The sequence below is a fragment of the Aquila chrysaetos genome, chromosome 6 (genome assembly GCF_900496995.4).
Source record: "Aquila chrysaetos chrysaetos chromosome 6, bAquChr1.4, whole genome shotgun sequence".
In the NCBI taxonomy this organism is placed as follows: Eukaryota; Metazoa; Chordata; class Aves; order Accipitriformes; family Accipitridae; genus Aquila; species Aquila chrysaetos.
This window is the reverse complement of record NC_044009.1, coordinates 53,502,135-53,985,373: the sequence shown is the minus strand read 5'-3', so window position 1 is coordinate 53,985,373 and position 483,239 is coordinate 53,502,135. Positions and strand designations below refer to the sequence as shown.

At 43.3% G+C, this 483,239-nt stretch overlaps 11 protein-coding genes and 3 long non-coding RNA genes across 42 annotated transcripts; 9 read left to right on the top strand and 5 right to left on the bottom strand.

Annotated features, from left to right (window-relative positions):
* Positions 1 to 10,741: 10,741 nt before the first annotated feature.
* DAPL1 (death associated protein like 1) lies at positions 10,742 to 22,553 on the bottom strand. 6 transcript variants are annotated; one of them, XM_041124115.1, is made up of 5 exons: positions 22,216 to 22,451; positions 18,057 to 18,144; positions 13,911 to 13,974; positions 12,210 to 12,362; positions 10,742 to 11,700 (listed from the first exon to the last, which is right to left on the bottom strand). In XM_041124115.1, exons 1-4 carry the CDS (start codon positions 22,262 to 22,264, stop codon positions 12,243 to 12,245), a joined length of 321 nt encoding a protein of 106 aa, XP_040980049.1. In that variant the 5' UTR covers positions 22,265 to 22,451; the 3' UTR covers positions 10,742 to 11,700; positions 12,210 to 12,242. The 6 variants fall into 6 exon arrangements, with proteins under 6 accessions (XP_040980049.1, XP_029872597.1, XP_029872596.1 ...); XM_030016737.2 differs by lacking the exons at positions 10,742 to 11,700; positions 22,216 to 22,451 and adding exons at positions 21,206 to 21,378; positions 21,484 to 22,176 and having other exon boundaries at positions 12,094 to 12,362; XM_030016736.2 differs by lacking the exon at positions 10,742 to 11,700 and having other exon boundaries at positions 12,094 to 12,362.
* LOC115342483 lies at positions 22,258 to 26,479 on the top strand. The gene is made up of 3 exons (XR_003923779.1): positions 22,258 to 22,376; positions 22,574 to 22,721; positions 26,387 to 26,479. It is a non-coding gene; the product is annotated as an uncharacterized LOC115342483 (long non-coding RNA).
* A 22,704-nt stretch (positions 26,480 to 49,183) lies between these two features.
* On the bottom strand, positions 49,184 to 153,786 carry PKP4 (plakophilin 4). Of its 6 annotated transcripts, none has more exons than XM_030016726.1 (23): positions 153,638 to 153,786; positions 124,976 to 125,109; positions 110,996 to 111,108; positions 98,458 to 98,492; positions 93,681 to 93,812; positions 93,337 to 93,527; positions 91,951 to 92,509; positions 87,569 to 87,760; positions 85,860 to 86,076; positions 83,244 to 83,376; positions 78,923 to 79,136; positions 62,657 to 62,840; positions 61,104 to 61,221; positions 60,415 to 60,606; positions 60,096 to 60,269; positions 59,075 to 59,225; positions 56,740 to 56,935; positions 54,720 to 54,804; positions 54,497 to 54,614; positions 51,744 to 51,875; positions 50,812 to 50,885; positions 49,856 to 50,220; positions 49,184 to 49,809 (listed from the first exon to the last, which is right to left on the bottom strand). In XM_030016726.1, exons 2-22 carry the CDS (start codon positions 125,102 to 125,104, stop codon positions 49,972 to 49,974), a joined length of 3,588 nt encoding a protein of 1,195 aa, XP_029872586.1. In that variant the 5' UTR covers positions 125,105 to 125,109; positions 153,638 to 153,786; the 3' UTR covers positions 49,184 to 49,809; positions 49,856 to 49,971. The 6 variants fall into 6 exon arrangements, with proteins under 6 accessions (XP_029872586.1, XP_029872585.1, XP_029872583.1 ...); XM_030016725.1 differs by lacking the exon at positions 153,638 to 153,786 and adding an exon at positions 126,814 to 126,832 and having other exon boundaries at positions 93,687 to 93,812; XM_030016723.1 differs by lacking the exon at positions 153,638 to 153,786 and having other exon boundaries at positions 49,184 to 49,808; positions 49,853 to 50,220.
* On the top strand, positions 56,935 to 60,049 carry LOC115342484. Its single transcript, XR_003923780.1, has 2 exons — positions 56,935 to 57,451; positions 59,765 to 60,049. It is a non-coding gene; the product is annotated as an uncharacterized LOC115342484 (long non-coding RNA).
* Positions 153,787 to 154,062: 276 nt separating the features above from the next.
* Positions 154,063 to 244,156, top strand: CCDC148 (coiled-coil domain containing 148). 5 transcript variants are annotated; one of them, XM_030017158.2, is made up of 16 exons: positions 154,124 to 154,173; positions 172,852 to 172,932; positions 177,380 to 177,501; positions 184,584 to 184,687; positions 185,307 to 185,389; positions 185,555 to 185,718; positions 185,976 to 186,071; positions 186,162 to 186,343; positions 194,524 to 194,662; positions 196,793 to 196,999; positions 216,014 to 216,154; positions 224,306 to 224,424; positions 230,891 to 231,008; positions 233,607 to 233,747; positions 235,731 to 235,913; positions 244,065 to 244,156. In XM_030017158.2, the coding sequence occupies exons 2-15, from the start codon at positions 172,878 to 172,880 to the stop codon at positions 235,875 to 235,877; spliced, it is 1,818 nt and encodes a 605-aa protein (XP_029873018.1). In that variant the 5' UTR covers positions 154,124 to 154,173; positions 172,852 to 172,877; the 3' UTR covers positions 235,878 to 235,913; positions 244,065 to 244,156. The 5 variants fall into 5 exon arrangements, with proteins under 5 accessions (XP_029873015.1, XP_029873018.1, XP_029873017.1 ...); XM_030017157.2 differs by lacking the exon at positions 244,065 to 244,156 and adding an exon at positions 240,398 to 240,508; XM_030017155.2 differs by lacking the exon at positions 244,065 to 244,156 and having other exon boundaries at positions 154,063 to 154,173; positions 235,731 to 235,974.
* On the bottom strand, positions 240,692 to 248,490 carry UPP2 (uridine phosphorylase 2). The gene is given in 8 exon segments (XM_030016524.1): positions 240,692 to 241,223; positions 241,434 to 241,651; positions 243,265 to 243,462; positions 244,101 to 244,218; positions 246,412 to 246,492; positions 246,495 to 246,572; positions 247,628 to 247,745; positions 248,409 to 248,490. Coding segments are annotated over 8 exon segments (1,218 nt in total). The 5' UTR covers positions 248,435 to 248,490; the 3' UTR covers positions 240,692 to 240,842.
* A 23,112-nt stretch (positions 248,491 to 271,602) lies between these two features.
* Positions 271,603 to 272,869, bottom strand: LOC115342622. Its single transcript, XM_030017160.1, has 2 exons — positions 272,767 to 272,869; positions 271,603 to 272,725 (listed from the first exon to the last, which is right to left on the bottom strand). The coding sequence occupies exons 1-2, from the start codon at positions 272,859 to 272,861 to the stop codon at positions 272,158 to 272,160; spliced, it is 663 nt and encodes a 220-aa protein (XP_029873020.1). The 5' UTR covers positions 272,862 to 272,869; the 3' UTR covers positions 271,603 to 272,157.
* A 5,972-nt stretch (positions 272,870 to 278,841) lies between these two features.
* ACVR1 (activin A receptor type 1) lies at positions 278,842 to 351,447 on the top strand. Of its 2 annotated transcripts, none has more exons than XM_030018053.2 (10): positions 278,842 to 278,899; positions 313,122 to 313,195; positions 322,081 to 322,347; positions 322,877 to 323,094; positions 329,208 to 329,307; positions 331,352 to 331,498; positions 334,056 to 334,331; positions 337,902 to 338,099; positions 344,654 to 344,784; positions 345,848 to 351,447. In XM_030018053.2, exons 1-10 carry the CDS (start codon positions 278,892 to 278,894, stop codon positions 345,980 to 345,982), a joined length of 1,554 nt encoding a protein of 517 aa, XP_029873913.1. In that variant the 5' UTR covers positions 278,842 to 278,891; the 3' UTR covers positions 345,983 to 351,447. The 2 variants fall into 2 exon arrangements, with proteins under 2 accessions (XP_029873913.1, XP_029873914.1); XM_030018054.2 differs by lacking the exon at positions 278,842 to 278,899 and adding an exon at positions 279,421 to 279,444.
* A 12,249-nt stretch (positions 351,448 to 363,696) lies between these two features.
* Positions 363,697 to 402,542, top strand: ACVR1C (activin A receptor type 1C). Of its 4 annotated transcripts, none has more exons than XM_030018058.2 (10): positions 363,697 to 364,305; positions 379,834 to 380,064; positions 391,350 to 391,595; positions 393,823 to 394,053; positions 394,283 to 394,450; positions 394,976 to 395,132; positions 395,595 to 395,719; positions 395,952 to 396,082; positions 396,413 to 396,591; positions 396,633 to 402,542. In XM_030018058.2, exons 2-9 carry the CDS (start codon positions 379,911 to 379,913, stop codon positions 396,536 to 396,538), a joined length of 1,338 nt encoding a protein of 445 aa, XP_029873918.1. In that variant the 5' UTR covers positions 363,697 to 364,305; positions 379,834 to 379,910; the 3' UTR covers positions 396,539 to 396,591; positions 396,633 to 402,542. The 4 variants fall into 4 exon arrangements, with proteins under 4 accessions (XP_029873918.1, XP_029873916.1, XP_029873919.1 ...); XM_030018056.2 differs by lacking the exon at positions 363,697 to 364,305 and adding an exon at positions 365,333 to 365,490; XM_030018059.2 differs by lacking the exons at positions 363,697 to 364,305; positions 379,834 to 380,064 and adding an exon at positions 365,333 to 365,490.
* Positions 402,543 to 413,224: 10,682 nt separating this feature from the next.
* On the top strand, positions 413,225 to 427,236 carry LOC115342871 (cytohesin 1 interacting protein). The gene is made up of 8 exons (XM_030018061.2): positions 413,225 to 413,750; positions 416,942 to 416,991; positions 417,322 to 417,376; positions 420,157 to 420,259; positions 420,392 to 420,485; positions 420,909 to 420,978; positions 424,567 to 424,633; positions 425,136 to 427,236. Exons 1-8 carry the CDS (start codon positions 413,595 to 413,597, stop codon positions 425,606 to 425,608), a joined length of 1,068 nt encoding a protein of 355 aa, XP_029873921.1. The 5' UTR covers positions 413,225 to 413,594; the 3' UTR covers positions 425,609 to 427,236.
* Positions 427,237 to 433,977: 6,741 nt separating this feature from the next.
* Positions 433,978 to 438,438, top strand: ERMN (ermin). 2 transcript variants are annotated; one of them, XM_030018063.2, is made up of 4 exons: positions 433,978 to 434,558; positions 434,593 to 434,843; positions 435,171 to 435,257; positions 437,563 to 438,438. In XM_030018063.2, the coding sequence occupies exons 2-4, from the start codon at positions 434,597 to 434,599 to the stop codon at positions 437,997 to 437,999; spliced, it is 771 nt and encodes a 256-aa protein (XP_029873923.1). In that variant the 5' UTR covers positions 433,978 to 434,558; positions 434,593 to 434,596; the 3' UTR covers positions 438,000 to 438,438. The 2 variants fall into 2 exon arrangements, with proteins under 2 accessions (XP_029873923.1, XP_029873922.1); XM_030018062.2 differs by having other exon boundaries at positions 433,986 to 434,843.
* A 3,527-nt stretch (positions 438,439 to 441,965) lies between these two features.
* On the bottom strand, positions 441,966 to 461,623 carry GALNT5 (polypeptide N-acetylgalactosaminyltransferase 5). Its single transcript, XM_030016523.1, has 10 exons — positions 460,121 to 461,623; positions 455,235 to 455,401; positions 452,878 to 452,997; positions 452,310 to 452,445; positions 451,823 to 451,942; positions 451,214 to 451,331; positions 450,676 to 450,999; positions 447,347 to 447,427; positions 446,429 to 446,590; positions 441,966 to 444,675 (listed from the first exon to the last, which is right to left on the bottom strand). Exons 1-10 carry the CDS (start codon positions 461,353 to 461,355, stop codon positions 444,535 to 444,537), a joined length of 2,604 nt encoding a protein of 867 aa, XP_029872383.1. The 5' UTR covers positions 461,356 to 461,623; the 3' UTR covers positions 441,966 to 444,534.
* Positions 457,773 to 459,822, top strand: LOC115342873. Its single transcript, XM_030018065.1, has 3 exons — positions 457,773 to 458,469; positions 458,856 to 458,961; positions 459,452 to 459,822. Exons 1-3 carry the CDS (start codon positions 458,062 to 458,064, stop codon positions 459,574 to 459,576), a joined length of 639 nt encoding a protein of 212 aa, XP_029873925.1. The 5' UTR covers positions 457,773 to 458,061; the 3' UTR covers positions 459,577 to 459,822.
* A 2,425-nt stretch (positions 461,624 to 464,048) lies between the features above and the next one.
* Positions 464,049 to 482,592, top strand: LOC115342874. Of its 10 annotated transcripts, none has more exons than XR_003923935.1 (5): positions 464,049 to 464,983; positions 475,891 to 476,322; positions 476,470 to 476,717; positions 476,808 to 479,477; positions 479,592 to 482,592. It is a non-coding gene; the product is annotated as an uncharacterized LOC115342874 (long non-coding RNA). The 10 variants fall into 10 exon arrangements; XR_003923933.1 differs by lacking the exon at positions 464,049 to 464,983 and having other exon boundaries at positions 475,781 to 476,322; positions 476,808 to 476,885; positions 476,974 to 479,477; XR_003923938.1 differs by lacking the exon at positions 464,049 to 464,983 and having other exon boundaries at positions 475,781 to 476,322; positions 476,808 to 476,973; positions 478,114 to 479,477.
* Positions 482,593 to 483,239: the final 647 nt, after the last annotated feature.

The window sequence follows — 483,239 nt, the reverse complement described above, 5'->3', positions numbered from 1 at the left end:
CGGAACACCGTTTCCAGTCTCTCTATCCATACTTTCCCAGGTACTAAAAAATTAGAGAGGGTGCAGAAGAGAACTGCAAAAATGATGTGAAGGCTGAAGATGACGCCTAGCAGTAAGAATGTTAAAATACTTAGTTCCTCGACAAGATGGCTCAAAAGGGGCTTAGGAGAAAGAAAATGAGGTACCGTATTTTTACTTCAGTGCACCTAACTGAGGTCAATGCTACCTGTGGTAACTCCAATGAGCTATATCAAAGTAGCCACTACACAGCATTGTCTCTAGCTGGGTTTTTTTAACATTTAGATAACCATCTCACATTAATGGGTTTAAAGAGTTTTTTAAGTATTAAGACAGGTTTAGCAGTGATGGTTTGAACACCATCATTATGAGCACAACAGTTGATAATGTTAGCAGAAATACTCATCTGATGTGTTTTTCTCTCCCAACCTCAAACTGCTTGCCTTTCCCACCCCAAATGTCCAATACTCCAGCTATTCCCCACATAGAAGCCTAAGTGCTTAGCCTCCCTACACAATTTCTACAATAGTTTCACATTAATTAATTACAAAATGAGTCCTCCTCACACCAAAAAAGGAAAATGTAGGGACAATCCAAAATACATTTATAAATAATAGTAAGGGTTTGCTGGACAAACTATTATTTGTTTTTGTATGTAATTTGAAAAACTAAAATCATTAAAAACTAAATCTGAATTTAACTGCAAATTAATTATTACAGTACCAGAGTATTCTAGAACATTTTCTACACTATGCACATATTTCACAGAGTGTCTTTCAATGTGCCTGTAAGGGATATAAAAGAGAATCCATATATGTGTTCAGAAACAAGTTACAGGCTTATATACAAGAGCACCCTCTCAAGAACATTTGACATGATTGCCTTGTATGGTATTAGAGGAGCACAGTAACATGGAGACAAAGCCTCTCAGGGTTACAACAGCAGAGCAATTAGTTATCTTACCCTTCTTTCATTGTGACTTCAGCAGCTTAGTAGCTGAAGACTTGTCCCAAAACCAAGCGTAGGATGCTGTGTGCAACTCAGCCAGCAGCTTTTCTTCTGGTGGAGAACCCTCTTCATCGCATTCTCTTCCCTCCGTTTTGCCTATGTGGTGAGGCATACGTCTAGGAAGAAAGGAATTTTCTCTCAGAGGAAATGTCTTTGTTCTGGCAGACTCTTACTATTTTGTCTGTGTCTCTGAAATCTGAGACAAAAAACTAAGCTATGACTCCACCGTTCTGGGATCTATTCCTCATCAGGTCCATTGCTCACTCTCTCTTCCTCTGTATACAAACGCAGAAGTTTTGAAATAGTATTTACTGTCAATTGGATTTAGGTCCTGCTGTTCCACAGGAAAGCTCAGAATCACAGTATTTTTACCTAGGGCTTGATTTTAGTGCTTCCCTATTTGTCTTAATAGAGCAATGTTTTTGATACCAGCAACATAAAGATTTTTGCTCTCATCAGTAGCTTCCTTTTAGGAAGAATTTAGCCCACAGCTGATTTTCTGCTTTAACTGTTCTGCCCTCTACTCCTTCCACTCATTTGTTCAGATGATTTGTCCATTCCCAGCCACTGAAACGCTCTTCAGCTCTTCCTTTTTTTTTCTTCTCACAAAGGTTATGGCTGTCCTCAGTCTCATGCAATTTTCTAGTAGTTTCAAAAGCTTTTTCTACTATTTCAATTCTTGGTTTTGGAGGGCTCCTTCAAAGAAGATGATTTTGTAAATTTTAAGAACTTCCTTTCAATGTAACTGCTTTTATCCTGTCAGATTAATTCTCATGCAAAACAATAATTTGGTAGAAAATTCTCAATTTACTGATTTTAAGAAAACAACTTGTTCTACAACTAGTAGAATGAACACCACCTTATATTCAATAGCTTTGTGACTGCTGGATTTGCAGATGTCTAAGAAGGTCTAAGTTCTGATTTATGTTTTTTGTCTGTAAAAGTAGCATTCATAATGTCTATCCAGTATGCAGTTATCTGATGTCTCTGTCTGCTTTTGTTTGTGATGCCACCTTTGCATAGTGGGAGAATAGTAGGAGGTAGTCTCAACTCAGCGACCTGTTTTCCACTAACACCATTTCACTGAAGTATTACTCTCAGTCAATTTTACTTGAAATGAACCAACTGGTTGCAAAGCTAGTGGGGAAGGAGAGGAAGGGGTACAAGTAGGTATGCACGCAGGTATTACATATAGGCCTGTTTTCCCTATGAAACCAGGCTAGAAGTTGGTCACATGGCTTTATGGGGCAAAACAAGAGTGAAGCTTAATATCAAGTTGCAAACAACACCTATGTCAAACTACTTTATGATCATGACATGCACCAACTTAGGTCTTGCAGTTGCTGTCCACAGCAGATTCTGTACAGAGCCTCAGTAATTTCACTGATAACACATCAGAACTTACCGTATTTGTGATGTTTAATCTCTTAGGATACTTGTTTGTCAACAGCTCCCTTAGGCGTAGATGCTACTTTGTAAAAGTGTTAATAGCATAAATAGTAAAAGATAATAATCAGCGGTATCAACTAAAATATTCCAAATGCCCTTACATTTATTGCAATTGCTTCCATTATTAATTTGTTCCCTGTGCTCCTTCCTGTCCACTGTTTTCCAGCTGAATTTCAATTATTGTCCTTCCCTATACTTTGCTCCCATTCTGTCCACCTATTCCCAACTCCTTCCATTATGTACTTTTTAAAAAAATTATTGGAAAGTGACCTCTGTGTAAGGTCTGGTCTTACAGACAGCAGCTTGGAGTACTCGGCATTAGCGGTGCTGTTTTCTTGTCTGTCTGTCAGGAGTACACTTCTGAAAGGCATAGGGAGGTAGGACAACAAATAAGCCTTATCATTTATCATAGGAATTGCTCTTCTAAAGTCAAAGTGAAAGGGGCAGGGACTTACTCTGTGAATATATGCTTATACCTGAATGATTTTCTGTTTAAGTATTACTTTTTAGCCAGAATCCACATAGCTTCATTACACAAAAACAGATGCTGCTTAGAAAAGAAAGAAAAACATAAGAAGTCCATCTCCTACCTCACTACAGAAGCTAGACTGACAAAGAACACAGAGTGCTAAAGCAATTTTAAGTCACAGGTAAAGATTTGCAACATTAGATCTAAGTTACCCAACAAGTTTTCTATTTTATCCGCAGATAAGCACTAATTCCTTATTTAACTTTTGCATGATTTTTTTGGAGGCTGTGTGGGAGACTGTCTTTTCTGTTGCTCCAGTGAATCAGAAAAACAGCAAGAGATGGGTAGTAAACTTTGGAATAAGAAAAGAAATGTTACTCAGTCCAGGCAGATGTAATAGGCCATGAACACATACATAGGCACTGCTCAAAAGACAGCCAACTGCATACATGCAGCATGAGGAACAAAACCTAGTATACATCTCTTCAAATGTGTATTTACACCAGTAGTCTACAGTCATATGAACTGAGAGAGAGGCAGTTATAGGAGAAACAGAATAGCTGAATAGTGTATTGCAGGTCCCAGTAACGTTAGCAGGTAATTAAGATTCTACTTGATGCCAAAAGCAAGTCCTGTAGTTTCAGAACAAGCAGAATTTGGATTCTAGCCTTGCTTCTACAGGTAATCTGCAGCATGGTCACACCTCTGAACTCCTAAGGAGCCACTGATATTTGTAATATTGATAAGGGCTACTAATTAGAGAAATCATATTCATAATACATTGTCTCACTTTCAGCAATAGAACTAATTAACATCAGGCAATCTTTTAAGGGAACATAACAGACTAAGTATTTAAAAAAAATTACCCTTGGTTATAGGAAACAACAACAAAATAAGCAATCAATTTTGCGGAAAATGTAGGGTGGAAATGTTAGTGCACTTTATCTAGCCTCCTGCTTGAAATCCCTATGCTTACGAGAACTCTTGTTCATTCAGTATTTGTCATGTAGCCTTCTTAACTTAGGCAGCTTTAAAGGCAGTTATTGAAAATGAGTGAGCAGTTACTCATTGCCTATGCACGAAAATATCTAGATGCTAAGAAATTAGAACTAATGATCTGAAACATTTAAAGGTCTGAACTAGGGAATCTTTTACATGACACACATGGATTTTTAAGTGATGATTTGGCTACCTAGACTGCCTATGGATTGTGTGTGCCAAAATTAGCTTTTTATATATATTAGCACATAAACCACTTAAATAAGTGAAAACTGTATATACACTTTTCTGAAAGAAGAATTGGTCCAATGATTAAGACCTTTTATCTCCTTAGGTTCTCCTGTCTCTCTGCTCCTTCTGTGACAATTCATCTATCGACACTCAAGCATTCCAATTTCTTTACAGAGTCATTTGAAGAAAAAAAATACAGTATGATGATAGAATATAATGGTGGAAGCAAAATTGCTGCAAAAGAAGGCAGCAGGAAGACGACACTAGTAACATGTCCTAGAGACCAATCTGAGATAAGCTAGCATTTCTTCTTTGCCATTTAGGCTCCCTCCCGTTCCTTCCCTGTACCAAAATAACTACTGTAAACTGGTGCGAAGGACAGGGTTTGGGTTTGTTTGGGGTCTTTTTTTGTTTGCTTTTTTTTATTTTAGTGTATTTATTTAGCATAGCGCACCAGTTCAAAAAATGCACTTTAGAAAAGTGGAAAAAAGTTTTCAGATCATAAAGTTTATGAGAAGCTTACCATATATGAATTATGTGCTCCAACCTAAATCATAGAATAAGGGACACATGCTTTATATTGAAGAACTACTAATAGTATTTGTCTGGAAATGGATCCCTATGTAGAAAATACTGAACGCAGTAATAGTTTCAAGGGAAAAAAATGATTTTGATTTGTAGGGAATAATGCCTTGTAACACCTTATACTTTGGCAGTCCCCAGGATGTAACAAAAAAAATTAAAAAAAAAAATAACCAATTAATGTCTTGAAAAGCTGAAAGCACTAGAAACATCTGTCTGATGAAAACAGTCATGGAAGTAAGGAGAGCTGTACTTATGGCTAGTAATTTGTGCTGTTTCACTAGTGTATTTTTTCTTTATAGTCCTATGGCAATAGGTCTGACATACAGTATTAATTTATTTTTCTGAAGATTCTGTTGGGAAAGACTTTCTCAAAAGAGGCCTAATAGAGTTCTTCAGTTGTTACAGTTCAGCTCTGTGAGCACACTGTTGAAAAGATGAGTGCTACTGACGTCCTTCTCACGAACACACATTTCTTTTTGCCCCACCAAGCTGGAAGCAAAGCATAGTGAAAACAGTGTTTTTTCACACTGTTGTTACAAATATCAAGGACTGTTCTTTAAATGATAATTTGCTTTCAATCAGTGAGCCATAAAAGCAAAACACTTTGTGCCTCACTGGCAGTGTTTGAAGGCGCAATGCATACACCAGGCTACTGCAAGGTTGTACGTGTGCTGGGGAAAATATCAGAGGTGAGTAGTCCTTGTTGCTCATCATGAAAGGAAAAGTATGCTTGATTAAAAAAAAAAAAAAAAAAAAAATTCTGAGTTCCTTATCATTTTACCATCCCTACTAGCTTCAAACTTAAAAGTTCTTCAGTTTGTGAAGTGTGAGCTTATTAGTTTAGAACAGTATATGCATTTCAAAAAGCAGATGCATGCAGTATATCCAATTTTGCTAGCCAAATTTCTAAATTCCTTACAGCCAAGGCCTGCAGAGCTTTGGGACAGTCTGCCACCCTCCCCAACCCCCTTTTTCTTTCTTTTTATTCATTACAATTCAAGGTACCAAGGCCAATTTTAGGCTGCTACTAAAGGACTAGCAGCTAGAGTTTTCAACATAATTGGAGGGCTCTTCATAACATGTTAAAGTAGTCTCTTTAGAAACCTCAAAAGACTTTTGTATGGAAGAGTTCAAATGCATACACAATGCGGACAAGCAATTATATGCCTACCCATCTCTGACTGACATCTGTGAACAGCTCCAACAAAATCATCTCATTCTAAATTTGGCTTTTTGACTTGTTTTACTTTTTAAGGCTGAGATCCATAGAATAAACCAAGTTAAAAGTTTTCAATTTCAGCTGGATTTTTAATAGATAATCTTGCTTTTCATTGTTTCTGACATTTCTTGATAGTAACATATAAAGAACAAACATTTCAGGCTTGTGTAGCTTAAAGATAGCTCAGAGTTTGCTCCAATTCTTTAACTTTGAAAAACCATACCAAATATGGAAAATTTAAACTCGAAGGAATTTAAGAAAGTTATGAACAATGAAAGTAGAAGTTTGGATTTAAATTTTAAAGTCAATCTTCATTTTAGTGACTGTTCTATTTCAGTATGCAGTAAATGCATATTGTGCAACTAAAATGATGACTATTATATAAAACATTTTTAATAATAGCTTAGGAAAAGTCTTAATCATTCCTTTACATAAAAATAACTTCTGAATTAATCACCATTAGTAAACCCAAAATACAAGAGAAAAGCACTGTGTATAAATCAAGTCAGTTTCAGAAATTTCAACCCTTTATACCTAACTGTGGAATATGAAATGCTGTATCCAACTTTTCAATGTTGCCTGGTAAATGAAACAATGAATTTGTTCTGAAGTAACCATGTTTAGAAATGTAATGAAAGCATCTACAAAACCAACAAATCTTAATTAACTATGTAAATTTACCTGATACCAATACAGTATGCACTTTACCCTATTCCTTGTTCTATGTTTCATTTGTAATTGACTACAGCTGTGAACACAGAGAATGTAGGAAGAAGAAGGAATCAGATACCACTTTTTGTCACCATCAAATTATGCCCTTTGTATTTTTACAACTTCTAGGGAGTCATGTCCTCTGTGAAATACCAAATGATGCTTTCATAAACTAATCTATTATTTTTTTCTTTGAAACTTTTTCAACAGATTAAAGTATACCTCCTTGTAAGAAAATAGCTGTGTTTTCTGAGGCTAGCTCAGCTGGCAGAACCTGAATAAGCTGTAGGGATATAGCAACCTCTTGTGGTAAAAATAGTATACACATAATAATTAAGAACTACTGAAATTTCTTAAGCTACTCTTGATGTGAGTCATAAACCTCTATAAAATCTTAAGTGTTAGCAAACAACTGGGGAGTTGGACCCTCTGTTAGTTGGAGAGTCTCTCTTAGCTGGAGAGTCAGCAATACTCAAACTTCAGAATTGTGATAGTCCTTCTCTTCAATTGAAGAACAAACTAAACATTGATAGCCTGTTATAAATGAAGTGCCAGACTGCAATGTCTGTTAATAAAATTATCTAAGAGTTTTTCATTAAAATTCAGCAAGAGTGGAATAGTGGCCAGATTTGACAAGAATAATAAGCATGCTATTATGTTGAATCATTCTTCTCTGCATGGCTTTGCTGAATAAAGGGAAAACTATGACTGGTTTCACCAGGGAATTCAAAGTGCCTTTAGAGTTTACAGTAGCTGAGCAAGACTGAAAACAGAGTACACGCCTGGTTCAATAATGTATTCTGCAGAATGCTGGCATAGCAGCAGCCCTTAAGCTGACAGTGGGGAGGACAAGAAACAGTCAGACAATGCTATAGGCCTGGAAGGCAAAACAAATGGAACCCTGGTATCTGCAAAGAATCCCATGATACCTACCCTCTTCAAAAAGATTTAACTCACAAGTGGTCCAAAAGCATAAAGTGCATATTCCTCCAGCTAAATGCATGAGCTGCAAATATCTGTCCTGCTCATGCCAAGTAGGAGAGGATAGTCTAGAAGATGCAGGAAGGGAACAGGAGGAATGGCAGCATGTTGAAACAATGGTCCTCAAGGACAGCAAGGTTTTCAAAACCAAGAGGTGCTTTACTGTGAACCTGTTACAGGACTTATGCACAACAGGAACAATCACAATATGAATATCGCAGGTGACACCGATTAGACCAAGGATTTGTTTTTACATTCTAGAAATATACTCCTCTACCACTGAAACTAAAGATGAGCTCAGTCAATGCTTGGGCTTATGTGTGTACCAGTTACCAGAACTTTTAGACTTTGTATAGGAGGGAGAGGTTACTGCGCTTGAAATGATTTGCAAATCTGTACATACTACTTAGAGGAGCAGGCTGAACAAGTACATCTTGGAAGGGATAGAGGCTTTAAACAACAGTTAATATTTATTTATTAAAATTAAGTCTTTCGTTGTAGTTCCCTTATTGTAGCTTCCCAGATTTGCCATGGGTAATTTCTTTGCCATTTCATCTGCTGCAGTTTCACACAAGAGTCAGAAATCACATACTCTCAATTCAGACCTTGGTCTGCACACTTAACAGCATATACTGGAGTTCATTCCAGACCAGTTAAAAAGTTGCACACTGCCAAGTTCCCAAATAGCGCTCTCAAGCACCACCCAACCTGGGAGTGTCAAGTGCTTAAAGGTAAGGACTCTTCCTTGCCCAAGGGGAAATTCATCCCTGCACAGAAGTCCAGCAAGACATGTATGTCTTCCTCAGGCCGTCAAACAGAATGTGTAACATTATCAAGTTTACCAATATGTTGAAACAATCAACATTTACTGAAATCTGTTTTCAGTCATTCCAATCTCTGCAAGGCGATTTGAGGCCTACAGATAAAAACAACTGCATATTAACCAACATTGTGTCGTCCATCAAAATGATGAAATAAAGGATCGACAGAAGAAATAATTTCCTGAAACCATGCCATTCTTGGTGAATGCCTGCATCATTTGTAATAACCCTCATGAAGCCTGAAAATAGGCTTCCTGCAAGGTTTTGATTTTTCTAGCAAACCAACTCTATTTGTTCCTTAATTTAGCTGTAGTTCTGAATTTAGCTGTAGTTCATATTTAAATAATTAAAGCAAAGTACTAAATTAAGACTTGAACTATATAAAGTCCCTAAAACAGAAGACACAACCGATTCATCATAGTATCATCAATGAAGGTGCAAACACAAACTAAAATGACACACAGAATGGAAGGCACAAACAGAATGAAAAACTAAGTTGTCTTATTTAGAAGCTCGAAATAGGTTTTAGTTTCCTGTTTAGCTCTTGTTATTAAAAATACTATTATAAGCAGGACACCTTAATAAACAGAGATAAATTAGAGAAAATAATGCACCTGACTGCGCCTGTCAAAATACAACAGGTGAGTAAAAGACCAACTTGGGTGAAAAGGAAGTGCTCTTAATTATAAAATATATTTAAGAAGAGTTTAGTTTGTTCTCTATACAAATCTTTCAGATTCCCTCCAAAGACTAGTAAGTGCTATTGACACAAAAAGCAAGTAGCATACCACCACAAGGGACAACTTCCTACAGAAGCAGGAAATTAAATAGATCCGTTCCGGGATTTCTTGCTCCACAAGATACGTGTTATAGCGGAAGAGGAGCTTGCACCTGCTCTACGTTTAGCAAAACCATGAAACTGTGTTTATCAAAATTACACCTCCTGACTTCTTGTTAGGTCCTCTTTTTACACCTGAAAATTTTATACAGGTAGAACGTGGAAGATACTTTACATTAAAGCAGTCTTTCTGCTAGGCTGTTTGGAACTAACATACCGTCACTCCAGATATATATCTCATATACAGATCCTAGGCACTGCTCCAATACATGCATGGATTCATTTCTCCAGGAGGACTGACACTTCTTAGAAGCCACTTAGAAGCATATGCTGAGCCTATGCTGCATAACTCCCATTTGCCGATGCAGCAGACGCTATACTTCCAGACCTTTACTTACTGTATATACTTAATTCTTCTATATAGTAGCAAACTTGCTAAATGTGCACTGCACAGAGTAGTATACAGGACCTTTTAAACAGAACAATTACATCCATAAGCAATGACTGTATGACTACCTTATTTAAGTCATGGAAGTAATTTCCTATAGCTACCTTCTACATTGAGCATGCCATCCCTACCCTGAATGTACTACTTTAAACAGTTTAAATAATATTCATTTAAAAAACCAAACAAACTGCAAAATCAAATAAGGAACTAACAGAAGGGTAGTCAGATCCTTTGGCTTATTCACTGCCACTTGCAGTGATGTTAATGTTACATCACAACACAGGTGTTTACACAAGTGGAATGATAAAGCACCGCAGTAACAGGTTGAATTCCCACCAAGCAACTTGCACACAGCTGGGACAGTGATGTTTCCAGCCACTCTACGGGTGTAGGATAGAAATAAGGATCCCAGATATCTTCATTCCCACAGTATTTGAGTAACTCCTCACAGCAGGTTGCAATTTACCACAGTTACCCACTTCGGTCATGTGCCAGGATATGTCCCATCACTTCCAGGCACCAGGAAAAGGTGTTCAAATGGTTTCTCCACCCAGGTATACGTTAAGCACAAATTGGCCAAAACAATCGGGTGCCTAGTTAATCTAGCATCCAGGGGAAGGCTGGGTATAACTCAGCCTAAAAGACAATCCTTTTCCTACAAGATCTCATTTTGCATTAAATCCTTGGCCAGAATATAAATAAATTTTCAGAAGCAGATTACTTCATAGAAAGTAATGTTCATAAAGGCCCTCAGAATCAGATCCTGTAATTTTTCACTAGCCATTGATTTTCTTCAGAAACAAAAAGGGTAAGGATTAGAATTACAAAGATTTTACTAATATTCTTTCTGTAGGGAACATGTATTAGCCACTGACATGTTAGACTGCATGGTGCTATTTTTAGCCTTGACTGCATGAATAATCATTTCACACATGATGGACAGCTTTAACTCAAATCATGTTTCATCATTTACATTCATATTGATATTCATTTATATACAGTCAACCTGGAGAGTAGAAAGTGTGCTATATATAAAAAGCAGAACTAGCTGTTTTCCAAATCCCATACCTACAACTTAAATATCCATAAAGTATATTGCTGTAGTTGTCCAGGATAACAGTGACAATTTTTTACAAGTAGCTACCAGTTAAGGAACACGGGAGAAAAAACAGTCATCTTCAGAGGAGCAGCACTATTTTAATTTTTCCTACTTATTCAAGATGTAACCTAATTATTTATTGCACATAACTACTAATCACCACCTCCTGTGATCACAATTTAATCTTTAATGAACATATAAAGTTATTTACATTTTATGGATGGATGAAATGAAACAGATATTCATGTTAAATGGTAACACTAATTCTGGGTCACCCACCTGGGATCCCTCTATTTAAGAGGGAGTGTGTTTCATATGTTTGTAATAGATTTCCACTGTAGTCATGTGGAAACCACACTATAAAAATAAGCCTCATTGACAATAAAACATTTTTAAGCATCACCTTTCATATTAAGTCTATTTGGACTCCTTGACTACAGTTTTAGTGGCATATTCATCTGCAATCACTACCTTAAAAAAAAAACAACAAAACAGTCCCAGCAGAATTAATTTCAGAACAAGAAGTCACCTGAGCTATGCAACCAACTAGCAGCAGTAGGAGAGTATTATCCTCTGGACTGGGCAGGACCAACTATTTCTATTGTCTTTTGCTGATAGTATAAGCAAGCAAGGCTCAAGGATACTTCCTGTACTTGTATTTACAACTATTACCAGTCCATGCTCAGTCTCATCACTTTTCAGCCTCGTATCCCATTCTACCAACCTTAAATCCCACAGGGGTTCACACAAATAGTCTGTTTTCACTTGGTTCCTCCTACTGTCTGGATCCCAACAGAGGAATCTCTGCAGTGGAGCTGGATTTCCTTACAGAAAGAAATGGAAGGAAAAAAAAGAAGTATTTTTTCCACTGCATAGAAATCTCTCCCAGGACTTTCTGAAGTTTCTTATTATTCAGTAAGCCTAAGGCATACATTCAGCATGGAACACCTCAGCCTAAATTAAAACAAAAACTATGCCTTTCAGTTGTGACCTGCTTTCTCAGGATCCTGTTCACTTCAGCTTTGCTATTATTAAATGAAAAGAGAAAAAAAAAAAAAAAAAAAAAAAAAAAGAGGGCTGACAGTTTCCATACTTCAGTCAAAATTCACACAGTAAGTGAAGCTGTTAGACTTCTTGGCATTGAGTAATTACCGTACACTAGTAAAACCAGGTTAGACAGAAGCCATGATACTTTAATAAATCCCAAGTACATTTAGTAACTCTTCTTATAAGGTATTTTATTGTCAGTAACAGAAATACAGGAAGATACAAGGCACACAGCTTTTGATCATTTACTACAGTGTGCTAAGGGCTATTTAGAACAGCAACTCACTTTTAAGTAAACATGAGTATTTTAATGAGTATCTTAAAATTTCCGTGGCTGTTGAATAATGTAAATTCTTTTAGGCAGTATGAACTTCTCCAAGGCAGGCTGTGGCTTTTGGTGAGCCACTTGTAATGCTGCTGCATGAATTTTGTAGCTCATCTGTAACATTAAAAGGGGGGGAAAAAAGTTGTGATAGAATATAGCTTTTCTGCTACTCTCTTCCTAAGTTCCATCATATGAAAGTAGTTTAAAAACAGTAGTAAAACCTAACTCCACAAAAAGTTCAAATGATCAATACATAAAACTCATAGTGACTCTGTACATTTAATTGTAGTTTCTGTCTTCAAAGTGATATTAGCTTGACTACCTTCAGTGAACTATTGATTTTTTTTCTTCTTCCCTTTTTTTAGTAAAAGCAGAGCAAATAATCAGTATGCCAGAGTTAACAGTAAGTTGCTTCAAATTCTTTTCTTCCCAGATTCAAAATCATCATCTTTACAGTATCCAATTATCACTTTTTAAATTACTGCGGAAGCTGCATGGATGGGACTCTGGAAACCAACAGGAGAAGGAAATGGTAGGTCAGAAGAAAGGAGATGGGGACAAGCGGAAGAGAAACAGGATGAGTTCTATCTGTTCTCCTTAACAAACAAGTCTAAGCAAAAATTCAAGATCTACATGCTAAAGCTATAATCACATCTGTTGATGAAAGGCTTATGTTGAAATGATGCAACTGATGTTTTACCAAGCTCTATGGATGAGGAACTCTTGTATGCTTCAGAATCTAAAGACTGCAAGTGTATGAAAAATAGATGGTAACTGTCAGATCTTCAGATTAGCATGCAAATTAAAAAGCTGCTTGTTAAATCAGCTCTTGCGAAGTATAGGTGTAAGAGTCTGCATCAACAGCCTAGCAAGAGATACTGGACAGTAGTTGTAAGCATAGCAATGAAGAGAAGGGTCCATCAACAGCTTTGCAACACAAAATTTTCAATGATCTCGTAGTATTTCCAAGGGAGAAGTCAAGAAGCTGCTTCACTGTCTAATGTCAGGCCTCAGATGAAACAGCTGCATAGGCAGCAACAGTGGAATATGCCGTGCCTGTTGTCTCAGGGATCACTTACGGTAGTTTGGCATTAGCTCACCGCCTTGGTATCCACTGTGCACTTGTCAGTGACAGTACCCACCTCCTTCAAGAAGCTATCTTTCTGCTTCTCTAAGTTGGACCCTTACAGAAGTTAAAGCTATTTCCACAGTGGGATAAAGAACTGAAGATTAGGTTTTGCTCTGGGTTGTAATCCCAGCTCTGCCACAAACTTACTACGTTACTGATAATTCTTCCTCACATTTCAATAAATCTAAATCAACATACCACTTTAAAAAAAGGACACACCTTAATAACTTGCTGTACTTTTCTGTAACAGGTATACATAACTACCCTGGGGCTACTTAGTGTTAAATAGGAATGGAATCAAATATAGCAGAGTAAGGAGGGAAGACTAGTTACTTTTTTGCCATCTAGCATTTTAGCCACACAACTGCTGAAGAAATAGATCATCTCAAGAATATTTGGTGGTAGATGACAAACCTACAAATGTTAGATGACAGCGGTTTAAGGAAAATTCACGATTTTTTTTTTCTTTTTTATGTTTAGCTTTATGGAGAAGCCCTGACAAACATGTATCTTGTTCTTCCAGATGTACTTACTTTGCTCAGCACTTCTGCTAGCAATACACCCATGTTCTGAGTCTCTGAAAAACTGGCAATAGCACTGTAAAGCAAAAGAAAAAAGTATTTAGCATTTCTATCTCACAGAAACACTTGTCACTTTCATTTTCTAGACCTAACACAAAACATTTTGTAATAGAAATTTAGGTTTTGCAGCTAAATCCTTTAGTCACATTAAAGACTATATGATATTAAAAAAAGGTATGCTGCCTCAGAACAGAAAAATGCAAACATCTGTGTTGCAGGCTGTTTTATTTAGATACAGTTTTATACAAAAATCTACATATAAAATATCCTTAAATATCTCAAAAGGGACTTTTTTTTGTCCACTGTGGAGTAGCTTCACAGAAGCTGAGCACTAATATCCAGAACTACAAAATTTGACTCCATAATTTTCTTGATTCCAGTCTAGACCCATGAAAAAAATTGACCCTCTGCTTTTGGGGATGTTTCCTCTGACAGCAGCAATTTGTCAAGCAAGAACTTTTTGCACAAGATTATCCCATTAACTTCATATTCTGATGAAGAACAGCCATGTTACCAATATTCCACAAATAAATAATTTGTGGATATGAAATAATTTAGTTCAGCAACAGGAAGAACTGTGGATTGCACATTCTTCTGATGATACCATTATTTGCAGTGACACTTCTGTAGCTAAAACAGCGTTGAGAAAAATCATTATTACCCTTACACAAGGAACCAGATACCTTAAATTTGATTCTTGAAGAAGCAGATACTGCTTAAGTTAATGATTCTGTGGATCAGGCAAGACACACTTCCTACTGAAATTTCAATTTAGCAATCGATAGTTTGCCACACTGACAAATATAAGTTATTCAAGATCTCTTTATGCCATCAGATAACTATGACTATGGAAAAGACAGCAGCAAACCTACACCCAGACAACTGGCAATCAATGAAAATAAAAACCTTCTAACTCCAGAAAAAAAACACAAACCAAAAAACCTCCCAAGTTATTAAAAAACAACAACAAAAAACCCAACACACAAAACTTTGATCGTTTTGCTTAAATAATGAGGTATAGCCAAATCTAATGTATTGTCAGAAAACTGTCAGGCAAGCATCTAGTTATTAACATGATGCATTACATTCTATTATGCCGTATATTACACAGCAACTTTAGAGCAAGCATGCCTTTTTTTTTTTTTTTTTTTTTAGAACTAAATCTCAAAGCTCAGCTCCTGCCAAGACCAATCTCAGCTCTGAGTAGCCACTTTAAGCTACGACACTGACTTTAAGCCTCTCAGATAATCTCATCTGAATAAGAAACTTGGAGGCAATGAGTCTGTATATGACAGCTACTAAGCTACTTTACCACGTTCTCTGTGACTTCTGTGATTGCAACCTGACAATGACATCCATCATCCCAACAAGGTATGTATACTATATTGAGTAACCATTGATTCTGGCACAGGGAACTAGTAAACAGGAAAGAAGTCAATGTTACTGGGTCAGCTTTGTTCCAAAAATTGTATTGTAGGTTAGCGACCTCCAAGCCAGTGAGGGAAAAAACATACAAACAAAAACCTACAGTGGTGATTTCTGTAGCCTGCCAAGAAATAGTGCCAATAGGTCAGTGTTAAATATGGCTAAACCCAGTTAATTTAAAAGTTAGCCAGCCGATTACAACATTTTAGAGAAAAAAAAAAAAAAAAAAAAAAAAAAAAAAAAAATCACATCTTGGTCCAAAAAATGAGTTCATCTGTCAGTCTAGTCACAAGCGTCCGTTTTAACTCCTGGCAAAATAGTCGATTTTACAATGACATTACTAGATTACAGTACTTTGGAGTGAGATACTATGACTGCAATGTACACACAGACACTCAACTGAAAAGGAAGCCTTCTTGACAGCACCTAAAGATATTCAGAAACACCAGAGGTAAATCTGTTTATGAAAAGTAATATAGGGAACTTCTCTCCAAATCTCAGTGTGGAAAAAAAAGTGGGAATCAGAACAAAGTCACCCAGACCGCTTACCTATCCTGTCTTATCCAGGCTTTTTAAATGGTTACTTGCGTACTACAGAAACTCCATAGCATAGGTGGCTCCTTTCTTACAGGTAAGAAATAACTGATGTCCTTAAATCCCCAGCAGTGAAAGCAGTAATTCACAGCTTTCAGGGTAATTCCAAGATATGCTTTAATAAAGACATGATTCTAGAGCTGCTCCCAGTTTGTACAGGCCTCTTCAGCAAGCCCAGAGCAAGCTATCATGAGGACAATACAAAGACCACTTGAAGGGAGTTCGGTTCTTAAGAGATACAACAGAATATTTAATCTTGTTTTGTTTCAGTTTATTTTTATGCATAAAACTAGTCCCAAATTGGGACTACAGGAGAGGCACCTGGACAGCAATCAGAGCCCAATCCTACAGGTAAAAATATTTGCATACAAGTGCTTTTTCATAGTAAGATGACAAAGTCACTTTTAAAGCAGCAACAGACATGTTTCCCACCCATACCTAATAAAGTAACGCTCAACAGTTTCCAAGGGAAGAATGAACTCCAGGCTGTTCTCATTCTAAAGGGGACGAAACCCTCATCTCCTGCTCTCAAGAGTTGCCAAGATCAGACTGTGCTCTCCTCTTGGAGCTGGGCCGCTGAGCAGCAAAAATTCAATGTTTTAGAGGGCTAGAAAGAAGTGTACACTAGTTGCAGGAGCACTCATTAGAGAAGGATATCCAAGTTCCAGTCTCAACTTACATATTATTTTGAACACTGACAAAAGGGATATAGGTATTAAATGCAAACAAGTTACAATGCCAAGCGAAATTTTAGATCCACCTTCCCAAGCACAGTACTTTAACCATTACATTTTGTCTTATCCCCACAAATCTCAAGTCTTTTTCTATGAAGTCTTTTTCCATGAGTCTTTTTTCCATTAAACTTCAACAGGAAGCATCTAGCTCACTGGTGAAGGCAACTGACACAGCAAGGTACATACCATTTTTATCTGACAACAGGCTAAAATTCAGGTCTTCCATTTCCTCACAAATATCCTAATCATCATATGGAGAAGGATATGTACACCACTTCCTTGCACAATGAGGTCATAGCTATCAGGACACAGCAGATTTGTTCCAAGAGCAGATCACTCTATCAGGCTCCTTTGAACAAAACCTTAACATCACACTGACTGGTTTCTGAATGTCACAGCAATTATGAAGGGTGCTAGGTACTCTGCAATAACTATGCAGTTCTAGATATGCCCAAAAGAACTGGAGGCTCTTAAAGGGAACTTTTTGTGCAAAAAAAAAAGGTATGTGCTGAGATAAGGAGCATCCAAACTGGGTGGCCACTGAGAACATTTAAAGTTGCAATAGAAGCAAAAACCTGAGTGTCTAAATCCTATTTAGGCACTGTGTTCCATTTAGGATTTGGACTCTAATGCAATTTCAGGACCACCACAAGTCATTAAAATTTTACCCTCTTATCCTTATATTGGACAACTTTTTTGTTAAGTGATATTTAAGAATTAAAGTGCATATATTTTAGAAAAACATTTAGTCTTCGTTTGAAAGAGCTGTAAGAAAATATTTGTTTTGATGACCACTTCAACCAGTCAATGCTACCTTATTCAAAAGTAGAAGCATGCCTTCATTTGGGGGCAAAATAGCTTGAGTAACCTTATGAAGTAGAAAACAGGAAAAGCCAAATTAGATTTCAGATTAAAATATGAGATATAGCCTATACAGGAGATAATAGACTCTTTGTGGGGGGTGGGAGATGTGGGTTTAATTTCCTTCAGAATGAGGACAGCCTAAAATTCATTCTTATTTCAGTGCAAACTGTCTGACCATTACTGTATTAGATACAGGTAGACAACACATGGTTTTAATTTCTGTTCCGTAATACATGATGATAGGGAAGACATTCAGCCCTTGTCTTTCATTGCAAGGCATTGTCCTTCGGTTTTGAAGTTTGTTTTTCATTTGTTTACGTTGATGATTACCTCAAAGTTACCTTTTATCTATAAATCGCGCAAGTTAATTTAAGAATTGAACTCTTCAGAGATTAAGAGTTGTCTTTGTTTTCAACCTTCAGCCCATTACCTATGAACTTTAACTATGGGGCAGGGGGGAACAAGACCTGCAATGCAATACCTCGTTTTTTCTTTTCCTGGAGGTTTAGCCTTTTTCTCAACAGGTCCGTTTTCTTGCTTTTTAGACACTCTCATACCTCCAGCTTTAACTGCAAGAAGAGAATAGAATTTATTTAAAAATATCTACAGAATTACATTCTACATTGCTTACATTTTGAGAAGAAAAAATACTTACACCCCAGATTAATTGTTAACAAGAACGCATCTTCCAATATTTAACTCTACGCTTAACTTTTGAACACGCACATACACAGAAGTAAGCCAAAGAGATCCAACAAAGACTTTACACTTCTGTGTCATAGCACACTCAATCAGTTTCCAAATACTATAATCAAGAAGTCAGAGGGGTTTTGGTCACTGCTTAACTATATTAAATCTTAACACCTTATTATGTTAATATGCATTCTTCCCCCATAATATCTGATGTAATAGTTTCCATTTTAATTTTAAAGCAAAACAAACAAACCTCTAAACACTTTCAGGTTTTCAAACAAAGTCACCAACAGCAACAAAGGTTTCATAATTTGCCCAAAGTATTCTAGAATAAACCTAATAATGCAGAGAAGAACCAGTGGCATACTCATCTTGTACTTGTGTTCTAGCATGTTTAATTATATTTTATTAATATATCTGCCAATCACAAAACCAATTAGCACTAATTAAGCTATAGACGACCTAACAATAACAATCTATGTTCTGAGGCATGTCAGAAAATTCAATTCTGAACAAAGAACATGTAAAGTTATCTAAAACATCTTGTTGAAAGAAAAAATACCCTCATGACCAGGGAGAAAGTATAAGTTTTAAAACTGTGAGAGTAAGAAAGAAGAAACTTAGTATGCATTTCTCATTATTTTGAAGAAGTTGCTTTATCTTACAGCAAGGTTCCAATTCTTATTATGAATAATCAAGACTACAGTTTTCAAACTCAAATATTTGGGGACAGGAGTGAATATGGAATGGAGAAAAGCTTCAAGAATTACTCGGCTAGATAGCACAAGAAATGTATTTGGCCATTTTCGGGGGAGCAGATGTGTCCATCTGTAACACCCATTTTCTACCAAATCTGACTACTCACCTTGTATCTCCTGGTTGGAGGTTTAGTTTTAGAAACAAGAATTCCCCTTCAGTCATGTCCAAAGCAGCCTTACAGCGCTGGAGTTGTGCAATATCTAGACTTGGCTTTTCTTTTATTTTCAAAATTACATACATACAGTTAATTATACTGCTGTATAAGCAGCAAATTAATTGCCTAGCCATCTAACAGCTGCAAATACACTAGAGATCTAGACTGAACCAAGTTCTTCCGGGAGTCTAACTGCAAAATGAAAACTCTCCTCTGAAATGGAAGTGTCAACCATTTCCAATTATCTACCAGTAAAGAGAATCAAGATTCTAAACACCCTTGGCTCACAAGGTATGAAACTTTTCCTTGTCTTTGTAAGCAGGGAGATAAAATGAGAGGCACCTTTAAACACGAATGACAAAGGATTTAAAAACAAAACAAAAACAAAACAACAAAAAAAGACAAAACAAAACATAAAATACCCTGGACTATTTCAAGATGTTAGACTGATGTCTTCTTGACATCATGTTCCCTTTCTAACAAGTTCATCCAGAACACCAATGCAAGTTACCCCAAGTATTCTTCCGCAGCTTCTTTGGTGCTTATATTTTTGGGGTTTTTGGGAATAAGTCAAACTGCAAATGGGAACTCAACTAAAATTTTGGAAATAGATTAAAAAAAAACATAACTGAACCTAAATCCATGACTTTTGGTTTGGGACCTTCGCTAAGCACACGTGCAGGATTGGTGATTTCTAGATACAAGCATTTTTTACAGTTTTAATTTAGCAGGATGAAGAGATCCAGACACACAGGGAGGCAAAGACATTTTAACACTATGAAGCTTTACAAAAAGCACAAGGGGGAGCTGAGGTGTTGGGCAGGAAGGAGAGATACCAAAAATGGGAAAAGATAGTATTTAAATACTAAGTGGCCAATCAGGAATTGTGTCCACTACCAACAAGCCCACAGAAGAAAGTTATTTGTAATGGTTAGAAGTAATGCAGGACTTATTTCAATCTTTTCACTGACTTTAAAATAGCTGCTAGTAGCAGCTGTCAAACCTCCTCATACACATCCATGGCAGTGGAATAGTAAAATATGCATGTTTCTGGAATCCACCAGAAAGCTCTTTTGTAATTTGTTTTTTTCAAAGCAATTAAGAGAGATGTCAAAGTTGTAATATAGAGTTCAATTTTTGGATTTTTGTAAGTGCCTTGTAAGCCATGTAATCTAACAGTTAAGAGTTAAGAACTAAGTGCCAAAATCTTTACTAATTTCCATTATTTAAAACACCACGTATTTTTAAAGAAAGAAAGGAGGAACATCCCCCTTCTTCACCCCCTTCCCCCCCAAAAAAACCAAAGCCAAACCCAAACCAACCAAACCCAAAATCCCAAACTCAAAACAAAGGCACCGAGCTCTTCTGAATCCCGAGGTTACTTATGGATACCATGGTCAGAATAAAGGTGTCCACCTTCAACCTGCTTTGTTCTGTAAGTGCATAGTTGAAAACTTATTCCTGCCATCCCTACCGCTCTGCCAGAGAGGATCACCTCCACTGTAGTGACAGATAAGCCTCACCAAGATGCTGTTTACTGTCATGCAAATTAAGAAAAAACAGTACCTGCACTATGTCACCGGCTGCAGTGGTTTAAAAGCCCTTTCAGGTGCAACTCAACCATCCTTGCCACACACACAGACACAAAAATCCAGGAAAGGACTAGAGACAAATGAAACTGAAAAAAACTACTTACATCACAAATTCGTCTAAAAGCATGCTTAAAAAATAAACTTTCAAGAAAACAAAACAGATTTTAGGGGTACAATGAGACACACAAGTTATGCCTTGCGCTTTTCAGGCAATAGCTACTCCTAATAAACCAGGGGGGACGGGGACACAGGATAGACCCTAATCGGTTTAGGCTAAGCAGGGGATGTACAACATTTCTAAGGGCTAAGTCTACAGCAGCTCTGTATGTGTACCCAGTACACGCAGGAAACAAACCAAGTACTAATGCCAACTCTGATTTGAGATCCTAGCAGCGCACAATTATCGAATAGGCAAGCACAGGAGCTGATTACTGTCTGCATGCATTTCAAATTCTCCAGCAAACCTAGGCAGGCATTTAAACACCAAGTATCACATCGTTACGAATCTCCCGTTAGGTAGAGCAGTGGTTAGAGTACCACGTTGAACGCTTATCAGCCTGTACTCAAAGGCACTGTTCAGTCAAAGAAAGGACTCCAAGGGGGAGCTGGGGGAAAAAAAAAAAAAAAACGTTTTTTGCATTGCGATAGGAGGCGAGGAATAAGGCTGGAACACTAAAAAAAAAATATTTTACGAGAAGATTGATACCTACTTCTCTCCCTATTACTTGATAACGCATTCCTGATTAAGAAAGCAGCCGAACTTCATGCCGCCCTGCTCTACCAGATCTAACGTCAAGCAGTACAGGTTTAAGTTTAATGGAGCCGGTATAGCATCAAACACGGAGGTGCGGGATCCCTGGATGAAGCGGACAAGGCTGAGCACAACAGACTAGCTTCCACGCCTGCCCCAGGGCCAGCTGAGCTTACACGGGCGCTTCAGAAGCGATCCTCCCGCAGAAGGTCCGGCTCCTGGCCCCGCCAGCCCGGCGGCGCTGGGAGAAGGCGACGGGGCGGCCCCAACCGCTAGGCGCCCACCGGTCCCGCCCTCCCGAGCCCTGCTCGGCGGCACCGCTCCACAGCCCCTCAGGCCTCGGGAGGGGCAGGCCGGGAGCCCGCAGGGGCGGGAGCGCCGGCTGCGGCGGGGCAGCGCGGCCCAGCCCGGCCCGGCGGCTCCGCGGACGTCGGGCGCTACCGGCAGCCGCGTTCGTCAAGGACGGCCGATTTCGGGGGCCGCAGCCCCTCGGCGACCGGCCACGCTGCCCGCGGGGCCGTCGCCGCACGGCGGCAGCTGGCTTCCCTCTGCTCGCGACGCGCCCGCCGCGGACCGGGACAAGGAGAGGCGCCCGCCCGCGCCGAGGAGCGCGGCGGCCGCGGAGGGGGAGCGTCCCTCACACCGTCTTCCCGCGCAGGGAACCCGGCGCAGCCCCAGCCCCAGCCCCTACCTGCAGGAGGGCGCCCGCCCAGTGGCGAAAAGCGCCGTCTCCGCGCCATGGCGGGGCCAGGCAGCCGCCGTGGACGCGCACCGGGCCGCGAAGCAGCGCCTTTCTGCGGCTGGGGGCGGGCGCGGGGGCGTCTGAGGCGGCGCCTGAGGCGGCACCTGAGGGTGAGGGCGGCAGCGGCTTCTGTGGGGGCAGCGGTGCGGCGGTGAGCGGCGGGCGGGGAGCGGGTGGTGGCTGCGCCCGCAGCGAGGGGGAGATCCGCTGAGGGGGGCGGGAAGGAGCTCGTAGGAGCGCGTCGGAGAAGGGTTGTGGTGATTGGGGCGGAGGCTGTAGCGACTCATCGGGTGTTCTGTTCCAACAGGTTAACGCAGCGCTGAACTCCCGGCAACTGACTGAGGAGGCAGCGCTGGAAAAACATAGACTGTGACGCTGCAGCGTGAGGGCATCATGTAAGTCCCGTGAAAAGGAGGAAGGGAGTGACTAAAGGAAGAAAATTAACTATGCGAGGGGTTAGTATTAGATTGACTGCTGTCTCATCTCAGTCTGATGGAAACCTCCGTCACCTTAGTTAGCCCTCATCCAAGTCGCCCTGTTCTTTATTCCTTTTTCTTTGTTTTGTCATGGTTGTTGGTCATAGACTTTTTAAATTACTGCTATAGACTCACAGCTTCCTTCAGCCTATTTTACTTTCTGTGGTATTTCACTAGAATTTTTCTCACTTGTATGTGTCTCAAGTTTTTTTATTATTGTTTTGGGAATTTTATCGTTGCTTTTGTTGATTTGTTGTTTTGTTAAATTTTTTAGCTGGGTTTCCTGCAGAATCCAAGGTTATGCATTCAGCTTGTGTGTTTTGATGTATTGCTTCCCGTGGCTGAGAACTTTTGAAGTCCCCGGCTGCCCTTGGCCACATTTAACAGAGGGCCAGAGATTGCAGATATAGTTCTGTGCTCTAAACTTAGTGAAAATCAGTTTCTGGGTAGAGAAGTACCGCAGCTGCTAGTACCTCAGTTGAGGGAAAGGCTCCAGTAGGAGTTCACACCTTGGCAGACAGCAGAGAATCTCAGTGCTACAGGACATCTCGTTTCAAGTTCACGTCCCCTCAGAACCAGAGAACAGTCATTTACTGGCTGTGTATTCCATGGAAACATCCTCTAATACGTACATGGGTCAAGGAAAAGTCTATTTTAGTCAATGGAGTTAATGCTGACTTAAGTGGCACAGAAGGAAAATTTCATTTTTAGTACCAGGTATCGTATTACAGCATCTCATTTTTTGCTATCTTAGTGATAATATGTATTTCATATGTATGTGTTTTGCTATGCTATTTTGCTGCGCCTGCTGAGTACTTCTAATGAAAGTAATGAAGTTAGTGTAAAGTTGGGTATGACTTTGTATCCTGACTGAAGAAAGCATCCTCTTCTGGGTGAAAAACTAGTCATCAGTTTCTCTGGGAGTTTTTAAGTGATACTGTAGCAGAACTTGGTTTTAACTGTTGATGATATGAAGTTCAACCATAGCTCTGTGGTCCCAATTTTAATACTGATGTCCAAAGTTGTAATAGTAATGAATAACCTCCACACTGTTGTGTGAATATACATAACTGTGCGTTTGTCTACTAGGTTTCTATGACCAATGCCTGGGCAAAAAGCCTCTAAATTTTTGCTCTCTAGAGAAGGCTTGAAGGCTTTTTGTTCCACTGATCAGGAGATGCACAAATACTTGAGGAAAACATTACCTCTACAGTTAATCCTTATTTGTTGGGAGAAGCCATAGTGAAATACGGAAGCTTTACAGAGATGATAGGAGACCTTTTTTAATCACTTTCCCCCCCAATTTTATACAACTATTTTAGTGATGAGGCTACAGATAGAGCTTTTAAGAACTACGTGGTAATTTTATTTCAAGCAAAAGACTGTAGAACTTGATTTAGTGAGGTAAAGCTTATCCTCTTCAGTCATTAATATCTGCTTGAGACAGAAGTGAAATGTTGACATTCACATGCCTTTTTAAAAAAAAACACGCATGATTTTAACAAACATGGATGTTTTACACAACAAAGGCAATTAAAAATTATTTTTTACTATCCATTTTAAAGCCTTGACATATCATCATGACCAATTTAAATTTTCTGTTCATTACATACTAACACAAGCCCTACTTTTTTCTGTCAGTTATCAAAATTATCCTCCCTTCCTTTTTTAAGAACCTGCTAAAAACTTGAAAACATTAAAAATACATCACAATGCCTCCTATTTCTGCATTATTTTATGATTTTACCATCTTTTATTACTAATGTATTACTGATACAATGTACATTAGAAGATCTTTATCTTGAAGAGTTAGTTATTCTGTTCCTGCTGCCTATACCTTACTGAAATTGCATTTTTGTCCAAGATACCATAACTTACATGTTAATCAACTATCATGTCATAAATACAAGAGGGAAACAGCATGAACAGTAAGGACATAAGTTCCAAGAAAGGACAGCAACAAAGCCACATTAACATTATAAAAAGTAGTCTCTCATTGCCCATAGGTTTTCCAAATCCTTTGGAGAACGAAGGCTGAACTTTGTCAGCTTGAACAAGACATTTGAAAGATCCAATTAATTTATTATAAAATCAAGTCACCCAGTTCACTTGGAAACAAGTTGGTAACAGACTAGTCATTGCTTACCAGTCGTCTAGGGCAGTGGTCTCCGAAGTGAGGTGTGCGCAGCCCAGAGGTTGTGCAGGACTGATCCGTTCGTGTGCATAAAGAAAATTTTAGAACTTTTCCTTATATTTATTATCTTTAAAAAAGAAAAAAAAAAAAGAAAATATACTTTACTAATATTTAATATATAGCTTGACACTGGTGCCTTCACTTGGCCTGTATGTTAGAGGGTCCTGCGTCGTGGATGGTACCAGCGTCTCCTGGAGGCAGAGTGGGTGTTCACAATACAGAGGGGTTCGCAGCGGTGCCCTCATTCATTTGCTCACTTTCAGTGAATTGTGATGTATTGCAGTTTGCGCATGCCTGGTTGAGTGGATTTATGGATTATATTATCTAGTTTTAACTAAAATAATGCTCACAAAATGGACCAGTGGCTTAAAGAGATTCCTGCAAAGAATCCAAGGGTTGCAGATAATGCCAGCACAATGAACAACAAGAAAATGGCAGAGCTGACACTTCACCTACTCCTCATACAAGCTCGTCAGCCATATTACAAGGTAAAAACAATGCTGTTCTAATCAGATCTGAGGAGAAATCAGGCAAAAAATTTTGAAATTATCAAGAAGACTACTTGAAATACAGATTTACATCTGCCATCATTAACGATGAACCTCATCCTAATTGTGTATTGTGCCCTGAGTTAATAGCTAATGATAGTATAAAGACATCACAATTAGCAAAACATTTAAAAATTAAGCATCCAGAAAATGAAGACAAACCTCTACAATTTTTCAGTGATTTTTTTTGAGTCATGTGATACTTGATCACACACATAATTTCACTAAACTTAATTGTAAATCTTTAGAAGCCTCAACAAATGCTTCTAAATTATCTAATGTGTAGTAATAAGAAGGAGTTATACTACTTAACCTGTATAAAAGTTTCACAGAATTTATTAAAAGTACCCACCTGTCATAATGTTTAAATTATCAAGTATTTCATCACTTCAGCCCAAAGATCCAATTTTGTCATTCAGAAAATCTAGCCTGAATTTCATTTGCTCTTTGGAAAGCTGTGGTATGAAATTAAATCTTTGGCCACAATGGAGTCTCTTTGCCTTCAGTAGCACCATAATTTCACCCTCAATTAATACAGAATGTCCATAAAGTGACTGTGACATTTGTGTTAAACAGATATATTTTCAAAGCGGTAACATCAGTGGTAAAATTAGGAACATTCATTATTTTTCTTTGTTGCTTAATATATTAAATATGTATAATTAGTCATAGCAGGCTTCAGTTAAAAATTTTCCAGCACTGGATAGCACAAGCAGATTTTTCATTCATACATAATTTCTCATGTATAGTTCATTATAATTATTCTCCTTCTTAAATAAGAAACCAGCAACTTAGTGACAGACTGTTAATGAAATATGGTACATTGTGTTTAAATACTGTCATTGACAATGAAGACATCTAAGCAGCTAGCATGTTTTCTTAAACTGTTTTTATTGCCTTAGATCAATATCAAGGTAGTATGGCTACTGGAATACCCTGCAAAAGCTGAGGAGAAGTACTTGCTGGAAACAGCAAAGGACCTGGTTTCAAAGGCAGTGTTCATTAATGTTTTTAATTACTACCTATGAAGCTTTTTGTATGATTAATAACTAATTCTGAAATAACTCTACTGTGAACTATTACTCAGTAAGATTTTCTGAATCCTGTCTGTGATTTTTATCATCCCAGCATTCTGGTAGTTAATCCTGTTTCACCCTGTTTGGAAATAGCGTTGTCCAAAATAAATGTCCTATGTAGGAATAGCATCACCCAAGATAACTGTCTGAGTGTAATAATCTTACGATGAAATATAAGAACTGGAAGTAGATATAGCTAATCTGGAATTATTTGTTTCACAAACTTCTTCACAGTTTCATTTTCAGTATTTCAAATTAAAAATTCCATTAAAGAATTATCTTTTAATGTTTACCATCTGTGTTGTAAACCATGTTGTGGATGAAGAAATCTTCATCACAAATTTTGGCATTTTCTTGAATCTGTCAGTGAATATAATCTTTTGTATTGAGATAATGGTACCTTCGGGTCCCTAGGCATTATGTAAGATGATGGGCAGGTAGAGTAGAAGGTAGTTCCTACTCCATCCTTACTCCGTCCCTAACCAGGCAAGTCAAAAAAGGTCTGTGTGCATATGCATTTGTATGCCTATGTATGCATGTGTGCTGGGGAGGGAGAATAGAAAGCAATATTAGAGTATTACCAACACTTGCTATATTATTGTGTTGCAACTCGGTGGCTTAAAAAGACAGCTACGAAAGCATTGCTCACAGTTCCCTGACACGTGCAAGAACAATCCCTGCCTGAGTCAGAGAGCAGAATCTTCATATATTGTGACGAGACTGTTAATTTTATCTGCAAGCAGTTGCTGAAACCATAACATGTAATGCCAAAGAGGTTTTTCTAGAATGCTGTAAACATGTTCTGCTTTGCTTTGCCGAAGCATTTCATCACAAAAATTAGCTCCTTTAGAGATTCTGAAAGCAAAACATGAAACAAGAAAAAATCATTAGTCTCATGATTTATTTGGGATTGTCTTATTCTTTGATCTCAACAATTAAAAACAAACGGAGAGAATGTAAAAATAGGATGCGATTAAGTGGAATCAGAAGAAGGGGGAAATGAAGTAGAAAAAGTAGAAGAGAACATGGAATAAGAAACCAGTAGGGATTTACAGCATGACAGCTACCTTATGGATGACTACTGTTGGCTTGGATTTTTAGAGCAGAAGTTAAAGGACATCCAGTCTAAACCAGATCTGTTTGATATTTTAGTTCTGTATGTATGAGGCAGGAAATAGCTTTGAAATGCAGCAATTTCCTCCCTAGAAAAGCAACTTACTTTGCAAGTATTAAAGTCAGTAGTACTGCATGTCTCTGCCAATAAGTATTTAGCTTGAAATGCATGATGACAGTTTTGACTGCGGAAAGAAATTCTTTCAGATAAAATGATCTGAAGGAAAGATAACAAAAGAAACTTTTTCCGAAGTATTTGTTCAGTAGTAAGGGTTTTTCATCTTAATGTTACTCTGCCTCAGCAGAGAAATACTGATTTTTCAGTTTATTTACATGAACTTGGGTATGGTACCCTCCTCATAGCAGAGCTGAATGGTTTGGGAGCTTTTCCTTAGGATAACACAGCATTTATTTTCTCTGCTTCTGCTCATAGCAATGACAAATGAACCAAAGTCAGTATCTCTTTATACTGGTTAGGTATCACAAGTTTCTTTTTCTGTTTGTATGCTAGTCACTCTTAGATATTGTCCACAGGTTTCAGTCCCAGAAGTTGAAGCATGCAATAGCAAACCTGTTAAATCCTTATATCATTCCTTCTCCCAGCAGCAGCATAGTCCTCAGGCAGACATTGTAAAAGAGCTATGAACTTATGTATTTCATTACTGACATATTTTGGGAAGTTGTGGTGGTGATTCCTATCCATGGTCCTATTTCCATTGAAGTCCTGATCACATAAATATCAAATTTCAGAGATGTTCATCTGGTGCTAGGGATAGATTTCTTTCAATGGTAGTAGTCTGTGAATGACTGAATTAGGAATGGAATTTATATTGTAACGGTTCTATGTATTTTTGGAATGTGAGGTTTTTTTCCATAATGGAGGCACATGTGGGAAAGCCTGGGGCCAGGCACAGAATTTTAACTGTGATAAAGAGACAATAGTCATAGGAAATTTTTTTGAGCGGTGCTCTCTGTGTGCTCTGGAACTTTCACCTTTCATGGCAATTCCTCCTTTGGAATCTACATCCTACAGGCAAGTTATTACCTGATTGCAAAGTTTGAAAAGTCGCTTGGCAGAATCAAGCATCAACATGTTTCCAAGCAGACTGTCTGATTACTTGATCTAATCTAGCTAATACCTATTAGCATAATTATACACCAGGCATAGTCCACATCTAAACCAAGCACTTCAGCACACAGGCATATGGAATATCTTCCTCATGTATCATGTTTTAATTTGTATCTCCGTGTTGTTAAATCTATTGCTCATGACTCTGCAGTATTTTCCCTTACCCACCTTATCTCCAGTATTGCTCATTTTCAAATGTCAGAATTACTAATCTGTGGCTACTGATATAAACTGATACTGTTTTACGTCTGGTAATTGAACGGTGAAATACTATTCCTGTTTTCTTAAGCTCAGTTGCAGATAGGCAATAACATTTTTCAGTTGAGTCAATACAGCTATTTTTAGATGCTGCAGGAGCATGATGGAGACAACAAATATTCTGGTGCAGGTGTATGACTTATTTTTTATTAATACAAGCTTTAATTTTCTTTTCCTCTGTCCTAGACTTTTATTGTCTCTTTATAGTAGTTCAGCATAAAGTTAATAATGTTGCAAAGAATATTACTGTTAAGTATCTAAAGCATGGAGAAGACCAATTAGTGAAGGCAGCGGTATGTTCAGTAATTTTTATATTGATATAATTGTTCACTAGTGCCTATATTATGCATCTGACAAAATCTGTAGGAAGTCTGGCTTCACATCTGAAAAGCTTACCTGTTTCTTCTAGGAAACCCAAGAAGTTCAAGTCCTGGTTCTGATCTGGATGCCAGTTGTTTCACAGACTAGAAGAGAAAAAGAAGTGTCCAGGCACTGTATGATAGTGCTGGAATGTAAAGGGTAATATCATTAAGGAGAAGATATACCTTACCGGCTAATTTTTGGTTATAGAATCAAACTTTTTTGACAGAATGACTAGAAAGATAAACCTTTGTCATCACGCGTTCTATCCACCTAAGTATCCTTGTTAAAAAAAAATATTACCAGATAGTGGAATAAGTGAATCAGTTCTAAAGAATTAAATGGCAACACATTGAGCTGTGTGGAAGACCTTACACAGATTTCACTATTTCTGTCATATCATAACAGCAACACTTGTTTCCTCAAAGGTTAAACATGAGAATTCACTGTATTTTGTTGCTGTTGATCATGGCTTTGGACCTTCACCGTCAGAAAACAGCTTAATGGTGGGAAGCAAAGGAAAGCAAAATATTTTTTATTATCTTGCAGGTTTTACACGTCATGTGATATTGAACTCCTTGGAGCTAGCCAACTGCAAATTACTTGTCATTGTATCTATTTTTCCGAGGAAATATACAAAAGCAACCTTTTCTATTAGAGTGACTAGCCACTAGAGGGCACGTGATATTCAGTAATTGAATGGTAAACCTTTTCCATACATAGCTTCATACTGAACCCAGTTGTAAACAAGAACTATACCTTTTTCATAGTGGGTAGAAACTGATTTAAATTCTCCAGTAATTTCCATTGGAATAGCAGCTTTCTGAAACAGTAGTGGTTATAGGATACTCCTTGGAAGCATATGAATAAGCTGGAAAATGGAGGGAGAGAACTGTGAATTGCCCCTGCTCTCGTTTGGCTGGTTATCATTAATGGCAGGGTTGGGATAACATTGTAGTAGTACGGACCTAAAATGTAATTGCTGTATTTACACAGAGGAATAAAGATGAAAGTTAAACAAGAGGAAAATGTTATAATTGATAGTCTTTGCAGAATGTCATAAAAATTACACAAAGGTGCTAAAATTGAATAATCAGAACTAGTTTTAGTATACCCATTTTTCTTCTGTTTGTGTTGTTACGATAGTTATGGGGAGATTTGTCTTGCGAGCTAGATTACAGTCTTTCCTTGTTTGAGTGTACAGGTCAAGGTTGAGGATAAGTAAACTGCAGGTCTTCTCTAGTTGCTGCCCAATTAGCTTTTTCAAAGGGAATGTTGTGCAGGCAGAGTGGGTTAGTCCTTCTGTCTTGTGAGGTGCCAATCATGCAGAAGAAAATGAGGAGGAAACAGAGATACAATGATTCCTCTCTTTCCCCCATCAGACTACAGAATGAGATCAGCATGTATGGGGCAGTAATACATATTATGCTATATAAATAATATGTGTTGCAGACTGTGGAAATAGAAGTCTTGGGGACACGTCCTCCTTGTGATCTTGCTTATGTGATGCTTCAAAGTGCAGGAAATTTGTTTCCTTGTTGACACAGTACAGATAAAATAAAGTATTTCATATTCTCATAAATGTAACTGTATAGATATACTGCCACTAGATGGTGCTCATGAAGCAGAGGATTTTAGCATTTGTAGGACCAACAGAGCTGGCAAACTGAAATGAGCTTTCCTGCTCTCCAGATCTCTTAACACACAGGCTTTGTAAACTACACAACTTATACCACTGTTCCTTACTAGGACAGTTTCATGCTACTTGAAGAGAAATCTTCATCTTAGTATGTTTGTCCCCATAGCAGGATAGCAGCTATCGTGCTATAGGGACAGTTTGTCCCTATAGCCCTATAATTTATAGCAAGACAGTTTGTGCCTCTTGCACTACAGCAGGATAGTGCTACTTGCACAACACCTTCTGTGCTATTGCACCGAACAGGCTTTATGGTCTTACTTGTTACCTGCCACTGTATCTAGCACGTTATTTTAAAACCGCTTAGATTAGGGAAGGTAATCACTGAGGCAAAGAAAATTGCATGGCAGCTAGATCTGCAAAAAATATATGGAGACACCTAGTGAGCATTTTGAGAGTGACTTGCTGCTTTGTGTAATTTGTTAAGTCGGTAGGCTCTGTTGGAAACTCTATTCTTAGGTTTCAATTTTGGTTTCAAATATGGGTCATTTTCAACCTTGTTCAAATGGACTTCGAAGTTTACTTGTGTCCTGTGGCAAAAGTTTAAGAAAACAGCTGAGAGTGGTTTTGCTTAGTCTTTTTTACAAGCTTCATCATCAAAATTCATAACTGGTAAACAGTCGAACAGGATGGATATTGCAGAGAGTTACAGTCATGTGAAAGGAGTAGGGTTATAACAGAATTTCCTTCGTAGCCCTTAGTATGTCAGGCATGAGCAGGGGTTAACATACCTATAAAATTTAGAAGATCTTCCTTTTTTTGTTTCCAGTGCTTGAATGTTTAATAATATCAGCAAGCTAGACAAATTCAAACTAAATGCCTATTTGAGAATTGATGAATGGCCTTATCCCTATTTCATTGTATGGGTTTGTAATTGTGTGCAGTATTTGAAATTAGATAAGTCCTCTTCTAAAACAACATAGTAACCTCTCTGGATGAGTGACAGCTTTAAATAGGATCTGGATCAATAGGAGTGCTGGAGAATTTACAGCCAAACTGAAGGAATGTATATTTTGTTCCCTTGTTAGGCACTCATATACAAAGATTGATTTTTGGGCAGAGGGGAGCATTTCATGTGATATGATGATCTCAGTTTCCTGTATATCTCTGGCCATTCTGGGGATGCACTGGCAGATTCTGGATTTACTTAACTATTTGAATATTTTTAGGACATAGTCAAATGAACTGCACTACAATGCAGTGACTTGATTATAAGCCTTTTGTAATGAGCTGGATATCTTTTGTATTTAGTCCTAATGGAGATCAGTCTCTTCTCATAGTGTGTGATTACTTTGTGCTGATGGACAGGTAGATAATTTGTTTCACACTCTTCCTAGTCAAGAAAAATGAACCCACATATGACTTTAAGAATTAGCTGGAAATTACCACATTAAATATCCTGCTGCTTGTGTTACTCTTTTACACGTAATTCATATAAAGTAGAACAGACTACAAGGTGATATTTAGTATTAAAAAAATGGTATGTGTAAAGATGTTTACTAATATTTAGGGTGCCCTGAAGTAGTAAGGATATACAGTGCCTGAAATTATTGGCTTGTTCTAGGATTCAAACTGGTCAACTTCATGGCTAAGGTCAGTGAACCAGCTGACCCTGACAAGCTGATCCAGCCCTTTGGACGCCTGTGGAAATGCTACTGCTGTAGTCTTCCAAAGGGAATGCCTGCTTTGCTTTTTACACCATCATCAATCCCTATTGGCGTGACAAAAAAAAAAGTTGAACTTTGTTTCTTCCTGTGGCAGGATAGTGCTCTTTGCACAAACCGCCTCCAGGCAGTCAGACCAGACAGCTGCTATGACCTTGCTTGTTATTAGCTGCTGCCACACCCATTACATTCTTTTATAACCACTTTTATTCCCTAGACTAACCACAGAAGCAAGAACTTTCTATTTTTGCAATTTAATAGCATGCCTTCCCTGTGAACACTGCCTTACTGTGTACTTTTCCTGGCCTGTGTTCAGAAGAGGTGTGATCAACACCTGAAATTTCATCTGTGTCCACATTGACTAGTCTGCCCTCACTCTGTGGTAGTACGCCCCATATCTTTACATAATACGTAGGAGTTGAGTCAACTTTTCATGCGGTTTGAGCAGAAAGAATTGCTTTGAACATACAAAGAGAACTAAAACCTTAATGTTATGTATGAATGCCCATGTTCAACAATGGAATGGGCAGTTACATATGATGGGTATCTCTGAAGAAGCTGTTGCATTCTCTTTTTAAAAACTCCATAAAGTATTCCTGCTCTGATACTTTTTCTAGTCCTCACATCCCCCTCTAGAGCTTGCCTATGGATGTGATTAATTCCTCAATTTTCTTTGTTGACTTCACTCTCCATCTTTTTTTTTTTTTAAACTCACTAGGTTCCACAGACAAGGGAAACTGTTGTCTTAATTGTTTGCTTGCATGAGCCAACATGTCACTGAAGATTTAATGTGCAGATTCACAGTATTCTCATTGGCAAAGTATTTTAGCACCCATCATCATCATCATCATTTGTAGCGTTGCTACATATCAAGGTGCCGCGATTAGATCACTGCTCGGCCCGGACCAGGGAAGAGACAGATAACACACACAGTGCGAGTGTCAACTTCCTCTTTTATTGCGCAGTTAATTCCTTTCATACTAACAACGGTAGGTGGGATCACAGATACGTCATAGGGAGGCGACGACTAGCCTTCTACCTTTCCATGACATCACGAGATCTTCCTAACGCTGTACCCTACAATCATTCTTTGAATTACTAAATCCTTTTGCTGTGGGGAAAGAACCTATTTTAAAATATTTACAGCGACAGACTTCACAGTGGAAGAGCAAATGTTTAGTTTTCTACTCTGTGTGTAGGCTTAACCCTCCTCCTAATAGCTAATTGATGGAGCTATGAGTGTTTGCCATTTAATTTCCTAGGGTAACACTGCTGCTGGTGACTGGCAGGTTTTCACTGTTCTTCATAAGGCCTTCTGTTAACACACTGATGGATCTCTGAATCCAAAAATGTCCACTGTGTTAATGATCAGCTCATGTGAACTGATGGAAGTCTACCCTAGAAATTTCAGATAGTCTGCACTTTAGCTATGACATGTAAAGCTTTGATGTGGCATGCTTTTTCCCAGCTCATCTTCAGTAACTAATGAAAAAAAAAGTTCCCTTGTATGAAAGTACAGCAGGACTCATTTAATTAGAAATAGGGATTAAAAATGTTGATCTTTTTGCCCACAATATTACTTTTTAATTGTTTTCTAACATTTGTATGAAGTTTTGTAAAAATGCATGTTACAGTCTGAGGACATGTATGTCCTATGTAGGATATACAGAAGTTGCCTTTAAATTTGCTAGTGTGAGCACATTTAGGAATAACAAGAAGCTCAATTAACAACTTGAGTGTTTACCCAGCTTCTTGGATAGATGTTGCAGCCTCCACTGAGTTCCACACTATTGAAGCTGCACATTTAACAATAATCAAAGTAGACTAAAGCTTTAGTTCCCGATTGTGCCACTTGGGCCCTTGGGGTTATTGAATTCATATTAAGTGTTTTAGAGCAGTGTGTTCTCATTACAGTGTTTCCAGTTCCACATATGAAGAGACAGATTGACATGCAATACAAGTTACCAACACATAACTGTAACCCATTTTCCTGCTCCTTCCTTTAGTGTAAGACACACATACAACAATCCAATGTAACTGTTGTCAGTCCGTTGTTTTTAAATCTCCTTTGTATTCTATAAGGTCCTCTGGCCAGATGATTACTTTCCTGAGTGGAAGTTGAAACATACTAATATCATTAGATAAATGAAATCAATGGAAATTAAGGGTTAGTCTGAACTGAATGTTGTTTTCCAATATGCTTTTTCCTTCTCTCATGAACTGTAATTATTCTCATGTGGAATATATGAGTAATTCCCCCATTTTGTAGCTCTCCACTGACCTTTGTCAAGTCTTGACCTTTGTCAAGAAACAAGTCAACTATTCCTCACACATTTTCCACTGTGGTAGGCAGTTGTACGCATAGATGACAAGGCGGTGCAAAGCAGAATGCCAAAGCAGTAATAGGTCGTGAAGGCTGCATCAAAGTAAGTCTTTTGACTTGCTCTCATTAGAACAGTGTTTTGTTTCTCAGGCACAGATCCTCAGTCTTGCACATTATGTTTCTGACTCTTGCTTATTTTCCAGTGTTTATACTTCAGTTATTTTCATTTTACTTTTTTGCTTTTGAAGGATAAGTATGACTAGTATAAATGAGGCCCAGTTTTGTCCAACAAAGTGAAATGTAGACAAATTCTAAATGGATTGTGTTAGGTTGGAGTATGTAACACATAGGACCTTCTTCTGTAGCTTTTATTTCTTTACTTCATTTATTTAAATTTAGTTTTATATTAATTTGGTTCAGCAGAACATGCTGTTCTCTGTTCTAGAGGGACACTTGGATATATAGTCTATTGTCTATCTGATGTACATATTATGTGTAGGATGGATGGTATATTATCGTGAATATACCTTTCCTAACCTTCATTTTAATAGCAAAACAACTGATATTAGAACTTGATATCAACAGCACATGAGGCTTATTTACTGTAACAAACACTATTGCAAAACTTGAATTTTAGCGTAGGGTATAGTGCAGAAGTAGCAAGTCAATTTAAAGCAGGAGGAGGCACCCCACTGTTACATATGAGACTGATTGGTATCAGTCAGTGCTTTTTATAGAATAAATATTGCATTCTAGTTGAGCTTCTGATATAGTACAAATTTCTTATTTCCTATGTCCATTTTTTTTTTAGAAAGTGATGCATCCATATGGAACTCTGGATTTGGTCTCAGTCCAGATGTGAGTCACTGCATGGGAAATATGAGCATTCAGAGTGCTCTAAGCCATGGAAGAATTAAAAAATACACTCTTCCAGCTTTTTTTTCCTCTTTTCACCAGAAAGTTATACAGAGAATGTAGATGTTCCATAAGATGGAGTAAAATGAAATTATGCTAAAATCTTACAAAGCATTAAGTTACTTTTTGAGTAAACTTATTAAACATATGCAGAACTTAGAAAAATATTGGGTATCCTTACCTTTCAAAGACCCTCCTTGACAGACAACATGCAAGGTTAAGGGAAAAATAAGCTATGACTGTTTTTCTGTATTTCAGCTCTTCATCTGTAGGTGTTTTACTTTCTAAAGACTTAAAGATCTGGCTTCTTTCATTGGAAAAATGCATGCTATTGCTTTTCACCTACCATATATGCTCTAGCTGCTGAAATAACTGATAGAAAGTCTTTGAGATGTAGTGCTATGGGTGCTTTGTGTTTTTTGTTTTGGCACTGCCCATTTTAAAATGCTGCTATAAATGAAATTGTGCTCATGGCAGATTGAAATTAAAGTACACAAGTCTCAGAGAAGTCTCCATGTTTTCTTTCAGTGTTGAGAACACAGGCTTTTGACAGTTAACGTTTACTCTGGGAAATCATGTATTCCAGGTACTCTGCTGACTCTTGTACCAGGTTTGTGGAGACACAAACACAGTCCCACACAGACTTGAGGAGGGGCTCAATGAAGCAAACTGTCAGTGCGGTAGTTGAGTAGTTGGTACATGCTCTAACTCTGTGTGTTACTTCAGTTTTATTTATTTGGTTGGTTTTAGCAGTATGGTTTCAGAATAGATGTCTGGTGTGGAAAGCTATATAGCTGATGATGGATTTGATTGTCCTGCATCATGTTCACAAAACCCAATCAATCAGAACTGTTTTTCTGGGGTTAATCTAAAAGTCCTCTAGAATGTTCCAGTTACATGTTTTAAGCATACCTGATTAGGTTTTATGAAAATAGCACATCTACGATGATTACACTAGCATGTCTAATTATGACGGAATTATCAATTCTACTGTTAATGAAAATGCCATGAAGAAAGCTAAGTAAATATTAAATTTTTTTTTTGATAGCCTGAAAACCTAGTAAGAGCAAAAAAAAACCTCCATATTTTTTGAAAATACAGGCATTTTGAACTGATGAATGCCCTGTAAGTTGTATGCATCTAAATATAAAATATTTAGAATCTCTAATAAAGTAATGATATCTTTGGATAAAGGAACTCACAAAATACCACTTTGATGCTATTTGTGAGCAAATGAAGAAACTTGCTGCTGATTTCTGCCTGCCTTTGCAGACTGTGACTTCTCCCATCTATGTTACGTCTTTGGAGAGACGTATCTCTCCATATCCCCTGACAGAAGGCTCTGAACATTACCCTGCCTCTGATTTAGGCTTCTCTGAGGTAAAACATCAAGGTCGTCTCCTTAAGAAGTAATTCTATACTGCAAAAAGTGCTTTTTGTACACCACTCTTATATCATGTTTTCATACATTAAGGGCTTGGCTGGGAAAGAAATTGGACTGCTGGCTGTTTTCCTGTCTTATATTTGCCAGACTCAGTGACTGACCATTTATTTCAAATCTGTCTTGATGATTAGAAGCACAAATCTTTTAAGAACTTGAGTTTTGGATCCTGGCTCTGACAGTATTCAAATCCTAAGCTAATGGTGGGGTGCTCAGAGAATACAGCCAGCAGCATACTTCAGATCAGAATGTCCTGCAAGTTCATGGCTGTGTTTATTCAAGACCACTCACCCAGTGACCACCCAGTAGAAAGCAGATACATCCTCTCATGGGAACGTGTCAGGAAAAATAATGGAGTAGTTTTACGGTCAGATGTTACAGGATCCATAATGCAGTATATATGTTGCATTCACATTGTGTTGAAGGCATGTTTTAGCTTTGGAAAATGCTGTTACGTGCTTCATAGAAAATGGTTGTGATAGGTAGTGAATGTTGCTCAGCACTCATAGCAGGACCTGAGGCCTGTGCTACCAATTCCTCTGAAAACAGTTGGTCTAAAAGGCATCAGACCTTTTGCTGTAGGTCTAAACTGGCAAAAGTCAGCCTTTTCGGGTCTCCCTTTCTGCAGTTCAGCTGCCATGCTTACACGTTGCTGGCAAGATGGGAGGCAGCGTATCCCCTGTGAATTGTCTTTTGGCAGTCTCCTCTCCTGGCATTCAATAATGCGATGAGAATTGGACTGACGTGTTTCCTGTCAGGCTTCCCATTCAAACCAGTAGTGCAGGAGGGGTGTATAGCTGTTAGTTGTTTGTGAAGAGATTGGCAGAAACTCAGCTTTGAGAGTGGTTTCTTGATACTAAAAACTATTGCCATATGTGTGACAAGTTTAGCTGCATAAACTTTGCCATAGGTGACCAGGTTTAGCCAGCCAAAGCTTATGGCTGTGTTGCTATGGCTATCTCATTTGGCATAGTTCTTATGAGTAAAACGTGGTGTTTGCATCACTAGCAGGTCATTTGTTCTCTCCTGAAGCAGCAGGGCATAGGTTTTGAGGTTATTGAAGCTCTTCTGGGACAAGAGGAAGTATGATATGGCTGTCTGTAGAGAATTGCACATGGGTAGAGTGAGTGTTCTTATGAATCTACTAATTGAATTGCTTGAGATGCTGCTGGTCCTATAAAGGAAATGTCAACCTTACAGTAGTCATCATAACTCCTCTGCAGTTTAGAGCATACAGAAATGCTGGAATCCAACTGAGTTTGGGTACTTCTCTTTGGAATGGTTGTACTTGGGATACAGTTTTTCTTTCGTCAACGTTTCCATAAGCAGTGAATGGCAATTCAGGAGGAGTATTAAAGTCTACTGATTCACTGTCCATTTTAGCTGGAGGAAAAGGATGGTGCTCAGAAGAACTGAGAAGAATGTAAGTTAATAATAAAAAGCATTTACACTGTACAAACAAGAAATTGGGTATCTCAGCTTTAGTGAAAATAAGGCTAGTGTGGCATCTCAGATACAAGCTCAGGTAAGAATCAGTGTGGGAAACCCACAGCTTGTAAATCCTGTTTAATTCTCTCATTAATCTTTTGTAGTGTAGATACGAGACAGTTTATAGATATCCGGAAGAAATTTCAGGCCAGACAAGTTCTTTCACTGACTTGAATCATGTACATTTTTTAAAGGGGGAAAATCATATTTATTCTGAAATTACATCTATGCTGTGGCCCTGCCTCTTTTGTGCCAAAATGGACAATAGAAAGAGTGAACATTTTCTGATTTTTTGAGAGTAGGAGAAGGTGCGTACATTAAAAAGATTAATCTCCAAGTGCTTTGATTAACAACCAGTTATCTTTAAGGGAAGCTCACTTACTGCATTAGGAAAATTATAGTTTGTGGTGTTTCTGTTTCTGTACAGTTCTTCAATTCTGCGTGTTAAATCATAATGCTGGCTATATGAGTGGAGTGGAGCATGCAGAAGTTGACAGTGCTTAGTATTTTATGCAGTAGTTATTTGCCAAGATGTGGTGGGGTTTTGTGTTGTGGTTTGGGTTTGTTTTTTTTTTTTTTTAAAGTGGGATATATTAGGAATTTATAAGCACAGGGGTAAGGAAAATATGGGACAGGAAGATAATCAACAAATGGGATATCAAGAACATATGGCTCCAGATTGATGAGGGAATTCTTGGTCTCACAGGGCAAGGTGCTGATGCTAAAAAGGCATTACTTCTCCCTGGCAGGAGGTGATTCCATCTCTAGAAGAAAAGAGAAATGGGAAAAGCAGTGACCTGTATGTGTTTATATATTCTTCTGTTCACTGCCTGTGTTTAGAAAGGACCTTTTTTAATGAAAATACGCATTTCGGATGAATCAGCCTTGATTTGAAGCCTGCAATTGTTGCTCAAAAACGACTCAAATGGGCTGGTTCCAATGGAAAGAGAGCTTCCTAGAAGTATGTGAATGCTATGCAAATGCAGTAGTCTCTAAACACTAGTTTAGGTGTTATTCTGGAATGGGTAGAACTCTAAATATTAGAAAGAGAAGGAGATATTGTATATATCACCTTGAAAACAAGGTATTTGCTGGTCCTTATGTAGAAGCAGAAAGCTGTATTCAATGGTATTTGCAGCTGCTGTGGAGATGAGCAAGTTCATAGTGCTTTTTCCATCTGTGGAAATATAAAAACCAGGCACGTTTTCCATGCAGTTCAAAAGAACCCACCTTTTATTCTGCCATATACTGCTCAAACTGTGGACTAGACAAGGCACCTTCCACCTACTTAGATCTTGACTGGCACACTGAGTTAGTGAACATACATGCTTACCAGATTGTGCTGTGCTAACCATATCCTTTTCCATAATATTTCAGCTCCTGTGGGGAAGGGCATGGTCAAATTTTAGGTTAGCTTAAAATGTATAATCACTGTTGTGTATTTTCTTGTCATCTTAAGAACAGGCCATTAATTGCATCTGAGAGATATTCAAAACACACAGACTACTTTGCTGTAAAAAAACCAACCCTGAAATACAAGTTTTGACAGTTTGTTTTATATCCAAGAGTACAAAACTAGTAGATTCAGCTCAGTTTCTTCCCTTAATTTGACCTTGTCCCACAGGTGATAATTTTTATGTGGTCGGGTCTGGAAGTTCACATCCCATTTGATACACCTGTATTGAATAGATACTGTTGTATTTATTAATCAGAGAAAAAAGATTTTAAAATATATTGTCTGATCTTAAAACTAAAATAACTAGGGGACAAACATGCATTTATGTAAATATGCCCACATAAAGTGTGTAAAACACATATGCCTCGGGAGCTAGACAGATCTCCTTCTATAGAGATACTTGGCTTGTATTTATGTTCCAGTTCTTTCATAAAGATGATAAATATGATTGCTGTTCTGATGTTTTCTGAAAAACAAACAGCTTTGCAAATAGTAACATCAAAATAAAGCAAGAAAATGAGAAAGTGATTTACATAAAAGTTCCCAATACATATCATCATAATGGCTATTATGTACCGGGAATTTCAATAATTATTCTCAATCTGCTAAGTTACTCTAAACTTAATTTGTTTTACATAAAAAATAAATCTCAGTAAGAATCTCAAAAGATTTGTTTTTCCTTCTCTTGATGTGTTTAAGCTTTCCTGCTCTCTAGTCACTCTGCATTTCCACTTTAGCTCATTAACCTGGGCACTAAGAAACTCAGTTTGTCGTCTTTATCATCTTCACTCATGTTAATGCACTCTGTTAATGACAGAATGCACAAAGCTTTTGAAGAGACGAGCAGACTTCAGAGGCATATTTTAATAGATTTTTTTAAATGTAGTATAGTAGCACACGGACAGATAAAATATTTAAGCTATAGAATTAAAGCAGTACATCTCGGGACCTAGTGTAACCATCCAGGAAGAACACATAATAGAGGCAGTCACGGTCATTTGCACTAAGCTACTTTGGACAAGCACAATTCAAGAAATTCAAAGACCAGCTGCAGTGCCTTTTTTTTTTCCCTCCCCCTAGTGAGCCTTGGTAACACAGATGAGCTGCTGACACGTAATGGTAACAGAAGAAACAGTGCAGGAGCTTCACTAATGAGCTTGTTAATAGTCTTAATCAATAAAGCCTAACTATGATCACGCTCGCCATGCAAGCATACAGCATAATTCAGACCATGTTCTCAACAGTGCCCTCGGTAGACATGTTCTTTGAGACCTTTCCATATGCTTGGTAGTTTTTTTTAGAACTCTGCTAAGTGGGGGTTTTTTTATAGTTGAAGGGGTGAGTTGCATTGCCATGTCCTTTATGTTCCCTTAGCGTGGCAGTAAATGAAGCACAGATGAAGGAAGTTGTGAGAGACTGAAGGAGTTAATGTCTCAAACGCTGCGGTGGGGCAAGTTCTGCTTAACGACTGACTCCGGGTAAGAACGAACCCTGCCCGGCAAGGAGCCCCGGCTGAGAAGCCGCCGATCAGCGCCCATCAGCAGCAGGAGGGGGGGCCGTGCCGGGGGGAGCACAGCTCCCTCTGATGATGCACTGAGCAGGGCAGCTCACCCTGCGTGGCGAAAGATCACATCTGCAGGGAAGGGGAAGCTACTCCCCAAGCGACCCCCCCCAAGCCCACGGCCCAAAGGCTCCCTAATTAGCCTAATGAGTTCGGGTGCCTGCCCGAAGGAGGGGCAAGGATGATAAAAGGGCACCAACTGAAGCCCTACGGGTGCAAGCCTGCCGGGACTGGAACCCTCGGCTGACGGGACCAACGCTGGATCTGGGACCGGTGACATCTTTTCCCTCTTTCCTTTTCCACAATCCCTACACCTCATCCCTTTAGACATAAACCGTTGACCAAGTCTGGGACTAGGAGTGGATCCAGCCGCCCCTGGGCTCCTCTGTGAGAAGGAGTCTAGAAAGCAAGGGGGTCTGCTCTGAACCTCGTGACTCAACGGGAGGGATCTCCTTACTGTCTTACCTGAACTGATCCAAAAATAAGCAAGGCCTGTAGTATGTGTTGGTGATGTAGGGTTAGCACGTTACACAGTTTACTGACGTAGTTTCATGCCAGTTCTTGTTGTGAGCAAATAAAAATTGAGTTTTGTGAGTTAAAGGATCCCTGGTGTTGTTTCACCTTAATCCTGACTTGGGAGTCAGCAAACCTGAGTCATCGTCCTGAGAAATTGGGACGTGACACCTGTGGACCAGTCTGAAGAATATGTAAAAAATGCTCAGTACCTGCTTGTTGCTGTCTTTTTGGCAGCAGCTAGAAGGAGCCTGGGGAAGAAATGCACCTTTTGTCTAGAGCAAGGTACTATGTATCAGTGGTAGCAATAATCTCTGCAAACAAGGTGTTAAAATGCTTCCTTCTGGCTCTGTACAAAGGTATAAGTTGAAATATTAGGTCTAGGGGGTCTAAATTCCTTGGTGTGGACATAAATCTAGAGTAGCCTTAGTTGAATCCATACAGCAGTTGGTCTTGGAGTTAAACTTTGTTGTACAACGTGATTATCATAATGAAAAAAATTACTTTATAACAATCCCCAAAATCTGAAAACATTAGGAAGAAGTTTATTCCAAATTATATATCTAATCCATGATACTGGAGCAAGGTTTGTATTTTTCTGGAATGCTAAAAAAGTTCTATTGGAAATAGGCTCTAGGTGAATTGTATACACATGGATAAGTCCAGGTATTTTTGAGATCAAGTTGGTTGCAATTATAGAGTGTTATGAGCTCTGGCTATACAGGATTCGGCGTGAGGATGTGAACTGCTGTTGCGTGTGCTGCAAGCTGAGCAAACCCCATATAAATGCAGACTGTCTTATCAACCCAGAGTTTTAGAAGTCAAAAATGCAAGTCAGCAGCTTATTTCTCCCCAGTAGCTCATTAAAAATAATTTTTAATGTGTTTTTGATCTTCGGAAATGCTGTTGTCTATCTTAAACCTAGCAGCAGCTTTACCCTATCAAACACAAGACCTGAGTGCTCTGACAGTGACCTGTTGGACTTGGCTAGGGAATAGGATGGGACAGATGTATTAACCTCTTACTACCTTTAGTGACTGTATTAATAAATCCAAGAAGGATTCACCTGGTAATTTTTCAGTGTACACAATATTTTAATACCCATATTATCATATTATCCTGGGGAAAGGGGATATATGTGTTAGATGTTTGGCATTATTTTTTTTTTCTTTCTTTTTTCCCCTTTAGCACGTTCAGGTATACTTCTGTCAGACTTACTGTTTCTTCAGTATTTAAAAAAGTAATTAGTTTTTAAAATCCCTTCCCAAGTAAATTTTTTTTTTTTGGCAGAGTTTACTGTAGTTTTTAGCATTTAACCAACCAAATGTGTTGACTCTTTCTTTTCCTCATTTGTACATAACTGCAGTCTTTTGAAGGATTGATGTTTACTTCTGTCTTATTCTGTTATCTTGCTGTTTAATCATACTAGCTCTTTAATTTTTTTTATCTTTGAAATGTCTCGATAGAGACTATGCATTTGCTTTGAGCCTTTAATATAGTGTCATTAAGTACTCTTCCTTCAGTTCACAAACATCCCTTTCATAGTGCTTTTTAAATTTTTTTTTTTTTTTTACAAACTTTTGGGTTTTATGTAATTGTTGAATTTAAACATCATAATAATAGCTATTTGGCTTTTCCTTAACCTTGTTTAAAAAAAGTAAAATGGCATAGTGAAAAGGACAGTTCCTGAGTACTAGTTCTGATACACTGTAGTCACTGCTTGTGCCACTTCAATTTCATCATTTTGTAGCAGGATCTGGGTGTTCAGGAGCAAGGTGAGTCTTTTTTTTTTTTTTTTTTTTTTTTTTTTCCGGGGGCGGGGGGAGAGGTTGCTTCCTCCCCCCACCAAGTGGCAGTCTGTTATGGTAGGTAAAAAATTAGTTTGGGCATCACACCATAATGTGGCATTTTCCCAGTCTACATGGAGGTAATCAAGATCTCCCATTATTATTGCATTTACTGAACTTGAAGTCTTAAGGACCTTCCTCAACCTGTTAAATCACTCTTTGCCGCTCTTGTTTGGCAGTCAGTGATAGAGCTGTAACACTTATATCCTGTTTAGGCCCACAGATCTTGTTTAAGAGAGAAATAAGCATTCTAATCCAACGAGGCTTTTTTCCTCCTTCTTCAGACTGTTCCTCACCATTTGCTGAGTTCTTGCTAACTTGTCTTACTCTTTCCTTGAGCATACCAAGCTTCTATGCTTTGCTTCAAAGACTGCCTCGTTCTGAGTTGTGTATTCTTCTAAGCGTGTTGTACATCCCTAGACTTTGATTTATAAAAAAAAGAGTTTTAAAAGTAAATATGTCAAACTAGAAGCCAGTGGTATTCTTCAGAGATCTTTAGCTCATCTTTGAAAACAAAGTTTTAACCTGCAAGAATCACCTAGAATTTCTCATTTAGTTATACGGACCTAATATGACTGTATCATATTAGACTTATTCCAACCTGACTGAGGTTTTGAGAAGAGATACAAATACCAGATATATCAGAAGAGGTATGATATGAGGCTCAAAATTTAGTCACAGAAACTGGCAATAAAAAAATCAACTCGGCATTTGTTTTGGGGGCTTATAAATACTATTGTTTTTCCTATCACCATTATAAGTTACTACCTCAGTGATATTTCATTGACTTTATATAAACATGAGCTGCCATCAGATGTAAATTCAGTGAAAAAAACATCAGATGGTAGAAAATTAATAAAGGCCATGATTTCTTTCTGAAGATCTGTTAATTTCATATGTAGCAATGTATGATGCTAGGGGCTATTGCATGAGTCACATATCAGCTGGAGACTTGTTTCTGAAAAAAGGCCCAGAAAAAAATAACCCTGTTCTTGTCAGCAATTTACATGGATCTCAAAAGGTGTAGTACCTTCACCTAGCTTACCATGGGTCAGCTTAAAAATTACCCGACGTATCTTTTTCCCCTCACGGATGATTCTGTAATAGAGATCACATTACAATGTAAAAGTTCCCAGATACCTAGTCACAGGATTTTTCTTCTGTGTAATTTTAGTACAGTTAGCCTAGTTGAGTTTTAATTCCAAAGCTGTTGAATTGTTACAGGCTATGACACGGTGTGACAACTGTATATTTTAAGTACCTAAATAATGTTGTTGCTCTTCCCGTTTTATAGCATGCATAGTAACTTCTCCCCTTAAAGTGTTTTTAGACCTGTATGCTTTAGGCTTTTGGAAGCCTAATGCAGCTGTATTTGTGCTGATAATCACCTTGATCATAGCCTGCAGAGAACCACGGTTTGCTTGGAAGACAGGAGTGTCACTGTCTGTGGGCTAGTTATTCTGAAGGTCTGTTCTGTTGAAAAGGGGCTGTTTTCTTTTTGATGAAGACTAGTGGATCTTTTCAATTCTACAAGACTGACATCTCAGTAGATGCTGCTTGTTGTTAGGAAGGCAACGTTGTGCCCAATAGCATTAGACAGTCTTAAACTTCAGTAATAATTGTCCAGTTCCAAGGACTGGAGTGAAGCAAGCAGTGCAGCCAAAAACGAATCCTTGCACCTTCATACCACAGCCTGTGAAGGTTCCTCCAGTCTCTTCTATCCAGCCTTACCTATGAGAAATTTCATAGTTGGTCTCAAAATGACAGCTTTTCTTCTAAGCCCTTTATCTACTGTTGTTGACAGCTGCAATAATTTACCCATGGCCACAGTCACGTTTTTTTTTTTTAAAGTTGATTAATACTTACATTGTTACCTTTTATGAGCAGTAGTCTTTCTTACAGTAACTCAAACAGAGAATGTACATGTGACTAGTGTCCTTGGCTGAGATGCTTTCTTTTAAGCCAGTGTCTGTTAGCTCTGATAGGCTAAAGAGTTTGTCTTTTTCCAGTGTTCACAATCCTTCTTCTTATAGCTAAATCTTCTTTTCCTACATAACTCAACTCTGCTCCTACCCAGCTCATCCACATCTCCCTTCTTTTGCTACCCTGTAGAGTTGGGTTCGGCCATGAAAGTTTCGTTTCACTTGGCAATTCACCCATATTTGTCAGGCCAGTTCTGACTTCACATAGCTGTGTCATGCCACAGCTAGGTGTTCTCACCAGAGCTGTATGCCTCTGTGTATGTGTGTCTAGAATAAGTATTTTGGGATATATCCTAGATCTTTGTGCTACACTAAGATGAGCCACTCCATTTCTCTCCCTTTGAGCAGACAGGAGAAATTTTACAAGGCAGTGCAAGACTGCAGCACTTCTATTTCACTTAGAGGGGACTCAGTATGAAGTAGCAATACCCAGATTGGGCAGAAGTGGTCTGCTGACTAACCTAAATCCCTAGGTGAACGAATGAAGTGCATGGTGGTTAAAAATGTTAGCTACAGCGTCTGAGGAAAGGTACAAGCTGACTACAATTCAGGCGTACTCAAGACAACTAATGGAAGTCAAACAATCATGAATGCTGTCCTGAAAAAAATTTCTCATCTGTCCTTTCATATAGACTTCTTGTATGTAACTGTATCAATTCAAAATTTCAGGTTAGACCGTTGAGAGTTGCAAACATTCATGTATGACTTGCATTGCCTAACTCATTCACAATGGACACTTCTCATTCAGGCAGGAGTAAAGACCATGAAAAAAAAAAAGTATCTTTTTAGGGGCCTGGATTCTTTTGAGCCTATTTAAATAATAATCCTAATTCAGTTAGGATTCATCTCCTTCTTAAGTGTATTGTATTTAGGCTTTTTACAAGACAGAGTATCACAGACATGTTACTTTAAGCACTCATTTCCCATTGTTCTCTGGCATTTAGTGAGCATAACTGTTTCACTGAGGTCAATGCTAGTTTCAGTTGTCCTCTGTGGGAGGGAGTTACACAAAAGGACATGCACAACTCTGCTGTTGAGTCTCGCTATACACCTTCTCAATCTGTTCTAGTCTGAATCATTTTTAACTCCCTGCTCTTGAAGCTTAACTCTTTTTCTTTCACCATATTTGCAATTATTAGAAAGGGGGAAACAAAGCAGTGAAATTCCCAGGCCACTATTACTATTTAGTTTTCAAACTAACATCACCTTCTCCTAAGGACATCTGCTTTTTCAAAGAGTTAACCATTTTTTATCTTCCTCAGTGGAGTATCAATCTGAATACAAAACTGTGAATACAATGCATTTTAAAAGCATTCAGCTTAAATTTATGCTCCTGACATTTTGAAACAGGCCCAAAAGCCAGACTGCACTATGAAAGTGAACAATGAAATGAAATTGCACCCTATTTCTTTTCCCCACTTCCACACATTCAGTCTGAAACTACACATATAGGGAAATTAACCAACAAATATACTGTACAGATAATTTTAATCAGTATAGCACCAAGACATAATGTGTAAAAATACATAAATAAATGAGATCAATAAAAACAAAAGAAAACTAACATAATGAACTCTCTCTCTCTATATATATATTCTACAGCATGAAGGTCCAACTTGGGGGTGCTGTCCCGAATCTTGCTGGTTTTGATCTTGATGAAACTGCCTCAGATGAGAAGCAAAAATCATTCCATCATACAGCTGTTTTGTTGAAATGACTACCTCCCTCTTTTTTGGAGAGTTATTAGCGGATTTAAAGAAGCAAGTAATAACAGACTAGGACCATCTCAGTCTATTATTTTGTTATCTGAAGCTAAGTTAAATCTTCCTGGGACAATGAAATGCCGGATAAGTATATTTGGCTCAGAGAGCTTACCACCTTTAGTAGGTTATAGGCGCACCAGATAATCAACATTGATCTGCATTAATTAGTCTGCATACCAAAGCTTGCACATGACTCTGAAGGTAGTCAGAACAATGATGAAAGATCAGTGGCAAAATTAATGTTACAAGAAACAAACTCAAAGTCAAGTAAATGGAAACTATTTTCTATCTTAAAAGAAAAAATAAAGTCTTATAGGAAAGAAAAGGCACCATCTCCGTAATACTGGCCCTCAGCAACACATGTCGCACTGCAGCCAGTGGGGAATTGCATGGCTGTATATCAAAGTTAAGACCTAACACACTGCTTTTACTGTGCTGTTTATACCTTCATTTCTTTTCCCTTTTACAGTCAGGGGGCTGAAGTAGCCCAGCCAATTAAAGGAAAGTGAATTTGCCTTATAATCTAAACTTGGAGCAGTTATGCTTACCTTTTCTCATTTCACTGATGCAATCGGGATACTTGGAAACACTGAAAACCGAAGAAAAGTGCAATGACGGTGAACAATAATTATGATTACAGACAGTATAAAGGCAACAGACTTTATGGCATGAGGAAAGTATGTGATTTAGTTACTTAAAAGAATCAAAGATTTTTATTGTAAATAAATCCAAGCAGAATGTAGTAAAAATGGAGACTATAATTTCTATGAAAGCAAGATCATCTTCATTTTCTTGGAGAGAGAGCAAGGGGAGGAATAGAGGAGTGATGGGAGGAAAACAGGGATAGAGTTCTGAAATATCTTGGATTGCCTGTATCAAAAGTAAAAATACTAGTTAAGGAATAACGGGAGGAAAGTGCATAATTTCACACTTTGGTCTGCCAGCCTGACAAATTCAGAATATATGCACTGAAGAAAGCTGGGAAAATGGCCCAAATGTTTTGATATATTTAACCTGCTTAAAAACATGCAATTAGACTTCATATTAATGGTATTTGTTTCTGAATATCACACACAGAAAATAAAATAAAAAAAAAAAATGAACAGGGAACAGCTTTCCATGGATGAGACTTCCATATTTATTGTTATTCCATGTGCATAGAAAATGGCAGTGAAGTTTCTTATGAAATAGGCAGGGAATGGGAGAAGTGTAGATATACTGGACTGGACTTTGTGCTTCAAAATTACACTATTCATCTTTAAAAGGTTGTTTTTTTTTTTTTTCCCTTTTAAAATTTATAATGTTTTCTTGGATTTTTTTTTTTGTGCATGATGTTTCAAATTCCTTTTAAAATGACACACTGCATTACAAATGGATGGCACTTTAAACCAATGTGGCATTTCCATATTTACACCAACGAAAGAAATTTACAAGACGTAATAGCGTACAATCTTGACATTTAGTAATAGCAATAAAACAAGGGCATCCATTTTATTTTTTCTGTACAAACTATCAGAACAAGACTTTTATTCACATAAAAAAAAAATCAGCTTTAATTTGCTCTGACCTACACACTTTCCAAATTCATTTTACTCAATTCGCAAACCTTTCATCACATCGCCCACACCCTCACCAGACTACAGGAGCTACAAGTAATTATACCTAACATCTAAACAGAGCAAAAAAACCATCCCTTCCAGTTTTTCTTCCTGACAATTCCTCACTCAAAAAAAAACAAACCAAAAAAACAAAAAAACAAAAAACCAAAACCAACCAAAAAAACAACTTCCTTGTTCCTTCTTTTATTTCACTTTCACATTTCATAACCTAAATGACAAATGAGGCCATTCCATTTCTTCTCAAGCAAGGTGAGAAATACACTGTTGTTTCTTCTCTCTGATGCTACACCCAGGAGTCAGGTGAACCTGGGTACTGTTCTGCTCTATAAGAAGATCGTCTGGTGGAGTAAAAGTCTACATAATTTGTGGTTGATTTCAGTCCATATTGTGTTGCGTAATCTGAAGTAGCAGGAAAGTGAACTCGATCATCAAAATATGGGTCTTCATAGCTATGTGGGGACTGCAAGTATAATCTGTATGCATCGTAGTTTTTTCTGTTGGTATCTTCTTGACTGTAGTACAATTGCTGATGCTGTTGACAAAATGATAGAAAAATAAGCTTTCAAAATATAATTAGCAGAGAAAATACTTGTTTCTCAAACCTACACACGTGATACAGAACCCTTCCCTAAAAAGATAAGTGCAGCTCTACCAATGATGACAGTAACATAGGTTTCAAAGCTCCATTAAATGTACCTAATTTTTAAATGAAGCTAAACGGAGGAAAAACGTCTAAGTGTGCCTGCGTGTCTCCTACATTCACTGGGAAGCTAGTAACTCTCTGGAAGTAGGAGTTTTAGAACATAAGTAGAAAGGACAGAACCTGACCATACCTACCTACCTACCAAAAAAAAAAAAGTCACATCAAGTCAGAAAAGTGGTCTCAGATCCCATAAGAACATGCTAAAATATGTGACTATAAAAAGAAACCACAAAGCTAATAGAAGTACATAAGCAATTGTCAGTTTAAGTACACTAATGCCCAATAACAAATTAACCATGTGCTATAGATCACACTCTATAAAAAAGCACTCTAATATTACGAAGTACACTCAAGTTCCATTAAACACTATATGCTGCGTCTTGTTAACAGTGTCGTTTCAAAATGAAATTTTTGGGTCACCTGTAGTCGTCTATTTTGTTCTCTTGCTGGTGAGGAATAGGAACTGATGTATATTGGCGAAGGTTTGCTGGAACCTGTGAGAAAACAAGTTTATGGCATAAACTTCAGTCTTTATTCTTTCATCTATAAGTCTGTTTGCTTCTATTCTACCTAGAAGAAATTATGTAGCACCCAAACAATTAAGTCTGCAAATTCTAGTATCTACTAATAATACACAGGCAAATTTTGTCCCTCAGCAGTAGTTAAAACCGAAACCAAGCGGCTATTTTGTCTTGGTGTTTTTTGTTTTACAGACTAATAACTTTTAAAACAAGGAAGTTCCTTCTCTTCATTCACTGTCATCTCTATTGTTTTGTGACTTGTGTCAAACAGTAAGAAGGAAAAGGGAGATCAGAGAAAAGATGAAATCTTGGTATAATTTAACAATATAATATTACATTATTATAATATACAAGCACACACAGTATCTACCAGTATCTACCATTAATAATCATTGTTAATTATAATTAATTTAATTTTATTATTTTATCATGATTTATCATGATTTATCATGATTTATCATGATTTATCATTTGTTAGTATTTGTTAGTATTTGTTAGTATTTGTTAGTATTTGTTAGTATTTGTTAGTATTTGTTAAATAAATTTTCTGTAATAGGATTTTAAATAAAAATAATTCCAAACACCCCTCACCTCCTAGTATATAAACAGATCTCTTATTCTGGTAATGTGTGTAATTTTCAAGAAAATAGCAGAGACAGATGAAAAACCTGCTCGGTTCCACGTGCAATGAATATAATGAATAAAAATGGAAAACAACATTAAGTAGTAACAAGCCTGCTAATGCAACTGTCCATATTATGATTGTATAAACTCGTCATATAAGGAATATTTACATATTCCAGTTAAAAGTTCACTTTACCGGTATCTTACCAGTATATATGTCTTTATGTGTAATGATATCGCCTTGGTTATTATAATACTGCATAGAAGGTTGCGTCCTATCATATTCAGAGCGGGGTTCTCTAATTCCTAATAAAGCCGGTGATGAGGATGTGCTGCCAACTGATGAAAAAAGGAAAATTATTAGTGTATACAACAAAAGCCTTTCCCATCATACCTAACCTTCTCTGTATTCTCTCCTCACCCCTTCCTTCCTCAAGGATTAACAAATGAGAGAGATGTGGGTAACAGACAAAACTAGTACATAGTTCTTCCTGGATGAAGAACCCCAATGACAAAAGCTATCAATAACATACCATGAGATTATAATTTTATACTTTAATGGTGAGTCACTGACTGCTCTATACTGCTTACAACTGAAATAAGAGACCCATTTCAGTTTGCATATTAAATTTTTGCATTTAGAAGATGATACTCCTAATGTTTATGATTTTATCTAAGTTATACTTAAAGATTCTATTTAAGTCCATCTGATCACTTGGGACAGGACGGAAAGATTTACAGTCTGTCTGGCTGAAGTGATCCATGTACACACTTGTATTACACTTCTGCATGCTAATCAAAGAACAGTATCTTGGATATTTTGTGCTCCAGGTGGCTGACAACTGCTGTAAGATCATAACAATGGATTACTTACTTTATATTCTTACAGTGAACAGCTGAATTGCTACTGTAGTTGTAAAAAGTTTGTTCTGCTAAATCTTCCCCGTTTTACAGACCACTCAGGTTTTGTTGGCTTAGAAAGGCTCCAGTAATACAGGAGAAAAATACTTAAAAATAATTTCTAGTAATTTTGCTTCAAAATACTAACCAATGATATCTTCCATTAGCTGTGTCCATTACATCATATCTCACAATTTTGTGTTATTATGGATAGTTTAATTACTGATACTATCCTGGCATATTCATGGCTAAACCCGCTACATTTGGGGGTGTCATTAAAACTATGACATGGGTCAATGTAATGCGTGTGTTAGTAATTGAGTGACTGAAACAAGAACTGTTACAGGCCAAATGTAACTGTTCTACCATGCGCCTACTGTGCATGCTATGATCAGCAAGGCTGCTACCACAGTACCCTCCGCGGACACGTTCTTTGCACCAGACTTCCACCTTACTAGTCTAAGTTTGTTCATGCTCTGGAACAGAAAAGCAGACACTTCCTATTAGGATTTTGTACTAAGCATTCTTTGAAGTACAACAGCCTCTGAATATTATGTCAGAGCTGGCCATCTTACTTCCTACTTGTAGTTCAAAGAACTACGAGCGCTGTGCTGAGACAAGAATTTGACAGTAGGTATTGGAATATCCTTTTACACTTTGGTAGAATCTGGTCAGTTCCCTGAGCCTAAGCTGTATTTGCTTCTTTGTCATTGCTTATTTTGATAAAGTATTTTTGGCTCTGGCAGTAGATCATAGCTTAAACAGTCTGTGAATTCAAGGTGGTGTTTTGATGCCAGTATGTGCAAGTTGGCAACTAGGTGTAAAAGTAAGAACTGCCTTCAGTATCACGTGGTTTGAGAGTGACAAAGATACCTGGTCAGGACGTTCTTTTGGAATCCCGAAGGGCTGGGAGAAAACGGAACGTGGAAACACAGTAAGATCAGAATAACAAAACCCTCTAGAACTGGTAACTGCCGTCTGCTGTTGTATGGCACTAGGCAAAGGAATCAGTCCCGTATGTTGTACTGTGGTGGTTCAGAGGACCTCTGGGCATGAAAGATATGCTTTCTTTCCCTTCTTAAGACACTACAGGTATACTTCTCGTAGGAAAATAAATCCCTGGTTGAGTCCTTGTTTTCCAAGTCAACCATGTCGTGAAGGCATGTGTGAGGGTTGTAAAGTAAAGAAGTAATTAAACAAGAGTATTATAGGAACTGGTCACTTATTTTAGCAGTCATGGTAGATAGTTATTTCTCAGTATTAACATAGATCTATTCACATAAAAATAGAAGAGTAAATTGGATAAAGTAAAATGCCAATTGAAGACAATAGACAAGGCTTCAAGTAGGTTTTGTATCAGCCCCCTCATAAAGATCTAAATCCTAGCACTGAAGATGTTAAAGAAACAAAGGTGAGAAATAAACGAGGAGCCAGAGGAGTAAGATTTTTCTATTTGTCTTGCTCATCCTAATGTGACATTACATAATTGGGAATGAAAATAGGTCTCTTGCTTTCCGTGCTATCAAGTACCCGTGGTCCGTGAGGCTACATCTACAACGCCAAGTCATACAGCACAGCAGTGGCTTTGTAAAGGGAAATGGTAACAAAGTCCAGGTGTGTACTCTGAGGATTTTACTTAGCACCAAGTCTAACCTGGTCTCAGGAACTGAATACCCATTAGCAGTTGGAGTACATCAGTGGTCTTGAAGCACACCATCTGATACAGTTTCATCCAAAAGGAATACCATTCACACATTCTGAGACTGCAGTTTGATTTGCATTAAGGAGTAAGTGGGGAGATTTGCTTAAAAGTGCTCCTTATCCAAATGAAAACATTATGTAGAGACATCCACAAATCCTGTGGAATCTGAAGCCTGCCAACAGTAACAGCTAAGGTAACATTCAGAGTACGTGAAGTACTTTTGTTTAAATACAGAGGAGAGACAGCATGACCTCTGTGTTTTAGATAGAATTAGTAGTAAACTGGGAGGCTATTTGAGTTTAAAAAAATGGGATACCAGGTACCCCTTTAGTAAATCTCTTTGCATTTCTTGACTGACCTGACTGTATGACAGGTGACATCTGTTGATTTGTTGTTGATAAAGAAGGATGTGATTTGAATCTCTCTCGCTCTAGTGTTGACACTGGTGTAATAAAATGACTTTGATTCCATCCATCCTGTGGAGTGGCAAAAAGAAAAAAGTCATCAAAATAAATTGCTTTTCATTAAATTAGGAGTTTTTGTAGAACTGTTTTCCAGTGTAGGCTAATTTTGTAATTTACCTTTTTATAAATACTACGGAGATCTCGGTATTGCCATAATGTATTCAGTACCTGGGCGGCTGCCTTGACAACTTTCAGTGACGATCTAAGGAAGTAAAGAATATTACATTATTAGAAAGCCACTTAATTCCACTTAAAAAGAACAATGTTCCTAAGCTGCATAATAGCCTAAACCTTGATGCTGCGAAGCAACTCAGGTCATCTCTCCAGGTCTCAATAATGCATGCCTGCATTACCACAGCGTGAACACAGCTCTGTCAGCAGCCTCATCAAAAGGCTGGAGCAGAACATGAGTAAGCATGACAATCATTTCCCTCTCCAGCCTAGAAATTTTCTCTTCAGGTCACCCATGTGAGGAATGCAGATAGAAGGGCTGAAATAGCTACTGTCATTGTCTGCAAGAATTAAAAATCATGAAAAGAAACATTCTATTTCGTGCATTTCATAAAAACTGGACTACATACTTTAAATCATTGTACAAAATTCCTAACTGTGGAAAAGGAAGAAACAAATGAAAAAGAGCTGGTATTAAAAGCCTCCAGCCATCCTCATAGTGAGACTTTGTTCTCAGTTCTGTGTTGTGCTACTGAAAACTTTTATTGGTTGGGAAAACACTTTTCCACTCTCAAGAGCAAGGCCAGGAAAATTGCTCTAGCTGTTATTCAAAATAAAATCATGCTTTCTTTTTAAAGAGAAATGGTCATAAGCTGATAGTGGTACTGAAGTACTGATTTGACACTACATGCGGCAGCATGACATCTGTGTTAAACGTATGCCTCTTTCTGTCACTGTGAAGATTCATCTAAACACAGTTTTTGAAAGAAAAGACTGAAAAAAAATTGCAGGCAATAGTGTTAATCAATGAGTAGACACTCTTAGTATGTTCACAAGATTTTAGTGTACCCTGTTGTCTCATAAATGTAAGTGCAGATGCAACTTTACACATTGTCTCCACAGACCAATGAAGTCATATAAAGGATCACTGCATTCACACCTGCAGTTGAAATGAATCTGTGTTCCTTGAACATATAAAGTATTATAAATTGTGGATACTCAAAATATAGCCCTGTTCCTTTTGAGACAAAGACTTTGTTGAAAACGTGGTATGTTTAATTTACACTGACCAACTCCTGTGAGAAGAAATCCTTTTCTCCCCTTTACCATCCAAGCCAACACTGAGAACAGTACACAGGTCTGGCTATATAATCAGCTTTCTGCTATCCATAGGAAGGAGATCTGTGATATCCTGGTTTATACAAGATGCTAATATGATTTGCATCAGTCATATTGCTAAGGAGTACAGAGCAGCGATGCTGATCAAAGCCAGATGGGGTCTGCTGACCCTGCACGACTCAGGAGCCACCACATGTTCCTGTTCCTTGGCGCTCAGCTGTCCAGTTCTGAAAGGTTTTGTTGCTACTAAACAAACGCAATGCCCGATCAAACCCAGCGCTGAACTCTGCTAACAAAAGCCCTAGCACAGGGCTTGCCGCAGCCATACCTGAGTAAGCCTGCAGAGAGCCAGGTCTTCTCAGCCAACACTTGCTTTGCAATCCTATTGAAGGAAACCCCACTGGCTAGGTAAGCTGCTTGGTAGGCCAAGCTCTCCTTACAACCCACCAAATGGCCATGCTAGGTACAATTAACAGCTATTGCGATACATCCTGACAAAGGTGCAACGTATTCTGACTTTGAAAAGCTCTAAATATTCTATTAATCTTTTTTTTTTTTTTTAAATACCGTTTAACCTGAATAGACCCCATTAATGTGATTACTGCATGCAACTGGAAAAGTCTCCAATAGCTTTAGATAGAGAATACACTGCGTGAGAATGGTGGGAGCAACTGCCTCTTCTTTCCCAGTGTGATTCAGACTTTTTAGCTACTCGGATCAGGACTGCAACGGCAGACACTTTTTTTTTTTTTTTTTTTTTTTTACTCAAAAAAACATTTCCTGCATTCTTAAGCATTTTTAATGGAACAGAGAAACAGTTTAGGTATGAACTTTGTTGCCTACTTGCCTGTCACCTCTTCCTTTTGTTATGTTCACCAGCTTTTCTATTCCTCCAGTATCAGCAAGGGCTTTGGCATTTTCCATGTTTTTACTAGTGACCTCATGCAAAGCACAGCAGATTGCTGCTACAGTCTCATCAGACAATATGCTTGGACCATTGCCTCCTGGGAGTCGATTAACCAGATCTCGCATAGCATATTTACCTATAAAAACCCATCAACAGAACAAAGTAAAAAAATACATTTTGGTACTTAAGATTTGAAATCATAGGACTCATCACAAAACTGCATCTGAAAACAATAAAAAGAAACAGAATCAAAACCATGGAAACCTTCCAAGGACTCATATTTTACACAGAGTCAAGAGAGACTAGAGATCAATTTTTGAATTTTTTTTCTTCCTTTTATCTTAATGTGAGAAGTTGCATTTTTGCTTTAGAACAGGAGCATTTGTAAACAAGAATTATTTGGAGAAATCAGAATCATTCAAGGAAAAATGTTATGCTATTATGATTGAAGGAGTGCTGCATTTTCCTAGGCTTCATTTATGGGAGGGTTAAAGAAATCCTTACAGTAACTTAGAATTTTTTTCTTTCAGACATTCTGTTCACCTTATTTGTTACCCAGAACAGATCAGATCTCAGCTTTTTCAGTCTTCAATTACTGACTGATGCACAGGAATAATCACACTGCAGACAACAGAAATTAATTAATGCTAAGGTACTTTCTTTTTTTTACCTGTTTAGGCTATGCTGTTAATTGAATGATTAATTGATTTTATTGAAGACATGTATTTGTACATAACAGTGAATAATAAGTAAGCTTTACACAAAGCCATTAGCTATCTATTTGCATAATGTGCCTGAGGGGAGAAAAAAAAAAACATCCAAAAAGGAATTCCACAAACAAAAGGAACAACTTTTCAAACACACTGGAAAACTATCACCAACAATGCTGTATACAGTAGTACCCTGTCACTGCCAATCTTTCAGCAAGCTCATCAACACATGTTTGCATATACCAATTCATATTGTTATTTGTCAGAGCCCCCAGTCTCTTACTTTCTTCAGAGTTTAGACCATGTAAACCCATTATTTCTGCCCCTACCAACAGCAGTAAAGTTGCATAAAATAGATTACTAGCATGGGGAGACTCACTTCATGTCTCAAAATATTTTATACAAAGATTAGTTTCAGAGTGTATCTGGAAAGCCAATAATTCTTTCATAGTTAAAGCTCTGACAGGGAGAGGGAACAGGTGGAGGTGCATTCCTGAACTGAAAAGTTCTGCCAGGAAGGCGGGGGGGGGGGGGAGAGTCCTGAAAAGAGAGTATCACGTGAGTATGACCTGTATATGGCTGGTGCTATAGAACAGCATTTTCTTTTTACTAATTTCTTATGTAATACCTACACTGCAAGAAAACATGTTCTGAACATCCAAGATAGAGAAGCTTCAGAAATATATAATAAAATTGTGTTCACCTGCATTTATCTTTTTGAGAATAATGATACTCTTATCTGTATAAATAGTTTTCATATACTTATGCCACTGGTCTACAACACAGAAAATGCTTCTGTAACAAAAATGAAACTTTTTTAGATCATGACATGTGCTAGCAGGGTTCATTTAGGCTGCAGCAGTCTGAAGCTGAGCATGAGGCATGTTCAACACTTGCCATAATAGACCGAGATTCCTCATCAAGGCAGGAAAAATGTTGTTTGTGGTTTTTTTTAAATGCTAGAAGAGAAAGGCACAGATGAATGCTTAAAGTATTAAATATGAAAATTGACAAAAGGGAAACATTATGTTTTTCTAGAAAGCACCCTTGCTGATTACTTAATTCAGCAAAGACTTAATTCAGCTCTATATCTGGGTTTTCATGGAAATATTTTACTAGGAGAGGATTTCTTCCCTCTCTCCCTGTCCAATACTATTAAATAAAGTATTTACTGATGTACTGGCAGCATGTACTGTCCTATCCTCTTAAATATGTAAGGGACCTTGAAACCCTCTGAGAAGGTTACCGTTCAGCTCCAAGGAAGCAGAGTTGTGTTTTCCATCATGTTTTGTACTGACAGTTTCCTGTCCAGTTTAGTTTAGCTGAGGTGGCTTCCATCCTTTGTAAAGAGATTGCCATGCAAGATGGCTAAAGGCAAACTAAAATGTCAATATTACTCTGAAAAGCTACTGCTGTCAAAAAGATTAATTTCTGTGACACAACTGACATGATACAGTAAAATCAAGTATGCTATTTTTACTGGTAGAATCTCATCCTAGTATTTTTTCAATACAAGGTCTGACAGGTTGGTGATCGTGCTTTCTTCAGTACAGTTCTGTACCTACCAATAAGCTCCTTATTACGAACGTCTAATGCCATATTTCTTAAGGCAGTTGCCACAGATGAAACAACTCTATCATTATCCATTCTCAGCAGCTCCACAAGGATTGGTAGTCCTTTTTCTTTTCTTACAGCAGCTCGAATGTATGCTGCGAACTATAAAAAAACTCGTTAGTCACAAATCTACTACAACACTCTGACGGAAATAATCTCTTACTAGATTGTAATTCTTAAGTATGTTAGGGGACGTTTTCCAAAGACAGGATGACATGTTAAATGCGTATCTTTTCTATCATTATAAAGGGTTGGCTCTGTTTTTCACTCATTCCTCTTACAAAGCAATGTTTAAAAAAAGTGGTCTAACAGATAAGATACCTTAATAGATGACAAGTTATTGAAAAGGGAACAGGTTTTTTTGGGTTTGCCCCCTTTTTTTTCTTTTTTCTAAGACCAATTTTATAATGGTCATAAAATGAAAGTGTCTTAGCTGTTTTTCTACAAGCAAAGGAAGCAATTAATGTTTGTTTTGGTTTTAATCTCTCCATGACAAACACGTAACGTTAATAAAGTGTTCTCATGTGGTGCTTTCGTAACATATTGTATGCAAGGGCCTCAAGCAAGAATGTATGGAAATAAATAATACAAATAATAAAGCAAATACAAACAATTTATTTAAGCTGGTCTTATTTTGACAGTACCTTCCTACCAGAACTCACAGCTAGAAGCTGCCAGAAGATTATTTTGACCTAATACGCACTGGAAAAAAGCTTCTTCTGTTCAGCTAAAATAAATGGTACCAATTTCAAGGCCAGTTTCCATATTGGTCTTCCTGTCTACGATCTCTGTCGTTACTTTTCGCTGTGGAAATAACATTACTGCAGCACATAAGCACTAATGATATACACTAGAGAGAAATACTCAGATGCATACTAGAAAATGAGATGTTCCTTCCAAACACATTCCAATATCTTATTGAAAAACCCAGCTAAAATACAACGATAGGAGGCAGAGTAGGAATTCACATACCTTCCAGTTGCCCGCAGAAAGATTCTGGAGAGATCCTGCAGAGCCCTCTAGAGTAGCTGGATTGGAGCTTTCTGCTAGAAGCGTTAGGTACGGCTTTACCACAGATGGGTGCCATAGCATTTCCACCCCTTTAGGAGACTTGGAAAATCCTGGTATAGGGCCAACTCCATCCCACTGAGAAATGAACAGATATTTGTAACTACATGAAACCTCTGTATTTTCATTAAACATATGACAGTTTTTCTTCAAGCTATGTACTCCCTGCCATCATTAGTTAAACTACAGTTCATATATTTGTAATACGAGGAAAACAGCAAACCTGATCCTCCTGTGAAGTTTTTTTTTTCTTCTTCTTTTTTTTCCCCCAGCAACTTGGCTCTGAATCTTTGCTAGGCGATTCTTTTCCTAACAAGTCATCCAATTCATTGATTCCTAGCAGACGTGCCTGAGGTACCTCCAGTTCCAAACGGTAAGAAAGGTTTCTCAAGGTACACACACAGTTTTCCACTGTCTGAAACCAAACCAGAAAGATGCCACGTAATCGGTTACTTTCTTACATAGTGATAAAGCAAACCAAACAAATCAGGTGAAGGTGAAAAGGCATTTAGAGCACAAGCACCAAATTCTAGTTCTGGGCCTTGGGCATTGCTTTGTCTGTTTCTCTGGGAAAACTGCAATCTCTCTCCTGATATCCTCAAATATGAAAATATTTCTAATAGTAGAAATTACTATAGTGGCTTAGTTTTTAGTATTCTGACAATGAAAAGCACAAAGGCTTATTATTAATTTATTAAGGAATGGATACTTCAGCACTGAATGAAAAGCACAGAACAAGTTACACTGTATTATGCAACAGAATTTGATTGTGCATCAGAGAACTGGGATTGGGAGAAAAGATCAGTTGAGCTAAGCACATCACAGTGCTAAATTATACTACACAAGACCCAAAAGATCCTATCAGACATACAGCTTAGCACTAAAAATCAGTCAGAGGAAATGTGCACACACCTTGCTGTCATAATCGGATGTGTTCACACACGTGTGGATCACGTATAGCAGTGAATCAACCAGCCCTTCGCAAGACCTCATCTGCTTCCGGGCTTCTTCACCGGCGGAGCTTAGATTCCTAAGGGGTTGAAATGAAAAAGGAACACTGTATTCACAGACAGACATACGTACAATCATTTTATTAGGTAGTTTGCAGAAGTTTTTTTTTTATACAGCTGATTGATAATTGACTTTGAGAAGTTAAAAGCAAACATACCATTTTGGGCAACAACAGACACCCAATTCTTATAAAAATATGATTCAAAACTGCAATTTCAAGATATCATTGACTCACTGACAAAAACGGCCATAAGTAGAACCCCCTTCCCACAGACTTTTCCATTCCAAGCCCTCTGTTGTACAAGTTCAAATCTATGGTTTGTATGCACTGTAGAACAGATTGCTGAGCTTGTCTGTGCTAGAAATAGCCTTTGTTGCCTCTTTTTTAAATTGGATCCATTCAGTGACCTGTTCTGTGGTGCAGCCTCATGAACTTTTGTAATAGTGCTACACAGACAGAAGTACAAATGCATAAATTAGGGTGTAGGGAAAGGAAAAGGCCACACTGTGCTTCAGAATAAGCAGCAAAGGATGTAGACAAATATTTGCCTTCAAGGCCACTGTACTGCAAAACCTGAAGCTTGGACTGTGCCTGGATGCACACTGAAAATGGTACTGCTGCTAAAAAACATGTCACCATGCCTGTCCACAGAGGTGCTTTCTCTCTAGACATCGTGTTTGCACTACCACGCTAGCACAACCCGATGTTCAAAAGCAGTGTAAAACTCGTCATCTTGAAAAACAACCCAATGAACAACAAAATAGTTTATGAAAATATTCTGAAGTTTAGAAGGGTTACCAGCAAATAAAAAGCAATTCCAGTTCTGTTTAAACACAACGGCCTTACTCTGCTGTTTGATGGAACACAATTTGAAATCTAATTAATTAAAATTATAAACAAACCTGCAAATGAACAAAAATAGCTCATATACTACCCCCGGCCCTTCAATTCTCTTTCAGATATTTTAGTTTTGCCTTTTATTATTCCAAATACATTTTTTTTCCTTCGTACTGCTGTTTGAGAAATCCACAAAGGGAATAGTCAAACGCTTCTTTACTGATATGTATGCATATACAAATGTAATTTTTAAAATGTATACAACAATAAAGAATCACAAAATGCAAAATTTTTTTGCTAAATAATATTCATAAGCCCTACACACAATACAAAAATTGCAGTAATAGGGGAAAAGTGCAATGATTGTAATTTATAAAAAAACCAAGCAAAATGTAACCACTAGCCATTATAGTTAGCACCTCTTAGTGACTAACTTCGTACTTTTCATATTTTTAGAAAATGGAAAAAAAAATATGCAAAAGCTGCCTAAGTGATAGAACTATAAGTAATTTACAGAATGCAACAACTCTTTGGTCTTAAAAATTACAGTATAAAAAGGACCTGTTGGATAACATGATTACTCTGTAAAACAGAGTCTTCCAGAACAGCAAATTACCTCAGGCATCCTGTAGTATTGCGCAGAACTAGGGAAGTCTGAAATTTAATTTTATGATCATCATCAAAGGAAGAACTGTTCCATCCAGAATGTGGCACTATCACAGTGTTCGTTAGTGTTGACAGAGCATCTCTAATGATTGTCATCTTTACTGCATCGCATGAAGACAAGTTCCAGAGAACCCCTTAAGAAAAGATTTCCATTGCAGTAAAGTCAGAAAAGACTTAGCAAACAAATATAAAGCAACATTAACAACTTAAAAAGACATCACTTTAAATAGGAGAAAGATAATTTACCTATGCAAAACCAAAAGAAATATAATTAGTCTGCAATGTAACTTTAATATTAATTCCAACATTATTGGTCAATAAGTGGTCAGCAAAGCTGCCATTAAAAGATTCACTTTACAGAATGAAATAAATATCTCTAGACTTCAGATTATGATGTATTTAGCAGCCTTCTCTCTATCTGTCTTGCTGCTGCATAAGCTCTTGGACGAAAGAGTTGGAATGCCAGATAATAATTAGAATAACCCTTACAGATCAGCAGCTAGGTCTCCCACAATACCTAGAAGGAAAACATGCATATCGGTGATTAAATACTCTTTTCTTAAAGAAAAATACTCAGCAGAAACACACACTGACTGACAGGAGACATTCCCTTCTTTCTTTCCTGAGGTACAGCTCATTCTGCTACCTGATAGGAGAGGAGAAGTCCCCACTGCACTCCAGGAGTCTAGAGGAATATTCCCTACAAGCACACAAACTCATCTCATTTGCAAAACACCTTTCCATCTTTCTGAGACCATACGTGCCTTGAGCTCACTATATCTCTCTGATGCTAATATCTTTCTTAGATGTCTAAAGATCCATCTCATACTGACTACCTGTAATGGAAAGAAAAATCTGTCTTTTTTGGTAGTATGCCAGGCAACATGCCAAATCAGCGCAAGCTGCTATAAACATGCCATAGCAGACACTTCTGTTCCTAAAGCAGTCACTAATGGATTTGCCAGATTAATCCGGCACAAAACTTCATATAAAACAAAAAATGAAAGTCATTTAGCCATTTACTATTAACTAGAGTTTTACTGACATCTGTCACCTATATGGACATTTGCAGGTGTGCACGCACAGTCACTGCAGCTGGAATGGAGTGGGGTACCAGTGACACTGCTTCCCGAGCGTGCCTGGCAGGAATGGCACCCTACACAGCTGGTGGGTTCCCCTCCCAGAGGAGAATTCCAGTGTAGAAGGAAGGGTGTGAATGTTTGCATGAACAGAAAGAATATCTCCGAAGAAAGCAGCTGCTGGTAACCTCCTTCCAGTAACTGTTCATATGGTCATTACAGCTATGGGCGACCACCAGCACTGCGCTCCTGACTTACAGAGGTTATGTGGAGGAGGTCACTACTGGAACTGTCACTGCTCTGTTAAGAGGAATGTGTCATGCTTTGTGCTTCAGACAACAGTAGAGCCTGCAGTGGAAGGGCAGCTAAATCTCAAAAATAAAAATGCCCCTTACAGATGCCATTGAAACTGCATGCCCTCTGTGAGTGTGTAACCTGATCCCTAGTGGTATTTGCATTTGTTGCCTCATTAGTTCTAACCAGTCGGCAGTCTGAGGTGAGAAGGCATATTTATCAGAAGAGATAAGGCCTTTTTCTGAACTCTTCATCCTATTCAAAAAAAGCCATGAACATCTAACCTCCAAAGGGTGAGTCTTCAACAAGCCTGTAAGAAAGAGGTTTGGGAGCATGAAGAAACAGATCATTATCCTGATTTATATGAAATTTGGAGATTAAAGTTATAAACTGCTTCTTAAAAAGGAACATGGAAAAGCTGTGGCAATATTCTTAGAGACTGTTTACATTGGAAATCTCTACAACTTTGCAGGCAGAAGTTAACAGCTAAAAGAAAGGTCATAAGAATAGAAGAGCAAAAATTAAGCCAGAAGAAACCAAATCTATGGATGTCATAGCTGAAAGATCATCAATGTTTTGCAAACATGAGGTCTTGTGAAAAAATTTCTGAAAAAATGACAAAGAAGGTAGATTGGCAGATGGGTGGTAGCCATTAAAGAGTTTTCAGTAAAGGTCCCAAGTGTGTGACGTGACATGATTGTAGATCAGGCAGAACCTGGAAAGCCAGTATCCAAAAAGGAGGACTGCAAGAAGAAAAATGGAGGGGGGGGTATAGTTTTGGGTTGCATTTTCTTTTTCCAGTGATAAACACGGGAAGAATGGCCTGCACTGATATTACTGCTTTCTTGCATTGTATGCCTGGGATATTAGATACTTAAGCACAGAGCTGAACATACAAGAGCTAATGTAAAAATCCTACAGAAGCTTTCTTCCTGGAAACTATAGTTTCTTGCTATAATAAGAAGTCTAGAGTATTTTACGTTCACCTATTAGCCAAATGAAACTGCTATCAATCTTTTATCCTCAGGCAGAATTCCATAGTTCTCTACCCTGCAGTCTTCCTACATGACATTCAGATACAAAAGTATGAGATCTGACATAAATTATCAGCAGAACTGTATATGCAAGTAATATGCTAAATATGGCATTTAATCATCTTTTTCATCATGAAACACAGCTTAAAGTTCCATCTAAATTCTCACCAGGTACTCATCTTACTCTACGTATTTTCCTGACATACAGTATTTTACTAATTGTAAAGCAATATAGCTATGTACACTCAGCAAAAAACATTAAACAGCATTTCCACAATAGCCCAATAAAATGGCTACTATAAACCATACGGTCTTCAGTTTGACTAGATCTTGAACATCTAGTTTCCTCAGAAATAAGTTAGGGGGGTACAAGACAGTAAATGTTACAAGAATTAACAAAATCAGAAGTTTATAAGACAGCAAAAGTTTTTAATACAGACACACAAAAATAAGAAGTCCAGAGACTGCCCTATGCTTCTCCTGTTACAGAGTTGGCTAAATGGTATATAAAAGACACTTGGAAATAGTCCACCGAAACAGCATCTGCAAAAACAGTCATGTAAGACAGTTTTCTGAATATGATTGAACTACATACAAAACATCTCCTAGCTATCTTACAATGATCAATAGCAATGGATCACACATACGCTGGAGAGATCTCAGAGGACCATGCGACAGGTGGATGTAAGAATTCAGCAGAACAGCAGTTTGGGGAGTCTCAGCTGATGCAGCTGAAGACACCGTTGCAAGGACTCTTGCAATAGAGACTCCTGTCACCGTCTGGAAGTCATAAACCGTTGTGTTCAAGTAATCTGCTTCCCCAGGTGTTACCATATGCCAAGACCCTCAAAAGCTTTTTTAAAAAAAAAAAACCCCAAACAAACCAACACACTGTCCGTGGATGTCCATACAGGAAGCAAACATTGCACTGTGCCTGCACTGTCTGCTTCTTGTTCCTCTTAGCTATGTCATGGACACTGCATGAGCAGCAGAGCCTGCTGTGACTCTCACTCCTTCCCCTGCCTGCTACATCTTGCCATCAACAACCTCTTCCCACCTGATCCAGTCTTCTGAAAAAGAACCAAGAACAAATAAACCAAACCTACTGTCTGTCTCAGCGGAAACTTTTGAAGATTTTAAAGAATACATGCCCAGCTGCTGCCTTTTTTCTTACTCGTCATACTACCTGTTTATTATACTCATCTTGGTGTTCAGGTATCCTCTTCCCGCAGTTCCTGATCCTCACCAAATGGCGACAGAAATATGACAGCCAATCTTAGAGGTGCACTTTTCCCCTTCTCAACTCCAGGCTCTTAAATCTAATTTTTTCCAGCCTGGCACAAGATGGTAAACCTCCAACTCTTACCTGTTAGATTTGTTTCTCCTGCTCTCCTCCCCTTTCTGTGCACTCAACAGCTAATCTACAGGAGTAAGTGAGCCTTTTCCAACGCAAGAAGCACTTGCTTTTACCAGTAAGCTTACCTCCTTACAGAACCGAATGGGTTTCTGGCACCTCTGAAGGACAGAATGTTTGAACTTTCCTGTCACTAGTCATGAGGTAGCAGATAGGAATAGGTACATACAGAGCGCTGCTACAGCAGAACACAGACTTTCTGACCACACCACCTTTATTCTGCTGGAACCCTACCTCGCCCACTCAGTGATATTTTTAGACTTCCTGTGTGACAGAACACCTGCTTAATTTTTTTGCCTATAACTGTACTTCTTATTAGTACCTACTGTCTGGTTACTTTTCAAATTGCCTGCTATAAATTTCCTTCTAATAGTTTGACATAGAACAAAATAATAAATTAATTTGTAAACAGCAAAAAGCAGACTGTCTCATTCATGGTCTGATAATCCTGAGGAACTACAGAGGAAAAATGTACAACGGATACTTCACTGTTAAAGTGTTCAGAGATTCTTGATACTTTTAACACCATCACAGACCCCTTTTAGAGCCACATTGCAAATATTATTTAAAGTAGTTAAAGTATTTAAATTGACAGTATTTAAATTGGAAGTATTGCTCCTCTACAGGAAGACTTCCAGTAACAAAAGAGAATTGATTACAAACCGGGAAATAAAAAATAAATATCTTTAAAAAAAGTGCTCTTTAAAGTTGTTGTGTAGGGTTTTTTCATAAAAGCTTTGAGTGATTCTCAAAAATTGTTTATGGCTTCACCAAACTTTGTACTGTATTACATTTACACACTCAAGATAAGCTGAAGTTTACTTACTCTTCAGGTTTAACAGTTTGATTACATAAACCAAGCTATTTCAAATACATATCCAATTTCATACCATAAATCTCTTCTGTGACTGTATGCCCTCACTAAAGAAAAGTACTTCATGGGTAACTAACAGTGAGAAATCTAAATGCTTCACTGGCCTATAACTTTAAGTTTTTAAAACCATTATTTCATGCAATTTGTGATGCAAAACTAGAAATCAGATCTCACCTGAACCTCCTCCCTGCCCCCCAAACATTTGTTGTTAAAGCAAGTTATGCAAGAGAAAAATTCTATTTTGATTTTCAGACTACTATTAGTTACCTAACGCATACAGGAAAATAGCATGCTCAATTCTACGTGACCTAGCTTTTGAGAATAGTACTGTATGGTTATTCACAGAGGTAAATCTCTCAGCCTTGCAAAGTATGACTACGTCTAAATATTTACTAGCTAACCTATAGCTTGTGAAAAAGCTGGGGCAGCTGGGGGCTGTTTGAAATGCCAAGGCAACAAAAGATGATATACTCCATACCCCGGCATTGCTGGACCTGTGCAGTTAGCTGCAGCAGCACCCGCTAGACCCGTAAGGGATGTGGCATACACCACCTTACCCTGCCTTCAGAGGAACACTGTAACTCAGATGCTTGCCAAGAAATTGGAAGAGAATAGCCAGCAGCATCTTTTTGTCACAAGTGGGCACAATGGCACAGACTGAAAAGACCAGCTAGAGGACCACCCTAAACTCGAGCCCTCCAGGAAGCCTGTTAAACTTTCGCAAATATTAACTTGTCTACGAGGGTTAGCCTAGGAGTGTTTGAAGAACAGATCACAAGAGTTCCACTGAGCAACTATGTCAAAACTTGCCCAGAAGCTGGACTCTCAAGGAGGTAGTTTGATTAAATGATTAATGATTTATTACCCGTGTTCATTATGTGAAGGCAAAAGGCCTCACCAGGACACTCTGTTTCTTAATTTGGGAGAAGTCTTCAGCTATTTATTTGACAAAGTAGAACTGTGTATTACACAGCCCTTCAGTCTTCATGTTAAAAGTGATAATACAATCTGATTATTTGTAGCGCGCTTATTTTAAGATAATTGGGACCAAATTTAGTGCTTATTAGAAACAAACCCTGAAGGCAAAGGCAGTTATAATTTGGGAAGTTTCCATTCAAATATAAGGAAAATGGTGGTATGAGCTGGTAGAATGCTGTATTAAGGTAAGGTCTACGAGACTTCTGGGATTACAGTATAATTTTGTATGTCATTTAAATAACAGTGCCTTTTTATTCCTTGTTGTGGAGGTACACTTAAAAACAAATATTTAACTGTTAAAGAATCATCAGCCAAAGTCCAAAGAGACAGTTTGAAGCTGTAGGTAGAGGATGAATTTCCAAAAAGTTATTTTTCAACAGCTATTAGCTGCAGCTTCCATCATTCTGGAAGACTGGTGAACATTCCATTCACAAACAACTGTGTAGCAACAGGAGTTCTAAGTCCATTTCATTTAACCTACCTAAGCAGATCTCTACTGTCCCTTAGCATCCCTGGGTTTGGAAGGAGAGAAACTTCTCCTTGCTACTCATGTTACACTTTAGTTTGTGTATAATTCAACTGATTGCTTCAGCTGGCCTCATGTTTCTTGCTTAGTCTGTGAATGTACTATGAAATACAGCAGAAAAATCAGAAACTGCTATTAGTGCTTGACATTGCCTAAAGGTGAGGAAAACCTGAGAAGAGAAAGCTAAAGTTCAAAACATATCAGCATTACTAAGCATGGATAATTCTTAATGGAGGAAGTAGCAGTAACAGCACCGGGGTGGGGGGAGGGGGGGGAAATCTGTAAGCTTAGCAAGAGAGTTTAAAATGCCATATGAAAAAGCTTCTGTAGTTCTAATGAAAAGTGGGTCTTTTTTTTGATCAGGGATTGCCTACCCTATTTTTGCCTGAAATTCTGACCCTTACAGCTCTCAGAGATGACTATGTGAACATTGCTGAAAAGAATCCTACTCAGGAAATTAAAATAAGTAGCATGATAAAGTTGAGAGCCTTATCTACATGAAAATTTGCAGTTGCTGTCATTGACAAAACTGCTTTGGTATTAGCAATGGTTGGACATTTTTGTCATGAAATTTATTTTAGACAAGACAGAGAATTTACCTTGATGTTTGCTTCTGAAGTGACAAGGAACACAAACCTTTAACAAACACAAATACCCATCTCCAAAGTTTTAGCCAGTCATTTAAATTGATTAGATCATAAGAATAAAAATGAAAACAACATTTAAGGAAAATGTCTGTCTTCTCAAAAAAACAATTCTACTATTACCTAGTACAGAAAATCCCTAGATGTCTGGCTCTTGAATGAAATATTCTAGAATAAGTATTAAAAAATAATAAAACACATAACCCTGATTTAAACTGTAGATAAAATGCTTTTCAATAGCTGAGACGTACATACAAGATATAATAAAATACAAGCACTCATATCAAGCTATGTAAACTACTTTGATGAGCCAGGATATGTTTTCCTCTAAAAAGGCTGAATGGGAGAGGAAAAAAGAAGAAAAACATTCAAGATCATGTGGGAAGATGAAAGCAGAATAAAAATGCTCAACAGGTTATTCAGAGGTATAATTTGAATTTAAAGATGTAGATACACATCTTCTATAAGATCGGGTCCCAACAAAGTCAATATAAAAAAATCCTAATAGCTTTATTAAAAGAATCTTGATGGGAAGTGTATAGGTTTGTGCACCAGATCTTAAAGTTAGCAAAATTTAGGGACTATACACTGGAGTACTGACAGAGTCAGATGAGTCCTTTAAGTGAGCTAGCAGAAGTTACTCACTGAAGGTATTTTAGAGCCCCCTCCACCTTTCTCCTATCCCATCCTGAAACAATTTTTTAGAATTGATGTACCACCACAGATCAGGGTGTTAGACAAATACTTGTCACACAGGTAGAACAACAGATGTGGTCCTGGGCAACCTGCTCTGTGTGACCCTGTTTCTGCCAGGGGGTGGGGGGAAAAGATGACCTCCAGCAGTCCCTTCCAACCTCACCTACTCTGTGATTCTATGGAAACAGAAGACCCAAGTCCTGCCTAAAAGGGGTCTCAAAGGACAAACACTTAAACCAGTCAAAAATATTGAATTATACAGCCTCCTAAAGCAGATCAGAGGGATTGTTCTTTGACCCCATCTGTCATCTTCCTTGGCATAACAATAATAGCTGACAGAGGATCCAGCCATTGGTATTACAGGGCTTTGAGTTGTTTTGGACCTCAGAAGACGCAACAAGGGACAGGAACAGCTAGCGGTAGCTGATAAAAGTACGTGGAAGTAACAATAACCTTGTTATTGCCTCCCATTTACGAAACATAACCCTCCAGACACAATACCATGAATGAAGTTGAGGACTAGTGATACAAGGACAAGGTATTTGAGGTTTGCCTTATGGATGCAGAACAGAGTTCCATTTCAACACCATCAACTTCACAACAGATCTCATGTTTGAAGTTAATGGGTGCAGACAGGGTGAGGAAAGCCAAGGTACTCTGTTCTCTAAAAATGATGGCAACTAGAAATAGTACAGGTAGGTGTTTTGAGGATATTTTCCACATAGATTTGGGACATACATTAACACTTGCAAATGAAAAAAAAAGAAAAGCCTTGCCCATAAACTTCTGGTTTTCTAGACTGAAACCCCTACTACTTAGAAAATAAAGAGAGAAGAAATCTTAAATAATTTAGATCCCATCCTTGAACCTGACAAGCTTTGGTTAAAGCCAGATGATCTTGACTATCTAACATGAATGCTAGTCTGGCAAAAAAAAGAAAATAGGATCATCTGGAAGACTTTTCTGAGGAACTGACTATAGAAGTAAGTGCTTAAAAGGAGCAGAGATGAACCAAACTAAAGAAACACATATACCTAACAGTGCAGTAGATAGAGTTTGGTTTAACAGTTTTCTCCTGAAAATTTGAAAGAATCAGCTTTTTGTTCTAAAGGTCCTGGGTCTCTGTCTCTAAGATGCTGGTCAAACTGTTCCAGGACATCTTTAATAATAGAAATTGATGATGTTCCTTCCTCATGTAGAAGACACTTTAAAAGCACTTGCAATTTCTACAAACTGTAACAGAACAGAAACAGACAAATCTAAACCACTAAGTTTCAGTGACTGAGGTTTTGGGGGGTCATTTTCTCGGTTTTTTTCCTAAGGATTCAAAAAATATTTATAGAATAAGAGAGAAAGAGATTCCTCCCAAGAAGGAAATTACTATTAAAAGGAAAAAAGACAAGACGCTGGAGTAATACAGTTCCTCTTTTCAGTCTTCATGGTTTTGTATCACTCAGAACATATCTGGAGGTTCAAAGATCTGTGATGAGGAAATGTCTGCCAGTTAGGTTGAGATCAAACTCTGCATGGCAGCTATGATACTCCCTGTAACACCAGTAGACACTAAACAGCTTATCTAGCTGTATATAGAGAAGACAAGTTGGATGAACTTCTGTGAGGATGACATACGCTTGAATTAACTCACACTATGTACCAAAAAATTATGTAGAAACAAAAAAAGACCTCAACACTTAGGCAGCAAGGATCAAATTTTGTCCTGGAAAAGTGATCCGGACAAGGTGATATGCAGTAGAATAAAAAAAAAAAAAAAAAAAAAAAAAAAAAAATCCAGAACTGGAACATCTAGTGAAAACAGGTAGTTTGGAATCTATAAACACAAAACTTAATGTTATTGCATTGTTAAAACGATTGCAATTGTTTTTAATCAAATCCTACTGCATGTAGATAGGTCATAGAAATACTGGAAAATCAATTGAATATTCATAATTTTCAATGGGGTGCTTTCAACTAGGGAGAAATTATTGATGAAGAACTGTTTTTTCAACACACTAAATAGTAACAGTCTGTTTCTATATGCTGCTTGCTGCATGCACATAATGCTCTGGGGTGGAATGGAAGCAAGCGAAGTATGTGTAGGCAGATGGATCTGTGATTATGCACAAGCCTACTACACTGGCCTCAAGAGAGTATTACTGGAACCCATGACCTGACAACAGCTGTGAAACAGTGCTCACGTGGTGCTGTAATATATGGAAAACAGTGCTAATTTAGATCTGCAAGGGTCAAGATTTGGCCTATAATCAATTGTAGTTATAGAAGGATAAAGAACAGCTCTGTGTTCTTATAGCACATATCTACTGTAATCTGAGCTTGGAAAGGTCGTATGCCCAAAGCTATTGTTCTTTGTAAATCTTGGCAATCTGTTAATTTCTATTCCAGCGTAAATCAAATCAACACTAGCATTTGCTTTTCTACTGCGTTGACATAAAGAACTTCCATGTATATGAAGTATATCTTCTGTTACTGTTGAAACACATTGGTGTCATACAGCTCTCAAGAAAAATATATGGACATTTTCTTTTGATACATTTAGCATTCCTTCTGCTAGTCCTATTCTAAAAACAGTATCTTTAGGCAAACAATTGAAAAGAATCATTACTTCGGACAATTTGACATCTTCTCCATTGCAATTATAAATCCTGAAATAAAAGGTTACGTGATTACCTAGTACAAATTCATTAAATCTCTTAAAGGTTCAATATATGCTTTTCAGTAATGAGTTTATGCCATCTCAGATGTGCAATTAATAATGCTACTCTGACAGCAGGCATTGAAGATGACTGAAATTGAGACCCGAAATATCCTCTCATAAAAACCCACAAAATACAGCAATCCAGGTTTATCAGCTTGTAAGGAAACAAATACAAGTTTCTATCTAAACTTTCCAAATACAACAATGAAAGCACTAGAACTAGCATAAATATGGAAAAAATAGTGCCATGATTTTTAACACCATCCACCACCTCCAAAAAAAAGTTCTCTATAAAATTGCTGGAAATTACTCAGGAGTAACATACTCAAGCATTCAAACTGATGGCCTTCTATATAATTAAAATAAATTATATTTAAAAATCCACTCACAGATTAATAAATGCACTAAGCTTCATCTCCTATACTAAGGTATGGAGAACAACTAGCATTGTAAGAGCACAAGCACAGTGCTCTTTCATTTACAAATGGCAGCATCAGCTGAAAACTAACAGCAAAGTACATAAAATACAGTAGAAATGAACAGTGAAGTAGATCATAATTGATCTTACTGAAACACAAAAGTATGAAACTAATGTATATAAAATGTCACTGGCGTTTTTCTACCATTATGTGGTAAGGCGTATGGAATGCAGAAAATAGTGCAGTAGCAGTACATCACATTTATATTAATTAATAAAACATTTACAAGTTAATAGCTTGTTAACTAGAATTTCTCAGATTTACAACAGTTTTGTTGTTGCAGACTGTAAGCACCTCATGAAATACAAGGTTTTATTTTTATTGATTTCTAAAGGTCAATGCCTATCACAGTAATGCTGCTTGAAGTCTTTGGGCCCTGGTGCAAGAACACCAGTAGATTCCACTTTACAGCAACATAAAAAAACATCAAACCTAACTGCATCAAATGCCAGCTACTTCACTTACAAATCATCACTTTTCTTCATAATAAAGAATCTTCTATCCACTTCTGGACTGAACTTGGACAAGATTGGTTAGCTTCTGTAACAGCAAAAATTAAGCAGGCAAGATAAATAATTCTGTTTAGCTCTTCAGCCACTTTATTAACAGTTGCTGGAGTTACTAGAAGAGCTGTAATCTGTAAGCAGAACTTTGGCTTCATCTTTCTCACTGCTCATCAAAAGTAAGCCGCGACTGACTGAGTTTGTTGACCCTTAGCAGCTCTTCATGGATGACAGGCTAGCAATGTTCCTTAACTGAGAGAAGTTGTTTTATGGGAAACTTCTCCTAACATCTCCTTGTCTCTAACTTTTTCTCCTCTGTGAAAAATATTAAAACAATTGTGTATCAACTGTTCTGATATACAAAATTTTTTATATTGATTCATAATCCTTCTGGACTTGGATCTATGGTGATATTTTCAGGTGACAAATCTGTTTTTTCCAATAGATCGCAATGAAAGCGTGAGGACAATTAAAAACCACCTTGTCTCCAATTCAGTAGCTTTTAGTGTTATAAGGGTTTTGTTTTATTGGTTTGCTTCTACTGGTTACAGGTTCAGTGTTGAATTGGTTACATTACTGATGTAACTTAAGCAACTGTAACAGGATTGTAAAATAATTGCTCTGTCTGGAAAATCCCTTATGTGGTAACTCTTGAAAGCTTTATTTTGTTACCTAATTCGGAGGATACATGAAATTTATATGGTAAGCCAGCAACCCTTAATTGGGTTTAAAAGTGGGGGGGGGGGGGGGGCAAGAAGAAGAAAAATCTGCACATGAAATTTCTGGATGGGAAAGAGAAAAGTATGATTTGCTCATTCCTTGCTGAATGGCTTTGTACTCTGTGGTGTTGTGGGGCCCAACTATTCATGGAACCCTGGCATTACCAGTGGCAAAGAACTTTGTTTCTCCTCTGTCTCCAGCTGCATGTTTTCATGCTTTATTTTGGTTTTGAATCGTGGCATTTTAATCCAGATTTTAAGACCCTAGACAAGTTTACTGCAACGAATTCCACTGCCACTGCTCACATCAGGTAGTGTTAACCAAACAGGTAGCAGGTTTATTAACAGTTCTTCAGCAGCTGCACCAGCTTGGAGGTCCACTGCTAAACATGGATGATCATACGCTACCTCTGCAAGTTTTGCACAAGTGCTTTTTGGACTGTATACAGAATAGAATTGAGGTAAATATTATAGTAACAGGAAAGTTGTGAAAGGAAACTATGCCCATTTCACAGAGTGCTTAGTTTGCAAAGTTGTGTGGGACTTGCAGCTATTTCTGTACCTTCTCAAAAGTTACCTTGGGTTGTCTGGAACCGCAGAACCCTGGGTCCCTTTTCCAGAAATACACAAGCAACGATGCACAGTGTGAACCGCTGCAAGAATGCAAGCTCTCACAAAGCTGACACTGTGTACACAAAAGATTGTGCTGCTGGACAGAGATCAACTGAACTGGCTGAGGTAGTACTGATTTGAAGAAACTATGAAGAATTGCCAGGACCATCAACAACAACCTCTTTCCCCTTAAGGACAGAGCTTTACCATACAGCTAAGTTAGTGACTAATTGTTGCTGGAGTTTGTGCTCATTCTTCCTTCCTTCCAGCTATAAAATTGTACCGCTCCCCCAAGTTCAGCACTGTCACTTGCTTGACCTTTCAGGGAGGAAACCTGACAGAAAACCAACCATTCAAAAGAGTGGATCAGAGCTCTTTCCCTGGGGAGGCCATGGTTTGTGGCTCATCTCTGCTGCTGAAGACCTGATGAAAACCTAGAAACTACTCTATTAAGGTAGGCATCTGACTCGCTTTCTGTGGAAAACTTGCAGTAGTGGAGTACACCATGGTTTCTTACATTTTAATGTATTAAAGGGCTGTTTCTGAGGGTCTCTTGAAAGTAGGCTCAATTGTTAGAAACTGCACCTGGGTTCAAGAACATGCATATTTTGATTTCTACCTCATATACAGTTTTCTGCTGTATAAGCCTTCCAAGACATGAGATCCTGAAATTCACAGATTGATTCTGGGCTATGCTGACTACAGTGTGAGAACATAACCAGACAGCATAAACCAGCGCACATCCTTCATGTCACTTGCTAGGGAATGGAGCTCTGGTACACTGTCAGGAAGGAGGCCCCAGCAACACTGCTGCTGCCTAGTGCTGAAGCTGTGCTAGAATGTGAAAAACAGTAGCCTCCAGAAAGCACGGGTGCTGAAATCTAATTCAATGTGTTGCAATTACAATAAAAAACAAAACAAAACAAAAAAAACACCAAAAACCAAAAACAAAAAACCATAGTTCCCTTCTAAAGGCTCTTTGACTGCAGAGCACAGCACAGCAAGGCTGCCATAGGTCAGCAGTGGTGGAAACTGCATGCAGCTGGTGGAGCAAGCTCAGTGAAGAGTTATCCTCTTCCAATGCATTCCAAAGTCCAACTTTTAAAGACTTCTTTTTTTAAAAAAGTATTACTTCATTTTCATATAATTTATTTTCTGAATAATCTATAGCCAGTAAAAAGATGACTTGCTTCCCTCTTAAAGCATTCTTGTGGTTTTGCAATTACGCTTTCTGTATTCTTTAATGTAACTTTCCATTCAGTTTCCACTTCTTTATACCTCTGCATTTCAATCTTGTCATTTCAGTTATTGTTTATTAAATATAGACCCCAGTATTCCTACTGTTTTCTAACACCTCTAAAACATGTTTGTGCAATTAAACCCTCCCCCAGTATGGCAGCTTTTCAAACTTATAGTTAATCTTTAGGGCATGTTCCCAAATAACTTCTGAGGTTAAAAAAACTGCTTTTGACTAAATAATTTCTCACATATTTTATATAAATAGATTCACGTGAAAAATATCTATACAGATGGCAAGAAGTTTGTTATTCTAATTTCACTTCTCTGGGATAATAAACTTTTCATCTAACTGTAAACTGGATGAAATTTCATTTGCAGTGACACCTGATATACCTGTTATCTTTCAAAGGCAATTGATACTGCTAATAATGAAAGTATAATTCATTTAGTAAGGAAGAAAGACCATCCTCAGGAAAAAGAAAAGCATTGTACTTCATCAAGAAATGTTACACTGGAAAATCCATTTTGTATGAAAAATTATGAATAAACTACAGCAGTAATGAACAGTGCTAATTTTAAACTAGAAATCAGACATATACTGTTTCTAGGGGTGTAGATTGATACCAGTTTCTCTGTATTTACATTATCTTAATCTGGGATCATAGTAAACTGGATATGGTTTGCTAGTTTTAGTTCTGACATAGGTGGAGTTTTTTCATTATTAAACAAATAATCATTGGATCTTTTCCACTTCTTTTCTTTAAATTGCTCTTTATAGGAGGCATTTAAAAATCCCTAAGCTCTGAAAGTCTGCTGTGGCTTCTTCTCAAGCTTTCAGCATTGGTCTAACTGTAGCAGAAGTCAATGCCACTGACTTAACCAGAAGATAATTAGGTCAAAACTTTCCATTTTGTTGTAGCTGGTTTAAAAAACTAAAAATATATGTGTTAAAAAGTAAGAGTCACTTTTTCTGAAGTAGTCATCTTTAATTATAATTCAAATTAAATACCTTATTTATTTGAAAAATCTTTTTATTTACAAATGATGTGCTATATCTTTTTTGAAAGATAACAGTGTAGGGTTGGGTTTGGGTTTTTTTTTGGTTTTGGTTTTGTTTTTTTTTAAATAGTGACTAAATACCTTCTATAATTAAGAATTCGACTTTGGCTTTGTCTGTGGAACCATCCTTAACATCTTAAAAGCACAAGTAATTCAGATGCATAAAAAGTGAATTTTGTAGAGTGGACAAGGCAGCTAATATGTAATTCTAGTTTTAAGTATTCCATTTACATACCTTCTTAAGGAAAAAACTGTATCCTTCTAGAGAGAACATGAAAGCTGCCGGTTATCTTAATGCTTGCTTATGTGGAAAAATACTTAAGGAAGATAGCCTGTATATGAACTTAAACTTAAATGCTTTGGATACATTCTGTACAGAGTCCTTTCTCTACTTAATAGCTTTTCTAAACAAGGAAATAACTTGGAAAGACTCCCAGTATGACATCTCTGTTACTTCGAACTTGAGCACTGCTGTGCAGCTTTGCTTAGTAGGTAAGTAGTTAAGCTTTATAGCTTAACAAAATCAAACGAGGGAGCTACTGAAACTTGAAAGAGGAACTGTTTAAAGAAAGTGAAAACTCTGCTTTTTTCTATCCTTTCATATTTTTCAGTCCCCTAAAACCTTCATAGACAAATCACTCCCATCTTAAGAAAAAGAGATAGCAAATGTATGCAGTACCCAACAAATCCACCTTGTTTTGATGGAAATTGAGTTCTTTCCTGTGTTAGAACTCCAAATAATTTATTATTTCTGCACTTTCTATCTGCACCAAGTGCCAAGTAGGTTCATGGGTTATAACTAAAATCTGCTACCTCATACTCAAGAGACTAGGAGTGCGTACACCGTCACTTGCCACGACTCTACTAGCAGGTTGGGCACTGAGATGCTTCTAAAATTTCCATTCTTGCAATTTTCTGTCTGTACTTTAACACACATTTACATAGTCTGGGACCATCTTATGAATTCTGCAAAATCTTATTTAAAACTGTTGTCAGCAGATGATAAAAAAAAGCCTGTAATAAAACAAATGTTAGGAGTCAATAAAGAAATACCTATCCAAGACCTAGCTGTGTATGTAGGAGAATCATACCAGGGGAAAATTTACCCTCAGTGGAGCTTTTGTGCAACTACCTCAAGATTCACTTCTCCCAGTGAATCTATACTTCTATGCTAATACTTTTAACTGTCAGTAATCAAAATAAGTGATTTTGTGTTCACAAAAAATACCAACGCACCAATAAAAATCCAGTCGATATACTCAATTCCAGTCAATTACCAGTTATTCCAGTCTTGTCCACTTCAGAAAAATAATCTGTATTATAGTTCTCTCCTTGTTTCTATTAAAAACTTACCTGTTACAAGCTCTTTTATTTCGGCATCAACAGATTTTCTCAACAATCGTAAAAGGGCAGGTATCCCACCAACATTCTTCATTGCTATTTTGTTTTCATCAGTAGACTTTCCATAAACAAGGTTTCTCAGTGCACCGCAAGCATTCTTCTGAACTTCCAGGACTCTGTGATCCAAGAGATCAACCAGGTGCTTGATTCCTCCTAGCCTACATACCTAGAAATGGAATGTTGGGAACATCAGCACCCACTGATTTCATCCATTTCACTCTACAGATTTAGAAGGCTTTTATTTTTATAAAAACAGTAAATTCCATTGTACTTCAAGAAGAAATATTGTTGGTAAATCTTAGTAAGTTGATTGTTACACTGTACTGAAAATTCATGTGAATGACTCACAACCTTGTTGACAAGGCTGATGGACATTTTCAGTCATTTGCTGTGTTCAGAGAAGAATTGTTACTGCTAAAGTTTTGTTTCCCAGTAATGCAGTTTTTGAAGTGATTTCCTATACCGCAGAGTATCTTTCTAGGGAATATTAGAAGTAAGAAGTTGCCAAGATTTAAATGCCAACTTTTACAGTTTGCTACACACACGCACACAAATTAGTTAAAATTAGTATAAATCCAGCCTTATTGGCATATCTGAAGTTCTTTTTGAAAGGAAGATCTACTCTGCAGAAATTTCATAAAACAAAAAGAAATTTTATATTGTTTGCTTTAAACAGGTTAGTTGCATTTATTCTTTGTTATATAGTTTTAAAAAAATTTAACATTGTGTTTTAAGATCTCATTTCCATGCAGTGCTTTTCTTTGTTCAAAATAACTTAAAGAAATGACAAAAGATTATAGTATTTTAGAACCTGTAACATTTACTAAATAAAAAAATATTTTAAAGAGATAACTAAGTAGTATTACTTACAAGATTAATTTTAAATTAAAAATCACCACCAAAAGGATACCAAAATATTTGCTATGAACTGTTTTAAAAAAATATGAGCTATTTTGCAATATAAGATTGATCTATTACAACCTGGTATTATTTAAGCACAGCACAATAATTTTTCTGCCATGAAGTTGGCATAGGATCTCTTTAAAAATCCCACGCCTACAGCGTCTGAACTGCTGCTGCCCTAAGAAGGAGATCCCATGGTGAAAAGAAGAGATGCACCACCATTCCTGAATACTTCGCTTATATGGGATGTGGTTCTGGGCCAAACAGTCAGAGGAGATGTAAAACATAACAGTCCTAAGGATTCTCTAGTTCAGCATTAAAAGCACTTGTAGGGGCCCCTTTTCTATTCTAACCTGTATAATAATTAGTTTGGCAAGCCACAAGGCTATCTGAAATACATTAATGCCTACAAAGTTTCATGGATTTTTGGCTTTAAAAGTTCAGTGTCTTTTATTGGCCATAAGACAAGGAGAATAAAATTATTCTCAATGAAAACATAACTGAGATTTAGCCAAACCATTTTAAGTTGATACTTTGAAAACCAGAATCTTCTCTCTATTACATTCTTAAAAATTGCATTTGGTATCAAAACAGTTAATATCTTTATCTACACCTTAAAACAGCCAAATTGAAGAGGCTTGGAAAAAAAACAATTGAAATGCAAGGGCCATGACCAGCACTGTATGTGATTTTTACCTGTCAAATCACCTCTTAAGTAGAATAAAAGAAATAAAATGAAAGACTGGTGACTTGGAAATTTTTTAGACCTCTGTTTAAAATGTGTATTTTTCAAAAGGAAACCTATATTTACACACCTAGCTATAACTACCATGTAAGTTATAAATCCAGGGGATACAAAGTTTGGCGTTGATCAATTGGACAAGCCACTGCTATGCCAAAAGCCACCAGGAATCTGTATCTAAAGGCATTCAGTGGACTTTAAGCTTAATGTTATTCACCTGCCAAGATTTCTGTAGCTAGGAGATGAATATTACCTCACAGATTATTTATTTGATACAGACTACACTGAAAGCAAGATGCTATAAAAAAAAAAAAGAAGATTTAAAGAGTTGGTTTTTTTCAAAGCAAATAAGTCTCATTTCTCCCACTAAATAATGAAGCAACAAATAAGTATTCATACTTTTCAGTTAAATCTCCCTCTTGTATGTCAATACAGCACATCAAAAACTACATCTAAACTACACACCTGTAATACAGATACAAGTTATGAACAACAAAATAGCTTTATCGTTTTTTCAATCTGTACTGAAAACTTGATGAGATACAGTTTTTGTGTATATAATTCAAAATAAAACTGGACTAGAAATCCATTCTTAAGACTTCTATTTTGCTGAGTCATTAACTATTTTAAAACGTAGCAGCTGTTGCTAGTTTGAACAGGCATTTCAATTTCTAAATTAAAAAAAAATCAGAATTCTTGTAAAATGATACATTCATGAACTAATAAATCAGTATTGTATGTATTTACAGATAGATATTTATTACATGGAAGGGTCATTCATTCATTCTGTGTAGTTTCATAGCTAAATGGTAAAGATTCCCCCCCCCGAAAGGAGCAGTTTCTTATGCTTACCTTCAGGTTTTAGCAATGCAAGCATTCAAGTTCATTTTGCTAGGCTTTTAATATCCTTAATAGTCTAGCAAATGAATCTGGTCTCTACCACAGCAATAAAATAATAAATTTAAATAAATGAATGAAAATACAAAAGCAGTCCTCAAATAAGGCTTTACTGAATTTGGCACTAAAATAATTATGATCCTTTCCTGTTCCAAACAGTTTCTTGTGCTGGCCTCTGCTTTAAAGGGAACATGAATTGCAGCTTGCCTATTGCCACAGATACCATCATGTTTTCAAAACATGCTGATCCCTACCCACTATCCCAACTCAAGGGATGGCTTTTCTTAAGAGACTGAAAGCCTCATCAGGAAACACTGACGTAAGGCTTGCTTTCCCAAAAGCACAGGAATATTCTTTTCTCCTGGAAGCCAGACAATTTCCTTCTTTCTGTCATAGTATTCTGAACAGCTGATTATTCCCATTCAAAAGAAATAACTGCCAGTACCTAAACCTTCTCTGTTTGAAAAGGAGAAATTTTCTGTTCCAAAATTCCACACACCAAGTGGAAGGCAGGCTACATTTACAGTTGTCTCTCTGACTACTGTAACTCATCTTGTCTTCTAAATCAAAAAGACGACCTTTTTCTTTGGATAAGGTTTTATGAGCTTGATTATATTGTATAATATCTCTATAATCCTTTATACCTGAACTGATTTTAAAACATATCAAATATTTCTAATGCTAAGTAGGGTAAATAATTAAGACACCACTTCATACATCTCGTACAAGTTAGCACCACATTCAAATTCTGTTTAAACTTTGACATATTTCTTTTAGTTTTGTGTACTTTTGAAAAAATTAAAGGAGACGTTCCATAATTTCTAAAACAAATTCTGTAATAATGAAAATGGAAACAATGAAGAAACACAAGATCTCCTATAAATGAACATGTGCAGACAAATGACATCCCAAGAGTTCCTAAATAAGCTGTCATATCCCTTCTAAAACAGCAAGACTAACTTACAAATCTATCTACATCTGATTATCACTGCGATCTTTACCAGAACATCAAAACCACCACCATCTTTTCATCTGCCTTCCAGCAACAGTAAATTACGTTGGGCTATCTTCTTATAAAAGTTGCACCAACATTTTATTAACATAAATAATATTTACACTGAAAATAACAGATGATAACACACATATATGATACCAACAAAAAAGCAAACTCCTTCAGATTAATAGCTCATAGCTGCTCTGCAAAAAGAGCAGCTCTTCAAATGAGAACAGTTCCCAGAAATTTCAACAATCTGAATTTTCACTCAAGTGTATCCTTCCTCCACATTATATCGACACAAATAATATCCACTATATATTTCTAGGGTTGGATTTCTTTCCCTTGCTTGACAGCTCACTCATTCCCTATGATGTCTTAAAACATCTTGATCAAAACCAAGGGAAAGCCTTTCAGAATTCTTGGGTTTTTAGTCTCCAGTCATCAACAGGTTACACAAAAACAGGCTCTGGTAAACATACTGTACAGTTCTGCTAGATTACACAACTTGATGTAAAATATTTTCATATAATTTCCATGGAGCCTCTTATGACAGGAAAAATCTCTGTGTGTGTGTAATTACACACACCTAGGTACTTCAATATTATCATACACATGGTACAAACAGAAACACAAAAGGGTCCAAAATACTGTGTTATGACGAAAAAAAAAGAGGCAAGAGGTCTAGTTTTTCTTTTATAGTTTCCCCAGGAACAGAAACGCACTCAGTACAGTACCTCCGTTTTTACTTTGTTATCTCCGAAGCACAGGTGCTGAAGGTAGGCAGCTGCATTCGCCTGAACCGATGGGAACTGGTGTTGAAGCATGTGAATTACTTCAGGCAGCTCTGGATCTCGCCAAGCAAACTCCCTTCATTAGATGAACACATTCAAGAGAAGGCATTAGTTATAAATGTATGTTTATTTATTAAGTAGAATTACTACAGCATCTGAAGTGTTTTTCAACAATTCCATTTTTGTTCTGGAGTATCAGGGCTAGGAGGAAAAACAGGTATATATAATAACTATGAGTCACATCACCTTTCAGGCTTCCAGTTGGAAAAGGACGCTTTGTATCGTATGTTCTTCAGTTAGCTTGGTTGTTGATCACTCAGAGATATATATATTAAAATTATACCAACCCAAACACTGCAACCTACATAAATCTCCCCAAACTTAAATATCTAATGCAACAGATACCCACTTAACAGCGCTGCTCAGGGGCATCTCTTCCACACAACATTTTTTGCTCAGTGCTCAACGTTCTTCCTAGTCTGAAGTCAATTATACTTCAACAAAAGCTGCGCAGCCTGAAATTTCATCATCATGAACAGATGCAGGAAGTTTGCATAATCTGTCTTATTCAGGGATTGTAAACTTAAAATCAGATCTCCTTCATTAAACAAAATGATTTTGTGGAGGCAAATCCTGGAAAAGTCATTAAACATATCCATGCCCAATCCACAGACTTAAAATATACTCATTAATTGTTGGGCTATCTTCCTTCTATAAAGGAAGACTGAGGGGAAAAAAATAGTATCTAAGTTTTTGCATGCTCAAAAATGCAAGTAAATTTAAAAAAAAAAAACAAAACACAACCCAAAAAACAAAAAACCAAAACAAACAAACAAACAAACAAAAAAGGATGTTCCAAGAATAGTATTTGGGGAGCTATTCAAAGGCTAACGTTAGCCTGGCCAGTCAGGTCTGCCCAGGATTCCTACACTCACCAAAAAGGGAAAGTTCAGTTAAGTGCCTACTTTGAACTGCTCAGCAACTTAAGAGGTTTATTTCTCCATATTAATGATAGGCAGACCTTAGGGAAAACTGCCTTTCTAATAAAACTAGTAGCTTTCTGAATGTTCCCTCACTTTTCTAGAGTGATGCTTTCAAATAGCCCAGTCTGAGGCTATTGTAACACAATAACCTAACCTCTGCAACAGCATGATATGCAAATGAGAAACTGAAACAGATTAAAATGTAAGGTAAAAACTATTCCACTGCGAAATTATGAGATAAGAAGGTGCACCAGCAATGAAAACCGAGTCAGAATTTCTCTAAAGTTTCTTGTTATGAATGTGAAGCATCCCTATTATAAGTAACTTTTCTTGTAAGCTATGTCAAATAGGCCAGCAGTAGTATGCAGCTAGCACGCATTACTACTTAGAGCTAAGATTATCCTATTAACATCATTTAGATGAATGTACCATTGAGTTAAATGAAATTAATCCAGTCTCTCAGTATCTATTTAAAAAAAAAAAAATACATTAATTTCCACTAATAAACAGAGCAACAAAATCTATTAAAAACAGTGCTTTTATTTTCGAGACTGAAGGATAGGGCCTAACTAGAAAATAACTGAATCCTGCTATGAGCCTTCTGTAATGCAGGAATCCCAAAAGATTTCAGTGTAGGACTCTAGCCTGACCATAGCTATTAGCTACCTTTTTTCAAAATTTGGTGCCTGAATGTTTCCATGTGAAAGGCTCCTGAGGCATAACTGGAGTCCACATGCTCCACTATGAGGTGCTCTGCTTTCAGTTCTTTCTAAACCACCAGAACGTGTAATGTGCTTTCATGACCAAGGATTGTCTAGAAGCTGCCTCAATGAACTGGCAATCTAAGGACGGACTGGAATTTCTAGCAATCACATACCCATACTGAAGATAAACAGTACGATAAATCCCTCCAAGCTTTGCATGGACTGGGTTTTGATACTCCCATTTTAAAATACATGGGTTTAATGAATAGTGTCTCTAATAAATTGTCATGATAGTACTACACTTGTCACATGCCCACACTGTGTACATACATTTACAACATCAAAGTAGTTAACTATTTTAAAAATATGAATGTGTATTCACTTTTAAAATGGTACATTTATCTATCATTTTTAAACTTACATTGTTTTGAAATTTAAGCAGGCTGCTCATGAAAAATTCGTTCAAATAAATTAGGTATGTATTTTCAAACCCTGATTCTCATTCCCATAAAGAGAAAACTTACTACAATACTACAGGGTGCTCTGTAGAGTTACTCAAAAATCTTTGGAATCCAGTCAATTCTCATCAAATTTATAAGTATTTCCTGTAATAACATCTACATGAAAAATAAACATGGAACAAAAATGTAGTAATAGCTAAATGCATAGAAGTTGCTCTTTCTTACTGTAACAAGTAGACTGCATTTATTACTTTGGCTATAAAGGTATAGATCTTAATAACTAAATTAGTTATGATTGTTTAAACAATGTAAAACTGGAATATGCACAAAGTGCTATATATATTCAAGGAATGTATTAAAAATCTTACTACAGAACATGTACGTGATTTTTGAAAGCACAAATGGACTTGCCTGGGGTCTTTCTGGATGCTGTCTATGGATGGAGATCGCGTGGTCCCATCATCGGCGGGCGTTGCATGCTGCAGCCTGTTATAACTGGACTCTGATAGTCGATACTGCATTGACCTGTAGGGTTCCGCATAGGTAGCTGTTGTGTTCAGAGCGTAATTATTTCTTTGGTATGTGAGTGTGCTACGCTGACTGGATGATCTTTGCAGATTTCCGACTCCTAGTATAAAATCAGTATTAAAACAAACTAGGTAACAAATGTCTATTGAAGAGAAAATGCAATACGTGATTAGAAGTGTAAGCAAAAAAAAAAAAAAAAACCAAACAAAAAAACACCACCAAAAAAATCCAGTCTTAAAAATGTGTACCATGCTCAATGTTGAAAGCTATCACCAGATTTAAGGGAGCAATTACTCAATGTTGCAGGGAAGATAGAGAGATTAGTTACAGAACTAAAGGTTTGGTGGAATCAGGCTTATGCCTCAGCTTTTCTCAACAAATTCAGTTACTAACAGTAATGTCAGTTTGCCAACTGTACTAAATAGAAAAAGGAAAAATAAGAACAACAATTTAAATGGTTTATATGATATTTTCCTTTTCCCAACTACATGTACATTTTCCCTGACAAAAAGCTAACAAGAACATGATTTCAAAGATTAAGCTGATAATTTCAAAAACAGGAACATGTATCTTCCTGACTCAACAGAGTAGCTTTTGTTCTTTAAGTGATATTAGGTAGACAAGTAAACAGAGAATTCCAATTTCGAGTTTTATTTCCTCATTAGCACATCCTGAGAAACTTAATTTATTTACTCTAGGTTGCAGAAGATAGGAGAACTGCAAAAACTGTTCCTTCCTTCAACATTCCATACTCTTAGTATTTCAGTTACATTAAAAAAAACATTAAAAAGCAATTTTCAAATGTGTGAAAACATGACATATGAGTCAGAGACTTCTCTATAAATATTTCTAGAGAGTTAGTTAAATCACTAATATTTTGAGAGTTTTTGGAAATTACTCCACTATACAAATTATTAATCAACCTTAAAGAACAAACTGCACTGCAACATGTATTACATTTCTCTTTACAGAAAATCAGTTCTAATACTAATCTAATGCCTATGCACTTCATAATATATGAGTAGCAATTCTATGAAATACTATAGATATATTTCAGTTTCAATATACAATCTTCAGGTATAGTATTTTAACATTACCCTTTGCTGAGAAGTTGGATAAAATCAGTATTTTTACTGTGAAAGATGCGATAGGTAATTTAAATGTGCAAGCTATCATTTTAGTGTACTGATGAATTAAAAAAATACAAACAAACTCACTTCATAAGAGAATGATGCACAGAGAATGCAAGAAGCAGCAATAAATTTTTTGTGTCATGAAGTAGCTTGGATGTAACCAAATGTGTGATATCAAACAGAAAATATTCTGACCCTAAGCTGACACTGATATATAGCCCCAAGTATTTCTTGCAAACATCACAAAAGCTTTTTAATTCCTGCTGGTTATTTTAAGTCCTCCAAACCTAGTTTCTATCTCCATTAATTTATAACATCTAGTTTTAACTTTTAGACTACTGTTACATATCTCATAGATGTTCTCCTATATGCCACAGGTTCCAGGAAAACTCCAGTAAGTAAATTAAGCATGACTTTGGGACACAGTCAATAGAGGAGCATTGGAAGCCCTTTACCCACCTGACCCTGTTCGATATAATGCTGACTGGGATCCCTGGTGGAGCTCAATTGTTCCATGATTAGGACTACGGTACACAGGACTGTAGTAAGTTCTGCCTTCATAGATAGGGGTGATATGCATGTCAGGAGATACAGTTGATCGTAATTCTTGTCCTAGTTGACTGTGTTGACTAGCATATGAACTCCTCAGGCCTAAAACCAAGAAGAGGGAAATATGTGTATGGCCCATATCAATTAAAAATAATAAAGCTGTCATGCTTGAATCTTTCTTCTTTTAGCCATGAAAAGGTGTTAGTTATATCTACAGTTATAAAGATTTATTCATTAAACTTCTTTCTATTATTAAATGAGCCATACTGAAAGATTCATTGACAAAACAACATTTCTTTGGTGAAAAGTTTTGTCCGTACGCTGGCAACTTTAATTTTTCCAACTCAATTTTTTCAGTAGCATTTATAGTTGAAAGTCTAAAACATACAGAGTAAAAGCTAAGTCAGCATGTGCAGTTCACGGATTCAGCAATGACAAGGTAAATTGTGAACCTGACAGAAATCCAGTTGTGAAATAGGGCACAGCCTAAAGGGGGTCATAATCCTGAAAATGAAACAATATGTAGCAGTAAGAGCAAAAGTCATCTTGGTAGTGGCAGCAGAGATTTTAAGCATGTGAAGAAAAGTCTTTATAAAGGTTTAAATAGCCCATGATGTGCGTATATATATTTTGCTATGCTGCAGCTGTATGAGAATCTCTTTTTTCACCTTGCCTTTGAGCTGTCCCTCTTGAGTTCCTTTTAACTTATCTCTGTCTCATTTAACTTAAATTCCTCAGCAGTGGACCTCCTGCTACCACTTTTGCAGTGCTAGATCCAAGTACATTATTGGCAGAGGTGCAGAACAGCTTTTCAATAACAGCGTTTTGACTACCACTGCACAAGTTCAGACTTGCTTCTCCTTGTGAAGGTTCCCCCTCTACCTGCTTCATGAAAACTTCATTCATGTTGCCTACAATTTCTTTCCGTGCATTCCACTGTGTTACTGTACTTCTGTAACCACCACTGATGTGTATTTCTCCTTACCATTTTGCTACCTAAATTAGCAACCTATCACCTATTAAGTTCACTGTTGCCATCCTAGTTAGGAGATTAGTGGTACAGTCTTAATCCTGTATTTCTTCTTCTTTAGCCCGGAAACATTTTTTGACATATAGCACCACCCCTCCCATTGACTATCTAATGCCTGCTTTGTGTATACTTTGCTTCCGGGTATTGGTGTTTTTAACTAGCTACCTTCCACCAACTTTCTCATCTATTTTTAATGCTTTCATTTAAAGCATCCTAGTTCCCCTATTTTATAAGCTATACTTCCAGAGTCTACAGAGAAGCACTAATATACTAAACTGGGTAGTGGAAAAATAGTTAGAATTTAGTTAATTCTGACAGTTCTTCACCATTCCCTGCTTGAGTTTTGTCAGCTTCTATGCTGCTCTTAGAACTGAGGGTACAGAGCTTTTGCAACTAACAGGATGCATCACCCAAAGTAAAAGGTCTTCTGCACTCATCAGTCTCTCCCCTACCTCTGCTCTTAAAAAAACTCTTTTGGAAGCACTTCAGAATTGTTGTATTTCAATACTCCTCTCTAATCTCCCACATTTCTGTATCATGTTTCGCTGCCCTACACGCTCCTAACTGACAGTCTCCTTGGCCAAACCTTTAGCTAGTTAAGTACTAAACAAGCCTCAGATGCTCATATTTAATAAAATGTGAGCCAAGCCCATATTTATTTTCAAACTTAGTTTACTTATGTATTATATAATTGCTACACAACACTTCTGCCACCTACACCACCTTAGGTTTTGAGTATTACCCTACCAGGAAAATTCTCTTTAATTTTGAAAATCTATATTCCAGTCTCTTGAATTTTTACTTCCTTTGAAACAATTACACAATACTTCTCCTTTTGCCTCTGAGATTTACCTTGCCATGGGGTCCTCTTCCACTCTGACTTTTCTTTACTGCATCTTGCAATGGCCTAATCTCCCCTTCACCCTTTTACTCCAGTTCCTTCTGCTCTTGGCATTCTTTGTTTATTCTGTGATTTCACCAGTTTTGTTCTCTTAATTAAATTCTTAAGAGTAAAGATGACCAAATATTTACTGTAGTACAATGGGAAGTATAAGTGTGACAATCACATACATCCCACTTGGTCTCAGACCAGCATTCCTCATGCTTCCCCTCCTACACTGCTAACCTAATTTTTTCAATCTTACAACAAAATTTATTGTCATCTTTCTTGCCTAAAATTATATGCAGAGATTATCCACAACATTCACTCACTGTATCAAATCATAAATTGTTAACAGAGTTAGAAAAAAGTTAGCAAATTAGTATGTAACATACAGGTGGTATAGCTAGGGCAAACACATTTTTAAATAAATGTGTAGTCATTCACAAATTCAAGTAGGGCATAAAACCATCATAATTTTTGGTTTTAAATTAACACTGTTTTGTCCACTTCGGCATTACCATTGTAAGCTGCTAAAGCTTTAGCAGCTATCAAAGCAATAGAATATGCTAAGTGAACTATGCAAAGGTAATGAAATGATGGAGATTATGGAACAACTTCAAAATACAATTAAGTAGTGATGTGTAACCAAATGTATCCTGCATTTGAGTATTTTTTCCCCCCAAAATCACAGACCTGCTCTATCACAGTGTCTGCAAGGAAACCTTTGGGGGTCTCACAGGTCATGACTAAGAAAACACATCTATAGGTGGTAAAAACAGAGGGACTTCACCAAAGCAAAGCAGGCAACTGGAGCTATGTCCAATGCAAAGCAGGTAATTGGACCTATACCTCCCAGATGACAATGCTATCTCCTGGGAAGACACTCATCTTATTAACATTAGTTTTCCCAGAACATGCACCACATGGATACCCTTCTTAGAGACTGTAAGCACAGAAGGAAGAGAAGTCCTGATCATATATCTGTCCTCTCCTTCAGCTTACATAGCAGGGAAGAGTTCTGGATTATATTAAGGGCTGCTGCAGTACTAACCTTCCCCCCCATCCAAACTTCCTCTCAGAAAACTGATCATACACAAATTTGAGTTTAAGATGTCAGGTATTATACTGAACTGTTCCCTCTAAAGAAACATGAAAACTAATTTATACTAGAAAATGTAACAGTTTTTTTATAATACTGAGGGATTCTTACTCATAGTTTGTAACCTAGAGCACAGGCAAGTCATAGCATTTCAAGTTTCCTGGAAAGATTACAGTGCAGATGGCTATAAAATAAGATGCTCTCTAAGCTTGACTACCACAGCTGCTAACTACTTCCTTAATACCAAAAGCATTAAATTTAAAGCATCTGTTTCTGAATTACTGATTCACTATCCCAATAACTCCTTTTTTCTAAAGATGTATCAGTTCACCTATTTAGACAAGGTGATATTCTCAATCAATGGTATCTGTAAAGTACCTTAATACTATTTTAAGAGTACAAGATTGCTGTTACATCACAAATTATGCAGCCCACTGGACTGCATTCATTTAAACTACTGAATAGCCTTTCATGTCAAACTGGGGGGGTGGTTGTCCCCTTATCAAACTGGTAGATTACTGTGTCTTGCAAACAGAGGTGAGGGAGAAGACACCTTATACCTTTTGCTGAGGAATGAGAATATTTTGAGAATTCCTGCAGTATAACAGCTTAAAAGAAAAAACAGACATTGCAGTCTGTTCAAAAGAGCCTATGGTCTAACTGCAAAATCACCTTGTCTGTGCTCATTTAGATGAAAGTCAGAAGAAAACCAGCAACACACACAGAACTTAAAATGTAAAGTAACTGCATCTTAATAAGAACTGCCTCTCAGATGAACAGATTCTACCTTTTAGGGCATTATTTTAAGCTAATACTACAATGGTTACCCTGTATTTAAGCTGAAGTACTTTAAGATAGCCTAGACATATTAGGGGAAAAAAAGCATAAAATTCAATGATACTAAGTTACATATTTTAAGAAAGAACTAGACATTAAACTAGTTCCAGCCTAGTATCTTTTACTTTGTGTATAACTTGCACATACATTAAATGTACTTTATCTTCGAAAAAACTGAAATGCCTCTGTTTGGAAGACTCAGAATTTTACTTAGCTACTTAAAACATACGATTTAGTCTAATGCAGAGCTAGCAATCTGGTAATTAAAGAGAAACTTATGGCATGATTGATACACAGTGTTTGACATCAGTATTTACAACTGATTTGATACATCCACCACAGATTTCACAACTTAGTGCTACAACATTTCATCCATAAAAAGACTACCTGTTTTCTACAGCTTGTAGGTTTGTTTTAAGCTGTGTCTTTACCTTTTTACTAACCTGTAAGGCTATCTGGACGTGGAGGGACCATTCTCTCGTATATATCATACTGCTGTCCATATTGTTCAATATCATGAATTGTTCTTTGCAGTGTTGCTCCCAAATGCTGTGGAACTGCAGTCATGCCAGAACGCTTTGGGGAAGAAGATCCCAGCTGAGTTTGGGACGGAGAAGCTACTCTGGTTTGTACATCAGTAAGGGCAAGAGGAGAGCCGACTCTGACCGATGTCTGGTACTGGGAAGTCCCGCCATTGGGATTTGCCGTCTGTCTGGATGTAACCGAGCCAATCCGCCGCACAGCCGTTGGGGAGGCAGGTCTCTGAGCAGCATACGGGGATGCTGCCCGCTGTACTGGCAGAGTAGTGGATGCATACGCATGAGAAGTAAGGGATCTTTGCTCAGTAACTGATGGAGAACCGTACCCGCTACCCAGAGACGTTCGCAGCGACCCCCTTGAAGGGGAAACACCTGTGCTGACCATGTAAGAGGGAGACTGTGCTCTGGATGGGACTGAACTGACACGTCTCATGACTCGGTTGGTAGCAATATTTACTGAAGGCTGTTTAAAAACAAAAACATTTGATAGATTTATCATTTAGGCCATGTAGTGGATACTTTTCTCCCGTAAGACAGAGAAGTCAACAAGAAATACGCACAATTTAACAATATATAAAAGCAGCTGAAGAGTAGCTTTTACCCTAAATGTAATTCCTTCCAGTTTTCCTATAAAATAACTTTTTTTCAAACCAGTATTTCTTAACATATAAAATGGCAATTTAACATTGAAAAACCATTCATTCCCCATTTTTATTTGGCTTTCTATGTTAATATGCACTTATGCTTGCTTTCCTCACTACTCCACTGCTTTGGAGATTCAGGAACAGTAATGCAAAGAGTTCTAGTATAAGCTGAAGAAGTTTTGTCCATTACTGTCTCACTATCATTCTGATTAATGAAAAAGGAGGGTAAAAAAGCCAGAAACAGTAGAAGGTACAAGAAAATAAATCCCATCTTCCTTTAAGCACTATGTTTACATACAGGCTAAATTCTAGGAGGTTTTCCCCAGTATCACAACTGAATTTCAAATGAGTGATACTTTCTTGAGATTATATTAGCAGTGCACTCTGCAGTCAGGAGTCCTCAGAAGTTCTACTTAATTTCAGCTGCAGTGAATGAACCAGATCACATGCATGCTGATTTCAGCAAACAAGTCCATGTGTGCTGCAAGCCATTTCTGCTTTTCAACCAGTAAAGGTGTTAAATAAAAGTGTAATTTAATGACATCAGTTATGGCCTATACAAAGGTAGGTCCAGCTATTCGACTATTGTCTTTAAAACTGTGTTATAGACAGCGTACAGAGATAGAGTGTACTATTTTGAGCATACCTGGACTGATGTCTGCCCTTCAGCTCGTGAGCTTCTCACCGAATGGTTATTAGCAGTTCCAATGAGGGAATGCTGCTGTCTGTTTTCTGATTTGCTCAAGTTTTGGCTGTTATGGAAACTGCTTACTTCCTGGTAACCACTGTCAGAATAAGAATTCATTTGTGTTGAACTTCTTGAGTTACCTACAGACCCTGTAGATATGAAGCCAGCATAAGAATAAAAGCATCGAACAACTTCACAAAAATATTATATAACTTTGTTATTTGTTGCATTCATAATTGTACTACATTTTTATACAGTCAATATAGAAATATATTCTAATATTTAAAAAGCACACAACAGACCCTCACTTTCATGGAGAGATGTCTGTTCTGGTGAGTAGAGGTTCCCTTGTTCTGGTTCTGTCCTAATGTCATAGGCATTGGTATGAACACTCTCTGATACTTGCGGTTTGTTTACACTGGTGGTCGGAGGATCTGAAAGAAGAAATTGATTAGATCAATCCAACGTTTCATATGTAAGTTTCCTGCAAACTCAATCATAATAATGAAGAACTTACTTCCACCATCAACAGGGTCTACTGGTAGAAAGGTATCATCTACCAAACTAAATGAAAAGAATGTTAATACTAACATCTGAGAATCTTCTTTCCTGTAGTTTTGATGTCGTTCTACAATTCTAATTTTTCAAATGTACGTTCCAACCTATTTTAATGAAAAATGTAATTGATTACCTGGTAAGTATACTTTGCAGAGTGAAACACTGTGCAACTGTGTTGTAGTGCACAGAGGATAACTATCACTTCTCTTAAGGTCCTATAATCTCAAGAGCTTCGTAAGTAAAAGGATGAGTTGAATTTCATCCCTGTTCGTGTACCATCAACAGAAGTTGCTGCAAATTTTATACATTTTTTACTTCATATACTACTATCCAAATGTTTTTAACTACTCTTAAGCTGATTTCAGTTCTAAGAATATTAGCTGAACTTTACAGACAGCAAAGTGCCATTATACATAAGGGAAAGCAAAGGAGACATCACAGCACTGTCATGAAGAAAGGAAAAAGTTAAACAGTCCAGAAAAAAAGGACAAAGATGAAGACATGAAACAACAAGAAAATTTTGACAGAACTATTAAGCATTCAATTGCCATCATGTTACACTTACTGATGAAGAATAGGCATCAGAGATATACATAGAATCATAGAATCATTTAGGTTGGAAAGACCTTTAAGATCATAGAGTCCAACCGTAAACCTAACACTGCCACGTCCACCACTAAACCACGTCCCTAAGCACCACATCTACACGTCTTTTAAATACCTACAGGGATGGTGACTCAACCACGGCCCTGGGCAGCCTGTTCCAGTGCTTGATAACGTGAAGAAATTTTTCCTAATATCCAATCTAAACCTCCCTTAAGGAAGGGGAGTAGGAAATGTGGGTTACGTTTAAAGGTAACACCAGATACATAAATTCTTACTGAAGAAATACATGAATGAGACTAGAGTGGAAACCAAAAGGAAGATGGTTAGGAAGCAATAGTCTAGTAAAAACTTCTGTGACTGCTTCATGTCAAAAGTTGCGAGTTGTGGACAGTGAAGCTTGCAAAGTGCTCTTTGAAAATGAATATAACAGCACATTGCAGAGAGGCAAAACTGTAAGGAGCTGGCAGAAATTTGATACTAGGAGGAAGACAGAAAAAAGGGATGAAATAAATTCTAACAAACCTAACGAACTTTCTCAAACCAACAAAGAATACCCCGATATAAAAATCTAGTGGCACTCATGGGAAAAAATCCCATGGAAAACTAACAAAACACAAACCAAAATAACCCTGACAGATGAGCTGTTGGAAATTTTTCGTAACAGTTGTTATTACAGTATACTTCAAAAGCGAAATAAAAACCAGAGTATTTGTACCTATCAAGCTGTAAAGAAATACTCTGATTTTTCCCAATAGCTGTATGCAAAAAGCTGTTGTCTCGCTATTTGCACAATTAGCCATAAAGGAACATTCATAGTAAAAATGTTACTCATTAATTGCTATTACGAGGAATGTTTGAACACTATTCAAATACCAGATTTAAAAAAAATTTTTAAAAATCAGTACATCTCAGAAATTATAGGCAGTCAGCATAGTTATCAGTAGTACATTCTTAGGTCAAAACCATCTAGTAAAATTTGACACTCATTAATTTACTATAATAGGAGTATTATGACCAAACTTAATTAAGATTTAACAAGAAGTGTTACTACATTTTCATTAATTTAATCACTAGTATGCCTAGAAATGATACAGAGCACCAACACTGAAATAACGCACTTCCACAGCTCCTGTTACACTAACTCAATAACAGATCATAACAGACATCAGTGGGTATTACATACTCTCTAGAATAAAATACTTGCGGGGACCGGGACATTTAAATTATTATTATATTCAACTTCAATATTTTCGTCTTCAATCTTTTTTGTCTAAATAATATAAGGCCCTGTTATTTTAGTTACTTGATATTACATGATACTAAATCAATGTCAAGCTGACAAATAATCAATTTTGGGAGAAACACGTAGGAAGAACAAGGTTCCAATTGTGCAGTGCTGTACAGATGTTCCTAAGACAGAGGTCTGAACCAAAACCTCGCTTCCATCACACATTTGCCACCAAGCAAATGCTTTCACTATGCTAAAAAATAAAGATTGTTTAGGATGTCTAACAAAGGCAAGAATGCACAATAAAATGAATTGTTGTCTTTCTATCTCTCTCTGCTACTATAAATGAGGGGATTGCCCTGAATGAAATAATAGCCTTTTTATAAATGGCTGCTGATCTAATATTCTATTTATAAGCGTCTGCAAAACAACACCTTTTTGTATTTCTGTTAAAAATTCTGTATAATTCTACTGTGCATAAAGCAATTACAGCTACAGTCACACCACATCATCTACTGAATTTTTTTTATATAAACTACTATCTGCAGTGAGGAAAAAAAGGTGATTTAAGGGAGTGTTTTCATTCATCTTTAATTTCAGTATTTTTCAGATTGCAGTTGGTAAAGCATCATCCAGTGACATTTCTTCAAAACGAAGCTCAGGAGTGAATCTAAGTAAAACCTACTCACGCTATAGTAAAACCTATATCATGCTATAATCACAACATAAATGTAAACATTAACCGAAATGTATATCGGAAAGTTCTAAACAAAAAATGTATTTTTTTCAAATATGCCCACTTCTGAGCAATTGCTCCAGAAAAGCCTCAGTTACATAGAGTTGTGAGAAATATACATCTAGATTTATATTAATGCATACAATATTTAAATAGAAATACGATTTTTTGCCATATGTTAAGTGACTTCTTAGCAGGGATGTGCACAGGAGATTTCTAAAGAAAAGAAACACAAATGGGAGGAGAGAATGAAAGGATAAAATAAAAATATGAGCTGGATCGATGAGAGAAAGAAAGAGAGCAACCAATAGAAAGTCAAGGAGAAAAACCAAACAATAGACAAAGTTACAGGAAAAACTGAGGAGGAAATAAAGAAATGGATAGGGTTGGATGAGATAAATCATCCAATAAATGACTGAGGTCTGTCAGAAAGTATCGTTACAGTTGTGAACTGCCACTGGAACATTACAGAACCATGAGAAGTTATGTGATTAAAAAAAAAAAAAACAAAACAAAACACAAAAATAATTTTCACATTGAAAGCATAAGTAAAACTAATTTCTCAATTAGTTGAAAAAACAAATTTGACTTCTGTTTAAAAAACATTGCTAAAAGAATACCTCAAAAGCACCACCATGACTAGCAAAATTTAAATGCCACAACAAGTAGGCTGTTGAGAATATTAGATTTGAAAGAAAGGAAAAAGCTAACGTGTGCCTCACCTCAGCTGAGGCGATGCCATGGTGGCAACTGAAACCATGTAAATACAATTATGCACAAGTTTAAGAGCTTAGCCTCTTAATAAAAACAAAAAACAGCAAGGGGAAGGGGAAGGGAAAGTAGATAGACTTATTTACCTAAAATAGTCACAATTATCATAATTATGAATATGCTTCAGTGAACAAGCAGATAACTACAATGTGTTTATTCTTTGTACAGCAGAAACTGGATCGCTTTTAAAACTGTATGCATCCTTATATAAAGATGTGATATTAATACTATACTGAACTTGGTTAATAAAACTTTTAACAAGCTACCTAAAATGCTAATTACATTTTGACTACATTAGACCAGGTTAACTTAATATGACATTCTGTCAAGACTACATGATTGAATTAGAGAAACATGATCCAGTGCAAGAAGTAATTCGCAGGGAGTCAAGGTCCCATCTCTGGTCCTGCTGTGTGGTTTTGACATACTGACTTCTGCACATACACTTCATCACTCTAAAGAGACAACCACTGTCCAGAAGATTGACTTTTCAATGTTAAATATTTTAACTGATGCAGAAAGCCTAACTAGTTAAATGCTCTGATCTGTGAAGGACAGATTGGATTATTTCAAAAGACACTTGAATGTCACTTTTAAGATACAGTCCTATCCATTCCACCTAATATACTGAAGAGTAGATGTAGAAGTACTACAAGACAAACATTTCTTGTTTTGGAAAGAAAGTTCGAGCTATCCTGAGATACAAAACAGAAAAAGCACTCTCAGAAAAACCTTCACTTATTGGAGATTTTCTCAGTTAAGTAAGAATATCTGTAAAAAGAAAATCAGTTTTCAAGCTTAAATATACAGTATTTTTTTCATGATCCTTACCTGCCAAGGGGAAGACTCAAATGTATTTTTTAATTAATTGCAAAGGAGACCCAATACACAAGACTGTTGTTATGGTCACATCAAACACAAAAATGCAAAGGCACAAAAAGGTGCAAGAAAAGTACCTGCAACTACCTCTAAGCCAAAACAACCTTTTACAATAACAGAGGAACACACAAGTCTCTTCACATGTGAGAAAGAGGTTATTAATATCATACTTTAGAAAAGATAGTTGAAAAAGATACGTAGCATTGCTGCTAATGTTCAGTTCACTTCATAACAAGAAATGAATGCCAAGAAAATAAAGTTTTTGAGGCTTAAAGCAAAATGTACACACAAAAGATAATACCTGACGATCTCCAAGGAAATGACTTCTCAGTAGAGCTGCAGAAAGAAAAAAAATTATCACAAAAATGAACCATGTGGCTAGTTTGGATTTTTAATTTTTTTAACCAGAGCATACAAAATTGTACAAAAAACCCCAGCAGATAAAGTTTCAATATCCCACGTAAATAACACTCTGCAGCACTTTACACCTGACAACTAAAGCATTTGTTATTGATTTTAATTTTGTATTATTCAGTGGAAATGCCCTGTAACTTACTGCATGGCAAATTATCAAGCAGCCTAACCTACCTGCAACAGGACAGACAAGAGCATGATTTGTGATACGCACTTGCTATTTAAGGTGTAATGACATAAATAAAATAGTATATAGCAAGTGTTCACAGTCATATGTGCATGATTAGCGGTAAACAAACCACTTCAAAGACAAGAGTATTCACTGCTCATGATAGGGTCTAGCAAGGGAAGTTTGGGAATCACAATTCTTGAGCATTTTGCTTCTACATGTAAAGCAGTTTGAAAAAAATGAACAGAAACAGACCTACAGTTTTTACTGTTACTTCATTTTCCAGTTTTCCAGAGAAAATTCTGATCCTTTGCATATGATGAGAAGTCAAACCATTTGACATATCAAAACATGTATACCTCTAAGTGTAAGAAGATAACGGATTTTACATTGTCAGGGTTAAAGAGATGCCTTAAGATACAACTATTTCACAAGGTCAAGCAGTTGTTTCGTATCAGTGTAAACGCTTCCTTCCTTGTCTTATATTTTTCCAATAACTATTTTATATCAAACTATCTTAACCATTTTTTCTTCTACAAAGCAATGTTCTTTCATGTGTTGATAATAGTATTGATGCACGACTACCTTTGCAGACAAATGCAAAATTCATCCATATATTATTAAAATTAGATACATTTTTCCATAAAAACATGTAGAGTATTTCCTCACTCTACATATGAACTATCAAACTTTGAATATTAAATAATTTTTGCAATGATTATAAGCTGCTATCTTCCAAACAAAAAGCTATTTAAAGAAAAAATAGGCAAGTCCATCAGATTTTATGATGTCTAAATATCAGCATGAAACTGTGATTTTGGGTAAGATGTACCTATTTCTAAATTAGTATTATTTATTTTACTTCTTTCTACCACAGCTACCAATTACAAAAAACTTTAGGACAGCAACATGAACAACACTAAATACTATTTTCTAAAACAAAACCAGTCATCTAGGAGCCCTTTTTGGAAACAAAGTATTTGTGTATAAAAGAGTGCTAAACTTGCATACTAGCACAAACTAAACTACAATTACAATGAAATGTAAAGAAAAAGGAGAATTCAAATGCAGGCTTCAAAAGCATGTTCAACCTGAAGCCAGGTTCATATCTAGGTAGTAACAGAATTTTTACTATGTATTGGCTATTCTTTCCCTCAGTCTACAATTTTAGTATCTTCTGGGGTGCTACACTTATTTTTTCTTTAGAATGTACATAAAGTGGACCAGTTAAATAGACTGAAACTTGGTGTATAGAATTATAGGTGAAGAGTTGAACTCCAGACTGAGGCTTTCCAGGCTCATCTGCCTTCAGAAGTTTCTCTGTGTTTAACTGTATTTCCGAGATGCTTGTGGAGAGAAGGGTGCTCAAACACAGACCATCAAATTCAGGTGCATGCCTGAACTTTCACAGATATTTTCTCTTTCCTGAAGGACCATCTTGTCCAAGCCCAGAAGCACATATATCTTAAGTTTAGACAAAGACAAAATCACTTAGCGGTACTGGAACGCAAGTCCAATGTCAGAAACACTAAGTAAGTACATGAACAAAAATCAAACTACATGCCAAAACAGGATAAGCAACTAGTTCAATTGAATGTCATCCTGTGGGTTTAACTAGGATAGTTTAAGAAGTTACCCTACAACAACCAGCAGCTACCTTCCCCAAAACTCAGCTACTGTGACCATGTGAGTTCTGTCATTCCACCTGAGCGCAAAGCCAGGTGGATTAGTTTAAACTACCTTTAGTGGTATAGTTTAAATTGGGATTTAAACAAACCCAGATTTTGCATGACAGAACCTGCTAAGGCGTTTCAGGAAAGAAGGTCATAGCCTCCAGCTAACAGGAGGTAATAAACAGCTACAGATGGTTATTTCTTAAGCAATTACAACTTTCTCCAAAGAAGAACAGACTAAGTGAACATGGTACACAACCTAGACAGCTCTGTGAAAAACCAGAAGTATCTAGAGAGAGCCGGAACTCTGCAGCGAAGGAACTGTACCACGATCACCTGGCTATTCCAGAGCAGTAAGCAGTGCCAAGATCACCAAACCTCAATTTTTCCACAGCCTTGGGCTAAAGTTAATTCAATTTAAATAAAAAGTTACAAATGTTTCTCATTTCTAGTACACTACCATGGAATCTAACTAGTGCATTAGCTCCAGAATGTTTCTTTGGCATATTCTGGGGATTGTAACTACATGCCAAAGTCAATTCTGTGCAACTTCACTCTTTTATTGCTTGCAAACTAAACCTTGTAACTATTTTGATGAAACCTTTAAAAATATTTCTATTGTTAAAATTCATGAGGAAATTTGTACCAAAACTGGTATTGAATTCAAAAGAATTTGTATAAAACTGAATGAATTTTAATTATTGAAAGCTGAGTTCTGAATGTTAATCTACATAAATTCTTTACAGACTATGTTCTTTATTCTTCAGCAAGCAAACCTGCAATATAATGGGTTCTTTAATCAATTACTGTTAGACTATTCATTAATATTTTTCTCCACTGAAATGAAGAAATACGAAAACTATTTGACAGATACTGTGAACACTGGCCCCAGAATTCTCATGCTACCCGAACATCAAGTTTTACAGTCTTCACCTTTTACTTCATTCCTCAGACTTTCTGGAAACTCAATTCCTTATAATGAGATGACATCATTCTGTGGTGCTAGGAAAGGTAAAAAGTGCTAAGCATACAGAAATACTTTACTCTTACATACACAAGATTATAAAAACCCCAAACGTATCTCTACCCCTTGCATCTGGCTAACTGAACTTTCTTTACATGTACAGAACTTATGAAGGATAAAGGTTGCTCTGACTATGGGTCATAAGTAGAAAGCTACTTCACAAACAATTAAACTGGTTAACAACTTTACTTGATTCTTATTAAATTATTTTTGCAAAAGTCCATCATCTACCACCTACTGACTTCATCATGTGATTTTGTCATCTTAGAGATGAAATGTTTTGAAGTCACCAAATCTTTCAGCTTTGATAATTAAGTCTAATGCATTTTATTCTTCTGTTTAAAAACCAGTGTGGTCAAATACTGCACTACCAATGAGAGGCTGCTGCCATTAACTAGTCATTATGCTGTCTCTCGCTGATATTAACATGTAATATATCTAAAGAGAGCCCATATGTGGTGCACTGCACTTCTAAAAATACTTAATTTTAGCCTACTATTATCCTTGAAAAAGAATTAGGTTAGTAGGGTAGACATGCAGAAATTCTATTTTTCTTTCAGAACAGTTTGGTACGATGTATATAGTTTTCAATTAAAGAAGTTAGAGATAAATATTATTACAGTATAGCAGCTATTTTTGAATGCTATGAAGGAAAGCATAGATAAAATATCAGACATACGGTCATGTACATGAAGAGAATTTTCTCTTCCCTTCTCAATCCACTTCACAAGAGCACAAAGAATAAGTGAAATAAAAACATAACTTTACACTAAGTGCATATAAAATACATACACTGAAACACTAATTTTTTAGTGAGTAACACAAATATTTGGTAACTGAAGATGGTGCATGCATATAAACTCTGCTGAAACCCATCTATTCACTTTTCTTTTTTTTTTTATACTTTGCATTTTTTTTTTTTTCCCCTCACTTGTATTTCCTAAATATCTGGATTTTTTGTTTGGTTGGGTTGAGGGGTTTTTTTTGTTTTTCTTTTGTCCCTTTCTTAATTTCACACCTTTTCTTTGCCATCTTACAGCTTTAGTTCAAAGCTGATGTCTTAGACATGAAATTAAACCAGCTGCCAATCTGGGAAAAAAAAAAAAATATCTGATAAATGGAAAAGGTTGCGTATGAGGTCATTTAGAGACAAAACATACCAAGTATCACTAGTACCATTTTACATTCCTCAAGCAACAGCTCTCAAATAAACACTTTCCAGCTTTGGATTTCTAAGTTAGAAAAGGAGGTCAACATTCGTCTCAGTCAAATGGCTATGACAGCTCAAGAACTTGGCCACACTTCAAAGGCAGAACTGGCCAGTCTAGGTCACGCCCAGGTCTCTGACAGTACCTGTGTATGGGATAGCAAGGCTACAGGAACAATACTAAAGTTTAAGAAAACTACAGATTTCTAATTCTTGTTACAATGTCTTAAGCAGTATGCTATTTTTTTTAAATTATGTAAACACAACTATGATCTTCAGTTTCTAGACTGGACAGTTAACTTAAAATCTCAGTGCTACATACATTTTTTGCAGGTATTACAGAAAGAGTTTAAGCCTATTATCTTAGCAAGTATTCCGTAAGATGAAGTGTATTTCTGATTTAAACAGTACTGCTTGAGAGAAAAGTAGTGATTTCCATTGCCTGTCTTAACTGCTTGAATATACCGCTGTTGTCATCAAAAAGACAACAGCTGAAAAAAATCACTTATTATTTATTAAATATTTCCAAAACAGTGAAAAGCTGTAAAAAGCTAAATATATAATTCTGTTGAAAATGTATGTACTTCACACATATTTCTTTAGTATTTTAGTTTACTGCTTGGCTAAGCTTTCATCATTGGAATACATCTGTTCTGTCAGGCAACCAGTAGCAAACGGTTTATTCACAGGGATTCGTGCTTGCTGCTGGAGCTGCCAGCCAAAACTTAAGTGCCTGTTAAGACGGAATGTATTGTTTTACTTGTCCTTTATCTTCCATTTTAAATATCTACATAAAGAACACATTTACAATTATATGCAGTATGAAGGCTTAAAGCTTTGTGTAACTGTAAATTCTTGGTATAGGGGGATTTTTCTGATAAAATGGCATATATTAAATTCCATATACTTGTAACACACATTACAAGCAACTGGCAACCATCAAAATCAATATAATGAGATTTCGTATTTTTGCTTTTCTTGTTGATATAGGTTAGCAGAAGTTTTCAGAAATATTTTAACTAAAGGAGGTCATTTTCAGTCTTCAACTTTTATAATAGCTATCTTCTTGATTTCACTAATTCCTGTACCCACTCTGCTAGACACTGTACTAAGTACCATAGCTATCTTGTGTCCCACATACAGAAATTAAACAGCTCTGCCACCAAGAGCAAGCGGTCCTACGACTCACTAGAAGTTTTCAGCTGACACAGGCAAGCACTAATGCTCTGGGTACGAATTTAGAAAGCTGTTATCTGGAATACTACACCCCGCTGTGGTCACTCATACTGAAGGATGCTATTTCAGTTTGAAACCCAACGCTGAGAAGTGATTGAGACTCCCAAGCCCCCAGAGCAGGCAGCCACGCAGAACAGCTGGGCACAGGGAACACCAGCCCTATGGACAGCAGGACATCGCTGCCACCCTACACCCCACGCTGTCTGACACCATGCACAGTTAGCAAAGCGACAGTAGTAACAGCACACCGCCCACCACCGACGTCTTCCCACTGGTACCACGAAATCGTAATTCAAAACGCAGGTCTCTGGCAGGTTTGGCTGTCTTTGGAAAGAATTAACAGTTCTTCAAGTATTATTTTAGCTAAATGATGCACCAGAGTAACTACCACAACACTCACTGCCCTTTCAGAACTTCAGGCATTTTCAGAGAGTAACAAGTAAACGCCTACCACCTGATCCATCACAACTGTCCACTAGAGACTTTAGGTCATCTTACATGAGCACTCGTACAAGCAGTTACTGTAATTCAGTTGACACACAGTCACTTAATGCATCTCAATCTGTAGCGTGCGGTAGATGTACATTCACAGTAAAAATAACAATCCTATTTTGTAGCCCAGTCTACTGTGGGGTAAGATAGCAAGTATTTACATATGCAGCTGAAGTCAATATTAAATCATCACTCTTCAATTTATCACCAGAGCAACTCAACAGTAAGCTACAGGGTTTTTTTCATATTTGAACATCAGCAAATTGCATTAAAAAAACCAAAACTCCTCAATTCTACTGGCATTCAAAAGCTTTGACGGAATTTCAGAAAGGCTTACAGTCTGGGTAAACAGAAAGCAAATATATGAATACTTGAGCTATAACAAGAAACTGCAAGTTTCATTAATTTTTGATGTAGACATGCAAAAAATAAGCATTTCTAAATTTCTGTGGACTCAAGACAAATGATAGCACACCCTGTAATTTTAAACGAACAGTTGATGCTGCCTGAGTGCCACAGCTGAAGCGCCAAAGGAAAGAGATAGCATTCAGCATCAGAGATTTGGAATGATGACTTCTGTATCTCAAGATAAGTGCTTTTGATCACCCACTAACTAAGCTAAGCATCTTAAATAGCCTTATTAAATGATGGATTGACTGGAAATACATTGACTCTTTAGGTCCTAGAAGTTAGAGGACACTATAATGCTTCCTGAAGTCATTTGGTAAAACTACAACCAAGAAAATAATGCAACACATACTACATACACATCAAAGGTTGTATGTCCATCTTAACCACTAATGAAACTACCTATAAGCATGACTCTTACTATATTTACATTCCCAGGACTGCCTGAGGACCTGAAGTAAGCAAGTAAGAAACTACAAACCAGAAGGAAACACATCAATGGAAACTTCTGTCTTAACACATAGGTACAGTCAAAAAGGCAAATCAGAACCAGGCTGTGAAGAAAACATGAAAAAATCCTGAAAATTTGCTGATGTTACATAGACCAATGGTTCTGTTCTTGCCTTTTCTCCCCCCCCCCCCCCCCTTTTTTTTCTACTAGGGAATTAGCCAAAATGAAAGATAAGAAAAAATAAGTTCATTTCCTAAGACAATTCTTAAGTAAGGGCATTTCAAAGTTCAATCAAATAGTAAAGACAGAGAAGACACTCAATGATAGTGTTTTAAAAAACAGAGAACAAACCTAACAGTCCCTTCTCAAGTTCTGAAATTAAGGTCACAAGATATTAGTCTAAAACGCAATAAAATAAAACCCAAATCTTTATATGTAATTATTTGTAATATAGAGCATAGAAACTCCACAGCTATTAAAGAAGATTTATAATACACTAAGAACTGTAACACCTAATACAATCACAGGAGGGACCAATTTCTCACAAACGGAGATTCTGTCATTGTGCAACGGAGATGGGTACCTCCTCTGAATGTTTAGCATCAGCAACTGTCAGGTGACCTGATGACTGGTTATTTTATCCAACATGGCAAGTAGTTCCTAGCTAGCTACTAATGATGGCATTGATCACCATTTCTTCTAAATTGTTAGGATAAATGGACTACTAATGTTTGCGCCCAAAATATTCTTCCAACAGCTCTATGATGATCAACTAAGAGATTTTGATTCAAAATTATTCATTACCTAGCTAAATTCTGTCAAATACATTTTAGTCCTGCTTTTATTGTATACTGAAGCTCTGCAAAGAAAATTAAGCATATATTTTCTTTCTTACTTCTAAATTTAATGTAGCCCTTTAGTTGATTTGTTTTCAAATTTCCGTAAGTGTAGTATTAGTGTAAATAAATAAATAAATAGTTTGAATTACTGTGATTCCTTCCCTCTTCCCACCCCAAAAGTACATACTGATTCTAAAGGTAATTTTTATGGAGCTTATAATATGCCATGAAAGTTTGGTGACATCATATGTTGCAATATATGCAAGCAATTTCAAATATACCTTTTGGAAATGCTGAAATATTTGGTACATCATATGAACAAAATGAAACTAGTTTCTGTAAGGATAATTACACCCTGATCAGCTTAATGTGAGCGGTCTTGTCAGGATAAACTTGCTGCTGCATGCCATGGAATGCCTCAAGCGTGGGGGCGGCACGCAGTTTGGAAGTGTCTTGCATGTTACTGCTCCTCAAGTGGAACAAAAGTTACAGAGCCTAATATGACAGCATGCTGGCTTTCAAGCAAAACTACTGGCTCTGTTTATACACTTTATAAGCATTTTCCCATTTTATAAGAAAAAAATGTGTGACAATGAAATGCAATACATGTTCATCTCACAAAGTTTACAGTGTTCAATCACAGAGTGCAATATTGTACTGAATCACTTTGGAATATTTTCTACTACTACAGAAAGTACACATTGTATTTCAATCGGCATTGGGAAAAATTGAGAAAATAAACCATCCTAGTAGCTATGAATAAGTTTAATTTTACAAAACTCAGAAGACTTCAAGTAGGCACATTATTACTCAAACTGACCATTCAGTACCTGAAGTGTTAAAATTTTTTTTATTATTTACTGTACTGCCAAAAGGGCTTGCACTCTGATGAAGTCTAGTGTGCCATTTATATACTTCTGTTAAAGTGTTTGTGACAAGCTGCTATTATGAGTGCAGTATTTTACAATTAAATTAATAAGTATGAGCCTTTTGGCTCCCAACAACACTCAGTTTTCACGTTACACACAATAGATAACTCACAAAAAGAATCAGTCAACTGTGAGAGTCATATAGCCAACTCCCACCTCAGAGATTAGGAACCGTGTTTTATAAAGTGAGTCAGACTACTGACCCTTGATACATATTGATATCTACCTGCATCAGCACGTACTCCAACACATCTGGCAGCCCAGAACTAAATCCAACTGAATCAGTAACGCTACAGATGGAAAGTTAGCTACAATGCTATATCTGTTTATATGGGAGGCTGAACAGCCCAGTGGCTTGCTTCCTCATAGAACCATGTGCATGTTATAGCATGAAATGAAAGTAAGAAGATACAGCTGAAACCTCACATTGTTCTTCCCAGTCTATCTTCTCTGATCTTGTATAACATGGGCAAAAATATTTAATACTTACATGTAACACTGATCATGTATCATTTCAGGGTCTTAAGAAGTTTGAAAGTGTACGGGATGCCATGAAATATCTTAGAAGTGCTAGCACAATACCAATTTATAAAAATAATTACAAGAAGGAATAATTTTAACAGGCAAGTAAGCTACAGGTACCCAAAAAAAAAAAAGCCGTATTGGAATCCAGGGCTGCAGCTGATCTAGTGCTTCCTTCTCCATCCATTACACTACAATTGCTTAGGATCTGCAGATCTGCTTCTTGTTCTCATCTTTCACACTCCTCTTAAGAGAGCAAACAGCCAACTACTCTTATGTGCTGCTTGCATTTACAATATAGTTGTAATACACGTGGGCTAACAAACCTAAACTGCAAGTACCTTCTGTTTGTTTTGCTTTGTTCATGTACATAAAGCAACACATACATTTCTTAAGGACTAGCAATAACAGAATGAACCATGCTTCTGAAATAAGAGTCCTTCTGAGGCATGCTCAAGTAGGTGACAGTCTGATCACCAGTGCCTACCTCCAGAAGGATTTATCCAGGTGTACATCTGCACAGCCTGCACTCCACGCTGTGCTAGTGTTTGGGCTCAGGGCCATGAAGGCCAGCTGAGAAGCTGCAGAAGTTTAAGCTGGTTTAAAGTACTGATGTCGCATTTCCCCCTTCCCTCACCAGCTGTTACCATGACTTCCCTTGGGCTGGCACTTGTGCACCTGGGTGACGAGCTGGCTCAAAGGGATGACTTGACTGACACACAGAACAGCTTGAAGCCCAAGCTGCAACCACCAAGACAGGCACATGCTGCCGCAAAAGTACCTGTGACTTCATGTCAGCATCTGTTTTGCAAAGCAGCACCACTTCCAGGCCAATGCCAGCTTGCAGGAATCCAGTTTAGAAGTGGGTAAATCAGAGGCACTGCTGCAACCACCGAGGTCAACAAAACCTTCAGTTGGACCTCTGAAATGAAATTCTCCCAAACGTTTCAACCACATTAGAGGAGATTAAAGCACTATCTTTGAAACAAAGCATTGCTGATTTCCTCAGGGACAGAAAACTTGAACAAAGGATAAAAATAAAAAGGTATATGCATCTTATGCTTTAGTTTTGCTTGCTTTTGTAGTTTTTGTCATTTTGGTTTTCGTTTGGTTTTGGGTGGTTTTTTTAAGATAAGACTCTGTCCGACAATTCTTACATCTGGCTAGGAGAAACATCATCTTGTTCTCCAAAATGCTTAACTTCTCTGTGTTTCTGGGAGCAGGCTGTTAGCTGTCCATGACCAATCTCTCAACACAGCATTCAGTTTCCGAGCCTTTTCTCCATGCCCTCTTCATGTTTATTTAATTTCTTGTCAGCCTTAGCAAAACATTTACATTACCTAGTCTGGGGAAACACAGGTACCTTTTTACAGCTATAAATTTTGCTGCTATGTTTGTGTCTACTATGATACTGCTCTAAGAGATTGTTCTACCTTGATTCTTTCAACAACTCTTCTAAATACACTGGAAGCAACTTGTGAAGAAATGAAAGCACCTAATTCAAATACAGATATTTTTTTTTAAGCTTCTCACACATCTCTTAAAAGGTATATCTGCATTAAAGAATAAGTAAAAAAATTAACCAAAGACACACACATCTCAGAACATATTGTCTACACCAAGTTTTAATCCCATGTCCCTCAGTAAAAAAGTAATGTAGCATAGCATTTTCATCTATACAGGACCAGACTCAGCTGGGGTAAGAAAATTTAGAAAAAGAACAGTGGTCAGAATACAGAGGTGTCTGTAAGAAGTAAGAATATAATTAGGCTTTTGTTTTAAAAGTGTAAAATATTTTATTAATAACTATGGAAAATTTATGGCCCAGTATACAAGACCTTGAAGAGTTTATCTAGATTCACAGATGTACCAAAGTATACTACAAACCAACTTAGGTGCTCGTATTTTCTCCCCCTAAACTTTCATAATCTTTTTTTTTTTTTTTTTTTTTAATACAAATAAACATCATTTAGCCATAAGGAAGCAACCAAAAGAAGAAATGACTCCATGATGCTGTAAATTATGTTTTCACTCTTTGTAAATGATAGTATTTGATAGAAGTATAGGATCTAACATTGTGTAGATACTGGCCATTGTACGTTATTTCAAAAACTAACTACTCAATGTTACTTGTGGCATAAGCTAACTCTGGTGTTCTTTGTATGCAAAATTCTCTGGACTTGGGATGTAGAAAAACCTTTTCCTTTGTATTACTCAGGCAAATTCACTGAAAATGGACATTCAAGACTGAATGAAAGGTGGTTGGAAGCATAAAATAACTGAAGCTTTTTACTTATTCTTCCACAGGAATTAAACTTTCTTAGCTTTCAAAACAAAATCTGAGCAACAGCTGGAGAAATATGTGGATCTAGAGGGAAAATAGGCAAGCATGAAGGCTATAAAACAGTTGTCTTGTCCAAAGAATATATTTGAATATTTCAGAGTTTCTTATGCAAAAGTTGTCATGATAGTAACAATGCTGTCAAATGACAAGTCAGGTAGTTTGATGTATAAAAACAATTGTGTTAGCTGGTACACTGGATTTTTTAAATTTATTTTTAAATCATCACCTTCTGTTTCTTAAGTTTTTGTAGGAACAACTTTCCATTTAACTTGCAGAAATATTTATTATGGCCACAGGAGGAAACATTTCAGAATGATACCCAAGTTTATTGCTGAAAGAATATAGAAACAAACAGTATTTAAGGCAAGAAATAATAATGTTCAGAGCATACTCTCTATGTACATGCCAACATGAAGTTTGCTGTAACCCGAAATGCAGGTATAAATGTTTCATAAGAGAACACATTGTTATCAAGGCTTTCAGATTCAAGAGCTACCAATCATTTGATATGTTTGAGATGAATAGGTGCCCAAACACATTTAGAGTTAAAAAGTTTGCTAACAAATTGAAAAAAAGTAGATAATCAGAATACTAGTTACAGCTGAAATATTAACAGAATGCTTTGCTATAGTTATTGTCATTGTATGTGAAATATATTAGGTATGTTTCATGCTATTTAAATATGCTAACAATACACTTATAGCAAGATGTTCCTTGAAAACAAATGTAACAACAGAGAGTATTTCAGAAAAGCTGGATGAAACTAGGTAGTTAATTCAGGAAAAAAAAAATTTTTTTGGATTACTGCATTTAACTAGCACTGTTACTTTGATACAAATATGTGTAAGTCCACTGTATTTCTCTTTGGCTGAATATTAAAAGTAAAATTCAACATATTTAAAGAGAAATTAAAGCTTTACATACACTCTGTTGAAAATGTAATCAATTAGAGAGGCTTCTTTAAACTGTCCCATAACTCTTTACATCCAATCTGCATTTTTTTTTTTATACTTCAGATATTAATGGAAGGTGAACAGCTATCAGTGAAATAGATGTATGTAGGACATAAGCACCACTAAAAAGCCCTTTAATTTATGGGACACATGAAAGTGAAGTCATCAGGACTTGTACCTTGTGCTGGCGATACTTGGTGATTCTGCTCCAAGCCTACATCTTTCTAGCTGATTAGCCACAATTTGCCTTTCCACTTCCAGTTCTCTGGTAAGTCTTTGAAATTGGAGCTCCTGAAATTTCAAAATAAAAAGAAAAGCATTCTTGATGTTAAAAAATGGGTGTGGATTAATTCTGAAACAATCACTGTTTCATCACAATCATGTTTCTTGTTTTGACTCTTCCTTAGTGGAATAAACTATTAGAAGATTAGAGTGGGAATTTAATGATTCTTTAAATCAGTGATTCATGCAAATATTGATTTATCACCTGTTACAAAAGGAAAAACACGTTTAAGCATTTGTGGATTTTACTCCTCCTGCAATTAAAATTTTTGTGTCTCCTTATGTTGCCACAATCTAACAAAATCAGTGCCTATAAAGTCAGTCTTCAATTTCATCTATAAACAAGGTATCCTGAAAATTATTGTATCCTAACCTTTCCAATTGCAAAACTTCAAATCCTAAGCTATGCTATGTTCTGACTTCTTATTAAAAAAACTTAAAATTTATTATTTCAAACTGGCTGAGGGTAGAGATGTGGTATTTCACCTTTCCTGATTTCAGCTTTTGTTATATTTCTTCGTCTAAGGTACCAAACATCAGCCTTTGTAAAAGGCTTTTGGAACATAACGCTCAGAGAAGACATGGGAAATACAAGCACTGCACAAATGTTTGTGTGTTATTAAAATCTGGAAACATTTTCTATAAACATGATACTCTGAAATCTATACTATATCATCAAGGGATATCAGTGATGTTTTCATCCACAGTTAGCTTTTATTAACGATAGAAAAGGATTCTATCAAGCAATTGTATTATTTTCAAACTCATATTCTACATGCCCTGAAGTTTAAGTGAACTGTTCAGTACTATTTAAAAATAGATGAACACTGATATTTAATAATCTGATGAAGCAAGTTTTACATACAAGTCAAATACAGCACAGAAGCATTCCTTTAATTTTAAAGTGCAAATTACTAATAAGGGTTTTTTTTCTGAATGTAAATCATGTAATTGTATTACATAGTAGTTGCATGCCTTGCCATATTACAAAAGTTACCTTCACTCATAAATTATAGTTAATGCAAACTATTCTTTCACACCTTACATTACATGGAATAAGGCTTAAATACTTTCATTAATGGTCCCTGAAAGAGCGCTCTACTTGCAGTTTGTACACCTTTTCAGTAAAGTGTGGTTCAGCAATGCACCCTATAGCTTTCAGCAGTCTGCAAGTACCTCTCTACCTCCCACAGCTCCAGTTCTGGGGGGCTTCACAGCAGTGCAAAAGAGAGGTCACAGTAACAGTGTAGTAAAAAGCTACTCTAAAACCTTGCAGAAGTAGGGACAAAGTTTTTTCTACTGACAACACAATGAGATTAGCTCCAAGAACCCCCAAACAGAAGGCTAATTAGCACTGATTTCATTAGGAAGCCAGCTGAGGGCTAAGTCAAATGGCAGCTGCTGTACTGCCGAAACGACTCTATATATTAGATGGCGGGGGGGGGGGGGGGGGGGGAAGCCACTTCTGTAAGTCTGATTCGAGCTCCATGCAACAAACTGGCCTGTTAAAGATAGGCCACACAAGCTACTGCCCCTCCCAGACGATACAAGGAATTGTAGACAATTTCAAACATTGCTTAGAGCTCAGTAACCAAACTGAATAAACACACCCTAATATTCCAAATATTGGCCAGCAAAACTGTTTGCCTCCAGGACACTGAACTCACCCACTACTGCCACAGGACACAAGCATCTTCAGAACAGGACTGCATTTTTCTACTACTGCTCAACTAAGACCAGTTCAACAGAACAGAATACTCTATAGTTCTGTTAAAAATAAATATGCAAACCACGGGAGCAGCAGGAGGGAGATGTGGTCCTCAGCTTCCTCCTGGCCACACCTTCCATTAGGTTGGCATTTACTGTCAAGCTTCAGCATTAGAAAAGCTTAGCACAGTCAGTGCTCAGACACGAAAGAGCATTTTAGGACCTATGTTCTAAACTTGGATTTTATTAAAACCTGCTTTTAAGACAGAATTCTAAAACTAAATCCTTTTAATCCTGAGACCTGATATGAAAAGCCTCATGAACATGATAACCTGCTGACCACAGCAAATCATATGGGCCTGGATATGGACTAGAAAGTATGGATAATATCAGAAGGTTTGTATGACATGTAACTGCATCCAGTAGCAGAGACCCAGTCATCACAGTCTGATACCTTCACATTATACCAAAGAGGTACACATGCACCCAGTCAGTTCATTTGGACAGTTTGTCTTTTGGAGAGAAAATACTAAAAAGTGTATTATAGCAAAAAAGTCAAAGAAATTTATAAATGAGAATTTATTTTCCAACTCTAAGTCTGAATACAGATAATATATCCATCTAAAAGCTGATTCACCAGCCAGTCATTAACATGCTAGGGGAGAATGCCGTGATTTTCAAAAAAAAAACATTCAGATGCTGAAGCTCTGTAAGTTTTAAGCAAATGTCAGCAAGACAAGCTTTTTCCAAAGTAAACAATGATGTATTATATAGCATGTAACAAACATATATCTTTAAAATAAACAGAATTGCACTACTTGTTTGCAGAAATAATATAAAACATTTACCCTTATGTTTAAAGCTGCTTCCTGTTTCTTACTTTTAAATCAGTATTTAAATAGCAATGTCATTGATACAAAATATGAATTTGAACACAAGACTCAAGTTGCCTATTATTATTTACTGATCTTTCCATTAGATGAATAAAACATATTAGCCATTATTTGCTTCCATTCAACTAATCTCTATTAATTTGCCTTTCCATTGCAGGCAGAGGCATTAATGAAAATAATGTTATTCTAGAAAACACACTCTTAATACATGCTATGAATACACATCCATCTGAGCTCTCCTCTCCCTCCGCTGTCTTCTCCTGCTCTCTAACAAAGTCCTTTACACCAGCTCGTGTATTTCTGCAGGAAGGCATTTTATAAGGCAAGTGTTAGATCAGTCAGCAACTTTTGCCATTTTGTGTTCCAGAAGGAAAAAGTTACAGTAAATTACCAAATCCTACAAAAAGGTTGATATCGTCTAGAAAGCCTTTTCACATAAAGTAAGTTAAAAAGGAGCACGTAACAAAGAAAACAGGACAAAGCTCCAGTTCCAACAGTCACAATGGCAGAAATCAGATATACAGGAGGGAAAATAAAATCTGGGCTTGTCAACCAAGCTTGCATCCACACGATCACAGCTTTTTAAACTAATTTGTCACACACTTCTGTCCTAAAGGTGTTTAAGAGATGAACCAGTTAGTTGAGGTCATCAGAAAAATCAATAATTATTTACATTTTACAAGTGTAAAGCAAGTACAGGTATAAAAGACAAAAAAGCCCCACTGAATCTAAAAGAATGACCAACGCAAGAGAAGTCTTCTCTGAAACACTACAAAAGTGTAACAGCTACAGAAAATGCTATCTTTTTTTGCAGCACAGAAAAGGGATCAAGATAAAATACAGAAAGAAAAAGTAGAAGATATGCTATGTTTTTCTCATTTCACAGTATACTTTCTTTATACAGTAGTAATAGGCATACAGTTTCCTTCCCACCCTCCCTGAGAACTCCTCAGGGTATATTCAAATTCTTCATCTGGAAAATAAAGATCACCCAATTCCAATAATCACCTCAGAGTTTTGAGGATTTCAGGCAATTAAAAAAAATGGGATTAGCAAGATTTCATATCATAGAATGGTTTGCATTGGCAGGGACATCTTTCACTACACCAGGTTGCTCAAAGCCCCATCCAACCTGGCCTTGAACACTTCCAGGGATGGGGCATCCACAACTTCTCTGGGCAATCTGTTCAGTCATCGTAAAAAAACCTTCTTCCTTATGTGCAATCTAAATCTGCCCTCTTTCAGTTTAAAACCGTTGCCCTTTGTCCGGTCACTACAGGTCCTGGTAAAAAGTCTTTCACCATCTTTCTTATAAGCCTCCTTTATATATTGAAAGGCTGCAATCAGGTCTCCCTGGAGCCTTCTCTTCTCCAGGATGAGCAAGCTCAATGCTCTCAGCCTTTCTTCACAGGAGAGGTGTTCAAGCCCTGTGACCACTTTTTTGGCCCTCCTCTGGACCCGCTCTAACAGGTCCATGTCTTTCTTGTACTGAGGACCCCAGAGCTGTATCCGTGTGGGGTCTGACAAGACCTGAGTAAAGGGACAGAATCGCCTCCCTCAACCTGCTGGCCACGCTTCTTTTGATGCAGCCCAGGATACAACTGGCTTTTTGGGCAACAAGCACACAGTGCCGGCTCATACCTCATTTTTCATCCACCAGGATCCCCAAGTCCTTCTCTGCAGGGCTGTTCTCGATCCGTTCATCCCCCATTCTGTACTGATACTGGCAATTGTCCTGACCCAGGTGCAGGACCTTGCACTCGGCCTATCTGAACTTCATGATGCTCATGCTGGCCCACTCCTCAAGCCTGTCAACGTCCCTCTGGATGGCATCCCTTCCCTCTAGCAAAGTGAATCAACTGCATCACTCAGCTTGGTGTCACCTGCAAACTTGCTGAGGGTGCACTCAATCCCACTGTCTATGTCACCGATGAAGGTAGTAAATAGTATTAGTCCCAGTATGGACACTTGAGGGACACCACTCAGTACTGGTTTCCACTTAGACTTTGAGCCGTACTATACTCTTTGGACATGGCCGTCCAGCCAATCCCTTATCCATCTAACAGTCCATCCAACAAACGTGTCTTTCTACAATTTAATGACAAGAATGTTGTGGGGGGCCACATCAAAGGCCTTACAGATGTCCAGGTAGATGACATCTGGAGCTCTTCCCTTGTCTACTGAAGCAGTCACTCCATCACAGGAGGTCACCAGATTAGTCAGGCACAATTCGTCCTTGGTGAAGCCATGTTGGCTGTCTCTAATCACCTCGCTGTCTTCCACATCTTTTGATGTGTCTTCCACGTCAGAGAATCTGCTCCATGATCTTACTGGGCATTGAGGTGAGGCTGACTGGTTGGTAGTTTACAGGATCCTCCTTTTTACCCTTCTTAAAAACAGCTGTGATGTTTCCCTTTTGCCAGTCACTGTGGTCTTCGCCTGACTGCCATGACTTTTCAAATATGATGGAGAGTGGCTTGGCAAGTACATCGGCCAATTCCCTCAGGACCCTGGGATGCACCTCATCAGGTCCCATGGACATGTGTGTTCAGGTTCCTCAGGTGGTCTCAAACCTGATCTTCGCTTACAGTGGGCTGTTGTACCTGCCTTGAGGTTCAGGGATTTGAGAGATGTGGGAAAAGGTTACCATTGATTGAGGCAAAAATTTTTAAAAACTTTTTAAAACTAAATTAACTTAATTTAACTGAAAGCATCATGGTAGGGAGAGGGAAGAACTTTTTTCTTTTTCTGCTGATAATTCATTTTCTAACTTGATATATAATCCCTTAAACATAGGCAGTTTGGTATCCATGGTGAGAGCATAAGCCCTATCTAGAAAATGATACAATTTGGTTTTGACTGGTAGAATGATGCAGAGAGATACACATTTAGTATTGGACTGTTGTGTGGCCTGCCCAGAGTTCTTAATAGAGACAATTTTTCCTCTTACAAAAAACAACACTGTGATATAAAACTGGTATAGGTAGTTGCACAACGTCTGAAGTAACAAGTTGCCCATGTAAGTAAAAAACCCTATTTTCTCCCCACAATGCAAAAATCCAAAGTCGGTTAAAACAAAAGAACTGTACTTCTATTTATCTTGGGGGTAGAAGAGGTTAATGCAACAAATGGACAAAGTAGAAATAAATCTTACTTCTTTTATTTACACTATGTTTAAAAAGCAAAACTCACTAGTATTCTATCAGCAAAAACTGTGCTAAGTAGAAATAAGAGGAAAAAACCATCAAGCCAGGTTAGGCTACTTCTTTTGAGGTACCTGCACTGTTGATTTTGGACTAATGCCATCAGTTGTCTGTTTACAATATTCTTCATAACTTTGTATTTTGGTGCTGACAAAAAAAAATAATCTCACAGTGCACTGAACTGCAAAGGTGTAAAAGGCATGCCATTTTTAAATTTGCCATTTTTAAATCATTCTGATGCTTAGGAAGATCTAATGTATTTTTGCAAGTGCAAGCAAAGCAGCAAAAAAAAATTCAGCTCCATTTTCTAGTCTGAGTAATGTTATGTGTGCAGCCTGTGGTTCCAATGAAGCAGCAAAGTTTACATACTTTTTGAAACAATGAGTGCTGACTTTTGTATGTCTCTTCTTAAATTTGGTCTCTGCAGCTGTAATCGATATGTCTTAAATACCTGCATAAATACATAACAGGGATAATTTTAGAGATACCATCTTCTTTACAGCTAGAATACCTCATGTTTTAAGTCTTTTTTTTCCCTTTAGCTTAAATCATCATATTATTATAGAAAACTAAGTTCTAATCAATTCTAAATAAGTGCATTGATCACCTTCATAGTTTATGCTTCTTTATAATGTCATTTTATACCACTCTGAATGGATACCTACTACCACCATGTTTATTTATCAGAGAGTATACTATTTATTGCAGGAATCTATTTGAATTTGTTTTTCTAGCCAGCTCCTCTGAATGCAGTGGGAGAGCACGTTCCTCGAACAGGATGCTCCCATACAATGCTGGCTGCTACCAACACATAGAAGCTGCTGTCCTAGGCAAAAATCACAATTAACTGATTTTTATAGTACTGGCTTATGACAAAATGACATGATGGGAGTCAAATAAAACAACTAATAAGCTTGTTTTCTTTTGCAGAAGAACATCTATGTGGCAAGAACATACTAAAATTATAGATGTAGATTACAGAATACGCTGCCATACTGCATCAAAAGGACCCACCAAATCTTCTGAAACATACACACTACAACACCTTGGCCAGAGCTACTTTTTTCCAAAATTATTCAATATACATTGAGATTAAAAAAAGCCCTATAATTCTTTTCACCTGTTTAGCAGTAAACTACTTAATTACCTTATAAAACTACAGTTTTTGTATTCATAACCTAAATTCCACTGCAAAACCACAGATCATATTTCTTAACACAAAGCTACAAAAAACGCTGGCTTTAAATACAATTACATTTAAGGAATGGGAAACAGATACATGGTTCAAGAAAGAAAAGAAAGCAACTTGCTTTGGAAAGGCAATCATACAGACTGCAGGCAGACAAGCTTCCATGAGTGAAAACCAAAACCCATCAAATTTTAGAGCTGTGTAATTTCCTTTTGGAGATTGAAGTTTCTGGAGGAGGGACAAACCCTGCATGGGGTGTCGACATTGTAACATATACCCCAAGTGACAAACAACAGCTCTTAATCGGCAAGCTCTGCATGCCGAGTGGTAATTCATCTGCAAAAATATTGAGATCTCACTCAAGACGACACTTCAAGGTCTTCACTGCTGCAAGATACAGATGAGAAGTCATACCAAACCTGAAAACAAAATACTCCTTTCATTTGAAAGCCGAGTACCTCAAACAGGCTTGTGGCTCCCTGGGAAGTGAAAACAATTGCCAACACACTATGCTGGGCATTTAACAGCAAGTAGTTGAAACCAGGTAAGTAATGGGAATGTAATTTGTATGACTGACCATGAAGACTGTAATTCTCCTGTTGCAGACTTTGGATAATAAAAGAAGGTTTAGAGGCAATTCTGTGCTTTATATCTGCACCCTGTTATGATACCATGTTGCAGAGATCCAACATTTTCATTTTTGTTCACAAGGAACTTTTATCCCTCAGTAAGATGGATGAGAATGAGGAGTCTACATTCACAATGTTGAAAAATAAAAATTACTTTCTTCCTGCCCTGTTGTGATTTGAAAACACAGATAACTTAAAACTTTAAACAAACGGTGGTCCAGTTGGCTAACTGAAGGTTTTCTGGTGACAGCTATGCAAGAATCAGCAGCAATGGCACAAGCAGTGAAGACAACCCACAAACTCTTTTTGAACGATACAAGCCTGGCTAGTCAGACCAGGATCAGGCAGTTGGGACATCCAAGAGATGATGCCATAGACAGAGCTGCATCTCTTGCAGCTTCTTGGCTTCTACCAGTTCTCAGTGTTTGCTCTGGTAGAAGACAGGGCTAGGACGGGATGTTATTTCAAGCTGTAGTAACACTGAGATACGCTAAGTTGCTTCAATTGCCAAATGTCACTGTCTGCGAAATATTAAGAAGGTAATTGTCAGCTGAACTATTAAACGTTTTCCTAATCATAAAAAAGTTGCCTGTTGAACAATTCAGTTGAGCCTCTTCCAGTAGTACGAGTTGATGATCTAAGAAAGCGTAGCCTACATTTGAGAGGAGTACTTTTACCTTGTATTTACCATTTCGTATTCAACTGCAACATAACCGCAGAGCCACACAACTCCCATTGCCTGTGAAAGTTCAAATGGTGCTAAAGAAAAGGCAATTACATTTTGGACATTTCTATGATACAAATGTGCAACAAAGAGGACAAACAAAATTAAGTTCATGCATACCTTCTTCACATTAACCTCCTGCACTGATCTATGCTGAATTCTACATGTGTCCACTTGCTGTAATTCAGAGTTACATCAAAAAACTGACTACTTAAAAAAACCACTGAATACTGTATTTTTTTCCAACATGAATATCATACTTTAGTGACCTAATATTTAAATTATCTACCAGAACCTACTGAGAAAAAATGCTGTACTTTTAACTAAACATATTAGATCAACCTTAACATTTTCTGTAAAAATCTGTAAAAAAGTTTACTCACGCACACAACTGCATTTGCATGCTTTCAGTATCTCAGGATCTTCCAAAATAGAAGACAAAAGATAAAAAATTGGACAGGGTAAAAAGAGAATCACAGATTACAGGATGTGAAATGACACAGCTACAATTATTGGCTGATCACACTTACTCTGTATTCAACAGCAGTAGACCATTAAAGCCCTTAATACTTTTATGCTTGCATTGTTCACTAGTCTGGTAAAACACTTTCGTGCTGCTCTAGCTGATGAGGGATCAAAATTTAAGCAATTCATAGAAAGCTTACTCTTAGTTAATGGTAGAAAGGAAGAATGCCACTTCAGGTATTCACTAACTACATTTGACCAGCATCCTCTTTGGAAACTGTTTGTTACAATACTAGTTTTTTTTAAATTGGTGCTGAAGCTAAGTATACTGTTCTGCCAGCTGGTGATTAGAGTTCAGTTGCTGCTGAGTAGATAGGCTGGTAAACTAAACACAGACGTGTTACAAAAGGTATAAATACTCCAGTATATTTCGGGGTACCCACAGTTCTAGGCAGGCTCTTTTTCAAGGGGAGTTTCTCCTCAGAAGTCTAACAGTACATGCTAGAAAGAAAAATTAATTTCTAGACCTTCATACGAATAAAGGAGTACACAGAATCTTGCTTAAGGAAATGAGTTAGTCGTTTCATCTGAGACAGGAGTGACATTTATTCTGTCCTAGAATAAGAACCTTAGGAAGTAGACTTCTCAGACTTGATTCACCAAAACTGGAAATGCTTGTAGACAGCAGAAACAGTAAACTTCAAAGTTCTGGGATTCAATAAGGAAGAATAACCTATGCAATTGAACACAGTATTAAGACAGTTGGAAAAAAAACAGTTCTTCCAGTCATTCAGAAAATGTTGACAAATATTTTTGTTTTACTCACACAAAGCCCAGAAGTCCATTTAATAAAAAGTACCGCCTTCATTTCAGAACTGATATGCATTTATCCACCTAACTGATCACTACATGCATGCAAATCAGAATTTCAAAGTGAGACGGTTCAATGTTTGTGCCTAATTACTGAAAGTGCATTTAGTAAGTCTTTTCTTCAGGTATCTTGTTGAAGCGACACGCTTACAGTCAGATTACAGAGTACTTGATATAAAGCACTATTATCTGAATTGGTAAAGAAATCTCTCAAACTTAGTATCAAAATGCTGTCATTCTAGTAAAGATGTTTTTAAACATGTAGTAATAAATTCTCTGCTGTATATAGAATACATTCTTTCGTCCCTTTCCATCTGAAAAAACAAGTTTTCACCTTTCCCCACCCCCCCAAACCCTACTAAAAAATAATCTCAAGAACTATGTAAAGAATTTTGTACTTAAACAATAAAGAAGGGAAAAAAGGTAAAGTGCACACTTTCTAAATATATGATACAGTTCAATACAGTTATACAAAAGGAAAAGATTTTGCTGAGGTGTTGAATAAAAGTGAACACTTCTAGGAAAACACTTAGGAAAACCCAAGAGATTTATGATTATTCATCTGAAAGCATATCCAATCATTCTTACTCTATTGTCACCTGTTTACAAAAGGTGAAAAGTTGTCCATCTTTAGGTGTCAAAAACAACTAGACCAAAGAACAAAGAAACTAAAAAAACCATGCTACTGCTACAAGTGCTTCTCTATTAGCAAAGAAATTAAAACCAGCATATTCATGTTACTTTTGAAAACTGGATCGATGAGTAGTTTTTCCTGTGAGACTTTTTCTCTCAGCCCAATCACTGAAAACTAACATGCTAAGCAGGAAATTCACAATTCCAAATGATCCCATTTAATCTTGCCAGTTCAGCAGCAATTCATTCCAAATTCAGTAGCATATGGCTTGCACGTGTAAAGTAGCAGTGATTCCACACATCTATCCGGAGTAGTTGGCAACTAGCTGCCCCTACGTTCCAACCTCCAAAAAAAAGTTACTTCTATGATGCTGCTCCTACAATTTTTAACTTGTTATTTTAGCATGAAAACACTCAATTTACTTTTAATATGGATAAGAGACTCCCTACAGAATTCAACTAAACTTTTATCCAAATACTCCCCAGGACTCAAGAAATATAGACATGCATATTTTAATGCTTTAGTTTTACTTAGAACTCGTTTCAGCATTTCCTAAGATACTTCTATCCATTATGGCATGGAAACTTTGTAACATTTCAGAAGTGAAATACATGTTTTGGAAAAAAACCCCACCCAACCTACCTCCAAAACAAACCCACAGAATACAACCCCCTCCCCAAACCAAAAAAACAACAAAACCAAGAAACCCACAACCCATCATCAAATCCACTAAAAGAAAAAAAAAAGGCCAAAATATGTTTTAGCTTCATTACAGTTAGCCTTAAGATTTCCCCACATTCAAAAAGGAATTCCTCTACTAGAGATGCAACTTATACCGGTAAGAGTCAATCCTTCCCTTGATTTTCAACCAAAAGTATATCTACTAGTGTATCCATAAACAGAATAACTTAACCTGGTCAAAGAACTATCCGCCCTACCCCAATCAAAGCCAGTGGTGGTTGTGGTGGCAGTGTCGTAATTTATATTAATTAGGGATGGGTTTTCACATTAAAACCAAACTTGAGCTTTGTCAGAAAAGCACAAAGCTGTGGTAATCTAAATTTCTTCACAGATTACACTTGTTCTGCACATATTATTTTATAACACTAAAAGAGAGAGAGATTTACACAGCTGTCTGACAATTTCGTCTCAATGAGAGACTGTAAGAGTTTGGGGAACAACACACTCTAGCTTGGTAAAGAAGTTGCTTTAAACTGATTTGGGGCCATTGGAAAAAGAAACACATGGAAATCTTATTTAAAGTGACTTGTAGGGTTCATAGACTGATTAGTACAACTTTTTATATAATCATATCTATGCCACTACGGTAGAAAGCTTAACAGTCATTCAATGAATTTATCTACCTATTTCAGAACTATGGTAGTAAACTTAAAAGTTTTTATTAAGTTAAAATCTTGCACAATTTGCCAAGTAACAATAAAGGCTTTTCTGAATTGTTTTTCCACTGTGGTAAGTGTTTCTGAAGTAATAAAGCTAAGGTGTGGCAACTCTGTTTTACAAATACAGACCTACTGCAAATAAAGAGAGATTCCTGTATAAAAGGAAGTTAGGCCATAGCAAACAGCATAGTAGTTTCTGTTCAAGCTTAATAAAGTAAATAACTGCACTGGAAAATATTCTGTTCTGGGCTTCCTGCCATACAGGAAGGGTGTTGAATATGTCAGTGTCCATAATTACTATCAACAGAAAAAAAACCAGAAAGCAACAGTTCAGCTCTTAATTCTTTCACATTATCACTTTCAAGAGTGAAGTACAATTTACATCTTCCTCTCCCTTGTATTCACTCTAACGTGTCTATACATTTTAAAGTTAGGCTACAGTTCTGAAGTTTGTGTTTCACTAACTATTAAGCAGAATTTTAATTTTATTTTTTCCTTTCAACAGAATTGAGTTACTTAATAGTCCACATATTTAATAGTCTTTTTTACGAATGGAAAGGGGAAGAGGTTTTAGCCTCCTTTTTAAAATGAAGAAATACTCCTTTACCATTTTTTCTCTAAGAATAAGAAAAAGATAAAAACCTTTCTTGGCTAGGAAAGGGAATGCTAACAAATGTCTTTTTACTATATACTTATGTATCAACCTATTATAGCCAATGCTGTCATAATTGTATGTTCAGTTTAAGCAATCACTATTGCATCAAAACTGCACAAAAGCAATTCTGGACAGTAATCACAGCAGTAAAATTATTGGCTGGTGATCCCCAGCAATTACAGTACTGTCATTTATTGCAATGCTGCTCATCAACTCAGCTACCATTATGAGCATGTTCTTTGTGAACTGCAAAATAAAAGGGACCAACTTAAAATCACCACAAATGTACTTTAAGCAAACGAGTTCTAATTGACATTTGTGATAAGCTAAGACAGCACAAGGCAAACTAGTCTCAGATGATGAGAAGTGACTTAAGATCACTGTAACTCAGATGACTGTGATTACTGATATCTCGATAGCCTCCAGCATTAATATCCTTTGCATTAGAAGATTTAATATTTAATATTAGTTTTAATACCACTAAGAAATTATTGGTTGCTATTGTCATCTTAAAATACTTTTGAAACTATTAATTTAGGCATGAAAATAAAGACCCAAATTTCTCATTTAAGAATGAAGCTTCTATGGATACAAAATCTGTTGATATCAAGACAATATAATACAATTATCACCTTTTAAAAATATTAATATGGGACAACATATAGAACTAATAAATCAAGTATATGCACTCAGAGTTAGTATTTTGAATCGAGTACTGATTTATCTTAAAAGAAGTTCTGAAACAGAGACAGCAAAGCAGATTTATTCTGAAATTGAGATGTTACAATTTATGTATTAAGCCAAGAAAGATTATTATTATTTCTAGTTCTGACAATGAAAGTCAAACTATCACTTCTTTGTGTTTTTTAAAATAAACAAACCAAAAAACTTTAGTTTGCAGTTTTACAAAGAAACATTCTATTTTTTTCCCCTTGAATGATCTTTACAAATTAAGGCTGAACTTGATTTCAAACACAATTTTATTTTCCCTATAGAGACTACCACCAAGATACATGTCCATAAATGTGTTGCAGATTTAAAATATATTATGACCTTGGTATGCATAACTGAAACCAAACTCAAAGATTAAAACCCATTCTTTAACAAAATACAACTGATCATACCAAATCTTTATGTGTAAACTTCTGTAACACTGTACACAACTTTGCAGAATGTACAAAAAGGAATGAGTCTCAATGTTGCATCAATTCTACACTAGCATTTCTTTTGTCTTTTTTTAAACAATAAACCTGCATTTCAAGTCTGATTTACGACAGTACATACATCCCAAGGGATACAGAATACCATAATAATGCTTCTGTTCAATGCAATTAAATGAACCTTTTATATTCAGGTTCTAACGTTCTGATATACAAATTATACTATACTAACGCTAGGCAACGCGTTTTAGAAGCAACGATGTTTTTTTCCAGCAATGCAGTAAGAGACAATGGTTAACTCCACAACGCATACCAAATTTCTGAATTGCTGAAAACAAGGCATATACCTGTTCCTTTACAGAAGCTAAAATGGTAGTGGCAGTGGTCTCTGGTTCCATGCCTGGGCCTGTTGAAGTTTCCTGTGTTGTCTGCGGCAGTCCCTCCTCCACCATTGGGGTCTGCTCAGGGGCTGGCATTTTGCCTGCAAAAACAATATTTTAAAATAGTTTACATTTTGAGCCAGTGATGTTTAAAATTCAAGTTTTCAGGATTATAAATTCTCTTGTCTTTTTCTTCTAAAACCTTTCCAAACTTAACCAAATTAGCTGAGAACTTTGTTATTAATATCAACGTATGTTGCTATTACTGTTCTTCACCTTCACAAATTGAAATCAGAATTACATACAGAATGTGAGGGCCAGGCAGAAGCAAGAAAGCAGCATGACATTTAAAGATTACTTTTAAAATACTACTTTGTGGTAGTTACTAGAAGTAGGAAAATCCACGACGTGAAAAATACTGCTGTTAAACATTAACAACACCCAGGATCCGTAAAAGTTTACCACATGTGCAGTTTTTAGCATAGAGGAATGACATGTAGCAGCAGAATGCTTTGCTGTTAGGAACAAACCCTGGAAGAGACTAATTATGGTAATAAAAAGTTAATGGGAATAATGCTTCTAATGTTTCTTTTGCAAAAGAGAAATTTAAAACACTGAAGTTAAACCAATTGCCCTGGGCTATGCATAGCGTGGAAAGGACCGACAGGATTAGCGTTCAAGAACCCCAAGGTTCATTATTGCGGAGGCAGCACACTAACAGTTCCAATACATGTAAAAAAACCCAATTCATTTGTTTAACTACAGAAGTCACTATTAACTAATATTACAGAGACAGGGATGAAGTGCGTTTAGTACTTTGAAAATAGCAAGTAGGAGGTATTCATGTAGCTTTTGCACATATACCATGCTTTAATTTCCCTCAGAAAAAAAGAAAATAAAGCTCATGAGGTCTAATGTTAAAAGTAGTCAATATTTCATTTTAGATTTCCAGAACAAACTCAACATTCCCAGATGAAACAAAGATGAACAGCAGCTTCCTTCCCTTCATTTCAGAAAGAACAAGGAGGAGCTTACGCTGTGAACACACTCCAAGGCCAGGAACAGACCTGTAAGACCTCTCAGTCCTGACCTGTTGTACCATGACCATCCCTTCTCTGCCACTGGCCTTTTAAACGCTGAATCAGCATAAAGCTGGGCACACACCACCCTAAAAAGCACACACCACCCTAAAAAGACAGAGGACAATCTACAAGATCAGTGGCTGTGCTGTAAAGCTGCGCGTTTCTCATTTGACCCTCGAGGGATCTCTTCTGGAATCACCCTACGGGGTCGCTCGCCCTCTCGGCACATTTTCTGCACTGGTGCCTATACACAGAGGCCAAGTACAGCCAAAGCACTATGTTGTCAGAGAACTTCTATGCTACTACAGGCAGCCTTGGGCAGAAAAGATGAGTGGCAACCAGAAAAGAGATGATGTAAGAGAAAGTAGTTTCCTTCTGCTTTGTGTACAGCGGCATGTGCACGATGAGAGGGATGACTTCTGTTCAGGCTTAGGAGCTCCTTCAAGTGTGTTAGCAGGGGGTCTTTATTAACCACACTATTCCAGTCTGCTAAAAGAGCTGGTAACATGGTTAATGTGTAGTTTCACACCAGCCAAGGAGTGAATCAAACAACAACTTCAGAGAAACTAAAGCGAGATGAGTGATGAGAGGCAGTGGAGTAGTCGTGGGGTAACATATGGTGTAGGAGCCTGCTCACCCGTCAACTTCTACCACTGCAAATGAAAAAAGAAAAGGTACTTCCAAAAGCATGTTAGAGCAAAAGCCTCAATTGGGCTCAGTTACCTTCTGGAGAAGGGCCTCTCCTCCCCTCAGCAACTGCACAAGTAATACAGGGAGACTTTCCAGCAACCTGGAAAGAGTCCGTATAAACAGCCCACTCCCACCTCACGTCCATATCGCATTTATCTTCTGGAACAAGGAAAAAGAAATTCCACAGGTACCGTGCTGCCAGGTTTCTGGCGTCCGGATTGCCGAGGGAAATCTGAGCACGCTAGCTTTGCAACACCAAGACCAACTACCCTCACCTCACCTCCCAACAGGGCCGAACCACAAACGTGGCAATGTAAAGACCACGCCACGCTCCATCCTTCTCCCAAGCCGAAAAAACTGAAGTCCAGACAGAATACATGTTTCTTCCTCTCCCGCCACAATCGCGCAAAGCCCTCCCCGCCCCTTCCAGCCCAACCTCGCCCACACCCCGCTCCCTGAGGGAGCGGAGGCCCCGCGACCGCCGTGCCCGCCGGCTCCAGCCCGCCACCGCTACTCACCGGCGACCACCGGGGCAGGGGGCCGTGCCCCGGCCGCGGGGTAGCGGCCCCCGGCCCTCCCCACCCCGGGGGGGCGGGAGGCGGCAGCCCCACCTGGCCCACGGCCTCCCATGCCCGCCCATTCCCGGCTGGCTGCCGGCGAACGCGCTTCTTCGAGACGCCAGCGGTTTGGGGCGAGAAACGGGCAGCACGAGGACAGCGGGCGAGACGCCGTGTACTGCGGGCCCTCCCGTGCCCGCTGTGCCCCCCCCCCGGCCCAGCCGCACCTGCCGAGAGCGGCGGGGCGGAGAGCGGCGGGGCGGAGAGCGGCGGGGCGGAGAGCGGCGGGGCCCGCCAGGCAGCGCGGGGCCGGCGAGAGCCGGAGAGCGCGGCGGCACCGCCGAGTCCTCCGGCTGCCGCAGTCCTACCGCTGCCAGAGAGGCGAGAGTACGAGAAGCTGAGTTTTTTAACAACAACAAAAAGAAAAAAAGAAAAATACAAGAAAACGAAGGGTCAGAACCATTTCTTCCACTGTTCCTTTATCACACCCAACTGATCTCCATCTGTGTTGCAATGCCTGTGGGTGTGTACCTCTGAAGGAGACCAAGGTGGGTCTCTTGCAACTGGACGAGAACTTGCTCTTGGAGAATAAAGGGATATTACATGCCTCTTGGCTTCCAGAGTACCACCGCATGAATAACCAGCTGTATCTGCCTGTTTCTGAAACAACATTTTTATTCAAGCTTGCAAATACAAAGGCTGCCACACTGAGATTTTCATGAGCCAACCGTAAGCCTGGCATACACCTAAAGCTTGAAAGTACCCTTGTTTCTACAGGAATGAGTGAAATAGCATTCAAGAAAGCAGAATAAAAAGCACGCTTTAATCGTTATATAACAGGACTTTGAAAAGTCAAAGATGTAACTTTAAGGTTTTAGAAAATAAAAATGTATTCTCTTAGGGTTTTACTTGTAAAAATCAACTCTTTCATCAAGCTGTAATAACCCAAAGAATCACAGAATACATGTTATGACTCCCTGGGTCATACCCGATCTTTTAAATCACTTTCCACAGTTCTTTTATGACTACAGCTCAGTGTTTCAGGTTTCTAAATGGACTGTTAAATTTACAAGCATATCATGAAGCAATAAAACTACTCAGTCGAGCTTTTCCTTCATTTAGGAATATTTGCTAAGTAATCAAAAGGCCGAATCTCAAAAACTCTCACAAGTTACACATGACCTTCTTTCAGAAATGGGCTGCTTTCTTCCTCCCATTCCTCAACATCCCAACTTGTCTTCACCTGCACAGTAACCAGGGGAGTGTCCATCGTGGGTTGGGACTCCCAGGTGAGAAGCACAAAATACAGTACAATAACAAATAAAGCCAATCTTTCAAATAAAAAAAAAAAAGGCAGCACTGAATTCCCAGTTATGCACGTCTGTAGCTTTAAATCAATTAAATATTTAGATGTGCTGTGGTTTAACCCCAGTGGGCAGCTCAACCCTCCGCAGCCGCTTGCTCACTTTCCCCCTAGTGGGATGGGGAGAGAATCAAAGGGTAAAAGTGCAGAAACTTGTGGGTTAAGATAGACAGTTTAATAGAAAAAGCAAAAGCACAGCTTTTTACTTTCTTAAAAAAAAAAAAAAAAAAAGGTGACTTTTGAAGCTTCTATGATGTGCCACAAAAGTACTATGAAAATGTAGTGCCGATTCCTTGTAAGTGATCGCTTTCAAAGTCTATTGTCTACATGAATGCTTAAAACTGGACTAAAAACCTCTACAAAACTATGATACAATGAGCACAGATGTGAGACGATCTCAATTTGTCTTTTCCATAATTTTGTCTGTCACTCTCTTCTCACCCCAGCACTGTGAAGTAACTCTTCAACCTATGTGTAGTAAACTTCTGTAACAAACCAATCAAGAAAAAGTACATCTGAACTAGTTGGAAGGTATGGTAATTTCTCTGAACAGAAAATATACCCAATATTAAGTCTCTAATAATAACAGTCAGATGAAAAGGAATCAAATCAATTATTAATAAAGATGTCAGTGTTAAATGCACATCTATCTCAGTGTTAAGAGGTGTAATTAGAGAGCTATACTCTTCCACACAGGCAGTTGTTTTAACTGCCGTTCTTTCAATTAACACGTTTCTTGGCAAAGTTACTGATTTTCTAATCTCGATTTCAAGATGAGACAACTGTTGGCTTTGATCCTACAAGCACTTACGTACATACTTAAGCTAACGCAAACGAGTATGCTCATTCACTCCGACCTCCTGCGTGGCCAGGCACCTGTGAGGCACATGAACTCAGGTGACACGCTGCAGGAGAGGAAGGAACCGGGAGATGCTCTCCATGGCCCAGCCCCATAGAGGACCCAGTCCCCACCACCATGCCTCCATCTAGACATGCTGTTTGAGGAAAGGAACTCACAAAGTCAATTTAGATTCTCATATTCACCTTACGGGAACAAGAAATACGAAATGCAGGATTCGCGAGAGCCTTAAAATCAGGTACGAGGAAAACTCATGAGGAGTTAATACGAAAACCTCTTTCTTCCTTACGCAAGACTGGGATTTACTGGCTGAAAATACTCCCTGGACTTAGTTGTGTTACTCATGCCTTTGGGTACGGCTAACTGATTCATTATTGGAAAACAAGCAACCAGACTTCATCCCTGAAAAAATTAGGTTCATAGTTATTTTGCCTGCCTCTTGTGTCATGGCCCAGCAGTTAGATGTCACCCAAATGGGAGACTTTGTTCCTGCATCTTTCCCAGTCTGTCCAAACGCTCATCCCCTACAACCCTTCGCTGCAGTATCACAGCTAGTAAACTGCAGTCAGGATGGATGCAGGGCTGCTTTCTACAAACCTTATGCGTTGATGAATAAGACAATATACACAGGTACCGTTTATAAATGCACCTTAAAGCTTCCTTGGATTCCAGCTCTTTTAATTCTCAAATTGCTCCTGCGCATTAAAGATACTGAGATCTATGTAGCCATAATGAAAACTCAGAAAACATATTTTACTGTTCTATTGCTCTGTGCAAACCATTTCAGCATACCTTATTCATATCTTAAAATTACTGAGTATGAGAGAACAGTTTACAGATTTGAGCTCTCCGCTATAGCAAAGAAAGCATGAGAACTGAAAGATTTAAATGTTTTGAGATGATCTTTTGATGGATGTTGCAGAACTACAGATTTGTGAATGGTGTAAACAGTTCTAGTATAGCTCAAAAGTGTAATGTGAGATACTTTGAAACTTTTGGGGGAGATTAACAACAGACAAGGAGAACAGTAAGAATTTGCTACTGTTTTCTGTGGATTTCAGTCTCTGATGAAAAGAATGTATTTTCAATAATTTAAATAATCTTTCAGAAAAATTGTTACATGCTTCATCCTGTAGCATACATCTGAGAAAATTCTTAACACCTATTCTGAATTTTGAAATTCTCTAAAAGTAAAGGACAAAAGAACAGAAGCAGCGACAGTCTAGCTCTAGGCTGGCCTGCATTTACATTTTCAAACTACATGCAAGTGTGCAATGAAAATAAAGCTGTTGAATTTGAAGCCTCTAGTCTGAAATACCCTACAATAATTCTGAAAATAGCAGCTTTTCCATCCTCTCTACCATGGAGGCTCACTCAAATGGTTTCATGAAACCATGCAGTAAGTTGGATCAGAGCAAACCAAGCCATCAAAAAGAGCAAGTTTTCAACCCAACAAGTGTATGGCAGAGACCATCTCTTTAGGCAAATGCAGGGATTTGCTTTGAGTAAACTGCATTTAAACAGCCACTTTAACTGCCTCTTTAGAGGATACCTGTTGCCTCCACCATGCATAATTACCTTGTTTTCATCTAGCACCAACTCCTAAAAACCTCCCAGATGTCCTCATTTTCTGCAAATGCAGCAGACTTCTTGGCACCCCAGCATTGATGATGGGGCAGATTCACCAGTTTTCTTTAGTAGCTTGCCAAGCCTGGCTTTCATACTGGTCCTCTAAGCATGCATGCAGTGAGGTTGTAGGTTGCCAAAATGGGTAATACTTTCTTTTGTGTCTGATCAAATGGTCAAACAGCTGCAAAGCAAATCAGCTCAGTGAGTTCATCTGACACAAAGCTACGGGTTTTTTGGGGGGTGGGGTGTATTTTTCTGAACCAGCGGATCTTGCAGCTGTATAATCACTGATGCAAGGAAGGAACAAGAATACACAGTTGAGAAGGAGAGAAGAAATATGAGCAATCACTAAACTGAGTGTAGGAAACCATGGCTTTAATTCTTCATTCTCGTTAGTGTCTACTCCCCACCTTTCGCTTCTCCTCCTTTTATTTTCTTAGAGATATCCAGATAGCTTTGCCAGCATCAAGTAATCCCTCTCCTTGTAGTGCAGACTCAAGAAGCCAGACCTTTCCAGGTTCCCTGCAAGACAGCAAAAGCAGTGCTTTTCTTCAGCTTCCTCCTCACTTCCCTTTGTATTCCTCTTGCCTTCCTTACACAGGTTATTCTCCCAAATTTCCCTGTTTCTGAGCCTCCCATTGCTGACCTGAAGCCAGGAACAAGAGTCACCGAAGTAATTTGTGCTGAAGAGGTAATACAATTCTTATGAACACTGTCAACTAGGATAGGATAGACTATCTATTTCATGAGGGAACGATGAGCACATCTCAGCTCTCAAAGAGTCTTCTTTTTTCATCCTTTACAGTATATGTGAAATTCAAAACCAAAACAAGACTTACTACATTTCTACAGTTTTTAGATGAAGACATGATTAAAATTTATCTGATTTTTTGAGTTACTTCACAGACATGTCAGTACACCTCTAGGTATGAGTAGATCCCCTTAGCTCTATCCTACTACAAGGATGGAGTGTTGCTCACCTACAAACTAGGGAGTGATGTACATTCTCAGGCTTGGTGCAACCAAGTGACTAAACTAAGATAAACTCTGTCTTGTGTCTACCAGCCTATAGTTATGTGTTTGGATGAAAAGACAGCAGATGACAACTTATCCACTTGCAAAAAACAATGCAATCAATTAAAAATGGATTATGTGAAAGATATCTCAAATATTTACATGAAAAATAGGTTTTAAAATTTCCAGATGCAGTAAGTCAAGATACTTCAAGTATCACACTATAGGCTAACCATTCTGTTAAGATATCACTTTTCTTTATGGACATCAGTAGTGCCGAAGTTTTGTTTATGTGGACATAAGGATGAAACCAGGGAAGTAAATACATTACCTGAAGAAAACATGGAAGAAACTGACTTCTGTAATGACATGACAAAGAAAACCTCACCTGCACAATTGTGCAGACTGAGTCCCACAGTAACAAAAGAAATCTTCATGCAACTGACACGCTGCCCAAGACATGTGGGAGATGCATTCAACTACCTTACTGCTAAATGTAGTATCTTCCTCATCCTTTTTTCTTTTCAGGATACAGTTTTTCCTCTCTCTTTTTAATTTTTTTATTGCTATTATTTAAATACAAGCAGGTTCAAAAGGCATTTGGTGCTATGTCATTTCTAAAATGTTAAAAATTATTACCCTAGCTTTTGGATAAATATATTTTTTGTTACAGCTCCTAGTAAAAGACAGGTGGGGTTTTTTTTTGTTGTTTGGTTTGGGGGTTTTTTTTGGCCCATGGCTACATACTTTAACTGCACTCTAGTGAGCAGGCAAGATTCTACATCCGCAAATATCCAGTTGTAACATGCTCACGAGATTAATATTTTTTATAGCTTTCAAACTAACCATTCACCAGAAGAGATCAGACAGGTATGGCAAGACGACCATTTTGAATAAAGGGATATTCACAATCATATCCTTCAAGGCCTGAGGCACCATTTGTAGCTCACCTTAAAAAAAGAAGAATCTTTGTCATCTGAAGGATGTCTGGTGAGCGTTCACACTTCACAAATATAATACCATAAGCTAATTGGCACAAACTAGAGTTTTCAGTAGTGTAAGCCAACAAGGCTCCGTGCCTTAAAGAAAAGACAACAGACCCCAAATCTGAATCCTTCCTTTGGACCATCCCAAGCCTGTATTGCTCTGCTCTGCTGATACATATGTGACTCTACTGCCATTTAGAACAACCTCATCAGAGCACAGTGCTGAAAGCCAGTTCTGCAGACTAGCAAACAAACAGCAGATGTATCTCAAGGGATAAAGTTCAGTCTCATCCTAGTGCAGACTGAGGGGGAGGATGGATATGTAGCATCACAGAAGGATTTTAGAAACAGACTGTCAGGTGACAAAGACATTCATCAATTATTCATTCAACCATTCACAGAAGGATAAATTCTTAGTTTGGTGTTGGAATATTCTCAATTAATTTAGGGTATGAAGTCATTCAGAATGACTGTCACAGAACAACATCACTTAAAAACTCTAACAGCTGAGTAACTGCAGTGCACGTATGCTGTACAGTACTGCTACCAAATGCCTGCAAAGCGTAGGAGCTCCAAACTGACACATTTCAATCACCCACCTGAAAACTCTTACAAACAAGGAAATGGGAGTTAAACTGAGAGTAACTGTAAGTAAAGATATAAACATTACCAAGCAGAACAATAGCTGCAGCTGCTATTCAATTTCCACTTATATTTTCTCCTAGCCCTGTAAAATGATTACTGAATTATTACTCTATACATTATTGCTAAATATAATGCACATTAACTGTAGGCAGATATATTTCAACTGGAAGTATTATAAAACCAGATTTATTTTATATTAATTTATAAAAGTATGCTTCTCAATTTTGTCATATAGTATATTGGAAAAAAATACTATATAAACAATTTTCCCAATGATAAAAATTAACAGCTACAACCACAATTTTAAAAGACAGCTGAAGAGTTCCAGACTTCCACAGCTCCCCCTGCTTTGCCCATGCAAGTTTTTGAGGGATGCGGTGTGACGTGTATCACTGAGATGGTCTGGAACTAGACACTACCAAACCCCTTTTGCATCCTGCCTTTAAAAAAACCAACCACACTAGATCAGTGGTCTGATTTCACTTATAACAGACTCACATATTTTTACTGACGCTGTAGTCTCCATCTCTGCACCGAGAACTGTGGTTCAGAAATGAGCGACCAATGAGCAGCAGCTTACATCAGGGTTAGCAGGGAGAAAAATCCAACGATGCCCTTGCAAAACTTAGAAACTGATGATGTTGAAACTTCTGCTTTTACTCAGGATACATATGCAAGTTCTTGAATGAAATCTACTGTTGTTCCTGCTCAAATGACTACTACAGAAACGTCAAATTCTTTCATAAAGATAGATTTGGGAATACCACTGTTCTCTAATAAACATGGCTATGGAGTAGCAAAAGTTTTACTGAAATGAAGCCTTCTCAATTAGTAAACTGTAGTTTACTCTTCATTTTGCTCTGAAACAGAACTGCACAGCAAAACTCAGTTTGCTGCTAAGAACGCTTTACGTGCAAACTTCTACATTTAAGCAAATTGAGCTCTTTCCTCTTCTGTTCTGCAAGCTAGAAGCTAAAAAAAGTGGCATGTAGTAGCAAACTCTACATGAATTAGACAACAAGCATCTGGCTTTTAAAGCCTAAATTACCAATACTTCAATCAGTTCCCCAATCTCCAAAAAAAAGAAGTATCATTGGTATTATTTTTCTGAGGTATATTTGACTTTGTTTACCCTTAAAAACTTTAAGTACTGGTAGTAGGATTACACATACCTCTATAGAGAATGTATTATTTCTGCTAATACTTTATAAAGAGATGAAAAGCCGTGAAGCACCAAAATTTACAAGTGACATTACGGTTAGAGGAGATCAAAGACAACTGAGTAACTTGAGGAAAACCATAAAGCAAGGTGAATAAGCTAATGTTGATAAATACAAAATTATATGAACTATTCCTATCAAAGTGAACCATATGCCTTCCCATAGCAGGGGGTGGATGATAGAAGCATAACTATAAAGTTAGACCCACTTAGGTTAAAATGTTTGGCTTGGCATGAAGACTTTGCAGAAGTGCCATATGGGAAAAAAAGTCAGGTCAATGGTACATAAAATAATGTCAATAATTTTAACCACACTCTGAAATAGATGCCCACAGTGCAAAACATAGACAATTCAGTACACAGTAACAAGAAAACTCAGAGGGATAGAAAACTATCTACCGAGGGAATGAAGATTAAGTGTAGAAGTGGTCAAGAAGAGAAACAAATACTGAATAACAGCAAATGGCTCAGGTTTTTCACTGATGCTCAGTTAAAACAAGAAGAAACCCTCAGACCAGTATTCACAGGCTTCCTGTTGTATGGAAGTACCGCATCTTTATGCAGCACTCTACGATGATGCTAAGATATGATTTTCTTCTCTCAGTGAAAAACATTTCTTCCTGTAAAATCTGCTAGAGGCAAACAATTTTGTCATGAGATGGCAGTATTTCGCATCAAAGTTTACCAGTTGGAGACACAATTTATATAGCTTTCCTGCCTCAGTTCCTGAAAGACTGAAAATATGACTCAAATGTATTTTAAAAGCTCAAATCCAAAGTTTCAAAGGAATCTCAAATACTGGTCACAAGAAGATCATTCTTATTCCTACCTTTTAATTCCCTGCCCCATATTCTAGTCTAATTCTAATTTCTGAGCAGGAAAAATTAAGCACACCAAACTCCGTAACAGGCACTAGAACTTCAGGTGTTAAGAAATAAGAGTGGATATGTCAAGAGTAGATTATATCAAATCTACCTAATTTTGTTCTATGACAAGAGCACTAGAAGAAATACATCCTGAATGTAAAGCTTTCAACACTGCCACATGGCCTTCTGACAAGCAGCCTAGATAGCACAGGTGAAAATAGTGGGGCAGGGGGAAAGAGGTAACCAGCGTAACTTGTTAGAAAGTTGTAATCAAAGCAGTAGTTAATAGTTCACTTGCATCGAAAGTGCATAACAGATGAAAGCTAGCACCACTGTCAGCCTTTTGTAGATGATGGCTGGGGGCAGGGGAAGGGAATGCGCGTATCACTGAGTGGTAGAGCCAGCATTCAGAGATCGTGAACTGTAGGACAATCTATCCAAAAACAAATGCCAAGCTCAAAAGCAGCTGATCCCAACTGAAACTGAACACTGAAGCTTGTCTGTCCATCCCAGTGATACCCACTGATTTCGTATTACCTCCACATGCATAATCCTGCCTGGCTTATATTCAAGTTCACCCAGGCTACAAAGATGATCAAAGTCCTGCACTGAAGCAGGAACAAACGCAGTACAGAAGACAACTAGCAAGACGACAACAACTCTGTGGGAAACAACATGAAGTTGGGTTGCCTGTAATCAAAGCACAACTTCCTGTGACAAATAAAAAGGAGGGGAAAAAGAAAAAGATACCTCATTCATCACTCCTGCTTATTTTCCATTTCCCACTGCACTGAAATGCACAATCTTCCCCGTCTGCTTAGCTAAAGAAGTGTATCCAGTTTTGTGCACCCCATTTCAAGTTGGATCAATTGAAAAGTCAGAAGAGAGCAACCAAAGCTATGCAGATTTTATGTAGGAGTTGCCCATTTTTGGATACAGAACAGAGACTATGGGGAAGAGTGATAACAGCTGAAATATTGAAGTCACTGCAGAAAAGACAAAACAATAATCAAGAATAACATTTAAAAGCTACTGCTACCTTCTTGCCAGGTATCAGACAATATCAATGACATTAATTATTTAAGTGTTACTGTCTCTTCTAAATGGGATACTGGGGTGCTCCTCCTCCCTTCCAAATTCAAACAAACTTTATTTTTTAGACTTTTTCATAACTACAGATAATAGAAAAACCCTAAATGCTCACAGTTAGGATTTAGATATGTCTGACAATTAATATGTATATATTTAAATAAGCAACTCTACCACCAGAAGTTACAAACTTCATCAGTTATCTTCACTGTGCTTTAACATAAAGCCCCAAATGAGGAGTTTAAAACACAGCTATCAAGAGCAAATCCCCTCAATAACATGAAGTAGTTGAAAAATTACACAATTTTAAGTCTTAACAAAACATAACAATTAATTACTGGTTTAGGGGATTTCCACTTTCAAAATAGAGAAAGCCTGCTCTTGCTTGCACTGTGCAAGTCCAGGAAAACGTCAATGTAATAACTCAGGAAATACACTCATGGATGACAACAGCAGAAAAGAATGCACTTCCAGAACTTGCAAGATTGCTATTGCATATAACGCTTAAATAGTGATTGTAGTTAAGAGGCATATCTTTCCATTTTTAGAATGCCTTACTTAAGCTTCATAAAAATATATACAATTTCAGATAGCTGATACTGAACGGAACCTTCTGAGCACTGTAAAGTAAGGAAGAGGAAGCAGCTGAGCACCAGGCAGGAAAGCACCCCAAGCCAAACAAAGCCCCAACACCATTCAGCAGAATAAAGTACTAAAACCAGTCCTGTTGGAAAGGGAGGAATCAGCAAGAAACACCCGTACTACTATACCACAGGAACTGAAAATATTTGTTACACATATCATTTATGCTATCTAAAACCAAAACATTTCAGCAAGGTGCTTTAAGTCAGTTGCTGGTTATCTTTTCAGTATCACAGACAGCAGGATAAATCACAGATGTTAACAGGATATGTATCTACCTACTTGCATTTTTTGCCCTTCTATTTGTGAGAGACTACTTCAAATCCAAAAATTTTAAAATTGAGCTTTTCAGCAAAGGCACAGAAGAGGTTCTATAGAGGGTTTAACCTCTTTTTTTCTTTTTCTTTCAGAGCTCACCCAGTACATTCTCTATTGGTTCAGTTCTCATATGACCAGACAGGTAAAGCTGCAAATGCCAGAGCAAATGTTAACATGCCCAGCAAAGGAGGGGCAAAAATAAGCTCAGAAATCTACCTTACACTTCTCTTGTTTAAGGGAAGTTGTATAACACTCCACTTCTTTTGTCAAACAAAGAACAATAAAAACCTAATGAAAAATGCCTGCATTATATAGTCTGCATATAATTATTACTCCTAATAACATTTTTAAAGAAGTTGCCTCCTTACAAGGGCAAATACAGTTTGTAACTTGTTTCTCTACAGTAATGCTGCTGGTTAACTCCAAATAACTCTGAGCACACCTTCTGATGAACATCGTTTAAATCTTTTTTTACATGTTTTAAAAATAGACTTCAGCGAGGCTATTAACGCAGACTTCAGATCAACATGTCCAAATACGGCAAGGTAAACACACACACTAACATGCTACCTTGTCCCAGTTTTATCCGGTTTTAATACCGATGCTGTTGCTGCTTGTCGACATCCTCTCGTTGAGCCGCAGGAAGGATATGCCCAACAATTCTGTCAGACACATGGAATAAGCCAGAAGTCCCTTGTCATTTGCGGTCACCTTAAAAGGGAGCATTTACTTGCAACCGAACTGCCAGAGTAACCACGTGCCCATGCTGTTCTGGAGAGTTTCTGTCCTCAGGCTAGCGAGGCGGCACGCGGGGCTCTGAGCAGCGCTGGCACTCCGCACGGGCCGGCCGCCGCCGAACAAAGCATGCGTGCCTGCCGCGGTCACGCGCTGACACCGGAGAACCACGCGGGCCCAGGACGACCCAGGCTTCCTCCCAGGAGGATCATCCTGCCCATCCCGCTGCCGGCGCCGGGGACAGCGGGAGGACCTCTCGGCACCGCGACACTAGGCCTGCCCGTCAGCACGGGGTCGGGCCCGTCTCCGAGGCTGAGACCGATGCCAGGGAGGCAGCCCTCGCCTCAGCGAAGCCCGCCTGAAATTCTCTCAAAACCAGGGTCATCACCGTCACTACTCCTATCCTCAGTAGGAACTGGAAATATAAAGCCTTTAAATGAAGGAAAACGTAGTAGGACTGGCACGGGACAAAGCTCTGACACAAGGTTGCGTACTTGCTCCGTACTTGCCACCAATAAACACGCCATGGGTGCAGGCTATCTTTAGACCTCATTATCCCCAAATAAGTCTTCATGAAAGTGAAACACTTCATTTGCTGGAATGGCAACACGAACTTCAGGTTCCGCACTGAATGCTGAAGAACTGATGATCTAACCTGGCTGATGACCTATTTGCAAAAGATGGAAAAGGCTTGTGTCCATGCCAAGTATAGCATGCTCAAAGCTACAAATTTTCAACAACAACAACAAAGTTCTCCTTAACAAACCAGTGATTCAGTGTCTTCACAACAGACTGTTTTGTGACATTTCCAGTTTATTAGTTAAAAACTTAATCCATTGGTGAATTTTAAGACACACTGACCAAAGCAAATTCGAAAGATAGGAATAGTCACGTTACCAGCTTTCAACTTCGGTGAGAAGTCATCTCTCTGGAGACTCTTCATTCCTGTAATTGGTTTTCCTTCATGTGAAAAAAGGACAAAGTTTACAGCATAACCGTTAATGTTTTTTAGTGAATCTCCAACAGCAGAGAAGAGATAGCTGCTAGTAGTGGCCACTCAAACTTTGGGGTGGAAGCTCTATTAGAAACAAATAACACTGGAAACTTGGTCCTATAAGACCTAGCTTTTCTAGACATTGATTGATGCATGAATAATCATCACAATGGTGGGGCACAAGTATTCATTTCACCGATATGGTGACAAAAGAGCAATTAAACCAGCAAAAAAAGATTACTTAAACTTGAGCCTAAAAGAACAGAAACAAATCAGTTGCTGAAACAGCCATGGACCACATTGTTTTGGACTGACTTAAATTTTTAATGGAAGGGTAATTTAAGTAGGTAGACCTGTACCTGAAGTCGTACATTTGAAAAGAACAAATCGTACAAAATAGAAAACAGTGTGGTGAAATCAACCAGCTGAGCTCAGTAGAGCTGTCTGATGCTAGCGCTACCAAATAAATCTGTATCTATCCAAAGCGGTGGAAGGGATGACGCACAGAACATGCAATGTACATCTAAGCCAACAAGAATTACTTATCTGGGAAGCATACCTACTTTAAAAGAGATACAAGTGAAAAAGTAGAGCACCCTAAGGCGAGAGGAGAAATCGACATGTCCATGAATTTTGAGAACTGTTGTTTTCCAAGTCAAATAATAATGGAATTATGTGAAAGTTACAGACAATCAAGCCAAACAAGACTTGCTAAAGCAGCAAAGAAATTCCAAGAGTAACAAAAACATTTGTCTGTAGAGGCAACACGGTCAGGTAATACCCTACCAGTTACCTAAGACAGAATAAGCTAGACATGGTCTCTATTGTCAAATGATCACGATTATGTATTCAGCCTGTTTATGGGAAGGAAGACAAAATGTAGAGTTAATGAGAAGCTCCATCTGAAAAAAAGTTTATCCACTAGGAATTCCCTTGTGATTGATCATGTTTAACATTGTCAAAACAACTGGCCTTCACACAGCTTCCAAATTTGTGGGGGCTTTGGTAGGCAAAAAGGGCTTGGGGCATTAAGCAGGCATGTCATGATGGAAGACTTTGAGGAATTAATCTTGCTGCTGTTCTTTACCCACTCCACAGATGGTGACCAATGAAGTTTCTGTAACAGACAATAAGGTCCCAAAGAAGTGACTGGTGAGAAGAATATGGACTTACTAGCTGTCACTGTGAGATGGCCACAGTAATGGCACATGCCATTGTACAATACATCAAAAATACACTTCCAGCAGAGATTCTGAAGTGTTGCTTCCATTATAATGAAATACAAGTTAACCCACTGCCTAGCGCAGGTGTTGGTTCTCACATTTGCAGCTGGTTGTGCTGGTCCGACTGAATTCAAAGGCTGTCATGATAAAGGGACCAAACCCTCCTTTTTAACAGGCAGAAACCTTATAAAACAAAGACTGAGGAGATACTGTTTTCTATGAATACTTGGGGGTAAAAATGAGGATAAGGAGACATTTGAGAGAAGATCAAATACGTCTTAAATGACCATAAAGAAACTTAACTCTGTACCTATAAATTAGGAAATTTCTCAGTGTAATGAACATCTTGGAAAAGTGAAAAAAATATACTGAATATATCATTTGAGAATACAATTATTGGTGGCTATTTTCTTCACTGTTGTAATTGCACTGCTAGGATCCTGAGAGTGTATTCCTGTCATAATGGTATACCCGATTTATTTTTTCTTATTTATACAAATAAAATCATATCTACCATAAGGGAAGTCAAACTACTTCAATCACACAGTTAAAACAGCAGAAAGTAGCCGGCTCCTCTGGGATGCGTTTACAGTCAGTATTGTTTTGATTCATATCCTGCTGGCATCTTTGCAACTGGAAAATGTTAAGGCCAAATCAAGGTGATTTGCTTGCTTTCCTTCTGTGGTAGGGCCATTTCAATTAGGGCTCTTGAATAAAATATACACAAATATCTTCATATAGTAGCTGAACTTATTAACAATCAAAACTATTACTACATTTAGCATCCACCCACAGCACTCTAACAACGCCGAGTACATCTGGACATCCACAGGATTTTTAGAATCACATGTTCAGGTTCCACCATGTTTAAAGGTACAAATTGGCATCTGAAAACAATTAGTTCAAGCCACTGCATCTCCCTCTGCTAGTTTTATGGTAAAGACCTCACATTTCGGTTTAAGTTCACCTGGGACTAAATGGGCATCTGATCCTGTCTGTTCAGCTTAGAGCTAGTCAAGGTGGTCAAGGCCATAGCTGCTCTAACCGATCCAAAATCAGTAGCACAGGAGAAAATCTACACAGACGTAGTTGTGTCGTGATAAATGGTAATTTACTTGGAGATGCTGAATGTCCCCTACCCAAGTAAATTTGCACACGTAAATCACCATTCTGTTTGAAGATAACATACAAACCTACACGTAGATCCTATGCTGCGTAAAGTTTGACGGCCAGATATTCTTTCATCTAGATGAAGAAATGATCTTGACATTGGCCAGCCAAGAGGCACAGTCACTGCATCTCCTAATACATGCTTCGAGATAAAAAAGGCAAATGGAAATGAAAGCAGACACTAGCACCACATCACTCAATGCTACTAGGTCCACTTCCAGTATACTGGCCAAGATTAATTATATTGAACACTAGCTCTACCTTCAAGGAAAAGCTGGGTGGAAAGCTAATGTGCACTTAAAACTGAAAAGGCGCGGTTTTTGTTTGTACATCTATGAAGTCATAAGTCTTACAACTTTCAACACATTACATCATGAGGCAACATCACACCAAACTGCTTCACGTTCCTATTGAAAAAATACACTGGCAAGAAGTCTAAACTGTGGACCATACAAGGCTGTCCATCAGTAAGGTCCTTTAAAGGTGAACTAAGTCACCAATACTACTGTAAAGATAGCTGCTCACTTCATGCACTGTATAAAAGATTATTAAATGCATTAAAAATAAGAAAGCATTATATTTCAAAAAATAGCATATCCTCAGTTATAAGCATTGTCTTCAGCTTGGATTGTCCTGTTTCAAACCAAGACTGAAAAAGCCCAAGTATCAAATGCATGTAGTAAATCCAGCTACCCACAAGAACTTCAGAAAAGCTACACTGCATCAGACTAGAGTTTCATCTAGCTTGATAATCCTGACTGACGATGGCCTATAGCAGGTGCTTGAGAAAAAAAAGACAGGAGAAGTATGCAGTTCTGTATCCCCAGGTTTCTCTCCCAGCCACACAAGGAAACAAGTCGTCTGTACAAACAAGACAGCTTCCAATCTTGAATTACTAGATTCAGCTGAATTATGGGAAGTTAATGTTAAAGCAGATAAAAAGTCCCAACTTACAATATCTTTTAAAACATGGCATAAAATGAAGGAGAAATATTTTGAAGGAACACAGAATATTAGCTGTTTCCCAGGGGTTCCCCTCCCCCATTCTGTAAAGAATCTTCTTTTAAAACCTTTAAATACAAGTGCCAGATTCTTGCACAAAAGATACTGAAGAACAGTAGTTATTAATCTGTTGTCTGGAACCAAAACTTGACTCTGAAATACAGGCCAAGCAAGCTTAAGAGCTTTGAATTTCAGTAGACTATACTCTTCCATAAGGATTTTCACCTGATGCCTTAGTTTAAGAAATGATAAAACCCATTGACAAGTGTAAATATAAAAGGCAGCGGTTTGACAGGAGGGTTGATAAAATAAAAGTTGTAAAAACTGAGGAAGTTAAGAAGATTGTTTAGTTATCACAACTACATCTTTGCTCTCCTTCTGTTTGAGGCTGTTATAAATTGCCAGAGCAGAGGCTCTGTAGTTGGTTGCTAATTAGTTAATGAATCTTAGTAGAATGACATTGCAGAAGTTTCACACTTAGTATTTATTCATACCGGGGGGAAAAGGACACACCACACGAAGTTCTAGAATTAGAAGGCATTTTTGCACCCAAGAGAAAAATCTCTAGCCTGGCTATAATTCTGTGCAACATGCAAATCATTTCAGTCAGCTAGAGGCTATTTTTAAGTTAGGAGACCGCAGCTAAGGCAGCCTCCATGAGATCCTGGGCAAGGAGGGAATGAGCAGGAATGGAGTTCACGCAGTAGTATATCCTGTCTCCCCTTCCTCCAACATGTTTAAGTTTGCCCATCTAAAGACTTGGAAGTGAGACAGACACATCAAATATTTTGAAAGAAAAGCCTAAGCAAGCAGGTGGCTGTTTGCCACACAGACAACAGTAACGTGCTTTTACCAATTGCCTGCTTGTTTCAGTAAACCTGGGGGAAAAAGGTTTGCTTAGGATCATACAAAACCAATTGTCACCTCCAAGAGAAGCATGAAATACTGAAGAAGTTACCTGCTTAGTGTTAGCGGTCCTTGATTTTGTAAGAAAAAAATTCTATACAAGTAAAAGAATGCGTTTGACTGTTGGACTGAGACGGAAGTATTTCTGAGCTGGTATTCTGATGACAAAATGCGACTGAAGGAGGTGGTGTCATAAGTTTTCATACAGTGACGTTCTTCTAAAGCGTGACCAATCTCAGCTTCCATTCACAAGGAAAAGATAACATTTATGCCTCAAAATGCAGAAAGTTGTCTGCATAGCAAGATACTTTGTTTTCACAATACTCAATCATAACATGCAAGTTTGAGAACAATCAATTCAGAAAGGCATTATTCAGTAAAGACCAGAAAAAAAAGCCCCAACAAACATTAAGAAGTTGAGGACTCACAGGTGTTCTTTAACACAACAAAAACCGCAATTTAAAATCCACCTGCTACAGACTGCTGCAGAAATGTTTCTATTGGTGACAATACTGTTTTTACCATTTGTAGTGATGCATCCTGACATTAAAGTTGCATGCAAATTAACTAGCCTACCAACCTGATATTTTTCCATCAACTGTTTTAATCCGCAAAGATGTGCACACAGGAAGGACTAAGTAACTATATAAACGAGCTTTTAATCAGATGGTCTTATTGAAACTGTTAAAACTTGAACATGTGAAAATAACATCACACAGTTTGCAATGCTATACATGAAGTGTTACTTTCAACTTCTATAACAAAAAATATTTGGAATATTACCATCCTAAAATATTTTTGTTCTGTTGTAATATGATGCCATATTCTGTTGTAATATGATGCCTCCGGATTAAGGGAAAACAAAGGAAAACTCTGGAAAAATTGCAATAACTTATCTTTGCTATCTAAAACAAAAAAATAATTGTATCTTCCTTTTCTATTTCAAATTCCAGTCCTTCTGAAATATATTACTAAATATTCATATTATAGAATAAATCAATATACTAGTAATACAAGACAATTTAATAATAAAACATAAAATAATACAATTAACTGTATCACTAAAACAGCATTTGCTCAAATTCAAATAAGGCAAGGCTTCTAGACCTGATGAACTACACAATTCCTAAAAACAGGCAAGATGTGATTTAAAGTATCTTCTTTTACATCTATTACAGTAAAAAAGATATAAAACCCCTAGTCATTATGAATACCAATAAGTATATTAAGTTTAATAAAAAGTGTTATGTTCCTACACTGTGTGGGTAAATTTTCAGACTTTATTACTGCAGCAGCAACTGATTGAAGGACAGGTCTTCCTGCTCCTTTCTAAGCACTCGGTGTTGGCCAAAATAAAACTCAATAGCTCATCAGCCAAATCTAATTCCTGTATTCAGTCTGCCTAGCTAATTCAATGTATTTTGAGTTACTGACTACCTTTGGGGTGGGGTTTTTTGTTGTTTGGTTTGGGATTGGGGTTTTTTATATTTATTTAATTTTTATATCAGTGTCAGTACATGACTTGGTGAATTTTTTGTCTTGCTTAAAAATAACCTCTGTGTTCTACAACAGTATTAAAAAACTCTCTCAGGACTGGAAGACTGATTACATCAGCCTGAAGAAAAAAGCATCCCACAACAGGCAGTGTTGTCTACCAGGACTTCCTTAAAAAATTTCAAGTCTTTGAACCACAGTAAGTTTTGTATCAGTCTTTCTGTTCAGTAAAGAATTCTAAACAATGATTTTTAAAAGTATCTTCTGGAAAAGAATGTATTTAATTGCAGTGAAATCTCACAAATCTCAGCATATGCTGTTGCTGTGATTTATGCTAAGAAACAATGGCAAGACTAAGAAAACTTAGTAATTTTCTTTCTTTAGTGGATAGCCCAAATAGCACGGAGCAAACAGACACATCTCACAGATCTATGAGTCAATCTGAAATTTCTGGGTTCAGCGTTTTTTCATCTCTTGTTTGAAATATAAACACGCTCCCAGAAACAAATGATGTATTGTATCAATCATTTCACATGCCAATATTTTCTATTTCAGTTAAAATATAGCACTGGTTATTTTCATTACATTAGTTATGAGGACAAAGCTTGATATCAAGGATATAGAGCAGCAACAGATGGCAAATTCTGCTAGCGTATGTTCGATTAAGGCTGTATCAAATAATATAGACCAACAACTCAGCATTATTACTGGATCACAAGCACCCTGGATGAAGGTATGTATTATAAAAAGTCATGTTCTTCCTATCTTCTCCTCCACTTGTTTCATCTATCTGCTTAAGTTTTGCCTTTTTGTTTGTAAGCTCTATGGAGCATGGATTTCCCTCTACTTCATAGAAGGGCACATCAATTTGGAGTTTAGGCACTACTACAGTACAAATGAAATCTCCTTTCATGATACGCTATCATTTTGATACTGTCATCTTATTTCTTAATAACAAAATCTTGCAATTTTGTTTTTCAATAAAAACAAGATGAAAATGCTAACTCTTCTTAAGATCCGTCTCCCTATGTATCTTTAGATACCATGCAAGACTTGAGCAGGAATCTGCAAAAGACAATCGGTGAACAGTACCACACAAACAAATCTGTACACAGAATTTCTCCAATTAACACTCCAGCACTTCACTTGTTCAGAAGCCCTTGAAATCAGTTGCATTACGTACACCATCTAGGTTTTATTTTTGTGAAAGATATGAAACACTTCATTTTTAAGCATGTTACAATGACATGGAAGTTAAGGGGTTATCACTTGTCTGAAATTGTTTCAGAGATCAGTGATTTTTTTTTTTTTTTTTTAAGACGGGAATTACTACAAAACCTGCCACTACAAAGTGAAAGAGTTAATTCTAAGTGGAGAGATTGTACTGAATTTCAGCATATTAGGTAACATATATCAGTACCAGCATTGTATGCACAAATCGATCCAGGAAGAAACATCTGGGAATTTGTATCCTGTGCTCACACTGTATCAGCAACTGAAAGTTTCCAAAGGATATCTCAAAGAAAGCAGGGAGCCTGCCGGCTGACCCAGCTGCATACGCACTATGTCCCAACCCACAAGCAAGTTTCCGTAAACCGTACTGCACATGAACAGGCTAATGGGAATGACTACCAGTTTACTAGTTTTCACCAATCAGATTCACCTGCATAACAACAAATACAAGAATACTCAACTCACATGTTGTACAGTAAACAGAAAATTCTGCCAATACAAGATGACAAAGAACATGTTTTTGGAATTGAAGAGATTTCCTCTAGGAGTGCTAAGGATGCACTGCCTGCCACCACCTTTCTGGGCAGGAAGAAGACAGAAATCCTCAACAAACTGGAAAGTCTCCTGTTCACATTAAACTTCTGGCAGAGACGGCGTTAAGTAAAATGATTTCAAGCAAATTAAGATATAGATTAGATGCTTTCTATTTGGACACGTGTAATGCAAATGCTTTTGAGTACATTTACAAAAAAATGTTAAAAGTATGGCACAGGTGATAGCCTAAGGCTTTCCACACCACATAGGTACCATAATGAGGTTTTGTTAAGAAGGTGAAGAGAGGAAAAGTTTTTGGCACCCACACAAACAAACAGAAATCCAGAATTTTTCTAACACTTCTTCCCTGTTCCCTTACAGCTGAACCTCATTTGAGAAAAGGCAACATCTGGCACCACACACTGCAGCTCCTCCTTTTCCTCACTTGCTCTCCAGATCTCTGCTACTTCTTACCCTGCCTGGCACTAGAAAACTTGCTCCCACCTTCTTGCCTTCAGACCCTTCATCTCCTTCCGGGACATACTCCTCCCTCTTGCTCCTACTGCCCCTGGAGATGGCTCCAGCTAAGCTAAGGACATTTACTGGACCGAACCAATGCTGTGCAGAGCTGCTCTTGCTGCATTTTGTTCTGCTGCCAGCTAGCACAAGTACTCTCTGGACAAGTGAATCCCACCAGAGCTTTCCTAATTAATGGTCCAAGATGTACCTCACTCATAAGGGAATGGGGACCCGGCGCTCTGAACTCCTATTTAGGAATTCAACTAACAATAAAGGCTAGCTAATTATACAACCTACGCAGTATCTATGAACCATCTGCTCTGCAGATCCAATACCTAAAGGGTAATTTTATTCACTGCCCACAATTACCACCCCACAGTTGCATAAACAGTAAATACATTAAAAATCCCCCCATTGAGCTGTGATGCAGAAAGCAAGTTTCAGCTCGTACATCTTCAAAGGATTTACAACAGAGTCCTCTTTTCTCTTTAATAGTGAATTAATCGCAATACCAATCAGAATACTAGATTGTCTATAATGTTGATTTAAGGTTCACAAAACCCCACTACATTTCAGTTAGAACACTTAGATCACAAGTCTTTTATAAGCAGAAGGCCCCACTACGTGGGGGTGGGGAGGAAGAAGTCTTAATTTTAATTATTCCTTGAAGGATGGATCAATCACTCTCAAATAAAGTAATAACTCACAGTTTTATTTTCTCCAGTAAAATAAAGGTGCAGTTAAAATTATTTTTAAAAGCCATTAAACAGGAAGTTGAGTGGTCGTCAATTTCCAGTGCTAGGTAAGAACTTTGTAAAATGCTATGCAGGTTAAAAAAGGCGGGGGGGGGGGGGGGGGGGGAGATATCTGCAAGAGATGGCCATGGAGACATTTTGGAGAAAAACAGTAATTTCTTTTTCTTTGTAACCACAATATCTTAATATTGCAATAACAGGACGAAAACACATGTGTATTAAAATTATGCCTAACTTTTTTTTTTTTTACATTTCTGTTAAAAAGGCACCTTGTTTAAAAATACTGAAAGACTAAGAACGGATTTTCCCCAACTTTACCCAAAGTGATGTTGTCTCCATTTGCCTGTAAGAGTGGGATGCAACGAAAAGGACTAGAAAGTTAAAGATAGCCACAGAAATTCTCCACGGATCACTTCAACCAAAGCTTCTGCCTTCACTGTTCACTGCCGACTCAAGGGGAGGAAAGGCAAGGCAAGGCAAGGCAGGCAGCAAACTGGCTGAGCTGGTTCATAGAGTCCTGCTCTCCCAGCCCAGTGCGAGACACTGCTCTTGAGGAAGGGAGGGAGGGCTGACTCAAGAAGCCGATCCTGAAAAGAGGACAAGCCTGCGCTAGAGTCACCTCCCTGACCCGGTGACACATGCCCGCTCCCCGACTGGAAAGGCACGTCCTCCTGCCTTTTAGTGGCTCAGAGAGCAATTAAACCTCTGCAGGATACCATTCGAAGAGCCTTCTCCTTAAGCCTTTCCTTTTAATGAGAGTGCTGGGGATTTCATAATTAAAAAAATAAATTAATTAATCTACTGTGAAACTAAAGGAGTCCTTCCTTCTTCCTGAAACGCATGTGTCTCTCCTCCACCTTGGAAGGAAAAGGAGTGAGGTACTAAGGGCAGAGAGGGAAAGAGGCAGCGAGCGGGAAAGGAGCAAAGGTCTGAACACTGGTGCCAGCTGCAGAGATTTTAACTGACAAGAAGCTGCGGTTTTCTTCTGTGCAAGCAAGAGCTTTGGGAAGGTCACCAGAGGCAGTTTTCAGCTGTCCTCATCCACCTCCTCCCTCCCTCTGCAAACCTCCCCCGAGCAGAAGGAATGAGTATTCCGTTTGAGTAAAAAGAACATGAAAAGTTGTCCAATGAACTAGGACGTATCACAGGCCTTAGGAAAAGCAGCCGAGAATCGGAAAAGCTACCAAGCACACCCAGAGAACCGCTTAGTGCTGGCAGTCCCTCCAGCTCCGTTTGCAAATTAGTTAGGCACAGTTCTGCTGCAGGAACCAAGCGCAGTTTTACAGCAAGAAGGGCTGTTTCCACGGGTTTTGGTTCTGTGCTCAGCTGTTGTTATGTATTTGCTCTCCATCTCGACCAGTATTTGAACTGCCTTATTGTCAGCAATATTTGCAAACAAGCTAGGAACAGTAGCAAGCAATATTTACAAGCCATGCCCAAAACTCCAGTTTCAGGTCTGGCTTTCTATTTACTTGCACATAAAGCTATGCTAGCTCAATTATCTTTTTTTTTTTTCCCCCTCCCTAATTAATAAAGTTTGAACCAGTTCAGTTTACTGTTGGAGTGACAGTACATGCCACATTCATTATGATTTGCTGTCTTATTTTCACTAGAGGAACCCCCCCCCCACCCCAAACCTAACAAAAACCTCTGAAAATTCCAGAACTTTGCACTGCACTAACAGGAGTTACTCAGGAGATGCTCACGCGCTTTTCATACGAGATGGCAAAACACGTACTTTCTGCAGCAACTCGTTACAAGTTGTTTCCCACCAAACCCTGGCAAATGAAGTTACTGTTCCGAAGCCCTTAGTTTGGCAGCCTCTCGCCCGGCGTTTCTGCACACCGGCAGCACGCGGATGCCAGGCTGAGCCCTCAAGGAAAGGCAGGCACAGACGGGCTACCTGGCACAACAGGGTCCCAGGTCACCATCAGGGGTTCCCTGCCACAACAGCCAACTAAAACCTTGCGTATTGTTTATAAAAGCCCCTCTGCTTATGGGGACTGCTCTGTTTAACTTAGTTGTAAATGGCTTAAAAGGAGTGCACCTCTGTATGAGGAATCCAGTTTTAACCTAGGCTCACTGATTTGAGTGAAAATAATAAGAAAGTAAATGAGAGCAATACAAAATACGTCTGATAACAGGCTCATAGGTATTTTTTTTCCCAGACAAATATCATGAGTTCTGCTTGCTTTTTAGGGGTCTTTTCTATACCATATTACAGTAACTACCTTCTGGTAATAAACCCAATTATTCTTGATTACACTTATAACAACTTCATTAAGCTCACTAAGATCCCTGAACTAGTCAGTGCTTTCTTGCACCAAATAAATAATCAGATAAATGCTTGCAGAACTTGCTCATTTTCAGCATCACAATTAGGAAAAAAAACTCAGCAAAATTAAGACGGTACTCACAGAGTCCCACCTTTTGGAATTGCTTTAGCCTTTCATCTGTTATAAATGTATTTAAATAATCTACATAAAGTGAAGCAGAAGTACATAAAGTTCTTATTTATGTTTCCTGTTTTGTAAATATGCAGAGTGTTTCTTCCACTGAGGCTTCTCTCACAATGCATGCAGATTTCCTATACTGAACACCTGACATAGCTTACTAATTAAAATTACTATTACTTTTACATAGCACATGCTATCGTTCAATACAAAAAATACACCAAAATGCATTATAGATGCTATTTTGCTGGTACATGAAGCTGCTATAAAAAAAGTAATGCATCATATCGCTTTCCTTGTTTACATTGTCTGACTGAATTCATCTGTTCATTATAAAAGGATCCTGCATTACTATTTAAAAAGAGCAAACACCAAAAGGTGTGTTATATTGTCAACATTTTAAGAAAAATCAGAACAAATTCTCCCCTCTTATAAAAGACTCTCTCACAAAACTTGCTCCAACTGTGTTTTATAGCAGAACTTCTATTATTATTACTGCTATATATCCTTAACATCTAACAAGATGAAAGGAAAGAAGAGATCATTTTTTCTGGAAAAGGCCCATCAGCTTTTCTACCTTAATTAAAAATATTAATAGCAACGTATTTCAGTAGCAAGGTAGCACTTTACAAGCAATTTAAACAAAAGGAGAAAGTTATTGCAATCTGTCTTTTCACAGACAGGTTACATTCATTTGCATGTAATACTGTAATATTTAACTGAGACGCTACAGCATGTCAGTGCCAGCAATAAGCTTTTGCCCCAAAAAACAGACTCCTCCCATTTTAAATGGGACGGACAAGACTAAATTAGCATATCTCCATAGACTAATCAAGTACATTTAGTAGGTTCCCATATTTTTATCTCAGTGAACGTATTATTTGGCATTTGCCTCAAAAATACAGTTATTTAGTCAAAGGGGAAAATGTTGTCATCCTTGTGTTCTCCTAATCTCTAAACTCCCAAGTTACTAAAAAATGAGAAGGCTGAAAAAACTGAAAAGCTAGTTAATGAAACATTAGCACTGCATGTCCAACCACACCTTTTCCTTCAAACAGTCAAGTCTTGAAGCAATGACTAATGTAAAACTAACACGGAGCAGAAGGTTATTAAAAAAAAAAAAAAGAGTACAAAGGTCTGCGGGCCAAACACAAGCACTTTAGAAACACACAGTTGTTCTTTGGTGAGATATTGATGCACTCTGAGGCGTTAGCTGGGAGGGAAAAAGGACCAGAGAGGGCTCAATTCTGAAACTGTTTTTTTTCTGTGGCATTTGGCATTTCTACCTTCCACACAAATTACAATCACATAAATACAATTTTTTGCTGAAACAGCCCGGGTTCAGCATCAGGACCAATTTTATTCTTCGGAGGCTTGGTTTCCCAGCTGTCCTAGCCTTAGGCACAGTAGTTGCGTTCAGTAATTTGTATCTACAGATACGCTGACACTTCTCAGACCACTGCAGAGTGCCGTAGGTACGGGCAAGCCCGCTTCATCTCCACCGGCAAAACCCATCAGCTCGCAAACGTCCACGTGTGCCACAGCCCGCACCTAGATGGGCTCGCACGGTGCATGCGCTGCTTCTCTCCTCCTCCTTTTCATGTTTTCGATCAGAGACGGGGGGAAAGACCAGCAAAAAGTTACTGCCTCCGACAGCCCTGCTGCTCCCGCTGCGCGGGCGGGGGACCCTCTGCCGACTCCCCACTGCCGGGCCAACGGCACCGACCCGAACGTCAGCGGTCGCGCAGAGGTTAACCAAAAAATTCGCACGTTTGCATCGCGTTCGGGGAGCACAGCGACGGCAGCCTGCCTCAGAGCCGGGGACAAGAGGCAGCCCGCCACGGAAACACCGTCCGTGTGGCAAAGCACGCTGCCCGCCGCGGCCGGCCAGCCGGCGCCGGGCCGCTCCGGCGCGGTCCCCCCGGCGGAGCCCGGCGCGGTCCCCGTGGGGCGCTGCCCCTGCCCGGCCGGGAGCACCGGCCCGGCCCGCCGACACCCGCGATTCCCCAAAGTTTCCGCCGTGTCCCCGCCCGCCCGCCCTGGCGGCGGCACCGCCCCGCGCCCCCGGCTCCGTTACGCTGCGGGCGCGGTACGGCGCTCCGGCGGGGCGGCCCTGCCCGCTGCGGCTCCCGGCTCCCGCCCGCCGCGCCGCGCAGACGGCGCCCTTCGGCGCGCCTCCGGCCGCGCATCCACCGCGGGCTCGCCCGGGGAGGGATTCGGGCCTCGCCGGGGCTTATAGTCGTCGTTGCCCCGGCCGCGACCCCCCTCGCTTCTCTCGCTCCGCTTCCCTTCCCTAGCTCACCTTCCCCCTCCTCTCACCTCCCTCCCTCTTCTCCCGCGCTCCTCCGCCCTACGCTTATCTCGTTTCCAGTTTCCTTCGTTCTTGCGCACCTCCGCCCGCAGGGCCCGCGCGGCCAGGCAGCGGGGCGGCAGCGCGGGCGCAAAGGGCACGCCAGGCTCCGCCCGCGCGGAAAGGTGCGCGGCGCAGGCGGGCAGCGGAGCCACGGGCCCGGCAGCGGGTCCGCCCGTAGACGGCGGCTCCTCAGCCCCGCTGCCCCGGGCCCCCGGCGGGCTACCGCCGCCGCGCCTCCCGCCTCTCTCGCTCGCCCCCGTCCGGCCCGCGGCCTATCCCCCCAGCCCTGACCCACTCACCGCGCGGAGAGAGGGAGGCGGCGGCGGCGGGGCGGCGCGGCCGGCCCCGCTCAGCGCGCCGGCGGGCCGCGGCGGGCCCTAGCCTGGGGTCTCCATGGTGGCGGTGGTGGGCGCCGGCGCCGCCGAGCCCCGCCGCCCGCTCCGCCTGCCCTCGCTCCGCCCCGCCCGCGACGTCAGCGCAGCGCCCTGCCCTGCGCCCGCGCCCATTGGCCGGGCGCGGCACAGGGCGGCGCTCTATTGGCTGCTGCCTCGCGTTAAACCCGCCAACGGCGGCGCGACTTGAGGTTGCCATGGTTACCGATGCTGTGAGGCGGCGGAGTGGAAGGCGCCGCCGTCCCCTCAGCGCGGCGGGCGGGGGGCGCGGACGGGTCGGGACGACGCCGACGGCAGCAGCAGCAGCAGCAACGCTGGGCGGGGGGACGCGGCGGCCCCGCACCGCGCCCGGGGCGGCTGCAGGCGGGAGCGCCCGCTGGGCGGTGCCGCTGGGGCGGGAGGCTCCTCCGGCGCCACCGGGGAAGCCCGCCGGCCTCCTCGCGGTGAGTGTCCGTGCGCGGCGCGGGAGCGGGCGGGGCGCAGGTGGCTGGAGCAACCGGTTGCAAAATGGCCGCTGCGGCGGTGCCCGCGCGTGCCGCCAAGGCCGCCGCCGGCCGCGGGTCCCGGTCCCCTCGCCGCCGGCCGGGCTCTCCCGGCGAGGCTGGCCGCCGCGGGTGGCCGTCTCGGCGGGCTGCCTCCCGCCCCGCCGAAGGCGTCCTTGGAAGTCCTCGGGGACGGCGTTGCCGCCGCAGGAGCGGTAGCGGGAGTTGACTTCAGTTGGGGCTCTCCGGCGGTTCCCGGCGGGCCGCAGGGAACCAGGAGCGGGAGACCGGCAGTACCGGCAACGCAGGTTGCCCTGCGGGACGTACGGCCCTTAACTCTGCTCGGACCCTGACGGATGAAGTCAAGGTGTTTGTGAAACCGGAGAAATGCTTTCTAGAGCGTCTTAAAGCCTCACCGTTCTGAAGCTTCTAGTACTGGCCTAACTCTATTTATGGCGTAGAGAGTTACAGATAGAGAAAAGAAAAGCCAATATATCTGAAGATGGTGTAAAACACTTTAAAAATAGGTTTGGGGTGAGAGGGCGTGTGTGTTAAATGCTGGGTCTTCCTTTTGAGTTAAGGGACCCTTCTGAACACAAAACCTCCCTGTTTCTCAGGGTCTTCTGACTGATACCGTTTCCTCTCCTGCCAGCCTACTGCTGTTACAGTTGCAATAGGACAATCACCACTTCATTCACTAGTATGATGATGACACTGTAAACGGCTAAAAGAAGCCAAGACCAAATTGCCACTTGAATCTTCCCAGAAGTGCATGTATTCTTGTTTTACTCTATTATGCTTTTGCCTTTTATCTTTTCCTGATGCTTGTCTAGCACACCAAGAAAGCTCCAGATATTCTCCTGTAGGCAAACTTGTATTTGGGGAGTAATTCCATGAGCAGCTCTTACTGTCTTAAGAGGTTGTCTGATTCAATCCCCTCCCCTGTTGCGTTGATGCAGACTGTGTAGCAATCCTGCTGAAAAATAACCGTGAAAATGGTACCTGCATTTTTACTGGTGTCTTTTTTCCATCCAGTTTAGTGTGCAATGGAACGCACCATATTTTTATCTTGGCATAAGGACGTGTGACAACTCCGATGTGGTTTAATCAGTGCTGATACTACGAGTTGCACTATGTCCTTACCCTCTGTTCAGAAAGGAACTGCAGGTAAAAAGTAGGGGCTAGCTGAACATGGATAGTCACCTATAAACTTAGAAATCACATAGTCCCTTCTCTTAATTTCCTACTTGGAATGTAATCTGCTACACTGGAAACTGTGTAGGCTATTGGTATAATTTTTAATCTCTGTAGTATTTGTTGCTATTCGTATGGATTAATACAGTAGGAACTCCTACAGTACAATCATATGCGAAATGGAGAACAGTTGGCATATGTAAACAGGGGTCTTGATTCCTCACTGCCCTGAAAATCTCAGGATTCATACTATGTTAGGTGGATATAAAATGTTACCAGACCAGAATGGTGGCCTGCTGCTAGAAAATGGGAAACAGGAGTCCAGAGGAGTAACAGCAGAAACTTAGTAAAACAAAGAGTAACAAGGGTGAAATAAGATAAGCAGGGGAAGGGTCAAATGAGAATGGAGAGCAAGAGAAAAGGAAAAATAAAATGTAAAATCAGAATAAGTAGATCGAGAATAAAGTGAGGAGAAAGCACAGAACCTGTGAGAGCAATGACTTTCATTCGTTGCAAGGTTGCTTCTACCAAAGGTGTACTGGATTAATTAAATGAACTTCAAATCAGTCTCAACTGGTTTTAACCTGTAATTCGGATATTGTTATGTTGGCTTAGCTTCCACAGCTTTTAGAAAATGAAGAAGCTTACTTGCCTCCCCTGGTAAACTGAACTATTTCTGAATGTTACTGTTGTGACCGTGGAAGGCACAGTCTACTGGCAGGATGTGAAAGGTGGCATAATGCCATCTCCAGGCCTTCCAGACTCTGGGTGGCTCCAGGTGGCTGGCTGTAACCCTCAGCATTATTAGGAACAGGCTGTTCCAAGTGCCCTGTATCCCTGCAAAGCCATGCATTGCAAGGTCTCTCTGTATTTAGAGTTTGCCACTGGGGCAAGATGGGAAAGGGTAAGAAGTAATGGCACGAAGGAGAAAGTGATCTTGAGCCAGTTTGTTTTGGCACAATGGAAGTATAAAGAATTAAAAATAATATTTTTGAGGTCCTGTCAGATTTGCAAATATATTGAGTGACTATCAGTGAAGGAAAGCTGTTTCATTCTATCTGGTATTAGTCATACAGTCGTAGCTTTTTTTATTTGTTTTGGCACCCGGAGCAGCCAATACATTATCTAATTTGACTGCTGTGTATCACAGGCCATCAATTCCCACCCAATTTATCACTGTACTGAGCCCAATAGGGACAAAATATGTTATGGAAAGGCACCCCATTTTAACTTTCCAATACAAAGAGCTGCGTGGTATACTGATTCTTTTGATTTCTTATTCCATTAGCTGATAGTAGCCTTTGTCAAATACATGTTTAAACTCTTATATCAATTTTAGGATCAGCAACAAACAAGTACTGTTTCTTTTTATTCACCTCCCTTAGGATGTGATTTGAAAGTAAGATGATCTTTCTTTTTCATTATCAGTGTCATTTGGAAAGCACTGATTCCATTATGTTTGCAAATCTTATAAAAAAAATCTAATGGCATGTTTTCCTTCTGAACCTTCCTGGTTTCTTATGAGCCTTGAATCTGATCTCTTAAAATGATTGTGCTCGTTTTCTAGCTTTTTAGACGAGCAATTTAGTTAACGGGTATTTGCTGGTTGTTTTGCTGCTGTTGTGCTCCTTCAGTATTTCAAGTCATTAATATGTTTTTCTGCTTTGTTTATTCTGAAATTAATCCAAATTGGAGTCTTTATATATATATATATATATATATATATTCCACAGATGTTCACAGTCCTTGCAGAACACTGGCATGCCTATCTTTAATTTGGTGATTATTTCTCTATTTGCAAGATTACCTAGGTTTTCTCATTTGGTGTAAGCATGCAGGCGCTGTGGCTAGAAAATGGGAATTGTCGGCACAGAATGCTTGGTCCTTGGAAATGCGTGATTATGAAGATAAATATCAGTCACAAAACTAGTGTTGCCTTTGTTTCTCTTTTTTTTTTCTGGAAACTATTTAGTGCTACCTGTTTTATCTGTAATCTCTTACAGGTACTGAAATTACAAAGGTTTGGAAAAAAATAACTGGAGAAGAGAGTGATGCTCATGGCAGGCTAACTGAACAAATGAGCAGCTGTTTAGTGTTCACAGGGGAAATTATTTAGATGTGTGGGTTTTTTCCCCTCATTAAAACCTACAATTTGATTTCAAAAGTTACTGCAAGCCATTGTGTTGATGTCACAGCAACTCAGTCAATCATGATACAATTGACTTTGGGTAATTTGGAAACTGTAATTTCATTTGGTTTAAAAAGCAGTAAATGTTCTGGGGTTTTTTGTTTGGTTTTTTGTTGTTGTGGAACTGGGGAGATGTGGCACCTAGTAGAAGGTGTATTTTTGAAGTAATAGTGGGCTGACATTTTGCTGTTTTAGCGAGGGTTTTTACAGAAATTTTAAGTTTCAAATGGTAGCATTCAAAATTACTGTTCTACCATGGATATAGATTTCTATCTCCCTGTGCAAAAAAACAAAATATCAAGGAAAACTGTTTGGATACTGCCAAGTTGTTTGCATTTTCACAATTTTTTTTTCTTCCACGGCTTTGAAGCATCAGGTATGAATATTTGATTCTGGATCCCTCAAAGTGCTCTGCAGGGCCACCAAGTTTCTGATTACACAGCCACTTTAATCTGGCTCAAGCCCAGCTGCAATGGAATGGGACAATGCAACCCTGTCATGATATCTCTCCAGCTTTCCTTGTGCCAGCAAACGTGATCGTGCAACTGTGCAGTGGGCTAGATTACAAAATTGATCCAGTTTCCCCAGAAACCTCCCCACAACATATGCTCTTATTTTTTTAGTTGGATCAATTTCCTGATCTAGCTCACTGTTCCTGCCTCTAATGCCTGCAGTAAGATATTTGCAAGTAGCTGCATACAGAGGGAATGGGGGACCTCCTCTTCTGGCAGCAATGTGAAGTGTTTTGCCCTGGGTACCTGTTTCAGCAAAATGGAGGCTTGAGGAAGAACAGCTTGCTGGACCACAGTATAAGCTCAGTTGCTGAGTTGATTCAGGTTTAAGAAAAGTAACCTTTTCTTGGCAAAACAAAAGAATCCTGTACCAATATATTGATTCAGCTTATAGTGTGGCACCATGAGTGGTTTTGTTAATATTTTGTTTGGGGGTAGCATACTGCAGTGGGAACGTAGGAAGAAGTGCCCTGTGAAGGGAAGTCCTTAAGTAAGCTTTGCTGCTGAAGCCAGCTAATTGTGAAACCAGGCTTCATCACACATGTGCGCTGTAAGTCAGGGTTGCTCTTGGCTGTTAATGCATCTAACAAAACTGGGCAGCTCGGCAGCAGCCAAAAGGATGATTTGGTGAGAGGATGTGAGGAAAAGCTGAGTGGGAGGTTCAATAAAGAAAAGGTGATTAGCAGTCACTCTGTTCCGTGGGGTTTGAGGTCCTAAGCTTGTAAGTAATTTTTGTAGAAACTAATAACCTTAAAAAAAACCCAACAAACCAAAGCACAAAACAAATCCTCCTTCAGCCTCACAAACAAGCAAAAAAACCCCAGCTCTAGAGAATGTAGGTACTTATATCTCCTCAAGGGCAGGTGAAGGCCTGCTAAAATCCTTTGCAGTTTCTACAGACTGCTGCAGTTCTCAAGCTGAACAAAATATCACCCATCTTCTTACTAGGCCGTATTTGAGACCTGGAAAAAATGTTGAGAAATTTACCAAATTGTAATCTTTCTTATCAGACTAGGGATACAGAATTTCAAACTGCAATCTAGAGATCCTTATGAATAAGGAGGCAACAGAGAAAATGTATATGCAAAAAGAAGATTGATTCTTATTTATGGACTGTACATTTCAAAGGGTTGTAAAGGAGAGGCTTCAGACAAGCATGCTTTGGTTTTTTGGTAGTACATTATCAGTCAACATAACACAGTGATTTAAAGTGAAGGTGTGCCAAATTATTCCCTGCACATAACTCTGCAAATTTGGCCTAGCGGAACTGGCAAAAGGTGTACAAAATGATACTGATGCTCCTGACAAAATAACCTGCAGTGCCTTCTAAATCATATGAATTATCTGACCCTCTTGCTTGCTATCTCACAGGCTGCAGACAAATGTTCTTCTCTGACTCCAGCTATGCTACTGTCAGACAAAAATCAGCTAGGCTAGCTTAAGGTAGGGTGATACAGAGTCTTTGGTGTCAGCACTAACTCACAAGGTCCTGCTTCCTCAAGTTCCTCTTTCCCCCCACCAATGACTATTAGCCCTGTTTGTGTGTCTTCACCTTAAGCTCGGTTTGTGAAGCAGTCTGTTAAACTGTGAAAGGACTGATGCAGAATTTCTTTTCAGTATAACCATAAATGTGCAAATCACTGCAACTGAGAAAGCTGTAGCTTCTCATAGGGTGTAATAGGGAAAAGTATCCCGGTTTAAGGAGAAATTGGACTTACTCAAACAGCGTAATATGTTCTGGAAGCACTGATAAGGAAAAACTGTACCCTCATACAGTATAAATGAAACCAGCTGACTTCTGCCTGAAGTTCATTAAGAAATGCTTACACAAATTGGTCTGTCAGCAGAGCTGTGGGGAGGAGGCCTCCAGCAGTGGGTCAGTGAACCTTTTTATACAGGTTTGTTTTCTTAAAGAAAAAAACATTAGTAACAAAGCTAGCATGAAAATGGGGTAGGTGGAAATGCTTTAATTTAAAATACTACATGGAAGGCAAGAGCATGTGCAAAAGGCGAGGACAACTTAAATTCTATAAAACAAAGAATTGGACTTCTGTTTCCCTTCCTGCTTTGAGAAAATTTGGGCTTCAGCTAGTTAAAGAAAAGAAAACTCTCATGACAGAAAACTGTGTATTTCTAATTGTTCATTTTGCAGCGCTGGAAACAAAATCACATCAGTTGGTTTATCTGAAGAGCGATGGCATGGTGATTTAACAGCAGTAAACCAGATACTTTGTACAGAATTTTTAAGCCCAGTCTTCAGTAGGTAACTTTCTTTTTTTAGAGTAACTTGATGACTTCTGCATACTCTGAGCGTCTTTGTCTTCCGCTGAACTTCTGCTACTACTTAGTATTGATTATTTTGGTATCTGGTGGTTTAGTAGATGTGATGCCTCTTATAGGACACACCATTCTGCTACAGCTCCTTTAAAGTCTATCTCCTTAACTATACCTGCCTGTAAAATTACATTCTTATTCCATTGGCCCTGCATTATTACACATGGAATCCACCTTTGAAATTTCGTGGTACGGTGCGTATCCTACCTCTTGATAAGAAGTCATTGCAATTGAATTCTTGCCTACTGCATAGGCATAACTTGTTACCAGAAAAAAGGAGGTCTATGCTTATTTTGTGTAAGACCAGATTGCCTATGGTGTTACAACTTCACTGACGCCTGTTGCAACTAGGATTCTCTGTATGAGAAGACCAGTGCCTGTTTGGTTTAGCAAGGTGATAAGCAATCAAGCACTGTGTATTGAAGGGTAAAGAGATGTTTGTATCTCCCCTGCAAAGATGGCTCTTTGCAGAAACATGGTCAGTCCTTCAGGGTGACCACCCATGAGGGTGGTCTTCTGGTGGCAGGAGGCCATCATTAATAGAGAGCACTTCAGTATCACTTTCCAAAGTGGGCCATCTGAGCGACAGCCCTTCAGCTTGCATTGGTTTACTTTGCTGACTAGCCTGTTCCCAGGCTGTGAGCTCTGTAACCTCCTTAGTTTCCCCTGTCATTCAGTTCCTTTTAGTCTCCTGAATATCTGTTCTGAAGTATTTTCTGCTCTCACCCCAGTCCTTTCCTCCTTACTGTTCTTACACCGCTAGCAACACATCTTCTTTTCTGACTAAGCTCTCCTTTTCTTCTATGAAAACTGTAATGAAAAGATGCTGCTTTTGTAAAACCTTAGAGCTTTTAGGTTATGATCAGAAAGTTATATGTTAGCTGATGATATTAGTCCTATGAAACCTTCCTTGCTGGTTACTTACACAGTTTTGGTGGAGTTTTTTTGTGTTTGGTTGGTTTTTTTTAATGTATGCTAGTTCTCTTAGAAATACAATAATGTACTTCCTGTTGTACATTTGTTGTACAAGAATATTTAATACTGACCCAGATTTTACAAAATACTTTGGTGTGTTTAAGCTTACACATGCAGCTATGTGCTCTGTTGGATCCAGACTAGAATGGCCGTTATCTTGCAGAACAGTCTCCTGAAGATAAAGTCTAAGTGCATGGGAAGAATGGCACCAAAACTTTTATATGGGAATAAACAGGCAGATATTTTTTCTTACACGATTTGGAATGATCTGTATGGATAATCTGACTTTGTTCTGAAATATATTTTAAATGGTGAAAATACTGTGGGTTTTAATTTCCATACAGGTTCAATTTGAAGTGCTGTGCCTTGCACAGCTCTGGGTGCCACTTGTTAGAGAAAGAATGCATTTTCTTAAGTTACCAAGGTGATGGTTTTATTTATTTTTTACCATGCAGTTAAATGTTCTAGTTTTATACAATCAAGAAGAATTAATTTGATTCGTTTTAGCAGTTAGAAGGCAGGTCAAATTTTGGACCAGGAGCATCATTTTGTTGGTGCTGTTAAGCAAAGAAATCCTAAAGAAGAAAATTACTTCTCTCGGTACTTTTCTGCACTGTTAGGTCTAGTCCTAGTGTTCATGTGAATCAGATCTTTTTTTTGGTTTAAAAAAAGAAAAAAGACTATATCAATTTTATATGGGTGGCTGAAATGCTTGGTTCCAAAACTGGTGGGCCTTAAGAGATAATGAAATTGCAATATTCTGTTCCACTAATATTAATCTCTTTATAGAGTCTCAAGATAGCGCTTTGGCTTTGTTTTTCATTAATAGAAAAAATGAAAAAAAAAAAAAAAAGAGTTAAGGCAAAGCCCAGATAGTTTGTTGTAATGTATGGAACGTTGATTCTGTGGCAGTTTTCTGTTACAGCATCTTTACTTCTGTTGTGCTAAATGAGTAATGTAGATTTAAGTGTTTCATCTGATGGGTTGCGAGAGCAGCAGAGTGGCAAGTTGCTCACTGCACCATTACGAATATCCCACTTTCCACATAGGCTAGCGAATAAGCAGATATATGCTTTATGAGTCAGACAGTTAAAGGTCAATTTAACTATACATTTGTTATTTCTTAAGTAATGGAGAAAATTGTAGGGTGCTATAATGGATAACTCAGGCTCACATCTTCCAGTTAATCTTTAAATGAATATGTTGAAGCATATTGCTTAATTTGTAACTTTTTGCTATACATGGAGGTAATACATAGGAAGCTAGATGGAACATTAATGAAAAAGTATATAATAAAACTCTGCAAATTTCTTGTGTTTGATTCCAAAAGTCTGTAAATGATGCCTCAGGATTTTTGCCTTTAGCTCAGCAAAGCAGGATTTTGTTCAGGATTGCCAAGCCACATGCCAGGAATTGCCCAGAGAAGTTGCGGATGCCCCATCCCTGGAAGTGTTCAAGGCCAGGTTGGATGGGGCTTTGAGCAACCTGGTCTAGTGGAAGATGTCCCTGCCCATGGCAGGGGGGCTGGAACTAGATGATCTTTGAAGGTCCCTTCCAACCCAAACCATTCTATGATAATTAACTACTGAAAACATCAGAGCATTTTCTCATTTCATCCCCTCTTTCAGTTAAACTTTGAAATTGCCAAGTGTGCTGTCTGCAGCTGGCTAACTTTGGAGTGGGAGCATTTGGTTAGTGAAAAATGTATTGTGCTTGTTTTGTTCAAAACAACATAACAAATGCGAGCTGACTCACTTGATTCAAGGTTGAGTGGTGGACACGGGTGACTTCATTTCCTACCCTTTTTATGTCAACTTATGAACTTTTTAAAAATTTGCTTCCTTTCTTTTATGTATTTGTTGCAATTTTTTTTCTATATTAAGTGGGGTTTAAGTTTATTTTATCTTGGATTTGCTACTTAGAGTATTCAAAGACTAGAGGGGGAATAGTAGTTCTCTTGTAGTGTACAGATGTTCAGAAAGCAGATGAGCTATTTCCCGCCACCCCCCACCCACCCCCACCACACTTGCAGTGTGACAGGGTATTCCATGAAGCTGATTGTTTTAAGTGTTACTCAAATTGATCTTCGTACTTTGGATTAAGTTTTACTTAATGAGGAAGTAATGAGATTATCATAGACAAAAAGGACTGTGTCTCCTTTGGGAACGTACAATTTCTGATACTTGACTTTATTTCAAACAGATCCATAATTCTTTCTTTAGGGAATGCAAATTTAAATGATAATCAAACTGTGGGACTTCCCTAGCAACTGTTTTGACACTGAATGATAACAGTATTATAATGTGTATTTTCTTCCTGGGGAAAGGATTGACAGCTGCAAGATTAAAATCATCTGGGTGGGTGCCATTTTCAGATAGGTAGTTCAACTAGAAGAAGAGAATGGATATGATGAAAGGATAAAGCTGGTTATTTGTTTTTTGTTTTTATTCCATGCTGTACAATGGAGTGATTTTCTGCCTCTGTTTCCCTAACAATAGTTAGGATCAGAGGGTTGAAACAACATGTTAATATTCCTCTTCTTTGAATGGAAACATGCAATAGCTGAGCAATTAACATTTCCTTTAAACTTTAAAATCTAGGAAAAAACCTTTCACAAGATATTTAAGAAATCTCCGGATATTCAAAAGAGAGCACGGAAAATAAGGGGCTTCTATGTTTGGGGTTTTTTTCTCAAGTTTGGATGTTTTAGGAAACATCTGTCCTAATATGTAATCAAAGTTCCCATTGATGTTGCATTCAAAGTTTTCAATGAAGTCAGTGGTTCACTTCTGGCTTTTAAGTGTATGCCCACTAGTAATTTACCTGAACTACTGACAGGATTGTAACACCTGCTGTTGCAAAATTAAGCAACCTTCATTCGCACAAAATGTGAGTAGCTGTTAAACTGTCATTGATTATGCTGTTAAATTGTGTTTTGTGTAGAGTTGATATGGCTTCATATTATTGATTTTACATTTAATAATTTGACTGATTTAAAACACGCACAAAAAGTTTTGTTTTAAATAACATGTCCAGATCATTTAACACTGTGCCTCCCCACCCAATAATTTTGCCCTTCCGTTGATTAGCAGCAGTTTAGCTGAGAGGAAAAAATGACACTCATGACCCAAATCTGCGAAGATTTATGTATGCAAGTGACTTGTTGAATTGAGGTAGTGAAATCTAGGCTCCTTTAAAGTTAATGATTAAACTCATTGGGAGTACTCATGTTTGTGCAGTTGGGACCTTAACTGGGCATGAATCATCACCAGTATCAACATGTGACAGGGTGTGATTGACAGACTGTAGGCTTTGCTTTCTCCAGAAATGCTGACTGACACTTGTAGAGTTTAATTTCTATTTAAATGAAAGGGAGTAGGATCTTGCCTTAATATTTGGTACTCCCATATTTAAGAATATACTTAAGTCATATACCTCAGGCACAAGCAAGTGTTTACATTAAGAATGCATTGAATTGTTTAGTTGGATTGGAGGCATAATCTTTTAAGAGATCCTATTTGTTATTACCTAAAAGAATTCTGAATTGTAGTGAAATACTAAATTATCAACAGGAGGAGAAACAGAGGATTGGTAAACCTTGTGTTTTTTACTGTTACTAAAAAGATTTAGTCATGGCTGGTTGTAGACAGCTGATTTAGCATTCTTGGGAACAGTTTTCTATGTACTAAAGGCTTCTGTCTGATGTCATGTTTCATCTTTTGTACTTTTTCTTTCTGAGATGCATCAAGACTTCCAACCTAGAGGCTGTATTGAAGTTTGAACAAAGCCTTGAAGGAGGCTATCTGAATTCAGGCTTAGATGAACTTTTAAAGTATTGAAGAGGTTTTTAGATATATCAGCATTAAAGCAGAAATAAATTTAACTTGCAGTGCTTTCATCATTTTGACTGGTACGTTTTCTAGTTACTGAAGATAAAATACAGGTTTATACAGATCTTGCCCTTTCTGAAACCATCTTAACGTTCATTTTCAGTGTTTTAGTGAAGTCATAATGTTGAATTTGTGCTAACAGAAAAAAATGTCCGTTAAAAGGCTGAGATCAAATGCAGATGTATGATGTCATTGCAGAAGAGAGAAATGGGTAGGATGGAAGGGAATAAGCACTTATTTAGGGCTACAAACACAGTAGCCCTAAAATTACAGAAAATGGCCAGTAAGTTGGGTTTTGCACCATTTCTGTTCTAGCAGATGTACTCTCCTGCTTTCTTTACAAAGGAGATGAAGCTAATGTGAATATGTGAAGTTTTGTTAAAATGCTGACATTATATCAGAAACATGTCAGTAGAAAGAAGAGATATTAACAATTTGCCAAAGCGATAAATAAATAAATAAACCAGATGGGTAGCTGCTAATCTTCCTAGTATCCATAGTTATTTTTCAAAAAGGACAGCATTTCTCGTGTTGGAAGGAGCTTGTCATTTAGAGCTGGCCAGATGGACGCAGATTAGGATGATGGTTCCCAAAATGTGTAGTACAGGAGAATGGCTCTAATGTGGCAGCTGGGCAGGGAACAGTAATAAAAGGTTTTTATAGAGAGAAGTGGGTATGATGGATCCAGTCATCTTAAAGCTTTCAAGTACTCCCAATTTTTCATCAATAAGTTATCTTTGCTCTCATATAGGGTTAGATATCACCATGTAGTATTCTTTTCCCGAGTTTATCAATAGAAGTAATGCCAGGATGGTCAGAAACCAAAAAAAGCAGGCAGGAAGAAGGCTGACTGTCTACAGCAGAGGGATATAATTTCTTTTAAGCTTGTGAGAGATTAGATTGTTAGCTCTTTGTGCAGTTAGTTTTTCTAAAGACAGATGTTTTGTCCAGCCTTTACATTACTCGTAATTTTGAAATGTCTCTTCAGCCTGATTTGTTTCATGTAACCTAATAAAATCTTGACCTTACTAAAGGTTTGGTGTAATAATGAAACTGTCCAGTGGTATCCCCTTTCTCTTTATTTCCAGCTAAAGTTCCTGACCTGTTTTTCTTTGAATTTATTTTTAAGTCCCATGATGTTGTGCTTTGACCATATACAACAGAGATGGAACAGGTACTGTGAGCTGATGGTGAAGGCAGGAGAATAACCAGAAGCCAGCTTGGAAATCACACTGGGAATAAAAAGTACAGGTTTGTCTGTGCAAGACACTGCTCATTCTGTCAAAGTTGGATACGGATTGCTGATACTTATAAAAGATAGTTTGCATCCTCCTATGCAATTGTACAGCATGTAATACTAATTGGCAGAGCTCCCTAATGTGGCTTTTTTTCTTCTTCATTTAGAGCTTTCCTCCAAATCTGCGGAGTTGTCTAGTTCTTAGTTCTCCAGCTAAAATGTGCCTTTGCCCTCCCCCTGCTGCTTATGTCTCCAGGCTTGGACTCCATGGTGGTAGTATCTTCAGTAAAAATGCCATCCTGTTTATCATAGCATGAGTGGAGAGGGAAGCCCTTCTCCATTTGTGAGAAGTTAATCTGATTTTGCTGTTAAGTTACAACCCCTGACCAGTCCTTGTATTCACACGGTGACAAGAGGTAGCTCCATGTCTAGTCAGTGCTCTCAGGTACTTGAAATGCTCTGTTTCAGCCTGTTCTGCTTGTTCTTGAGAACAAATCTGAGCTTAAACTTCATTGCATCTCAGGTATTTGAAGACAGGCTTGCACTCACCCATAGGCTTTGAAGCACCTTGCAGAGTGAATAGGAGGAAGGCCTTAGCTTGTACTGCCTGTTAGCTTGGACTTAAGCTTGCATCCATCAGTGATGTGGGAGCACAGCCATCCTGGCCTGGTGTGCTTCACATATGCCAGCAGTGTTAGGGCAGACAATCGTCCGGGTGTTTTCCTGGAAGGTTGCAATTGTATATGACACAAAGCATTAACAGCTTTATAAGTACCACTTAGGATCAGCAAACAAAGCATGGCATGCCCTAGCTGCTTTGGATCAAAGCCTTGTAGGGCACTGTGGACAAAGTCAGTACCTCCTGATGCTGTTGTCCCAGGGGGCTTCTGGAGTTTTTCTGCTTTACAGTCTGACCGCAGCATCAGGGCAGAGCCAAGAAAGGGAACCCAGATGGATTTTTTTCTTTTTTTTTTTTTTTTTTTTTTTTTTGAGTTATTGGGTAAAGTGTTTTGGATTAAACACTCAAATGACATCTCATTTTGGTTTAGGATGTTTGGATATGAGGTGTATGCACTATTCAAAAACCTTTGAAGTAGATTATCCACTAATAAGTATGGATAAGACAACCGTCCAATATGTAGGAATTCTTGTGGTTCCAGTGCTTAGGAGACCCTTCAGAAATGGCATTGGAAACCCAAGTTTTCCTCCTTCATGCCTCTTTATCCCTAACCACTGGGATACAACGTTTTAGGGAGGAAAAAGTCCTTTTCTCTTTTGTGAATGGTACCCAAATTTCCTTGTGGCTGTATTCTGAAGAGTATTTTAAAAGCTTAAATGCTAAGATGTCAATCTTCTTGAGTCTTTTCTTAATCTTTCTGGTCACAAATATTAAATGGATTGACCAAGTTCCTGGAGAGTGTTCAAGCTGCATTTTATGGATGTTAATAAACTAATTGCTAAAAAAACCCACAGAAACAAACCTATTCCCATTGAAAATACACTATGAGTACTAGAGCAAAAGAAGTGAAGTTACTCTTGTTCTAAGGAGTACTACTTACTGAATAATCATCCTTTAGAAAAGAAGTATGCGAATTGAAGTTATTCTGTTGTAATCTGTGAATGTGAAGAGATTTTTAAGGCAGTGAACTCTTACTGAAACTGATATTTCTACTCTTTAAGTATTTCAGCTTCAAAAACACATAGTATATGGAAAAATCATTAGCTGTAACTCATTACTTCTGTTCAGGCAGCTGCAAACCTTTAAAAATTAATAATTTTCATCATGAAATTTAAAGTCTGGGTTGTAAGCTGTAGTATTCATTTAGTGCAAAATTTCAATTGAAGTTGACAGGGGGCTTGCAGGGTAGAGGTTGAGGAAGCACCCCCAGAATTAACCCACTGCTATCAATCAAACTGGTAGTCTTTGAACCTACAAATAATTCCATCTTTGTAAAAGTGTCATTATGATGTAAATATACCAAGGCTCACCCTAAATTGATTTCATTTCCCCTTTTATTACAGACTTCACAACTAGGAGAAATACTAACAGATCTCAGAATTTAATGAGAGCATTGACATAGTGGGAATTACTCTTTTAATGTTATAAAATGCAAAAATTCTGATGGTCTCTTCAAGAGCAAAAGGATGAAGGCTCTTAAAAGCACCGCCAGATGTATTGAGATGCAAAATCCAGTGGCTCTTGTTAAAAACTAAAACACCCCCTGAAATATTTGCATTACTTTCCATGGACTGGAGTAGAAATGCAAGAGGAAGTAGAAAAAAATTCTGCTACATATGATTTTCCATGGGTTATGCTTATAAGAATGTAAAATGGAAGTAGGTTTTATGCTCTTTGAAATTGCTGAATCACAGCTCTTCCACTTGGCCCGGGGAGACTGAGATCAGCAGGGATTTCCTCAGACTACTGATGCAAACCCTATGCTCGAAGAATACTGGCTGACAGCAGTTTGCTGGAATCAGTAGAAAGTATCTTTACGGTAAGACTGGTATGAATGAATACGGACTGTAAAACTGATGATGGAGGTTTAAATGCCCTTTCTAAGGATTAACCTTGTGAGAAGAGCAGTCAGAGACTCTTTTGAGGTAAATTGTATACTTTGTACCACTGTACTCAAAAATACCACTGACTTACCTCTCTAACTTAAGCGTGGGCAAGTTGGGTGCCAAGAATTGCAAGTGCTAGCAGGCAAAGCAAAGCCAGTTTTCATTGTTGCAAATCTCTCATTTTGACTTAGCAAGGAACTTCGATAGACATCCATGCTCTGTAGTTAGGACCATCCCATGTTGTGTTTTCCTTTGTAGATATATTTTCTTCTTTTAATTTGAGAAATTCTGGCAACTTGGTCGAAGCTGCTGCTGTCACTGGGCTGTTACAAATCTAAAAAGTCAAAATGGTTCCACAAAGCGTGTGCAGACAATCTGCTTCAAGTCTAACGCAGATATATTTATTTCTGTTTGCAGAATCTCAGAATGTGGTAGCCTTGCTGATATCTCTAAGGAAAATCAACATTGCTGTGTAATATTAACCATAGTACACAAAAACCCTCAAGAGAACTTCCTGTTGTTTAAAAATCATGCTGCTGATCTGTAAAGCTTGAGTGGCTCCACTGGAGAGCAGCCATACTTGTTCAGAATCCTTGTGTTGGTTCTTCCCCCTTGTTTTCTTGGCCTGATGTAAATATAGGTTAAATCTGATGGTATAAGAGGAGACTTGGTGCAGTTATTCTTCACTGTTACGTTGGTAAGAGTATCAGTAGGGTTATAGAAATATCAAGCCACAGCTGAATATTCATGTCATCCTGAATGAGACTAGGAATTGTGGTGACTTATGATCTTTCTGAGAAAGATATGTACGAAAGTCTGTTTTAGACTGGTCAATCAAAAGAGCTTTAAAATAAAGAATTTCAATATATTGTGATGTTTTCCCTTTTCTCTAAATTCAGGTATGTGGTTGATTTACTCTTCAAGGGAAGGGTAAAATTCAGCAAAGGAAAAAAAATGCCTGGTTTTGTTTCTTTGTGATTCACATTAAAAGCCTTAAGAAGAAATAATTGAAAAGTAGTACTAAACAAATATTTTGAGTTTTCTTATAGTTTTTTTCTACTTTTTGAGCTTTCATTATTAGTGTTTTCAGTTTTCCTCTTTAACTTTAATGACTATAAATTCAGTGGAAAATTATGTCACATAATTGTGCTGGAGTTTCCAGAAGGTGCTGAATATTATAGAATTCCATGGGAAATCATACGAGTCTGCAGGGTTTCACTCTTTTTTAAGATTCACCCTCTGGCCCCTTTTTTAATTACAGAATTATATGATGTGTCTACTTGCCCCTCCTGCCAACAAAAAGATTTTGGAGACTGGAAATCTAAGGGAATTATGACGTAAGCAATACTAAACTAAACCTAATTTACAGACTTGTAAACAACCTGAATAAAAGAATTTTCTTTAAATGCCTTTTTAAGTTGATCAGCCTGTAGCTTAAAGATTTGTGTGTTGGTGATTGAGCATTTCTTGTTCCAGTTATATTTCCAGTAATTCTGCCAAGAAATAGAGAAAGACAAGCCCAAGCATAGTTGACCTTTCTAAGAAAAAGCAGAAAAATATATTTTGTCTTTAGGGGGAAAAGAAGCAACATTTAAACTATCTGTGCATCTTGAAGAAATAAGTAAGGTAAATCCCATACTTCACTGTGTTATGTAAATCCCTACCTTAAGGCTTTACATATATAATTAACTTGATTTTAAAAAAAAAAATCTATTCCAACTGAAGTGTATATGCATTTAGAAAATTATATGTAGATAAGTTGATGTAAAGATAAAACATTACTGTGACAAATAGGCCAAAGTTGCTTCTGCTATAGGGAATTACCTCAATTGTCAGGATTATTTTGGCAGTGTTATATGGCTACAAGTTGAAACCAAATAATTGCTTTAAGCCGAGAAGAATGGAATCAACAGTGTGAATGTGCTAACCTTTTTCTTCCTTTCTTTTTCCCTTGACTTTTGAGGAGTGTGTAGACTTTGGGATAGAACTGTTAGATTGTAAATTACACATTAATCTTTCAAAAGGGGAATGAACTCCCTCGTGTATTGTCATATTTTCTTACTCTCGTGTATCTTTAATTTCAGTCTTTGTGATCAGGTGATGACATTCAATGTAGCTTCTGACCAATTGATATTGTCAATTACTTTCAGAACCAATTTGAAAAGGTCCCTTTATGGTTAATGAATGGTCACTCTTGGGTGAAGACAGATGACATTTAGACTTTGATATTTTTGGTTTAGTGCAAGGGACAGTTTCATAGCATTGTTAAGTAACACTGAAGAACATGCATGAAGAAGCATTGAGAAATGTTACATTTTATCAATGACTATTCACTGTTTTCTACTTGGTTTGATCATGGAATATTCACTGTTTAAAGCCTGGTGGTCATGAATTTTCTTGTAATTTGCATAGTTAACATGTACAGAATTAATATCAGACTGACTTTGAGGCACAGGAACAGTAGTGTGTGTGTATGTATGTGTACTGTCGTGGGTGTAATTTCAACTGTGCTTACTATTTGTTTGCAGTAATAGTGGAAGCTCATTCGTGAAACTGTTGTCTGTCTAGGTTAGATTTTTACACTTTAGCTGTTTTTGATGATTCTGCAATGCAGAATGTTGTCATGAAGAAACACAGCTCACAGGAAAGTACAATGCTAAGTATCTTTGGTTGCAGTCTCACATTTTTATTTGACTGAAATTAATAGCCCTCTGTCAAAGTAGTTCCGTTTCCATTGCTTCCGCTGCTCTTCCTTCCCTCCTTGCTGCATTGTGCCATCCTTGGAATTTGTATGGATAAACTGGTTCAACTCCCTAGAACAGCAGAGAAATAACTCCACAATACATAAATTAACAGATTTTGCTGGTCTACTGTTTACTGTGTTGCTACTTGCTGTGGGACCAGACAAACATCAAAGGTGTGACAATGTGGATGGAATTTTGTTTGTAGGAAATTGTGGTATGGTAGAGCCAGGTTTGAGGGAGAGGGTTTGTGGGGAGGCTGGTTGAACGTGACCTTCCCCTTCTGGCATTGTTCAGCTATTGATTCAGTTCAACTGAAACACCTTGTTTTAATCTATTGCTTTTCTTTGTATGCAAGACCTGTGATGGTGCCCATGCATGCTTAATTAAGGTGAAAGTAGGGGTTTTTAAGACATCAAAGCTTTTTACTATGTTGTATATCTTATTGTATCTTAAATGTCAAGTTTATTCCAAGATTATGTGAATACTTGATAACATGCTGCCTGTCATAGTTGCTCATCTGGAACTAAGCCACTGTTGCTAGAACAGCTGACTTGGGTTGACAAGTGTTAATACAGACACTCTTAAAGGGGGTGTATAGGGACCTATACATAAACCACAGTCCCTAAATATAAGAAAAGAGTGATCTTTTAAAGCTTAATTTCTAAAAAACAAAGAACACCTCAAAAGCTTATCTTACATTTGGGTCAATAGGATTGTTATATTCTGAAAAGCACAAAGCAAAGAAGAGGTGATCTATGTGACAGCATTACAGATTCTTCAAGGAAATAATATTTTGTTTTCTTTTTCTTAGGTGCTAAATGATATGAGGTACATGAAATCTCTCTTAAAATGAAAGATGAACTTGTGGAATTTCTGTCTAATTAAATTTTTAGTGAGATGTGCCCTCTCTCCTCAGAAAACAATACATATTTTTTGAATATGTTTTTAGATTGCATCCACAATGTTGGTATTCTCAAAACATCTGTTTGTTTCTCAACAGGTATAAAAAATACATAAAAAATAAAAATGAGTGAACGAGACCAAGGAACATTCTTTACAACTCATAGGATTAATGATGTAGGTATGTATGCTATCATGTTCAAATTTAATTGTTTTATCACTATCTGGAATAAAACTACTTATGAAATACTCTGTGCAATTAATAGCTGCATATGGAAGCTGCTGTAGCATTCTGATCATAGAATCACAAAATGGTTTGGGCTGGAAGGGACCTTCAAAGATCATCTAGTTCCAACCCCCCTGCCATGGGCAAGGACATCTTTCACTACACCAGGTTGCTCCAAGCCCCACCCAACCTGGCCTTGAATGCTTCCAGGGATGGTGCATCCACTGCCTCTCTGGGCAACCTGTTCCAGTGCCTCACCACCCTTGTAAAAAAAAAAAAAAAGTCTTTCTTACATCTAATCTAAATCTGCCCTCTTTCAGTTTAAAACCATTGTCCCTTGTCCGGTCACTACAGGCCCTGGTAAAAAGTCTTTCACCATCTTTCTTATAAGCCCCCTTTATATATATAAAGGCTGCAATCAGGTCTCCCTGGAGGATGAGTGAGCCCAATTCTCTCAGCCTTTCTTCACAGGAGAGGCGTTCGAGCCCTGTGACCATTTCCATGGTCTCCTCTAGACCTGCTCTAACAGGTACGTGTCTTTCTTGTACTGGGGACCCCAGAGCTGGATCCAGGTGGGGTCTGACAAAACATGAGTAGAGGGAGAGAATCACCTCCCTCAACCTGCTGGCCATGCTTCTTTTGATGCAGTCCAGCATATGACTGGCTTTCTGGGCTGCAAGTGCATATTGCCAGCTCATGTCCAATTTTTTCGTCCACCAGGATCCCCAAGTCCTTCTTGGCAGGGCTGGTCTCAATCCATTCAAAGCCCAGCCTGTATTGATACTGGCAATTGTCCTGGTGGTTGACTTGAAAAAAATCCTTCCACAGTGAGGCATCATCTGGAGTCATCTTGTCAAACTTTCTGTAGGCATGTGGCAAATGAAAATCCTTAGGGGAGACTTGAAGGAGGATCATGGGATAGCATTGCAGAATTTATCTCAACATTTTGTATGGGACCTTTCTGCAAAACCATTTGTCAGACATATTGCTTCCAGCCACTATGCTTTTAATAGTGAGTGGAAAGAATCTTTCTACTAATACCTAATGGCAAGTTTCACTACTAAAGGAACATTAAAAAGAGGTTGGAAAGCAAAGGCCTATTCCTTATCCCTATAAGCTTTGGAGGTGATGTAAAGTTACTGAGGGTCTGTGTGCTAAAGCTTTACAGTGCTAGGGCAAAAGTTCAAGTATTTTCATTTACCATTATAATTATATCTCAGGCTTTAGCAAATATTTGTTATAGAAAAATGTGAAAATGTATTCTAAAATCTGAAAGTTTAATATTTTATATTTTTATTCATGTGTGTATAAATGTGTATATGTTTGTGGGTGTATACCTACATATAAAAATATATAAAATTTATTTTCTTTTTAAAATATGAGACACATCCAATACATTACCTACTAAATACAAAGTTTGCATCCTATATGCCAAGACCCTGATTTTAGAGTTAATCTCACATGGGTAGACCCTGTTGAATTCAGGAAATTCTTAGATTCAAGTCCTCAGTAGAAGAAGAAACAGATAAAGATTAGTAGCGGAGGTTCTCCCTTCCTAGTTGTTTTCTGCACTGTATTTGTTATTGGTTCCTGTATATCTCATATACACTTCTACATTTTTCATCCTGTTTTTCCATGCTTTTTGTTGTCAACCCTCTTCTTTCATTTTATATCGTGAGAAAGGAAGGGTGCAAAAAAGATTACATGGATTTGTTTTTTGAGCACATCTTATCCTTACTACACTGTATTGAGGAATAAAGCTGGCATAGAGAAAGCAGGGTTTCAGAAGCCAGTGGTGAGAGAGAGCTGTCAAACAGAGACAGCAAACTGTAATTTCATTGAGTCGTTTAAGGAGATCACAATGCTGACAGAGGCCAAAGAAAACTGGTCAGGATATTGCAGTTTTGAGTGCCATACCCAGGTACGGTTCATACCCCTGGATATCTATACCACAATTCAGAACAAGTGGTGTGAGACATCCACGGTAGTGAAATGGTTTAGGAACTCCTTCAGATCCAGAATCTGAAGTTAGAATGGCAAGTCTAAAAGCTGACTGTAGCATGAGGACTTTGTCAATGCATGCATTGACATGTGTGTAGGATACATCTATAACACTTCCAAAACCACTGACACTAGGTGCTTACAGAGGTCTCTGCAGCAGCTGCAACAGGTGCTGCAGGGAGGGTTTTAGATCTTTATCTCTTCTGGAAGATGACAGTGTCCCACCTTTGTTGTAGCACTTACCTGCATCATAGTATGCTATCCTGGAATTAATTGAGGATCTCTGATTCTGCAACATCACACTATCATGCTTTTCAAAGATCACAACATTCACAAGCACCATACCAAGGAGTTGTACTTAATGACTTCTAGCAGTAGTTAATGTCATGTAGTAGTACTAGTGACAGTTACTGTTTCTTTTCTAATGAATATGACAGGATGCATCTGCTAACTTATCTCCCGGGTGCTCCCAAGCATTTGCCTGCAGGAAGCCTGAATTAGAAATGTTATTGAATTGCTCTGAAGCTCCTTCCACGTCCTTCTACTCGTGTGTGGACACTGATGTTACTGGCCCAAATGACTCCTAGCAGACTAGAAGTGATCGTAAGCCTTTGGGAGCAGTAATGAAGGAGTAATAGGCTTAGGAGGAAGAACTGAATGAGTGGCTTTTCAGAGCGTTTGGTGACAGAACTTTCACTTCTCTGAATATGGAATGATGTTCCCTGATCTCTGCTGGACAATGTTGTAAGCAATCTCAGAAAGAAGGAAAAAAAATCTTCACATGAAATCTTGCTGATTTAGGGATGAGAACTTTAAATTTGTATTGATGGGAATAAAAGCCCACAGATGAACAAAGCTACCTAAAGGCCTAAAACCTGAGAGAAAGGACATTATTCATATTCAGCTCATAGGAGGGATAAAATGGAAGAAATTAGTGGATCAAACTACTGAACATTTTTTGTGTAAGATATAGAGAATAAAAAAGTAGTCATAATACAAAATCAAATCCATAACCTGGTTACCATAACACTGATTTGGTGGAATAGTTTGCATGTTGAGAAAATTAGTGGTGAAGAAAGCAGGATTGACAAGCAAGAGGAAAGGAGGAAGCCTTCCTCTATGTGGGTGGTGTATCCTCTCAAGTTCAGGGAGTGGAAACTGTAGATGATGACTGGGGGGGAAGAAAGATGCAGTTCTGTTTTGATGGGAGTCTGGCACAGGCCAATAAACCAGGAAAATCTGTCTATTAGCATTAGGCACCTATGTATCTGAGGTTACCTTGAGTGTGCTGCTTTCTTTTTCTGTTGACGAATCTTGTTCAGACAGGATTTGCAGCCTTGGTTTTCTGGATTTGTTCTGATATGGCTGCTGGTCTGCTCAATCCTTAGCTCACCCCATTTTAAGTGTATACATAATATGCTTTGGATTAAAGTGACCATGAAACAGTGGAAGTTATCATTCTTAGAAAGTTGGTGAGGGGGAAGAGAAATAAAGGTAGTGGATTTTAGGAACGTGAACATAAGCTCAAAGGAGGACTTCATGGTAAACTTGAGGTAACTGTTGTTTGGGGAATATGGCAATCCCTCAGTGAAACTTCTTAAAGGGATCATTGTAAGTTATCTTCACTGTGTGGTGGAACACCAGCTTGGTTAAATCTTTATTGACTTCAAATGCTTTTTCAGCAAAACTACTTCCTCTGGGTTTTTTTGGACAACAGTCTTTCAATACTGTCACAGTCTTTCAAATACTGATGATAGGACTGCAGAAAGTGGACATTGTAATCCATACTGCATGCAGCAGAAACCAAGTACCATGTTTTCCTTGCAGTTTAGTACCTTTCTGTTTTTTAAGGAAGTACGTTGTTTTCCCAGGGGCCTACGGAAGTTTAATAGAGGAAATTATGCTGTTATGATAGCTGGAGAATCAATGGGAAATGTAGCTGCAACTCATTCTATTTACATATAATTAATAGTTTATATACCTTTTAGAAAAAAATTATGCCTATTGCTCAATCCATAGATTACAATAAATATTGAGGTGATTTTCCAATTTGTGAAATAAGAATGCCTATATTGAAACTTACATATTTCTGTATTAAAACTTACTAAAATTCCTGTAAACCCAGTTTAAAGTGAATTATTCTTTCAGTTCACATATAAAAAAACTTTTTAAATGAACTCTTTGTAAACAGACAAATGGTTACTGTTTCTTCTATAATTTCTGCTAGCTTATGTTTGTTTCAAATTCTTATTTACCAACTAAAAATCTCTCTGTTATGGAAACTTTTAATGTTTAAAATATACTGTTTCTAATTTCTATCTATAATGCTTTCATTTTATGACTCACACTTCAAATATTTCTCCAGAATTTGAAATGACTGTGTGTTTCATGTGATAACTAGAAAATCTGGTGGTTCCTATGAGAAATGGTCTTTGCAGCCAGAAGTACAAACCTGTTGACTACAAACATCTATATAAACTTGCTGCAGTAGAAAAAATGGCATCTGCAAAAATTCAGTTAAAGGTATGATTTTTATATTATTTGTAATGTGAATGATTTTAAAATTCAATGATCATATTTCTTTTCACTGTCCCAAGGAATCTGAGAATGAATAGGGATAACAAATCACTGCAACAGTGTTCAGCAAAAGGGGTCACAAGATGAGAGTTTATTACAGTTAGTGTTACTGTGATTTGGAAAGGTTAATGTCAATGTGTGGAATTTCTTTGAATCAGAGATGCAAAATATGTGTGGATTCTGCTTCCCAAAAAGACAGGGAAAGTTTGTATTTGAGTGCTTTGAGGAAACTCAGCCAGACTCATTACATAAACTACTGAAAATACTGGAGGTAATGAAGAATTTATGGGAATAAATGGGAAGGGGGGTTGATCCTGAAAGAGAAGGGGGGGGGGGGGGAGAACGGACACCAAAACAGGAAAAAAAACCCAAACCAAAAAGACATGAAGTGAGGATTTCTAAAAGGCAAGCTGAGGTAGATCTTGAAAAGAAAATTAAAAGGGTTTTATAGCCATAAAATGTAAATATAGAGCTAGACAGTTAGAAGGATATGTATAGCTGCAATGTGGCCCAAATGGTAAATAAGAAGGTAAGTCTATTTAATACTAGTAAAGTTTAATGAAGACTTTACTTCTACTTCTATTAAGAATGATGATTTATAATGTGTGGACAAAGCAGGGTCACTAGCAGAACTGCAAAAGAAGAAAAATTTGGGGCTGTCAAACTGGAAAAGAGACTAAGTATCAGATTTTCTCCATCCACTAATGCAATTTCACATTGTAAGTCTGGTCTTAGAGACATTTAATAAATCCATGCAACAGTGGGTGGTACCATATGAGTTGAAAATAGCAAAGCAATTTAGTATATTAAGAAAGGAAATACAGTTTTGGAAGCACGTTTGGCAATGATACACCCAAAGTCTTCAGTGGTGTGCAAGTTAGAGTACCAGGTGAAGAGAAGAATTTGTAAACCCAAGAAAGAAAATGGGAAGTGGGGACCAGTCTCTAAATATGGGGGAGGACAGGGTGAACACTGGTAGCTCTCCAGACAGCCTCATTTCATCCTTTACATTAGGCATATGTCAGATGTTATGACAGAGTTTTACCTTTGTTGAAGAAGGACTAAATATTAGAGAAAATACAAAAAGAGGACTAGAAAGATTAAGATATAGCTCAGACATAGCTAACTCTAGAATACTGCATATGACCTTCGTCATTATAGTACAACCCCCTCCCCCCCAAATAATAAAGGAAAAAACCCTCATGAGAAGACCTAATGGAGTTAAAAATTGTCAATTATTTTGAGTAATGGTATTATACTTATGTTAATACAAGGTAAGTGAAATTTGACCACTTGATACTAGAACTAACTGCAGATAAACCACTCATGTATGAATCTTTTCCAATTTGCTTAGCTTTAAACTACCTTTAGGCAAGCAAATGCAAGGGTGCAGATTGGCTTTTTTTCTTTTCTTCTGCCAAAAACCTAAGCAGGACTTCGGAGCGTCATCATATTCTCTTTCTTATTCCTGTCCTTCAAAAATTTTCCCATCTTTATTTTAACATAATACTAAATCAATAATATATATCACTGCTTTGAAAAGAGACTTTGTAAAAATTACATTCTATTCTTACAAAGCTTTATTGGTTTTACACTTGCAGGAATTAAAATGTACTTTTTCTACAACGTCAAGGAAGATTTTACTTTAAACACACAGGATGCTAGCCTGCTGATCAAGGTGTTTCTTCTTTGGGTCACATTCCAAAGCAGAACTGTTGTATGAAACCTACTTTATGTCATGTCAACTCTCAGGTGTTTTATTTATCTGGAATGTAGTTTACCTTTGCTGTTGATGTAGCCAGCAGATTTGGATTTAGCCTGGTTTATTAGCTTAGCTTCAGTCCTGCACAAACACAGCTCTTCTGCCTTTGGAGGTACATCTGTTTGAGAAACAGTTTAGCTTTCATGTGATGTGATGACTAAACTCTTAGGTCCTCTTGAACTTCAGTGTGGAGCTGTTAAGGAGCCTTTGAGACACGCTTCTGGAACTGGGATGATTTCAGCACTTGTGGACCTGAGCTAGCTGCTGATACTTGGTTCCATTTACAGGTTCCAGTAAGATTGACCAGCTGCTGTGTGACACCATGCAGTTAACAATCAGACTTGGCAATGTGGATTCTGAAACCTACAGTATTGGGGAAATTGTAGAGTGGTTTGATAGCAGCCAGACCTCATTGGGTAGAACGAGTCCGGTTAAATTGAGGTAGCTTTTAAAAGATGATGTGTTTGAGTCTCTTTGTGTCTTGGTCCTCAGTGTGTCCTCTATGAATATGTATCGCCTGGCTTGTCAGTCTCAGTTACATACAACATTGCAGAGCTGATGAATTTTTTTTTTTTTTTTTTTTTTAATTTTGTGCCATTCTGACGGGGTGGTTCTGATTGCTTCCAATATTACCTACAAACCAACAGGGAAAACATGGAATAATTTTGTGAACAAGCTCCTTAAACAGCAAACCCGAATGTGTGAGAAGGCTGTGGCTCATCTTAGCTCTCATCCACCTGTACAGTAAATAGTTTCTTCAGGATTTTGCAGTGGGCAGAAAATAACAAAGAATGGTTTGGGTTGGAAGGGACCTTCAAAGATCATCTAGTTCCAGCCCCCCTGCCATGGGCAGGGACATCTTCCACTAGACCAGGTTGCTCAAAGCCCCATCCAACCTGGCCTTGAACACTTCCAGGGAGGGGGCATCCACAACCTCTCTGGGCAACCAGTGCCAGTGCCTCACCACCCTCACAGTCAAGAACTTCTTCCTTACACCCAATCTAAATCTACCCTCTTTCAGTTCAAAGCCATTACCCCTTGTCCTTTCACTACACGCCCTTGTAAAAAGTCCCTCTTCATCTTTCCTGTAGGTCCCCTTTAGGTACTGGCAGGCTGCTATAGGGTGTTCCTGGAGCCTTCTCTTCTCCAGGCTGAACAACCCCAACTCTGTCAGCCTGTCTTCATAGGAGAGGTGCTCCAGCCCTCTGATCATCTTCATGGCCCTCCTCTGGAAGCAGGTCCGTGTCCTTCTTACGTTGGGGGCCCCAGAGCTGGATGCAGTACTGTAGGTGGGGTCTTACAAGAGCAGAGTAGAGGGGGAGAATCACCTCCCTTGACCTGCTGGTCATGCTTCTTTTGATGCAGCCCAGGATATGGTTGGCTTTCTGGGCTGCAAATGTGCATTGCTGTTGAGTTTCTCAACACATGTGGAGCTTCTTGTCAACCAACACCCCAAAGTCATCCTCCTCAGGGCTGCTCTCACTCCATTCTCCACCCAGCCTGTGTTTGTGCTTGGGAGTGCCCTGACCCATGTGCAGGACCTTGCACTTGGCCTTGTTGAACTTCATATTTTAATCTCAACACGTTTGTCTTGGGAAAAAAAGTTCTTCTAAAGCTATTTATGAGTTTAGGTCTTTTTTATACAGCTTGTCATCATGCTGTGGTTATTGACCCACAACAGAATTTGAAGTGTTGCACTTCTTTAATGGGACAGCCAAGACATGGATGTTCTTTTACACTGGATTGTGCATAAGTGCTTCTATATTACAACTAGTTGGGGTAGGGTTGGACAGTGAAGGTGGTTAGGAATAAACAGGTTTGGGTTTTAGTTGCGGATATCCAGAAACATTCTTTGGATTTGTATTTTTAAGAACTTCCCTTTAAAAAAAATTGTGCTTTCTTTGAAGGAGAGTGTATGTCAAAGATGAAATGCAGATGTCCAAGAAATCTCCAACCTCTCTGGAGCATGTGTTGCTGGCTCTGTATGTTTTCCTTTTCAGTTGTGTGGAAATAGTGTAAAATGTTGATCCAGAAACACTGTGGAGTGGTAACTCCTTGTGACAGTGCAACTGCTTTTAGTATATAACCATTTCACTGATGAGTGTTATATGTTTAAAAAAAAATCAAATTCATGGAAAGAAGTGATTTCTGAAGAAATTGACACTGATACACATTCAGCTGAAATAGTTCCTTTAGGCTGAGAAACAAAATAGAAGAGGAAAAGAATTACCAATTTGAAACACCCCTCCAGCAGGAATGTTATTTGAATGCTTTTCCAGAAAACTGCAAATCCAGCATAAGGATAACACAGTTTTGTATGCTTAACCTGTGCTAACATGGCAATTTATTCTCTCTCCAGTCCTTGGCCATTCCTGTGAACAGTTGCAATTTTGTGGATGGCCTTTGGAGTGAAAGACTATGCTGAAGGGTATAGAAACTACGCAAAATGCAATGACTAAAGTTTTTGCATATAGATGACTAAGGGACCTGATCAGATGATGTCTTTGGCATGTATAAAATATAATTCAGAGTCTTCATTCAGATGGGATTGCAGAGTTCAAAGGGAAATTTGCTGAAGAAATATGGGATTATGATAAAGCTCTAAAAAAAAAAAATTCCTTTAAATTCATGTTTAAAACATATTTAGAAGTTCTTTGAACAGAAGTTATTAAATGAAATATATTGGTTAGCAACATAGTCATGTACTTTTTTTTTTCAGTTCTGATGCTGTTTCTAAAATCTTAGTAAATGGAATATATACAGTACCAACAAGCATAATTCACTAGTTCACACTACTATCCTGAAGGCCTTGCAAAAAAAAAAAAAAAAAAAATGTGGGGGGTTGCTTGTGCAGCTCCTCTCTTTGTATTTAAAATAGAAGAGTGACACTGAATGAGAGAAAAAAAACCCTACTTTCTTTATAGTATTGCTTCCTTTAATGCATGTAAGTATAATATATCAAAAGCTCTGGCAGATATTTCTTCATAGATTGGCAGTACAAAATTCAACTGAATTAATTCAAGCTTTAAACTAATTTTTCATAATCTCTTTTGGTATTTCACCTTTTTAAGTGTTTTCCAACTGAGTAGGTAGTAAAATATATATGCTGAAAGCTCCGAAGAGAATAGAATGTGTTCCCACCTACTACTTTTTTGTTGCTGATTCAGGCTATCCAAATTTTTAAGTGCTGGGTTACTCCTCCATTGAGGTAGAACCAAAAAAGCAAATGGTAAATCAGTTGTTGACTATTTAAGAAAGAAAAATACAGTGCATCCAGAAAAAAGCTAATATTGCAGCAGTTATACATAAATGTCATTGCTGTTGCTATAAAATAATTTCAAGAGCATATTAAACTCTGTGTACAGATCTACTTCAACTTTTTTTTCACTTTAGTTTTAGAATTGATTTGAAGATATATGTATTTTCAAATTATTTTAAATACAGTTTTCTGTTTGCTGAAGTCTGGTTTTAAGCACCTAATGGTAATCAAGAGGAAGCTGTAAGTAACTTCATAAACATTAAAATAAGTAACCAATGAAAATAAGGAGATGTTATCTTCGATTCAAAAGTATTATAACGTAGTGATTGAAAGCATAAAACAGGTGTTTTCAAACTCTTTTATAGTACAGTCACATATGCAGCTTCCTGTAAACACCTTGTTTCTCACTCTCAGTCACATAATCTCTCCATAGCACCTATTACAACTTCTTATCCAAATAATACCACTAAAGCAGGTTCGCTGCAAAAGCACAATGGATTAACCTCATTCTAGTTGTGGTTCTTCCTTACGTGACTATCTAGAAACCAGGTATATTCAAACAGATATATTAAACTCAGATTCATTTGAGAGGTGTAAATGTTCCTAGTTTCAAAATTTTAGGTATTTTAAGTAAGATTTTTAGCTTTGTTGATGGGTGAATGAGAGGCTGTGATTCGAGAAGTGATGGGGATTCTTGCCTACCTGTGCATGACTGCTGCAAAGAAAAGTTCTGCAACTTTCCTTGAGAGGCCTGCTGGTATCACCTGCCCAGCTGGTGGAGGGAACAGAGAACATGCCTGTAGGGGGGTTTGCTCTCTGTGTTTTTATGCATGTGAACGCAGAGGGAGTAATGTATGGCTTTGTCCAGCTTTCACTAAGCAGGAAAGTTGACAGAGCATTTTAAGCAGAGCAGATTACTTCCACCTGAGCCAAGTGAAAACCCAGCATTTTTGACTCAGAATGTCATTTCTTTCCTGAACTATATGTGGAGTGAGATCTTTGTTCCTTTCTCCCTGTTATGAACCAGGACAAGAGTTTCCAAGAGTTACAAGAGTTCCCAATTTTTTTTTCTTGTCTTGCTACCGTTCTGCAGCAGAGTAATGTATCTGCATGAAGGAAGGTCTGGGGAGGGGGAAAAAAAAAGGGGCAGGGGGGGAAGAAGGCTGTGTGAATTGTGGGAGCCTCTGGAATCAGAAGGGATTTTACAACTAGAAGTCAGCTGGGTCAGGGATGCAGTCACGTGTTATGGAGAAAGGTGGCAAAAAGAGAAGGAGCAGGAAAGGAGCCAATTCTGAACTGAAATGCTGCTTTGTCCTGAGTATCCACTGAGAGGCCAGAAGACAGTCGTGATGGCGGGAGGGTGAGAGAATCTGAGTCTGGCGGCCACAGACTTCTGATCCTTTTTCCTTCGTTGTTGGTTGGCCAGAGTCAATCTGGCTACCACTTCATCAGCCTTTCCCTGATGGCTTTTCATCTAGTTTAAGCAGTAACTCCATCTCTCTCAAAAGCATGTATTTCTACTTTAGCTGAAGTTGGAAGCAATGTTTTTGTGAAGCTCTCAGACAGTTTCAGAGCCTCTTTAATTGGATAGATTTTGAAAAAGCACTCTTTTTAGTAATCAATTTTTGAAATTCTTTTTCTTGCAAGGTGCACTTTCCCTCTTTCATCTTCCCACCTGTAAGAAAGTGTATTTTTCTTTCTCCTGCTCATCTTTCCCCCTACACCTCCTGGAAAATAGGGATGGGAAAGAAAAGGAGAAAAAGGGAAAGAAGAAAATGGACTGCATTTTTTTTTCCACTTTCTCCTCTCATTTAATTGTGATTTGAATGGAATAACTTTTTTTCATGAAAATTGGTTAGATTTGAACCCATTGTTCTTGGAAAAAACCACAGTTTTGAAAAAAGCTTTTAGGTTCACCATTCTGTAGTTAGAAGTTTCCATGTGAAGGCATTTGATAAAGCTATTGAACAGGTTCAAAATACTTACAAGCTATAATTTTTCCTGCAGATTAAAAAAACAGAGCAAGCTTCAAAATTTAACAAAGAGCAAATGCTGCTGAAACAGCATCGGCAAGTGTGGTGGCAAGAGCACAAAAGACTGAGTGAGAACAGGTAAGAGCTGAGGAACATTAATTAGCCATTATTGAAGAAATACTTCAGTAGAAAGAGATTCTGGTATGGCATGCTTGATTCAAGGGACATTAAGAGGAAAAGATTAAAATACCTGAACTGAAGATAATTTTTTGTGCAGGGCATGAGAGTATGTGATCTACATTGAAAGGGGTCTGTAGATGTGAAGAGAACACAAAGGGAAGGGAGAATAGAGCGGATGTTGTTCTGCATGTACCTCTCCATAATGATCTCATAGCTGTTTAGTTGACCTATCAACATCTGAAGAACATGTATTTGTGGGATTATCAGAAGTTTTCAGATACTTTTTAATTCCTTCAGAGTCTGTCTCTAGATGTGCATGTTGAGTTAACACTTATTAATATTGGTCTTGTCTATTAGCTTGCATATTGTATATACAGCAGATCAATGAAAGCATTTTTTTGCTCAGAGGAGGGTGGATTCCATACCATCTTCATGTCCAAGTCCTGCACTTCATAACTTCCCAGGCAAAGAATCCCCCTTTTTACTTAATTATTAGAGTATTTGAGGCTTATCATGCTTGAAAACTTAATGAAGAAGAAATTAAAGCTTCTGTAAAACTCATATTCATACCTTCCAGGCAAAAAGCAGAAGCAGAAATAAAGACTTTTCTTGATGAAGAAAGCCATAAGCACAACTTTTTTTTCGATATGAGGGACTTTGGTAAGAGTTTTTTATTCATTTCTTGATTATTTATTTTAGTCAAAATTATCTTGATTATTTGTTTGGGTTTTTAAATCCCTGTCTTAACAGGTTTAGATTTAGAAAGCACAGTGCTGTGTAATATTTTGTGTGTTTGAGAAAGCTTTATGTTTCATTTGGATATAGACCATAAATTGTCAAAGGAGCGGGATACATACCAAACAAATACTGTAGTTCCTATCTGGCAACTAAAAGAGAATTTGAAGTTCAGACTGTCTGAAATGCAGCATTACCTCTCAGAAGAATCTTGTCTGAAATCCTGGATCAATCCAGTTGAGATGTTACAGCAGGTTGGTACTTTAACTTTACTTTTACAATTTATTATCACCATATTTTTAGCGTTTTCATTTATTTTTATGTAGCACTACGAGAATATAACTCTCAGAGTACCGGTAACTGCTGTACTTGCCATACTGTAAGTCTGCTTCACTAAAATCTAGAAAAGCATAGCAGTGTAGAACTGGAAATCAGGCTCTTTGTTTCTTAAATAAGGGCTTTCATATTATAACAAGATAAAGAAGTAACAGTAACTTATTTCATGAAATAGATCAAATTTGTGAAGAAGCAACAGAAGGCAATTTTGGAATTCCTTATCCTTGAAAGTCTGGCTTTGGAAAGAGAGCTTGAAGACTATAAAAAAAAAGTAAGCTTTTCCTTATAAGTTTAATTAGCAGTTTTTTAGAGAGAAAATATAATGCAGAGTAGTCTGCTGAGTAGCATTTTTTCATCACAGGCATTAGCGCATTCTTTTGAAGAGAAAAATGGACTTTTCCTTGAAGTTCCTTCAGCACTACTGTCTTTGGAATGCCCCTACCCTGATTTGAAGACCTTAGTTATCAATGAATACCAAAAGCTTGCAAGTGGGTACTGGTCTAAGCTTCAAGAGATTGAGCAACAGTTAAAAGTTTTATATAGGTAATGATGTCTGTTTCTGGATTTCTGTTTTTGGCTATAAAATAAATAACTATAATGTATTCTGTAATCTATGGATCCTGCAGTTGCCTTTACCATTAGAGTTGGTTCTATTTTATGCAGAGTAGAGAATAGTTGATGCACTGCCCAGCTCTCTGGGGTTAAATAGTTGGTAACTGCACAGCTGAGAGAACTGAGGCAGTCCTTTCAAAAGCTCTCATCTGAAATAATAAGCGAAATGTTTTCTGGATTAAAGCACCAACAATCTGGTGTGCATCAAATGTCTTCTTCACATGCTTTTGTATGAATAGAAATGATTCTTTCTGTATGGTAATTACATTACCAAATTTATGCCAGAAAAGTACAGTCTTTCTGAGACATATCTAGAATGTATTTCTCTATAAAGCAGATAAATAAATCTGATCTTTTCACAAGTTTTGAATCACTGCAGTAATTCTCATGACAAAGAAATGTAAAAAATGTATGTAGCTGTGGTTCAGAATAACGGAAAGGAGGAGAGATTTTTCTGTAAATGAAAAAGTTTATAGAAAAACCATAAATATTCATAATGATCTAGAAATGTAACATATCTATATATTAGTAGTATAAAGCTTAGCTTTTCTGCTGAGGCTAACTTGAGTCCAGGAGATATTGAGTTGCAGATATTGGACCAGCCTTGACTTCTTTTTGCCATCTACTGATATACCTCTGGCTCAGAATGGCGTCAGGTTTTTAGAAGACCAGGAATAGGAAGGTCAGTGGAATTGTTTTAAGCCTGGGAGGAAGAAACTGGGGAGAGCAGGGAAGTCCCTAAGTTTCTTTGGTAAAACAATCACATGCTGTTTCTAAATCTCCCTGTTTTTCTGTATACACCTACAGTGCAGCACTTGCATCTTCTGCCGAATTAGTTTGGGGCTGCTGAAACAGGTTTAAGATGTTGAATCCCATAGAAAGTAATGTTATCTACTTTTGTATAAATTGTACAGATATTCTGTAGGTTGTACTTCTGTTACCTGAAACTTGTATATTATTACTGTAATGTCCTAGCTATTATAACATGATACTTATTAAAAATTGTTCTGATCTTCCCATATTTATAGCGTTTATTAAGCAGCAAGTGGCAAATTTACAGCAGTTCCTTTGCTGCTGTCTCTGATATTTTGTTACAGTTGCTCTTGTGAAAGAAGTTTTAACCACCTCTGTGAGAAAATCTGTGACAAATACTAAATCATTAAATATGTACAAAGTCTTTCTAGTGGTATTAATTAAAATTGTGTGAAAGTTTATGATCAAAACAATTTTGGTGAAAATTCATAAATTTAAATCCCTTGATCCACATAGCATGTGTGCTACTGAATAATAGACACACATCAATGCAGACAACAATTTATGAAAATGGTTGAAAAATCTACCATGGTATTTTCATTGATCGTATGCCAGGTTTGAATTTAGGTCTTGAGCTAGCTAATTTTGCACTGATAATTAACATCAAGACTTAAGGGTAAAATACCGTATTTGTAAGGGAAAGAAATTGTTGTAGGCATGAAAACATATGCAGTGGTACTTTGAAGGAATTAAGTTATGATATCTAGATGGGGAAAAAAGAAATGGATGTAGCTGGAAGAAATGCTGGTGGTAGTGGCAGTGGCAGCAATCTGCTGGTGGGACGTAAGGGTAGGTTGCGTAGGACAATTTACCCAATATGGATCAGCGTATGCCAGTATTGTTAGCTGGGAATGTATGAAATCATACAGGAACCATCAGCAATTATCTTAGGCATTTTATTTAAAGCTAGATCTTGGTCTTTTTTTGTTTGCATTCTGGTCTCCAGATCTTTAATGTATTGCTCATTTATGTTTCTATTATTTTATCCACATCAAGGTTAAAAATGTGTTTTCAATTAAAAAAGCAAGACTTTGTTCTTGTAGAATTGCTTACTTCCAAGATCTGGGTTTTATAAAAGACACAACACTCTTTGTCACTTCTTACATTTATATTGACTAATTTGCATGAAAGTATTTTATGATTTTGCAAAGATACAGCCTTGTGATTTAAGTATTCTGTAATTCATCAAGCTAACTTTGATCCAACGAACACAGATAATACTGTCAAAAATTGGGTGACAGATTTTTGACCTTGGTATGTATCCACTGTACTCTACTGATTAATATAGCTTTAATGAAGCCTTTGCGATTATTGTCATTGCTCTATACCTGAAGATACCAAACTTTCTCCTGCAAAACATTTTTTTCTCATTTTTGTAATTTGAGAAGTTGCTTAGTAGAACAATATGATTATATGATAACATGGTAACTTAGTCACTTCATCTGAGGATTACTTCCTGTCATTCTTCTCTTTTCATATGCTTGTGTCACGGTTTAACCCCAGCCAGCAACTAAGCACCACGCAGCCACTCACTCACTCCCCCCCCACCCAGTGGGATGGGGGAGAAAATCAGGGAAAAGAAGCAAAACCCACGGGTTGAGATAAGAACGGTTTAATAGAACAGAAAAGAAGAAACTAATAATGATAACACTAATAAAATGACAACAGCAATAATGAAAGGATTGGAATGTACAAATGATGCGCAGTGCAATTGCTCACCACCCGTCGACCGGCACCCAGCTAGTCCCCGAGCAGCGATTCCCCGCCCCCACCTCCCAGTGCCTATACTAAATGGGATGTCCCTTGGTATGGAATACCCTGTTGGCCAGTTTGGGTCAGGTGCCCTGGCTGTGTCCTGTGCCAACTTCTTGTGCCCCTCCAGCTTTCTCGCTGGCTGGGCATGAGAAGCTGAAAAATCCTTGACATTAGTCTAAACACTACTAAGCAACAACTGAAAACATCAGTGTTATCAACATTCTTCACATACTGAACTCAAAACATAGCACTGTACCAGCTACTAGGAAGACAGTTAACTCTATCCCAGCTGAAACTAGGACAGCTTGAATGTACAGTAGAGAAACCTTAAGTTAATACTAGTCTTCTGGTGCTACACATCTCATTGTTTAACTGTTCAGACTGTCTGGAACAGAAAATTTGGAAAATGTGCACAGAATTTCCAAAGAAGAAAAATCAGAATAAGATAATATTCTGGTCTAATATATTCTTTGTGTGCTTTTCAGTCCTACTAGAATGCACATTACAGTGTTTATTGCTTTTAGAAACTGAAGAATTTGGGTTTTTTTCAAACATAATATCACTTTATAATGTTTTATAATCTAAATTTACTTCTTTTACTGCTGCTAAAACACAAGTTTTTGTGTTTGGGAAGTACCCAAGTCTTGAGTTATCCCACAAATTGTGGACTTGAAACTGATGTGTGTGTTATAGCTGATGATTCTCTAAGAACGATTATATTTTTGCCACAATTTCCAAGGATGTCTGAGTTATTTAAATAACCAAAGGATGAATGGAGTATTGCATATTCAGCACTGTATCCTCTGCAGCTTCCTTTCAAATGAATGGGCTATTAGGACTAAGTCAAGTAAATTTAGTTCTTCTTTTCAGGCCTATTACCAGGATGTTTCTGGTACAACAATCAGCAATGACATAATTAATTGTCAGGGAGGCTAACATGTCACTTGGTGGTATTGTTGCAGTTTGTGTGTCTGCAGATTCAACAAGACAGCAGTGCATCAAGTATACATTGCTATTGCAAAGGATATGTGGGGATTATAGGGTGGAGAGGGTAGCTTCCCTTCTGAGTTGTTTATATTCTTTAGAATGTGTAAAGCCAGGGATTAATGCTGGGTAAATCTGTTTCAAAGGAAGCAGCTGCCTCAGGGTCGTTGAATATAAGACAATTGCTGTGTTTCAGTTCTGAAACAAAATAAAGATTGTACTGTTTTCTAGTAGAACGATATGTACAAGAAAAGCAAGCACTACATTTAAAATTTGGGTCATGCATTCAGCCTTGTAAAAGTTTGTTAATATCTTGACACTGAAGAAGCCTGATATTAGCTTAAATATTAATGTAAAATGTGTTGGCACTTTTCAAACTCATTTTAGATGATATCTTCCTTTCTGGAATTTTACAAAAGTTTAAGTGAGGTGACATCTTGAATTCAGTCAGGCAGGATATTTTGAAATTCTACATGCATTTAACGGTTACAAATACCCTGGGCTGGACCATGCTGCCTTTTTTTTTTTTTTTTTTTTTTTGGCTATTTGTCTATGAACAGCTGACAAAATCTCAGCACAGCTGACAAACCAAGGCATTGGCAGTCAGTTTGTCCCTACTTATAATAAACTACTTAGAGCTCTAGCTATAGCTGATTGCTCCCCAGCGTATCTTCCACAAACCTCAATTTCTCCATCTTGTTCCTGAGTAGTGTAGCGATTCATTGTTAGCTGGCCATTAGAGGAATATACAAGTCAGAGGGAACCTTGAGAGATATGTGAGATATAGGAGGCAGAAACTGATGCAGCAACTGGTGCATCTGCCCTTCTGTGCTGCAGGAAGAGGACATCACCAGACTGGCCTTCAGACCACAGAATCTGTGGTCTTCCCTGCTCTCAAGTTCATGGTGTAATGTTTCCTGACCAAGATGTGTCTAACTCTGCCTCTCGTTATTGTCACTAAAATAAAATGTTCAAACAGCACCATACCGAGGTGTATCAGGCTCACAGAAGAGGATTACTGATTTCTTTCAGAAATTACACGAGGTAGTTCACAATCCAACCCATAAACTAGTAAATACTCTCTTAGGATGGCTGGTACTGCCTCTGAGTAAAGGCTAGCAGGGTTTTATGGTTCTTCTAATAAACAAATAAATAAAGCACTGGGGCTGGAAAGACAGGAATGCTAGGTGTTATCTTAAGGAAAAAAAATATTTTTGTACTCAGTTCAGCATCAGTAGGAGCAGTTGCAGTGAAAGAGATATAAATCATAGCAAAGAATAATTAATTTGTTGATTATTCTTCAGAAAGCCTGTACCTCAGAATATCAAATTATGACACAGAGATTCTAAAATTAATAAATTAACTGATTTTATAGAAAAGCTCCCTCTAGAGAAAAGGGAAGAGTTTAAAACATTAATTTCTGAGCATCAGTTGCAAGACATTTTTCTTAGAGGCAGTAAATGTTGCAGAAATAGTACATCTTTCCAATACCACCTCTGTGTCAAAGCTCAGGGACTCTTGTCTTCAGAGAACTGTGCCTGCTGTTTCAGACCTGCAGCTTGAAAGTTATAAGATACTACTGCAACCGTTCCCTCTTTGAAGGACTCCTTAGCCCCATTTCACTTTCCAGGGCACTATTTCTTCTTTAGACTTACTGTATGAAAAAAACTCAGCTCAGACATCTATATTCATTGTCTGTCATGGGAAATTTAAGCAATCACCTATAAAGAAACACCTTCATTGCTGTTCTGCTCTTGATAATATATTTCCACTTTTCATGTTGTGTCCAACATTTGCTTGGTAGTTGTCAGTTGCTGCAAATAAACTCTTTAAAGGACCTAGATCTTTTCTCTCCCCTGTTTCGATGCCATCTCCATTTCTTTACATGATGGCTGGATTTAATAGCAAACAGCTGGGTCCTAGAAATAGTTTGTCAGATATTTCACACAGTTTATAAGAAGAGAAAGGAAAATAGGTGGGAAGTATGAATAATATATATCTATCTCATGTAAGCATGTAGAGAGAAAGCTGTCTCCTTCCACAACTTTATTAATTTTAGCCTACTAATGAGTCTCCAAGTTAGAATTATTACTATCATATTCCTAGTCCTAAATCTGTCTGCACAAGCGGTGGGGAGCTTTTCTGTATAAGCTTGCACTGCTGTACTGTAATACATGACCACACAGCAAGTGTTTGAAGTCTTGTCTAAGCGGGGAAGTCAATGGGCTGCAAGATAAGGTATGACTTAGTGATACTTTATATACCCCACTCACCACCCCTGGGAGCGCTAACTGCGAGTTGGCTGGTTGGCATTCTTTTCGTGAGAAGTTAGGTTGCTGTTGAATTCTGGTTTTTATTGGCTACGTTTTGTGAATTATTCTAGAGCTGTCAACAAAGGTAGATTGTGAACATTCCTCCTGAGTGGGAAAACGGACACTAAAGTGTCAGTGTATGCTCTTTGTTCTGTGATGTGATACTGCTACCTGTGGACACTTTAGTCTTTTTTTAAAGTTAATTTTCGATGTGTTGCTTTCATTTTGCTCCATTGATAAGCAGATAAACTACTCAAAAGCACTACCATATAGGGCCAGCTAAGAGCTAGTGCTTCATATTTTCCTGCAAAAAACCCTTTCGTGACTGGAATCTCTCTGTATACAATACCAACGTTATTAGTGCAGAGCTCTCTGTTTTGATGTGTTTGTGGCACTAATAGCTATGATAATGTTATTGGAGTTTATTGAAGGAAGTAGGATGTGATTTCTCCTTACATGGCCATCTTCATTGTGATGCCGTCTGCATAAAAGACAAGTGTAACTTTTAACATTTATTCAAAGAAAAATGAAATATAGAAAAAGTACATATAGAGTGTAAGAAATAGGGTGTTCATTAATAGGGAATAATAATTTTAATGTTTCCTCATATTTGGTTATCATGGAGTTGCCACCATTCTGATCCTGGAATAACAATTCTGTGCTGAAAATGTCATAGTAAGCCAAGAATAATTTTTGTTTCATGAAAGTCAGAGGATGAAGAATTGAAGCAAGGAGGAAAGAACGTCTGATCACTAGCTATCTCCAGGAAGATGGGTGAAGGTTAAATCCTTCTTAAGACCATAAGAGTAAAAATAAAGCCTGTTAGTCTGCCTGAAGAAAACTGTAAAATAACTGCCTTTAGGTAGGTGGAGATGAGTGGACCTCTGTCCAAACTTGTGCTAACTTCACGGCAAAGCATGCAACAGCAGAAAGTGGCAGTAGAGAGGAAAAAAGATGAAATGCATGTCATCCAGAGATTGGGTTCCCTTGCCTGACAGGATATTACTTTGAAAATGGTTTGTTGAAACGGGATATTGTGTCTTTGCATTCTTGAGATATGTCTGTAGGTGAAGCTTTTAATTTCTTAAAACTAACAGGTCTAGGGATTTTTTCTTGTTTCCTCCTTTGGTATCCCATAATACTGTATAATGGTAAACAACTGTGGTTTTACTGTACAATGTTTTTTAAAGAAAAACTGAATTACATAGAATTTTTTTAATACTCATGTTCACTATTCTCTCTTTAGACGTAATGCTAGATCCTATCATAAAATCTAGTTTAACATTAATTATATATGAGCATCTCACAAAAAATCCTCTTTTTAAAATACCTGATGTTTCTGCCTGTGTAAGGATAAAGTTGTTCTAATATCTTAATGAATGCAGTGCTATTAAATACCAAGACACCACTGCTGGCTCAGGAAGTCCAAGAGCTGCAAACAGCAGGAGGCCTGAGGAATTTGGTAGGGGGTAGAGTCATATGATTGCCTTCTTTTAATTTTCCCTAGGCTTTTAGTCATTTTTGAAAACAGGTCACGGGGATAGAGAGACCTTTTGGTCTGACTCAGTGTTGCTGCTCCTACATTAATGCTGACAATAAAAGCCTGACGTTAATCCCTTCAAGGCCAAGAGTTCAGATTGAGGGTAAAATCTAATCTGCTAAATCCAAACCTGTGGTACTCTGTTTTAGTTTTAGGTTACTTTTTGCTACTCTAATTATCTGTAATACATGAATGCATACTGATTACTACACCTCCTATTTTAAAAAATTGTGAATCTTATGCCTTGCTGATGAGTTTATGGCTGTCAGAAGTTTGTTTTTAAGCTAGTTCCTCATTTAGCTACACATGGGTATTATCACTTCATTTTTTATTATTTATTTAGTGCTCAGTTGTAGAGACTGATCATCTTCTTCCTTTTTCACATTGTATTTTCCGTGTGGTGTGACTATTCATTCATGTAACGTATTTGAGAAACAAGGTATCATTCCCTAATAAAAAGCCAGGTTAGAAAAGGAACAATTCACTCAAATGATGGCACAATAAATGGTCACATTAGAAAAGCAATATAGATTTGCTTTGTTTTATTAAAGTAAATCTAAATTTCTCAGCTCTGATCCAACATCTAGTTTACAGGTTCAGGATGGTGAGCCCACTGAGAGGTTAGGCCTTTAAAAACAAACTAGAACCAAACTTCTCCTTTTCAAATGTTAAGTTATACTGGGGCTGATTGTTTTGTATTTCTATAGGAACATTGAATGGAAGGAAGAAGATCAGTGGGTTTTTCAGACTGTTATCAGTCAGTATCCAAGTGATCTTCAGAGGAGGAGGACTTTGTACCTTGATGTGCTGCAGAGATACCTTCCTCACAAATCTAGGCATGATCTGGTCAGTGTTGTTTTAAATATTAGTTCAATTATATAAATTCTTACATAAATCATGTAATGAACATTTGTATTAAACAATGTTTATCAAAGTTTTTTATTTTAAAATTTCTTAATTATAAATTTTATTCTGCACAGTGATGTCCGTGTCTTCAAAATGCACGAATTTGAAAACCTATAATTTCTTCAAAATAAGCACTGTGGAGATTTTATAGTTCCACATACTCTTACAGCCAAATTCACAAAATTAATTTGTTAGCACTGTTTTTGCTTTACAGTTTTATAGTTATATCATGCTATTCTGCTTCTCTTGGTATTTTTATTTTTTATGAGGCTGTATAGCATTGTTGCACTGTCTAGGAATAGTTATTTTAATTGGTCTGTGGCACATATATAGCAGGAAGAGTGGAAAGTTATCTCCTGCTCTCAGGGAGAGGCTATTTTTATATTCATAATGCCTTTCAAATTGATTGCTGATTCCTTTTACACTCCATAGTGAATAAGCACATAGCAGCTAATAGAGAAACCCACTTCAAGGCCAGAACACTTCAGGATGTCATAAGTAAAGTAGGAGTCTTTTTTTATCTCTCTGCATGTATTTTTAGACCATCTACTTGCTTGTGTTTGAGGAGTGCCTAGTGCAAAGGAGTGACAGTGAAGTGATACTGATAATTAACATAGTTTCACCAAAAATAAAGTTCTTGTGGAGTTTGGAACTTTTACCTGTGAGAACTGGGCTAAATAATTACGTGCTTTGTACAATGTAGGTATATTTTAAGCATAGCTATTATTAATGGGTCTCCCTAATTCTTCAAAGGTTCATTTAAATTTAAAATTTCTAAATTTAAAAATCATAATTCTGCATTGAACTGATATCTCTTGGTATGTATATTAGCATGACAAATAAAGAAATGTTAAAACAGTACTAAGAATCTATTCTTAAAACATTTGTGTTACATTAGAATACTATACTTAGGGCCTTCTATGCCTTCTTCCCTCTGAAGAAGAATGGATCAGTGGACAAGCACTGAGTGCTTGATCCAGGAGCAGCTCATCAGAGAGGTCTGTTTTTAGAAGTGCAAACTCTCCATCCCATTTCTTGCTTCTGAGTGTCTTAGCTTTAGGTGCTTGCTAGCAAGGCTCACCTGAGTTTGTGGCAGCACCAATGGCAATGTGAACTTCTGATGCGGTGGCCTATGTGCATTTGACCAAAGAGAAGCTCCAGAGGTAGTGGTACCACTTTTTCTTCATCTAGCTATGAGCTGACAGGAATATCTGAGAGCTAGGCACCAGACGAGTCAGCATCCCAGTCCCCTGCCAAAAGCCTGGAAATTAGCATCAGGAATGGTCCCCTTGACACTTGCGAGCAGACAACCATCTCTAGAATCTCCTTCATGCCTGTAACTTGTATTTTGGGGGGGGATATAAGACAGGTCCAAGACTCTACTGCCTCAGTCTATGCAGCCTTACCTGTTACTACTTCTGTCAAAGTCTTGACAGAAGAATGTCCTTGGGAACATCACTGAATAAGGCCAAAGAAGGTGTATTTAAGATTAAACACTCGCCATTTTTGTTAGGTGGTGACATTGGTGGTGGCAGTATGGTGCTTGGCAAGCTAAAAATCTATTTCCAAACTCCTGTTAGGAAAGAAAAAGTGAAGCTAATTCTCATCTGTACTGCATTTGTACAATTGCTTTAGTTTGTGTTCTGTTTCTCTATAGATCATAATTTGCTACAAAAAGCCTCATCTTGCTACGAGTGCTCAGTATCTCTGAAGATGTATTGAAAGGATCTGCTTGCATTTTATGTACTTTAGGGCATGAAGGAACCATTGCATTTAATTTATTCATATTGCAAAATCATAGTTCAGAAAAGAACAGTGGGACATCAGGATACTGCAGTGCCGTATGGTACAGGCAAACAGGGAAGGGCTGGAGTGGCATCACCGCCTACTGACTCTGGGAGACCGCAGCATACCTGGCACCTGATGGAATACTTTTGGGCCCTCAATTGTGGATTCCATAGGAATATTGGTGATATAATAATTAATTATGTTCCAGGTTTGCAAAAAAGTCTAGAATTATTTTATTAATGCATAGTTTTTAAACCTTTCTGAAATGCTTTGCTTTTTTAGGTTGTTCATGAGAAAGCTTGGGATCGTTACCATTTCATTAGGAGTCAGCGCAGAGTCTTGATATTAAATTGGGCTCAAGCTAGGAAAGCCTTTTTACTTAAGGCAGTGGCAACTGTTGCTGAAGCCTCTGCTGCTCATGAGACAGAAGTGGTGTTGGCTAATACCAGACAAAAGCAACAGGAGATTTGTGCTGATCTGAAAGCAAAGGTAGGTTCAGTTATAAATCTACCACATGTAAATCTGCCTTTTACTGCAAAATTCAAAATGAAGTTACAGTGTTGAAGTGAAGAAAAACTACCTGAAGCTAGTTGTCATAATCCTGTTTTTAACTGGCCTGATTGAATTGTTTCGGGCAGTTAGGGGAAAAAAGCAAACTAATCTGTTGCCAGAGATCAGTATGTTTGTGAAGCTTGACTTGAAAATGGTTTTGAAGATGCTGTGTTTCATTACCAATAAGGACCTTTGTTAGTGTTTCAGCCAGCTTTTGAACTTGGTTTGTCTTCTTTTGATTAAGAATTTGATGACCTAGCACACTTTAGGCCCTACTATAAGTTTCATACTGTGGGTATAATCTCTGTATAAACTGTGATCACATTTATTTTGATGGATTTTGAGCACCATCAAAGAGTTTTAACTGTATTTCAGTATTGGAAGAACAAGATTTGTTCTGCAGTTTACAATATGAGAGACTGTAAGCAAGCTACAGGAGTAAAGGTCTGGCATCATATTCCTTGGGTTCCTTTCTAATACTGACAAACCACAAAATATTTGTGTGTTTGTTTCTTCCTCAGCAAAGTGGGATTGATATCTATACTGTCTGAGGCTTAGTTCATAAAGGCTTTTAACACTAGAACCCTCGGAAGTGGAAGCGAAATGTTCCATTCATCATCACTACCACCAGTTTTTTAGATTAATGCTAGTCTGTTGTCAGAGAAATAATGAATATCTGTCTTCCCTTTTGTTTATTTTTAAGAATACTTTCTAAGACCTGAAAAAAATGGATCCCATAACTTGTTTGCCCTTGTTATGGAGGTCTAACAATATTCTGAAAGGTGATTTACTGTGTTTAGAGGTGAAAAAAGATAAAAATACCTGGGTTTTTTGTTGTAAGAGAAAATAATAGAATGGGAGGAGCCTGGGCACAAGAGGAAAGTGTTATGATGTTGATGCCTAAGGCATTTATAAGGGGAACCACATTTCTGGGCATGAAAGGCATGTTAAGATTTGTTGAAACTGCTTTCAGTGATTTTCCACTTGTACAGAAATTAACACCTGAAAGCATACACAATGTATTATTCTTGCTTTTACCAACATTATCTCTGTTGAACCCTTACTTTTCAGCAAATACTAAACACTTGATTTTGGTTTTCTACGAATAGAAAACCACAGTAAAACCTGTACTGTGATTAAGATTTTTTTATGTTGATGCTAGTAATAATACAAAAAACCTTCTGTCTCTTGTTCCTGGAGCTGTCTGTCATAGGAGGGTTTGAATTTGAACACTTTAGGGTTAGAAACTGTCTGGGCTTGACTAAGTGGGGAGTACCCCATTTTAACTCCTCTAGCAGGCTTCCCTGGAGTCAAGTGGAGTAAGAAGCAGTTCTCTGGAGTTTGGGGGTGTTGGTGGTTTTTGTTTTTTTTACCTAGGCCTCCCTTTCTGGAATTGCTGTGTCTCTCGTATCTGCACAGTTAGAGGTGGAAAGGCCATTTATTCCAGAACTGTGAATTTATGAGTCAGTCTTTTTTCTCTTTTTCCTTTTTCTTCCCCACAAAAAGGAACAAGCAAGTGTTGGAGTACTTATGTTGTCTTCATGTAGCTTAAGATTCTCACTGATGCATTGAACATTGTCTGAAAGGTTTTTGGATTCTGACCTCCTCTTCCCAGTAACCTGGAACTGTTTGAAACTTAAACCTATTAGGCCTATACTTTTTAAGGGTTGCTTTCAAAGGTGGCTTTGTTAAAATGTTGAACATTTGAACAAAAACAATTCACCTGTTTCCCAGAAAAGAGGAATGAAAAAGGTACATTCCTTTCATTAAAGAAGGATATCATCATGACCTTGTTTTGATCAGCTCTACAGCTGAAAGGGCTAGAGGACAGAAGTTGAAATTGGGCAAGGAACTAGCTGTTTTTCAAAGAAATTATTCTGAATGTAGCCATGTTTTTTGTTTGGATTTGATGGGTATATGCATTTGAAAACTCATACTTTACCCAGTTTTAGTTCATTTTACAGACTTGTCTTTCCACATTTCTGAAGTGTGCAACTACAGAATGTCATACTGTGGAAAGCGGCTGTTGGCAGCTATCAGGTAAAAAGTAAATCTCAGTCTAGTGAGTTATTTTACAGTGATAAAACCCCATCCTGACGAGGATCCATAAGATGGGGTAAAAAGTGAATCTGTCTCTAAGGGAATGAGTGTAGAGCTGGAAATCAGGGATAGGGCTGTTCTCCCACTTTCTCTTTTTGGTTGTTAATTGACTTAATTTTTTTGCATTTCAGGAAGTTTTGCATAAGGATATCTTACTCATATCACTTTACCAGGGGGAAAATGTAGTTGCTATTATGATTTAGCTGTGTAGTAAACTTCAGATATGCTTGTGAAGAGTTTGTATTCTGAATGAGAGATACGGATTTCCTTCATTACATAAGCAGGCTTCAGAGAAAGTCATAGCATTTATATGCCTATTTACATCAGCTGTAAAATGAAGTTATCACACACACACACACACACACACAGAGTAAGATATGTAAGCAGTTCTAAAATGCAAAGGATTGTTAGATCATTTTTGCAGACAGAATATGCAGAAATACATTAAAATCAAAATGGATTGTTTAAGTAGCTGTTGATGATAGAGTGGACTAAGACTAGACTCTGAATATGACACCTTTCATCTAACTTCCAGTCAGTAAACCATTTAGCCTACTTTACTTATTTGGTTTAAAAGGGATATCTTTCTGTAAATTTCTGTGCTTCTTGGGTTTGTGGGGTTTTTCAAAAGAGGTTTTTCTTTCTCTGTGTGTGAAAATCTGTTTGTTCCTAATTGTGGTACAGATTGAGCAATGGATAAGAGAAAGAAAATGTTCATGTGTGACAGGCTATGAATTTTTTTATTACTGCAATAACCACATGATATCACCTAACTTTCATACAGTTCTGTTCATCTGTCAACAACAAACCAAAGGCATAGCAAAAAGACTAACGAATACATTATTTAAAGCTGTTTTAAATGCACTAGAAGCAACTATGCCATCAGTGAGACTCTAGGCCTTGTGACTGACAAGAGGCAATAACAATTAAAAAGTAAAGCAGCAGGGAAGTTAAATTAATGTTTATAGCAGTTTTTACTTGGGGAAAGGACTTTCAAATCCTTATTCCATGTTCCATCTCACAGAAGATCAGTGTGTGTCCTTAACAGGAATCAGAGGTTCTAAGGAGGAGTTTGAAACAACTCAAGAAGCTCAGGTAAAGTAAATCCCAAGGGCCATATGGTAGTCACCTGAATGAAATAGTGTGAAACGGATAATACTGGTAAGGATATACTGTACATTATTAAAGAAGAAATGTTTCTGGTACGTATCTTTAACACCCCTGTTTGCTGTGGGAAAACAAAACAAAACCATGGGGAGGTTACACTTTCAATGAGTGATCAAGAATCACTTGTATTTGGTATGCTTTATACTGTGTGGGTTTAACCACTTTTAGGGTTCTGTAGCAGATGTTGTGTAAAAAATTTCTTTCTTTGTAAAATTCCTCTTTCTAAACAACATGGAGAAGCAAATTCTTCTTCACAAGGTAGTTAAGTAATGAAGCGAGAGAGCGATCTTTCAAGAGGTTTGTAGAATCATAGAATTGTTTAGGTTAGAAAAGACCTTTAAGATCGAGTCCAACCATCAACCCAACACCACCATGCCCACTAAACCATGTCCTGAAGTGCCACATCTATGCAGTTTAGTAGGCCACTGCTTCACAGTTGGTGTTTGAAGGATTGAAGTACTTGCTGCAATACATTTAGAAATTCACTTAAGGTATCTGCATGCATTCAAAATATTATTTTTCTATTGAATTTATCTTAAAATACTTATAATCCAGTATGTTCTATCTTCATATAAAACAATTTTAAAAGGACACTCAAGGGAAGACATACAACAGTAGACAAAAGGACAGCTGAATCTCCTGTGTATGATGCATAGGGAGGGCTTTTTCTTCCTTAGCATAAAGCTATGTGCCTGCCTTCCTTTGAATCTTTTCTCTTTCTCTTTTACTGTTCTAGGATTAATCCCCACTCTAGTGCTAACTTCTCTTGCAACACAGTGTTAATTTTTGGAGAGCAACCCTTACATTCCTTATCCTGGCAGAAACTAAGATAAATTAATTTCAAAAGGAAAAGAGTTAGGTGGAATTAACTGGGATATTGCAAATCATATAAAGCATGTCACAGATTGCCTTCTTTCTCCCTTCCTGTATAATGAGAAGAAAGGATGTGCCAGTACACTCAGGGGAAAAAAGTTGTATCTCCCTATTCAGCATATAGCCAAGTCACTGATTTGAATGATTTGACTGCCATAGGAGATCAACATGAAAATATTACAATCAAATGAAAAAAAAAAAAAAAGTCTGGGTAGGTATCAAATCTAGTACTTTGCCTATAATATGATCACTTTGCAGGAAAGCCTTTAAAAAAACAAATATTTAAATAGTAGGATATTTAAAAGAGGGGTTTTCTTTTTCAGAAGCATTGTCTATTCACCACTGAGGTGACCTGTTCATTCATTGGATATGAGAAATACAAGGAAGTTTTAATAACCTAAATTTTAAATACAGATATCCATTCAGGAAGTATGTGGTGAACTTAAGAGTTGTAGGATGCTATAGTATTTCTCCAAAGTGGATGTGAGCAAATATCTAAGACTTTAAAATTCACCAAAGATGAGCCAACTCTGACTTAGTAGTATGTTTTTAATCCAGAGCTAATAAACCTGGATTTATTAGTTTGAGGTCAGCACAGCATTGATGAATTACATGGCTTTTGGGTCTGATAGAGGTCATACGCAGTAAGCTTGAAGCACACGCAGAGATTGTCTCTGCAACTTTTCCCTGCTTTTCCTTTCACCCCTCCTTTTTTCCTTGCTGTTTTCCTGTACCACGTGTGTTCTGTCACATGATGTTGTCATTTCTGAATCTATCAACCTCTCTGTTGAAATCTTCTCACAAAGTATTGCCTAGTATTTTGTCTGGGCACATGGCAGATTTAAGGAGTTACCATCCCGAATGTTTTTTCTTACCTTCTGGTGCTGTTCACAGCTCTTTGTTATGGTGATGTGACTGTAAGGCCACAATAAAAAGATGGAAATGTTCTTATAACTTCACTCTTTTTCAGTACACACACAACAGAAGTAGTTGATAAACCAATTTATGAAGTGTGTAAAAAGCAGACATTCTCCATGTTTTAAGTTACAAATGAAAAAATAGTTGTCCTTTTTGCTAATTAAGAAAAAGTTGTACCAATTAGTAAATACTAATCTGAGAGAAATAGAAGTTCAGACCTTAGCTATTGCCTGTTTCATAAATTGTGTTTGTAGTGTAATTTATAACCACACATTCTTTCTACTTCAAGTGATTTCGTTATGTTGTTAGCTGCACACAACCCATGGTAAGTTTGATGGCTGGTGTGAGGCAATGCACAGGTGATTGCAAGTGATCAGCTGAACATAACTATTGAGTTACCAGCTGAGCCAGCAGCGAACCCCCTGCACTATGCCAATTGCATGGAAAGTGTATTAGTTTAAACTGCCTTTATGGTTTGCTCTGGCATTATAATTACAATTTATGCTATATGAGACAACATACAATTGTGAAAATGGTTTCTTCATTATTTGACCATACCAGGTTTGGGGAGGACTAGGAGCACACACAGAGCCACACTCCAGTGAAGGTGACAAGGGGTAGTTTGTTAAACCGTGGTAACTCCATTAGGTGTGTTTCTTTTTATTCTTCTGAGGACACCATCACAACTGCATGCTTAATCTTATGTAGTGGGCATAAATTGCAGGGTTTTGGTAACAGGGGGCTGCAGGGGTACCCTGCATGGGAGGAGACCATGGACTGACTTGTCAGCTCTGAGATCCATTTAGACAACCCATTGTGCCCCAAAACTTCAGCCAATCAGAGGAGCACATAGTGCCTCAGCCTGAGACCCATCTTGCTCATTTACCTGGCTGCTAGGTTTATCAAAGCTTGTAGGATCTTAAGTATGTTTGAGACATACACTTACGTGTCAAATTTAGTTGAAATTGTCCAGTGATCCCCAAAACTACTTGAGGATGGATAGCTGGAGAAGTAGACAGCTCATGCTAACCTTCTTTTCTTGGGAGAATTATCTTCCTTCTTCAGCTAGGAAAGTGGCACCACAGGCAAGCAAAATAATTTGCATTTAGATTTTGCAAAAGTAGTAAAGGATCAAAGGAGCTTTCCATACGACTGCAGAAGGAACTAGAAGAGATAGTACTGTATATAAAAGCACAGCAAATTTAGCTAAGTAGGTGTAAATAGAAATGTGGCTTACTTAAGGTTATGCATGTGTGAATATTTAAGCCTACATAATATTTGAACACGTTAATAAAATGTTGACACTCCCGTTGTCAAGAACAGAAGGATGTTCTGAATAATGCTGACTGAGAAGAGAAAGGAAATACAAGGAAAAGCTGTGAAAAATAAATTGTTCACACGCTGTCTTGAGCAAAGATGTTGGGATGTGCTTTCAGCTCCAGGGAACTAAAACCAGTCCTGTATTGGATCACAAGTTTTACAGGTACCAATCCTAGCCCTTGTCACTAAGTTTCCTAACTAAAAGCAATGTATTGTTTCACTCCTCAAGTTATTACTGAGGATTATGCTCAAATGCTTTTCTCTCGCATCCCTTTTTCAGATTTAAACACTTTTACAGCTGAAGAAAATGTCTACAGTTCTGTTAATGATCAAAAAAGTTATTTTTAACCACTTTCTGATTTTCAAATTATAATTTTTCTAGAGGTGAATATGGTTTGGTTTTTTTATGTAACAAAATTAATCCTAATGCCAGTAGCCTTGCTTTTCTCTATTATTTCTTGCAGACCTCTTAGAGGTAGCCTGTGGAGCACAAGCTGCTCAAGAGTACCAGTCAAAAATCTACTAGGGATGTGAAATTTAATTGTTTTTCTAATCACAGCCAGAACAAGATTATCTTCTCAGATTAACAGGCAAACTTGCAAGTGTATTATTTCTTAATTAGCCCATTGCCAAATGCTCTAATACTGGACTTCTCATAGGTCTTGTGTAAGTCGGTAAGAAGAAGAATACCGTTAGCTTCTACTGTTTGCTGTTTTGTCATTCAAGACCCCGTGGAGTCTGGACATGATTCCAGGTACTGTTCAGAAGTCTTCAGGGTTGAAGAATCCCCAGTCTAGAAAAGAAGGAACAGGTTTTTAGAGTTGAAATTTTCTGGAGACTTCAGACCACCATCTGTTAATATCACAATAGTTTATGTTGTTGATGTACTCCTGATGTCAGTAACTGTTGATGTCATAAGTAACTTCATGTATTAACTGTGTGGTCTCAGGAGGTGCTCCACTCTCTGTAAAAGTAATACAGATGAGTTCTTCACCATGACAGTAGAGCTAAGTCTTGTCCCCACAGAAAGTGAGCATGATTCCTACTGCTGGACTGCTGAGAGACCTGCTGTTTCAGAGTGTTTGCTGCCCTGTAACCTCTGTCACAGGGGGTGTGTTGGGTTTTTGTATTTAGGATTAGGTGTTAGCATGGATTTTGAATGCTTGGTGTTTGTTGTGAAGCTAACGGCCAGCAGAATTTTAAGCATGGTATCGCAAAGCACAGACAGGAAGATGCCTGAGCAGCGTGATGCTTAACCTGCTGGCAGGAGACAGTAACTCATCACCGCAGCTCTCTGGGCTGCTACCACCAGCATATGATCGAAAACATGTAAACAGCAATGATTCTTAGTAATATTTCCACTTGATCGTGATATTTAATATGGAGGCCCCCTTGTAAATCTGAACTTCCTTCCACAGTAAACTAATAATTGACACATTTGCTATTTTAAACATTCATGTCAGTTCATAAGGTTACTGACAAACAAGAAAAGGAAAACAATATGTATGATGCTTATAAAAAAGGACTTTCTAAATTTAAAAAATGATGGCTTTTTCACATTGTTTTGACAAACTCGCCCCTGCCCCTTAGTATTTTAGATTCCAGGGAACTGTTCTTAATATGCATTTTAATTTTTTCCCTTTTATAAGCTGTAATATTCACGCCCTGAGGCACCCATCTCATTATCTTTCCATTTAGGAAAATATGCATACACTTTCTGTTCTTATTTTATTTCCAAGAATAACAGTATTTTATATTTCAATGTGTGGTGGGTTTGATTAGTGCAAGTTGGGTTTTTTTGTTTTATTTTCAGTTGATACAATTTCCCATCAGTAGCAGGTCTACTATACATCCTAAATTCCTTGGAGATGTCAGCTTTGTTGGGGCAAAATTTGCCTGACTTCCAAAGTCTTGGCAAACAAGTCATTAACTGGAAATCTAGAAATCCATGAGATGCCTACTGTGCAAGCATTAATCTACTCTCCAGTACCTGTGCTGTGAGTTCTGCATGTCTGAGAGCTGTTGAAACTACTGCACATTGGCATATGTTACCAGTAGGTCCAGTGTTTCCTAAATTTCATCGTTTTCCTGCATGCCCAAACCATTTATAAAGAGTGTATCCAGCCATTGCTTCCTGTGAGCATCAGGGTTGCTGTGCAAATACTGTGGAGGCTCACATGTTTGTCTGGGAAAAGCTGTAGCAATTCTGTCCTGGAGATGCAAATGTTTTACAACATGCATTAATTTCCTTCTTCCTAGTCCCTAGCAGAAAGTCTTAAAAGTTTGAGTAGTTGAAATAGGGTTTGTAATGAGAAATTGTAGGTGAATGCAAGAAAATTTGAAAAGGCTTTTTTTTTTTTTTAAATGAAATGCACTACTCTTTAATAGTCATTGAATAGACATTTCTGTATAATTAGTGACTTAACATATTGGTTTAGTTTTGTAACACAGACTTCTATTGTCCTGTTCCATTTATAAAATATTTAAGTCTAAGGAATTTATTATCCCATTAACCCAAGTGGAATTTATGTGCTTAACTTCTATTAACCTTAATAGAAATTATCTGGGTGAATCCTTGTTCTTCTATGGGAGACTAGGTCTTTAATTTTTTATTTTCCTCTACATTTCCTTCCCCCTTTTCTTAAAAATCTTTCATTTTTTTCCACCTTAGAATGGAAGGGAGTTGCTCAGGCAAGAGACATAGATCAGCATGCACTACTTTTATCTGAAGTATTAACGACTAAGCTATAATGCAAGTGAAGAGGCTACACTGCTGGTAATGAAAGTCACCTTTTAATGAGTTTTCCATGTTAATCTTCTAGTGATCTCGGTTTGACTGTGCTCTTTGGCCAGTTCTATAGTAGATAAAAAGTAATGACCTTCTCTTGTGTGGGGAAATAAGAAGCTTGCCAAATTTATTAAATCATCTTCATTGATTGGATGATGTGTCCATTAGGAACTGAACTGAGAAGAATATCCTTACTGAAGACCTGATGTTGCAATCTTGTAATTCCTTTAGCCTATAACTTTTTATCACTTAATCACCTTTTACATCTGTTTTGCTTAATATTGTTTTTCAGGACACACTAGAAATGCATAGTTCTAAAGCAGCCTTTTCTCTGTAAACAGAATTCCTTAGGTCACCAACTTGTTCTGAGGCTGCAGTCCTTATCTTAAAAATGTGAAGGAAAAATGTTATGGTTGACGTAGTTTGAATCCAAACTTGCAATTAAGAGGCACTTTTTCCCCCTCTGTGCCTTGTGGCTTCTATCTGGAAAAATGAAGAGGTCTCTCTGACATACCGTAAATGGGATAACTCAATTGCATATTCAGCAAGAAACAGGGCAGAAAAGCTGGGCAGAGAAGATGACGATGATGCAGTGAAGTTGGGAAGGAGGGTAAGAAAGGACAGGAGCTAGTCCTAGCAACAGAAGTAGATCAGTTTGGTTATCTGAACTGTGGACATTTCTTGCTATGCTTTTTGACTCTGCTAATTCCAAGCTTCCTCTTTCTTTTGAGCTTCATATGAGCACAGTGTAAGTAGCTGTAGGAAAGCCTTAGATGACCTGCAGGACTCTAGCCTGAATAATCCCATGGAAAGGGAGCAGATGCGGCTTCCCATGTAATTTGGCGCTCATCCTTTCCAGAGCTTATTTCAAGGTTCTGAATGACTACTTGGGTTCTATCTGGACAAGAAAAGCTGCTGAACTTGTTCTCTGTTTTCAAGGGTACCTTCAGTAGCCTAACATGGAGCTTGGCCACACAATAGGAATTTTATTGCTACTTACACCAATTTTTAGCACAGATGACATGCAATATAACACTAACCTCAGGTAGTCTGTGCTGTCCCAACTGTGAAACATGAAATAACACTTCATGGCTGTTACTTGTTAGGATTTCCTACCCACTTTGCAGAACCACCAGGGAGAACTGTGGGACAAATGTATCTGGATGCATTCTGTGATTCCTTGGTTTATGCTTAGGATTTTTTTTATATTGAATTCCTTTAAATACTATCTGAATCTCTAGTCATCTTGTAATCACACTTCAACATTTCTGACTGTGCAACCCAGATTGCTGCAGCTGCTATTGCTTTCAGTTGCATGGTGATGCCACCATGAAAATGCTGGTTCTTTCACCAGTGCTGGAATAGTATTCTGTTGCATACTTCCTCACCTTACTCATTCAAATTTTGTGGTACTTTTGTGAAGTTTTCTTGAAGAGACCCTCTAAAATGTTTTTTTCCCAGGCATTCTTAGAATCAGTTGTGAACAGTTTGAAGAAGGAAAAAGAACTGCAAACCATAATAAAAATAAGGTGTGCAGAAATGTTTCAGAGATTAATAAAGCTCTGGGAGATTCTGAAAGTGTATTGGGATTGGGTCATTTTATGAGGTTGAAAGAGTGAGATAGAGAGAATCAGGGTGGGGATATCAGAGGATTTTTCTTTTTATGCCTTTAGTTATGACAAACAGTACTGACTTTATCACACGATTACTGGGAATTTTTGCTTAGAATTAGAATTCTAGCAGCTTATTATATCCGTGTAGCACACTGTAGCCTGTGAGAATACCGATCTGGAGCTCTGTGTAGTCATTTTGTGACACTCTTCCTCCCGGTCATTTTATGTTCTTTTGGTTTGTAGTGTATTTTTGCCTCAGTTTTCAAAGGCTAGTTTTACTCCTCGTGTGACCTTTACCGTGCAGACCCTCTCTATGCCAGTCAGTTGTCCTGTGTTCCTATTTACGTAGCTATGCAGCTTAGCTGCTAGAAGGAGCTCGATGCCAACTGTCTTGTGTCACCCTAGGCAGCTTCAAGATCTGTTTATAATGTAAGTCAGTGTTGCTTAAAGAGAAAACCTTACATGGTGCTGTGTTGCCATGTGCTAATTTAATGGGAATTCCCAAGGAAAGTATCTCAAAAATTGTTTTGTCATTAAAAGAGATGTATCTCTAGCATTACGTACATGGTAAATACATTATTACTATTCAGATGTTAGAGTGAAAGAACTAATTTATTACTTTAATTAGCTTGTAGTGTACTTTACATTATTGTAATATGCAATATTGAAATAATGAACTGAAAATCGGTATGTACGCATTCTGTTCAGCACAGCAATTTCGTAACTCACTTGGCAAAAGCTCCTCTAGTAATACATGAACTGTGAAATGTGCTTGAAATGCGGGTTGTAATTAAAAACTTTCAGAACTTAATGTTGGCAGTGCTTATACTGCTAAAATGTAAGCTTCTTTGTGAAACAGGCAATAGGGGATCCAGTTTTTAGTGTATTTTCAATATTAGTTTAACTACTAGGATTTTTTAAATATTTAAATGGAACATTTACTATTGAAACAGTAAACTCTACCCTTCTGATTTTGCACTCATAGGAATGAAAGAATGCAATCAAGAACACTTTTTTTTTTTCCTGCATTTTTGTCCCAGATTACTGCCTTAGTGAATCAGAATTATTGTTTGGGATTTTTTTTTGGTCTTCAGATCTGCACAGTACTACCTCTGGAGGAAAAACCTGATGAATACAGCGGGTTTTCTTGAAAAGCTTAAATTGTAGGAATGTTGGAAATTCAGCATCAGGTAGTCACTTTTAAACAGCAAAATATTAAAAGTATGGAAATGCATACCACAGAGATTCCTCAACAATTATGCTCCATTTCACTGCCTGCCCTTTGTTGTTGTTGTTTGTTCTGCAGCACTGCCCAGAGGCTCTCAGGTAGGGTTAGGGTCCTGCAGTGCCATGTGTTGTACAAACTCCCAGTAAAGTGTAGTTTGCAAGGTAGATACAGATGCAGGCTGGGTTTCTGTAAGAGGCAGCCCACTCTATCCTTTGTTATCATGAGTTAAGATAGTCTAGCTCCTAATTTTTGAACCTGTGACAATATGGACAGGGGACTGGTTTGGGAATCTTTTCATTCTGGCCCCTGCCATCTTCTGTGGATGGTACTCCCATGAGAAGTTCCCCTTTGTAGGCAGGCTGGCTCACTAAATAAGTTGAGGTTGTGGGACTAGAACTACTCTCTAGCAGAGAGATGTATTAATGTTCGAATGTGGTTTAAAAAGTGAAATATATTGACATTTGAATCAGCTGTTTAATTCCTAATTTTTGGTATTTCTTACATAATAAAACACTTTAATTTAGCTCAGCTCTGTTACGAACATTTTATCCTATATCACTTTAATTCTTCATGTGGGGAAGACGTGGCAAAATGCCAACCTACTGAATCACATTTTATAAATATTTTGCAAACAGTTCTTTTCTGATTTTTACCAGTTTTTCCTTTTTTGTTGCAGTTAGGATTCATTTTTTAAAGGAAGTGACTCTTCTTTTGCCTTAATGAAAAGGCATGGATTAGATAAACATGGGAGGGCCTGGGATGATGTAGACTAACTTCATATGCTGCCTACACAAAAGAATAAACAGGTATTGTGGGAAAACATAATACAATGAAACTTCCCTTCCTTCTGTCATTGTTACTACCCGTTTTCTTGATTGACAATGGGCTCATGCATTAAAAAAACCTAACTAGATAAAAATGGAAAGCAGATTCGACCCACTGAGTAAATAGGTGTGTTTAGTAGTGATTTAGGGCAGTGTAGATAGCATTGTAGAAGGTAGTGGAGATATGCACTGAATTATTGGCATATCAGTTTTGTCTGGGGAACCTCACTGCATGATTAATGTTTTGTCAGCTCAGTGAAGTTATATATTTGATGCTTAGTAATGCTCACTTGTTTGTCTGAAACCTGTTGAAAATCTAGGTTGTGCCCCAGTATTGATTTCTGACTCGAGTCAAAAGGCTTTAACAGAAGAGCTATGTGAAAATAACTAGGGAAAGTGATTATGTCCTGTCATGAGACTGGAGTGTAGCATATGAAATGCAAAAAACTGCTAATCAAAATGAATGAATAATGAGGCTTGAGGTGATTTTAGACTAGGTTAGTATCTGTTTCTGCTTACTGCTTTATTGTTTCCTTTCCTTCAATCAGTTGTCATTTTGAGAGACTCTCTGCTGGGCCAATTCTGTTCTCAACATCCATTTCCAGTCAGTAGTTCCCCTGAAGTATCAATTCCCTGCAGCTTTTATTGATACCAATTTAATGGACTCACCATGCTAACTTATGGCTGCAATCAAACAACTGAAAAAGATCCCTGGATAATAGGTAAAGTAATATCTGGAAAAGACCAGTAGAGGATCAGGAGTGTTCTCAGACTTGGAGGAAACTGAAGCTGCATCATGTCATAAGCCCACTTACAATGGCATATATCTTATTATTGAAGAAAGTTTGAAAGGAGTGTGAAGCAGGATATAGGAAAATACAAGCTTAAAAAAAGCAATTTTTTTGTTACATAGTTTGACTGTTACCTCATTCCAGTTCAGAAATCTCAATGATGTTATTAGAGAAGTTTAAAGTTCCTTTGAATGCTTCTGCAGTTTATTCTAGCTCCAATCTGAGTAGACTTTTAGCAGATTTCATTCATTTTTTGTTTATTGTTAGATTTTAAAGCTTGATGTATGTTTTTGCTTCAGTCTGTTTCACAAGAGAGGTAGAAATGATTGCATGTTCTTCCACATTCATTTTCAAAACAGTCCTTTTTAAGTTTATTAGTGTAGCAAGTGAAGGGTAACAGAAACAATTTAGCATTTTATTTTAGATTCTTAAACTGCTAAAATGTATGAGCAGACTGCTGTCAAAATTGCTAAAGAAAAATTTCTATTTAGACAAAGACCTTGTGTTACAAGTTTCGCAGTGTGGGGGAGGTTTCAATCAGGTATTACAGCTAAGCTCCAGAAAATAGGGCCTTATGAAAATTGACACCTTCCCTCTAGAAGTCTCTTAGCTGCTAGTATGGTCTTCTCATGTTATCCTTGTTCTGTTTTTATTGTTGTTCCATGTTTCTGTTTCGATGGATGGTTTGAAATTATAATTGGCTGTTTTCATTAAGAGTGATACACGTTCTTCTGCTGACACTTCCCTTGGAACTTGCTTGTTTTAGCGTGCAGAGCTGCTATGGATTTCTTTGCCCACTTGATGGTATTCTTACTCTTGTATGGCTTAGAACCAATCAATTTGTCATTCCCTCCACATGAGACAGGCCCAAACCCGCTGGCTTCCTCTGTAGTATCCATCTAATAAACCTCTGCTATGTAGCTATTTTTTCTTTAAGTCCTCATTTATCCATTTTCATTCTTGCCAAGCTCAGCAAGCTGTTCAGACCCCATGTAGGCTGCATTTGTTATCAGTGTTAGAACTATAGAAAACCCTGCAATAAAGGTCTTGAACACATCTTGCTCCTTATACTTGGCTGTTCCTCACTACTTCAGTGGCTCTTTTCAGAACTTGGGAGAGTTCAGACAACTCTCCCAAGAAAGCTTCTTAGATCCTCTTACCTGCCTCTTTCCTGCCTTTTTGGTAGTGCCCCTACGCTGAACTACATCACAAGAATCCTTGCTTTGCATATTCCTCAAGAAAATGCATTTCTGTTACGCCTAAATCCATAGCCAAATGCCTGATTCTTTTTCTTGGAGCTTGCTTAAATCTTAGAGCGTCTGCTCATCGACTTGATTTTTTTAACTTATGAACAAAGTTACGGAAATAAGATCTCAGATGATAGGAGAGAAAGACTTGAGTCCCAGAGCTGAGTATGGGAACTGATATGGGAGAATGATGTGAGGACTGAACTATAGGAAAATGTGTTCCTCTCTACACCAGAGTAATTCTTTGACATTAAATAAACAGCAGAGAAGACATCCCCAAGTGGATGTCTGGACACTGGAAGAGAGACGCTCTTCTGCTTCTTGGTGGTTTTCAAGTGGAACAGCTACAGTGTCAGGGAGTGAGAAGACCCTGGTTCAAGCTAGTCTAGAAATGAGGATGTTTTTTTTAATTTTGAGGACAGCTGGATACAGGTCCCTGCCTCAAAAAGTGTTTCATTATTTCTTTTCTTACTGGAGCTAGTCCAGTGAAGGACCATTAAGATGAAGGGTCTGGAGCACCTCTCCTGTGAGGAAAGGCTGAGAGAGTTGGGACTGTTCAGCCTGGAGAAGAGGAGGATCAGGGGGATCTTGTCAATGTAGAAAAATACCTGAAGGGAGGGTGCAAAGAGGGTGGAGCTGGGCTCTTTTAGAGGTGCCCAGTGACAGGCCAAGAAGCAACGGGCACAAACTGAAACACTTGAAATTCCATTCCATCCATCAATTTTCTACTGAGGGGGTGGATGAACATGTTGGCCAGAGAGGTTGTGCAGCCTCCACCCTTTGGAGACATTTAAACTTAAATTCGACATGGTCCTAGGTAACCAACCGCCTGTAGCTGACCCTGCTTGAGCAGGGGGGGTGGTCTTAGACGGTCTTGAGAGGTCCCTTCCAACCTCAACTGCTCTGATTCTGTTTTCTGCAACCTGGAATAATTTTAACTGTAAACATGGTTTCATATTCCTTTTTACAGAATAAAGAATTGAATGTGGATCTCCCACAGCCGGGGTAAGGGGGCTCAAGGTATTTATGCTGTGATATGGCAGTCTTGATTAATCAAGTCATTAAATAAAAATTTGGAAATTATTTGGAACATACTGCTTGGGATGTATTTGGGATGACCAAAAGCATGATATTACTGGAGGGGAAACCTACTACTTAGCAAAAACTTTTGCCCAGTACTTCTTTTAATAACCTGTTTTGAGGAAATTAAGGTAAATTATTTATATGCAGTATATATTCAAGTGGGACCAGTCATACTTAGTTTTCTTTTCTGAAAAAATTAAATTATTTAATGCAGATGCTTAGAGCTATTTATATTACAGTACTTATGTCTCAGGGTTATTTACGTTAATATGTCACTTCTAATTAATGGAAAATTGGAGGGTGGGGGGAGAAAAAGTGTTCTGAGTGTCCCACAAGGGCTCAATGTTCTCCCCGGTTCTTATAGAAACTTAACATACCTATGACTGGCAGGTTAAAGGATTTGGGGGGGGTGGAGGGGTTGTGCTTTTTTCTTTTTAGGAATGAAAGGATAGTTTTACCACTGCCAAAGAAGCTTATGAAATATATTATTATTATTATTATTATTATTATTATTATTATTATTATTATTATTATTATTATTATTATTATTATTATTATTATTATTATATACATGAGATCCTGTTAAGGGAACATTTTCAAAATTCTGAGGAGAAAAGTCATGTATGAAGAGTAACATCTGTGCTACAGAACACTGCGTAACATTTTTAATTTTTCTTTCTATAGTGTACAAGTTTGAATTCCAGTTTGAAATAATTTTGTAAGAATAGCTAAAAGAAAAATAGCTGTTTCTATGCTGTCTGCCATTACATTACTGCACACTCAAATACATATGGACAAGTGCAGCTTGCATGTATGTATCCTAATTGATCCCTTTTGCATATTTTCAAGTATCCATGCCCACCTGCAGTTTCCATGTGCACACGTTTATGTTCCCTCCTTGCAAACCATCCCACTACATTTTTTGACACTTATTCAGTGCCATTAATACTTGCTGGCATGTACAAACTTATCCCTGTTTCCACCCCACTGCCCCATAAAATAATTAGTAGTGTTTTTCAAATAAGGGGGAGAGGGAGGGAAGTTGAGAGCCTTGGGTTTTCAGCATCTTGTGCCTTTTTTCTCCTAGCTGCCTACATTTTCCTAGTCGCAAGGATAATTTTTGACTCAGGCCTTTGCTCTCTTCCTGTAAAACATCTAATTGGTGAAGATGGCTGTTTCCTAGCTTTTTTTTTTTTTTCCTCTCCTAGAAAGGAGATTTCAGAAGGTGAAACACCATTATGAACAGGCCTCTAGTGAGAATTAGTTACAAAAATGGAAGAAAAGAGGTTAAAGAGTTTAATGCTCAGCTAAATCATAATTCTTAACTTTAAGGATGGAGTTGAAGCTGGGAAAAGTTGTATGTACTCTGAGAGAATAACAGCATAAATGAAAGTTGCTTGAAGAACCCTGAAACTCAGTTTTTATTAAAACATGAAAGCACACCAGTTAATGCTTGGGTATGGTAGCAAACTGCATTGAACTTTTAAAGATAAACTCAGGTTGCAGGAGACAAAAGTAACTGTTGGTTAATCTGTGGCATTCATTACAGGCAGAGTATCTTTTTAACAAGCTACCTTTAAATCTTTTAATAAAGAGAGAGTTTAATTTTACAACCACTGTAAAATTTCATGTTATTTTCATGTTATTACTTTGCCTGCACTACATGAAAAGTCACAGCAGTATTTAGTCTATTGGGACACTTTGCAAAGAACAAAATATAGTTGTTATTTAAGCAAAGAAGCAGGGCAAACTCGGCATCACTCAGATGCAACTCACTGAGAACCTCAGACCATGGGGAGCACTGGATTTCTGAACAAAAATCTTTCACAAGCACAGAACAGAAGAATTAATAGTCTGTGCACATAGCTAGTGAAATGCAGTAAAGGTGGAAAAAATGTATATTAAAATACTTTAATTCTTAGTATTAAATTACTAACTGTAGTATAGAAAACCAGATGAAAAATGGCTGAAATGCTTGTTCCTGTGAGGAATACAGAGTTTTATTAGCACTTGACAAATCTATTGCAAAAAGAGCTGGCAAGCCAACAAAAAGGAGACATTGTTAATCCTATTGAAACCAGCATGAAACAGATGAGCATACAACTGCTCTTGACAACACCGACATAAATTGGGGATCCACGCTGACTGAGAACAGTGTGCTTGAGAACACTGAAAATAAGTCCCTACCCATTGCCAGTTACTGAGGACTTGTTGTCTTGTTTAATCAATACAGTGTGTCAGGAATATGCCAAGAATGGATTCTTGGCATGTTGAGCTAAGTGATCTATCCCGTCCCTGACACTTTTTGTTACGAAGTGTGGCAGGCCCTGTAAGGAGAGCTGCGGTGGAGCTGGTCCTGTCCTGCTTCTGCACCCACTTATCCAGCGGTCTGGAAAGCTGCCGGGCAGCTGAGCTGCAGCCGATGTCTCTCTTCCCACAGAAGAGCGGGATGTCAGGTGTACAAGACCATTATAGGCACCGGTCATAACCTTTGAGCGGGTGGCAGGGATCCTAGACTAATTTTGCACAGTTTGAAAGCTGACAAAAGGTGAAGTCTCTGTCACTGGAGTCCGTTGATTTCCACAGAGTCCTGGTTGGAAGCAAAGTGCTGTTACAGAAATACCTGAGTTGAAGGATGCGAGCGGACTCTGGTCTGTTAGCATTGGTCTCCATTTGTTCATAGGTTCATTAAGAAATTTACATGTTATTGAAAGTCTAAGCAGTGAAGGGGAATTTAAGATCTGATGTTACTGAGGTGGTTTTGGCAATTTTGCCTAAAATCTTTTCATATGTGATTTTATTGCATATTATGCCAGTCCATTGTGAATTGCACGCGAACGTGTGGAAAGGTGGTGCTTACTAAATGATTATGTGTTGCTGATAAGATTATAATCTTATCTTGTAAATGGATTACATGGGTTTCCTTCCCAGTCTGTTTGGCAGGATCACAGTATTACACAAGTCTGCTGCAGGACTGCCTTTTCAACTGTTTCTTCCAGGTTCTACAGTGGAAAGCACAGCAGGAAGAGGCTGCTAAACTAGAAGCTGCTGTAGCTGCCAGAAGAAAAGAAAAGGAAGATGAGAAAGAAAGGCTACAGAAAGAACAGGAAATGATTCGTAGAGCTCAGGAGAAAGAGAAAGTATGAGAAACTGTTACACGTTTTTGCATATGTTAATGTGTACAATTGCCTTTAAAATCTTTAACTGATCTCACTACCTTGTATTCTTGTAAAGTATTAAGTATTAGTATAGAGATGAGTGAATGGTTAGTTGAGTTTTGCTACTGTCCATTTTAGCTTTAAAGCTGCCTGCTCTTACACACCAGTTATGTTACTTCATTATGTTTAAAAAAAAAAAAAAAAGCATACACAAATAAGTGTATGTGACTATCTCTGTCACAAAAAAATCAGTGCAGAGGCCCTACTGAATTTCTAACTCTTACAAATTTGTGCTTTTTAGCAATGTGGCAAAGACTATGAAAGGTTCCAATGCTGCAGTTAAGTATGCTGCAATGCAGCAAATGAGCCTTACAATATATTGTCTGCAGGATAGAACACTGCACTTTGCAGCACAAGGACCTTAAAAGTGGGCCTGAAGCACAGTGGTAATATTAACTGTTTCAGGATATCAGAATTCCATGTTACATTGTTCTAAGTACTGATGTGGTGACTACTTGGGAAATAACTTTGATGCCTAAGTCTAAACTTCAACTTAATAGAAAATCAGAAATCCACTATAGTGAATGTAATGCTTTTGGAAAATCAAGCTGTCACGTATGTATTTGTCTTGACCTTTTTATTTAAATGATATGGCAAAAGTCCAGGAGATTGTTTTATTAGAACTCTACCTCTTTTTCTGATTATTTGTTACACTGAAATCTGGTGTGCTTAGAGTCCAGCTCACCTGTGGCGTATTTGTTAAGACTGCATAATTATTTCTGGAAAAAATAAGTCAGAAAACGCCATAGATTCTTACTGCTTTGTCTTTCAAATGCTCATGAGTAAATAGTCTCTTTTACTCTTATGGAACTACTCATGCTAACATGTTTGCAAGAAGCTGCAATCTAAAAGCGCTCTAAAAGCACTAAAAGCTGTGCTCTTATGCCAGTTAGAAGCAGAGTTAAGAAAACAAGGCTAAACTGTTCCAAATAGAGTATTTTCATGACGCATATGAAGGCTTTAGTGACATCAGTATGTATCACACTACAGAAAGCTTGTGCAAAAAAAGGAAGAAAACAAAATCTTTATATATGTTAACATGTTTTCTCTTTAGATTTTGCCGCCATGTCTTTATTTATCTGCCCCATTTCTGTGTAACATAGCTTACGGGGAGCAAATGTTTACTGCTGCACCTACAACGTAGCCAGTTAGACACCCTGGAATTTGATGGATTCTCACGTTGGTAGCGGTGCCTATTGCAGTGATATTCCTTGCAGGGAAAAAACCAAACACAAAACATCCATACTTACAGCAATTTGATTAAGTTTTTACTACAACAATTTACAACACTTACTAAAAGCAGAAAAGAAATTATAGCAGAGCAAAATAAATGACTTGCAGGAGGGTGAAACTGACTGCCTTAGCAGCAGAATGAAAATAAAGTCCTACACTAGTTGGAATTTCCCTATCTTTTTTTTTTTATAGCACTCGAATATCTTTTCCTTGCTTTGTCCAAAGAAATATGTCTTCATGCCATGTCAAACAGGTCAAGAGCAGAAGCTCTTGCGGCTTATCGTATTCCTGGTGGTAGTTTGCATAACCATTGAATTTGGTTATATCAACAATTCTGCAGAGAAGCACTTGACTGAAAGTGCTACCTGGAGAAAAGAAGGTGAAGCTGCTGAAGCCTTCTTGTCTCTAGATAGAGACGGTTATCTCCTCATTATTTCTCATTGCTGCAAGTCCCCAGAGCCACCATTTGAACAGCTGCCAAATTTCAAATCGATTTTATTTTGTGAGTTTATTCTTCTTGGTCATGACTGTGTTTGCATATTGCATGTATCCAGTTTCTTCTCTAGCTGAAGAAGTCTCTACTTACACTGGTCACCTGATTTTATTCTTTTTTTGCAATTTATCTTAAAGGTGAAATATACATTCTTGGCAGAGCACAATCTTTCTGTTAAACTATGCTAAATCCTTTAGTTAGCAAAAGTGCAAATAATTGTCCAAAAGTCAGTTTCAAGAGATGTTTCTCTTTCCTTCAAAACATACAGAATACTCTCACTTTTCATAAGAATCAGAAAAGTTCAGATTGAAAGGGAGCTTAATAGGTTTCTAGTCCAATCTCCTGCTCAGTTATGAGGTACAATCAGGTAACTTATGTTTTTATCCTTATTTCAATTTGTTTCATTTATCCTTTAATTTATCTCTAATATTTGAGACTGTCATTTCGGGTTCAAAAGTTGAGAAAGCCATATTTACGTGTTTGCAAACCATGGACTTTCAGAGAAATCCTGGCTCAGTTTAAATCAGTATTGGCTTTACCTTTACCTTTAATTGGCTTATTGTAGATATTGTTGGTGAACTTTTCAGACTTAAATCTCTATAAAAAGACACAGGAATTTTTCAAGAGTATATGTATGAGCATTGTGTTACAAAACTTTATTGTATATGGGTTTTGGGGGTTTTTTTTGTTTGTTTGTTTGTTTGTTCACACTGACATATGTTTCCTGGTATTTGTTCTTGGTTGATATGTTGTTACTGTTCTTACATGGTGGATTTAAATTTATAAAATAACAAATTAAGGCAGAACTTCTACATTTGGTGTCTGCACTCACCTTCTATGTAAGAGTTTTAAGGGTGAGATGTGATGAAATTTTGACTGGTATGGATGATGTTTAAGTTGTTCTAGTTGGAGCATGTGATTGTGAGATTTTGTGGTTTCTCCACCAGCACTGGAAACAGAGGTAGAGAGAGAGGGGCAACCCATATTTAATGACAGTTTGCTGCTTAGGTTATGAGAAACTTCGCTGCTGCTTTTCTTTTTGTTACAGCTTGTTCTGCTTATTTGTCTTTACTCACACTGTGTTTATAGTGGCAGGTGGCTCTGAAACCACAAGGAAGGAAGAGGCTTGGTGAGGCTGTGTTGACCTAACCACCAGCAATGTTCATTTTATGTGTAAATATTTTGGTTGTGCAAACTTTCTGCTTTTCTCTGGCCTATGTGTAATGTCTACATAGAACAGTCCTCTGTCTATGCACAGATGGAGTAGCAGCTGTTTGAGGTCAATGGTCATATGTTTCATTTGAGTATATTACATCTTAGAACCTTAAAAAGGGCTGCTAACCTTATACTGCAGCTGCTTTTCTGGTGAATGTTCTGTGGCAGCAAGAATAATATGTAAAATAAATGCCCATACTCTACCTAGTTTGTAACCTAGGCAGGGTATGTCAAGTTCTTCCAAACCTGAGAATAGGTAAAATGACATTAAATCTTAAATACCAATGCTACATTTGCTCTATTGGACTGCCGATCAGTTTTTTCCCTGTATATTTAAATATGGAATTTCAGAAACTGGTCCCTAATTAGAGTTTATGAGAAAGCCTTCAGGCAGTGTGGAATACAGAAAGATAATAATTGCAGAAGAGAGAGTTTTGTTTCATAATTATAAGTATTCCAAACAATATTAAATAAAAGCATTCTAATACATACAGTTATAGCTCTAATCCTTATTTTCATGTCCTTCATGTGTAAAAAATGGCCTATATAAAGAAATGATTGGCTTATAGGTTGGGAATTCTGAAATATAAACACTGTTTGGAAGACCTGTTTTGTTATGAATGATGATAGTTAAACGGTTTTTCTGCACAATCACATAAAGAGAATGGTATTTTGACTGCCATTTCAACTGAAATCTCCAAAAGAGGCTTAAATTCAATATAGTTCAGTGGGTGATACAGAAGTTATTTTTATTGCCATTTTATGAAGCTTTTCCTATGTGAGATGATTCCATAAGTAAATCTCATTGTAAGAAATTACCTATGTTTTGGGAGGTAGGATAAGGTCCCAGACCTTCACAGGAACTTTATGCATTTAATTGTAAAATCAACAGATTATTGACCTATAATTTCAATTGCTTTTGTAAGTAATTTTATAATTAACGTTTTCTTAGATTATTAAAATTCTTAAGATTTTCTTAGGTTTTTGCATCTTTTTCCTAAAGCTTCTATTCTCTGTTTTCCCAGCTGTATTTTAAATTTTAGAAACATAATGCTGTTTTGTCAATGAATTACAAGTGACAACATCGTCATATGCTTCTGTCATCATAAACAGTCTTTTCAAAAACTCAGTCTTGCTTTTCAAGGTAAACACTATCTTTGTTTTGCTAGAAGCAGTAATTTTTAGTGAATTTTGTAGCTTTTCTCTTTCTGTTTGTCTTAGCAATTGCCAAGAAGTCTGTTAGGTCTAAGAAATTAACGGGTTTCTCAGTCAGCCCTCAGGTGGTATGAAGCACCATGCCATTCTCTGGCTATTCCTTTGGTTTCTGATTTGGAAGTACATCAGGGTATGTCATTATTTCTGTGTTCCAGCTTGTCTTTCTCTTCTGGTACCTGCATGTGGAATGGAAGAAAAAAAAAGTGGAAACGAAAGAGTGAGAAGTACAACAAAGAGAAATTGCAAGAGCACTAACCCTTGTAGATCTACCATGCCATCCTAACTCTTCTTGTTGGGATAGCAGAATACTTAGTATAATGCAGAAAAGAGAATATATGATACCTGTTGGAGATGGCATGGAATATGGGTTGTATTATTGTGTGTTGTTGTTATTATTATGTATTAATAACTGGAACTGGCAGGATAGGTCAGCTTAGCTTCAGTAAGGGCAAGAGGCTGCAAGATCAGGAAATGTGGGAGGTCTTATACTGAGGTGTGCTGGGGTTTTCCACAGGCAAAAGGATACAAGAAATGGCTGGAGCATCATGTTGCCAATAAGCATCATTGATATCTTTCATAGACTAAGTTGAGGAATTATGATCATATCCAGTCACGTTACATAGGTTGAACTGTTTTATATTATTAACATAATAAGAAGGAGTGTAGTGCCCTGAATACATTTCTCTGTCTTTGAACTTATGTTCATACACAGGTTCCTATCTACAGATGTCTGAACCTTCCTGAAAATTAGTTGCTGAAATTAGGTAAACTAAAGGGCTTTTTGTCCTAATATATAATTTGTTTATTAGTGCTTATTAAAAAAATCTTAGTTGTGATTTTATGTGTCTTCTCCCTCTCTTTGTTTTTTTTTCTATTCTATATTAACAGTCATCATTTGCATACATTTTGTGTTGCTGTTAGTCTTCCAAAGAATGCATGGTTTTCACCAAGCCATGAGCTGAAGTTAGCCCTAGCACTGAGCTTTGCAGTAAGCAGCTGAGGTCCCACGGGCAGTGGGGAGAAGGGCTGTGCTGGCACCGGCTGGTAGCCCACCCAGCCCTTCCTCTTGACTCCAGCAGTGGCTGTAACAATAGAGGAAACACACACGGTAATTTCCCTCCCTCCCTCCTGGCTACTTTCCCTGTCTCCAGCTGTTCCCTGATGTTGATGTGGTTTGTCAATTTAGTAACCTCTCCCCAGGGGCTCTCTCTTTGGGCAGTTGCCTGGTCTTTCCTGAAACACGTGTGAACTTCCTGCATCCATCAGCAAGGAGCTCCACCAGCCTTCCACCCGCTGCGTGGAGAGCCGTCTCTTCTCTTTGTTCCAAATCTGGCTCTTGCTTGTGTCAGCTGAAGCCTCCTAGTTCTCATGTTGGAGAGGCGGAATCGATCTCCATCCAGCCTCTTCGTGACACTCATGAATTTGTAGGCTTCTTATCAAATCCCCCCTAAATTGTCACTTCTCCATCTGAATAGCCCCATCCTCTTCCTTCAGTGCCTGTATGAAAACTCGTATGAACACAATGAACCTTTGATCATTACTGTTTCTTTTCTCTTTCCATATGAAAAGGTTCTTTTCAGAGAGGGAGGGATCAGAACTGCACGTGGGACTATAAACGTATTTTCTGTGTTTTCCTATTCTTTTTGTACCACGTCCTGACACTAGACACGTTTAATTTGCCTTTCGACTGCTGCTGCGCACTGAGCTGATGTGTCACAGGAGGGGTGGAGGAGCCCTCTTGGTCGGTGGCACTCAAATTTGGGATGTGGTGCTCATTCAGCCATGCTGGTCATGGCGCTCTGTGCTTTCTGTTCCCCAGAGGATGGTTTCTTGGCCTTCGTGAAAGTTGCTGCATGCCATCATCAGCTTTCATATGACCTGTGGTCACTGGTTCCTGAAAGCCTTGCTTGATGTCAGCCATGGGCCCTCATTTGCATGCAGCGTCATCGGGAAGTGTTGCTGTGCTGCTGTTGGATTGTGGAGCAAGATTTACGGGAGGATGTTCCCTGCATTTTGCTCTGCAAGCAGAATGGCTTTTTTCTGTTACAGGACAGGAATTTGAAGTTCTGTGCCCCTGCCAGCTGCCTGAAGTGAGAGAGGCTTATCTCTGTGAAAGTGACAGGCAACAGCTTCTTGTAAATGTAGCTGAAAAATAAAAGGGCTAGAGAGTTGTCTGTACTGCAGTCACTGCTGACCTTGTACCATATTACAGATACTATACTTTATACCTTACTGATCGCTTATTAGGAGCAGTATTGCTGGCAATCCAACTATGGCAGTTGGGACTTGGTGAAAACTAATAGTAATAGTTATCTCAGAAGCAAAGTAAATACATTTGTATTTCAGGGATGTCTTACCTAGATGGGAATGCTTTTATTGCTCCTGATCATACTGTGTGGATTAGATGACCTCCTGAGATCCCTACATAACCTGTGTTGTAGTGGCTTCAGCATTTGTGACCAGTACCTGGACGGACTCACCTAATGCTAGCTTAGGAATGCAGTGTTGGAGTCATGCTCCTGAATTTCAGTGTGATTCAGGTGTTCTTTAAAAGTGTATTAAAAAAACATTCTGAAGTCAGCACTTCAAAGATGAGAAGGTGATTCTTGTTCCTGTGTCTAAGAAAACCTGCTCTATCAGCTTTCCAGGCTGGTTGGTGGCTTGTGAGGCTAGCTCCAGTCATCATTCAAAATTTTGGGAAGTGTACCACTGCAGCAGTTTTCTTCTTAAGGTAGCGTTAAGGTATTGGTCAAGAGCTGGCTGAATATGAGCCAGCAGTGTGCCCAGGTGGCCAAGGTGGCCAACGGCATCCTGGCCTGTATCAGAAATAGTGTGACCAGCAGGACTAGGCAAAGGATTGTTCCCCTGCACTCGGCACTGGTGAGGCTGCACCTCGAGTACTGTGTTCAGTTTTGGGCCCCTCGCTGCAAGAAAGACAGTGAGTTGCTGGAGCGTGTCCAGAGAAGGGCAACAAAGCTGGTGAAGGGTCTAAAGCACAAGTCTTATGAGGAGCGGCTGAGGGAGCTGGGGTTGTTTAGTCTGGAGAAAAGGAGGCTGAGGGGAGACCTTATTGCCCTCTACAACTGCCTGAAAGGAGGTTGTAGCCAGGTGGGGGTCTGTCTCTTTTCCCAGGTAACAAGTGGTAGGATGAGAGGAGACGGCCTCAAGTTGCGCCAGGGGAGGTTTTGATTGGATATTAGGAAAAATTTCTTCACTGAAAGGGTTGTCGAGCATTGGAACAGGCTGTCCAGGGATGTGGTTGAGTCACCATCCCTGGAGGTATTTAAAAGATGTGTCGATGTGGTGCTTAGGGATGTGGTTTAGTGGTGGACATGGCAGTGTTAGGTTTATGGTTGGACACTATGATTTTAAGGGTCTTTTCCAAGCTAAATGATTCTATGATTTGTAACGTATGTCACGCCAAGGTGGGAATTAAAACCTTGCTGCAAATTCCACTAGTTGTCTTTGAAGAACTGCCCTGGTTTTAGGAACAGAATCCTGTAGAATTTATTCAAATTAAGAATTCAGAGTTTCACTTCAGCAATATTTACTTTAAATCCCAATTCCTTGTTTTGCATCCAAAACCCCTCATCTTTCTTAATAAGCTTCCCTGCTCAGGTTTCACCATCTTGCTTGAGGCCTTTCTTTCTCACTCAGCTTTGGAAAAGCTTCATACTTACATGAAGACCACTCACATGTTCTTCCTGTTCCTCAGCAGGGTCTCCACCTCAGCCAAAATGAACTTGGCTGGTGTGGATCCAGCTGTTTAAGCTATACTGTTCTAAAATACAAATTTTATTCTAAAAAGATCAAAATTGGATTTTCTTTAAGTTAATACTTTTCTTACTTTATTTGTTCTCACTACCTTGGCTTGTGAATGATTGTTATTTTGTTTACTGTATTTGTTCAAACTCCAGGTGAAGAAGTACTGGGCTGAGAAACAGCTCAAGTGGCAAGAACAGGAAGAGAAAGATCTACAACGTCTGGAGGAATTAAGAAAATTAATGGCTGAACAAGCAGTTAAAGACAAAGAAAGGTAAAAGAAATTAAAAGTGATGATACCTACAGTATCAATAGGAACTTCTTATAAACTAATATGCTTTGATCTCCCAACTTTCTAAATTAGAATAAATTGAGATAAGTAATATTTTTTTATTTCTGTTTGGCAGTTACCCCAGTCTATACACCCAGGTTGCATCATGATTGTATCCTGGATGCATTCATTTGTTAGTTTGAATTTACCTTTGTAAGCGCTAAACTCTTGTAATCATGATGGAGTACACACATTAAAACCAGCCCCCTTTGTGATTTTTTTTTTTTTTTTTAATTGTAGCTGGATAATAGGACCTTCTACATTCCCACTTTGCAAAATTATTTATAATCAGGTTTGGTTTGTTTGAGAGACAAGCAAGAGGAACACATTAAGCACTTAACAGCCTCAAAGATATTTATTATTCTTTTAGAGGATCTTAAACTGTGCATCTAGTTGTAGATGCTCTTCACCTGTTTGATGTAATTTAGGACATCAGCCTGTTAACATTTGAATGCTTGCCAAGTGTTTGTTACAGAATATGGCCTTTAATGACCTGTTGAAGAAATACTTGATTTCATAGAGGAATTCCTCTGTCACAGAGGAACATAAAAAAACCAACTGTATGTAGTCTGGTTATAACTGCTTTCAAATCACAGGCTTACTTTTTTTTACATAGAGGGAGGCACCAAATTGCATGGACCAGGAATGTAATTAAAATAGTGTTAAAGTACCATTGGCATTAGAATATTAAACTCGTCTTAAGCATTCCGTGGGAAATACCACTTCCATCTTATTTTGTTACAATACCTTGCTTACAGCTAAATTTAAATGTCTGTATCCTTACGCTATAAATATATCTATGCCTTTCCTTAAACATACCTGCAATAATTTTAGCTCTTAGCAAAAGAAACACACATACTTGAATTACTGAGTTTTCAGTAGAACTGATCAGGAAAAAATTACTTTTCTTTAAACCTGGGTACTGCACTATGCCATACAGTTGGGGAATGTTCTTTTCTTATGCTAATAAATGTTGCAGAATAAAATATAAGGAAATAGCACAGTTCATTGAGGAATGCAGGAAGGAAATAATCACACCTTCAGGCTATTATGAATCAAAAGTCAGTAAATGCTTAGCATTATGTTTCCCAGAATTGGCGTACTGTACAAAATAAAACAGTTTAAAGAAAAATGCTTACTGTTTGTCAAGATTAATAATTCTTTGAAATTGCTTAACGCTTTTCATCTTCAAAGGCTTCAAGAACATTAATCAAAGAAGGGCAGAGAGATGTTACTGTTATTAGATACTGTAGTGCTACAAGTATGGTATAATGCATTTTAAAATAGGTATTGTACTGAACTAAGGTGGGCACACTGGCATAATGATTTCACAGTGCAGAACTGCAGTCCTGTAGAAACTAGTAGTGTTCTTACATTTCACCTGTTGCAGCACATAAATTGGTTTTGAGTCTTTGCAGAGCTGATCATGAAAGATGGCACAGGCCAGTACCACAGTTCTGATCTGAACACGTTTTCAGGCTTTTTTGGGAAAGGAAAAGATTTTTGGATTGTGAGCTGACTGACTATTCAAGTATAAGATATGGCCTGGATAGTGCATAGAGTTTCTAATAGGTACAATAAGATCTTAAAAAATGGTCTACTGTTACCCTGAACTGCTTTTAAAATTAATCTAAAATTAAGTAATTGGGTTTATAAAAAGGAAAATTATTATCACAGAGTCACTGTGGTATTCTGTTTATTCAGGTCTCGCTTGGGCTATTCAGCATCTTGCAATTACAGAGTTATGACCAGATCAAAAAAAGGATTAAAGGCACCTGAAACTGGATGTAGAATTTCAAGTGACTAAGTCCAAATTTGCTTTCTACAACTCCTCTGCTTAGTGACTATCTGACAGTGGAGACTTTTAACTGATGGGACATTTCATTTTTTGGCCTGCAAGTTCCTAGGTAGCTGCAGTTTTATGTTGCATGCGTGTCTTAAAACTGTTGTCTTCAGAGCATCTGGCCACGCAGCACTTGCCTAAACTGCAGTGGGTTTAAGTTTATGTAAGTTCCCATAGGTGTTGATCAAGTAAAAGATGGCAAGAGTAGAGAGTTCAACACAAAATCCTAACAAGCAATGCTATCTGCATTCAGAAACATGGGAGAGGGGAAAAGGATTGTGCTATGATTTCTGCTCCAAGCCCAGTATCTATTCTGTATTAATTTTTTTATCCAACAGTCATTTCATACAAAGTTTGTAAAACAGTGTTTAAAAAAATCACAGGGGCTAGGGTAAGAACCTAGGTGTGCCAAGATCCTGTCAAATTCCACAAGTAGGCAAAAATCATACTCCTTTTTTGCTTTCTTCTACTCCCATTCATTTTGTATTGTTTGCTGATAGTGGTCCAGCTATTAAAACAGGGGTGGAGGTGCCCTTACCTAGACTATTGTATACTCTCACTGGTTGTGATGCTTGCTGATAGTGCAGAAAATGCAGATTTGAACTCCTTCAGGCTAAGAACCTGAGACTAAAACTGTCTGGACAAGAGGTCTGATTACTGGTGTGTATCATAAAAGGTCTGGGCTGGCCACATTTGGAAAGGAAAGCAGAGAGTTCTGATCCTTTTTTTAATAAAAGTTAAAGGTTTAGTAGATGACAGCTCCAGAGAGAAATGCTTCATAAACACAGCAGGTAAGGAAAGCAGAGAGTTCTGATCCTTTTTTTAATAAAAGTTAAAGGTTTAGTAGATGACAGCTCCAGAGAGAAATGCTTCATAAACACAGCAGGTACTAGATAAATGGTGTGCATTCTCCTCACTGGCATTCAGTGGGACTTAACCCCATTAAGCTGGGGTAACTGGTGGGACTACTTCAGGGCTAAGAAGTTACTGTTGGCAAGATACAGTTGCACATGGCCCATTGAAAGTAGAGATGTAAGCATGGATGTACATGTACTGCAGTTGGTCCTTTATACATACATAGGATCACATATTCAGCTATTCTAAATGTTGTAAGTTAGGTCTACATGCCTATGTCTTCAGGACACTGAATTATAAGCTCTCTTTTAATGTGGTATCGAGAACTACAAACTGCATTTAGGTCTTATTGTGCTCCAAGAATTAGCATCCAAAAGGGCAGATGTTTGTTGCTAACAGTCCATTTCTCCCTTTTCTAATCTACGCAGTGAATTTCAGTCAGGTCCTCTCTTGGGTCCCTTAGGTATGGAATGGATTGAATATACATAAAATATTTTGAAAGAACATCCCCCCCCCCCCCCCCAAAGCAATAGATTTTGCATTAATGTTGCAGGGTGAGAATTAAATTGGCATGAAATTGTGCAAATATTTTCACTCATTACCTATGAGAAATAGATTGGCACAGTCCTGTTCTCCAGTGAGGCAGTGAGTGGGAAACACTTGCAAGCACCCTAACCCAGCACCTGTACTGCTGCCAGTCCTGGCCCTGAATTCAAAGGGCAGGGGTGGGAGAGTCAGAAGGAAAGGATTGCTTTTTGCAAGAGTTTTGTCTGACTAACCATCAGAAACAAAGCAATGGCAGCAGTTTGCCACACAGCTCTGTTTATCACGTCGGGGGTGAAGGTGCTTATGTATTGCATCTCTCCTTTCCCTTGTGCTCTTTGCAGCAGTTCCTTGCTGGGGATGCATGCGGATAGCCTTTCATCTCTCCCTTCTTGCCCCACCTCAAGGTTTTCCCCTTCCTGAAGCACAGCTCTCACCAACTCCCCTGAAACCCTCCCACTCTCCCCAGTCGGTGCTCCACGTTGAAGGGACGCAGAACAGAAAGAATCCAAAAAAACTGTGGACAAATAATTGGGTATGAAAGCCATTCATAAAGCCGGGCAAACGAGAGGGCTGTTGGTGGAGCCCGTGTTCACAGCAGCTTTGCTTCGAGCTTGTGCTGTTACATTTAAGAATGTCTTTAGAGCTGAGGGCTGGCTTAGGCTCTGCATCTTGACATAGCCACAGCAGTTGCAGCGTAAATTAGCAAAGGATCTGGCCGGTCAGTGTTGTCATGGGAACCAGTGACTACTTCTGAAGTGTTCAAATTAGTGTGTAAAACACTTTCTATTCCAGCTGCCTCATGCCTTGGTGACATTGTGCATCGATTCAGCCTATCACAGGTGGGAACAGAAGCAGGCCTTCTTAGCCACAAAGATAATGCTTTCTACTGTTGCTACTGAGATTTATTCAACTGACAGCAGTGAACAGGATAAGTTGTGATATAGGGCAAAAAACCTATCTATATTATAACCCAATTTTTTTAAAGTTTTGCTAAGGCTTTCATAATAAACATAGTAGTTCATTATTTCCTATAAATATTTATGAGACAGTGTCTGAAAGCAGAGTTTTAATGAAATTATGCTTATCAAAAAATACATAAGTGTGTACCCGCAATACTTCAAAAAGGTAACTTTACTGAAACTAATCAGCTAAACTCATTTTTCAGCTGGCAATTTATTAAAATTGTTACTTACTGTGGTACTTAAAGTCAAAATTGAATATTAAGACATTTTAATTTTAAGCTTTTCTATAAAATTAAGTTTGCTTTGAAGAAATAGAAGCTAAAATATTACTAAGTATAATGGAGTGAAAGAGAATTAACAACTTTATTTGGATGTGGACATTGTGAAATCAAAGCTCAAGTAAACATTTAAAGCCAAGTATAAAAAGTATTGGAAGAATGTTCCAAATTAGGAACACAATGTACGGTTGAGTATGTATTTACAAGGTTCTCTGCCTTCCCTGAGTGTAGATTTCATAGCTCTGCCATTGCTCTCTGACACTGAAACTTAATCTTTGTTAATACTGGCCTTGGTCTCTCCAGCATGAGCAAGATGATGATCTCCTTAGGATAACATAGTCATGAAAACATGAACCTTCTTCTTAGGAGCAACAAATGCTGCATCAAGATGCCAAGTCCTTGTTCTGCCCTGCTCTGCCTGTCGGTTACTTTGGCAATCAATTGCAATCACTTACACCTATTCAAACTGGGCTCGGAAATGCCATAAAAAGTTGCCATTTAGCAATGCTTTACATTCCTATGTATGTGAAAACTTCTGCAGTAGAGACAAAGTATTTGAAATTAGACCTGGATGAGTGCCCCTCAGTTATCCTCCTTGGTAATTTACGGAAGTTTCCAGGGTACTGAATTTCATATTTGGTAACACTGAAGTATTTTAGAACATGTATCATAGTAGTCAGCTCAAGCAGAGTGAAAGGTTTTCAGTATAATTTTTGTCATTTTTCAGAAAAATACGAGTATCTGCTTTTTATTAAATTTTCTTCGTATAAAAAGAAGATTAGACTTTCTCCCTGGAACAAAATTACCTCTGAAGATTACCATTGTAAGCATTCATCTGCCTAAACTACAATGGCTACAGTAAGAAACTGAAAGCCTGTCTGGGGCATTCTCAGGCAGCTTTGTACCACTCTCTAGGGACAAATTTTTTTGTCCTGATAATTGTTACTGGATTATTGATGCAGTGGTCTTTCCTAGTTACCAACGTAACTGTGCATTTAATTCTGATTTTTGCAGTTTATAGCACAAGTTGTATAGTCCTTTGAGCTTACTAAGATTTCGAGAGTAAGAAAATAAAAATACATGTTTTATTGTAGTTGAAGCAGCTCTCTCTTCTCCATTTCTCTGAAGGCAAGTTAAAATTTGAAGGGCAAAAGAAGGGTAATTCTCTGAATGCAAAGCATGGCAATGGCAACTCCTCTATAAGGACTAAAAGTGACATACCAAAGAATACCCTGCGGCTTCATAAAAAACAGAGTTTGGCAGTGGACTGAGGGTTATTAGGAAATACGGTCATGGTAGTACTATCGGGGCTATAAAAATCTATTGCAAAAAGTTGACCAAAAATAATGCCATAGGTAAAGTTTCAGGATTATTTGTGCTAACCTCCATTTTTTTCCTTTTGAAGAAGGATGTAATTCTCAAGTTTTCTTGCTTCTTCCAGTAACAAGATTGGGAGTGATGTGTTTCTTTTAATGGAAAGAGTTATGGGAGAGAGTTCTTCTGCCACACACAGATGTCGGAGAACATTTCTTCTTGGCAAAGAAAATGGGGGGGAAAAAAGAGCAACAGGGCTATATAAAGCATGCTAGAGAAAATCTGCGTTCTAGAAATTAAATCTGAAGGGTTAGCCAAGTTACTTAAAACAAACCAACCAACCTAAAACCCAAACCCCCAAAACAAATCAAAAAGTACAACTCCCCAAACCCCCCTTCCCCCAAAACCCCAAACCAAAAAACTCCACCAAAATAACACATTCAAATGAAAAAGCATTTTTTTCATTTTTCAGGTGTTTTGATGAACCACTGTATTATTATCAGACAGATATAGAAAACATCCAACTAGTTTTCAAACTGAAATATCATAACAGAAATTTAAAATTACACTTGGCCAATCTTTTTTCCATTTGTATGTATGCTGTTTTGCAGGGTAAAGTTTAGACAAGCATTACTAGAAAAACGGTTGCTGGAGAAAAAGCATCTGGCCCTTAAAGAAGCACATGAAGAAAAGGAAAAAGAGAAATGCCTTGAAGCACTCCGACAACAGGTGGTTTTATTTCTTGTATATAGTATTTTCATATACAGTGATGATACAAACACATACTGTCATATTACGTGAAAGATAAAAAGAACAATCTATCAAAAGCAACTAAATGAAGAAGTTAAAATGCACTTTTGGTCTGACTTTAACAGTAATTCTGTCATGTTATAAATCCTATGTGCTTTGTAACTCTGACAGCAGGAGCATTATGATGTTAAATTGCACTGTAGAAGCTGTTGATATCTGAAAATAGATATTATTTTTTTCTGGGTTGGATGTGATTTCTCTTTTTCTTTGATTTTGGGGTTTTTTTTTTAATAATCTTAAGTCTGCCTTGAGTCTTAAGCAAGATTTATGAGTAATTTAAATTCTTTTTAAATTCTGAAAAATTACAGGCCTTGGATGACTTTTCTTTAGAGAGATATTTAACTCTCTGTGAAATTTTTGCACAGCCTTTTAAAAAGGGTATCCCAGAAAATGCTTGCTAATGTTTGTCATAGTAAATGTAGTGTTATTGTTTTTTCCTACTGCTGACTTTTGAAGGAGTAATTTTACCTTCATTTATATTTTTTTATCTAATCTCCTTGGTTTTTCCTCCAAAGATTAAAAGGAAAAAACTGGAGTTCACATTCTTTACAGTCCAGGTACTGCAGCCTAAATGTGCAGCCAAAGGAAAATAAGGGAGGGAGAAAAGGTGTTCTTCAAACCCTTTGATTTCGGATAATTTAAACAGCACTAATGCAGCAGCTTTCTCCCTGGGACTACCCATGGTTAAAAATACGGTACTTGATGCAGCCTTGACCTCACCTTCAGCACATCCTTTGGCTTCAGGATTAACCAACCAAGTACAGTGTGCATGCCAGTGAAATTCTTCCTCAGTCCCTCGTGGACTGTTTGTGGCCTTATAAGTGCTTTCACTTCAGCATTTGGGTGTACAAAGTCAAGAAGAAAGAAAAATATAACAGAGGTCATCTTCTGTGGGAGAGCTGAGCATAACAGGAATAAATAAACCTAAGGGAGCATTGGTCTGTTATTTTAGTCATTTTTTAAACTGTTGAACTTGGGCTCATTTCCAGTTAATAATGGTTTATTTTTAGTAATCTGATTCAATTAAATATTTTGCAGTATTAACAATGTTATTTTAGGTTGTCAATGCATTTTTAATAACTCTATTATGTCTTTTCTAAGATACTGGTTGAATTGCATTGTCTTTTGTGTCACATTTTACAAGAGACTGGTTGAGAGTCATGATCTGTTGATCTCTTCTGACTGACCCAATTGTCCTACCAAAGTAGAAAATGCTTCTAGAATGGCCTTTGACCAGGATGGTAGAGTTCCCACTTCCTTACATTTTTGTAACCTTTTATTCCCTGTGTTTCACACTAATGAAATAGTGCTTCATAAAATATGCCCCTTGGTTGTATGTGGGGAAAAAAAAAGATCTTTACTAAAGTCATCCAGTCTGTATATCTTGACAGCCTGTAAATACAAAGATGACATTTTATTAGAGACGGAAAAAATAGAATGATCGTACACAATTTTAAATATTTTTTTCTCGTTTTAGCCATTCAGAACGTATCCTGACTTTGATTATTTTGCTTATGCATTTTTCTGTATTTTCCAAAGTAGTATTAGCCTATATCTGAATATTTTAACACAAAGAAAATAAGCAATGAAAAAAGTTTGACTCTTGCACAATATATTGTCTGAGAGAATCCTTGATACTGCTCTAGCCACAGGAAATTAAACAGTTAAAACAGACGCACTTAAGAAAAAAACCAAAGAATTATGTTACTTGTGGCATATCACTCAGTGTCATTGCCCATGACTCTGTAAAAATTGTGAACTACCCAACACCTTTGTTTCCATCAGAAGAAAAAGAAGAAAGTTTGGACTTCCAGGAATTGTGGGTATTGCTAAATTATGAGACTGCTGGTTCCTTTTTGTTACTGGTTTCAAATGTCAGAGCTCATGTCAATATCTGCTAGAGAGCCGAGGATGCTATTGCTTCTCTCTTATAGCATCCTTGCTGAGCCGAGGCCTCCTTCGCAGCCAGGACCACATGCCGCTGTTACGGTGCAAAGATCAGTAGTGCACATATTCGGGAAGTGCTGTTTTCTGGTAGCCTAAAGCTTAGTGTAAGCTTATTTCCTACCAGGGGTATGATGAGGTAGCAACATAACCTTTCTCTCTTCATGGAAATGCTGCCCAGCTTTTGAGTTTGTTTTCAAGGACTGACAATTAGAATTCACAATATGCAGGTGGTTCTGTGTTAAGCCTGCCCCCACATAGCAGGCAATTCTCCACTTTTTACAGCAGTTCTGGGCATGCACAGTGCTGCATTAAGTCCAGCCAATTAAACTGTCTCTTTTGCAAAACAGGAGAAAAATCTCCCTGATTATTATTCTCTGTCAAAGTAGTTTTACTCTGGATTCAAGTTTTAAGCTTTACAAATTCTATATATGGATACAAAGTTGTTTAAGACGACTATTGAAATTTTTAAACCAGGTAAATGATTGTGTTCTCAAAGGATGTGTTATTGATAATAACCTTTTCTCACCTTAGACTACATAGATATTGTTATTTTCATATCATGTATTTTAGGTTGCCGTTGTTGCAAAATTAGATCCAGCTAGAGTAGTGGCTGATACGGTGGCATCTAAAGCTCGGATGGGGATTGGAACCAAAGAAGAGTTTGATCTTCAGAAGCCACTGTTTAAGTTGCATACATACAGTGAACAGCAGGTAATTGTCTGTAATCATACCATATAGTTTATTGTATGCACCTATATCTTAATAGTGATATATGATAGTAATATTAATAATATATCCTAAATAGCAATATTAACAGTAGAGTATAGAATATAATGTGTGTTAAAAAAAAAAAAAAAAAAAAGGCATTAGGAGTAATAGGTGGGGTAATCTCTCTGACCCAATGTAGATGCTGGAGGAGCACGACAAGAGTGGACCACAAAGGTCCATTCAGGTCCAGCGTAGGATTCCTGGGCTCTCCCTGAACAGCATCTCCTATTGGCACCACTGGAGAGAGGATACTGAGCTAAATAGACCATTGGGCAGTTCCTGTGTTTGCTAGGCATTTTGATGGACCTTTTTGCTATTTTTTAATTTCAAAACTCACTGCTTTCACATTTTTATGCATTTATTTAAAACAGTGCCTCCTTTTCACCTGCTCCAGTTAGTGTTGTCCTAAGTATTTGAAGTGAATTGACTTAGCATAAAAGTTCTACTGACCATATATAAAAGAGCTATGTCACAGGTAACTTCATTATGGGGTATTCTTTTTTTTTTTGGAAGATTATGCACAGCACAAATCTATTCATAAACTGAAAATTAGTATCTTGACCATCTTTACACTATTGCTGGATTTAGGATCAGTTGGGATATGATATGCAAGGGCTAAAGGAGAAGAAACCAGTGAGGTGTAAATGAAGCAGGAAACTGAAGTAACTATACTCCTGTTTTCAGGTCACTCAGATTGCTAAGGACAGTGCTAGCTCAATTTCAAATGGAATTAAGCAACATAGGGGAGGATTTTTTGATTCCCTTGCTGTTCCCCATCTGCTCAGTCTATGCATTTGAAATTATTCCCGCTCTGGAATTTGAAAATTATGTTTGCAGAAAGGAAAGTGCTATGGTATAATTCTATGGCATAAAAGCTTTCTTCTAGCACTGAATAAGCTGAAATTTAATGATGTCTATAACTAAGCTTGTCCAGCGCTTCCCATTCTAAGACATTTTAAAGCTTCTCAGTTTGGTAAAGATGTGGTACAATAGGTGTAGTTTTTGTTTGGCTATTAAAATTTACCCAAATCTGACTGATGTACGAGGTTCTGAAAAGCCTTAGCTTTAAAAATGCTGTGAACATGTGTATTTGGGATTGATACCTAAATTCTCAGAATATTTGTCCTGTTTCAACTCCAAACGGGTTTTGGTAATGCTCAGACTGCAATACGTGATTCCTGCCAAGCATGTTAGCGTGCTCCAACCCAGAGCTGCAGTGCTTATGGGTAATGTTCCCCAGTGTTGGTCTTCCCAGCAGCTCTGGGCACTGTGGCAGGTGATGCTAGAACTGAAGGCGATGTGACACTCTCTTGTACTTTCAGTGCTTCCCCACTGTAGCCATTGGAAGAAGGATTTGAAGGAGGCTTACGAATTTTGTCAAATAACCTTTTGACAAATTTTAGAAGTAATTTCCCTGGGCATTAGTTGTTGTTTTGTACAATTAAAGTGGTTCTGCCATGTAGTCACAAGGCAATGCTGTGAGAAAAATCATAAACGTGTTTGAAGCATTCAGATTCCATAGAAACAAACAGGAAGGGATTAAAAGTCTTGTGGTGAAAGCAGGGCAGTATTGATGGGGGGAACGTTAGAGAAGTCAGCAACTCTTCAGTGAGTAGGCTGAATTACAAGTCACTCAGTTTCTCGTCTACCCTTTGAGTTTTGCTGAGGAATGACAGCCAGAGCTCTTTGTTAAAATAGTTTGTGATCATTAATATTAAAAAGGATCATATCAAGATATGTGCAGTGAGATAAGGCTTGTTCACTATGAAGTTTCTCTGCTTTTGAAGCCTTTATATTATGACCATAATTTTCTGACTGTCTTTTAAAACTTTTAAAATATATACATCCACAGATAACCTGTAAGATACACTGTGTGTATGAGGAAAGTATTGTTTTGTTTATCATTGCTGTGGTTTATTTTAACAGATCATTTCTGACCCTAGACTTCGTGTTGAGCTAGCTCTTCGAGAAGCTGGACTTCATAAAACACTTTATGCAAAAGAGATTTTACCGAAAATTCCCCCACTGAAGCTTCCAAGAAGAGATATGGAATCTACAGCTTTTAAAATGTAGAGTGCCTCTCATATCAGGAGTAGAGAAGCTTCAGGGGTATCGTCTGGCCTATAATGTGAAATCTTTAAATAAATTTCCCTCAGGCTGTGTCATAGAACTACTTAGCTCTCAGTGTGTGCAGTCATTCAAAAAAACAACGTGCCTTTCTCATGCAGTGCTACACCATTTTACACCTGCCTTGGTGAAGGTTTTATAGAGGTTTGGTGGGTTTAGGCTGTTGTAGTATAATTTCCGATGTCCCTTTCTACTGGGAGATAGGACACCTGTGCATGAAAGTCTCCTACAGACATTACAGGCCAATCTGATGTCTAGCTTCTTGAGTAGAAACTCTGTTTTTTAATTGGCAGCATAAATCCAAAATAGCTTTGCAGAACAGTCACTTTAGATTATATTATGATGCATGAATACATCCCACAACTTTCATTCCAGGTTTCTTGAGAATTTGATTCTTTTAATTATAAAATCTTCATTATCATGAATGTTTCTATTATTCCTTGATTATTATAAGAAGAAACTTAACCTTTGTCTATATTTAGAAACCAATTTGCTACATCATATTTACTGCAAACCAGTCTGCAATTTCATATTGCAGATTAGTCTTTCAGTATAACTTATAAATTAGAAATAACGTGTCAGATCTGGGATCTTTATTTTGGAGCTGAAACTACTGAATATGATTCTATTAAATGAAAGGGAAATTGATGTCACTTCATTTTGCAACTCATCATGTTTTCAAGCCTTACATAAGGTAAGTGTAAAATGTATGTAAACAAATTACAATTAGCAGTTTAACCAAAAATTTCTAAGGATGATGAGTATCAGAAAGATCTGAACATCCATAGTTGTTTATCTAGATAATTACAGTAACTTCATTAATGTAGTATTGTAATGCTTTATAGGTGTTAAGGGATCACATACTTACAATGCCTTGTGAAACAGACAGTAATTCTTCACCGTCAAAATGAGAAATTGGGGACCAGGGTAGATGAGAGCCCTGTCTGTGTCCTCCCAGAGGAGCCTACGGTGCAGGTGCAGCAAACATGAAGACAGCGGTTTTCTGCTAGCCACTATATGCCACCTTCTTACCTGGCACAGACAACAGGCCCTCTTCTCTTGACATATTCAGCAACTCTACACCAAATGTTTTGCAATCAGAGGCAAGCAATGTGAAGTTTTCACACCTCAAACTGATAGTAACGTTGGCAAAATCTTGTAGCATAAGCCTGATCCCAGCAGGTGTCTCCGAGCACCTGGGGGAGGGAGGTTTGCTCTGGCCTGGGTGTGCATGGTGCAAAGTCAGAAGCAGACGGAGACTCTAAGAAGGGTGCCAGAAAGGCAGGAGAAGAGCTGGTGCGACAGACTCTTGAGAGCAAGCAAAGTTTAAGACCAGAAGCAACTTCATCTGAGTATTGAAGCTAAGTTATTTTTAATGGGGGGAGAAATGGTACAGAGACTGCCCAAAAGCCGCGGGAGCTGTGTGTCTTCTGGATTTAGCTTTTGCATCTTTGTGCTAAAAGTATCATTCCGTGTATATTTATGCATTTTATTTTGGTATCTCATTTCTGGTAACTCATTATTTTTAAAACACACTTGGCCAGCTTCACAACTTGTTGGATCTTCCTGCGGGGGAAACCAGCATTGCTTTTGTTCTGTTTTGGAGACCAGACTGGCCACTAGACTGCTTCCCAGAAATGGAAGATCCCAAACTTAAGGCAGCTGATTTTTTTTTTTTTTTTTTTCCCCACTTTGCCTTTAAAAGCAGGTCTACAAGATAATTTCAGTGATGCAAAATCTTTTCAGATTATAGTTGTCTTGTCATCTTTTATAAATACCAAGACATTTATGAAAAAAGAAAGTTTAGATGAAGGAGACATTTGTCTTGGAAATAAAGGACACTGATTTTTTAGGCAGTGTCTTGTGATTGTCTTCATGTCTGTTCTTTCTCAGGGAATAGACTGAGTAGAAGTCCGCTTACCTTGATGAGTCTGTGCCAGGTCACTGCAACCATGAATTGGAGCTTGTTATTGATATGGTGAGGCCAGAATGAGGATTTTTAGAGGGATTTTCATGTAACAGTGGAGCACGGAAAATGTGCAGGTCAGTCAAACTGGCTTCAGGTATTTTGCTCAGCACAACCAGAGGCTGCTCTTGCCAGGAGAGCTCCTGCAGACTGCCTCGCCCACTTTCCCTGGCCTGGCCAAGCACCTCTCTTCCATGCTCCTGGGGGAAGGAGGTGGATGTTTTGGCTTACTTTGTCATCCTCACCTTAGCATTGTTCACAAGAGATGATCAGAACCCTTCAGGAAATGGAGATAAAAAAAAAAAAATGTCCTTATAAGCATGATAAATGCTTTCTACACTTTTTTTTAAAAAATGAAATTTTGCAAGTTGTTTTGGTACAAAGATGTATGAAATTACTTGCACGTAAAAATATTAATTTAGAAAATGTTAATGGGACTTCTCAACCAGCATCTCTTGCAGCCCTACTTTGTTGTTTTTGACTTGGTAAGAGTAACAGTTCAGAATTCAGCTATCCTTTATGCCAGTGTATGAAGTGTATGCAGTTTGACTAACAATCTGATTTTTTAAAGCCTGAGAAAAACTTCTTGGTGAAAATTAAGTTATTCAGTTTCAAGATATACTACTTATCTGTGAATTTTGGTCGTCAGAAAAGTGGCTTAAATGTTAAATAGTGCCTGAAAGTCAAGTACCCAACTGGCATAAGATCAGTTGGTGCAGTATCCAGCTGTTGTAAAACACTTAAAGTATGTGCCAACTTACGTGCACATAAGCTTATATGCACATTTGTGTGTGTATTTATAGAAAAAGAAAAATGTGATTGCGATGTCAGTTCTGACCCCTCTGAGAATAGTGAGGGTTTTGCAGTAATGGTCAGTATTTTGAAAAGGAGCTCACCAAGGACATGCATTCTGAGCTCTGTAAACTGCTGACTCATCTGAAACCTTCAAAGAGTGTCAAACTTAGAATGTACGGCAGAAAAACCATTTAACAAGATAATCATTAAGTTAAAAGCAAAATAAGAAAAACAAGAGTCTCTTCACTGGACAATGTTCTGGAAAACAGAGTTCACTATCTCCTGCAAAGTTAATGACCAGGACTGTGTTTCCGTAAGCTATGGCAGAGCAAACCTCACCTATCAAATTAGGCAAAATGTTAAAGTATCATATTTCTTTTCCTGGAGTGGTTTGAAATTATTTTCACAAAGGACTTAAGGTACATTGCTATTAGTATAGAATTTTCTTAACTGGACTTTGGACTTAGCAGAACTGAGTTTGAATGGTAGGTTAGATTGCATGTTAAGTGACTGGAGTGATTTTGTTTCCGTTCTGGGAGGACACTGGCCTCCTGTCCTGGGATTCCTACCCCGTCAGATTAATATTTGAGCTCTAAAAACTGCAATCTTGGAATGGAAACTAGGAACCGATCTCCTTTTCTTGTAAAAAGCGGAGTTTGCTTTTTCATGGCAGCAAACTGAATGTATCCCAGATCAAAGTGCTGGCAAGTTGTTGGAGTAGCTCAGGGGCACCGTGAAAGTGGGTTCCCAGCGCCAGGGGAGCCCACTGGGGAGCACCCCAGACGGCCCTGCTCCGCCGCTGGCCCCACGCCCCAGAAACGGACCTCTGCGGATGGGAGGAGGTGGCGTGACAACGTGCAGTGGGGTAACGAGAGGGACGCCAAGAGAAACCCCCACATTTGGGAGGCAAATCGAGCTGTACCTGAGTGTGTGGAAATATTTCCGGGACTAGAGGGGCCCAGAGGCTGCTGATGAAGCAGATTTTAGGATGCTGGCCAGAGAACAAGTACCTCGGGGATAGCCCCTCGGTATGTCTGTAAGCATCTTTAGACTTAGATGTTTCGTGCTCTTAGTATCATTAATATCTTAAGATCCTCTCCCATGTTTTTTGATACGTTAAAATTTTGTCTACCAGAACTCTTAAATCCTGTAAGTTATTGTTCCAAAGGTGTCAAAGTTCATTCTGAAGCAAGCTTGTTAGTGAATGTTCAGAACTGGAAGTGATTTTGGTGGGAAATTCTTCAGGCTGTAGGTGACTGTCCAAAAAACCTCTCTACTCAACCCAGGCGCGGTTTAGTCTCTTACAGCTTGTGGAGACGCTTAAAGATGATTTTCTCGATCGTTGATGTGTGTTGATTAGCAGATGCATGTGAAAGATGCGGTCCCTGGCAGTTACGTGAAATCAGGTCAAGGTTGTATCAGTAACGTGTGCTCCCCATCCCTTTCCCTCCTGAGGGTTCCCGTGTGCCCCACGCCCAAACCTGCCGACCGAGCGACAGGGGCAAAGCTGCTCCTGCTCAGCTGGGTCAGTCTGCACGAGGTGAGCTTCCCGCACGCCGACCTCTTGTGTTCAAACGCTGGTAGGCGTCGGGTTTTGCCAGATCTTTAAACATGGTATGAATGAAAGTCTGAACGGCCTTTGTGACAGCAATGAAAAACAATAACGGTCACAAACGTGGATTAATTTTGCATGTCGTTTGCTTAGGTTTTGGTTTTATGCCAAGTGCAAAGGGATCTCCTCCCTAGAGCATCACCGTGGACAGGAGTGACCCTAACGGGACAGTCCTTGACGACCACTGGAGATGGGAGTGAGGAGCGTGCAGTTCAGTAATACAGTCTTAACTTCTGTGCAAATTTTGGCTGGAGCTCTCCTTGGGTGTAGAAGTGTGTTGGTGCAATTCAAGCCATATTGGAGGTCTCCAGCTCCTGCACGATGGTGTTCATTGGATCCGGCCACCCCACTCAGCTGTGGAGGGTGCTCGCCCGTGGGAGCGCATCGTGACCGGGTCTGTCTTTTCCATTTCCCAGGAAAAAGGGGCCGCGGTGCGCCGGCAGGTGTAGGTCCTGCACAGCTGCTCCTGGCGCGGGAGCACAGACCCTCACTGCGCTGGCTGGGACCCGGCGCCCCGTTGCTCGTGCTGCATCGCCCATCAGTTTGTGGAGAAAAGCGTGTTTCCCACCGGAGAGCTCAGCCCCAGGTGCTTTCGGACGAAGGCTGCGATGAGGCGCTGGGGCCGCTGCTGGTACTCCCGCAGCACCTCCTCACGGGGCGCCCGGATCTGGTCCCCCTCCAGGCGGTCCAGGAGCGCCGTGCAGACGACCTCACGCACCCGGGCCTTAAAGCACTGCCCTGCGGGGAAGGCGAGGAGGTCCTGCTCCCGCTGCCCTCCCCGGGGCTCCTTGGGGACCTGCCCCGATGCTCCGGAGGGGCCGAAGCGGCAGGACCCCCGCGGGAGGTGCTGGCCGCAGCACCGCTCTGCAGGTGCCCTCCACTCGCCCTGTTTCTTTTCCAGGAAAAGAGGGGAAGGCAGCTACACCAGTTTGGCCAGGACTTGTTTTAGGGCCAGGAGAGGGATGAGGGGGGGATTAAGTTTAGTTTTGTGCAACACGCGCTCAGGCCTTCTAAAACAAACTTGTTTTTTATTGAGCCACAAAATTTGTTTCGGTGTACTTCTCTAGTTAAAATCGTTAGGAATGCGTTTTTGGCTTTCAGGTTGTCTGAATCTCACACCAAACCAAACCCTCAGGTGAGGTGAAGCTGGGGAGCACGGGGGTGCGGGAAGGACGTGGAAGCGGCCGCGGGAGGACTCACCTTTCGGGCCACACAGCCCGCACAGGGCAGCAAACGCTGAGGACTCCGTTTCAGTGTTCCTCGTGCCAGTGTCATAAGCTCTTTTTAAGTACTCTCGCTTTTTTCCACTGGAAAAAGAGCACAATGCTCTGTCTAATCTCCCCTGACCTTGAAAAGAAGCAGAGAAGTGTCACTGCTGGTCCTGTGTGGGTTTACAGTCGTGGTGAACGGGGTGTAGTTTCAAATGGAAAGTCCAGCAGTGCCTACGTTTTGTCTGAAGCTGACTAAGTTTTCCTTTGAATGGTTACTTAACTCATATTAACCTCAGTGTTTAAAGCCAGTGTGCTATGTCTCTGTATAGAGGAGAAAATCATGCAGGTTTTAACATTTGTAAAAAGGATGAGTAAGCCCACAGGTGTTAAGTACAGGGGGTATATCGCATTCTGCAGGGGCAAGTCATTGCAGCTCCTCTGAGGTCCGTAGCGTACATCAGCTGCGAAGGTCTGCCAGCTTAAATCAAAAGAATGCCAGATTACTGCGGAAGAGGCATAGCCAGCTGTGCAGAACGGGAAGATTGGGGAGAGGAAAACACCCTTAATTTAGGTTTAATTTTTCTTAAGGGGCTGCCATGGATGGCAGGCAGCTGGGGCGGCTTGCGAGTGGCGTTCCCTGCTCGGGTGGCATTGGTGCTGGCCGGGGAGCTGGGTCCTGGGGCACTGGTGCTCCCTCCCACTCTCGCCTCAGCCCCGGGGCATCGCTGCAGGCAGGACCTGATGCCGTGCTCGGTGTGTCCAGGCGCGGGCACCCATCCCGACCTTCTCCTCTAACTCCACTGGTGGCTTCGGCTGTCCTGCAGCCACACCTGGGTCCACAGAGTAGACCCGTGCCCGCTGCAGCCGCTCCTCTCACACAGTATGTAAAGTCCTCGATGCAAGCAAAATGTATATCTGCGGCTGTGCTAACCTGGGCAGAGTGCTTCATTTTATTGATGTTCCTACTGTTAATCCCCACAAATGGCTTTTTGTTTAAATAAAACATGGCCTTGAGCAATACACAGATGGTTGCATTTGCAAGCAGATCCAAAGGTTTATAAATAGTCCTCAGATTATTAATTCTTCATTTATTACATTTCATCTACTCTGCAATCAGCATTTAATTTTGCAAAGGAAACCGTTCCAGAGTAACCAAAGTTTGTTTACGTAAATGTCACATGCTTCCTGACATTTTTCTAGTGTTTGGTAGTTCGGAAGTTACAATCTTGTTGTAGGAAACAACTCAGCGTAACCCATCTGCTAGGCTTACTACAGGATTGTGGATGAGGGGCTGTTTTCGTTGGCAGGGTGCAGCTACTGGCCTCCCATTTTCGGAGGGTCTGCGGCCGCGCATGGCTCCCGTGTGACGGCTGGACCAGGGGAGCAGCAGAGGTCCCCGGGCATCTGCATTGCCCCAGGGAGCAACCGCTGCTGGGTGGATCTTGACTCTTGATCCACCATCAGCTACAGCAGCGCTGGCCTTGCAGGTGACGTTACCAAATTTAACTGTCGGATGAACAAGAGACCAATTAGCAGAGGAGGACTCGCCCTGGCAAAGTGCCAAAACTGGTATCGTGTGTTCTGGATGAGTACCCTGCTCTGACCACTGAACAAGCTCTAACGTATCAGGTGGGTCTGCTCCTGCAGTCCTTCTTAGGCTTTGGTAGCATGGATAGTTTTGCCTACGTAAGAATGTAAAGACTTGGCGTTATGTTTGGGGGGAGGAAGGACAGTCAAAGATCGTTTTACCTTTGTAGAAGTCATAGGTGCACATAGTATGGCCGACGAGCGTGGGAAGGTCAGGGATCTCCTTGCTGCAGGCAAGTAGTTCCCCTACAAGGTCCTTGTCCAGCTCAGTGCTCCGCACCACCACGTCACCCAGCACCACCAGCTGGAAGGAGGAGTCCACCGCCACGTCCGTGATCACAACAGACCTGGCCTCGATCCCTGTGAAAAGGAAGGCTGAGGCTAAGCCAGAGCTTGTAACATTTGTGACCTGCTGCAAAACTTCTAGCATGACAGGAGAATCTCTATAGATATACGTGTGACTGTGGGGTTGTTCTTTTCAGTGAGCAAAACAGATGTGAGAAAATAATTGAAATTCACGCAGTAGCACAGATGTACAAGTAAAACGTACAGAGTCAGCACACGATGAGTGACTGTGGGAACGTGCCGAGTGACAGTGTTTTACTTGCTTTTGGCTTGCAGAGATCATGCCCCACCACCAGCTTGTGCAGGCACAAGTAGCACCACTGCCCCGGCTGGGGGTCCCAGCAGCGCAGAGGACTACAAGCACCGGGACAGCTGGGAGGATCTCAAAGCATGAAAGTGACTTCCAGTCAAGTGTTTTCTGTTTGAAAAGTGATACCCACTTGTGAATTCAAAGCCTTTGTCCATTGTGAAATTGTGTGCTCTGCTAAGCCAGTTGCTAGAAGTTTGCTGGGTTTTAACCCAAAACAAAATATCATGTTGTTTGATATTTGGGGACCTGAAAAAATGCTAAAGCTCATAATTGCATGACCTATTGCTGAGATTTTTTGTATTAATAGCTTTTTGGCTCTGAAGAAAGACCACGGACAGCTTACCTAAGCCTCCAGAAGTACCGATGCGTATAATAGTAACGTCTCGGCATTTTGCACGGTGCAGCAGTTTGATTAGTTCCTCCTGAAGCATGATGGAAATGGAAGGGATGCCCATCCCGTGCTGTTGGGAGGAGAGAAAAAAGTGTCGTTCCCTGTGATGCTGCGGCAGGTGACAGGTACGTGACTGCAACGAGCTCAGGGTTACATTGTGGCCTCTTTCGGCTGATGAGGCCAACAGCAATTTTTTGAGGGGGGAGAGACATCTCAGGGTCTCTGTAGCGTGACCATGTAAAGCATCTAACCCTCTTCTCCTCCCCTTGATGCTTTTAAGGCTGCTCTTATCGATAGAGCTGGCATTCATCCCTGGGGAGCAGTACGTCAGCCCCCAGCAGATGGGGTCTCTCCTTCAAGAAAGGTCTCTCCACAAACGCATCCTGGTGGCTGAATGCTCCAAGACCTTCCCCTTGTGTTGCCCGTCCTTACGCCACATGCTGACTGCCATTCTTTGTCATGTCCTGCTCGTACTCTTGGAGTGGCGAATTTCAGTGAGGATAACCAGAGCCTCCGCTTCTCTGGGTGCCTCCCAGCCCGTCCTCGCCCCACGCCGGAGCAACTCCTCCTGCGTCGCTGGGCACGAAGGACGATGGATGCGTTCGTGCCCCTCGGCGAGGACCAGTTTCGGGGTCAGGCGTTTGCCGCGTGGAGCCTCGCGCCGTGCAGGGCGCCTGTCCTGCCTCCTGGCTCGCGTTGCCCATCCTGGTGCCCCTCCGTCCCCAGCGCCTGCCTGGCTGCCCGCAGGCTCTCCCCTTCGCTGGAGCCGGCCCGTTCCCCGTCCTCTGCCGCGGCTCGTGGTGCCCCGCTGCCCTGTCTCCGCTGCCGCTCCTCTGGGCTGGCAGATGTTTTGCAAATCTCGAGCTACCGAGGCTGCCTCTGCTTTCTGCCCAGCGCTCCCTCACGTGATCCTCTTAGTTTTCTGCTCCATCACTCAACCGACGTCCTTTTCTCGGCTTTACCTTTAAAAACAAAACGTGTCTGGTGGTGTGGGGTTTGTTTTTTCCCATGAAAAATGCCTCACGTTTTTTTGGTTTTGCTATCGTGTTCAAAAACCTGAAGGAAGCGTATGTAAAGAAGCACAGTTAATTTAACATACGCAGTCAGTTCTCATATTGCTTTGTCTCTTTTCATTTGGCTGTGAGACTGATGGTCTATTAGGCTTGTATCATGTTTTAAATATGAAAACTTTTTGCATGTTGTTATTCTGGAACATCAGCCTGACTTATTTGCCAAATGCCTAAAAAATTTATTCTCATTGTAAATATTCAAAGCAGGAAACTGTGTTCCTGCCTCCGGTATGTTTGAGTTCATTTGTGTTTCTAAGCAACTTGCAAAAATGTGATGTTGGCAGCTGCTCTGCACGAAGCATTTTGGGGGAGGCTCGCTGCATGCTCTGCCCTGCGTCCCCTCGCAGGGACGAGCCTGGGGGTCGATGGCTTCTGCATTGGCACAAAACTGATGCACGGCCAAGAGCTCAGCGTAGGCTTTTCTTTTAGCTGTGTCATAACTGCTGCCAGACTGGGGAATAGCAAAACTTGTGGGTTTCTTTCCCCTTGGATCCTGGCAGATTGATTCCCTCAGGCTTTTCAATCAGTCAGGTTTGGGTTGGTTTTGTCAGAGGGACCAAACGTGATCTCTGTCGTGTGAGTGACACCGACTCCTGTGAATCAGATTTAAGATTAATCTTGTGCCTGAAGAAATGACAGCAGGACCAAGCCTTTGGGTATGAGCACTCACCAGCACAGCCTGTATTTGTTTTTTCCTTTGTGCAGTGCCAAAAACTCTGCTTTTAAAGAATAATTAATAATAACGCAAAGTTTTTACTTTAGAGCTCATGTCAATGTAATACTTCCAGCAATATTTCGTAATTCATGCATGGTGGGAAGTGGTCTTTGCCTCTCAAATTGCCAGACTGCTCAGCTGAGCAAAACACGTGCATGTTCATTTTTAATACAATGCTTTTAAAACTGAACATGTAGGGTGCCGAGAAATACCATTCAAACAGAAGCAGCTTTACCATGGCTGAAAGGTTGCACTGGTGGTAATGGCTGAAAAGTGAAAAGAGAAAAAATACCTGCCGGTGGGTGTTGCAGGAGGGAGAGGTCATGCCAGCCGCCCTCCCTGCCGCCGGGGGAGATGGGTCCCCCGTGCCAACCCGCTCGGGACCACGCCGGCAGCAGCAGACCCCGGAGCAGGGGCTGCCGTGCGTGCCCGGGATGGAAAACGTGTGCGGTGCGGTCCAGCGTGGCACGTTACTTACGCTGATGGAGAGCACCGGCCCAGCCCGGTACATGGCGCACCGGTCCGTCCCTGCGCGGATGTCTGCCAGGTCCTCCCCGTCTCGCCCGCCAGTCCCAGCTGCTTGTGCATGAACTGGGCAAATGCCCTCATCCTGTTTGGGCTGCTGCCAACGCAGACAAGCTGGATGTGAAATAGGTATGTGTTGGTACATTTTAGCTAAAATTGGCGCCAAGATTCAGTCTTAATGTGGCAGTGGCGGGCTGCGCCAGACAGGTCTCCCCAGAGAGCGCAGCGGGATGCTGCTTCCTCGCAGGCGGTCAAGGGACATCAGAACAACCAAGGGACTCAAAAACAGGAGTTAACAGTAAAACCAAGCTGTTACTCCTTTAGGGTTGTGACTATGCTAGGTCCAGACAGCTGTACAGCTGCACATACTTGGGTATCAGTCCCAGGCCAAGAAAATCTAAACTAATTCAGCAAATTTAAGCTGTTAGTATTCCTACTGACAGCAAAGCAAAACCAGATGTTAGAGTAGCTCATCCTTTAATTTATTCTATCAACAGTGCTGACTGCAATTAGTGAGCACTGCTGATGACACAGGGGCCGTAAAGTCAGGGAGGAAAAAGGACAAATTTTACATATTACAGGAAAAAAATGCTCCCTGAACGTAGGAGGGGGACCCGCAAGCAGCTGCAAGGGCAGTGCTGCTGATCCGGCTGCCAGTGGCGCAGCAGAGCAGGAGCCCACGCGTGGCAGGGCTGTGCCAGGCTGCTTCAGCCCCAGGGCACCGCGGCTCTTCCCCTGCACCGCTGGGGAAATGCTCCAATTTAAAATGGAAGAGGATGCAGTCATGACGGGCTGGTTTTGACAGCAGGTCTCCGCCAAAAATACGACATCCTCTTTCCGTTGTCTCCAGTAGGTGATGATCAGATGCTTTGGACAAATGCTTCCTCTGTCTGTCCTTCTATATAAAATCAGGTTTTATGGAACTACAGGGTTTTAGAAAGATAATTTGCTATTGGGACTTCTGCCCCAAAACAAGCAAGGACAGATGACCTCCCTGCCCGGCCTGCCCCGGGTCGCTGAGTCCCTTTGCCAAGCAGCTGGACCCTGTCCCCAGCGGGAGCGCCCGCAGCAGCGGGACCCCGGCACGGGATGGCAGAGCTGTGGGACGAGGGGCTGGAGAGCCCTGCGGGTCTGGGACCTGCTGCCTTGCTTTTTTACCTGCTATTTACCTTTATGTCCCCAAACATAGCTGGCAGGTTGTGCGTCTTTGTTCCCAAGTCCAAGTGATACAGAACGTTCTCCTCCGTTGTGTCCGAATGTGGGTTTTTAACTTGGACAAACTCACTGCTGTGGGGAGACGGGGCGAAGACGGGTCAAGGGCACCGGGCAGCGCCCGCAGGAACAGGGACAGGGCAGGATGGGGTACGGGGTGGCCTGGGAGCCCTGCGAAGGGCACGCACAGCCCTGGTGTCAGGGAAGGCATGGGACAGGGGACAGGGACGAGCCAGCTCTGCGTGGTGTCTGGGGTGGCTGCCTTTCTGTCAGAGCCCTGCTGTCACATGAGCTGTCCTCCTCCTTACATCCACTGCTGTTGGTAACCTTTTCGACATCTCTTTATTATGTCAGCGTATTCGGCAAAAAATGTTTCTCAGTATTTATCATCAATTTTGTCAATGGCAACCTTATCTCTTTCTTTCATATAATTCTGCCAGAAATATCTAGCAGGTAATGTACTGTGCTATTTTGTATGTGACAGCTTGTTAAGCTTTTAGCAAATCAGGATTTTATATTTATGTTGTCCAAATAACTGCCTAGCAGTACAAGTGCAAATTAAATGCAGATTCTGCAGACAGTGGGGGGCCAGTTTGCCTTTCCTCTCCACCTGCTCTAATAGGCGGAAAGCAACTAAGTAACAATACAAGTCAATTTCATAAATAAGGCTTAAACAAAACCCAGAGATCATTTTTCTTGTCTTATTAAAACAAATTGAAACCCTCCCCTGTTACTCACCCAGAGTAATCTGTTGTTTTGGTCATAGCAGCTCTACCAGTCAGCTGAAAGTGATACTCCGCAGAAACACTAAAGAAAACACCCGACTATTTCTTCAGCTGTTGGGTTTTGGAGCTCAGAGGAGGTTTTGAGGGGCTCTGGCAGGGGGTTAAATACCCTCTCCGGCTTTGTGCGGCTCCCAAGACCAACAGCGTCGGTCCCCCTCCGCCCGCTCTCCTTTGCCCCGTCAGGTGCCAGAGGTTCCCCCCCGGGGCCGGCGCCGCGGCTCGTCCCGCGCTGGCTGTTTCGGCAGCTGCGTCACCGAGAGCCTCGACTCGCCTTCCGAGGGCCGGGGCCGGTGAGCTCCGCTCGCCCTCTGGCCGGCGTGGCGGGCGCCGGGGCGCGTGGCAGGCACACGTGCCCGCCGTCTCCGGCGACGGCTTCGTGCCGAGGGCTTTGTCCGAGTTCGCCGCCGCGGCGCTCCTCGCCCGGGCTCTGCTTCCCCTGAGCCCCGGGGATAGAAACGGCGCTCCTGCCCCACGCGCCGGCTTCAGGCCGTGCCTTCCTCTGGCCCCGTCCGGTGCAAATTTGAAACCGCTCTGCGTTTTTCTCGGGTGCACGAAGAAAGAGTTATTGCCGTGGCGAACCTCCGCGGGCTCTGCGAAGGGGCGGCTGTGCCGCAGCCCCCCGGCTCAGCACCACGGCTCCCAGCCGCGGCAGCCCGCGCTGTCTCGCGGGTGCGGATCGACCCGCGCCGGCGCAGCAGCTGCCTCGCACGCGGTGCTCACGGGCCGCGGGCGTCTGTGTGGTGTCAGCCTGCCAGGGTGCTCGGGGGGGACACGGCTCGGTGGGGGGGACGCGGCTCGGTGCGGGGGACTGGCTCCAGGGCTTGGGCTCGGCACGCTTGGCTCCCCGGCCCTGGGCGGCCTGTCTGAGCACGGGGTCAACGGAGGCTGGGACGCCTTTTACCTTTTGAACTGTCGTGGTCGCCCCGGGTGGCCCAGAAAACTGAGATAAGCGTCGAGAGATGGACGTGCCCATTCCCACCTATCCCCATTTTCACCCTCGTGGCTCTTAACACACAAAAGTGACCCGGGGTAGGTTTGTTTCTCTCGCTGGCTAAGCTTCCCCAGAAGGCAGCACTGCTGATTACCACAGCGGTGCCCGGGTACGGCGACAGACAGAGGTCAGCTACCGCTGCCCAGAAACAGATCCTGCAGTGACTAGTCCTGGCCTGGAGAGGCTGACTGCACACCCCGCTGCCCGCCGTCCGCAGGGCCGCGGAGCGTGCGGTGGGAGATGGGGCATGCCTTGGGGTGCTGGACGGGTCTGGGAGCAGCCAGCACAGCCCCTGCTCGCGGCTCGGACCGAAGGGCAGCGCTGCTTCGGCCGGGCTGGGTCCCCCCCTGCTCGCGGCGTGAACCGCAGGACGCCGAGCAAGGCTGCGGGCGCTCGGTCTCCGCCTCGGCGCTTCCCAGGTTTGTCTCGTCAGCAGCAAGCTGCTGTTTGAGACAGATGTTGCACAAGCGTCCCGTGCTTCAGGAGCGGGAGAAGACTGGAGATACTGGTCCTGCTGCCTGTCCTGACACGACGCGAGACGTTGCGTTGCCCTGTAAGATATTTTAGGCAGAGGCTGGAGGGGCGGGATCTGGCATTTGCTATTGGCCTCTGGGAATGGTAGATGAAAGCTCTGGTTAATTAGATAAGTGCTAGGTAATTAATTACCATGGTGAACTGAACCAATAAACACATCTGATTTCAGTGCAGATTTTGTCAGCTGATGCTTTTGATCTGCTGCCGCCTCGGACCACTTTGCTGTGATTTATGTGATCGCCACCGCAGGCCCCCCGGCTGTTACGGCAAACGCTCGTCCTAGCAGCAAACTGCAGAGAAGCACGAAGAGTCTGCAGAAGCAGCCAGTGCACTCATTACAGCCTCTGGGCAGCCTTAATTGCCTGCAGAGGTTTTTATTATTTTGGTTTTTCAGCTTTGACAACTTTTGTCATCGGAGCCACGCCAACACGGCAGGGCCTGGCCAGCCACGCGCTTTGCAGACTGAACTGTTCAGATGTGGGCTGGGGGCCAGGCGTCCTCGGGGTGCTGGTGGGTTCCTGCGCCCAGGACCCCGGCCTGACCACCCCTCTGCGCCCGGCCAGGGATGGCCGAGCAGCCTGGGTTGCCTCCCCCAGGGGAGCGGATCCCCCCGTGCCCCTGGTTCAGCAGCTGGTCCCTGGCCATGCCCGCATCTCCGGGGTCCTGGGCTGAGTGCCGGGCTTCTGACACTGGGCAACTGCAGTCCAGAGTTAGACCCAGATCAGCACAAAATCCCAATGCCGGCTGGGTGCTCGACTGTGACAGGCAGCTCTTCTGCGTCTGGGGCTGCGAGGTGTCCTGTGAGGCCGGGGGATGAGGCTGCCGGGCTCACCACCCTGCTCCCCCTCTCCTGCTGCCGTGGCATCCCCCATCTTTTGCACTGGTACTTAACGATGGCTTCGGCTTCTTTCAAACAGATTTGCAAGGCCCCCTCCTTCCAGATGCCTTTACCCTTCGTGCATGATGGTTTTCTTCTTACCCATTTAGCCGGTTAATAAGCACTAAAAATAAATGAAAGAAAAATCAAAGCACAATTGCCATCCATTCAAAGCTGCAGCCCTAGTTAAAAACATATTGTGTGTGGCCGCTTGCAGGATAGCATCCAGGCAGTAACGAGGTCCTGTTTCGCTAACAGGGCAGGGAAGGTAATTGCTGTAACTGAGGCAGCCTTTTGCTGGGCAAATACACGTCCAAACCCTTAAAATTGCAAAACACCATCTAAAAGCAAATAAGCATTACAAATCAGTGGTACAGAAAAGCGTAAACTGGGTATCTTGCCCAAGACAGGGTCGGGATAGATCTGAGGAGGGATAGGAGCAGAGCCCTTATGGATATTTCAGACTTGCTGGAGTTGTACCAAAGTCAGGCTGGAATGATTTCTCTGCTCTGATGAAGTTCTCCCCTCCCTGGATGCTGTTAACATATGCCTGCCAAAGATGACTTATTACTGATGCTCCACAGCACTCCTGAAGAATAAGGATCTGGAGCCTCTTTTTCCTTTTAGAGTGCACCAGATTGCACCATGAGGTACACAGAGAAAAGCTTCCTTGGGGCTGCACGTACATCTTCCTCCTGCAGCCTTGAACTGCCTAAGTCACTCAGTGCAATTGCTATATTTTTCAGCATAAAACTCAATGTTTCAGGCACATTGCAGTTAATTCAGTGATTGTCATGCAGATCTTTACAGTTTTGTCCAATTAGCATTACTTGATTTAGAGAATGCAATAGAAAGGTTTGCTACTTGCAAATGGCAGCTGTAAACACTTTGGGGGAGGTGAGATCGCGGTTTAGGCTTCCCACAGGTTCGCCTTTGCCTGCTTCCCCGGGCGCGCACTGGTTTGGTGGAGGGAAACGAGGTTCCCCTGCCCCACGCCTGCCTTTCGCATCCCTTGCTCCCCGACAGAAATGCCTTCCCTGCCGGGGTTCCGCTCCCGCGAGAGGCACAGAGCTGGGAGGGAGCGCTGGCTCTGCCCTGCCGCTGTGCTGTGAGCCACACAGCCGCACGAGTGCGGATGGGCTGAAGCCAGGGCAGTTACCCAGCCATCGTTAAGAGACTAATTTGGCACGCACGGGGCCCATATGATTGTTGTTGATGCACGAAGGAGAAGGAACAGCTTGTGCGTCGAGCCCAGATGAGTCCGTGGGATGAGTGGGCACAAAAATCACCTGCTTGCAAAGGGAGCGCAGCTGATAGGGAAGGAATGGCACAAGTCCTCACCCTGCTCTATCGTTTTCCAATGGCTCCAACACGGACTTGCAATCCACAGCCCCAAGGGGGTGAGGAGGAGGAGGGACCTTGGTCTCGCTCCGGCACGGCGGCGTCTCGGCCCCATGAATGCCGGCTCTGCAGCGGGCTGAGCCCATCCGCAGGCGCTCTGCCACTCGCAGGGCATGACTGGACAGGGGCTTCATCGGGGAGCAAGTATTCAGCGGTGCTGGAGGGAAAGGCAGGATTTGGCAGCATGGCGGATGGACAGACAGCTGTCATCACGTGAGTGACCCTGTGGCAAGGCGGGAGCGTGCGTATGGCCCCGAGACAGCGCGCTCCCGTGGGCAGAGGTCGCTGGTGGCTCGGTCTGTTAAATGCAGCATTTCCATGTCTCTCCTTTCTCCACCTTTTGTGGCAAAGTATTTTGGGGCACGTGGCAAGGTCTGTACCTGCGCAATTGTAAACTGTCTCACGATGAAACAATTTCCCAGAGCACATGGACAACTTCTTAAGTTAAATATTTACTTACGAACTAAAAATAATATTCCAGCACACCCAGCTGCCATTCGTGACATCCTTGCCTGGTGGTCAGTGAAACCCCATCCCCGACCCGCCGCAGCCCCCTGCCCCCAGCGTGCTCGGTCCCTGGCAGGGAGCACCCCCCCCCCCGCCACGTGTGGCAAAGGGGCAAGATTTTGGAGGGTGGCCCTGCTGAGTGAGCAGAGACAGAAATCTCCTGGAGCTATAGCTCTGCCTGGAAAGGTAGGCTGAGAAATCGTGAGTAAGCAATGTTCCTGGTGGTGTTTGTCCCTGCTGTGTTCAAGGTAAAAGGAACAACCGTGTTCTTTTTAAGTAAACACAATTGCACCAAGGGAAACAGTTAACTTGTGCTTTTGGCTTCTCAGAACTGATGTTGAAGGGAAGGGACAACAGCCGCCACGGCTGCACAGGTTTCGGTGCCTGCCTCAGCGCAGGTAGGCTCGCTGCCTGGCCCGTACAAAAAGTCCCTGACATTCGGTTCACTCGTTTGTGATTATTTTTCTTGCGGTTATTCTCCTATATGGCTTTATTGTGGTTTTAAATGTATGTAAAATTACATGTAAAAACTATGGCTTTAAATATATCCCGAACTGAAGCGTGGCTGTTCTCTCACTGACTGTAGGGTGACTTGTGTGTTGCAAGCACGGTTTGCCCTCCTGCTTGCCACGGCAGAGGCCGCAAGAATAGAATAGAACAGAGAAAAGGAAAGAATAGAAAATAAAGCCTTTTCAGTTGAAAGGGGCCTACAACGATCATCTAGTCCAACTGCCTGACTGTTTTCTTCTTTTGCGAGGCAGGGTGGGGAAGTGCGGATGGTGAGAAGCAGAGATCATTGCCCTGAGTGAGTGTTTGTTTGTGACTGATTCAGAGCTAAATTCAGACTTTCTGAGTGCCAGGCAGTAGAGCGGTTAGCATATGTGCTAAAGGATGACAAATAAAGCACGATGAAGTATACGGCAGAATAACATATGGTAATCTAGACAGGCTCTCAGCAAGAGAAGAGCTCGGGAGAGCCAGCACTCCTGTACCCATCCAACACCTCTAGTCATGTTAAATGCTATTTTAAAATAGACAGCCGCATGTCAGCCTTTGCATGGCAGAAAGACGTTCCACCCGCTGTGTCCTGCCAGAGCTGCTGTAATGTCTGCTCTGAACAAGCCTGAGCGGTTTCTTCCCAAGTCAGCTCATTTCTGACTCCTCTCCTGTGGTACCTCTGTTGCAACGCTGTGCTGCCTGAAGCTGCTGATAAACGCGATATTCCACCAGTGTGGAGCGCAGCCCTGGTCTATGAGCGAAGGCAGGCAGCCCCTTGCAGCCGTGGGTCTCGGGGCTGGGCAGGAGGGGACAGATTGTGCTCGTAGCAGGAGCAGGCTCTTCCACCACCGTCACAGCAGCACGCGTGTGAGCCCATGCTCACGCAAGTGCATTAGTGTCAGCTTTTAAATTAGCAGTTCTGGTTCGTTAGCAGAGAGCTTATGAAAATTCACAATCTATGAGATGTCTGGTGTATTCCTCTAGTGATGATCTCTGGCAATCGGCATAAAGGAGCAGAAAAAGCACTGGGGAGAGTTCTTACCTGACAGAAACAAGGCTGTGTGCCAACACTACAGAGCTTTCCCTCTCCCCTTTCCCAGCCCCTGCCCTGCCTCTGCCCCTTCCCTTCCCTGTGTTGCAGATCCAGATTAGCAAACAAGGAGGGCAAAATGTAGATTTTTATCAACTGTTTGCTCTGGTTCTTTCTTTTGCCTTGTTTATTATTGGTATAAATCTGTTCCTGGCTTCAGGAGAAGTCAGTAAAACGCTCTCTGAAGAAACCAGGCACCACAAATCCTCAGGGCATGCGAGTAACTACAGCTTGTCAGGACATGTTTTCCCCTGAGGTGAAACACTGTCATAAACCCATTTATTTCAGGCAGAAATCAGCTGCCTGACGTGTGTAGCTATTCAAGGAGCTGCTGATCCACCAGTCCCTCTGTTTGCTGCGCTGGAGGGGCTGAGTGCTGCTGCTTCATTGCAGGAACGTTTCGCGGAGTTGTGGACAAGGTTGAGCCGCTTTTCCCACCGTACCCACTCTGTAGCCTCGAACATATCATGCTGGCTGCCCACCTGGGGATGGGCAGGGGCTCTGCCCGCTCTGCAGACACCTTTCTGCCCAAATCCTGCCCGAGCAGACAGGAGGTGCTGAGCCCACGCACCGGGGCGTCCGGCCCCACCGGGCTGCCCAAGAGGTGCGAGGGCGACAGCTACGCACGCCTGCCCACGCACGCTCGGGGAGCACCAGGATGGGGAGCTCCGGAAAAGCCGCTCCGGTTGGGTTTAAACCCGCCGGTTTCTGGCCGGAGTCGGTCCCGGCTGTTGCAGGAGCGCGGGACGCTGCCCCAGCCCTGCCCGGCTCCGGCGGCCTTGGCACAAGCAGCCGCCTGGCGTTTCCCTCCGGCACCCGACGCCGTCTGCCCCGCTGCTGCCTTCGCAGTCGGCAGCGTGCAGGTTTGCTGTCGTTTGTGCAGTATCGCTGCTGCCCATCGGTGCCCTTCCTGGACAGCTTCCTTCCCTGGCCCGGCACAGAGGATCAGCTTCAACAGCAAACATTGTTTTTGGCGTATTGCTTCTCCAAATGCAGAGTTCCTTTCGTGCCTTCACGCAGGACAGAAATTAAAGTGAGAAGAAAGATCAGCAGCAGGATTGTTTGGAGGTAGGGACCACACGCCCAGGCCGGGTTAGGTTTCACCCTGCCTTCCTTTAAGCTGTTTTTGTTCCTGCTCGCTGCAGCCGCAAAACGTGCTTTGAAAGCGCGAGGGCAGCGCAGCGGACCCCTGGGACCGTGCGGTAAAGCCGCGGTGAGCCCACATTTGGGGGGTGACCGCTGCTGTCACGCCGGACCCGCCATGCAGGGCTGCTTACGGCGACGGGCTGGAGGGAGCTGCACCACCTCTGCCCCGGGCACAGACCCTGCGCGGGAACGGGGACCCCCGGGGCCGATGCTGTGCTGGATGCTGGTGCGGGGGCGATGCTGCCGCACTGCTGCTGGTGCTATGGGATTAGATCCTCAAAGACTTCAGTGAATGCCAGAACAGCCCGTGGCAAGCAGAAACCTTGCCGGTCAGCTCTGCTGGTCCCCACGCTGTGTCACCAGCAGAGCTCCTGGCGAGGAGCTACCGTCCCGTCCCGGCACCAGCACGGTCCCCTTCTCCTCCAGTGTCTGGGGCTGTTCTCTCCCATCTCGGATGAGATTTACGGGCTTGGAGCAAACCACCCCACTGAGCGGCTGTCACGCCGCTCTGTGCTGCTGAACTCATTTACCCCACCCCGTGGGGCCCTCGTACTGATGGTCAACACTTTCTACTTTTTTTATCACATTTATTTATCAACACCGCCAGCTGCTTCCCTGAGCAAGGCCAGTCAGTCGGAGGAGCTGTGCTCTGTGACACGCGTCCTCCACACACCTTGCCAGCTCTCCGTCTGCCTGGCACCCTTCAGTGAGTGAAATCCGGGTGCCAAATTTGGACACCAGGCTGGACCCCTGCTTTTCCTGATGCACCTTCTCCGATCCCTGGGACTGACAGAGCTGGACTTGGCCGTCTACATATGCCCGCCTTCAATCAGCGTTCCTGGCCCTGGGCTCTTCCCCCGCAGTGCAGCCGTGCGGGCTTCCCGTTCCCGAAGAGGCTCTCGCAGCCAACGCAGGCACTCGGGCGGTGAGCCATCAGGGCCAGGCACGCGGAGTTGACCACCTCGGTGTGACCTGCCTGGGCCATTCCCGGCAGGGCCCCCGCGGTGCCAGGCGCAGCCTCCGGGCTGGAGAACCAGGCTCATCGCTGCCTGCGAGCCGCTGCTGCATCTCCTGTGGGCGCTCAGTTACAGCCGTATTCACATGAGAGGAGCTAGGAGGATGCAATACATGAGCTTAGTTATTGCTTGTAGTGCAGCTGGGCGCTGCAGCCCAGCTGGAAACCGCTCCTCTGCTGACAGGGCAGAGGGATCGGGGCACACTTGTTGCGGGACAGTTAGCGCATCCGCAGGAGCAAACATCCCCCATCCCAGAGCAGAAGCCCGCAGCCTGGAGGTAGCTGATGGGAAACAGTCCAGCTCTCCCCGGCTCTATCGCACCAGGTTGCTGGTCCAGACCAGCAGCGTTCCTGGCTGGGGAAGGGCCCGTGCAGGAGTTGGCACCGCCTCGCAGACCCTCCACCAGCCCCCGCCACCAGCTCCCACCCAGGCTGGTTCCCAGCGCCACCAGCGCAACCGCAACGTCTGAGCTCTGCTGGTGGCCGGCCCCCACAGGAGTTTTGGGTTAAAACCGGGCTAATTCCCGTCTTTTTTACTGCTCATTGATTAGTCAGAGTCACTAGAGACTGCAGGAATTTGCTTCTTTTTAAAGCACTGTTTTGCTAACCAGAGGCTTGGGGAGGACCCCGCTAAGGGAAGCGGAGGAGGAGGACAGCCAGGACCCGGCAGCCTCTGGTCCCGTGTTTCCCTATTTCACGACAAACTCCTCCGTTGCCTCACGACCCGACCGGGCAGAGCCGAGCTGGCGGTGTGCCCAGGCCGGGCTCTCACAGCCCCAATCCGCACACCCCAGGGGTGCCCCTCAGGGTACCCTGAGCCAGGCGCCGTCCCCGCAGCCTGGCAGACCCCGCAGTCGCCGGTCCTGCCGGTGTCACCGCCGTGCTGCCCGGCAGGGCCGCAGGGACCAGCGGGGTTGGCAGCGCCGAGCTGCTCGCTGCCGGAGCATGCAACGAGGCGATGCGCGGTGAGGTTGCTCCCGCTCTCTCCTGTGTCACGGTCGTGCCGTCGGCTGGCCTCAGCCGGTGGCACAGAGAACAAGCATGCTTTATTTATCCTGTGAGGTGTTATTGTTCCAGAAAGGCAATTTTCTTAAGTGCTCGGTAAACATGGTGGTGGTGTTGCAGTGCCATACAGTTGTTGCTGCTGTCGGTCTCCATCCCGTAGCAGGGATCCCGCATCGATGGGCGCAGGGTGCCCGGATCCGGTCGTCCATCGTCCCGACCTGCCTCGTGCCCTTCTGTGCAAATGCGGCTCCTGCCCCGGCACTGCTTTGGTATCAGCTTGCAAGCTGCGTGGCCTTCACGAGGGGAGCGGTGGGGCGCGAGGGAGGCTGAGCCGCGGCGGACGGAGAGCCCCACTTACGGCCACGTTGGAGCAGCCCCCGCTCCGGCTGCGTTCCCCCTGCTCCCCGCTGCAGGCTTTGTGCAGGCACGGCGTGGCCGAGGGAAATGCGAGAGAGCGACCTTGGATCCGAGCGCTTTGCCGCTAGCCATCGCAAATTGGTTCAGCGGCGTGCCGGGGTGGGGACATGAAAGGGAGCACAAAGCGGAGGCGGCAGCAGTTTCTTCTGCACAGCAGAGCAGAGTCCCAGACTTTCCTTTCTTCAGCCCTCGCAAGCGGAAACCCTGCTGCGGGGTCAGGCGCGAGACCTCTTTTCCTTCCAAAAGCACAGATGCTTGTAGATGATAAAATGATGGTTTGGACTCAGAAGCAGGGGCTGGAGAAACAGCCTCGGGACATAGTTTTGTTAATTGGTAAAGATGTCAGCTCCGTTAGGTTTCCGTCCCTGCTTAGAAATTGGCTCGTATGAACTGAGTCCAGCTGGGGCCATTCTGGGGGTTAGCGTGCCTGCCCGGTGCCAGGGCATGTACCCCGCCGTGGGCGTGCAGGGCTGGCGTGGGCTGCACAGCCGGGCTGGGAGCTGGGCACGAGCGCTGGGGTGGCGGCTGCCAGCGCGCCCACCAGAAACGACGGCCGCAGGCAACGCTGGCTGCAGAAAGCCAAGGATCAGCAGAAGAGCCAAGGCTTTGCGGAAGGAGGGTGGACACTTCTGGGTGCAATACTGGTGGTAAAAACAGACATTTTTATTTTGAGCATGAAAACTGCCTCCTGCAGTATGTGCAGAAAATAAAAGAATTTGAGATTATCTTTTTTTTTAAATTAACAGATTGCAAGAAATTAATACCTGACTTCATTATGAATTCTGGTCTTAACAGGAACAATCTGCCAGATCCTGAATAAGGGCTGTATTTAACACAATCCTGAAAAAAGAAAGCATCTTTGTGATATTCTCAGCTTAATTGTCAGTATTTTCTGAGTTGCTCTGCGCTCCGTGTTGCCTCTGGAGAGTATGTCTGCACAGGTTTGTGTTGTTTATCCATTATTCAGTGTGACAGGGAGGGTAGTCCTGGGGCTGGTGGCTCAGAAGCCTGCAATGGAGATGCTTCCATGGCAGAGGGAGGACTGGCTGGAAGCATTTGCCGCGGGGCTGGACCTTGCCATGCCCCAGGATGGGTGTGAGACACGTGGGGGGGCACTAAGGGTCCAGGACCACCAGGTCTCTCCCAGCCAACCTGTGTTTTCTTGGCGCAATGCATGCGCCCACTGTCAAGCGCAGCCCTTTCGTTTTCCATCTGCTGCTCGTCTGCTCTCCTGTGGAGGGGCTCCTCTGCTTTAAGAAGAGCCGGGGACCAGGCGTCCTGGGATGGGCTCGTTCCTGGGCAGTGAGTGCTGTGACATCTGAGTTTCGGCCCCCCTCCACGGCCCCCCTCCAACCACCCTGTGAATGCTCACCCGTGGTCCAGCCACTGGCCCTGTCCTATGCAACAAGAAGCTAATGCAAGGTTTGTATTAGAGTTAGCTGCTCCAGTCCTTCACAAACTATGGGAATGTCATTGCCAGCATGTTCTCAGCTTGCTCCATCCCCTCTGCAGCCAGCAGCAGCCCCTTCCCAGGGCTGCCCACCTCCTGCGGAGCCACCAGCCCTCCCCGGCAGCCCCACATGCCCTGGTCGGCTGCTGAGAGCATCCACAGAGGCTTATGCAAAATGCAGATGGATGAAATGCTGCCTGGTTTGCTGAGATGGAGCGGGGAAGCGGCTCTCCCTCAGCTGGGAGACCAGCTGCGGTGAGAGCATGCATGGGCTCGGTGGTGGTCCCCAGTTCTCGGCACCAGCAAATGTGCTCCTCTCTGCTTGCTCCCTTCCTGCTTTCCTGCTCTCCAGGCTCTGAATCCAGATGGTGCCTGGGTTTCTTGTTCTCTTTTTTTTTTTTTTTTTACATGGGTATTTTTACCCTTTCGTCCTTCCCTCTCTGGGCTTGTGGGTGCATGTTACAGACGTCGGTGCCCGTGGGTGCAGGCAGAAGGAGGGAGGGCTGGGAGGAGATTTTGACCACAATAAGGCAAATGACGCAGGGCCTCAGTGGAGTTCATAAAGCCACTGTGCTTGTCGAGCCCAATTACAGGTCAAAACCAGGACGAGAAACAATTTTTCTTCAGGCGACGTATGGGGGTCTGGCTGACTGTGCCCCAGCCCTGTCCCCTCCAAAGCTGCCTGCTCCCACCCACGTGCCCTGCGCTGGTGGGGTGCCTGCGGATGGTGCAGGGCTGGAGCACGGGGATGAGCTGGTCCCCAGCCCCAGGCAGCGCGGCTGGGCTTGGTGGTTGCTGCTGCATCGCTTTGTGTGCTAAATTTGTTAGGATCTGCGTTTTATCTTTGCGTGGCTGCTCGGGCAGTTTCCTACACCCCATGGAGGATTAGGGGCTTCCAGGCAATGACAAACCTATGCTGGCTCCATTATTTTAAAATAAGGTGTCCAGACCTTTCCTTATCCAACTTTGTTGAGATGGAAACACATAAAGGGAATAAATACAGCTTCCAGAAGAGGCGTCCCGGTCCTGCCGGTGCTGGCTCTGTGTTTCAGTGCCTTGTGGACACATGTGCAGGAGCATTGCAAAACCATCCCTGCCTTTCCTCCCTCTTCCCTGCACCCAGTTCAAGCAAGCAGGCTTGAAATGTGTATTTTTTTCTTTTTCAGGCAGTTCCTTTCCTTTTCCCTGTAATTATAATAATTTCTCTCTTTTTACACATCTCCTTTCTCACCCTTGGCCACGTGTCCCCATGGCCTTTCCCCTTCTCCTCCACGGAGGCTGGAGAAGGAGGGTTTGTCCTGCACTCCTCCCCAGCCTGCCATCCCACTCCACAGGCGTGGGAGCCCAAGCCCTTAGCCACTGTGCCAGCACTGGGATGTGGCCAGAGACCACAGAGCTGGAGACAGGTGAGAGAAGCATGAGAGGCGTTAAAAATAATAACACAAAAATCAAACTGGTTTCTTGCAGCCTTCAGGACATATCCTTGCCTTTCTCTGCAACTCTGAGGACCAAGGACCTTAATGTAAGTAAGTGATCTTGCAGCTTCATAGCTTCACCACGGTTTTTAAGGTTTAAAACCACCAAACATTGCAAGACTTCTGCTGAAATCTCATGGTCCATGAAGACAGGGATTTAGCAAGCCCCAGGCTAAGACTGGAGGCTGGAAGGGGGTGGAAAGAAATGGCCATGGGGCCTTAAGGGTCCCCACAGCCTTGTCAGCCGAGTTTGGAAAATGCACGTGAAAGGGATGCTGCGGTGGTCCTCTGTGCCACAGCACGCCCTTGGAGAAGGGCTGGGTGGAAACAGGGCTGTTGGCAATGCTGCCAGAGGAGATGCTCAGCAAGGGCATCCCTGCGCCTGTGCCGGGACCCGGCTGCCAGGACGGCGGGTCGTGACGGTGCCCAGCGGGCTCTGTGCGGGTACCAGGGTCTCAAGGTGCCGGAGGACAGCCCTGCTCCTCTCTTAACCTGCGAACAAGGCTCAGAAAGACTTTTCATTAGTGTGACTCTTCTGCATAAACCCAAATTACCTACAGATGGAAGTAAACGGGCCAGATGACCCATAAGATCCCTTCCTTATCCAACCCCAGTATCTCTGATGGCTGCAGATCAGCGGCACTGTTCACACCTCATTTGCACACTAAGACAAGGGATTTCTGGACTTACAGCGTCTCTGGTGCTGTGGGAGATGTGGGACTGAAGGGCAAGTGGCTTTAGTCATTCAAGAAGTGCAATAACCCTCTGAAGGTACACTTCTGGCATGTCCCATTTAATTTTTTATGTATTTGTGCCAAGCACTTACTGGATGCAGATGAGAAGCGTACAATAAAGCATATAAATATCCCAGAAGAATCACAGTTTATCTTAAAACTGTTCCAGACTGGCTAAGCATTTATTACGGAGCAGTCACGTTACAGTCCCTGTTGCATGGTGTTCATCTGATGTTCAGCTCAGGTAGGAGTAAGCTCATCAGTTCATCACCCTGAAAGTCATCTACAAAATTGACCTTCCTGGTTTTTTTCTTTTTTAGCTTAAGATATGAAAACCTCAATGTTCCTCTGTTCTTGTACCAAACAGAAGGGACTAGAAGTCCTCGAAACAGTCTGTTTTTACAAAACTGAGCATTTTAAACAGATGAGGTACTCAGCCATTCAAACTAGAAATTAATTAGAAAACTAAATAAATGGCATGTGAAGCCAGGGCAGAGAGAACTGGGTTAATAATTTGCCCTGTACAACTCAGAAAAATAGAAGGTCATATATTTTCGTAATCGCAGAGCTGAGAGCTCTGTGACTTTGACTCTTTCTCAGCCTGCGTGTGATGTGCCAGGTGGGGAAAACAGCGGCTTTAGAAGAAAACAAACAAAAAAAAAACCAGAAAAAGAGTCTTGTGAACAAGTCAATACATGACTGGGTTTGGTTTTTTTTCTGCATGCACAGAGGTACCAGTGGTTAGCAGCTGTTGAGATTCTTCTATTTAATGTTAATGGTGTTTGCATCAGCACATAAACCAGCAGTTTGCAAGCTGGGCTGGCGAGTGCCGGGCGGCTCTCCCGGCACGGCTGGTGCAGGGGCCCGAGCGGAGCTGGAAATGCCTGCTGGAAAACCCACCTGGGCACAGCCAGCGGTGGGCTGGAGCTCGCCGTGGTGCACCCGCTGCTCGCCCCAAGCACGCTCCCAAATCCAGAGAATCCTTGGCTTAGAGGAAAGTCGCTATACAGATATATGTGTACTTAAACTCTCTATCAGTAGGCCTTCCAGGATCTTTATTCACCAGTTTGTTACAGTCTTTTCGAGTTCCAGTCTGTTAAAAGCCGGTTGTCAGCTTCCCAGGCTGGGGACCACAGTGCTTATATTTTTCTGCCTCCCCCCCGCGCCTGCTGCACCGCAGGCGTAAACCAGAGGGTGGGCAGGGGCGGCTGTGGGCCAGCCCTGGAGAGCCCCCGTCCCGTGGGACGTGAGCCGGGACGCCTGTGGGGCCGGAGGGTCTCGGGTCCCCTCACCGGCACCCATCCTGCTCCTGAAGGCGAGCACAGGAGCATGGCATTATAGAGACTGGGCGACCAGCCTGTGTCGCTCCAGTCCTGGCTGGCTGGTGTGCGGAGTGGCTGCGGCACAGCATCCGGAGTTACTGGGCTGCGGGATTAAATGCAGCTATAGGGACAGTTGGTAATGATGGGAATTAAAGGCCCTTGCTCGGTGCTGCCGGGAGCACAGCACAGGACAAGGGAATTCCCCCCGGCCAGGAGACCCTTCCGTGAGCACATCCCATCAGCGGCTACAGGAGAGAAGAGGTTTGAATCTCCATCTCCAAGGACACCATGGGGAGCTTTTTGCAGTGATTTCACCGGCAGGGCTGTGGCAGAGTGCCATAGCTCGGCACCGGGGATGAGTTTATCGTCAGAGGACCTGTGTGTTAGAGCATATTGCTGCCTTTGGCTGCTGTTGCCCCCGCGGCACAGTTTCTGGAGAACGCTGAGGCACTGGACGGCCAGGCTGGAAGGGACCCGAGGAGGTCACCTGGGCCAGCCCCCGTCTGAATCGGGGCTATTGTGTGAGGTCAGACCTCACCTGCAGTCTTGGACAAACTAAACTGTGTATTTATATTTGTATATTCAAATATTTCAGCAATTCAATTTAACGCCATCATTCCAGCTGTTCTGCAAATATGCGTGTTAGTTAAATATGCATAAGCCATCACAGAAACTCAGTACCTCCATAGGCTGCCATGTGCCAGAAAAAAAGACAGTTTTAGCTGCAGAAAGAGCACTCTTCTGTGAAGTTCTTCATGCTATATTCAAATCCATTTGCAGTGCAAGAATTCTGTTTCCTGCAACTCAGGTACATGAAAATTCACTTTACGGCAGCAGCATCAGCATTGGGTAAGTATTGGTGTGAGTTTTCTGATGATTTTGAAATGGGACTTTTAACGGTAGCTACATTTCATGAGGCAGGAATTTAGATAAATTACTCCTCAGACCCAGAACCAGCCCTCACTTATATGGGTTTAAATCTGAACCGATTCAGCTGAAGTACGTGCAATTCCCATGCAGTAACACCCTGCCAGTGTCCATGAGATCTGAAATTAACCTTTCACAGCTTTGTGTGCTGAAGTGGTGAATCAAAAGTAATGCCACCCCCAAAAAGTCAGGGGTGTGAGCAAGGGAGAGCTCAGAGCACTCGCGGCGACGCTTGCCCTGTGCCCCAGCCTGAACTCAGGCTCCCGTCTGCAATCCCTGAAAGCGCAGGAGCCGACCCCAGGTCCGCAGAGAAGTTACGAAACAACCAAACCGAAGAGAGTCCGTGCACTGGGACAGAACACGCCCATCTAACAGCACAACAGAAACCGGGTTTTTCTGTTTGCAGTACATCACAGCGGCATGCAGCAGACATCACCGTCAGAGTTAATGGTTAACCTCTGAAACAACTGGCGCCGAAACATCTTCAAAGCCCAGGTATTTGGGGCTGACCCATGGGAACCCAGGAGCTGGCGCAATTGCACTGGCACGGAGTGAGGTGCAGCGAGTGTGTGCAGGCTGCAGCCAAGAGCAGTCGCATTTAGAAGGGGAAAAAGGGGCTCGACAGCACCCCGCTGGCTGGGGCTGTCGGCAGTTTTCACACAGACCATTTTCCCATTTTAAAAGGCCAATTCATCAAAAGCAAATACATTTCAGTGAAGACAGTCCATTCTGATGAATTTCCATGTCAGCAAAATACCCAAACAAAAAATGATTCATTAATGTCATCCCAAGCTGACATTTTCAGAACGTGATGTCTAGATTGCCATGTAGGAACTTCATTACTTTGAAATATATTTCCTTTTATATTAGAAAAGGCCATTTTTAAAAAGTTGAAGCTCGAGCACAGTGCTTTGATACACTAAAAAGTCTACCCCTACTCCAACCCCGCTCTGATTTTGGGAGAAATACTGAAACTTTAACTTCCACTCAGTACCAGGACAGACATTAACTGGCGCTGCTGGCAAGAATGGCATTTTGTACCCCGCAACAGGAGCAGTGAGTCTAACAGCAGTTCTGCGTTGCAGCACACCCAAGGCTCTGTGCAGCAAGTTTGCACTGTCCGAGGGGCTGTGCATGCCTGGGGCGATGCATGCCCCGGTCTTTGGGTGCCCGTGGCAGTACCCTGCTGGTGCTGTGCCCTGGCCCAGAGCGCTGTGTGCTTTCCCCCATGCTGCCCAGGGCGGCTCTGCTGGTGGACGGGTCCAAGCCGGTGCTGAGGTTAGCTCCGGGGATGCACTCCCGGCGGCCAGTCCCAGCCTTCAGTGATGTATTCGGTGCATTTTGAGAGGAGTCTGAAGAATGGGAAGCATCTGTCTGTAAATGGAGCCTCCTTGCCAAAGCCACGTGATCTGGGATCCTTGGTTCCTTACAGAAAACATGACAGAGGCGCTATCTTTGTAACTCCTTCATAACTCTGCTGTTCTCTGAAGTCTGCTAACCTAGGCAGATCCCGCAGAAAATTAACTCCCTGAGTTTACCAGCCATGGGACCAGCTCCAGGACAGCTCTGGGATGGACCCAGGGATGAGCGTGGGCACATCGGGCTGTCGGACTCGGGCCATCATGCTGGCGTAGGCAGTGAACACCTTGCCCAGCACAGCCCGGGCATCTCAGCCAGGCCACAACGCTGTTACCGTCTCGCTACTGAATGCAAGAGGCTATTTCTAGCTACACCGTATTTCTAATATGTAATAATATTTTGCATTTTCTTTGTGTGGAAAGGTCAGGATCAAAAGCAAAAGCCTGCAGTGGAAGGCGGGCCTCGTCAGCATCCTGCATTTGAATGCAAAAGCATGTCATACGTCAGCAGAGCTATGACTGGTCTGCACTGTGTATGAAAAAATATTCTAAAATATCTTAACTGGGATTTAAAATTATAGGCACAAAAACGTTAAGCTCCATCAGATAAAGTGCAGGGCCGATCTGCTGGGAGCACATAAACCTCTTTGCCCGTCTGCAGCTGACGTGGAGTGTCCAGGGGCTCGGGCTGTCCCCAGGCCGGCTCGGGCAGCCGGGGGTGGCTGGGCAGGACTCCCCTTTGGCTCCCGGGAGCATCCTTGTGCCTTGGGAGGCTCTGAGGGAAAGCCTGCCTGTCCCACAGCCGGGGCACTGGGGAGCCGACTCTGCTTCTGTCAGCCTCCTCCGTCCTGCCGGCCCCGCGCTGCTAAATACCAGTGCTGGTCAGGGCGGCACTCGCTTCTGTTCCTGATTCTTAGCACCGAGGAAAAAAACGATGGCTAATGAGTGAACTGATGACGTGTTATGCATCCTATTTGCGAGGAGTCAATTTTCAGAGAGTATTTTCAGCCGCCGTTCAGCTTCTCCCGAGCGAGGCCAGAAGGGAAGGAAACAGGTGCCACCTTGTGTGGAAACCCTTCTTCATGCAGCAGGCACAGCGAGAGAGAATTTCTTTCCTTTCCTTTTGTTTTTATTTGGTCGCGCCTTTGATAAACTCCTCACTTACCACTGAAATGCAGCCAGCTCCTCATGACACCCCGCCAGCTGTTTAAGAACGCGCAGCAGCACAGAACCGCTTCCGCAGAGACACCGAAGGAAGACGCAGTTTGCACTTTTTCAAGTATCCCCCCCACGGGCGCCCTTTTCTGTCAGGCTCGGCTTGTTCAGGTCTGTGGCGGCGAGCCCAAATCTGCCCAGTGGCAGGTAACCGGGCAGGCTGTGCGCGGCCCTGTGGAACGGAGACTGCTGTCGGCATCGCCCGGCCGGCTGCGGCACGCGTGGGCGACGCGCGGGGTCTCCCGTGTCTGGGGTCTGCGGGCGCGTGGGGGGACGCTTGTCCGCCGGAGGTGCTGCGGGGTGCTCTGCACCCGGCAAAGGCTCGGCCGGGCTGTGCCTCAGGCACACGTCTTGCTGCCGTCAAAGCCGGCAGCCTCTGAGCGAAGGCAGGAAAATAAACGCCAAAAGCAAATCGATGAATGCACTTAAGAGCCTTGGCAGAACAAAGGTGCTGTAGCCAATCTATTAAGAACCACCCGAGGAAACATAACGTAAAAGGGAGGAAAACGCAGCCATTCGGTTCTTTCTTGAGCTAGAGCAGGAGCGGGCTGTCCTCCCTGGCACCGTGCGGCTGAACGTGAAGCGAGCCGACCGAAACGGGACGGACCATACGGGGTAAAAGTGGACCGCGTCGGTGCTTCTGCCTTTCCCGGTGCCGCCGGGAGGGTGGAGCAGTCGGACGGAGTTCGATGGGTCCCTCTCCCCAGCCTGCCTGTCCGGCTGGGCGACTCGGGGCTTTGGCAGAGCCGAGACCTGAGCACCGCCCTCTGTTTTCTCTCCCCGCTGTTCGTCTGCTTCGGTTATTAATTACTTGCCCCACTGTTGGTGGTGAGGCTTACTTGAACGACCTCGGGGCCCTCTGTGCTATGGTGCCTTTGCAGTGCAACAGGCGCTGCTGCTCTGAAAGCCTTACCTTGTTTGTGCTGCAGACGCTGTACAAACTCCTTCTGTAAAACCAAATCCAGCTCCCGGTGTAATTATTTACGCGCTAGCCAGCAGGCCTGGCAGGCCAGGCAGGCGTGCTGATGAAACATCAGTCCTCACCTGGGCTGGCAGTGCATCTCCATATCTGCACACAGACCCTCTAATAAATATTTACATTCCTGCGCTCACCTCCAGCTCTAGCAGTAATTATTTTATCAAGGCGATAAAAATAGCAGCCTGTAAGACAGCACTAGCAGTCAACTCTGAGCTGTGTATCCCAAGCCTTTATGAAAAATTAATTCAAAAATCAACGTCCTCAGACTGAAGGTCTAGGTCATCCCGGCCATACCGACAGTGCTGCTGGCCCGGCACCACGAGTGAGACCCACCGTTGCAGCACTGGCAGAAGATGTCGGCACTGCCAGTAACTCGGGCGGCTGCTCGAGGAGGGAGCACAGCTCCTGGCAGCCTGAGCTCGGCTGAAAAGAGCAGAGGGCAGCGGGTGCTGGCCCGTCCCTGGTGATGGGCTGGGAAACTTACCCATGCTGAAAGAAACTGCTTTTTTTCCAATGAATCTGGAGTTTGAGCAGGGTGCCTGGAAAGAAGAGGTGGGGTAACTGAAGCTGGCAAGGACAGCAGTGTGCAGGACCCTCCTGGCGGCTCAGAACTCGGGCCAAAGCAGGCAGCTGGGCTGAGCTGACCCCAGTGCCACATCGGGGATGTGCCAGCGGGGCTGCGGGGCATGAGATGCCCCCGAGGGGCTGCCACTGCTCACCAGGGCTTGTCCCCCCCGAGGGCAGGACACAAGCGGTTCAGCTGCTTGTGACAGATTCGGAGCTGTGCTGCCTTGCAGTGAAGTTAATGCTTTTTTTGCCCACAGGAGATCCTTCTGTGGCTCTCATCCACAGGACCACAGTGTTGAGCAGGGGATCCGTGGGGCAGTGAAACGCACTGAGGGGTCCAGCAGCTCCAGCAGAGCAGAGGGACCTGCTCCTCCGCAGGCAACGTCCACTGCCAGGGAGACGTGGGACTGCTGTGCAGGGTCAGACCCCGAGCAGCACTTCCAGGCACTGTGCTGGCTTTCCTCTACACCTCGGCACGTCCCTGCGCCATGCAGGGAGCCCTCGTCCCTCGTCCTGACCCCCGCCATCGACCTGATCAGCCTGCCCAGCCTTAGGGGCATCCCCGGTGCAGAGCAATCACTTTATCTGCAAACTGCGGGGACTTGGGCTAGACTGCAAGTAAGCGCATGGGGACAGCACGGGCAGCTCATGCGTGGGCTGCAGGCTGGACTCGGAGGGCATCTGTGAACCTGGGGGTGGCAGTTGTATTTGCCTACAAAATATGTATCAGCTCAGGCTGTTGGCCACTACGAGGGAGTGTTATCTGGTTTTGCCTTTACTACATAAGGCGCAGCACAGCAAAAGGCTCTTAAACATAAATATTTCAGAACTAATTTCAGTACCTTTATGGGTTTTTTTGAGGAAATGTGCTCATTTTCTTCTGCCTTTGTTAGAATAGATTTTTAATTAAATGGCTATAAAGTTAAAGCTAAACAAGCAGCCCCCATCCAGGAGAGCACTTCCCTTTTATTCCCTTTCCCCCGGTTTGTGTTCCTAGTCCCAGCCCTCCCCAGCCAGGGATGGTTGCTCACCCTTTGGCTCTGGCCAGGTGCTGGTTTTGCAGGCTGCCAGAGCAACACCGGCCTCCCCCTCCCTCCACTGCCCTGTTCAGCCCTATTTTCCTGCGATAGCTAAATTCAGAAATACCGTTGCCCAAATACCAGAGGAGGGTGCACGCGGCAACCAGCATTTGAGTGTTTCACCGCAGAGTCAAACCCAGGTTTGTTAGCCCAGTGCTGTGAAATGGAAGGAGAGCCTGAGAGCAGAGCTGGACCCGAAAGACAAAACCAGGTGGACCGAAGCTCGATTTTTGTAAATATGAAGGAGGGTTGTTCACGGACAGCTCAGGCCACCTCGGTCACGCAGGCGTCCCCAGGGGAAAGCTCCTCAAGCAGAGATAAAACCAGAGCTGGTGGGAGTTTCCCAGTGCCGAGCTCCAGTCCTGGACTGGACGGGGCACGGGGGTCCGGGGTGGGCAGGGGTCCGGGGAGGTGAGCGGCGCGGGGGCAGGCGGTGCGCTGGAGGTGCCCGGCGTGGGGAGGCATGTCACTTTTGGCATTGATGGCATTTTGAGGGCCACTCGCGGTCACTCGGTACTCCAGGACCGGTCACCCGAGAGTAGGCGGGTGCCTTCCCGGCAGCCAAGCAAAACCACAGCTCATGCTTTCTTCCTACCGCATTTCCAGTTCTTGTATCGGCGTACTGGGCCTGAAAAGGCCACAGGTGGCACCAGGTGGGGGACAAAACTTGGATGTGGTGCGATGCTGCTGGGCGCACAGGGTCTGCGCGTGGACATCTTCTGGGAGGAAACCCAGCGAAAATCCCGAGCGCTACAGAGGAGCCCTGCCCTGCAGCCTGTCTGTAAACGCACAGCCTTCTTGTCTTTCGGCCGGTCTCATTCCTTTGGGCAGTAACTCATGTTTTTAAGTGCCAGCACTGCTAAATTTGTAGAATGGTGGCTGTGGTGTCTTTTTCATGGAGGAGACAAGTCAAAGAAGGCAAAACTAAGGCAGATTGGTGAAAGAGGCTCGTTCTGCCCATTCGTTCACCCTAGCAAAGGAGCTGCACGCTGGCCGTGCCCCTGGGTTTAAGGTGCTCCCCGCTGCCACCCTCCTGCCTGCTCAGCCCCACGCCTGGTACAACTCTGCTGGCTCATTTCTCACCTCAGGTAATGAGAAAAGGCAATTTAATTAAGTATGCCAGGGCAGACAGCCTACCAATTGATCCATAGAGGAGCCTGATTTCAGCACTCACAACTTCAGGACAGTTTATATATGAGCTGTTAACTCCTCTAATTTCCAAATATCCAACTACGCAGGGTTATAATGTGGCAAGAGTGTCAGGTGTGCATGCAGTATATTCTCTGTGTAGCTGTTCTTTGTTTTCATACACCTCTCACTGCTAAATTATGAAAGCACTTCCTTTATTTGGCCAGCAGTTGCGATTCTGTCATTTAGATGAGTCTCAGATTATCACCAAATCTATAAAGTTTCCTTATTACTTTGCAAAAAAAAGCCTAAAACAAATAAATCACGTTAAGGCCAGTAGAGCAAAGCATCCTTTTTACAGCGATGACCTGGCTTTATTTCTTATTTCATGCTGGCACTCCTACCTGCTGAAAGCAGCTGCTCTGGGGAGGAGATGTACAACTGTTTATAACTGGTCCCCGTCCCTGACACGCAGCTCGCCCAAGCGCTGTTTGGAGCTGAGCTATGGCAGTGGCACTTTGCTATGGACCACAGTATATTTCAGCCACGTTTTATCATGCACGTGACAACTGCGCTCCCCAGAAAGGGCCCTGCAGATTAGCGGCCAGCTGGGTCGCTTTGAGCTCATCCAAGAGAGAAGGATGTAAGTCAGGCTGTAGCCTCATCCATGCCAGTCACAGAAGATCTGAAGAAATCTGGGACCTTCCGAAGTGCTTTATTTAAAACATAGCTGTATCTCACAGCACACGCTCCCCTTAACTGTGTTAGGCTGTCTGCCCTCTGATATATTGCCAGGTTATTTCTGTCACGTCCAATATTAACAGACATTCTCCCTCTTTCCCTTTCCAGCTGTTCAGAAGCATCACAGTGAGCAGACTTTGGGTCCTTGTCCCGGTCAGACGATGAATTACATGTCTTCCCTTCACCAGCTACTTAATCAGCTGTTGGAGAGGAAAATAAAGATGGTGCCTGGCTTTATGAGAAATGATTTATGAGAACTATCTTCATACTGAGGCTGCACCCCTTTTAGCCTTCACTTCAGAGGAGCTGCTAAGGACCTATCCTTTGCTGCTCTGATCTCATGCCCTGGGCTTTGGAGATATTTGAATCGCGGTCTCTGCTTGGCAGATGTTGGAAAAGGGTGGGCCAAGCCCTCACATCCAATACCTCCTCTCACTCCTAGGTCTAAATTTGGCAACCGTAGTCCACTTCTTTTTTCTTGTGTCCACTCTTCAAACGGAAGAGCATGTGTCAAGAGCTGCTCCAAAATACTTGGTGTGGTTTTCCAGCACAGAGCCTGGCCACAACCTCCAAGCAGAAGGCTGAAGAAATCTGTTGCAGAGTGGGTCTTTTAGGGTGCTGCAGGCGACGAGACCTTTGAGGGATTCCTCAGTCCACAGTGAGGTGGTAAGTCCTGAAAAAGACAAGTGGGAGAAGAGGACACCAGTGGGCGAGTTGACTGCTGGCCACCTGCGGTGCTCCTGCAGAGGCGAGGGCTCCCGCGATTCAACCCCAGGGCTTCGGACCGCAAGAAGACAGACCTGGAGCCTGGCTCAAAAATCTGGAAGCTTAAAAATGTTTTGGGTTTTTTTTCTGTATTGAGCCTTTGGGGTTTACATCTCAAGCTCCTTGCTGTGACCATAAGGATCAGAAGCCTCTTGTCTTATTCTTCCCAACCTCTGAGGTGTCCAGGGTGTCCAAGACCTGTGGCTTTGGGATGACCCCAAACCACTCCCGAGACGGGCCGGTGAGCGATGGCCGGCAGCTACCACCGCCCCTCGCCCGCTGCAGAGTGGCGGAGCCGCGCAGAACCTGCGCGCGAGGGAGGAACAGCCGCGCACGCAGCACCCCGGCGCAGACTGGTCAGGAGCAGCTTTCAGATCTCGGTGGTGACCGTAACGAAGGGTAGAACAGGAGCGGGAAGAAGAGACTCTTTGGTAACGTTTGATGTTGCTTTAGGCTTTTTCGAAAGCCAGGAACACCTTTATTAGACAACTGCGGGACCGAGGCATCGCTTTCTGCTTGCCTCGGTGCTTTCGCCCAGCTCCCCCCCTCGCTGCACCGGTGCCGGGGAGGCAGGAACGTCCCGCCGGGCAGCCTGGCACTGCGGGCTCCGCGGAGGGGCGAGGAGGGGGCGAGGGACAGGAGGCCATGTGCCGGCTCCGTGCGTGCAGACCGGGCCGTGCTTGCTCGCCGCCTTTCCATTCCAGGCGGTTTTTGCAGACCAACTGCCAGGGCCTCCACGGGAGCGGTGGGAGCGTTTAAATACACGCTCTGGCACGCGCATTGCTAAATCAGGCACTTTAAACCACTTTCCCTCTTTAATTACTGCCTTTGATTGGGGTCCCGGCAGGCTGATGACCGTAGCTCGTCCTTCTCCTGTCTCCTCCTCTGCCCCGCCGCGTCGGCCCATTTGACAAACTCTACCTTGCCCTTCGTGTGCCAGCAGCGGGCGGGTGGAGCCCCGCGAGGGTCCGCTCAGAGGCAGCCGCCGCCGCCACGCGTTACCCTTGGGGAGCACCGGTGGGCTTTTCCTCTGCCTCCTGGTGCCGTGAGAGCGCCCGGGGCTCCAGTGCTCACCGGTCACCCGCTGCCGCGCAGCCAGGGGTGACGTCCTTCTGCTGGCACGGACCCGAAGCAAGCGCAGAGAAGGGTTTGGGGATCCTTCAGCTGGGCTTGGCAACGGGACATTAATAACACGCGTTACAAGCCCTGGAACTTAAATATTTTGCTGCTATAAATGTTAGCAAGGAGAGATCTCGTTACATTTAAATGCCAGATGACAGAAGCAGAGGCCAAAAAAAGCACCCTTCCCAGCCAAGCGGGAGAGAAAGGGGCGACTGCGCCAGCGGGGCCATGGGGGTGCAGGGCCGGCACCGGGCGCGCCGGGGACGCCCACGCCAGGCAGGAGCGGGCAGGGGGACGGCCCGGACGCGGTGCCTCGGGCCATGGGGAGGCAGGGGCCGGTGCATCGCCCAGCAGAACCCCGCCGAGCGTGGCGGCGAGCAGGGCGCCGAGCGGAGGTGTGCCAGCGCCCAGTGCCCAGCACCCGCGGAGACGCGCTGTCGGCCGCGGGGGAGAGCTCGCCCGTATTACGGTCTCGGCGTTTGGAACGGTAAAGAGCTTGCCGGCTTTTCCACCCCGACCTCCCGCGCTCAGCCGCGTGCCCCGTGACTCCGTTCCGAGAGTTCTCATGGGCTGAAACTTGGCACGCGAGGTCTCCCACCCAGCTGGGGAGCAATTTTAATTGTTTGTTTTTCGACACGATTTCAATAAATTCCAGTTGGCTGTTCCTAAATAACACCCAGAGCAGAAAGAAGTTGCACGGCTGTGTGAAGTGAATCTTTGCAATTAGAGAACCTGAACATTTTGGTGGGTGTTTTGGTAAAAACAAAATGTTGCATGTGATCGGTCTGGAAAGCAAAGAAGACTAATTACAACTGCTACTTTAAAAAATGGAATGAAGATGAGTTCTGCTGCTAATGCTCAGATGCAAGAACATGGTTTGCTTAATTTAATAACACTGTGTAATTTGTGTAAAAGTGAATTAGTAGCAATCATATGTTATTGTTAATTACTTGGAGTTGGGTTCTCCTCTCCGTGCCCATACTGAATCGCACCTGGCTCCCCGATGCCACCAAAGGCTGTGGGATTTGCGACGTAAAGGTGTGTGTGCGATGTCAGGACTTGAACAAAGAGAAGCAAAGAAGGTGCTTGGGGCCAGGCCCTTTCCAGAGCAGCTGGGACAGCACACATGTCCTCCGTCCCGTCCTCACACTAATTAAATCTCCCCAGAGGAATTAATGGGGCTTTTGCACGCATGCACTGGAACTGTTAGGACAGGCCTCGCCGGCTGTCTTCAGCAGCCCGAGCGCAGCTCCTTTTGTGACTCACGCGCCTGACTCACAGACGCCTGATGAAATACATGTACTCTCAGTCAAATTTATCACAGCTAAATATTAAAACAAGCTCTTTAATTTCAAACCCAAGTACTTCCCGGGGTTTTCTCAGCAGCTGTACTCAGAGCGATGCTGTGCTGTACACTTGGGAAGGGGCAGTGATGTAACTGTCGCTACATTACAACTGAAAGGTTTGCTTATTTGCATATATATATATATATATATTTAGAAATTTCCCCAAGGCAAGAGAAAATAATTCATGACAAGCAGCAGCTTGGAAGGTCATCTGGATTATTATTTCTGTACCGCGGCTCACCTCCAACACATAAGCAAAGTCTTTATGTACTGATTTTAATAATGCTGAAAGAGTTTAAAACCTTAGCAATACTCCAAGGAATTAGTAGGTAGGCTTTTTCATGTACGGCCGCATTTCATCTACTTTAACAAAAATATCTTTTACTGTGTATTTCAGAAGGAATAATAGTGTTGGTTTGTGGGGTTTTTTTTGCTGAACAGGCCTCGTCATTCAGCTCCATACTGACCCTGAGCCATCCCACAGCTCTTCTGGTAGCAGCGGTGCCCGTCCAGGCAGCCCGGACCTGGTCAGGTCCCGGCAGCCCTGCCTGCTCCTCTCCTGTGGCGGGAGGGGAACGGTGCTCACCGCTCCGCAGCATTGCTGCCACACTGCCCGCTGTGTGACGAAGCCTCCCGCACCTCGCCCGCCGGGTCACGTGGAACTGCGCCGGCACAGGAAAATTCCCACAAACTTCTTTGAAGTAGACACGCTTTGAGAGTGCCGAGCAATCTGGCTAATTGCGGCGTGTGCCAAGTCGGAGCCGTGCTTGTGAGAATGGCAAATCTCCCATTCAATTGAAAAGACATTAGGAGTCTAAAGGGAGATCATCTTACTAAATGAGGTGACTGGTCTGGGGTCCAACAACTCCTTAGCCTTCCAAAAATTTCCTCTATGTCATCTTTAAACTGTGAGAGCTGTTTCTACACTCACAAAGCATTGCGAAGTGGTCTTACTTGAAATTTCAGCTGCTCCAGAGAGAGGCAGAATTTATGAAGTACAAAGGGGTTTCAGGTTACCACGGTAATAATTTCAAAACAGAGAAGCCTGATTTTGCTATACTTTCTGTCTTGTCGGGAGAGTTTTCTACATGGAAGGATGACAGGGTGAACCTGCTCTACAGCAAAAGGTGTGCTCTGCTTGCAATTGTTTTCTGGGGCCCACATACTTCTAAAGAGGATGATATTTGCATTAACATTAATGGGTTTATTCTAATGTCTGTGCGTGGCAATTTATGCGCATACTACTCCTTTCACATGGACGTGCCATTATTACACCTTGATTAATACAAACATTATCCAGGAAAAAGTTACAAACTGTACACTGGCATGGAAAGAGTAGCTACAACAGGTACTCTGCTGTGGATTGGAAGACCCCAAACTTAATCATGCTCCACTCCTTGCACAGCTGTGCAAAGTCAGCTATGCATGAATACGCTCATTAAACCCATAAAGCCTTTCCTTGGGGGACTGTAAAATACTTGAAAAGCTAGGTGTTTTAGTGCCCTCACTTGCCATCATGGCAGCCGAGGCACAGAGAAACAGCCCTGTGATCCTCCCCAAGTCAGTGGTCACCAGCAGAACCAGTGGTCCTGATTCTGAGACACCACTGCCAGCCATTAAACGAAACACCTTGTCACAATGCTCATCTTAGACTTCAGCCCTGTTTTTCTCCCCAGATAACGTTATTACAGACCAAATTCTACTTACGGTTGTAATTTCCTATCAACACTTATGGTACTGATAGAAAAGATGATTGAAAAAAACCTGCACCTTTTGGAAAGCGAATTTATTTGTAAGGATGCTTATAATGATGAATAAGAAGTGGTATTCAAAAGGACAGAAAAACAGTCTTTTACCAATTATGCTGAGATTACTTCACTAACCCAATTCTTCCCTCATCTTCACTATTATTAATTAAAAATCAGCTGCAGGTAAACTGTACGTGATCCAGTCACATGAGGCTGTGGGCAGGAGCTGCGGAGTCCTGATTCCAGTTTCTAGCACTGATTCCTGCTGTGGCTTTGAATGAGCACTTAGTAAGAGCTGCCCCTTAGCAAGCCACGTGTGGGTTACTTAGAAAATGACAGTTTCCAAAACTCATGTTGTTCCACCAAAGGTAAAGTAGAAACTTTTTCATACAAAGTGTTTCTAACCCATGCAGTTTCTCATGTCGCCTGGAAATCCTGCAACCTGTCATTAGTTAGAGATGGCTTTTAATCCAACAAAGTCAGCCGTGGTTATGAGCTCTATTAACTATGTGGGCTACTATTTTCAAAAGTGCTTTAGGCTGCAAATAAGCAGCTAGATTGTCAGAAGTGTTGGCTGTCAGCACCGCAAGTGGAGCCTCAAGGGAAGCTTGGCATTTCTGGAAATTTAGCTGTTTACTTAGATTCTGTAAAGTTGTATTTAGATACCCAACCTTTAGTCTTCTCTTTTGGAAAACGGTCCTTGTTAGAGCTGTATTTTCTCCTGAGGAACACCTACACACGAGCTACTTGAATGTCACATTCAGTTGTTTGGCAGTACACTGTGGAAAATTACTGGCCTTGTACTGTTGAGCCAAATGTAGACCTATCTGTATTTTTAAGGGAATTAGTATTCTTTCCTCTGTTTAAAACATTCCTATTACTCATAATGAGTCAAATCCTGGCCCCATTCGGAGAGTGGTGCATAAATGGGCTGTAAACACAAAGAAGCTTCTGAGGGAGCACTTCCCAAACCCTCTGTGCACCTGCCTTTTCCCAAGGGAACCAGCATGCGCCTCCCACCCCGACACCACCGCTGTGATTACTACCCATGTTGTCCCAGCCTGACTCATGCTACGTCTCCATGTCTTCTCTGTTTTCACTCCTCTTAGTCCCTCACCTCCTGTCTCACAGATGCTCATGTCACTGCTTGGAAAGTGCCGTATGTGTCAAGAAAAGGAACAAAATATGTCCTCCGTCATGTAGGAGAAATGACGCAGGGCGCAGCATGCCTCTCCTCTGGCCTGAAATCTTTCCCTGCCGCCTCCACAGCTGGAGGCGGTGGCTCAGCCAGCCTCGGGGTCTCGTTACTGTCACAAGAACACGGTTTGCTGTTGTCCTTGTGCAGACCTTTGGTGTCTGCCTCCCCTGGATCAGGAAGGAAACCTCTGTGGTTTGCCCGCTGGTATGTGCTGTGGGTTGTTGAAGCCCGCTGGGCTCCACGTCCATCAGCAGCAGGGCTGCGCACGGCGGTGCTGCCTGGGAAAACAAACATGGTCTAGCTCAGCCGTAAGCACAGAACGACGCTCCCGGGCGGGTGAGAGCGTACCACGGGGCGATGATGGCAGCCCCATGTTGATCGCAGAGGGACACGTAATGGCTGATAAGTCTGAAGTCTCTGGCAACAAAGTTGATGTTTCAGACAGGGTTTGACAAATGAGACCTGGCAGGATGGTTTCACACAGCCTGAGCTGGCGGTGTCACGGGACTCGCCTTCCTCAGTGCCTACTGAGCACTCTGCCCTCGTATCACTGTCTTGAGGAAAAGACGGAGCATCACAGGGAAGCCCTGTATCACGGGATTTAAGTCAGGAAGGTATGTGGAGCATCAGAAGGTCAGTATTATTTGGGAATTTCTGATGTAGTCAGTCTGCTTGGAATTGTTCAGGCTTGTTTAAAACGTGGGTTTTCACGTCCTTAATTCACCACGTGATAACTTAAGCGCTCCGTTGGTAGTAATTAGATGCAACTATTCTGGAAATCTGCCTCATTATCCCCCTTGGAAAGAAACCTGTGCCTTTTCAGGAACTCCCAGTGACGTTTACTTGGCGCAACTGGCACAGTGGCCGCGGTTCAACCCGAACCAATCAAAATGAGGGTGTTTTTGGTCACGGTAGCCTTAACGTACCCTAAAGCGGCGCAAAAGCCGCCTGCGGTCCGATTCTCGTCGTCGCGCGCTCTTCTCCCCTTCCGTCAGGTTCCACGTCCCTCCGAGACCTCCGCGGATGGTGCCTAGGACGTCCCAGGCTGTGCCGCTTCACGGGCCGCAGGTGTGCTCCCCGCCGGCCCCCCGGGACGCTGGCTGCCCCGCGGCCCTCCTCGGCCTCTCAGCGGGTTCCCCTGAGGCGAGGGCCTCTGCCCCCGGGACGGCTGGAGACCTCCTTCTCCCATCGGGGCCCGGTGCCGGGGGGAAGCCCAGCCTCAGGCCCGGCTGGGAGAGACCCCGTTACTCGCGGAGGAAGGCACCGGGCCCTCGCCCCACGGGGACGCTGCGTGGCGCTCCTCGGCCCGGGCCCCACGGGGCGCTAGGCCGCCCTGCCTTTGGTACGGGCGAGGGCGTTTCTGCCGCTGGATCGCTGGCGGCCTTGCCCGGCAGGAGCGGCGTCCGCGGTGGCGTCTGTGGACGCTCCTCTGCGGTCGGTGAGCGGCTCACCGGGGAGCCGAGCGGGGACGGCGGGGCGGCCGCCGCGCACCCCGCACCGCTCCCGCCAACGGCCGCCAGGGGGCGCGGCGCGGAGAAGCGCGGCGCGGAGAAGCGCGGCGCGGCGGGCGGAAGTGACGCGGCGGGACGGGAGTGACGGCTGCCGGCGGCCATTAGCGGGGCGGGGCGCTGCCGCCGCCGCCGCTCCGTCCCCTTTGTCAGCGCTCCGCCGCCGCGGGCGGGCGTGCGGGCGGGCCGCGGGCAGGGCGAGCGCCGGGCCGAGAGCGCGGCGGCCGCGCCGCCCCCGCCGCCCATGGCCAGCCCGCCGCGGCCCTAGCGCGACCGACGCCGCCGCCGCCGCGATGAGGAGGTGAGTGCAGCCGCCAGTCTGCCCGGGCGGGGCGGGGGCCGGGCCGAGGCGGCCCGGGGCTGCGGGAGGAGCCGCTTTGGGCTCGCCGGCCCGCCGCCGGTGACCGGCCGAGGCGAGCCGCCGCGGCGGGGCCGTGGGGGCCGGGCGGCGGGGCCGGGTCCCGGTCCCCGCGGCCCGGCGGGCGTGAGGGGCTCTGCCCGCCCCGCCGCGGGCCCTGCCGGTGCTCCGCCGGCTGCCTGCGCCGCGGTCCCTGCCGGGGGTCTGGGCGGGGGGGAGCCGGGAAATCCAGGAGGGAAAAATTCCTGCGGGCCGAGGGCGGGCTGCCCACCCCCCGCCCGCCCCGGGGCGGGAGACGCTTCGCTGAAAAGCGCCTTTTCTCGCGAAAAGCGAAGCCGAGGGTGCGGCGTGCCTCGGCAGCCGCTGTCACCCCGTCCCGCAGGCGGAGTCGCATCTCGGCTGCGGGAGGCGACACAAAGGATTTCGGTCCCCCCGTGACCGTCGCGAAACACGCGTGTCGCGGCTAACGGTATCGCTGTGGTTCTGCGGTAACCGAGGCTGCCGTGCCTGCAGAGAGGGGCACTGGTCTGGGGGGTCTCTCCTATTTTTTTTTCTCTTTTTTTAAAAAACTACACGAATGTCTTCAAGTTGGGGATGCAGAGTTGCGCTACATCAGAGCGAGCTCTCTTGGTGTGACTGTGCTGGCATTACTAATGTCAATATGCTGAAGGTCCGTGGTTTGACAGGAGAAAGAAAGTTAGAGGCCAAAGTCCCTCGTGCCTAATTAATCTGTTAAAGGCACTTCTTCCTTCCACTGCCGACTATGATGACGTTTTGCACAGTGAGTCCGTAGGGGTCTAAATCGGCCTGCTTATTTACAGCTACGCGGCTCTGAATTTCAGGAGGAGACAAAGGGGATGGCAGGACTGTTGCCTGAACACCAGCAAAAGCCTCAACGGGAGATGGAGGACGGGTCGCTAGAAGCAGGCAGTCATTTTTTCAGCCTGCTCAAATCTGTGTATTAACCTCCAGGCTTTTAAAACCACATGCTGGTCTGTGAAATCTGGGGCATGAATACAGTAGGGGAAGCTGCCTGGGCAGTCTTTCCAACTTTGTTAGTCTATAAAAATGTGTTAAAATAATTTGTTTCCAGCAGTACTTTTACAGTAAACTGGGACTTAAACTACTTGAGTTTCTCTCTCAGTGTGGGGAAAATAATCTTCAGCACATTTTGAAAGAGTAGGGGTTTACGTAGGTGTACTGGAGGGACTAATTCATCAAAACAGCCTTGTTACTGATGGCAGCATGAGGTGGAAAGTTTCAGGTTCTGGACCGAGCTGCAGAACTGGCACTTATGTATATAAACACTTTTTAGAAACGATGCGTCGAGCTTTCAGAAGAGAACAGGTTCTTTTCCCAAATCTCACGTGTTTTTGTGGTATGCATTGAAGCTCATCTGTCATGGATCTCATCCTTTCATTCAGGAAAACCTCTATGGTTGTTAGCAGTTTGCTGTGGGCAATGACAGGTCTATTTTTAAATCTTCGGTTTTCTTTTGTTTCCTGTAATAGGATCTTTATTATGATCCTTATACTTCATCTTCAGAGAAATGGTAGTGACCTGGAATGCGGCAGACACTTTGTAAATACTCTCCAAGTTCTGTCCTTGAAGGTCTAGTACTGTTTGAAGAGTACTGGGTTGCCTTGAAATTGAAATCGGTGAAGGCTGAAATCCTGGATATGGAAAGCTCTCAAGTGCAAGTCTGGTTCCTTTGATGACTGTAACTTTTTTTTGGAGGAGGTGTTACAGATCTATTTTAGGGGAACAAAAAGTTCCTGTATGCACTGTGCTCTCCCTCGGAGGTGTTAAGTGTGTGCAATGTTTTGAGAGGTTTGCCTTCCATCTCAGTATTTTGTTTGCTGGGATAAGACCTGCATTCCACTGCTTCCTTTCGGGGGGTGGGGGTGCTGCTCCTTGCCCAATGGCACAGGACTTGGGAGTAGTTACTGATCGCAAATCTCTGCTTATTTGTCTTCTCAGGCTGTAGTGACAGGTGTGTTTCATTTTGTCTGTCTCCATTTCAGGACAAACTTTAAGGTCGGTTGCTGTGACTTAGATCACCCCTCAACCATTTCAGTTTGTAAATAAGCAGCTCTTACAGGCCTAAATTGTAGTTAGGCCAAAACTATAGAAGGTGAGGCTGTTGTTTAAATGAAACAACCCGAGGAAAGAAAACTGTGTTACATATTTTTAGTTTTAAGTCTTATAACAGGTTTCAAAGTTGCAAGCTGAGAAAGGGAAATCATACTGACCCAGTACTGATTGTTTCCAGAGAGGTAGTGGACAGTCTCTGCATAAGTTCCACTGCACAGTAACTGTTGCTGACTGGTTTTCTCATGACTTATTTTTATATGTACATTAGGAAACTGGAAATATTTTGGTTGCATAGCTGTTGAGGTTGTTACTTAATGTTTATACTCTCTGTAGAGAACACTATGGCTCCATTAGTTACTTAAAAAAAGTATTCATGAAGACCTGAATGGTGTGTGCAGAAGTTCAGCCTCCATGGACTTAACTCATAAAGTAACTTTGGCCATATTATGTTCTTGGAGCTAGCAATTTAACATGCTTTGAGACATGAGAATTTTTTTTTAATGCCTTAGTAGCTGGATATTTGATATTCTGATGATAGTTTACACTTTTCTATATTAACATATATTAAGTTGGTTGCGTTTTTTTCTGCTGAGGTGACCTGCTAAAGCTCACCGCTAACAGCGTTTAGAAAGATACTTCTGCAGGAGAATGTGAATGTGTTGAGGAGCTGAGGTGAAAGGGGAGGGCTAAATATAGCCATTTCCTGCAAAACTTATCTATTTTTGAGGCTAGCTCTCCAAATGAAGTTTTTTGTCTCCCTAAGCCTACAGAGAGGGTTTCTTTTCCTGTTTTACTCTTCACAGATAACGTTGTAGTTGTCCACAGCCTGACTGCGGTTGGTAAGTCCCAGTGCAGGTGTAAGGGAAAACAAAGGGATTGGTGGCCAGGGCTGGGGGAGGCAGGAAGGCATGCGGCAACGTAACTTGACATAGTATCGTTTGCCTGTCTTCAGTCTGTGTCCAGCGGGCAAGGAATGGAGACTTGCATCATCTTGCCAAAACTGCCAGACACAGCAACAGCAGAGGCATCAAATAGCTTACTTGGGAGGGATGCAAATGAGTCTGGGAGAGGGATAAAAATCATTTGGAGAAACACCCTCACTCTCTCAATCCCTGCTCTGTCCTTGCATTGCTCTTTCACAAGCTGCATGCTTCTTGGGAAGGGAGAAAGCAGTGGGCTCTTTAGCAGTGAAGAAGCTCTTGGGGTAGGAAGAGAACATAGGCGGGGGAAAGAACACCAGTGGGGTGTTGTGGGTGGGTTGTGTTTGTGTTGGTTGTTGGTTTTTTTTTGTTTTTTTGGCCAGCTGGTACTCTGAAGTCATGCTTAAATTTAATAAAAGCCTGATGCTAAAATAGGATCTAGGGCCAGCCGTTGTAAAACAATTAGGCACCCTTTTAGCCCCCTTGTCCCTGCCAAAAAAAAAAAAAAGGCTGCTTGAATTCACTGACATTCTTAGGTATTTACACTCTCAAATGGGCATCTCAGTATCTGCTCTTGTATCTTTTATCTATTCTATGTGTATAAACAGATTAAAAGCTTAGCCCACTCACCTGTGTGGCTCTACAGGGCTACAGAAGAAAGGTTACAGCAGTGGTCTTGAATGCAGTAGATTTCAGAGTGGTAATTGCTCCCTTCTAGCCTCTCTGTCTATGAGAATTCATGGAGATCCGTTGGGGTGGATTGCAGGTTGGTCTTGATGAGGGTATACATGCGTATTAGGGGGTAGTTTATTTGCTTTGAGACCTGAGGGTAGTCAAGACTGAGACAGTTAAAGAGCATGTTAGTTACAAAGGTATCCAACACCGTCTAAAAACCCCTTTTTTAAATCCTGCTGTAGACAAGTTCAGCAACTACACATTAAGGACATAAGTCATTTACATCTTTTACATATCTGTACGTATCTGTAAAATAAGGAATGATGGTATTTCTTAGCAGTGTTGGAAAGCTGAATTCACATAAGTTTACAAAGTATTTTGGGATCATGAATTCAGAAAATGCTATTGACTATGAAATGTATGGAATTCCATGGAAATGCTTTCAATAAATTCCTTTTTTCTTTGCTATGTTTGCAGCCAAAACACAGGTTTAGACTAACGCTTTCAAAAGCATAAAAGTGTAGTCAAATAGCAATAAGTAGTTGTAATGAAATAGTTTTCTTTGTTATATTGGACCATGAGTATGCACGTGACCCAGTTTCAGCTGATAGGTAATCCCTTCCTTAAAGTGTGGTCTTTTGCAATTACGTGTATATAGCTCAGTGTTCACAGGTTCCTATTTCGAAGTGATTTGCATTTGTAAGTCTTACTGGTATTCAGTACATGCTCTCAGAATTTTAGTCTCATAACAAGTTCTACAGTGAACTAACTGATTATAAAGTGGCATTGAATCTAGCCTTTGACATTAATTCCGTGGGATGCTAACCATTTTCTAGAAGAAACATCAAGAGTGTGCCAACATTCCTAGTGAAATAAGTTCATTACTACTTTATATGAAAGAAAGCAGTAGTGTATTTTAGAAATGTGATGGTGTTCTTTGCTAGCAGTTCAGATGCTGACTTTCCCCTGGAAGGCCAGAACTGACCTTATGATTCATCTGCCGGTGAATAGTCAACATCAGGTGCTGCATCATGGTCTTTGCCAGTTATTATACGATCCCGTCTTTAAACAGGGTTCTTTTGATGTGCTCTTTCATTTCATGCTGAATTCATCCTGGTGGTTGGTGCTCCACCTTGTTTGCTGAACCAGTACTGGCTGTGAATGTTGCTCTGTGGCCTGGTAGCTATGCCTGGCAGGCCAGGCAGTGTGTTGGATCGCAGGGGCTGTTGGATGGAGTATTCTGCCCAGTTCTGGTTAGAACATGTTTTGCATTCTTTGTACCTGCAAATTAGTGTGCCACCAGCTCTTAAACACCTCTGAAGCCCCCAAGATCAACATCCCTCATCTCAAGTGGTCGTGCTCTGTTTGGTTGAAGTACAAAGGCAGCATAAGTCTCTAAGCAATCAGGATAACTCATTGTCCTTCAGATCGTTAGTTTCTTTATGCTCAGGACCTGTTGTTTTAGTTTTGCATGGTGTTGGCTTAGTCTTGTTCTGCAAAGCTTTGTGAGATGGTGTAGATGCAGCGTGTCTAAATAAACTGACTCTTTTGCTGAGGAGAGAAATGTTTGCATGGAAATATAGAGGTCTTAAAGTCACGACTGAAAGGTGAGTAAATGGGAAATCATGATTTTGCATTGTTTCTTATGATGTAAGAAATAGGGAATACCATGTGTAGTCAATAGTCAGCAGTTTTAAAATTAAAAAAAAATGTAGTGTTTGTGTGGTGCCTGTTTAAGTTATAGAATGATTGCAGTGGGACATTCAAGAGAAGTTTGTTTGTTTGGTTTTTTAAGAAAGGAATTGGATATGTTTGTAGGTCTGTGGGTGGACCATTTAAATACAGTGGTCCAGATGCAGTTTTGGGCTTGGGAATTTACCTCTGACTGGTAAGCATGGGGTCAGGGGGCAGAGGAGGGTGGAAGAATGACCTTTGCATGCTATGTCCTTATGCTTCTTCCTAAGCATCTGCTACTAGCCTCTTCTAGAGTCAGCAGGTTATTCTTGAGTTAGTTGTACATTTCATTGTTCTTCTGTTTCTTCTGTTGACCTGAAAAGGCAGCTAAATGGTTGCTCATCCCCAGAAGTAATTTTTGTCAGTGCATCTCCCCCTTTTGAAATGCTCCTGGCAGTGTCAAACCATGTCACTGTTTGCTACCTGTAGTACTTCTGAGAAGATGGAAGTGTCTGTAGCTTGTTGTAAGTTAACTCAAGTCTGGTTTAGGAAAAGGAAGGCTATGGCTTGATTAGGAAAAGCTTATTAAAACAGAAGACCTCCAGTTCAGTGATTGTTCAAGGCAGACTTTGGACTCTTCATTTGCTTTGTCTGAAATGAACAAAGATGGAGGTAGGAGATGGTGCAGGGGAACACCAATGGCTATTATCTAGGCCTTTTTACAGAAGAGGAGATGATGCTCCAACTCCTAACCTTCTGTCCCGAGTACCTGGAACATTCCTTCTCGGCATGCTGAAGCCACAGATCATCCTCAGTTGAATAGAAACTCTAGGAGGACCTCTTCCTCATCTTACAGAGCAGTTGTAACTAGTGCTCACTGGAGGTCAGGCATTTCTTGTTCTGAAAACTTTACCTCTCTGCTAATAGGCTGCATAGGAGAGGCCAACAAACACCTCTTCTAATTGCAGGTCTGCTGTTTGTCTGGCAAGTATCCTGTAACAGTAGGAGCAGGTTGGCAGCTTTTCGACAGCTGCCTTTGGCTGGGCGGATAGCTTGGAGGCTAGAAGTGGCTTCCTTTTGAAGTCCTGCAAGCTGCTGATCTCTGCTTTCATGAGTCAGTGTGCCTCAGCAGGCCCCTCCAACCTTCCTCTCTGAATGGCCTGGGGTTCCTGGCTGAGCAGTTTTAGGCAGTTGGTGCTGTGGTTGCGCAAGCCTTTTTGCTGGCTACTAATGCCAGGGAAGTAAGTAGTTGTGCTTGTCCCTCTCCATGCACTGTTCTTTCTCCTGTTCTGGCATCTCTGTGGCCATGTGGTGAACTGGATAAGGCATTAATTTGGTTAAAACTTAGTCTGTCTTTGCCGGATTAGTTGTAACCCACATTAATTCCTGGTTTGTTTTTTTTTGTGCTGGTGCTAAGGAGGGTTCTCCTAGGGTGTGAGTGCCTGGGCAGATGCAGAGGACTGTGTGCTACCTCGACGTGTTTGTGAAAACCGTTGCCTTACTCGAGTGCATTGTGGGTGTGTTGAGTTTGCTGGCTGTGACCAAGGCTGTTTGCAGAGTGCTTTGGCCTGGTTTGTCGCTGCCGGAGTGGACCTGGCATGGTCCGCTCCCCTGGAAGAGTTCCTGCAGGTTTCTTTGCTGCCTGCTTGCTCTTGGCCCTGGTTGTTACACTGGGGCGTGCTCGAACACACATTTTTGGAAGTTCCGCATGCCACGGCTTTTGTGCCATGGCTCCAGTGCCTGCCTGCCCTTCCTTCTTGTATGGATTGTGACTAGCATGGCAGCCAGCCTGTCCTCTGTGAGATGCTGCACACAATGGCAGATCTGCCTGTGTTACTCATCCCTTTAGGGGTGGATAATTTCCTACGATGTCAGTTAGTATTGGATTGGAGGTAGAAGAGATGAGATCTAAATCTCCCTAGGAACAAATGTAAAATTAAACAAAATGCGTGTTTGTATTAGTCAGCCTAAAACAGACTGTGCTATTTACGGCTCTCCACTGCAATGAAGTTGTCTCTTGTGTTTGTGGGGGTGGACTGCAACAATTAAGTCATTTTAAGGCTGAATCTTAAAAGAGAAAATAAAATTAAAAGATAATGGTTTGGTTTAAGAGAATAAATTAATTGTATCGTGTTACATTAGAGAAAAGATAGATGGTACCTTGCAGGTTGTTTATTATTGGTAAAAATCACGTCCATGTTGCATGTTGAAACTCTTCTTCACTTCATAAGGAGTAATTTTTTTTTTTATTTGTTAAATTTCACTCTTCACTGATGCTCAAGCGTAACTGCCTGTTGAAGCTGCAGTTCTGTGTAGCAGCCTGCTAAAACATTGATTTTGATTGCATGGGCTGGAGAAATCCCAGGCTGTAGGATGATTTGGCAATGGATTTTATGTGGCAGTCAATCTTGTAGTATTATAATGTGTGTGACTCCTTATTTTCTATTGTCAGGATGAAAAGATATATGACTTGTAGTGCACTAGTCTGAGTATTAAATTAGCTAATTCATATCTATTTAGGGGTGGAATTAAAATAAGTTGTGCATTTTAAAAAAAGCTATTTTCAATTTGACTTTTAAATACTGGCTCAAGTTAAATGATAATAAGTATTTTAGATGTACTCTTAGCTCATGAGAAAAGCGCTGACGCTTGTGAATTAAAAAAAATGTGTTTGTGTATGCTTTTGGTGATTGTGATTTCCAAATATTTACTTTATTTTTTTTCTATTGTAAACTTAGTCTGCAATTCTTTTCTGGACATTCAGTCTTACTTATTGGGCATTGATCTAAGTAATTTTTATTCCACTTGACCTGTATTTTTGGACTGAGTTGTAAAACCTGTGTGCATCCTGAATCTAAATGAAATGATGATGATAAAAAGATGCTTGCATGGCAATTTTCACTCTGCCTGCTTTTCATCTCAAGGGTAACTAGGCGTAAATGTGGTATGGAACCATCTCTGCTTATCTTGATTCAGGAGCTGTCTTCACTGAAGAGGTAGTATAGGGTCTTACTTTGATGTAATCCTTCCTCTCTCTCAGGCAGAATCCTTTTGCTGCAGGTTAGAAGCCCTTTCTGCCCAGAATGGCTAACCGAACACAAGTCTTTGTAAGAGCAGAGGTATGTCTTTACTTTGTGGTTATGATGAAGGTTAAATCATTTGAGTATTGGCTACCCTCCAACATCTTTGCATAATTTGAACTCTTCTCTGTCCAGAAAGAGACATGCAAGTTATTTCAAGTCACTGGGATAGAAGAAAAAGCTCCACCTAAAAGATTGCAAAGAAACCTGGGATAGGTTGCCCTTACCTGCAAATTCCTGCATCGTGCACATGCAGCACCAGTAAAGGCACAGCTTGGAGTATGGCTGGTGACTTCCTGCTTTTCAAATGTGTCATAACTTGGTCTTTCCTCCATGTCTTTTTCTCATGGATCCCGCCCCTTGGCTTTTGTTGTTGGGACTGTCCACTTCTTAAAAATTCTTGAACAACACTTTGGCTTTGCCTTTGCTATCTCTCTTAACCTCACATTAGTTGATTGTCAATTAGGCCTTTACAAATGTGCCAGAAATGCTACGTAGACACTTTTGTGTGTGTTTGTGGACCTGGTGTGTTTGCATCAGCCTTTAGTAGAGTATAATCTAAATGCGTAACGTGTTCCAACTTGCCTAAACAATAGGGTGTTTTTCTGTCTTTGTGTAGGCATTTTACACATTTGTAAGACTCATGTCCATACCTCTGAAGCAAACTTGTGCATAATTGTTCTGCAAAACCTGTTCTAAAATCTGAAGTTACTTAGACCCTTCCCTCCATACACGTTTCTTAGGACACAAATAATATTTTGAAGAATGAGTGCATCAATATGACTGTTCTGAAATTATGGAAATAAAGACCTAAGCACCATTAAAGTACTGGTTGAAAGAAATACGGAATTTCCATGCCTTGTGCAAAAGTGGCATTTTTTAATGAGTGGAAAAATCTTTGACTTCAGCTTTTTAGTTGGGATTTGATTCTGGATGTTGGTTAGACATTCAAGTAGAATATTTATTGGACTCTAATGTACAACAACAGCCAGGATTTTGAGAGAACTTTATCTTGTTTCTCCATTAGGAAGGCCAAAATGACATGCAGCTATGAGCCAGAAGACCAAACTCGCTTTTAGAAGCTGTCAGTTTTCTTATGCAGTTACTGGAGCCTCTGGTGAGAAATTGGTCTGCAATGCAGTTTTTACGCCTTCCTTAACAAAGGGTCTGCTAGGAGTAAAACGTGCTTTATTCCCAGTCTGGGGATTTGTAAAACTTTGACGTGTAGGCCAATTATAATTATGGTGGTTTAATTCCCAAAGTGGATGCTCTTTATTCTAAAAGGGGCCCTACTGCATGCAAACAAGAGTATTGAAGGCTCCGAAATGTTAGCATTTGAATGGTTTTGGCTTAGCTTTAAAATAAATATCTACTGGATATAGAGCTCTGGGGAGTGGACTAAAGCAAATGGAAAAGGTGAATTAACTTGAAGTTGTTCCGCAAGGCTGGGTTAATAGAGCCACAGCACATCAACACAGTGGCAGATGAAGACAAAAGAAAGGGATTTTGAGAGCTTGTTTATATTTTGAGGCTATTCAGAAGTGAAGTAGATGCAATTCAGAGGCTACTGTTCCCCTGCACAGAGTCCTCTTGTCATCATTCTTACTCTGCAGCATCAGTCCTTGTATGGCCTAAGTGAGTTTGCTGCGCATGCCGCACTATTCCCATAAGGAATAGTGAGAAACATTCCTGGCTGTTTTCTGATGTGGGGAAGCCTTTAACTTGCAGCTTTTGAAATTGTCTTGTGGTACTTTTGAGACCTGGTTGAAGAAATCAACAGGTTCCTGTTTTGAAGAGGGAGATTTACAGTTTTTCCTCACTGTGATGAAAAATCTGGAAAGAGAACCAAGTGTGCTTCTTCAGACATGTGTGTGCCACAAGATAACTGAAAGCAAAACAAATTGGCAACCCCCCCTTTTTTATAGGGAGGGAAGGAGCCTAACTCATAGCTTTTGACTGACTTCTGGTAGGAATGCTGGGGTTTGATTAGTTCAGGGTGAGTGGAGAAGGCTCTTTTTTCTTGATGCTGTCCAGTTGAGAGTAGCATATGGTCCTTTCCCTAAAGAGTTCTCTCTGTGCTCTTTTTGATCCTGAAAGATTCATAACAGGATGGACTTCTTTGTAGGATTATGTGATTGTGGGACTTCACAGCAGTTGGGGAAATTGGAGGACTTTGTGGAGAATCTGGGGGAGAGCAAAGGAGCCTCCTTCAACAAGCTTTGGAGGAGAGCTGAGGGAATATTAGGATGACCACAAAATTTGGGTGTAGGTTACTGCCTGTAGAAGTGAGACTGGAACCAGCCTGGAACTTGGAGAACCAATGTGACCTGCCTTGTGTAGGTTCTTTAGCTTGAAATGCAAACACCTGTGAACTGGAAGTGGCTGTGGCACTGGGGTCACAACGTTTACAGGGTGAAGAACCCATGTGCGGGGAGTGAAGGTCTCCTGTTCTGTCAGGCCTCTTAAAGGAGAATTCTGGAGAACTGAGATGGAGTTTGGCTCTCTTTACAGATACAGGTAATTGGTGGGCGTAGAGGTGAAAGAGGGACACTCAGGTAGGCTTCCTAGGGCTCTTACTTGTCACCGTGAGAGGGGTTAATGGCAAAAGGCCAAGCATGTGGCTGAGTATCCATAACAAAATAAGTTACTGCTTATCAGCTGTTAATTGGTGCTGTTCAGCTCTGTGTTTTGTGAATGTGGGTAGAACAGTAGCTGAAAACATTTCATTGAGATTTCAGGTGGTGTGTCTTGGTGTTTGCCCTGCAGTTTCTGTGTCTTAGTTGATGCACTAACTGGTACTCAGTAGTACCATGGCACCATGATAAGGTTCTTGGTGGCAAGTCAGAAGAAACGTGATGGCATCAGATTGCACATTTGACTCAGGATTGTGTTACCCAAACAGCCCCTGTAGCACCTGTACCATCTCACAGGGTGAGGACTGTGGCTTTTAACAGCTTTTTGTCGGTGGGAGCTGCGAGCGAACCGCTCTGCACAGTGTGACAGCTGGAGGCCTTGCAGTCTCCCTTGTGTGGATTGCACTGGCAATGACCCTCTGCAGGTTGGACTTCAAGGTCCCTCAAAGGAGTAGGGCTTGGTGAGCATCTGCTAAATTCTTGCATGGTAGTTAAGTGCGTGGAAAAGCTTGCTTTCTAAAGTGCTGACCAATGTGAACATGAAGGAAAACCAAAACAAAACCGCAAACAGAAGTGAACAATTAGCTGTAAAATGAAATCTCTGAGGGTTTGGTGTGCCAATGCTGTGAAAGGATATGAATTTTTTTTTTTACTCGGAGTTCTGAAATATTCTTCCAAAAACGTTAAGGCTTTTTTTGACATGATTGATCTTGTTTCAGTCCCACAGGGGTGTTTGGTTGTATGTGAAGTGAGGAATTCTTCTGAAAATGAACATGTTGCAGTTGTAAAAGTTGATGCATAAACATGTAGCGTACTGAAAACGTGCCTGCTTATCCTTAGCTCTTGAAGGTGCTTTGAGAGCAAGTCTTCCAGCTTCTCTGTAACTCATCTTTTGGAGTTATAGCCTTCCTGTAACAAGTGCATAAATAACGGTTCATTTTTTAGTTTAATTTTTGTCTTGGCTTTACATTGAAGGTTTGCTTGTCCTTTGTGTTGTGCTCCAGGTGGCTCTGCACAGAGCTGTGGAAGTGCCTTAGGGTGGCTTGTGTCTGCTCTGTGGGCACTGCTAATGTCCCAGGAGGATGAAGAATGTCCCAAATTCAGTTTGTAATGGCATGTTAATTAACAAATTAATGTTGGACAAGCCCAAAAATCACAGATTTAACACGCTCAATTTACATATCACAATTGTATGAAAAAGATGCATGTGAAATTTGTTAGTTGACAATTTGATGCAGCTTATAGTTTTTACCCAAATTGTTCTTAGTATTGCAGCTGATATGCAATCACCTTTGGTTCTAACAACTGAAGAAAAATGTATGTTTTGTATGTTATCTTCTTTTTAGGTAATAATTATTGGTCAAGAAGGTTACAGTAGCTACTGTGTCAAGAAGCAAACCAACACCAAAGGAAAGAAATTAGGCTTGTATGGCTAACCATGACTTATAGCTTAGTATTAAAGTGGGTTTTCTCAGACAGTAAGAAAAAGTACACTGGGTTTTCTGATGTAGTATGTGATCAGTTTCTTGAGACAATGAGGAAATATTTAAGTATCTAAATGTTAAAAGGGGATTCTGTTGATTCCTTGATCTTGAAAGGCCACTTTTCTTAAACAAACAAACTCCTGCAAAAACATGTCTTCTCTGTTGCAAGTAATTTTAAATGTTTAAATAAAATAAATGAACATAGTAAAGATTTTCCGTGTAAAATGTGAGGGGGGGGAAATAGCATTTAATTTTACTCTGAATTGAGTTAAAAACTAGAAAGCTAAAACTTAGACCTCTGTGGAAGAATTTGAGGGAATAATGAGATTTTCTTCCCTGAGCTGACCTGCCCCTGAAGTGATGCTGAGGTCCTGAAGAAATAGACTTCACCTTTGCCTTTGTTTTTAAAGTAGAAAAGTTAAAATTAACCTAAATGTTTGAACTGTTTTGGGTTTAATTTAATTTGTGTCTTTCTTTGCTTGTTGTTTTTCATAAAAGGACACAGTAAATGCTAAATAAAGTTTGTTAAATGCTCACCCCAGCTCCATAATGAAGATGATTTAAAGGTGATTACACACTCCCTCCCAGTCTAAGACATTTCGGGGATTCCTAAAAAGGTCTTCAAATCTTTCATGTCAAGATGGTACACGGGCTGATGGGTGCTTGCCGCCGAGGGGGATCGGAGTGGGCAGGCGGCCGAGCACCCACCGCCGGGTACGGTGGCAGGCCGGCTGCGCTGGTCCTGTCGCCTGGCCAGGCAGCTGGCACCTCTGTGGGTGCTCCGCTGATCGGGTGGATTCGGAGCTGGGAAGGCAGCTGGGACTTCTAAAGGCAGAAAAGCATGTTTCCATCTGATCTATCAACTGAGAAACAGGGAGATATTATCCCCCCCACACACACCCCCAGGTCACCCAGACAACAAGATCAGCTGGCTGGTTTTGGTTAGTTTAGTTCAGTAATTGCAGGTACAGTGTCCTTTATCTAATAAATGGGCTTTAATAGCAAAAGGTTTTGATAATTTTTCTTGCATAATTAGCACAATCAAGCTGTTGTAAGCCTGTTTTCCAACTGAAAGTAAACTTTTGAAATACTCTGTTTGTAAGAGAGTGAATAATCAAATGTATCGCTTTCTATTATGGTAAAACGTGAACTATAAAAACTAGGAACCTGGGTTGCTGGGTATTAGAGTAGAGGCATGGAGCTGCTTTGGTTAAGGAAGGCTTGGTTAATGAAATATGCCAAATGCAGTGTAAAGCAGACCTTCCTAAACAGCTGTGACTTACACTGCCCTTTAATGTGAACTGCCGTTTGTGCCCCCCTCCTTCCTGTGCTGTATACTTCCCTCAGCACGCTTGTTCCGTTTCTCCCTCTCACTGTCTATTACTCCACGTGCGTTTTGCATCTGTTTTGCCTGAATTCTTGGTTGGGTAAGCAAAGATCTGCAGCAGTAACTTTGGGGGCTGTCCCATCCCATTACTGCAAGCCAGCACAGCATGCTGTCAATAATAGCCAAAAGTCATCTTCTTCCCTTCCATCCCCTGTTATTCTTAGCAAGACTGCCTCTTTCCCTGGAAAATGGTCTTTAAAGTCTGTATTTAGTTAGTCTTAACAATATGTTCATTTGTGTTGGACAATAATTAACCTTTCTTTAGAAAAGAGCAAAAAGAAGTGCAAAATCAGATGTAAAATTGGTTATTTAAATTGTGACTCAACTAGGTAATTTAAATCACCTTGAGAACTTGGAAGTATTTAAATACATACCAACACCTGAAATGAATATTCCACCTGTGCAAATGTAAAATGCTGTTTTGAAAATGTCAGAAAACAAGGTAAAATTCCAAGTGGTATGGTGTGGTTTTTTTGTTGTTTTTTTTTTTTGTTTTAACCTTGAATTTTGCTTAGCTTTTCTTTGAATCATTGTGCTCACACAATTACTCAGTAGGGTTTATTTTGCATTTCTGTAGCTATTTTTTTCCTGGTGGTAGTCTGAAGAAACTCCCACCCTGTGCATCCATCCTGAGTAAAGAATTCCCTGTTAAGTAAAGTGGCTGCAGCAAAAGGGGGAGTGTGGCTGTATTCAGGGGTGTTGGGTATTCATTCTGTGGATTTACCCACTGGGAGCTGAGAACGGTTGGGGGCATGAAGTGCTTTGAAATAACATCACTGTCATTTTATGCATTTCTAAGAATAGGATTTTGAGTCTGAGGGAGGAGACAGGAGGAAGGGGATGAAGATGGAGTGAAGTCTTAAAGCAATGTGGAAGGTCCAAAGAAACCCTTACCCTTCTATAAGAAAACTTCTCTAATGCCAGCGTGGCATAACACAGCCCCTAGAGCTGTGGTGCAGAGAACTGGAGCAGTCTAGGAAGGATGGAAATACTCTATATAGTGCTAAAATAGTTCTGTGCAGTGTTACTTGCCTGAAGCAGCTTGTGCAGACCGGCTGGATTTTCACGTGGCCAAGGATTGTTTTCTCCTGGGGAGCAGTGTAGACCTGCAAAGATCCCTAGCTTGTACAACCCTCCCCAGAACTGCTAGTTTGGCAACTCTGCCCCTAGGAAGTTTACCACAAAATTATTTTGAAGCTGTTTGATTTCTTTGCAGTCCTGCTTGTGGGAACCTCAGTGTTTTTGGGCTTTGTACCATGGCTCAGTCTGCCTGCATTGCTGCTGGTGCCTGTGTCATGGTGCGATGGCAGTGCAGGCTTTTGCCTGGGCGATGAGAGAGCTGTTCAAACATCTCTTACCCTTTCCTCCCCACCTGGTGACAGGTGAGCTAAGGCTGCATTCATATGGTCAAATACAGGTTATCGAGCAGTGCATTTGCTCAGAATTCATGTTCCCAGCTGTTTGTAGACAAGAACTGCCTCATGCTCTCTAGCTTGCATGTGGAGCTAATAAGATATTGTCTACATCTGGTCATACAGAGATATAACAGTTGTGGGACTTTAAAGGAAGAAAACAGGCTGATGAGTGCAGCAGTGGGATGTATAGTTTAATTGCTCCTTGAGGAGGACTGGAAGGTAATGTACAGTTGCAGGTCCAGAAATACATGGCCCCCTAAACAGCTGCAGGTAAGAAGTCATCTCTTACAAGGACTGTTATTTAAAGATCTGTTGTTAGTAGTTATGTTTCTTGCAGCAGTGTTTTTATATCTCTGGACCAGTGTTAGCTTGTGTCCAGCAACACCTGTCTTCATGAAAACCCAGATGCTGTGTTGTTGAACATTTAGTGTCATTGCTAAAGATCACAGCTGACTGGCACCCTGGCTGCACCCTTCAGAACCTGATAGGATAAAAGGGAAAAAAACGCATTGATCACAGCTAGAAAAAGTAGTTTGAGATCATGCACTGCATCCAGTTACAAAAGCTACTTAAAAAAAAAAAAATAATGTGAGGGTGGAAGAGGCAGGCAGTCGCCTTTCTCTTCTTAGCGTTCTGCTTCTGAGGTGCCTTGAACGAGATCGACTCCAGGCTCCATGTTCCTGTCAGCTACATGGCTGAAGGAGGAGATATTTCAGGCACCATCCGTTATTGCCTCCCTTAACTTCTTTCTTTGACATTAGTACAAGTTCAATCTAATCCTTTTGTAAGAGGTGACAATGTTTGAAAATTATCTGCTGTGTAGTGTATGTGAAGTTCTTCTAGTGCAGAAGATAGCTGGAAGAGAAGGTGGCCAAAAGTGCATGGACTGCAAGGCAGATGCAAAGGTGAAGGATAGGGGAAGATCCAGAAAACGGAGTGAGAATGATCACTTTGAAGGACTTGCAGTGGGTGAAAATGATCACAGTGTTAGCAGGGAAGAGAAAAAGAGGAGAAATCAAAGTGCTTTTCTTAATTAAATGATTTATGCCATCTAAGTTTTGTGGGTAGCTAAATTTCAGTTTAATGCATAGTCGTGAACTAGGTATTAAGAAAATGCTGCATTGCTTTTCCAATTCAGGAAAATTCTAGGCAGAGAGAAGATTTTATTTGATTGTTTTTCATGAAAAGCTATTTACACAAACCTGACCAACAAACAACTTCATGCAGTCGCGGTTCACTGGTTTGTTAGTTTCAAACTCTGCTAGCCCTGGTCTTGATTACCTCTGCTCTTGGAATGCATGAGGAATATGAGATGATCTTTTCTGAAATCTGTGAGCAGGACAAGAAGAAAGTCCCTTCCATCAGACAACAGCAAGATGATTCAAGCCAAAAAGCTCTAGTACAAATGAATGCAGTCTTATCCATGTCCATGGTGAATGTTACACAAACAAAAGGCAAATGACTGTTGCACAAATCAGTAGGGATGGCTTTTATTTTTGCTAGCTGAAGTTGTCAAGTAAGTTCATATTATTCAGTCAATTCTGGGAGTCTTGGAGATGTTTTAGTAATTTCTGTGTTTATTCAGCCAACTGACATAGAAAAATAATGTATTAAAAGCATTGATAAAGAATTCATTTATTCAGCTCTGATCTGCTTGTTTGCTCGCTGGTGCTTAGCTTTATTTGGAGTGCCAGGCTGCCTGCGATGTGGATTGGAGACCTGCAGTGGCAGGGGGCACTGGGTGATGGCACGGTCCTGCTGTTAGCAGAGTTGGGTGCGTGGGGAAGCTATTGCAATGTCAGTGCTTCTGAGTGCTGTTGCTTTTGGTTAATCCTTCTTTTCAAAAAGGAAATAGCTAGTAAGTTAGTAGATGCCTTGGGAATAGGCAACAGCTGGGTGCAAAGCAAAAATCTGCTAAAACAGTAGTAATTTCTGAAGTGTTGCATAGAGGTTTTTTTGTATGTATTCAGTAGCAAATTACCATTTGAGCGTATGCTGTTGTTCCTTCCCCGAAGTTGGCATGAGATGTCTATTTGAAACTGATTGTCATTGCTATGAGACTTTGTTAAAATGGTTGTACAATGTAGTGGTTGGCACTCTGTCCTTCCACTTGCAACACGATGGATTCTGTTCAACAGGAACTATTTTAATTGGTTCCCACTCTGTGTTATGTTAAAACTCTGCTGCTAGATGTAGAAACCCATGACATATGTTTTGTTTGTCCCTGAAAACATACACTTTATTCTGCTTTGGTCATTCAAATTCGTTTTATGTGATTGTCAGCTGAAAAAAATACTGCATTTGGCAGCACTTCAGCAGCAAGGCAGCTTCCTGCGGCCCAGGACTATAAACTGTATAATTTGTCCAGGGGGGGCCGTGCGTTACAGAAATGAAAATTCCTTCTCTGACAGCCTTCATTGCTTAGCACACAGCAGCGTGGCCATCGGAAGTGCCATGGGGAGGGATGGGAGGCAGCGCTGGCTCAACGCACCCACTGCTGTGAGGACCGATGGTGGGTTTCGCAGCCGGTGGCAGCAGGCAGCACCGTGCTCCAGGAGCCCCAGGCTCGGGCGGCGGGTGGAAAACATCTCTGCCATGATCGCCCGGCTCCGCTTTCCCAGAGTGCCCAGTTATGCTGAACGTGCGCCTGTGGCGGGGAGCTGTGTGTTGGGCTGGAAGCCAGGTCTTCGTCAAGGCTAGGTGTGCCGTCTGTCGGGGGGAGAAGGCAGGCAAACAAGTGGGAGAGTATTTCTTTGGTGGTAAGCCTTGAGTTCGTAATTCTTTTCAGTGTGATAGCTGGTTAGAAAACAACCAGTAGTCATGACTTCTGTTAATTAACTACTAAGAGTTAAATACATGTTGTTGGAAAAACTAGTCTGTGTTTATTTGGCATGTCTTTCTCTAGAAAAGGCTGGTGCTAGTTGGTACATGCTCGATTTCTGTGCATGTCTACAGCATGGTTTTATGTTTTTTCTCTGTATTGATTTTCATGATTCATTGAACATGATCTAAGCAAAAAGCATACTTAAATGACACTGGAGACAGCTGTCTGTTAAAGTGGGACATTTATGTATGCTGAAATGGCGCCAGGTTTTTTTTCCATTACTTGATAAAGTAACACACACCAGTAATATTTCTGTTTAACTTCCTTTTCTAGGTCACTGGTATGTCACTTTTGTTTTGTTGAAAGAGCTATGCTAAATTCTTACTCTAAACTTTCTTATCAGTTTTGTTCCTGTTATTTTTCTGATAATCCTTTTTAAGGTTATTTTGAAGTGGAAAGGGCTTTACATTTTGTTTGGGAGTCTGTATGAGGGACTTGTTTTTTTTTTTTCCTCCCAGTAGAGCTGTTTTGGAAGGTACATGTGGGAAATTTGGATAAAAGCAGAAATGTATAAAGCTCTGGAAGCTGATGTGTAGCTTTTTCCAGTTTTAATCTGTCTCTCTTCTTTGTATGGCAAGCTGAAGTTCCAGATGTTGTTTTGGCTTGGAGATAGCGAGTAGGGGAAAAATAAGCATTCTTAATGTTAACAGAGTCAGACTGGCTGGTTCTGTACTGACAGGAAAATGGGGAGATAAAACCTCCATTAACAGTGCATGCGCTGCCTAAGTAGCCAATAAAACAATGCTGTCTTCACTGGAAATAAGTCCCAGATTGGCAATGATCAGTGCCAACTGCAAGAGGAGACAGCTGCAGAGGCTGAGAAGTATTAAAGTAAAACTAAACATTAACTTACTTGGATAGCAGTGGGGTTTTGTTCGAGTGTGCAAATCCCCCTCTTTTTTTTTTTTTTTTTTCCAGTTAAAAGTTAATTCTTAGCTCCCTTTCTTCTGCCCTGCCCCAGCCCCTGATACATCTGAGAGTCCTGCTTGCTTACCTTCAGCAGCTGACTCTGGATGTTGGGTGGAGGTGCAAAGCTGGGGTGAAGGGATGTCAGTAAAACGTGCTTTCAGGGTCAGATGGCTTTAATGGCTCTTAACTACATCAGAGCTTTGTCTTGGAGCACCAGGGTGGTTTTTGAAGCTCATCCCCCTGATGAGCTCCATTTATTGGGAGTTGCAGAGCAGTTTGGGCATGCATGTGCTGGATTCCTTCTGGAGGAAACTGAGCTGCAAGCTCTGTCTCTGGTGTGTACCAAATATGCTCCATCCTGAAATGTGGGCGTAAAGGTCTCAGCCTCCTCTGGACAGCTTTGAGCCACATGTGGTAGCGACAACTTCCAGTAAAGGGACCAGGCTAAATCCACTCAAATAAAACTGCTGAAATGCTTGTTAGGAGTATATATGGTGGCCAGGAATGCAATTTCCTGTACTAGTCTATAGGTTATATGTATAATAGTCTATCCATTTTCCATGTTATATGAAATACATAAGTATGCTGTGTCCTGTGTCTCTTCCTGACATGTTTGTCTCATCATGCTTATTTCTAAAATGTATGAGCAGTTTATTTTTAAATGATTGCTGCAGTTCTGCTTATTTCCTCCTTAATTTTTTTTTTTCTTTTTCCATTGTTGAGACTAGGAAAAAGCAGTTTCTGGTCAGTGGCCTGCTTCCCCCATTGGCTGTCCCTTCCAGTGTGGCGTAGTTGTTGCCCTTCAGGGTTTTTTGACCTCGGTGAACCATTCTTGTAAGAATGCTCAGTTTGCTTGTCTTGTTTAATACTATAAAGCTAAAAGTTAACAGTGCTGACACTGACTCATTTAAGTTACAGAGGAGCCAAGCTGTTAGAGCTCTTCTGGTATCTGAAGTCTTGTCTGTTTGCTGCTTGGGATTGGGATAAACTTGTCCACATCACAGTTTGTGTGATTTGTTGAAACAAGGATTTGGTTTTGTGTTTTGGGTGGGAGGGAACTGGTGTGTGTTGGTGTAACAGAGTAAGATGCTTGCAGAGTGTACAGTCTTAGTTGGATGTGCATGTTAACATAGGCTAGGATTGTAATGATTTAACCCTTTTAGCCCTGTTTTTGCCACAGAGGTGGGAGTATGTGCCTGGAGCCAGCTGGCTGACCAGCAATGGTTGTGTAAGCATTGCCTGATGCCCCAGAAACACCATCCTTAGAAATCTTACAGGACTGGGCTGTAGGAATAGCTTCAGAATAAATGGGCTGTTTCACATGTTTGCTGGAGGAAGATACAGAATGAAAATCTGGGTGTAGGAGACTCCTGCTGCCTACCTTTGTGCTGCTTTGCATTCCTTCGCTCAGCTGCCCGGAGGCAGCAGTGGGGTGTCTTGCTCATGTGGTTCATGATTCAAGCCAAGCCCAGATGTTTTCGTGCCTGGTCTGGCCTATTTTCTGAGAATAATTTTGGATGCCTCGGTCCATTTTATTGTGGTTTCCTTAGCGTCTAGTCCAGCTGAAGCTAAGACGATTCCTGGCCTAACTGAATGCTCGTAGGCAGACATGGCAGCTACTGCTTTATCTCTGCAACAGTGTTCCTTCTAACTTCAGAGAACTCGGAATTAAATCCACACTGGTGAGAACCTGAGGTTGCTTTTTGTTGCTGTTTTTCTTTGAGTGGAAGGTTTTGCAGCATGAAACTCAAAAGAGTTTATCTTGTGGCCAGCAGATAGGCTAAAACTCGATAGATGCCTGTGGGGGTAGATCTGGCCTTACTGACTGATCTGGCTTTCCATTTCCACTGAGCAGCAGTAAGGACATGGAAATCTTTTCATCCTGACTGTTGGACCTTTTCATCAGTATTATCATCTGTGCTGACAGGTTGATGACAATAACTATCCAGGGCATCCAAAATTTAGTTCCTTGTGCCTTTGACAATGCTTTTTACCCCTTTTGTAGGAGCAGTTTCCATAAAAGGTTATTTGTGGGAAGTATATTCACTCTTTTAACTTGTGCATCCTCATCTCAGAGGAAAATGCCTTTATGCCAAATACTTCCTGATATTGAAAAAAAGTGGTGTGGTCCCCTACTCTGTATGATCAAGTGCTGTTTTTTCTTGTATCCTATTCAGAATGGTCTCTTACTCCATCACTTCCCACTAGTGAGGAGGCCTGTTGACCCAAAGCATATTTGGGTGCTTACTTTTTCAGAAGCGGTTGGTGAAGGTTATCTTTGACTGTTGTCTTCAGTCTGTTATATTGACATTCATGGCTGGATCCGCTATGTGGAGATGTTGAACCTTGGGAATCACCAGTGGATATATGTCATAATCTCACTTTAATCAAGAGAGTATGGCTTTGTTTCCTCATGATCATAGATGAGTTGCTCTTAGGCAGTCCTTCATTCAGAGATCCAAAGCTAGACTTGTCTGTAAAGAGAATTTTAGCTTGCATTTTACTTTGCATTTGCAGTTTGCAGCTAGGAGTATGTGCAAGGTCAGCCACAGTAATTTAGCTGTTAAATAGTAATTTGATTGATTGCTTTTGGCATCTGTAGCAGCAATTAAAACAAAAGTCTCAGTAAATATATAGAAGAGTTTTCTGAAGATATGCAAGTACAGTCAGGTTTGGCAAGGCCATGTGAGATGGGTGAATTTGAAAGCTTACAGCTAAATAGGTGGAAAGGGAATACTTACAACAGCTCTGGAAAGAAGTGTCAGAATTGTATGTATTTGGAGTAAATTTGATGCAGGGAGAGGTGACAAGATGCCCGGTTCTTAGGCGAGGGTTATGTTGTATGGCAATGATGAATGTCAGTTGTGACTATGAAAGGATAGTTCCATTACCAGGAGGGACACAGATGTTTGCCTGTGAGATCAAGATAGACACAGCTAAAACAGCAACTAAGGAATGTCAGGACAGAGCAATTTGGAAAGAAAGATCTCAAGCTGTTTTAGCATACAGGTTTGAAATATTAGCTGGATTAGTGTCGGCAGGTGAGGCTGCCACAGGTAAGACATGAGTGGAACAGAGACCTGTGGTGGAGGTTGTGGAGCCTTATGAAGCCTCAGGTGAGAAAGGAGGACAGCTTGCAGGATGCTTTGAGGGACTTTGAACAGAGCAAGGTGAAAGGGTCATGGTGGAGGGTGAGAACAGAGGGTAAAGCTGTGGTGTGAACAGCAGCACAAGTAACTTTGAGGTTAATGTAGCCGGGGGTGGAGGGGTAAGAAATATAATTGGAGAGTTCTGGGATGGAGAAACCCCCCAACTGTTCTTTGCCTTACTAGCTCTTTAAACTCAGCTTTGAGTTATACTCATCTTGTACTGATGACTGACCTTCCGATGTTATGTTCCTAGATTTAATGAGGTTCTGTATGCTTCTGTGTGGTAGTGTCCAATTTGCGTAATGCCAGTGGAAGAAGAAAGAAAGAAGCATGGACCACCATGCCTGTAGTATAGAATCATAGAATGGTTTGGGTTGGAAGGGACCTTAAAGATCATCTAGTTCAAGCCCCCCTGCCAGGGACATCTTCCACTAGACCAGGTTGCTCAAAGCCCCATCCAACCTGGCCTTGAACACTTCCAGGGTGGGGGCATCCACAACCTCCCTGGGCAACCTGTTCCAGTGCCGCACCACCCTCACAGTCAAGAACTTCTTCCTTACACCCAATCTAAATCTACCCTCTTTCAGTTCAAAGCCATTACCCCTTGTCCTGTCACTACATGCCCTTGTAAAAAGTCCCTCTCCATCTTTCCTGTAGGTCCCCTTTAGGTACTGGCAGGCTGCTATAGGGTCTTCCTGGAGCCTTCTCTTCTCCAGGCTGAACAACCCCAACTCTGTCAGCCTGTCTTCATAGGAGAGGTGCTCCAGCCCTCTGATCATCTTTGTGACCCTCCTCTGGACTCGCTCCAACAGGTCCATATAACTTGGTTTTGTCTGTACTTTGTATTTAAGAACAGAATAATATGACTCTGGCCTGTCCAAACACGCAAGACCAAACTGTGGAAAAATATTGTTAAAATTCTGTGGTGGTATAATATAGTTGCTGAAGAATTCTACTTTCTCGTGCAGCAGGTTGTTTCCTTCTTTTCTGGATTGCTAATTGCATTCAGCTTTTTGGTCTCCAAAGTAATAGTTAATGAAAGAATCTGATGAGATGAAAGGCTGTTCAGCGACACGTGCCTATGGAGTGTTAGGAACTTTGTTCTCAGTCTGATTGTTCTAAAAATATTTCATTAATTTGTATTTGGCTTCCTTTGGCTCACTGACGTTTGGGAGGTTAAGCTTTAAGTGGCGCGCAAAACGAATACCTGACTTTTTTGTGTCCCTTAACATTTCTTACTTTGTAGCAACCCCTCACTCCTGAAGAATACTGTTCTAATCCCAGCGTAATCCATGAGCAATGCGCCAGGGGTGTGAAGGCCGGCTCTCCAGAGTCCCTCCTGCCCTCCGTGCTCCTTGCCGTGGAGCAGGGACATGCGTGGTGGGGCTGCTCCTGCGCCCTGTGCCGCAGCGGTGCGGTGTGCTGCTCCTCTGCACATCGCGCTCTCCTGGCCTCCTCTGTTTTACAGGTTTGGTGGCTTTATTTTAACGAACGGCTGTGCGTTTGCTGTGTCATGCTGCAGTTGTATTATTCTGTCAATGCAACGAAATGGATTAAAAAAAATTTTTTGGCTAACTTTTATCAAAATACCATGAGTTGTATTCTGGTTAGGATGCTTGGGCTAAGGGACGCAAGTAGAGTATTCCTGTGGTAATGACCCTGTGAAAATAATTGTAGAGGTTCAGATTTACTCAGGCAGGCAAAATCCCGCTGGGATTATTGATGTGCAAATGAGGGTCACTGGTGGTGAAATACCAACGCAGATAAGGGGTCACCCAGAGAGTCCTGCGGCGGTGAGGGAGCTTCCAGCAGCTCCTTCAATTCATTTACTGAGTTTGGCTCCCAATAATCTGGCCTGATAACATCAGAGGCTGAAAATAAAAAGCATTTGCACCTCTTAAGGTCCCTGCATGTGTGAAAACACAGAACTAGGCTGTAGTGAGACACTGTTTGATTAATAAATTTGTAGGAACTAGACTACATTTTTATCTTTCAGTAGGGCTTTCCAGAATGGAGAGATGGACTTTAAATGCTGTTCACATCATATAATCAGACCCGAGCTTTTCTGCTAAAAGAAAAAAAAAAAAACCAAAACCAAAAAAAACCAAACCACAAAATCCACCCAAGGCGAAGAAATGAGTATTTAAAATTTGTGTAAATAAAGAGGGGAAAACCAGAAAAAAATTAAACTTTTTTGAGGAAAAATTGTTGGTGAGACTGAAGCTAAAGATTTGTTTTCAGAAATGTTTGTTTTGTGTTGGCTGAAGTGCTCTGCAAGAAATTTTTAACAAGCAGTCTATGTAATACTTAACTATTTAATAAAAAGCCTTTAAAAATCCTGATCTTGGATTAATAGTCACTGATCTCATTTAGACCCTAACTTCAACCGTCTGAGTTTTTTGTTAAGATTGTAATGCAGTTCTCTGAAAGAGTTAAAACAAACTGCAGGACAGGGCCATGTGGGGATATTCGGTATCTCGGTAGTGTACACAAACCGTGACACAACCTTGAACTTCTGTAGGGCTTGACATAGGTGCAGCGGTTTTCATACCTGGTTTCAGTCCAACGTGATGATATAATGTATTTGACCATCTCGTAAAATTGCAGTGCAGAGGGATCTTCTGTCATCTTGTCTTGCAGGCCGCCTTCTGAAACTTTACCGAGGTTGACTGGGGTGTTTAGGTTTTCAAGAGCAAAATACTATCTGGGGACATACCAGCAGTTTCTCTTAAGTGGCAAGGACCAGCCTGCCAGGAGGGCTCTTTGCTGAACCAAGCCTGTATCAGGAGGGGGAGCTGGCAATTGCTTGACGAAAGGCAAGTGAAAGTAATAAAAATGGGAGTTTTGTTTTAGACTAAAAAGAAAACAAAAAACCCTAGAGGAATGCTCTGATGAGAATATTTCTTTACTTGGCAGATTGTTAGGATTTTGCTTTAAAAAGTATATTTTATTTGGAGAGCTAGAGGGGGCGATTGTTAAGACCCTGCTGTCTGTCTGGCTAATTCTCTTGTAGGGATTGAAGGTGTGTTTTCACTGTGATTTTGTTGTAGTTGTTACTGTTTGTTTGGGGTTTTTTTTTGTTTTGTTTTTTTTTTTTAAATCAACCTAAGATTTTGCTGCCATTGAAGGGATTCCTGTCTCTGAGATCAGCTGTCTTCCCACCACCTCTCCCGTGCTAGCGCTGGCAACACTGCATTGCTGGGCTGAGCCTTGCACGTTTAGTCACAGTGAAGGCTAAGCAGTGTGTGGTCTGATCAGTGGCCTAATCCGGCTTACCCCATGGCCTTGTGATCACTGCAGCCAAGAGGAGGGGTGAGAGTCTGCTTAGAGTGATGGCAGTGAGCTGAGGACACGGCTGGACAGCCAGTTTTGGCACTGCTATGTCTTGGATTGGTCCAAACTGGTTGTGACACCGTACCCTAATAAAACTTGACTCTGATCCTGTGTCAGACTATGTGCCCTTTCTGTGCAGATATGAAATAAGCTCAGTGTTTCTGCCCATACTTCTTGTTTTCCTCACCTGTCAAGACAGATGTACCCAGGATGTGATATAAACAGTGTTTGATAGGCAATTTTGAAATGCCTGCAAGCTGTGAAAGTGTGATCCTCCCTGAACTCCTTCGTCACACACTGCACAGATAAAATCTTCAGTAAATAAAGTATTGCTGGCTGGATGAAAGCAGGCCAAGTCTCAAAGAGGTAGACTTTGAGCAAGTTAAAAGTAACTAGCTGTTAACTGTGTGCATTTTGGGTTTGTGTGGTGTGGTTATTTTCTTTTTCCTAAAGAATGCAGAAACAGCTTTTACAGGCAATTTCTGGTAACTTGTCAGTTGAAAATATTTGTGTTTGGGTTTTATTCACAGCTGGTGGATAAATCCAGGTTTTCTGTTTAGAGTACAGGGAGTTTATATCTTCATTGGAAGCTCTGTGCTGAGATCTGACAGCAGATACTGGATTCTAAGAGAGAACAATTTGAGGGGAAAAAGTACTGTGTCTTGTAGCAGGATTTGAAAGGGTATTTTGCTTGCCTCTTATGCCCAAGGCCCCAGCACAAATTAAGTCAACAGATGTTAATGGAAATTGACTCCACTTTGGGTTCTTGGAATGGCCTTGGCAAAGTGAGTGGTACCCAAGGTTGTCTACAACTCTGAATTGTTTCTAATAGGGACAATGTCCAAGAAACTTTGTTGCAGCTGTGCAATGGAGCCTTTCTGGTGGCAATTGCAGAATGCAGTGTTCCCCTCTGGTAGGAACTGTCTGTGTGTTATGTAATAATACCTGTGTAGCAATAAAATGTATGTAGTATAATAAAATAGCATCTTTGTTTATATGTGAAATATGTGAGAAGCCACAATAATTCATGTATATCTAACAGTGTCTTGAACTGATACCTACTTGATGCCTCAGGCACATACATTGCAATATGAAGTTACTGCATGCTTGACTGTTCACTTGACTGTCTCATGAAACTGCTTGCAAATTCATATCTGTTAATTTGCCCATATAAATGAAACTGTGTAGTTGGATCTTTGCACATGTGGAATTGCATACCTAACTTTAAAGGTGCTCACAGTGATGACATGATCGGTGAACCATACGCAGTAACTTTGTGAATGAGCATTTTTAAGGGATGTTGCTGTGTGCAGGCTCTGCAGAGGAAAGCTGTTCCATGGTGCACTGTTAATCCTTGATAGCTGCCTCCTGGTGAATTTATTTATCCTGCGAGGCAGTAAATGATACGGAAAGAAACGCATGTAGCTTTAAAGGCAGCAGGAAGTTGCAATATGTATTGGGGTTTTCAGATCAGTTTGAAAATGGCTGTGCTTAACTCATCATTTGAGTAAGCCATCCACTGTCAGGTTGCCTAAGACACCTCTGGGCTTTCTAACAACAAGCCACTTGTGTCTTCTGTCTCCTTCAACCACACAGAGAAGTTCTGCTGCCCACATACAAGGTCATGAGTCCGCCTGCTCACCAGCTGACCTGCATGGGGAAGCTAGCATTATTTTTGGTCCCTTCTGTGCCCCTTGTGCATCCTGGGCCTTCAGCTGCTCTACTTGTTCTCTGGGGATTACCCCTGCTCTGGGCACAAGAGAGCCCTGCCTTCCCCTCCATTAAAGGAAAGGCTGTATGTGTGTGACTCGTGCCTTCCCCATCCCACTCAGGAAGGGGCTGGTGCTGCTTCTGGTTCACTTCTTTGCCTGGGTAAGATTTTTTTCTTTTTCTCTTGGATAAGTGGTTGTGTTCCCCCGTGTCGTCATGTGTCTGTCCCCTGACCCTGATATTTTGAATGTTTCTTATTTGTTGTCCCATGCTATGCCATTTCTGCAGTTGGTGTGTCAGCTGGAGCCTTTGGGTGACAGCATAGGCAATAAATGGATTCTTACTTGCATATGCCAGGAGGGAGACTGAACAGGATTTTATTTCCATAAGTGACACTTGTGCTTTGTTACCTCTTCCTTTTCTTTTAAAAACCTAGGGAGCAGTTCTTCATAAGAATATTCAGAGTTATTAACCTCATAAGGAGTAACTTTCATGACATTTTACATTGTATAGGTTGGTTTCCTCCTGGTGGTTTTATTCTTGTTCAGCAGTGTCGTGATTTTGCTTTGTATATGAGTAGTACAGGAGAACCAGTATCTTGCACACTTCACTGTCTCTGTTTTTGCAGTCATTTGAATCTGAGACATTCAGCCTTTTGAGGTGGCGATCTCTTGCAAATTTTCTTGAGCAGAAGTGTATTGATGTGTGCTGTGTGCATTGCAGGTGGATGCCAAATGGAGTTTGTGGCTGGCTTCCATCTTGCTGAATTCTGGCAACAAAGTTTAGACTTTGAGAAAGGAATACCCAAGGTTGCCATTCTCTGACATTGGGAATGCTTTTGTGTGTGCTGTTCTGAGGTTGTTAGTTAGTTTGTGTGAGTTTCAATTAAAGAAAAAAAAAAGCAAGCTGTGAATTACTGCTTTTAAATGCACATCTTTCCTTCTAAAGGCACAGCTGTTGATGAATTTAGCTTGTGTGTGGCTATTGTGGATGGTAGAATTACAATCCAGTATTATGGATGTTTTCTTTTGATACAAATCTGGTGAGGTACATGCAAAATATGTACAGCCCTTGGGCTCTTGGCGATTTGCCACCAGGACTGTCAGTGATAGTGTGGGTGCTTCTGATCTCATCAGAAAAGTCTGAACTCCTCTAATGGTTCATGTTCCCATGTCTGTGTCGTATTGAGATGAAATGTAATCTTAAATTTCTTCACTAATTGGACTTGCTCTTTGTCTGGCGCAGTCTTTGCTCTCTATGAGGGTGGTGGCATTGGAGACTAAATGCAGTTTCCCAACAGCCTGTGCTGGTGCTGGTGTGGTGTTTCATGTTGTCTTAACTCCTCGTTCTCTCCCCTGTGGCTTGTTGCAGCAGCGGTCTCAACACTCCCAGCTATGGATCCGAGCTCTCCCTCACCCCCGTGGTGCTGTCAGGCCATAGAGGAATGATTTGGCAGGAGACAAGTAGTTTTCTTATTAAGAAAAGAGAAAGCAATTTATTCGCTGTTGAAGCGGAAAAGGTATTGGGGTTTTCAGGGTAGATTCTATAAAGTGTTGAGACTTTATGAATACAAACTATAAGAATTCTATCAATTATTTTCTCTAAAACAATTAATTGTGCATCTGTATGTTAAGTTGGGTGTCCTAACCAAGTATTATGTCTGCCATATGATATGCTTATTATTGCTCATTTAGGCTTCTGAAAACAGTTTAATTGATTCCTTCTTTGGAATCCAAAGCTAGCTTCAGACTAGGTAGCGGCCTGCTCTGGAGCTAGGTTCACTTTGTTGTCTGTACTTCACAACAGATTCGTTTACAAATCTGTTAGCTGCCACTTTAAAAGAGACTTTTCCATCGTGACCTACAGCAAGTCTCAGGTTTTCTAATTATATGCTTTTGTAGGAAAAAGTTAAACCCAAATGATCTTTTCAGTGTGCATGAATGAAATTCACAGACACTGTATGGTGTCTCCAGCTCTGCCATACAGTGCCCAGCGTGGGTGTGTATGAAGCATGGCGTGGAGTGCTTAAATCCCAGCTCTCAGTTTTGAATGCCCTCTAGTGGCTACTGCAGCTGTCATAGCTCTCCTGTAGGACACCTTGAAGAGTGGCAGTCAAGTAATAGTAAAGATTGACATGTCTAGGAAAGAAAATAAATTTTGTGCATTATTTGCTGGTTGCTTTCTAGTTCCTCTTTTATCTGGATTAAATCGCAATCCTCCCCTTTGGAAAAAGTTCTTGTGAATTCAAACACCAGGTAGTAAAAGGATATCTTGTGTATCTCTAGATCCATAGCAACTTGCTGTGGAGTTTTATTAAAGAATGTTTTGTTCTTCACATTAAAACTTACGTTTTCTTTCTTTCTTAAAAAGTAAGTGGAAGACGTGCTTGCTGCTGTCACTAGAACCAGATTTTTGTTCTTACATAAGCGTATTATTAATTGCTTTAAAAAGTAATTTTTTTTTTTTAAGCAATGGAAACAGGACTTTTAAACTCGTCCCCTGCTGTGTCTGCAGTTTGCAACTGGGATAACCTGAAAGTGAACTAGAGCAAAAGCCTGGCTGCAGTGTTGCGTGTGGTTTTTGTGCCTTCACTTAAAAGAGTACTGTGGGAATGCAGGTGACTGAAAACCAGAGCACCATTTTGGAGCTCCAGGGCGGCATGGCTCCATCCCCACCCCAGCACCTGCGGTGGCTCTGAGTGGGGCCGGTGCCTGGTGGGACCCCTGGAGAGGGGCTTCCTGGCCACACGTCCCACAGCTGCCTTGCAAGTGGCGTGCTCGCCAGGCTTATTTTTAACTGCTGATTTAACAGGCGTGCAACAGATACAGCATACCCTGAGCAAAATGGCAACCAGCAAGGCTTTGTGACACCTCTTCCGAGGCTCTGGCAGGATTTCAGCGGTTTCAGTTGGCTGGTGCTGGGTAATCGAGTGGGCTGAGAGCAGACCTTGCCTGATCCCACCTGAAATGTTCTCTTCTCTTAGAGCAGGGATTAAGGACTTGACATGGTTTTAATATAGTGAAGAGTTTTATTTGTCATTTTTAATTTTTGGAGTCCATGCACTTGCTCTCAAATCATTTTTGAAGGAAAAATCAGTATTTTGAAAAGATCAGAGGCTCTCTCCCAACTCCTTCCCTCCTACGGTCTCCCAACCCCAGCAGACCCAGTTTGAGGTGGCGTAACTGGGCTGTGCCGTGCTGTGCTGTGCTGAGGGCTGTGCGGGTAGCTTGCCAAAAGCCCTAGAGCTGTACCGAGTCTACACATATACAGCACAGGATTTTAATTGACAATAAGTACACGCAGGGTGGGTTTTTTATAGGCTGTTGTAAGTATGCACAGCACTTCTTAGAGAAAGCAGACAAAATATTCTTTGAGGCTTTTGGGAAAATGAACGTCTACAGGAGCAAAGTTCCATAGAAACAGGGTTTAAATTCTTAGTATTTGGTTTTTTTCTTTGAGAGGACCATGCATGCTGTGAAATGCATAAAGTCTGTTAATAGTCTGATATTGTTTGCATTTAATAATAGGAAAAGTCTATTCATAAATGTAACCCTACCAAAGAGGCTTGCACAAATGGTTGCTTGCTAATGCAGGGCTGAATGCAGGTCATTCAGCAGGCCTTTCTATAGGCACTGGGCAAACCATCCCTGACCTGCAGGACCGGGATCCGGGCCCAAGCAGCCTCTGACCCAGCTGCTGCCCGTCCCTGCCGGCGCTCGCCCACTGAGTCACTGCGGGTGGCTTCACTTGGTGTGCGCACCTCTCCTGCAGCTGTGAAGCAGGGGAAGGATGCCAGCCTTCTTTGTGTTAGGCGCTTAAATGCATTTAACAGAAAAATTTGGTGTAATTTCAGGTGCATTACTCAGTGAAGTCATCCTTGGACTTTGTTGAAGAGGAACTCTGAATGGTGTTTTGGATGAGGGATCAAGAATGACTGTTACTGTGGTTTCATGGCTTTTTTCCTTGTTTGATCCCTTTGGTGAGGACTGGTAAAAATCCTCATACTTGTTGATGAACTGCTGTCTGTCTCAACGCATGCTGGCTTTGACCTGAAGCGCAGACATGGGCTGGGGACATGGGGGCATGTGGAATCAGAGGATGAGGAGCTTGAGTGTGTTAACTCCCCTTCTCAAGATGGGAAGTAGTCACTGTGGGACGGCTCCCGTGCGAGGTTGTTTGCCTTTTCAGGGGGGTGCAGTTTGGATTTCCCTCCTCCTCCTCCCTCTGAGAAATACAGGGTAGGGGGTTGGGTGCATATATATATATTAATTTTTTTTTTTTTTTTTTTTTTTTAGGGAATTGAAATAAACTGTTTGAAAAGAAAGCAAATTAGTATGTGCAACTTGCAGAGTTTTCCTGGTTTCCATACTGCTGTCTGCTTCCTTCTTCTGCTCTAGCCAGCCCATGTTTCTTGTGTTCAACCTCCTTTCCTGGCAGAACTGAGCTGAACTCATTGCAGGTTCCTCTCCTGCTCTCCCTGCTTCAGCCAGGTTTGGCAGGAGGAGGGTCTGACATGGCCAAGGGTGGGGGGACTTGCAGGGAGGCTGGGAGGAGGGGAGGCTGTGGCGTGTGTGGGTCTCTGACCCGACCTGTGGTGTCGGAGGCGGTGTGATGGCTCCCCACCAGCAGAAAACAACCCTTGTCGCTTTTTAATTGGGCAGGGAGGATGGAACTGTGAATTACAGATCTGTAGAAAACCCGGCAACCACTCTGTGTGTCGGCAGCACGCTACTGTTTAATGTCTCAACCTGCTCTGTGTTGTTAAATTCATTTTTCATCTCTTGTAAAGCCCTTTTTCCTTGCGGTCGGTGTCCCCGCTGTCTGAAGGGCTCTGGGCGGACCGGCTGCCTGTCCCTGCCGGGCTCCCCCCTCCGCCCAGCAGCCTCCAGGGTGGCTGGCTCACCCAGCTCTGCTGTGGCTGTGGGCCGGCATCATTAAAATCAAAGTTTTCTGCCTCTGCTCTTTGAACCATTGATGTGTTGAAAGAAAGAGGGCATGTCTCATGAGCCACCTCTGTCTAGACTTGCAGAGAGTTATCCGGGTGTAATGCCGAGGAAAACGCTGGTGTAAGCTCTTCAGCCAAAGGAAGCGTGCATGGTGGCTGGCTGGCTGAGGAGGACGGTATCGCTCTCGTGTCCTGCAGCTGCCCCTGCTTTGGATCAATGGAACCCTTTGAGCTGATCCGGAGCATTAAGCAACGAATCGTTCCCTGGGATAGTTTCCTTCTGCTTTAAACTTCCTATGTTGGATTGCTCAATGGTCATGCTATGTATAACTTCATTTCATCATGTTTCCAGCATAACTGTTGAAGGTTAAATATTGGCACGTATTAAGAATGCATTGATGTGTATTAAGAACGAGGAACGCAAAGTTACTTGATGAATGGATGTTTGAAAGTGAGAGTTTCACTCCTGGAGGTGAAGTGGTGGGTGCTGCCTGATCCTTTTTGTAAGGACAAAAACTCTGAATACTTGAGTTCAGAAGTCGTTGATCATTTTGACTGATAATGAAGCAATTACTGAAATGTTTCTCATATTCTGCAAAACAAATCCATGTCAGGAAATAAATATAGAAGTAAATGGCTTGGCTTTCGTCACCAAGCACTTAAGCAACCTGCTAACGATTTGAAAAGGCAGCAACAGAAGATATCTGAAAGAAAAATGGCAATATCAATTTTATTTTCAAGTTTCATCTGCTTCACTAGAATTAAATCTGAAAAATGAAGACAAATACTTACATGTAAGAAGAATGGTAATGACTCAGTGCCTTGGTCAAGGAGAGTAACTTTGTTTTGCACATACTATTTGCCACTGCTTTTGACTAAGATTTTATGGCATGTCATTAGGCCAGAGAGTCTCTGTAGGAACCAGGTAGCACAGGACAGACGAGCCCTTCCAAGTTATCCAGCCCTGCTTGTTGGGCTAAATCCCAATGATGATTGATTGTAGTTAATCTCTATTTCTTGGTAATAGTGATCATTTAAATGCAGAGTTTAAGAAACTGCAGGAAGGTTTCTTTTTGGAAGCCTGTTAAATAATTCTTATTTCACAGTAAGAAGTGGAGCTTTTATTTTTTTGTAAAGACCAAGTGTCCTGGAAAAGATTTGAAATACACAAGAGAGTTGACTCCTTTATTTACTGTTTTAGAAGGAGCATGTGCTTCTACTGATAAGCAGGAAACAGCCTGAGCTTTCACCCAAGATGTAGTTACCTGTCTTCGACAGTAGGGAAACAAAGCTGGGCCATGGAAAGGAAAACCCTTGGAAAAGCGGCTTGAACTGGGAAATTACTCTTCTGAGAGTGGTGTCTTCCTTAAATACATCTTGCTCTTTTTCTTGCCATCTGGCAATGGTTTCTGCTGGTTAAAGAAAGTTGTTCAGAGTTTTCTGGCTGAGATATTTTCTGTTTTTCCTCAAAGCCCAAATAATACACAGTTTTACAGAACTTCTTTTCAGTTCACAATAATTTAACTCTTTAATACCTGGTTGAAAAAATGTATCTTCTATTTTACATGCCTGCTTGGTACTGAAAGGGTTCATGTTTTCCTACTAGCATGCTTCTATACGTGCACTGTAGTGCACGTGATGTTTCTATGACAAAGAAATCAGATTTAAGAAATTGCAGTAAATTATTAATTTTATAAATGAAGGAAATGACTTGGGAAACAAGACATAGTAAAAAACCAATAAACCTTGGTTGTTCTGCGTTTTGTATAAGGAAATGATGAAAGACTTTGCTAAACACTGATTTTTGGGGTGGTTACATTTTAAGACAACAGTGAAAGTGTATACAGCTCACATGTCTCTTCTCTTTCTGCAGCTCTACAATGGTAGATGGAGTTATGATCCTTCCTGTGCTGATCATGATGGTGTTTCCCTCCCCGAGTTGGCAAGGTGAGTGATGTGCGGGGTGGTGCAGTAGCTGTCTGCTGGTGGAGGAGCCGGGTTCGAGTGCCGGCTCAGCTGCTGGAGCCGCCTGGCAACGCTCCACAGCACCCTGCTCACTTCAAGCTGACAGCATGGGCAAATTCCTCAGAGGAATGAGATGTTTGCTTTTCCATTTCAAGTTGCTTCAAAGGATATTTGTTGCCTGTTTATGTATAAAATTTATAGCATGTGAGATGGGCATAGGTCTTGCCAGGGCCTGGGAAGGCAAGTGGGAAACCTTATTTGAATGGCAAGTTACTGAGCTATGGAATGAGTAGGTCTTTTTAGCCCATGGGCTGAGGTGCAGTTGTGTGGCTTGCATTCTTATAAGTGAAGTTTTTTCTCTGGGAAGGCTCTTTGGAGTACTTAGTATGGCGTTTGATAACTTTTCCATGATTGCTCCAGTGTGGTCTTTGGATATGGAGAGGGACTTTTTCATAAATCGTTTACGCAGTTGTGTGCACATAAAGTTTTTTATGACATGCAGTGCGTTTAAGATTTGCCTCAGTAAAAAGGGAGAAGGGTATTTCCACTGCCATGGAGAGGCAGGAATGGATCATTTCAGGGTCTTCTGGATGTTTTGGGAGATGACCTCCTGAAAGATGCATACTTGCTATTTTGCAAACAGCCTTTAAAAATGTTGAATAAAGGTTTTCTGCAAGTAACTTGGTTATCTCAATTTTAAATTTTAAGTGACTTGAGGTGTATCTAGTGTTTGTTATAGCATATCTATGCTCTTTTGTATTTACCTTGTGAAATCTCTTTCTGAACTACTCTGCTGAAATGCATTTATTTTCAAATGTTGATGCAAATAATAAAAGGCAGAGTATATGAAATAGAATGTTAGAACGGGTGGTGTAAGGTGAAGATTAAAAATGCACGGAGGTCTAGTGGCTGACTTTAGTCATGTCGATGAATAGGAAATTGAGACAAAATTTTAAAAGGGAGGAATGCTGCATGAATGTTTGTGTAAATACATTAAATGGCTAGTGTTATTGATACAATATTATCTTCAAATAAGGTTTGGTAACAGTTATCACACTGTACCTTCTTATCACTCTTGAAGTGCAGCTATCTGCTTCTCAAATGTTTTTTCAGCTTTCAGAGCTGCTTATATTAAAAATCTTAAAGTTAAACCACGTCACATCCTTAACATGAAGAACAGTAGATGGAGAAGAGAAACACATGGGAAAGGTGCATGTTAAAGTCTGAAGTTCTAGTTAATTTCTCTCACACAGTGTATGGAATCAGACACTTGTGCTGCCTGTGTAGCGCAACCTATAGAGCAGCAACCCACCCTACCCTTCCAAAGCTGTCCTGCAGGTGTTCAAATCTTAGTTATTTGACCTGACTCAGCTTAAAAAAAGAAAAGTAAGTTCTAGGGCTTAAACGTGATCTTTTTGTTGAAAAGATGCCAATAAGTGATCAGCAAGAGAAGAGTTACTAAATCCGTGCCAAGACATTTTCTTTCTTTTCCTGGCTGTCTGTGATAGTGACTGGAGGTACAGCATCGTGCCTCATCTGGGAGCAAAGGCAGAGCTGGACCAGATACACTGTGGGAACGGGCTTTGGACAGAGTTTGTGGGGGGGCAGGAGCATGTGAGCGGAGATGTGCAGATGTTGTGTTCTTGCTGTCCACCGCCTGTGCCAGCTGGACATCTATGAAGAACAGAGTTTCCTGTTCACAGCGTGGAGCTGCTGTGCTGTGGGAGAGCTCATCCAATAATGCTTTTTAAAGAGCACTGTGTTTGGGCCCACATTTCTTTCCCATGGTGATAGAGCTGTGAAAGACTTTGTAGAAAGAGGTGACAATCTTGCTTTGCTTTTCTTGCATTATTCCTTCCCTTCTCCTCCTCTTGTACTTCCTACGGTGAGTTTTTTTTTTTTTTTCCGTGAGCAATTACTTGCTTAACTCGTGTAAACAATACTGCTCTTCCCCTTTTTCATGTTTGCTAGTAGTAACGCTGTTCTGTTTCCTTTGGAAATAGTTTCCTACTTCTAAGCTGGTTGTAGAGGAGTGTTTGGGGAGGCAGAAAGACCTAGTGGACCCCTCGGCAAATTTTCATGTATGTCTCTTCATCTAGGATCTAGCTTTTGGCTTCCTCACCAGTCAGATGTGGTAGTAATGGGAGAAGTCGCCGCTTTGTTCCTTGAGCGTCTAAGTGCCGCTCAGTGCTTATGAGCCAGCAGCCTATGCTAGGGCTAAGGTGGTAAGCCCAGAAGTGCAGACCTGTGTTTGGAGTGTTTTTCAAGGGAGAGCATGCCTTTGGAGATCCATCAAGGGAATGGAAGTTGATCCTCTGCTGCCTGCTTAACAGGCCACGGAGGTGGGTCTGGTGGACCCTGACCAGCATACTTTGCCATGTGCTTTTTCTGACTTTTTAAAAAAGTTGATATTTTGGGGAAGAACAGTTATTTTGTCTTCCCTTTGCACAAAATAACAACAGCAACAAAAAGTTACAAAGCCCCCCCCCACCCTGCCCTTGTGTATTTTATCACAGATCAGTCCATTTCCTTCACTGGGATTTGGACCAGGTTTGGTGTGGTGGTGTGTTTTGGGGGTTTTTTTTTGTTTGTTTGTTTGTTTTTTAAATGAATGGAAAATGGCTGGGCATATCTTTGGGTAGCATTCAGGGGCAGACTGGCTATTTCTGCATTGCCACTAAGCTTCAGAAAATGAGATTAAACGTGATTTAAAAAAAAAAAAAAACAAACCCACAAAAAAACTCACAACCTAACGCCCCCAAAATCAAACACTGTGTAGAATTCTAAGTGTAGAAACATGTCTCTTCCCTACCTGAGCGTCCAGAAAATCCTTTTATTCTAAAGCTTTATTGCAGCGCTTACTTCTGTGTTACTTCTTTATTAGCCCTGTAAAGTGGGGAAAGAGGCTTTTCTTCATTTCCCAAGAAGCTAAACCCTGTCTAAAGCAGAGCCCTTTCTAAATAATGTAATACCTATGCTTAAGAGTGTGAGGTTTTTCACTTACTAGCGACTGTGCACAAATGCCACTTCCTGATCCCGATGGCAATGTTAGGAGCACGGTGCATGAAATGCTGCCGATGCTTCTGCCCTCTCTAGTGACTGTGGGAAGGTGTCTGGGCCACGTCCTGCTCTGGCTGCCACGGCTTCTCTGCCAAATGCAGCCTCTCGCCTGGGTGTGAGAACTGGGCAGGCTGGAAAGGGTCTCATGTCACACCATGGCCAGGAAGCGTTTGGGAGCTACCGAAACTCCAGAAACTACTGTCTGGCCTGTGGGAAGCTGGCTCTGGGAACAGCCTAACCACCTCTCCAGCAGCTGGGCTGAGGGAGGCTGCTCCTCTGCGGAGCTGGGCACCTCTGCCCTGTCTTGGAGCTTTTCTAACTGTCAGTGTCCATAGCACTTGTGCTTTTTCTGTTTTAGGGGTTTTTGTAATACGGAGAGCAATGATAAGGCTAAAAGGCTGTTTCTTAGTGCTAGAAAATTCAAAGGCTTTTGTTAAATTAATAAATCCTATATAAAATGAATTATTATAGGCTGCCCAGGGAAGTGATTGAATCACCATCCCTGCAGGTATTTAAAAGACATGTACATGTGGCACTTAGGGACATGGTTTAGTGATGGACTTGGCGGTGTTAGGTTTACAGTTGGACACTATGTTAAGGGTCTTTTCCAACCTAAATGATTCTGTGATTATCATTATGGCTGTTGTATAATGCTTGTTACTGTAAGCATTGAGAAAGAGAAAATAAAACTCTGAATGGAGTAGTCATCTCTACAAGCTTATTATTTTGTGTTTCCCTGAAATGACTAAGAATCATAAAGGGAAGCTACCCACCAAAAAAGAGCTGTCTAATGTACAATTAAATGGAGTCTAAAGAGATTTTAATTTTTCCAGTTCTGCTTTCCTTCAATTCATTATGATATGAAGCCCTAGCAGATCCCACGTCTTCCCCCAGTCCTAGTCATTTAAAAAGAAAAAGAATATTGCTGCTTTTAAGTATTTTGGCCTTCGAGCGTGAAGTCCCTTTCATCCTACTAGAGATTTCAGCAGCTCTGAAATAAGCTTCGCCTGTGATTTGTAACCTTTCTGGTTTGATTTCAAGGTTTTCCGTGTGAAAAGAGTGGTCCCACTCAAAGCCTAGCAGCAAGCCTACAATGGGGATAACAACTGTAGTACGGCTCCGAGTGGTCTCGGGTTGGTAAGCCGGATCCCGGTGGCTCTGAGGGCTGGGATCGGCCGCGCGTGCCCGAGGTTAGCCGATGACTGCAGTGTCTGTGCATGTTCAGTATGTGGCCACGGAGGCACGGCGCCTTCCTGCTGCACAGCTGTGGGCTGGGACGGAGGAGAGCTCCCGGACGGATCTTCTCTGCCCGCTTGTTTGTGACGGAAGGTGTCACTCCTTTGCTGCCCCTCGCTCTTTGGTAAAGAGGAATCAATTAGATGGAATTGTTCCTCTTAAACTTATGTCGTTATAAAGTCATATCTTGGTGAGCGAAAGACTAGTTTGTTTAAGGCTTGTTTACCTCTGTCCATCCTTGGCCACCTGGCTTTTTTTTTCCAGCCACATGCTAAGAGGTCTTGTGTCGTGTAGGTTATCCCTCTGAACAGTCACTCACATGCATGCGCTAAACGTATATCATATCTGTGTGGTAGATGTGCTAGTCCTTATCTGCAAGGTAAAACTTAGTCCTGCGAAGAACAGGGTGTTGGACTCGGATCCTTATGGGTCCCTTCCAACTTGAGATATTCTATGAAATTTTGAAGGGGAGGGTATGCAGTGGTGGTGCATTGCTGGAAGGAAATGATTTGATCTTGTTAAAGCCCTTCTTTAAAAGGCACATGTAATATAATTAGAGACTGGTTTTTTTAGAAAGAAAATTGAGACTCTTACAGTATATGTTTTTACTTTTTTATGCTTTTTAAAGTTACTTCAATTCTATATTTGCCAACCAAGTCACATAGTTAACATAAGCATTTTTTCATGTCAAAGAAACTGTGTTGCTGTAGTGCCAATAAGAAAAGCTGGCCAAGTGCCTATTGTACTAGCTGTTTCGATGGAAAAAGAATCACTCTTCTAAATGTGAAATCACCTCAAAATTAAGATGTGTTACCAGAAACATATGTAGTGTATTTCTCCCTGGACGGAAGTAGTTTGATATTTTTCCAGAAAGTAAACAATGTTTACAGTCCAGGAATTGCATATAAATTATGAAATCAAAATGTCTGGATTGGTAACTGGTTGTGTGAAATAAACTTCCCATAGAAGTAAATAACTTGTCTTTGTTTCCTTGCATCTGTGCATTTCCATTGTTAACCTTCCTTCTCAGAGTCTTGCGGTTCAGTGTCCTGTGGATTCAGGCTGGGACGACTGGGGCTGTGTGCCCGCGCACAAGCACTGCACGCAGCATAACATGTCCTGGGCAGTCACCGAGAGGATTAAACACTGGACCTTCCAGTTTACTGATTAAAATGTGGAGTGTCTTTGTTCTTGTTCTGTTGAAATACCTAGATAATTAGAGTCAGCACTCGTAATTGTTGACTTTCACGAAGTGAATAAGCAAACAAAATAAAGGAGCTTCAATTTTGACACTTTAATAATAGTGAACTAGTAAACTAGTTAATGAGAAGTTAATGCAAATCTCTGTATCTTTGTGTGGCAAGTCAGGTTTTTTGTGTGTGTACAATATATATGGGCCAGAAGTGCAGCAATGAGTCTCTGTATTATGAAACAAAAATATATGCAGTGAATGTGTTTAGGTAATGGAAGTATTTTTAAGCTTGGCTTCTTGCCTGCGTATGTTGCCTGACAGCTACATACGTACTTGGCCTGACAGCCTTCCATGCCTGGAGCTGTTGTTGAGTAGGTACTTACCTCTGAGCGTCTGTGCCTGGGGGAGTTGATCTGCTTCAGCCATAACCTCTTGATTGCAACTGGCCTGTGGTGTTTTCTGGTCACATCTGTCCTGGATACTTGCTCGCACAGCCATGCTCATGAGAGCTATGGAGAAGTACCACCCAGTCCAGCTCTGCCTCTACTGTGGATTCACCATATGCCAACAAAACTGCTTTGCAAGTGCAGCTGGTTTCACTTTGGGGAAATACGGCTAGAATATCCAGCCCTTCATAGCTGGCTTTGTGCACGGGGAGAGTGCTTTGTGGGCATAGTACATACAGTGTTTAGCTTGTACGTGTTCACGGAAGCATCGCCCCGCCTGCCTGCTCTCAGGCTTCTGACCTGCAGCTCTGTCTTAGCTGGTGGCCTGCAGAGGCAGGAATGGGAGGACATGGTCAGGGCTTTGGCTGGTTCTGCAGCCTGAATAAGCCTCCCTGTTTGGGTAAAGCAAAGTGAGTGTGGAACTGCAGGAGCATTAGTGAGGGAAGGGCTGGCTGGTATGTGGTAATATACCATGGAGTTGGAAAACCAACTAAGTGAAGAAAGGAGCAGTTTGGGTATAAGGAATAGTAACAGTCACGAAGGAGAGTGTCTCCGTTTCCAACCCAGGAGTTCTTCACCAGAAATGTTTCAATTTTTACAGCAGAGAATTGATCTGTATTGGTCCGTGGACATACCAGGATCTGCAGCAGTTCCCTGTCTGTAGTCAGTGTTACTCTCTCTTCATGCTCTATTAAATGGATCCACAGCCTGTGTGTCATGTTAGATCGTTCGCGCTGCCTTCAGGCTAGAGCAATCTTTTCAAAAGACAGGTAGCGTGTTTGGAGTTGCAATGCCTTAGTTCATCGATTTTAAGGGATGTCAGGTTTGCTCTGCATGGGCTGATTGACTGCCCTGAGGCTGTGCAGTTGCTTCCTGGCCCGTTCTGGGATTGCAGAGCTCCTCCAAGAGGTGGCACGTGAGGGGGGGTGGTTTTCTGCCAGAACTGCTCCTCTGGCTTGCGTGAGGTTTGCTCAGTCTTGAAGGGTCCTTGAGTCAAGAGAAGAGGGAAGTATTAGGCTGGATCAGGCTGCAAGCCAGAGGAATTTCCCTTGGGGACTTGGTATGGTGCTCAGATGGTAGGTTAGTTGTCCTACTCCATATAGCAGCTATTTCTGCTGTTACTTAATAGCTGAAATGGCTGTTACTGCAGCCTGCAAGCCTCCTCAGCTCTGTCCTCACAGGCCTGTGTTTGTCAATGACAACAGAATTATCTCTCTCGCTGGGAGGTACTGAAATCCTTGCTGCTGAAGGGCTGTTCTGGGGAAGGCTGTCCTTACCAAAGGTATGGATCTTTCAGGCAGGTCGTGGCTACGCATCGGGAGGAAGTCCCTTCTAGGTCTCTGGCTCTGAATGCCTTCGGCAGTTCCAGCCAGACGAACCAAGATTAAGGGCTTGTGTGTTACAATACTGGTTGTGTTTTACTGCTGCTGTTGTGGGAGGAGAAGGAACAGAACTTTGATTATAGGAATGTTTGGCATACATTTTTTTTCCTTTTTTTTTTTTTAAAGTTCCACAAAATTAGCAAAGTTATTACTTGGTATGTGTGTGACGGATTGTGTATACCAATACTTGAAATCAATGTGGCAGACGCTGTCTGATTTCAGGATTCTTTCCCTAATTTAGTTTTTGTTAGTCGTTCAAAAATGGAAAACTATATTTGTGTATTTGTTCATTGTGGGAGGAGGGGAGGAAAACAAAGCGGAAAACAAACTGAGTTATATTCCCAGTAGGCAGACTCTAATGATAGGCTTGAAAAAGTCCAACACATGGTATGCTCCACTGCTATTTTAGGAGCATCCACTGTATTTGTGGCTGGAAATTTTTCTTGTGTGTTAGAACTGACAAAGACAATGTAAATATGAGTTAAGTTGCCATAAATGTGTGTGTGTATGCATGGGATGTGTGTAACAGAGAGCAGTGACTTGTTCTGTCCTTCACAGCTGTGTCTCTTTTCTCAGCCATCTGTGGGTGCACATGGCTGTTTACTCCCACGGGCACCTGTATTTTCCAGGAAACTGAAGAGCTTCCAGTGTTCTCTGTTAGCTAGTTGAGAGTGGTGTCCTCTCCTGCAGAGACCAGAGTGACTCAATGCTGTGTGTTCAAAGGCATGTGCCATTCCTGAAAGCAGCAGTGTGTGCGGTTCTGCACAGAGAGTGGGATTTTCCCAGCTAGGGATCTCCAGGCACTTTGCTGAGGATACTTAGAAGTTTAGTTTCCTACTCTATACATTCTCTTAAAAGTTATTCCTTTTATTTAGCTGAAGCATCTGGAGTTAGAAGGGAAGTGTTGTACTGCTGACAGTGTGTGCTGCTTCTCGCTTTACTTTTTATCTCCGTGGTTACTCAGACTCGCACGGTACTCCTCAAAGGCTTATCTTCGTGGGCAAGTAGGTCCAGATTTACTTTTCAAGCAAGCTAGTTAAAGCTGCTCAATCCTATGTAGCTGTGTCCGCTGCAAATTTAAATGGCCTTAATTTGATTTAGTTAAAGCCATTTCTGGAATGCTTGAGAACAACTATTTCCATATAGAAATATAATGCAGTTTAGCAAATCTGTTTTAAATTTACACTCTTTGTTAGTTGTTTTTTTTATCTGCTGAGTGTCCCTGTGTAGATGATCCTCCCATGTTGTATACCTGCAGTAGTGTCTGTGCGAGAGGTGATGTAAAATGTCACTGAACTCTCGAAATTTGAGTGCGTGGAGTGGGCAGATATGACTGGTATTTCTTTGATGATGCAAGCTCATATCTTTGTCTTCCTGAAACAGCTAAATTAGTATCATTAGCTCCTACTTGGTGGTTCTTCAGCACTAGCTGCAAATAATATTTCTTCCCTTAAACAGAAGATTTTATTGTCTAATGATTTCATTATCTCTATATAACTGAAGCTATTAAGAATACGATGGTGTTTTTTCCTCAACTCTTCCCTTTTACAGATGATGAACTGAAGCTAAATATGGTCCACTACGAATGTGTGTGTGAAGGCATGTCCTGTGGGAATGGAGATCGTTGCCAAGGCCAGCAATGTTTTGCTTCCCTGAGCATTAATGATGGTGCTAAGGTTTACCAGAAAGGCTGCTTCCAAGTCTATGAACAAGGGAAAATGACGTGCAAAACACCTCCATCTCCTGACCAAGCTGTTGAGTGCTGCCAAGGATACCTGTGCAACATGAATATCACAGCACAGTTGCCTTCTTCTAAAGGTGAGAGGTTAATTAAGAAATAGTGAATTTTGAGAAAGAAGAAATGTTTGGCTTTCATTTGATGTGATGGGAATGAGGTGGCTTCAGTGCTAGCGTAAGTAAGGGCTTAATCAACTCAGTAAGGCCCTTTCTATCTTGTTCCCCACCCTGGGGCCCACTGGCACACATCTGATGTCCACAGGTCGAATGATCTGTATTGCTGGATGAATGATAGGGGTCGGGGTCAGGATTGAGTTACTGCCTGTGAGTGAATTGCACAGTCACAGGTGTGGTTTGTTCTGAAGGGATGGGGTTGTTCTAACAGCTCTGCAGGGAGTTGCTGTGGTAGCATCCTTTGTATAAGTGCACACTCATAGCTCTGGCTGTGTCACAGCCTGTCTTTCAGACTAGGTGGCTACCAAGTTAAATGTTGGTGTCAGTGCTACTGGTTTTAAAAACTTTCTCTGGGAATTTGCAAATTAATTTTTTTTTTCTCTCTCTTTTTTTTTCCTTTGGTTTTTTTTTTTTCCCCTCCCTTCTCCTTTCCAAGGGCAAACTTTTCAAGGAGAAGCTGCAGGTTACAGCATGGAAACACTAATCATTGTTATACTGGCTCCTGTGATAGTGTTGATAGTTTTTTCTGCAGTAGCTGTGCTGATCATCCGGAGAATACAGAAAAACCATATGGAGAGGCTCAATTCTAGAGATGCAGAATATGGCACAATTGAGGGACTCATTGCATCAAACGTTGGAGACAGCACGTTGGCAGTAAGTAACCTGTGTGCATGGTGAAAATTTGTTTGAGCTTTCTTCACTTCTGAACTCCCCTCTCGTACCCTCCAGACATGGCCACGTCAGTAACAGGACCTTTTGCTGCCAGGGGATGCCACTTAGCGTCAGGACTTCTGTGGTGACATTCCTATGCCCGCAAAGCTGTAGTTTAAATGAAATTTAACCAAAAGATAGCTTTTGCAAGTATAGCTTCTTTGACCTGGAGAATTGCTATAAACTGTAGTCAAACTGTTTATGTTCCTAGAAGCAATGTCAAAACAGTAAAACAGAGTATGCCTGATTGTTGGGTAGCCTGAAGTGATATGAAAGGTGTAAAAATGTGCTGCATCTTTGATATATGAAGACAGCCTGGAAGGTTGGAAAAGATGTGATGCTAGGGGAAGAAGAAAATACAGATATTTTTAACTTCTAAAAACTTCAAACCTGACTCCCATGATCTTAGTAGAAGGGCTCTTGGATGACTAGGAAATTAGTGAAATTTTGTTGACAGAAGAACGGTAGGAATTTTAAGAATGAGAACCACTTACTCAGAATTCAGTTTTTAAAATATGTTCTTGTTCACGCAGTCTCTGGAAAGTAAAATGACATGGGCAAGTGTTTCCTTTCTAAAGACATAATGTATCTTACCCTTTCACTTGAGGCCAGGAAAAAAGTGTTCCCAGCAGCTTTCTTGTGCTTTATTGAAAGTGAGCAAGTAAGGCTTCAGAGGCAGCTTGAGTGTTTGTTTCTGAAACCAATGCAAAGAGGAGAAGTTTTCTCCTCCTTGCATTTCTAAGATAAAATCTCCTCAACATTAAGAGGTTGGAAAACACTTTCCATTTTGGTGCTTTCCTGTCATAATATGCTTTCACTGCAGGGTTAAGAAGTGGCTAAAGAAAAATGGTCCAAAACACAAATATTTTTAATAATATGCTACTAAATACACTGACTGCGTATTTTCTTTCTATGTTTTGGTCTGTGTTTCTCTCTGTAGGAGAGTGAAACTGAAATGGGTATCTCTTTAAGTAAGGAATAACCTTTGATATTTTCCTTAGAAAGCGTTGGTTGCCACCAACTAGGGAAGGAGTTCTGACTATGTCAAAAAAACAAACAACAACAACAAAAAAAACCACCAAAAAACAAACAAACAAACAAAATATAAAAAACCCCCAAAAAACCAAACCAGAAAACGGTTGTACCTCTTCACCTGAAAGTTGACAACCGCTTTGCAGGCCCAGCTATGGGAATTTATTAAAAGAAAGATCTGTGGGACCGTTCAAAAAATGGAACTATTCTGGGGAGCTGGAAACTATTTCTTGCATCGCTTTTTGAGGCAGAGATGTTTTGATAAAATACTGCTGTGAATAAGTGCTGGAAGAGTCACGTGGAAAACCCTTTCATTCATAAGACAGTATATTCTGACAAGTAAGTTTTCAGGGTTTGAGATGGCCAGGGATAGCATTGGAGCAGGGAAGATTCCTCTTTAAGGAAGAATAGGTTAAAACTGAGTAATCAGACTCTTGGTCATCTGGATGCCCCAATATGCAATCTTGAAACAGCCTATGTGGGGAACCAAGTAGGTAAACCAATGCTTCAGCCAGGAAGAAGAGCCTGGTTCTCTTAAGCGGAGGTGGGTGTGGGGGGGTGGGTATGTGAGTATGTATGATGGAGACACACAACACGGCAAGGGGTAAGGAGAGGATGGGTAGGAATCAGTTGTTTGCATTCTGCAGTGCAATAACAGGGGGAGGCATCAAAATTAGCAAGTTAGAGCAAGGATAAAAACAAGGAAGGTGGTTCTTAACACGGTGCTAATTGAACCAGTGGAACTCCTTGCCCTGCTATTTTGCTTCAGCTTGGCCCTATATAAACTATACTTGGTAATCTTTTTTTTAATGCCTTTGGCTTTAATTAGCTTACAAGGCTTGATTCTGTGTTACTGTTTTAAAACGGCCAGTTTTGATATGTTCACCATGAACTAAGCATGTGTGCAACTGGTTATCTGTCTTTAAGCACAGACTTCCAGCTTTTACCAGCTCTTATCTCTTATCAGTGCAAGACCATTTCCATTCCATTTGCAAACCTTTTGCACTTCAAGTCATTTAATGTTACTTGGAAAGGGTGATAAAACCTGAGAAGAATATATCAAAATTCTTTTTAAAATAACTTGGAGAAGTTGCTAACTGTAAAGGCTTAGTCTAATGGAGCTGTGTTCTCAGCTGTCAGACCCTCTTAGCTCTAAGATTGCAGTGCCTTTGGTGTGCCTCTTGAGTGGTGGTGACGTAAAAAAAAAAAAGATAGTTCCTTTATGTTCATCTAAACAGTAAATCTTTTTTAAATTCTGGATTTTTCTTCTCCATTATGTGTTTTAAATTGCTGTTTTTGTTACACATTAGTTTACATTTAGGATTAGTCTCCATCCATAATGTAGCAAATGCGTAAAGCCCTAAGCTTCCTAATGGGGAATGGAAAGAGCTGTGGCCTCTTCAAATCTTGTTTTTACAGTCAGTGCAGATAAGTTGGGCAGGGGGGTGTGTGTGTCTCTGATACAAGCAAGAAGGAAAATGAGTTCTCAGTTTGTATTAAAAAGCAAAATAGAAGCCTCCTATCATTCTTAGATTATCTTTTTCTTGAGTACTCATTAAAAAATTGTTAGGAGAAATGAGATTTCATCAGATCTGGTTAAAGCCCAGTAGTACAGTTTGCTGGAAATATTGGAAAGTTGATTATGCTTATGCTTTTTTATCCTATTTTCCTTTGTAAGGAAAAAAAAGTCCAGTAATACAGTTGTTAATGCCTTGAACTAGTACGGAAGTCCTAGCCATAAAAGTAGCTGGGTATTAGCACTTTAAAAGGCTAATAGGATTTTAACATTCAATTAGAATCTTACTCATGTTTTTTTATAAGCTTACAGTTTAAATGAAGTCTGGTTTCCATGCACTAAAAATACTAGAAACTGATAAAAACTTTTAAGAAAGACTTGTTATGGAAAGTTCTTTGGAGTATCAATGACATATCTAGTGTAGGTGGTACAGGTAATACTCCTATCACCTTGTTTATTTTAAAACTGTTTTAAGTTATAAAAAAACTGTACCAAACTTGAATAGTTTGGGCCAAAATTTCCCATGACTGTTATCTACCACTGAACGGTGGGGTTTTTTTTTTTTGTTTGTTTTTGTTTTGGTTTTGGGTTTTTTGTGGTTGTTTTTTTTTTTTTTTTTAATTCAGGGTACTGTTCATCTAGCATGGCTCAGCCACTTTAGGGAAAGAGACTTACAAGAAGTTATTTGGGTGTTGTCTCTTAAAGAAGTTCTAATTTGGGACAGGGACTTGAAATTTATCAGAGAAAACCCTGTGGTGCCAGACGTGCCTGTGGCCATTCTCGGTGCTCTTCTGTTTTGAGCCACTTCAAAAGCTTATGGTTTAAAAGTTGTGTTCACAGACATGTGAGTCCGTTCCCCCGTGGATGCTGTGTGGTGCTCCACACGGTGACAGGGCACATTTCTTCCCCGAGCCAAGGCACCTTTGGGGTGTTTCTGGCCGCAGGGCCGAGGTGGGGAAGAGGAGGGTGTGCAGCAGTCTTGCCTCTTGGGAGCGGGCAGCAGTGGGGGAGGCAGTCACTGACCGTATGGGGCCAAGGGAATAATGACAGCAAGGGCAGAAAGGGGAGCTGGAGTGGGAAATGGGCAAGGTGTGTATGGCAAAGGAGAAAGAGAAGGAAGATTGGAACCAAGATGGAGGGAAGAGATGAGAATGGAATGGAGGAAAAGGACAGAAAACTGGATGGGGGCAGAATGAGTAAAGGAGAGCCTGTAGTTTGGGAGTAAGGGTTCTCTACTATCTCAATTTTCTGCGTAATGCACGTGAAACAAACTCTAACCAAAGCGTGCATCTCTCTCCCCTTCTCTTCCTGGCTGAAGGTAGTGGGCTTCCTTCTGCAGCTAGCAGTTGTTGCCGTACTGCAGAAGATGTATCTATTCTGTATCTACAAATCTTAATTAACCTGGCAGATTACCTGCATAACAGCAAAGTATTTCATTATTTGGTTTCTCCTCTCTGTTACTTACTAAATTAACTTCTAGCACTTACGTTCGGGTTTTGATTGCTAAAGCAGAGGTGTCTAGTGACATTAAGGTGCCGTGAGGTTTTTAGGGTATCTGTGCAAGTCTGACAGGTACGATGGAGGACCTCTGGGATACCTGTTCTTCTCTGGGGTGCTGTCTGGATGTTCAGATATAGGCACTAGGACATCCCAGATCGCCCTGGGTGTAGTGAACCAGCAGTTCGCCAGCGGTTCCCACTCTGTCAAAAGCAAAGCGGGGCACGCAGGAGCAAGGCAGTGAAGATTGCTGCAGCAGCCTTCCTCCTGCTCTGTTACAGCCGAAGCTCCGCTTTGCAGGGGCGCGTAGTTTCATAAATCCACGCTCAGACTCAAACGTGGGGAGGACAGTGCGTGGGCGATGAGGGGGCCTGGGCTGCTGTGCAAGCCCACCCGCTGGTTCAGACCTTCCAGAAGGGTTCCGTTTTGGGGTGCTCGCCGTCTCCACCTGCCGGAGTGCGTTTCGCGGCGGGGCTCGGCGGGATAGCGCAGCAGCGAAGCAAGCCTCCAACCCTGGTGAGGTCAGTGGCCTTGAACGTGTGATTAAAAACGGAAGGAAAACATTTGACGAGCAAGTGATGCTTTTCCCTTACTGACAGATCCCATTGCTTCTACGGCTCCAAACGGCACGAGTTGCTGGCGCAGGACGACAGCGCGGGCGTCCTCGGCAGCCGTGCGTGCAGAGGCTGGCGGGCAGCACTGCCGGCAGCCGGCTCGTCCCCGCGGGTGGGTGCCTCTCCGGTCTGGGTGCCCCTGAGGCATGCCTGGCTGTGAGCCCCGGGACGCGAGCTATGGGCTGTCACCTCTCCGCTCTGCTCGCATGGACCCAAAAGACACCTGTCTGTAGGTTTTTTCAGCAAAGCTGACTCCCCTCCACATACTATTTCAGACAAAAGCGTCATCTGAGCAGAAATTGTCTGCAGGCCACGGATTAAAAAGGTGCTGAAAAAGCAAGTTGTGTCACAGGAATATGTTGGGTTTATCTGTCTTGCCATTTCAGTTAGAAACTTCTAGCTGTGGCTGTTTCTAGAATCTCTTTATAGTAATAAAAAAGATCAAAGTTCTGAATGTCTCTTTCTAATACACGTTTATTCGTAGCAATTTGTAAAATAGATTTTGAGAGTATCTGATACCACAGATTGGTGGGGCTGGGACATGACCTTAGCTCGAAGTAGTGGAAAACACATTTGTGTTGCTGTGCCCTTTTAGTCATCTTTACTAGGAAGAAACCACAGGTGACTGGAAGAATGGGAAAAGTCTGCAGGAATGTTCAAAAGTAAATGCTGTTTTTCTTTATGCTAACTGTATAGAGATGAAGGTTTTAAGTATAGAAGTCAGAGAAAGTAAGTTTATTTCTTTTTGAGGTGGCTCAGATTATTGCAAGACATAGAAAACTTCGGGGGAAAAAAAAAGTTGATATTAACCTGTTTGAAATAGATGACACAGAGAATTGAGAGAGCATAAGCTAATTAAGAGAACAACAAAGTGCTGAAAAAGGATGGAATTTCACTACAGAGGATAGCTCATAGGCTACAAGTGAGCTTTCAGGTTTACAGGGAGTAAATTTATTGTCATTTATTTATTAAACAAAATTATTTATTTATTAAACAAAATGATACTGTAATGCCAAATACAAGATTTAGAGACAAAATAAGAAATCTGAGCATGAAGTGATGCTTGGATTTGTTTGCTGTTTCTTGTTGTGTTGTTTGTAAAACTTTGAACAGAAAGTGATTATGCCTAAGTTATAGCTCCCCTACCAGTCTCTCCTATGCATGGGATGTTCCCTGAAGTGGTAGAATCTTGCGAAGACCATTTTCTGTCCATCTGTACAGTGACGGCAATGGTATGTCTTGACCCTGAGCGACCAAATGGCATCACCAGAGCCATTGAGATACCAATGAGCTTTAACTCAACCTATCCTGTGAAGTGGTGTACCTTTGTGTATTTAAACGGGGAAAAAAATGTAGTTTCTCATAGGTTGTAAACTTCTGCTTTTCCTTTTGAACAGGATTTATTGGACCATTCCTGCACATCTGGAAGTGGTTCTGGACTTCCTTTCTTGGTGCAAAGAACGGTGGCTCGCCAGATTACACTTGTAGAGTGTGTAGGTTAGTATAATTCTTGTTCGCATCTAGTGCCAAGTCTTGATAACAAATGCAGAGAGAAAGCTTTATCTCCCATCCTAATCAACTGTTTTCCCTCAGTTGCTTATATAATATATGAAACTTTTCAGGCTTCAGCTTATGGAACATATTTGGTTTTGTAAAGTCAAGTGAAAAAATTCCTTTCAGATCTATGCAGAAGAAAGGAGCAAATATCATCTGTGCTTTATGATTGAAAAATTTAAGCTTTGTTCAGTAATGGTTAAAAAATAGAAACTAGGCTTGTTTGGGTACTTTAAGCTGAATAAATGATGTTTTTAGAAAAGCAAGCTCAATTTGAAGTTTGAAAATGTCAAACTGTGAAACAAACATTTGTTCATTAAACAATGTTCAAGTAGAAAGGTTTAGAATTAGAAAAGGATCATCTGGATTTGAGATCTGGGGTTGAAACATCAAGCAAAGTGGCTAACATGGCATTTGAAAAAATAAACAAAACCAAACCAACCTGTAATTTTGTGCTATTAGAATGGGAACATGAATGTTTTGTTTCTTACTTGCTCTGCACTGTTGCTTTGGGACCATGCAGGCAATGATGTACTGTTGCTGCTCTTCTCTCCCTTAAAGAGAGAATCTCTCTAGTAGTTCTTCCCTAAAACTCTTCTGGGTCTTTAGTTTTTTGCAGAACTTCAGTGTTAATTTTAAGGATCCATTAAATTTTTCTTCATCATATATATATTATTAATTGAATAGTGTTAAATGTGAGTTTAGTAATTTTAGGAAGCGTTTGGGTCAAAGATATCCTGAGGCAGTGACACTGAGCCAAGATGCTGTACTGGCACTAAAGAGGTGAGGAAGGCATGATAACAATTGATTCTACTTGGAAAAAAAGACTGTTTTAAATATGTTTTATGTTGCTTCTTCAGCGATTTGAACTCAGAATGGGTAACACCTTCCTGTTAGTAACTAGAATTTTTAACTCATCAGGGTGTTAAATCAAGCCTGACTAAAACAGATGAATCTGTGAATCTATAGGGACTGGGCCCACATTTTACCAGTGTTTCTTTGCTTTTGGCTTATAGTATGTATTGAGTAGGCACAAATGTTCACACTTGCATTAAATCCAAGTGTGCATCCTCTGATGCTCTGGAATTTCTCTTCATCAGAAATTGTACAATGTGATATGCACGATGATTTTGCCTGCAATATGGAGACATCTTTTTGAGTGTGTATATACGTATGAATAAATGTGCATCCCTGGAATTGAGCCTGCTCCCAAGTTAACTCAGGCTGACACTATTTTGAGAAACCATGTGTTTTAGCCTGTATAGCAGAACCAGATGAAAGCGCTCGTGCAGTGTGCCTTGTCCAGGATGTTTCTTTGCTCTTGGGTACTTGATAATTTCATACATTTCTTCTAGGCTGTTTGGGTAAAAAGCTTGGCATGCAGACAATGTGTCCTGGTCTCCACAGGTCAGGGTGGGTTTTTTGGGTTTTGGGTTTTTTTTAAAATGTTTTTTGTTTGTGGGTGGTTGGGTTTTTTTGTGTATGGGTTGTTTTTTTTTAATCATCATTCTGCATTTTATGTGTCTGGCTGTGCTGACTGTTTTTGCAAGGGCTGATAGAAATGCAAAGGCTGTATCCCCAGCCTTACATATCCCTCCTGTCCTCCTAACTTCATAGATTTATTTGTATTATTTACACTGACCTTGTAGTATGCTGCCTAAGTTGCTGAAGATGCAAATGCACTTTCATTGCTGGTAGTTGAATGATTACACCTGCCCAGTACAAACACTCTGTATACTGTACCAACATGCGAGGAGGAGAGATCCATACTCTTGGAGCTCGCAGTTGAAACAAACATGAAAAATTAAGGAACAGCAGAGCACAGTGTGACTGTAAAGTGGTAAAAAGTGTATGCAGGGGTGATGAAACTACATCAGTTTGATATTTGGGCCATGACTGTTGAATTTCCGTCCTATTAGCTAATCCTGTCTTTCTGGCCTATGAAGATTGTTAGCTGACAACTTTTACTGTGTTTTTCCCCCACCAGGAAAGGGCCGTTATGGAGAAGTTTGGAGGGGTCAGTGGCAAGGAGAAAATGTTGCTGTGAAGATCTTCTCTTCTAGGGATGAAAAATCCTGGTTCAGGGAAACTGAATTGTACAACACTGTATTGCTGCGGCACGAAAATATTTTAGGTAAGTAGAACAACCATGTTCATGTATCCTAGTGTAGCTGGTGTAAAGGTGAGTTAACTGAACAGTTCACTTGTAAAGCACTGCAGATTTGCCAGGTATCTTGCATTCTTTGAGATTAGCTTCCTGTGTTTGTCATAAATAGTTGAAGGGAAATTTTAAGGGGGAGGCTTGCCAGGAGGGTGCTAAAATCCAAGTCTCAACTGGAGAAAATGTTGTAGCAACCATGAATCCTTGTCCTCCTGCAGTATTCTAGCAAGAATCAGTCAACCAGATTAACAAATTGTTGGCAGCACAGTGTGTAGAGAAGGATGGAGGGGCCACAGACCTGCATGCTAAGAATTCACCCTTGCAGCTCTTGCTGCAGGGCAGCCACATAGCAAAAGAGTATTGCACAGTGCGTTAGGTGGAGAAGTTCTAGTGGATCTATGTTTTCTTCTAACTTCAGTTTACCTGGGAGAAATGAAGGGAGAAAAAGTGGGGAGGAGTTTATAATATGATTTAAGTATTTGAATAATTTTCCTTGTGCCTGAATAAAGTGCAGTATTGATCCATTATTTTCTTCTGTTTAACTGCTCTGCTGAGGGTCAAACTAAGCTGCTTTTGGTGTTTAAACTTCAACTGTAGTTGCCACTTTATGATGTATCTCATTTCACTGTAAATAGGAAACTACGATGATTTTGAATCTTCTGCATCCCTTGTACCTTGTGTGCTCAGTTCTGAGAGCTTAGAAAATGGCTTTTTTGTGTTGTGACCCATGACTGAAGTTTAAGCAGCCGTTTTGATTCCTAGCAGACATGACCTTCTTTTGCTGGTGTGCCACCTTTACAAATAAAAGCAGCAGCATGTTTTGGGAGTGCTGACATTACCTCACCCACAATCTGTCTGCCTTCAATCAGTTTTGTTTGGGCTTCTTATTCTTGTTTCCTGTCAAAGAATATTCCTTGGCTCTGTAGCTCACCCTGCTAGATGTTTGTCTAATGTTTCCCAAAGCAGTTCCTTTGCTACTACAAAAATAATTTGGTGGCCTCCTGAAATGTGGATTATTGAACTTTCCTTCCCGAGAGAGCAAGTAGCTTGGCTGAAATTGCATTACATGTTTTCCATGTTCCTCTGTCTGTGTTTAGTCTTTCTTGATAACTGTCAAATTTGTTGGCTATTTTATAGAATTTTTTTTAGATGCAATATTAAACAATATCACAGATTACAAAAGTGTCACATTGTGTAGAAATCTGACTTCAGGAGAGAAAGTAGTGGGTGTTCTTTCTGACAAATGTCATATGTGGGCTTTTAATAAACATGATTTGTTCCTCTAAGTTGGGAATAAAACTTCTGTTGCTTCCCAGCTAAAGCTGTTGAGGTCAACAGTGTGCTGATACACAATAAATTCAGAGGTAACAGGAAGGGAGCTACTTCTGAATTTTGGGTTCAGTTTTAAGACACCACATTTTTGAAAGCACTTGTTGATGTTCATGAGTTTTGAAGAGAAATTTTTCTCAGTTCCTTCGTAGAAAATCATTGTGAGATACAGCTATCATGCATAGAGGTGCTTTACCTTGCTTCACCATGGATGTTGCACACCAGTTGAACTAGACAGTCGAACTGTCTAGTATTCGAAGTAGAAGAATTACTATTCCTTGGGTTTTGCTATGCTAATCTTCTGGTGCTGCCACACTCTCCTTAGCCATCTGCCAGTTTTTATATCCCATGGCTCTGTTGTGAGCTGGTGAACAGTTAAGAAGGTCAGGCATTTGGACCCTACAGCAGTTTAGAGCAGTCCCATAGGTCTGATAATTTATCAGGCTGCAGCAATCCCTCTGCAGCCTTTTAAGCAATTGGAGATCATTGGAGAGCAAGTTGTTGCTGTGGTGACATGTGGTTTTTTTCAATCTATATTTGGTCAGAAGGGTATGACGTTTCCTGTGGGGACAGCAACCTTTTGACATGTCAAGGTTGACTGTTGGAAGTGCTCTGAATAGACTTCACTTGGATGTAAACGTGAAGCTGGCACAGTGTATAGTGTCTGTTTATTGGGATGTGATGCATACATGAAGCAGATTTAACCCTTTTCTCAGCAGCCTGCATTGGCAGCTTGTTGTCCTTAAAAATGGAAATGATTAATTGTGAATTGTCTGTTTGAGGTATTGCTTCTTTCCACTGTGATCCTGCTGAATATACAGCAGCAGATGTGCTACAACCTGGTGATCTTTTTGTTTAACTGGAAACTTCCCCAGCCCCAAGTTCTTTAAAAAAAAAAAAAAAAAAAAAAATTATAAGTATGTGGTCCTGACAAGTACTTGTGTTTGGTGTGACTGACAAAATACATAAATACATTCTTGTGAATAGACTTGAGTTAGAATTCCAGAATATGTCAGCTCTTTTTTCATCATGGTAATATCTGCAGTCTGTTTTCAGCGCATTACAATCATGGAAAAGTTTTAATTAAACAGAGTTTTAAATTGCAGGAGGGGCCTAGTAGTATTGATTCTTTTCTTGCAGGAGTCTTGAAGGAGGTCTGTCATTTTAATTTGTTTCTCCTTTTTTCTTCCTCTCTTTCTAGGTTTTATTGCATCTGATATGACTTCCAGAAACTCTAGTACCCAGTTGTGGTTAATTACCCACTACCATGAAATGGGGTCTCTGTATGACTATCTACAGCTCACTACCCTGGACACTGTCAGCTGCCTACGCATAGTACTGTCCATAGCTAGTGGTCTTGCACATTTGCACATAGAGATATTTGGAACCCAGGGGAAGCCTGCCATTTCTCATCGGGACTTGAAGAGCAAAAATATCCTCGTTAAGAAAAATGGACAGTGCTGCATAGCGGATTTAGGTGAGTTCATTTCGATGCTAATATACTCAGTGCGTTCCTGCAGTAATCAAATATATTGGATAACTCCAACCGTAGAAGTCTTACAGTAACCTTAAATAGCCTTACCATGATGCAGTATTACCCCGAAGGCTTACAACAGCCACTAGATGGCACTTACAACTTAAAAATGCCACTGCTGTTGAGGAGGCCCAGTGTAGCCTCCCAGTTCAGGAGCAGATGTAACATTTTGGACTTTTTCTTGGGTTTTCATTGTTAAATTCCATTCATGGATCCCAGAAGGCAGCAGTTATTAGGCTTCAGCTCATATCTGAACTAATAAATGTCCTTCCACTTGCAGTCTAAGAACTATGTGCTCACTGTCCCAAGCTCCATAGGTCCATCCAGCTTGAGTCTTTTGCCAGATAATTCAGCGAGCCCAAAATTGGGTTCTCCATGACCAGCTGGTTTTAGACTTTGATCTGGTAGGATGCTGAGAAACAGTTGCAACAGTATGGCTTGTTCACACCTTGGGCATATGTCTGACTAATCCTCCCCCCCCCCCCCTTTTCTCTGAGGACAAGGGAGAAAATAGCAGTAGAACAATAGTATTGAGGAGTCATTGGCTAGACAAAAAGTGCAGTGGGAGATCGGATTTTTTCAATAATAATTCCATTTCATAGTTCCTATCACTTTTGCCTGAGGGACATGAGAAACACACAGGGAAGACATGAAAGCCACACACCTGGGCCTATCTAAATTTGCAGAGGGAATAGTAAGTAAAAAATGGAGCTATAAGTTGAAAATACAAAACTTCTGAGAGACTGACTTTTAAATAAATTTGTAGTTCACACTGAGGAGAGGGCAGCACATACTGGCATTGATTGACATTATGCTAATAAAGTGAAATTACTACATGATTTATCTAGAGCCTTCAGATATTTGAGAGATTTTCTGAGAGAGCACAGCAATAAACATTTCCCAGTTAGTTTTCATGGTGGTAAAATAGCTATATTTTTAAAATGTGAAATCCTTGGGAATGTATCCGACATGTTCTTCGTTTGTTCCTTATCTGTAAAGGAGAGTTACCAAAGAGTTCATTGCTTCTGCCATATATTCATGCCCATTTTTTCTGTATAGCTTTGTCTTTTTTTCCTCTTCTGGTCTCCTTCTCTGTTTCAACACATGCACCATACAAGAAAAATGGCACTTAGAGACTGGTAAGTATGAACAGATGGAAAGATTCACTACAGCTGCCCAGACCTAAGCTGGACTTGGGTTCTGTCAGTCACACCAGGTTCTGGACTTGTAATGTATCCGTTAAGAATAGGTGTCAGCTCTAAAAACAGAGAAGAATAAAATCACATGGATGTATATCTTGTAATTGTCTGTTTTGCTGGTAGCCTGGGTGCTGCACGCCTGAACTACAGTGTAGCTTGATGTTTGTTGCCATTCAGTCCTAGTCCTTCTGGCTGACAGCAAGTGCAAGAGCTTTGTGAATTGGCCGCTTGTCCCTCAGCAAGCATGCTGGAAACTAGTATCTTGAACAGCAACCCGAGTATCCAGAGTTGCATTACAAAACTGGCTGTTTCAAATATGTTCTAGCTAAGCAGAAGCTGTGTGATAAAGTCCAAGGATAGATGTCAGTCTCACTTCAATCTGTCAGCACTGTGGAAAAGTTCTGCCCTTCTACTTCTTAAAGCAATTCACGTGCATGGTAATAGGTCTTAGTTGAGCAACCTTATAGAACAGCAGAATAATATACAAAAATAAGAAAAAGCCCAACTCTCCTCTTACTCCGTCTTTCCCCTTGCCCCTCCATACAGAGTAGCAAATGTCCATTTGAAACAAACACTGGTATTTGTAAGGAAGGTGCAAAGAATGCTAACAAAATGTATTTGCTCAATTTTTGTTTCTAGCAGATAATCCAGTATACTGATGAGGATTTTTTGACGTCTTAAACTAATGTGTTTCATCTATTTGTATTCCTGTCAAGCTTTTTCTTTTTCTCTTTTTTTTTTTTTTTTTAAAGATCTAGCATCTTAAAGTAAGAGCTTCTCTGACAAGCACTTCTGCGCCCTTAAGTTAAATGCACATTGAGATCTCCTGAGGTGAAAAGAAACTGAAGCAGTGCAATATCTCCTTCCTAACTCTCATAAACAGCACAGATACCACCATGATGAGAACCTGATTACAACATTGTTGTCCCCTGACCTTATTGCAACACTTTCTTAGTTTGTAGTGTGTGGGATGCTGACTTGCATCCCTCAGCCTTAAACCTTTGACCTGTCAATCTATTGAATCTGTTTTGCCCAGTTTGGATGGAGTATTATGATTTTTATCAAAGTGTTCTCCAAAGTCTTGATATCTTCAGACTGTGCCAGGAAATTTCTTTTCTAACCTTTGTTTTCAGTGTGCAAGTTTTCTTTAAAAATACTATAATTCATATGTATTATATAATATAAATTAATATAAACAACACATAAATGTGTGTGTCTGTAGATGTCCTATATATGTGTGTGTGTATATATGACAAAAAATGTTTTTATCTGGAGAGCAGGCTTTCCAAATTATCTTCTGAGAAGTCATGTGGTTAGTAGATGGTCTCTTTCTAGAGGTGCCATAAGCATTTTCTTAGCAGCTTGAAATTACTTGAATTGAATTTAAATTGTAGGAAGGTGTTTTCCAAATTTTTGTTAGGGTGAAGAACAGACTGGTTTTTTTGGAAAGAAAAAAATTAATGATCTGGTGATAGGTTAATTTTTTGTGGGACTGAGTTAAAATGCTTTTTAAGTTTAATCTAAAATAAACTCATGCTAAATGTAAATAGTATATGTTATTCTTACAAGATTTGTGCAGGAAATTAGCGAGAGTTTGTAGTCTTTTCTATTGCTTAGTTATGTCATGCACCTGTTGCTGTTCAATTTGCAGTGTTCTCTGTTTACCGTGGCAAACTGAGTACTCTGTGTTTCCAAATTTACAGTAAATTAGTCCCTCACATAATGTTCTTTGCTTAAATGTTGGGTAATTAGTAGAAACCAGGTAGAGTGGTTTTGAGTGACTCATTTTAGATCAGCTTGAGGATGTTTATTTTTCAAGCTACTGCAAATACGGTGGTTTTTATTTTCCAGCTTTATTTTTTAACTTGTGTATATCCATCATGCAGTGTTTTTCTTCTCTCTTCCCCACAGTTTGGATATATCCACCTACCCAAAAGTTCTATAAATAAATTTGAATGCTGTGTAAAATTGTTTTCTTCTAAGTAACAGATGCTTGGTCTTCTGTGTATACGTGCCTGGAGCGCTGGTGACATCCAGTGGCTGCAAAACACTTAATGATAACATTTTGCAACAGTGCAATAACATGCTTAATGGTAATCCCTGAGGAGATAATTGATCTAAGTCGATGGACACAGTGGCTGTTTCTGATAGCTAGTTTGGAGCTGACCCAGTTGGTCTTTGGACAGTTGGACTCTCAGCTCCTTTTTAAGAAACTGTCTGATGGGTGTCACTGCTCACATGTCATTTTAAACATATGCTGCTATAGTTTTAAAGGGGACTTAACAGTGATTTTTTTTTTTATCCTGTCCTTCAGGCCTTGCAGTTATGCACTCCCAAAGCACGAATCAATTGGATGTGGGGAACAATCCCCGTGTGGGTACCAAACGCTACATGGCTCCAGAAGTCTTGGACGAAACTATCCAAGCAGACTGCTTTGACTCGTACAAAAGGGTCGATATCTGGGCTTTTGGGCTGGTCCTTTGGGAAGTAGCTAGACGCATGGTTAGCAACGGTAAGTATTTGGGACTCCCTTACTTGTTTTTTAGAAGGTGTTAAGCAAATGGTAATTCACAGCAAAGCATCTGCTGCCAAAATGCAAAGGATGCACAGTAAAATACTGGACCTCCAAAGTATTTTAATTCCTGACACTGCCTGTGTTGAAGTTGTTGGTGTGTTGGGTACAATGGCCAAATATTGTTGTCATTTCTGTTAAGGTAGAGAAGAGGGTCCCCTGCTACATTCTAAATTGTGATGAGAAATAATTCGTACCAATTAATTAAGTTAAAATTTTAGATCATAAACTCTCTAAACTTTTTTCAGTGTGTCATTAAACCCTAATGAATACTTTTAGGTGGCGGTTTCTCATGACAAAACCTAAGGAACAGAAGGAAAATATGGAGGAAGTGAAGTGATCAGAATTCAGGGGTGCTCTTGCTTTACCATGTTAAGTGCACTCAGAAAGCAGGACTTGGTCAAAGTACAGTTCTGCTTGGTAAAAGTGCCACTGCAGTCCTGTTCTGTAGCGTACAGTGTTGCTTCGTGTTTCCTTGGCAGGAGTGTCTGAATTTAAGAACCTTTAAGGTGGGTATCTGTTGGTGTGATTTCTTGTCCTTGTCAGTTCAAAAGTCCTCTCTGACTTCTGGACTTCAGGTTGTGCTCTGTGGACCCAAGTGGACAAGAGAACAGAGAAGGTGCCCTTCAGGCATATCTGCAGATGCTGGCAGTGATAGGTTGTTAACAGCGAGATGTTTAAATTAGAGGAAATTCTGGATTGTTGTGTGCACTTATTTGCTCTGTGCCTGTCTGATCTGTTCCTACTAAACCCAAATCTGGGATTCTGTTACTGACATCAGACAACAGGATTATTTTCTCCAGGAAAAGACAACTAGTTGTTTGTTTGCTATGGTACCTCTGAGCCCTGATGGTAGGCTGGAACCTTGCAGAGCAGGAAGGGCTGGTGCCAGCCAGGGTGCCTGCCAGCTTAGGACCCAAGTACAAACTCGTTTGAAGGACACATGGTCAGAATGATAGGCAGTAGTCAGAGTGGCTCAAACTGAAGAACTGAGGGCCTTTTTTTGGTGGGAACTATTGCAAGTCAAAATTTGAGGGAAGACTTTGGCGGAAAGGATTAAGATAACCTTAGAGATGTTCACAAAAAGCAGCTGTTGAGAGCCAAAGGAGGGAGTATGAGTGGTTTGTGGAGAGTTGGATACAAAGGAGCAGTGAGTGGACAGAGTTAGGCTGCAATAAGGTAGAATAACAGTGAAGGCTCGTGGTAGCTAGTACAGAGTAACAAAGCCTGGCTCAAATTCTAGTGGAAGTTAAGGTACTTGCCTTGTATTGTTTCTCATGCAGTATCTCACCTCTGTTCCCTGACCCCAATGGAAATCCTGTCAGAATTTCCACTGGTGTTACATTGGACTATGGGGATAATGGTGTTACATTGGACTATGGGGAGTGGGGAGAGGACAGGCACATGTGCAACAGCTCTAGAAGCAAACAAATATTGTTATTCTATTGAAGTACAAGACTTCTAAATATGAACCTTGTACTTCATCTGTTATATGTTGGTGGACAAAATAATTTAACCGTGAGTAAAAGAAAAAAAAAAAGTATTGTTCCCTTGTTCAGGGTAATTCTCAGCACAGCAGCCACAGGCAGCTAGTTGTCTCCAGAAACACTGCAGTGAGGCTTGTTATGAGAAGGCTACTGGAAGGTGGCACTTCTGAGAAGATTTGCAGACCTTCCAAGCTTGCTAGAAGGTTCCCTGGGGCCTGGAGCACTGTCCCAAGCCCCTGTCTTCTCTAGAATACTTACAAGGTGCTTAAACCTGACTTGGAGGTAGCAAAATGCATCAGGTAGGCTCAGGTGGCTGATGTAAGTCTCCTTGTAAGCCCGAGAGATTGCTTTGATAGCTCTGAAGAGATCCAAAATGGATTCTCTGTGATCAAGAGAGCAGGGTAATCTGTGCAGGTGATCAGCTGTTTTGGGGAGATGCAATTTAATGTGCAGGGTCCATAGTGAGCAGCTCCTGTCTTGCTGGAAGCTGGCGGCAGTCACGGGACTGACTCGGGAGCTGAAGGGAACTTTCGTAGGCTTTCTGTCGGTGGCTGGAGCTGAGCTCATGACCTCGCCTTCCTTCTCCCTTCACTGTCAGAGGAGTTACTTGGATACGTATGCAACGAAAGGAATAGCTATTGTTCAGATACAAGAGCATGCATCAGCTGAATCACAGTGTGATGATGATCTCAGGTGAAGAAGGAACATACACTCTGAAGGTGTATGTGGTTAATCAGAGAAAGGAGGAGAGTCTTGTGAATGCATGGTATTAATTTTTCTTCTGATGCACTCTGTTTATTGGCAAATGTATGTCGTAGGCAGTTATGAAGACTTGCTCATTGCATTTCCCAATATTTGGAGACCTCTGGGTTGCAGTTCATGTCAGCGTGAGTGCCTTGAGAATTTAAGCTGTAACTTCATTGTTTTCAGTGCAGTTTTATATTCTGCACTTTGTTTGTCTCAGCAGTCTGCGAGCACTGTAGTTTATCAGTTGCCATAATGTGATGGGCTTGCTGGGCAGGGGTTGATTAATTCACTGTGCAATAGGTGATGCTTGCTGCGATGGGGAGGGAAGCCAGCGCATGAGAGGAGGCAGTTGGTCTTCCTCCGCGCTGCCTGGGGAGGGACCGTGCTCGTAGCTGCGGGTGGTGAGACCAGCAGTGCTCACAGGGGTACGTGCTTACACATAGGCACCGTGTAGAGTATTGTCTGTTTGAACGTAGCAGTTGGTCTATGTGATGACAAAACTTCACATGTAAGCTTTTGATAAGTTTGTTTTTATTGCCGGTCTTGAATTTTGAGTAGTTCATCTGGAATCTGTCTTGCCACAGTGCTGTTTTGGAGGCTGGTAATCCTTTGTGGAATATTGGATGTCTTGCTCTCTTTGTATATGAACATACATTTTGACTTATATTTGTGCATGTATACTGTACGTAATATATATAAAAAATACAGAGTCTTACCTAGTTACCTCTTGAAATGAAAATTCCATGAAATGGTACCTATTATTTAAATACTCCCATGCTGAAGTTTTGATACATAAGTATTGCTGCAGTAACTGCAGTTCACAGACAATTCACCTGAGCTACTTTTAAACTAGTGAGCTTAGATTGTGCTGGCAGCTTCACCAAGATGGTATGGAAGTCAGCATGGACTGCAGACCTACCAAAGTTGATAGGTAAATGCTTCAGTAATTGATTCAGCCTGAGCTCAGTGCCACCGTGGAAGCACTTTTAATGGTAATAGAGATACGTCATGACATTGGTCATGTCAATAAAGTCTCAAGTTTAAGACGATGGTGATACTAATTCCACAGTACTTAATTATTTCCAGTTGCTTTGTATTTCTGGCTGCTGCCATAAGTAATTACATTTCCTTGCACTGGTTTGAAATGGAGTAAACATTTTCTCTCAAATCTGAGTGTTTAGCTGTGTGGAAATCATTACTTCATCAGGTGGTCACTCAGATAACCCTGTTTGATTTGTGGTAAGACTTTGGTACTGGGAGCGAGCGTGCCGAGGTCAAGGTAGCATGCTCGTGTGAACTGGGTGATGGTGTGTCTTAGGTGGGCTAGAGGCACTTGTCAGTTATGTATGCTAGAAATTTTTGCTGCTATCCCATACTGATAGACATTTGTCATCTCTCATTGACTGGGTGGAAATGCAGAGTGTATTCCAGTGAGTCAGCCTGGTTTAGTACTTCAGTTTGTGGAGGCTCTGAAGTTGTTGTGATCTGACTAAAGTCTGATAGTTTTTAAAATTTTCTTTTAAAATTTTTTAATATTTTTACATTTTTAATTTTTAAAATTATATATATATGTATAAATTATATATATACACACACATAAACTTATCTAATGGTCCTCAAGGTGACACAGTGATTCTTGGTACTTTCCTGTTATGGCTTAGTATAAAGAAGAAAATGTGATAGGAAACTCCTTTGCCACAACCAAGAGTACTCATGTCTTGTCTTTGTGCTGTAGCAGGAGCCACTCAACATTTCTCTCTGTACTTGAAAATGCAATTTAAGCCCCCAAATCAGTGTTTTACTCTCTTTAAATAGACGAGTGCGTTTTCCTTGTAGACTGGTTGTTCACGGCTTTCTGAATGTGCTCCCTTCCTAGTGTACAGTGCCTTGCATTGTTGCTTACCTGGTGCCTGGCACTTAGAGTTCTGTTCCTCGTGAATCTTCACTGTTCTTCCCATTATTGTGATCTTGTTCAATACTAATAGTAACACCAGAAGCTGAAAGATAGTTACTGCTCAAAGCCACCCCTGGGGAGTGATCATCATTATATCTGCAAGGCTGGATCTGTTGCTTGGGTGTTTGTGTAGAACTTGCTTTGCTCCAGCAGTTAGTTGTGCATGCGTAGGACAAGCTGACGTTAAAGTAATGAGGAATAAAGGTGAAGAAAACACTACTGTACGTGTGAGTTCTAGTTGATTTGAGTAGCAAAAAGCCAGCAACCCCAAGGGAAAAAAAATAAAATATATTATAAATGACAGAAGTAATCTTAAAACTGTCCAGAAAGCGGCAAGCTGTAGGTCGTGCTGAAGGACTCTGGGGTCTCTCTCGTAGCGAGCGGCTGGCTCGCTTTCCGGGGGCAGTGGGCGAGGGAAGCGTGTCACAGTTCAGTGACGGTTTTGCGAGCGGAGTGGTGTGGGCTAGAGGTTGCAGTGGCTCGCTGGCACCGCTGACGGGCTGCTGCGGAGCCAGCGGTGGTCCCATAGGGTCTGTGACGTTTGGCTGTGGTAGATCAGAGTACTCTAGAGTCACTCTATTGGAGTAAAGGCTAGACCAGCTTCATTTCCTATTTATTACTATAAGTCTTATCTGAAATAGCCAGTTACGTGCCCTATACTTTGGAAAGACCACATGAAAATAGTAAATTAGAGCCAGACTCTCTCTTTTAGTGACAAAGTTCATCTGTAATATCCCAATGACCCTGGAAACATTTTCAGAGCTATATGACATAGCTCTCAAGTTCTGCGTTTGACCTATATAAAGCCACTGCTTTATCTGAGGTGGAAGTATAGACAATGTGGATATACAAGAGATTTCTTGTATTCTTGAGTTCTCATGATAAACTTTATTCTGTGTTCTGGGAGGAAGCAGGAGGAGTGTAAAGACAAGAGTTCAGCCTTGGAGGTGATGTTTGGTATATGCAATTATGAATTGCTCGCAGGAGGAGGGTGGGTGATGCTTCTTTATGCAGCATAGAATATAGTCTGTCCTTCTGCATGTGTCCATGTCAGAATACCATAGGGCAAACTCTGCAGTCTGCTAGTTACTTTGTTATGATAACCTGCTTGGGTAGCCAGATCTTTGAACTGTCTTACTATTTTCTAAGGGAGTTGTAATTTCCTGAAGACCATTTCCCTTTTCAACTAGTCACCACAGATAGGGATTTAGAGATTTTTTTTTGTTTTTAATTGAGTATCTGTGGCATTTTGATCTTCATCTCCAATTAACAAGAAAACTAAAACTCAATCATCATAGCAAAGTTTGAGAACCTCTTTGCAACTTCAGTATATCCAGAGCAACAGAAATTCTCCTGGATTTCATGTACGTCTGACTGTGGGAGAGCTGCCAGCCTGCTAAAAAGCAGTTTCAAGATTGTTCTGCCCATGTTTCTACTGTACCTAGAGGGCCTCATTCACTCAGTGTTTTTCCAAGCTGCTGACCCAAATGCCTGCCTTTGAACACCAGTTTTTAAATTGGCTTTAAAGTGTCTAAGAAAGTTGAGCTCCCTATAGATCATTGTGGGCTTAATCCACTGATGAAACGGTAGTGCCGTATTGCATGCCTTAGTAGGCAAAAGGCTTTTTAGCCTGCCAGTTTTATGTAAGCTGGGTGACAGTTGTGAGAGCACACACATAAACTCATTTTTCAATGCAGAATCCTAGAAAATGCGTTCAGACACTGGGTGCCACAGGCTCTCAGGTGTTTAGCTTTGTGATGGCATGCAGTGCCAGTTACCCTAGGTATTCTACTATTTTAATAACAAGAAACAAAATTATTTGAAGCACCAGCATGAGGGTCTGTAGATGCTGATGTGCTTATTGGACTCTTTCAGGACTCGTAAAACCATGCAAAGTGAGTGGTAAGCCTATTAAAAACCACAATGCAGACCTTAAATTTTTTACATTTGCTAGCAGAAATCCCAGTTTTGTGGTAGTCAGTAAACCTCCCTGCATTATAAAAGATGGCCTTTTGGCAAGTGAATTTATTTCTCGTCATTTCAGCTCAAGCATCTGCAAAATGGATATAATTCTTGCTTTGTGGAATTGTAATATGAGCCAATCAATTAACATTTTGGGTAGAAAAAGCTGTTTGTATGATAGTGCTGTTCTGTTGTTTAATGGCTGCTTGTCACTGTGGTGTTAACTTTTAAAAGATTTTTATGTTTCTTAGATGGCTAGGTCATGCGTTCTCTCTTTCTGTGCAGAAATGCTGTTGCACTGACACAGTCATTAAATAATGCCTCTCTTGTTTGTGTCTCACCAGGTATTGTGGAAGACTATAAACCACCGTTTTATGACTTGGTTCCAAACGATCCCAGTTTTGAAGACATGAGAAAAGTGGTCTGTGTAGATCAGCAAAGGCCAAACATTCCCAACAGATGGTTCTCAGACCCTGTAAGTGGGTGTGCCTGTGGGTGCTTTGCAGAAGATACAAGCTGACCTTTCTTCTTTTGAAACAAAGTTATGAAAGTTACTTTCAGTTATCACTTGAAATTGAAATGATCTCAATGCTACTTGTCAGGAGCATTACCTGTACAGATTTCAGAAGCATGCTGGTGTGGACCTTTATGTTGGAGCAGGAAGGAAATGCAATGAGCAAACTTAAAACTGTTAAGTCTGAGCTATTCACAGATTAGCTTTCTAGTAGCATGATTTAACAATAACTATTTTAAAGCTGCTTTTCCTATGTTGTTGTTCTCTCTCCAAGCAGAAATTTCTTTAAGGGGAAGGTAGCCTGAGTAGGACTTTCTGTGGCTTATAAGCATGCAGATTTAGAACAGAATTTTGGTCTCTCTCCTGACTACAGGATACGGGACTGTTATTCTTTTTGAAAGGCTAGTGCTGAAGTTTATTTTTCTTCATCAGAATCAGTCTGGACTCTCCAGGTTGACCAGCTGTTTTGTTCCTTATTACTAAAGCTGTGGAGGTCGGTTTGAATCGGTATGGCTGGCTAGGGCCAGCAAGGACGTGAGGTCCCATCTATAAGGTTTCAGCTGTAGAGCCATGACTTGTGCTGCTGCACCAGCCAGCTGTGAATCCCAGCCATTTAAAGTTGTGCTGGACGAGATGAAATCACAGGCAGAAATTCTATACCTTCTCTGGCTTCCTTCATTGATCTTGTGGAAGTCAGTTTCATTGAAAAGAGATTTTGTAGTATTTTCTTAATTAGGAAGAAAAGAAAACTCCATTGTTTAAAATTATGCTAGCTTGTCGCTCCAGTCAGCCCATTGTCTAGTTACTCTCTTGGTTTAACCAAGTTATCAAACTTGGGTTTTTTTCCAACATTTGAAAGCTGTATATTTGATAGATAGCAGTAAACTCTCTGTAGGGTCTGAAACCTGAGTATTAAGAAGGCAATAATACCTTACTGTGTTAGTCCTTAAGCCAATCTAGCGCTTTCTTGCCTTGTGATTTGTGTACTTACATGCGTGTTTTCTGTTTTTTATTCTTTTCCCAGACATTAACATCTCTTGCCAAGTTGATGAAAGAATGCTGGTATCAAAATCCATCAGCAAGACTAACAGCCCTGCGAATCAAAAAGACTTTGACCAAAATTGATAATTCCTTAGATAAACTGAAAGCTGACTGTTGACCTTCTTCTCGTGGTGCTCTCCTGATAGGAAGGCATTTGTCTGCTTCAGAAGTAGTCTGGCCAGACAGTTCATACGATTGGTCCCCATGTGGCTACTTACAGAGGCAGAAGTTCTTACCAAGCCATCTGTGTGGGAGACATCGGAACCATATGGACTTTGCTCAGTGACTACAATGGGCATTTCACAAATGGTCAAGCTATAAGGACTCACGCTGGATGTACTGTTGCAAAGGTAGTGGCCTGAAGGAAGACAGAGAAATCCTAAGACAAGATCAGGGCATTAAATAATGGCTTTGAACAGCTTTTTTCTTTTTTTTCTTTTTCTTTTTTTTTTTTTTTTTTAATTCTCCTAATCACTCCCAGGGTGAACACATGGAAGTGGTAAATTTTAATCAGCAATATTGCCTGTGCTTCTCTTCTTTATTGCACTAGGAATTCTTTGCATTCCTTACTTGCACTGTCACTGTTAATTTTAATGACATGACTTGCCAAAAATATGATTGGCTGTATACTACATTGATCTATGCCTGAATAATAGGAAATGAATTTGGTAAACTGAAAATGTAACTGTCAGATTTTAGCTGCGTTTTACATGTGTACTGATGTTTACAATAATGCTGAACATTAGGAATTTCTCATTTATACAAAACTTGCAAATTATTTATTACTAGTGCACTTGCCAGTTTTTTAAACTGTAAAATAAGTGCATAAAGTTAAAGCTTATTTTTATGTGGCCTCTTTCATGATTTCTTACACAGATGTTTTTGTAACACAATATAACCTGAAACATAAATTGTTTTCTGTATTACCATATTACAACTCGATAGTCACATTTTAAGTGCTTCACATTTGTAGGTGTGTGGTCTGTAACATATTTTCAGTTCAAATACGGAACATATATATAGCCATTACCCACATGACATTGTGTCTAGTATCTTACCGATCTAGAAAAGGAAAGCAATGGAGGAACTAACTAGAATTTTAGGTCATGAATGCTGTGGGGAAAATGCATTTTATTTCTTCTAAGCTATATAATATGCATTTAAACTCTGCCAGAAGAATAACTATTTTGTTTTAATCTACTTTTTCTATTTAGTAGTTATTTGTATAAATTAAATAGAATGTTTTCAAGTCAAACAAAAGAGTGTTTTAGTTCTCTTACTGCCTATTAGTAACAAAGGTATACTAATGCAGCAGTGGGTATCTCCAGTCGTATGCTCGCAGGTGAAGAGAGTTGGTCCAGGTCAATACTGGGTGGAACACCGAGGTACTGAGGCTGTTAACAGTTGATTGTCTGGGTGTGTTTTTCCTGTACTGAACTGGATCCTAAAATAGTACAGCAGGGAACTGGTGTATTCTCCTTGGACGTGACATCAGTCATGCCCGTGCAAACCTCCTAGAGCATGTCTTGCAGAAGGAGGTATGTTATCCCCTAGCCTTCTGGGGAAGAATTCAGCTTTGTACCCAGAGAACTGTTTTCTCTGCCTGTACCTCGTGATACTCTCATCTTAGTTGTTATGCCAAGTGTAAGAGTGATTAGGAAGTGACAGCGCCCTTTCATCCTTGGAAAAGAACTCCTTTATTCATGGGATTGAAATCCTCCAGGTAATCTAAGGACCTGGATAGTAATTAGCTATTCGGACATGTTTCCTCTCTGGGTTAAAAAATTTCTCTGAGGTTCTCTTCTGTCCTTTAAGTCCGCCAGATTCTGCTCTCCTGTTTCTCTGTAATTTTTTCCGTCTCAGACCCAGTCTTCCTCGTCCTACTCCAGCCACGTGGCATGCCTTTCTTTTTCTACATTTCTAGTGTAGAAATAACAGCCAAGTTTGCAGGGTAGGTACTGCATGGTACAGTAGCTCTGCAGAGCAGGCTGAATAGATACCAGTTGCTAGGTCTCTTAATTATACTTGATGAGAATCTGAGCAGATCCAGTGCTGCAAAAAAACATAGGAAAAGTGGGATCTGATTAGTTTTTATTGTTAGTTTTTAATGGGAAGTCAAAGGCTCAGTTGCCTGAATGCATTCAGGTTTGCTTTAAACTGGTTTGTGTATGTGATGCGTGCTGGGCTGTTAAATAACTGCAGCCCAGGAGGGACAGTATTTCAGCAATGACTCGAGTGAATCAGTCTGTTGGACTGAAGATGCCGTATGAATGGAAGTAACTAGTGACAGTTACAACTGCAAAATGAGTGGCTGTTAGTGATAATTTTCTGATATAGAGTATTGCCTGAAGCTCTTTAGTCCTAGGTGCCTGGTGCACACACATACGTATTTCTTTCACTTGTATTTATATGATGGAACAGGCATCAGTATTTAAAACAAATGGAAAGTGAGGCAACCTGCTTGCAGAGGTCCCAGGCTGCTGCAGTGCTCAGAGATGAGGACAGCCGGGGACATCTGGACAGTGGAGGGCGAGAGGGGAGGTACCTCTATGGATGGACAGGGACAGAGCCAGAGGTGAAAGTTCAGTGTGCAATGTGAGTTTAAAGTGGCCGGTTAGGTTTTTCACTTTGAGTTTTCACATCTCCAGCATTTGCCAGTGCAGGTGTTGGAGGAGAGAGACAATCTGTCATGCTGGTGATTTATAACAATTCTGGCCATCTTGGCTGAATTTGCGGTGCCTTTCTCAAACGCTGACCTACGGAGTCACAGCATCTTACTAGATATTAGGGAAAATGGTCATGTTAAATACTTGATCCGTCTCTTCTTTGTACTGTAACATCTTTTGAAAAGTACTGTGTATGTAGAAGAATGACACAACTTTAGGTTGGAAACAGCTCCATGTACTCTATAGCGGTTTACTCTGCTGTCTCTGAAGATCTAAATTTTCTAACCGCAGCGCTGGGTACCAGTCTGTTCGCTGTGCTAGGACTAGTGGGGTGCCGCAGGGCCTGCGGGAAGGAAGTGTGCAGTTCTCCAGGGGCTCTTCCAGGGCCGGGCTCTGGGAACCACTGGCCTCTTCTGAGTTTGGATACAGACTTGACTGAGGAAATTTAGTATGAATTAAAACTGGAGTCTTGGCTCTCCCTGTCTATAAAGCAGGGATAACCAACTAAAGGATAAAAACACAAACCATAAAGACACCCCAGTAATATCCTCTTTATCCTATGTTAGGTAAAGAAGATTATCCAAGCAAGCTACTGGCAGGGTAAAAAAGTCTGTCCAATGCTAGGACTCCTGGGCACTCACCAATGTGCTAGACAAGGTCATTTTCATTGGCGCTGCTGCTAATAGCTTCCTCTTGCATATCAAAACATCCAGGGATTATTTTAAACAAAATTCACATTCATGCCCTGCTGATGAAGTATTTTTAGTCCAGGCTTTGACTGAACTATTTGAAATGTTAACTAATTTTTTTTTTTTTTTAATTAGGTGACTATTTGGCAAACTTGAATCAAGAAATTTGAGTGGAAGATAATAATGAGAAATAATTTCTTAGCAATTTCTTATCCCTTGACTTATCCCTGAGTCATTCAGCACTGTGCTTTTCTAATGTATAGTTGCTACTGAGGGTAGTCAGGGTCCATGCTTTCAAAAATAGCAGAAATAGCAGTGTTCTGAACAGTCCTCTTGGGAGCTAGAGGGCGTGCACCTGGAAGCAGAGAAGGAAAAACTCAGTGATAGCCAGTGAAGGACTATCTGTGGTCTGTGTTATTTAACCTCATTTTCAAGTGTCTGGACAGTCACAGGAGAAAATTTGTTGCTGCTTTTCCCTTCAAGATATCAAGGCTTGGGCAGTGGGGGAGAGTTTCCAAGTGATGTATGTGAAGATAACACCCCCACCTCCCACGCTATTTTTCCAGCATGTTTATTAATCAGTGTTCCTCTAGTAACCCCATAAAATCTAATCTTCTAAAGAGATTTGGAATGCTTATATATAATCTGCTGCATTAAGGGCGTCACTGCGTTTATTACTATGGAGAGGGCACAAGCGGTTCCATAGTTGCAGTTGAATTATTCATGTGTCTGGCGGATTTGCACTGTACACAGCCAATACGGATCTGGGGTGTTGTCATTCGAACAGTGCCTGACCCTATATCAGACCCCTAATAAGAGGAGGCCCTGCGTGTAAAAAATAAATAAAATGACTCCTCAGCACATGAGTAGCACTGTCTGATTCAGCTATCCTGTTGATAGGTATGACCACCTGCCAGTTATAGGAGGAAGGCTAGGCAAAAAACAGAGTTACTTTAGATTTGGGGGAGGGGGGTTGCTTTTTGTTTGGATTTCCCTTTTTCATATGCAGAAGGCTTGTTTATTATTGGTTAGGAATATGTTGCAGTTTGACAGGTGTCCTGGGGACAGCTGCCTAAAGCAGCCCGAGGCCAGCAACTCAAGTTAGTGTTGCTGTAGTGAAGGCACTGAAGGCTTCCTCCCTCTTGTCTGTAACTTTCCTTGTGGGCCTTCTGTGCTGGAATTTTCCATGAAAAATCCATATCAAGCCTTCCAAAATTTTTTTATTTACCTGGATTAAACTATCTTGGTAAGGAGGGACAAGGAGAATTCTCTTCCCTGCAGGGCAAGGTGTCTGCTGTGCAAAAAGATCAGCCTTGGCATAGTGGTTGGCATTGGAGAAGGGAAACAAAGATGTTACCGGTGCTGTTCCATTTATATAGAGAGAAGTTAAATCTTTCTAAAACACAGAATACATTTTTGCATTTTAGAGCTAAGATTTGTGTGGGAAAAATAAGCATTTTATCAAATGTAGAATTAATGATGTACTGTGACAGATGCTCTCACCTGGGAATAGCACATTTGCTTTATCCCCAGTTTAAGGAAAAAAAACCCACCACAGTTCTAGTGCCTGAACCAAGAAACCGTGCCAAGACACAAGCCGAAGCATGCCAGGAAAAGCAAAGCGCAGCTGTACACGCTTGACGTCAGTCTCGGCCTGTCATGGTAGAAGAGAGACTGCAAGAGGGACTTCTGGTACTCGTGGAGGAGAAGCTGGGACCTTCTCTGTGGAAAGTGCGGTTTCTCACTGGGTATGGACTCGTCTCGCTACCTCCAGATCCTGTGTGGTGGAGAGCTGTGTGAAGTCTGCGAAAAGGATCTTCCAAGGGGTTTGGGACATCTGCTCACTGGGTCAACCTGTTCTGTACCAGCCAGACTGCTTGCTTGGAGGCCCAGGAACATGGTCCTCTTGGGGATGGTGGCCTATAACACGATACACCAAAGTGCCTGCCAGCTGTCAGACTTGGGAGACAGAGTTGTTGGTTGGTTTTTGGTTTGGGTTTTTTTTTTTAAGAAAAAAAAAAAAGGTGTCCCCCTTTCCACCACATTTGTTGCTGTGTGTTGCTCTGTGCATAGTGGCATTTGTCCCAGCAACATGTCTAAACCTGGGGGTGTAGCCCTGGCAGAGCAGCACAAGAGCTGGTGTACACGTCCTGTCCTCCAGTCTGGTGTAGCTTCTCAGGACTCTCTTTATACTTACAGATCTAATAAATATCTCTGCTTGTTCTTGACCAAAACGTTCCTACCTTATATCCGTGACGGGGTAGACAGTGCTGCGCAGCCCCCGCAGGCTGTGCTTTCCCCCCGCCCTGGCGCGAGGCAGGGTTCCACCGGGGGGGAAGGCAGGTGGAGGTCCCCTCCGCTGCTCTGCCGGAGGGGACACCGCCGAGCGCTCGCCGCGGGGTGCGGGACGAGCGGTGCTCCCGGACGGGGAGGGGGAAGCATCCCGCAGTGGCTGTTGACCAAAAAAGCCGCTCTGTCCTCCTCCCTGCCGGGCCGTCGCCTGTCGGTGGGGCTTCAGCGCACGCTGCAAAGCATGCTGAGGGTTTTGTCCCAGGGTTTTTCATCTTTGTGAACTGCATGAGGGATGTAGCAGCTGATTTGCGGATGATGTGAGGTGGATTTTAAAAACTACCTAACATCAACAATTACTAATTTGTTTTTCTGACTGCAGCCCCCACCAAAACACTGACCACCTTTTCCAGTGCAATGACTTGAGGGTTTCACTGTCACAGAAGCCCTGAACTCCTAAAATCAACAACATTCAGATACTGGCATCAGTTTTAGCAACTCTGTCGTTGTTACTATGCTAAAATCTGTTCCTTTCAAAAAGTGAAAAGCTGATGCTGTGTTCAGCTTCAACACCTGTATTTTTCTTCTTCCTGTAGGCATCTTGCAGAACTTTAAATTTTTTTTTAATTTTTTTCTTTGATGACTTTCACAGCATGTAGAAGGAGCCAGCACACTCCGACCTGATGAACTGTGGTGAGGCAGTACTTTAGGAAGGGGAGGACGAGGCAAAGAGTGCACTGGTTACAGTGCTGTGCTGCTTTCAGGTCAGTTTCCAAGTTAATGCTGCACTTTATGGTTGCTTCTTTCTACTGATTTAAAGATATCAGAGTGCCTTAGTGGAGTAAGGCTGCAATTTTCATCTCTTGTCAGTGTAGAAGTGACAAATCAAGATCTAACCCTGGGAGTTACTTGACGATTCTACCTGGTTTCCATGTTTTTCTGATCGCTTAACTGCAGCGAGAGCTTTTAAACATGCTGTGATAACCCACCGGGGCATGGGACCTCTGCTGGTCGGGCTCGCTGTGCCAAGTGCCTTCGGTCTGGGTGTTTGTGTACGCAACCCAGGGAGATTCATTGCCGTTGTCGGAAATGGGGCGCGTGTTGCAGGTTTTCTCGATGGCAATGATTATGCAGGTGGGGCTGCAGCACTGGGAAGTCTTGCCGAGCGCTCCGCTTGTTCATACCCACAGCAGCCAGCCCGCGTGGGCTTGCCAGGTGTTGGGCTACTAACTTAAATAAGCTGGGGTGATGTCCCGGAGGGCTGAGCTCCCGCTGGGTCCTGCAGAGGCCGTGGGCTGACCACCGGGGAGCTTCGCCGCTGCTGGAAGCGTGAGGTCGGGGCTGGACCCCGGGCTCGGTCCCGTGCCACCCTGGCCGCTCCTGGCCTCAGTGAAGTGCCACTGCTTGAAGCGTCGCCCGCTCCTTCCCCGCTCCGGCGGTTTCACTGGGAAACAGGCGTGTGGCAGCCGAGGGCTGTGACGCTTCTGTGGATTGAGTGCTGGGGGGGGGTGGTCAGCCTCCATCCCGCCCCGCTCCCCTCCGCAGCCCCTTCCTGGCCCAGTCCGTCCTTCCTCCAGGCCGGCCGCGGGTGTGCTGGAGCCCCATCTGCTCCTTGTTCCCAAACTCCAAATCTGTGTCTGCTCCTCCCTCACTTGTCCCGGGAGTTGTCCCCGTGGAGGGACGGACAACTTCTCGAGGGCAGCGCCTCTGGCCATGCCCACCTTCCTCTCGTCTCCGTGAACGTGAACTGCTCTTTTTTCCTTTCAGGACAGAGGAAAGCTGTGCACCAGCTATGGAGAGCTGTGCCAGAAGAAAATCAGACTTAGCTAGGCCAGGGATTTTTTTGTTAAAGACTTGAAAACCTGCAGTCAACTTGCTCTCTCGATCTTAAAAGATCGCGACACATTTGACTGAAGCTTGATGGCTGTTGCTAACTAGATTTAAGGACTCTGTATCATACCAATCTCTTCCCCCATAGGTCTCTGCAGCAGTCTTCTCCATTTTTCACCATCAAAAAGCTCTGACCTCAGATATCATAAATATTTCATATTCATGGTGCAGATCTATTTTCATTCTTGGAATGTTCTCCTGGAAAACCTGGAGCCTTAAAATGCAATACCTACCAAAGGTGGTGGGGGGATAGTGAACTGTTGGATGCTAGAGAGGAATTTTATTCTAAAAATTTGCAAAAATAGCTATCACATTACATTGTCTACGTCCCATAAAGAGAACATATCTTTAATGTAGGTGCTAAAAAGGAGGAAATGGAAAGGCCCAAAGAGCAGCTTATAAGAATAGCATAACTGCTTGCAAAGAAAAGCTTACCCTAACTCAGTGTACAAAGAAGTTGCAAAATAAGGAGGGAAAAATAATGCCTTTTGTCTACCCATTTAACCTTGTTTGATTATTTACTGTATGTGGATCTTGCAATCTTTAATGCATGGAGTTAAAAGTAGCTTAATATTTGTCATACACTTGAGCTGTTCAAGAAACATGGAACACAAGCAATAGTGTTTTCTGACAGGAGTTCAAGCACTGAATGTATGCTTTAGACAATGTAATGCCTAAACTGTATAGCAATCGATCAATACTGTGGCTAGAGTTCAAATGATTGTATTTCAACTTACATTGAAAACAAGCTGAAAACTGTGACAAATTTACTCTGTCAAGTCTCTTGTAATGAGATTCTGTGTGAATTTAAAGTACGTGACTACCCATCCTCATTAGGAGAAAGAACATTGCTAACAGTAAAAAAAAAAAAAAAGTATTGTTTCTAATTCCTCACTGAATTGAGATAATCTTAAACTGTATTTTCTCTGCAAGCACCTTTTTAAAAAATTGCCTGAGAAACTTCACAGAATTCAACATTCTTAGTGTCTTCTGCTCTGTTTTATAAGGATCTTGAATTAAAATGGAAGCCTTTAGGGGAAGGGCACTGGCCCTTTCCTTTACTTCTACTCTTGGTTCCTTTGGCCACTTCCAGCAGTTACCAGCGGATGGTTCAGTTTTCCTTTTGCTGTTCTTGGGGAATCTCCTCTCATCTTGCTCCCCCAGGGAGATGGTTACAAAACGGGCCACCAGGAACTCCCCACAGAAAATACACTGAATAAGCGCTGATGCCCAGCACCCCTGACCTGATCCAAAGCCCAAGGTTAGGGTTCCGAAGCCATGGGAAGACTGAAACAGTGGGTTCCTGCCCACACCAGTATAGATACGACTGGTGAAGACACCATTTCGGGAACATCTCTAGCAACTGCCCTCCTCTGAGCAGCGGTCTCTCTGCGCGTACTTTTCACTGGTGATTAATGGACGGAAGGTCAAGTCCTCACTGTGTTAGGTCAGGCACAAAGCAGAGGACAAGCTAAAAAGCTGGCTTGGGCTTAGCTTACGCTTCACACTGAGTGCTGCAGAAGGCAACAAAGAGGAGCCGGGACCAAGCGCCTGAGTCGGCAGCTTTGTCCTGCTCGGGCTCTGCCGCCGTCTCCCCCGCAGCGACTGCTGTTTCGGCGCCGGCAGTATTGCGAGGAGGAGGAGGAGGAGGAGGAAAGCAAGAGCGGGTGAGGAGGAGGTGGCACCGTCAGCGCTGGGATGGTGAGAGAGGAGGACACTGCCAGTCATCCCCAGAACAGAGGTAAGGGGTGGAGGGGGCAGTCCCGTTAGAGAATTAACTTTTTAATTACACTAATGCTCACTCTTTGGACGCTTCTTATGTCTGAATGATGCTAAAATGTTCTGGGAAGTTCCGTTATTACCCTCCTCATCAAAAAAGTACCCACTCAGATTAATATGAACTTTTCAATAGATTTATGGGCTACTGTCTAATAGATTTCAGGGCTGTAGAAAGCAGCGTTGGCAGGGGCAGGGGTGTGACTAAAGAATTGTAAAATGATTCTTGGAACAGTTTGGGAATTTTTTGACTCTTTTTCTAATTGTCATGGTCAACAATGTAATGTTTTGGCAGGAATGTATCGTTCTGATGGCAATTTTTGGAAGATTTCATAGCATTCCTGGATGAACAAGAGTGAGAGACAGACAGACTGCAAGACAGCTCCGTAGTTAGGACACTGACCTGGGATGTAGAGGACCAAGGTAAGTGGTAACTACTGACCTGCTGGCCATTCTGGGACACGTATGGGTTTTGTTTTGTTTTGTTTGCACAAAATTTCAATAGGTCTTAGTTTTGTCCTGATGTGGAGCAAAACAAATTACAAAACAAAATTCTTGTTTTCCAGCCAACCCTAGAAGTACTTCCAGTTGGCAAACGTTTTTATGGTGTTACCCATTTCCAAAGACTCTTAAATCCCCAGGATACGCTATTTCTGTCCTACTATGAACCATGCCATGCAAACATCTTAACTTGGGAGCACATTTGCCTCACAATAGCCTCAAAGTGTGGTGGGGTTTTTTTCCTCCATCCCTTGTTTTGTTGTTGTTTTGTTTTTCACTGGCATTTGGTGTGTCAAAGGCCTGATGAAGATTAGAGACAAGGGGTGAAAGATCAGTGATCATGGATAACTGGGGACCCAAACCTCCAAATCACTGAATGCTCTAGAAGCACAGTAAGATGTGAGTAACTGGCTCTCCTCCCCCTCTCTGCTCTTAAGTGTGCTTTTTAGTAGTTCCTGAAGTGCTGTTTCAACCAGTGGCCCATTAATACAGACTTCTGCCTCAGCTCAGGTGCTTTCAGCAGGAGCTGCTTCCAGCACCCACAGAGGCGAACCCTGACTGGTGGCACGGGGAGACGGCAGGAGGAGGGAGGGCACTCACTGCTTTTCATTCTTACTTCTACGCTAATAAAAACATACATAGAGACTTCTACTTTTAAATTACAGAAGTTCAATTTAAATTCAGGTGGTTGTATTTTCTATTCTTACTGCATCTCAAACAGTTCACCAAATTCATGGCTGTAGAGTTAAGCAACATTGGTAATCTTTGAAAAAAACCAACCAACCAAAAAAAGGCCAATGTTCACAGCGTGAGCTTTGTGAAAAGCCATTTAAGCATATATGCTGCTGCTTTAGCAATGGGCTTTACTACATATTGTAGTTACCTTAGGCTCTTCCTAAACAGTGGTTGAGGGCTGGAGGCAAACAAATAGAGAGAACAAAGTGGAGAAGAAGGGTTGACAGAATGCGAGTGGGTTTGGTGGGGTTTTTTTTGTTTTGTTTTAAGCTCAGTTTCAAAACAATTTTAAAAGGTAAGCAGCTTGTAGTTCTGTTTCAATAATAGTTATACTCATAATGCTATTTATTTACATGAAACCTATTGAAGAAGGAGGTTAAAACCTGACAATTTGAAATGCATTGTTCCAGATTTTGCAGACATCATATAATACAGAATATAATAGCATGTGAAGAGCCCAGACAATTAGTTTTTAATGGCCTAGGTGGAAACAAAAGGTCTCAAGTGTGTTTTGAAGACACACAGCATTATCAGTATGGCAAAGGGAGCCTTGTTTAAAATAGATAACATTGACAGCATTGCCATGTGATGTATGAAGAAGCTGGATAGAGTATTTGACCTGATAGCTGTGTGAGAACAATATGATTAGTATTCTGACATACTACTTTTCTTTCATAAATACAAATATAAACAAGGGGGGAGATGGAAAAACTTGTCAGATATTTAAATGTACTGCCAATATCCGTATTCTAAGCGATATGGATTGGTTTGTGTCAACAAGCCTTAAAATTTCTAATAGATACATATTGAGTAAAAGTAAAATACTCCAGCTTTGGCACGCAAGTATCTGCAACATTGCTTTTCATAAACAAGTCTTCAATCATTGGAATTACCTAGTCTATCAGTCCATTATCCTACTAGGATTCTCATACATATATATATATATATATATATATGCACTTGCATGCATTTACATAAGTATATATTTTATTTATATATATATATATTTATTTATAGGGCTTGTGTCTCCAAACTGGTAATTAGTTGGTGTTTAAACTTGTCTTTTATTGGTGAAACATTTGTTCAAAAGAGAAGAACAAACGTTGTCCAGAACAGCGGGGCAGGCTCGTGCCTGGTGCCAACTTTAGAGAGGACTTTCTTCCCGCTCTGTCCTCCTCACTGTCCTATCTGCTAGAGGATTAGGTCTCCTGTCCCAGACAGGGCCAAAAGTACTAGTTATTTTCCAGTTACTGGGTGTCTGACATCTTTTTCTGAGCTCAGCAAATCTTTTTAAAATGAAGCCATCTCTGCTTAAGTCCCTAAACACTGACTGGATCCACCCAGCCTTTGACATGTGGTGGTCACTGTTCACTGAGTGGTTTGAAATCCCTTAGGATGAGCTGCACTAATTAACAGGTCTATCAATACTGTCACAATATTTCTTCACTCCTCATGTACATGTTATGAATAAACCCAGAGTTTTCAAACTGTATCTATATATAAAATATTGTGTAAAATAACGTGTATAAAACAATCTAATCTTTTGGTGAGGGTTGGATAGATGCAACCTATATTCCTACTTGCTCAAACTGGTGGATGCTATGTTCAGATGGATAAATCCTCTTCAGTTTGGGTGGAGTTTTTGCTGTCCACTTCAGTGGAACTAGATTTGAAATATATATATTTCACTGAAACTTTCTTGCCTTGATGCATCGTCAGTATTCTATCATAACTCCCACCAAAAAAAGAAAGACTGGTTGGTTTGCCTGCCCCCCGCCCCCCAATCTACCTATTGTTTTAATAAGTTTTTCATGTAATTTGTCAGCAGTGTATTGAAAGAAAGGGTTCCATAGCACTGACATTATAGATGTTACCTTGGAACAAAGTTGGTATCGTGATAGAAGAGGAAATACAATTTCTAGCAAACAATTTTCTTTGGCAAAATTTTCAACTTTTTGCATCCTTGACTGTAGTTAGCAACAACCCCCATCATGTGAGCTCTCTGAGCTCTGAGGCACTTGGAAAGACAATACAGCACTCGCATCATGTTCAGCAAGTTCTGGGCAAGGAGAAATACTCACTGGGGGCGAGGGGCAGAGGGGGAAGCCCGGGGAAGGGGCTTCTCCTCAAACTGTTACACCCCCCACACGCTCCCACAAAACCTGCTGCAGAGCAGCACATAATGGATGGCCTCATGAGATGTATTCCTGTCCTTTGAGGTCCGTTGGTGGGGCATCTCTAGGCTATTCATATGTTTGGGTTTTTTAAAAAATATTGTTTGCAGGCCAAAAAGTTCCAATTTTACTGTAAGTCGGATTTCTTCTGTGAGCCCTTCCTTTTCAAAATTATTCTGGTTTTAGTTATCGTCCACTTGTGTCTGCTGCTCCTGATGCAAATCTGCCCATCCAGGTCTCATCAAGACATGAAGATAAAAACGTTCTGAAATTGAGTATATTCAGGTGAGCGATAATTTCTATGAATCTCCTCACCCTAAAAATGTTATATTGAACTGGGGATAGAAGATTGCTGGGGAAAAGGAAAAAAAAATGTTGAGATGAGAACTGTCATAGAAAATAGGAAGCCTGGAGGGGGTAAGGTTTCAATTCATCATCTTCAATTTCAGGCAAACTTGTGCTGCTCAAGAATTGTGTCCTATGTTCACTCCTCCATGAAATAACTGAGAGGATAGGATTATCCTGGTTAGGGATAGGACTTCTAAGTCAGAACTGCATTTGCATGCATTTACAATTTTTTCTTCAGCTCTGCTGCTCTTTACTTGTCTCGCTGCATCAGCAGCAGCAGCAGTTACTGTTCCTGTGGTGGCAGACCACGTACCGGTGTGAATTCCTTTGCTGGGTGCAAATAATCCCATGTGATTTCCACATAGGCTACTGTCTCTGTATGGCAAGAGTACAAGGGTACAAATTTAGAGATTCCTTTCAGCCTAAATACAAAGGGAATATTGCAAACAAGGATAAAAGTGGACTGGATTTAAAAACTGGCACTAGGCAATGATAGAGCATCACTCACACAACTCCGCACCCCCAAATCCCTGAGCAAACCTGAGAAACCCTTCTTCCACACCTGAACAAGGTACTCTATGAGAAAGAATGTTCTGGCTTTTAAACTGACTTCTTGGGTTTAATACAGCGTGATATAGAGTTAGTCATGTAGTTCCTCATCAGTAATAAACTATGCAACCATACTGTTTCATTGATATAGTTGGAAAACAATCTTGTAATCTTTGTGCATCATCTCAGCCTGACATTTTTGGTTAGATTTGATCTAAACGAGAAATGAAGTTATTGGTAGAGGTTGCCATCAGATTTATAAAGGAGAAGCCATGTAGAACTTGGCAGCTGAATAACATACCAAAACTCTGTAGTAATAAGCCACTTCATACTCTTATGTCTGTGACTGAGTGCCACAACCAAAACCAGACTAGTTTCAAATAATTTCTATACAATAATAATAATATATATATTAAAAAATCTTATTATTTATGAGTTTCTAGGGTGCTTATTATATATATGTTTGCTTGAAAATGTATTCTAGACCAGCCCTCATTTTTTGGAAGGAGTAGAGATTTGATTAGACTTTTCTATCTCATAACATATTAATTGTAGGTATCATTTCTTGGACTAGATCTGTTTAACTAAAAGATGCCTCTTGGTATCAACGAGTAAAGATAAACTCATGCACATAGGTTATTAGGGATGGTGGGGAAGGGAGGACTATAGGAAGGAAGGGACTAAGGTTGCTACAATATGTAGATTTATTGTGGGAGAGTTTCACCATTTCAATATTTATATATTACGGATTCTCAAGAAAAAATGCAATTATGGTAGTGGATGTGAGAAGGAAAGGAGATACTAAAAAAACCCAAACCCAACCTGGAAGCCAGGATGTAGAACAAAATAATGCTTGAAAAAACCCTCAGTATCTGTATTATTGAAGGAATAATGTAGATGCAGCTAAAAAACTGTTATAATGGGGGCAGGGGGCAGGAACAGAAAGTTACAGACTGACATTTTCATGAACTTTTAAATGAAAACTATGGTTCTGTATTGTCCTACTTAGGTGATTTAGTAGCTGCTCTATATTTGTGTGATGGAAGTGCGAGGGTTAACAATACCAGATCTCTGATAGAAATATGCCCGATACAAATTTGTGTGATTTGTTGTACGTGGTACATACAAGACAAGTATTTTCAGCTATTTACAACCTGAGCTCCCGTTGACTTCAGTGCAAGGTCAGGTACTTTGCCTTTCTGAAAATCAAACTGAAAAACATTAACATTCACAAATTTTACTTAATAAAACCCATGGTACACTAAAGACAAACTACTCGGGGCAAATGGAGCCTGATTTCAGTGTTGCTGATGAGAACATGGAGGATGGCTCTTCCATTGTGTGCTGTGCTTCGGAGGAATTATCAAAGCGAGCAGCTGTTACCAACGGGACAGAGACGCGAGGAGAGGGTAGTAGTAATTAGGAGTTGACAATTAGCCAGGGCCACGCTCCTAGGATGGGGCAGAACCTGTACGTGCGCGTTAGCCACCCCGGGCAGGGCTGTGGGAGCAGGCGGGGGCTGCTGGCGAGCCCCTGTCCCCCAGGGAGGTCCTGGGGATGCAGCCGGGCGCGGGGTCCTGGGGATGCAGCCGGGCGCGGGGTCCTGGGCATGCAGCGGGCGCGGGGTCCTGGGCATGCAGCGGGTGCAGGGTCCTGCTGGCCGTGGGTCGCGGGAGAGCCCTGGCGGGCAGAGCTGCCGCTCTTCCCCGGGCCGGCCAAGGCGGTCCCGAGGCTGCGTGCACCAGGAATTTCTTAACAAATCCGTCCCAGCTGGCGCCAGTGGCGTGGAGGACCTCTGTACAATTCGGGGACAACCCGATTTACCCACACCTGCGCCGACTGAGCCCATTTGCTCTCTGTGCTCCTCCGTCTCTGGCTGAGGCATTGGCTTTCAGCGCTGACGTGGTTCTGTCACCTGCTCTACCGTTGTTCCTAGGAGTTGTACGAGGGGTGCCGGCGGCCCTGCCTGCTTCCAGGGTGTCCAGCCTGTGGATGAACTGAGCCGTGCTGCTCCCGGAGAGAAAGCCTGATAAAACCACTCGCTGTATGCAAGAACGTCAGCGGGCGATCGGACAGCTTTCCAATGTGTACACCGGCAGTGTTGGGGTCACGCCGAAATATGTTGCTGGACTTATCGTCACCGTTACACCTGGCCATGCTGAGTACGTGTGTTCCTATAGATTTCATCAGTTCTCTTCAGCATTCAGGTACCAACTGTAATGTTCTCATTGTTAGGGAAGAGACGAGTTTGGTTCTGTCACCTGCTTGAAAGTAAGTTTACACCATAGGTTTTCCAAAGGCTATGAGATATAGAGAAAGGGTACATACAGAGAAAGGATATACTGTAAATCACTGGACTCTGCTTCATCATTATACTGGAAGGGAGGAAGTATAGGACATTTTTCCTGCTGTTCCCCTGTAACGCTTGTAATGAAAATGGAAAATTTTAGAACAAAAGCCTTTCCCTTCTATTTATGTAGTGAGATAAAAAGTACATTTGAGGATGCTATTAAAATAAATAGCTAACCTTTTTCTAATCAGAAATGTTTATTTAAAAACGGAATGGACATTTTATTAAGAACTATTTTTTGCAAGTATGTGTGCTGCAAAGTTCTTTCTACAAACTTTGATTCTTGCTCTTGATAAGCGCAGGAGATACTGTTCTCCTCATCACTTCTGTAAAACATGAGCAAATCTGTTCTATAGATTTTTTTTTTTAAAACTGAAGAATAACCTTAACTAGTTTAATTACATAATTCATAATTCTATGCTTCCTTCAAACAGAAAAGCAGAATAATTACATGCTATGAACCAGAGATGTGCCTGAATGAGATATATTTACACTTTCTAGTAGTACTGAGCAAATATGAAGTAAATTATTTGTAAGTCTTCAAAAGGAAAGAAAGAAAAGATGGATTTGCCAAGAACACGGCTATGTTTTATCTAATTTTGTCAGAAAGATGAGCAGTAGCTAGAAGTTGGTGAGGATTTTTACATTCTCGCACGGCATTCCCACGAGCAAGCTAGGATCTACATGAAGGTAATATATGGCTTCACAGGTATTTGGCAAGCAGTAGTGGGAGAGCAGTTAATAATTCTATGCTTTCAGCAGGGAAGGACTTGCAAATTTTTCCTCTATTATTTTATTGCTTTGACACCCAAACCTGCATTTTTATTTTTTTTTAAATTAGATCCTGGCATGTATTTTCTAATCACTCTCCATTATTTATACAGCAGTAAGGTATATAATATGCTGCTGTGTTATATTTCGGTATGATATTACATGTACCTATAATGTTTTGCTATGAAATAGTCAACATGTTGAACTTAGTTGGAATAAGATGTTGTAATTCCCATTGCATTTAACTGATGATGGGGTGACATGGAAGTCCTTAATACATTCCTTGGATATATTTGGATGACAATTTAAAAAGAAAAAAAAAAAAAGTTGTAGAAGAGCAGCTTTTTTTTGGTCTTATTTAATGGCTACTTAATCCTAGACTACTTGGATTTACATCTTTGCTGTATCTGTATCTTGGTATAGGTTAATTAATTTTCTTTTGAAAAGCATTTAGTCAAATGATTTTTGCTTGTGAAAGAGTAATGCAGAAACATAGATCAAGTAATATTAATCTGAGCACATTAGTTGAGATAAACACATAATAAAATTCACAGAGCAAACCCACGACACTGAAACAAACATAAAACCCCCCATGCTGAGTTTGCTTTGCTGGATTGTAAATTGGATCTTTTTAAGCTGGCAGCCTTTGTCCTTCGGGTCCGCACACTGAGCAAAGACCCGTGCTCTCAGATGACAGAAAGGGGAGAGAAGACGCTACGTCTCTGCAGCTGGGGGACAAGGGGATGCTGGGGCTTTTGTCCCTACGGCCCAGGGAATTTCCCTTTGGTCTGCGTCCGAGGGCACACGTAGCCGGTAAGGCAGGCAGTCGTGCTCCTCTTGCCGCACGTGTGCAGTGGTGTTCTCTTCCTTTCTTCCTCCCTGGAAGGCACCTCCCTTGGATACACCGTTCGTTCGTATGAGAGCGCAGCGAGCCCTCGGCCGCGCCGGTGGCCAGCTGATCCACGCTCTTCCCCGGGAGCCGGAATAGCGTTTTCAGTTGCAGAGGGAATCAAGCCCAGCTTTCTCGCTTCCCAGGTAAAGTCTTCCATCACCGATTTATTTCTACACAGCTGGGCACTCCTCCTCCCAGATATTTTAAAAGAATTTAGTTAAATCTGCTTAATTTTTCAAAAGGAGGTTATGGAGGAGGCTCCAAGGATCCCAAGGCAGTAGGGATGACTCACTGCGGTGCCTAAACTCAGGGGGATGGAGCGGGAGCATCAGTATGTCCGTGCACTCGGCGTTTCCTGATGCCAAGTTTTCATTCAGGTTATTTGGGCCTCCATTCCACAGCACCAGACTCTTAATTGAACCAAGTCCTAAACTGATTTTCTAATGTTAGCAGCAAAGCATTTGAATGCATTGAATTCCCAAATCCCAGGACCTTGCTGAAACTCCCTGGCTATAATTGCCTCGGAAAAGGCGTTCGGAACAACACGAGCACAAATGGTGTGTGGAAGCAGCCTAGTGAGTGAGTTGGGGGGAGGCTCGGCTGTGATCCTACAGTGGAGAAACATCTGGGATTAGGAGCCAGGAAAGACCTGGTGAATATGGCCAGTGTTGCAACCCTGAATAAATACTTAAGGAAAATTACATTAATAAAATCAATAGATGGTGGTAATTTCTCCCCCCCCCCCCCCCCGGCATTTTGATACAATTATGGAATCTCTGCCAGCGCACTTGGAAATAACAGGTAGAACAAGGTAGGCTGCAAAAGGCTGATTTGACAAATGCCACTAACTTCAGTATTCAAAAAACTGGAAGGAGATCACTGCTAGGAATTACTGTCCAGGGAAGTGTAAAAGGCTTAATAGAGATGTCATAATAATAATAATAATAATAATAATAATAAAGTATTACATGGCAGTAATGAAAAATCTAGAGAGGCATCTGACAATGTGTGGAAAACTGGGATCTTGCCTAGTATTTTTACTTTAAAACAAATACAGAGAAATGGAGCACATGCAACGCCTTCTAAAGGCAATTTACAAAGTCTGCTCCACTAACACTTTTAGAATAGACTCTATTATATCTGGATTTAAATTTCACTGATTTTTATGATGATACCCATAAGCGCTACTGAGGCTTCTGGGTTACAGCGGCACAATGGCTTAAAAAAACGCCCTGGTGCTTTGTGGCGTACGAGAGCGCGTTGGGGATGCTGGTACCATCCAGGCTCTGTCAGGAGGTGAGGGGGTGGATGAGGGTCTCGGTGCGGAATAGATCACAAGCTACTGAAGAAGCGCGGAAAGCAGTTCAGAATTTTGCTGTTTGTGGCCAATTTGGCACAGGCTGATGAAGCAGCCGAGGGGAAAGGTGCCAAACCCCACTAACAGGTATTTGGCAAAGAGGAAAAAAAAAAAAAAAAAAAAGGAAAAGGGAGGCGAAGTCGTTTTTCCTGGGCTGGTTTTGCGTACGGCTGCAGTTAAACTCTCCCGAAGGCTGCGCTGGTGAACGCTGAGGCCCCGGCGGCCGCGCTGCGGCCGGACTCCGGCCGCCCGGACCCGCCGGCAGCAGGCGAAACCCCGCGGCGGGGGGGGACGGGGGGGGGGGGGGACACACGGGTGCGGAGCTCGCCTCGCCCCCGCCGGTCCCCCGGGCGCTGACCGGGCAGGAGGCGGAGGAGGAGGAGGAGGAGGAGGCCGGTCCCGTCCCCCGGCCCGGGCGGGCGGAGCCGGGCCGGGCCCCTCCCCGCACCGCTATAGCTGCCGGCGGCGGGGCGGTGCGGGCAGCTGCCGGCGGCGGCGGGGAGGCGGCGGGGCCGGCGCCCGGCAGCAGCAGGATCCGTCCCCGGCCCCGCCGCCGGTGCGCGGCCATGGGGCGGGCGGCCGGCTCCGCGCTGCGGCTGGCCCTGCCGCTGCTGGGCGCCGCCGTCTCGCTGTGCGCAGGTAGGGCGGCCGGCGGAGCCGCACCGGTACCGGCCGCCGGCACCCGGGGATGTGCGATCGCCGCGGGGGCCGGGCTGGGGGGGGGGGGGGGGGGGGGGGGAGCGCCTCACCCGCCGCGCCGAGCACCGGGACACCCCCCCCCCCCCCCCCCCGCTTCGCCCCGGGACCCCCCGCTCCGCCGGGGGCCCGGCGCTCCGACAGCAGCGCACCCCGCCCGGCCGGGGTCAGCGTTGTTTCTCGGGAGGTTAAGGCGCTTAATGCATTCGGTTGTGATCAACATGTATAGGCAAGAAATAGGTCAGCTGGGATTTACGGGGAATAACCGGCCCGGAGCTGGTTTCCAGACCGCGCCGGTGGGGCACGGCGCTCTCAAAAGTTCCCGGTCCGTTGGGTTTTGGCAAGCGATGCCTGGCGGATCTCGGCCCGGGGGTGCTGTAGCCTGCACCCGAAGCTCGGCTCGCCCGTTCCCTCCTGCTGGGAGGCAGGTGCTGGGGCTGAGCGAGCGCTGTCGGTCGCGGCGAGGGCCCCCGCGCTGGGTGTCGTGCGGGGCGGCCCAGGCCGGCGTGTCGCATCCTGCCCCATGGGGACCAGGTGCTGGTCGCAGCCCACTGGCGGGCTTTGGGCTGGGGCGCGAAACGCGCGGCCTCGAGGTTTGACCCGTGTAGGTGGTTCTCTTGCGCGGCAGGTGGTGTGAAACACCCGTTCCTCTCAACCTTTCCTTTAAAAACTAAACCTCTGCTCTCAGGTAACGCTCTCTAAACCAGCAGTTATTAAGGTAGTGTAGAATAGAACATTTTAAGATTTTTCTGTTAGGTTTCCTCCAGTTTGCTTTCCTCTCGATGTTTTCACCACAGGAGTTTCTTGGTGTGATGCTCGTTACGCTCTTGCAGAGAGGGGTGGTCACAGCCCCAAGCTGAAAGGAAGGACTGCGCCCACTCCCTCATCAAAGTGCTCATGTAATCCCTTCTTTTGGGAAAGGAGGAGTAACAAAGCTCAGCTGTTGATGTTTGAAGTACTCCTGTATGGTATTGTACATCTGGTAAATCTTTGCCACCTTTAAGGGGCGTAAAACCTGATCTGTCTGAGCTCTTCTCTTTGTTGGTCTAGTTTTTTATTATTCAAGTTTGGAAGTGAACCGTAGAGATAGGCAACCCCGTGCTACTCTTGTTTTTCACTGATCTGCTTGAATTAAATTGAAGCATCACCAGCGCTGTGGCCATTACCATTTCCCTCTGGAGACTATTCGGGACACTAACAAATCTCATTGGCTTTGATTGTCATTTATATAAAACGGTCTTGCATTGCTTTGCTCTCTGAAGTTGCAGTAGTATTGTCCTCTGTTTTTCTTAGCCTGTTAGTTACCTTTTCAGAGCCTGGATCAGGGACGGTATGTGTGCATATGGTCCAGGATAGGCAGACATCCTCATCACCCTTACAGCTCTTTAGAGGGGCACCGAGGGGAGTTACACGTACCTAGAAAGGGTCTTCAGGTCTCAAGCAGCAGTTGCTGCAGAGTGTCAAGTGTTTAGCCGTGCATCTGCTTGATTTACTCTACACCTCCTCATACTCCGCTGCAAACCTGTCTGATCAAGGTACACGACTAAGCATGCTCTGGTAAACTTTTTATCCCCTACTTTCTCTCATGCAGGTTTGAAGGTGCTGTGCTGGGCAGTGGAGGTCTCCTGAGGAACTTCCATCGTGCCCCAGTATTCAGGAATATTTATAGGATTAAGAGGAAAAGTATTTTGCTACCTATGTGGTGAACGGTCATACTGTTTCCTATCTGCTTTTACCTCGTGTGGGCTTCTCAAAATTGCTTCCCCCTCCTGGCTCCTACCACCCTTGTTCTACGTCACCTCCATCTGTATTAAAAGCTTTGCATACTCTTTCATGCTCTTCACAGCATTATTTCAGGGAAGTAGAGGGTACTCAGTGTGCTGTGGCATTTCTAAATAAACAGGAGTTAAGGGCGTGGATTGCAGTAAGAAAAAGTGTTGCTATATGTGGTGGTGGCATGTCAGCCTCCTGTAGCGCTCAGCACTGAATTGTCTTTTTTTGTATTTCTTAAGAGAGCCTTTAGACATATTCTGAGAGAGTTTGTTTCCCACTTAAGTGCATTTTAATCCTCCAAAAGGCAAACTGCAAAACCCATAAGCTATCCCCAATGCATGGCAAAGATGCCTGTATGTACAGTAAACCAGGTAGGTGTGAAATGGCAAGTGTGGGTCTTCACCGTAACCGTGGGAGTGCCGTTAGTTTGTGTAGCTGAAAGCAGAGTGGAGCGCACACGCACGAGCAACTACTGCTTACAGCCAAGTATAATATACACTTTCTGTTTAAAAATGAGAAGCAAAATAGATTGCTGTTGAAAACTGCTACATAAGGATAAACACACGAAAATAGCATAAAATTGCACTCTTGCTACATGAGTAGTACTGTATTAAAACAACTTTATCTTCTTGTCTTTTCCATACTGTATGATGTCCTTGTATTGGGCTACAAACAATCGCTGAAAATGCCTTGTGAATCTTAAGTCTGAATTCTTAGCACACTCCGTTTATTCCAGTGTTTCCTATAGAATTTAAAGTTGGGGTGAAAGTCTGAGGTACGTAACATGCACGGCAATGGCTGTTGCCCGGACGCAAAGCTGTGAGCCAGCCACTGCATGTCCGTGTAAGTGTGTGTTGCTGACGGGTCCAGAGATCCACAATCTGCAAAAAGCATCTTTCTTCCAGCTTAATAATTTGGTTTGCTTAATCCTTATTAACTGGTAATATTGAAAAGCCTACGTGTTGTCAAGCACCAAAAATAGTATGTCCTTGGAAAGAAGCACCGCAATAGCAAAGCAGTTGTATTTCGCTAAACAATTTAATTCACTGCTATGTAACAAATTACCAGTATGATGCTATCCTCTCATTTCTGTGGCTCACTGAAGCTCTGTTTTCCTAGATTTTAGTAAAAGCTCTAATAATAAAAAAGCTTTAATGAAACAACATGGATGAGAACTACAAGCACTTAATGGCTTGACTGCATGATCTACCAATAATTTGCACAGATAAAAGACTGTCTGTGGGGTGAGTGGGTGTAAATTAATTCTGCTTTTTTGGAGTAGGCTCTAGATCCTTACCAGTTGCTTGCAAATAATTATTCTAGGCTTTAATCGGGCCAGGATATTTTGTCACTTTTGGAGAGCACTGCTGGAACGAGAGTGGTACGGTCGTCCTCCATGCGCGCTGTGCAGCTGTCCATCCCTCTGTCAGGATGGGAGTGAGCTGTTGGATGTGCCTGTCAATTCAGCCAGGTTTGTGTTGGAGCGCCTGCTGAAGTCTGTCTTGAGTTCTGGGTTACGGCATTGAAATGTCAGAGCTTTCAGCAAAAATCCCTAGAAAAAGGTGTCCTGAACATAGTGCTGAAGCCCCTCAGAGCTGTTACCATATTCTTCTCCATATCAGGTGCTGGGAGGGATAGGCTCAGGGCTTTTTCTCCATCCTTGTTGTAGGCTAGAAATTCAGCTTCTGCCTAGCTGTGAGGGTTCTGATAACCTGGTAATTAACAGAACTGTGACATGAAAGTGTTGAGCAGTGAGCAGATGACAGGGAAGAGATACTTAGATAATAACTCCATCCCAGTTTAAAAATGCAATTTCTCTCTCAGTACCTCAAGTGCTGTTAGGCTCTGAATTATCCTGGATTGTCTCTAGCTATCATGCAAAGAACAAAGTCCTAATTGAAGCCCGAGTTGGATGCCTAAATGTTGATGCTGTGAATGCTCATTGAGGGGGGTACCACCACCACACCCTCCCACCCCCCAGCAACTTTGGACATGTGTAGATGACTCTGGGCACCTGCAAGTCGCTCTGATGGGGGTTGGCAGGTTTTGTCGCTTTAGCACACATCCTGTCCTGTCCTGAGCGCGTTCAGTGACGCTGTAATCCCAGCGTCCCCCAAGATGAGAGAATTCTTCCATTGCCTTAGCGCTGAAGCGATGGATGTAACTCTGGCTGTCCATCTGCCCGTGCCAGCCTTCATTCAGAGGTGGCTGCATTTCACTGCTGGGTATAGCCTTGGGAATGCTTTCTTCCAGAACAAATGGTCTTTGCGAGTTAAGTTTTTCTTCTAGAAGAGAATAGTTCAGTTGCAAGAGACCTACAACGATTGTCTTGTCCAACTGCCAGTAGGCAGTGGGCATTTTATCTTTCTGTTCTTGGTTCATCTTAAGTTTGATGGTGGCAAAAATAGAGTAAGTACACCAAAAAGTCAATGTTTTCTTGATTTCATGTTTACCAGGAAGCTGATTCTAGGTAATCAGAGCAGTGTTTGCAGAATTCGCATCACTCTTAATTCTCCAACAGTACATGTTTTCAGTCTTACATAAAACGGGGCAAAACCAGCGGCAGTTAAGTAAAATGGACATTTTAGGTTTCCAAATGTTGTTTTGAAATACTTTGCTCTTCTTAATACAGTAATCTGAAAACATTCAAATTTTCATCTTCAAAGTAAAATTTCATTCTCAGTAGTACCTACGTTTTGTGAAAAAAGCTGTATTTAACCAGAGGGGAACTGTGTGGCAATAGAAAAGACAGTCAGTGTGATTTCCTGGATGTGAAATACCTTGTCAAACTGTTTTCAGGTGTTGACTATATTCAGCTTTCAATGCTAGGGATTCTTTTTTTATGCAAGCTGTTTCAGACTTGGAGTCAGTAAATGCTGTCAGCACTGTGTTATCGCAGCCACCTCCCCTTGGAATTTGTACCCTCAACCCTACACTGGATCTTCCTCCTTCAGCGCCTTATAGACTGAGACCAGCAGATTCTTCTTCAGCTTTATGTATATGCTGTATTTCACAAAATTCTCTCACACATAGTGTTTTGCCGCATAGCCTATATTTCATAAAGCATAAATTTTCAAAGGATACCTCACCTATTCAAAGCTAATGAGGAATTAGAAAATGTCCTTTGACAGCTTATTCCAGCAAAAATAATTTCACTGGGTTTTGTTGCCCTTTCCCTGCTCAGTTAATATTAATTTAAATGCCTGGCCTCAGTTTCTGTCTACTGTTTTTTTTGTCACGGTTGCTGAGCTTTTCTATAACAGGGACTTTGAGTACCCAGTATCCTCCTTCCAAAATTAAGATACTTGCACACTTTCATAAAATCACTTCCCGTATGTATTTTTGAGAAATGAAAACATTGGAACTATTTGATGTCTCTCATTCGAAGACATTTTCTTCAGTTCTGGAATAATTGCTTTTCCTCTCTTCTCTACAGCTTTCTAGTTTTTGCCTAGTTTGGTATCAGTCCTTTTGGCGGTATGTTTATATAGTGAGCTTTTAATCTACTATTGCTCTTACTATTTTTTTTTTTCCAGAGCCCTCTACAGAGAGGGGACTTCTGCATGTTCTTCACAGTAGTCCAAAAAGCAAGTTTTTTTTTTTTTAAGACCTGTCATTGCTCAAGATTCTGGTTGCATCTTCTGAAGAAATGTGTTACAAGAGAATAAATTTGACAGCGACACGCTGTCACTTCCATGAATGTGCCTGGCTGTAGGAGACAGATCCCTCTTTGCCCGTGCGAACGGGCGCAGTGCTCTGGGAGGGAATATGCATTTCCTGCTGCGCAAAAAGACTTGCAGAGCTTCAGTCAATATTTGCAAATTAATTCTTCTCCCCTCCTGGCTTGTCTGCGCTCGTGGCTGCGCATGGGAGGCAGAAGGGTGGTCTCAGCAGCCCCGACCACCGCTGCTCCTCCAGCAGATGCTCAAGGAAGGCAGGTGGGACACGATGTGAGCACAGAACGTGCTTTCTGAACTCCTTCCTGAACTCTCCCAGCTCTCAGCAGCTTGCAGGTTAAGGGCTCTCAGTTAGAGGATGTATTTGTATCATTATGCATGGCAGTTTCTATAAATCTCTAGTACATAAAGGTGGAATTGTCTAATGACTTTTTCAATACGCTAATGCTTTATCCTAAGCAGTGGCAATAATATCGACACCTAACGCTGCTGGGGAAGGTGGCAAGGCAGCATGAGAAGGACAAGTGCTTCCTCTTATTGTAAATTTGCTGTCAATGACGTCTGTGCTGCCCGAGAGCTTTTGAGTTAATGGGAAATGGTGAGTAGCTGATCCCATTTGTCTTCTCAATATGATTTAGGATTTCTTTATAAAACTTTTGTATCTCCCCAAAATTGCCTTTGACATCAAAGAGCCCAGTTTCTTAATCTGTGTCCAGACCCCCTTGCTGTCTGTCCCGTAACTCTTTCTACTTCTCCTGTGCCCTTTTGAAGTGGGTGATGGGAACCAATCCCAAATGGCAGAACAGGGCATTGGATCTTCTCCTGGTTTCTCTTGGTTGTGCTCCCCTCCGTAAGTTGAGCTGATGTTCTCCAGAGCTCCCCAGAAAGGCGCAGCCGCCTCTGTTCCTGAGTGGTGATAGCTAATACTGGACTGGTTACTGCACATACGCAGCTGACGTTGTTTTTTCTCCTGCATGATTTTACTCTCCTTTGGCTTTTGATCCCTCAGCATGGTGAGATTTCTTTGTGATGCTCTGAAGTTGGTTCTGCTTTTTCTATCCTCAGCAAACCTTATTGCTTTATTATCGATCCCCCTTTCCAGATCACTGGAGCGCACAACACACATTTCTGCACGACTCTGCAGGTAACAGCCTCTCACTGTGAAAGCTGACCGTTTCCCTCTGCCTTTTATCTCAGCTGCTACCAGACAAATGGGCTGACCTCTGGTTAAGATCGAAGCAGCTCTGCCTTGCAGCAGAGAAGTTTCTTTGCCTGTGGTCCATTACCAGCAGTCGTGCGGACTCGGTCAGAGAACGCCTGCCGAGGGACTGTGCCAGACCCGCACCGACCCTGCGGCACCTTTAACAGCGCCTGCTCCCGTCTTTATTCTAGCTCCATCACAAGCAACGGACCGGACAAGGGGAAACAGCCAGTCTGTAGTTTTTATGGTCTCGTTTGAGCCCCTGTTTACAACAGTGACGCTTTTGCCACCTGGCACCCTCCCGAGAGCGAGGTGGTCGGGTCGGCTGGTAGGTCAGGTCCAGGTATGGGTCCTGCAGTGCTGTAACCCCTGCTCCCACGCGAAGGTGGCCGGAGGGCAGCTGCGTCCTCCCGCTGGGGTCTGTGCCCGAGGCAGGGGACCCAGGCAATGCCGAGAGCCTACGCTCCCATGAGCCCCAGATCTCTTAATTTGGGAATAAAATGAACGTACATCTAGAAGGGCACAATGCAGAATGACTGTACAGAATGATTGAGTATGGAAACGTTCTGGATGTTCAGCCCTCCATCCCATTGTGATTAAAGACAGTTAATTGCTGTAAGGCGACTTAGATATTTGCTTTCCAATTTAATTTTGAAATGCTCTACTGCCCTGTAGTCACAAGAAGAAACTGCTAACTGTTGTGGGTAGCACTGGATTATGACTTAATGGAAGATTAATGCCTTGTTTAATCTGTGTAGTAAGAAGTCTGTGTTGAAATACAGAACCTTGTGTGGTTCATAAGAGATAGAAAGTCTGGGCTTTTTATTGCCATAGTTTTTAGTTTATTCTTTTAGTCCCACAGTATTAGCTTATGCCATTTATATGCTCAATTCTTTCCACTTAACTTTTGAGGTTGGACTATGGCTATCTACTTGTTTTAATTGTTAGCTGCTTTCATTAAGCTGGTGTCTAAACTTGTATTCTTCCATCTGTTGTTCGCATGAAGTATCATTCTTGTTCCTTAGTTATCTAGTGATTCATGTATTTGAAGCTGACACTTGAGAAAAAACGGATGGAAGCATATCTAAAAAAAAAAAATCTTCTGTTGTGAATCTTTGTGTTGATTTGTTGTGAATCGGATGCTGGTTCAGTTCTTCCTGCTACATAAGTTAATTGCACAGTGTGTTTGCCTGTACCGTGTGTTTTCTTAGAGTTGCATTACAAACTAAAAGGAAAAAAACATTCCTTTTTATGTCAGCCATGCAGGTTGTTTTCTGCTCCGAAGAGCAAGTCATCCTGTCCTTGATTCATAGTGGGTCTCGTCCAAGAAATTAGTATATAGTCTCAGCTCCTATTGCAATAACAGCAGAAAAAAAATCATTGAAAACTACTTATGTCTTAAAAATGCTAAAACCAGGAACACCCGTTCCTCATGGTCCCTATACCTAAAAGTTGCTTTCCTTGTGTATCTGACAACTTGAGAATCAGCTTCCCAGTCGCCTCGGTTGGCTGTTAGTTCTCTCCTGTTGTTCACCTGGGTCTTGCCAAGCGCCACGCTCCCCTTTGGAAGACAAGAGGAACTGCACGCCTCTGCCACGCAAGGTGTCTTTGTAACTGCTGTCCCTAGCGAAGGGAACCCGCGGCGTGTCCTCTCCTACTGTGCCCCGGCCCTGCCGTGGGCTGTGCCGCCGGTCACGGCCGGACAACGCGCTCGTGACCCTCACGGGGCTGCAGCCTCTGCAGGGGTGCGGTGCTTTGGGGAGATTCAGGACAAATTTGTTAATGACTCCTGGAGAATTACATGCTCAGAGAACTGTAACCGTTGGTAGCCAAGCTTGGATGCCTAACATAGCTCTCTGAGGCCGGGGCGTATTTCAGTTGTTCACTTTCTCCTGATTTCTCAACCAGAGAATGCAACATTTTAAGGGAAATGTTGTGCTTGAGTAAATAAAGGAGTCATGTTTGTTACTGGATTAAAGAGTGCCTTATTTTGAAACTTTGGGAGCACATTTTCCTCCTGCCTCTTTGATCCTTTTCCCTTTAACTCCTTCACAATCACCTTATTCCACTTCTCTGGTTTCCACAGTGGTGGAAGTCCCGATTTCCCCCCCCCCAACAGTGCAGCCCTGGTAACGTTGCCAGGACCGTCCCTGGGAACAGAGCTGGAGAAGCGCGGTGTGCCTTCCCCGTGGAGGGAACAAGCATTTCTTGCTGCATGTAGGGACTTGCAGAATTTCAGTCAATATTTGCAAATTCTTCCTCTCCCTTCGTGGCATAGCATGGCTACTTGGGAGGGGAAGCATGGTTCAAAGGTGGTGTTGACTTGAGCAGCTTGAGAGAGGAACGAGAGGAAATGGCCTCAAGTTGTGCCAGGGGAGGTTTAGATTGGATATTATGAGAAATTTCTTTACTGAAAGGGCTGTCAGGCATCGGAACAGGCTGCCCAGGGAAGTGGTTGAGTCACCATCCCTGCAGGTATTCAAAAAGCGTGTAGACAAGGCACTTCAGGACATGGTTTAGTGGGCATGGTTGATGGTTGGACTCGATGCTCTTAAAGGTCTTTTTCAACCTAAACGATTCTATGATTCTATGAGAGACGTGGAAGATCTTTCGTCGTCATGCTGCTATCCCTCTGGTCTGTAAACCCAGGGGAGCGTCTTGCCAGTTTCTCTGATAGCAGTGGAGTCAAATTAGAGCAGAAACTGTGCAGATATGTAAAGTGAAAGCTTGAAATACATTGCCAGTGATTGTAGATTGCCAGATTATAGAACTGAATATGGACAATTTTTTTCCATAAAAAGAAAAGGATAGTAGAGGAAGTTGTCATGAATAAACTGGAGCAGCAGTGAGACATGCCTAGCGGATCAGCATGGATAAGTCGCAAATTCTGGCGAGTCCTGTGTCCCTGAGGATGTCAGTGGGGACAGTGACATGGGCTCAGCAGAGCTCAAGTGGTTGTACAAGTGTCTGCAAGTAGCTACGTACGTGGCACAGTGCGGGGATGCGATGCTGGGTGAGAGCTGAGAGCTGATGGGGTTTGTCACCTACCCCTGTTCAGCGGGTCTGGGAGCAGGAAAAGTGCGGATCTTCCCAAGGGCATGTCCACAAGGGTCCAGGCTCCTCTTCTCCTGGTTCCACTGAGGTGAGGCAGCTGAAATAGAATGGGTGCAGGAAAATTGTGCTTTTATGGTTATATTTTAAGGTCATATTTCTGCTCTATTAACAAAGGCTTCTTGATAAATGCTCTTGGAAACAGGGTCAGGTATTTGTATCTGTTTTGAGTTTTCTATCGTTTTTTCTACATGAGAAGTTAGCCAGTAGCACAGGCAGATATCTGGGGAACCTTGGGCTTCTATTTTTATAGAATTACATTTAAAAGTGGTCTATATACATCTTCTGGGGAAGAGTCAGTCTCGTCTTGTCCACAACTCAAACTTTGATCTTGTCTTTGACTAGATTTAGCCGCAGTGTTTTCCTGTTTTTTTTTCCTGTGAAAAGGCAGCATTTAACCCTGGGTGAGCAATGGCATAAGACACAACACTAGCAAAATCTGAAATATGAGGCTGAAGGGGGAGAGAGTGCAGATTTCACCTCTCAGTAGGACCCTTTTGAATCTTGTTAGCAGCAGAGATGTGTGAAGTCTTCGTTCTTGCCGACCAGCGTGTTACTCCCAGCTCTCACAGCATTGTCCATTTGACTTCCACCACCCATCACCTGCCAGCTTTAGGAAAACCTGCCTGGTTTAGGAAGACTTGGCTGGAGCAGCTGATCTCAGATGCAGTCTAGTGCATGGCTGTGGGAAGTAACAGAGAGCGGAGAAGCCTCTCCCCAGTGCTGCCAGCACGGTGCTTCCCCTGCCCCGGCCCTGAACACTGCTGCCGAGCGGGGAGAGGATGGAGCCTTGGCCGAGAGGTGGGGGAAGAGTCTGACGGAGCTGGGATTGAGAGGCTGCGGGGGCTCGTGCTGCAGCTGGCAACCCCGCAGGAAGGAAGGCAGGGACCAAGGGCAGGGGAGTAAAGCAGGAGCCTGGGAGAGGGCGAAGGAGGAGACGTGCGGACTGGGAGGGTGCGTCAGCGAGGCTTCGGGAGCTGGCGGGGTGTAAGGAGGGAGTGCGAGCCACCTTGGGAGCAGAGGCGGTCAGAGGATGCGGCGGATGGGAGCTGCGGGCACTCCTGGGGAGAGCTCCTGGGATTAGGTGGCAGTGGGAGTCTGGAGCTGCCGAACGTGGCACGGACAAGAACTGGGATGGGGTGAGAGTCAGGACCAGAATAGGACAGCTGGGAGGAGCTGGCTTGAGAAGCACGGCCTGAAGGCTTTGTACCCGCTGGGGCAGTGGTTCTCAGCTTTTTGAAAAGGAGTGATGAAAAAAAGACAGCAGTTCAAGTGTGGTAGGACAAACATACATTAAAATGGTTTTTAGGATGTAGTGTTTTTGGGTGCAGACAAGTTTTTCTTCATGTGCTCTCCCGCCTCTTCCAAACTGAATGTAGTGTTCCCATCAGAAGTTTGTGTGCCTGCCTCGCACGACTTCCATGAGCTCGGTATTTCCGAAGGAGAAGAGGGAATGCTTGTTGAGCCATCTTCTCTCCAGGACTTTCTAGTGTCCATGAAAATTCTGTGGAAGTATTGAGTTCAACATGCTCTTGTTCCTGGTCCTCCCAGCTTGTCATCAGGTGGCTGAATGCATTCACTTTCAGAAGCAATAATAATGTGGTTGGGTTGTATTGAGAATTTTAACCAAAACTTCATTTCTTTTTGTTCTTCTTTGCACAGTGGCTTCTTGCAGAAACAGCCCTGCAGGGAACAGGGCTGATTTCCATATGTCTGTGAACTTTTGATTGCGGGCAGCAGATTGGACAAATCGGTTTTGAGCAAAACGCTCAGAACTAAAAGGAAAAATGGGGTTAGACTTTTTCTATCAGTGATGTAGAAAGAAAAAGGACATCCTGCAGAGTAAACCATTCTCTGAATACAACAGTAGAAAATACTGATCTTCAAGCAGTGGCACCCATTGCTTTCCCTGCCAAGCGAGCCACCCGTCAGACTTGTCTGCCAGCGTGACTTCCAGCTGGCGCTCTTTACAAATAGGCTCGAGGTGGTGCAAGGGCCCTTTCATTCTGGAAATAAGTGGCTGTCTTAGCTTGGTCAAAGTGGGGATACAGAGCCCCTTAGCCATCCTTTTCTCACCCTGTGTTCATGGTGCCCTTGGAGCCGAGTTCAGGACTTGCAGTGACAGTTTTGATCAGCTCCTCTCAAGCAATCTGCAAAATACCAGAATATGGATAAAACTGTCAGCTATCTACTGTGGATGATGTCGTAAAGACCATTTCCCATTTTATTTTTAGGCCATGAGAAGGGGGAGAAAAACAGCATAATGATGTGTCTGAAACACTGAAGACAATTGCGACAGTCTTTTATTCATTTCCTCAAGTAATGCTTTTATTTTGCATTATTGGGGATGATGTGTTTGTTTTTCTTCTGTTAGATCTCTTACTTTCTTGGATCTGATGAGTCTTGCTCCTGGCATCTCTTCTAGGACTACGATAATGTCTTTAAGGAAGAGATTCACCTGTTCTGTTGCTGGGTGATTGATTGTGCTCACTCCCTGTACCGAGAGAAAGCCGCCGCAGACACACAGTGATGTGGTTCCTCGCGTACCCTGCATCCAGGATAAACACGAACATATGGTGCCAAGGAAGTTTGTTGCGGGCCTGAGCTGCAGATAAACACTACAAGCTGTTATTTCAGAAGGGTTGCACAGGATGAAGATTGTTGTAAGGAAAACAAATAGTGTCACAGAAACAGAAATCAGATTTGTGCTGACGTCTGTTAGGACTTCTCTGCTCCTCCGGAGACTCTGTTTGAGACGAGTCCCTGCTGCTCCTGCCGCATGGCGAGTGCTGCCGCAGCCGTCGGGCATCACACTGTCCTCCTCAGCTGTGGCTGTGGGACACGACAAACTACACCGAGAGCCCGGGCGCTCTCGTGTACGCAAACCTTTCGCTGGTTGTCAGCTTGGGGTGACGGCAGAGGCTGGTTTAGGTCCCGGTTTGATCAGGGAAGGGCATCAGAGAGAGAAATGTGGCAGCTCTTGGAGGATGCTGGCTTGTCGGGGGCTAGCTGGTGATGGGAAGAAAGCTCTTCTGTTCCCGGTGGCCATCCTAGTCTCCTCATGGTTTTACTTTTCGGATGTCTGTTATCTTTAAGTAAAAGAAACAGCCTCCCCCTGCCCAATTCCCAAAGAAACAAAGTGGATTTATGGATAAAATTACTTTTTTCTTTTTTTTTTTTTTTTTTTTTTTTTAATATACTGGCTTCCGTAAATAGAGCAGGGTTCAATCTTGCAGAGTTATAACTGACCCGGGAAGGTGTACAGAATGCACTTTGGGGACCCTGTGGTGGGATAAGAACTATTTAAGGCAACAGTTGAAGAGATCAAGTCTCTGTGCTCTAAAATGAGGTTTTGTTCTTTTCTTTTTTTACAGAAACAAAATAATCATATAAAGTGTACTTACGGAAGGGTTTCCTGTAGAATTGCTTTCAGCCCAAGGTTAAGATGTTTTGGTTATCATATCACTGCTAGTACAGGCTCCTAAACCTGGCATGAAGCAAGCAAGAATTGTTTGTTATGAAGCAGGTAAAGAAAACAAGGAAGGCAAAAAAATTTATTGTTGACATCTAGTGTTTCACTGAGATGATGTGGCTTTGGTTTCCCCCTCACCTCCCGAGAATCAATGAAGCCTGGAAAACGTAGCAGTTATTAAATGTCTTTCTATTTGATTTGGTAAAACATGAAGATATGGTTAAAAACATGCAAAGATTAGAAGTCATCAGGCTTTTGCACCAAAAGAAATTGGGCAGCTGTTTGTGTGCCTGAAAAAGGTGCATCATCTCAGAAGACAGGGGGAGGAAAAGTCCGTAGTTACTGCCTGTGTCTGTCCGTAGGGCGTAGGTGTGTGCCGGGACTTTGCATCTTGGCGATTCCTCAGACTCGTTGCTCTAACCCAGTCGGCTCTGGCGAGGCGTTGCATATTGCTAGCACCGGGGGGGTGGCTGGCACAGGTGAGGGGTGGCCGTGTTTTGGGAAGTCAGCCTAGCTACCTAAACAGCGGCTGTTGATATTATTTAAAATTCAGTACATAATGAACGTAGCTGTGTCTAAATATCCATCTCGAAATGGAGCACGTGCCCATGCGTTTGTCCTGAGTGTTCTCTGAGGTGTTGTCTTGAGTCCGTGGGAGCTGAGAACATAAACCTGAAGACTTGAACCTCCATCTCCCCACCTAGGCCAAAAGGCAGCTTTCACAGAAACTTCTTCTTGGGGCGGTCGGTCTTCTCCACCACGCGAGATAGATGCCAAGCACTTGCCTGTGACCAAGGACCACCTGGTGTAAAAACTTGTCATCTGTGGGTGCTGGGGACCGGTGCTGTCGGGGACCTCCCGGGACCGGCTTCTTCCCGCAGCCCAGGAGTCCGTTCACCGGCACGGGCGACGGGCTTTGCGCTGGAGCTCCCGCGGGGTGCTCGTGGTGAACCGGCTAGCCTCGGCCAACCGGCCGGACAAGCTGGCGCGGTTGCTGTGGGGATCTGTCTTCCCGGGGTCTTCTCACAAAAGGTGGAAAACCTCTTTTTCAGGTCTGCAGTGCGTGTGCCAGCTGTGCGAGCACACCAACTTCACCTGCCAGACGGAGGGTGCCTGCTGGGCTTCGGTCATGCTGACCAACGGGCGGGAGGAGGTGATCAAGTCCTGCGTCTCCCTCCCGGAGCTGAACGCGCAGGTCTTCTGCCACAGTTCCAAGAACATCACGAAGACCGAGTGCTGCTACACCGACTTCTGCAACAACATCACCCTCCGCCTGCCCGTCGGTAAGTGCCGTCCGAGTGCAAAATGCTGTTCAGACACTTGGGTGATAGCTTGAGAGCGCAGAAATACTGTGCGGAGCGCGTGACTGTGAGAGCCAGCTAATGGGCATTTTAAAGGCTGTCTGTAAAAGAGTAGCTGTTTTTTTCCCAACTTGTTTCAGACAGGAAAATCTAAACTGCAAGTCTATTTGGGGAAGAGTGAATTTCTTGCATCTCCTAAAGATACTCCAAATGCTGTCTTTGATAGCCCATGAGGCATTAACCGTGAAGATGAAAGGAAATGTCTGTAGGAAACAGACTTGTAACCTGACAGATTTTATGGGCTGGAATGTCTTAAGGGAGTTTGTGATTTGAATTGGCGTTAGTCTAGATGTTAGAAAGATGATATCTGATGTTCTGGGGACTTTCCATGGGGCATGGATCAGCAATGTATAGCAGCTGTGAATTAGCAACTGTGAGGAGCTGAGAGCTGTTAACTGGTGTGTCACAAGGAAATAATTAAGACCTTGCACTGGCTGAAGTTTTACAGTCTCAAACATTTCTGCACACAATTTGAAAGACCTGCTTTAGATGGCTCGGGTAAGGATTCACACTAGAGATGTTTGGAAGGAAGGCGGTTTGCTGTAGGTGCTGACTGTGAATTGTACATGGGAAGCGCACCCCGTGTTTTCGGGCAGACAAGTGTCTGGGTTGGCGGTGTGGTATGACCCGTGATGGGGCAGTCCCCCAGCTCTCCTCGTTGTCCTTGGCCAGTCCATGTCACCGAGTGCCCTGTCTTTGTGATCTGGATTGATGAGCAATTACTGCAGGTTATGTTGGTGCACCTGTGCGTTAGAAGCAAAGGGTTTGCAGCAGCTCCGCTGTGGTCAGGAAGGCAGATGTGTCCTCCCCGTTGATACGGGTTATATGGCATGTAGGGTCTTCTGCTGGGGGGCGAAAGCAGTGAAGGACACCAAGTCATTGCTGGGGGATGTCTTTGGCTGATGCGGTTTCGGTAATCTTGTTAGTCTGTCTTGAAATTTGGGGTTCTGCGGTTCATTTTAGCGTCTTGTGAGGCAGCTTTTCTTCGGTGTTAGATCGGTGTCATTGATTCTTGCCCAGCAGGGATGAGAAACTGTAAGATTCCTGGTCCCAATTAGGGGGAGGAAAAAGATTTGTACTTCCAGGAGCTCTGTGTATTACACAGCTGGTGCAGTACTTGAGTCTGCCAGACTCAAAATTGTGTCATGAAATTGATTCAGTGCTTTTAAAAAATAAACATTTATACTGGTTTTAGGTTTAATTATTTTACTCTTCTTTCCAAGATTTGTGTTTAATCCAGGCTCTTTTGAGAAAGCTGTAAAATGTACTACTTTATCAGATGATACCTTTCTACATACTTATAGCAGTGATAGATGTTACAGGTAAGAAAGATGCAAATTAATACATAATTTACCATTATAACTTGCATTTAAGCTGCTATAATACAGTACTTAAGAGAATTTAAAAGGCTCTTACTGGAAGGACTTGCTATATCATGTAAGATACAGGAGGGCAGACCATGGGGGAGTTGCTGTGATAGCCTTGGGGACCGTCATCTCTTGGTGCGGACAGGCAGATGCTGGATGCTGCCAGAGGAAGGTCTGTTCCCACCGGCCTCTCTGGAGGAGCCAGGCTAGGTAGGAGCCTGACACCTGGGAGGTCTGTACCGCGGTACCTCATCTCACCTGTTGCGTGGGGCAGGAATGAGGATTATTTAAGTATTTTTCTTTCAGCTGACAACAGAAGGGAGATGCTAACAGTGGTCATGCTCTAGAAATGTAGAAATAAAATACCATGCTTTTTTTTTTTTTCAAGTTGGGGTGCTGGAATCTCGGGAGAAAACTGCTATTTATAGAGGAGCAGTGGAGGCATGTCTGTCATCCTAGCGCTTGAACTGGTAGTTGCAAAACCTCTGGTTTCATATTTCAGTACCAGAGAAAATGACTTAATTTTTAGCCTGAGCCCTTTGCTCTAAACATTTGGGGGAATTCATGTTGGTCGAAAATTTAACAGTGCCGATGTTATTTGTTTGCTGGTCTTTTCTGACAGCCCTTCTTCACATAATTCGCATAATTGTAGGACAGCTTCATTTGGGCCCCAGTAAAAATAAGCTTTCCAAGGGGCATTGCTGACTGTGAGGGTGAGGGAGCTGGGCTGCAGGAGCCGGGGCTGTCCCGGGCTGTCCCTGCAGCACCCGCGCCCTTCGCGTCGGGAGGTTTCGAGCCGGAGGCGTACCTGCCGTGCCGGCGGCGGCGGGCTCTGCCATGGGGAAAACCAGTTTCAATGCCATTGCCGAGGCTGCCTTTGTAGGTGCATTCCTGTGCTTAGGAAATTGCTGTTTCCAAAGCGAGTTTTTAGGCAACTCCTTGCTCAGCTTGCGTTTTTCCTTGTTTCTAGTCTTAACATGGCACTCAGAAATCCAAATCTAGATCTTGGGTTCGTCTCTGACTGAGGGCAAGAAATTTGAAGTGGAGGCACCCGTAGCAAGTGACCAGCGCTGGAACTGTCAACTGGTCTGACAAAACACGGAGGCAGTTCTAGGTTTAGCAATTAGTCTATTATCTTACTGACATTGTAAAAGTTTTTGTTCCCACCACTGAGCCCGGGCTAGGCCAGGATTCACACAGCTGGGACTTGCTGTGCTTGGACCGTGCTGGTGCAAGGTCCCAGGTAGGATCGCTCGGCCCAGAGGTCCGTCTGTATTGTCACCTATTCCTCTGGACCGTCACTGTGCACCGTTGCGTGGCTCGTCTCGTGTTGGCTGGTTGTCCCTTGCCAGCCACGGTGGGTAATTAAGCCACTGAGTCTGTTTATGAGTGCCTAACTTAGCAGGCGGGCTCTCTAGTCTTTAAAATACACCTGCTTTCTCAAGGTAGTTATTTAAGCCAGCCCACCTCCCACCACCCTCTCTCAAAAGAGTAATAATACATGCAGTTTGTCACTTGGTACAGACATCTTGATATGGAAGTTACGTCTGTCTGTCTATCTCTCTCCGTTATGCAGATTCTAGTTTAAAAGTAGAGCATGTGGATGTGAGAAGCTTGCCTTTAGGCAGGAGTGAGTCTGACGGAGGAGGAGAAGCCTTGAGAAGGTCCAGTGTGGTGCACATCCCTCGTCCGGAGCTTTGGCAGGATCGTCCCTGCCGGTTACTGCAGCTACACCCAGCCGGGGACACAAGGCTGTCCTTCAGCTCTTCTTCATGCTGACCTGCTTCGGCTCGACTCTGTGTTAATTACCAAGGGCTTGTGTTGTAAATGTTACCAAGAGTGACTGGAAAACAGTCAAATGACTTGCAGCCTGAGGATCTCTGAGGGCAGAAAGTAATTTGTTTGCTGTGATTGCCTGTGCGTGAATTTCCGTAGTAAAACTGTAGATGGCATTGCGTGCCTCAGTCAGCAGTACAGCTCTTGTTACTGTGCCTTGTGCGTGGGAGGAGGTGGTTCTTGTTTTGAGTTGGTTTTTTTACAATGTCTGAAAATACACATCTTTAAGGACGGATTCAACCTGGATATCTGCTTTTTATACGCTTCTTGTTGTTGGCAGGGATTTCGTTACAGTCTTTTGCATTAACAGGTGCCAAGTTTCAAAGTGCAGGATTAGTTTGCAGTAATTAGGGTTTTTCTGTGTTACCCTGAACTCATTTCCAGGTTTCTACTATTTTAACTGGAATACTTTCTGCCCCAGCAGGTGAGTTGAGGTGACCTTCCCCTGTCAGTGGGATATCATAACAGGGCTGCAGAAAACGACCTGCATGCCGCTTCCTCGATGCACCTTTCTGTGAATCTCTCTCTGTACGAGAAATTGCCTCTGTGCACCTCAGCATGTAACAGGCTGTTCTGGGGAGTTGCTAATAAGATCTAGAAGACTTCTTCCAGTTGTAGACTTGTGTCTCACAGGATTTTCAGGCCATATTTGAGATCTGGGAGATAGTACTTGTGATCTCTGCCCCCACCCCACTTGTGAGTGGGATTTACCCCACCCACAAGCCCCTTCAGAGATGCCAGACCTTTACCTGCAGCCCCGGAGTAGGGTTCTGGAGCTTCTTATAACCTGATGCTTACATTTGGTTATGGTGGAGGGTGGTGTTTGGCCCCAGGAAGAGCAAGTACAGGCTGGGGAACTTGCTTACCATCCCTTCTCCAAAGCAGCAAAGTTGATGTTGGCTTCAATTACCTCCTTAGGTGACTCAGCAGCTGTTGAACTGGAGCCTGATGGCTCAGACACTTTACATTTGTTACCAGCTATAAACTGGTGCTGGGCTCTGGTGTCTTTGTCTGCACGTCCATAGGTGTGTGGAGAAAAGTTCATGCTGCTACTCGTTCTAACCTCTTGATCTCAAAACACCTAGTGGTGCTGGATATTAAGTCTTCATCTTTACAGATGCTGAAGATTGAGGCTGGATGGGTGCAGGTGGGTTTGTAAATTTGTCACAGGACTCTGGGCTTTCTGACCAGACTGCTTTCAGAGGCTGGCTAAAGAAAATGTCAGCCTCTCTGGGAAAAAACGTGGGGATGTGTTCAGTGTGTACAGCTGCACATCCATGAGTTGGTGGGAAACTTCAGCACAGCAAAGAATTGTCTGGTTTTAGGGTTTTTCGTTCAAAAGTACCTCTGTCATTCCAGCAAAAGGCAGCGCACAGCAAGAACGGTCTCCTCTCTGCTCTGTTTTGGGCTCTTTGCTCTGCTGGCACAGCAGCATCTCTAGAACTTGACATAAAAAGCATATGATTTCTGTTCTGTATTTGCATAATGGAAAATGAGTCAGAGGAGAAAGGTTTTATGCAACAAGATTAAGCTAATAGTGGGATTAACAAACTGTATAATAAGTAATTTGCCAGCTCTCTTCTTTATTCCTGTTGCCCAAACTGTACAAAGGCAGAAATGGCCCTCATATCACCTACAGTGGCACACACTGGGATGCAAGAAAGGCAAATACAATAAAGGTCCTAAGAGAAAAATCCCTTGAACGTGTTCATATTGCCAAGAGAGACGAATGGTACCAATTAGACTAATTGTTGGGCAAGATTCTTGTATTTTGTTGGGTTTTTTTTTAATATCGTCTGTAGGTTTTGCATGAGCAAATAATTACTCTTCATTTACCTGTTTGAAGATGCCTAAAGACATTAAAGGCCTGCTAGGAGAATAGTATACATGGATATGTTAGTATTAAAGAAGTCAGACACTATTGTACCAAAAGTTTTATAAGTTATATATTAATGCAGAAAATGAGACAAATCGGCCTTCAACCAATAACTTTCTGAATAAAACGCAGTGTTTGAATGAAATTGTAAGGGAAATCTCTTCAGTTGTTTATGGACCTTGAGAGCTTCCTCAGGTCCTGAAGGGCAGAGAGATGTGCAGGCTGGGCCGCGGTTCAGTGCAAAGCTCTGGCTTTCCCTTTCCTTTATTTTTGGCTCATCTGTTAATGAACAAGATGAAAAGGTCTCACATTGTTTTCCCAGCACATACTTGGTCCAAGAGTAGAGTTAGAAGGAAGGTGTGGATGACGAGTGAAGAGACAAAACACAATTCTTCTAACTCTCCTAAAATGTTAGTGATGGGTAAAAACAGGGAGGATGGGGAACTAAGAGGAGGGGAAATATTTTTATGTATTTGTTTCTCTTCTGTGTGGCCACTTTGTTTCCTCCTAAGTGATGGTTTCTGAAAGCCGCTGCTAGAGTTCAGCGGCCAACATTAACAGTTTGTGTTGCTGCTCTGCTGCAAAGTAGTAACAGAAATGTGATTTAGCTGGTTGTTTTCTGTTTTGGGTTTTTTTTAATGAAAAAAATGAGCTTGTCTGCTGTGGCACAGCCAGCCTGGGATGAAGGTCAGGACTCAAAAAAAAAAAAAAAAAAAAAAAAAAAAAAAAAAAAAATAGAAAACAAAGTGGGGAGGCAGAGCTGCTTGTGAGCAACCTCCATCTGGATCTAGTGCCTTCCAGCCTGCTAGGGTGGTCTGAGCCTGGTAAGGGGGCTGTGGAGGAGGTGTGATCGCTGGGACCTGTGTGGGTCGGTCTGAGAAGTGCTTCAATCCAGTAACAGCTGGCCTGAGCACATCAGCCTTCAAATGACGGACGTTCTCTTTCTGGCTGTTCGGGTGCAGCTGTTCGTGACCCAGAACGTGGGCTGTAGTGGTGCAGAGCTGCCCAGAGACTGAAATAGCTGCGTGAGATGCACCAGACCTGTTTCCTCTTCATGTCGGTGCAGGTCAGTGCTGCACTGCTAGTGCGGTTCCTGGGATAGTCCCCCGGTTGGGCTGGTCTTCTGAGGTTCTCCCCAACAGGACCCCTGTGGGCAGAGCTCCGGACTGTCATAGCTGCCCTGTGGATGTCTCGTTCTGCAAATACTTCACATACTTTTGTCCCTCTTGGCCGTCCCAGACTTGTATTCTCTGGAGGGACTGGTAAGAATATAGCCATGCAAAGAGAAGGCAGGGCTGGGGTCAGGGGAGGGGGGGAAATAGCAATTCAGATAATGCGTCCGTTTATCTTGTGCCTGTATCCCTGAAGGGTTTGCTTGAACTTCTGGATCCTTAAGCAGACCTTTCTCAGCTGATTTCTGAATGTCATGGAAGGGGTGACAGGGTCTGTAGTCGGTGGAAGCTGGAGAAACTTAATTTTAGACTCTAGTCCAAATTGTGTATTGTTGAAATTGTTTAAAAGTGTTCTGTATGTCTGACTAGAGCCCCCCATTAGATGCAATGTATTTTCTTACTACATTGGAAAGAATACATAATTTTCTCCCCGAGTAGCTTAGGAACATAAACATGCATGGTTCAGGGCTTTTAGAAGTCTTGCGGTGCCCATTATATGTCAACAGCAATGTTGTGTGCGAGAATGTCTTTTCCATTGAAGAGGAAAAAAAAAAATCCTGCCTTTTTTTTTGCTGCCTAAAAGTACTATTTTGTTTACACAACTTGGAATATAACTATATCATATTGTGAAATTACTAAATATTGCCAGATGTGCTATTTTTGTTTCATACATGGCAACATGTCTTCAGCTTCTATTCTTGACTAGTAAGTCATTGAATAGTACATTCGAAATCAGATTGCAAAATGTTATGATTAATGGTGTTGATTTGATGGTTTTAGGTAGTCATGAGGGATTTTCTTATTTCCCGAAGAGTTTAACATTGCACAACTGCTGTAAACATTACCACACTTATCTGGTGATGTTTCCTTTAATTACTGTTTGTACTTTGCATGTCGTGTGTTTTGCACTTGTGCTGTTTGTCACTCCTCCTGTGTGTGGTTTGTGCTGTGGGAAGCCCCAAGGATCCCCAAGGGGACATGGTGTGCAAGCCCAGAAGCGGGCACGGCTGCGGTCCTGGCTGCAGGACACCGTGCTGCAAGGGGTCAGGAATGAAGATGGCCTACAACGAACTGTAAAGCAGAAATCACAGCGCTGGTACTTCTCAAGTCTCCTGCGTGTGCTCTGTGAAGAACTGGAAAGGGTTTGAGTAGTTGCCACCAGCCTCGATCTGCACTTCGTCCTTGGTACAGCCAGTAGACTAAAGGATGACAAAGGAGGTTTCCGGCTGACTCCTTCCAAGAAACTTCTCTAGACAGTCAGGAGCTCTTCATCTGCCGGGAACTCGGTGGAGACCCCGTGCAAACTGGCCCAGACACCTCAGCTTCCAGTCTCACTGCTAACTTGCCTTCTGCACTCGAGCTCTCTCAACTTAGCAGCATCTCAGAGGAGACCTGTAAGCATCACTGAACTTGATTTTATTCTGAACAACTGTCACTGCATAAGTCATAAAGCTGGCATCTGTTTGTATTCCTGATGCTGGATGTCACCCTCCTGAGTGGGTGTGAGAGAGGCTTTGAGTTTTGCCTCTGCTTTGCTCTGATGTCTTGCTCTGCATCCCCAGAATGGCTATGAGCGTCTTTGTCTCTGTGCTCCCTCCTCCGTCCTCCTGCTCCAGCCAAGGTTTCTCCCGCTCCTTGCCCCAGAGTGTCAAAATGAGCTTGCTGGCCTGCTGTACTCACTCCGACCCTGCTAGACCTGCCACTTTCTCCAGCCTGCCCCGCTGCTTGCCTGGCTCCCAAAATGCCATATGGGAGGGAAATAGCTCTAAAAATTAAGTTCTATTGCAGATCTCTCACACAGCCTGCTCTGCAGTTCTTTGATGATACAAATTGTGCTCATATATGTTTTCAGTAAAAATGTATCCGATCACTTCTCTGTTAAAATTGCAGACATTTTTTTCTGGTAAGAATGGTTTTGTTGCTTTTTTTAAAGATATGCTGAGTGTTTTTTATGAGCTCCTTAAAATTCTGCTATGAAACCTGTTTCAGTGGTTTACAGTGTACAAACAGTGCACTGCGACTTACAAATTGTCACGTCCCAGAAGCTTAAACCGCATTGTTGTCTCACTTAATTCTGTTGCCAAATATAGGAACCGAACCTAGATTTGCAGAATGTATGACTAAGTAATGTAGTCACAGCCAGTATAGTAATACGGCTTTAATATTAAAAACCCTTCAAAACCGGGTACTTTCTTTTAGGTTTATCGTGAGACAGGAGCACGTCCTGCAACAAAAAGAGTGCTTGTGGAAATGCACATTTCTCTACTCGCCTTGCTCTATGCCTCAATCCTTTGTGCTTGTTGTCGTCATGCAGTTACTCCGTTAGCTGCCAGTCTGAAATCATGGCCTGTGCAGTCTCTCTGAATGCAGGGTGAGGCGTTACCCCATTAATGTGATGTACAACTGGTTCGGGAGCAGCTAAGAAAAGCCAGGCAAAGTAATGTATTGTGCCCTTGGCAGACTTGGCTTTTCTCCTATTTGAAGTACTGCTAGAGCTGCTGCCCAGTTTCAGGAGATCCTGGAAAGTTTTATGGATATACATAGGTATGTATGTAGTTTTAAGATAAACAGAAAGCCAACAGTAACCCTTACTCTTTTTCGCCTGTACAGGTTTGCCACCTGTAACATCCAGACTGCAAGGAAACAGGCTTGAAAGTAAAGAAAAAGGGAAGAGAAATGGAGATTTTTAAGAAGTTTGCTTCTGGAAAGAGTGGTGCTTTGGAATGGAGGGAGCTGCGAAGAACGAGGGAAGAGAAGGAAGGAGCTGGAAGGACTGGGAGGGGGACACAGGACAGCAGTGCGCGTACGCTGCGAGAAGGGACTGCTGCTGTGACCCGGCAGCAGACCGTGTGCCGAAGTGAAACGACTCTCCGGCAGAAGATGGTGCGGGCGTACGTACGGCAAGGCTCACGGGCACGAGCGGGAGGCGCGGGTGAAGGTGTCCCACCAGGACCGCGGCTTGCTCCGTGCCTGCCTCTTGACGTTCGACATGTGCATCCCCTACAGGCTCTGCAGGCACTTAAGATCACTGGCTGCTAGGAGCAAGGGTTTGCTGGTAGGACTGCTTGTCACTGCTGCTCGCAGCAGGGAGAATTGCTGCTCCGGGTCAGGGCACCGAGCTCGTGTGCCAGTCTGCAAAAACCCTTCTGAGTCTCTCTTCCCGCTCGCTCAGTCGTTGCTGTTCAAAGCTTCCTGATTATTTTCCTTTTGATACTATTTGCACTGGCCTAGGAACAATAAAGTTTTATATTTTGTTGATCAAGGAACAAGTTAACTTTGCGCAGCTAACTTTGCTCCTGGCAGTTCTGAGGGATGGAGTGCATGGCTTGACAGGGTCCTTTGAAGAAGCAGTACTTCTGTTGTGGTATTAACTGGAAGAAAGTAACAGTCAATGCTGAGGGCTGTCAGGCTGCTGCTTCTGAGGCTCCAAGTCACTGAAGTGACTCAGTTACTCTCAAAATTCAGATGACAGTGTACACATTGCATAGCGTCTGCCGAGAAGGGCTTTTTGTTTTCTGGGATGGCTAAGGGGTGACTTTCCATGGTGTGGAGGTCACGATTCTTAAATCTTCTGTAGCCTTTAGAACCACTGTTTGATACTTGTGATTCTGAGTGTTGATGGGTTTTTTTTGTGTCGTGTTTCTGTTTTGTTTTATTATTTGGGGGTGGTGGTGTGTTGATTGATTGTTTTGGATTTTGTTGGTTTTGTTCGTTTGGGTTTTTTTAAGCTTATTTACAATTTTGGGGGCATTAAGGGATTTGTGTCTGTGTGCAAGTGCAAGTAAATACCTTAGTAATGTATTCCTATAGCTTCGTGATGTGTTTTTTACCCCTGTAGTTTTAAAATGGAAAATGATCTAGGACAGTCCCATTTCTTGACCCTTGTGAAATACAGCTTCAGGAACACAAATTCCAAAAGTGTTCTGTCTTAGAAATCCTATTAACGCCTCATTTACTAGAACTTTGTATTCCCGTGTGTGTTAAGTGTTAGGAAATGTTTTCTTCCAAGGATTTGTTTTCAGCAGGGACAAGTGTGCTGAGAACTTTATACACCAACTTTCAAGTGTGGGAAGGGCACTGCGCCCACCGGCTGTAAAGCCGGTAAGGTGTCTCCCGCTGAACGCGGGTTATCTGTGTATGGAGCTGCCGCCCGTGCCGCTGTGTGCGGAACGCAAGTGGCTGGCTGTCGGGGTGGTGGGCACGTTGGTGCAGCCCTGCGCGCTGGGCTACGTCTTGGGTGGGCTCCCGCAGTGAGCTTGCTGGTCCTATCTCTTGATCTTCTGCACTGGGGAGGCGGGGGATCAGCTAACTGCAGACTAATGGCATTTTGCCAGCGCAAACAGATTAAAACCGCATTCTCTGCAGGGTCCGTGCTGCGTTTTTGGAACTACAACTGCAAGGAAATGTTCTTTGGGTGTTTGCTGTCTGGAATGGTACTGAGAAGTGGGGTGGGACTAGCTGGAGAAGCTGGCGGCCAGGACGCGTTGCGCTGTGAGAAGTCTGTGTGGGTTTTAGTAACAGATAAGAGGAGACGCAACCGTCCGGGACCCCGCGGGGAGGGGTCGGCGGGTCTGAGGAGCTTTCCTGGGGGTGTTCTGGGGGCAGGCGCGGCGACGGTCTGCGCGGCACCTTGCCTCCAGCTGTGCTGCCGCCAGCCGCGCGCTGCCGAACGTCTCCGCTGGCGTTTCCCTGAGGAACCGCGGGTGGGGCGGTCTGTGCGAGATGGCGTTGTTCAGTGGGGATCGCAGTGCTCACCTGAGCCCGCGCTACCGGCGAAGAAGGCGTGGGGGGGGGGGAAAGACGCCGTAACTTACAGAAACGTGGTCTGTCTCGCCGCTGCCAGTCCCGGTCAGGACGACTGTGGGAAATCATTAAATCTTAATACGTCGTCGCACCACAGCCCTTCGCTTACCGTCTTTTTCCCTCCGCCCCGCTCTCTGTTGTGTCTTCCAAAAGCCTCGGAGTCTCCCGGCAGAGCCGGCGCGGGACCCGTGGTGCTGGCGGTGACGGTGGCGGTGCCGGTCTGCGTCCTGTCCCTCGTGGCGGTGCTGGCGGCGTGCTCCTGCCAGGGCCGGCGCTGCGCCCGCGGCAGGGCGAAGCAGCCCAACGTGGAGGAGCCCCTCTCCGAGTGCAACCTGGTGAACTCCGGGAAGACGCTGAAGGATCTCATCTACGACATGACGACCTCCGGCTCCGGCTCTGGTACGTGGGGGCTGCCCAGCTGCCTTGCCCGCCACCCTGGCCTCGGTCGCTTCGCTGCCGACTTTGGGAGCGGATCTTCTTGATGCTGAAACCGAAGGCAGACGTCCCACCTTGCTTGTAGGGTGGCGAACGTTGCCTGCCGGGCGGAGGGTGCAGGTGGGGGTCTTATCTCAGAGGCTCTGATGCTGGCGACGACTTTTACGTCAAGGGAGGTTTTGTGCCAATACGCTTGGCCGCACCTTCCAGCGGCAACAGGGCTTTGTTTGCTCTTTTTCTGCCAAGTTACGAAAGTTCGATCCTTTGTTTGAATGGAGGAGTTAAAAAAAGTTAATTCAGAAGCCAGTTTCAGCTGGTGAAACAAAACATTGCTGGCTGATGTGGCACAGCTGATAATAAAAGGTACTAAATTTAACTGAATGAGTCACGGTGCCACTCCTGAAATTTTTATAGCGGTGCCAAAATAATGTTACTCAAATTTCTTGTTTCGAGCAGAACGCCAACCTTTATAATATTTTTCCCATGTCTGATATCCTGTCTACTATGATGCCTCTATTGCTATTGAGAACTTGTTAAATCAAAGAAATGCAAAAATGAGGTGGGAATTAAAAAATTCCAGCTCATCAGGCTGGTGGCACGTCTGGTGTGTACAGCCCAGCTTTCAGTAACTAGAATTTTTATTTACTTGAAAAATACGTAAATCATGCTTACTTTTATTTATAAGTGAAAAATTTATAAATGTTGCTTAATTTAATTTGCTTTATTTTCCATGAACCACGTACCTTTCAGGATTAATTTATTGTACTTCCCTAGTGTTTTTTCACAGATATAATGAGTAGACTTTGGCTTTATTTACCCTGAAGTTTTAACCGTTCATAGGCATCCCTGAGCTAATAACAGGGCTTTATTTGCGCTGACCCACAGCAGAGGCAGACAGACCCTCATGTCCACCAGTGCGGTGATTTGTTCTGATTTCAGCCAAATAGCGAGTTTGCTTCTCTCTGCCTCGAGGTGACTCAGAGGTTGGCCACAGGCAGCCAGGACAAGCCCATGTAAAGGCAGTAGCAGCTGCAGGGTGTGAGGGCTCTGTTGAGGAAACTGGAGGGAAAATCGAAACAATTTGAGTAAGCTGACCTTCAAACTATAATTTTTCCTGCTGATTATTTTGCTCGGTTAAAAGCAAGGTTGTCTTGATTTAAAAAAAAAAAAAAGAAAAAAAAGTCTTCGTTTTAAGTCCCAGACAAATACAGTATCAAATCAAATGAGGCAGGGGTTTGTGGCTAGCAAAACAAAATGAAACTGCTATGATAATTTATTTTTCTTTTTGAAAATTTCAGCCAGAACAGATCAACTTAATTGACCGCAAAACAAACTGTAGCCCATATCAAACCAAATTAAGTAGTTCGGGCCTGCTTTTTATTTTTATTGTTTTTTTATGTTTTTTTTTTTAAATTTATTTGGGACTGGGGAGGTAGAGTTTGGGGAAAGAAGGGTACCTGTGTCATACAGGTCTTCTGGCTTTGCTGGAAGATATACCTGCGCAGTGGTTTCCTTAGAGCAGTGGGAGGGGAAGGGAGAGCTGACTTTGGGCAGGGCTGCTGGACGTGGCACGGCGGAGCTGGGGGCTGGCGGGGCTGAGGTCCAGCCCTGGCGTTTGCCAGCGCACGGTTATTGCAGTCTGTCACGGCTTTTTACACGTTGGTCACGGGCGGTCTTTTTCCCTTTGTCAACAGAATAGCGAAGCTGGGCTTATTTTCCAGGCAGGCCATGGCGTACATGCCAGTTTTTTCCGACCTTTTCTGTTTCTGTCCCCTGCCCCCTTGTCTGAAGGGTGTGTAATTCCTGTTGTGGCTCTCGAAGGAATCTGCGGAGCTTGTCCCCGGTGCAAGGGGGGTTCCCTGGTATCCCTCGGCAGACTAACAGGCGCTAGGCTTTCGCTGCACCCATCAAAACCTGACCCGCTGGTCTTCAGTCCGCGCGGAGGGCTCGCGCCCAACTCGCTTCAGGACTGAGACTGTCTGTTGTACCTAGTGACAGACACGAGGCACGCTCATCTGGCAAGTGACGCTGAAAAGGGTGATTTGGGGAGATTTTGGTTGGGAGAGGATTTTCCCTTGGTACTCTTTGAAAGCAAAGTCATGAGTACAGCTCACTGGAAAACGTCCAGCTTTGGGATTAAAGATCACCGCTGAACTCTTTCACAAATGCCCATCTCTTCTTTTTAAACTAGGTTTACCTCTGCTCGTACAAAGAACAATAGCGAGGACTATTGTCCTGCAGGAAATTGTAGGAAAAGGCCGATTTGGCGAAGTCTGGCGTGGAAGATGGTGCGGGGAAGATGTGGCTGTGAAAATCTTCTCCTCCAGAGACGAGCGGTCCTGGTTTCGGGAGGCAGAAATTTATCAGACGGTTATGCTGAGACACGAAAACATCCTGGGCTTTATTGCTGCCGATAACAAGGGTATGCTGCGAGTTGTGCGTGAAATCCCGGGTGTCTGCCTCAGAATTGCCCTCGCTGCCCCCGCTCCCATCTGAAATACCACTTTGAACCTCCCCGTTGTCCTGAGCTCCTTCCCGGTGGGGCAGTCGGCAGACTTGTTCGTTGTGGCCTGAGCCGGCCATGAAACGGGGAAGGTTTTTCCTGGCTAATTTTTTTAATAAAGCTGAATAATCTTGCTTCCTCTGGGTAGATAATGGGACGTGGACTCAGCTCTGGCTTGTCTCCGAGTACCACGAGCAAGGGTCCCTGTTCGACTACCTGAACAGAGGCACGGTGACGGTGGAGGGCATGGTCAAGCTGGCGCTGTCGGTGGCCAGCGGTCTGGCACACCTCCACATGGAAATCGTCGGCACGCAAGGCAAGTGCTTGTACTGCAAATATTTTAAGGAGCTTCAGTGTATTGGCAAAAATGTTTATGGGTGGTGTGGTACAGTAAAGCGTTTCACAAACTGTTATACCACAAGAAACAGTATTAGCGTAAGCGTGCGTGGTACACTATAAAGAGAGAACAGGAATATCATCTTCCCGCTGTAATTGTCTGCACCTCCTTCCACGTCTTTAAGTGGATGCCTGTGGGAGCAGCTGTGCTAAAGGGGAGCACTATTGAAGGATTTTCTAACTGAATTCGGAGGCTGAACTTACAGTTTCTGTTTTTGTGTTTTACTCCTGAAATACAGGTATTGGAACAAAAATGCCCTCGAGGCTTTTTTTTTAATGTGATGGCTTTTAGCAGAGCTTTACTTGGTACAAAATAGGGTTCAATGTTTTTTTTACAGGGTGCAGTAATGAATTTGAATAAAACTGTTTTTGCTTCCTTGCTCGTTACATTAAAATTCATACTGCTGTTACCAAAATTGACAGCGCTTCCTCTTTCTGCGCACAGGCAAGCCAGCGATCGCGCACCGAGATCTGAAATCTAAAAACATCCTGGTGAAGAGGAACGAAAGCTGCGCCATCGCGGACCTGGGCCTGGCGGTGAAGCACGACTCGGTGCTCAACACCATCGACATTCCCCAGAACCCCAGGGTGGGCACCAGGAGGTGGGTGAGGGCGAGCTGCCGACCGCCCGCCCGGCTCGCCCCGCGGGGACGGCTTCTCTCCGCCCGTCCCTCCATCCGTGTCTTCCCCCTCTGCTTTTGGAGTCTTGTCGAGCGTTGGCAGCAGACCCCAGCCCACCCCGTCCCCGCCGGGTGGGTGCGGAAGGCGGTTGCCAGCCCCCGGACCGGGACGGAGCTCCCCATCCCACACGGAGCGCGGCTCCGCGGCGCGTGTCGGTCACCCCGTGTGTGTGCTGGGCATCGCTGCCGGCACCCTGAGTGGATGTGGGCAGCGGCGGCATTAAATTCATCAGCCGGGCTGATGCTCGTGCTTTCGGTCGGGATCGCCGTCAGAAGGAATTTCCCTTTTTTCCCAGTAGGACCGGCTGCTACCTGGCCCCGGCGTGCAGCTGCAGTCTTTTGTGTGAACTCCCTTTAGCAAATTGACCTTTGTGTGCTTTAAAGGTATATGGCTCCCGAGATACTCGATGACGTAATGAACACGAACATCTTCGAGTCCTTCAAGCGTGCAGACATATACTCTCTTGGGCTAGTATACTGGGAGATAGCCCGAAGGTGCTCCGTTGGAGGTGAGGTTTCTGGCCTTTTCATTTCGCAATCCAGACCGCTTTTATCTTCAATAGAACAAAAGCGCTTTCAATTCTTGGCAGTATGTGGCGGTAGAAGTCTGTTGGGGAGCAGTCGTTCAAGGTGGCCCCAAATGTTCCTCTGTTCTCTCTCATTGCCTGTGAAAACAATTAGAGTTTGTTCTGGAGAATCTACTTTGGATTTTGTGTTACCTACACAATAAATCTTTCCTAGGAATCACTGAGGAATACCAGTTGCCTTACTACGACGTTGTGCCTTCTGATCCTTCGATAGAAGATATGAGAAGGGTAGTTTGTGAGCAGAAGCTCAGACCAAATATTCCAAACCAGTGGCAAAGCTGTGAGGTAAAAGCAGTTTTCCAGTTTATTACAAAGCATATTTAAATTAAGACAGAATTTTTCAGTGAGCCAAAGGGAACTCGGTGTCCAGCCTCTCCTGAACTTAAATGTGTTTCAGATGTCTAGCTCTCTTTCAGCTCCCACATCAATACAGAGAAAACTGTCTTTGCACCAAGCGCTGAACTCTCTCGAATATAGGTCTTAATTTGTGGTACTGCTGTTGTATTACCATTTCAGAGAGCTCTGTATTTTATCTTCCAGTATTGCACTTAAAAAATTAAAAGCAGGAGGTGACGGTTTTGTTCTTGACCTGTTCTTTTAACTTCTGATTTGCAGGCGCTGCGAGTAATGGGCAGGATAATGCGCGAATGTTGGTACGCCAACGGTGCCGCGCGGCTGACCGCCCTGCGTATCAAGAAGACGATTTCGCAGCTCTGCGTGCAGGAAGACTCCAAAGCCTGACAGAGCTCCCTGGAGGAGGAGAGGGGAATGAATTCTTCTGTTCATCTTCTAACATGTGATATTTTTTATTTTTGGTCTATGGTTCATATCTAACATGTGATATTATTTTTATTTTTGGTCTACCTCAGATAACGTGGTTCAGTATTTTAGTGCCCAAACCGGAGCACTGACATCTAGCTTCATATTTGGCCACTGCAAGGGGCAGCTTTTGACTCATAGTTCCTGTTTTATACAGCAAGTCAATGATTTGCTTTGGTTTTCTGAAGTAAGTTAGACACTAGCCTAATCGCAGAAAGGAGCTTAAAACACCACGGCAGTATGAAAATACCTTTGGCTGTTGTGCTTTTTATTCTAGTCAAACCCCAAACGTATTGGAAATAGCTGGTATTGGTTAAAGCCTGTTTGCAAGAGAAAGCACGTGTTTTATCCTCAAACCAAGTAAAAGAACAAATTTAATCCAGCTTTTTACGTATTTTTACGCAGGAATCTGAAAAGAGGCTGTCAGTAAAATGCATTTTTAAATATGATATTTATCATTACCTAAGCAAATAAAAAAGCTCAAAATTCCACTAAGCATGTATATTGTGAACAAAAGCATCTAGTCAGTTCTTTATTAACTTTTATTTTTATTGTCTTGATTTTATACATAATATTAGGATTTGGAGTTATTTTACTCTGTTCATTTGTTGATTGAACATATCGGTCAAGGGACGATTTTTCTTTTTAACAGGTAGTAGGAAAAATAATAAAGGCAATACTTTTACAAAAGATAGGTAGGGATGGAATGGGAGAAATTCTACCTAAACTGCAAAAGTATATATTTTTAAACAACATCTTGCCAGTCTGCCACTGGTAACATTTTTGAGTGCCTTTTGATGTTTTAGGGGGAAGCTTTAACAAAATTAATTCTCGGAAAACAGTTGAAACCTGGCAGAAAGGTTCGTTTCTCGTTGCAGCGACGTACTGCACGGCCCGCCTCGCTGTGCCGGGGGATCTGGGGATGCCCACGCGCTCGGGAGCCGCCACGCAGCCCTCGGGAGCGGCGGGGCTCCTGCCGAGGCTGGGTGCTGGCGCAGTGCCGGTGGCTTCGGGAGGTGAACGTGCTTTCTACTGCCCTAGCTTTTGGCACTTAAAATTCGTGCTTCAAAGGTACCTGCGCTCTGGACTGGATCACTGTTTGCCATTGTCTGTCACAGCCTCGGGACCTGTTAAAATGTACGTTTAAAGCGCTGATCTCCTTGCAGGAAGCCAATACAGCCTGTTCAGAGGTTTCATACGGATTTCTGTAATAGCACCAGCCTGGTGAAAAGTACTAATATTTCTAATCGTATTTCCATAATACTGCAAGCTGTCAACAGTGGGGTGTTTTTTCAAAATTCACTGACGTTCTGGCGTTTTGTGAATTCTGCCCCGCTCCGTTTTCCAGACATTTGAATATAGTATTCTAATATTTTCAATAGCCAAAATTCTACGTTTCATAATCATGGTTCTTCAAATGTTTCTAAATCCAGGTGGTCCTTGGAAATTAAGCCCAGAGATGTTTCCAGAATAGCAAAGCTTTGCAAAAATTCGCTGTAGTGTAAGCTGTTAGCTAATGACGGTATTTAAGATTAATCTTTGACATGGAACCTCTTGAATTGGGGCTCTTACATGGAAGAATGGGTTAAACTTTTACTGAGTGGGACGGTCAGTAGTATCAGTACTCCATGTTTCATCCTGACACACACACTCTAGGACATTATGGACTCTTTATGGATGTTAATTGCCCCATAAATAGGCTCTAGTGCAATTTACCTGTTTGCATAAGTTTTAGTCGCTCCTGCTTTTGCTAAGCCATGCAAGTCTGTTGCTGGTCTGTTAGCTGAATGGTGGAGAATATTTCTACTAGATTGCTAGTAGATTTGTTTCCAGTATGCTTTCTGAGGTATAATCAAAGTCATCTTACAGATTTAATTCTTATGTGCTTCAACTGCATAAGCTACACCAGGGAGCTTAACAGATGCGTACTTTCTAAGCTGTTTGAGGGGTAATTGTTGCAACTGCATGATCCAGAGTGTGATGCTGACTTGAGTACCAAAGGATTTGCAAACATAAGATCCAGCATTTGTTCTTGTAGAATGTAACTTGAAAAACATCCTTATGTTAAAAAGGAACAATCAAAGATTTTTTTTTTTTTTTTTTTTTTTAAGTGGGAAAAGGAAACGTCTTATCCATTGAAATCAACTCTTCTTGAATGTGCAGAATAAGGTGTCTGAAATCAACGATAGTGGAGTAAAAGTAATTTTAAATAGTATTAGGACTGTTTCTTCAAAAGTATTTAAACTGTGCAGGTGAAATGGACTTTTCAGAATTGTTTTAGCACTCAGGAAGGTGCCCAAAAGGAGACGGTCCATCTTTCCAGAGCTCCTGGTGCTTGCAGACCCAGTTAGCTCTTCTTCTGAGAGAAAAGAATCAAATGTTTGTGAACAACCACAGTACTGTGTTAAAATATGCATTAAAACCAGTCATTTAGAACAATTAACAAGGAGAACGTGTCAAAGAGTGAAGCGTAGTGAAGTGGCAGAGTCGTCTTGCAGGGTGACCTGCCGGTATGGCGTACCCGTGAACAACTAGCCTGAGGAACTCTGAAAATGGCTCCAGCGTGTTCCTGAACGTCTGCGCCTCGCAGCGTCACGCAGCTGCGCAGTCACAGCGCTGCCTACCCACGCTGGAGTCGTGAGTCACGAAACACAAATAGCTGTTTAAAATAATGCTGAAACAACTGAAGGAAACAATTCTAAAGCAAAAAGTACTGTAGTTTCCAAAGGAGAATGCAACAGAATCAAGTTCATCCCAAGTACACCCGCCCCTACGCTGACAGCGGGTACGGTCTCTGTTGTTAGCGGTACGGTTTGTGGTTGAGCAGGTTCATGATTGTGCAGGGGGGAGCGGAGGAAAGAGCGGTGTGTGCTGAGCAGTGTAAAGGAACCGTCTCGATAGCAAAGCCGGTGATGGTTACAGCAGCCTTGATGCTTTAAGACTCATTAGTGGAAACTTCATCAGTTGCCATACAAAACGCAGGATGACCAAGGGACACTATTAGCTTCTCTTATACCACTTTTAAAACATATTAATTACTTTGCCTAAAATGGAGACATTCCTTGAACTTCACAGTGAGAGTGATCAGAATGCTCTCTAGGGGGTTTTCTTCCATTTTAAATTCAGTCCTATGCACTTTTTATCTATATTATCCTTTGAAAGTATCTGTGCCCTTGAAGTGTATCTGGTAACTGTTCCTGGGGATTCTTTCCCTGTGAATTGGATTGCACGGTGGAGGAATTTGGTGTCTGTGCAGAAGCTCCTCTGGGTCAGGAACCATGCTAGACTAAAGTCGCACTGTGAAATTAAAAAAAATGTGCTTTTTGGCATAAGGCGCTTTGGTGACCCACTCTCAGGGTAGAGCTAGGAGAGGGTTTACTGGGTACCACAGTAGTGAGCTGGCGATCAGGGACAGTACTTGCTGCAGCCCTCCTCCGCTCTGGGGACCGAGCTGTGGTCTGTGCATGTTGTGTCTGCTGAAATAAATGTGGTCCCTGCCTTCGCGAGGCTCGTGCGGCTGTTACAGTGGCCTTATGCCGCAGCACACCCGGTTGTTATTTACACCGTGGTGTAATGAAATCGGGCAGGATGTGCAAGGGGGAGCTCACTGGCACGAGCCTGTGTTCCTCTGCGGCTCCTCCACAGTCTGCCCTGGGATACAGCCTGCTCCCCTTGCTTTTTTTAATTTAACCTTGCTTCAGACACCAGTGTAACCACCATGGGTAACTTCTTTTTAGTTGTAAATGCCACTTGCTTTGTCCTATCCGTTCGGTCACTTTTCCGTGGTGGCAGATTTTTAGCCTATGTTTTCTCAGTTTCCCTCTTGACTCTCTGCAAATTGTTGAACAACCCTGGAATCTGAAAAAGACCCTTTTGGTGCTGAGCTGGGGAGGTGTGCGAAGGGGAGGATGCTCTGTGCAGCCGGATGCTGGTCTGGCTCGGCTGCACCTCTCCCAGGTCACGGCTCTAGCCCTGGGAATACTTTAAATCTTTTCCTGCGCATATCTGATGGCATGAGATGTTATGGTCTGTTTGCCCTAGCTTTTCACTTACCTCAACATTTTTGCACTGGTTTTCTTTTTTCTTTTGTTGTTGAGGTAAATGTACGTTTTGGCAAACTAGAGTTAAACAGAACTCAGCCAAGGGGCTGATGTTGTTATACTGGGCTTTAAGATGTTTGTAAACGGTATGCTCCTTTTTAAAAAAAAAAAAACAAAAACAAACCCCCTTGTTTTAGTGGCCTTTCTCCTCAATGTAGATTTGTCCTGTTCAAATTTAAGAACAGAGTTATGCTGAGACACTTCTTTGTGGTTTTAGAGAGGCTTAGGTTTCTTGAGAGGTTACTAACGTTCCTGCTAATCTTCACTTAAAGCACAAGTTCTTAAGCTCATAAAAATTTTCAAGCTCAAGGATGCTCAAGACCAGTCACCACATTTAGCCTCTCCTAATTGATGCTTCTAGTTTGGGGGAGTTACTAATTTTTTAAATTTGCTTCTAATAACAACCTAAAACTTCGCATGGAATACAAACTGAAAGGGAAGGTTAATTAACATTTTCTCTAGCACCTAATTTTTTTTTTTGCTTCCTTAACTGCTGCCTCCAAATACCCCTTGAGAAATTGAAACTGTAATCTCTTTTGCACTTGCTACTTTTATAGTCATTTGCACTTAACCAAATCATTCCCTCTTGTGACCCTATAAAGAATCCTATAATATTTTAGTCATTGTTATGTCACTTCTTTTTTTGGTAATAGATTCAGGAATTATAAATAAATTTGTTTAGAAATATGTCTAGTCCCTACAACGGGTCTTGACACTGAACGAAGCAAGATCTTCTTGCAGTCCCTGTCTGCTGGGATCTCCTGTGACCGTTGATGGGCTCAGGAATGTCCCCAGCACATCACTGCTAATGGGAAGGAAGTTTCTGTGTTTAATTTGTGGCTGTTGAACGGTATCTTACGAACTGCCTCACCACTACATGGGCAAGTTTAGCACCAGGACTTCGGTCTGCGGCAGGTAGCGCTTCCGCAGGGCTCCCACCCGCGTGGTGGGTTTCATTGTGAGGACGGGTGGGAAGACGCTCTGTTGCATTCTTTGTGGTCTGCAGATACTGATGCAGAAGCGCATTTGTGTGTAGTGGTGTGTGCTGATCAAGGTTAGGGCTCAAAAATTCCTACTGTGGTTTTGTGTCGGTTTTCTAAAGCTCTCCTTGGCCTGCATGCAGAGCCCCGTGCCAGCGGCAGCACCTGGAGCTAAACTTCTCCTGTGAATCGGACCGCTCTTACCTTGGCAGTGCAAGCTCCGTGTCTGTGATTCTGAACGGTGTGGGGGGGGGTCATCCCTATGTGCTGCGGCACCCCAATCCGTTTGAAGCTTTTAGGGAAAGACATCCATGTTCTGTTTTAACAGGCAGCACAATTTATGAATGTATGGGAAATAAGTGTTAAGAGGTACAATATATTTCTACAGAATACAAGAAATGTGCAATAAGTTATAAGTTATACTGAATGTATTTTTGGCATAAATAGACTGAATGTATTTTGAATGTAGCTATTACATTTGTGTCTAAATCTGCTGTGGTTTTCAGTCCCCAAAGAGAAATGTGTAGTGTTCTGTCAATCTACAAGCTAGTTTCCGAGTTGTCTGTTTTTTAAAGAAGCATTAATATTTTATCTGGAAGTACTGTAATATTTTAGAACTTAGTATAGCAGTACAATGCTAAAATTCAACCTTCATATTGTGAAATACCTAATCTAGTGTACACTGCAGCAAGTTATTTTAAAAACTATTGCTAAAGTTATTGCTTGATATTGCAGCTGCCCTGGGTGTAAATAATTTGTTTAAATGTTGTATTTTGTATGCATATTTTACATACTGGTATACTTTCAGAAAGACGTGGCGATTTTAATAAATTAAGCACACTCTGCCATTGTGTTCCCGTGAAGTGTAAAACTATTTTTTTTCATGTTCATTTTGTGAGCGGAAAAGGGTTGAGGGCTGTGTCAGGTAACTTGTAGACATTGGAGGCGTCAAACATGAGCCAAAGCTCTTCCGCCAGCGTGTGCCCCCCAGCCCCTCACCCGGCAGGTGTGCTGGGCAGGGGGCTGCCGCCGCCGAGCACGGGGCTCTCGGGTCTCTGCAGACACTGGGAAAGGGCAAGCTTCCCATCGCTGCTCCTGGCCGGTGTGCTGCAAAATGGGGAATGAGTCACATCTGGAAGGGCATCCTGCGTTTTTTCCGGACTCCCGTTCTGTAGGGTGGCGTGCAGCGATGGTGTGTGAGCTCTGCCTCGCCGTTCCTCCTTGCACGTGCTCTCCCTGGTGTGCGGCGGACGTGGTGATGCGTGAAACGTCCAGCTTCTGCTTCTGGCTATGAACCCTTATTCTACCAAAGGAGATGAACAGCTAGTAAGCACCGGTGCTGAACCAGAGCGTTCCTTGTACCCTCATGCCTCCCTGCCTGGGAAGTGGCAGCTTCTTCCCCGTGCTGGAGAGCAACCTTCCCGAGATAAGGGGTTGACGTCTTGTACCTGTAGGGAGGAGAGCCTGCTCTCGGCCTTAGCATGTTGTTCTTGCACCTGTGCTGGTGTGAACTCTGTCTGATCTCCCTTTCATACAAGAGTCCCTGGATCCCACTCTTCCAGCTATCTAGGTGCTCAGTGGTGTAAATCTGAGTGAGACCAGCTCACACAGAGCACTTCAATTCTGAAGTCGGCTTGCTTGAAAATCCCCCTAACATAACCGTAACCGGGGGATTTAAGTCAGGCTTTATTCAGATTTAAGGCATGTCAAAATGAAATCCACCGTGCTACTACCCAAGAGTATCAAGACTTACATGGCTTTTGAAGGGTACTGTGGGCTTTTATTTTTTTTTTTCTTAAAAAGACCTTTGTATTGTAGGCAATTACTTTTGAGTTCGGCCCTTCTGCAACACACAGTGGGATCATAAGTGCACTTTTACTTTTTGGTAACTGCACATTTCAAGGAAGTTCTAATTGCCAGGTCTGATGCTGGCTATGAAGCGCAGGTTCTGGTTGCTGTAAGGCAAGTTTGGGTGGCCCTGGACCGGGTCCCCAGTGGAACAGCAGCAGCTTGTGTCTTGTCTGCAAGCGTCGGCTGCCATCCCCTGGCCAGCACCGCGCCGGGCTGGTGTCCATCGCCCGGGAGAGCAAAATGGTGCACTGCCAGCAGCCTGAGAAATTCCTGCTTCCTTGGGGGTCCTCTTTTCCAGCACATGTGGAAGGAGGAGCAGCTTGTCCCTGTGAGCTAGACGGGTGCTTTTGTATGCGGGTGCTGCGCCCCAGCCACCGCATCCCAGCTCGGGGGGCAGGCGTGGTGCTTGGCACGCCAGCAAAATGCCAAGGGCTTTCACGTGGGGAGAGGTGTTCATGAGAAATTGCTCAGTGGGGGATTTGGGCCTAAAACAGAAAGGGCTAATTCTTCATTTTCTTGTTATTAGGTAAACCAACTCCACAGGAGTCATCGGTACAAACCTGGTAGAAAAGGAGAAGAGCCAGCTCACAAGTCCCTGAAGGTACAGGTTCATGTCCTGCAGAGGATGACTCCTCGCTTGTTCCTCCTGCCCCGATAATGTGAGTGTGGGCAGAAACCCTGCAGGCATCTCAGCCTTAGAAGGATGGATGCTTCAGAAGCGGGCAGCTTTGCCTGAGCTCTGCTCCTAGGAAAGTCCCCCCCCCCTTCCCTGTGCATTTTAGAGTTGGTTAACCGTGAACTCAAATGTAAAGCCTTGCTGAGACACAAACCGCTGCTCTGTTACTTGTAAGGATGCAACTCCCCTCCGAGCTCTGTAGCTGGTGTTTCCTGTCTCTGTTCATTATGCTGTGAGCTGAATTCATAGAAGTGGCAGACTAGAAACGGCTGTAACTTAGCATGCAGAACAGAAAGGCTTTGTTTTGTAATGGAAATTGCTTATGAAGTCTAAAGATTTCCGTGACTTTTCTAAGTGGCTGAAGGAGGGTGTATACACGTGCATAATATACACATATACACATTATACACACATAATTAGTATAAAGAGCTTGCATGTGTGCGCACAGAGGAGAGAAGTGTGCATCTGCAGAGGACCTGCCAATCGCCCACCCAGTCACTGCCTGGGTGATGCACCGTTTATTTCACAGCTGTGGGAATGGCACGATCTCGTTGACAAATGACTGGATTTTGGAAGGCTGCAGCATCTTGTTTTCTTTCAAATATTTTATTAATTCTTTCCTGGGCCTGATGAACTGTGGGAATTTAGGAGGCATGTGAGTTCATGAGAGCCCAGGAAATGTGTAGGTAGTCCATAAAGAAAACAAAAAGGAGGAGAAAATAGCAAAAATAAGCAATCTCCAGTCAATAGGCTGCAGCATTATTATGCTGCAGAGGCAGGTTCTTTTCCTCTTGCATTAAGTGTTTGATTGCCTCTTAATTATTTGGTATCAATTTAATTGCACTCTTTGTCATTGCCCAGGCATCCTGTGGCTGCAACAGTCTGGGTGGTAGGATGCCGTTTTAAGAACCTGCCTCCCACTTTGAGGGCTGGCCTGTCTTTGGAGACTGGAAGCAAGGGACTGTATTTTAAGGTTCTGTCAGTTTAATATTAAAGAATTTACTTTAGATACTGCTGTACTTAATACCAGCATGAGTATAGGATCTGGCATAGGCCTAGAATCTGGGCTCAAAGTAAATGTGAAGGGGACTGAAAGAAGCTAGGATTTTCCCTTGCATTATCTTCATAAAGTTTTTTCTTTGCAAATTACTGTATAAAGCATTGCAATGGACTTTGTGTTTAAGTATGTTTATAATACTTTAATAAGCCAATATGGCAGACCTGGTATATATCCTACAAATGCCTTACTCTCCCATTTCACGCTAAGCCTTTCAATAAAGCATCTGAGGGGAAGGAGGGGTGCTCTCTGCACTCTGAAGGTGATGGTTATCGACTCACTGAATGATTTGCTTCAAACTGCACGGTGCTGGGAATGTTTGCTAGAACTCCAGGTGCCCCCAGGAGCTGGGGAATACCCTTCTGAGAAGCACTCTTGTTTCACAGCCCTGCCCTAAGAGAACTGGCTTTGCTGTTTGGGAATTCATTTCCAGTGAAACAGGGAACAAATCAGAGGGGGTAGAAATCGGTGTGCTGCCATTTCAGGCCCTCTCGTGGATGAAGGGACCACTGCAGTGGGAGCAGAGTGTGGGGAAACAGCCCCCAAAAAGCCACTCTGTGCTGGTTTGTGGTGGCGATGGCACAGACCAGCAAGAGGCTTTGGGTTTGATGGGATTTATGGGGTTTGCCTCATTCTCCGCTGGGCTGGACTGCAATAGCTGAGAAGCCATAACTTGCAGAACTGCACCACAGGAGGGATTTGGTCTAACTGGTGTCTCGGTGCTAGCAAAATTATGAGAAATTTTAAGATTAAATTAATACTCAGCTGAGTTTTCATAGTGTGTGCAGGGGGAAACATAACACTAAAATCTACTTTCTTTTAAACCTTTTGAGAATGGTTTGAATAGCAAATAAGATGACCACAGATGAAAATTATCTTTTAATGAGACAGCAGTATGAATGGGATGCTACAACACAGTGGTACTGCAGTCGTCTGGGGATCTTCCGTTATGAACAAGCAGTTATGTACATTATTGTGTGTATATGCAGCTGAGTGCCCTTTACCTGCTCCTGAGAGGGGGTAGACCTGCTAAGCTGTGTGCCCTAAATCTACTCCAATAATAGGAAGCAGAAATCCCCTTTAACAGGACAGTTTTGCTGTGAAACATATCGACCTACCCCGACACCACAAACCTGGTGTTCTCTTTCTGAAAGACCTGTCCCAGCGGTGCAGAGTACACAGCTGTGGGGAAGTCCTGGTGTGGCGGAGGTGAACCCGGAGCACGGTCAGATGGCTGCAAGCAAATGCGCGTCTTTCAGGGTTCTTCCCTACCATGGATCGGCACAGCTCTTCTGCCCTCGCTGGAGGACACCGAGCTCTCTGTGACATTGCACACAAACTGCTTATCTCTCTGTCTTCCTGTATGTATATAAAATCTCCCTGTAAGTGTTCATACACAGACACACCTGTTCGTACATAGTATATGGAAGCATAAAAATCTCTACACTGCACTGATAAAATTAAGGGGTTTGTTGGATTTTTTTTTTTTTTTTTTTTCCCCCTCCAACTGGTTATTTTCCTTAAATGTACTATTGAGTCCTTGGTATGTATTTGTTTAAAAATGAACTGGACAGATATTTGGTGTATTTCTGTATTGCTGCTCATGCTTGATTCATTATGAAACACCTTTCTGATTTCACTGGTAAGTTAAATGAGAGGTGCTGGAAATTTACTGGCTATAAAAGAGTCACCAAGATTATTGCTCGGGATTGTTATCTTAGATTTCTGTAAGTGTTTGAAAATCTAATATAAAAATCACGGAAACTAAGGTTATGTAGAAGTTAGGAATCTAAACTTTCAGGACAATTCAAACCCTCGGCAAGAGGCTTGTTGTTCAAGACTTCTTCAAAATCAGCCCTATACTTCATATCTTGGTATTCTGAAAAATTTATGTTTTGATTAGGAAAGCAGAGAAGAGCACATGAGATAGATCAGCAGCTATGCTGAGAGATATGGGGTGATACTCATTTCAGTACTCAAACCGTTATTCTGAGTCATTGCATGGTTTACGAGCTACTTGTCAAATGGAAAAGTTGGTAGTACAAAGGACTAGCTACTTAAAATAGCTTGTGTGGTTTGTCTACATGTTAAAGTGTGACAATACAAAATCTTATTCGAAAAATATGGGGAGAGACTGAAATCACACAGCAGATTTCATCACAGTCTCAAGGAGGGTTTGTGCACTCAAATCAGTCTGTATCACAGCGTATGAAGTTATTCAGATTAAACCAACTCATGGGAACATCCTCATGTTGCCTTTTCAGCAAGATCACGTAAGAACCCAGTTCTCTTTTCATTAAATGCAAATCCATTCTAAGTCTGTGGTCATCCTTCCAATTATTTTAATGCAAAATCAGTCCCTTAGTGTCACAACAGTTTTGATTTCCTTTCAAAAGAGCTGGAAATTTGTAGTTCAAAGCAGCTGTATAAAGAACAGGAGAAACGGTTAGAGCAGAGCCTGAATGTCTGCAAGGAAGCACAGGGCCTGAATGTGCATGGGGAAGCCAAGCCCAACCCATGGAGGTAACACCACCGAGAAAGCAGCAAGCCACATTTGGCAGATAAAGTTGCAATCAAGCAGCAGCTCCTTGTCACGATCGAGCTGTCCCGAAGGTGTCTCAGGGCCGTGGTCCTTCAGGACGGTGCTGTGCCCTGAACCCAGGGCTGCGGGCACGAGTTGGGGTTGTTGCAGGGCGGTGGGGACGAGCAGAGCCAGCCGTGCCCGAGCTCCGTTACGGACCAGCGCTGCTCCTGGCAAGTGATGGTGAGGCCGGGATCTGCTCTGATGTGCAGCAGGGAGTCCCTCTGCGGGCACCAGCGCTGGAGATACTTCTGGGAACTGGGATGCCTGTAAAGGGACTGGGAGCTCTGGGACTGGAGGGGCGGAGATGGGGATCGACCAAGGACTAGATCCCCATGGAGGAGGAAAGGAGCAGCTCTCTGGGGTCGGAGGATGGAAGAGGAGGTTTTTCTGCTTTCCCTCCACAGAAACCGGTAGGAGAAAAGCAGAGCCCTGCCAGTGTGTTTGCTCCGCTCTTCCCTTTCCATCAGCCCTCCCTGAGCTGACGGCTGTCAGCATGGAGGAACCAGCGCTGTGCGTCTGCCCAGAATGCGTCAGCACCATGGGCACATTGGAGGAGACCGGAGGGATGAAAGCATGGTGTGTTCATAACGCTGTATTGCTAGTCTGCCAACAGTAACAGCGTGTCAGAGAGGTTTAAAGAGCAAGACAAACATTATCTGGCAGTGCTGGCTGGCACCCGTATGTTGCTGCGTGTACTTTGCTTGGGAGTTCAGCGCTGAGCTGGACTTGGCTGAAGAGCGGCAGAGGCTCTGCACTGGTGGTGGGCAGCCCCAGGAGCAGCGTCGATGCACGCTCCTGCTCTGCCTCTCCAGGGGGTTGCAAACAATTTCTCTACAGTACTGCCCTGGGACTCCTGTCTGCTCCTGGAGAGGACGCGAGGCTGCCCGTCCCTCCGGCCCCGGCGCGGAGCCAGCGCTGGACCGGGGAGGAGGCTGGAGCAGAGCATCCTTTGTCATCTCCAGGGTCTGACTCACGCTCCCCTTCGGCTCGGCTTCGTGCAGCTTTGAGCCTGGCCAGCGCGACAGCGGTCGGTCTGTGACGGATGGGGTACGCGCGGGGACCGTGGGTGCGTGGCTGGTGGAGGGGCCCGTGGCAGCGCCTGGCCCCTCCGTGCCGGTGCGGCGGGCGGCAGGGGGCTGCGGGGGCAGCTGGGACCGAGGTCCCGATTGGAGATTTTATTTGTTTCTCCTGTCGGCTTGTTTGGGGATGAGTCACTCGGTTTCAGAAACGTAAAAGAGGGTTGCCTGAGGAACTGAAATGCACTTTGTTTGTTTTCAAAGGCACTTAGTGGGGTGATTGTGAGCAGGAAAAGGGGAAGAGGCTTTGAGTCACCTCCATCCCGCATTAGTCAGTATGCTTTAGCAAGTAAGCAGATGCCATCCCTGAGATACTGCTTACTTTTCTCAGGAAAAAGGAGAGCGTTTTCCCCCTGTTGTGCATTGCTTTTTAAACATATTTTTTTCTCAACAATCACCATGGAGGAGGTGAGAAAAACATAAACTGTGAGCAGGGTCAGTGCTGCCCCTTAACCCAGAGGGGTTCTGCCTGGATCTGCCCGGATGCTCATTCCCCTTCTCGGGGGTGAAGGAGGGACAACTAAAATCGTCCCCGTGGTGCTGCTGTGACATGCAACACATTTCTGTCCCCATCTGTCTGCCAGGAGAGGCACGGGGACCGCAGGGACTCGTCACATGCCAGCCACAAACCTTCCTCCAGGTGTGTGGGCCAGATGTTTTCTGACAGGGTATTTCTCTGTTGCAAGATGCTGTGTTTTTGAGGGATGAACGTTTAAGATGGGAATGGACCAACACTGCCGCAGTCCAGGGCAATGAGCGGATCCCCTGGAGCAGGAGGAGGGCTGTGCCAACGTTTTCCTGGCACCGGGATTTCCTCTGCTCCGGGGAACGCCTTCCCGAGCAGCCAGGAGGACAGAGCATGGGGGAGCTCAGTGAGGTGGAACAGCAGCAGCAGTTTAGTGTAAAGAGGGAACATTAACTGGAAACGTGGACTTCTGTGGCACTGATAGCACTTACAGACTGAAATAGTTTGAGCTTGGGCCAGAATATGTTATTTTTTTCACTGCAGGTATCTGCCAAATATAAAAGTGTTTCAGTGGCTATATTTTAAATTGGTTTTACTAAATAATATATACTAATGCTAATCCAGCCTTTGGCTGAAGAAAGAAACGATGTTCCTCGAGATCCCCAGGAAGGCACAGGTAGGCAACATCCTTCACATAAACACTCAGCCATGTCTGAAGGCTTGCTCCCCGGGGCAGTTACAGGTCATTCATGGCAAGGCATCAGGACTGCTATGCAATAAGAATAAAACCAAAAATCCTTTCACTGACTATTGCATCCTAAAGCATTGCCAATACTCCTTTAAAGGTGAGAAATACTGTTTCCCTGCCTGCTGTATCACCAATATCTCCTGCAAAATCTGGGTTTTATCTGGCTTTTGTCAGACCAGAAGATGGCTATCAGGGAACAGAAGTGTCGGTGTGCCACGTCTGCGCTTCCTGGGTTGACAGACAAACGCACTTCTAAAGCCAGGAGACGTGTGCCTGTTCAGCTGAAGAAGCCCGTGGAATGAGCTGGGAAGGTGAGGTGCAGGGCTGGGGCCAGCCGGCCGTGGCTCCCGAGTCCAGCAAATGCCGGCACCCCACGTGCCGCTCTCTTGTCACTGGGGGTTTTGGACTGTAGAGAGGAAAGGCTTCGTTCTGCAGATCGGGCTGACTAGTGAGTGCCATTTACCAGTGGAGTTTATAGATCTGAAATAAACTGACTTTGCTTAAATATTACTTGAAATGAACGTTACTGAAGTGATGAGTTAGAATGGATTGTAATCTGTACAGGCACTAAGATTGCTCTTGTTTCTGCTTATGTCACACTGGGTTATTGTTTTGGGGGTTTGTAATCACACATTGTGTTAAGGCTTAGGACTAGGATAGCTTGACTGAGACTCTGATAGAAACCTCCTCGTGTGCCAAAAATCTCAATTAAGTATTTTTTCGTGCAGTCGGGTGCTTCATGCAGATATGGATCCGTCAGGCTGCAGGAGGCCTCTGGGTCCATACTTTGGCTGCTTTGGATGGCAAGTGGTCAGTCTCCCTGGCAGTGGTGAAACTGCACCCAGATGGGGTCCCTCGACAGTGTGCCCGCAGCAATTGCTGCCAGCCCAATTCTGCAAACCTTCCTTTTTGGTGAAAACTTGTGATTTCATTTTTTGTAAAAACCGTTTGTGAGATGACAGCAATGTGGAAAAAAATTCTTTAATTCTCATCCGATGGAAAATCGTCCTGCACAGAGGATAACTATCTGCCTGCTTTGTAAGGGAAGGCATTTTCCAGGCTTGATTGTTCCCCTCTTGTCTCCAGCCTGGTGCTTGCTTTTCCCTCCATTTTGCCTCCCTTGGCTAGACAGCTTGCCCTGCCTGGCCACCGCCGGCGAGGAGGGAGGGCTGCCGGCTGCGGCCGGTGCCTGGCTCCAGCAGCGTTCCTGGCTGCGGGTGGGTGGACGCTCCCCCGGGTGCTATCAGAAACCCCAGTCTGGGCACTGTCCCCTGCGCAGGGAAGAGCCCGGTTGTGCGCCGCGGGATGGGTCCGTGTGCTCGGCACGGCTCGGCACGGCGGTGGGATGCTCTCAAGGGGCAGGTTTCAGCACAGAGCTCAGCCTGCCCGGGGGGGCCGTACGCCCCTGCCCCACGCAGGGAGGGTTTTCTAACCCCCAGGACTTGCGAGCCCTGCCAGGGCGGACTGGTGAAGGTGGAGTACTCCAGCCAGCGGCCGGGTGAGGCGTCTCTGCTGGGGCATGCAAATGCGGGCATCTCCGTGGCTTCTCCAAGTCATTTCAGATTTCCTTTCCAGCACTGACTGTTTCTGAAGTGATACAGTATTTTTCAATAGCATGTAGTATCCTGTTTGCTATCATTCGTATGAAATATTTCACTTTGCTCCTAAAATTATTGGGAATTTTGCTTGATGGCAAGAAGAGGCACCACAAGGTTAAAAAAACAGCGAGCGAGATCTTTACCAAATGACCAGTCCAGGTACATTGAAACGTGTGTGTTAAAACATGTTCTCCCGGTTGTCCTTTTGGGCATGGCAGAGCACCTAGAAGGACGTACGATGGACGGATGGATGTGGTTCCTGATGCTGTGGGAGGAGCAGCCGGTGGCTCTCCTGTGCCGGTGCCGTCACCGGGCACGAGCTGACCGGCGGAGCAGGGAGCGAGAGGGAAGGCAGCTCCTCCCCAGTGACCTGATGCCGCAAGGGACTGGGCAAGTAGGAGGAAAATGAAGTTATTGTGTAAGAAATACGATTAAAATCAGACATGCAAAAAAAGCAGGCGCCCTCACCCTGTGCTAGGGGTTAAATTTTACTTATCCCCCCGTCCCACCATGCTCATTGTTTTACTTACCCTGAGTTTCTGCCAAGATCGTGATGTGATCTATAGTGCTCTACAGTCCCAAAATGGACTTGTTTCCAGCATAACAGGAGACAGAGGTTTCTTTTTTTTAAATGATACTCATTTTAAAACCTCATTCTGCTTCTTTCACAATCTCCTATTAAAAAGCTGTTATCTTTTATGTGGGTGGGTGCTCCCGGCCACAGCCGGACACCCATCCCTGCGCCGCCTCCACCACCATTTATAGAGGCAGAGCCGTTATAAAAGGCATGCGGATCAGTTCTGAATTAATCTGTTGTGACAGCACATACCAGACTGTGCTGAACTTCCACAAGGTTGGCAGAGACAAAACCTAAAAGCCCTCGCCCCACGGTGCTGGCTGCCCCCCTTCCTCCCCTGCCTGTGCCCCGTGCTGCCCGCACCTCTGCCAGCCTTTTCTCTGGGAGCTGAGTGTCCAAGGCACGTGCAGCAATACTTTGTAAAGGTGCATAAAAGGTCTCTACTGAGAAAAATGAATGTAACTTGTACGTTTTTATTACTTCTCTGTTTTGATAGCAATAGCCCCGCTCTTCCCTTGCAAAGGTTCAAATGCCAACTAGGGTTAATTGTGACGAACTCTGGTTCCTTTGCACAGTTTTTGTCCAGCTGACTCAACAGAAAACGACAGCGTGTTTCAGACGAGTCCCATCGTGATGTCCAGCCTTCCTCGGACACAAATGCATGGCATTTACATTTCTCTTTGCTCCCAAACCCGCTTTGCTCCCTACCAAAACGCAAGCGCTCTGTTGAGGGCATTGCTTTGCCCTTGCTCTGCCATGTTTTCAGCTCCTACTCTCAGTCTGTGGCCTTCAGTTCTTGCTTCCCTGCCTGTGGCTGGAAAGTCACACACCGACACCATTATCCAAAGAAAGCATTCTTTTCCCGTCTTTGCCAAAAGGTAATCTGAGCAATGCGAGGGATGCTGAGCAAGTCGAAGAACGAACAAGTTGAATTCAGGCAAGTGTCTGAAGCAAGTAGTGCTTTAAGGACAAATTATTGCAGAGAGAAGCAGCCGTTCATGAGAATTGTTGTGTGTGGGAATGGAAAAATTAAGTAGATTTCTTTAATTGCCAAGCCTAATTCTTAACTCTCCTATGAGCACAACACATACCGAGTGCCCTGGTGATCTGCTAGAAGAGATTTATGTAACGCGCACCTAAACCACAGGTCACGTGGCTGGCTTTCCGCTCTCGTACTTTTTGATCGCGGAGGAGCGAGTGTGTTTTAGTTTCCTCAGCCATGCCGCAGCGTTTAGCAATACCCTTTTAAATGCCCTTCCACCGACATGGCTCTAAGAAGGCTCATTCAGCAGAACCATAACGCCAACTTCTTGGGCTTCGGTGCCGGCCCTTCCGAGGGGGAGCAGGCTCTGCCGATGGACAGCAGGAGGATCCAGCACCTGGCCAACACGGTGGGGACGCTGCCCCGCGGGCGCAAGCAGGTACGGGGTAGCTCCTGTGCTACGGGAGGCTGACGGCTCCTTTCTGCCCGGAGAGCCGCTCGCTGCCCGCGTTTGCAGGGGTGAGCAGAAACGGCCGAGTTTCTGCAAGCGACCGCACAGGTTCACTGCGGCTCCTGATTTCAGGGTGGTGGAAGGATTACTGCCGGGCGCCTTTAGCCTAGGCGGTTTGGGGATTGCAAGGAAATGTTCGCAGCACCGGCAGCGTGGGAAGCTCCCAAGAGGAGCGAGCAAAGAGGCGTTCTGCCTGTAGGGGCTTGGGCATATGAAGTGCCTTTGCAGCCGAGATCCTGCCCCAGCTGCGTTTCTTCTCCATTTACAGCAGCGCTGCGAGTCGAAAGAGGCTCTTGCTGTCTGGGTGTTCCTTTAAACTTGCATTTACTTCAGTATAGCGGCCTGGCTGGACTGTCCTTTGTTCTGCAATGGTGACAGAAAGCACCTACCATGAGTTATTTCCATCCGGATTTTGGAGTATTTTGCTACAACGGCTGGGGCTGGTTGGGCTGTCTCTCTGGCCTGGGCTTTCCCCCCAGCACGGCTCAGAACAGCACATTTCTGCTGTTTGCAACTGGATTCCCACAAAACTCTCTCTTGCTGTTGCTGTAAATTGCCCCCTGAACGATTCCAGCTTTGGTCTATTTGTCTAGTATGAAGAAGCCTAAATAGAAAATGTTTGAGACACATTATATTCTGAAATTATCATCAGAAAACTGGTACGTAATATCCGCGCACTTAAGGCTTGGCTTTGTTCAGTAACGGAAACGCACTTAATCCTTTTCTTTGTACAAGTGTGGGGAGATAAAGGAAAGCCAGAGCCAGACTAATCTGGGGAACGCTGCTGCTGGGTGGCATCCAGCTCCCGCGGCTGCGATGGAGCAGCCCTTTGTGTGGCAATTGCTGCCGGCGCAGGGGGAGGCTGATGGTAATGGCCGTGACGTGGCTGTATCTGTTCAAGATGAATTACAACATGGGCATCAGGCCTGAGGACCGCTCTGCACAGACCGTACCTAATGGTTGCATGCTGCAGGTGTACGCCTGCCATTAGCTCTTTCACCTGGTGTGTGGTTTATTATTATACGTGTGGTCTCTCCCTCCTCTCCTTTTCTCTCCCCAAGTAAACGCATGTTTATAAAGTAGGGTGTTTCTGTCAGTGGTCATGCTGTGGCATCATTTTGTACTGCTGAAGCCTGAGACATTTGGCTATACTGACTCCAAACACTTCAGTGATAATGTATTTCCTTATTCGTGGTTCATTTTTATGGGAAGAATCAATGTTTAACACTGATCCTGGCTTTTTCCAGAGACGTCTTCAGGCACAGGTCTACCTAGCCTGAAGCAGGGATCCTGGATGCTCGTTGCCATGACCATACATGCATCGGCTCAGAAATGCTATGCAGCCACCACAAGAAACTGCGGGGACAGCTGCCTGCACTTACCTTAATTTATCTGTGCTTTCTGCCTTTTTCCGACAGGTGTTAAGTTTATAAATGCCCACAGATTTTTAGGGGAAAAGTACAAAAGAAAGGTGAGGTCTTAGCGTAACAGAGACGTGATTTGGGCACTATATAGATGATAGTTACAGTGTTAATGGGTAATTTTGAAGGATCCCTGCTGTTGTAGAGATGCTCTGGTGCTGTGTGCCCGCCAGCCCCTCATCCTTCCACAGGAGCAGAAGTGCCTGTGCAGCCCCGAGGACGGAGCAGCCCAGCCGCAGCCCGTGGCACGGGACGGCCGCACACCGAGCCGTGGCCCTGCCTGGCCCCCGACTCCCCACGATCCCCGCGATCGAGCAAGGTGACCCCCAAAGAAGGAATATTCCTTCTCTTATTTGAAAACACAGGGCTGCCACATACATTTGTTTGTTTTTTTTAATTATGCAAAATAAGACAAGAGGATTGTGGACATTGCAAGGACCAGTGGGAGGTCCATCTCTGATGTCCTGTTGGATGCAGGGGTTTTCTTGAGCGGTCATGCCTCTTGTCTTTCCCATTTCTACTGTCCTCAGAAATTACACCTCCAGCAGCTTGGGGAAGAGTTCCCTGCCCCAAGCACTTTTGCCATCAGAAAATTTTCCTCGAGATTCAACTTGAATTTTTCTACTCATTCTCAGTTTTTTTCACAGCAACATCTATCACCCTAAATAGCACCCTCCTGCCGCAAGGTCTTCCGACAGGTATTGCTACAGGGGTCTCCCAGCCAAGTTACTTCTGATTCCAGACCTCTCTCCCCCTCCGAAGTGGGTGTTTGTGAGTTTATGAAAGCTAATTGTGAAGATGTCAAATTATCACACCTGCGCAAAAAAGGCTCATTTTGCTTCATTTTATATTGGCTGGTGGTAGCTCAGCTCTCAATTTTAACTTATTGCAGGGAAGATTGGATAGCTAGCGGGTGGCCAATTTTTTCTAATAAAGTTGGAACAGGTACTGCATTACTGTCTCCCAGCGAGGATGCCCAGACATTTTTCTGGAGGTAAACAACTGAAACAATATTCTGATGTTCTAAGAGTACCCGTGGTTTTATTTTTTTATTTTGGAAATACTCAATTTTATATTTAAAAGGTTTGGAAAAATGAAAAAGCTGAGCTATAACTGGTTTCCCAGGGCTTAATTTCCAACATAATAAAAATAAACATGAATTCCTTCAACAACCGCCTCTTGCAGGTTAATGCAATCCTTCACACCAGAATGTGTCACAGTTGGTACTTGGTCTTGCAGCAATGCCAGTTAAACATTCTCTGTGGGCGTTGATATCAGACCTGTTACTGTGTAAAATTACTCTCTAGCTCACTTGGAAAGGAACTGTAGGGTGGAGGAAGACTTCTTGGGCAGGAGGGAGCACCTTTTCCAAGCTTTGCAGGGAGCGCTCAGCGCGCCTGGAGGTCGTTGCAGTTGGCTGCTGACTCTCTGCCTGTGCCCGGCTGAGCTCGCCGTCAGCATCTAATAGGTGGCTTTGAACATGATGATGACTTCTCTTGCGTTCTGGACCTAGCTGCTCTTCCTGCTGATCTGAAAGTTTAAGTTCTCATTTCACTGAGGGAGAGGCTGCGTTGGTGCAAGCTGGTGGTGGGATGCCACCAGCTAGTTTTAGTTTTTCTCTAAACTGCAGATTTTAGCCGTGTGCCTCAAAGAACCATAAACCTACTGACCCTTTTCCACTCCCATTTCTGGTTACAGCTTGCCTTGGCCAGATCCAGCTCCTTGGGCGACTCCTCCAGGCCCCAAAGGTATGAAGATACTCTTCTACAATCACTGTTATTTACTTATTCTGCATGAAACGTGTCCTGGGAATCTTCCTGTTTAGCAGCCCTAGTAGTATAAAGGTGCAAGGCAGAGAGTGGTACCCAGCACCTGGGATGTGAGGGTGAAATTGTGAAATTTAGTTTGAGTAAGGAAAAAACAAGCACTACCGCTGCAATGTCTGTGGGAAGGCTTGCTGACACCCTGCTAGCACAGGGAGGGGCAATGATGGGGACAAGATTGTTTTGGTTAGAAATAGAGTGCACAAAGCGTGGCAGCCCGGCATTCATGAGGAATTCTGTGTATTCTTGTTACAGACACCTTGTTGCTATATTAAAAGAAGATAAAGAGACGTTTGGGTTTGAAATCCAGGTAAGACTTAAATGACAAGTCGATTGATTTAAAAATAAAATATGGTGCAAATTCTTAAGTGTCTCATCCTCAAATTTAGGTTAAGACAGCATAGAGCAGAAAATGGTATCTGTCAGTTCCTCGTGAAATTTGAAGAGCTTACAGTAATGATACAGAGCTAGGATGCATTTCCAAGGATTTTTTTCATAGTGAAGGTCACAGATGAGAATTTCCTGCCTTCTCACAGGTCAGACCATTGAATGTAGGAGAAATCTCATCCAAATCCAAATATGAGGCAATGGCAATGCCTTCTTACCTCCATAAGTGAATAATTTTGGGGAGAATTGCATACGAGAATGTTTTCATATAAAAAGAGAGAGATCAAAAAACTCTCTCTAAAAAATGCCTTATACTAGCATTTTACTATGTCCTTTAACATATACAGAGACATATGTGTTTTTGAAGTGGATGTACAGTATTGGCATGTTTTTTTAATAAATAACTGCTAAGCTTGACTTTTATGGGGGCTAAATCATATAGGAAGAAATTCTGTTAGATGTAGACGTCAGTAAATCATCACATAGGAAAACCAGAATCTTATCAGGAGTACCACTAATGGGGGATTTTTGTTCTGTAGATTTTTGTGAGAAAGGTAACTTTAGATCAGTAGGCCTGCTAAAATCCTGGTTATAAATAAAAAATAATCCCAGGAATAAAAGGATGTAGTTTTGGGAACAGCAGGTTGTGGCAATACCGCAGAGCTCTGCCTGCCGGCGGGACCTGCAGGCAGGAGCCTGTTTTGTGAGCCTGTGCCGGCGAGACCCTCCCACGTCACCCCTCTGTTTCAATTCCTGCAGCGGCAGGGCATCTTCAAAGTGCTTGCCTCTATCTGTGCACAAAGGGAAAATACTATTTTCAGTGAAATTAGTGTGTTAGGAAAAGCTTAACTTTTTCAAATTTGAATCTGTGGCTAATGAGCGGGTAAGCGTTCAGCTCGTGAACAGGGGAGAGCTTTCAGTAGGAAGGATAATTGAGTCAATTATTGGGCTTTTGTATAAATTGTCAGGGCAGATTTTCATTATATGTGACATTCTGATTGAAAATAATTGTTCTTGGCACATTTTCTTCCTGAACGTACATTCAGCGTAAGCACTTCACTAGAAAGTCCAGGCTGTGGAAAGGCAGCATCTGTCTGATACTAAGAACAAGCCATTATTTAGAAGCTGTAATTTCACTACTACAAGTTAAATTTAGGCAAACCAGAATAAGATGATGTGAAACTCTAGGTCTACCATCTGCAGGGAGCTCATGAGAACTGCAGTGATGGCTGAACGCCAGAGCTTCTCGCATGTTACCTCTTCTTCTCCTACTTCTACACTGGCGGACCAGAGCCCAGGGGTGAGACGGCCGCCGTGCGGCTCCCAAAGTCCCTAGGTGTTTGCAGAGCAGACGCTCTGGTAGCATGTCTCTCCTCTCACTGCAGCCACCTAAAAGTGTGGTGGCTTTTTTTGGAGGTCCCCTCCAAAACCATGGCCCAGCCATCTTCTGCAGTCTGTGAGGACAAGGCACACGAGAGGGAAGTCCACCCTCCTGGTTGGAGTGCTTCTCTTGGGGCCATCCGTCACACCTGGGAGATGTCCGCCTCTCCCAGTGGCTCTGGTGGGGACGTTGAGACACCTCGGTCCAGATGGCTCCGGTTAGGTGTGACGAATCCCATCCTGCTTGAGCTCGTATTGCTCAAGTTGACCCAATCTTTCAGGTTGGTAGGTGAGACGTACCACTCTGAAACAGGTCAAAAAAAAAAAAAAAAGGCAAGCGTGACCTGCAGTGGCATGTCCTCCAAGACCCTCATGTTTCACTTGGCGCTCTTAGTTTAGCCAAAAGTTTTACTGTTGGTCTAAGGGCTGAAATCACCACGTTGGTGTGATTTGGCCAGACAAGCTCTGAACTCACCCGGTCTTCATCCCTACTTGTTCCACGCTGACTGAGAAATTTGGGAATCTAACATGAGTTCTTATATCTGGGTTAGATGTGGCTGTCATAGGTTTTCAGGAAGTTCAGCTTCAGTCTTAAGTTTTGGTAGGAAGATGTGGCTGAATACTGATATTTGCATGTAACCAAGAAGACATTTCCTGTCATTGCAAGACCTGGTCAGGTTGCATCGCTTACTTTTGCATTTTTCCAAATACATGTCAGCACTGATAATCACATATGCATTTATACTTAGAATTACTTAATGTATATTTATATGTATAATAAAAGCACTTTTGAGGGCACGTGGGGACATGTGTGGATAATGACTTTAAGAGGCCAAAAGAGCAAAAGTAGGTTCAAGTCTTGTTGCTTTTCAGTTCTTATTGCGAACCGATCTATCTGGCAGCACCAGCTGACTTCATGCGGCATTCACAATGAGTCAGAGTCAATCACTTGAAAAGCCCAAGTCACACCCTGCCATGCTGTGACTGGGAACATGAAATACTCTTCCAGAAAGCAATCCGCATCCATGCTAACAGATATTCTTGACTCAAGCTCCCGAGTTTTTGATCATAAATAACCAACTTGCTTTAAAACTAGTTTTTTGTAAAAACAAGGTACAGGCATCTGTCAGGTGTCTGCTGTTCTTTGTCATAAGAATGTAATTTCTAATTGTTAGGTTATAACATTTTGGTGTTCTCACTTGCATGATAATATACCCTGCTCATCACAGCCTTCTCATTTAAAAAATGTGTAAAAAGACTATTAATTTTTAAATTGTTTTCATGGCCTTACTATTGGTAACACTGTCACTTTGGTATTAACAGACTATTAGATTTCCGCACCAAAATGATTACTCCCTGGAGGTGTGCACTTGTGTCTGCAAAATTCAAGAAGAAAGTCCTGCCCATCTTTCCGGCCTTCAAACTGGTAACTGTTCATGTTTTTTCCTGCTGTGGGTGGCCTCGTCTTGCTTTTCTCCCAATTACTTTTATTGCAGACCGTGTGGAAGGCGTGCCTGTGCTGCAGATGCTAATTTTCGCCTCCGTGTATCTCTAACAGGCGATATCCTCGCCAGTATCAACGGCGTGAACACGGACGGTTTTAATCACAAGCAAATAGTAGACCTGATAAAGTCTTCAGGGAACTATTTAAGGTACGCGTCCCTCCTTCAGGTGGTTCTCAGCTTAATAGTCTCTCTCGCTGGACGCCAAGAAAGCTTCTCGCGCTACCCTGCAGCCCTGCGCTGTCCCAGGGGCAGAAATCCCGTGGGTTTGGTTGTGGAGACCCGCGCTCTTACTGCCGGCGAGGGCTTCGGAGGGAGACAGGAGCTCGGGGAAGGCGTCCTGGTGCTGTTCCCCCGCTCCTTTCTCTCCTGCCCCGCGTTTGCTCGTCTCGCACCAGCACCGCCGCCGCGGAGGACGGCCGCGGAGGAGAGGGTTCGGCCGGGGGGGGGGGTCCCCGTCCCCGCTCCCCCGGGACCCCGCGCGCCGCGGTGCGGGGCGACGTGCGGTCCGGCAGCCCCGGCCAGCGCTCGGTGCTCCTCGCCGCTTCGGTGCCAACATCCCCTTCTTCACAGGTTGGAGATTGTCAACGGGGCCATGTTTCTGCGGAAAATGGAGCTCGAGACCAAGCTGCAGTTACTGAAGGTAATAGAATTAATTAGTTAAGCCGCTGTCGGATGCGGAGGGCTGTTGTGGATTCATTGCTTAATGGGGGCAGGTGGGTGTCCGTGGGGCTGGGTGTCCTGGCGGGGGGCACATACCTGTGTGTGCCCTGCCACCAGCACCCCCAGCCGTGGTCCCTGTAGTATTTTCTCTATAATTCTATTGTATTATTTTCCTCATTTTTTTTGGTAATATTTTCCCCCACAGTAATTTCTGTAACTCTCTAAATATCTCAATTTCTGTCTGTGTCGAAGCTGTGCCCAGCTGGTAGGCAGTCCTCCCCTGTAAAAACAGAACAGCGTATTTTAACGTACTCTGTATTTGGCAAAAAGGGAAGGCAGGCTTTCACAAGCAGAGCTCAGGCTCATTAGGGCCACCACGCTGATGGCACCTCTGACTTGTAGAACTTTGTTCCCCTAGTCGAGCCCGAGGCAGCCGGGCCGGCAGCAGGTTTTTGGGTGCCGGCACCCTGGTGTGCTTCTCCACTCGCCCCGCTGCAGCTGCAGTGCTGCAAGCGCTGCAAGGGCCAGGGCTTTCCAAAGCTGGGACTCAATCGACCTGAGTGAGGGGTTTTTCCTTATGGCAACTCTATGCCAAAACCCTCTGCACAGGAGTATGGTACTTCAAAAAGTGCATTAAAAATTCATCTGGCTAGAATAAACCTCATGCCAAATGGGTTAGGCTTGCCAGAGCTGAGCAGCAGGGACAGGGTTTGCCATATGTGCCATTGCCTATAAAATATAAGTCCTGCCATGGGGGCGATTTCATGTTTAGTATTTAGCATGTTTAAAACAATGTTTATTTAATTTGGTTTGCGCTGCATTTATGAGAGTACAGCACAGGGCATTGTAATTGCTGCATGACACTGATGCTGTCGATGATGTAAATGGTACCCGTGGGGGCTGGTCGGTGAGGAAAGGAGGGGTTCCTCCCAACCTCCACTGGCGGCTGGGAGGTGCTGAGGGCAGTGCCTGGCTGTACGGGAGATATCTTGGTCACCATCCCTTCAGCCTAGAAGATGGGCAGGGGTGAGCAGACCAGGGTGAGAACTCCATGAGCTCAGTTTCCCTCCGAGGCTCACTAAACTGACAGGAGCTGTGGAGGATGCTTTTGGACATAGCTGGGATGGTTTTAGGCATCGCTCCGCCGCAGCCAGCTGCTATTTTCTCTCTGAAGGAGGTAAAACTGACCAACGGAATGTGAGGGGCTCTTGGCTCTTGGCTGGTGGGAACAGCCAGGGGAGCCATCCTGGAGGCAGCGCTGGTGTTCCCTGAGGGGCTGGGGCTGGGACAAACACCTGCATGGTCCAGAGTGGTCCAGCGGGGTGGGAGGCATTGGGAGACCAATGCGAGTGCAGGGGCCACGCTGGCCTCGCATGGAGCTGTGCGGGACCACGTCCCTGGTGCCCGAGGCTGGCGGGAGCTGGGGTGGTGGTTGGGGATGCTGAGACCGCCTGGCTAGTCCAGACATGGCAAGAAACGAGCCAAACCCCAGAGCCGGAGAGTTCATTGTGTTAATGAGCATACAGCAGCAGGATGCTTCCATCCTGGCCACAATCAGTGCTCTATGGCAAGCCGTTCAGTGTGGTCCCTGAGAAATCTGGATGAAATAACCGCTAAAGTCATCAGAAATGGGCCACCCCCCCACCCCTTTCCAGGGAAATTATAAAGCCAGAATCTCAAAATCTGCTGTGAAAGGTTCAGTTTCAAGAGCAGAGTCTTCAGATAACAGCTGTTTCCCAGAAGTGCCAAACCTCTGCAACGAGCATCATTACAGAGTAAAATATGGGTGTGTGCCTGGCCCTGCGCTCTCATGCCGCTGTGGCTGCAGTGGAAAGAACCTAATTCTGTTTATAACTCTGATGCCTTACTGAAGGGTGTGCTCAGTCGCTGCAAAACCCTGTAACCACAGTGAGACGGCAACGTGCCTGCGAGTGCTAAACATCACAGGTTTGGCCGTGCAGTTGCACAAGCGCGTCCTGCCCTCGGGATGCAGCAGCCAGCAGAGCAGCCCGCGCGAGGCACTGCAGCCGGGACACGCACCCCGCTGCGCCCACCGCCGCCGTGCCGGTGGAACGGGCACCCAGCCGCGAGCGGATACCTGCCGCGTGCATCAGTTATCCCGACAGTCCCGCTGCTATTACAGTTTAATCTGATGGGAGAAACCAGGACTAGGAAGTGGTTGCTCTTTTGGTTGGGTCTGGATGGGGAAAGCCTTTGGGCGACTCCCCAGCACCTCTTGCATACAATTTCCTAGGTTTAGCTGAATTATAAACTTCTAAAACCCGCCCTATTCAACATTGCATAGACAACATTGTAAGAGCAGACTTCTCTGGACTCATTCTCCTTAAAAGCTGTCATTGCTCCCGTTTTGCAGGTGAGCCTGTTCTAGAGTTGTAGGAATGGCAGCTGGGGGGAAGCTGGAGCCCCCCGTACCTCTGACTTGGCGAAGGCTGCTCAGCGCCTGCCAGACCTGATGCACCAGCGCTCTGTCTGCCACATCGTGTCCAAATCTGCTAGGAAGTGATTCAGTGAGAAGAGCAGCTGGGAAAAGGCTTGTTTCCCGGTGCCCTTGTAAATCGCTCCTGCTCAGTGCATTGAGGGACCCCTAGGAAAAGCCTCCCTGCCACCCCCTCCTCCTGCTGCTGGGGGACTGCCTGGCCTCTGTGGGGTGCCGGGGGCTTGCCGTGCCGGTGCTGCCCGCAGGGATCCCGGTGCCTCACCACCCTGCAGCCGGGCCGTGGTTTTCATTTGGTATTTCATTTTGTGGTTGATTTTTCCGAAATGTCGAAAAGAGGAAAAATGTGGATGCAATAACAGGATTGCCCACGCAAGCTTAGTCTGGTCAGTTTGGGTGCAGAAGTGTGTGATTTGCCAGCCTGCCTGGCTGCGTGTCTGAGGTGCACCGGGTTCATGCAGATTACTGGGCAAGTGCCTGCTGCAACTGCCTGCTCCAGGCAGAGGCTCACCTGTTTTGTTTGTTTTTTTTTTTTTAACTCAACTATGCAATAGTTTGGTTTTACACCACAAGCTGACCTGCACCAGCGGGAAAGAAAACTGTAGCTCAGCGTTGGATGGCGTGTAGCACTTAGAGGTTGTAAGGATGCGCAGGGCAGCGTGTGCTTAACACGGGGTCTGGGACGGTTAGCTGTGCCATCCCCACGCCGCGCTGCCGGACCCAGGAACGAGGAGCGGAGTGCCCGGAGTGCCTATTCCCGGCTGGCGGGCTCCGGAGCTGCGGAGGGCTGGAGGAGGGCAGCCTGCGGGCTGCTGAGGAGAGCTGGCATCGTCGTTGCTGGCTGAAGGGAGGCAGCACGCTCTCCAGATGTCAGGCTGCTGCTTTTCAAATCAGACGTGTACAGTACCCCAGCCGAAGCACCCAGGGCGTGAGTGGACTTGTGCTTTCCGGAAGAAATTTGCTAAACTCCGGGAAAATTGTCTCAGCAAAAAGAGGGACATACAAGTGCTTCCTGTAGGTGACCTGTACTTTCTAGATAGACTGTTTTCTTGACAAGTCTTCTATGCTTCTGCGAAAGTGTATGAGTGACAGAGCCCTCTTTCTCCTCCACAGCAAACTCTGCAGCAGAAATGGGTGGAGTTGCGCTCTCTGCTCTTACAGGAACAGCGCTTGCTGCACGGTACGTCCTCGTTTCCGGGTAGGAAACCGCAGTGCTGCTGAGTCCTCCTGCGGAAACGCTGCCTGATCAGAAAAAAGCAATTCTTTAATCTGATTTTCATTTGCTTTCTTTTTCTTCTGTTAATGAAGGCGTGGGGCTGGCCCTGGGAAAGCTTTTTTCCTGGGAGTGATGAATTTGGATGCTGCTTGACCAATGCAAACCGAAGGCTCCTTTGCATGAGTACTAGGAAAGGAGCTGATGTGGGTTGCAAAGTTTTTTTCCATTCTTATTTTGGACTTATCAGGGGAGAGTTTTGTTTGGTTGGTTTTTTTAGTGGGTTGCCCAGGGAGCAGCTTTGATTCTGCATGTGGGGGAAGGCAGGGGCAGAGAGCACCCCAAACCGGGAAAGAGCTTCCCCCGAGGGGAAGGGGCTGCTCCCTGCCCTGAGATGCCAAGGGTGTCCTGCCCTCCAGCCTTGAGCCGACGCCGGTAAATAATGCTCCCCTTTGGTTTCTGCTTCCAGGGGAGGTGAACGACAACGCTCTGCTGGGCGCGCTGGAGCTGGAAGAGTCCAGCTTGCCTGGTGGCTGCAGCACGCCGGGACCCCTCTTCCCGATGAAGCCTCGCTTCTCCAGCGAGAGCAGCTCCCGCAGCCGGCTGAGCTCGATGACCGTGGACAGCGAGGACAGCTTCTACCAGAGCGGAGCCTTCGAGGATTCGGCTGCAGAGAGCCTGAGCCGCCAGTCGAGCATGGATGATGACTGCTTCTTCCCCAGGGACGGGGACGGCGCTGCCGGGAGGTCCTCCCTGCGGAGGAACCGCAGCATCAGCCTGGCCAGCAGCGGGTCCATGTCCCCGCTCTGGGAGGGGAGCAGCTTCACCAGTAGTTTTGGGACCCTCCCACGGAAAAGCAGGAGATCCAGTGTCCGAAAGCATCTTTTGAAATTCATTCCAGGCCTTCACCGGGCGGTGGAAGAGGAAGAAAGTCGGGTCTGATGTCGCACGTGTCACCCTTGATGTCTGGGGCTCTGTCCGCGGGACAGCTCCGTGGCCTGGGACCAAGGGCAGCAGCTCACCCACAGGCACACAATGAGCGAAGCGTGGTGGCACTGCACGGCAGTCCTCCAGACAACAGTACTGATGCTATTTAAAAAGCTCTGGGTTGTTTAATTATTTCAGTTTTTAATCAGAGCACACGGTGGACCTCTTCCTTAATGTGAAAAATGACTAACTCTGAAATGTGAAGAACCTTTGCAGAACTTCCTCAGCATACTTTAGTGTTAATAACAGTTTTTAATTGAATGCAGAAGTGATAGCTATTTATTTCCTGTTACCGAAGTCATAGTCTTCCAAAGAAGGTCTTTAATAAAGCAAGTGCTTCTACTAAAACCAGTGACAGAGTCCCGTTAGAAAGAAGATGGAGCCCAGAGCGTACGACAGAGAGAGACCCTGGGCAGTAGCGTTTTGAAACGAAGGGCAGAGATTTACCTGTGGTTTGCGGTGGGTGATTTACATGGGTGTGCTGGAGCGGGCCGGGAGCACGCTTGCCAACTCCCCCGGCACGTGCATGGCCGTGGTCAGGATCCGTGCCGGCCGTTTCACTGCGTGGCTGCCTGCGCCAGTTCCCGCTGCCGGTGCAATGCCCCGAGCCGCTGCTGCTGCTCGAGGACGTGCACGCTCCGTATGTGTGTCAGAAAAAGAAAGGGTGAACTCCACAATCCACTTCCCAGTCTCCAAAGGAGGGATCGGTTCCCCTGGTGAGTCGTGATGACAGCATCGATAGACAGATTTACAAAGTAAACGCCGGCTGCCATCGCTTTCGCATCTCTTAGCAGTCATCGTATAAACCCTGCAGTAACCTGGTTTATCAGTTGTGACCTGACCAGCTGCAATCTCTGCCACTAGCCGATATCCCATGTCCTGCCAAACCTGTCCTATTCCAGGGGATTTGGAGTAGAAAGGACCCTCCTGAGCACGCGCACAGCCCCGGGCTCTTCTGCGGTGCCAGTGCACGGGAAGCCGTGGGCGCCCGTGCGCTCCTGCCCCGAGCAGCTCCATGTGTCCGGAGCAGGGTGCGCCGGTCACCACGCACCCGTGCGGGCTCCTGTGTCAAACGCAGGAGGAGCACGATGGAGAGCACCGGCAGCTTTTCTCTGCAGTGCCTGCCAGCCTCGCTAGAAACAGCGTTTTCTGAACGGTGTCAGCTCGGCAAGAGTCACCGGAGTGCTGGGGTCTCACCACACCCCCGGAATTTTACCAGGTTTGAGAAAATACTCGTCCTTTTACAATGATGTGACTATATAGCTCCGAGGAGGGCTGTGCCTGGGACCCGGTCCCTCTGCGGTCCTGGGGTCTGCGGGACATGCCCCTTGGGCTGGTGTTCCCGCAGCTCGTTGGCAGGAAGATCATTAACTGTTTGCATTTCTTCAGGAGCAGAGACTTCAGGCAGTAAGATTAACTTGATAGCTTATGCAAAGTGATTTAATAAATATGGGTGTAGATGTGATGAAAAAGAGAAATTTTATTTCCCTCTCAGGCAACACAGAAATAGGCTGTTTGTTTAGCCCAAGCAACCTGATTATGCTTTTCAAATACAACTGGAAGAAATTTAAATATAATTTAAATACCTTGTGTGACTCATTTGTCTTTTGACCAAGCAGAACATGTGGTTGTTTACCATTCAGATACTGCTGTGGCAGGATTTCCTGGTCTTTTCAGAAACCTCAGGCTAAACCCAATGGCTTCCCTCCGAGATGAACCCCAAATAAAAAACAACCTGTTCCCAATACTCCTCTAATTAATGAACGTTGCTAAGCCAGCAGAATCTGTACTGGCGTCTGTAATTTCTCTTCAAAGGATTAAGTAGATGGTAATATGGCAAGTCTCTGGGGGAGCTGGAGGGCAATCAGGAGAGCAGCTCACGAGGTTTTCTGCGTACGGGAATGATGTTCTGTCCATGCTGCTGAGCCGAACACCTGCAGTTCAGCCCGTGGGTCCCTCTGCCGTCAGCTCCTGCCCCGGCCCCTGGGCGCGGAGGTGGGCTTTGGTCTGACACCTGCACGGAGCCAAAGCTGATCTGTCACCCCAGGCTGGGGCAGCTCAGGTGCTGGTCTGGGCTCTGGAGCTCATTGCTAGACATCGAGTTTTTTGCCTGTGATTTGCTGTCTCAAGATAGGGTTTTACTTTTCTTTGCCAATAACACCAGCTGAAAGGAGAAAAAAAAAGTAGAGGTTATTACTATTTGGATAAACTGTGGAGTTCGAGGAAGATATATGGGTGTCTGAAAGCAACCGTGGGCACAATAACCAGAAAATCTGGTGAAGGTTGTTGTGGTGCCCCAAAGAGACCAAACAGCTCGAGCACTTCGAAAGGGACCTTAAACTCAGTCACAGGTTGCAGTTAGGACCCTTGGCTCCAGCTGCCAGACTGACAGCCGAGGGAAGAGCGGTGTCCATCACCAGCTCGCTTGCAGAAGCATGTGGATGTTTCCACCCCAGTCTAAGTCTGGCATGTTGCTGGACGTGGCTGTGGGTGGCCGGCGGTGCCTTCCTCCTCAGGAGTGGGAGCGCTCCTCTCTCTTCCTGGCTAAGGAGTATTTGGACCCATGACTGTGGCATGCATTTGTGTCAGAAGACAAAATATTCCTAGCCTGACGTGTCTGACCGGAGGGTTGAAGCTTTGCCCACCGGTGCTATGGACTCTTTCACTTGGGTGAAAATCAGTGCACGCCCAAAGCCAGGCCAGAGCTCTTTGCCTTGGCGAGTGTGGGCTGACTGATTTGCAGAGACTGATAAAAAAGTGTCAGCCTGACCAGGGCCTGCTCCGCTTTTCCCCCTACAGCTCCTGAATTAAAGTTTCCTTTTGCCTTTGTTGCAGCTGGTTTATAGAGACCCGGTGGCAGAGGTGGGACTGGACAGGGTGCCTTGGTCACAGCATACGTCCTCTACCTGGTTTTATGGAAGGGGAAAAAAAAACGGGTATGAACTCTACTCCCCAAGGCTGCGTCTCTGGTGGAAATTAGTGCAGCTTTATGGTCCAAAGCAGTGATTCCTTTTGGTATGGAAGTTAATTTGACATAACTTGGGAGACAGATGCTTGCTTTTAGCATGGAAAGGCTGAATGAGCCTGGACACCCAACAAGCTTAAGAAAGGCCTTAAGAAAGGCCAAATAAATGATGCTCTTCCAACAGCGGCGAGAGCATGGTTTGGTTGCTACAAGACGACAACCTGACACGTTCACGGCCACGATCAAAAACAGGATGTGGGTGACAGGCGGGCTCTGCGGGGCCGCTGCAGCGGGCGTCGAGATGAGCGGTGCCCCAGCCTTCCGAGGGGAGGAAGGAGCTCACGGGCAAAGGAAATAGCTCGGAGAGCAGAACGAACGAGAAAGCTCTTTTAACGTGGCATTCCTCCTTGCGGAGAGCAATCTGGAAGGTTCTCTGCTCTGCGTCCCGGGAGTCGGGGTGGGAGAAGGCTGTGCGTACGGGCAACGCTGTGTGGCGATGCCGTGGTTCACGGGGCTGGGGCTCCGAGCGATGTGTGTGGAAGGTGCTCTGGACCGTCAGCAGACGAGTTGTTCTCACTGATTGTGGGGGTGTTGAAGGGTTTGCTTGATTTCCTAACAGGCAAGGGATTACCTTTTCTCTTCTTATCCCCTGTGGATAAAGAGGGCAACACGAGTTTACCACAGAAGTGTGGCTGCTCTGAAGAATGCAATTCCTTTTTAAACTTAAAACTTAATTTGCTGAATGCTACTGAGCCTGACCTTGTAAGGGTTCTTAACTGCTTAACCGGGTCTTGCCCAGTGCCCAGATCTAGGCAACCCCTCCCTGAACTCAAGACGCTGCATCAAATACAGGCAAGGCACCATCATGGCACTCAGCCCCTGGGTTAGCAGCAAACAAGCAGAAAACCCGCTTGAGGTGAGGGGAGTATTTGGGTCCTAAATCTTTCAGCTTGATTTAGTGCAGCACGGAGCGGGCTGAGGCTCCTCCAGCGCAAGAGCTGGCAAAACCTATTTGCTTTAGCAGCACGGCCTCACGGGGCTGGCTTTGCACCGGCAAAGGGGCAGGTGTGATGCGGGGGGATGCTCGGCTGCTCCTGGGATGCAGGCATGGTCCCTCCGCTAAACGCCCTGCTGTTTTGCCAGCACTGATCGTGGGCATCGCAGCCATGTTTTCCAAGGGCCTAGAAGTGCCGCTCCTGCTGCCCCAAGACCGATTCACCTCATTCACGCTGGCTTGCAGCTCTCCAGCCAGACTGACCCTTTTTTTATGACCTTTGCAGTATCTCGGGGGTTTTTTTGCTGGGCTCTCTTGGCCTTAAAATTTCTACTGTGGAAGTTATTTTCCACAAAACCATGAAACAGGTTGTGGCTTCTGCTGGGAACATTTCAAATCCAGTGGAAAATCATTCTGGCTTCAAGGCTGTACTAGCCTGCAAAAACTCTCCCCTCGCAGATTAAAAGTCCAGCCCTGGAAGCTGCTGAAATGCGTGAGGAGTTCCTGCGTTTCTCTGTCTGACCCGTGTTTCTGCATGTGCTGGGTTTTGCTGCATTTCAGTAGTGCTCAGAGCAGGCAGCTATCCTTTCAGTGACCACTTTTCTGCATGCTTTTCAGGGATGGCTGTGTTTCTGCAATTCTGCTCTGCCGATTTCTGCTTTTGTACCTGACATTTCCTTTCTCATGCAGCTGTTTTAGAAATTTTCGTATGTAGCGGCTGGTTGCACCCAGCTTTTGTAGCGTTGAAAAGAAGATCACGAAACGTAGTTGTCACGGGTGACTGAGTTTGTCCTGCCTGCCACTGCAAGGCAAAAGGGAAGTACACCTTACACATGTATAAAGCCAAGAATTTATTGCTGTGCTCCCAGCACAGACCTTTTGTTTTGTTACAACAGTAACCTGCTTGTTACTGCTGTCTGCATAAAACTACGGTTGTGCCACACACAGATAAGCAAAAGTAAAGCAAACTCACCCTAGGCACCCGGTCAGTCACAGAAATCCCTGTCGCAGCTAGACCAAGCCAGCAAAGCCCAGACAGAGCCCGTCCGACCAGCCCCAGCGCTGAGGCCTTGCAAACTTGGTGCAAAGCTGCTGGCCTGTGACAAGGGACGGCAATGCCAGGCCGCTGCCATTAGCAATGCCGGGCTGCACGGCTGGGAAACGTCTCGGTGGCACCCACGGGCAGGTGGGGACAGGAGCTTCTCCAGCGCAGACCGAAGTGTCCAGGAGAGCAGGGCTATTCTGGCGATGCTCTGCTCGGGGAAAGCTCCGCACCCTGAATTTTTTTCGTACAGTTTGGCTCTTTCAGTGCAGACTTTCTCTTTTTTTAAAAGCTTAAAGAGGCAGAAATCACACCACCTCAGGTTTGTGCAAATGAAATGTTTTCCTAGCCTTGAGAGGTGGTTTTGCCCAGCTCTGTTTATAAATAGCTGCCTGCGGTGGGAGGAACCTGCAGCTACTTTTTCCTTTTCCCAAGTCCAGCTATGAACTCTGCCTGCTTAAAAATACCACTGGGGAAGCTCCAGCATATGAGCAGCTTCCAGGCTCTCAGTCACCACGATGATCTGGGGGTGATGGGCGGTCCCTCAGCTCCTGGGGACGGTCTGGGGAGAACAACCTGTGTGGGCAAATGCCTTCAAACAGGCAGGAGCTGCTCTCCCCTCATCAGTGAACCCTTCGGGCTCCTTGCGCAGTGTTTGCCAGGAAGAAAGCAGCAGCTGCCTATTTTTAACACTGTCAAAACTTGAATTACTCTGCATGTGCCCATGGTTTGTAACTAGCGTGCCCTTGCTGCATCACTCTGGCATGTATTCCTGTTTTCCAGAGGACACACGCTGCTCCTCCCGCAGCTCCCCTCCGAAGCCAAGCGTGGCCAGCGGGAGTGTTGGGGCAGCAGCAGCATCCCGGCCCCGAGGATGTGCGAGGGCTGGCTGGTGCCTGACATAGCTCTGCCAGGGGGGACGCCCATGTTTCTGCCTTTGCTTTCATTCCTCCGCTGGGTGAAAAGTTAAAATTCTGACGCTTTCTATAGAAGAGGAATACCAAGGTATGTTTTTTTCATAAACATAAGGTATTTATCTTGCTGACAAAATGGAAATGCTTGACTGTAGTTTGTTGGCATGATCCACAGGAGTTTTCCTCTGGGTGTCCAGGTGAAATGTAATCCCTCCTGGCTGTGTGCCGTGGTGGGAACATTTGTCTCCATTGCCACCATGCTGGGCTTTCGGGTGGCACTGTATCTCCCATGGTGACCCCGTGTTATGTGGCTTCTGCTCTAGAGCTGCTCCGGTGCCCGTGCTGCCCCGGGCAGCCAGGTGTGTGCACGAGCTGCTCCTGGAAACCTGTCACCGGGGCAGAAACTGGGGAGCAGAGAGTTAATGACAGAGGAGCTGACGGAGCTCTGCAAACACCCTGCAAACACCTTGCTGTGGCAGCCTCTTCCTATTTCTGGAATGAATTGGAATTGCTGTGGCTCTAATGATTCACCTCACCGACTTTCAAATCCCTGTTGTGCCCCAACGCCTCTGAAATCCCAGGTGCTATTTCTGAAATTTTAGCAAAGGATAGCTCAAATGGAAACTTCCTGCATTAAAGGTCACACGGAAAATGATTTATAATAGATTCATGCAAATTGTGCTTCAACCACAAGGTGCTCATTTGGGAAAGTGTGAATTTTCGAGAATTGGTTGTGTAACCAATAGATGGCACCAGGAAATACCTAAAATTGTTTCAGTATCTTTTTGCAATCAAGAAGGCAGGCAGGCAGGTTCCTGGGGAGATGGGGACAGGACCTGTCCCCTTCCCTGTCCCTGTGGGAGCAGATGCGGCTCCCGGGTCAGCAGGGCTCCCTGTTGTCGAGCCTGGTGCCATGTTTTCAGCTTCAGGTTATTTCAAATTTGAAGCCTGGCTGGTAGTTTGCCCCGCGCTCGAGCCCTGGTGCAGGATTTGCGCTGGCTGCGCCGAGCGGGGTGCGGTGCCCGACCCGGGGCGGCCGCGGGCCCTCGTCCCTGCGCGACGGCCGCATCCCCGCTCTGCCCTCGTGTCCGCCGCCGGGTCGGTGACGAGCCGTACTGGTCCGTGCGGGGCCGGTGGGGGGCACAAAGCGAGACGAGACGGTGCGGATGGTCAGTGCGGGCGTCCAGCTGCGTCTCAGCTGATGCGCCCCGGGTCGGCGCTGCCGCTGTCGCCCGCAGCTCAGTGGTCTCACGGGTACCTTTACGGCACAGCCCCGAGCTGACGGTGCAGCAGGGATGCTCAGGTAAGTCCCGGCCGTGAAAACTTCTTCAGCGGTGTTTCCACACGGGGGGGGGAATGCTGGGGACAGGACCTGTCAAATGAGAAATCACCTGCAGGGCCCTTTGGATTATCCCAGGGATATGGAGATAGCTTGATAAGCATAGAAAGTAACTTCCTCCTCTGCAGGCACTACGCCGCGCCGGGTACCCAGCCTCTCGCCACCAGCCTGTGCCGGGTGCCCAGCCTCTCCTCCTGAGGGCACCTACCGCTGCGTGTTGTCAACTTACTTTCAAACCTCACCATCCATTTTTCTTGGACAAATTTTTCCAGCATAGGGTTGATTTTTATAAATCAATTACACCAAACTAATTATCATAACAACGATGAAAAGTTGTTGATTTAAAGATGCAAGCTCACAGATGAACAAGACCAGTGGAAAGGCTTTGGGTCCATTTCTAATCAAGGTCTGAACTCGACAAGAGGATTTGCAAATCCTAAAGCCCAAAGATGTCAAAAATGTTGTATTGTACGAACACAACAAGTCATTCACAGCAGGAGATTACAGTCTTACGTAAACCTGGCTTCGGGCACCAGGGTTGAGATGAGTTCAGCTACGGTCAGAAAATGCCCCGGTGCTGCTCGGGCGATCCTCCTGCTTCCCTCTGTAAAATGTTCCCCTCTCGCTCCTCCTAGCTTTAGGTCTGACTGATAATTACTGGTGTAAGTGCTCCTCTCACCCCTTGCCCCTTTGATATTCCTTTAAAGAGAGTTTCTGCTGCTGCGGCCAGAAGCTGCTGCTGCAAAAGGGGGTTGTGCTGTGGGTGGGCAAGGGGAAGCTCCGCACCGACCTGCCTTGGGCGCTGGGGGGGTCCCGCCGGGGTGTCAGCAGGCAGCAAGCGCCCCGTCGCCTGGCTGGCTCGGCCTCGGGGACCTCGGTTCACGTCTCGTCCCAAAGCGTCGCTTTGGCTCGTGCTTTTGGTGTTCATCTTCCAATTCTGTCCCTGAGCGCCGAGCCCGAGATGCGTTTCGCTGAGCAGGTAGCTGCAGCTGCTCGGCATCTGGCAGGACGTGGCCCCGCGGCCGAGGAGCGTGGCGTTGCGCCGTGTGCGGGGCATGTGCCCTTCCGACCGGCCGGTTCGTTCCCTGACAAGCGCAAAATGCGTTCATTGTCCGGGCAGCGGCACGGCGAGGTTTATCGGCACACAAACCCGATGGGGAATGTTAAGCGGGTTAGGTGGCAGCAGCGCTGTGGAAGGTGGTCACCCTCCCGGGATTAGGGGTCAGAACAATCGTCGTCCCTGTGACCAGGCGGAGACACAAAGAGCCATTGTGCCGAGAGTACAAAATCTCTGTTTATTACTGCGGGGCTGACATGCTGAAAGACCCGCTCTCCATGCCAGCACAAAAGCTTCCTTGCTTCAGATTGTTTGTTTATGTAAATTAAAATGGTGCATTTAATTATGCAACGGGACGAGCCTCAGCAACAAGCGAGGTGCTGATTGGATCACCCCGTGGCCAGAGCCCGCCGGCAAGCCCTCGGCACATCTGATGGTGCGACCGCGGACCCTGCTCTGCCGCAGCGCCCGCGGGAGAGGAGACGCGCCTTGACCGTTCGCGCGGGGGAACAAAATCCCCGGGGGAGAAGGGGTGAGGAGTAGCGCTCCCCACCCCGGGGTGCAGGAGCGGGGGCCCCGGAGGTGCACGGCCCCGGTCGGCGGGCACGGCACGGCACGGCACGGCCCTAAGCATGACAGAAGAAGTCCCGGCGGCATCCGGCATGCCCGAGTGCAACGGGAGCGTACCCCCGGAAAAGGGCCCACTCCAGGTCATCGGTGTCATCGATGAAATAGCAAAATCTGTCGGGACGCTTCCTTACGTGAATGCAGAAACGAGCCCTGACGCTCCACCGGCAAAAGAAAATCGGGAGGAAAATAGAAATTCGTTGGCAGAGGACATAGTTCCTGGGGATTTTGATGGAGGGAAGCAATGCGAAGGTAAAGTACGAGGCTGCCTTTCTTTAAGTGCTTGGAAAGAAAAGCTCTATTATTTTATGTATAGCCCTATGAGTAATGGCGTGTACTATGTCTGTTAGTCAAAATTCCTAACCTATGGTAGTTGTAACAATGACTCAGAGTAATTCAGATTTAGGGACAAATTTGAGCTAGCAGTTACGCAGGATGTGATGAAAAGTATGTAACTAAAGAAACAAGCAATTTTTTAATCCGCTCTGAAAATCTGCTGCCAATCTGCAACTGTTAAAACCTAATTATCGTCACTAACTGCTCCGTCAGTCCATTTCTTGCGCTTTGTATTTCCTAAAGAAAAGCGAGAGGAAAACGATGGGACACTACAGCAGGGATCAGCTGATATCCAGGACACAGGGACCGACGGCCAGGACTCAGAGGAAGGTAATGGAAAATGCTGTGTGATGTGAGGTTTTCCTGAAGCATAGCGATGAGTAGCCTTCAAAGACAATCACATACAGGTGGTTATTATTTTTTTTTAATTCGGTCAGACCCTTATATTCTGGAGAGCAGTGACTCATTTCTCATCCATAGAGTTGCTGCACCTTAGAAAACACGGCTGGTATCTTTTTTCCTGAGGTTTGCGTGAATCTCCGTGACCATGGGGTATCGAAGCACTGTGGGGTCTTCGACCAGGAGGTCTCCAACAGCCTTGTGAGGCTGGGAGGTGCTTTATCTTCTGCTCCGTGCAGGGGAGCTCAGAGGATAGCCTCAGGAGGCTGTCAGTCAAAAATGTGTAGCCTCAAAACCCAAACTCTTTTCCTGCCTGATTCAGCAAGTGTCTAAATCCCCCCGATGCCCAAGCATCTAGCAGAAAATTGCTCTCCTAAATGTCTGCTCCTGGGTCTCTCTCTACTCATTCCTGGGTGGAAATGGTAAAAATCAGTTGGAGCCAAGGCTGGACCTCGCACCTGCCTCCTGCGGTGAGCGGGGCTGCAGGGGTGCGCTCGCTGCCCGTCCCCAGCAGCAAGTTAAAATATATTGCATATATATACACACAGAGATGAACTTATTTAATTATACTATGCAAAATGCAGCCACTCCTCCAGAAAGGAGTATTTTATTGAGTATTATTAAAGGAGGAAAGCTATGTCTCTCCATGGGTGGGCTTTTGGCATTGCTGCCCTTCCACGTTTCCCACCCACGGGCTCTTGCCCAGCTCGTCGGTTTTGGCAGCAGTGGGAGAAGGGACGGCTGGGCTGTGGGCTGCTAATGAAGTTTTCCCCACCACCGACCGGGACCACGGCAGGGGCACAGGGCTGGTGGCTCTGCACCACTCCCCAGCACCCAGCCGTGCTGGGTCCCTCCTGTCATTTACACATCCATTTGGCCGCAGTAAGTTGATATTTTCTATACGTCAGCTGCCACATAAATATGAAACCCCTCTTCGGAGAAGAGCAGATTAACAACCCAGAGTAGCTGTCGCAGCCCCAGCAAAGCTAGCGCCGGCGAACATAGCTCTAAAAGATGTATGGGCCATGCCCTGTAAACAGAAACTTTGCTTTGATTAAGAAAAGGAAAAAATATATGAACATTAGTCATGGGCAAAATAATATTTCATAGCAACTGCATAGGTTGTGAGGAGGTGAATCACGACGGAGGCTTTCCCACTTGGAGCTGACATCCATACTCCAGCTGCGTTGCTTTATGAGTGCACAATAAAACCTATTAAATGATCTTGCACAGCCCCCCCACAGTCGTCGTCCCCCCCAGCCACAAGCACTTTATCTCTAAATTGCAGGCAGCTTTTTAGTACCTAACCAATTTAGTCTAATTAATACTCAGGACCCCACAGGCAAAATGTTGAATAGACCATTTGTTGTGACACTAAAGCATCATTTAACGCAGAGACGCGCCAACCAGGACAAATAGGAGATAGCTGTCTCAGCCTGGCTGGCCACCTCTGAAGGAGGGACGGGTCCCAGGAGGGCTGTGCCAGGGTCCTGCTGCATCCCCGGCACAGCCGGGCGCTGCGTGGAGAACGGCTCCCTCCCTCCCTCCCTTCTTGCCCCGCACGGCGGGCAGAGCCGGCACGGAGCTCCGAGCCGTGGGGAGATGGGACCCTCTGGTCCCATGGTGGGATCTGCCCCGCAGGGAGCGGGGCAGCAGCTCCGGGATGGGGAGTTTGGCTAATTGAGTCCAGCACCTGCCCAAGGCGATGACCAGAGAGCTTTGGGAATGCCGTTTGGAAAGGCACCGCAGCAGGGCCCTGCAGTAGGATGCTTGCCAGTCGTGGATCTGAGAGGGCAGGAGCAGATCTGGTGCGTGCAGGGAGGCAGTGCCTCTGGTCCTGGGGCACAGGGGGGATGCTGTGCCCCTCTTCCCTCCTCGAGGCTCGACCACTGGCATCTGCATCGCCTCTCCTTTTAAAGGAGGGTAGCGGGGTGGGCTCCGTGGGAAAGGTGGTACAAAAGGGATGGGCGTTAAAAAATGGAAGGGCAGGTGGCCTTAAGGAATGAGTCTGAGAATGTACGAAGCCTTTCTAAAGCACTCGCGAGCATCCGTGGTGATGGGGGTTCAGCGTGGAGGTGTGGGTCTCTCCTCGCTGGGCAGTCTCTGGAGGATGGGTGTCTTGGTGGCAGGAGCTGGTAGGTCACCAAGAGCGATGCTACATTAAGAGCATGTATGACAGGGGCGTGAAGGCGATGCTGAGCCCGTCCTCACCCACACTCCCTCTGTGTTGCTGCAGGGCCAGGCGGCGAGGGGACGCCTGCGGGCAGCGGGGAGCGAGAGCTGGGGACGGCGGCCAGCCCCGGCGGGGAGGTGGCGGAGACGCTCGCGGCCAGCGCCGACGGGAGAGGGAATGCAGCCGAGGAAGAGGAGGAGGAGGAGGTGGAGGAGGAGGCGGAGGACACTGAAGAGGATGAAGTTCAGGTGATCGAAATCAAGAAGAACAGCGAGGAGTCCCATCCCAAGCAGCAAGACAGTGACAAGGAGGCATCTCCCGCAACCAGCCCCGGCTGCAACTCCCAGGTGGAGAAACCAGGGGAGCAGCCCACCCTGGGGAAGAAAAATGATATCTCCAGACACAGCTATTCCAGATACAACACAATCTCCTACCGGAGGATTAGAAAAGGAAACACCAAACAGCGAATCGATGAATTTGAATCCATGATGCACTTATAAACTGAGGTGGAGAGTTGCTTAACAAGCCAAGCGTTCACTCTGGTTTTTGTTTTTCTTTTTTGTTTCCCGCAAGACATGTCTCTTCACACAAACGTGAGGTCGCTGGTTTTTTTTCCTTTTTGTATATGATTTCATAATACACTGTGAAAATTTAACATCTTCGCTTTGACAGCGGGCAGAGGCATCCATAGTGCAGGAAAATAAATAATCAGTTTGCTAAATATAATACCATTTGATTTAAAGTTTATCCTCTTATTTTCTGTCCAACTTTTGTAACCATATTCAAACAATAGGATGTCTTGAACTGGCTGGGGCTTCTCTAGCTGCCGACACACACGTGACCCATGCCGTCAGCCGTGCTGGTAATGAGTTGGCAGCGCAGCAGCTCAGTGACACTGGCCAGGGCAGTGTGAATAATAAAAGAGACGACTGTTTGCAACCGCAGCGCGCTCTGTTTTGCCGTCCGTCCGTGCTGGCATCTCATGGTGCACTGACAGCCGCCTCCTGCTAGCGACCATCCATTTCCACCTTGTGCTGGTGGGATGGAGGGCTATTTGCATTCGTGGGTAGATGCTGATGTGCAGGAACTAAAAAAAGATGGGAGGGCATCAAGGCCCCTGTTCCCTCACTGCCATCCTTAACACCTCCCGTGGGTGGCTGGATTCCCCGCGCGGCGCTGTGGTCAGCACCAGGTAGGATCGGTGCCATCCGCTGGCCCCTGCCTGTCGGGGTGAGAGGAGTCAGCGCGGACGTCTTTAGACACGACGTCGCCTGCCCGCCGCGGTCTGCACCGGCAGCAGAGCCTTCCAGCCTGCCCGTTCTGGGTGGCAGCGTGAAACCGCGGGTGCAGCCAGCCCAGACCGCTGCCGGCGACAGCGCGGCCCCTCTTCCCCACCGCCTTCCCTCCTCGCTGCTGCAGCCCCCCAGCCCCGACGCCGTGGACCCCCATCCAGCCCGGGGGTGGCCGTCCCGTGCGGCCGCCGGTGGTGGCCGGCCGTGGCCCCCGACCCCCCCAAACCCGGGGCAGAGGCGCCTGTGGGGAGGTGGTACCGGTGACTGGTGCCGTCCCCAGTGTCACGGCGGGGGTCTGGGCCAGCCTGGAGGGCAGCGGCTTACACGCTGCCTGCAGCGCGCGGCACGTGCCTGTGCGTGCTTCGGTGTTCACCTGGCAAAACCGGCTGCTACCAGAAACCTGTATTTTCCGAATGCCAACAGTTTAGAATCTCTTACGTGTCTTCTCAATTCTCATGCTAAGTTTAGATGCAAATTTTTAAAGATTTTTTTTTTTTGTCAAAGCCAGGCAAGTTTTATGCATAATTTGTTTTTGTGTCATCTGAACACAACTTTCTCCATTTTTAAAAACCTTTGTGTAACTACAGTATCGTTGATGCAGTCTTGTTTTAGCTATTTTACAGCCAGATTTGTCTTGAGGTGGGACTAAGCTTTGCAAATGTCATCCCAGAAAGCATCTGGGAAAGTTGAGAGCAGCTGACAAAGGGAGAGGAGGTAAGAACAAAGTTAGACTCTGACTTTAGCTGCAGTGGCCTCCTTCAGCCGTAAGCGCTTTTTTAAGGATCAGTTTTACATCTCCAGCAGCACTGAGTATCGTTTTGACTTTTCTTGTTCTACATAAAGGCAATTATTTATTGGCAACGTGAAAATAATAAATGGCAATTCTGTATTGTACAAACCAGACACAGCCCTCATTGTGCTATTCAGACTTGTTTATTTGCTCTTTGGTTTGTGGAAGTTCAGAGGTTTGCTTGTATGAACTTATACTGTGGGTTTGTTTCCCTGCTTACAGCTGCCCCCCCCCATCGCCCCTCTCGCAGCAGTTCCTGTAAGAGCAGCACATTTCTCTTAAAGATGTGACCATCGCCTGGGCTTTCGGTGACTGGCAGAGGTTGAGGGTGGCAAAGCGCTGCTCTGAGCTGACCAGCCTCAGCTTCAAGTATCTGCATGCCCACCGACCACTGACTGCCTCCCCGCCACGCCGTCCGGCCCGATCTGCACTTCAGAATGCCGGTAACAAATTTGCTTTACTGCAATTAAAAAATGCAATAGGGAAGAAAACAACAAAACCCCAAAGCGAAACAAAAACCAGAGATAAAGTGAGCAACTTTGTGCATTGCTGAGAATCTGGAGTTTTTAGGGCATTATATTGCGGTAAGGCTGGGGGCTGACGGGCAGTATCTGCCCATGCCCATCGGATCACCAGGACACGCGTGTGCTTGTGCCTGGCTCTGGAAACACCAGATGCGAACACCCGGCTCGTGCTGATGACGCAGCTGGCTTTCAGCAGCGCGAGAGGCCGGGAAAAGCCGCCCGTACCGCAGCAAAAGGCACGGGCTGCTGTAGCAGGTAGTCTTTGAAGAGGTTGGAGGGATCAGCACTGGGGCTGAGCGAGGGAAAGTCCCAGAACAGTGCAGACACCCGATGGGATGCCAAGCCAGAGTTCAAACGCTTCCCCATGCTCTCCCGGGGTGAGGAGAGCGGTGGCAGGAGAGGCAGCAGCGTTGCATGGACAGACTGTTTGCTCTCACGATTCCCATCTCCTTTGGGGAATCGTCTGGCCAAGCCTTCAGCGCCCGGGCACGAGGATCAAGCCTTTTGCTGGCCAGCCGGACACCCTCGGGCTCCCTCACATGGATGCACAGGCTGGCTGGGCCCCGTGCTCACTTTACCAAAAGGCAGAATTTTTTTTCTCCTTTCATCATATGCCTGTCTGTAGCAGTTTTTAACATTTGGCTTATACCCTAGGTGACAGTTAAAATACAGTTTCCAGACTTCTTGAGCAAGTGCAGGGATGAGATGCTTGGTGTACTGACTGTGGGCTCACGTTCCAGCTAAGTGTGGAGTCTCGCTGAGACTTTCAAGAAACTTGGACTAGTTTTTTACCTTCCTTGGAAAGCAGTGTTTGCTCAGCTGAGAATGGCAACTCCCTCTCTTGCTTTCCTTGGTAGCTGCAAAAATAAAATTGAAAGTCCCGGGATGCTCTAGGGACCTGAAGGCCTTTCCTACAAACACACCGCCTCTTGCCCAACCCTCAGGGTGGGTGGGTGCGATATGGAGATCAAGGGGTGTACAGGCAATAAACAGGCAGAAACCGTGGCTTGCGCTCTGCCGCGGTGTGCTCGTCCTCTGCGCTGCAGGCAGCTCGCAGGCAGCACTGCCTGGGCTGGGGAGGACAGGGCAGGGTCTGCATCTGGCCAAAACCGTGGTCAGCATGTCGGACGAGGCGCGTGGAGGAGACGGGCAGAGAGCTGTCTGCTTGGCACGGAAGGGAGAAAGGACACCCAAAGACCTGAAAATTTGCCCCTTGGAGCAGAGGCGTTTTCAGGCAGAAAAGCAGGTGCGGGTGCCGATTAGGACGCGGTAACTACAGACCCAGGCTTAGCCTGAAAATAATTTCTCCCCATTTCCACAGTGCCAGATGAGGGCTGATAGCAGGTAAGTAAGAGGTGGACCCTTCTGGAGGGTCGTGATGCCTTTCCACCCTCTCTGGATGCTGCCACGTGGTGCTGGCTCACTTTTGGGAGCCGTTTCTAGCAGTGCTGTGCACTGAACTTGAATGTGAATTAAACCACTTTGGCAGAAACTTGCCAGTTGCCACAACATCTGCAGCAGCTGTGGGGCACAGCAGCCAGTGCTGGCTATTGCCATTGCCTGCACTAATACCGCACTAAATGAGAATCCAAAGCACAGCCATAAATCAGGGGAAACTGGTGGTTTAAAGGTTCTTCCTGGGGTAATGTTTTGCGGTTCAGCCTGGCAGTAACTCAGGCAGGAGAGCCCCTAGTAAGGGCCCAAGTTGGTCAGAAACAGAGTTAACACATGGGGCTCACCTGTTATCATTTATTCCCTTTTTTTAAACTTTTTTTTTTTTTTTTTTCAACAAACCAAATGGGGCCTCCAACTGTGACCACTTCGATTCAGGGTACTTATTGATGGAAGCACAGCACAATGTGCCACATCCCCCCCTCTGCCACAGCTCGGGAGGCATTTATTCTCGTTCAGAAAAGCTGCGTCTGTTTCCCGATGTCAACACCTGGGACAACGGTGGCTCCCGTCCCCAGCCCGAGCGGTGGTCCTTCCCACCCGTGGCGCCTTCCTCCCTTTCCCTAACGCTCACAAAGCCTGCACGGCCCCAAAAACCTCCCAGTGCCCCGAGGTGCGATGCACACCCAGGCACCGTCAGTGGAGATGGCCCAAGGAGGGGGCAGCTCGGCGGGGAGGAGCGAGATGCCTATTGCCACGTCAGCCGAGCGTGCCGGAAAAAATGCTCTCGTTTCTGGAAGACTAGACTGACTGGTATGATCTGAACGCTTCTCAATATTGTGCAGCAGCAGGGCCACAGCTCACTGCCAGCAGCCCCGAAGGCACGCTCCAGTCTTTAAGCAAAAGATACCAATGTGGAAGTGAGCATTTACACAAACGGGGAATGAGAGTGCAAGTGACAAGCCTGGCAATGGGATGTGACTGTGACATATGACCATTTGGTGCCTACTGAGTGACAAGTGATTGAATGTCAGCAAACAGAATTTGATGAAATTCACGCTCCTGATAGGAGATGACTGCACAAACAACATCTGTGTCATTTTTCTGATGGTGACTGTAGGCTAGTTGCGCTGAAGGAGGAAGACAAAATCAGGAAGACAGTTGGAATAGGAGCCAACTGGGAAAATCCGTTGGGCCAGTCAATATTTTGGCAGACTCAGCCTGTCACACGCTGTCAGCATTGATCCGCCACGTGAGAGGTAACGTTATGCCGGGGCCTTCTGAAAAATCAAAGGAGAGGTACGAGGGGTTTGTGAACGCGGGACAGTGGCGGCTCGGCTGTGGTCAACAGCGGCGTGAGAAGCGAATGCGGTGCTCAGCCCTGCATATCCCCACCGGCTTGTGCTGGAGAAGCCCCTCGCCCCAGTGCAGGGCAGTGGGGCAGGAGGAGAAGCGCTACCTTCCCCAGCGACACCGCAGCTGTACGGGGAGCATCCTCCCACAGCGGGAACTTCCTAATGGAAATGGGGAAAGAAATCCTGCCTGGAATGCATTGATCCTGCATCTCTCTGTCCTGTCACAGCAGAATTTATTCTCCTATCAAATCTGTCCCTTCAAAAAAAGTGGTGATGGCTTTTGGAGATAAAAAGTTTCAGAGCAAGAAGAAAATTTACCCGTGACAGTAAGTTCTGGTGTGCGGAGCCTGGCCATCCCGTGCAGCCCGGGCTGCGCGGCGGCTGGTGCCGGGTGAGGTCTCGTCACGTTGCATTCACCTCTGCAACGGTCCCTGTGAAACGCATGAACACACACACGCGCGCATGGACACACGCTTGTGTTCTGCAGCCCTTTTTGAGGAAAAGCCCACACTGAGTTCAGCGGCTGTTTTCAACCATCCTGAGCGCCGGTGGGCAGAAGTTTCAGGTTGTGAGACATCCTGCTGGAGGTCTCTGCCCCCCCTCCGCCCACGGTGGGGGGACACCAGCATGGGGAGAGCTGCCCAGCCCATGCTGCCAGCGGGTAAAGCTTCCCTTGGGATGGCCCTGGCAGGAGCAGGGCGAGCCACCCTGCTCGGGGCTGCGCCGAGCATCACCAGGCTCTGGCACGGGCACCAGCGCGACCCAATGCCCCGGCCGGCTGGGGGCCGAGGAAAGCGGCAGTGGTCCTGGGTGAGCCCCGAAAAAGCCACGGGGGCTCGGGGACACAGCTGGGGCCCCGGCAGCCCCGTGGCGGGCACAGCCCGGCCGCCCGGGGACACGATGCTGCCCGGCCGGCCTCTGGTGTGTGCTGCCAGCAAGAAGCAGGATAAGCCCCCGGTTCTCCTCCCCGGCAGCTCCTCTCACCTCCAAGCAAAGCAAAGGCACACGTGTCCTCGCTGTACTCAGGGCGCGGGCAAGGCGTGCTCGTTGCTTCTTCCGCAGCCCCCGGTTTACCTCGTCTGCTGGGCGGCTTATCGACTCATATTTGCCTCCCATTATTAAAAGAAGGCTTTTTCAATAAGCGATCGATTCCTAACAGAACCCTGATACTCATCTGTCAGAGGCAATGGGTCCCACAGGGCAGGATCCTGTGGCCAGACCCAGCATGGGCATGTCAGATGGATTTTTTTTTTTTTTTAATGCATTGGTCAATAAACTACCATTTTCTGTTGAAGAATAAGCAGCCCAATTTGCTGTTTACAAAGCCCTGGAAATATTTCTGTAGCTTATGCCGTTGTCCGAGGGGAACTGATGAAGGTTTGCTTACAGTAGGATGGGGGACTTCAGAAAATATTTCCATTTACTGATACAGAAAATTATTTGAGTTTTTGCCAAAGTCTCCCAGAGTGAGGGAAAAACACGCCTATCTGTTTCAGACATCATTAAACCAGATGTGCTGCTCTTGGTATTCTGATCTCTCAATATGCTGGTTTAAATTACGGATTTCAATTATGATTTGGAAATGAACTTCCAGTTTTCTGATTGCTGTCACAAGTCGCACAGATGTCCTTGCTGAATTCACAAGATGAAAACACAGTGTTTCTGGTTCAACTGTGTTCCCTTCAGTCTGCATAGTAATTGCCAAACTGCCACTTTTGATAAGGATTTGCAGAGTCACAGGCATTTACCCTCAGGGCTTTGTGAGAGGGATCCACTTCCAAGCACGCCGGCTGCTGGAGGTGCTCTGAGACGATGTGGTCCGTCTGCAGGGGAGAGAGAGAGAGGGCTTTAGGTAGGCTTAGCCTTTAGGACTCATGCAGCAGCAGCTCTATTTTTCCTCCGAGAAACCTTGATTCTTTATAGTGTGCCCTTTTTTCACATTTCCCTAATATGCAAGATCTCTTTGCTGACTTATGGGGACTTTTGGGTGCACCTGTTGCTCAGCCAGGATCATACCATACCTTCTGTGCTTCACGGCTTTTTGTTCACTGGAAATGGAAAGATTAGTTCTCTGGCTGTCCGAGTGGTAATTACCATGCAAAGGAAATCACTCCAGATGGTATCTGCTATATGGGGGAACATACAGCAGGAGACTGATTTTCGTATTTTGGAGTTTCTTGGCTGATGAACTCAAAGCACATTTACTGTGCTGAAAAGGATGTTAGGTAATTCAGCACTGAAGTTCAAATGCTGGGGCAGTAAATTGGATTATGAAAGAATTAAGAGTCTGAGTGATCTCCATCCTTTTGGTTTTCACATCTGCTTGGCTTTATCTGCTTAACCCAGGTGGCCAGCAAGGTGATGCTGCAAGAGCTGCCAAAGGTAAGGCACATTTCCGTGTCACCGCTTAGCATTGCAGCATTTCTTATCATCAGTTGGTTAATACCGAGATGTAATAATGCTGAAATGATATGTAGAGTGTTGTCCGGGCAAAAGTTGGATCTTTGTGCGTAGAGTAAACGCACTTCACATCACTAATACGACACAATGACTGTTACATCAGAAGCTAAAGCATCGTAATTCCTTCAGTCAGCATTCACCAGCCATTGAGCTGCTCTTCCAATTTCCTACTGCTGGCACCAGTAAAGGCTGGGACAACCATACTGACCGAGGCCGCCTGTCTCCAGGGAGCGTGTCGGTGCCCGTGCCTTTGGGCAGCCAGACCCGTCCCCTGCCACGGCCGGGAACATTTGCCCATACCCAGCCCCCTGTTCTGGCGGGGACCACCAAATACATCTAACTCACAGCTTGAGGCGAGCTCAGGCTGGAACAGGAGACAAAAACTGCCCGTGCACTGATAATGCTGTCTGGACTCTAAGTGGATGGCAATTTTCATGTATTTGTCGCAAAACACCCTGGCCTTTGTGAGCCTTGGTGCTGCAGTGTTCTGGCTTTGAAAGTTTTATTTTTTCAGACTAAAGAGGAATGGGAGCTTGTCGATATTATGACCATATAATTTTGCTACCTTTTTTCTTTCTTAAATTAAGAGTATTTCTTTCTTAAATATAAAGTATCCCATTTCGTAGCATTTTGGACAACTACTTACACCAGGCTGGCAGAGATACAGTCGCGACTCTCTTGGTTTTTGCAGTGCAGGTAATAAATATAATTATTTTCCTTTTCATAAATGCTTTCTTTTAAAAGCCACTGTGAGCTGAATGCCAATCGGTATCAAGTAATCTCCATGTAAGCGCTATCGACGGTTTCCACGTCAAACCTCGGCGTGACCAGCGTCTCCCCAGCCCCGTGGCACGCGGTGTCGGAGCATCGGGCTGCACGTCGCTCGGACCGATGCAACCCAACGGCAGGGCGCGCGCCTCTACCCCCCAGGAGCAAAGACCGCGGCGCCGGGGGACCAACGCTTAACTGCAGGTGAAAAGACGGCTTTGGCAAAGCCGGGACCAGAGGACCGGGGTACGCCTTGCGCCGGCCCGTCAGTCTGCGACGCCGGCACGCTAACCCAGACCGGGGACCACGGGCCGCGACGGGGGCTGCTCTCGCCGGCGCTTCGCTTACCAGCTCCGGCTGGAAGGCGGCCAGCGACCTGTGCAGCCACGCCAGGCTGTGGCTCCTGTCCTCGCAGCGGCGCAGGCCCAGCGTTCCCGCAGCGCCCGCCGGCGCGACGCAGAGCTCTCCGTGCTGGATCAGCCTCAGCCAGGTGTAGTTGAACTTTTGGTTCTGTGGGGAGAGATTGGGGAGAGCTGGCCAGCAGCCGGCGGAGGCTCCCCCCAGCAGAGGCTCTCCTCGCCTCCCTCCTGCCCTCACCCGGGACCAGGGGATGAGGAAAGCTGCGATCCACGGGAAGACCTTTCCTATGGATTTGCAGAGCTAAAAAGCCCAGGACGGCCCCAGCGCAGGCTCTGGGAGCGACTCCCGCCGCAGCAGCCCAGACCCCAAACCCGACCGCCACGCGCTCCTCTGCCCTTCCACCTCCCCTGCCCGCACCCCGGCACTGGGGGGCAAATGGATAAACCCCCGTACGCGACAGGGTCCCGATCCGCGCGCTGGCCTGTGCCAGTGGCGAGCAATTAGCAGGGGACTGCCTGGGAAACGCTGCCTGTAAAGGAAGGGAAAGGTTGTCTACAGCAGCTGCTCCCCATCTAGTGACAGAGTGCAACTGTATGTTTTGCAGCAGCATGGAAAACCCAGGCTTGTATTCAAATGTTTCTGCTCATTTTCACATGCAGGCTCGTGGCTTTATCGAACTCTCCTATTCCAGCTCGGTTTGCCGGTTCTGGGATTGTTGCTTGGCTACAGGCTTTGCAAACAGAGGCAATTCCTGCCCCTCGCTGCTCCCAGGCATCGTTTGGCCATGTCCCCTGGTGGGAAGGACTGCATTAGCTCTGGGGGAGCTGGGTCAGCATGGGGAGGTACAGGAGCTCTATGCCGTGTACAAAACCAGTATTACATACTCACTATGCAGGGTATCCTTACCTTGTTGTTAACGTCACATGCCTCAAATGCTAGAGTGGTGTTTTCCACAGTGACGCATCTTGCCATGGCTACGTTAACAAGCTAGAAAAGAGCACCAAAATGCAAACTGAGACATAATTCCCAAGGAAGAGGAGAGGCTGTTACACTGCAGTTAAGCTACTGGATTCACAGGACACTGATTAATACTGTCCACTTAACTGAGCGAAGCAGGGATGATGTGTCATAATCCTTGGAAGGGTATGTAAAAGCACATCTGGTCCACTACACATGTTTTTCAACTGAGAGAAGCCTGAAAGGAACCCTTTCCAGAAACGTTCAAGGTTGGATGAGACACGTTCTTTTTCGGGTTTTTTTTGGACATAGCTCATGTTCCTGTTCTGCAAATCCCCAGAACAACAGTTCCCGACAATAACAACTGCAGAATCCCTTCCTGTTGCTACACCATGAAGGAGGCGAGCAGCCACCGCGCACAGCTGATGTAAGCGCCTGGTGGTCCCATCCCAGCTCTGGACAGTCCCATCCCAGCTGGGGCACGGGGCCCTGGGCTCCGGCTGCCCCCCACGGACCCCACAGCCAGCCCTGGGGAATGACTCCATCACAGTATGTGATGTGCTCGGTGCCTCACCCCGAGGTAACTCCTGTTTTCCATCCCGGTTGGTTGTCTTGGCACCTGCCACCAATGCGGAAACGCAGCTGTGGTCCCCTGAAGTGGGGAACCCCGGCACGAACTTCACCATGAAGCTGTTTTTAACTAAGCTGCCGCTACCTCGTCCTGGTGGGGAGAAAGAGAGGACGAGCGAGCACTGCACCCTGGGCAGTGCGGACCAGATCTTTCTCCAGGTGTGTGTATTCAGCCCCAAGCCACCCGCCTCCTTGCCGCTTGCTGCGAGGCAGCGTCAGGCTCTGCTCTTCCACTCTGCTTCTCTCTGCTCTTTCTCCCCGCAGCCATCCCCCACGGGTGAGCCCGCACCCTACTAACCGCAAGCGTGCTCTGCAAGAGCCGTTTGCTTAACGCTGTTCGCGTGGCGTGTTCAGAGGCTGCTCAGGAGTACGGGAGATTACAGGGGAAAGCTGGAAACACTGGACTGAGCGCTGCCAGCCCCCTCCGGTTCCTGGGCTGAAGCCCGCTGTGCTGCAGGGACTCACAGCCGCGGAGGGCTTGGTCGGCCGCAGTCTGCAGGCACCGGTACCGGCTCCTCTGACAACCCCGGCGGTGCGTCAGTCGGGGCTGCTCGCTTCTCCGATTCCTTGCAAATGCTGTTCCTTCTCCTTCTTTCAGAACTTCTGAAGAACTTATGAATTAATCCCAGTGAATAACAAAGCTATTCACAAAACAGTTCTCAAGTAACTTTGGATAGTGTTCAGCACAGCTGGAATTTGCAGAGCTCGCTGAAAAACAGATTTTCTGCCCTATTAAATTTTGAGAATGAAGATAAAAGAGCGATTCAGGTGGCCCGAATCAGGACAAAGCAAGGCAACATCTTGAAAATTTTCACAAACACCTCTGAAAAGCTGACGTTTCGGTTCAGTTGAAACAGAGGTCTCTCTATAAGGTCTAACTGCTTTGCACTGAATTTGACATTAAGTTTTATTGCTCTGATTGAAACAGAAGAGCTGAAAAAGTGAATATTCCTCAAGCAATTTCCATTTTTTGATGTTCTCAAGACTATTACTGCTAATTCTTTTTTAAAAATATCACTTAAGCCGATGTTTCACTGAAGCCTTCAGTCTAACCCAAATGGTGCTTTCTAGAAGGCAATGCAGGGACACAGGCTTTCAGCCATACAACAGTTTTGGAGCGGCTGCCCCAGCAGACAGCCCTCGGTTCCTGTGCCTGCAGCCGCCTGGAGCAGCGACCGGTCGCTGCTGTCACACTGAGATCGATGGGTGCATCCGAACGGATCCACTGCTCGTAATCCACTGAAGTGTCCGAACCCAGCAGTTTCCTATAGCTTTTCCACGAGTGCCGAGAGGTCAGCCAGAAGAAGCACGGCGTGCCTCCCTGTGCTCTCTGCAGAGCTACCCTCCCACACCTTCACGGCTCGATCATAAAAGCAACGCCCCAGCTGTGGCTGGCAGAGAGCCTGCCTTGATCCCTAGGGATCCCTGTGACGGGGAACCTTCACGTTACGCCCTTGGCCCGCAGACAAGCCTGAAACACGGCCAAATGGTTGCTGTGCTTTTTCCTGGCTCCCAGAAGGGCCAGTGCAGTAAGTGGAGGCCGTGCGCCTTGGCAGGGATGGAGAGGACAGGCAGTTCTTGTTCTTGCTCCCCGGCTGTGCCAGCCCTGTGGTCACCGGCTCCCGGCCACCTCCTCTCGGCAAGTGTTGCTCCTGCTGCGGCACTGGCAGATGGGGATGGGTGGGGAAGGCAGCAAACCCTTTAGTTTTCATTCCTGGCATGGCTGCAGTTTTTCTGACAAACCAGATATTTTACTTTTGTTATTGCAATTATAACTAGATTGCGATCGATGTTGTATCTTTTCTAGGCGGAATATTTGAGGTTTCTGAATGTTCAAAGCAGCAGCCGATACTCCGCTGAGACTCAAGGCTGGGCCAAATTCGGAACCCACGTTCTGTTCTCGTTTAATTCACCTTTTAATGTTGGCGAGGCGACACCGAACACCCGTGGAGTAGCTGCACAAGTAGGACGCGGTGCCCGGCGCGGAGATGGAGGGGCGGTGGAGGAGAAACGGAGCCCGACCCGGTTACCGCTCCTCAGCCACCCAGCAAGGGGCTTGTGGAGGCAGGACGGAGGACTCGGTCCAAAACGGACGGTGAGGTGTTTTCTGCCCACCGACCCCCCTTCCCCAGGGGCAGGCTTCACCTGCGCTGGAGAAACGCCAGGACTTTTTTTCCCCCGGCTGGCAGGCAGCGCAGAGGAAAAGCGGATTTCTGCTGCGCTCTGCTGGCGGCAGCGCACCGCTACAAACCCTGCCTGCGCCCGGGGCCTCCTGCCCGTCCCTGCCTGCACCGCCAAGCCGCCCCGAAAAGGAATTCCCCTCTCCTGCCGTGGCCAAAAAGCCGTGCCGGTGGGGACGATGCTGGAGGCACATCCCCTGACCCTGACCGCGACCGTGACACCGGCGGCTCACCTGGTGTTTAAACACCGAACTGGCTCTTTTACGGGAAACTGGCTCTTGGAACTGCGACCTGTTTCTTTATAAAACCACTGGGGAATCCAGACTGCCGTGACGTACTAAATATTCAAAAATATTACCAAATGCCAGGGAAGCAACTCAGAGGCAGCGTACCGGGATGCTAACAAGTGTCTAGCCAGCCACTGAAAACACGTTTAAATGAAGGATAGCAAGTCATTTGGCTACGTACCAGCCCGCTGGCTTTAACCAGGGGAGCTTCCAGGTCCGGGTAGACGTTCTCCAGGTACCACCGGAAACTTTTGCACTGAAGCTTCTTTCGCAGTTGGATTTGCTGAGTCAGGTCGCCGACATCCAGGTTTTTCAAGACTAAGTGGTAAGCATGGCCATAGAATAACTCCTTGTACTCGTCCAGCCAGACCTCCGCAACACGGGCCAAGTTCCTCTCCACCGTTCTCACCCGATCTTTCGGGAAGGAATAAGGATTGTCGTTCCTGAAAATGTGCCCAACTCTGGAGCATGGAACAATCTCAATCTCTCCCCCACACATCCAGACCTGAGAAACAGAGGTTGCTTTGATAGAAACACGGGCAAATGTTGGGTGCTAGCTTTGTGCAAGCCAGAAGAGAAGCAGAGATGTAAGTAAACTGCCAGGAGGGATGGGGTCTCCAGCATGGGGCCGCCCCAGTGAGCCCCCGGCTGAGCCCCATCACCCACGCCAGGCTGGCAGGGATGCAGGCATGTGGGACAGGCTGTCGAGAGCAACATACCTTGAATGAAATCTCCATATTTTCACCTCCCCAAACATCCAGTCCTGGGTCATATGTTCCCAGCTCGAAAAAATACTTCTTATCGATGGAAAACAGGCCACCTGCCATGACTGGGCACCTGGGAACAGAGAAGTCACACGGCACGTCAGCTCGTCGGGAAGCGCCCATCCCTTTCCCCTTGCTTCGACGAGGGAATCGTTGAGAAGCTGCAGGCTACTAAATGCCCAGGGACGGTGCCTGAGCCTGCATTTACAGAGACAGCAAGGACCACCTGATCTGTCACTTTGCTGCAGGCTGACAGACGCAGCGTTAAAATAGACGGTATTTGGGTGGTTTTACCCAGCCTGAAAGCCGTAATGGGGCACGGAAGGGAAAACATGCAACAGTACGTCTCCCCGGCCCTGGCGGCACCGGCAAAATGCTGGTGGTACCGTGAGGGGTGAGAAAGGCTTGCTGAGCTTTGCCCACGTCTGGTGATCTGACTGCCCACAGCAACCACTGCCTCTGTTGTCCTTACAAGTGAAGGAGCAACATTTGGCCTGGAAGGAGCCTTTGTTCCTACATTATTAACAGTTTGGTTCACAGGGCTCTCACCTTTGCTTTTTTTACCTTATTATATCAGTCTCCTTGATTTTATTTTTCTCGATGACCTCTTGTGGAATCTGCCTCCATCCAAAATTCATTGGCCAAGTAAAAATCCCACGCTGAAAGTTGTCCACGGTCATGTAACTAAACGGGGAAAAGATCGGGATGACTAATTCTGAGTCACATTCCTGATTGAAATGTCACCCTTAATGAGTGAAGATGAGTATCTGTACATAATTAAAACAGGATTTTAACAAATTTCATCAGGAATCCTCTTCATGTACGAAAAGTCATGAAAAAGGGAAAAGGTGTGTGTGATAAACGAAGGGGCCACGTCCACTGCTCATGCTAACAGCAACGTTACGTATCCCTTGTGAAACGCTGCTGAAGGCCAGTTAGGAGGTCTGGACCTGTGTCTTCCAGTAATTAATATGTTGGCGGCCCCACTAAGAGGTTTTGCTCAAGCCACCGCCATGGATTTCGGGTTTCCCAGGGGCGCGAGCCGCCTTACCTCATGTCCTTGTCGCTGATGACCTCGATGACGGGGCAGGCGACCTTGGCCCGGCTCAGGCGGACCCTCTCCAGCAGCGGCTCCAGCCACCCCACGTTGCACTCCACGTGCGAGTCCAGGAACGTCAGGACGGCGCCTGCGGCAGAAGCCGGGGCAGCATCGGCCCTCGGGCACCCTGTCCCCCTCCTAGACCGGCCGGCCTCCCCACGGGCTCGGGGTGCTGCTGGTGGGGCCACGACCCTCCACGGCTGCCAAAAGCTTCCCGGCCGTAGCCCAGAGCACGTTTTCACCGCTCGGCCATTGTAGCCTGCGGAGCCAAGCGGGGCGGCTCCCGGCAGAAATGGCTGTTTCGGTGCCACCACGGCTGGAGATGCCGACTGCCGCTTGCTAGGGACGTGCTGAGGTGCCGGACAAGCCACGGCTCATCCCCTCATCAGACCCTCGTGCTTCACATACCGAAAAGATGCCCTTAGTTTCTTGGGAGGGGACTAAAGCTCAGTGCTCGAGATGGCTTATTGGCACCTTGTGGGGGGGCCCAGACAGGGCTGTAAAATGGCTTTCGTCCTACCTTTGGCAATCTCCGCTCCTGCCAGTCTGGCCCGTATTAGACCGTGCCTCTCTTTGAGATGGAGGATCTTCACTTTTGGGAACTGCGACATGTATTTGTCCAGCTTCTCCTTGAGGTACTCTGCAGGGAAGGAGAAGGAGAGGGTGAGGAGGTTGACTTACCCATTTCGCACCCACTTCCAGGGTGAAAAGCAGCGGGCAGATTTTCCTTGGAAGCACCTCCAGGACACACCAGGGTCCCCAGGTTTGGGGCGCAAACATCTGGGCACAGCTGCAGGGCTGCTGGTGCACGCCGTCGTGGTCTGAGGCTGCTCTCCGGCGAAACTCCCAGCCACGTCAGTGCCAGCGGCTTTAGGCTGAAGTTGACGAGTTTAAAAATCTGTTGGAGACGTGTCTCCCGGTACTCTGTGACGGGTGTGGAGTTTGGTCCCGGGGGCTCGCCACGGGCTGCCCGGCTGCCCTGGATCTGCCCCTCCAAAGGATGGGGCTGCGGGTGGTGGTGTCGTCTCCTGCTCCCTGCACGGCGGGCGGCCGCTCTGCATCGGCGCAAACCCAGCGGACGCAGCAAAGGCGGACCCGTACCCGGTGCTGGGCGATCGCAGTGACTCGCTGCATGCAGGAGATGTGGGAAGTGGAGAGCAGCAAGTGCAAGGCTTTGGGTTACAGGCCATGAGCAAAATCCCAGTGGCCTGACTTGGGTAGCTCATGACCCAAACCAGGTATCGAACGGTTGTTCAAAGACTCCAAAATGAGGGGTTTTTTTTTCTTCATTGCACTAAAATTTCAATTAAAATCTGGTTGTAAATTTTTTCCCTTTGCCTAAAAAAATACTTCTTTTGTGCTCTACAAATTTCTCAATATTAAGCAGCACATTTAAAGACTCAGCCCAGGTTTAAACTGCAGGAGGGCTTGCTGTGGCACATCTCTACTTTTCAGGTTGCTTTTGTCATGGTTTCCCGCAGCTGTGGAGGCAGCTGGTGGTAAACTCTCTGGAAAAAGAGGGTGTGAGAAAGGTGGTCCGGGGGCCTTGAGTGCCGGGCTCTGCTGTTTGCAGGCGGTTTCCCTCCGGCAGAAGAGCCCGGGAGCCCCTGCCGCGGTGCTGCAGCTCCGAGTGCTTCGTTTGGAGCCAGCCACCCACTTACATCTGTTCGGTCTGTGGGGAGGACCCCTGACCTCCCTCACCAATGGGCTTCGCTGGTGCTCTTTGGTTTTCTTCAGGAGAATGTAACTGTTTGCATTTCAAAAGCCAGTTAAAAGCTCTGAAAGGCTCCGAAGGTGAAACATTTGCGGACACGTTTGCTGTAGGTTATTGCTGCTGCTACGTGGACTACAGCAATGCCAAGCACAGCAGTCCATAATTCACTCACACTCGTGAGGTTTCGGTTGCAAACCCAGCGTTTCAGATGTTCACTGGCTAACGAGCGGATACAAAGGGAGAAAGTAAAGAGGAAACTTGAAAAGATGCTTTTGAAGGCAATGGTATGAACATGTTTTAATGATTATTTAAAAAATGAGCAAACTGAGTCTTCTCCCTCTTTTTTGCACCTATTGTCTTGTTACATTGTAGGCTCTTTGTATGCGTGGCATGAGCTCTGAATTTCGTCTGAGACAGCACTTTCCCTGAAGAACCAGCAGTTGGAAAATTACATCATTCTTAAATTTTTAAGGGCTGAAGTCAGCAGAGAGCCAAAGCATTACAAAGGAGAGGTTCAATATCATCTGAAATGCCTGAGTACGCATGCAAAGCCACCATGCACGCACAGATGCCTGGCTCACCACTGCTTTTACCGCAACTACCCCGTTCTCTGAGCAACCTGGGAAGTGCGTGCTGTTCCTCCCCTGCCGCCAGCACTGAAAACATGGGGGCACTCGCCTGGAAACTGCACAGAGAAGGCTGACAGCGTCTTTATGAACACACAAGCCCTTGAGCCAGGATGCCCCGAAGATGTGCAGGTTGGGTAGGACCGAGCTCCCTGGTGCTCCTGGACCGCAGTGCCTCCGCCAGCCTCCGGCACGCGTGCAAAGCAGCGCACGAGTGTAAACTTAGCGATGTACAGCTGAAAATGTAGCAGCTGTTTGAGTGAGTGAACTGGGATGGGAGAGACGTGAATGATAAAGTCTGGCAGGGCGTTAGGCAAGAGCTGCAGCTCGATCCACCACAGCCACCCCCCAGTGCCCATCTGGCCTCTGATCCCCCTCGTCTGGAAAGATAACAGCGCAGGCTGGGGACGCGCTTCAATACATCGAAAGGAGAAAATGTGATTTCTCTCTACTATTCAGAATTGAATTACAGAGAACAAATTGTATTTTGGCCTCAAGTTATATTAGTTTCATAAAGGTAGAAGAAGCTTCGCCTACCTTTAGTGCTGAAGTCGTCCACCAAAATGACTTCTTCAATCAGGTGCGGAGGAGATCTGCTGAGGACGCTGTGAACGGAGCGCAGGAGCGTGGACCACACTTCATCCACGAAGCACATGATGATGGTGGTGGTCGGGAGGTCGTCGTGAACCTGCTGCTCGGAGCACCTGCAACGGCAACACGGGCTCACAGGCAACGGCCGGTCGCACTCCTGAGAATCTCCAGGCTTAATGTTTTCTGGGAAAACGCGTAGGGAGGGGGGAAATGCCAAATGTGAAACACGGAGGCAAAGCCCCGCAATGGGATTGTGTTGGAAGAGGGGACAGAGGGGTGAGCGGGGTAAACTCCCCACACAGCCCCGGGGCCCCTCTCGTGGGCAGCCCCGTGGAATAGGACGTGCTCACTCCTTTCTAACAAGGACCTCTTTTTTTTAACTCCTTACCCCGAGCGATAACATCTCCTCTCTGTGAGCAAACAGTGCAAGGGCCCCGGACAGCGAGGCCGATCCCAGCTCTGCACCACTGGTCTTGGGGACTCCTGTGGGGAAAGGATCCTGTGGTGCTCCGAGCATCCACAGGGTTTGGGATCCTGGGCTGCGTGAGACAGCCTCGTCAAAAGAAAAGAATTGGTATTACGTTCAAAATGCCAGCAAACAGCCATTTATTTCCATGAAGGGTTACTCAGCACAGCAACTTGTCAAACACGCAGACAGCGAGGAAGAGTCGTCCAGTCCAACTTCTGCACCTCCCTCAGGGGATCGTGGAGGATGGGAAAATATTCAAGCATCCAAATTTCATGTACGATGGTACTGGCGGGTCTGCTCCCTGAGCACCCCGTATCTCACACTCCGAGCACCCACGCCTCCCCAGGGATGCCCCGGCCCAGCCGATCGTGCCCCGAGCCCACGTGCGGGGGCTCCGAGTGGCACCTGCTTCCCTCGCAAACAGCCAGCGATACGCATTGGCGGATCTGAGGAGTGATAAAATTTCTCCCGTGTCTATGGCTTTGTCATTTTATTCTGTGACAGCCAAAAATGCAACGGCTGGGTCAGGCCTGGGTCTTCAGTGTTTGAACAAAAGGTCGATGAGCAGCTTTTCTCATCTTCCATTTGCAATTCAAGCACCGCTTTGCTGCGTGCCTTGGGGAGCAGGGCTCCCTCAGCTCTCCTATCTCCGAGTGGATCTCCAGGCCTGCAGAACGCCTGGCGTAGCGCTCCTCTCCCCCAGACCGCCTGGTTCATCCCAGAATACCCACGAATCGCTGGGACTTGCTTTCTCTCTCTCGTCAATAAGCTGAAGTCTGATAGCAGGTTTTTGTCTCGTCCTCCCAGAGCAGACCTCCCGCAGGCAGGACAGGCACCAGCCTACCTGCGGATGCAGAAAATTAATTTCTCAGTGATGAATCAAAAACACTGTTCGCTCTGCTGTCAAGAACAGACAGAAAACAGGGACAGGTATATGAGAGTGTACAGAAAATTGACTTCTCTTTCTTCTGTCTCAATGAACTATCTCAGGTTTGACTGGTGCTGGCTCAGATGCTGATGCCAGGGCACCGCACAGCTCAGACCATGTGATGTTTTGAAGAAAATTCAGAGGTATTTCAGGGCTTCGCAGCTAATCAGAAGTGCTCTGGGTAAGCAAAAATAACCCCAGAGTTACTCTCTGTTGCAATCCTTGGGACGTGTCTTAGCTTCTGGGTCACCTCGGGCAGCGGTCAGGGCTGGCTCAGCCAGGAGGGCATGTGCTGTTTGATATGGTTTGGCTGGAAACCATAAGGGTATTGGCCTGTGGCGATGGGACCTCTCTGCAGCACGGGAAGGCTGGTTTGGGCACGCCGGCAGGACTCCTGAGGTCGATGGAGAGAAGGCAGGGGCTGAACTGCCAGGGAGGTGGCTTGCAAGAAGGAGACAGGACAACAAGGGACAGCTAAACTAGAAGAGAGGTGAATTGTAGTTTCTCCTACAGTGAACCCAAGGAGGCAGCTCGTGGTGGGAGGAGGGACAGAGGCCATGGGTAAAGCGGGAGACAGCTGCCGAGCACAACAGCTTTCATTGCGTGGAAAGAGGGATTTGAGGGCAGCTGAGAAAAACGCAGCCGAGACCCAAGCTGCGAAGGCTGCGTGCAGCCAGGCAGTACCTGCTAAGAGGACTTTTCTCTTTAGCCCTCTCATTAGCTGCAAACGGGCTCTTGGCCAAAGCCTGCGCGTATCCTGGGGCAGCTGGAAAGCGTCCACGCGAGGGCGATCGGAAACCTCAAACTGAGGAACGCCTTTTTCTCCCTTCTTGCCTAAAAAAGTAGGATTTCTAGGCAGAGAGCAATGGGTTTGTTATTGTTGACCCCTGGCTAAAGATATTTCACTATGTCCTGCGTGAGTTTGGGCTCCATTTCTTTGCTAACTATATACATATATGTACATACATATATATGTTTTGAAATATGCATATGTAATACTTAATATATATAACTAATGTTAAGTAGAAGTCAGACCCTTTCAAAATTCCACCCTTAAACAGGCTTTTAAACAAAAATAGCTCACAGACTTTTTGTTCTGTTGACACCACCCTGAAAGTCAGCAAAACATAGGCTCTTAAGTTACTAAAGTTGCTTTGGGAAAATGTCACCCTAGATCTGCTGCCATGGAGTTTGGAAGCAGCCTGGCACTGAAGACCTGAGCCGCAGGGGTCCCTCCCCACGCCTGCCAGCACGGATGGATGCTAACTTACCCAGACTGTACTGTGCCATGCAGCATGCGACATTTTTTTTGCCAGGCTAGGAAATCTGGGTCCCTATCTAAACCCAGATAACTCGATTGTCCCAGAGAAGCTAGGATGGTAGCCTGGGGAGAGGTCAGAGGCACGCAGGGACCTTCGCTGCCGGCGCTGCGGCGTTGGGCTGAAACGGGGTCCGGGGCTCCTGAACCGGGCTCCGCAGGGAACGCTCCCGGCAACCCTCCTGGCCACCCCCGGCCTTCACCTGCATGGCTTGTGCACCTCGCTCCTCCTTGGTGGCATTCTTCCTGCACGCATTTCTGCGGATGCGTGGTGCGCAGCAAGCACCAGCATGGTAAGCGAAGGTCAGAAAGCAGCAAGCATTGCACATGGATAGGCAGACTGAAGGCTGTGACAGGACAAGTTTCCCGTTGGCCAAATTTCAGCGGTCTAGCCCAGCACCCCTGCAAGGATCACAAGAGGAACTGCAGCCTAAACTGGGAGAGATCGGAAGATTCCAGCAAAAAAGTAATGCGCTGTCCCTTACTAACGTGAGCTGGCCCTTACGACCTGATTTCTGCCATGCCAACAGGCTGAGGGCAGAGCCCGCACAGGCTTCTGCCGGTGCTGGGGCACCCAGGGGAGCTCCCCGTGGCCCCGTGCCCTGTCGTGGCAGCACACCTTCCCTGGCAGCACCGTCAGGGACGCACCCCTATTTGGCCAAGGCGTTCACCGTGACACCCAGACCACAATGACATCTTCTTCTGGACAGGCGTGTGATTCACCGGAGGCAGGCAGGCTGTGCTTACGGACGCTCCTGGGAGGTGGTTTCTGCTCCGCAGCTCCAGGGCTTTGCTGTCAAAGACCAAACACAGCGCTGGCTTTGGGCACCATGGTTCTTTTTCTGCGCACAGGTGGCTTCTGTAGCTGGCATCCTCTGCCCAGAAGAAAGCAGTCCTAGTTGTCTCCCTCCTTCCCTGCCCCATTCCTTCCCATGCAGGGTCTCACCTCAGCTCACAGGTGAGCACCGACAGCGCCGTGGGAATGTCTGTGCGTTGTCCTGTGGGATGGGGGACAAATCACGGCACAACTCCCAGCCCACCGTACCCGTGGTCTGTGAGCGTGGGAAGAGGGAGATGGGAGGGTCTCTGGATGAGGCAGGTCTCTCGCCTGCCAAGGGGCTGAGAGACGTCTGCAGCAGGAAAAGCCGAGTATAAGAGACGAACCTGCCATTCACCTGAACTGGCACCTTCCCTGGACCCTCCCTGCAGCTGCCGAGGCACAGCAGCTCAGGAGAGGAAGCCCCTCGAGCCCCTTACCCCTTCCGTCAGCAAGGCGCTGCCCACACCTTACCCTTTTCCTTTCTATGGGGACTGCGGGGAGCGAGTGTCTTTTTTGAAGGGCAATACTGAGGTTTGCAGAACCAGCTACACGTTGCGTGGGGACAGCTGTAACCGAATGACAGTTTTCCAAATCAAAACCCTGCATCCCTCCCTGCGTGTGCCCACAGATCCCAGTCCCCCGAGCCAACTCTGCAGAGTGGGTATCGACCGCAGTGCTCTGCAGCACAAGGGCAGTGGTGCCACTGGTCCGCATAAAGGATCGCTCCTGGGAGCATGCCCCGGACCGCTTTGACGGCAGGCCAGTGTGTGCCCGTTTAATCACGTCAGCGCTCAGCAGAGGCTTTTGTAGCCCCAGCGGGCCCTTCGGGCAGGGGAGGTCGTTGCAGTTCCTCTGCCTCGAGGGAAGGGCAGCGGCAGCTTGCAGGTGTGAGAGCACCTGTGGGCAGGGGGGTCTTCTGCTGCCAAGCCAAATCGACAGGGTGCAGGAGTGCTCCAGGAACCAAACACATGAGTATCAAAACCAAACAGCACTCGGCGCTGCACCTGATAAACCACATTAAAGTGTTTTAAGGCACGAAGAGGCCTGAGCCCCATTGCCTGCCTCATGTCCCCCAGCCACGTTGGACAGAAGGGCCTAGCGGCTTAAGACGATCTGCAAACTTTACCCAGTTTTACGTTTAATAACAAGCCGCTCGTACCCAGAAAGGCAAAAGCTGTCTCACGGCTAGCATGCACGAAGCGAAGGCCTCGGTGCACCCAGCAGCCCTCCCCGGGAGCCACCGAGCAGGTTGCCCGGGGCGCGGCGCAGGTATTTGTGCAGGGGAAGCAGATCTTACCCGGCAGGCCTGGTGTCCGCTATGGCTCGGTCTACGGGGATCAAATCGCTGAGGTAGACATTAAAGTTTCCTTCCTTCCATCTGCTTTTTGCTTCTTCTTGTTTATCGTCAGGGACTGCAACAGGGTGCCCAAACTGGCCGGGAGCTCGAGGGTCTCTCGGGGCAAGCGTTGCATCCACCGACAAGACCCTGTGCGTTCCGGGGATGCTGCCGCCCGCCTGCTCCTGCCCGCCCTTGCCAGCGGGCACCCCGGGAGCTGCTCCTTGCGTGGCACCCAGCGTCCGGCTCCGGCCATCCCGCACCGCAGCCCCGGCGATGGCGTTGGCAGCGCGGCCGCCGTTCTCGTCAGCGAGCTGCCGCTCTTCGCGCTTCTCCGGGCTCTTCGGGAACTTCCCGGCGGAGTCGGATCCAAGGCGCGGGGCTGCTGGGCCGAGGGGTTTGATCCCCTCTTTGCTAACACGGACGAAGCGATGTTCGGAGGCAGTTGCTCTCCTTCCCGCTCCTGGTTCCTCCCGCCCGGGCACGGCTCCCGGCCCCGCTGCCCGGCCGGCTTTCCCCGGCCCGCCGGCAGGTCGCTGCCGGCTCCCGTCGCCGGGGCGTCGGGGTCCCTCCACCCCCGCCCCCCCGCCCCCGGCCCGCTGTGCGGGCTCGGTGCGCCCGGGAGCCGGCGGGGCTGGGGAAGGGGGCTCGTCGGGAGCCCGCGGGGCGCCTGCCCGGGTCGGCGGTGCCCGCTGCAGCCCGGCGCCGGTTCCAGAGGGGTCCGTCCCAAACTCCGCCGCCGCCTGCGGCAGGGCTTTGCCGGCTGCGGGCGCGGCGGCAGCCCCCGCGCCGCCTCTCGAGTTGACGGCCGGCCTCGGCGGGGTCAGCCGAGCCCCCGGGGGAGCCGCGGGCTGCTCCTCGGCGTGCCTTCCCCGCTGCCCCCGGCCCCCGGCGGCGGCGGAGGAGGGCGGGGGGCTCGGCGGCCGGGGGGGGTCCCGGCGGGCCGCCGGCGTCCCTCCGCCTCCGCCCCCGCTCCGCCCGCGGCGGAGCCCGGCGGGGTCGGGCCGGGGGCTGCCCGGCGGCAGCCCTGCCCGCTCCCGCCCGCGCCCCGCCGCCTCCTTCAGCAGCCGCCCGCCGGCGTCGCCGAGGGAGAGGCGGAGCGCGGCCATGTCGAGGAGCAGCCAGACGACGGAGGCGGCGAAGACGAACGCCAACGCTCGCCCGCTGCCGCGGAAGAACCGCCGCAGCCCGCTCATCCCCGGGGGAGGCCGCCCCGGGCGGGCGGAGAGAGCAGCCCCCGCCGCCGCACGCCGTGCCCGGAGGGAGCGGAGAGGCGGGCCGGGGCCGGGGCCGGGGCTCCTTTCGCCCCACCCAGCGCCCGGAGCCCGCGCTGTAACCCAACACCGGAGGAAACCGGCACGGCACGGCCCGGCACGGCACGGCCCGGCACGGCACGGCGAGCTGCGGCCGGCTCTCACCTCCGCCGCCCGGGCCTTACCCCTTCGCGCAGCGCCGCGCTCCCCGCCCGCGGCCAGGCGGCCTCGGCTGCCCCGGCCCTCCGCTGCCGCCCCGGCCGTGTCGTGGGCCCGGCCCGGCGCCGGGCTAGCCGGGACGGCTCCAAAGGGATTCCTCCCGCGGGATGAACGGGGCGCAGGGTGTCTCGGCTGCGGGCGGGTGGCGGGGCAGCCGGGCCAGCCCCGGGGAGGGGGGAGCGCGGGTGCAAATGGGGCTCTGCCGAGGAGGGTCGTTGCGCTTGAGCGTTTTACGTGGCATTTGCGGCAGAAGTCCGTGGGTGAAGCCTCTCTGCTGAGTGCGTGGATGTTTTCCGCCTCCCCTCTTCAACGGCGGGGCACACGGCTCAACCTCGCCGGCCAAGAGAGCGGGAGGCGAAGCACCGCAGGCTGAGCCGAAGCCGGCTTACCGAAAGAGCCGGGAACCACCCTCCTCCTGCTCCTGCCCCGCACCGCAGGCTGAGACGTGGCCGGCGAGGGCTGGGGCTGCCTGCGGGGACCAGGCAAGGGCCCTGCTTCAGGTGGGCTTTGCGGGGAGTCCTAGAAAGACCCCCAGGGCAGCCCCGCTGCGCCTGGCCGGGTGTGCACGGCTATGGTTCTGGGTTAATGCATGGGTGCGGTGACCCCCGGTGTCCCCCGGTGTCGGGGTGGCAGGCTGTGTGCGTGGGCAAAACCCGGTGTGAGTCGTCAGCGGAAGCTTTTCCTGCAGACATGGTCACGTAGGGCGGCCCGCGCGGGGTTTGGACATCTGGGAGATGTTCTGCGCTGGGTGGAGGTGAGCTCTGCGCGGGGTTTGGACATCTGGGAGATGTTCTGCGCTGGGTGGAGGTGAGCTCTGCGCGGGGTTTGGACATCTGGGAGATGTTCTGCGCTGGGTGGAGGTGGGCTCTGCGCGGGGTTTGGACATCTGGGAGATGTTCTGTGCTGGGTGGAGGTGAGCTCTGCGCGGGGTTTGGACATCTGGGAGATGTTCTGCGCTGGGTGGAGGTGAGCTCTGCGCGGGGTTTGGACATCTGGGAGATGTTCTGTGCTGGGTGGAGGTGAGCTCTGCGTGGGGTTTGGACATCTGGGAGATGTTCTGCGCTGGGTGGAGGTGAGCTCTGCGCAGGGTTTGGACATCTGGGAGATGTTCTGCGCTGGGTGGAGGTGAGCTCTGCGCGGGGTTTGGACATCTGGGAGATGTTCTGCGCTGGGTGGAGGTGCGTCAGTCGCCGTGAGCTCCGCGCGCTGGGACAGTCGCACAAGACCCCTGTGACTGAGCAGAACCACAGCGTGGGGAGTCTCTGCCGTCCCACCGCTGCCAGGAGCCTTGCAGCGGAGACCCCGTCACCAGCAGGCACCGGCCCACTGCCCTGTCCGGGAGAATCAATTCCCCGTGCCAGGGTCCCCGTCAAGCAGCGTCCCTCCGTTAGTGAACGCTGTGCAGCCTGCGAGTGGGGACAATGGTGCGCAGTCGGTGTGGTGTCCGTTGCACCTGTAGACATGGTCAGGTTAAAGAGCTGTAAGATCAGTTGTAATGTGTGGGCATCAGTTGTGAAAACTCAGGATACAGGCACCGAAGTGAAAGAGGAAAAAGCCTGAGCTGGTCAGTATTTTATAGCTCTCCTAAACTCTGGTATTAATAAGTGTAAAAGCAATGCACGGTATCCCAACTGACAAAACAGGAGATTTTTTTAAATAAAGGGCTCCAACCCACTACAGTGCATACAAATAGTGAAAGGAAAAGAAATGAATGGAAAAAAATTACATTCATACTTCAAAAAAATAGTAATTTCAAAGTCCAGCCTGGGGTTATATCGTGAGATTGAAAACAAAACAAATGGCAATTCAGTTGTTTTTCCAAGGCTTTTCTTTGTAAAGCAAACTCCCCTCAGACGTGGCAGGCAGTTCTGATTTCAGCAGGATTTGCGTGTGTGGATGGTGCATGTTTAAGGCCTTTCAGTAAGAGGGAGTGAAGGCTGAGTTTGCAAAAGGACTGCTAGAAGGGGAAAAAAATGAGTAGCTGTTTGAGAGTAAGGAATCTTGGAGTCAAGATTAAACTTAAATAATACCTTTGGTTTAGAAATAAAAGTTTAAGATAAACCACAAACTGTGGGTTCATTCACTATGCTGGCACTGCTTTTTCATTCTTATTTTGGTTTCTTCCCTTGCCATTCCTGGCCGTCTCGCCCAGCAGCGGGAGCGCTCAGCATCCCGCTCCAGCGCACCGTCCCGGCATGGCCGGGGTCCCCACTGCTGGGACTCGGCCGCTGCATCCAAGGGCCGCGCTTTGGGTGTTTGGTCCGGGCGACCCCCCGGGAGCCAGCCCAGGAGCGCAGCGCGTCTCAGCTGCAGCTGTGTGGGGGGACCCGGCGGTGCACACCGGTGAGCACTGACCCCCCCCCGCGACCTCGGTCCCCAGGAGCTGCAGGGAAGCACCTTCTTCTGCAGATGGGAAAGGCCAGCCAGCCTTTTTCCTAATAGCCGGGCACATCACCAGCAGGGTCCAGCCCTGCGTGGGGCAGAGAGAGAGACCTGAGATGTTCCTCGAAGCTTCAGCTTCGTGCTTACGAGTTATGACAAAGTCGTTGCTGGTTTGGTATGGTCAGGCATTCCCTCTGCTAACTCTGTGCTTTGGCTCTCCTCCCTGGCAAGTATAAATGTTCCAGATAGTTGAACAGATTCCTTGACACAAGACAGCTGCTTTTGTAGGGAGGAATTAATTTAATCAAGGCTACTCCATCATTAAAATAATCTGAAGTGTCAGATGGAAAAGCACAGAAGCGAGCTGACTTGAAGATGAAAACTCAACATTTTGTCCAGCCAGAAGTGTCCAGAAGATGACGTAACATTATAATAAGTCACTCTGGGTCTCCATATAATATTTTAGTAATGTAAAAAAAATATCATCCAAAGAGAAGTCTAAAGCCTGGCTGGCTGGCTTGATAAATTGTATTTCTTCTCTGGAGCATAAGACACCATGCAGATGTCGAAGACAACACAGTGGTCCACAAAGGGCAAGATTAGACACGTGTGGTTGATCCTACCGTGCAGAATACAAGGGCCCTTTTTGGCTGAAAATAGCAGAAAATAGTGCAAACGGGTAACACGAAAAGCTGTCAAGCTCCACCTCTTGCGACAAGGCAGGATCTGCTATACCTTAATTACTTGATTACTTAATTACTTCTCCATCATACAGCACCACAGTGTACTCTTCATGGGCAACCAGCATGGATATGGACACAGCCACTGCATTAAGCAAATCATGTTGACATTTGTTTAAAGAAACCTGTTCTGTGCATAGAAGGGGACAACAGCAAAGTAGACATATTTAAGCGTGACTGCAAACAGAAGAAGGAAAGACCTAAAGATTAAGGATTTTATTCAGAAATTGGTAAATGTATTTGTGTGTATATGTATACAATGTAACCTAAGAATATAGCAGTGGTGACACTAGAATAGATAATATATTTAACTTGTAGTAACCTGCCAAAAGACCAGGATACCTTTTCTTGCTGTCATTGCAGCTGTGTGCACAGCCACGTTTTGCTGGGGGAATGGCCACACACACTGCTGAGGTGCGACTGCTCGGTTTTGTGACCCCAGAGGGGTGATGACCCCGTGGTGCCAGGTCTGAGAGCCGAGCTGCGTCCCTGCGGCCCCTCCGGGGCAGGGGGAGTTTTGGCAGCACGGCGACTGCTTGTGGCTGCGGTAGCTCAGGCTGCTCCATCGTTGAGTTCTTGAGGGCTGCCCACAGTAACAGAAGCTATTTTAAATGAAATTCATCTCACTAGTTTAGATCTTCCTTATTTGACTTTTCACTGACTTTAATGCTTCCCTCCTGAGCACAAAAGCACCAAGCTTTCTGCAGCCTGGCATGATGTTCAGGCAAAATATGGCAAATGATCCTTAATGAAAGCAAAAGATACAAACCGGGAAATCCTGATGGAAAAACAACTGAGGGGGGGAGAAGAGACTTGCACAGAGAACACCTGCATGGGCTCTTGCAGGTTAGCAGTCCAGGATGCCTCCATGTGCTGCAGGCATCAAGGTGTCCGTTGTATCTAGGTGGTTAAAATGTCTTCGGGCCCATTGCCCTGCCGCTGGGACAGTTTGTGGCTGTGGTAGGAGTTAGGAGAGGACTTCTGCCCGCAAAACACTGGTCTCAGCTGCGACTTTCCTGGTGAGGTACTCGAGTCCTCCTGGGCAGGGCTGTGCCCAGCTGGCACATCCAGAGTGGTGAGAGCTTCTCAGCAGGTCCCTGGGGCAGGTCCTTCCCTTCTCGATCCCAGGAGCCTGGGCATCTGAAACATTACAGCTGTCTGAGTGTGCTGGCTCTTTCCATCTAGTTCACATCGTATCTTCGTACATGTTCCCAGCTATGAAGTCATGTTTTCCTTTCAACCATACCTACCAAATGTTAATAAACTACTAGAATAGTAGTGAATTATTTGTGAATGATTTGTTCATTAAGATACTAAGTTCCATAAGACATTAATTATATTAAGTAAGGGTGATATGATAAATCTCTCTCTTTCTCTCTCTGTGTCCTCTCTGAGGTCCTGCTGGCTTTTGAATCTGCTAATTAACTTTAATTGAATTTGACATAAAGATACATGACTTGAGGACATTAACTACCCAAGTGGAGGAAAGAAAGCCCCAGCTCAGCACCCCACTGAGCGAGAATGCTGAGCTGCTATGTTAGCCATCAGAGAATCCACACTGGTGGGCTGTGACAGGGGCTCAGCTGCACGATGCACTTCCCCAGAACTTTGCCCTGTTCGGCAGGGGTACCTGGCACCAGGGAACATGAAGGTGCAGACAACCGCATGTTCCTCTGGTCAGGGAGCTACTTGTTTTGCTTGGTTTTCTGCTGCTTTCCTTGCCAGCCGCTGAGCTGCTCCAGGCAGTGACTCACGCAGCGGGAATCTGCGAGCTGTGGGGATGGATGCACGGATGCTGGGCACCCTTCCTTTGGAGACACTGGGACACTGGCCAGGCACAGCCCAGGCAGCCTGCGACCATAGCTCGTTTGATCACTTTCTGGAGTCTTGGTTAATAATGCAGTCCCTTCCAAATAAAACCTTAATTCTACTTAGCAGGTATTTATTACTGCTGGGAAGAATTTTTTTTGCCCATTTGATGCTAGAGGTGAGGTTGTGTTTACGTGCAGCACTGCAGAAGGTCTCGGACATCGCAGCCTTCGGCCAGCACGAAGCCATCCCAAGTCTCTCGCGTGGCGTGGCGTGTGTTTGCCTCCCTGGGCAGCACCGCAGGTGCCAGAGACGTGAACCTCTGAAGTTTTTCCAAGTGAGCCTTGGCAAACACTAGCCCTGCAGTGAGGTGCAGAGTCGATTTATTTGTGTGTCAGCAAATGTTTGTGCTGCAGAAACAAACATCTGCCATCCACATTGCTGAGAGCCTGCTCCTCAGTGCGATCCACAATTTTCCATTGAATCGCTTTCCAGATATAAGTTGTTAATATAATGAAGTAGGAGGTATGTGCACTGTATAAACACAGATGAGTCCTACAGGATGTTGGCAAATCACAGATAAGCCTCAAAACTTGAATTAAGACTCAGTTCTCATGTAACTGTAAAGAGAGAGGAGTTTCACCTTCACTGTGCATATCGTGAACAGTCTGGTCCGTACATCACTAACTGTAACCTCCGTGGTGGGATATCTTATTTCTCTTATTATGGAAATTCAGCCTGTAAAAACTTAGGAAACACTGAATTTAGAATCCCCTGGTAGTTCATCTGTACTGCCAGGGATATTTGGTGATTTTTCTTGAAGTCTCCACACACAGCAATTATACAGTCAGATGAGAATGGAAACCTTGGCTCTGAAAGAAAAGTTTATGGTTGTGTTCCGCAGGAAAACCACAAAGCTGTAGGTGTAGAAAACCGGGAAATATTGGGCAATTGTGTTGGACACTTAAAAATCTGAAGATTAAGAAACTAAAGTTTACATTTCTATTTTGCAAGGTTTCTGGATTTTTAAGCAGAACTCATTATTCAGGAGGGGGGGTGATTTTCAGTGCATGATGGCGGCAAAGCTCTATTTTTAGATGGCTGTTTGCGCAAAGTATGATTGACAGCAGCTCTCCCCAAAATGGAGCTGGTTACGTAATAAAAGATTAGAATAGCTATTGATGTTTATTTTTTGTTATAAATAGTGACCTAGATTCACTGTGGCTCTCATGAAGTACGCCGCCGTTAGGTGACGTACGCCGCCGTTACGTGCGCTGCAACACGAGGGGCGCGAGGAGTCCGGCGAGGGCGGCCAGGGCACCCGCGGGCGAGGGGGAGCGCGCCCGAGCGCGTTCAAGGGGATTGGGAATGGAAATAGCAGCGGGGCTCGGTAATTTGCATAGAGGTCATGTTTTGCTAATATGTGTCTTGTAGAAGCAGACAGCATGTAAAAGAGGATGGTTAAAACCTGACCCAGCAATGTTTTTAAATTTCAAATTATGCATAAAGTATGCATTAAATTAATTAGGGAATTCATTAAGAAGAGAAGAGTAAAGAAACTAGTTAGCAGTGTGCAACATTTAGTAATGTAAGCCATTTTCTATAATTGTTATATATAATTTGTCTCATAACATTATCCTTTGATAAATTATTGCAGCATAATATGATATATGTAGCTTATTAACAGTTTCATTAATTACTATTAGAGCAAAGACACTCTGAAATCTGGTACACATAAGAACAAATGTTGAAGCAGATGGTTGAAATCAGTGAAACGCAATCGGTTGCTGAACCCTTTTACCTAATTACATTATTACATCAAAATAGTTAAACTAAATTTGTCAAGTTGTCGGCAAAGCGCTGGGATGTTTGGAGCCGCCGCCGCCACGGTGCGGGGATGACCCCCGGACCCCAGCTCCCCATGGGGCGCGGGGACCCTCCGGGCATCCTCCAGTGGCTCCAGTGCCCCTGCACGCTCCCCGGACCTCCCGGCAGACCTCAGACCTCGCCACCCTCGCCCCTCACCCGCATCCCAGGTGGGCCTCCTCCTCCTCCTCGTGGTCCCGAAGAGCATCGTTTCCCGCGCCTTTCTCGGGCAGCCTCGCCGTGCCCGGGCACGTGTCCCTGGGGCTGCGCAGGGACAGGTCTGGGGTCAGCAGCTCTCGTGGAGTTTGGGTCACCGGGTCGGGGACGGTGAAAAGGCTGTGAGCAGCAGGGGATGGGTACGGGGATACCCAGCTCAGCTCTGCGGGAAGAGATGGGTGCGCCTGCTAAAGAAGTGGTGCTACCCGCGGCGGGCAGCGATGGCAGAGGTCCTTTGTGTTCTTTGCACTTCTCTCGGAAGAAAACCAGCCTCGATAGACAGCGCTTCGGAAGTACGAGCGCACTGACAACAGCAGCCCTGGTGGCGTGATTTGCTGATTCTGAGTTTCGGAAGGAAAGACTCCAACTTTCCAGCGGACTCCTCTGCATCGAGGAGGAGATCCGTCCGGAGGGAAGCAGCAATGCTGCGGTGAAGTGAAAGCAGCTTTTGCAACGCCTGGCGGTACCAGTGCAAAATCGGTTAGTTGGTAGCTTCTTTGTGCAGTCCTTAGCACATCGCTTGGTTTCTTCCTTTTCTTGACACAAACCTGAGATTTCTTTTTTTTAGATAGGGAGCCATGAAAGAAAGTTTGGAAGATAAAAATAAAACCAAGCGCTGGACAAAGAGTGCCTAGGTCTGTTGGGGTACTTCAAGTGCAAACCTCGAGCCACGAACTCAGTCAGGACAGGCACCTGCGTTACTGTATGTTGTGAGCTAGAAAGCTTCACTGACCACCTGTCATGTAGAAATTTGTACAAATAGGTTATATGTACTGCTGTGAGAGTAAGGAGAAGTGAGGAATCCCAGGTGTGGCATTAATGCACTGAATATACTTTATTCCTGTAGGTCCCAGACACCAAATACACAGTACATTTCTGCTGGTGCAAACAGATTTACAGCAGCCTTTTGTTTAAACTTCGTGAATTCTTTCCTTTATACCTGACTAAACCCAAAGAAGTACGAACCACATAACTTTCCTGTGTCCTTGCAGGCCAACTATCTTGTGGTAACACCCCTACGAGGGTACCCTTCCTCTTCCCCCAGCTAAAGCATTACCCAGGGTCTAATCGTCTTGTGTTTCTACTGTGTAAGGGCTAGCCTTTCCTCGTCCCGACCAGCAGAGGTTCCTAGAGAGGGAAAATTACCTTCTGCAGAGGATTTTGACACTTCAGCAACCTTGAGCTCAAATTATCATCAAAAGTGTCCCAAATTGCAAGAAAATTGCAGAAAAAAAAATAATCACTTAGAATCACTTCAAAATAGGGTATATTTCATACAACAGAATATGAGAGAAATTACTTTCAGAATTATTGAAGGAGTAAATTTAGAAAAGAAACAACATTGCAACAATAAGGACACGTAGGACCATTTTTTTCTTTTTTCTCTACGCTAAATTTTAGCAAATGTGCACAGCTTCCCGAGGATGGGGTGGACCCTGCTCCTCACCTCTCCATCCCACCCACTGCAATACTTTCCTGGGCTATTCCCAACCTGTCCCACCTTGCCCCAACCCTTCCCGCAGCCATCTGTTAGACTCCCCAGGGGGGAAACCTTCCCCCTTTGCCCAGGACCCTCCCTGCACACCTCTGCGGCCACCAGCTGCCCTCTGCCCTTCTGCCCTCTGCACATCCCGGTCCCCATCTTTCCTTCCCGGCACTCCAGCCGCAGGGGGTACCCCAAAACACCATTTGCAGCCCTGCTGGCAGGGTGGCTGCGGAGCGGGGGGGCCCCAGCCCTGCCGGCGGGGCAGACCCCGGCCATTTGCTCGAGGCGGCTGCTCCTTCTGCGTGCCGAGGACGGTGGCCCCACCATGAATGCATTAGCAGGAGAGTTCAACCTTTCATTCCCAGCCTGATTAATGCATGGACGGATCCAGATTTTTGTAAATATATACTTCTGTATGTGCTCAACTGATGGGGCAGGGCGTTCGAAGCCTGTTCAAAATAATTATTTAATATTTGAGGTACTTGACAGCTCACCTCAGCTATACATTATTTTCTCTGTCTCCTGCCTGAGAGGCTAAAACCATTAGTAAAGATATCAAAAGTGCTGGTTCTATAGAACGAGTTACAGGTGTGCAATCATGTACACCTTTGTTTGCCGGTGACAGTGGACATTAGCACCAACGGCAACTTTCCTCTAATATTTGCACGAGCAGGACCGGGCACACATGTTAGTGAACAGCAAATACGAAGGGACCGGGACATGGCTGACCCATATCGCCAGCAGGAATTGAGACAAATGTCTCCAAACACTGTTTTGGGGACGTCTGGCTGGCTGCAGGCACACTCCACCCTGTCGGGGCGCTCCTGCAGCTCCTGCCCTGGGCAGCACCTGAGGTGATGCGGAGACCCTCCGTGGGGGCTTTCCTGCCCGCTCCCCCCTCCCGGCGCGCCAGGCACCTGGAGTTCTGGTGTGCAGAGACTCTTCTCCCACCCTTTGGTTTTTTCCCCGACATCTGAGTGATGTTGGATGCAACTTGCAAAAGCGTGTGAGTAAGGCAGGACGTAAAGTCTGGGGGCAGTTCCTGCAGGGGGGGAGGAAAGGCCTGGTTCTTCCCCGAGCACGTGCAGCCCATCGCCAGAAGCCTGGTACAATAAGCTGGTAGCGTTGCTTATCTTTATCAATGTAAAATCAAAGATAAGAGTCTTCCTTCTGAGTCTCAGCTTACTCCTTCATCTCTCTTTGAGGGATAATGTTTTACTGTTTGGGGACTAAAGCTGCTGGCTAAGTATATTAAAATGAATCACTTCTTGCATTAGTTTCTGTACACAATCTTTTAAGAATAGAGGGGCATTTTCTTCAGCACGCTGGTGTGTGTTTGGTCCTAACTCCTGTGCCATAGTGTGGCGGGAGCGCCTCCCTCTCGTGTGTGAAGCAGGTAGGTGCGTTAAGTCTGGTTTCTCCGGTTCTCTGCACAGCATCGCTTTTCTAGCGCAAAGTGAAATGTAGGAATTTGTAATTTTTTTAACATGCATATTTCTGGGAAATGCTCTTGAAATATTTTGGTCATTGATCTTGCTAATCCCTTCAACTAGGACATCGGCAGAAATCAAAACTAGCAGAGAGTTCAGAAGTGTTAACAAAACCAAAATGGTTGGGTTTGGGTGTTTTTTCCTCAGCACTTCACCCACTCTGGTGGTGAGCACAGGTTTGCAAACCCTCTATGATATACTAGAGCCCCATGCAGTTACTTGGAGCTACCTGCAACTGTGAGCATACTCCCTCCTGGAGGAGATGCTGTCCTGGGCGCTGCGGGCAGGGCAGGGCAGGACACCTCTGCTCCAGTACGGAAATGCTGCTCTGCCTGAACATGACCCCGGCTCCTCTGACATTGAATTAACTCTTCCCTTTGAGTTATCTGTTTCATCTCTCCTGGAAGACACTAGGCAATGTGTGTGCTCTGTATCCTCAATTGCTCGTGCAATACCTTAATATTTAAAAAGCACTGTAACTGGTAAAGTAAGTGATAGCAGCAAATGTATATTCCTTATATAACATTTTAACATGAGTGATCACAGTAATGGATTAATCTAAAAATCTTCCCAATGAAATCCGGGGTAACAGGCGGTCATTGTGCTTGACAGTCCTGTCCTGAGAATGAGTGACGATGTTTTGGTAGTCTGATGGCCATGAAACCATACGTCATGTAAAGATAGTCAGCACAATTGCCATAAGGCAGTCTGTCATTGTCTTGCTGAGCAATTCACATGCATGATGCATAAGAAAGTAAAAATAATCAGCAATCTATTGCAAGCCAGGGAAAGTAATCAGTAATATGTAATGTACTCTGCTTGGACTTGCCAATCAAAATGGTTTCCTAAGCAATTTCAAAAGCCCATAGGTTATTTAACAATGGTCTTTTTCCTGGTGCGTCCAAAATCAAGTCCCAAGTGTCCCCATCACACACTGGTGCCCGTAGGGAGGAGCAGGCACATCAGGCTGCCGCTGCCGACCCTGCTGCTTAGAAAGGAAGAAGCAAATAACCAGGAACTGATATTTTAAAGTTGTACTTCATCATAGCAGTGACAATAAACCGAGAAACTGATCTGTCCCACCGAGCTTGGTCAGGAGCAGATCTGGCATCGTAGGCTATGGACATAACGCAGGAGGATTTTTTTGGGTGGTATGGGGAGGCAGCGGGGCGCGAGGGCAGGCTGCCTCCCGCCCTTTCATGGAGGAAAAACCAGCTGCAGGGTTAGGGAAACTGAAGCGAACCCACCACCACAAGTTTTCCTTCACAGCCAGGAAGGGCGGCTGGCTGGACAGGCACACCTCGCTCGGACGGCATCGGCGGCCCGGGGCTCTCCTCGGGCACCCTCTGGGGCGGACTAATAATACAGCCCTAACGCAAGGGCTCGGACTGAAAATACCGTTTCTTGCCCGGTAACAGGATGCGTTTACCTGGTTCCCCTCGCAGGATCCGGAGGGGATTTCGGGGCAGGCTTCGGAGGACTCGGGGTCACTCCGCACAGCCTCGGGGCAGTGACGGTGCACCCCGCTTTCGACGGGGAAGACGAGGAGTGTTCGAGCAAGGGTGGCAGGGAGCGGCGTGCCGGTGCGGCCGAGGGCTGCCTTTCCCCGCCGCCGCAGGGTGGTGACTTTGCCCGCCGGATCGCCCGCCGGGCTGCGGGCGGTGGAGCTGCTGGCCTGGGTCGCCGACCCCGGGAGGATCCTGCGGGCCCCGGGCACACGCTCCGCACCGTCGCCAGACCCACTCCCCACCTCGCCCCGCCGTAACTGATGCGGATGGAGAGGTGAGAGCGAAATGCCCAGGGACGCCGGTGTTGTCCCCTCCGTGGGATTCGCCCCGCGGGGCAGGACCCGCTGCCCGGGGCTGCTGCAAAGCGCGGGGGCTGAGGCAAGGGTCTGCTCCTGGCAGGGCTGCTGGGGGGAGCGAGCAGCGCGCTGCAGCCTGCCCGCCTGCCTGCATGATGCAGGACCCCGGCCGCAACCCGTGAAGGCATTTGTATAAACAACAAATAAAGCAATTTCACATCCTCACAGCCTCTTCCTCGCGGGAAAGTCTGTCGGGATTTCATAGCGACTGAGCCAAGGTGAGCCGTGCTCTGCAAATGCAGAAATGAAATACATTTCCATAAGTTTTATTAGCTGTATCAGAGGGTTTTGTCGCAGAGGTGTAATTGCCTGTCCACTTTCTGCAGGACACTTTCGTTTCCTATTCCACTGTACGTGAGCTGTTTCAGGCATGTTTTACCCACAAAGGCGTAGGCACAGCATTCCTGTGCCTTGTCCCTTTGCAGGGGCGTGCCGTGCTGTGCTGGAGCAGGAGATGCTTCTGCCCCTTTTCAGCCTCGGTCAGGCAGAGGACACGAGGACTAACCCAGCCTGGGGACATGAGGACCTGTCACACACCCCGCGAGAGGTTGGCCCCTCCAAAATCCCCGCAGGAGCATCCGCCCCGAGCACCGAGCCGACCTCCCACCCACCCTGCTGGGGTTCAGTAAGGGTGATGCTAGAGCAGAGACTGCGGTACCCGGCCACAGGCTGGGCGGGCTTCCACATTTTGGCTTCCTTTGTCCAAAAATGTTAAACAGAGCGGAAACGCTACTACTTTCCTTTTATCACTTGTCCCAAGTTTAGCAATCTCTATATTTTTTCTAAGGGCTTACTATAATTTTGTTTGCATTTTACGAAGGCTCTGGCTCTGCCAGGAGGTGGATTTGTGGGCTCTCCCAGGTGATGGCTGGTGCCACTTTCGGGTGGTTGCATTAAAGTGGGTCAGACCATTTTTGCAAAAGTTACTTTCAAGAGAGATCTGAGTGCCAAAGCTGTGTGTGACTCTGTGTGTGGAGCCGCAATAGCTTATTTCCATGCACAAACAATGTTAAAATCTGTCATTGCCTTCCACGTGTCCCCAGCTAATACACCACCAGTGCTTAACGCCCTGACTCCTTATCCACCCATTATTTTCCTGAATTGCACATCCTGCAGATGGAACTGGTGGCTTTGGAAGTGATGTTCAATCATCTATCCAGGATGCTGAGGATTTCTGCTGTTTGTTCAAATCTTCCTGATGTTCACGTCCAAAAAATGATTTCCATCCTCCAGAGGTTGGCCAGTGTGGAAAAAGCTGATGACCCTGAGGACAGATTTTTTAAAATGCTTGAAAAGATCTGTTGCAAGGCATACTGCAAGGAGTATAAGCAGACGCCACAATGGAGTTTCAGGAGTCAGAAGAGTTTGTGGCTCTAAGCCATACGGCCCTTGGCAAGCCCCGTCCTACACAGACACGTTTCTCAAAGACCTGGAAGTGATTTGATCCATAAGTGACTTAGGAATTCATTTGTGCAGGCGTTACTAGTGCTGTCACAGTCCTCGGTGCTCAGGGCCGGCGAGCACGGTGAGGAGATGCGCGAGGTGCCGGGTGAGTGGCAGACGTGGGGCTGCCGGCTCCACAGCTGCCCCATCACTGGTACCCACCATACGAAGTGTGCTGCCACGTTCAAATGCCTCTGTCCTCCCCCCAGGCCTCCGGAAAGTTCAGAAATTCGCCTCTGTTGGTAAGGAGCCAGGCAGAGTGGCTGCTTTGGGTGAAATCAGGCATTTCAGCTGGCTGGGTCTGGAGCTTTTTCACAGTGCACGTGTATTTTAGCTCAGTTTTTAAACTAAAAGGAAAGGAGAGTCATACGGCTTAACGATGTATTTGGAGATGGTCATTTGCTCTATTTTCCACCTGAATAAAGTTAGAGGCACAGCTGAAATTAACATGTCAAACCTTCATTTGAAATGTAATCTACTCTCATGTGGATGCTATCGAATCTGTTAATAATTAGAACCTGGCACCTCAGCTTAAGCACAGCCACTAATTCCAAGCCATGGTGTTTAGCTTATTTCACAGCAGTGCTGGAAATAAGGGCACTGAATTGTTGACAGCAGATCTTTTATATACATTTAAACAGATTTTTTTTTACCTCTTCCTTAATTAAAGCAAATGTGATTTAGGCACCTAGCTCCCTTTTATGCCTTTGGAAATGTTTTCCTTTAAACATAGTGTTAGCTCCATAATAGAGACTGCCTCTCTGGTAATTGATTTAGTAGAATTGAAATTAAACTGAAGTATTTAAGAGCATTTCTCTCTTTTTCTCTTCCTCTGGGTTCCTGACTTTTAGCACACCTGCTTTCCTAGAGGAGTCACTAAAAGCTGAGGGAATGGCTGGTCTGCGTGCCCGCTGGAGGATCCACGCATCACGTTGCGGCGTGTGATTTTCTCCGGTTTTCCAGGAGAACCAAGAGAAGGCTCCTGGTGAATAGCTCCACCAACCAACAATTCAGCACCAGACAGCACAAACCTGAGGGATTTGTGAACTACTTCCACCACGCAGATGGGAGAAGGGCTGAAAAATGAATGCACAATTATTCCACAGAAGTCCATCAAAATCATAATGAGCGTAACACACAATAAATTCCAGCTCTGCTCTGAACCCTGAACCCAGTAATTAAATGATCTCTCAGTTTTTTAAATAAGCCTATACCCATTGGGTACTTTAAATGATGCCATAAGTAATGTAAAATAATTATCTTAAAAGTGCAGCTGCGCTGCCGTGAGTTTTCTCTCCAGAAGTGTTTTGGGTTAGCCAGGATGGCTGAAGGCAAACCCACCCTCATGCTGGAGGTGGCCTCAGATGGGCAGAAGGAGAGAGAAAATGTGAAGTCGTAAGTACAAAGCATGAAAAAACCATGAGTGCTTAATTTCTCCCTGAGCATCAGAAGGCTTGTGGGAGGCGAGTGGGAGTGTGTGCACTGAGTCACTGAACATAATTTAATGTGTTTGGGTTTTATTTTAATTATCCACACCGGCAGTTTTCAGGAAATCTCCCACCTTTGTGCTCCTCCCAGCGCTCCCCGCTGGGTACCAGCACTGACGCCAGCATCCATGGGTTAGCATCGCTGCTTTTGCCAGCCTGCTTTCACAGCAGATAGCCAGCAACACACCTCCTCCGCTCCTGGCCCGAGACACGGGCTCAGCACAACCCTGACGGCAAGGCTGGGGAAAAGACTTATCGTTCAAGTGCTCTGGTCCTGTGCCATCCCAGAGAATTACTTAGAAGGTGAAATTACAGAAGGAATGGCTGATTTATAAATCACAGGCACCTTTTCATAAAAAGGCTGCTGTGTTTAACATTAGTCTGCCTTTACAGGTGGCCTTATGCTGCAACTGTGCATGCAGGACATGCAACGAAGACTTCAGTGTCCAAGAGATAAAAGGAGGGGTAAGGGTACTGTTCTGCACCTGGAAGACAGCACTGCACATTTGGGTCATCCCAGCTACAGACAGCAACATCCCAGCGATGTCTTTCATTACAGGTACCACAGAATTACTGAGAAACCCTTTCAGCAAAAGTGCTTTACAAACGGCAAACAATTTTCTTCATTCAAGGTGCTGAAAATTATTACTGCCAGCTCTTGCTGTTGCTTTCCCTAGCGCGCCAGCCTCTCCTTAGCCGTGCAAGGACCGGGTGTCAGGCTGAGATCCAAGTCCCGATATCCCGACTGACTCATCAGTCGGGGAAGTGAGAGGTGGGTGCACCAGCAGCCTCCCCACAGCCCCTCTCATTGCGGGGCCCCTTGCTGGATGCTTCTTTTCTGTACATTCTCGCTGGTTCATGAGCCAAAACTCAGTCTGTACGTTCTGGAAATCCCTTTTCAGTTTCAACACTAAAGGTGCAGACCGATGTCGTAACTGCTGCAGGACGACCCATGCCACTCCGGCAGGGCCCCGTCTCCCCTGGGAGGGCAGGGGGGGCAATCCCTGCCCCGCACACAGAGCTGCCCTGCCACGCTGGCGGGGAAGGGGCTGCCAATTTCTGCAGCGCCATCTGATGCTGTCCCTTCTCGGCTTCTATGGAGAAATCTGGCAAGATGTACTTTTCCTTCGCTTAGCTTTCCTGTTAACCCTTTTGCTGAGTGGGAGCCGAGGAGGCAACCAACAGCTTCCACAGTGGCAAGGCAGAATGACTTCTGACTTTAGAGGGGCTGAGCTGCAGAGGATGAATGATGCTTTCGTTAAAAAAGCATCATTAAAAAAGCCGGAATATTAGTTCTTTTAGGTTGCAAAGTCAAACACTTTAAACTTCAGAAATATCAGAGTTACTTTGCCTCTTGGTGGGGGACTGCCAAGGCATATGTAACTTATTTCAGGGCTGGGGGAAGGGGAAAATCATTAGGATCTGGAAGTCTGGGGAAAGACTAGGAAACTTGTACAAATAGGCAGCGTGGAGGATTATTAGCTCCAAATTCATCTCATTCAGGGCACTTAGGAGGTCTGGTGACAAATTCAGACTTGGTGGGGTACACAAATGATCTAAAAATGCAGATGCAAATTCAATATCATAGTATCATCTTTAAAATAAAAGTGCTTAATTTCCGAGATAAATTCATGGGTTGGGGGCAGTGACTGACCTGAAAGTTTGGTGCTTACACTGAATTTATTGCTTGTGTCCCCAGAGGTCCCAGCTGGTCAGGTGGAGTTGTCATGCAAAAACCAGCCAAACCTCAGTTCTGTGGCAGCTCCAGCTGAGGGACTGGCTTTTGCTACCAATTTCTTGGGCTGAGCTTAGTTTTAACAACATTTGCTTAAGCTCGTCTTTGCTCCATTGACCTGGTTTCTTCTGGAAAGCACATGGTGACTCGAATGGGCTGAGACCTTCCGTGCACCCCGCCGCCGGCTGGGATCACTGCTGGCCCCCAGCTCCCCGGTCTGGAGGATGTGCAGGCAGACCTGGGAGCAGCCCAGCACCAAGCACAGCGATGCTCACACCGCTCCTCCGTCTCCCTGGGTTTGGCACGTCGCACCCAGAGCCCTGGGAGCCGAGTGGCTTTTCGGCTGCCCTCCGCCAGCTCCGCGCCTCCTCCGTCGGGAGACAGCCGGGCTCGCCGGGCAGAGCCTGCCAGAAGGACGGGGGGAACCGGTGGCACGGAGACGGTGCTGGCTGCCCATCGGAGCTGCTGCCAGCAGCGTCCCAGTGTGAAACCAACGTACCATATGGTGAGTAGGTATGACAGCATCTGAGCGGGGTGGTGGGCAGCGAAGCGGGACCATATATGATCATCCCATGAGCTTGCGAGAGGAAGGATTCCAGGCCCAGAATATCAGTGCAATGCTGTCCTGAGCTTGCGCACATATGGCAGAGACGATATACTATTATGAGTCATTGAGAAATGTAATAAAAATAGGTTCTGCTACTGTGTAAAGAAAATAACAGGTACTAATTAATCTGGATGCTCTCTATGGCACAGGGGAGCAGCGAGGAGGGCTGTGGCAGGCAGAGGACTGCCCTCAGTGAGCTGCCGAGGCACAAGGGAGCAAAGCGAGGAGCTCCCAGCACTGGTGTGTCAAGAGAGTTGGCAGAAAGACTGGGAAACCCTGTGTGATTTCAGCTGAAAAGACTCTTCAGATATTTTCTAATGCTATTTGTAATGCATATGCAACTGAGCAGGCGCTTTTTTTTATTTCTATTCCACAGGAATTAAATTAATTTTAGAAATGGCACTATAACTATTTTCCTGCCTCAGGGACCATTTGTTTTAAAATCATTAAAGATTTTTATATGACACTGCACTGACATTTGATGTGAATAAATTAAGGGAATTAGTATAAAACTGTGTTCTTTCTTCGTAGACTTCCCAGCGCATATCTGCACACACGTACATTTGGTAAGGGTAGCCTGTGTAAAGGCAACGGTGTCTGTGTGTCCACAACGGAATTACAGCCCTGGGGCAGCTCCACCGCTGAAAGCGCGGCGCAGGACAATGCCTCCTCATCTCTTCTCAGTACCTGGGCACATCCTTGGCGGGGGCCAAACCCGTCGGTAAGTACCCTGCTGTGCTGTGGGAATGCAGCAGTGTGAAGCAGCCATCGCAGGGGCATTGTCCAAAACTGAGACCCCGTCACTACATCCCACCTCCTCCCTCCAGCTCTGCAGGTTCTGACCCGGCTCTGGAGCCAAAGCACCCCCGCTGGAATTTTGCGGGCCGCCGTGCAGCCGGCTTGGTCCCGAGAAAGCAGCCGTAACGCTCTCACCGGGTGCCAGGAGGATTGCTGCCGGCTGCAGAGCGTAGGGCCGGCCGGCAAACCCTACGCTCGGTGCGCTGCCAACGCGCCCATCAGGTGCTCAGAGACCCCGGGGGGGCTGGAGCGGCGGCTGGCTGCCCAGGTTTCATTCTGACCCCTTGTACCAGGCTGGCACGCCGCGTGAAGTCTGCTGTGCTGCCAGGCTCCCGCCTGCTCCCCGCACCGCATGGGCAGCCCCAGGCAGCGACTCCATTTGCTTTGTCCTCTCTGCCTGCTCTGTGTGCCCTGGGCCCTACTGACTGCCCGCACCCTGAGCGCTCTCACATCAGAGCGGGACTGGGCATTTCCCCTGGCACTCTGCAGTGGGACTCGGCAGCGCCAGCTCCGGCTCACTTGGCTGAACTGCCGCAATTGCTCCTTAGCACATTCAGTGCTGCCTGGGGACTCAAACCAGATATTTATTTTAATTTAGGAAGGGGTCCAGTGGCTGCCTGAAGCCTTCTTGGTGCCATCAGCCACTAGAAGGAGTTGTGCTTCATGCACGCAAGCGAGAAAATCATTTGTAGACAAACAAGCTATACCGTTTGAGCTTGCAAGAAAGAGTGTGATGCTGCGATCTGAACGTAACCTGGATTCAGACTTCAAGTAAGACATATTAAAACTTTATTTGTTTCACTCTTTTAGAGGAACACTCGCTGCCCATCACGTTTAACTTTTGGGACGAGCACTTCTAGGTATCGCCCTTGGGGATGTTACTGCATCTGTGACTGCCAAGCTAGTCTCTAACTCCAGTTTTGCTTGGGTCTTCTGAAAAGGCATACTGCTTTGTTTCCTACAACCCCATCATTTCTGACGGCGATACAATTGCCTTGTGCACATTACTGAAACCAGTAGGGGAAATTAAAAGCATCAGAAGGTACGTTAAAAGATGACATACTTTTTTGTGTTCTAACCCCACCATGTGATATTTAAGCAAATTGCATTACTCCATTATTATTTTCCTCTATGGACACATGTGGTCAGGAAGGTTGCCGTGCCACACGAGCCCCTCGCTTGCTCCAGCACTGAGCTTGGCTGCGGGAGCCCCGGGGGTCCCAGCCGTGGGGACAGACACAACGGAGAGCTGCGGCTGCGGCTGCAGAGCAAACCCAGGGGAGAGGGTGGGCAGGCAGAGGCTGCAGCTGAGCAGCACGTGGCTTCCCTGTCCCCCCACAACAGCCCGGGCCACCTCACGGCCCTTCACCCTGCACCGTCCTCTGCTCGTCCCCTCTGGCCCCTTGAAAATCTCCCCGTGCCCTCACGTCCCCGCCGGCGCCGAGCTCGCTGCTGAACCCAGCCCAGCCCAGCTCTGGAAACGCTGAGAAATGTGGAAAGAGAGAGCCTGTGCATCAATTTTCACTTCCAATAGCTGCTGCAAAATAGACGGCATTTCCCACGGAGAGGACCAGACAGGTCCCACTGAAATCAATGGCAAGTTTCTCAGACCCATCAACACCGGTGAGAGCACATAGATAAAGGTAAGGCACTTAATGAAATGTCTGCGTATGCAATGCCATTAAGGACAGGTTAATGCAATAGACTCAACATGGGGCTATACCTTAAAACCATTCGGGAAATGAAGCTAATGCAGGGAGCAGCTGCTTTTCTATTAGGAGCAGCACCGTGCAGGGAGAACATCAGACCTGTGTGCTGATCTCCGGCCTCTGCAGGTGGGTTCCCCAGCAGGATCCACGCTGCAGCCTTCACCTGGACAGCAGGGATGGCTCTGGTTTCCTGTGAGTTTCCCGCATTCCCACCCCTCTCCCAGTTTCTCAAACAGTCCCTGGCTCTGCCTTCCTGCTGGGGCCAGGCAACAGGTCTGATTTGTGAAGAAATCAGCTTCTGCTGGTGTTAATGCGCCAGGCTGCACAGCACGTGCGAATCTCCTTTTGTGCCGGTGCCCTGTTCTGGACGTGGTGGCCCCCCTGGGCGATGGGGACATGCGTGGGTGGCAAGTGCTCGACCCACCACAGCTCGTCCGGGACACCCCAGCGCCTGGCCGGCGTGCCGTGCAAGGGCAGGGGTGGTGGCGAGGAGGGACAGTTAGTGGTTTTTGCTGCAGCATTCCCCTCTTCCCTTTGCAACCCATCTAGCTCAGGAAGAGGCAGCCGGGGCTCATCGTCACCGCCCCAAAAGCACAAAGCACCCCCGTGCCACCAGCCAGCGCAGCGGCAGGACCCCCCCGACCGCCCCTCCGGGCGCTGCAACCCCAGCCCAGCCCCCGGCTCCACTGCAGGTTCGGTTCATGATTGTCTCAAACATCACATGGACACTCTTCACAGCGACTCGGACTTGGCTCTGCTCCAGCCCGGAGTCTCCAGCTCCAGTGTCCACAGTTCGGTGGCACGGTCCCGGGTTGTCCTCGGTGCCGTACGGACATCCCGAGCTCCCTCCCGTGACTGACTGCGCCGGGAACCCCAGGGGATGGGGCGGGAAGAAAAGGGGAAGGTAAAAATAAATCACTAAGCAAGTTAAGAAAGTCTGAGCCTTTGGATGAACTGTGGATGTTTGCTGCCAAGATTATTCCAGGGTTTCTTATTTCGTAGTTGGTTATCCACAGCAAGCAATGCCTTTGTCTTTGTGGTCGTTCTCTGTCAGCTGTGGGAAGCCTCCGGCAACCGGGTGTCTGAAAACAAAGGCCAGTTTTCTGGACACTAGGAATGAAAGCAGGACTTTGTGACTATTTGCTGAGTCCAGTCTTGAGGTTACAACCCTGATCTGGTAGAGGACTGGCAGTACCTGACCTGGGGGGGACCCAGACATCACACAGCCCTGAAGGACAGGCTTGGAGGGACCTCCAGAGCCCACCTGCTCCCTGGGTGGCCCCGTCTTCTCAGCAGATGTGCTTTTAACCTGCTCTTTAAGGTCCCACCTAAGGCAGTTCCCTCCTCCTCCTCCTCTCTTCCACCGCCGGACCTCCCCGCCTGGCTCTGCTCACCTCCGCCTGCTGCCTGCCCGTGCAGCCGGGGCAAAAATCCCGGCTCTCTTTTTGGGGGAGCAGGAGCCGGGATGCTCCGGCGAAGGCAGGGGTTTGGGCTCACAGCCAGGCACTCTCTGTTCCACCAGTTTTCCCAGAGTTTTGGTGGGTGTCACACTGTTTTGTCAAAACAATCCCCGACAAACGAGGGCTAGCTAAAGTGGATTAGTTTAAATCGAGCGCTTATCCTTTCTAAATGTCAAGAAAAGGCAGTTTCGGCTTTCTGAGGCAACGAGAGGCCTGGGCTGTGTCGGTGGGGTCCCCGCTCACCTCTGCTTGCCTTACTGCTCCCGCCAGCACCCCCGAGGCCGAAGAGGGACCCCTCTGTTTGGAGCCAGGCTGCACGGGAGCATGCAGTCCCCTCAGTAGAAACCCAATATTTAGCAGGCAGGTGTGTTGTCAAGCTTAACTGATAAATATTTTAAAACAGCAGGACCTTCAAATGTAGGAAAATATTTGGCGCTCAGGGTTTCAGCAACACGTGAATTGTTATTTCACTGCTAATGGTAAGAGATGTGATCTGTCTCGGAGTGAGGGAAGCAG

Coding starts and splice junctions, on each gene's coding strand:
- DAPL1 (XM_041124114.1), bottom strand. CDS start 22,553: ATGAGTCGCTACAGCCTCCGCCCCAATCACCACAACCCTTCTCCGACG. Junction 21,379..22,215: donor GGGCGGGCGCCCTCCTGCAG/GTAGGGGCTGGG, acceptor TTTTTCCCCCAG/CTCCCCCTTGGAGTCCTTTC.
- PKP4 (XM_030016726.1), bottom strand. CDS start 125,104: ATGCCAGCCCCTGAGCAGACCCCAATGGTGGAGGAGGGACTGCCGCAG. Junction 98,493..110,995: donor CCAAGTATCGCCAGCACAAG/GTACAAGTCCTG, acceptor TTCTTTCTGCAG/CTCTACTGAGAAGTCATTTC. Junction 50,221..50,811: donor AACAAAATAGACGACTACAG/GTGACCCAAAAA, acceptor TTTTGTCAACAG/CATCAGCAATTGTACTACAG.
- CCDC148 (XM_030017158.2), top strand. CDS start 172,878: ATGAGTGAACGAGACCAAGGAACATTCTTTACAACTCATAGGATTAAT. Junction 185,390..185,554: donor TTTCGATATGAGGGACTTTG/GTAAGAGTTTTT, acceptor ATTTGGATATAG/ACCATAAATTGTCAAAGGAG. Junction 231,009..233,606: donor TTGAAGCACTCCGACAACAG/GTGGTTTTATTT, acceptor CATGTATTTTAG/GTTGCCGTTGTTGCAAAATT.
- LOC115342622 (XM_030017160.1), bottom strand. CDS start 272,861: ATGTCCCGTTGCCAAGCCCAGCTGAAGGATCCCCAAACCCTTCTCTGC. Junction 272,726..272,766: donor GGACGTCACCCCTGGCTGCG/CGGCAGCGGGTG, acceptor CCCCGGGCGCTC/TCACGGCACCAGGAGGCAGA.
- ACVR1 (XM_030018053.2), top strand. Junction 329,308..331,351: donor TACACTTGTAGAGTGTGTAG/GTTAGTATAATT, acceptor TTCCCCCACCAG/GAAAGGGCCGTTATGGAGAA. Junction 334,332..337,901: donor GTGCTGCATAGCGGATTTAG/GTGAGTTCATTT, acceptor CCTGTCCTTCAG/GCCTTGCAGTTATGCACTCC.
- ACVR1C (XM_030018056.2), top strand. CDS start 365,418: ATGGGGCGGGCGGCCGGCTCCGCGCTGCGGCTGGCCCTGCCGCTGCTG. Junction 380,065..391,349: donor CACCCTCCGCCTGCCCGTCG/GTAAGTGCCGTC, acceptor GTCTTCCAAAAG/CCTCGGAGTCTCCCGGCAGA. Junction 394,451..394,975: donor GGAAATCGTCGGCACGCAAG/GCAAGTGCTTGT, acceptor TTCTGCGCACAG/GCAAGCCAGCGATCGCGCAC.
- LOC115342871 (XM_030018061.2), top strand. CDS start 413,595: ATGGCTCTAAGAAGGCTCATTCAGCAGAACCATAACGCCAACTTCTTG. Junction 413,751..416,941: donor TGCCCCGCGGGCGCAAGCAG/GTACGGGGTAGC, acceptor TTCTGGTTACAG/CTTGCCTTGGCCAGATCCAG. Junction 424,634..425,135: donor GGAACAGCGCTTGCTGCACG/GTACGTCCTCGT, acceptor TTCTGCTTCCAG/GGGAGGTGAACGACAACGCT.
- ERMN (XM_030018063.2), top strand. CDS start 434,597: ATGACAGAAGAAGTCCCGGCGGCATCCGGCATGCCCGAGTGCAACGGG. Junction 434,844..435,170: donor TGGAGGGAAGCAATGCGAAG/GTAAAGTACGAG, acceptor TATTTCCTAAAG/AAAAGCGAGAGGAAAACGAT. Junction 435,258..437,562: donor CGGCCAGGACTCAGAGGAAG/GTAATGGAAAAT, acceptor GTGTTGCTGCAG/GGCCAGGCGGCGAGGGGACG.
- LOC115342873 (XM_030018065.1), top strand. CDS start 458,062: ATGGTAGCCTGGGGAGAGGTCAGAGGCACGCAGGGACCTTCGCTGCCG. Junction 458,470..458,855: donor CGGAAGATTCCAGCAAAAAA/GTAATGCGCTGT, acceptor TTCTGCGCACAG/GTGGCTTCTGTAGCTGGCAT. Junction 458,962..459,451: donor GGTCTCACCTCAGCTCACAG/GTGAGCACCGAC, acceptor GTGTGCCCACAG/ATCCCAGTCCCCCGAGCCAA.
- GALNT5 (XM_030016523.1), bottom strand. CDS start 461,355: ATGAGCGGGCTGCGGCGGTTCTTCCGCGGCAGCGGGCGAGCGTTGGCG. Junction 452,998..455,234: donor GGACGACTTCAGCACTAAAG/GTAGGCGAAGCT, acceptor CCTTCCCTGCAG/AGTACCTCAAGGAGAAGCTG. Junction 451,332..451,822: donor AAGGAGACTGATATAATAAG/GTAAAAAAAGCA, acceptor CTCTGTTCCCAG/GTGCCCAGTCATGGCAGGTG.